We start from the raw sequence: 498,738 nt of genomic DNA, 5'->3' as shown, positions 1-498,738 counted from the left end.
CTCATAAAACTCCAGAAATGTATGAAAATAAAACATTTTGAGTTATTTCAAAGTAAAAAATTTGCTATCTCCTCGAACTGCGCTGTTTAAATTCCACCCTGCGCTGGTGTTTCACTGCATAGCCGTGGCTCTTCGGTACAGCGGCGCAGAGGCGAAACAGGTTTACATTGCGTCTATGGAAGCTTTCATTCTTCGCCTTAGAGATACGAGAAGCTAGACTCCGCAAGGATCAAGGAAGTTAATTTACGGAGTGCGCTAGGCTAGGCCTTTAACTCCACATCATCAGAGATAGAACAATTACATCAAAAGAGGGGTTCATCTAATAAGGGAAGATTTTGAAGCCTAATTATAAAAATAAAAGCTTTTCAGATAATGCCTTCCGCATGAGAAAAAAAGGAAAACTCTTAGAAATTCTTTAAATTAAATTTTGTGTTTAAAAAGGGCCAGGAATAAATTTTGAGAGAGGAGTCCACATTCAAAAAGTTTTGAAAAGAATAAAAAGGTGCAATACATTTCCTTGATTCTTGATATCAACAGCAAAATAAAATCCTTAGGACAAGCAATCCGGAGAGTTGGGCAAAAAGGGCTGGGGGCGAAACCCGTTGGGCGGGTTCTAGTAGCAGTTCAGTGTGATACACTGAAGGAGGAGAAGAAAATTATTGGTCGCTATTTAGTGCGATGTTAAAAGGTCCCCTTAGGGGGTCGAAAGCAACCCGTTTAGCGGGTGGAGAAGAAGCTTTTAAGAATCTAGACTCCGCGCTGTACCCTCATGTAGCTAGCCAATTAAATTAGACTTCTCGATGACATCAGCTTGTGGGCGTGGTCTTCTGTTACGTGACGCGATCACAGAAAGTTGAACATATTCTTTGACTCGATGGTCCATTTTAACTGTTGACTATCTATTTGATAGTTGTATGTTTTGGTAGAATGCGTACGGCATGTCTTCTTCGGAAGAGTGTGTGCTTTGCATGTATTGCGAAAAACGTTTTAAAAATAAGGTGCAACTATGGAGTATACTTTAATACTCCGTGGGTGCAACTTAGAAAGCATTTACGCAACATGAACAAATTTTGAAGTGAGCTGAATCACATTAAATGCGGAGAAGAAGGTTGTTTGGAAGCTTCTCTACAATAATGAATTATAGAGAACATTTAGACAATCTGCTTAAGTATAAAATTATAAGTAAAAGTTTAGATCTGTCATTCCCATGAAGACAAGGTTGTCAGTCCGCACCGTACTTTTATTTGAGTACGCAGTAAAAGTATTACTTTAATTTTTTTTTCTCTCATTTTAAGGAAAATAAAATTACTGAAAAAGTGCTATTTTCTTCTTTGCTATGCTTGAATTAATCGTTGTTAAACTTTTTCGGATCTTATCGATGTGAGAAATGTTATAAATCTTGCTCTTTATCTTTTATTATCAGTAATACCAAAAGACATACCAACATTCCACTTGCAAATTATAAAATTATTGAAACATTAACGTACCAGTTAGTCTTTTTGCATCTCTTGCATATTTACGCTCCTTGAAAACTACGTTTATGGTATAAATTCATCACTCAATACATAAATTTTAATAACACTGTATATTTTTCAGTTTCGTTGTCTTAGTTGTTAAAAATTGGGTACTCCTCTATAATTGGGATCAGATTTAGAAATGCATAATTTCTGAATCTGATCCCAATTATAGAGGAGTACCCAATTTTTAACAACTAAGACAACGAAACTGAAAAATATACTGATAAATATACATACTGTATATACAATATATACAGTTATTAAAATTTATGTATTGAGTGATGAAGTTATACCACATACATACATACACATGCACATGAACATATATATCTGTACATGCATGCATACATACATACATTTCTGAATCTGGTCCCAATAACCGAAGAGCACCAAAAACTGGTATCGATACTTTAAATTTCCCTGCTAGACATGATGCAGAGAGATTTAATTGTATTAATTCTTTTTTTGCTTTCATTCACTAAAATGTACATACCATTTTACATTGCTTCACAATTTTCTTATCTCATATATGTTGCTTTCTTTCAGATTGTTTACTTATTTTGAATACCTAAAGCTGATCATACTTAAATTTTTGTCATCTGCATTAAATTTTTTTCAGTATATTTACCTTTCAGTTTACATAACATGTTTTGTGGATTTTAAAGAATCAAACTGAACAGATATGTTCATAAACCATTTATCGGAAATTGGAAAAATGGTCCTTTTATAATACATGCTTTTCTCCTTTTAGTATTACAAATGGGAAGTTAGTGGACTAAAGAACTTACTGTCTAACAAACTTTTCCCCCTTCATATTTGTAATTAAAAACTGAGTTTTAAGTAATCTTAATCTTTAGCATATTTTCAAAATAATCTTTAATGAAAGAAAAATGAATGCTTAAGTTTTCTTTCAATGCATTCTTCCCATTTCCTTGTTATTATAGTAAACACACTAAGAACACAAATTTGCTTATATGCATTATCTTAATTGTATCAATTTAATTTGTCCAGTGTGAGAATTCCAATTACATGCAGCATGTTGCGGAATATTGGCAGCATTGCAATAGTTTTCTTTAATGACTGGTTTGAAAATTCATTCATTAAAAAAGTCAGATATTACATAGAATAACAAAACCTGAACTGTAATGTTCTCCTCTCTTCACCAAACTCAACTCCCTTAATCCAAACAATGGATCAAGGAATTATAAGAACATTCAAAGCGTGTTACAACAGGCATGTTTACATCTTTGCAAATAAAGAACTAGACGAAAGAAAGCACACTAATGGGATTTTTGGAAGAAATTCAACATAAGTGTGTATGTGATTATGACAAAGCCTCGAGGGCTATATGCCTAAGGGAAGGAATGCCTTCGTGGAGGGTTTTCTAAGGGAAACTGGCTCGTATACACATTACACATGGGGAAAACCATGAAAACGCCCATGCAGCCAGTCCGTTCGAGGGATTCGAACCTCGGACCGAATTACCAGTGTTCAGCGACTTTACCGCTTGGCTGCTGGTGGGCGAATTCAACATAAGACACTGCATAGAAATGATTGAAGGCCCATGGGAATAAGTGAATTCATCAACCATGAATGTTTTCTGGCTTCTGCTCTGGCCAATGAACAATTTTAAAGGATTTCCATCGAGTGAAAATGAAGCCAAGGAAATCATGAAAACTGCAAAAGGAATATTCATATATGGAAGAAGAAATAGAAACATTAGTCAAGAATGATAATTCTGAAATAACAAATTAAGAACTGAATGATTTTACTTTGTTATTAACTGAACAGCAGCTGAACTGTGAAAGCAGCAATAGAGGGGAAGATGAAATGCTTTTAATGTACAAGAAGTTAAACAAATTGCTAAAATAGACACAGGAAATGTCCGATTTTGGAATACGGATTGACCGAAGTGAAGAAAGAAAAAAAACACTGAGAGGAATTCAAAAACTGCACTCCTTACCACAATATATTTAATAAGTTGCATCAAATATTGTCCCAAACAAAAATCAGCAGCTATATAAAAAAATAATTGTATTATATACCTAGTACTTATTAAGCAGTAATAGAAATTATTTCAATTACCATTTGTTTCATATTTGCCTTTTAATTACAATAATATTAAGGTTTGTATTAAGTATTCATGCTTTCTTAATCTGAAATATACCTAACCCATATTTTTCCCATAAAAAGTTGGTCTTTGCGGAATGTAATTTTGCTGTATGTGCAGTGTGTTAATGACATAACCCCTGTCTTTGGCAAAGCTTTAAAGTATACATACACAATGAACCCTCTGGAAAATTACCACCCATGGTCCCAGATATTTTTTTCTTCTGTGTAGGTAGTTAGTTGTCTGAAAGAAATAATGTTAAATATAGATATTGCCCTCAGAAATATTCAAAAAATCATTTTTCAGGATTAATTTGGATTGATCAGATAATGATAAAGCACATTAGGACTATCTGATAAAGGACAGAGATAAGGGAAGCTGGTTGTATTCATATTACACATTTCGAAAATTACATGAACAACTGTGCAGTTAGCAATTTTGCAGGGATTTGAACTGGATCAAACTACCAGTGGCTGCTTGGATTTATAAATAGAGAAAAGTTCTTAATGCTGAGTGATAACTACCACCTACGTGCCTCTTGAAACACATAACAAAAAATCAGGATACTTGTTTTGCATGTTCTAGTTCATCTGCCTTACATCTTAGACACAATAACATTGCATTAAAATATTTCAGTACTTCTAACATTTCTTAGCTGTGAAATATTTTGAAACATGTTAAACAGTATATTGAACAATATTTGGCTTCCAAGTCACCTATAAGCTGATTTCCAGATGAGAAAATGTGAGAATGATTGCGATTACATACGTGATCCATTGTGGGTGCTTTCTGTATGATGTAATTTTAAATTCAGCCACTAAAAATGACAGAATTTTTTAAATGACCCACTATGTTAAAAACAACTATAGACTTCATATTCTTTTTTAACATATACAGGTTAAAATTGGTTTTCATAATACTACATATATTTTAACAAGATGCTGATTCAAAATTACAATATATGTTTATTACATATTATGAAATTAACATATTGTTATTAGATAAATTTTTACTGTCTAAAATTTTGTAGAAATAATGGATTATCAATTGCTTTTAATTTTTTATAGAGCTTTTTATGAATGGTTACACGATGAGGAAAGAAATACCAGAACATCCTTTGTAATAAATAGCTCATGGGGGAAAAAAATTCAAAATCCATTCTTCTCTAACTATGACAGGTAGCCGAAGTGGATTTTATAAATCTGAAGGGAAAAGAATATGGCAACTAAAAGCTCAAGGTTTAAAAAGTGTGTACAGACATGTACAGCTAGCATAAATATTAAAATTTACGAAAATAAAATTTCAATGCAGTACTACAACACATACGAGTACTACAAGCACAGTTTTAATTTAGGTCATGTTCTTATTCCATAACCTCAAAAAGAAAAATATTGCTGGTAATGATTTTAATCTTTTTTATTCTATATAATGTAATAGTTATTCATTCTTTGTAGTTATCACAGTTTATTTCAAAAATCCCTTCCTAAAATATATTAAAGTTTTTTTCCATCATAATATGTATCTGTTTCCCTCTCTCGCTTACTACGCTGCTGGTATTCAAAATGCAATACCATAAATGAAGGATCCAATAATCTTAAAATCTTCCTGTTAGATGACTTAGCATAGACTTTGATGGAATATGCAGATAATTAATAGTGCAGTGTATATGCATATCACGTACTCCAGTAATGCTATGTAGAAAGACTAAAAAAAGAAAGAACTATAGGTTGTTTTAATTACTGGAATTGTATGTTTTACCAGTGCTTCTTTATGTGGGAAGTTTCAGCATGGCACAACATTCTTTTCAGACAAATCTCATTTTTGCCTTACCATTACGATGGTCTTATCTTAGTCTCCCCCCCCCCGGGGGTCGACGTAGAGTACTCTGCGCAGTATTGGCTAGGATCTGTACCTAGGCAGTCTCGGCCACGGGGTTATAAAATTTATGAACTTAGCAGTTCCCGATGGTCCATGGGGTAAGTCTATACTTGCTCTTCATGGGCCGGGAGGTGTAAGTCCTTTCCACAGGGTATTGGTAGCCAAATAGCAAACTGGGCCATTGAGAGTCTGGTCACTACTGTCCTTGGAATTCCATGTAAAGCCTAAGGAGAGGGGCATCCCGTGTAGTGCTGGCAGGTAGCCCAAATTAACGGCCGGTCATCGACCCTAAGTTTCCATCGCCCACCCCACCGTGGTCTCGGTCCGCCAGGACGGTGGTCTTGACTGGCTCGTGTTTAGCGGTGGGCTAGAGGATCGTTGAGCGAACATTTGAGGGTTTAAAAGTGTTGGTGTCTCGGGGATGTGGGATGCTGGGCCCAGCAGGAGTGTTCAATGTCATCGTTGGGTGACGCCTATGGGATTTATCCCGTTCCCAGAATGTGATTGAGTTCACGAGCTGCGGTATAAATCTTTGTTGTTTGTTGTTATCTTAGTCTGGTGACATTTTAATAACAGATATCAAGACCCTTGCATTATGAATTATCCTATCAGTCTATCACTAATGGTTATAGTTTAGGGTACCATTAGCACTGTTACTCATGCCTAATACAGTCAAAAGTCGTTAATCCGGACTCGTCGGGACTTCGGCGATTCCAGATTATAGATCATCAGTTTAAATCGCGTAAGATGGCATGCAGAAATTCTAAAATTAAAAATATGAAACCGTAATTTATGAAATAAAGAACAATTATGATCTAAAGGGTATCAAAATTTACAAAAAAAAGTTTAATATTTATTTGTTTACTTTATTAAACATTTCTTTCAATGTAAGTTGTTTAATTTGCTTCGTTTTATGTGATAATACTTTCTCTTTAATTCTATAAACAGACATAATTTTTTGTTCTGTTACAAAGTTCAGTTTTTGTTCAAGTCCCGTTAATTGCTGTGCCGAGAATACCGACTAACTTGTCAATCGAAATTTTTTCGTTTTCACTAACCTCTCTGTCACATTCTTCATGTTTTTATCCATTTTTTGCAGCAATTCCACTTTTTGTTTGGACATCGAAACATACTTTCGTTTTTTACGATTCTTTGGGAGCTCCAGAATCGGAAATTCTATTTGACATAATCGAAAGTTCAAGTTTACTTTTATAGTATTGCTCTTACAGTCTGCAAAAAATAATAAGCCGGATCCAATTCAAAAATTAAGGAATAACGCAATCATCAACATTAACTGAAATAGATAATTAGATAATTTTAGCTTATACCGTCCGTTATACATAAAACGCGCACGCGAAAACGTATTCTGCACTTGCGCACACGCAAATGCGCAGTCGTAAGAGGTCTTATGCGCACGCATAAACGCCTATGCGCATGTGTCAACGCGGCGCATGCGCAGAAAGGTTTTAGCTTTGAGGTCCAGATTATAGATCATTCCGGATTATGGGTGTCCAAATTAATGACTTTTGACTGTATACTACATTACAGGCACCCTCTGCAGCAATCACTACATCTTAAAATTTTGTGCCCTGTTGTCTTCCCTCCCTTTCAAGGATAGCCTGCTGCTGAGTTTCAATATGATCACAATATTCAACAGTTTTTCATTGCCTATTAGGTCATTCTCCTGCCTTGGCACAAAAAAAAAAAAAAAAAAAAAAAAAAAAAGAGAAAAAAGCACAAAGGCAAAATTACCACAAAAATCTCAAATACTTTTAAGGCCACACAAAGATGCAAAATGTTTACAGTCTAAGAAGATTGATGACAGAATATTTAAATTTAAAAGTAGCTCATCAAGAAGAATCTATTAGGTCAAAAAAAAAAAAAAAAAAAAAAAAAATTCAGAGCATGATTGTAACAAACACTGTTTGAAAATGTATACACAGTAATATTAGCATGCGAGCATATATTTGTGAATGTATTGACCTTAGTATTCAAAATAATTTGTGCAAACACATTCTTTCAGCAGTAATGTACAACAGAAGTGAAACAGGTAATTCTAGAGCAATCGTGAAAAGAAGGAGTACAAAATTTAGAAAAACCACACATAAACTTCACTTCTGAGAAATCAACTATCATATTTTTTTTAATGACTAGTAAATGAAATCCAAAAATTGGGCAATGAAAATAAAAATTTACAGACTACATTAACAGACAAAATATTTCAGCAAATCATGCAACATTTAAATGCTGTTAAAAAATTATTACAGCTGTCAGAAAATTGCAACACAAATCAAAAAATATATATGACTAAATTTGAATCTAAAAAGTAACAAGATTATTCCACAAAAAATATTTTTCTCAACAAAAATTTGTAAAAAAATGAGAACTGAACAAACCTACAGCAAATGAAACTGAAACGTTCACAGATATTTTATTAGGACAGCCTGTCATTAGCAAAGGAAATGATCATGACAATTCAATACAGAAACATCACTAATAAGTGAACTTTATTACTATTTTGTTTGATAAAGAAATTTAATCATACAAGCTAATCATTACTTTTACTGTTAACTGCTCCTGTAAGTTTCTTTCTTTCTATATTAATAATTTAGAACAAACTATGAGAGATTAAATTATTATTTCAAGTGGCTTTAGAACTTTTAAGATGTTTAAGAGCTAATTTCACCCAGGAAATCTGTTTGCTAAATGAAAGTGTACTATAATTAAAGAAAACATTTGTAAATAATCAAACTTTTGAAAATAACATCTGACTAATGTAATATGTTTTGTTAATCACATAATAACTAAGATTTTACTTTTTTAAAAAAAAATTTTTACTGTAAATATTATTTGTTGAATTTTATAAATAATAAAAATACATAATGAAAATTTTGTGTATGCGCTTAATGTTGTAGGTAATTTTGAATGCTTCATCCCAAAACTTTAATTCTTTATTCAGATTTGTGAGAAAAAAACCTTAACATTTATTAATAATAATGCATATCCAACTTTTTATTAATTTCATAGAAAAATTTTATTTAGAATGTTGAATACTTGTAAATGCATTCACAGTCATCTACTTCCTTTTTATTAACAAAAAGCTCATTAAGCTGTTCATTCATACAATGCTCCAAAAACGTCATCCTTATTACAAACAATGCATATTTTCCTATAGCTTTAAAATTAGTTAAATCTTTTTTTTTTTAACTGCAGTTTGATAGTGATTCTGTATAAATCGCATTCATAAACTGATAGAATAATAACTAATTGTACAGATATTTTTTTTATATGGCACAGATGCTTAAACAGTGTGATGTCCTATAAATTATTTCATGTATGTTAATATAAAAGTTGATATGTAAAAATATTATTTTTGAAACTCGGATTAAATAATCAATGATTCAGCAACCGCCAAAATGCAAAAACAAGCAGCACCAGGAGATACTTTCAGAAGGCATAATAATTTAATATAGTATGGAAAACTTGAAATTATAAAAGAAAATAAGATTAGACTATAAAACTTATATGAACACTTTCATGTTTACATCGTCAGCCATTCACGATTACTCCGCCTATAAATAACGTCATTTTCAAGTCAAACATAATTGGCCAACATCACAAGGGTACGGCGCGGGGTCTAGTTTCTCGTCTTAGTGATTCTTTGTTTAGTTGCCAATCTCCATGATACATTGCCAATTCTGTATAACGGACAATAACGCTAAAACAGCTCCTCATTGCTCATGCGTAAAGCATAGACATAGGCCATGCTAGGGCTAGGCCGAAGTACGTCTATGTTCTTTGGCTAGACGATACTCAAAGATTGGTTTTAGTTACTCTTCAGTGGCAACAATTTCTCTACAATAGCGCGAGAATCGACAGCGTCAGAACGGTGTGTCTTTTAATCGCTGCAAGGTGATACTTAAATAATTTGAAGAACGTCAGCGTGAGGATTGAAATCTGCAACTTCATTTTTTTGTAAAGCTGTTAGGATTTCTCGAAAATAAAATGAGCTTGAGAATATTTAGCAAAGGTAAGTTTAAATTTTGTTTGATATTTCGTTCGTGTACTGAATAAGGGTAAAACTGACAGGTTAAACTCTAAAATGTTCATGATTAAGTAATGACTAATGCTAAAACGGACAGGTTACTGAATTACAATAAGAGCTCTGAAAATGAATTAGAATTAATACATAAACAAAAGTGAGGATTAATTCATGTTCAGTGTTTATGCTATATTGCACATTATTGTCGTATGTTAGATTATTGCATTTTCAGTCAACCATTAAACCTTTATTTCACCTAAGCCTATATATGTAGATTTATGACCACGAGATTTTTATCTTCAGATTTTGAAGAAAATTTGTATGTGTTTGTTCTGTTTTTTTTCAGTCAGTGCTTACCGACTGGGAAAGAACTGTGGTACTCGTTTTTATTATTGTCTCATTGTATATAGTGTTTCATATCGTAGATTTTTCATTCACATGATGAAATATCTTTTAGCAGATATTTAACGACCATGATGTGAACTTGTGTTATTGTGTGCATTGTTCCCTGCCATCAGGAGAATCAGTATACCAAAATGTTATAGGAATTAGTCAAACTTAATAATGGTTTCGGCTAAAGTGGCTATTAACGTTAAATATGCTTCGTATATTCTTTGTGTGTGATTCATATTTCAGTCTTTTAGTCTAGCAAAGTAGCACTCTATGAAAAGTGTAAATTTTTCTGTTGATATTTATGAGGAGTTACATAACTATTGATTTCCTCTTTTCTACCATTTATTTTGTTATATATCTTATTTTATAATGCAAATCTGTTTCCCCAACCTTTTATTAGACATTACATTCTTACAATTTTTATTTTTGAAAAAAAAAAATTCTGATTTTGCCTTCAAGCTGTCTCTTGATGGAATAATTAATTATAATTTTTACTTCACCATTATTGTTTTTACTTGCAGCATTTTAATTCTTTAGTTGTTCACCGGTTTGCTTCTGAAATATGAAGATTTTGGGTTGATCTTTACAATATGGTAACTGGTAGTTTGGCGACATTTTGGAGGCGATAAAGGTTACTATCTGGGACTTTGGTAATAATGTGAGCAGTACTCAGTTCCGATTACGCATTATTTTGTGTGAGGGAAATGAGAGATCATGGGATATGTCATGTGATATTAATGGACGAATTACGGTTCTTTAATCGGAAAAGGGGGGAAATCGGGAATTTTTGTATTTGGCTTTATTCTGTGTTGTGTGAAACAGTGTTCGTGAATTTTTGGATCCCATGGCCGTAACTAAAGTGAATTCGAAATGGGTATTTATGTATGTATTAATTTAATGTATGTGCTCATTTATATTTTAAGTAGTGTTTTTGAATTTAATTATATTTTAATTAAATGATAGTTATTTTGTGAATTTTATGTTTGTAGGAATTTGGTATACGTTTTAGTTGAAGTAAACGTGCATGGAAATAATTTAAATATCTGACACTAAGTATTTGTAATGGTCGCGGTATGAATTCGTTGGTGACGTGTATAATGTAATAGATGATTTAGAGGTAAACGTTTTTGGATATTTTATTTATTTTATATGTGGAAATGTTCATATTTGGAAAGGGTAAATACTTTTTCGCGATCAGGTAATTTCATATATGTTCTTTTTACTGGGTTTAAAGATTGAGAAAATTGTCATGTATTTTCGTGAAATTTTTCTAATTTATGAGAAAATAGCAGTGTACATGGATATAGTGAAGAGTGTGCGCAATGCCATTTTTGTGCAATTCTGGGATGTTTTTTTAAGTAAAAATAAGTCGGCCTGTACATGGTTTAGTGATATTTTAATTAAATGATAGTTATTTTGTGAATTTTATATTTGTAGGAATTTGGTATACGTTTAAGTTGAAGTAAACGTGCATGGAAATAATTTAAATATTTGATACTAAGTATTTGTAATGCTTGCGGTATAAATTCGTTGGTGACGTGTATAACATAATAGATGATTTAGAGGTAAACGTTTTTGGATATTTTATTTTATATGTGGAAATGTTCATATTTGGAAAGGGTAAATACTTTTTCGCGATCAGGTAATTTCATATATGTTCTTTTTACTGGGTTTAAAGATTGAAAAAATTGTCGTGTATTTTCGTGAAATTTTTCTAATTTATGAGAAAAAAGCAGTGTACATGGATATAGTGAAGAGTGTGAGCAATGCCATTTTTGTGCAATTCTGGAATGTTTTTTTAAGTAAAAATAAGTCGGCGTGTACATGGTTTATGTGTATGTGTTATTTTGAAAAACGCGTAAGGAGTATGGTTTTGTGCACTTTTTCCCAATTTTGCAGTGAATATTTGTCATGATTAAGCAGTTTTGTTAGATAAAATTTCTAGCATAAGTGTACTTCAGCTAGTAGATTGTTGGAAGAAGTGTTCAGTAGATAAAAAGAAAAGAAACATGTCTTTACTTCGTGAAGACAAAATGGCGGGGTGAAAAAAAAATAGAGGGTTGCTGTAGGAGAGTTGGTCGCCAAATTTTCGCCAAAAAACGCCAAGTTACCATAATGTAAAGATCAGCTAAAGATCATCCTGATCTTTACATTATGGTAACTTGGCGTTTTTTTTTTTGATGATGATTGATGGCATTCTATATATCTAGTTTTTCTAATTTTAGAAATTAAGCCCTGGCTGTAATATAAGAGTTTAGAGATTTTTACATACACATGATAACGAATACATATCTTAATAAAATTAAGCAAATCTGTGAAACTTTTTCAAAATGTGATGAAGAAAGCAATAAGATATTAAAACAATTTATAAATTATATTCATGCCTCCATATAATAGAAGAGCTGTCTTTAGAGGCCTTGATCAGTCTGCTGATTCGACAAATAGATAAAATTAATAAATTTAAGTGAGAGTAGAAAAATGTAGACACAATTTAATGGAGATAGATTGTTTAGAATGAGTTTATAAATTGCAGTTAAAAAAAATCATACAAAGTGGAAAGTCACCAAATAATTTAGACCTGCACCAACTTGCGTACAAACCTGACGAGAATCATTCACCATCGTTTCCAGTATTAATTTAACACAAGCAACATCTATTACACAAATTTGGTATTAAAAAATGCTAAAAATTTGAGGCTTACCGTGAAGAGGGAGACAGTCTCTTTTTTCCAAAAAGGAGGAATATTGGAAACAAATTCCACATGTAATCAAAATCATGAAGTGAAACTACTTTTCTGAGGGAGTTAGATGGTGTTACAATGTTTCTACCTGCTGCAACAAGAAGAGCATTCATAAAGACATGTGGTTTGAAATGCCCAGATTAAGTTTTTAACATCTTTAAGATTAATTTACACTTGGAGTGAAGAAATGACATCAATCAAAAGGTGTAAAAAAACAACTGAAAATGAATCATTTGGCAATTGTAGATTGGAACAACTACTTGCAAGAAGTTTGTGTAGAGATGCTAGTGAAATGAGAGCCAAAAAAATCGGTCCTGAATCGGTTCCAAACCACTGTCTACCACTACTCTAAGACATAAAAAAAAAAACATATCTAAGAAAGATCTATTGTTTATTTAAATTCTTAGGAGGGTTACTGCACCACTAAAATCGAAGAAGCAGATCTGCAGCATTTCAGAGTCAACCACAAACATAATTTTGTTGACCCTGACACTGATGTAAATATTCAAAAAATGGAACGCCTTTGGGGCTGTGCCAAATTAAGAAATAAAAAACATCAGCATCAGGGCACTGTGCGTCAGCACATGGAGTCGTACCTCACTGAATTAATGTGCAGAAGAGGAGTAAAGGATCAATTTGAGGAAATTCTCAGTGAAAATTTGAAATAGTTTGGAAGAATCAAATAAATATAAAAATTTCTTCTTTGTATATTCATGCAAATAAACACTTTTTTTTTTTGTATATTGATGAATATTTTTATTTTTGTTTTAGGCAATGGCCATTTTGTTCTGGTGACTTGTGCAAATTCCTAAAACAGTTGGCAGAATTTGCACCCAGCTAACCAAAAAGTAACCACATATACGAGGCATATTCGGAAACTAAGTACCGTTTTGAAAAAAAAAAAAAAAAAAAAAATAGTAAAACAATTTTTTTGAATCCATTTTTATTTTTACATGAAAATACATGTTTTAAACTATTTTTCAACATAGTTTCCGTCAATAATCAAACACTTATCATAGCGGGTGACCGGTTTTTGTATACCATCATCAAAGAAACTTCCCGCCAGTTTTGATAACCATGACTCCACAGCATTTTTCGTGTCATCGTCAGATCCAAAGCGCTTGCCACCAAGCTCGCGCTTCATGTGCAGGAACAAGTGATAGTCGGACGGCGGGTGATCGAACTGCTCCCAATGAAACGGTCGAATTAACGATTGAGTGACACCAGCAGTATGAAGCAGAGCATTGTCACGGAGCAACACAATTCCTTTACTGAGCATTCCTCTTCGTTTGTTTTGAATGGCACGCCTTAGTTTTGTTAAAGTCTCGCAATATCGTGCCGCATTAATGGTTTCACCTCTGGGAAGAAATTCAGTAAGCAGAACGCCTTTCCTATCCCAGAAGACAGTGCACATGATTTTTTGTGATGACATCATCACTCTGAGCTTTTGTGTTTTCAGAGAATGAGTGTGTCTCCACTCCATCGATTGTTGTTTCGATTCTGGTGTGAAATGACACACCCAAGTTTCATCACCTGTCACAATTTGGTTTAAAAAGTTTTCTCCCTCATCACTGTACCTCGTGAGAAATGTCAGGGCACTACCAAGTCGCTTTGTTTTGTGAACATCAGTGAGCATTTTTGGAACCCACCGGGAACACAGTTTGCGATAATTCAAGCGGTCGGACACAATTTCGAACAAAACAGTACATGAAATTTGTGGAAATGCCTCTGAAAGAGTTGTCATTGTGAAGTGTCTGTTCTCATAACTTGCTTCATCAACTTTCCTTACCAAATCATCGGTGACATCAGAAGGCCGACCTCTCCGAGCCTCGGTATGGATATTTGTTCGACCTGCATTAAACATTCTTACCCACTTTCTCACCATTCCATCACTTATCGCGTATTCAGCGTAAACTTCTATCACTTGACGATAAATTTCGGCCAGTTTAACATTCCTCGCGTTCAAAAATTTAATCACGGCATGAATCTCACAGTCTGCGGGAGAACTAATTGTCTTAAACATTTTGAATGTGCACAGCAAACTGAAAACACAACATAGAGCAACCAAAATGGCGACAATTGAAAGTCAGTGAACAAGAAAGACTAGTGCGCATGTGCGGGACGCCTACCACAGCGCTGCGACGACGGTAGAATGAAACGGTTCTTAGTTTCCGAATATGCTACGTAGTTAAGCAGAAGTCATTGTTAAGCAGAAAAAACATGACACTAATCTTGAAGGCAGCAGAAACAAAACATATTGTCTACAGGCCAGATTTAGCTTGTTAAACATGGTATTTCATATATATGAATTAAGTAAAGAGGAAAAGTACATTAAACATATGTACATAAAATTTATTGTATTAAATATGATAGTACATATAGATGAAAATTAGCAAGGGTAGAGAAAACAGTAACTGGTAACCGTCGGTACTATTCCGTTTTGAGGACCGCGAAAAAATTGCAGGGAAAATGTATACGCAAAACTGCGCCAAATCTAGCAAACGCGCCCATTTAACAGCACGCCAAATCTAGCGTACGCACTGATTTCAGATTGCGTAAGTTTATAAAGTTCTATATTTCTTAAGACACCATTGAAATACTAGTTTAATTTTTAAATCCTTTTTTGAAATCCTGTGGATTTAATAATTTGGGAATTGCCTGTGACGAAAAGTCTGCAATAGAATTTTAAGAATTGCACACACTCGGTATCCATGTACACATCGACCTATTTTCACTTAAAAAAAAAATCCCAGAATTGCACAAAAATGACACTGCGCACACCCTTGACTTTATCTATGCACACATTGACCTATTTTCACTTAAAAAGTAAAAGAAAATTGACAAAAATCCAATTGTTTTTACCCTTGTAAAAACCAGCAAACAAATAAGTGGTTGATTCTGGACTTTACCGAGAATTTTTTCATAGAAAAGGCATCATTCATTATAAAAAATTATGTTTGATTGAGATGAAATTATGCTTTAGCGATAACTCGGTAGCGAAATAGCGATGCAAGCATCCATTCAGTTATGTTTAGCAATTTTTATATAAATTATAAAAATGATCTGAAATAATTATTTACTCTTATGCTTCCATTCAGTCATGTTTAGCCTTTTTTTATGTAAATTATAATAATTAAAAAGTGTTATACAAAATTAACATTTCATCTAAATTAAAACATCCATCTTAGATAGTTATTTACTATTATATTTCCTTTCTTGCGTTAAGAGTTGCCGCAATTATTTTTGGCAGCACTAGCGTCAACAATAGTTTGGCGATTTTTTACGGCCCTCAAAACCGAATAGTACCTAACCGTCTTTCTTAGCATTAGCAAAACATCAAAACTGAGCAATTATCATAATAAATGTGTTAGCTATACACGTTTATTATAATAAAAATTAGTGAAATTTTTTTGTTTATTCAAAATTGACTTCTGAAAAATTAAAATTAAAAAAATATTGTCACTAAATTGGAATTTTTTTATAGCTCTGCAAGATGCAGTTGGCATTGATAAAATACCTGCAAAAGACGGAAATCGTTTGTTTAAGGTTTTAACAGAAGAAGAAAGTGTAATGCAGCCACCGGAAGATGCAATGAAATGTAAGTAATATCTTCTTTTGCAATATAAGTATGATAACATGATTATCCATTACATTTTACAGGTAAGATTAACTTTCCATCAGATTTAGATTTCTGAGACATGCACAAAGTGTTGACATTGAAAACAAATTTATTTTGACATTTAGTTGATAGAAAATATGCAATCATCTACCTTTTTAAGTTGCTTTAAAAAAAAGCAGTTTTAGAAGTATATACATAAAACAATTAAGTTTTGTAAATAAATCTATAAAATGTTACAGCTAATATGTGTCCAGTAAGTACACTGTAGAAAATGTGAACTTTAATTTGAATAAATCAAGTGGGAATTTACTGGATTTTTTTGTTTAAAACTGAATACATGTCTGACATTTTAAAGGGTTTCAGATATAACTAAATGTTAAAAAGGATTCATTTTTCTGAGATCTCACAATGCAAAAAGTTATTTATTATCAGTTAAAAGCAGTATATTTCTGTATTTAGTGCCTCTTATTCACTATCAGTGCTGTTAGGAAAATAATTGCACTAACGGTATGACTACCGCTGGTACTGTTATCCCACCGCATGTCATCCTTTGAACTGCCTAGAGCAGCAGTTCTCAACCTTTTTGATTAATGCGTACCATCTGAACAAAAGCTGAAAACCTTTAGTACCATCGCTGAATTTTACAATGGTTATTTTTCTCAATAGAAATATAATTTCTGCATTTGCAGAAGCTATTGGCTATTTGCATTAAATATGCACACATAAAAAATATTAGATTAAAAATTGGCTACCATTTTAATTATCAAAATTTAAATTACAATACTTTAGTTTAAAATTTCGTGTGAAATTTGGTCCTGTTTAAGAGAGATCAATTACTTTACGGCTGGTCTTATTTCACTTAATTTTAACCGTAAATTAGGATCCACTTTTAATTTTGATCTGTATTTATTTTTGAAATATAACATGGAAGAAAATCCTTGTTCACACAAATAGGTTGTGCAAAAAGGCAATAAAAATGTAACAACTTTAATTAAAATGTCTTCAAGAGATAAAATTTCAGGTAAATTTGAACAAAATGGATTTCTAATCCAATTTCTTTTTCATAATCCTTAGAAAAATACACGCTGAAATAATTTATCAATTAAAAACTATGATTTTGAATGTTGGATGCTAATTCTTTTTTTATTTTCACACTTTTTTTTTTCTCTTAGAAAACTTTCTAAAAGTAGTAGAAAGCTTAAAATATTACTATCCCATTCTTTGATTATTAGCTCGAGTTTTTTTTTTTTTTTTCGTTCCAGATATTTTATCTATAATTGTAAACAAATTAACTCTTTCTCCTTGTAATCCTAAGTTCTATTCATTTAACTTTCCAGAAATATCTGCTAAACGTGCTAACCATGATTCACTAAATAAACATTTTTGCAATTCAAATTTTCGAGCCCAGAGAAAAATTTGAATTTCTGGTCGAAGTTTAAAAAGATGATTTAAAACTTTGTTTTTGGATAACCTACCTTACTTCTGAATGTGACAAAAGAGTTTCATGTTCATTGCCCATCTCTTGGCATAAAATTGTAAATACTCTTGAATTTAAAGCTTAACTTTTAATGAAATTAAGAATTTTCACAGCTGAATTCAAAACGATTTTCAAGTTTACAGGTATTGTTTTGGCTACTAATGCTTCACGATGAATGAGGCAGTGAGTAAATTTAGTTTCAGGTGTGATTTTCTTTATTTAAGAAATAACACCAGAATATTTTTCTATTAAAGATCGAGCTCCATCACTGCATATGCCAATGCACTTATTCCATGGAATATCATTCTGACATAAAATTGTCAATTACTTTGAAAATTTTATTTTCTGTTGCTCTATCACAAAATAAATACTCATTAGCAATTCATTTGTCTTCTTCGAAACATATGCAAACTAATATTTGAACAAAGTTTGTTATCAATACTTTCATCCAATAACAATGCGAAATACTCACTTTTTATGTATTTTATTTTTTGAATAAGTGTCTCTTTTATGGAATCTGCCATTTCGTGCATTCATCGACTTATTGTATCACTTGATAACTTATTGAGTTCATTAGCCGCCTTTTTCATTGAATAATGTTAAAACGATATCTTTAGCTGCTGGTAATATAAGGTTTTCTTCAATAGTGTGAGCCTGCCCAGTTTTGGCAATTCTTAGACTTACTAGGTAGCTAGCTTTCAACATTTTTTTCACTTGAAGTAATATTATTTTTGAATTCTGATTATTTCCCCTTAAAATATTCTTCATATTTATCCTTTAAATTGGAATGTTTAGATTCAAGATGTCTTACACCAACGACAGTTTCTTGCTTTGAAGGAAAAACAGTTAACTGCAAATAACACATTTAGGTTGAGTGTCCATTTCGTCGCCATTCCAAGTAGACCCAAATGATAAATAATTTCCGTTATATTTTCTATAAACAATTTTTCTTTTCTTTTCACTATTCTTATTGCTAGTAGATTATCCTGGATCCATCACCTGTGAATCATCACTTTTCCGCTTTGTCAGTCCTAGCTATTTTTCCATTTTGAAAATCTAAGTTTGTTTTATTATTTGCTTATAAATGTTTAAATGCACAATATATTATGAGTTCTTCAAAAACAGATGGCGATATTCTCAAATCAGGTAGGAAAGTAAGAAATACAAAGCAACAAGAAGACAAAATACCTGCTGTTAGAGACTGCAAATCTACATAAAAAAAAAATGATTCTAATTGAAAATAGAGCAATGTGAGCATGAATAAAATGCGGATATGCTAATAAATTTATTAACTCTAAAAGAGTTAATGAGATACTATTATCTTTTTATAGAAACTTATATTTATTTCCTATTAATAGAACATCCACTTCTATTACTCCTTTTAAAACCATCATTTGTGACAAAGTTTTATTATGTTTAAAAGAATATTGCCCACCATTGGGCGAGCAGTAAAGACACTGGTAGTTCGATTTAAGATTCGAATCCTGCGAGTGGGCTGGCTACAATGGGCATTTTCGTGGTTTTTGCATGTGTAATGAGTATAGGAGTAAATTTTCCTTAGAAAGTCCTCCATGAAGGCACCATTCCTCTTGGGCAGATAGCCTTCGAGGCTTTGTCATAATCGCATAAATGTAACCGAACTAAAAGAATTTTTGTGAAAATAATAACTGATTTTTACTTCCTTGTACGAAGAAAAAGGAAGTATTGTAACCGCGAAAAGTTTCAGGCAACATATTTCAACGAAAATATCCATTTTGACCGCTATTGAATGCAATTTAACGATGTTTTTGCGTGATATCTGTGCGTAAGGACAGAATAAAAGTCAAAAAAAATTTTACAACTGCTTTAAAATTAATTCTGAAGAGAATTTTTCGTGGCGTCTGTACGAACGTATGTATGTACGTATCTCGCATAACTCAAAAACGAGTAGCCTCAGAACGTTGAAATTTTGTATATTGGACTGCTATAACATGTAGATGTGCACCTCGTATTTTGGTTGCAACCGGCAGCACCAAACGTATATAAATATATTTATATATGTATCCACTCTGTTACCCGGCTCAGTAATCTCAGTATCTTTACTCTTATATGTTTGTAAATTGTACATTTTTTGCTTTTAAAAATGATTGAATTGAAATGATTGAAAAATGTTGTTTTTATCTTCTGGTTAAGGTTTTTATGCCTTTCGTAATTCTGGAAGCAATATTTGTACAATTATCAACAATTTAAAAGCTGTTTAAGTGCGGTTAAGTTTTAAATAACATGGCGGACATATTTGTTTACATTTGAAACAGCAGAATTGTAGATTTGTTGCCGATCTAGAGAGACTAAGCTTCGCAACACAAAAATAACGCCTTCGTTAATTATCACGAATTAAATCATTCTTAATCCTTTCTGAATTTTTTCGAGGAAATAAGTGTTTAAGATTTACTTCGTAATTTTTAATGCCGATATTTTGAGTTTTTATGTATTTTTGCCTTGACGCGAAGTGAGAGCTGAATTAATTGAATGAGAAATACTATATCGTCTGTGAAAAACTGTTTCTTTTCTGTTTTGTTTGTTTGCTTAATTTCTTTCATAAATCGTTTTAGCTTTATTATAGTATTTGAATAGAACATGTTACAACGATAATTCTTCAAATGATACAAATTTTGTGCTTTCAGAGTGTCGTTATAGTAAACAAATATAGTGAATTTTAAAGAGTGCATTTATTCTATTGTGGTTTATGCGCTGTCGACGAAGTAGATTTAACTCAATCCAATCAATTTAAATGAAATTCAAGAAAAAAATGCTTATAATTTAATATTCTGTACAAGGAAGTCATGTGGTGTACACATCAGATTTTTTTTCTAGTCTATGAGTGGCTATTGACCTTGAATAATTTTACGAATGCTATAGAACAAACTTAAAAAGGATGTTGGGGTAATTAATTTTTGAATTTAATAGTTAAAAATACTTTGTTTCTTTGCGTAACACCTATTTTTCCCTTGTGTACCACCAGTGGTACTCATACCACCGGTTGAGAATAGCTGGCCTAGAGCATTGAATAGTCCATTCTTCATAAACCTTTCTATCATTGTTTTAAGTTTGATACTATCTCAGACTGCCAGAATCCATTCAGAGATATGCTGTACACTTGGACATTTGATTTTTTTCTTTTGGTGTAAGGTCATAGTTTCGTGCACTCATCTAATCATCATAAAATCTTTCGTATGAACTTTTGAAGGAGTAATTAACAGCAACACTAAGGGGCTGAAGTACGGGCACAACTATGTTAGTTTTTAACTTGTTTAATTTTCCTTTCTCTTAAGGATTCATGTGACATCAGAAGCTGTCCCAAACTCTTAGGACTTTTGTCCAAAATGAGCTGTTAGGTTTCAGCAAGCCACGAGGTCTTCTATTTCAAAATGTTTCTAGCCACTAAACTTAGTGATGAACCATTCCTCTTGTAGCCTTTTTCCTGAGCCAACAATATATGTTTTTGGGTACAGCCTTTCGCTTTAACACAACTTGGAATTGGAGTCTTCCTCCATCTGGCAGAGCAGCGAGCATAACTGTACATTGCTGCTTCTCACTACCTGTAGTCTTGATTCTTATTCTTAGCCTATTGGTGCAACTGCATTAGAAAGCCATAACTGTAAATGAGTATATTACTGATTTCAGAAAACGTGTACCCATTAGTTTGTAGCTTGTCAATACCATGCCTGAAATTTCAAAATTTTGTCATCAGGGTTTGCCAAAAGACATTCTATGACTTAGTGATGAACCATTCCTATTATAAAATATACACACCATCTTGCACTTGCTCAAAAAGCATGGCTCATCTTTATCCAATTACCTTCTTCATGAGCTTAGAAGGGCATAATATCCACAGTTACAGCATAACCAGTACTTCTTTTCTCATTAACATACGATAAATTATTATTTTCCAATGTAGATACTTAGCTGCTTTTCCATGAAACACATTTCCTTTGCCACTTAAAGTTCATTCTTCTGCTTTTTCCACTGTTGCATGTTGAAATGATGTGCTGCAGCTCAGTTCCTTTTTCACTCAGAAAACTGGATAACTGCAGCTTAAAATACTATTCCAGGCTGCATTGCAGTTTTAAAATTTGCATTGTAGTTAATCATTTGCCAGACATTTTCCTTCAAATGACCTGCAACCACAACTAAACTTGTGGAATCTTGTGTGATATTCACTTAATAACAAAGGATTTTAAACTCAATCATTGAATATTCTCAGTAGTGTTGCCACACGATTGTCTGTATCTATTTCTAATTATATAATTGTCTATAAGACACATTCCTCATTTTTATCTGCTTTTTTGTGGATTAATTATATTTCCATACATATTATATTCATTTTACTAATTATTTTCTTATATTGCAGATATTATTTATAAAAACATGTTAAAAAAACTTTTTATTGTAATAAACGCTAGGGTGTAAATAATCGGGATGTACTTTCAGAGTAAATGTAATGTCTAAAGCTCTTTTCAAAACTATTAACAATTTTCTTTAACAAAAAAATTCCATTGTTTGTGTATTTTTGTGATAAACTGAGTCTAAAAGAAATATAAATTGTGCTACCACAAAAGGCCTGTCAGTAATACTGCAGAGAACCTGTTGGCATAAGCGTTTTTTTTTTTACTTGCTAGTGGTTTTAAGCATGATATTAAGCTTAAAGTTAGCATAACATTTAGTGCATGTGAATTTAAAGCTATTAGGAAAAGCATATTAAACTCATGCAAATAAAGTGTTAAACAATATTCAATGTGTTAAATAATATTTAATACATATAAATAGAATTTGGTAAGAAAAAATAATAATATGTAGCATATGTGAGTAAAAATTAGCTGATTCAACATACAGTACATATAAAGTTAGCAGAAAAAATATGGTATTAAGCATTGATAAATCAAAATTAATAATTAATAATGGAAATCAATTTCTGGTTAATTATGTTACTAAAGTAAGAGTTAAAAATGTTTGTACACTTAGATATAGCAATACCTGATTTTTTATATTAGAGTTGTATTGCTCTGAGAAAGGCCTCACCTTCCCACAGAAGTAAAACTGGAATTAAGAAAGCTGTCAGAGACATTATCTTACTGGAAAAGAGTCTTTAAACAAGTTTAAAATTGCACTGAATGGATTTTGGCTGTCGTGTTTAATTTCAGGCAGAAACAAATATTTGTGAAAGCCACCTGCTAGACGTTGTCTGATTTTTGCTATACTACAATGTGCAACTTGTAAACAGGAATAAAAGAAAGTGAGGGCAACCCAAGATGAATGATTGTTACTTCCACAAAAAGAGCAGTCCTGAGATTTCTAGCTTTAAATTTTTAGCACTATTCGCCATAGTTTTTACACTTACTGGGCTCTCTTTATCTTGGTTTCCTTGTTTCAGTGCTTTAAAAATAGGAATTTCTTTCTGAAAAGCAGGTGTTGAAAAACTTTTGCAGAAAGGACCTACAGACCTTGCATTAGCTATTATTATTTACTGTGCAATTACATAAAAAGAAGATACAGAGGTAATTTCTAAATACAGTATCTAAGTAATACAAAATACAGCAGAAAATGTCTTTAAAAAACTGGAAATAAAACATCATCTCTTTGGAAAATAATAAAAAGCATGTGTATTACATAAATATTGAAACAACAAACAAATATCTGCTTAAACATTTGTTAGATATATAAAATGTAACTGAAAAAAGTTCAGAAAAATTCAAGTACAATCAACTCCAGACAAACTTGGCCTTATTTAAGAAAAGGCTATTCCTGTCTATGACAGAAGAAAGGGATAATAACTAATTTCTATATTAAAAAGGCAAGCATTAACGTTTCTTTTTAATTCTTTAACTCTTTATGGTATCATAACATTACCTTAAACTTTAACTGGAGGGTAATGGGGGGTATTGAAGAGTTAATGGATTAATTCTTGTAAATATGTAGTATATTTCTCTTGATCAATACTGGATACTTTCCTTTTATTAATGAAGGTCCAGCTCCTTTTCAAATGTCTCAATTATAGCCCGAGCTCTACTGCAAAATATAGTTAAGCATTTAATTTCACAGTCATTTGAGAACTTGCATAGAATATCAAATATATTCTGGAAAAATAGCAAAATAAATCTTATGGCAGATATTCCCAAAATTTTAAATAAAAAATTTAATACAAAACATACTTAAGATTTAGAACTGCCCATTAATTACACCAGAAAAATCTTACTGTTACAGTTCCTATAAAATTTAGTTTATCTAAACTGAGAATATCATTATTTTACATGACTGGACAATGCTGCTACACTGTAGCATTTGAAATAATATGTCATTGGAATAATTTTTAAAGATCTAACTCAGATCAGAATGCATCTGAACAAACATGAAACAAGGAATACCATTTGTAATAGGTTTAGAAGTATGTTTTCTGTTATCTGAACCACTGTAAACAGTGTTAAGCAACATTCACTATTGGCAGAATTGGATTCCATTGAACCTATGTCTTGAATCAGAAAATTCTGTAAGGAATGATCGCTGTGAAGGTAAAACTCATCATGCGGAAATTTTCTCATTAGCTCTAAGAATAGAAATTTTAAGAGGTTTTTAAATTCACATTGTTATTATACAAAATAAAATTGTCTTGCTTAATTGCGCATGGTTACATGGATATTTAGAACCAATACCTTAAAAAAAAAAAACTTTTTTAAGCATAAGTAGACAAAAGTCTTGTTATCTGAAATTTCTGATTGCTTGAATTTTTTTCCTGTCTGTTACATTTTATCATAAGAAAATTGATTTATACCTGAAAATTGCCCATTTAACATGCTCTAAAATAAAATCTATTAATAGTCAGCTTCCTTATCATAATCAAAATAACTCTTCCTAGTTGTATCATGAGTTGATCAAAAGTTATGGTTCCTTCCGTACTAGATAGCCAGTCAAATAAATTTTTGAGAATATAGCTGCTGAAATATATCTAAATTTATATATAGCTGAAATATATCTAAATATAGCTGCTGAAATATATCTAAATTTATATATAGCTGAAATATATCTAATTAGATTTTTCCATAGCAAAAGCAGTTATGAGAATACGTGCATATTGGATTAATGTTTTATTACAGTACTTTGGTGGGAAACAAAGATTTTTTATTGATATGACATTAGTTGGAAGTATGCAGATTAAATGTATTATTTATAGCAGGATAAAATACAGATTTAATGTCCTTTTATCATTATATTATTGCTTCCATGTTAAGCTAAAATGGCAAAAACTCTCATGTTCATATGTACACAAGGTAAAGAAAATCTTTAAATGTGTAATATCGCATATATATTAATATATTATAATACTATTAATGCGCATTGTTATTTTATTTAATGTTGGTAATACCTTGTACATATTCATCAATTAAGCTTTATTGTATCTATATGCACTACACAGTTATGCTATGCAGTATGTTACACATATAAAAATTCAGTATTTGTTATTTGAAATTTTACATAGTCATGGTAATTCTCAAAGTGAATTATGCATGGATATGGGGATAATATTGTAATATCTTTGTATTTGAATTAAAATAAAAGTTAATTTTCTTTTTTTAATCCAAGAATAACATGTGAATAATATAACAAAATTGAGTTGTTACTGAAAATATAAATTTTGTATAGCTATAAAAGATGCATCCTGCTTGGCTAAAGCACCGAAGAAAAAGAAAATTGATTATTTCAAAGTAAAGGAAGATGAAGACAAATTCTCACTAACAGATGAAGAAATAGAAGCACTCTTAAAGCGTAAGTAACAATTTATTTTATAATGTTAACTTGTTATATGATATTATCTTATAATTACAGACTCAGGGTGCATCTATATTAGATTTTTTAGATTTCTAACATAGAAACTGTGTAATATTATTATAAAATAGCCAGCTGTTCCTCTTCTTATGCAGCTTTCTTGTAGTATTTTTGAGAAACAATTTTATAATTTGATGTGTATGTATAATCTGAAAGCTTACAGGCTGAAATCAATAAGTCTGTATTAGTGGGTGGATCAGGGCTTGAGCTAAGTGAGTATGTTGGTTGCATGGTTGTTCTTATGATTTTTTTACTTTGTATCCAAGCCATGAATGAAATGTGTTATTTCTGTCCAATACATGAAAAGAAACCAGCCCTTTGTGTGGAAGATTGTTTAAAAAAAAATACCCTCCCTTCCCTGGACATTTTGTTTTTCTTTTTCTTTATTTTATCCTTGAATAAGTTATAACAGTATTTTCTGATTATCAGCGCCCACGTTTTAACTATTGGTAATTACTGTGTTTTTGAATCTAAATGTGACACCACAACAAACCACAGTGCATATCATACACATATATGAATATATGAGGGGTGTTTACCATTGACTGTGAGTGTTGGCTACCACTGAACTATGAAAATTGGCCTAAAGTTATGCTGACTGTTCCTGCAGAACTATGGTCTGACATTTCTTTATAATATACAGTCAATTTTTGACTCACTTGGTTTTTGAACTTCGTAAGAAGGCTTTCATCGATTTGTACTATTTTGTTAGATCTTTCGATTTGACCAGAAGCTCTGGTTAGAATTTGATGAGTACAGACTTCCTGCATGTGATCGTCCCAATCTATTAATTGTTTCGTCTGCTATATTCAGCTGATTTACAACATATCTATTAATTATCTCTTTCCTTTGGTATAATGATAGAATATGGTAGAATGCCAAAACCTTGAAAAATAATCTACTGCTTGCTGTTAAGTCCCAAATTTTAATCACATTTCAAAATGCAAGACAAAATATACAGTAATAACAGCTAATTTATATCCTTGTTCATAAAGCAAAAGGTGGCTGATTGAAAATCATCGGGAACAAAAAATATTACGTCTGTGACTATGTCTGCTTATCCAACACTGATGCTAAGTCACATTACTACTTGATAACAGTTTCACAGTTGATGGGACAATACATAGGTATCCATGATAGTTTACATAATTAATATACACATCATTCACTGATCTGCGCTTTTTGGCCACAGTTTTTTTTAAAATTATTTTTACTCATATTTTTTTTATAAAATGCTCTTTTTACTATCATTTGTGAACAAAACAGTGCTTATGAATTGTATTGATAAGCGGACAATCATTTCTCACCAATTCCTTAAAATTAGTGATTAGTTGGCAATTTTTCATTGGTATGGGGATACAAACTTAATAATATGTTCAAAATATAATTAATTTGTTCATTTGTTCAAAAATGAACAGATTAATTATATTTTGAACATATTATTAATGTTCATGAATGAGTCTCAGTCTGTGAAAGAATTACTTTTGTGTTAGCAATTTAAAAAATATTGAGTAAAGTAACATTTGTATTAATTATAAAGTTTTAAAGAATTTGTCATATTTAAATAAGAATTTAACATCATTATGTATAATTTAATAACAATTTTTAATATTTGCAGTTGCATCACGATCTGCTTCTGCCTTTTGGAATCCCGAAGACATGGTAAATATTTGAATTATTTTTCTATAATTAATTGTTGAAGATAGTTTTATTTAAAATTTTTTAGACTTACTGCGTAAAATTGAAATAATGTACACATATCAATCCGGAGTTCCACTATTTTTTTTTTAAATTTATCAGTAATTTAGACTGTTTTAGAAATTTTTTGGTGTTATAGTTTATGTTGCTGAAGTATTTCATACATCTCTTATAAATTTCAAAAATAATGTGTCTGTTGGGGGGGGGAATGACTACAAAAGAAATTTTTAGTTTGTAATGACTCAAAACTTAACGATTTTCACTAGTGCTAAACAGTGAAGAATTAATAAGGAAAAATATTTGAATTATAGATTGTTTATAAGTTAACATTTAACATTTAATGAAATATTTTTATATCATTAACTTAAATGATTTAGAAATTTGATATTATGAAGCGAATATTCTTTTTGAGCAGATAATGAAATATTGTTTATGAATTAAAGAACTAGTAAATGATGCATAAAGTGCATTTTAGAAATATGAAATATTTTAGGAGATCCTATTTTTTTAACATTCAAAAAATAAATTAAAATATATATATATATTCAAAAAATAAATACCATGCATGTGGTGAAAGTACTGTTACATGGATTTTCTCATTATATGTTAAAAAACAGTGCATGGAGGATTAAACTTCTTTAATGCTAATTAAAATTATTATGTCACGTCACATAGCTTTCAACAATTTAAAAAAATATTAGCAATGCCTTTAATGTGGTGTGGGAGGATTGTTTCATAATTCCCTTATTATAAAATTTCTTGATAATATAGTATTTCTGCTTAAAATATAGCTTTAAAACTAGTGAAATTATGCTACGTATTCATTAAATATTTATGCTAGTTTTTCGTAGCTTACTTTTTCTTTTACTCCTACTTCTAGTTGTCTTGAAAAAGATTTTAAGTTTAATCATCATGCAGTATTTAAATCAGCACTGCCATTATCAAAGAATCTTTAATTTTCCTTTCTGATAAATTTAAATTGTAAAGTTTGTTTTTGTCTTTATGAGTTTAATTTTTTATCTGTTTAATTAATTATTATTACGCATTTTTTCAACATTATAATACTTTCCTGCATGAATATTTAACTTACATGTTAGCCTTCAAAAACTTACTGCATGGAAAATTACATAAGATGATCACTCATTTTTGTCTTCAGTAGGCATATCAGCTTAGGAACTGTAATTATTTGTGATGTTCAATACAATTATGCATTTATGTTCTCAGAAACACTAGTGACTTTCACTGTTGTGTCTGAGGAGGATTTGCTGTATTTCTTTCCATTTCTCTAATGCTTCTAAATTGTGATTTTAATTATTATTAGTGATTTCAGTTTAAATTTGTTCCTAAACAGTTGCAAGATTTTAATTATTTTTTGGTAATTTAAACAGAACACCCAGAAAATTTAAATCAACAATGCCAGTTCAAAAAATTTAATCATCAACATATTATTTTCTGTTAAAACTGTATTTTGTGCTGGTGATATTTCAATTTAAAATAATCTTAGAATTGTAATAGCTTACTGCATGCATGCTAAATTTCCATAGAAACTTAACTGGTAATATTTTTCTGAAAATCAAGAATTATGAGGAATTTTTTTTTTAAGTAAGGGCGGTTTGAAACTAAAAAACCAAATGAAGGAAAATTTTCAAAAACCAAATTTATTTTCATCACCATATCATCTGTGGTCACAGATGGGCAACTGGAGAGGGACTTGTCAGGAACATTGTTGCAACCAGCTGTGAAGTTTCTGACTCGCTTACGCACTTTGCCTTCGCTCATGGCAGTCAATCTGTAAACTTCAAAATCTGCCTGTAAATGTCTGCACTGATTGAACTTCACATGGGACAGGCGATTCGAACATTTTAAAGATGCAGAACAGACCCTATAGGTTACCTACACAGCTGCAACCGAGCATAGGTGTTTCCAAGGAATGCTATAACATGACCCAAGTACTCGTTGCCACCCACACAAGATGTATTAATGTATATAACAAAAGGGCCCTTACTTACAAAATTAAATTAAAAAAATTATTATTGGTAAAATAAGGAAAATTCTGAAAAAAATTAGCAAAATGCCGCTTTGCTCCCCAGTTCATCCTCATTAAAGGATTTAGAGTGTACTCATTCCAGTTATGGTGTTCAAAAGATTTCCATATTGTTATTTTTTGTCACTACCTCCCCGTAATTTGCGCGCCTTCTGTCTTCCTTGGATGTGGTAGCTGTTCCTCAGGCTCTTTCTCTGGAATTGAACCGTGATTGCCCATCATCCATTACAACCATGGTAGGCACGTAACCTAGCATTCGCAGCCGATAAGGCAGACTCTTGAAAGATACATCACCAGGATAAGACTATGCAATCAGACAAAGCTACAGAGTTGCCATATGGTACGGACATGAGGTCCAATTGGTTTTGGATTAAATTTATTGTTCTATTCCATTAGCTTAACATTCCTTAATAGATTAAAAAATATTTTAAATTTAACTTTTGATATTTTATTTCCTACTGTCACTCATTTTTTCTCCCCCCTAGGTATTGCAAGACGTATATGCTCGTAGAATATCGGACGTGATATTGTGCAATTCGTTAGCAAATGAGAATTGCTGTGCCAATTATGTAAGTGAAAGTCATTCATCAAAAGCTAATGATACATTTTCAACATTTCAACAACTGCAATACAAAGGTCTCTGCAATAGAATATATGGTTTAGAAGAATGTGGTTATTTACAAGTACCATCTCCAGATATGGCAAGTTTCATCCCATATGGACAAAACAGTAACCACTCTGCATATAGACAACATTCTTCATCGTCATCATCAATAGAAGATGATTTATTATCAGAAGATTCATCATTAGCAGATATAAAAAGAAGCATAAGTATCATTAGTAAACCTTCATCATCTATAGATAGTTTATCATCAGAAATTTCATCAGCAGGTATGAAAAGAAGTATAAGTATCATTAATAAGTCATCATCATCGATAGAAGATAATTTATCATCAGAAGATTCACTATCAGCAGGTGTAGAAAGTAGTATAAGTATCATTAGTAAATCATCATCAACAGAAGATAATTTATCAACAGCAGGTATGAAAAGAAGTATAAGTATCATTAGTAAGGAATATTTAAACAGAGGTAAGTATTTTTCTTTATCTTCTTCTTAAACAGACAACTGTCATAATATGACTTATGAAACAGAAAACTGTTTAATTAAAATTCATAATTTCCTTTTTTCTGCTGCATCTTATCTGCAGTAGGAATTTAATCTGTGATCAGGATTGTCTCAAATATATATAGCGTCCATAAAAATCCCTATGCAACTTTTATTTTTGTAACTGTTGTTCTTAGACATATACTTTTAGTTAAAAAAAAAAAAAAAAAGCTTTAAATGATTTAGGACATTGCATTTTTAAATTAAAAACGTCTAAATTGTAATAATTACAAAATCTAAATTTTTATCCTGCCTTCTCCCTTGTCTTTATAACTAGCTATATTTAATAAAAGTCTATTCATTCTAAAAATAAAGAAGTGTGTAGATCATTTACAAACTAAAGAGTGAAATATTTGATTTTGTATGTGACTGAAAATAAAATACTAGTTTAGAAAAATTATTGATTTAATAAGTGACTATGCAGACTATCATGAAATATTTTGAACAATGTAAAAATTTTTCTAAAAAGAGGATTTTATTCACAGAATTTTGCACATTACAGAGTTATGAAGTGTTCTAGAAAAATTATGCATTGACTTGAATTATAACTTTATTTGCATGATATTACAAGTAAAAAATTTCAATTTTGTATGGCGTTAGATTGTGATTATAAAGTAAAGTACTGTATGGGACTGTTAACACATTTTTAATGTTTAAAAACTTACTAATTGCTTGTGGAAGAACAATAAATGTCATAAGCCAGTAAATTACAAAGGAATATTACTAAATATTAATAAGAGAAAGAGGGGTAAACATCAAATTACTTAACAAATTTTTAACTAACCTCTCAAAGGACAGCAAAAAAGGGTGCTATTCCGTTTTGAGGACCGTAAAAAATTTGCAGCGAAAATGTATGTGCAAAAGCGCCAAATCTAGCGTACGCGCTGATTTCAGATTGTGTAAGTTTATATAGTTCTATATTTCTTAAGACAGCATTGAAATACTAGTTTAATTTTTAGATCCTTTTTTGATATCCTATGGATTTAACAATTTGGGAATTGCCCATGACGAAAAGTCTGCAATAGAATTTTGGGTAAAGAGCAGAATCACCCACTGCTTGACGCGTTTTTAAGAATTGTACATACTCGGTATCCATGTATACATCGACCTATTTTCACTTAAAAACAAATTCCAGAATTGCAAAAAAATCGCACTGCGCACACCCTTGACTTTATGTATGTACACATTGACCTATTTTCACCTAAAATGTAAAAGAAAATTGACAAAAATCCAATCGTTTTCACCCTTGTAAAACGCGTCAAACAAATAAGTGGGCGATTCAGCCCTTTACCGAGAATATTTTCATAGAAAAAGAAAATTATGTTTGAACAACCAACGGGATGAAATTATCGATAACTGGTAGCGAAATAGCGATGCAGACATCCATTCTGTTATGTTTAGCAATTTTTATATAATTTATAATAATGATCTGACATGGTTATTTACACTTATGCTTCCATTCAGTCATGTTTAGCCTTTTTTATATAAATTATAATAATAATATAGTATTATATGAAATTAACCTTTCACCTAAATTAAAACATCAATCTTAAATAGTTACTTACTATTATACTTCCTTTCTTGCATTAGCGTTGCCGCAATTTTTTTTGGCAGCACTGGCATCAACAATAGTTTGGCGATATTTTACGGCCCTCAAAACCGAATAGTACCCAAAAAAAAGGTAGCAAAATCTTAAATTTTGAAATGAAATTTTTGTCATATGGGAGTCAAACTCTTTATGTTTTATTTTTATAGCAAGTATAAACTTTTATGAAATATGACTATAAAAATGGGGGGGGGGGGTATAAAATATAGGCTTTTGTAATTAAAAAAAAATTGATGTTTTGAATTTTTTAAAATGCCAAAATATGAATATGTGTATTACAGTCAAAAGTCTAATCCAGACCTTAAAGCTACAAACTTTCTGCGCATATGCGTCTACGCATGAGCATAATACGTTTACGCTTGTGCATAATACGTTTACGCATATTTTTATTTTATTCGGCTTATAATTCTGTACCAAATTTAGTATTTCATCTCGATGTACTCCGTCTTTAATATGATTTAAATCAAATTCCTCGTCATTATAAATAACACGAATACACGTCAAATAGTTTTCTGGTTGCAATTTTCTAATTTCGACTATGCGTAATGTATGCTTTATGCATGTGCGCATTGAAAGAAATGTTTAATAAAATAAACAAATAAATATAAAGCTCTCCCCCCCCCCCCCGAAGTCCTGACGAGTCCGGATTAAAGACTTTTCTCTGTATTTAAAATATTTTTGTATTTGGAAGTATATGTTTACGACTAACAACTGCCAAAAATAGAATTTGCATAAGGACTACAGGACATGGTGTATATTATTTTTATTGTGTGAATATCAAAGTGTGAGGCATTTTTCTACAATAAGGTAATTTTCAGGATACTCTGCATTCTCTATTCAATTTCCCAAGATTTAGGTTGCTTCATTTTTCTTTAGCTTCATTTACTTATTAAGTTAGAACATATTGGTAGCATATATTGATATCTACAAATAATATAAGGAATGGAACTAACTTGTAAATGAATAGATAAATGCAAATTAAGCTTTCACGTATACATTATTTATTTATGATAAATTTTTCATCCAAGAAAAGACCAGTTGGAGGTTCAGGAAGCACTATGCTGGAATTGTGGAAGTTTATCAAATAGTATAATTTTTGTACAATGCAACATTCCATCTGCAGTAATTCAGCAGCAGGGTTTTTAAAAATAATTTTGTGTTTGCTGTCCAAAAGTTGAGGAAACAAATGGTTTTTAGGCTATGATTCTTAAGGCAAGCAAAATATAAATGTACACAAAGCAAGCAAAATTTAGCACAAATTTTACAGTAATTTATGGTGTTTTTCAGTGTTTCTACACTTTGTTTTTCTGAATATTTTATAATGGGTAGTCCTGTTGAGATTTTATAAGTGATGAAAAGACAACAAAAGAAATTTGTAAGCATAACTGAAAAAAATGAATAAATATGGATTATGCCAACTATTAACCTCAGTCTAAGCTTGATACCTTTCTGTCCATCAAGCTATCATGCTGTTCATTTTGGGAGCAAAGCCCATAAATATTGTAATTCCTACTACAGTTTACTTAACAATAGTCTAGAGATTAGCCATCTTCTTTCTTCTTCATTGATTCCTCAAGAATGAGATCTGAATCATTTAGATTGAAGCTGATGATCAACCAATATCTGGTGATCACTAATATCTCTTGCCTTCAAGTTACGAGTTGACTATAGCAGCTCTGTGCAGTGAAGGTTTATCTACATTAAAACAGATATGTATTATCTCATCGACCATGAAAGCTGATTAATCTTGAACACTGAGAATTAGCGGGCATACTTTCAAAGTCCAAAGTTGTTGGCCATATTCAGATGACCACATCAATATACTAATGCACATTTTTGTTTGGGAGGGGAATAGGATCCCATAACTTTGAAAATATCCTCTGCCTGCTGTTCTGTAGAAGAAAAGTCCGAAATTTTAATAGCTTTTTCCAAATACGAGAAAATCCTTGTTCATAAAAACAAAAAGTGGCTTATCAAGAATTGACTGACGTTACTTTAAACAAAAGTGCAGGTATGAATGTATTGGTATGCTTATCCTTAACTATAGCTAAATTACATTGCTTGGTGACAGTTTCATGGTTGATGAGATAATATGTAAATTCTAAACAAATAAATTACGTGTAAAGATTTTATCTTGATATGTCAGAGATGCACTATCAAATAGTGAAAGTACTGGCACCTTAGAAATTCCTGCCCAAAATAGGCTACTGCCTTCTTTGCAAATGCAACTTTCAAGAAGTCTGATTAACTGTATTGTGTTCTTTCTACTTTCCTTATCCTATCATAACATGACATGAGTCACAGTGTGAACATTTTTTTAAGTGACATATATGCATTATTGAACTCCATTGTTTAATATGTAAAAATAATGTGTAATACTTTAAGCTAATCAAAGAAGAGTCACAAGAGGTATTTTGGTAGACAGTCATGTGAAACTCATCTGATATTGGAAGTATATAATTATCTTTTTTTAGTTGCAAAATAATTGGCACCAAGACAAGACAGAGATGTAATTTTCTTTTTGACTGAGAGGGCCATAAAGTGATCAGAAGAGCTTATAGCTAGTAGACAACATAATAGTGCTTTTCTTGAAATTGAAGATTTTCTAAAGAATTAATTCTGCATCCTGTTGATGAAGCTGTAACAAAATTGTTCCCATCTTGGCCCATTTTGTTTACCTTCTACATGTATTTTCATGTAGCTAACTAACTACCTGTCATCTTAATGAATCAAGTGGATGATTTCTCTGAGACATTGCGGACAAAATTTCAAATGCAAAGTTTAAATATCTTTTGAAGTTTTCCTAAAATCAAAATGTTTATGCACACGATAATTACTGGAATTCTACAATTTTGAAGTAAAACAGATATTAAAAAAATAATACAATAGTATTTTCCAGTTGAATATTTTTTTTCAATGTTTATTACAGTACAAAGTCCATAATCCAGACTCGTCGGGACTTCGGCGATTCCGGATTAGGGGTTTTTCCAGATTTTAGATCATCAATTTAAATCTGGTAAGATGGCATGCAGAAATTATACAATTAAAATATGAAACCATAATTTATGAAATAAAGAGCAATTATGATTTAAAGGGTATCACAATTTACCCAAAAAAAAAAAAAAACTTAATATTTATTTGTTTACTTTATTAAACATTCATCACTTGTCATGATCATAACTTTTAGCATAACGAACCCTTTTTCTGTTAGTCATCGCAAGTGGGGTGTCAGAATCTACAAAATATTCGTAAAGTTCCTTTTTCTTTCTGCTTACGTCATATACAGTTGACTTTCCAATGTTATACTCCTCACATAATTTTGAGATGGATATGCATATAATTTTGAGACTATCCATTTTTTTGCAGCAGTTCCACTTTTTGTTTGATGGACATCCATGTTTTTTGCTTTGTAGATCCTTTGGCAGCTACAGAATTTGAAACTCTTTTTGACATAATTGAAAGTTCAAGCTTACTTTTCATAAAATTGCTCTAACAATCTGCAAAAAATAATAAGCCAGATCTAATTAGAAGATTAAGGAACAGTGCAATATCTGCAACATTAACTAAAATGCTTTAGATAATTTTAGCCTAGCTTATACCGTCCGTTATGCATTAAACGCAAAATGCGCATGCATAAACGCATTATACATTTATGGATGTGCGTAAAGTTTGTAGCTTTGAGGTCCAGATTATAGATCATTCCGGATTATGGACGTCCGGATTAGAGACTTTGTACTGTATAGCCGTATAATTAACTATATTTCATACAATTCTCTTTCTTTCGAATGCTACGAAGAAACACTATCTTTACTATAACTTTTAGGAGATAGTGTATTGAACATTCAGTTTAAAAGAACTTGCTTGTCATTAGCTGTTTTTTAAAATTGATGTTTTCAGTGATGCCTTTTCTGCTTTAGATATTACGAATTTCTGCTTGTCTACTGCATCCGTCCATTGCTTCAATAGTTTTTGGTCATCATATCGGGTAAGATTTTTTGCCCAATATGCTTAAAAGTTGTCAATAATCAGTAAATGGTTTTTAAATAAAATAGCTGCTGAAGAAATTAAAAAGTTTTCTTTAAAAAATTATCATTATTTGGTGAAAATTAAACTTGATTTTAAAATTAAATGTGTTTTTATTTTAGAATCTCGGTGCTCTAATCCTTCACAAGAACTGTATACAAATGCACATTTTACACCTGAGAGATGCAAGGAAAATGCTATTGGTTTGAAGGATAAATCTCTTGATATCAGGTTTGTTTTTGATTATAATTTTAATTGCTTTTTTTTTTTTTTTTTTTCCTTTTCTGATTTTTAACTGGAATTATATCTTACAAAAAATTTATGCACTTCTTTATAATTAAATGTATAAAAGAATGATGGCATGTACGTTTTGTTAACTGAACTGAGATAATTTTTCTTGGTAGTTTCTCAACTGTGTTTTCATGTTACATAGTAGAGGTGACTAAACTTCATGCCATTATGAGCCACATATAGAAATCTAGTCTATAATTTTTTAGTCATCTGGACTAGATAGACTAGATTTGTGTATTATTTTAAAAGCAGTGAAGTAGTGTAAGTGAAAGAAATGCTTTAAGGAATTTAACTGCGATATTACATTTTATAATTAATGCAGTTATTTAGTAAAAGTTACAAATTCCTGTATTACCTCTTCAAATCTGAATGAATACCAGGTTTAGGGTTTCTAGCTGTTATTCTTTGTTTAATTAATTGTTGTTGTCATTTAATCAATATTTCAAAAGAAAAAATGAATTTTAAAACTGCGTCTCTGAAATTTTAAGATTCCATTTTTGATGTACATTAGCACTGTGCAGCGAAATTTGTTATATGTGGTATAGTTTCAAAACAAAATTTTTATTGTATAAATGAATACATTAAAGAGCAAAATGAAAAGGGATTTCATATTAAAATATTGCATTACAATCAGTTATGGTTAGCACAAAATATGTTAAATGTGATGCTTGTAATGTTAATGGCATTATTAAAATTCACAGGTGTAGACAAGTTATTATGAAATATTTGTATAGCTAAAGATATTCATTTTGAATAGATTATACAGTCTACTTTTCTCATCTACTATAATTGCTTAAGCATTAATAGTTTGGCATTATTCTTTCTAAAACATTATAAGGTATACACTTAATAGTTGTTTCAATTCTGTGTATTGAAAGAGCGGGGAAGGGTATTCTAGCCCTGTTAAATGAATGTGATTTTTGCAGAAATGTAGTCCTTAACTTCTTTTTGGTATTTTTAGAACTGTAGAATTCTCTATTTCATCTATTTATTGAAATAAAATCTTCCACACTATAAGTATGCTATTTATTTAAACATTATAACTATTAAAAAAATTCTTTCAATGAAGTTATTCTTTTATTGGCTACTTGTTCCCCCCCCCTTTTTTGTTTTTTTGTTTGTTATCATTAAACTAGTATATGAGTATTTATCTAAACTATATTTCCTGCCCACTGTACAGGTTTTATTGGGAGACTCCTGGTTTTTCATCACATCTCCCGATGAATCATGAATCTTCTAGTTTTTAATTTTTAGCTTTTACTAAGGATGGAATTTATTCAATTAATGAAACTTAAATTCTGCAAATTTCATTCTCCCATCCTTAGTGATTTTCAGTATAATTTTTCTTATTCAATTCTATTCGATCTGAATTATCTTAATCTTGTAGACATGTGTAGATTGTTATATGGAGATTCAACTATTGTTTAAGCTGTGAATATTTGTGTTTATTTTTTTTATTTCAATATATGGTATATTAACAAGTTTATCTTCACAACAGCATGTATATTCATTATTAGCCCATAAGGGCTATTAATTTTGTTTTGGCATTTTACGTTGAAAACTTGAAATGTCCGTTTCACTTTTCAAATTGTTGCCACAAAATATTATCGCCTTGTGTTATGTTTAAAGACATTAAATATTGAAGAATCTCCATAAATGTATTTATGTTTCTCTCATTGTGACAAAACAATGATGCCTAGAGCCATCAAATTTTGAATAACGTAATCCTCCACTGAATATGGACATCTAGAAGCCCAAATTTGCAATTTGTTTTATTATAAATTTCATAATTTGTAACACTTTGACGAATTTTTGATTAACAAACTCAACGATTTCAAAGTGAGCAAAGTTCCTGTATGGGGGGACATATTTTTATCTCCAGCACACAAGACTGCGAGACTCCGTATCGGAAATTCTAAACATATGCTCTTTTAAAATTATTTTGCGATACTGCTGTTAAATTGAATTTTATGGTTGTGTGAAGAACACGATATTTAATAAAAGTTAAAAAAAAAAGGCCCCTGTAGGCATAAAATAAAATCTGAAAACTTTCAGATTTTTTTAGATTAGAGCTTTCAATCCTTACTGAGGATTTTCTAACATGAAAGTGTAAGAAAATTACAATATGAAATTAACCCCAAAATGTAAAATTTAAGGTTTTCTATTAAATATTAATATATATTTTATGTCAAAAGTTTATTATAAATAGTTGAATAACTGGAATTGGGCAAATTGAAGTTAATTTATTAATAAATAAAGAATAAAGCAAATTTAAGTTAATTTTGAATTCTTTCAAATGATGCTGCCTCATAGCTTGTTGACCTCCTGAAGACTTTTTTTTTTTTTTTAATAGTATTTTTGACAGCTGTGACATTTGTATTTTCTAGGAAATCTACTTCTTTTCTATTACTGTGTTTTGAAAATAAAATAAAATATATATTTAGTTATTGCATTTTGGTAGATGCCTAATCTGTATTCAAATGCCTTGTATATAATCTGCGGAAGACTAAAAACATAAACAAGGACAGCATTTTTTGCTTTTAAGCAGCACTTAGTATAGTTTGATACATTAAATATGTAGTGTGTGGTAAAGATTATTTAGTTATTATAAATTTCATTTTAGTAACTGGAAACTGTTTTATAATTTAAAGGATATCATATTATGATTAAAATTAAACATAAATGTAATAAGTAATATGTATGTATAATAATAATAATAATGTATTAAAAAGTGTATATATATTTTATTTTAGTTGTTTTCAATAAAATCAGTTTAAAATGGATAAAATTTTTTTGAATGTTTTTTTTACTGAAAGTTCAAACCATTTTTCATTTAGGACAAGCAAATGTGAAGGATGCTGTGCAGCTGATAAAACTTCATTCAATTCAATTAAAAAAGAATCTAAGGAAATCAAGAAGTTTTTGCCTAGTTATAGATTTTTAGACCTCATGTGTTTTAAGTCAGATTCAGGTTTTGTTGATGCACATTGTCATCTAGACTTCCTTTTTCAAAGACTAAATTTTAAAGGAACATTCTCAGAATACCAGAAGAATCTTAAAAGCACATTTTCTGAATGCTTCCAAGGGTGCATTGCAGTATTTTGCAATCCATTTACATTTGCAAAGGTATTATTTTCTTTTCCATTTTTTTTAAAAAACTTTCTATGTGAGTTTTCATATTGATAAAAGATTTATGATTTAAACTATATATATATATATATATATATATATATATATATTTTTTAGAAATCAATCTGGCAGAAATATATTGTTGAAGAAAATGTTTGGGGATCATTTGGTTGTCATCCTAATGAATCAGGAAATTATAATAATGAAATAGAAGAAACTCTCTTGGAAGCTCTGAAACATTCTAAAGTTCGAGCTTTGGGAGAAATCGGATTGGATTATTCTAACAAGTAATTTTTTCATAAAACTTTTTAGCAATTTTCTTGTGAATATGAGTCACAGTATATTCTATTACAAAAAATATATAGGTATCCCCCATATGCTAGGAGAAAGAAAAACTACTATCATGAAACTTCGAAGAAAATCATGTGGTAGATAGTCACATCTTGTTTGATGGCCATGTGCCACTTGACAACAAATATTGGATTAAAAGACTATCCATTCTTCCTCTACACATCTGTGCAGTGATCACAAATACTGAGCGTATATATATATATAATTACTTCTTTACAAATATGGAATGTAAAGAAATTACACATAGTTAGAAAATTATGCCACTATCAAATACAATAAAATTATCACATTTCATAATTATGAGCTAAACTTGAGGTACTCTCTTATGCACTATCTATGAATAAGTATTTGAACACCTGCAATAGGGAAAAAAATATTCATATTCAGTAGTTGGTAGATCTTCAATGAGTGGCAGCTACACCATCAACCCTCAAGGGGCATACACTCCATATGTCCTTGTATGAAGGTTATTTGGTATTTTGTTTCACTCAGCTTGGAGATGACATGCAAGTTCCTTCAACAATGGACTGTTGTTGCATCTCTTAGTTTGGTGATCTAACTCATCCCAGGGTTGCTCAGTAGGTTCTGAGCTGTGGGTAGGCTAGTTTATTTGGTCAACCCCCTTTTCACCATACCAATTCATGGAAGACCTCGCAGCATGACAGCTGCTTTTGTTGTCTTGAAAGTAACATGGGTCCAACCCAGAAAACTTCCGCAATGTAGGGAGTGCACTGCCATACAGAATAGTGTAGTAGGCTTCGGCATTGTGTTTACCATGAATTTGGACAAAGGGTCTCAGTCCAAACCAGGAAAAACACCCCCAGATCATAATTCCACCTCTGCCAAACTTTACTGTGGGCACAATGCATTCTGGCAGGGTACGTTCACCAGGCAGACACCAGATCTAGACTATGCCATCTGAACGGTAGAGTGTGAACCTTGATTTGTCGCCCCAGAGAACCCTTTCAACTGATCTACAGTCCACTGTTGACGTGCTTTGCACCACATTAACCAAGCAGTGCGATTGGACTTAGTAATCAAAGGCTTATGGGCGGCAGCACAACCATGAAAACGAAGCAAATGGGCTTCCTTATGAATGGTATTCATCGAAACAACACAATCAGATGCTTGTTGAAATTCCTGGAATATGTGGGCAATTGGCTTCTGAATTTCTCTGGATAGCACCCGTCTGTCCCTTTCTCCCCGTTTGACTATTTTGTTAACTCGGGGCGCATTCCAACAATCACTGCTCACCTTTCGCTTCTAAATCACATAGGCCACTGTTAATTTCGGGTAATTAATATCGCTAGATATGCCCATTTCTATGACATCCAATGATTACACATTTCTCAGAATCAGATAACTTTTCATTTCAATGCATCTTACATGCGATTAATGCTAATGTTGTTTTCTACGCAATATGTAAAGGCGGAGGGCATGACATAGATCAGGAACACAGATATCGGCATTTGCGTGGGTGTCCAAATACTTATTGATGGGTAGAGTATTATCATTTTTAAAAATATGCAGATATAGTGTTTATATGATTTGTCAAAATTTCTTGAAATTTTAATCATCCTGTTCAGAGAATCACTCATGCAAGCAGGAAATTTCTGTTTTCATGAAATCTTAATTGAAAATGGAATTACTTTGGAATTTTGTTAGCACATTAATTTTTTTAAATTAATAAATATACGGATAAATATATTGAAAAGTTAACTTTTATGTTATGCGTAATGATCATATCATGCATTATGGTATATTTGCATAATATTGCATATAAAAGCATTTCAATATGAGGAATTTGTTGATTTCTTTAAATAGAAGAATGTTTAACATGACTTTGGTTTGATTGAAGAGCAAATTTTTGCATGTGATTTGTTTTAAAATGCTTGCTTATTTTAATGCAAAATCAGAAATGAAACTCATTATCTTAAAAATGGTAAATTTATTTCAAAATCTAAACACAATTTCCTTTTTACTTTAGATGTTACATTATATTATGTTTAATTGTTAATATTATGCTTTATTATTACACAATTTTTAATTATATGGTATTTCACCTTAATTATGAATGCTCTTAGTTAATTATTTGAATTTAATTAAATATCACTTGTCATTATTGAATTTATTATTTTAGTAGTTCTAAAAGATGGGTTTAATTTCAAAAGCTTTTTTCTTTTAAAATTTAACTAAGCCAGAGGCATATGATAGGTGAACAAAGTAATAATATAGGCTTGTAAAAAGATAGGCAGGTAAAGAAAAAATGTCTTGACTGCAAATTATCCTAGTGGCAGACTGGCCCAAAGGCAAAATGGCAAGACGATGAGTTGGTGGTGAATAATCCTATTCTCCACCAAGCAGAATTTTTGTTAAAGATAACATACTTCAAAATTGGATGTCTACAGAGATGGCTTAGCAGATTGTTATATCATTTGTGATGGCCATGTGCCACTTGACAACAAACATGAGATTGCCAATTCTTTCTTTGCACATTAGTGCAGCTATTACCAGTACCAACATTGATCAGAATTTTTGCTAAAGACAGTACGCTTCCAAATTGAATACTGTTCAAGATGATTTAATTTTTCACCAGTCCAAATGGCTCTATCAATCATGAAATTTTGATGATTGTATTGTCAGTAGACATGATGAGTGATTGCATTTTCAATAGGCAATTCAAATAAAACTGACAAAGGCTGGGCAATAGTATTCATTGATACATACAAAATGGAAAGTACCTTTAATAAATGTTAGTGACAGCATCGATGTAGTCATGGCATTTTTTTCAACCGTATTGTCTTTTTGAGCATTTGTGTGTATGTGGTAATTTGAGCCTTTGTATTGATTACATATTGTTGCTCTGATCCATACAATATAGTTGATTTGTTATTGGAACCAACTTGCTTCTCTGCACATGTGAATTATGGAATCACCTTTTTCTGAATGAAGCAATTGTTCATAAACTATAGTGCATCTCAAAGCCATTCTTTAAAAATAATTTGCAGTATCAATGCAGAAAAGCCATTTAAAATTATCTACGAGTTTAAACACTGGTTCTGTATGATCTACATCTGTGTGCTTTTTGTACTGAAATTTGAATCCTTTCCTAGCTCTTCAAATAACATTTCTGTGCAAATTTTGCTCAGTTTTGTAACTGTAGTTCAGATTGTTGTGGGCACATACTTTTTTTTTTTTTTTTTTTTTTCCCCCGCAACAGAATATTATTTGTGCATATAATTATGCACTTACTCTTCATTTCAGTACAAAATTTTATATTTTTATGTTCAAATTAGTTTTCAGTGTAATAAATAATTTTTTCCTCCCTTAGAAGTAAATATTCAACACATGTGCAGCACAAGGTTTTTAGACGACAGTTGAAGATTGCGGTTAAAAAAGGTCTACCTGTTGTTATTCATTGTAGAGAAGCCAATGAAGACTGTATGAAAATAATGCAAAACGTAAATCTGAATTTCTTATTAGTTTATAATTTTAATGTCTAATTTTACTAATCCAGTAGTATTCAAACCTTATGGCAGTATGATCTCATAAAATTGAAAAGGAGCCCAAAAAATGATTAAAATGATTTAGCGACCTCAATCAGAGCATCAACCCTTAGTTATATACCATTAATACAAACTTTTTAGGATTTTTATTCACATATAGACCCAAAATGGAATCATGGCTCATAGCTTGAATACCACTGTTGTACCATATAATAAATAAATATTTTCTAAATTCCTTTATTCTATTAACAGTCATACAATGAAATAAATATTTTAAAAATTCTTTTATATAGTTTATTATTACTGTGCATTAACTTTCTTAAATAACAACATAATGTTGCTCATCCTTCCATTTTATTTTACATTTTCAGTATTTCTTTACTTTTAATTAAAATCATAACTTGTATTACAAATGCATTTATCAATATTGCAAGATTGTGTAGCAGACATAAATTATTATGGTATTTATCTTTTAATTTTACAGATTTATTTTTAATACAGATTATTAAAATTTTAATAAATATGCATTAAATTAAATATACCTTTTCTTTCCTTTTTTGTGGAGAAAAGAGCTGTCATGCATAGTGGTCAGTTAAGCAGTAGTTAAAAATTACTGTACAAGTTTTTTTTTAAAACTTGATTGATATTAATATATTATTTAATATTCTTGTGAGAGTTAAGGTTGTAAAAGACTGACCAAAACCTGAAACATGTTTTGTATTAAGCAAGCCATTTACAAAAGTTGATTTAAACATATACATGCAAGATTCTTAATGTACTTATTTGGCATTGGATGGTTTACAATGAGCATGGTAATTTCGTTGGTACCTTCTAATTATCTGCAGCCCCGCTCAGAAAAAGTTGCCAGTCATTGCCAGCTCATTTTTCACCTAGCTAAGATTGAAAGACGACAGCCATATTCAGAAATGCTGTTGCGCTAAGAATTATATAAAACAACCACAATTAACAAAATTAAAAATGCAAGAAACATTTAAAAAAAAAAAAAAAAAAAACTAATTAATTTCCTTTTAACCCTTTTTTACTCAAAAGAAATCAGAGAACTGCACAAATCTGGCATGAGTTCACAAATTTTAATCCACAATATCCATTTGTTTATAAAGTACAGTTTCACGGAATGTGAAATTTTGCATTCTCTACTGTTAGGCAAAAGACCATATTTATATAGAAATATAATACTTTTTTTTGTTTTTTTGTTAGCCTGTAAACTCCACAGGCGAATTATAATTCCTTAAAAGAGGGAGGGAACACTCAGTAAAACAGAAAGAAGCATTAATGACAAAATTTGAAGGTGGATCAGCATTGTGCACTCGTTTATGCCTGGGTTACTACAAAAGTGCATTCTGGAAAAGCCATAGGTTACCTATTTTAGCGCCATAACATGCTGCCTCGTGAATACATTTCAGGGAAGTCCTCAGGATAATCAGAAAATACCATTTTGTATTACACAGTTTGCCCGATCTTATGCTAATGATTCTTTGTTTCCAAATCCATCTCTCAAACAGTGTGTGCAAACATAATATATTTTTAAGTTACATAATTTAAGGATGTCAATTTGTTTTAACTTAACAAGAAATTACTTATAAAAATTAATTCTAAGGAATTTATGAAAGGAGTTTTTTTTTAAATTAAACTTCATAATTCCCTATTTATGGAGGAATTCGGATTTTCGAACATACAGAGGATGTCTAGAAGCTACACAAGTGAACATTGAGATCATGAATAATATGTTAAAAAGTTCATGAGAAATATGTGAGAAGAAAAATGTTATAATATTAAATATTACATAATTAAAAATATAGAACACGCTTATATCTCTGTGTTTGTAAATTTTTGGAATAAAGATCCTTGAAGTTGGATTTGTTATTTGGATAACATTATCATAGTAGTAGTGAAACTAAATTATATTTATGAATTAGAAAATTAAAAAAAAAAAAAAAAAGTTAAAAAGTGCAAATTAAGTTTAATTTGTCTGTTCATTAATATTTTTGCTGAAATATTTTATGATGTGGCATTTATATCATAAATTTCTATTGATAACACTTTTTTAGCATATTTTATGACTTTTTAAAACAAAATTAGTTATTTTTCTTTCAAATGCAATATCTTTCTTGACTTTCTATCACTAGTTATTCTTACAGTGCATGTGAAATGTTTTTATGGTATATTTTAAATTTGAATTTAATCTGTAACATTTCCTTATGCGTGCATCTTCCAATTTTTTCTTTTTTCCCCTTTTAGATTCTTCCCTATAGTTATCCTATTCATTTACATTGTTTTACTGATTCTTGGACATGGGCCAAGAAGTGGCTGGAAGCATTTCCTAATCTTTGCATTGGTATAACAAATATTGTTACATTTCCATCTGCAGAATCAGTACATGAAGTAGGAAGAAATATTCCTCTAAATCGTTTGCTGTTAGAAACAGATGCTCCTTATTTTGTGCCAAAAGTGGTAAGAATTTTATTGTTATTGTGATAAATTATTTGTCCTTTTTACTTCCTTATACAAAGTAAAAAGGAAGTATTATAATCGCGAAAAGCTTCAGGCAGCATATTTCAACGAAAATATCTACTTTGACCACTTTTGAATGCAATTTAACAATGTTTTTGCATAATATCTATAAGTTAGGACAGAATAAAAGACTCTTTTACTCCAAAAAAACTAAAAAACTGCTTTAAAATGAATTCTGAAGAGAATTTTTCGTGGCGTCTGTACGAACATATGTACGTACGTATCTCACATAACTCAAAGATGAGTAGCCTCAGAACGTTGAAATTTTGTATATAAGACTACTATAACATGTAGATGTGCACCTCGTATTTTGGTTTCAATCGGTCGCGCCAAACGTATATAAATATATTTATAAATATATCCACTCTGTTACCCTGCTCAGTGATCTCAGTTTCTTTACTCTTATATGTTTGTAAATTGTACATTTTTTGCTTTAAAAATGATTGAATTATGTTGCTTTTATCTTCCGGTTAAAGTTTTTATGCCTTTCGTAATTCTGGAAGCAATATTTGTACAATTATCAACAATTTAAAAGCTGTTTAAGTGCGGTTAAGTTTTAAATAAGATGTCGGACATATTTGTTTACATTTGAAACAGCAGAATTGTAGATTTGTTGCCAATCTAGAGACACTAAGCTTCGCAACACAAAAATAACGCCTTCTTTTATTATTGCGAATTAAATCATGCTTAATCCTTTCTGGAATTTTTTCGAGGAAATATATATTTAGGATTTACTTCATAATTTTTAATACAGATATTTTGAGTTTTTATGTACTTTTGCCTTGTCGCAAAGTGAAAACTGAATTAATTGAATGAGAAATACTCAATCGTCTGTGAAAAACTGATTCTTTTTCGTTTTGTTTGCTTAATTTCTTTTATACATCGTTCTAGCTTTGTAATAGTATTTTAATAGAACATGTGGCAACGATTAGATAATTCTTTAAATGATATAAATTTTGTGCATTCTGAGTTATAATATGAACGGAATATAATACTGTTAAGTAAACCTAGCGCCAGAGTGTCGCTATGGTAAACAAAGTGAATTTTAAAGAATGCATTTATTCTATTGTGGTTTATGCGCTGTCGGCGAAGTAGGTTTAATTCAATCTAATAAGTTAAATGAAATGCAAGAAAAAATGCGTATAATTTAATATTCCATACAAGGAAGTCATGTGGTGTACACATCAGATTTTTTAAAACATGTTTTAAAATTATAATTTTTTTTGGGGGGGGGAGTTGTGGCTAATAAGTTTAAAGACCAACTTTGTGTTTGAGATAATAAAGGATTTCAGAAATTAAGGAATATGAAAAAATCTATTTCTGTTTGTTCCATATTTCATGGGACAGGATATTTTACAAATGCAGAAAATCTAAGTGCAGTTTGAAAATTGAAATATTTTGAAAAATCAGTGCAAATTTACAAGGATTTGCATTAATTTCTTTTATGCAATATCTTTGTATATCAAAGTATATTTGGGCCCAGCAGCGGCCGAGCGGTAAAGTCGCTGAACACTGGTAGTTCGGTCCGAGGTTTGAATCCCACGAACAGGCTGGCTGCATGGGCGTTTTCGTGGTTTTCCCCATGTGTAATGTGTATACGAGCCAGTTTCCCTTAGAACGTCCCCTATGAAGGCATCCCTTCCCTTAGGCAGATAGCCCTCATGTGCTTTGCCATAATTAAAATACACACATCAGAGTATATTTACATCTGTGTGCAATTTCTTTAATAATGATTTATAAAGATTTAAAAAGGAAATTATTCTTATTTAGAATTATAATACATTTATTAGAATCTAATAACAACATTTATAAAAAGTTTTAAAACAACTCTAGTTGTTTTAAACCTTTTTATAAATTGCAGTCATATAAAATGACGATTTTCAAATTAATAATAATGACAACAGACTTCGATCTGAGATCATGATGACTGCTATTGTAAATTTAACATTTCAGCATGTAAAAGCAGTACATGAGTTGCTGATGCTGTGCTGCACTAGCTTACTTGGAGTTCTATTCTTAGTGACTAAAGGTTGATTGCCTGTAAGTTTAGTGATTTTTACTCGTTTCTACAAAACATATTTGATGTATACGGTTTACCAGATGTAAATTAAAAATTCCTGCTAAAGAGTTGGATTATAATTAACAAAATCCAAATATTTCCTTTTGAAATCGAGAGATTGGTTTCCAAATGCCATGCGATAATTTTATGCATATCTTAATGTGATAGATCATGTACTCAGTTGGAAATAACTACTATTCATGGAAAACTAAATTTTAAATTCTCATTTAAATTTGCATGACATTCATTCCACTTTCCTACCTGAATTTTAACACATGACTTCTCCTACAAAATTCTGAAATGTTATTTTACATCAAACCAGAACACCTTTATTTTTAGTTGGTTAATATAAGTGCCATTTTAAACAATTTTAATGCAAGCAAGTTAATTATATGACATAGCTGGTAACTCTCTTGGTTTTTTATCACATGTCCTGGTAGATCACTGAATCTTCCGTTTTTTAATTTTTAGATTTAATTTAGGAAAGGGGTTTTCAGAATAAATGAAATTTACTTTACTTAAATTGTGCACATTTTCAGCATAACTTTTCTTATTCAATTTTATTTGATTTGCATTGTCTTAATCTACATAGTAGATATTTGTAGAAATTTATATGAAGAATATTATGCAATTTCTATGCAATGTCAGTTCATATTTATTTTCAATTTTGTTTTACATTTATCTACACAATAGTATGTGTATTATATTTTCATGTTTTAACAGTGCTTTGATAAGCCAAGGAATGTAAAATTAGAATATCTAATCAAATATTAGTATATTTTATATCAGAATCATATCATAAATAGTTGACTGACCTGAATCATACATTTATGAAGTAGATTTCAGTCAGTTTGGTGTTCCTTCTGTGGGGAACTCAAAACCTCTTAGAAACTCTTGGTTTTTGAGTTGAGAAACTCCTTTCCTCTTTTTATTTTATTTTATTTTATTATTTTTTTAATTATTGGATTGACAGATATGATATGAGATGTGGGAAAAGAAATATAAAATTTATTTGAGACATATTTAAAGGAGATTGCATAAGATCAAAAAGATTCGTTTGCTTTGAATCTTATTAAAATCATTCAGCCTTAATTTATTAAATAAAATTTGTCACATACTGCATTAAATACAATTTATTGCATTTATATGGTTTCCATTTTGCTAATTGTGTTTTAATATATATTCTCAGATATCCAAAGGAAGACGATTTTCTCATCCTGGTATGGCCATACATGTTGCTGCTCAAATTGCTGCTTTGAAAAATATTTCTATGGAAAAAGTTCTTCAGGCCACTTCTGCAAATACAAAAAGAATATATCGTTTGTAATAAATATAGAAATCACATTTATGGGTAGATTTTATTTGTGCATTTACGTTCTAGTATAGAACATGATTTTATTTGTATAGTTGATAAAATGTACATAAGCTAATAAATAATTTGTTGTTACTAAAAATTTATTTTCTGTGAATTATTGAAATTTGTAATTCTAAGAATTGTCTGTTACATTTTATTTTTAGTATAGAGTTTACGTGATTCAGTTATCAATGACTGTAATTCAATAAATGTTAATCATGAGCACATTAATTGCTTAGACTTACATTATCTTTTTACTATAAGAGTTTCTGCATAAAAATTTTTTTTGGAGTAAAAAATTAAATGTATTCTTATTTCTCATACAAATGGGATTATTTTCTAAATTGTTAGAGACGTATGCACGTGCAGAATTGACAATGGAACATGAATAGAAAATGCATTCTTTGTTATAGGTATTATGACTAAACCAGTAATATAAGTCTTACAGTCTGGATTATGTAAAAAAAAAATTATATTTTTGAGATTTTAAAGTTATTTGTTAAAAAAAATTAAAAGAAAGGGAGAGGTGATAATCTAAAATACACGATATAATTTTATTCCATATCTTCTACTCAAACTGGTAATCCATGTATTTGAAACTTTCGTTCCTTAACCCCTTCGAGCCGGGTAGTGAAAACGCGCGCTTATCGCAGAGGCCGGCAGTGTCTTCCGCGAGCGTCTCTCCAGGGCCGGGGGCTTTTTTGCTACTAAGCCTAAATCCATGAAATTTCTGAAGTATCAACGCATTGTTTAATAATGCTCTATAGAGTATTTAAACGGCTTATGGTTTATAGATATTTTTTTATATATACTTTAATTACCTTATTTCTTGTTTAAATGTATATTTTACACATTTTATTTTAATTACTCACCATTTTATGATTTTACATCTGAAACATTATACATCTGAAAACTAAATATATTACTTAAAATTCTCTTTTCGTATGAAAAATTTGAAAACAGGGATCTACACACAGTCCTACGTTACATTCCTTGAACTCGTAATAACTCATTTGCCGTTTTGGAGGATTTTTCCGGAAATGTGAACAAACGAAGCATCGTCGTCTCATTTTCTTACCAGTCTCTTCCGAACAAAGTTTTGGAAAATGTCTTTCAGTTAATCTTTCAGAATCAATATCAGAATTTCAGAATCAATATCTGAAATATTTTGCATCATTTCTGCTATTTCATGCTCTGTTAAACATTTTCGACCCTTCGACATTGCAACGGTAAAAACAGAGAGAATTCACGTCTAACAAGATCTAATTATTTTCTAAAAACTAAACTGTAAACGGAAATACTCAACGCTTTAGCGCGTATAAAACTTCTATTTACAACAAACAACTACCACGTGCGAATAAAATGCGATTTAAAGAGACATCATAAATCACGCCATTCGGAAACATTTAGTTCCCCGTTTGTTTATATAACCAAAAACACGTGTATGTGAGTCATGCTTCTCTCATTTCGAGTAGAAGGTCTAATGTACATGTATCTGAAACCATATGAACATACTGTTCCATCTTGTGGCAGAAATTATAGTTTCTAAAGCGTTCCAGGGTACTGGCACAAATACGTGACAGTTGATAGTAAACAGGAAAATGCTTTCGCACGCCTGCGTGTCGGCCGGTCGGTGAGTGTGTTCGTTGCTGGCATGTAGACGTGACAGTCGGCGTGAAGGGGTTAATACATATGTATACATATACATATAGATGTAAGATAAAGAATATATAAATCAAAATTATAATTTATACTACCATAACCCCTTAATTCTCCTTCTATATTCTAAAACTTGTAATAACTTCTTTGGATTGCATCATTTCTAGATCATTCCATCTTGCACGGGTTACTCTGAAACTTTTCTAACTGGAAGGAACTGAAACTTTTCTAACCTAACCCAAACCTTTCCCTAACAGACTTCCAGATTGGATAAATGCATAGTTAGTAGCTCTGTTGGTGCTTGGATGCTATTTCATTTCGCTTTTGCTTTGTCTTACTCCTACCTATGCTGTTATTAAAAATGTGATACTCTATATAAAATTGTGGTGTAAGTAATGTGCTCATGATCACAAGTAATGAAAAATACAGTTTCGATAATAAGTTCGTGTCCAACAATAAATATTTATGTTCAGTCGGCTATGTCAGTCTAGAAGGTCTTCTCTTCCAGTGTCATTTTTCTAATTATGCAGCAGTCTCTCCAAGTTATTATCACATATATATTGTAACATATTTTGCAGTATTTAACAAAATAACAGATGATCATCTTAGTAAAACATAAATTTTATTTTTAGTTTATGGAGATAGATAATTTGAATAACAATCTTTTAATTACAAAATTTTCATACATCTCCTAGCTGGTAAACTTTCAGAATTACAGTTTTTAACAATTTCTTACATTGCTGAGCAACAGTTACATGATACAAATATGGCATTACCACTCCAATAATAAATATACTTATTTGTTAAATAGTAAAATATTACAATATATATATATATATATATGTTGGCAAAACATACTTTAAAGCACTACAAATACAGGTTTTCCCCCATATTCACATAGTTATATATGGTGATAAACGTAAAACTGCAGATCACATTTATAGAAAGCTTATAGAAAATTGGAAAAGAATATTTTTCATCATTTCATATATGTATGCCAGAATTTAACATTAGCCACCTATCAGTTTCTTGCGAATGTCGTAAAAGATTAATCATGCGATAAAATTTTAAAATAACACAGTCAATTTAAGTTTGACGTGAGTGAGTTAACATTATTAAAAGCGGCAGCCTTTGGTAACAGTTTTTTCCCCCTGTAAGAATAAGGGCTTATGTCGTAATTATGTTTCTCTTAAGTGAAAATAAATGTTATTATTAAGAAGAATGACTCAGCACTAGGTAAAATACCCCTAACCCAGTGGTCGACAAACTTATTAGCCAAAGAGCCAAATATGAACATTACAACAATTTAAAAAAAAATTGGGAGCCAAATCTGCTTGTTTAGTAAACTTTTATTACACTAAATAAAACTAAATTTAATTCTTAATAAATATTTATTACTGTGAACAATGCTTGCATCTCCTTGGAAAGTTTGAGTAAGTCAGTTTTGTATATTGATTTGTATATTGTTGTTTTTAATTTTAGGCATGATTCAAAGTTCTCATCAATAAGACGACTTCTCAGTTTACTCTTGATAATGATCATGCTTGAAAAAGATTGTTCGCACATGTATATATGTAGAACCGAAAAGGAAAAAAACAGCAAATGCGAGCTTTTTGAGCTGATCATAAGAGTCAGGAATACTATTCCAAGCGTTGAAAGCAGACCACTTGTGTTGTGAACTAAGATCACATTTTTTCTTCTCCAATATTTCCAATTCAACACAAAGACGTTTGAATTTAGAGGGCCATATCTCCTTGTTTTTTAAATCCAGCAATTGTATTTCAAAGCCACCAATGTCAATTTCAAAAGGAGAAAATTTCAACTCGGTTATCGTAGTATTAAGAGGATTTTTGACAAAGCTAAAGTTGCTCTGCTGTTTTTAAATTCCCGAAACCTGCTGAGAAATGCTTCCCTCATATTTAAAATTATTGTTTTAAAATGGTGTTTATTAATAGAGGAATAATTTTCTTGACGATGCTTCAACAAGCTCGAAAAGTGAAATTTTCCCTTTCAAAATCCTGTGAAAAAATGGATAATTTGTTTTTGAATGTTATTACTTCTTCTAACATCGACAAAGTTAAGTTTCCTTTCCATTGTAGTTTATGATTAAGCTGATTTAGATGAGACGTAACGTCTACCATGAAATAAAAGTTTTGTATTCACGTCTGTTAGTTCTGGATAGTGAACGCCCTTCTCAAGGAGAAATGCTTTAATTTCCGGAAAAAGGGACGCGAAATGTTTTAAAACGTTCCCTCTTGATAAGTTATGAAGTAGAAGATCTTGTTATGAAGCAGAAGATCAACGTATTCACTCTCCATTTCAAATAAAAATTTTTTGAATTGGCGATGATTAAGAGCTTTAGCTGAAATGGAGTTGATAATGGTAATCACTAATTCCATAACTTTACAAATTTCTTCCGGAAATGTTTGTGCACAAAGCTCTTCTTGGTGAATGATACAATGGTAAACAAGTATCTTGTGATTAATTTTTTCTTTCAAAATAGCAACAACCCCTTTTCTTACGCCGGTCATACTTTTGGCTCCATCTGTTGAAATCGACACAACTTTATCGAGGAGAATATGATGTTTATCCATACACTCCATTACAGCATTGGCGATATCTTCTCCACGCGCCTGACCTTTGTGTGGCAATAATCCTAAAAGTTCTTCTTTACGTCCTGAATGAGACATAAATCTTGCAAAAAGTGAAACTGTATCATTTATGTCACAAAACTCGTCAACTGCTATTGATAAAGCCGAAATCAATTTCAGATTTTCGATATGCTGGGTGTTTATATTCGAACACATTTTAATTGTTCTATCTTTAATGGTTTTTGGCAGACAATGGTAACTCTTTAATTCTTTTCAGAATATCTGCTTTGTTCTTAAAATCCCGAAATAGCTCTTCGGATGCATTTATAAAATAACTTTTTATGTATTTGCCGTCTGTGTACTGTTTTCCTCTCTTAGCAATCTCTTGGCTACAAACAGAACTTGCCATATTAATATTGCTGGAAGATTGCATTCCGTAATTAAACACAGAAGTTGACGACTCTTGACTCTTCTGAAGTTCCTCAACTGCTTTTTTCCTTGCATCACCGGTAGGATATTTAATGCTAAATGACGTGTACTTTCTTGTAAAGTGTCTCTCTAAATTTGACTTCTTGTTAATGCGCGAATTTCTCCTTACAAATAAGACATGTCAGAAAACCATTTAAGTTTTGAGTAAATGCAAAATTCTCGGTCCACTTAACTTTAAATTCGCGGTTTTAATCTTCTGTTTTTCTTTGCTTTTTTTTTTCGGTAGCCATGTTAATTGGGGTGCCTATAAAAACATTCCAAATATATTTTTTTCTAAAGCCACCAGTACAAAATTATTATTATTATTAAATTGATGAAATAAAAAATTAAAAAAATCTTTTCAAAAATACAATTTTATTAATATATGTAACTGCACTAAAAAGAAAAAAGTAATTTTTTCCATCATCAGAATAACAAAACTTTTAATATGACCTAAAATGGAAGAAAACTTCCAACATTTGGATAAATAGAAGTTATCGAAAAATCGATTACAAATTTTGTACCGGAACCACAAACTTTCTTAGCAGGTGTAATAAAATTGTATAAAAACACTTGTAAGATGTGCAGCTAGATTAAAGAATACAACTTTTTAATAAGACAGGACAACTGCAGACACGGTAGATAAGACAAAACTGTTCACACTGCAACGGCTGCTCTGTGATGCTAATTTGTACTTTTGCTACTTTATAAAAAGCATGCACACGCATGACGGTAGCTTGTACATGGCTTATGTTTACAAAAGCTAATAAAATTAAACTCGATGTTCGTTACGTATTTTTACAACAATATAAAATTTTAATTACCTATCTATCTTTTTACTCGAACAAAAAATTATACATGTTCTTGATTTATAGAAGAATTTTAATTTATCAAAATTAGATGTAATTTTTTTCTTAAGTTTTTTTTAAATGGAAATATTATTGCGCCTTCCATGGATATTTGTACCAGAGCCGCACTTTAAGGAGCCAAAGAGCCACACTTTGCCGACCACTGCCCTAACCAAACCATATTCCTCGCATACATACACACAAACAGTTTTCGTGCTATGAGTAAATAAAAATTAACCTAACACATTCTTTTATAATACATAGTTTTTAATTTATTCTAATGAAAAAAAAAATGTTTTAAGCATTATAATCAGTTAAAATTAAATCATTCAGTATCAGTTATATACATATAATCAGTTAAAATGTTTTAAACATTGTAATCAGTTAAAATTAAATAAATTATCAATTTGTTGATATTATCGTTTGCAAAAATATTAATATTGGCTTCCTTAATAATTTGTAAATGGTAAATACATTTCAAAATCAAATTTTTCTGCAAGTTGGAAAGCTCAAAATGGAATTTAGGTAATTTATTGTTTGATGATTTACATTCAATAAATACATGCATTAGAAGTTACATATATCATACTCAGCATTAATACTTTTACAAAATCACAAATAATACTTTTCAAATTTAGTTGTTTCTATAAACAGTTTTTGAAGTTTTTAAAACTTAACATTTTAATATCGCTGCACAACATTACAATTTTTTTGTAATTATGCATATTGTTCTGTGGTTGCTTTTGATCATTTAGAGCGAGGAATAATAATATGCAGAGTTTACATGATATTACTTGGTGCCTTGTATAAGGTGTTTTCCAAAAGTGGCTGTAAGCTTTTTTTATTCTCAGTTGCTGATCCTAGGTGTATACTTTCATTTACACTGCTACTCAAAACAATTTTGACATTTTTAAGCATGGAAATATGATGATTTTGTTATTTTTTTGTATGGTCTTCATAATGGATAGTGAGGTAACTCTAATAGTAGCGGAAGAACTGATAAATATTCCTTAAGAACTGCTGCTATGCAATTAATGGTTGTGAAGATACTGCATGCTGAATTTCTTCCCTTGTTATTCCTTTTGAAGAGGGGAGGGAGCAGTGGTGTAGCTAGGGTGGGGCAAGGGGGGACATCTGTCCCTGGGCGCAGCATTCAGGGAGCGCCAAATTGATGTTACGAAATTTTAGAATGAAATGTTTTCCGTTCTTGGCACAGAGAAAGGGGCGCAAAATGTTCAGTTGTCCTCAGGTGCTGAAAACCCTACCTACTGGGAGGGAGGGATAAAAGTTTGACACCACATATGTCAGTAACCCTGTGATATATTCGCAAGAAATTTCGTACTGAAGGAAATCAGATATTCCATGCTGTTCTAACTTTTTTAAACTGTGGTTAAATTTGGGATTTTTGTGAAAATCAAACAAAATGATGTGTTGTTTAAAAGGGAAACTTTCACTGCGAGTACAGACCTCAGATAAATAATGGATGAGTTTTAATAAATACACAAAAATAATTTTGTTGGTGTAAATAGTGGTTGTAGAGATAACATACATTGTGTTTCTCTTCATGTTATTCCTATGAGGAAAATTTAGAAAAATTTTTACTCTTATTATCTGAGCTATCCAATGGTAGCTTCACATGGAGGAGAAAAACAAAGGAACAGATTGTCCGGTTTGAAAGGATAAAACTTTGGGACTGTCCCAGATATATTGTGGGTAAGGAAATAATAATAATTAAAAAAAAAAAAAAAAAAAAAATGGCTGTGCAACTAGAAGTGGTGAAGATATCACACTTGGTAGTTCTCTCCATATCATTTTTATGGAGATAAATGACTGGAAATTTTGCCACCCCTTTTCAGACAACCCCACGATAAATTCATATGAAACTTTCCATACATGCTTGGATCCATTCTATACATCCATAATGGATGAAGAAACTAGGCTTCCCATATTGCTAACTCCTTTTGTCTATGGCAGCGATTCTCAGGCTAGTGGAATGAAAGAGAAAAATAGGTGGTATGCAAAGAAACACAGTATTTTTAAGTATTAAATTCGAAAATTAAATACTCCAACGTCCTGTTTAAATTTTTTCTCTAACACTGGTAAATTTATGCGATCTGGGCTTTGTTCAAGGTCAATAGCTGCTCATAGACCCTTATGCAAAATACTTAGTTTTTATTTTCACTAATATTCTTTTAGCCATATATGTATCTCATTAATTCAAGTGTTGATCGATTTATTAACATATCTACCAGAATTGTCCTGATGTCTACACTTTATGCCGCCACCATTTCCGGGCTCATATTGCTGTATTTTCAATTAGAATAGTGTTTTACGTCAATTTGCTGTCTCTAACAGGAAGTATTTTGTCTTCTTGTTGCTTTGTATTCCTCACTTTTCTACGTGATTTGAGAATATTGTCATTTGTTTCTGAAGAACTCATAATATATTGTGCATTTAAATATTTGTAAACAAATAATAAAACAAACTTCGATTTTCAAAATGGAAGAATGGCTAGGATTTACAAAAAGTAATGATCCACAGGTGATGGATCTTGGACAATCTACTAGCACTATAGAGAAGAAAAGAAAATTGTTTATAGAAAATATGATGGAAGTTATTTATCATTTAGATTTACCTAGAATGGAGATAAAACGGACCATCAAAATCAGTGTGTTGTTTGCGATGAACTATTATTCAATCAAAGTATAAAACCAAAAAATTAGACTCGGAAACACCCCAGATTGGTAAGTCTCTTTCTTTTCCTTTATTTAGTTCTTTATTCTCCCAACACCGGCAGCTGTTGAATCCGATTGCGTAATATCATGTAGGGAAGAATTACGGCGCACGTATTGCGCAATAACGTTTGCGATATTTTGCAGATATAATTAATTTTGATGTTCGGTCCCAGATTTGTTTATGAATACTTAAAAGAGTTTTCCTGTGCTTGCAAAGCAGAATATTTTTCTGTTCGGTTGGTTTGTTTCCAACGGAACTTGCACATATCGAAATGTCAAAAGCATTTATTTAGCGGAAAAATCTAAAGAACGGCTACAGTCTATCCCCCTCCGTTCCTGTTTTTCAAGTTACGCTCCGCTGTCCGAATATTCGCCAGTTTTCAAGTATTCGGGTAGTTAAGCTTTTACTGTTAAAGGATGACTGCATGAAGCAAATTTCTGTCTTCTGATTTCAGAAATGTTCCTCTTTTTTATTTAAATTACTTTGCTTGCAATATCTGTTAAGGGAAAACTGATATACGATGAAAATTTAGAAAATGTTCAGAATTTAGATTTAAATTAGTTAAATATCAATAAGAATGGAAAAATAAATATTATTTATTATTAAGTTCCAAGCGAATAGAATAAATATGCCATATTATTATTTATTTCCTCTATTTTGAACTGAAATTTCATCATTAAATCTTGTAATATAGTTTAGTTCTGTATAGTTATTTTTTCTCTCATTGTAAACTAGTTCTGTAAATTGAACTGTTATTTAAAATTTTAAAAAAAGTAATTATTTTCCATGTTTGAGTTAATGCTTATTCTCTCTTAATAAATACTGCATTTCTCATATTTTAAATTACGAGTCTAATTTTTAAGGTTATGCAGTTGTGTATAATGTAATTAAACGGGTGCTTATTTTTTTCTTTAAATGTGTTTGAAGAGTGCTTATAGGTGCTTATTTTTTTAATTAAAATGTGGCTATGACCCCTGAGTTGAACTATGGAGTTTGGTTAGTGGTTTCGGGCTCTTTTCGTCTGCAGGATGATATTCAATCATCCACTGCAGTTGTTTTCCTTGGGAAGCCACCACCAATCATTCTAACAGCCGTACCTATGGTTTGAAAGGCTTTCGAAGCGCACGAAATGACACTTTTGTTGATTCCGAGCTCATTAGCTACACTGGTGACTCTATGTCCTTCCTCCAGCTTTTCGATCATTCTTCCAGGTGTGAAGTCTTCCAGGTTATTTCTTCTAGCCATACTTCACGAAAGACCTTACTTGCATCGAATGTCTTTAATTGTGTCTCCATCCTTCCTTTTGTTATAATTTTGAGTTGAGCACTCTGACCGCACGCGTTTTGCGTACGCTTACGTCGTTTGTGGCGTTTTGTTCCTGACATTTGCATACGCATGACCTTTCTACTGAATTGCGTGTTCATTGTACTGATCGCAAGAACACCTTTTCTGCAATTTCATGGCTATCTGATTAAAATTTACATTGTTGCTTAAGTTTTGCACACCAGTGTATTAGCAGGGTTAAATTAACTATTAAGCAATATAAGCACATGCTTAGGGCATCAAAGAAAGGGGGCATCAGAAAAAGGTTCTTAGGTTTTCAGGAAAAAGGGAACCCCCCCCCCCCAAAAAAAAATCCCATTGCCATTTTTACCATGGAATGCACGGTGCAGTTAAACCAAAACCGAAAGAAAGAAAAAATGAATGAAGAAAAAAGTGGCATAAACATATCCGGGACACAAGAATCTTTTAACTATTTTTTAAGGCCTTTAAAATTCTTAACTCAGCCTTGACTATCAGTAGTAATATATTATGCCATTTTAAATTTGATAGCCTTTTAAATTCCTTTCATTGAATAATTATTTGATTTTACCAAAAATGTGCTAGGGATCTGTTTGCTTTTATCAAAGATTTTTAAAAATACTACGAAAAGGTCTCATTTCAACTCAGAGCTCATGCTTTTTCCAAAAGAAAGTTTTTAGAAAGCTTTCATTTCTTTGTAGTCTGCTGAAAAGAATGACTTCTTCACAATCGAAAACTAAAATGTGAATTTAAAGTGTGAAGAAAATAGACTTAGCTGTCATTCATAACAGAAAGAAACAAAAAGGCTACAATGTGTCTTGGGACCCCTATGAAGGTATGTCTTGAATTCTATGTACAATGAACCAGAACCTGAATTCCAGAACTGAAGAAATGAAATAAAATTTAGTGGGAAATGTAAGAACAGGGTATAAATGCAATACATATGAACAATGGATACATAATAGCAAAAGGTGGGTATATGTATACCAGAGGGAAAAAAAAATGAAAATTCAAAAGAGAGATGCTTGCAAACTTCAAATCATTTTCAATTCAAGAGAAAAGTAACACAAGGCTTTAAACCAACATCTGTTATCGTCTGTTTCGTAACGTCGCCGAACTTCCGAGATGGAAATAACTAGACAGATTGTCTTTTTAGATTTATTTAGAAACTTAACATAGGCTTTCTTGGTTGATAAAAAAGGAACATTACAGCATTATTACAGAAAGGAAAACACATCAGCTTTCCCTGCGCTTTAATGCGTCTTAATTTCTCGTCATTTCGCAGACCAAAAAAACCTTTTTATTCTTAAGGTCAGTTTACACCTATCAGAGCGGCTCGGAGCGAGTCGCTCGTTACGAATTACTTTGAAAATGCATACGCATCTTATGACGTGTTTTAGGGAACACTACACTGCTTCATTAAGATATTGCGTACTTCTATAATTATGCGAGCTTATATTCATTTCTCTACAAGCATCCCTACGTGAGGATGCAATAAATATATGATATTTGTTGGAGACGGCCGCTGCAGACAGACGATTACGTAACGGTTCGGCGAAGGTCAACAGAAGGAGCGCCGCATCTGTTTGGACTATTTTTTATTATTCTTATTTTTTTCTTTAACTGCGAACTAAGCGGGAAAATTCCCTTTTCACTCAGTTATATGTACGCACTAGTTAAAGTAATGTAACGTTTTCAGCTTCTGTGAGATATCCATATTAAATCTTTATATTAATAATCCCTGCTGTGATTATTGAATTTGTAACCTGCACGTTGTAGCCCTGTGAGTTGCAACATAGTAAATTTGGCATCCGCTACTTTATATTTTTAATAAAATATGGATATAAAAGTTTTGAAAGCAAAACGAAAGTCGCTGAGAACAGCTTTTACGGTATGCTGCAACGATATAGCTCAGAAGATCGAAAACAAAAGTTTTAATAAGTGACGAAGTCAGGACGTTGTTTCGGCAGATTCAAGACAAATTCTCACGTTTGGAAACAACTCAAGAAGAAGTTTCGAATTTGTTGCTGAGTGATGATGCCCTTCAAGATGAATATTCTGAAGATTTTTTGAAAGCAGAAGAATACCGTGACAAGTTCTGCTTGATCTGTTCGCTGTTAGAAAATGCAAAGAAGGCAAATTCGGAACAACCGAGCAAAAAAGGAAATTCAAGCTTCCGAAACTTGAATTGCGAAAATTTAGTGGAGAACCGAAAGACTTTCTTGCTTTTTGGTCCCAGTTTGAGAAAATTCACAACGACCTCTCCATTGTCGATGAAGATAAATTTCAATATCTTTTACAATGTGTGGTAACAGATTCTAAAGCGTCAAGACTCGTAACCAGTTTTCCGCCAACTAAAGAAAACTATTCAAAGGTGATCGCACAACTTAAAGAACGCTTCGGGAGAGATGAACTTTTGGTTCAGATTTATGTACGGGATCTACTTTCCATAGTAATGAAAAATGCTACTGGTAGGATTAAAGTAGGTTTAGCTGAACTTTATGATTTACTTGAGAGCAAGCTTATGGCGCTGGACAGCCTCGGTAGAACTAAGAAAAAATTTGCAGAATTTTTAGAGTCACTTGTTGAGTCCTGTTTACCAGAGACTGTTCTTCGTGCGTGGGAAAGAAGTCGGTCCATAGAAGATACTGCGTTACAGCAAGATAGTGCGCGTTCGTTGGATAAACTTTTGTGCTTTCTTCGAAATGAAGTGCAAAGTGAGGAAATGGGAAACGCTCGTACCGGGTTGGGAGCTTCACGTTCTGCACATTCGCGTCCTCATTGTGATGATCCGGGTTGCTCTACAGCTGCTGCCTTGGTAAATGTTCAAGACAATACAGGTAGGCGAAATTTACGTTGTATTTTTTGTGAGAAATCCCACAATTCTGCCGAATGTTTTTCTGCTCGCAAAATGTCTTTAAAAGACAAACGAAAACTTTTGGTGCAAAAGCGCGCCTGTTTTCGCTGCCTACGAGTTGGACATAGTTCACGGGCATGCAAAAATAAAGTTAAATGTTTAACATGTGATAGATTTCACTATACCATTATGTGCTCAAATGGGGAACCTGTAAAGCCAAATGAAACGGACAGTACTGTTATTTCAAGTAATGCATTGTCTAATCAGTCAACTGTTAATGAAAATGTGTATTTGCAAACACTTGTTTTAAAAATAGTATTTGAGGGTAGACAACTTACAGTTCGTACGATTTTGGACAGTGGTTCTCAGAAATCTTATCTTTCAGAAAGGGTTATCGCGTTTTTGCAACTGCGTCCTAAATCGAAACAAACCATTATACATGATTTGTTTGGGGGGAGAGAGACAAGTCCTCATTCCCATTTAGTGTTTGATGTTAATTTAAGAAATTTTGAGGGCACTTATGACCATAACTTTGAAGTATTTTCTCAGAACAAAATATGTGGATGTGTTCCAAAAGTAGTTGATCCCAATACCCTAAAAGAATTAAAAGAAAGAAATATTACCTTGTCTGATTTGCAAGCTAAGGAATATGACATTGAATTGCTTTTAGGAGCAGATGCCATTGGGGACATTATTACTGGCAGTTCTCTGAAACTGAACTCTGGTGTAACTGTAGTTGGGACTAAATTCGGATACACTGTGATTGGTAAAGTAAATAGCTTATCTAAAGAACCTACTTCAGCTGCTATTCCAGCATTACTACAAAATAATTTGTGTAATAATGTAGTTTCGTTGCATTATGCTAATCTTAGCGTAACTGAACTCTGGAATTTAGATGCCATTGGCACAACAGATCCATCTGAAGATGTTAAACGTAAACTTGCTGACTCTGACACCGTTAAGCAATTTAAAGAGAATTTAAATGTTCTTCCTGATGGCCGATACGAATTGCCACTACCCTTTAAATCTGAAATTCTGTTACCGAACAATAAGTCTATGACTTTTAAAAGGCATCAAAGAATGTGTCACCGAATTAATGAGGAAAATCAGTTAGATGAATATAAGGTAGTTTTTAGAGGAATGGGAAGACCTTAAAGTAATAGAAAAGGTTCCTGAAACTGAAATTGATAATTTGAGTTATTATTTGCCCCACAGACCTGTTATAAAGCATACTAGCCAGACAATGAAGGTAAGGTCGGTGTTCGACGCTTCAGTCCGAGAGAGAAATCAGCCATCCCTTAACGACTGTTTAGATAGAGGGCCGAATTTAATTGAACTCATACCTGATATAATTGACAGGTTTAGATTGTATTCTGTTGGTTTATCATCGGATATAGAAAAAGCATTTCTTCAGCTGAGTATTATCCCAGAACACAGAGATTATTTGAGGTTTTTTCTTCCCACTCTTGAAGAACTTATGATTTACAGACACTGCAGAGTGGTGTTCGGCGTTTGTTCGTCTCCGTTCCAACTCTCTGCATCGATAGAGCATCTCTTGGATAATTCCCCTGCTGAGTTTAATGATGTGACCCAAAAATTAAAGCATTCGTTTTATGTTGACAATTGTGTCACTGGGGTTCAGGATATCAAACAGCAAGAAAATTTTATAGTTAAGGCTACAGAAATAATGACTCGGGGATGCTTTAACCTACGGAGTTGGGAAAGTAATGTTTCAGGTCACTGTATTTCCCGTAGTTCAGGTATAACTTTTCTTCTTGGAATTTTATGGGATTTGGATAACGATACATTAAAATATAATCTTAACTATTCAATGGATAATGAGATAAGTAAACGTAATATTTTGGCTATGGTACATAAAATTTTTGATCCGCAGGGTTTTTTGAGTCCAACTACCTTGTTACCTAAGTTACTATTACAGGGAGCTTGGACTATGAAATTAAAATGGGGTGATCCCTTGCCAGAAAACATTAAGAAAACTTTTCAGAAATGGCAGGAGGAAATTAAATATCTTGGGGAAACTAATATTCCACGATATGTAGAGAGAAATGAGAATTCAGCGTTACATCTATTCGTTGACGCATGTAAGACTTCCTATGGTGCATGTGTCTACATTAGAACTGTAACGCCCATGGGAGTCAAAATTCTGTTGATCAGAGCCAAATCCAGGGAAGCGCCGTTAAAACCTCTGACAATAGCCCGGTTAGAATTGATGACCTGTTGCAGTGGCGCGAGATTGGTTCAGTTAGTATACTCCGCCTTAGATTTTCCCGATTTGAAAATTATTGCATAGAGTGACTCTATGGTAGTACTCTGGGGGATTATGAACTGTGGTGATTGGTCAGTTGTCTATGCAAATAGAGTAAAAGAAATAAACAGTTTGATTCCTTCTCAGTGCTGGCGCCATGTACCACGTGATTTAAACCCGGCAGATATACTTTCAAGAGGCAGTTCCCCTCGTTCATTTTCAGATTCTCTTTGGTGGGAGAGTCCATCCTGGCTCCTGGAACCTAATAACAACTGGCCACCAGACCGTTTGGCTTACGAGACCTCTGAGGTAGAACGAGAAAAAAGGAAAGTTAGATTATGTAACCTTAATTCAGTTGAAGAGGAATTACCTTGGTATGCAATTAGGTTTTCGAATTTTCAATCCATCATTCGATTAGTCGCATGGATATTGCGGTTTGTGAAAAACGCAATGAGTAAACGTGCATTTCGAGAGACTGGAGATTTAACCTCTCATGAGATGGAACATGCAGAAAAAACTCTTATAAAAATTGTACAAAATAAGTATTTTCCCTCTGCCGACTCTATTACCAATATGAGTGTCATCTCAGATAAAGAGGGTATAAAAAGGGTGAAAACGCGCATTACAGAGCGATCAGACGACCCTGAATTTATTTGTCCAATTATTTTACCAGACCGGTGTATATTCACCCAGCGTCTGATAGAATATTATCATTTACAAAATTGTCACGCTGGAGCCCAAATATTACTTGGAATATTAAGGGAGCGATTTTGGATAGTGAGGGGCAGAAGAGCGGTCAGGAAAGTCGTAAAAAGTTGTGTAAGATGCAATCGATACAAGGCCAAGTCTCCCGGTTGCGAGCCGGTGTCGCTACCAGGCGATCGTGTCTATGACGCAGCGGTGTTCGAGGTAGTAGGAATTGATTTGGCAGGACCCTTGTATGTGAAGGGAGGTGAAAAAGTTTGGATTGTTTTGTTCACATGTGCAATATATAGAGCCGTTCATTTGGAATTGACTTCCTCATTGTCTACCGACGCATTCTTGTTGTCATTGAGACGATTCGTAGCCAGAAAAGAGAGGCCGAGAATAATTTATTCCGACAAAGAACGGGACTAATTTCAGAGGAGCGCAAAGAGAACTTAGTAACATCGATCGGGAAAAAATTTTGAGGCAAACGGCTATACAACGTATAATATGGAAGTTTAATCCTCCCACAGCCGCTTGGTGGCTGGTGGAAGAGGTTAGTTCGTGTAGTAAAGGAATTGTTGAGAAGGACTCTCGGTAACGCGGTTCTTACAACCGAGGAGTTATACACAGTATTGTGCGACTGCGAGTCAATAATTAACTCTAGATCTCTTACGTATGTGTCGGAAAATCCGGATGATTTAATCCCACTTTCCCCAGCCATGTTTCTCATCGAGAATTGTAGCTTAGGTGTTCCTGATGTTGATTTCTGCGATTCGAAAGGTCTTCGAAAAAGGGCTAGACATCGCCAAAAACTGCTTAATGATTTAAGACATAGATTTAGGAAAGAATATTTAGGCCTTCTGGTTCAAAATAAGAAGGATCCGTCGTCAGAGCTGCGGTTGGGTGAAATTGTCCTAATAGGAGATGACATCAAAAAACGGATGCATTGGCCTTTAGCTAAGGTCATTCGACTAATTCCTGGGAAAGATGGCAAGGTGAGAACTGTAGAACTGAAGACTCAAGCTGGTACGCTGCTTCGTCCCATTCAGCGAGTCTTTCCATTGGAAGTGCAATTAACGGACAAACCCACTGATCCCATATATGATAACTCTTTTACTAATCCTATTTCTTCTCTTTCTAGTGATCAGCATTCAGATTCTAATGATTCTTCAAATGACTGTAGTAACATCCTGCAAGGTGCTAAAGTGTCAAGATTTGGACGTGTGATCAAGGTGCCTCAGAAATTGGATCTCTTCGACCAGGTACCGTATGTCTTTGAGCCAACCTGAAGTCGACTCAAAGAGGGGGAGAATGTTGGAGACGGCCGCTGCAGACAAACGATTACGTAACGGTTCGGCGAAGGTCAACAGAAGGAGCGCCGCATCTGTTTGGACTATTTTTTATTATTCTTATTTTTTTCTTTAACTGCGAACTAAGCGGGGAAGTTCCCTTTTCACTCAGTTATATGTATGCACTAGTTAAAGTAATGTAACGTTTTCAGCTTCTGTGAGATATCCATATTAAATCTTTATATTAATAATCCCTGCTGTGATTATTGAATTTGTAACCTGCACGTTGTAGCCCTGTGAGTTGCAACAATATTATAAACTACAAAAATAAAAGTGGAATTATGAAAAAAAAATATGTAGATCTGCTTTTTGGGGATATTTAAATTTCTTGCTTTGTATAAAAACATTCTGGGCTATAATTCGTTACAATTCAGCTTGGATGTGTGAGTGTACTGAAGGTATATTAAGCTTTATACAAATTATGCTAGATGATTTCTAATCTTTCTAAACTATCCGTTTTAGCATTTTAAAAGTAAAGTATAATCACTATATTTAACCATTATTAATTCTGTTGATATCACTTTGTGTGTTGTTCAGAAACACAATTTCAGTAGGATCCAAAAGTAAGAATTTGCGATAAATATCTTCCTGTTGGAACTATGTCATAATATATACATTCTTTTACCTGTGGTAATATATGTAATGCTCTTAAGTTTTTTGCTACTTCTTATTTATTTAAGATTTTCTGAATAATTAGGTAGATATCATACAGTTTACCTCTGCCGTGTTAATGGTAGCTTTGAATAAATATTCCATGTGTTAATTTTGCATTCTTCTCTAGAAATAACACAGTTCTAGTCAGAACTCTGCATGATTAATTACATGCACAGAGAGCTACTGATTCTGTGGATTCTGGATGAATAAATATATTCTTTCTATTAATAAATAAGAAAATACATTATTACCTTATTTTGTAAATGATTAATTAGGTGTAAATAAAAAGTTGTATATAGTAGAAAAACTTTGTTAATTTGAATTTTAATAACCACAGTTGACTAAATAACTCCTCTCAAAGTGAGTTTCTTTCTTGTATCTGATATGCAATAACGTTTTTGTAACTTTGGACATTCTCTTCCGAAATTCATTTAATACTCCTAATTCATCGCGGCAACCTACCCAGTCACGTACACATTTCCTTTTCTTCTTCTTTTTTTTCCCCCTCGCAAGAGCTGAAATTAATTCGTTTGAAACTGCTTCCCAGACTTCAAGCGCTGCAGCCAAAGAACATCTATGTATGTTCAATGCATATTCTTTCCTGCAACTGCCACGTTGGTATCCATTTCGTAAACAAACGGAGGCGAGTTGTCAGTCCACTCTGACAGACAGACAGACAGACAAAGTAGACAGATGTCTTGTTTTGCACCCGCTAAGTCTTTCTGCACCGATGGGCGAAAAATCAAGCATAGGTGCGAAGGAAAGGTATATAGAAAGAGGGGCAATTTTGTATTTGAGGAGAGTAAAAAGGAACTTCGTACATCTTGTACGAGTTCAAAAGGCCAGGAAGAAAAGATGGGACAAAATAAAATTTAAACTAAATGGCTCAAAAATAATAGAGGGAAAAAAAAAGGGCCTATAGAAAGAAAAGGAAAAGAAGTAGAAAATATCCTAAAAATACGATTGTGTCCATGAGTGTAGTTAAAAGGGGAAGAATTTGTCTTCATTTACAATAAATAGTGTCTCACAGGTGTGTGTGTGTGTGGTGAGTGTGTTTGGTAATGGTGAATAGATGTGTTACTGGAAAAAAAAATATTGACGGTGTTAAAATGCTTCGTATCAAGGTATTTAGCACGGAAAACAAAGTAACAAGTATGCTTGCATCCTGAGATATCAACAAAAGTCATCAAACAAAAGTATATATTAATTTAACTAAAGTAACTTATGCTATTTTCGTTCCCAACATTTTCATACATTTTTCAAAAAACAGCAGCAGACAAACAACATAGAACATATACAATACAAGACCACAACCGCACACACACACACAAAAAAAAAGATATATATATATATATATATATATATATGTATATATATATATATATGTGTGTGTGTGTGTAAATTACTGAGTATATGTATTAAAAACACAAATTAAACATAGTGTTTATTAATTTAACTATCATAATTTATTACAAGATTAATTATTTTACTATCATAATTTATTACAAGATTAATTATTTTACTACCATAATTTATTACTAGTTAATTAATGCTAGTATAACACAATGAGGCACACTGTTATTTATATAAGCTCATAGTTCTAAGAATTTATTTAAGGCAGTGAAGAATAAACCATCCCTTACATAGGGACATTTAACAGATAGCAAGGAACAGTATGAGAAAAAAATCGGTGAGGTGTAATATTACTTAAAGGCGAAAATATATTTAAGCGATCTAAAAAAAGAGAATCCAGAAGATCCGAGAGGGAAATAGCGCGATGGCCTGAGTCCCCAAATTTCCCTCTCACGAGAATCCTCAAATAAGATAAGGGGGCTTTGTAAGTGGTGACAGACGTGAACTGATAACGTTGGCGTCTGTTTGGAATTGATTCACAAAGGAAGCCACAAGCAATGAGCAATTTCAAGTATTTTTTAATGCTAAAAACTGATGAAAAGTTAAAATTTATTGATTTAAAGGCACTTATTTATAGAAATTTGATTTGGTTTAGATGAAAGAAAAGTACTTATCTTAAAATTCCAGGCTTTCGTCCTCACATTGTCCGCTGTTTTATTCTTGTCAACATCGGAACGGAAATTCTTTGGAAACATATAGGTTTTGTAGAAAAAACACTATTTCAAAGTAATCACCAAGGAGAAAGGATTTTTTTTCACTTTTTTACGGAGCGCTGTGAACGTGCAGCCGCTTGCCTCGGTGATCGCAGCTATCGCTAAGGCCAGGAAGAAAATCGTCCACTCTGATTGGTGTAAACAATCTATCAGAGTACAGGTCCGTTCACTCGGTTCGAAAAGCCCGGACGAGCGGCTCGCTACGAGCTGTTCTGACAGATGTAAACTGGACTAAAGACCAGTTTACATCTGTCAGAATTATCTTACTTTTGAAACTATAAATACTATAAATAGCATGATAGTTACCGGAAACACCGCCAAAGGCGGGTTTCCTTAATGAGTTTTTCTTGATCACTTTTACGACCACACGGTTGATACTGGGGTTCGTTCCCAAGAGAACGGGAAGTTCTCTAAGGACACATGTTACAGGTTAAGCAATTTATTTATTTTAATATACACACGTTAGCGTTATGCAAGGTCTGTAGAAGAAGTGTAGTCTTTTATAGACCTTTAGCTTTATGTAAGTACACAACGATATTTTATTAATATACCCTGTAAGTGCTAACAATATTTAATTTCAGTTTATTTTTCTAAAAGGAATGTTATTAAAATTTGTGTATTAGAATGTAGAATATTCAGTTCTGTTAAATATAGTTGTCTGGCGAATGGGAGGGGGATATAGTTAAAAATTTTATCAACGGAGAGCACTGTACTTAAGCTAATTATACATGCAAATCATAATAATATGCTAATTACGTTACATGCATATTAGACATTAGACGTATACTAAAAATTTGAGGTACATGTAGTTCCCGTCATTCTACATCTGAGAAGCTCATCATGACTCCGTCAATGAAGTACCGGGTTCTACTTGTGAATCTTTTTTACAAGAAAGATGAATGTGTATTAACTGCTCTAAAGACATTTCGGGCATTAATGGCTATAAGACGAATCTCTGATCCAATGTCTGAACAATCTGTGGAAGAAGATTCATAAATTCGAAAAGACCGATTCATTTGCGGTGAGATCTTGCAGGGGGAGGAAAGTAATTGCTTCAACGTCACTGGAAGATGTGATTATAATATTGTATATTACAAGCAGTAGTATGGGAATGTGCAGTGCAAGGAGAATTGCTCGATTTTTAAACATATATATCAGCACGGTTTATAAAGGCTTTTTGAAATATCTTGCATAATGCTATCCATTCAAAATTACACAAGTTTCAGGAGTTGCTTCTTGCTGACCTCCCAATACGACATTGTTTTGGCCCTAGAAATTCTTACTGGCATGGAAATAGATAATGGATGGCCATGGGACTTTTGTGGATAGATGAAATTCATTTCCATATCCAAGATTCTATCAATATTCAGAATTGCAGAATATAGGCAATAGATAAGCCATTCCCACTGCATTAAATGCCTCTTAATTCTGAAAAGGTTAATATATGGTGCTAGTTTACAAAAGCGTTTACAATTGGCCATTCTTGTACGAAAAGATGGGCCTGTTAACTCCGCCGTCCATGGCAAACGCAATGAATCTCTTTTGTACAACCAGATAATTTCAGCATTTAAACAGTGTGCGTATGTCACTCGCACAAATTTCATGCAAGATGACGCTCCTCTGCACACTGCAAAAGAAGTGCAGCGGCTGCTGACTATCCCTTTTGCGATGGAATAAATAAAGGACTGAAAAATTCAGTCGAATAATTGTTTTCTGGTAATCGATATTGCGCCGTCATATAATCGTAATGTTATCAACTGTTTATGGAAAAGATAAATAGGACGATTATCAAACATCCTCCTCATTCACGAGATTTGGCACCTGCAAGTAAACAAATTCGTGATATTTATTATGCCAAGGCAGTATAAAATGCATGTTTCTGTCAAGTAATGTATGTGGGGATTTTAAACGATGAACAAATTAATTAACAAAAGACATTTTAATTAGACAAGCGATTATTACATAAATTTAACATTTAAGAGAATTAAACAAGTAATGATTCGTCAAAGTTCTTTTTGAACAGAACCAGCGTCTCTGCTTTCACGTCAATCGTCTATCATCTCAAAACGGTAATTTTCCTAATTTTTGCTTGGCGCCTTCGCAGCTCGTAGAGAGAATGACGTCACGGCATCTGGTTTTCATCACAGCTCCAAGCGATCGGCACTACATTTCGGCCATCCGAGGGTGGACTGGCCCTCCAGGACACTGCAAAATACAAAAAAAAAAAAAAAAAAAAAAAAAAAAAAAAAAAAAAAAAACAAAGCAACAAGCAAGAATATACAATAACAGAAATAAGTGTTCGTGAAAAATTTTAAGGTGCCGTCCATTTCTTGAGGAATTCGGCACATGTGGTGGTGCATATGGGCCCCTCATGGCATCCTTCCTTTATTACGTCATAGGTGTTGCCACCCTTAACTTTCGTGATCTTATAAGGTCCAAAATACTTCGCTCTTAATTTTAAGTGTGGTCCGAATTGAGTCCTTTTGATTGCCACTAAGTCACCAACTTTGTACGGCTGTGCTTGTCTTCTTTTGGCATTATATGTCTTTTTATTTTCCTGTTGGACTTGGAAAATTTGCCTCTTGGCTTGCTTTCGTAATTCTTCTCTTTGAGACTCGAATTGAGATTGAAACTCACTTTCTATCAGTTCTTTGAGCTGATCGGTGCCCTTACTGTTCATTTTAGTACCGAAGAGTAATTCGAACGGAGTGGTGTTAATGCTTCTTTGATATGTTGAGTTAAGCGTTCTCTGAACTTCGTGTGTATGTTTATATGGTTTTTTTAAGGACAGTTTCGCTAATACTGATATAATGACTTGGTTGATTCGTTCGACTTGTCCATTTGCTCTCGGCAGGCCTGTGGTGATTAGATGATGTTTAATATCTTCTTTAGCACAGTAGTCAGAAAACTTACTGGATCTGAAAGCCATTCCTCTATCAGAAATAATCTGACAAGGGCTTCCAAAAATGGCCTTCTGATTCTCTAACTTCGCTATCACCTCGGCTGAGGTCGTAGATTTTGTTGGATAAATCCAAGTAAATTTAGTAAAGGCGTCGACCACTACTAATATGTGCTTGTAGTTTTTATGGGTACTTTCCAGAGGGCCCAAGTGATCGATATGGTAGGTATGCAATGGAATGTCCTCTTTGAATCGCGGATGTAAAAATCCTTCCTTTTTCCCAGCTTTACGATTTATTAAGATGCAATGAACACAATTCGCGATAACGTTTTCTATCTTCTTCCGAAGTTTGGGAATAAAATAGTATTCATCCAAGTGTTTCTCTGTATGTTTGATACCGGTGTGCCCTTTCTCGTGAGCATCTTTTATGATTTCAGTCTGCATACTTTCCGGTACGACTATCAGTTCTTTACCGTCAATAAACTTGTATAGTACGCCATTTCTATTACAATAATTTTCATAACTTGAGGTTTTCAATAATTCCTTAATGGTTTTTATTTCAGTGTCATTTTCTTGAGCAAGTTTTAATTTAGGCAAGATATTTTCAACAGAAATACATAAGACGTTTACAGGAGCTCTACTTAGAGCATCTACATGTGGCATTCTAACACCTTTACGATGCTCTATAACATAATCGAATTCCTGTAACAACAGAGCCCAACGAGCAACACGCGTCGCTAAATCTCTTTTTTCCATCGTCCGTTGAAATGCTGAACAGTCCGTCACTATCTTAAATGAAATTCCCAAAAGGTGAACACGGAACCTTTTCAGTGCTTCTACGATCGCGAGGACCTCCAACTCGTAACTTGAGTACTTTTTCTCTGCATCAGAGGTTTTCCTACTCATAAAATAAGTGGGGTGAAAACTGCTATCACCTGGAGGTTTCTGCATTAGAATAGCCCCATATCCTTCTATACTGGCGTCTGTGTGTAGTTCGGTTTCATAATTAGGGTTATAAATTGCAAGTACAGGCTTCTCAGCTAGCGCTGATTTCAAACGATTGAATGCGATCTTTTGTTCTTCACCGAATTCGAACTTATTACCCTTTTTTAGCAGGTCGCTAAGTGGCTTGGCAATTATAGAGTATTTATTAATAAATTTTCTGAAATATCCTGTCAGCCCAAGAAAACTTTGGATCTGTTTTAAATTAGATGGTTCAGGGAAATTTATAACAGCTTGCGTCTTCAAAGTGGATGGGAAAATTTTACCCTCTTCTATGACATGACCTAAAAAGTCAATTCGTTTCTTTAAGAATTGCGATTTTTTAAAATTTATTTCCAATCCGTATTCACTCGCTAGATTTAAAACTTGACTCAGCCTCTCGATTCCCTCTTCGTATGAGGTGGACAAAATGATGATATCGTCCATGTACGGCAAAACGATGCCATCGTTAACTAACGGTCGGAAAATGGTATTTATGAATCTCTGGAATACAGCTGGTGAGTTACAGAGTCCAAACGGCACTTTCAAAAACTGGTACTGTCCTTCATGCGTAACAAATGATGTGTACTTCCGACTTTCCTTTTCGACGTCCACGTGAAAAAAGCCATTTTTGAGATCAATAGTGCTGAAAATACGTGCTTCTTGAAGGCGGTCTAGGATATCCTCAATCAGGGGAAGGGGAAATCTATCCTTTACGACAACTTTGTTTAAACGACGATAATCAACGCAAACTCTTGGTGTCCCGTCTTTCTTTTTAACGATGACCAATGGGCTGGAATATTCCGAAGAACTCTGTTCTATAATTCCTGACTTTAGCCATTCGGATATTTGGGTTTCAACAATTTTCTTTTCCGCAAACGGTAATCTACCCGGTTGATGCGATACTGGTTCGTTATTTTTAACGAAAATTTTTAACTGTATGTCCGTAGATTTGGTCTTACATGGCATATAGTTCGAAACTAACTGTTGAACAGTCTCTTTAAAGTCGTTTGGAACACTAGGTGCAATGTTTATTTCTTCTTCGTTACTAGATAGGTCAACAGGTAAAACAGATATAATATTTACTTTCTCTACACTCTGTGACTTACTTTTTATGGTAACCCCATTTTCATTTATTAATATTTCACCTTTTAATATTACGTTTAAGCCTAAAATGGCTTCATGTGTCATTACATTGTTGTCTACAACACAAATATCTGCAGTACACTGGAAATCATTAATTTTAATATTACCTTTAAAGAAACCTAGAGGTTTTACTTGACATTTACCGAACCCACTCAGCGTTGAACTTACGTGCACGAGGCCTTCGATATTCAGTTTATCAAAAGTCGATCTACATAACAAAGTAGTTTGACTTCCTGTGTCTATTAACGCGGTTACATATACATCATTAATTTTTACTTCTTTGGTCAACTTCGAGACTACATCAATATTCACGGTTGATACTTCTGGTTTCGAATTCGTATTTGAGCATTCGAAACTTCGGTGCCCAAATTCTTTACATTTAAAACACTTGACTCCCTTATCTTTATGAACACATTGATTGGAAATATGACCGCTTTCACCGCAGTTGAAACAGGTTGTATTACGTTTAATTTCAGGAATTGTTCCTCGAATTTCGGTTACGTTACGCTTTGTTTGGTTAACAGAATTTTTTGAGTCATATTTATGCCTAGATTCAATTTTTTGTTTACTTTCAAATTTTGTTTTAGACGTTCGCGACTTTTCTTCATCATCACATATCTGTTGATAAAGCTTCAATTTGTTCTTAAAATCAGTTAATGTTTGTGACCCATACAAGCAAGATTTTTTAAACGCGGAGCCTGGTATACCATCTATAACATATCGTATTAAAGCAACATCTTCAATTTAACCATTTTTAGCAATTCTTTTCATATTAAAAAAAACTCATCAAATGTTTCATTGCTCTTCATTTTTTGTTTTGATAATAACTCATGCAGTTCGGCCGAATTGCAGTTGGACCGGAATTCATTAAGAATAGCATTCTTAAAAATTTGCCATGAGTTCAACTTTGGTTCACTAAGAACAAATTGTTTTGCTTTGCCTGTCATCAGGCGTTTAGCAAAAATCAGTTTTTGTAAATCATTTAACTGAAGAATGGTAGCTGCATCTTCAAAACTTTCGACCCAACTACTGACATTTTCATGGCTTTGGCCATCAAATTGAGCAACAAAAGATTTGAGATCTTCAATAGTAACATTTATACTACAGTTATGAAATACATTCGACTTGTTTTCAATTGTACTAAGAATATTATCATTAGTACATTGGGAAGGAAGTTGTCTCACTGTGGCACCAGAATTGTTTCTTAGTTTCGTTTCATCTCGAACATTATCATCTACTTCATTTTTATCCCCACCATCCACACCCTCTAAATCACTTTCGTTTTCACTTTCTTCTAAAATTACATTATTTTTAAGCAATTCTAAATTATTCAGATAAGAAACAATTCGGGTTGCTAAGTCATCTTGTGTGCCAGAGCTATCAATGCATAAAACATTGGCAATGGAAATTAATTCATAAGCCTGAAAATCTTGTTTGATTTTTTCGAGTTAAGTTCTTTACTATTCTCTGCTAAAGAGAAACCACTAAATTGTCTTAACCTTTTTCGATTATTTCTGTCGCCCACATCGTTAAATATTATTTTGTGTAATAATTTTATATTATGCGCTTTTTCACTTTTCAGGACATCTTCCATTCCCGGCACATCAATTAGAAACATAGTTAATAAAATTGAGAAAATCACTCACTTCATATAATGGTAATCCACGATGTTCCTGGCTCTATAATCCGGAAACAGAAACGAAACAAATTACTTCCATACCATCCAATGGATCACAAATGGTGTCGACAAAAGGCGAGTAGAAACAGGTTATGTCCGATGGATTTTTGGCCACAATTCACGTCTTGACACTTGACATCCAGTATTATTAAAATTAATTCCAGTCTTTAATAGAGCCGCACACTATTTACTCACTATTACGCAGTTTCAGTTCAGGTAAATCAGCATACATTCCTAGGAGTTTGATGAGGTTTTTGTTCGAAACATAGTTGATTATACATCGTAAAACAGTCCAGCACAGCAACAGTTATTCTTCAAAACCGGTAGTAATCCAGGAAAGCAGGTAAAACTACAGTTCATTCGAGTGCTGAAGTGCTATCCCACTTCTGAGAAAATTTTTGTGGGGGTTTTAAACGATGAACAAATTAATTAACGAAAGACATTTTAATTAGACAAGCGATTATTACATAAATTTAACATTTAAGAGAATTAAACAAGTTCTTTTTGAACAGAAGCAGCGTCTCTGCTTTCACGTCAATCATCTATCATCTCAAAACGGTAATTTTCCTAATTTTTGCTTGGCGCCTTCGCAGCTCGTAGAGAGAATGACGTCACGGCATCTTGTTTTCATCACAGCTCCAAGCGATCGGCACTACATGTATTTGTATCAATGCAGTTGAAATTTTTATATAATATCAATTAGTGTATAAATAAGTAACACTTTATATCATTTTTGAATAAATATTTAAAAATTTATTGGAAATTTGTGTTTTCGCTATTGTAATATTTTCCTTTAAGAATTCAAACTAGGTCTTTGAATTTATACGTGAGTACTTTTAATCAGTGATTTACATCTGCTTCTACAAATCATATGTTCGAAGTGATCCCATCCCGTTCAGCCAATCTATGAGACATTTTTCTAACGCAAATGTTCTTTTCGTGTTTCTTTGCTATCTGGTGGATCTTAAATTTTCAAACTTTTTATCATTATTATATCGAAATGAAGCTAAATAAGGTACTCGAATGGTCTGGAAGTGAGCTATAGACTAATATTGTATATATTATTAACTATATGTTTTATTTAATTCTTCTGAAGTATGCTTGTCCAGTGCAGAAAAATGCTCCTACCTGATTTCATTTTATTGTTAAAATTATCCAAAATTATTACAATATTTCTGCAAATTCTGTACATTTAATATAAAAACAGTTCATTCTTACAAAAGTTTGGCCAAAAATATCTTAAAGTTTTTCCGAGAATTCAAGTAATTATCATTCATTGCTTTGGAACTGTTGCCGTTGCCATTTTAACATTACTGCATTTCCTTACCATTTTGAATTGTAAGACAATGTAGTGTTGTTTTAGTAACAAGTTAACACTGGTAAATGAAAACTCATAGGTCTCCAGAAATCAGTGGTCTTGACAGTCAAGGCGGATGGGCCTATCTGAAAACTCGGGAAATTATCCGAGAAGCCGGTGGCCACAGTTCCGCCTCGTCACCTGATATGAATGGTTAGAAATGGATGTAACGTAAATCATAATTGAAGGATTCATGCAACAGAAAACAACAAACTCATTAGAAAAATATTTAATTTCACATCTAACCCATCAAAAAATGAATATAAAGTAATGATAAACATATTAAACTCCTCGTCTTAATCCCGATGTCGTTAGCTCATAGGAAATTCATACCTCTTGGATCAAATTCCTTACTTCATAGAAAGGAATTTTTATGTCCCAAGATGAAAATTCCTGACGATTTTACAGCGATACCCTGTCATAAAGATGTCGGTACCTTTATGAAAGTTGATGATTATTTGCCAAAATAAAAGACCTTCATTTGAGTGTCCTAGCATCTTGAAAAAGGCATTCTTCTTTATTCTTGTGTCTTGGCGAACAACCAATTTGAAAAAAGGTGTTGGCCCCTTTTTTCAAACTGACTGCTTCGATCAGACCAGCCCCATCCTATCCTGGTGTTGGGTGATTATGGATTTGTGGGTGGCAGCTGTCCTTCGATTGCGGTCAACTGTCTCCTTCGGTTTCATTGGATTTTAAAAAAAATTATCTGAATCTACTACTTTTCCCCACAACCGTGGGCTTAATGGTTGATCTTCAGTAGAAACGGTAACTGAACCGATACTGAATGTGGTACTACTAATGTGTGTGTAGTACTACTAATGTGTGTAGTACTACTAATGTGTACTACTAATGTGTGTAGTACTACTAATGTGTACTACTAATGTGTGTAGTACTACTAATGTGTACTACTAATGTGTGTGTAGTACTATTAATGTGTGTGTAGTACTACTAATGTGTACTCTGTAGTACTAGTAATGTGTGTAGTACGGTAACCAATCCGTAAATTACCAATGACCATTTATTTTGAAGAGTATTGGTGTCCTTCGGTTAAATTTTATTTGCTGAAATTTTTTAAACTTTATTCCGCTGCTCCACATTAATGGACTTTTGATTGATCCTCCAGTGACCATGAATCTAGGGGTCAGAGATGATCAGTAGCAGTAACCAGCCACTATGTAAAGGGTGTCCCAAAATTCAAGCAAGAAATAATTTTGATAGAAAACATAGGTGTAGAGTTAAAAATTGCAATTTTTTTATAGATTCATAAAGTATACTGTATAGAATTGTGTATGAAATAGCATGTTGGGTAAATGGCGTCTACGGCTTTGCTGAACATACGCACTCATTTGGTGAAATTTTCCATGACCGTTTTCCGTAAATGTGAGCTGAATTTCGTCGATACAGCTCTTAGTTTCCTCCTTCGAGGCGTGTGTGGTCGTGGGCTTGTTGCCATCTTAGACTTCAAAAAATACCAAAGAAAAAAGTCCAATGGCGTTCAATCAGATGATCTAGGCGGCCAATTCTGATCACCAAAATGGGAAATTACATGACCGGGAAATGACTCATGCAATCATTGAACTGTTGCTCGGGTTGTATTGCATATGGCGCCGTGTTTTTGAAACTACGTGTCGTAAACATACATATATTGCGATTTTTGAAAATAAAAAAAATCTGGGTTATCATATCGCGATAGCGAGCACCATTAACTGTTTTTGCCTGACCAGCCACATTTTGAAAGGAATGGTCCTATGATGCCTCCAGCCCCAAATCCGCACCAAATAGCGACATACTGTGGATGCATTTGTTTCTCAACATTCACTCGTGGATTTTCTAGAACCCAAATGAAGCCATCAAAATGAAAATGAGCGTCTTCGCTGTAGATGATTTTGTTCAAAAAATTTGCATCCACTTGTTTTTGTTCCATAATCTGTTCAACGAATTTTCTTCGCTGTTCGTGATCAGTAGGCTTCAGTTCTTGTGTTATTGAACTTTGCAAGCATGGCAATGCAAAAATACGCTGACGCTGTAGAGAGCTTCTTGAAATGCACAATTCTTGATTACGTGTTCATGGATTCTCAACAACACTCTAACGAACTGCTTCGGTGTTTTATGCTGAACAACTTTTTGAAGGACAATCAGGGTGTTCAAGATCAGTAACCTATCCAATCTCCCTAAATTTTTTAATTAATCTCGTCACAGTTGATGAAGTTAAATCACTATTCCGACGATATTTTGTAGGAAAACTACAAACTGTAGCAGCCAAATTTTCATAATTTAAAAAATGTTGTTCAACAATGAAAACGCGTTGTTCTTTCATGTAGCGCTACATTTTTAATAAACTTGAACTATCAATTGTCATGCTTTCTTTTCCGTTGGCAACACTTTATCACACAAATGGCGCTAAATTCAAATTTTGCATGAATTTTGGAACACCCTTTACTTCGGTCTAACTTTAATTAAAAAAATGACATATGAGTTTAGTGCACAATCTCTTAGTGGAGATTCGTTTGTTGAACAAAAGTGATTGTCAATCTTTTGGGTACCAGTGACAAATACTCTTGACAGTAACCTTCGTTTAATTTTCTTTTAAAAATCTGCGTAAATGAAGTAATTCTAAACTGCAGAGAATTTTTAATTCAGCTAACTAATAATTTTTATTAATATCCGTATCATTATTTTAATCAATAAAATATGTTTTTAACATCATATATTCTTTACCTGGTATAGAACTTTAAAAGATTTAATTTTTTAAAAATTTTTTGTAAGGACGATGAAGAAAAGTATGAATCCCGTTTTAAATCAAAAGCTTGAAATGATTAATCTTAAAGAGAAAAAAATATTGAATGCAAGAGAGAATGACAATGGAATGAAAATGATGAGAAGGCCTTAAAGTGATGAGTCCTTAAAATGATGAAAAGTCCTTATTTATAAATGAGTTTACTTCAATTAATACGTTAATAGCAATATGGAAGACAACGAGCATATTTTTCTTATTATTTTCTTTTAGAATATTGTATGAATTACTGTTAAAACAACATATGTACATTTCAGAATCTCCAAAAATTGATGATGGAGCGTGATTTTTAAAAACTACATTTTGATACATGTTTCAATTAAAAATAAATTTCAAAAATTATTAAAATAAAAGTTTTGATTGCTGAGAAATTTTCTTTCTTCTTTGCATTATTCTTATTAGAAAGATTCAAAAAATTCGAGAAACCTTTTCGATTCGGATTTCGTGAAAAATTAGGATTTATCCTATCTGTGTGAAAAGTGTAGTTAAAAAGAGTAAAAGAAAAAAGCTGAAGAAGGAAAAGTATATAAAAAAATATGCTTCTAGTAAGTTTCAGTCCTTCAGAGAAATTTACAGTTGATGGCATCTCAAAAAGTTTCATAACTATTACAAACCCAAAGTATCAGAAAAAAGTTTAAATGACTGCAATTTACAAAAGAATCCTTAAAAAAAAAAACTCGGAGATTGGACATTCTGCTTGTATAATAATTTAAAATGTGGTTTATTTCTAGATTCTAGTTGTACAAAATTTCTGGGTTTTTACGGGTTTCATCTGCATGAATTCTGATATTTTTATTTCTTACATATAGATAAAAAAGTTTTTATCATTTTTATTTGATTACAAATTCGAAGATACAACTCACATACAAAATCTTCAAGAGCGCAAGATTTGCCTGGTACAAGAGATTCCTAATAAACCTTCCAATAATTTTAGTCAGCAAATTTGTAAAATATAAAGTAAATTAAAAACAAATACTGATTTCGAACTTGTTATTAATGTTTCTATTTAGGTAAATTAAATATGCGTAAAATTATCTGTATGCTTTAAAGACTTCTTCATTTTTCTGCTATTTCCAATTTAAAATAAATTTTCTAATAAATTCATCTTCTGACTCAGTCAATAGTGTCAAATTCAGTTTCTTGAAAAAACTTACTTTATTTTCTTTAATGTTTTAACTGTATCGGGAAAAAAAGAAAATTAAATTTTTTATCTCCAGCACGCGAGACTGTGTATTGGGAATTCTAAATATATGCTCCTTTTAAATTATTTTGTGATACTGTTGTTGAATTGAATTTTATAGTTTAAATGAGAAAAACATGACATTTAATAAATAAAGGTAACTCACAAAATGTTAAAAAAACAATCCTTTGAGCTTAATATAAAATTTTAAAACTAAGATTTTTTAAAATTTTTATTTCGAATACGTGAAACTTTTATTCTACAAGAAAATATAAATTATTTAATGGTTGAAAGAGGTTAAGTACAGTTTAAGTAGTAAATCACTTTGACTATAATTCATATCTATAATGACTGAACTTGCAGTGAAGATAAATATTACTGAGACTAATTCTCTCTCACTTCCGAGTTAGTTTTATTTCCAAACCTTCAGTTTAGTAACACTAAATAAGTTTTAAATTAAATAATACGGTTGTGATCCGATAAAAACGACCATTACTACATTATAGTCATTAATCAATAGTCAAGTATAGAAATTAAAGATGTCAATATAAAAATCTTGCTAATTTTTCTTTTCGAACTTAATTTATATATTTACTTTGTCTTCAAAGAAAAGCTTGTTTTGGATTATTGTTTAATTGTGTAACTCACAATTTAAATTAGCAAAGGAATTCTACATTTTGACACATATTCTATATTTTGGCTACATATTTGGCAATGGAATTCATTAAATTGGCAATGGAATTCTACATACATTGTAGGCAGTAAGCCCAACAGGCAGTTCTGGGTAAGGCTACAGTATAGATTGTGCCTTTTAGAATTGGATTTTATACTATGAGTCGTTATTTTTCATCATGAATTAATGGAGTATATCAGGAGCATGTTCGTTATGAAAGAAATGAAACATATTCTAATATCTACAAAATTTCTTTATTACACCACCACCAAAAATTTGATAATAGAGTTGGTTTTAAATACAACATCAATATATGCAAATATATTTATCTCTAAATATTCATTATATTTTAACACTAAAGATACGTATACTTATTACGACATTTTTACAAAATAGATAATATACATAAAAAAAGATAAAAGTAATAAAAAATAAAAAGCTCGCATCCAAGTAAATTCAGAGCAAAAAAGTAGCTTCATAGATATTTTAGGAGTAAAAAAAAACTAAATTGTTCTAAATTTCAAAATACATCAAAAGCTAATTTGTTACGCATTGCAGCTTATCATAAGTACGGGAGTAGTATGCTTTAAGAAAGTGTTTTTATTCATTGTAAATGTAAGCAAAATTATGTTTGATGCTTGAACTCTTGGAGATTTACTGAACATCTGGAAGCCTATTTTCTTACAATGAATTTTAAACGCTTTTTTTATGTATAAAAGCATGAGTCTTTTTATATGTTCTAAATCTGACGAAAATTTTTCAGGGTTATGCATATGTATTAATCTAATAGCTATGAATTTTATCCTAGTGCTATAAAAATATAAAATAGCTTTTACAACTGTTTGTGTTCAGTTGAATTTGTGAAAGGAAAAAAACTAGTGTTTGTTAAAAAGTATGTATACAGGAAGTTCTTATATGGCGAGAAATATAAGAAAAATATTTTATATTGCAAATATTTGTGTTTCTAGAAATATTACTGTCTCTGAAAATTTTAGTTGATTCTGTTAGGAATTTATTAAAGAATTATTAAAGAAAATTTTCTTTTAATGTATTACATTGCTTGTCCTTGAAACACACATTTTCGAGTAGCATACATTGCTTGTACTTGAAACACAAATTTTTGGGAAAAAGCCGTTCAATTTTTTCTTCTTTTAGTTTAGCCAACAGACACTTCAAATTCAACTTTATGATACGAGTATTTTTTGCTATTTTATATCTACTGTCTATATTCCAACACAGTTTTTGGAGCCTATATTGTTGACTTGAATTTGATCTGAAGTCTTTATGAAAATTTAGGAGAGCCAGCACTCGAGTGAAATAATGGAGAATATTCTCTACTAACGATAAGTTATATACTGCCATAAAAATCTATAGATTTTGTTACAAATTATAACTGTACGAAATATGAAAAATTATAGTACTTTATAATTAATTGCTTTCAATCAGTCGTAAATTAACAAAAGCCTACACATATTCTTGAAATTAACTATTTTTAAATCTTACATAGTAATGTTTATTAATTTAAAGCATGAGTTTCAAATGGATTCAGAGTCAGGCTAATATTCAAATATGAACAGGACTGAAAATAATTGAACCTTATGCCTTCTTCTTTTTAACTGCATTTAAATTTCATAATTAATCATGTAGAAATTCCCCCCTATTAAAATAAAATGATTTTATTTTATATATTTTTTATAATACGCATAAAACAAATAGTTTAAAATACATCGGTTTGTTAAAGGTATTCACATGTGATACGGAGTATATTAAATCAGTTCTGAAAAGTAGAACAGCTCTTTTGGAATAATTTATTTTCCAAGACAATGGTAAAAAATAACATAAAAAATGGCAGCTACATTTACGAAAACGTAGCAGAATATTCAAACACCATTAGTTAAAAAATAGAAGTAATACTCTTTTTAAGTGCAGAATTATGGCAGCATTTTCCTATTAAATTCAGAGACGGAATCTTTACATATTCTTCAGAACCACTTTAATCATTGAAATACTTTTAACTTATCATAAAAAGATTATTGCCTCTCAAACGGAAAAATTTCTTAATTAAATCTTTTAAAGTCACGTACTTTGAACTGAAAGTTGTATTTTTCTTTGGAGAAGTAGCAATAGGAAAAAAATTTTAAACTTTTTGCGTTACTTTATTGAGAGAATTAATATCAATCAGATTTTTAATAATCTTCGTTGAAAAATTATTCCTTTTATTTCTTGTGACTGACAGTTGAACCCTTGATTAATAGACGTGTGGTAAATCCGTGTGGTAAAAATAGACGTGTGGTAAACGTGTGGTAAAAATAATCGACAGAGCCGCTGCGTATTATTTCTTTGAGTATAGTGAAGAAATAAGAAATTTATTAAACGAAGAAAATCCTGAAAGGTTATAAAAGAATCTAAATTATTTTGCTCCACTATTGTCATCTGAAATAATAGCTTACGACGAAGTGAAAATTCTTCTCTCTTCATGAAAAATGTTTACTTTTTTCCTATGATAAACATATTTCATTTAATTTTGTGAATATGCGAACAACATATTCAGTTATAATTTTGTGTTTCAGTCATAATTTTGTGAATATAAGCGTTAAATATTCATTAATCTGTCACATAATCGAAATTGACTCACGAAACATGCAAACTATTTTTACATATTTTTATTTTTATCTTTCTTAAAGATTTTACTTTTGGATAGCCATTGGATATTTGTATGCAAAACAAAATGGGTAATTACACATATATTCATTTATAATTTTGAATAATGGTAACTACAACAAACAACATGATAACAACAATAATTTGGATTTCTTCAATTAGCACCATTTGAAATATGACAGAAATATTCAGCTACTAATGAATTTGAGAAGAACACAAAGCTTTATTTTTAATGGGCAGGTTTTGCTGTCACAGCGTCATATCAAAGCGTCTGCCGTTTTTCCGATCATTGGTTTTGTCTGATTATTTCTGAATTCAATACATTTTTCTGCATTCTCGCCGTGTATCTTTGCAGTATTACAAATGCTGTTAAAGAAGATGAGTTGATAAATTTTCAGTTAGAAGCCAGTCATTCAAATCCCTTTATGAAAACTCATGACTAAGAAATCCAGCGAACAGGAAATTCGCAACACCGATGGAGTGGCCTTGTTGCAGAAATTGTCCATCACTCTAATCCAGCTTGGAAATAATTTCTTAATATTTAGGTAGATAAATGTTGTAGTTGATGTAACGATCAATCTTTATAAGGGGCAGGAATAGATTCTCGGATATAATTACAAAGTAATTTAATACGGAAGTTATAGCCTTCACACATACACACACACACATATATATATATTATATGTGCGAAATGTTTTAAGTATATAATATATTATTTTATAACTTTTCGGTGATCCTCAGTATTACCAAAGGGAGCCTGAATATCACCACATGGAACCTCAAGATTCTGCTGAATACCACTGGAAAAATACTGACTTAAAAAAGCGGAAAACAACGAACACAGAATGAAAATGTTCTTTCAGTAAGAAAACTTCTACATGAATTTTATCTGTTTGGAAATAATATTACGTTAATTTTTCAACAAAATACTAATTTTTCTCGTAATATTAGTTACTTGGATGCACTTATTTTATATGTAACAACATCACACAGAATCAATTGATAATTAACACAAATAAATGATGTTTTGTATTTTTATACCAATGTTTAGAAATTTCGAAGCTTATTTCGAGTTATGTTTTGTAATATAAAGCGGAGACAGCAACTCTGAATATTAGTTTAATTTTAATTATTTAATTAATAATTTTGAATACTTAATAAATCAGTAGTTTCTTTTTAATTACAATTTTAATCTGATATTTATAATTCTTAAAAGTATTACTTTATTTCCAATATCACTAAATGGTTTCAATCACAGTCGATATAAGTTCTTTCTACCATTCCTTTTTGAGTCTAAACACAGGCTCATTTTACGCGCATGTAACAAATAACAGACTTCATCATTTTATATTTCCTTGCATACTCATTCCAAACTTATTGTATATCTGACGTATATCTCTAAAATATATTAACGGCATGGCTAATAAATCTAACTTAAAATGAAAGAAAATAACTAAATTTTATTGCTAACAATCATTTAAAAATACTGGCATGAGTTATAAAAAGCACGTTGATAGACATTTAAACACTAAAAAAATATTTTAAAGCTCTTTATTTTTACTGAAGATAAAATGCATACAATACAAAATTTAAGGTAAATATATAGCTCTTTTTTTGGCTCAATACACTTTTCTCAATACATGATTTTAAGTTCTATCAAACTTTATAATCAAATTTTGTTTAATATAAAAAAAAGCTAAAGAACTGAAGTAAAGTCAACTCTCAATAAAATTCCAAGCTAAAAGAATAAGAGTACGAACAATGTTAATGAAGTAAGAGCTTATTACGTATCTAAGAAGAACATTTCAAAAAATTATCAGTTAAGCTTAAAATCGCAAATCCTGTCATAAGTTTTCTATTCTAGAGAACTAGATTCAAACAACATTTCACTGAATTCTCCAATAAAAGAGGCATAAGCAATATTTAAAGGATGGACTTCTTCATCTAAATGAGTTAATGAACAGCTCTTACTTTGTACTCATGTTTGCTCTTTTGCTAAATGAATACACAAAGTTTTCATTTTATTTGGACGAATGCATATATTATAAATTTTGCACTTAGTTTACTTTCGGAATAAACTATGAACAGATATTGGACAACAGAGCATTCATAATTCGATTCCTTTCATGTCAGCTAAATGTTAATTTCTAATTTTAAATTAGCCCGCTTCTTAAAACAATGGTACTCATTACCTATTAAAATATTTTAATATTATTTCTTATTGTATTTTAAGCAAAATAAATTAAAGCTGTTTAGGGAAGAGAGCCAAGTAACAAAGTTTGCAAATTTGTAAATGATGACAAAAATTTAAGTCATGTGACAAAATGTAAGGAATTTTAGCAAAATATTTTTATGAAATAAGTAGTTAATAAAGTCAAACATTTAATGATGAAATCTTTAATATCATATCACGATCATTTTATTTCATTCGAACATCCGGATTTAGCTGAACTGTGGATTTTATTTTATCTTTAGTTTATGTAAAAAATTCCTGCCATCATTTACAATTTAAATCATTTACAATTTACATCATTTAATTTTAAAAGATAAATGGTATAATGAAACTAAAATATCATTTCTCTCAAATTGCTCCATTTTTTAAGTAAAATACTAAGCATTAACTGATATGAAGTGGAAAAGAATTATCCTTTGATTGTTTCTCTATTAGAGGAAAAATACGATAACATTGGAGGATAACTAATAAATAAATTCTATATATTCACTACTACAATTCTTATCTTCACAAAAATAAGCTTTTATTATGGTTCGGAGACTAGAGTTTATTCTTTTCAATATAGTTAGGTCAGAGTTAGAAAATTTAAGATTTGAAAATATTTCTATTAAATTTCAGTTTTAGAGTCTAGCAGAATTCTTGAAATGAATAGAATAAAACGCATATTTAATAGAAGTTTTAAAGATATAGACATCGCACGATTAAATCATCCATACTGCACATGTTAGTTTAACATACTGCACAAGTTAGAAAGAACAATGCCAGTTGCAATGTTGAATAATTGAATTTGGTAGAGTGAAATAGAAAAAGGATGTAGGTATTCTATCTTCATTTAAAATTATACTTTATATCTACACTATTACCTACTTAAAAAGAAATCTGTATTCTATTAGAACCACGTTTTAATATATTTTACTCTTTCACCTCTTCAGAATGAAATGATTTTCAGGAAATAAAATAATGCAGAATATTTCACAGGATAGTCGTTTCGTTCTTTTTCTTTTTTTAAATATTCTTTCTTTATAAAAACACAGCTTTATGTTTTCAAATGGTTTTGAGACTCGTAAAAACGTATTGCTAATGATGCTCGTGATAAGGTGATGACTGATTTATGTAGTGATGTTTTCCCCGCCAGATAATTATTGTGGGTTTGCTTCATTGAGTCATTGAATAAGAAGATGGCTGCGTATATTACTGTGGAGTGGGTATTTTTCGTGAAACATTAATTGTTTAGCACAGTCTTTAAAAGTAACATAACATGAATTTTAGGATAACAGCGGAGAGAAAAAATGATCAGACACACTACAGCTATGCAAAAAATCTAAAAGAGTATCCATCTTTTGTCAGTGATTCCTTTCCTTCCAAATCTAAACTATAGTAATTCACATGAATTATACTTAAGTTCATAATATATTTTAAAAGTTGGTTTTCGATGTGTATCTTGAACTCTAATAATTGGCCACATTTCCTACAGTTTTTTATGCGCTAAATATTGATGTATGTGTCTCTGTTTTACCCTAGGTTACGGAACACTCAACAAACATAGAATTGATAAATTAACAAGGTGAGGCATGCTATATAGATCACATGTATATAAAGAAATTTGAAACCCAGGAATGTCGAAAAGATTTGAACGCTTAGCTCACCCAATTTGGAATTACCAATTTTTTCATTTTTTTTTCTTACAGTAATATCCGAAATGCCTACATAAGAAAATCCGAAATGTCTACATAAGAAAGATTTACTCTTTAGAAAACGTGGAGAGCAATACGGAAAGTATTCCGTTGAACTATTGATAAAAACATCTTAAGAAGGATTTAAGACGGTATGGAAAGTTGCTTCCAAATTTATTTGAGGCAGATACTTCCAGCAGTGGTTTGTGAATGGTGCTTTATTGTCAAGTACTACAGTAAGCTGTAGGCCACATGTCATGCTGTAAGGAGTGTAAGGATTTATAGCATACCTTTGCTCTGTGTCTTTTTGCTGTAGTAACAGATTCAGCTAAGAAATGGAAGACTCGTGGTCCCATTATCGGTGTCCAGCCGATTTTTTTAGTCTCCTGCTTCAAAGACCTAATAGTACCTAAAAAGTGGTGTCCAAAATAGAACGTGAAAGACGACGAACTCATCACCGTCTGGCTTTGGCCGACTAGTTTTCATGCCTCTTCCAGTTTTTCTTTAATGGAAGTGAACGGGAAGAATTACAGGACTATTTTTGTGCGTCTCCTTGTGCTACAGCTTATCATACCTAGCCACTAACTGGGAGATCCTTGGTACGATTCTCCAAGAGGGCGCAACTGGCTTTCTTCGCTTTACGAAAGCTCTGTAACCTGTACAAAATTTTCATGTCGAGTATATTGTAAACGTTGATTCATTCTTTTGGGCAATTATTTGTGAAACAGCCTGCATAATACATTTTATTTTCGTTTCCAGTTATGCTCAAAAGACCGAAGTAAGTAATTTTAGAAACAAAAAATTACTTTATATTTATACGAGTGAATAGTTGTCCTTTGAAATATATAAAATCTATTGAAATTCCTAAGGCAAATGGGTACTCATTTAAAACTAACCGCATTTGAGTTAAAATTCTTAAAAATCATTGATAAAATTGTTGAAGGGATTTAGGGTGCTTTTTTTAATATATAAAATGCGTTTACTGTAGAACAAAAGAATTCCAGATATGAAAATAATTTTTAAGTATAACCAAAGATTTATAATTATCATTATTTCGCCTCATATTTATGTAAGCTTCATTTATATCAATTACATAACTGCAACTCTAGTTCTCCGAAAGCTTATTTTCGTTTTTTAGTATGAGTCCTAGTGGCTTATGATAGAACAAAGCCATAGTGGAATATGCAATACAGGAAGCCAGGCTTCACATTGAAGGAGGAGAAGGAGAAGAAGCCATAATAGTTTACTAAAGAAATGACATACAGTATCGTTCTAAGTCAAAAATAACTAACAATTCGTAGTCCGACAATTCGTAGAATTCTGAAAAGAATTGATTTATGGAAAACGGAATCGTTGAAAAATTTTTAATAGCTGCCAGTCCTTTGCGGCTTTCTCGCTGCTTTAATGTAAGGACGTTTATCTTGAATCTTTCGACAGCAGCTCTGTTCTGATATTATTGAGAATAGAGCTATTCTTTTTAAATTTCAAGTAAAGTTTATTTAGCTTGTTTCATTTGAAAAGTTCTTTTTTTTTCCATTACAGAACTTTTTTGCAGTTAATATAATCGTACATCTTCGCGAAAGCAACTATAAATTCTATTTCGAACAGCAGGAGCAATATTGTTCCAGCTGTTATTTTGTAAATTCTACGATTCTAATACTTTTTATACGAATTTACGAATGTTAGAAATCTATTGCAATATGTCATGATTAAAGCTTAAAAAATATGATGAAAATAAGAAGATAGTGATGTATTTCAGTAGCTTTATTCCTGATGAGAAAGACTATTTCCCTTTCTCTCTCTATTATTTTTAGAATATAAGGTCTTTTGACATATAAACTCATCACGTAATCAGGATAAATTATCTTAAGCTCGCAAAGATAAACTTTGATCGGTCGCAAATAACACTTCAGACATAACAGTTTATTATCAAAAGTAGCTTGGCAACAGGTGTTCAGGAATGCTAGAATGACATCAAACTCTTATTAGGAACGCTCCCCTGGTGGTATTTATTACTTTCTGCTTTAGTGTGTGATAATATTTCGAGGGCGACCTAGGAACTCTACTCATATGTCCTAGAATATCGTCAAGGTTTCAGGGAAGTTACGGTCACATAAGGAGCTTCTGACAGATTAAATGCATGCAAAACAGTTGTATCATTATAGAAAAATAAGGAAGTTAAAGAGAAAACACGAAATTCACAGAAAACGATTAAAAACAGAGCCTTTACGAATGATAGCGTGACTCTGCATATACTTGAAGAGCTTTTACTCCTTCAAGCGGTTAATCTAATGGCATATATTTTATCACACCACCAAGTTGTGAGTATTTCACATAGGAAAAGGTAACTCCCGAAGGTTAAAAGTGTAAAGAAGAAAGTTATACTTTCGAAGATATGGAAACACTTTTTTTTTTCTAACATAACGGATTACTTCTTGGCAGATTTTGGCTTATATGGCGTCGTTGTCTGCAGGAGCCCTTTCTGGAGAATCAGGCAGCTCAATACTTTCAAAAGGAGTGTCCTTGCAGCAGAGTAGAGTGGCTGCTATTCCGGACCTAAGTCGTGGATTGGTGAGATAATATATAACGGGATTGAAGACAGTGGATGCTTTGGCAAACAGCGGAGGTATCAGAGTTAAAAACGGAGGGACCGTTTGGGGAGGAGCGAATATAGTCCACAAGCATAATACAGCGTATGGTGTCCAGGCCACTAGGAATGCAACGATTAAGATGAAGGACATCTGAAAAGAAATCTGCAATTAAAATAATAGTAAAAGTGATCTGGGTAGATTTCCTACGCCAGGACTTATTGTCGCACAAAAATTGACAGTAAGATAAGATGATTAGCATATAAAAGTCTTATAAGCGTACAGATTTCACCATTTCTGAAATCAATTAAAGAATAATAATTGGCTAAATTAAAAAAAAATAAAAATTAAAAAAAACTTATTTTTTATTTATCAATGATAATTCTATCATTGCTAAATAAAAGCAATATAGTAATTGATTCAGTTATACTAAATAATTTAAATAAACACCAGTTCTCATTAAAAGGAAAGAGAATTAAAATCGTTTGGTTACATTTCGGAAAATCACGAAAACGCGGATGTGACATCCTGCCGCCATGAAAAGGGCCTAGAAGGTGACTACCAAAGAAAAATGATATTATTCTGCATGAACTGGAAAGCGGAAAATTTAGTTTTATTTCCCACTTACATTATGCAATCATCCAAAGAATATGCTAGATATTGACAGAAGCCATTGCTGTTACAGAGAGATAATTATGACAACAAAAATAAATTACCATATTTAAGAATATACTCTCGTTTTTTTTTTTTTGGTCACATTTCAAAACTAGCATTTCCAATTCCTCAATTAAACAGTTACTAACTTCTGAAAAACATTCTTATTATTCTTTATTAAATTATAAATATAATTAGTGATTTTTAGTTCCTAAACGAGGCTACAAAAGAGTGAAGTTTGAACAAAATTCATTTAAAATTCTAAGGATTCTGGGTTCAACTTTATGGGTTCTTCTTTTATTTTCAATATCAGCATGAACATACTTGTATAACAGATATACATTCTTTTACAGTAATGAAGTTCCTCCAAGAAAATATGTTTTCCGCTGGATAATATAGCAGTTCTTCAAACTGCTGGGAACGTGAAACATGAAAAAGAATCTCAAGTGTACTTTGAGCCACCAAATCTCAAAGAAATAAATATAATTGAACATTTGCAGATTGTGTTAAAAGCGAAATTTGGTCTGTAACGAAAGCAAAAATGAACTATTAAAGGATAAATAATAAAGGATTAAAGGAAAAATTAAAGGATTAAAGGATAAAAAGAGGAAACTTAAAGGATAGAAGATATAATTAGTGACGTGTTAGTATTAGAAATCGCAAAAGAATTTTATAAACCTTAAAACGCTTGAAACCCTTAAGGGTAAGAGATTTAACGGCGAAATGCAGAAGATCAACACTGCATTTAGGCCGGAGGTAACAAATTTCTCACTCATCGCTGTAACTATAATGGTTCGATGCTGTAAATATTACAGCATCAAATTTCAATTCTATCGCCTCTTCTCTTTAAGGCGTGTTAAAAGAATGATTTCTTTGATAGAAAATAATGCAGTAAAAGGAAGAATAGGCTGCTTGCATAACATTAAAAATAATCAAGCATATCTAATACAATAAATGAAATTGCTTGCAGGCTCTTGCTTTTTTAAAAGCAAATTAATATTAAAGATACGTATGTTTATGACATCATTTCATCGCTCCATTTTCACAGTTCATGTTTCTAGAGACATTAAGTTAAGTAAATTCTGCTTTTAAACATTTGGATATACCATTAAGTAGATATCGAATTAAGCCAAAAATTCTGATCTTAATTTTATGTGTTAAGAGTCTTGAAATTTCGCTAATGAGTATAATTTATGTTCTTGCTATTCGTTTATTAATGATGGTTTCACATTTTTTACAAACCTTTAACAGATGGAGCGAAGTATTTATTACATTACCTCATAATATTAAAAATTTGCATTAATTTTGTCATTTAGTAGCATTAATTTTGTTACTGGAGGTGAAAGAACATTCACCCTGTCAAAATGCGTCTAAATTCTTTTGTATTTAAGTCAATGCCAATATGATGATGAAACTTTCCACTTAAAACTTGAGGAATCTTATATATCACCAGGTATTTTTTAACTTATTAGGCTGTAAAGTTCTAGTTAATTTATGGGCCCTTTCCAACTAGAACCTTGGAGAACAGTGTAGCACTATTCGCTGTTCTTCTTACGATTATAAAAATAAAGTCTAAATAAGGGTTAAAATACTCGTATATTCCACTCAGATAATAAAAACAATTGGCCCCTCTCGGGCTTACAGGAAAGCCTCTACTAGTTAGAAACAATAAATTAGTTCCACAACTAAACCGCAATAAGTTATCCAGGTTCGTTTCAGAAGATCCATGCTTTCCCTAAGCATCACAAGGAGGACATGACAGACTACTGAAATAAATATAAGCAAGAATCTACAATTAAAACTCGTTTATGAATCCTTGGTTAACATAAGTATAGATAACTGGGATAGCTGGATCTAGGTCGCTACAACATTTTTCTCTTAAATGTAATCAAAATTTCAAATTGTTAAAGATATATTTTTCTTCTGGGCATTAAACATTTTATAGTTTTAAACTATTTGTTTATTAATCACTACGACAAGCATATTTAACTCATTATGTCACTAAAATTCCTCATTTTAAAACATTCCAGTCTTCCCAAATTTAGACACTTTAAATATTCAAATTTCTAATCCTCACATTAACCTTTAAAATTATTTAAGTATTTTCAATTTTTACATTAATTACAAAATTTGTAATTCCTTTTGTACCAATTAAATTTGGCTAAAGTAAAACACTATCCTCACTTAATATAATATACTATGGTATCAAAATATAAACGAAAAACAACTCACGGCGGGAAGATTACCAGTCCATTTTTTTCTTCACGCAGTCAAGAGCCGAAACTTAAGTAAACAACATTCAAGTTCTTGCCCTCAAATATCTAGCTAGAATATCGGCACAGCAAAAATCTTGAAGTACTCACAGTTATCTCAGGTTATATATTATTCTAACCCACTCGCACTGTAATTATTCGAGATCCGTCGAAAACTTTCCGTTGAATTTACCACTACGTTAATCCATAAGATTACGATGAACTTAAACCACTAAAGAAATATCCTTCCAGCTAGTCCGGCGTGTTAGCTCCGCTATGGTGGTTGTTGCTTAACAAGTAAATCATAGGTTCGAAAATCTGAGCCGACACTTTTTAAAAACACCAACATTTATTTTCACGACATTTCTAATTCTACAAAATCTTAAGTGCAACTAACAATCAAACAGAAAAACAGACGTAGACGTAATGATGCATCACGTGATCCTCGTGACAGACGAATTCTTTAGGGTTGCCACAGAAAGGCAGTGTGTCGCCACAATTCTCCCACCTTTTGAGTGGATGGCTATACACTCAAAACATAAAACTTACATCAATATAAATGATGGTTATATAACAAAGAAAATTACTTAATACTTAAATCATATTACTTGAAAACAAAATTAATGCTGAGGAATAATACAACAATAATAGCACAAAAATTAATCATAATAACTCAAAGACATAAATTATATTATTCGTGATTTTACAACTCTACCACTACTGGTGGTGAAAGGAACTTGCCCATTTTGAGTATTATCTATTATATTATCCAGTTCCAATCTAAACAATCTCTGTATTGGTCTCAAGAACTATGAATTATTACTTTTTACAAGAGCAACTCTTATGTTGCCATCTAGACCAGGGATCACTCGAATAACGCGTGCTAAATTCCAATATGCACGGTTTTTATTTTGATCCTCCAGCAAGACAATTTCTCCTACAGAGAGAGGTTTATTTTTGTAATTTCTGGTAGACTGCTGTCTTAACTGCCCTAGATACGCAGAGTGAAATCTCACTCTTAACAATTCTCTCATTCTCTGGAGATACTTCGCTCTTCTACTCAATTTTTCTTTGTCCACATTGTCAATATCAGGTACACCCGACTGTGGAGTTTCATGCAGAAATTTTTCTGGAGTTAAAGGCAAGGGATCTTCAATATCGTCAGACACGTACGTAAGTGGTCTTGAGTTGACAATTCTTTCACAATCACACAAGACGGTGAGTAACTCTTCATAACCAAGAGAAGCACGACCTAAAAATTTTCTTAATATTTGTTTTACAATTTGTATTAAACGCTCCCACCCACCAAGCGGCGGATGGAGGATTAAATTTCCATTGTATTCTCTTTTCAGCAGCCTTATAGCAGAGGCTGTCCCAGTCAATGGTTTGCAGAACTCTCTCTGCACCCACAAAACGTTTCCCATTATCGGAATATATGGTGGTAAGGCGTCCACGACGTGCGATAAAACGCCTTAAAGCTTGGAAAAATGATTCAGTTGTTAATGACGTAACCAGTTCCATATGGATAGCACGATAAACCGCACAGGTGAAGAGCACAATATACGATTTTCGTCCATCCTTTAAATGCAAGGGTCCGGCAAGATCACACCCTACGATTTCAAAAATGGCTGAATCACGAACCCTATCATTTGGTAAAACGCCTGGGACTGTCTCACCTCTTTTAGCCTTAAATCTCTGACATGTTACACATTTTCTTATACAGTTCCTTATAGTTTTACGTGATTTTAAGATCCAGTATCTTTCTCTTAAATGCGACATTAATAATGTAGTACCTGCATGCAACAAATCTTTGTGTGCACTTAATATCAATAATTTGACTACTGGATGCTCAGAAGGTAATATGATGGGGAACTTAAAGCTGCTAGAGTCGTTACGATAAGCAACATTAGACTTAGCTCTTATTAGACCCTGACTATCGACAAATGGTCTGAGTCGTCTTAGTTTATCATCTCTTTCACCATTAAACGACTCTTTTTGTATTAATAACATTAAAGCTATTTCTCCCCTTTCTATTTCAGATACAGTCAAATCCTTAGAATGGTTGTTATTATTATTATTCTTACGTACATTATTATAAAATCTGAATATCCATGATAACATTCTTACAATTTTCTTAAATGATGAGAAATACTTATAGTACCATCCAATACAATTATCACTCTTTGCCAACGTAACAATAACTGTCTTTATTTATGTATTTCTGAATTAACCAAATCCTCCTCTGGTTCATCATTAGATTTAGGTCAATTTGCCTCATCTTCCCGTAACCAATCAGGTCCCTCCCACCATTTTCGTTCTATTAATTGATCTGCATAACAACCTCTAGAAAGTAGGTCAGCAGGATTGAGACTACCAGGGACATGTCGCCATACAGTGGGGGAGGTCAACGACCTGATTTCCTGTACACGATTAAAAACGAATGCTCCCCAACGTTGATTTCGCCGTATCCAACTTAAAGCCGTCGAGGAGTCAGTCCAACAATGAATACGAACTTCATGTAGGCCAATATCATTAACAACTGAAGACAATAACTTAGAACCAATATTACAAGCAAGAAGTTCTAATCGAGGAATCGTAATAGGTTTTAAAGGAGCTACTCTCGATCTTACGTGTATCAAACTAACCTTCACCTTTTTGCCACTCTGTACTCTTTAAAGACGCATGCACCATACGCACTTTTACTACTGTCACAAAAGAGATGTATACTCACAGCTTCATTAATAGATTTGAGACCTACCCATCTAGGTATTTGGATACTGGATAGCAAGTACAACTTTTTAAGCCAAAACTTAAACTTTTTGGTTAATTCATCGGGAAGAACATCGTCCCATTTAAGCCTTAAATTCCAAGTTTCCTGTAAAATTAGTTTTGGAAACAACATTACAGGAGCCGTATACCCTATAACGTCAAACACCTGATGAGCTACTGCTAAAACTAGTCTTTTAGTAACTGGGTCATCCAATTTTATATCTTGACTTATTTTGCAAGATAAGGTATCTGTAACTGTATGCCATACAAGGCCCAAAACAGACACATCTCCTTCCGTGGAGGAATCTTCCTCTGGCACAACACTTCTTATATTGGATTTCCAGAATCTTAAATTAAAATGACCCGAAGCCATAATTATTTGTGATTCATTTACAAACTTTCTCATTTCTATTTCTGAATCCATACTAGCCACACAGTTATCTACGTAAAAGGATGTTTTCAAAATCTCCGCTGTATGACTTAAGCTTTTGGGAACTACACTCAAATGATATTGTATTGTAGCGGCCAATAAATACGGACTACACGTAATACCAAAAACTACCCTTCCATGTCGATACAGTTTAATTTGTTCTTGATTATCCCTATTGAACCACATAAATCTCAAAAAGTCTCGATCTTTTTCCTTTATAGATATTTGCAAGAACGCTTTTTCTATATCTGAAGTGACACCAACGTAATTCTTGCGAAACCGATTAAGAATCGAAGGTATAATTTCTATTAAATTTGGTCCAGTAGATAAACAATCGTTCAATGATGGGTAACCAGGCGAATGAGAACTTGCATTACACACCGGTCGTATACTCGTGCTACTATTTTCTTTAACAACTGCTCTATGAGGTAAATAATGTACACCCTTATATTTATTCTTATCCGGTACTTTTTCAATTATCCCGAGTGCTAACCAGTTCTGGAAAACGTCTCCGTAAGCTTCAAAATTTCCCGTAGTCATTAATTTTCTTTTAGTACTTACAAGATATTTTTCTGCTATCACTTTGTTTTCGGGTAAAAGGGAGCTATCCGATACCCAGGGTATTGCTACTTCGTACCTTCCCTCTGAATTTACCGTAAGAGTCTCTTCAAAATATTTTTGCGTATCCTCCTGTAACTGAGTTTTGATTTTGCTTACGGAAGGTTCACTAATACCCAAAACATCTAACTTCCAGAGATCACTAATACATTGACCCTTCACTAACAGAGAAGAAATTAGGAGGGATGCAGTATTTATCGTAGTTGGCTCAGTGCCAATAAATTTACCCATAACAGTCCAGCCTAACTGCGTATGCACCGCGCTGACGCCGCACGTAAGGGGAACAATTTTTCCAGTTAGCAACTTACCAGCAAAATCCGCACCAATTAGTAATTTTATCTCTTTATCTACCTTACATGTACCATTTTCTAAATCACTTAATTTGATACCATGTGACTTAAGTTCGCGTAACCACGAACCAGATGGGAGTTACTTAATTTCAGAACAAATTTTGTTTTGACCAAGTACCTCTAATTTACACTTATATTTACTATATATATTTCTTACTTCAATAACATAGTTTTTATATACATTTTCTGAAGTCTCAACTCCACCAAAAAGAAATTGCTTAATTTTTGATTCACCAATACACTTATAATTTAACCTTTGAGCAACATCATTACATAAATATGATTTCAATGAACCACTATCATAAATTGCTCGTACAAACATTTCTTTAGAACCATTCTGAATTTTTACAATTAAAGTTTGAAGATATACATCTGATACCTTAAAATAGTTATTAAGAATGCCTGTTTTGTTTTCTTCATTCCCTAACTTTGTGACACTTTTTGTTTTGTTAGAAGGCAAATCAGGGCACATAATCACAAAATGTCGATTTTTACATAAGATACACCTATGTTTAGCTGTGCACTGATTTGCTCTATGGTTTTTCTTAAGGCACACAAAACAAACATACTTTTTCTTAATAATATCTTTCTTACATTCTAAACTCATTAAAGATGCATCTTTACAACTTTCAGACAAATGGGATTTTTCACAAAAAATACAAGTATCAGACTTTTTATATTTTTGAAAATTATCATTACACTTACTACTATTTGCATTAATTAGTTCACATGCAGTTGGAACAACAGGTTTTATGTCAAAAACTTATTTTTCTTATTACTTACTTTATCAGAACCCAAAACATCACGGGTAAGTTTAACTCTAAATTCAGTTTCTACTTCCCTTTTTAGAAAATCAATTAATGACTCTAAATAACTCTTACCTGTTGTTTCAGGAGACATACCTCGTTGTCTTTTCCAAATTTGTATTAAATCAGCAGGAAGTGCTGATTCCACTAAAGGAAATAAAACAACTGCAAATTTATCGTTAGTTAAACCGAATGTTTCCAATGCGCGTAGTTGAGTTTGCAACTTGTCATAAAGAGTTAATAAGTCTATCTTTTGTTTGTCATTGATTACCAGTTTTAATAGCTCTCTAACATAAATTTGAATTAAAACATTTTCATTTCCAAATCGTTCTTTGAGATACTCCACGGCTTTTTCGTAATTTTCTTCAGTAGCAGGAAAACTCTCCACTATTGCTCTAGGCGCAGTCTCAGGTTTCGTAGATTGTAGTAGATAATGAAACTTGTCTCTCTTGTCGATGCGAGTATCTTCATGTATTTTACTAAACCTCGTCCAAAATGTCAACCACTTTCGGGAGTCTCCATCGAACTTCACCAGTTCGATCTCCGGCAATTTCTGTTTTGCGGCCGTAACTATTCCTGATGAAGAACCGCTATTCGTTGACCCAGTAGAAGGCTGTGAACACTTATCCTTTTTCCTGTTGGCTTTTACTTTCAACGTAGTTAATTTATCGTAATATTCTTGAGCTGCACTAAATTCTCTTTCGTATTCTTCTTCAACACAGCCTTTTTTCTGTAGAAGTTCCAAAAAAGAGTCATCCATATTTCGTAAAGTTTTATACTTCTCTGAAATTTGATCTAAATAAATTTCTAAATCGTCCAAATCCGGAGAATCTGATTGTATCAGTTCATCTAACTTATTAGCTGTTTTCGTAAATGCACTCCTAATTGCTTTCCGCTTCTGTTTCATCATCCATGTTTGCACCTAGGAACTTCTCTTATTTTCGTAAATTATCAAGTGTCGAAATCGATAATGTCACCCTGTGACATTCATCCTGGCTGGCTCGACAAATTTGTTGCTTAACAAGTAAATCATAGGTTCGAAAATTCATTCATTCATTACAAATTATGCCGAAATATTGCATGTGATGCAACGTGTCCGGCTCATGACAAGTACGCCCATAGGGCACATGACATAAAAAGTGTCTGATCCGACACTTTTTAAAAACACCAACATTTATTTTCACGACATTTCTAATTCTACAAAATCTTAAGTGCAATTAACTATCAAACAGAAAAACAGACGTAGACATAATGATGCATCATCTGGGCACGTAATCCTCGTGACAGACGAATTCTTTAGGGTTGCCACAGAACGGCAGTGTGTCGCCACAGTGGTGTAAAATTCTGAGAACGAAGTATTGAGAAGAATACGCCAGTTACTGGGCGCAGTAAGTGAGAGTTATAGCGGAGATCTTGAATCTTGCTTCACAAATATGACTCAGCGGCATAAATCAGCTGTGTGCGCAATCATTCCAACTTGTTGGAACCATAAACAGTCTATATCCATCTAACTGAGGGAGAAGTCTTCTAGAATTTCTAGATAAATATTTTAATACTATTTGAAGAACGTACGGCACAGCGAGCGATCTTTTGGCAGAAGTTATATTCAAATGCTAACTGACAAACTGCATTTCTGTAACTACTGTTTGGTACAGAGAATAACAAATAAATGATAATTGTTCGCTTCTGGTATGTTCTCATTAATTTGCTATGAATTCTGTTGGTACTTATATAAAGCCGATTATAATGCATATCTGGTAATTCTGTATAAATTCCTCTGTAATTTACACAATTAAGATCTTCATTTGGAGAAGCACAATCTTAAAAAGATTAAGAAAGTTTAGATAGATTAAAATATCCCAAACATTGACAAGTTAATAAATATTTATCCGAAAACATTCAGTAAGGTTAACCTTTAACTAAATATATATAATAAAATCCCATCCATTAATTAATCCCCTCTAAACAAATGACTGGTTAAAAATGTTTATATTTGAGCTACTGTAGGTCTTCAGAGCTTGTGTATTAACAATCCTTTCAGCAACATAACGACAATCACATAAATTATTATCCAATTGGATATTTAATTAGTCTTGACGTCTTTTTAAAAGCTGTTAGCTATATATTTATAATTAAATTAGATGGGATGATCAAAGGTTACCGTACTCTCAAGTTATTTTGGAACATTACTTATATGCATTAATTTTTATGACAAAGTATTCTGAAATCTAAATAGTGAAATATCAAGATACTGTTGTTTTCAGCCTAAGTTTAAGCAGTATGTTCTGACATTACGAATATCATTAATTAAATTTCAGTTAAACTTTCAGAAATAGATTATATTCTAACTCCGAAACCTCTCGTATCATCTCATTTAGATAATATGATATATACCCTAAACCTTATACTTGGCTTCGATATTCATGCAGTAAAATGTAATATTGGCTGTAACTTTGATTAATTATTCAACGAGTTAATTAATGCATTAAAATTATTCTACAGATTTACAATTCGAACTTCAACAAATTTACATATACATTTTACGGTATTCGTTCAAAATGTCAATTTTTTATATTCTATGGCAGTAGACATGTCGACTTCTGAAAGTGCAAAATGGTCGCAATATCAAATGTCACCAAATGTCTCTCTTTCTGTCTACTCTTGCTGTGTAACTGTAATCTACTTTGATTATTTTTAATTTTAGTAACTGGTTATTTAAAAGTTTTATTTGAGCTGTAAATGTTTTCTTAATTTTGGTATTTTAATCTTTTTAACTTAAAGGTAAATTTGATTATATATTATGCCTATATTCTGTCTTTCCAATAAAATAAAATTTCGAATTCTATATTATGACTTTTCAATAAAAACATTTCCACTACTCTCCTTTATATTTTAATTAAGCAGCATTTGCCGTTCTATGTAATGCCTAGGTATTACACACAACGCCTTGGAAAAGTAAATATAATATTAAAATAATTCGGATATGTCATACTTTGACTAAAATGCTGAATAATTAATCACAAAACTGACGAATGCAGTATTTTTTTCTTATTTTTAAATAACAATTTGATAGTCAAGTTCAGCCGCAAATAATTAATCCAAGTTCGATTTGACAAAATAACTTAAAGTTCTGAACTATATTATCGTAGACAGATAAACACATAATCATGTCTACAAAAATATTCATTTTTTTAAAAGTTCCATATTAACGTACTAAGTTCGCAATAGACATACAAATAATGACTTTATTCTAATATTGAAAATAAATTCTTTAATAAATGTTTGCATATTAGTACTTTTTAGATAATCGTATCTACTTGCTAGGGGAGGATGAAGGGTACTTATATGAGCCGATTTCAAGTTCCGGAAAATCAAAAATCCCATTTTATCCAATAGTTTAGATATTACTCCTGAACAGTCTCTGCATTTCACGCAGTAGATGAAAACATTATCTACTGTCTCACACATTTTGTCACAAATAGTCACGCAGCCTGAAATTCCCGATGGAATTTTACAAATCGGAAAAGGGAAACACTTTGAAAGGATTCTTGGAATAAGATGCAGATAGAAACATTCACACTGAAGGTCACTCATCACATCCCAATCAAAAACAGAATTCTCGGAATAAGATGCAGATAGGAACGTTCGCACTGAAGAGCACTTACCACATCCCAATCAGAAACAGAATTCTAGATCACGAAAACTCTCAGGAAACAGACTTTTTTCGAATGCGAGTAATCTTTATAATTTCACCACTGTTGGACTGGAACTATTGCAAATCAATCGAATTTAAGTCATCTCGAATAATTTTTTATTTCTTCTCCATTCTTGTGAATCATCGCTATACTACTCTGGTCTCTCTCCTATACATAGTTAAAAGTTACCAGTTAGTCCCTTCTATCAATTATCATTCGCATTCTTACTTTTTTCTTTGTCTTCATTTTCGCCAAACTTCTCATATCTATTAGAATTTTTCCTTTCTTCTTCTAATCAAAAGCCATCTTCTGCTACAACTATCGTCTCAGTTGATCGTAAGTGGTCTCCCCACAACTTTTTTAAACCAATCAAAGACACGCAGCAATTAAAATTATACACTGCACTTTCTTTCAATTTTGCGATAAGAAAAGAGACTCAAGCATTTTGCTAACTGTAAGCACCATGGGAAATAACGATTAATATTTATCAAATATAGCCTAGTAGACAGCCTGTCTACCTTTTCTTTCATTTACAGTCTAAGCGCCATTTAAAAAATAAAAGGGCGCATTTCTCCATGTCACACCTCTTTCTCAACGCTATCGCTATTACTGACCTACTCAACAAATTTATTTATAATAATTTAAATTTTTCATTCTAAACTTTCTGACAATTCCCACGAAAAAAAAAAAAAAAAAAAAAAAAAAAAAAAAAAAAAAAACCACCCTTTCTTTCAAAGAAATCTTTGTTCCCTTAAGCAGGCCCCCTTCGGCTGGTTTTGCTCAAGCAAAAGAAAGAATTCTCTTTCTCTCCAAGGAACGTGAAAAGATCCTTTATTCACAATATTTTTGTTTATCTTTCCAACGGGATGTGCCCTTTATCCGCTCACCCCAGTCACTCGATTTTTCTGCCAAAGAGTTTTACAATATTAAAAATTAATCTTAGATCTCTATATAACATTACTAGAGAGTCCGGCGGTCATACTAAATGACCTAGATAATATAAATTGTAATTAAAATGATTTGTGCAAAGGTGTCTGCTAATTCAAACTGAATTACTCAGGGCAAGCGGCGAGGACGCCTCTTTGCTTACTGGCCCACGGGGTTCCCCCTTCTGCTTGCTTAATTGCTTAAGGGGACTCATACACCTTAAGCCCCTCATGATCTTCGAATATGTGGCTATTGCAAGAATTGGGATATTTTATTTATTTTAAAAGCAATTACTTCCAACTTTTTACAGCTGACTTCATGATATAGCTGCTTTGGAAACTAGTAACCAGAAAGTTTGTGTTGTCACAAATATTTTTGTAATTTAGTCCTCTTTGTGACAAAATATTTCGCCATTTTTCCACCTTGCGCGCATGATATTTTAAAAATGGCTAATGGTACATACCTGAAATTAGATGGAATTCTTTATATGGGCACTATTTTCTAACTGAACCAACAATCTGATGAATGTTTTACTATTGAAAAATTTTATGGACGAAAACATTACAAATTTTTTTAATAAAATACATTTTATAAACTCAACTCAAAATAAAATAAAAATTTAACATGAAATTTTTAGAATTTTAGGTTCACAGTAGTTTACAGACGTTATAAAAGCTATATATTAAATATGGAATTAAATTATGAAACAGAATGTTTTAAACTGTGCGCGCAAGTTGGAAACATGACGAAAAATGTTGTCACAAAGCGGATTAAATTATAAAAATATTTGTGGCAACACAAACTTTCTGATGTCTATTTCAGAAAGCAGCTATATTATGTAGTCAGCTGTAAAAGGTTGGTAGTAATTGCTTTTAAAATAAATAAGTTATCCCAATTCTTGCAACAGTCACCTATTCGAACATCTTATGGGTTTTAAGGTTTATGAATCCCCTTAAAGTAGAGTGCAATGAAGGAGACCACTGGCGGTACATTTCTTAAGAGCCACCGCTAGCTCAATAATTAAAGGTGATTTAAATAATAAAATGTTAATTCACATGTCAGCGGACCATCCATTATTTTTAATTTTATGTCCGTTCTTTCACGAATTCTTGAAAAGGCAACATAAAGTTGACCGTGTCCAAATGCAGGCTCAGGTAAAAAAATGCCAACACGCTTAAGCGTTTGGCCCTGAGACTTATTGATGGTCATAGATAAGGTAAGTTTTACAGGAAATTGTCTACGTCTCAATTGAAACGGCAACCCTGTGCCGTGGCAACTTCACCCCATTGGTTAGTACAATAAACTATCCGCGACAAACAGACACTTAAGCCGCATATACTAAAGATATTTATTTATTTCATTTTATTTGTTTTTTATCGTTGCGGCCGGTTTTTGGCGGTTGCATATTTCCGAATTCTATTATATATAGATGTTAAATTTATTTATTAAATGTTAAATGCATGTGCTCTTGTATTTTTAATTTTTCCGGATTAGCATTCTCATAATATTCGTCACGCGCTGCACTGCATGGGGAATAAAACAATTTATAGTTACGCACGCAACCAATAAACTATCGGCGACAAACACTTAAGCCGCATATATATAAGATTAATACATCTATTCATGCACGTGATTTAATTCTTTATTTTTAAAACAGAATATACCATATACCATCTCCTCCACTTTTCTAGATGCAAAAATTAATGAGAAATGGTCAATGATTAGGTGAATAAATATTGTTCGTCACTTCACTTGCATGATATTTCCATCTTTAGCAAAATCCTCTGCCCTTTAATCTGGAGGTAATGATACAGAATTCCATGACTTGTAGAAAAAATTACTTATATTATATTGGCTAATAGTTACTTTCTCATGTACATACTTTAAAGTTAAGGAAGTAAGTTAAAAAAATCAAGTTACGGAAATGAATTCATTTTTGTTATGAATTTTTTTTAAAAAAGAAATATAAATAATAGTTAAAAATTTACGAAGTAAATAACAATTAAAAATTCATTAAAATTCTTGTTAAACATTTGATAATATTTGAATTATAATTATGAATACATTAAGAAAAAATTAAAATTTAAAGCGCAACAACAGACTTAGAAGATTAAATGTAAATTCAAACATATCAAAGGGTACGAGCATTGTCCAGTAAATAATAATAAAACACAGATCATTAAGTATGATCTGGTTATTACTGGAATCAATAACCGCCCCCCCCCATAAATGTAATCAATGTAAGCCTAGCCTTTTTCCGTGGACAGTCTTTCACAATAACCCGGATTTTTATTGGAAATAGTAAGTCTAATTATTATTTTCGATAATCATTTTTCTATCTCCTTAAATTTTGATTTTAAAATTTAAAATAATCTTTTTAAAAATTTCATTACTAATAAATTTCAGCTTTCAACACTAACCTTCATCTAAATCACTTGAAAATAGAATGAGCACAAAAATTTAGCTGATAGAAATTATTTTGTCTATTTCTTTTAAATAGATAGAAACGTTGTTTCCCAGTTCAAGGGAATAGCTTCAATTAATGAAAAATAAAAAAAAAACAATTAATAACAAATTTAACTAAGGATTAAAAACAAGATGTTCAAAGAAAAATTAGTGCTTCCAGCAAAAATTTAAAAAAAGTGCTGTAAAGTATGATCTACTGTTGAAACACAAAAGAGACATTTTAATTGGTATAATTATATAAAAAAGAAGAATTACATTTCCAAACTAATTGTCGCAACTTTACTTTTACGTCGCTAAGTTTCCTAGCTCGATTTTTTATGCCTGTCTTGGAGCTTTATATTTAAACTGACTGATCCTATTACACAGGTCCGTAATATTTTTCTAATTTTATTTTTTTAAATGTGTTTACAGACTGATTGATCCTATTATTACTTAATCCTTTAAGGTTTCGTTAAAGATTTAAGCAAGCGGCATGATAAATAAGATTTCCCTGTGAATAAAAGGGAATAAGAAGAACTTTTACGGTACTTTGTCTAGAAAGAGTTCTCTTCGTGGAAAACTTTCGATTAGAATTTGGCCTTATCAAAGATCCGGTACAAAAGACAACTGAAAGCATGTAGTCCTTCCAGGATTCAGTTACTTCTAGAAAATGTAGAAAATATCTTTCGTAAAGTTAATAATCTTCGAGTATTTGCATTATATTTGTATAAGGGAAATCACGAAAACATTTTTTTCACTAATAGAAATTACACCTAGGGTAAAACTCCTAAATTATAATGGCTTTTAGATTTAATGTTTATAGATTAAAAAGAAATGCACGACAGATAATAAATCAAATTTCCGAAAACTTAAGTTTTTTCCGCATAAAAAAGTCAGGACTAATGCACATACTGTCAAGGTGTCATACTTTGATTAAAAATTTTCATTAAAATCTAGCCTATCAAATACAAAAATTAGTACAATACAATTTTCCTTCTTTTTTGGGTTAAAGTATTTTTGCAAATGATCATTAAATACAAAACGCTAATGTCTGTGCTCATGAAGCTCATGAGTAATAATCTTTGTCCCCAAAATATACAATCTTATTTTTTCTCAAAAGTTCAATTAATGCTATCCTGAAGTCGATTGTTGAAATCTTCATTGTTTCTCACATAGTTAAATTAGCTTGATATGTTATGAGATATATATTCTTGAATTGATACTTTTATGTGCGTAATGATAATTATATACGTAATATAAGGCAAGAAAGGAGATTTCGTGAATTATTACTTTACTTTAAATTTACTCTCTTTTGATATGACAGGTGAATTTTTATTACGTGTAATAATTACCCAATTAATTATTGCTTTTGCTGTCAGTGTTACAGACAAGAATTATATTCTTACAGCTTTTCAAAGATTGAAGCGATTTTTGTAATTTCATAAAGTTTCAATGAGGTAAATTAAAACTGTATTTAAAATATTATTTTTTACGTATTGATATATTACGTATATTGTCACTGACTGCATATCTTGTCAGTGATTACGTATATACTCACAGATAATAAAATATTTTACAAATGATACATATCACATTTTTGTTGATCTATAGTGCATACCTATTTGTATTATGTTTTTGAATTTAAAATAAGGCTCGTTACGCAAAAAAAAAAAAAAAAAAAAAAAAAAAAATGTATATATATATATATATATATATATAACGAATCGAAGTTCAGTTACTAAACGTAAATTTTTTTTTCTTCTTTTTAAATTTTCTTTTTCCCTTTTTATGTTTTTTGTAATAAACGTATATGTAAGCATTCGAATTTAAGAAAAATGCAATTCTCTAAGAAATAATAACTAATTTTTTAGCATTAAATCATTAGTTACAAGAATTTTTTAAGTTCTGAACTAATAGGAAACCTAGATTAGTGCTTATGTTCCTGACAATCACTTTTTGTTGCACGTGGGAGAAATCACTTACTGGACATTCTGCTCTTAAAATCTCCACATCCTTGCTGCTAAGTTTGTATTGACTTGATTGTTCATTGAAACTCTGAGTAAGTACTGCCGGTAGTAAACATTAAATTCTGAAATTGTAAGGTTTTAATATTTATTAATTCATTACCTTATTATTTTTACCCTTATTGTTTTCATCGGTTTCCACCAAGATGCAAATTAGTTAGTCTGCATATAAGATCAGATTTGTTGAAGTTAGGAATCAGCCTTTAGCACCGATGATAACCATCGAGCTATTTCTCGCCCAGTTACAATTAGCTATAATTGGTTTTAAGCTATTTCTAGCTGTGTTGCTTGCGTATTTAGAAGCCTTGAGCAACACTTGCATTAAGACTTTCCAACATTATTTGCTTAAATTTTGCTTTAGTATTTTACGTTAGCTTAAATGCTGCAAGCACCCACGATCAATTTTGTAAGTCACGAGCTGTACGTTTCTTAAATTAAAATTAAAAGTTTATTCTATAAACTTCAGATGAACTATAGTTGTTTCACTGATTCGGACAATAAGTCTACACGGGAGAAGAATTTAGTGTTTAAAGTCTTTGGTTTCCGTACACAGCGTTCCAAGAAGAACTTTAGCGTGAAGTTCAGCAGTTGCTTTAGGATAAAGACTATAAAGTTATATTTTTATATCTTTTTACATCGAGTTATTTTTCCTTGTTAAACTCATTTCAATTACAGGAGCACTTTATCTCTTAAAAGCGACGTTGGCTGGTTTACTTAATGAATTATGGAAAACATTCGAAGACTGTCTGCATGAGCAAGGGGTTTCTTTATGGAAGACTTCCTGAAAATAACTTGTTCATATTTACTTTACGCGTGACAAAAAACATGATAAATTTCTCTCAGTCACTCTATTTTTTGGTAATATAATAAAGCTACTTTGGCAATAAGGAACCAAATCTGGGATGACTATGCGATATATTAGCGTTTCTCAGGTTTAGCCAATTGATAATTACAAGGAAAGAGAATTGACAAATGTATGTTTAGATTATGAGCGAGAGCTTTAAGGCTGAAAACAGAAGAACGAGAATTTTAGGGTTGAAAACGGAACTTCAAAATGTCTTATACCTACAGTTTTTTTCCATGAAAATACATTCTTCCATAAGATTATGTAGAATGTTCCGCTTAAATATGCGCTAAAAATGTAACTTTCAAGTTAAATTACTATTCTGAAGACAGATCGTATGAAAGCAACTCTGAAATTCACAAACCCTGTGCAGATGGACAGTGGTTTGTTCTATTTTTTCCAATAAGTTTCATTAATCTAAGAAATTATATACGATAACTTTAATATAAGTGTACATGAAACATCTTGTACACTGAAGTGACAAAAGTCATGGGATAGCAATATGCAAATATACAGATGGCAGTAGTATCGCGTAGAAAATGAAAAATGCGAAATGCTTTGGCAGGGCTTTCATTTGTGTTCAAGTTATTCATGTGAAGAGGCTTTGACGTGATTATGGCCGCACGACGAGAATTAACAGACTTTGAACGCGGAATGGTAGTTTGAACTAGACTCATGGGTCATTCCATTTCGGATATCGTTAGGGAATTCAACATTCCGAGAACCACAGTGTCAAGAGTGTGCCGAGAGTATCTAATTTCAGGCATAACATCCCACCATGGACAGCGCAGTAGCCGACCACCTGCACTTGACGACCGAAACCAGCGACGTCTGCGTAGAGTTGTCAATGTTTACAGACAAGCAACACTGCGTCAAATAACCGCAGAAATCAATGTGGGACGTACGAGGGACGTGTCCGATAGGACAGTGCGGCGAAATTTGTCTTCCTTGGGCTATGCCAGCAGAAGACCGACTTGAGTGCCTTTACTGACAGCACGACATCGCCTGCAGCGACTCTCTTAGGCTCGTGAGCATATCGGTTGGTCCCTAAACGAATGGAAAACCGTGGCTTGGTCAGATGAGTCACGATTTCAGTTGGTAAGAGCTGATGGTAGGGTTCGAGTGTGGCGCAGACCCCACGAAGCCATGGACTCAAGTTGTCAACAAGGCACTGTTCAAGCTGGTGGTGGTTCCATAATGGTCTGGGCTGTTTTTACATGGCATGGACTCGGTCCTCTGCGGCAACTGAACCGATAATTGACTGGAAATGTATACCTTCAGCTACTTGGAGATCACTTACAGCCATTCATGGACTTCACGTACTCAAACAACGATGGGAGTTTTATGGATGACAATGCCCCATGTCACCGGGCCACAATTGTTCGCGATTGGTTAGAAGAACATTCTGGACAATTCCAGCGAATGATCTAGCCACCTAGATCCCCCGACATGAATCCCATCGAACATTTATGGGACATCATCGAGAGGTCAGTTCGTGCCCAAAACCCTGCATCGTCAACACTTTCACAATTATGGACGTATATAGAGGCAGCATGGCTCAATATTCCTGCAGGGGACTTCCAACGACTTGTTGAGTCCATGCCAAGTCGAGTTGCTGCACTTCGCCGGGCAGAAGGAGGACCGACAAAATATTAGGAGGTATCCCATGACTTTTGTCACTTGTGTATATAATGAAAGTATAGTTTCCCGAAATATTACGCTACTTTTACAAATCTGACCTTAAAACATGTTTGATTAGTTGATGTGTCTAGACATAATACTTTCTGTAAAAAATTTACCTGATGAATTTCAGCAATTGTTTAAAATATTCATATTGTATAATGTTCAGATTAATGTGTGCATAAAAAGCATAATCACTTCGAAGGAGACATAATAAAGAGGCAAGACTTACTAATGTGATAGTCTTTTCATTAGTCCATTGATCGTAGATGACTCCCCTTTGCTTGGTTCCAGATTTTCGTCTCAGCCGACGCGCTATTGCGCAGTAACACACAGCTATGATAACGAGAGGCACCATGAAACCCAGTACGAAATAAACAAGAATGAAGGACTTATAATTGCTATCATTACGTTGCCAGTCAATAGTGCATGTAGTAACACTGGGTTCCAATCCAAATCTGTGGAATAAAGAATTCTGCTAGTTAGCTGACCAGTTTTAGATGGATTCACATTTTGTAATTTAAATAAAGTACGTACAGATTATTGATAACTTATTAACTACCTATGATTATAGAAATACATCTTACTTTAAATAACAAAGCCGTATCTGCATCCTAATGTCACAACGTACAACTTGCAATGTTCTTGGATACTTTCTCTAGATCTAATGTCGAGGAACCTAGTGAACTAAGTAGAGAATTATGGCTAAGTTCCGAACGTTACTACAAAGACGTGAGAACGGTTAAAATATCCTTTTAGTCACTCAAAGAAATAAAAACAGATGGCCCCTTCTCGGGCTTACAAGAAGGCCTCCACTCATACTTTTAAATCAGGATAAGAAAATAAGAAACAATCTAATACTAAACTAAATAGACTAATACTAAACGTATAAGGTATTTCTCCCTCCTTGTTAGCGAGCCTTCGTGGTGTAGTGGTCTGCACGCTCAGCGCTTTATTGAGAGGTCCGCGGTTGGATTCCCGGAGAAGGCGTTGCATATTTTTCCTCTTGTCCGCTTCCAAAAAAATCCTAATGTCTCTACAAACTAAATAGACGAACATGGACACAAACACCTAATATAATTGGCCCTTAAATTAGCCTAGCCGACGATTTTCAGCAGGCACGTACAATATGATCGAGCGTAATAGATTCAAGAACGAAGTAACCAGAAGGCAAGCGCGCGCCTCTAGTGAATCCTAAGAACTCTCTTTCTAAGTAAGTTGAACTTCCTTTAGATACTACTCTTAACTCATTTGCATTCAACGCGATTCTAAAAACTCATTCTGGTAGGGAACAAGAATTGAAAGGAAAGGGTTTCAAAATTAAAAATAGTTGTTATAAAACTAAAATATACAAACTAACTAAAGTTATTTGCAGTAAATATTAGTTTGATAATATATACTCACTTAGGAAGAAATCAAATATTAAATATCCTGACCAGACAAATAGAAATCCTAATTATTAATTTTCGTAACATATAAACGGAGATGAGAAACTAACATATTAACTAACAAACTAACAATTAAAAAATATAATTCATTTTGGGTGAGGATTTCTTGATTTAAAACTTTTCTCTTGCCGAACGAATGAATAATTTCAAAATAAAGTTTATGAATAATTTTAAAAATTTGATGTGACCAGGAAGGAAATCAAACACATTAAAATTTTTGTTGGAATCTTGTGTTAATTAACGAGTTATTTATAATTTCAGCCCTTACTATAATTTCTTTTCAAATGCCTCTATAGAATGCAAATGAGTAGACAGTATTTAATATGAGGTTTTTGGATTTGTTTCAATTATTCGGCTTTGCGCTCTCTCGCTGTCAAAACTTAAATTCTCACACTGCGGTAGGAAGCCAGCTTCTAGTATAGTAATTAATCGTGTAATTTCTGCTCCGCGTTTAACTTAAATATGACTATTTAGTTATATCATCAGGAGTTATGGCTTACATTGTTGTTCAAGAAATGCCTTTCCGTTCTAAATTCTATTTAAAATAAAAATGCGATTTTTAGCTTTCTCGCAACTTTGTCGTTGTTTCAGACATAGCGATAATTTGATTCATGTCTATTATAGTTGTTGGACTAACTAGCATTACCAGCTCAAGTGAAACTCTGCAGAGGTATTGCTAGAACTCTGATCCAAAAATTGTAACTCTTTTTTATAGTTTGTTTTATAAACAATATCCACAGTTAATATAAATTTTACGATGACCTTTATTTGAGATGCATAATTTCTAGATCAATTTTGCACGATTTAATTTCAATTATTCACATGTTACAACTGGGAAAGGGAAATAATCTTCACTTCTTACTTTTTTCAAATTAAGTAACTGAAAACTGCACATAATGAAAGCTAAACCTTTATTCGTGCAAGTTCCACCGATATAAATTTTACTGTCGCTTTTTACGGATATTTTATTACTTGTTTGTCTTGCTGCTGAAAAATATTCTGATATGGTTTCATTTGTATTATAAATGATAATGTTCTTATTGTGAACAAAAAAAGTTATTCATAATTTCGTTAAACAATTTAAAATTTAATAATAAATAAACTACGGAGCCAATAACAAATTATAATAAATTGAAACAAAAGCAATTTCACTGTTTTTTAATATATTTCACAAATTCTTAATGTGTTTGTTGCTGATACGATGGATATCTTAACAATAAACTGTTTTATCTTAGTATATTATATAATCGGGCATAGCCCCAGCATCATTGATATGCGTTCGAAGACATTGGAGACTTGAAACGGAGGCACAAAACCTGTTCCACAAGTCACATGAGATTAAATACGAAGACTGTGGTAGTCACCGCATTAAGGCTTCATTTCCTTTTCCCGATACGGTTTTTATGGTAAAGGCCTGACAAATTGTAAGGTTTATGTTAGTTAACCCACTACTTTATTAATTTGTCTGAATTATCACTCTTACTTCGTTATATCTTACCAAGATGCAAATTAACTACGCGTATGTGAGCAAATAGCTCTTGAACTCTGATCATTTTAATATTTCCTCGATCAGCTTTGAGAATTACTTTATACCAGCGTTAGCCTTTTTGCTAGCAGAGTTTGCATTTTCAGTTTGGTTTAGTTTGAGCCAACGCTTGTTAGTTTGCTTTGTGAATCTCTGGTATTAAATTATTTAGAATTTTAATTTACGTTATATGCTGAAATCTCGCAAATTACAAAGATTGTTCCGTATGCACAAATCTTGCATTTGTTAAGTTTAAAGCTGTTAATGAAAAGGTTGTTAAAACCTTCTTCTAAACTGCAGTTACTGTAATAGAAACGATATGTTGCCAGACAGGCTCTTTAAGCACCGACTTTAAGTTAAATAAGAAGTGGTGCCCTACAAAGTTTTCTGCTGAAACAGGTTGTCTTCCAACTTTGGTATCACTACGTCCAACTTTACACTATGTCCAAGTTAATTCTCTCAACAACGCATATATATCTGCCGCATCAAAATGAGTGGTAAAATTCAATAATATAGAAACGTGTAAAAAAGAACTTTGATAAATTTCCTCTATTTTAGAGGAATGAAATTTGGTATTCAGTGTAGTGGAATAAAAATGTATTGAGAATAGAGAAACAGAGTTGAGAGGAAAAAAAAAAAAAAAAAAAAAAAAAAAAAAAAACTATTTGTGGCGCACTACCATAAAGAACTCAAATTAAATAATTTAATTGGTTTTCTCAAGCAAATAAATATACGAGTTATATTATTTACTGCAAACGCAAATTTCTTATCGTGCAATCAATTAAAAAGAGAAATTGTCACAGATAGGAATAATTCGTCTCTATTCCTGTTAGCGGAAGTAAGCGGGAAATCCCCTGTGATTTGGTGATTTCTCTTGAATACAATACAATGATAAAAAATTTACATGTAAATCGCAGGAAATAATGAAACGTTTCGAACTAAATACTTCCTTTTAAACTAGGAAATTATACTCGTCTTTTTTTGTGGTCTTACAGGCTTTTCGAATTGTATACGCCTTTTAGCTCTGACAGTGAGACAGGAAGTGGTTAGATCTGAGATGAAAACGTTACATTCAATACGGAAACTAAATAGGTAGTAGAACGGAGGTTTGGTATTAAAGATGTAATTTTTTTTCATTGCTTTCTAATACTGAAAATTTCTTTAAAAAGAAAATGAGAACAGTTTCCCTCTCGTATTGAAGCAGGCATAGCAGATGAAAACATATGCTGGTCCTTTTGCGGTAAAATAAACACTAATTAAAGTACAACATTTAAAAAATTTTGTTTCACTAAATAAGCGATAATTTAAAGAGAAAGAAGGCTTAAAAGTAATTTAAAGTGTAGAAATATAAAATCTGGGTATACGTTTAGATAATGATGTAATATTATTACAGATGGTTTCAATGCAACATATTTCAGTCGCCTGGATATGTACAAAAGTAGACAATATTCTACATTATTTCATCAAACTTGTATTAGCCATGTTAATGTTTTTACATCGCTATAATAATTCAAGTTTATTAAAGAGTAAATCAGGGCTATACGATAAATATATCACAATATCTCGCAGCTGTGCACATGCACAGTGGTATTTTTTCTTGCAAGGTTGCAAGAATGTGTTATGAATGCTAGAAGATTTGGCAGAAACATATCATCAGCAAAGTTACTAATATAAACATGCCACTAATGATTGTAGTTTCTTGCTTTCCAAAGCAAAATATCAAACATTGTAGATCAAACTGTAAGGTTAATTAAACCATTTTCTCATTATTTGATTTATGCTATGCATCATTTCTTACAAGGATACAGATTAGATACATGTATATAAGAATAGAGTTTTTAAAAAATTTAGAGAAAGCTTTGGCAATGACGTTGATTGTTGATTTATTTCCTTCCCTGACTCTGTAAGTTACTATAGACTGGAGTAAGCCTTTTTGCTAGCCGAGTTGCTTGCATCTATTAGCAAAATGGATTCAGCTAAAATCCAAAAAAGAGACTGACTCAGTATAACATGGACGATGCGCAGGGCGTTTGAGATTGAGCAACTTTGAAGGTTATTTTGAATTGCTCTGCACTGTAAAAAAAAATCTGTAAAGTTACTAAGAAAACTCATGGAAACTGGGATGCCATGGGTTATTTGAGTAACAGAAACAGGTGTTTTCTTTGTAACATTACAAGAGTTTTGCCTGTAATGGTTACAGATCTTTTACTTGTAATATCACAGCATATAGTTATGTAAGTAGAACATATTTTTCTCATGTAAATTCCCAAACGATATATCTGTAATGGTTACAGATTATTTGCGTGTAATATTACAGCAAATAATTATGTAAAAAGAACATGTTTTTCTCATGTAAAATCCCAAACGATATATCTGTAATGGTTACAGATTATTTGCGTGTAATATTACAGCAAATAATTATGTAGAAAGAACATGTTTTTCTCATGTAAAATCTCAACAGATATATCTGTAACCGTTACAGGTTATTTACTTGTATTATTATAGCAAGTTATTATGTGAGTAGAAGATACTTTTCTTACGTAAAATTCCAATGGTTGTATCTGTAAAGGTTTCAGATTATTTCCTTCTAATATTTCATTAAGTAATTATGTGTGTAGAATATATTTTTCATAGATAATACTAAAGGATATGTTTATAAAATTAGTAGATTTTTTTTGTCTAAAATGATGCTTATTATAATAAAATATATTGAAATCAAGATGTTTTGAGTAAAACAATATCTTCATGTGTATATCATTATACAGATATATGCAAGTGAAGCATAATAGTTTGGCTTTTTAAATTAGTCAATTTGACCTCAGAATAGCATTAATTTAAAAGATGTGCTTTCAACAGCAATGTTCTTTTTTCAAAAAGTAACATTAGTCTGTTGCAGAGTATTTTTGTTTTATGAAGAGAAACTTATGTCTGATATTATTGAAAGGCCTTTCATATTATCATTTTGATTAATTTAAAAGTTCAAATTGATATGCTACTCCTTATATTTGCCCTGTAAAATAGCTGAAAAAAATAGTATGTTTTATTTGCATGTTAGTGTCAGTTAATAAGATATGTTCTAGAACTTTCTTTTTAGTAATTTTAGCTAAAATAGACACATGTTGCTTTAGATTTAACTTATATGAGTAAACGTGTTGCATGTTGATATGATCATATTATTACAGTAAAAGACATTTTGTGAAATATTTCTATGAAGAACTCAGAACAGCTGTTCTTCATATTTCAAAAATATATTCTCTCCTTCTAAAAAATGACATTTTCAGTAAATTAAAGAATTCAACATAGCAATGAACTTCATTTTGTTACTACAAGAAATTCAAATTTTGTTCATACGCTTGAATTACAACGTCTAACTAATTTTTTTATTCTTATCTGCACTCAGTGTTTGTCAACAGTCTGCTATTGTTTGAAATAATGCATAACATTTTTACTTACCTTCAAATAATTTCCTTTGCATTAACAGATAGAAGTCTTTCATTAAAAACCTAATGTCATGCTTTTTGAATAAGCATAAAACTTTGCCAACTGACCTTAATTTTTAAAGCCTTGTTTCCCTTAAAATTCTTAATACAATTATGCCTTTAAGAAATTTATTTCTAAAATTAATACTTCAGTTTAGCTTAAAATTTAATGCATTTTAATTTTACCTATAATTTTTTACAAACATAATATGTAATAAATCTAAGCTTAATATTTACCATTTCGAAAGTGATACTAAAAAAGTATTCCTAGATATTATAAATTTCGAGATTCGTATACAAAATTGTGAAATAAACATGTGACAACAGAAAACAAACTTTATGCTCTCTCTATATTACAGCATGTTAATTAAGAAGTTTATTGAATTTATAATTTTATTGTGAAACACTGTGAAGCAAATAATATGCTAATTAAAATACAGAAGTAAAAATAATTTATTACTTAATTCATAAACTTTACATAAAACCTGAAAAAAAGAATTAATTAAAAAATAACATAATTTAATAAACATTTCATAAAAATTCGTTTCGACTGCTTGGAAAAAATGAATGGTTTTTCTCCTCTTTGTAAACCATGTCTTCTAAATAAAGAAAAAAACATTTCTTTTAAAATCCTAATCATGCTCTTAAAAAGCTTATAAAAATTATTTTAATAGATGTTTTAAACATGTGCTTATATAACACTTTTAATCATATTTCTTTATAATATCTTAATTAATTAAGAACAGCTTAAATTCTTTAAAAAATTGGATTACAGTGAACCGTCTCATTACGACAAGCTACCTCAGTCAATCACTTTTTAAATTTAATCAGCATCCCTCATAAAATAACTAATTAGTAAACATAACTTCGCTAGGATGCCCACTATCATTTAAAGATCAAAATTTTCAGGAATCACGTAGCTTAGAGAAGGTTCATTGTACAAAAACAGCCAATATTCAAATATTTTCATAAATGAAGCCACCATAGTTATTAAATATAATATACAGTATACTTATATTCAGAATTCAGAACTTGAATAAATTTCTCGAACTGTTTTAGCATTCGAAAAATATTATATTTATTACCTTAAATTTCTAAAACAATATTACATATTCGTCCAAAGGAATCACTGGGACTCGGACAACATTTTCCCCCTAGCTTTCTTTTAGCACAGGATTCTGAATATGTTTTAAAGATTTAGGTAATGTTTGTCTTCCTTAAGGCGCTCACAAAACAAGTTACCCTAAATGTTTTGTCCGCATAGTGGTCATTTTCATCTTACTAACTGATTTGCTAGTGGATTTTGGATGCATGGCCTATCATTGATGAAACAATAATAGTGAACAGCTTCAAGAAAATGGGGATATCTAATGCTCTTGATGCCATATTCCCACTTATTTTTACTAATTTTATCTTCCGAAAATTAAGAGGGAAAAATTAAACGAATAATTTAATTTCCAAAGGACACAGTCACAGTAGGAATATAACAAATGAAAAGTAATCATGGATAAACTACTACTATCACAATATTATTTATTTAAAAGAAACCTCTATTTCAATAAGAATACACATAATTGCAACATCTAATAAGTTATCTCATTTCTTCTTTATAATTTGAACTTCTGTCATTCTCATTGTTGTTCTTGCAAATCCTTAGGCCTCAGATCATACATAAATAATTAGAGAAGGTTGTGGTCCGATGCTTGCTAGGGTGAACATTCAGCTGATATGGCAAAATTGCACAGTGAATGGCAGTTGGTATTTGCTTTCACTATCATAGATCATTGTTTGTATTAGGCTGACATAATATTCAACAGTTAGAAGAGAAAGATTCAACGGGGCCTTAAGTGTGCAAAAGTTTGCCTTTGTTAGTATGACGAAAACAATCATTATGTTGATAAATCCATTTTAAAATCTTGGAATATTCATTTTCTGAATGCATTAAAAGGGGGAAAATTATGTAAATATTTTTTTAATTTTCAGAATCTGGTTCTAAAGCTGGGTTGGGTGGAATATGCAACGCAATACGATAATTCTGAAGATCGTTGCTCGTGGCAGTACGGTGATAACTTGCATGCTGTAGAAAAAGACACAAATTGCAGTTCCAGATGCATTAAATGCTTTGAGGTCTACAGAGTAGCAGTGGGCGATACTAAGAGTGAAATTCAATGTATAGGGAAGTAGGAATGAAAATTACTTTTATTAGATAACTTAAATGGTTATGTTACTAAGCGTTCTTATTGGAATGTAGGTTTCTTTTAAATAATAATACTATGATAGTTACCAGTAGTTCATTCATGAATATTTTTGATTGGTTATGATCTTATCGTAATCACATCCTTCAAAATTAAATTGATTGCTTAATTTCCCCCTTGATTTTCATACTATAATATAAAAGGAGGAAAATAGTCTGGAAGTAAACATAACTCCTCTTTCTCTCTCTATATATAGACATGTATCTTTGTGTGCAACTAAGCAAAACAAATGTGACTTTTTCTTCTTTAAAAAAATTGTGTAAATAAATAGAATTAAGTTCATTTCAAAGACTTATGACACATGAAATATACATGATCAAAATAAATTAGAAAATTAAGTTCAAATAAATTTTAAGTTAAATTACGTGTTGCAATGTAAGTTGCAATAATTCAGTTGTAATAATTAATACTAACAAAACCAAACATCATATTCCCATTCTGCAAAGTATAAAAATTCTTCTGCAAAACTGAAAAAATGACCAACACTTTGGCTTATTTGATAACTTTCAAATTCACTCCTTCGTTTGCATTTAGAATTTATAACTTTAATTTTCCACAGAAATTTGTTTTTGATTTTAAAAAATTTCACTGGCATAATTTCATTCACTTCAGCATATATTAATAGATGCAGAAGGTTTTTATACCTTACATAATTTTAAATCTTATGTAAACTAACGTAATTAATAACAAAATCAAAACATAGATCAGAAACAGCATAAAATTTAATTAATAATTACTACTAGTGTCACACAAAATGCTATGAAATTAATTAATAAAATAAGAATGAGATAAAATATATAGAATTAATATTCCACATGTGTGAAGTTTGGAAGTTTCACGTTAAATATTTTTTTTTAATTAAGTATTTTTAAAAATGACCCCTTAAAGCATGGGATCTTTCGTAATTAGAACTTGCAAATCTGCTTCGCTAGTCTTTCATAACATTGCTTTTCTTTTATTAACAAGAAATATTGCATTCAATTATTTAATTTAAGATATCAAAAATAATGCTACTGAAAGGCATGAATACTTACTTAAATTTGAAATTAATTTGGTTGACTTAAAATAATATTTAAAAAAAAAATAAATCTTCATATATAGGTCTAAAAATCAGACCTTATTAATTTTCTTTTATTTGAACGATATCTGAATTCTGCCTTAGTTTGGACTAGTAAATCATTGGGCAATTAAATGCCAAGCTATAAGAGAACTAATGTAGTTTACTAATGCACTGAATTTTATTTCCGGTATTAACTTTCAAAGAAAGTAAAATTTTCTGCATATTTGCATCATTTGGATTGATAGAATATGGCAAAGCATGCAAAGGCTATCAGCCTAAAGGAAAGTATATATTCATAGGCGGTTTTGTAAGGAAAAGTAGCTTGCATTTCCATTTATTCATGTGTATATATATATATATATATTGTTAATGCTAAAATCAATGCTTCATTAAAAATTCATTATTATTTTATTTTTAATACAACATACAGATACAGAATTGTTTTAAATTCCAATAAACAATAATAATTTATTTTTAAGAAAACTTATTTTATGATTTATATATTATATTACATGAATAAGAGAAACATTTGTCAAGAAATGTATTAAACTTGTATTAGCAGATTCATGCTATCCTAGTAACAAGACTATCATACTTCAAAACTGTATTAAAACTGGGCAAAATAAAATCAACATAAATTCTACATTAAATGTTTAAAAACTTATAAGTATGCAATGGTAGTTATATATACAATATATGTTGTCATTTATAAAATATTAATGAAATGATATTTTTGGAAATAATGCACAAAATTTTAGTTTTGTTTTATAATTAGTTTAACGAATTGTTAGAAAAATATTTTAGGTCATTTCCATTTTTCCCCTGTTGATATTGGTATATTAAAATATATGGAATAATTAAGTTGCATCTAGTTAGTAAAACAAAACATTACGAAAAGTATGATACGGCATATTTTTAATCAATATAATTACTTCATTTTGGAATTATAATATTTTCGTAAGAAATTAATACCACTGAAAAAAATATTATTACACTAAAGGAATAAACGAGATTCTCGACCGCATTGTTCAAGTTTTTGTCATTTTACTTCATAACACACTCGTACATAAACATATTAGACTGAATTATAAACCAGGTATAACTAATTAGATAATCCTAGAAAAAGAATAAACTAAACCTAGTAAGCAAAAAAATATATACATTACATTCAGAATTCTAAATGTTTATATAAACGTTTCTCGCAAGGCCTGCCGGGAAAAAGATGTCAAACGTTCTTTGGTCAGACGATTGGAAAAGAACGCTAAAATGATTAGTTTTGTTTTCAACAACCACATTACCATTTCAATTATATACCACAAACAGTGATTAAATTTTGGAATAATTAGTTTTAAATAATAATAAGGGCAGTTGAAGGCGTAATTTATCGGATGCACAATGACAAAATACTACTATTAGATCTGCATTTGGAATAAATATTTTGCACTCTTTCAACTCATTAGACATTACGAACACTGATATTAATTAATCGCAAAGCTTAAACGTTTAAATACTTACTCACTACATATAACAGTGCAAAGTGCATGAGAATAATCTGCATAAAATGAACAAAAAATATTTCAAGTAGTAATTGTAAACATTTTCTTACTTACCTGCGCTATACAACCAACATGCATTCAGCCATGTTTTTTTCTGCAACTAGCTTTCAAACACTTTTCTCCTGATTGGCTAATTTCCAGTCAGTCACGTGATTCTTCCGCGCGGCTACTGAAACATTATCTGTAATGTTACAAGCAAATCTGCTGTTACCGCTACAGTTTGCTTTCAACCTGTTACCATTACAGGAAATTCTTCTGTAACTTTTTGATTTCTGTAACTTTACAAAACTTTTGCCTGTAAAGAGCGAATTTTTTTTTACAGTGTGGTATCTTTGAAAACATGATTAACAAATACCGAATACTCGCTTATCATTCTATGCTTCCATATTTTGGTTTTACCCAAGATCGGATGGCCTACTCATACATGACCATTACAGTCTCGAATGTAGCAAGCACTACATTTTCGATTATATATGTAAGAAAAGCCTTAGCATACTTTGATAAATGTTCTTCTGACTTCGAAAAACCTAAGTTCGTTTTTTCTTTTTCGAGATTAATGTCTTCAAATACTATTTCAGGTATTTAGTTCAATGAGTCGTTCAGGTGCTGTCCATCTTCAAGAAACTGGGAGGAAAAGTGAAAGCCAAAATCAGAAAGAAGGAATGGAATGCATCTCTAGAGTCTCAAGGAATACATCATCTGGTTACATAGTTACACTTATTTGCAAGTACGGAACAGCTTCATATTTTTATAAAAGCTATTATTTTGGGCTCTCTGTATAGTAATCATTAAGTATTTTCTTTGTGGTTAAATCATCAAAGTAGTGTGCATGGCAATTTTCTGTATTTTATATTGCTACGCTTCAAAAATCTTTAAAACTGCAAAATATTGTTAGTAAAAATTAAAATGTATTAAAATGTATTTTCATAAGTACATTTTCTTCAGTATCTGTCTATGATATTCTTGAAATTTATACGACAATTATCTTTGGGATAAAAAAGAAGACAGAAAAGAGTCAACAAACTAATTTTTTATCCTTTAAACTTATTCATCTATCACGTGATTGATTCAGAACTGCATTGCATAACTCACGTGTATGAAAGCGCCTTCTATAATAAATAAAAAAAGACACATGGCCTTTTTTTTTTTTTTTTTTTTTTTGAGAAATGCATTTTAAAGTTGTGATTAAACTCATTCCTGAAGCAACAAAAGAACTAGTAGAAGATAAAATCATCTGACCAAAGCGAAAATTTCGAAAGTGCTGTCGCTATATCCATAGCAACGGCACTCATTCATCTTTTGCTTCAGGCATCAATGCATTCTTTATGACAAAGAAGGACGCATGGGCTTCTCTGAAGTTCGTGTAGTAAAATAACCAATCTGAAGGACAAAAACAAAGAAAAGGAAGACAAAGATTTTTGTAATTCTTAAAAACTGTTACGTTATTAATATTTTAGAATTTCATTAATGATAGTCTTCTCAAATCAGAATTTAAAGAAATAATCAGAATTTAAAGAAAGCAGAATTTAAATTCAGATTCAGTTTGTTCAAAATAAATTTAAGAAGTCCTATTGAATTACAGTTTACGACAACATATTGTTACAAATTTTGCATTTAGATAGATAAAGTGCAATTATAATTAAAATGTATTTTCTCGTGCAGCGCAGCGCGAGACAAGTTTGGAGAGACAGCTAAGGCGAAAAAGTAAAAATACAGGGAACACGTGCATTTAACATTGAGTAAATGCATATCTTCCTAATTTGTATTTAAATTGAAAAAAATGTAATTGACCATTACGTTAGCTGTAACCGTAATTCCACACTCCTTTTACTTTCCAGAAATCTCGAGAAGCAGAAAGTACTAGAAAGATATGTCGCAGGCGGTTGAAATCTATAAAAAGCCAGAGAGAGATCATTTCAGCTCATTTAACAATTCGAAGAACCTATGAAGTGTGCGAACTGCTCTGGAGACCAAGCTTCGAACTGGCGTTTCTGTGCAAAATTTCCAAAATCTAAGAACTCTGCAGCTAAACCCAATAATCGACCCGCCGTTGGTCCATCTCACAAAAAATAATATATCTTGTCCGGCTGCGCCCATATTCAATGCTAGTAACGTTAGACCCGGAGTTTTGTACTGTAGTGTTTTAACGGGTATGCAACAGGTTGCTTCCCTTAGTTTTTCAAGTGTTTCGGTCCTTCAAGGAGCCTATATGACCCAAAATTGCACCGAAATCCTTTTGGCAATTATTCAGATTTTAAAGCAGTCTGGCACTGACCACAGCAAGTTACTTTTAGCGTTCAAAAACGCTCTGCCACAGCTGCGGATGGCTGTATCTGGTGCTGCTGCAGCTTACTATATTTTTGAGAGCTATGTAGCTCTCCAATTTTCTGATTCCCCATTCACTAAATTTCACTAATTTAAAAGGTTTGACTATTATATTTTAAAATTATGCACCCGGAATGCCAAAGGTATTATGAACAAAATCCACGAGTTTCGTGACTATGTCAAAGAGAAGGGCTTTGACATTATTTTCCTTCAAGAGACTAAGCTCCAGCCAGGGAGAGTTCCCAGGCTTGCAAATTTCAATTTTTATTCATAACGGCAGACAAGTACCGGATTCTCGTGCTTTGTATCATGATGGTTTTTATAAAAAATCATATTTCTCACCGAAGAATAGACACCCCGAGTCTCTGCAAACTCAAGGCGACGATTACCGAAATGTTTATTCAAAATCCACCTTCCCTAGTTTTGATTTTTGCCTATCTTCCACCACTAATCGAAAAGGTGACAAATTCCAGGTGGAAGATTTTAATAAGCTGGTCATCATTTCTAACAGTATCATTATTGCTGGTGATCTAAATTGTCTCAGTATTGGCGTTGCAGAAGATCCAACCCTGCTGGTCTTGGCCTCTTAAAACGGCCACAGTGCGCCCAAATTAAAATTATTGCTCCGGATTCCCCCCGCACGATATGACTGACGTAAGGGGAGCCTCTTTATTTATTGATCTCGCTCTTTTTCGGAATATTCCATTTGACTATTAAATGACTGTGGAAAGTTGTCTATCCTCAGACCACAACCCCGTACTCACCGACTTTAACTGTAATTCATTTAATCAAAATTCTCCAATCGTCTCAACAAACTGGGACAATTTTCAATTTAAACTATATTAGTAAAAGTTTACTCTGCCTTGAAATCCCTTGAAAAAATTAAATCCAGTGATGATATTGATAAGGCAGTTGATGAATTAATTTCTACCTTAACAGATACTTTGAAAGAAGTATCCACACCCACCCTTCGCCGCAAAATTTCTATATTTCCAACTAAGATTAAAAACAAAATTTGAGAAAAGAATAAAATACGAAGGCAAAGAACTCGGAGTACTGACTTAAAATTAAAACTTCATTCTTTCCAGAATGGGATCAAGGCATCCTGTGACCAGACAGCCATTCACGATGTACCGAACACATTCAGTCCTTAACTACCTCAGATAACAGCCTTTGGCGTGTTTTTTCCAAACTACGCAAACAAAAGTCTCACATTCCTTCCTTAGAAAAGGACGCAGTGATGGCCCATACAGACACGGAGAAAGTTGAAATTTTAGCTGACAGCCTCCAAACTCAATTCACACCTCATAACGAAGGAATTTTTACTAATACCCTAAGCTCCTTCCAACATGAAGTTGAAGAATTTCTCGACTCTCCATGTAGAAGGGATTTACAATAAACGACATTGAGCGAAATTAGCGAATATATAGCTAAGCTCAAACTTAAAAAGGCACCAGGATTGGACTCTATTTCTAATTCGCATGATTAAACACCTTTCCCCCAGCTACACGTTTTTCTAATGTTATGTTATGTAGAAGTGAGGGGGCCACCTAATATTTACCCTAAGTAAGCAGGTATTAGCCCCACACATTAACTAGAAAACTAACAACATTCTGGCATCATTCCTCGAGTCGTGATGGAAAATGTGACTCCAGTGAGCACTATAAGTACTGCTACCGACGACGGCATCAATGGTACTCCTACCTTTCAGCGATAAATTAGCTCAAGCAAAAGGGATTGAATTACATGATATACATTGCGAAATACATAGTTGTGTAGGTGCATATTTTGAAGATGTTATCTATTGTAGTGGGTACAGGCAACATGTTTCAAGACATTATATATTGGATTAGAAACAGGCGGGATGTTCCCACGTTAATGTTAATAAACATTATGTTATCGCATTGCTATTTTTCCTCAAAGCTGGAAGCGTGCATTTATAGTGCCTATTCAAAAACCTGGCCTATGCCAATCAAATCGTCAAAATTACAGACCCATCAGCCTCCTGTCTTCGTTATCTAAGATATACGAATTTGCGCTACTTAAACGCCTGAATGATTTTCTCCGGAGCCAAAAAGTCCTTACTGACGAACAATTTGGTTACCGAGCAAAGCGCTGCACAACGCACCGTCTTATGAGGACAGTGGAGTTCATTCAAGAAGGTTTTCGTAGCAAAATACTTATTGTACTTGACATCGCAAAAGCATTTCTGAGGACTTGGCATATGGGAATGAAGCTCATGCGACGTGATATTTCGGCTCAACTTATTCACATAATTAACTCGTTTCTCACTAATCGTTCTTTCTCAGTACGAGTTAATTCTATCATTTCGACGCCCCATCCAATCCTAAGTTGCGTCCACAAGGTAGTCTTTTAGAGCCCTTTTTGTTCAACATTTTCATTAATGACATACCAAAGTCACCTATTGTCCCTCTAACATTTTATGCAGATGATACGGCCATTCTCTCCAAGCGCAAAAACTTGGATAAACTGGTCTACAACATTCAGAGTTATCTCTCAAGCCTTGAGCACTGGCTCATCACTTGGAAAATCAAAATTAATGCCGCTAAATGTGCTGCCATGATATTCACACGCTCCCGAGTCCCGTACCCTTCCCTTAATTTAAAATTCTTTGACGACTGCATTCCCCGGTCAAAGACATATGCGTCTAGGAGTGCTACTTGATTCAAAATTACTCTGGCATCTTCACATTGAGAATACTCCCAATAAAGCGAAGAGCGTCAGATCGCAACTTTGCCACATATTAGCTCGAAACATTCATCTGTCTATCAGAAACAAAGCTCTTCTCTATACTTTAATTATTCGACCAATTTTTATGTACGCATGTACCATTTGGGATACAGGTATGAAGATTCATATAAAAAATTACAAGCCTTTCAAAGTAAAACCCATCGGTTAGTCCTTAGTGCAGCCTGGTACGTTCGTACCGATGTACGTTCAGACCTTAATATTGTTACGTTTTTTTGACACCAGTTGTTATTTTCTTCCTTCACGTTGTAAGGATCTTAAGTTTTACTAACGTTTATTTTATTTTAAATCTTTACTATCACTTCTTATTTTCTACTTCCGGCCAGAATTATAAGCGTGAAGGAGTTTATGCAAAGTTGTCTGGCGAACGCCAAGTATTTAAGTGTGGCCTTTTTGCCAAGCAGAAGAGAGGAAGCCGTGAGTTCGAAGCAGGCCGCTTACCTTAGAAGTTACGCAGTTGCTACTTTGCCTTCCAGGCCAGAGGTTTTAATCCTCTTGATAAATTAAACGTATTGTAGTGTTCACAGTCTCTGTGCTACATACGCTTTCTGTTATTATAAGGCCAATCTTATTCTAAAGTTAAATTAGAGTTTAGTTTTATTTTGATATCTTTTAAGTTAGACCCCGAGTGGAGGGTCATTGTATTCCGAAGTACGGAAGTCATTGTATATAAAGAAAAAAATAAAGGGTTTTGTATACCCTTCGTCTGTATCCTGTCTACTTACTACAATTAGTGAACATAGCTTTAGTAAGCTCTCTGTTCTAGTCAGGTCATTGTATGTTTCCGAAGAAGGTTAGAAGAAACATTGAACCTGATAGTGGCGCCCGACGAAGAATAACCATGGCCGAGTTTCAAGAAGAACCTGTGCTGCCTGCAGAAACAGCTCAGAATCCAGAAATGCCAGCTGCCGCCCTGGAAGGATTTGGGTATATTGTCCAGACCATGCGCGCTTCGATGAAACCAGAAGCAACGTTTAATGGAAACTCACAGGTAACCAGTTTTTTGGAAAAATTGGATGACCACTTCATGCTCTACCCCGTGCACGAGTTTCAAAAAGTTACCTTAGCTACCAGCGCTTTGAGGGGCCAAGCGCTTAACTGGTTCAAATGTATCGGCAGAAGTCTCTTGGGTCAAGCAGGAAGTCTCACCTATACCTACGAAAATTTCAAGACTGCCCTACTAAAAGCCTTCCCTGTTGTAAGGGATCGTGCGAAATTAGAAACAGAACTTTTCAGTATATATCAACAAAGAATAGAAAACATCTCGAGCTTTATTTTAAGAAAAATTCACGTTTTCAAGCTCTTGTATGGAAACCGTCCGGATCCTGAAATAATTCAAGTGATTTTGCCGAGGTTACTACCCCAAGTGCAAGACTTTATTGAATTGAGAAATCCGACTACACTGGAAAAATTATTTGAGCTAGCAATCCAGTTTGAAAGTAGAAGAACGGCGGACGTCGAAAGAAGACGCCAATATCAACAGCGAAACCAATTTGGTACGCCAAGACTACAGCAAACTCAAGCACATGGCTACGGAGAAAAAGCGAATCAGTGGGCAAGGAAACCCGAGCATTCAAAAACAGCCGGCGAACGTCGACAGTTCAATAGCAACCCAGGAAAAAAGTCTCAAGGCCAGTGGAGAAAGAAGGAAAGCACCGAAAGGAAAAATAATTTAAACTAAAACGGATTTCTGCTGACGAGAGGGTGCGGAAATCCGAAGGCCACGAAAACCCCTCTTCCTACAAGTTAAATACAGTAATGGTGAAAAATTTAACTCTTCCGAAGATTGAAGTCTTGGTAAATAATATCCCGGCCACCGCACTCCTGGATACCGGCGCGCAGTGTTCCTGTGTGGCAGAAGTCTTTTTTAGAAAGTATTTTCGCAAATACCGCATATATAATTCGGATAATACAACAGTATTAGCGGCGCAAGGAGAACAATGTAAGTGCGTAGGTAAAGTACCTTTGTACATCCGTATCAAGGACGAACAAGTAAAGGTGATGTTTTTTATAGTAAAGAATTTGCAAGCACACTTAATACTAGGAATAGACTTTCTTTCAGACGCACAAGCTACACTGGATTTTAATGAAGCGTCTCTTAAGCTGACGATGAAACCAGTGCGTGTAGAAAAGGTTGAACCGCCAAGGGTAAATCTCGACCACCTGCCTAATGACGAGCAAGATAGAATCCGACAAGTGGTAAGTGAATTTGCTTCCTTATTTAGTGATATTCCAGGATTTACCCAGGTTACTAACCATAGTATTGACACAGGAGATGCATTGCCGGTTCGTCAAAAACCATACCGGTATGATAAGAATAAGGAAAAAATTATAGAATGGCATATTACCGATATGCTACGTAAAAAGATCGTAACGCCTATCTCAAGTAGTTATGCTAGTCCGGTGGTTTTATGTAAGAAAAATAATGATTATCCTTTGGAGCATCCAAAAAGGTGGAGATTCGCTATTGATTACCGTAAATTAAATTCCATAACGAAATATCCGGTATATCCGTTACCGATTATAGAAGAAATTTTAAGGAACATAAAATCAACCAAATTTATGACAACTTTAGACTTAACGAATGGTTATTTTCAAATAGGGATCAGGCCTGAGGACGTGCCTAAGACTGCTTTTATAACCAAGTCTGGCACTTATGCATTTTTGCGAATGCCGTTTGGCCTTTCAGGCGCCCCAGCAACATTTCAGCGATACATGGACATTGTGTTAAGACCTGTTCTCGGAAAGTCCACATTTATCTATTTAGACGATATCATTATTACTAGTGATAATCTAGACCAACATGTACAGGATTTAAGACAGGTGTTTTCTTTATTAAATGAGACCGGTCTAAAAGTTAATGTCGAAAAGTGCAAATTTGCAGCCCCTGAATTAAAATATTTAGGTTACAAAATATCGCAAAAAGGGATCGAGACAGATGAATCAAAAATAATCGCTGTACAAAAGTATCCGACTCCAAACACGGCAAAGAAGCTCTCTTCTTTTCTAGGACTTTGTTCATATTATAGGTCCTTTATAAAAGATTTTGCGGCTATCGCTGAGCCATTGTTAAAATTAAAAAGGAAAAAGGCAAGGTTCTCGTGGACGGCCGAAGCCAATAGTGCTTTCGAAAAATTAAAACAAGCATTAACGCAAGCCCCTGTGTTGAAATTTCCTGAAAAGGATGAAAATTTAGAAATTTCAGCGGATGCTTCGGATTATGCGGTAGGAGCGGTACTTTCGCAAAATCAGCAGCCAGTGGCATTTTTTAGCCGAACTTTAAATCAAACACAAAGAAACTATTCCGCGACCGAGAGAGAGGCACTTGCAGTTCTGTTAGCAGTGCAAAAGTTCCGAGTCTATTTTGGAAAGGCGCCGATAACAGTATATTCTGATCATGCGTTGGTAACTAGATTGTACTCTGGAAAAAATTTATCCCCAAGGTTAATAAGATGGGCACTCAAGCTGCAAGAATATAATCTGGTAATCAAGCATACCCCCGGAAAGGAAAATATCGTAGCAGATGCCCTGTCACGAATTAAATTAGACGAACAGGGTAATACCGTAAAAGTTGCAATGCTGACAGCGTGTACAATAAATTCCCGAGAAACTGTAATAACCGAACTGGGTAAGGATCCTGAGTTTGGAAGTATTTATGAGTATTTGAAGGATCCTGAAAATTTTAGCGACCAAGATATTGTGGCGATAAGAAATAGGGCGGCCCATTACGAACTAATAGATGGTCTGTCATTCTACACAAAAACTACGAATTCCAACAACGAATTTCGACCTGTTATCCCAGCTAGTCTTAGATTAAATATCCTGCAAGAGCTCCATGACAGCCCTTTAGCTTCTCATGCTGGTATTCGAAAAACTACTCAACGCGTACGCGAGGCAGTCTACTTTCCTGAACTGCAAAAGTTAACAAGGGCGTATGTCCAGTCCTGCCCAACATGTCAAGCCGTTAATTATATTAATTTCCGCCCGGCCGGGTTTCTAAATAGTATTAAATCCGAATTTCCAAATGAAATAATCGGCATCGATTTATTGGGCCCTTTCCCAAAAAGTCAGTTAAACAAAAGTCGCTATCTCCTTGTTATAGTTGATCATTTTAGTAAATGGACCGAAATTGTTCCCTTAAAACGAGCCTCCGCGAAATTAGTTACCGATTCTATTTTAAATAAATATATTTTAAAATACGGGGCGCCCCTAAAAGTTATATCGGATAATGGTCCTCAATTTGTAAGTAATATATTTGAAGACATGTGCCAAAAACTGGGCATACGTCATTTAAAAATGGTCCCGTATCGGCCGCAATCAAATATAGCGGAACGGGTCAACAGAAATATAGTGAAAATTATCCGTAGTTATGTTAAAAATTTTCATAAAAGCTGGGATAACTATGTCAATGAATTTGCTTTCGCCCTTAGGACCGCAAAACATGATACAACGGGCAAAACTCCTGCTGAGTTATTTCTAGGCAGAAAGGTTATAACACCGTTAGATAAACTATTTTATGTGCAACAAAGAGCCCCAGAATTTAAAATGGGTGATATAGAAAAACTAATAAAAGAAGCAAAAAAGAATACGGAAGTAGCACAAAGAAAACAAAAATTGTATTATGACTTGAAACGACGGGGAGTAACTTATAAAGTAGGGGATGAAGTACTAAAAATTAAGCATTCACTTTCTTCAGCACCAGAAGATAAAACTGCCAAATTTTTTCCACGCTTTGAAGGACCATATGTTATAGAAAAAATAACTCACGCTGTTGTAGTATTAAAGGCAAGAAATGGTGAAACCTGTTCCGCAAACATTGACCAGATAAAACCATTCTATGACCGTAATAAAATGCAAATCTTTTCAGATCTTTTGCAGGATCCGGTACGGCAGACACCGCAGGTACAAGTTCCAGAGGTGGGAAAACGACAAGTACAAGGGCAAGCCAATGAGAGACAGAAGCAAGTGAAAAGAAAATTGCCCCGCGGAAAAATTGAAGGTACAAAGAAAAAGAAGCCGTTCCACCGTCCAAAAAACAGAGTTCACGAACACCCCCAGAATGAAGAAGGGAGAAGGACGACGTATGTGGAAAAGACCGGGAGAAAGGACGGCAACTATAACCCGGCTGTGAAACGGAAGATTGACTCATCCGACAGAACTCTCCGCAGCAAAAGTCGCCGAACTGCGGAAGGGCCATCAGCGGCGGAGGAAAAAGTACAAGAAAAATTTGAACGGCCAACAACGAGGTCCAAGCAGGATCACGACAGAAGTTTCCCGGTTCCACCAAGACCAGCTGCCTTCAAACGGCCAAAACCACAAGGAGAGCACAAAAGGAAGATGTTCAAGGGTGGCCGTAGTGGTGAAAAACGGAAGCTTCCAGAGGAAAGCACTGAAGGGCGAGCCCGTACAAGAAGGAGGATCAACCAAGCTACGGTCTGCAGCACCTTTAAAGACTGGGCCCAGAAAAGGATGTCTGAATATTACAAAGATCTCTGGAAGGAACCAGAATTGAATAAAGCTCCTGTTTTGATGCAGTACAGATGAAAAAGAAAAAAGATTGTTGTATATTCCGGGAGCTGCTATTGTAACAAATTTCTTTCTTTTAAATTTTTCTAGTTTCTAGCGAAGCATTTTTTGTTAAAGGTTGGCCTCGCGTTAGTTTCTAGAGCTAAAAGTTTTCAACAAGGTCGTTTTAGACCTCAGTTTCAAACTAATTAACTCTGGCGGGAAGTATGTAAGGATCTTAAGTTTTACTAACGTTTATTTTATTTTAAATCTTTACTATCACTTCTTATTTTCTACTTCCGGCCAGAATTATAAGCGTGAAGGAGTTTATGCAAAGTTGTCTGGCGAACGCCAAGTATTTAAGTGTGGCCTTTTTGCCAAGCAGAAGAGAGGAAGCCGTGAGTTCGAAGCAGGCCGCTTACCTTAGAAGTTACGCAGTTGCTACTTTGCCTTCCAGGCCAGAGGTTTTAATCCTCTTGATAAATTAAACGTATTGTAGTGTTCACAGTCTCTGTGCTACATACGCTTTCTGTTATTATAAGGCCAATCTTATTCTAAAGTTAAATTAGAGTTTAGTTTTATTTTGATATCTTTTAAGTTAGACCCCGAGTGGAGGGTCATTGTATTCCGAAGTACGGAAGTCATTGTATATAAAGAAAAAAATAAAGGGTTTTGTATACCCTTCGTCTGTATCCTGTCTACTTACTACAATTAGTGAACATAGCTTTAGTAAGCTCTCTGTTCTAGTCAGGTCATTGTATGTTTCCGAAGAAGGTTAGAAGAAACATTGAACCTGATAACGTTCGTACGGGGTTCGTAGATTCGGAGTGAATAACGACTACACTTGATCCCACTTCTGACACCAGGAGAACCTTCTGGAACGAATTCTTACCGGTTTAGCCCAGAATGTTCTCGAACACAACCCGAAAGCTATATAAACCCTGCTGGTCCGCAGTTAGTGTGTGTGTGCCTCGTCTAGAGTGAGAGATAGTCAGTATCGAGTTGGTGTCTCGTCTAGCGAGTCAATCAAAGCGGGGTCGATAGAGGTGACAGCCGGGCAGCGTGTGCCGAGTGGGTCGTCGAGTGCACCGGAGTCTGTTAGTATATCGCGGCTAGTGCATCGTCGAGAGAGTGTGTTGAGCTCCGGAAACGACTGAACCGAAGAGTGGGGAGCTGTGCTCTGAGTGTCATCGAGTGCATCGCTATTGTAGCGTGGAGAGTCTCGAGAGTACGTGGAGTTCCGAGAACGACCAAGCACAGTCGAAAGCTATACTCTAGTGCTTTGCTGTGAAGCTGTCTCCCGTGATAGCCTGATAACCTGGATGCTGTGTCGCTGATCGTGTCAGAGTGTTTATAGTAGATCTTCGACGACTGTAAACGTGTCACTGGAGCTGTCCTTCGACGACTGTAAAAAGTGTTACTGGAGCTGGCTGAATAAAGAGTGTTTCGATACTTCATGAAATGTCGTCGTTATTCATTCCAAATCTACGAACCCCGTACGAACGTGAAGGAAGAAAACAACGTAACAACTGGCGTAAAAAAAAAGTAACAATATTAAACCAATTGATGTTGTTATTAAAACACTTAGTCAAAATATGTTCCTCAAAATTGAAGAGTCTGATAACCGAGCACTTCAACAGCTTCCTGTCTACGATCCTGGTATTCCATGTTCACAAAAACGTGGCCCAAGACTACGGCATATATCCTCCTACTAAAAGGCGTAGACACACCTCCGCCTCTCCAAGTTCCAGCCCCGCGCCGTGAAGGACGGACGTCTCAATCTTCTAAAATTGCTATTCCTCACTGACTATTAAGTAAATTAATATATATATATATACAGAACAGGCTGCTGACCGCACGGTGTCCAAGAAAAGAACTCATTGCAGGCTGTAAGCAATGCTTTTAGCTATGGTAGTGCAGTCTCTAATGCAGGTGAATGGATATTTATTTTTGGTTGTGTTTTTAAACCATGCTGGCATATTGATTGCAGTTGGTCTTTTTAAATGTGAATTGATTGTGTGCGAGCAGTCAAACAGATTGTGATCTGGGTCACCAGTACTGCCACAAATACATTAGTCACTGTCTCCTAGGAGAAATCTGTGAAGATAAAATATATATGGGTTATTATCTGTCAGATACTGTGTGAGGTGCGAGGAGCTGCTATTTAAATTATGGTTTACTTTTGAATGAAAATTATACAGTCTTCTGCCTGTGGTGCTCAAATCCTAGTAGTTTTGCCATTGTTTCATTAATTTACATTTTAGAGTGGTTTTCAGATATGAATGCTGAAGGAGCACACTAATGCTACTCCCATGGGGTTCATTAGCTGTGCTTTTCGCAATTACATCTGCTGCTTAGTTTCCTTTGATTCCCCGTATGGGCTGGAACCCATTGAAGCTTGGGCCTCAGACTTGCAGGAATCGAAATTAATAGTTTTTGTATGTCTCTAACTATGGAATGTCTACTGCAGCCATACTGGGTGACCGGATGACCTACAAGCTTGACATTGAGTCTGTGTAAATTACTTTATACCTTGCATTGCTAGCAGTAAAGTCCAGAGCTGCTTTTCGGCTTGTAAGTTCTGCCTGAACACTGAGTTACTGGGATCAAGCTTCTTAGCCCAAGAGTGGGTTATGAGGTCATCGTCTGGTGTACACCAGACTCTGCCAGTCCCGATCTCTCCTTTGGAGCCATCAGTATAGACGGCTGAGGATTGTAATGCATGGGGAGGATTACAGTTTGCTTCTATATAGAAGTCTGCAGGGTGGCAGAGAGTAAGCAATCCTAGTAGTCCGAGGAAATATACTCGTAGTCCGAGGAAACATAAGTCTTACACCAATTGCGCTATTATCAATCTGGCACAATATCGGGCCACAATCAGAAGTCTTGCTAATATATATACTCATAATCTAAAGCACAGATATTAGCTTCTTAAGATGCAGGAAATATTATCCACAACCTTAGCATGCAAATACGCTATGTATTCTTAGCATGTTCTTTAGAAGTATGTCAATTTTCCAGCACGTTAACTAATTTTTAAATCAAAGGTTACAAAAAACCCACAAAATTTATAGTTGACACTTTAATTATTCTTTCATTTATCTTTAATAACATTTAATTCGATTTCTTTATACATATCATTATTCGTATTTCCAAACATTTCCGTTCTTTCTTCTTGAGTTCCTCAATCAGAATGAAAATATTCATTCAGATCAGATTCATTCAGATGAAGCTAAAATAAAACGTTTAAAATCTAATCATAAGAAATCAAGAAAATTTAAACTGATCAAGCTAATATCTAAATTAAAAAAAAAAGCTTTTTTTTAAGCAAATTTCTGAAGATCTTGACAAAGAAACTGGGATGAAAAGCAAATCTACTCCAATTTCCTTAAATAAAATTATGCTTCAAATACTAAAAAGAGGAGCGTCTTGGGGCTACGTAATATGTGTTGATGAACTGCTTTTTTAGATCTGCACAATTCATGTAACCCTTATGGTTAAAGAAGCAGACTATAAAAGTCAGCTTAGAAATCTGCTTCTACGTGTTTCACAGTAAGATTTTAGTTCGTTTTATTATATAATTTCTAACCAATAGAACAATTAATGACATAAAATACATAAAAAGAATAAATTTTGAAAAAAATTAATTCACGTTTCTAAATCAGTCTACATGACCCAAGATTTTAGCAATGTTTAAATTTATAGAGAAAAACAGTATACCTTTACCGTAAAGAATTATATAAAAAATAATTCAAATTTAAATTTAAAATCTGGTGTTCGAAATTCCATCTTTATATATGAAATTCTGCCCAAATTTGCATCTTAGCAATGTGAAATATATGGTTTTCAGTTTAAAACCAAACTTCCATAAGCAAACATTAAACTTTACAAGGTTTATGTAATCTAAAATATGCGTTACACAGAATATTTAAGCTCATACAAATTTTTGCATATTTCACTTGCAATGATACTCCGATTAATATTCCGATTCTATTATATGTAGGAGGTTGATAAATCTCTCTAATGGTAGATTGATGTTTTCAGAAAAAGAAAGATATTCCCTAAATCTTTTGTAGGGAGCTGATATTGAAAACAGTCGCGTGTTTTGCATCTATGGTTGTTGTTTTCGCAAGAATTTTATTCGTTGTAATGCTTCTCTTTTAGATGAATTGTTTTGTTTTGAAAAATCATGCATAGTTTCATGGAACATAAGTCTGTAGCAAAAATTACCAAACGCGGAGTTTAAAAACACGCGTCTTTTTATTCAATACTCTCTGCATTTTGTGAGAATAATTGCCTGGTGTGTGCTCTGTCAGGGGAAGAATTATTAGAAATTTGGTTTTTGAAACAACTATGGATGCTGAGACATGCCAAGAAACTGTTTGATAATTCATTGTCTTATTCAGTAGAATGAACATCATTCCTAGATACAGTAAGAAGGTGGGAAATATTAAACGACATATTCCAGCACGAAGATGCTGAAGGATGTTTTTGGCAACAAGATCGTGACCTTTGAGATTTCCATCCTTTACCAGTCAAGACTGTTTTTTTTTGCCAGGACGCTTAAAATAAATTCATAACTAATACGCACTCCTTTATAGAATTGAAAAGGAACATTATTGTTGCCACTTTGCGGATAGATGAAGAGAAACTTCATGATATTATTAGGAGTATGGTAGTACAAGTAGACAGACACAATGAACCAGACAGACATTATTTTCAACAAGCTTGTAGGTAAGACATGTTGTCATAAAAAGCTACATATATTTTTCAGATTAAGTTCTCTCAAATGGTTAAATTGAGCTTCTAAAATACGGCATCCTGACTTCAACAAGTGTTACGCTATAAGATGCTATTTTCCTGACGTGGTGAAAATAATAATACTTGCCTTGAGGTATTAAACTTAATTAACTAATGTTTACTTAAAAACATCTTTTATTTTATTAAAAAAAACAACAAGCACATATCTTTCCTGATGCTACTGAAAATACTACTGACTTATCGCATAAAAAATGCATTTTTTACCACTTGTTTTGCTATTTTTCAAAATAAAAATAATCAAGTTATTTTTTAATCTAAAATATACTTTTATTCATTCTATTCTAGTTCTTCAACAGTTACGATGAGAATCACTGTTGATACCGGTTTATGCTTTTTGTCCGATACTCATATACGGCATTAGTAATATTCTTATTAATAATTATTTAATTGAATTCATAAAGCAAAATATGCCAAAAATACTTCTTTGTCACTTCCATTCACTTTGAAAATATAATTGTTAAAATCGAACTGCATTCTTCAAAACTTGTAATAAGAAGGAATTTTCTCTCTCTTTATCTCGTGCCTTCGCGGTGTAACTGGAAGCATATCTGGTTACTAATCGGGAGATCCAGAGTTCGAATCTAGGAGAAGACATCGCTCATTTTCCATATTTCCTGCTCCGAAATAAACCTAATGACTCTATAAGTGGCGCCCGAACTTATTTATGGAAGACGGCAATTCATCATTACCTAAATTTGGTGACTGGGTGCCTTTTTCTCTAGTCGACATTTGAGAGGCTATGAATGTAAGGAACTTTCTCCTTCCTTACCGAATGTCTTAGTCGTGTAATTGGAAAGTATTATAATCGGCTAGCAATCTGAAGATACGGAGTTCGAATCCCACCGAGGACATGCTGATTTTTCATGTTTCCTATTTTGAAAATCCTTAAAGATTCTACAAAAAAAAAAAAAAAAAAAAAAAAAAAAAAAAAGACTTAAACTTTCTGCTTTTGTAACAAAATGATGCAGGTAGTTTAACCCGTCCAACTTCGACTTTTAGTTCAGCTGAAAAACCGCGTTATTTATTGGATGTCCTAACAGTCGTTTGAGAATGAATTTAAAACTGCTAATTATTTGCGTTGATATTTCGAGAAAATCATAAAGAAAGATAAATAGAAATGAACGTTCAAATATTACGTATTTTATACAGTTCTTGAAGTTTTAAATTAAGAAGCCATTTTTATATGATATCAGTGAATAAGTTAAACTAAATATATTTTATACTGATTAATTCTACAGAACTAAAATTGGATCCATCTATTTTTCACAGAAAACACAATATTTAACTCTTAAATATAATAAAATTACGTAGGGAGAACTATTAACACGGAAAAATTCAGCACCCCCTAAAATTTAACTGAATCTCTATCTTTAATAATTAAGGAACTTACCTTCCCCATCCTAGTAGTGGCATTGCAGCCCAGAAGAACGCATAACCCCACACAGCAGACAGCATCTGGCAGTAGCGTCGGTAAGTTAACTTTCCTCCTGTTGAAGATACATAAGTATTATACTGTTACAAATTTTGTATACATGTAAATAATTTTAGTGAAATTATATATATCCTGTAATATTTTTTGAATAATGTAACTGGAAAGGCATCAAAATGCAAAGCACATAGCCAGAAAAACAGGGTTACAGGGTCCCTTTAACAATGAGGTAAATGGTTGTCATCGCCAAGCTGGCGATGGTTTTGGCAACTAATTTTTGTTCCCAAATTTGGCCAGAAATCATAAAACGTCATTAAACTTGGCGACTATTTGACGATATTTTGGTTCGATCTCTGTGTAACTGTAACCTACCCGGTTCGTATGTAACTGTAACTGTATCCGACCTATGTAACTATAACCGCGTATGCCTTCCGGCAATTTCGAGAAAGCGAAAGTACTGGAAATTTATCGGCGGATGGAGGAAAAGTGTACAAGACAGGATATAAACTATATAAGAATAAGATATAAACTATATAAGAATAAGATATAAACTATATAAGAATTTCAGTTTCTGAAATTAGAGACTAATGCACTTCATTACGTGCGAAACCAGTCTCCGTGAATACCACGAAATTGAATTCCTAGCGAAATATCTGAGAAAAACCAATGAAGGATTACTGTGACACTCTTAGCTATTTTGAGACTTTTCAGTGAGAACTTCTCTACGAAGACCGTTATTTAAAACTTTTCGTAGCCCATATGTTGGATTAAAACTTCTCGACATAATCTGACTGCCTGTTCATAAATTTCCTACAATTTGCACAAGTAAATATTGATCTATTTTGAATATTATAAAAAGAGAATTATTCCTACTGAATATATATCACAGGCTTCTCAGAACCTATGTAAATATTATAAATACTGTAAATAATTTGCTTGCTTTTATTTTATTTTGATTCTGTACTACGCACTTTATTTTTGAATTTGTACCTTGCACTCAATCAGACGACTTGAAGCAGCTCACGTAACTTTAAATTCTCAGCAGGTATTGTATTTATCGACCAACTAGATGTCTGTCTTTTGCTCACGTGACGATGGTCACTCCCTCTTTTAGCCTTCAATTCCTTACCCGGTACGGGTTCACGGTTCAGAAATTGCTATATCGTCATGCGTCTTTAAGACACTTCTTCAAGGAGACGGAACACGTCGTCTAAATTCAGCAGGGTAATCTCGGCATAAAGTGGAACCAGGAAGAATTTCAGTTTAGCTCAGAGTACTGTGAGTTGAGTTTAGAGTATTGAGAGATATCGGTGCGAGCGTCGTTTTTAGATGTTCTTTGCATTGAATTGTGTCCAACATTCTAAGTGAAGTGGCAACGACCGATTGTGCTTTGTCATACTGAGAAGAAATGTATGAGTACTTTTGCGTGAAAAGTTCTACAATTGTAAAGTGTTTTTATTGTTTTTGGAAAAATAATTTTTCTGAGGCATTTATTTATTTTATTTAACAAGTTATTTTATTTAGTTTAGTATTTTCTCGGCGTGTTATTGTGTCTTAAGTTATTTTATGTTAAGTATCTTTACTGTCGTTCTCTCTTTCCTTTTTCCTGAGTCAGAATGCTAATTCAAATGAGGTAGAAAAGTTAACATTTAAAGGAATTATTTAGATTGCTTAGTTAGAGTATCTCCCACCTGCTGAAGGCCACGTTACTAGTTGAAATTTTACGATAGCAGTTTGTCTTCGGCGTTGCTTTATTCTTGACAATAGTGCGTGTCTCGTCAATATAGGTTTGAGTTGAGCGCTGTTATTTCTATGTAGCCTCTTGAATATCTTTAATTTAATTAATGTGAAATTATATTTTTTGAATAAAGGGCTAGCGATCGGTTTTGAAATTAATGAATTAGTTTCTGAGAAAATAAATAAAAAGCCTACTTATGTATAAAAACTTTAAAAAAAATATGATTTCAATTACAATAAATAACAATTGTAATAAAGAAAATGCAGTAAAAGTATTAAATAATTTAATCTACAAAAACATGCAGTAAAAATGTTAAATAAGTCAGTCTATATTTATGAAGGTTTTTGGATTTTGAGTAGCACGATTTATTGAAAATATCTGTTTCGTTTGACATGCTGAGCTAAAATCTTCGCACGAAAACTCTGTTCTTGAAAACGCAAATTCTAAAATAGTATTAACAATAATATTTCAGGAGCCACATAAATTTTTTAATTAGCTAAAGACATAAAACTTATACTTATTGGGAAAATTTTGCACAGAATACTTTTAAAATACTTCAAATCTTCAAATCAAATGAACTATTTCCAAGCACATTACACTTCAACGAGGATAAGAATAGAGTGATTTCTTTTAGAAATGTGGGCAAATATAGTGAATGTGTAGTGCTACGTAATAGAAGCCTTTTTAGAAAACGTTGATTAATGCAAAGGAAAGAAGAAATCTTACCGAGTTTATGAAGAAAGGAAGGTATTCCTTTAAATTTGTCGTTTTGTATGTGAACATGATTCTATTGCTGATGAGTACGGAGAGTGCCCAGACGGAAATCAGACTTTCTGACAATGGAAAGTCTCAGTGATATAGAAGGTTAGCCTGTTATAGATACACAGAGGAGAATAGAAAGGATTGCTATGGCTTCTATTCTTCAAATATTGTTCCTGGAATGGTACTTCGAATTACAAAATAAGGTACAGAATACAATCCAAATACTGTGGACGCAAAAATGTTTCTAAAAATAAAATACCATTATAAGTTTTCAACAGAGTAAAAATGTGAATGAGTAAGATCTTAATTATTTACTATTTTAAATTATTTTAAAATAGTGGGAGTATCTTAATCGATAAGCTTGAAATTTTCAGAAGCAAAACTGGAATCTCCATTTCTTTAATTTTACTTTTTAAAAATATTTTTCATATCTTTAAAACATGAATGTAAACCATTCGAAGTGTTAAACTGTAACCTGAATTTTCAGATTGGCTTTGCTTTTTTTTTCATTAAAAGGAACATTTTTTGTCTATAGTGATGAAGCTGATTTCATAAAATTCCACTTTTTAACGTTTTAAGAAACTCTGCCATTCGAAACTTACATTATAAGTAACTAAGATCAATGACTGAAGAAATAAAGCCCAAAGTTTTTATTTTCACTTAGCCTGTAGATCGAGGAAGTACGAAATACTCGTAGGTATGCTTTTCGAATTATTATGAATTAAGAAGGATGATAAGACTTTTGGTTTAAAAAAACAAAAATAGGAGCACTAACATCTTAAGTGCTAGTCTTCTAGAAGTGCTGCAAAAGATTTGAATACACAACAAAAGCTTTCTGTTAACAGACTTTTATTACGGAATTCTATAAGGCATCAGTGAAATAAAAATAGAATAAATAGGAATTCTTTATATACATACAATATATATCGGTAAAATATAAGATAAATTATTCGAAAGTACAATCGCAGCTTTAATGTGCAATTGCCACTTAACTTGATTATTTACCATTTCTATCCTGTAAGTAGTAACATGTTTATAGTATATCTCTCAAATGTGTCATTTAAAAATGAATTTCTGTCATAAGATTCTCATATAATGCTTATGATACATAATCTTACATAGCGCAAAAATTGTTTTAACTAAAATGGTATTAAACATTGTGGAACAAAATTTAATTAACCAATAGAAATATATTAAAACTGTAATTTTACTGACACTCATGTTGTAATTTACTCCTTTTCTCTTGATTATTGTCCTGATAACATGTAATCTACCGCTTGTTTTTCTTACTTTATATGCCATAAAAATTCTAAAGGTACAGCTGTTGTTGTTCAAGAATGGTTGAGCAGATTTAACCGTGCTTTTAAAAAATAAAGAAATGTTGAACCAGCTATGACTTTAAGTACATCTTTCAGAACATATATATATATATAATAGTTTTATTATATATACATATAGGCTTATCTTAATACCTTTTGCTCAAACTGGGACAATTTTGAGAAAGTACTCACAACAGAAACTAAAATCTACTAGGAGTAATATCTTTGACTGAAAAGACTAAATAAAGAGGTTGTTAAGAAAAAGAGTGAGTTAAAAGAAAACTTAATATACCTTAATTATTAAGAAGGCATTAGTATTTATCCCTACTGCGAACTTTCTTTAACAATATTTGTTATTTTTACTGGCACCGAAGAATTCACTATTAGTATACCTGTGGCACTAGTACAGTTCTTAGGATGCTGGTAGTGTAATATTGTCTTGAGCATAAAACAGCAGCTATTATTTGGTGGAGAGATTTAATTACTTTGTTTTTAATTCCGAAAAGCGTTATGTCCTCAGAGGGAAAATGCAGTTCGTTAGTTTTAAAGTGCAAAGGAAAATGGTATTTCCTCAGATATATAATTCGAATATGAAGGGATCAATAACATCTGCCACATATGCCGTGTGACGGTAGGCGGCACTACCAAACGGGATGTTAACGTTCCATCAGTTTCGGTTTTATTACCCGACGCAGGATGGAGCAGGTCGCAGGGTGGCGTCCAGAAGAGTCTACTTTCCAGTCTTTGAGCCAGAAGTTTTCTGACTAGGGTAACATTATCAGGGTCAATGTTCCTTCTCACCTTCTTCGGGAACATGCAAGGACCTGACTCGGAACAGAGAGCTTACTAAATGTATGTTCAAAACTGTGGGAAGTAAACAGGATACACAAGAAGGGTATACAAAACCCTTTACTTTTCTCTATTTACAATGACTTCCGTACTTCGGAATACACCGACCCGCTACTTGGGGTCAAAACGTAAAAGTATAAAAATAAAACTAAACTCTAATTTAACTTTAGAATAAGAAACGTGGAAGATTGGCCTTATAATAACAGGAAGCGTATGTAGTACAGAGAACTGTGAACACTACAATAGGTTTAATTTTATCAAGAGGATTAAAACCTCTGGCCTGGAAGGCAAACAGCAACTGCGTAACTTCTAAGGTAAGCGACCTGCTTCGACTCACTGCTTAATCTCTCTCGCTTGGCAAAAAGCCACAACTTAAATACTTGGCGTTCGCCAGACAAACTTTGCATAAAAACTTTAACGCTTATAATTCTGGCCGGAAGTAGAAAATAAGAAGTGATAGTAAAGATTTAAAATAAAATAAACGTTAGTAAAACTTAAGATCCTTACATACTTCCCGCCAGAGTTAATTAGTTTGAAACTGAGGTCTAAAACGACCTTGTTGAAAACTTTTAGCTCTAGAATCTAACGCGAGGCCAATCTTTTACAAATATTTTTCGCTAGAAACTAAAAATTTAAAAGGAAGAAATTTGTTTTTACAAAAGCAGCTCCCAGGATACACAAATTTTTTTTCATCTGTACTGCATCCAAACAGGAGCTCTTATTCAAATCGGGTTCCTTCCAGAGATCTGTAAGGAAAACTAGTTTAATGAAATGTTACACAATGAAATGGCAAGTAACATGTATAATTATATTTCACTTAACATTCTTATTTCATTCATGACTATTTTAATTATCTCTCCCCGTGCTCTCTGACATGTGTTGTAAAAGAACACCAAACACGAATGTGTTTCTGTCTACGTGTTCTACACTTCCTCCTACAATCAAAACACTAACGTGTTAAAATTCAACATAACAAGACCTCTTAACACACCCTAATTTCAACTCTAAACCCTGAGGTACTATTCTAAAAGTGGCTAACTCTAAAGTGTAGCGTCAGAGAGCCTAACTACATCATTCAACCTTTAACACATATTCGCCATGCTTTAGTCATTTTACAGTCACACGAATAAAAATTTTAACATTCACTTTTACCATATCACGGTATTTCTTAACATTTAAAATAACAGTTCACATTGTATATAAGAACATATCAACATGACGTTAATTTTACACATTTGAAAACATACATTAGTAGTACATTGTTAACTTCTATTCTTTTCAAAGCAAGTGCCAATTCTTTCTACATTGAAATACTACATTTCAAAAAGTCTTTCAGACTAAACTTCTTTCTTGCTAGAATGTTTTAAATAAAATTTATACAATAACTTTTTACAATATTTAAGTCTTTACACAACGCTATTATACATCAACTTTAGTTTTACGCGCGAGTAATTGAAAAACTTAATATCAAAATCGGTAACAACTGATTTCTCGCCCTTTTGGCGATAAAGGTAGACCTCGCATGAGGTAAAACTTCTTGAAATCTGCCACTTGCAGTAAGAATGAAAGATTAACTTAAGTTTGCAAAGTAACATAAAATTTTACTTATCTTTGTGATATTCGGACATCCTTTTCTGGGCCCAGTCTTTAAAGGTATTGCAGATAGTAGTTTGATTTATCCTCCTTCTTGTACGGGCTCGCCCTTCAGTGCCTTCCTCTGGAAGCTTCCTTTTTTCACCAGTTCGGTCACCCTTGAATACCTTCTTTTTCTCCTCTGCTTGTGGTCTTGGCCGTTTGATGGCAGCTGGTCTTGGCGGAACCGGGAGACTTCTTTCGCGTTCCTGCTTGGACCTCGTTGCTGGCCGTTCAAATTTTCCTTGTAACTTTTCCTCCGCCGCTGATGGCCCTTCCGCAGTTCGGCGACATTTACTGCGGAGAGTCCTGTCGGATGAGTAGATCTTCCGTTTTAGAGCCGGGTTATAGTTGCCGTCATTTCTCCTGGTTCTCTTCACATACGTCGTCCTTCTCCCTTCTTCATTCTGGGGGTGTTCGTGAACTCTCTTTTCTGGACGGTGGAACGGCTTCTTTTTCTTGCTACCTTCAATTTTTCCGCGGGGAAATTTTCTTTTCACTTGTTCCTGCCTCTTAATGGCTTGCCCTTGTACTTGTCGTTTTTCCACCTCTGGAGCTTGTGCCTGCGGTGTCTGCCGTGCCGGATCCTGCAAAAGATCTGAAAATAGTTGCATTTTATTACGATCAAAGTAGGGTTTGATTTGATCAATGTTTGCGGAGCAGGTTTCACCATTTCTGGCTTTTAACACTACTAGAGCGTGAGTTATTTTTTCTATAACATATGGTCCTTCAAATCGTGGAAAAAATTTGGCAGTTTTATCTTCTGGTGCTGAAGAAAGTGAATGCTTAATTTTTAAAACTTCATCCCCTACTTTATAAGTTACTCCCCGTCGTTTCAAATCATAATAGAGCTTCCGTTTTCTTTGTGCTACTTCCGTATTCTTCCTTGCTTCCTTAATTAGTTTTTCTATATCACCCATTTTAAATTCTGGGGCTCTTTGTTGCACATAAAATAATTTATAATCTTTCTGCCTAAAAATAACTCAGCAGGAGTTTTGCCCGTTGTATCATGTTTTGCGGTCCTAAGGGCGAAAGCAAATTCATTGACATAGTTATCCCAGCTTTTATGAAAATTTTTAACATAACTACGGATAATTTTCACTATATTTCTATTGACCCGTTCCGCTATATTTGATTGCGGCCGATACGGGACCATTTTTAAATGACGTATGCCCAGTTTTTGGCACATGTCTTCAAATAAATTACTTACAAATTGAGGACCATTATCCGATTTAACTTTTAGAGGCGCCCCGTATTTTAAAATATATTTATTTAAAATAGAATCAGTAACTAATTTCGCGGAGGCTCGTTTTAAGGGAACAATTTCGGTCCATTTACTAAAATGATCAACCATAACAAGGAGATAGCGACTTTTATTTAACTGACTTTTTGGGAAAGGGCCCAATAAATCGATGCCAATTATTTCATTTGGAAATTCGGATTTAATACTATTTAGAAACCCGGCCGGGCGGAAATTAATATAATTAACTGCTTGACATGTTGGGCAGGACTGGACATACGCCCTTGTTAACTTTTGCAGTTCACGAAAGTAGACTGCCTCGCGTACGCGTTGGATAGTTTTTCGAATACCAGCATGAGAAGCTAAAGGGCTGTCATGGAGCTCCTGCAGGATATTTAATCTAAGACTAGCTGGGATAACAGGTCGAAATTCGTTGTTGGAATTCGTAGTTTTTGTATAAAATAATAGACCATCTATTAGTTCGTAATGGGCCGCCCTATTTCTTATCGCCACAATATCTTGGTGGCTAAAATTTTCAGGATCCTTCAAATACTCATAAATGCTTCCAAACTCAGGATCCTTACCCAGTTCGGTTATTACAGTTTCTCGGGAATTTATTGTACATGCTGTAAGCATTGCAACTTTTACGGTATTACCTTGTTCGTCTATTTTAATTCTTGATAGGGCATCTGCTACGATATTTTCCTTTCCGGGGGTATGCTTGATTACCAGATTATATTCTTGCAGCTTGAGTGCCCATCTCATTAACCTTGGGGATAAATTTTTCCCTGAGTACAATCTCGTTACCGCCGCATGATCAGAATACACTGTTATCGGCGCCTTTCCAAAATAGACTCGGAACTTTTGCACTGCTAACAGAACTGCAAGTGCCTCTCTCTCGGTCGCGGAATAGTTTCTTTGTGTTTGATTTAAAGTTCGGCTAAAAAATGCCACGTGCTGCTGATTTTGCGAAAGTACCGCTCCTACCGCATAATCCGAAGCATCCGCTGAAATTTCTAAATTCTCATCCTTTTCAGGATGAGAATTTCAGGGCTTGCGTTAATGCTTGTTTTAATTTTTCGAAAGCACTATTGGCTTCGGGCGTCCACGAGAATCTTGCCTTTTTTCTTTTTAATTTTAACAATGGCTCCGCGATAGCTGCAAAATCTTTTATAAAGGACCTATAATATGAACAAAGTCCTAGTAAAGAAGAGAGCTTCTTTGCCGTGTTTGGAGTCGGATACTTTTGTACAGCGATTATTTTTGATTCGTGTGTCTCGATTCCTTTTTTAAATATTTTGTAACCTAAATATTTTAATTCAGGGGCTGCAAATTTGCACTTTTCGACATTAACTTTTAGACCGGTCTCATTTAATAAAGAAAACACCTGTCTTAAATCCTGTACATGTTGGTCGAGATTATCACTAGTAATAATGATATCGTCTAAATAGATAAATGTGGACTTTCCAAGAACAGGTCTTAACACAATGTCCATGCATCGCTGAAATGTTGCCGGGGCCCCTGAAAGGCCAAACGGCATATGCAAAAATGCATAAGTGCCAGACTTGGTTATAAAAGCAGTCTTAGGCACGTCCTCAGGCCTAACCCCTATTTGAAAATAACCAGTCGTTAATTCTAATGTCGTCATAAATTTGGTTGATTTTATGTTCCTTAGAATTTCTTCAATGATCGGTAACGGATATACCGGATATTTAGTTATGGAGTTTAATTTACGGTAATCAATAGCGAATCTCCACCTTTTTGGATGCGTCAAAGGATAGTCATTATTTTTCTTACATAAAACCACCGGGCTAGCATAACTACTTGAGATGGGCGTTATGATCTTTTTACGTAGCATATCGGTAATATGCCATTCTATAATTTTTTCCTTATTCTTATCATACCGGTATGGTTTTTGGCGAACTGGCATTGCATCTCCGGTGTCAATACTATGGTTAGTAACCTGAGTAAATCCTGGAATATCACTAAATAACGAGGCAAATTCACTTACCACTTGTCGGATTCTTCCTTGCTCGTCATTAGGGAGGTGGTCAAGTTTTAACATCAGCGGTTCAGCCTTTTCTGAATGAACTGGTTTCATTGTCAGCTTAAGGGACATTTCATTAAAATCCAGTGTTGCTTGTGCGTCTGAAAGAAAATCTATCCCTAAGATTATATGTGCTTGCAGATTCTTTAAAAAACATCACCTTTACTTGTTTGTTCTTGATACGGATATACAGAGGTACTTTACCTATGCACTTACATAGTTCTCCTAGCGCCGCTAACACTGTCGTATTATCCGAATTATATATGAGGTATTTCCGAAAATACTTCCTAAAAAAATCTTCTGCCACACAGGAACACTGCGCGCCTGTATCCAGGAGTGCGGTGGCTGGGATATTATTCACCAACACTTCAATCTTCGGAAGAGTCAAATTTTTCACCATTACTGTATTTAACTTGTAGGAAGAGGGGTTTTCTTGGCCTTCGGATTTCCGCACCCTCCCGTCAGCTGAAATCCGTTTTAGTTTAAATTATTTTTCATTTCCGTGCTTTCCTTCTTTTTCCCCTGGCCTTGAGACTTTTTTCCTGGATTGCTATTGAACTGTCGACGTTCGCCGGCTGTTTTTGAATGCTCGGGTTTCCTTGCTCACTGATTCGCTTTGCCTCCGTAGCCGTGTGCTTGAGTTTGCTGTAGTCTTGGCGTACCAAATTGGTTTCGCTGTTGATATTGGCGTCTTCTTTCGACGTCCGCCATTCAAACTGGATTGCTAGCTCAAATAACGTTTCCAGTGTAGTCGAATTTCTTAATTCAATAAAGTCTTGCACTTGGGGCAGTAACCACGGCAAAATCACTTGAATTATTTCAGGATCCGGACGGTTTCCATACAAGAGTTTGAAGACGTGAATTTTTCTTAAAATAAAGCTTGAGAAGTTTTCGATTCTTTGTTGATATATACTGAAAAGTTCCGTTTCTAATTTCGCACGATCCCTTACAACAGGGAAGGCTTTTAGTAGGGCAGTCTTGAAATTCTCGTAAGTATAGGTGGGACTTCCTGCTTGACCCAAGAGACTTCTGCCTATACATTTGAACCAGTTAAGCGCTTGGCCCCTCAAAGCGCTGGTAGCTAAGGTAATTTTCTGAAACTCGTGCACGGGGTAGAGCATGAAGTGGTCATCTAGTTTTTCCAAAAAAATGGTAACCGGTGAGTTTCCATTAAATGTTGCTTCTGGTTTCATCGAAGCGCGCATGGTCTGGACGATGTAACCAAATCCTTCCAGGGCGGCAGCTGGCATTTCTGGATTCTGAGCCGTTTCTTCAGGCAGCACAGGTTCTTCTTGAAACTCGGCCTTGGTTATTCTTCTTCGTTGGGCGCCACTATCAGGGTCAATGTTCGTTCTCACCTTCTTCGGGAACATGCAAGGACCTGACTCGGAACAGAGAGCTTATTAAAGCTATGTTCAAAACTGTGGGAAGTAAACAGGATACACAAGAAGGGTATACAAAGCCCTTTATTTTTCTCTATTTACAACGACTTCCGTACTTCGGAATACACCGACCCGCTACTTGGGGTCAAAACGTAAAAGTATAAAAATAAAACTAAACTCTAATTTAACTTAGAATAAGAAATGTGGAAGATTGGCCTTATAATAACAGGAAGCGTATGTAGTACAGAGAACTGTGAACACTACAATACGTTTAATTTTATCAAGAGGATTAAAACCTCTGGCCTGGAAGGCAAACAGCAACCGAGTAAAACTTCTAAGGCAAGCGGCCTGCTTCGACTAACTCCTTCCTCTCTCTCGCTTGGCAAAAAGCCACAACTTAAGTACTTGGCGTTCGCCAGACAAATTTTGCATAACTAAGTTAAGGCTTTTAATTCTGGCCGGAAGTAGAAAATAAGAAGTGATAGTAAAGATTTAAAATAAAATAAACGTTAGTAAAACTTAAGATCCTTACAACATATGCTCCTGTATCAGTAGCCATGCTGCATGTCATATCCTGTATCGGTCATGGTGGAACTCCACTGATATGCCCGATGGTAAAAATTAGCTACTCATTAGAGAAATCTGAATTGTTTTAAAATGAGTTTTCTGAATATTTAGCAACATCTGCTTCGCGAGATGTTCACTAATCTGTTTCCTGTGTCCTTGCTGGGGAGCGATAATTTTTTTCTGTGCCTTGAGATGTTCTTCAGTTCCTTCGTACGTGGCAGTAACCACCGCAAATACAGCACTCGATTTGCTGCTACCTTTCCTATTCCTCCTCAAGGCATTGACTTGCTTGGTTAAATCGTTCAGATGAGCAGTCAGTTTATCCACTGGCTCCTGGACTTGAACAGCTCTGATTGGGTGACGGTGTCTATGAATTGTGTGCTGGGGTACCTTCAAATTCATAGCGTATACTAAAGCGCTGTTTAGATCCTTGACCTCCTCCATTCGCAGGGCTTTCTACACAGGTCACAGATGCCATCGATGAAATACAGCAGGTACAGGATTTCTCTCATTTCTGTTAGGTAGTCCGAGAAGGAGAGAAGAAACAAACTTTGAACATCCGTGGCCAGCTGCTGATGACTCTCCTTTTTTCTCTGGGCTTCTGTTGGCGAGATTGGAACTGAAGCCTTGTATAGTCTTTTTAACATTTTTCACCAAAGCGCAACAACGCTCCGGACAGAGCTTCCAAATCCAGTCTCTGTTGTTTGGGCAGGGTTTGAAGGATAGCTGCTGAGACTGCTCTCAGAGAAGCGGCGAGATGGCAGGCTTTAGCTTCGGAATCTCATCCCTTTGCTTTTGCACCTATAGAGAATAGCGTTTTACACATTTGCCAGGAGGTCTTTCCATCACATGCGGATAACTTTCAGATGGTCGGGGAGGACACTTGTTCTAATCTAGAGGCATTAGATTGGTGACCATCTGTCATTATGAATGTCTTTAAGCTGTCAACTTCTTTGGAGACAGCAGCAGAAATTCAGTCATCGATTTGTTGTTTGACAGCAGATACTCTTTCTTCTAATTGTTGTTTGACAGCAGAAACTCGTTCATCACTTTCTTCAACGTTATTTTCCACCGTGTCTGTTCTGCCTTCCATAGGCTCGAATTTGTTTCCTATTATGTCAGTAATTTCCCATTTCATTTGCTATTTACCTTCTTCAACCTTTCCTGATCCGATTTCTCTATCTTCATTAACAATCTACATCTCCTGTTTAACCGATTCTTATACCGCTTTCATGTTTTATTTGAATACAACAAAGGCTCTCCCTAGTTGCTCCTTAATCGCTCTTGTCATCGGCATTCAGTCTCATTCCTGACACCGAAAATCATTGCCTGCGTGCGGGTAAGTAATGGATTGAATGCACATAGAACTGATGATAGCTTGATATGATTTATTTTATTTAAACAAACAATTTACAGTTCTGGAACTTTACGCAAAGCTCTTCAGAGTATCCCAGATTACAGTCAATAGTTACACTTCAAACTACTAAGAGCGTTGAACACAACGGAACGCAAAGGGCTTCTAAAGAACGAAGCTCACACATAGATATCTCAGTGCTCTGAAGTTGAACTGAGAAGTAAGGCGCTCTCCAGTCTTATGTAGTATTCCTTCGGCCCCGAGAAATCTCTAGTACTTTCCATTTCTCGAGATTACTGGAAGGCATATAAGGCATTACATATACAGGCCAGATACGGTTGCAATTATATATAGGGATCAATTACAGTTAAGCTGTAACAGTAAATAATAGATGCATTGGACAAAAATATCGCTAACTTGTTGCGAAGTTTCTCCACTTTTAGCGATAGTGACAAAAATTGGTCGCAAAGGCTATTGCCAGCTTAGCGATATCTCGCCAACTTAGCGAGATAGCCATTTACTGAATGCTAAATAGACTTGATTCTGTAATCTTATATTCCAGCAGAGCTTCGTCTTTTCAGATTTTCCATATTACATTATAAATCGCAATAGTATTAGGAATATGCTTAATAAAAGAATCTGAATCAAAGCAGAATTCTTGGTCGTATCATTAGTGATTGTAGGACAGAAAATCTGGGGGCTACCTTTGTTCTTGCAGGTGTTCCATTTGGAAATTAAATATAGGAATAATGTTTTCGATACACTGTCAAGTTTTATTCTGAAAAGCTGCACAAATGGGAAATAATCTTTTTGAGATGATTCTTCATCCAGCTTCTTTTAAGCTGTTTATATGTAGAAAGTGCTGAAAAATGTTATCATACAGTTTGGATTACAGATGACAGTAAAATGAATAATAAATTACGTCTGGCAGGTTTTTTTTTCATTTTGAAGAACAGTTTAAAGTTTGTTTTTTTAAGAGCGTATTCGAAATAAAATCCCAGTTTTTCAAGCCGAACTTTCTGAGTTTATCTTGCAGTCAGTGAATCAAGAAGAATAGAACATCCTTCTCAAAGTACCTTATTTATTCGGCTCTTTCTTATATTCAGTGTTTGAACAATAATTATGAGTAGAGACTATTCGATAATAAGTATTCTCTTAATTGTCAGTCCACTTAGAGATTGGGAATTGATATTTGTTTTGCTTAAATGCGTGATCATAACGGCATTTATGGAAATGAAAAACTTATATTTAAGTTAAAAATTCCTAAATTTACACATTGACGTTAAGATTAGTATTCTAAAATGATGTTAGAATTCTTTTTATTATAATGAGCTTTTATCCAAGTGGAATGAATAATGCACTTACAAGTATTATAAGGATGTACTTAATTTTGTAATGCTGAACATACCGAAAAATTCTTTCCTTCTGTTATCTTTCTATTCTGTTCCGAAACTTTCTTCTTTACAATTATTAAAGTATCTCAATCTTCAGTTTGAGATCAAGTAATTTGCATGATTGATCGATAAACGTAGCTCAGAATGTGGATCGTTTAATTTTCTTTTATCCTACTTTAGATGACTTTAAATTTGTCTAAAGAACAATTTTAAAAACTAGGTGTGACTCGGCTAGGGAACTTATCAGTTTTGTGAAATCTAGACTGCTCTTCTCTCTTTTTGTTTGTTTTATTATTGCATGAAGTGTTTAATTAACTTCCTTTTGTAAGTCCTGCATTGAAAACTTGTGGTTTACGGAGAGTTTATGAGTGTCAAAACGAAATTCCATTTCTTTTAAATTCTTTATCCAGAGATGAGACATTCAAATCCTTTAATTCAACGTGTCTAGCAAAAGCTTTGAGATTCGAAAACTGAAAGTTTTGATTCAAATTTTTCGAACACTAACCTGAAACCTGTGAAAGACCTTAGCTCAAAACGTTAGAAAGACTAGTCTTATTGATATCTAGTTGAAGTGTTCATTAAATAAAGAACGTGATTACTGCAATATCAGGGAGCCTTTAATATTACATATATTATTACCACTATTATCTTGTGGCAGCCCTGAGTATAACGCTCTTAATTTTCTGGAATGATTTTAGAATTCCATTTATGCGTAGTGTTTATATACTTCTGAAATAATCCCCCCCCTCTACTCTACACTTGCTTTGATTTAAAAAAAAAAAAAAAAAAAAAAAAAAAAAAACTAAATTTGATTCAAATATTTTTGGCAATGAACCTGTAAATCAACTAAACATTTTAATATAATTAACCCTATTCTTAAATATTTTCCTTTAAATTCAGATTTGAAACTTTGATTTAATTGAAAACTTTTAGCATTAAGAATATGTTTTCTTTCTTTCCCCTCATTAGTCTTATATGAAGAATTTGAAACAGCTTTAGAATTCAAATTCGAGAAAATTTATAATTTATCCCATCTTTCTGTGTGTATTATCATCCGCGTCAAAAATGAAACCTAATGGCAATAATAAACATTATATAACAACCGCCAGATTGCCAATAAACTATATTCTTGTCTCTCTTCCTTCCACTTTGAACGTTCACAATTCCCTTCAAGATTGACTATTTCCTTGCGTGACGTCTCTAAAAATATATATAATTTTATATTAAAATGTCATGTTTCTATTTAACTTTATGATTAATACTTTATAAATTATGCTTAAACAGCACAGAAATTGAGGGTAAATACACAAATCTGTTTTCAAATTTTTCTAATAGTGGAAACAGCTTTTATGAAGCAGGACAGAAACTGCGGTCTCAGATTTTACGTTGGATTATGGAACTTTTCTGAGCTGAGAACGAATCTAAAGTAAATTCACTGTATTTGTTTACCATAGCCACACTCTGACGCTAGATACACTTAACAGCGTTACATTTCATTCATTTTTATAACGGTAGATCAACAGTTATGTAGTGAAGTGTGTGCGATCGGAAGATCTTTACTCCCATATATCACTTAAAGTTCATAGCCTTGAAAAACGTAAGTTCGTGAAATTCCGAAAATTCCGTGAAACCCTAAAGGGTTGCCCAATTAAACGAAAATATGGTTATTAATGTACGGTTTGCAAATGAAAATTTGAGAACAATTATGTGGTGTCTGCAAATATATGTACAACTGTCATAGGCCTTTGCATGTAAGACTATGAAAACTATAAGAGAAAAATTATAAACTCAGATCCAGGACAAAAAGTAATTAAAGAAAACCACTTTCTGGTGATAAACTGAAGAGCAAACTGTAAAATATTTTGTGACAAAGAAGAATTTAGTGTATCCGAATTTTCAAGATCCCTCATATTGAACAAAATACGCATAATTATTTTGGAAGGACGTTAATGTTAATTAAGGTCTCAGAGTAGTTAAATAATATAATGTAGCAAAAATGTTACAAAACTTAGCAAAAATAAGAAAATAATGATTATTTCACAAAACATTTGTGTTTATGAACAAAACAATGTTGCTAAAAATTACTTTTTTACTTCCTTGTATACAGTAAAAAGGAAGTATTATAATCACGAACTTGTACGAAGTAAAAAGGAAGTATTGTATTCGCGAAAAATTTCATATTTCAACGAAAATACCATTTAGACAGTTATCGAATGCAATTTAAGGATGTTTTCGCTTGACATCTGTACGAAAGGACAGAATAAAGGACTCTTTTCCCCCAAAAAAAATATTAACAACGAAATAAGACAAAGCCTTCTTTTATTATTGCGAATTAAATCCTGCTTATTATTCAAGGAAATAAGTGTTTAAAATTTACTTCGTAATTTTTAATATAGATATTTTGAGTTTTTATGTATTCTTGCTTTGTCGCGAAGTGAGAACTGAACTAATTGAATGAGAAATACTGAATCGCCTGTTAAAACTGTTTCTTTCTTTTCTTTTTTTTTTTTTGTTTACTTAATTTCTTTTATACATAGTTTTAGATTTATTATAGTATTTTAGTAGAACATGAGGCAGCGATTAAATTATTCTTCAGATGATATAAATTTTGTACATTCTGAGTTATTAAAAAAATGTCCGAAACTTCTTCTACCAGGCCTTGAATTTACACTGTCCCGTGCCCTCGCGGCATAAGTATCATCATTGAGCCGGATACGTCGCTTGCTCACAGCGACATCCCCGCATAAATTGCATTGATTTATTGATTATAAAAATGAGCCATAAAATCGCTACTACTCAAGAGACTTCTTTTAAAGATGACGATTACACATGCCATTTAATTGCTCCAGCCATAGATGTACCTCCGAATTTTCGGAATTTCACGAACTTACGTTTTTCGAGGCTATGAACTTTAAGTGATATATGGGAGTAAAGATCTTCCGATCGCACACACTTCACTACATAACTGTTGATCTACCGTTATAAAAATGAATGAAATGTAACGCTGTTAAGTGTATCTAGCGTCAGAGTGTGGCTATGGTAAACAAATACAGTGAATTTTAAAGAGCACAGTTATACTATTGTGGTTTATGCGCTATAGACGAAGTACATTTAATTCAATCCAATAAGTTTAAATGAAATGCAAGAAAAATGCGTATAATTTAGTATTACGTACAAGGAAGTCATGTGGTGTACACATTAGATTTTTTTCAGAACGAAATCAGGTAATTTCAGCGGATGTGCTTACATAAAAATCAAAAAAGTATTTGAAGAACTGAGATGTACATTGATAACAAGAAATATAAAGCAGATAATAGAGAAGCCATCTTGTTAAATTTTGCTATTAAGATTATTTTTTAAAAGAGAAATGGGAAAATTTAAACAAAATTATCCGTGGTTTTGACTAAATTATTTTCTCCTCCCTTCCCTGATATAGTTCCCACGTCACACATTCAGTCAAATCCAGTATGCCTTGGTATAAATAATCTCTCTACTCTTCTGACTATACCCTTACACTATCTGGCCAAAAGTATCCCGACACCCCCTAAAGAAGTGGATCTGGCAGGTGACGTAATTTGATGCGTAACGGAAAGTTATAAAAGTGTTGGAATGTTTTGTCAGGTCATATTCCTCCATTCTGTACGAGTCGTCGCTCCGAGTCTTCATTCAGGCTCTTTTATCACAAGGCCCAATGTGTACTTATTTTCATGAACGCAGGAAAGTACTGCAAACGCAGTAGAATGCCTGCATAAGCACATCTGATCAACGTGTCAGGTCGCATTTATGCGTTTGTGAGATAGTGAGTAAGACAAAGGAGCTTAGAGACTTTGATCTTGGCAATATAGTGGGATGCCATCTTTGCGGGAAATCAGTTAATGATTTTCGGACATTCTACAACAGCCAAAATCTACTGTGAATGATGTACTAATTGTGAAATGGAAACGTCGAAGCAGTGAAACTGCAGCTCTAAAGTTTATCAGGCGTTAGTACTAGCAGCAGTACTGTTCGTCGAGAGTTAAAAAAGACCTGGGATTCCATGGTCGTGCAGCACTTGACAAGCCGAAGATAACTCCGCAGAATGCAAAGCGTCGATTGCAATGGTGCAAAGCTCACCGTCATTGGACTGAGTACAAGATCTTAAGCCCCGACCCGGGATCCCTTAAGGGTATATATAAATTACCATACAGGGTTAATATACCCAAGGTCCTGAGAATTCGTCCGAGGCAGCGTAGACCCCAAAGTCCCTGCCTGGCTTTATACAAAGCAATCATAAAGATAAAACGCTTTTTGACAAGTAACTTAATACAAATAAAAATGCTTCTTAGGACACCTTTGCCTCTAGGCACCACTCCACTGGCTTCGATTAGACGTTTCAGTGCTCTGACCGCTGTGTCAGTCCCCGTCACTGGAAGTGTGAGGGCCAAACCCCCAGGCACTCAGCTGAAGTAATCTACCATTTAGCTTTACAACAGACGAGGGAACGAACACGACAGTACAGTACCGTTTATACGATGGCTTTAGTCCTGTGAAGTCTGATTATTTACTCTGAAGACCGAAGCTGTCTAGACACAAGTCTAGGCCGTTGGCTATAAGAACCCCGGATCTCCTTCCATTTAAATGGTCGGTTCTGGAAATTGCGCCCAGTCGATCCACAGAGAATTTTGTCCAGCATCGTTAGCCCATGCCAGCCGAAGCCAACATGGTTACCAGCGAGGGCCACGAGGAGGAACATGATGAACTGAGGGAGACGAGACAAGCCTCCAATCCCTCAGCAGCTTCCCTCTCAGATCAAACACTGGGTCTTCTACCGCCAGCGGTCGTTTCCGGATATTTGTCCTTGAGTACAATGTGAAAAAATGTTCTTTGGAGTGGTGAATCTCGCTTTACAATTTGGCACGTCTGGGTCTGGCGGACGCCAGGCGAACGCTTCTTAAGCGGCTGCATTGCATCGATTCTAAAGTTTGGTGTGAAAACATTATGGTATGGCATGTTTTTCATAGTTTGGCTTGGGTCCCTTAGTTCCTGTAGCTGAAAACATGAACTCTGTATGTGACTTTCTGGACAATGTTACTCACTCAACTCTATGGAAATATTTTGGGGAAGGCTATATTTCTCTTCGAGTAGTATAATTTCTCCATTAACACATCGAGACTTGCACAGCCATGGTTTAACGAAATGGGTGTTCAAAAACTGGACTGGCTTTCTCATAGCCCCGATTTAAATACTATAGAACACTTTTGGGACGAATTACAAGGCAGATTACGTAGCCAGACAAATCGACCATTCTCATTGCCAACTCACTTCAGCTGCGATGGACGCCTGAAAGTCAATTCCTATAGCCGCCTGTCAAAAACTGGTAGATACTCTCCCTCGACATATGCAAGCTGTCATCGGTGCAAAAGGGGGACCAACATCATATTAGCATATGCCTCAGGATTTTCCGAGTTCATACCGCTGGGTGTGCGGATACTTTTGGCCAGGTAGTACGCGAAGTATGGCGAAATCATACATTAGATATACTAGATCCAATTAGACAAATTCAATGAAAACACGGTAATTCATTCTGCAGCTGTTAGGTTTTAAATAGTGTTTTAGCATTTCATATAATCTTTGGTCTTGTGATTATGCAGAAAACTATTTACCGTGGCAACAAATCTCTCCCAAGCTCCGTTATGGTGGTAGTGAATATTTTTAAGAATTGCGTGCATTACCTTCTGTTTCTTGTCTGAAGTGCTATGAAGACTACTTCTTTGATCTTTTCTGAAGCTACTATAGAGAAAAAACGCTAAGGACTTGAAAATAACTCATCTTACACATGTAAAATTTTCGAAAAGCTTTATCAAAGTAAAATCTGATGTGATTACCATTCTAAGGATGCAGCAACGGTTTTACTTGAAAAAATGAATTTTTAATAAATCTCAACCCCGTTGTAGTCACTTCTTCTTCTATCATTATTATTTCACTGTGTCTTTAACTGAAGTTAACGTAATGAGGAAACGCTTTGCAAAAACATTAAAGATTCATTAAAAATATGTCACCATTTTGAAATATGTAGCTGTGAATTCCAAGTTATATTCGTTTTACTTCAAAACATATAACAAGGTAACAAGGTCCCCGATAGATGTTGAGAAGTAGGCCTTTTAAAATTAACTGTTTTCACTGAGTAGTCTTTGAATTTTTGCTCTTTTGTCATAAATTTGTCCCAAGAAAGAGCAAAATAAATTTGTTAGATGCTTGCGGCGTCGAAACAACGATAAAATGTCTACACTTTTTTAAAAAATCTCCTCGTTATGAACTTAACTAGTACGTTTAGGACTCTTACGTTATAAACGTATTTAATAGATCACGCCATAGTGGCACATGATTCTCCCTCTCCTTCAATCAAGGATCACCTAACGCCCGTATTACCACAATAAAGAAATATTTCAAGGGGAAAATTCGAAAAACTAAAAACGCAGTACACACCGCAAAAAGTAAAATTTGACAAGAGAAAATTTTTTTAAATTCTTTTTAAGCATAAGATTTTGGAAAATGTCAAATATTGTGTTTCAAACTGTTATCAGAAAGGCATCACAAACAATTTTGTAATATTTATATAAGCGTTTTACTTATTAAATAATACCATTTCACACAATTAAAACTTATTCAGGCCTTTTATAAATTTTGAGAAACAGGAAAAAAGAGTTTTACCTTTTTTATTTATTATATCAGCTAAATATTTTACATTAACTTTTGCCGAACAACGAATAAGCCATATTAAATTTTATCACTAGAAGATGCATACAAACAAAAACCTATTTTTTTAAAAAGGAGATAAATGACTAAATAATTAAAAAGAGCTGCATGTTTATTAAAGCATGAACGAAATTCAAAGATAAAATTTCAATTGTTGAATTATGTAACCAGAAGAATAATTAGGAAAGAGAATAAAATAAACAGAAAGAGCCTTGTTTTGAAACTACTCTGGAAAGGTCAAACTTCTATCGCTGTACTTATTTACAATTTAAACAGACGACTGTATTGAAATTTTGTGCTCACAACGGATATCTTGATTAAGAAAGAACTATACAACCGTCAACATCTCACATAGCTAGAAACGATAATTAAGTGTTTTACAGAAACGCAAATAATTTTTTGTTCAGATTTTATTTTCGCAAAAGATCAGAAGAAAAATAATTCCGCCGTGCTTTAAATAATCCGACAAGAAGATAATATATTTCCATTTCTAAATTTTTGAAAAGTTGCGCTTAATAACGTTATTTTTCATATTTGTTGCTCTTTCTTTGAAGTAAGTGGCAATGTTAACTTAATACAGCTCTATAGAGTATTTTAAAAATGGCGGCTAAGAGACTTTATTTTTTAAATACTGATTTAGGACATTTACATTTAAAAATAGGGTTCAAAATAGGATAGAGAATTTTATGACAGTCTTAATGCAGTGTGAGCAAAAATTACATTAATAAAATACTTACTGCTTTTATATAAGTTAAATAGAAAATGTAGGCGATATTTGATAACGATTTTACCGATTTAAATCCCCTTTTACACACTGCCACCCAATTTCAGATTTTTGTTAGTTGAGTAACTGCAAAACAAAAATTTCTACAAGAGGTACTGATGTTGGAACTGAATCATTGAATCCGTGATGGGACATTGGTGAAACTGAATACGTAATTAAGTGTGTACCTGTTCCTTTGAAAATATTAACTATGTATTCCTCTGTGAATTTTGTATGTAATGTATATTGAAGAACATACAAAGTGTTCGAGATTTTGTATTTACACAATCCTTCAATTCGTTACCTAAAAGCTATCTTCAAATGTTTAGAATTTTATACTTTATTCTAAGACACTTTAGCTAGAGCTGCATATTTAGGATTAACATTTAAAGAAAATAAGTTCTGTAGCTACCTTTTTTAAATAGCTATATTTGAATTTAGCTCTTAAGACCACGTATTGATAAGAGGGTAATCTGAATATTGTATGTAATCTTTGTGAATATTCTATTTTCTGAAACATACGATATTTTTTTATTTCCCGTCGACCTATATACACAGGGAGGTAATGCTTTCGGACCAAAACTTCGGTGGTGAGATTTCAGTAAATAAAGAAGAATTAGGGTCCTCACAACGAGTTTTTCTATTTTTACAACGATGTCTGTCCGTATGGACTGGATGACATCTTTTCGTTCACAGTAGTTCTTACATGAAATTCCAAAAATGGGCAAATGAAAATGGTACTTTAAAAGACGCCCATATTAGTCTTTAGTGGACAGTCGGAAGTAGTACTTTACTTAAAGCCCAAAGCAGTTTTTAATGAAAAACTAAATTAAAATATAATCCAAAACTTTTCACATTTAGTATTTAAGACTTTTATGTCAATGGGAACAACATATTAGATTTTGACTAAAATTGATTAAGCAGAAGTGATGCTTTACTGAAAGCTCTGAATACACTTTTATAAAAATATATATTATGAGAAAATCCAAAACTTATGAAATTCACTATTTAAAGTGGTGTATTCAATTATGGCAAAGCACACTAGGGCTATCTGCCTAAGGGGAGGGATGCCTTTCGTGGAGGATTTTCTAAGGGAAACTGGCTTGTATACACGTTACACATGGGGAAAACCACGAAAACGCCCATGCAGCCAGCCCGTTCGCGGGATTCGAACCTCGGACCGAACTACCAGTGTTCAGCGACTTTACCGCTCGGCCGCTGGTGGGCCCTCACTATTTAAAATAGGTATGTAATAGAGCTATTGAGATATGTGATTGACATATTATATTTATAAACATTAAATGTAGTCTCGAAATTATGTTAAATGCAACTAGAATAAACTCATTATGAAGACAAGCTGTCGTTTTGAAGCAGTTAAATGTATGTATTAACAGTAATCTTCATTTTTGTGTACGTTTCACTTTTCTGTCGAATCACTTTTCAAATAAAGAGATGTTGCAACCAGCTGTTATCGCTCTGCATTACTTTTAGAGAAATTGTAAGGATTATGTTAGTTTTATTAACAGTTAAATTTTGGGTTAAAGTTCCTTTCCTATCAATTCTTAACTTCGACTTACACTTCCGGCCAGAAAGCAGTTTCAGAATCACGTCAGAATACATAATGAGGAAGAGCGGTATTTAACCGCGAAGTTCTTCGGTCTTAATGAGAGAGATATCAGGTATTCTGGCTGAACGCGTCCGCCCTTTTTAGGCTACTCTCTCGTAAGCTATTATTACACTCGGCGGTACTTTAGGCCCTTGACAGCTTCGCAATCTATTAACGTTAAGGGGACAACTCGGTTAGAATTTTGATTAGCTTCGGCTATACCTCTTTAGTTTAGATTAGTTTAGGTTAGTTCTTAAGTTCAAGCAGAAGTGTAGGTTTTATTGTACACTCTAAGACGGAGTTTTGGTAAACTTTAGTTGAAATAATAAAGGGTTAGTTACCCTTCTATCTTGTTGTTTCTTGTCACATGAACGCAAGCGATTATTCGCTTATCAGTTCTTAAGATTCTTCACTTCCAACAGTAACTTAGAAGTACAAAGTGAGGTACTCTACAAAATAATATAACAGATACAAATACCATAATGAACATAGAAAAAGTATGGCCACAATTAACATTCTATTGGGAATATTGGGAATTCTAATGCTGCTTATAAAGATTTTGTAATATCATTGTTACATTTTATGTTGCGTAGGTGCGAATAAAATTACGTTCAATGAATAAAGTTAAAATGACAAATAAAATAGTTAAGAAAATTCAACTTTTAATTTAAGAAATTTGAAAAGAAGAAAAAAAGAAAATTGAACTCTGATATCATAAACTGAGAAAAGCTCTACAAAGAAATGTATGGCAACACTTAATAAATACTCTTTTGAAATTCTGAAGATATGCTACTTTAAGGAATTTTTTAATTGTTAAGGCATTGATTTGTGCATCCGAAATACTGTATGATCAGAGGATATGCTAATATCAATGCGATATTTTCAAATTAAAGCATGGGAAAAGCTGTGTCAATGAGCAAGTACGGTTATTATTGTTCATTGCATGAGAAAAGAAAATACACTCCATATATATATATATATATATGTGTGTGTGTGTGTGTGTATAAAAAAGAAATCGATGCATCAAGAAGAAGTTGCCCAATGGAAACAAAAATTGGTGGATAGGAAAGATTATGTACAGAATAGAAACATTAAAATTTCAAAAAAATTGAATGATTTATTTCAGAGTTACATAGTTACAAAGTGACGAGCTTAATAAGGTGTTGACTCACCTCTAGCCTGGATGCAAGCTGCCACAGGACGTGGCATAGACTGATAAAGCTCCCGGATGGTTTCCTGCTGTATTTCTTGCCAAATTTACTCCAATTGTTGGGCTAGATAATCAATATTCCCTGGTAGATGCAGTCGCCTTCCCATGGGAGAGAGATCTGGCAAGCTGGCTGGCCAAGGAAGTGTTTGACAAACTGTAAGACAGTTCACGTACCGTATGTGGTCTGGCATTATCTTACTGAAAAATAAGGCCATGGTACTGCACAAGGAATGGTAGCAAAAACAGGTCTCAGAATGCCGTCGATGCACCGTTGCGCTGTAAGTGTGCCTCTAATGATGACCAAAGGGTTTGATTAGCAAGAGAAATGGCACCCTAGACCATAACTTCTGGCTGACGGTCTGTGTGGCGTGCAATAGTGAAAGCAGGATCGGCACGCTGCTCTGGGCGTCTCCAGACACGTCTTCGATGATCATCACGACACAGTTGGAAGCGGGATTAGTTGCTAAAGACTATACGTTCCCAGTCAGCATCATTCCAACCTGATCGAACCAAGCACCATTGTAACCTGGCTTGACAGTGGGCAGGCGTGAGTGGCAAGTGGCGCAACGGTCGGTAGATTTCGCTATATCAGCCGTCTGTGAATGGTCACGGTCAACCCTCGTGTGCGGGTCGCACGTCTGAAGGTTGATAGCGATGAATCAGGTGCTGTGACAGCTGATATGACAACTACTTTGTCCTCCCGATCTGTTGCGGCCCAAGAGCGAACGCTAACATCATGACGCTTAAATCTGCCATTGTCCATCCATTCTTGCCAGCATCTTCTAATCGCCGCATCGCTTCGACTCATATGACGAGCGATTCTCCGATTTGCCAAACCTGCCACTTTCAATCCAATGATGCAACCTCTTTCAAACTCTGAAAGTTACTCAAATGAACTTGAATCCTGCGGCGAAGCATGTTTTCAGTCGTTGAAAGGTATCCTAAATCGCAATGCAACAGAAATTGTTAACAATAGTTCAAGAACAGCTCCTTCATGCATCTGCTGGATGCGCAGTTCCGATGCGCTGGAGACTGCACTATTCATTCATTGGACAATAAGTTTTAAGCATATTTTGTCAAAACATTTATGCATATGAAATTTCAAAGCAATCGGAAGATTCCTTCTTGGTGCGTCGATGTTTTTGTTATAGAGTGTAATTATAAATGAGTAATGTTTATAATTTATCCTGTGCCATAAAGTTTATAAAGAATTGAGACTTTATTTATAAAGATCAAGTAGACATTATAGTTTATTTAAATTTATTTAGTTTTCGTTGTTATTCCGCCAATTCCGTGTCTTAACAGGGAATTAGATGGAGTTCACGTGCTAGCCGCAACAGATTTTTTCTCATGATCTATGGGACAAGAACTATTAACTGCTGAATAAAGAAAATTCTTCTTAAAATGCCTAAGCCTCATAAGAATCTGACATACTCTTAAATTTCAGGGTGTCTAGGAAGCATTTGTTCAATGACAGTAAATTTTAGAAGAAAGTAGCGAAGTTTCTGATCTGATTTCATCCCATCTCTTTAATACAGTCAATGTGGTTATCAAAAAATTAGCTGAAATTCCTTAAATTATAAAATTTCGTTAACCTGACTTGATGTAGAGAAAATATTGAACTATAGGCAAGAAATCCGTTATCAAGTAAATAATGAAATTTATATGGCGATTTACATTATAGAGTTTCTCTCTTTTATCCTGTTAAATGTAATGCCAAGGAACATAGTGAACTTCTTGAATCGCTTAAGTTCAAGAACAGAAACGTAAACTTAAGAACGGTTAATTACTCTTTATTTACTCAAGATAAGATTAACAGTCGGCCCCTTTTTTACGGCGTACAGCATAGCCTGCACTTCAGCTTAAACTAAAAATATAAGAAATAAGAACTAACTAATGACTAACTACAGAAATTAGCCGAAGATAACCCAATTCGAAACTAGTTGACCCGCAATATTATATTAGCCAGCGAGCTATCAAAAGGCACGTAAAACGGCCGAGAGTAACAACAGCTTAGAGGGACGTAGCCCAAAGGCAAACGAACGCTACTCAAGAATCTTCACTTTCTCTGGCGGAGTCAGTTGAACTCAATTACTGTTCTTCTTCTCATTTGCATCCAACTCGATTATAAAAGCTCATTCTGGTAGGGAGTTTTAAATTGAAACTAGATAAGATAGGAAAGATGAATTAAATTAAAATAACTGCTATAAAATTAAAATATGCCTTACAACATGATTATGATGGTCGACATATTATAGACTTTTCTCAAGAGAAAAATTACCAGCAATCATTGCATTTCAGTTGCAGGAAAAAACTTCTGAAGTTGAACGGAGAGTTTAAAAGATTTAAACATTGTTTGATTATTTTAACTGACACAAGACGAAACATAAACGAAATAATATGATCGTGATATGTATGAAAATTAAATATTCAGCTACAAAATATTACCAAATTAACTATTAAAGGCTTATGCTTAACATAAATAAAGAGAATTGAAATAATTAAGTATGCTCAATTTATTTACATACTTAAAATAATGAGTGAAAAAATAGCAAAATTTTATTCGATATACTTGTAGGAAATTGAATTGTTGTGTAACTTGCAAAACTAAAAGAGGAATAAATGTAATATAAACTACAGTAGTTGACTATAATAGACAACAGAAAAATTGGCGACATTACGAATAATTTTGTTTCATCAAGACAAAAGATCAAACGGCTGTAATGCAAATTATTTTATGGAAATAAATTTTTAATAACGTTTGGAAGATAATTGCACTGGTATTCATAGAACATTTATAAACGAAACTGTCAATAAAATGATAAGAAGAGCAGAAAATCATTGTACAGTCAGAATAAACGAGTTTCTTTGTAATTGCAATTCAGTTGAAACACCTTGCATGTATGAACTGTGAGCTATGTATGCTTTGTATTTTCTTAAGTTAATGAAAGCTTGCTACATTATTGTTATTTTTAATACACTTCTCACAAATGAAAATGAAAAGTCTCATATCCGAATTAAAATATTAAAAGTAAATATATGCTGTTTATTTAAATGATGATTGTAGTTAATGCGGTATCTTTGAATCAGGGTAAATAAAGAACAATCTTTTCATTTCTCGATTAAAACATAGAGTCATTTTTGTTAATCGATTTAAGAGAATTTAATTCAGCATTTCTCTCAAAATTAATTGCAAAATTACTTTTGCTGGAAAAACATACTTTTAGAGTTTCAGGGCAAAATTAAAGATAATTCAGATAAAAAGTAGAAGAAAGCAAAATTATTTCTGATGATGTGACTGATACTTGCATAAAATTAATTAGAATTGAATTTATATTTTTTATTTTAAGTTGCATTTTAATAAGCAGGAGGTTTTCGTTGTTGGCCAGGAAAAAGTTGAAGTTTGGATAATTAAATAAGAAACTTGCAATACAAATGAAATGATCATACAAATCCCAAGCAAAACTATACTAAGCAAATACTGCACTAAGGAAAAGAAAGAAACAGAGAAGAGAAAGAGAATATTTTTAAAACTTCTATATTAAAGTATGCTCTTAAGTATACACCATTATAAAAGCAAACTTTTGCATATGTCCTATGAATTCGGTAAATGAAGAAATATTTGATGCAGATTTATGGCTGCATTTTGGCCTTTTTCATTTGTTGTTCATTGAGCCTTATCAAATTAATTTAAAACGCAGGAAAAAGATTTAATTTAAGACTGCACGCCTAAGTATATCTTGAACGAGATCGTCATAAATCCATTACGAAGATGATGAAGTAAGTAAGTTTTTCACTTATTTAAACGACTGGCGATTATTTAGTAAAAAATTACAAAAACTTAAATTTTTGCATGTGCTCTCGTTCGTGTGATCGTTCCAATTTGTAGTTCCTCCAGTTTGGACAACTGGACAACTAGAGAATGCAAAACTAGCCAAGAAAAGCTGCAAAATTAATTTAATTTCAATTAAATTTTACTCCTGATGAAAAGCTGATGATATAGGACATAAAACATTAAACTATGTTACGCAAAACCTTTCCGTAGTTTAGTACATTACAAATGAAATTTGAAAGCCTTACTTTAATAATATAAAAGCTATTTTTAAAATTTTTGGGACAAAACTTAAAAGACAATAGCAATCTGGAGCAATATTTTTACATAGTTGACTTTGCGGATAATGTTGATAATGTTAATTTTTTTTACTAATTAGTGTTATATCGTCAATTAAATTATTCCTAATTAATTAATATTTTACATCAGTTATTTCAAATTTCGACCATACAACTGTTATGTTCTTTAATCGAGGGTGTGTTTTATTCATTTGTGTATTGGTTTCTATCGTAAGAACGTTTAAAGTCAGTTTTTCAATTTTTGTCATTTGGCTCGGTTGGAGAGACAATGACATTAAGTTAAATTTCTAAGTGTTATTGTAATTTAAAAATATCGAATATTGTTGCTTTCACTTGAAATTTTTACAATTTATGCAGAAAAACTTTGGCTGTCTATTGAACCTACTTTTACTAATTTACTTTATATATGTATATATCGGGAGTTACGCTCAATTAAGTGATTATTTTCATCAGATTTGGATAATTTCTTGTTAGCTCAAAAAGTCACTTTTTTAAGCTACTTTCCCTTCAAGATGACCTTACTTCCTGTTCTTTTTGAAGGGTGGCTTTGCGCGGAAAAAGGGGTTGTTGTTTTTTATTATCAATCTTGGCAATGGGGTTGGTGTTGTTTGAAATATACTCATGTCCATAAATTAAGGATAATTCGGAGTCACGCGGAAATCGAACTCTAAAATAAATATATCACCTGTAAAATCAGTACACACATCTTCAAGAATCATATGCAAATTTCAGGAAGTAACCAGATGACACTGATGGTACGTCACAATGACGAGAGTATAAGAGAGTGATATATAAGGAATAAGGCAAAGAAGTAAAATTGTTCGCAGGCGCTTTATAAGCATTTCAGTGCAATAACCGAATAGTTATGACACAAAGGACGCATTTGGATGATCTTTTATGTGGTAGAATTATCGGCCGTCTGGAATGTGGGCGTACCCAACTGGAAGTATCAGACGAACTTGGAATTCCTCAGAGTGTCATCTCCAGGCTTTGGCAACGACTCCAAGATGATGGTAATGTGAGTAGACCTTACAGCACAGGTCGCCCCAGAGTTACAACGCCGAATGAGGACCGGTATTTGGCAGTTACTGCCAAAAGAAACAGGCGGAGCACAGCCTCAGACGTGTCTCGTCAGCTCTCTTCAGCCACTGGTACGACAATTTCAAGGCAGACGTGTACAAACGCTTAGGGCAGATTGGTCTATATATGCCCGTAGACCTGTCAGATGCGTTCCAATTACTGCAACTCACTGTCCCCTGCGGTTATTCTGGAGTAGAGAGCATGCATTGTGGACACCGCAACAGTGGGTTTGTGTGATGTTTTCCGACGAGTCCAGGTTTAGCTTGCAGTCTGCTTCTCGCCGGACTTTCATACGGAGAGCTCCAGGTACCCGTTACCACCAAGAAAACATCATTGAACGACACCGTTACGGTGGCGCAGGAGTGCTCGTTTGGGGTGCAATTATTCTGGGTTCCAGAACTGACCTGCATGTTCAGATTGGAACCATGACAAGCCAAATCTATCGGGACGTCATTCTGAAACAACATGTTCGTTTGTTTCGGGGGCCATGGGCGCACCGTTTGTGTTTATGGATGACAACGCTCGTCCTCACCGTGCAAAAATCGTAAGCGAATGCCTTCAGTCGGAGGATATCACCCGTATGGACTGGCCAGCATTCTCACCGAACTTGAATCCAGTAGAGCACGTATGGGACATGCTTGGCCGACGAGTTGCAGCCCGTCAGCCTCCTCCTACATGTCTACCGGAACTTCGGAGAGCATTGCTTTTTGAGTGGTGTAATATTCCCCAAGATCAGATCGATAATTTGATACTCAGCATGCCTAGGCGTTGTACGGGCTGTATTGCATCGTCTGGGAGACATACAATGTATTAACAATCATACCAACCATGTAATATTGGTTTTTTGTAAATAGGTTTTTTTTTTGTAATTTGCTCCAGGAAGAAAAAATCGCTAATTTTTTTAATAATATCAAACATATAGCATCTTTTTTTGCTCTTTACCTTTTGTTTAAGAAATAAGCTTTACAAATAAGTCAAATTTGTTTTGCTTCTAACTCTTCCTTTGGCTGATTTTGCATTATCCTTAATTTATGGACATGAGTGTATTTTGAATTATTGATCGAAAAAGTGAAATTTTTTGTTATTAAAAAGTGAAATTAGTGTTTTATTCTTGGCATTAATGAAAATATTTTCTCCTTGATTTTGGGGATTGTACAGGAATGTGGTGTCTGCTTGATTTAAAACGGGGGGTGTACGCTTGCAGGAGCTCCTTTCTTTCGGCTCTTTGTTATGGCCTGTGTTCTCCGTGAGCTTTTGAGCTCGGAGTTCGTACTATGGGATTATCATACTTAAAGTCTATGTTTTAATTCCAGCTTCTGCGGGTTCAAGATGAACAATTATATTCCGAAAACAAATTTGTTTGCACTGGGGTTGAGTGTATTTTTTTATAACTACTAAAGTTCCCTCTTATTAATCTGGCGGCTACTCGAAAAGTGAAATTTTTTCTGGATGACCAAATTGTTTGACACAAGATTGGTTGCCATGCCGGTCCAGAGGGCCTCGTGATGGATCAACATCTGCATCCTTTTTCATCAATACAGTCGAGACCTTTTTAACGTGGAGTCCTTGTCAACTGAATATTCTATGAGTCGGGACTCAAGTCGTTCTGGAGGAGACTGATAGGGGTTTTTCATCTACTTGCTTACCCGTGACATCACAGACTTCTGATGTGGCCCACAGCTAGAATTCCACCGATCTTCACATAAGATTTATCGTTTCCTATTATTTCTGTATAACACTTCACTGAAATAATCTCCCTAATGTTCTCATAGTAAATTTAATAAGCGATTGTATAGTTACTTACTTAAAGTCTACTTCGACTCACAGTTATGTGGTGTTGAATGATTGGTTTAATTTTTTTTGTTTGTGCAGAAGCGAGAACTTAGTAATTATTCTTTCTTTCCTCATGCTAAGGAGACCAGGTTTAACCTAACTTTTTAATAGAATGTGATTAAGAATGTAATTACTGGTATTGAGGAAATTTACCGGTGTTGTTTTTATACGACCAGGGAAACTGGGTGCAATGAAATTTGATTTAAAATGGAATGATTTTTATTTGCTGACAATAATGCGAGATATATTTTGCTCTCATGTTAATTAGTATAAGTGCAATTGTTTTCCCTGATAAAGTTATCTGAGGCAAATATATATTAATACAAATTTTATATAACTAATTTTTATATAACAATATATGATATTATAATATGTTTGGTTTGTTGAGTAACATCAACCCTGTAATCTTAAAGATAATAGTTCAGTAAACAGAAGTTACAGTTTAAGTAATTATTTGCTATAGTTGATTGTATAATGTGTTAAAGTTAGTTGAACAATAGGTAGATGTTAAAGTGATTATTACATGGAAGAATTCTGTTGCTTAGTAAGTTTTGGGTTAATATGTTTATTTCCTATCTCTGGGAATAGGTAAACTCATGTACGGAACATTTTATTTTAATCTATAACTAATAATAAATAACTTGGATTTAAAATTACAGCAGTATTTGTTTGTCTTTACGTAAGTTTCTTGTGTCACCCTAGCTCTTGCTATTCTGGGTTCTTTTGCATTTTTTATAATACACAACGCAATCTGAATTAACTTTTTATTTGGAATTTTATGAAATGATTTGTTTTATTCGCTGTCTTCCCGGTTATTATCTAAATAGGTGAAAGTTTCTATTCTGGTTTTGAAATTTATTACTTTGAAGCATTTTTTGGCATCTTGATAATCTAGTTGTATAGTGTTAATTGTTAAAGGCAAATTCCAATATAGAACATTGGTGTATGGGAAACATTTTTGACAATAGAACGTTTTACTATGGGGCCATCGAAAAATAAGTTTTACCCTTTTTTTTACTAAAAGGTGTTCACTTGTTTAGAATTATCGTAGGCAGAAAGCTTACCTTATTTGATATATTTTTTCAAAATAATTCAAGACTTGTCACGGCTAAGGGTAATTGTGAACAATAGAGAAAAGTGAAAGAAAAAATAAGAAAGAAAATGGCGTGAGAAAAGAAAGAAAGAAAAAATAAATTGAAACAAAGAAAATAATGTCATGTCATGTGCAATGTAGTATTTGTGTAACATATGTAAAACAAATAAAACGGATATCTAAAAATAAATACAGTAAAATATAACTGATAAGGTATTATCGAATTAAAGTAACTAAATTTTCTCTGTATGTGTATAGAGTTCTTTATCGCTCGTAAATACGAAAGAAAGGGAGAGTGAAACGATTTAATCTTATGCTAGTAAATTTTCAAGTGATCACGTAATGTAAGTAAAAATATTATATTTATGCAGTATTAATACCGTAAATATTACCCACTCTATAATTTTAACATTTTCTATTCAGTATTTCAATAGTTTCAAGAGATTATAGAGCAATAAAAGCTATGCATCTTTACGCTTATTACGGGACTGCCGTTGAAAAGCGGCATTTGACAGGCATAAGTTTCTATATTTCATCGTAATTAAACTGGTTCTCGTTTGGCTCGCTTTTCATTATTTATGAATGGTTTATTTCTTTAATAAGCAAAAAATAGCCATAGTAAGCTAGTTAGTTTTAAGTCATGGATTTTATAGCAATGAATGAGGAACCATGATTGTAAAATCACTTTCTACTATCTGCTGTAAAATAAAAATTTTAAAAATGCTGTAATTGTGCCTACATTTTACATTGGAAAAATCATTTGGTGAATATCACATGGCATAAATTACAAACTAAATTAGAAATTTTTATTGTAATTGAACATGAATTTAATTTTTCAAAAGCACTGGTTATATATTTATAAGCAAAAAGGAAAGAAGAGATTTTTAAATCTAAAATATTTTCTTTCGCACGAACTGCTGAAATTTTGTTACTTCTACAGAGATTCTACAAAGTCTTTTATGGTCTTCTATTGTTATCATTAAAGGGGCTTTGTACTTTTCTATAGGTTATATGCCTCTATGACTTAACATCTGTACGAATTTATATATCCCACCCTTCGATACGAAATTCCCTGTGTCCATATCCGGCCAAAGAACTGTAATCGCTGCCAGGTAGAGCAGCAGGTTCTTACTCAAGCTAATCCGGCAGGCGATGAGGTACCTGTCCAAGGCGAGCAGAGCTAATGTACCGATGTGAGCAGAACCAAACAAGAAGCCCATGAAAGCGTACCACTGGCAGCCTCCTTCTCCAAACAGCCATCTGGTGGGAGAAAAATAAATGAAATTAATTGTCACATATTTTAAGTGATACATTACTTCTCATAAATTTAAACAGAATTTAGTTTAATAGAAATGTATCGGAGGATACGATTCTCCTTTCTCACTTCAGAAAAAATTCATTTCAACTATCAGATGTCGCAAGTAAAGATTTCTTTTCTACATTTATACAGCCGCTATTTCTCGATATTTCATTAATTTTAAGGATTTAAATGAGAAAGATATGAGTATAGAGATGGCTAATTCATATACAAAATAATCTCATTACAGCAGTAATTTTTATTTCGTGTGCTTGAAATGCTTTCATATTTAAATGTCGAAAGCTCAGTTGCTTCAGAGTTTAAGAGCAGACATTAAATGAAGTAGTTAAATGCATATAAGAACGAATGTTACCTTTTGTTTTAAAATTGATTTATTATTGAACACTTATAAATGATCAAAATTATAAGAGGTAACTCAATATTTAAAGTTTGTAAGTAAATTTTATAGCAACATTCAAGGCTATTTGAAGCTGTATTTGTGAAAAGTATTTTTGGGGTTATAAGCATGCTTTTAAAATATTCGACTTCTTGAAAGAGGCAGCTTTCATTCTGCTGTTTCTATAAGTGATAGTTTCCAAAACGATTGCATTAAAACTATTTGATCATAGACCTATAGTTACAGTTTTGGAAACGAACCAAGTTAGATAGACTTTCAGGATGAGAATATGTTATCATACATGTTCAAGAAATAAAACTCGAGAAAATACGAGAAATAAAAGTCAACGATTCCTGAGATTCAATCAACAGCGATCAACAATCTTAAGCGATTTCGTGTTAAACGGGTTTACTGTATATATGTTACGGTGAAACACCGAAATCTGGAGAATGTCGACTTTCACCGCTGAATGTCAACATTCACATAGTCGCTTGGTGTATGTCCGAAATATTTTCCAAATACTCTTACTTCTGATTTACACCGGTGAATGTCGTCATTCACCAGGTACTAATGGTGAATGTTGAACATATAATAATATTATATTTCCTTCTCCGTAATTCATTCGCGAAAAAACGCACTTGAGACTCAGAATAAGAACTTAAGAATATAAGAACTTAAAACACACAGTACATTCAAAATGAGAAAGGAAAATAATAGAAGTTATAATCTTACCAAATTATGTGATTCAAATCTTATTTATTGCAACAACTTTAACTATTATGACACTTTGAATTGCACAAGAGGCCCTTGCTTTTACAACTGCATTTATTTGTGGAACACTTCCTTTTGGAATAGCAGCGTGTACATATACTCCTCTCTTTTCGACCTACACCAGAGCATATCTGTGATTGTCGACATACACCGGTGAGGGTCCGAATGTACAAGAGTGTAAAGAAATATTCGATCTTTCACCGACGTATTTGGTGAATGTTGACATTCTCCGGTGAAAGTCGACATTCTCCAATTTCGGTCTTTCACGGTAACATATACACGTTTTGCTAAATAATCATGCTCAAGAAAATACGAGAAATTAAAAATTTTTAACGACCAATTAGAAAAAAAATTAACGAAAAAAGCACTTTTCTTACTTGAATCAGTTAAAAACAAAGACGATAAGAAGGTATTAATTTAAAATTTTTGCAATCCTTTACAGAACGTTGGTAAATGTAACTAAGTGGTTCAAGTACGTTTTGAACACAAATTTCTAAAAACTTTCTTTCTCTAATGTAATAAACATATAGGTTCCCATGCAAGTATTTCAAAAGTTCATTTGCAAAAACGCGTTTAAATTCGAAATTTTTTCATTAAGGAAATTAATTTTTTATATCATCCCTAAATTAGATGCTTTATTCATCATCTTTTTCAGCTGAAAATAGTTCAAATCATACAACTGTGATAAATTTTTCCGAGAGAGTTTTTCTTGTAACAGAATTTTATTTCCTTCCCCATAAATATTTTTATTAGGACACCTTCTCAATATGAATGTTTTTTCTAGAGGTTTCCTATAAAAGAAGAAATTTCGTACACTTTTATGGAAAGCTTTCAAAAGGGTACCATTTTCTATAAGCCTATTGTGATTAGTTCATTTTGTAAATACAACAATGCGCCTGTAACCAACTCTTCAAAACGTATTTCGCTGTGTATTAATTTAAAAATCCATGCTTAGGAAGAAAAATGTATGTTTATATTTATTTTTGTAAACTACAGTAAATCCTTGTTAACACAAAACTCAAGAAATAAAAAAATCAAGAGTTTGTACTAAAAAAATTCGTGTTAAGTGATGACTCAAATATTTTATTTTTGGAATAATTTTTTCTACATATTAACCATTTACAGTATATATTTACATAAACACTGTAGTATATTATGCATACCGTGATAGAAAACACTACAGTACTACATTAATTAATGTACTGTAACTTGGAAAATGCACTAACAGATCCTTTTTGGGTGAAAAATTCCTGTTTATTGTGCTGTCGCAGACAAGAACAAAAACACCTAGTGATTTCATGACTAAATGCACTCATGGCCGACAAGCGGTCGGTGGTAAAAGCAGCTGAAGCCAGATAATTTGGTCCGGGGCTAGGATACCGGACAGGAAAAATGTGAAAATCTTTGAAAGTTACAGTTAAATGATAGAATTCAATGATGCAACGGACTAAAAAAACAGTTCGTAATTCGTGTTAACCGAAATTTGCCTCAATTGAGAAAAAGTTTTGTAAGATCATATACATCGCTGCCGGGACCGAAAATTTGTTCTTGTTAACCGGGAGGTCGTCTTAAGCGAATTCGCGTTAAAGGGGTTCACTGTATATACAAGTTTTGCAAGTACAACTTATAGGAAGTAATTTTCTAACTTATATAGATATCATATGTACACCCATACCTTAAATTATCGTTCTTAGAGGAACTGAAAGAGTCAGTAAGTAGAGTTAAGGTAATGCTTACCTTCCTGCGAAACTGGACGAAGATGAGAAAGGAAAGCCAAGCAGTATAAGTCCAAGATCTGAAACTGCTAAATTTATCAGCAACAGAGAGGTGGGCGTAACCAGAACTCTGAATCGCAAGAACATAGCTAGGACAATGCCATTCCCGATGCTTCCTAGTATACCTAGAGAAATAAAAACAAGGTAGAATTTAAACATTTGGAACTTTAAATATTTATTCAAACATAAATAGAGCTAAACTATTATTACCTAAAATTTAGGTAGAAGCAATAGTGTTGAATAGAAATAGTTTTAAGAAATGTCAAGCTTTTCAATTTAATTTTGGGCGCTTAATTATCAATTAACAATACTAATTTTTATTTAATCATGTCAGTTTTCAAAACCTATGTGACAATTTGAAGCAAAATCTTAAAAAAATATAGTCTAGAGTAGATTTAAGTCATCGAAATGACCACTTAAAAAAAAAAAAAAAAAAAAAATCGGGGGTGGAAAAAAGAAGTCCAACCTGTCTTCAGAGTAGGCTCTGGCAGCCGTTGTTCCATGTATTATGGGCAAGACAACAATAACAACAGTAAATTCTTCACATTAGCTAGCGCTGGTTACAATAGGCATCCAGTAAATGTTTTACACTGATTAGAGCCGGTTACACTCGGCATACAGCAAATTATTTACACTGTTAATTCTTAACACTGGCTAGGTGCGATTATATCCGGCGTTCACTAAACGTGTCTACAATTGCAGTAATGATACTTGAACAGCAGGAGTTTAACTATGCGTACAAGAAAATGTTCTCGGCACTGGTTAAATGTATTTGGTTTCTATTTTTTTATGCAGTATCACAGCAAAATGTTAAGTTATTTATTAGCAATAACATCACATAAAAAACAAAACAAACAAACAAATAGAAAAAAATCTCAAAGGTTTCAGATTTTAAATTACATGCAAAAGGGCATTTTTTTAACGTTTTGTGATACCTTTATTTATTAAATATCAATAATATTCTTTGCACTCAAACCATAAAATTTAGTTCAGTAGCAATGTCGCAAAATAATTTTAAAATCGGCATATCTTTAAAATTTCCGATACATAGTTCCGCGCCCACTGGAGATAAAAAGTTTTTTTTATCCCGCCTTAGAGTGTTGCCATTGCTCGCTTTAAATTGTTGAGTTTATTACTCAAAAATTCAATAAAGTTTTACAAAATATAAAATCGATAATAAAACAAATTCTAAATTTCAAATTTGGTCTTCCAGATGCCTATATTCGTAGGAGGATTACGTCTTTCAAAATTCGATGGCTCTAGGTACCGTTGTTTTATCACAATGCGAAAAATAGACATACATTTATGCAGATTTTTCATTATTTAATTTCTTCAAATATAATGCAAGACTCTAACATTTGGTGGCAGTTTGAAAAGTGAAACGGACATTTACAGTGATTCAACGCAAAATCGCAAACCAAAAACAATAGTCCTTCAAGGAAAAAGCCCCTTTGGACTAACAAATGAGCATCTAGCTGTTAAGTTAATACATCTAGTAGATATCGTTCAGTTCTAGCTATCTATTTCATATACTGAGTTGTTTAGGATTTGTCTTCTTTGAGAAGGAGGATAAAATTCTGAGAAAGCAATAACAGAAGAACGAGAGACGATTCGGAAAGCTGCGATGATAATTAATCATATATAAACGTAGCATTTCAGAGGGGATACAGATGTACCAATTAGAATCTGAAGAAACTGACGTAAAAAGTAGTTAACGTAGAAAGTAGCAACCTGCCATTTGTCTCACACTGATGAATAAAAATCGAAATTTATAATGAGATGTTAAAAACAACAATACCCATATGCATAAAAAAATGCTATTATATTATTTCATCGTAAATGGACTCCGCAGGAAGACTTGCGCGCTTATTTAACAAAGCAAAGATTTAATTGCTTAAAACATAGTTGCTGTACATTTAATATCACTGGATCGCTTACCTACAAGGTTTTACTACCTTATATATCAACACTTTCTATTTCTCTAGTTCAGTAACGTTTTGAAATGAAAATAATAAAATGTCTAGGAGAGGATTCCTTTGATACGTTGAAAAAAAGAAAATAAGTATTAATAATATTATTTGTCATTATTTTCTGACGTGAAAAGAAAGAGTTGTATAATATTATTAAATTTACGAGAACTTCCCTCTGTGTGTAAAATGATACATTGTCTGAGGAACGAAAATATAATATGAAGTAAACAATAAGAACTATCGCTATCTGAATGAAACACATTTTATTTTAATTAAAAAGGAAGTTTCAACTTCTACAGAATCAAATTATTTTCCTTGCTCCCTTCTCTTATTTTCTTTTCAGAAATTTGTGCTCGACATGTTTAGAGCAGAAATTTTTTTTAAAGTTATGTAATACTTGTTTTGTGGAGTAAAAAAAATTAACCCCAGAAGTAAAGGCTCATTTCATTAAGCTCTATAAATGCTGAAACCTTTTTAAAAAACTAAGCGCTTCGGTCAAACGTTTTTATTTAATCAAGACAAACTACTATGCACATGTAAATCAGAGAAATATAATAATGAAAGGTAGTGCTTAAACCTACACTCACATGTTCCACTTTTAATAAAGGTAATTATTTCCAATCACTAAAAAGCATAGTAAATGAGCATGGGGTAAAACAATTTATTTTTTATAAAAAGAACTCTTAAATAATTTTTCTTCGAAATATCTAGTTTCTTATTTATCATGCAAGGTAACTATTTTTTTTTAAGATAAATTCTTTTTCCTTTCAAGAACTTATTTGTCTATTACACTACTAAGCACGAATATTAGTACAATATGAGTTAGTTATTAAAAAAGGGCACTTTTAGGGTTTAAAATGGGTTATCAATACAGCCATATTAAACTTTAGAAAAGTCCTTTTTAAAAATTTTGACTTGTTAGAAGGATTTTATTATTCATCTCATCAGATGACACGTTTAATGGGAATAACATGCATAAGAACTCGATAGTGAAAGAGTTTGACCAGCGTTTAAATCTCGGCGAACGGTTGCATTGGATGTTTTTATAGATTTTCCAATGCGTAACATAAATACGAGTCTTTCTTTAGGAAGTACTTCACGAAGTTTCCGAAGGCAAATATTTGTTGTGTACTTTGAAGCATTAAGTCGAAAAAAAAAAGTATACAAAATCAGAATATTTTTGCAGAATGAGAAAAATGAATAAAGATTATCCAAAGAAAGTAAAATCAAGAAAGCTTAGACTTAAAATCAATAAATAACCAGTATGATTACATATTAAAATATTCCTCAAAGAGACTAATGTTCCTGACTACACCATACGAGATTTTGAATTTGCCTCCAAGAAAATGTAACCCATACTCAGTGATGGCATATGACAAGAAGAGAAGTGAACCGTTTTTATTAACTTACAAACAAGTTATAAAGTTATAGCAAATAATGGAAGTGGTCCTTGTTCACGTTTACGCACATTTAGGTACTAGGACCACATTGGCTGATGTTACATGTAGCTCTTTAGCACTGAGCGTTTGAAAACGGTCAGTGCTAAGGAGTTTGATGACAAGAGACAAAGAAATTGAGACAGTTTTGATGTTTTCTGTGAGTTCAGTTTAGGTATATGGGCTGTTAACTTACTATTTCACTATTTCTCACAGATAAAAATCGGGGACAAGGGTTTCAGACTCTATAGTCTCTGTTCACAGTTCGCTTATCGTAAAAAACTGTGTTGCTTATCTATTCGTGGCAGTGAGAGTGCGAGGGATGAAATATTGCCAGATTTTGGTGGGAAAAGCAGTACATGTTTTTATTCTAGAGTTAATTGATTGTAAAATTTCTCTAAGACATCCCGGTGAATCTCAGCATTCACAGATGATACGAAAAAAATTGGAAATGGAAGAAAAACTATTGTTTGTATGCTTAACATCAGGCACCAGTTGCTGATTTTCTGGTAAAATGGTGTTTCGTGAGTCATGTTTCGATTTTCAGCGGTCTAGTACGAAAATTTACACGAGTTGTAATCAAGTTTCGTCTCTCATGAAGTACAGCACTTAATCCAAATGCCTGTCAGCAACACATGTTTAGCTTTGTGGGGCTGTTTCTATTTTTGCCCAATTTGAAATAGAGAGATTTCAAAACTCGCCAAGAAGTCATTTATCATATATCTCTTTTCTGAGACATTTTTCTTATTGAGCCTAGGAGGTTACTTACAATCATCTGCTGACTGACAAGGATAATTTTGGGCCATTTCGATTTCTTCATGCTTTCAACAACGTCAGTCAGATGCCATTTTGAAATCAAACTCTGACTACACAGAGTTTTTTTAATCTCGGGTACTTGCCAGGGCCTCTTGTGCTGCTTTAATAGATGTGTTCAAACATACCTCTTTATAATCACTATTCGATGTCCTAGGGATGTCTCGTTTTGGAAAACTGTGGCAACAGTGGAGTTTAGAGTGGATATCCGAAAGTGGTTGGATATCCACTCTCTGTTATGAAGCTTTTTAAAAATCCTGATTTTGTCAAACGTATAAGAATAGCAGATCACTGTCCTTTTCATCTCGAACAAACGATTTGCTAAGGAACAAAAACTGGACAGACGTTTTAATCATTTTCTGTATTAATGGTTTAATTTCGTTCTAATCTACATCTGTTAATATGCTGTTATTTTAGTTTACTTTTTTTGGTATTTCCGTCATTTAATCTGGTTCCATTATTTAAACATTTGATATTTTTAAATTTTATTTATTAATTTAGTTTATTAACCCAGATCACGAAGATAACAGTGTACACACGATACAGACTTTTATATCAGACTCTTTTAATGACAATAATATTTACAAGTTTGAGGACATTCTGCCTTTCCGTAACTCAATAAAGTTAAAATTGTATGCAAAAAGAAAAAGAGAGTTTTGTATATTTAAACTCTTGAATGCGTATGAATAACAAGTAAAAATAAAAAGTTTTTGCAGATACCGTAATCCCATTAGTTTGGCTAAAAGACCGAATAAAAACACCTGACAATAGAAATAAGGAAAAGCATTAGAATTTAGGACATGTAAAAGGCATTCGTCTTTAGAAACAAGGAAAAGTACTTCTATCTTTTGTTCGAATGATTACACTTCTATTGTTGACTTTTCTTTTAAATCTGTGAAAGAAGCTTAATTAATTTAAAACAGCGAACAGGAAATGCTTCCAATGGATCGTTCAATTTAGATTTCATTTTTATTCTTCAATAGGTAAAATCTATAGTTTATTTTTCCAGGATTAAAAGATAAAAATAAATGAATGGATGAAAGGATAATAAATCGATTCTCTTTTATTAAGTTATTCAAAGTCTCCTTTTGATTTAATACGATAGATCTCTCAAACAACTTCCGAGCCGTTAATGCTTTTAATTAACGTGTTTAATTAGAAGAGAACAAAGAGAGTGCTGAAAATATTGGTGAGCATAAAAATTATGGAATTTGAATTTAGTATTTGAACAATTAATTTGACACAAGCATAGTGTATACATTTTGTTATCACTTCTTGACATTCGGAAAGCATTTAGCAAAATCTTTCCAAAAATACTGAAAGTTACGTTACATTTATGTTACACTATTCACTGCAAAACATACTCCCATTGAGGAAAGTCTCGACACTATAATGATGCTTAACTTACCTTTTGTGCGCCGCGTTTATAATAAGTTCTCAGCGTGTTGCCATTTGTTGAAAGATTTTTTAACTTATCTTTTGAATTTAATTATCCGTAACTGCATAACAAACAGAGTGGTTTAAAATCAATAAACGCAGCTTTTTATTATTTAAATCTTCATTTAATATAAGTTACTTATTATAACGGACATAAGTTCAAATATATTAATGTCATTAATAAAAGAGTTTTCTATATATTTTTTTTACGTACACAATCTTTGCAGCACATCCAAACATCTTTTGATAAAACTTCATTTTAGAGTACGTGGTTTTCGATTTAGAATGTTACAGTGCCTCACATTTGTTTCTGAATGCTCGTAGTTTTAAAATTTGTTTGCCTAAATCTTATACTAAATATTGAAAGAAAGACCTTCAGATTTCTTTTAATGCATTATTTTTCTCTATTTTAAGTCTTGCTTGTTGCAAAATAAATACGTATCATCAAAATATTCCGAGAAATAAAAGTATTTGATTAAAAAGTGTTAATCGGTAACTCACATAATAATTCAGATACTCAGAAATTTTGATGAGATATTGGAAGATTATGTGTCTTTTCATAATTTTTTAATCCAAAGGAAAATACATGATTAGAAATATCATCATAGGAACTATCGTCTGCATTTGGAAATTATTTCTTCCTTTACTATTACTAGCATTATATTAATTTGTTTAGCAAAGTATATAAACAGTTTCATACCTGAAATAAACATGGTAAAACACTTCAAATTAGCAGCAAATTATATGAGAAACTTTCAATGTTTTCAGTTTAAATTCAATTTAAAGATGTTAAAAGTTATATCAAATATGCGCATTACACATGATACAAAGCGTTTAACGTTTTTTGACGCTATTAGAGCAATGTACACTACGTGGAGTTGTTCAAAATGCACTGAAGTCTGAAACACATTCCAAGATAACAAAACAACAAGATAACAAAATTTATCTTAAGAATATTTCTTCCAAAGCTCTATTAAAAGCAGTTCTTACGTAGAAGTGAAATAAAATGGAGCACTTTTACACGAAACAATTAGTTGAATCCATTCCAAAGAGCATGTAAAGCGTAATTTTAGCTACGAGTTAGCTAGAGAAATACGCAGTGTTCTGTTATTTTCATTAAATATAAACGGTTTGCTCAAAGTATAAAGTATACAAATATTTATATGAGTAAATTTTCCGAATGTTTTGAATAAATATTATCACTACTATTATTATTTTATCAAAAACGTAGTGAGTAACGTTTTTCAAGGAAAGGCTGGTTTTAGAAAAGAGTATCAGTAGTCTTATGTAAAAGAAAAAATTAAGTCATTTTGCTAATATTTGGTAACTGGTATTCGCAAATAAAACTGAAAAACACGAGCGTCCGAAAACAAACGTGAGACACCCTGCATTAATTGAGGAAACGGAAAAGTTGATATGGCCAGTACATGACCTCCTGCCATTTCCATGTTAAGGCAACTGGCGGAATAACAACGAGTTTTAAATAAATTTGTAGAGTCATTAGGAATTTTGATATTGGATACGTAAAAAATGTGCAGTACTCTTGCTGGGACTCGAATACGCATCGAGTGTGCTACCATTACACCACGAAGACATGCTGGAAGAAGGGAAGAAATACCTTATAGACTCCCGTTTTAAAAGGCTTTTGGGGATTAGAGCACCCATTCGCCAAATCCTGGTGGTGGCGAATTATTGTCGACCACCTTTTAAAGTTCGGACGCCACTGTAGAGTCATTAGGTTTTTTTGAAGCAGGAGATGTGAGAAATGCGAAATGCCCTCTTCTGGACTCGAACCTGGAGCTTTCGAACACGCGTCGAGTGTGCTATCGTTACTTAACGAGAAGGCATGTGGAAAGGAGGGGAAATAAATATATAAACTAACACTTTCGAATGATCGTCTGGGTAAGCAAAAGCCAATTTGCTTATGAACTTTACCGTTCAATGTTATTATAAACACTACTCATTTTTATTATTCTGTTTTCCATGCAAAGGGGAATAGAAACCTTACGCGCTCATTTACACAGCCTTTCTCGTGCTTTGATCCTAGTATATCCTCTGGTGATATAGTGTTGCCATACATTTGTTTTAAGTTTTTTCGCAGTTGATAATATCAGTGTTCAGTTTTCTTAATAAGATGGCCAGCATTTTTATTTGCGCGTTTCGTTGTATTAATTAAATGTCACTTTCTTTTCTTTCAAAGTTAAACAAAAAAATAGTAAAATCTTTAAAATTAGCATATTTTTAGAATTTTTAATAGCGTTAATTGTTGCCATTTTTTATACTCGCTGCATTATTTATATTTGCTGTGTTATTTCTTTAAAAACAATTTATAGCGATAATATGTGGTTAGCAGAGAAAATGATTCCGCGCAAACTTTACACGAACACAAAATTTAAGTTAAAGAAAAATTGAAGTGTTTTTGACGAACATTCCGCTGCTTATTATCACACCTGACTTTCGCCTCTGCAACAGAGTAGAGGGAGCTCTTCCCCGGAAATTTAAAATAGTATTATGTACTTATAAAATTAATAATTGGGGCTAATGCATTTGATTGTTTCATAATGTGAGTTCGTCTTTATAATGAATTTATTTTTGTTGCATTGATCGTAAGTCCAAAATACAAATAATGCTTATAAATATTGTTCTCAATCACATTAATACACTACTGTGCAAAAACTTAAGCAACAAACTCATTTTTTAATATACAACAACCATGAAATTGCTGAAAAAAGGCTTTATGCGATAAGTGCAATGAAAAGCCAACTCACCACGTAAGAAGGTTCGTTAGTGCAAGCAGAATACGAGGTGTCATTTCGCGCAGTACCAGATAACTTATAAAGAAGAAAGGAAAGCACATTTCCAGTCATTTTGTTGCAAGTGAGATTTTACATGCAGAGTACAAGAAAACATCAGAACGCCTTTATAAGTTTATCAGAATACCTCTATACGTGTTTGGAAAGCTTGAGGAAAGCAGTAGTTTGACGTCCGTCACCCAAGAGTTTGGAAATGATAAAAGTGTTGTCTTACGAAGTCGAGAAGCCTTCAAAACGACAGGTAGAGCTGTAAGAAAGGTTGATGGTGCTCGGCCAAGAAAAACAACAGTGATTGATATGCTGCAGGCTAAAGGAGATCAAAATTAGACAGCGGGCAACACTGCTCAGCAGTCGTGCATGGTCTCAGTTTACTGCGGCCGAACGACTTCACAAAGTTGCCTATTCTCTCGCCGTCCTGAGAGCTGCATAACATTGACAGCAGCTCATCGGCGGCATCATTTACAGTAATGTAGAGAACACAAATCCTGGACACCTCATCAATGTAGTCCTTTTCACCGATGAGAGAAGTTTCAGTCTGACAAACGATTCTCGCCATCCCGCTGACATCAAGAAAAGAGACTTTTGGGGTGGTCATGACGTGCTTGTATGGAAAGGAATTATGATGAACCGACGGACGGAGCTCTACATTTTCGACACAGGTCCACTTATAGAGAATCTTTACTGAGATGAAATTATCCATCTTTTCCGGGAGGCCGTTGTTCCCGACTTTATTTTTATGGATGACAATGCACAGCCACACAGGACTCATACTGCTGAGGAGCTGCTGGGAAGAGAACATATCCACAGAATGGATTGGCTAGTATGTTCCCCTGATTCAAACCCCGTTGAATATGTGTTGCACACTAAAGAGAGAAGCCTGGCGGCACGATCTTAACCTTTGAACAACACTACATAACTGAAACATGTGCACCTAGAACATTGGGAATTCTTACCCCAAGAAATGTTAGATAATCTGGTGTTGAGTATCCACAGTCGGTGCAACGCAACCATTTCAGTTCGGGGAGATTATATCCTTTACTAAGACTCTTTGGTTTGCCGTTATTCCTTTGGGTCAGACGGCGTTTTGCGCTACCGCCATTCTGTCAATAAAGCTGGAGGGTCCTATTTAATTTTACTAATAGTTATTTTAATTTGCGAGTTCTTCCTTATTACCCTCGCATTTACTTCTCTTATTACCCTTGCACTTACTCGCCAGGATGTAAATGAAGTAAGTGAACGAGAATAATTTAAATTTACAATATTCTAACTAATTGAGTACTCCTAGCCAGAATACTTATGAACTATATAACGTGTTACCGTAGAGTTCATATGTTTAGAAGACAAATCCAATAAGGGTTAAATTTACCCTTTATTCCAGACCAAAGTATTTAACAAATGGCTCCTCTGAAACTTACAGTAAGCCTCCACTTGTGCTTCAACTTAAGATAGAAAATAAGAAACTAATCTAATGCTAACTAAAGTAAAACCAGCCGATGTTGCGCAGATATAACTAACAGAGTTGGCCCTTATTAAAGATCACCGACGACTACTAGCAGACACGCAAAAATATGGCCGAGAAGTCGCAAATTAGACTTAAAGCAACGACGTGGCTAGAAGGCAGAACACGCTGTACTAATGCTCAACTACTGCTCTTCTACTGCAATGACCCGAGATTTAAATACTTTTTTCTACCTCATTTACATAAAACGCGATCCTAAAAACTCATTCTGGTAGGGAATCGTAGATGGGAAAGAGAATAAAGGAAACCTTGTTAAAAAAATAAGAATAACTATTAGGAAATTAAAATAAATCCCTAAGCAAAGATATTATTAATCATTAAGAATTTTAAAATTTAATTATTTTGTTCACTAGTATAAATTTTCCTTTCATTTGCTGAAGGTAGCTATGCTCAAGTGAAAAAGCACCTGACCATTAGGACGAGTATATGCCAAGTACGCTAACAAGGAAAAGCAAATATATACAAGACGACCAAATAAAGTAGCAATGAAAGAATAAAGTTTCCCTTCTAGATTTTTACTGCAAGCTTATTCTCTGTCACCGTCATTTTCGTTCCTTAATGATGTTGAATCTATTGTTGCCGGAGTCATCGTAATAAATATGGATGACAACTAATTGGGGTTCGATGAGAACTTTGTTATGAATACCTATAATAAAGTACAGAAAGTAAAGGGAATGATATCGTTGCCTTAATTGAATGATGCTAGGGTACGAGCATATAAAGATGACACTAGGGTTTAAATAATACTTCAGAGTAACTTAATGGCTAATGAGATTTCTTTACAGTCATTTAAATAACTTATGGTTATTTACGAAACATTAAAGTTTCTTTTATGACAGAAAGCTAAATAATGAATCTCATATGTTTAAGAGGTGTATCAAACAGAGCTAAATGCGTCGATTTGTTAACATATTTTTGAGTATAATAAAATTCAGAACTATGAAAAATTCGTATACGTTTAATGACTGGAATATAATTAATGAGATAAATTTAATATTTATATTAAGGAACTTAAGAAAGGGAAACCACTATAAATTTTTATGTTTTGGAGATTTAAATGCTGTAAGCACAGAATTAATAATTATACCACACATACACAAGGTCCAAAGGCAGTCACATATAAAATCATAAACTATGAGTTGTTGCTAATATTAGATTTCGAAGACTTTTGCTTTGCGAAAACTTCAGTTATAGGTATTTATATTCATTTATAGGTTATTATAAATTAGAGGTTTAAACTCTATCCAGTTATAGGTCGTCATATTCACTTACATGTTGTAAGGATCCTAAGTTTTACTAACGTTTATTTTATTTTAAAACTGTACGATCACTTCTTATTTTCTACTTCAAGCCAGAATTAAATGCTTTAACTTGTTTATGCAAATTGTCTTGCTAACGCCCAAGTATTTTAGTTGTGGCCTTTTGCCAAGTGTGAGAGAGTTTAGGAAGCAAGCCGCTTGCCACTGCAGTTTTACGAGTTTTCACTCGGTTGCTGGTTGCCTTTAAGGCCAGAGGTTTAGCCAGCCCTCTTGATATTTGAAAACGTATTGTAGTTTCAGCAGCTCGGCGTACTACATACGTACCCTTTTAAATAAAGGCCAGTCTTAGTGCTAGGCATTTGTATACTAATTCAAAGTTAGCTTTTAGTTACAGTTAGTAGTTTTATATTCTTACGTTGAGACCACAAGTGGTTGGTCTCTGTATCCCGAAGTTCGGGAGTTTATGTAAAGTATAGAAAATAAAGGGTTTCGTATACCTTTCCTGCTTGTGTCCTCTATTCCACACAATCTGGAACAGAACTTTAGTAAGTTCACTGTTCTTATTCAGGACACATCATGTTTCCAAAGCAAATCAAGAGAAACACAAGTCCTGATAATGTTAATAACGAGTTGCAGGTCTAAGCTTTATTCTTATACATCGTAATAGACATTTTCAGCATAATACTATAAAATGGCTATAGCACAAAACATATATGCAATGTTGTGACTTGATTCATGGACATATGAACTGATAGTTGATGTCTTGATGTTTCATATCATTTTCTATGTTTGCCCCATTCCAATTTAGCACTTGACATATAATAACAAATCAAATTTGTTAATTCATTCATGCATCTATACATTACCTGTATATGTAATGCACTTAACATTTTGTGCTCTATTGTGTGGATTTTATTGAAATTTATTGTCTATTTACATTACTGTATCCTGTACCATATTATTACATTCCTCTATATATTACAATAAAAAACCCAAGATCCGAACTCGCCGGTACTTCGGGCGATTCCGGATTTTTTTAGATATTAGATAATCAGTTTAAATCTAGTAAAATTACATGTAGAAATTACACAATTAAAAGTATGAAATAGTGATTTAACGAATCAGTTATGACCTTAAATTTTCAAACAAAACCTCAATACTTATTTGCTTGCTTTAAAAATTTGCTATTAAACAATTCTTTCGATATTAGTTGTTTAATTTGCTTCGTTTTTTTGTGCTAATACTTTCTCTTTAATTCTAGTTACAAAGTTTCCATTGCTCAAATCCTGTAATTGCCGCGTCGAAAATTCCCACTAAATCGTCAATCGAAATCGCTTTTGTCAGCCTCTGTAACTTTCTTTAGTATCAGTAGTGGTATTTCCTGGATTTATAACAGATTTCACTGTCCGTTAGTTGATTGGGACATTGCCATCGCAATGAAAAACTTCTGTTATATTATCTGCATTTATTACGTTTCCACATTTCGAAAAAAATTCGGTTAATCTGGAAATTTTTGCGTTTTGTTTGTCATATCTAAACACCTTCAAATTCCTGGTAATAATCATATAATTTTGCTAGCGTCTGCTACACTGTTGGCATTGGATCATGAGATTTTCGATGAAAAGACATGTTTTACTGTTAAATTTTGTCTTCCTTCAAACACACGCTGAAGAGGTTAAGCCTGAATTATTATTAGTTATTTAATATACTCATACTTGTTTCCCACACAGGGAAGTCCCGAATAACTCGAATGAATAAATAAATAAATTATAATCTCAAATAAATAAATCCCGAATAAATGAATTCCCCGAATAAATTCCTATATGTACTTAAAGCAATGCTTATCCACAGCCCGCGCTACACATTTTGCGCTCTGGTACAGTCTCTTTGGGTTTAAAATTCTGCTGTTAAGGCACCTCCCTAAATTCCAAAATTTTATCCTTTATTCTAAAGATTTTGCCATTCTTTAATTTGTTGCTCGATGCTTCTCTAAATTCTAAAAATTTTGACTCCTCTAAATTCTGCCGCCGATGCAGCTCCATCAGCTCTGGCAACAAGCCGGCGATTACCTGAATCACAAATCAATTATTATCAATACAAAAAGCACTAAATGTAATCTTTGGGCCTATAAGTACCATTTACAAATTCTATTTTTCGCATATGAAAGAAATTTTTGTTACATTTCTTCTTGTCAGGACACTCAACACTTGACAGAAGAGTTAGCTGAAGTCTGTAATCATGAGGAAGCGTATGGAAATGGGGCAGACGCAATGTGATTTTGTTCTGAGAGGTTTCCAAATAAATACGTTTGCACCACAGATTGTAAAAACTGAGTTCTTCACCATAAACAACCATTGTGGTTGGAACCAAACGACTAACGCACATTGTCTTACAAGAAGCAGTCGCACATCAAAACGCAATCACCGTACAAGTTCATGAGTCGATTCGCATCATGCTGATATATTTCAGTCCAGTACATGACAAAGAGGGCTTATGTATTTATCATGTGCATAAAGAGTATTGCACAGAAGCGGGAGATACCCATAGCCGCTGTTACCACCGAAGACATGCCACGAGGCCCTCGAGTAAGGAGGAAAAAATGTACCGATTTTTTATACTGGAGATTCGGATGATCTAAATTTATCGATGTTTTGATATTGAGGACCTAGAGATTTTAAAAACTGAAAAATTAAAGATGATTGGATGTTGATCTCAAACGCATAATTCTGGCTAGCTAAAAAAGCAAGAAAAGGAACGAAGAAAAGAACACCAATTTCTTTGTCCTGTACTATTCTTAGTTATACAGTCAAAGTTTTACAATTACAAAACATTGTTTTGAGTCTTTGAAATCTGAAATCGTAGATCAGTTATCAGCATATTTATGAACGGAGAATGCCTTGCTTGTAAGGATCTTAAGTTTTACTAACGTTTATTTTATTTTAAATCTTTACTATCACTTCTTATTTTCTACTTCCGGCCAGAATTATAAGCGTTAACTTATTTATGCAAAATTTGTCTGGCGAACGCCAAGTACTTAAGTTGTGGCTTTTTGCCAAGCGAGAGAGAGGAAGGAGTTAGACGAAGCAGGCCGCTTGCCTTAGAAGTTTTACTCAGTTGCTGGTTGCCTTCCAGGCCAGAGGTTTAATCCTCTTGATAATTTTAAACGTATTGTAATGTTAACAGTTCTCTGTACTACATACGGCTTCCTGTTAATATAAGGCCAATATTCCACGTTTATTATTTCAAAGTCAAGTTAGAGTTTAGTTATATTTTTATATTCTTACGTTTAGACCACAAGTAGTGGGTCTTTGTATTCCGAAGTACGGAAATTATTGTAAATAGAGAAAAATAAAGGGTTTTGTATACCCTTCTTGTGTATCCTGTCTACTTCCCACAGTTATTGAACATAGCTTTAGTAAGCTCTCTGTTCCGAGTCAGGTCCTTGCATGTTCCCGAAGAAAGTAAGACGGAACATTGAACCTGATAGTGGCGCCCAACGAAGAAGAATAACCATGGCCGAGTTTCAAGAAGAACCTGTGCTGCCTGCAGAAGCGGCTCAGAATCCAGAAATGCCAGCTGCCGCCCTGGAAGGATTTGGTTACATCGTCCAGACCATGCGCGCATCGATGAAACCAGAAGCAACATTTAATGGAAACTCACCGGTAACCAGTTTTTTGGAAAAATTGGATGACCACTTCATGCTCTACCCCGTGCACGAGTTTCAAAAAGTTACCTTAGCTACCAGCGCTTTGAGGGGCCAAGCGCTTAATTGGTTCAAATGTATAGGCAGAAGTCTCTTGGGTAAAGCAGGAAGTCCCACCTATACTTACGAAAATTTCAAGACTGCCCTACTAAAAGCCTTCTCTGTTGTAAGGGATCGTGCGAAATTAGAAACGGAACTTTTCAGTATATATCAGCAAAGAATCGAAAATCTCTCAAGCTTTATTTTAAAAAAATTCACGTCTTCAAACTCTTGTATGGAAACCGTCCGGATCCTGAGATAATTCAAGTGATTTTGCCGAGGTTACTGCCCCAAGTGCAAGACTTTATTGAATTAAGAAATCCGACTACACTGGAAAAGTTATTTGAGCTAGCAATCCAGTTTGAAAGTAGTAGAACGGCGGACATTGAAAGAAGACGCCAATATCAACAGCGAAACCAATTTGGTGCGCCAAGACTACAGCAAACTCAAGCACACGGCTACGGAAGCAAAGCGAATCAGTGGGCAAGGAAACCCGAGCGTTCAAAAACAGCCGGCGAACGTCGACAATTCAATAGCAATCCAGGAAAAAAGTCTCAAGGCCAGTGGAAAAAGAAGGAAAGCACGGAAATGAAAAATAATTTAAACTAAAACGGATTTCTGCTGACGGGAGGGTGCGAAAATCCGAAGGCCACGAAAACCCCTCTTCCTTCAAGTTAAATACAGTAATGGTGAAAAATTTGACTCTTGCGAAGATTGAAGTGTTGGTGAATAATATCCCAGCCACCGCACTCCTGGATACAGGCGCGCAGAGTTCCTGTGTGGCAGAAGATTTTTTTAGGAAGTATTTTCGTAAATATCGTATATATAATTCGGATAATACGACAGTGTTAGCTGCGCAAGGAGAAAGATGTAAGTGTATAGGTAAATTACCGCTGTATGTCCGTATCAAGGACGAACAAGTAAAGGTTATGTTTTTCATAGTAAAGAATCTGCAAGCACATATTATCTTAGGAATAGATTTTCTTTCAGAGGCACAAGCAACGCTAGATTTTAATGAAGCGTCCCTTAAGCTGACAATGAAACCAGTTCGTGAAGAAAAGGCTGAACCGCCGATGTTAAACCTTGACCGCCTGCCTAATGAAGAGCAACGAAGAATCCGACAAGTGGTAAGTGAATTTGCTTCGTTATTTAGTGATATTCCAGGATTTACTCAGGTTACTAACCATAGTATTGACACCGGAGATTCAATGCCAGTTCGCCACAAAGCATACCGGTATGATAAGAATAAGGAAAAAATTATAGAATTGCATATCACCGATATGCTACGTAAAAAGATCATAATGCCCATCTCAAGTAGTTATGCTACCCCGGTGGTTTTATGTAAGAAAAATAATGACTATCCTTTGACACATCCAAAAAGGTGGAGATTCGTAATTGACTACCGTAAATTAAACTCCATAACTAAATATCCGGTATATCCGTTACCTATTATTGAAGAAATTCTAAGGAACATAACATCGACCAAATATATGACGACTTTAGACGTAACAACTGGTTATTTTCAAATAGGGGTTAGGCCTGAGGACGTGCCTAAGACTGCTTTTATAACCAAGTCTGGCACTTATGCATTTTTGCGTATGCCGTTTGGCCTTTCAGGGGCACCGGCAACATTTCAGCGATGTATGGACATTGTGTTAAGGCCTGTTCTTGGAAAGTCCACATTTATCTATTTAGACGATATCATTATTACTAGTGATAATCTCGACCAACATGTACAGGATTTAAGACAGGTGTTTTCTTTATTAAATGAGGCCAGTCTAAAAGTTAATGTCGAAAAGTGCAAATTTGCAGCCCCTGAATTAAAATATTTAGGTTACAAAATATCTCAGAAAGGAATCGAGACAGACGAATCAAAAATAATCGCTGTACAAAAGTATCCGAATCCAAACACGGCGAAGAATCTCTTCTTTTCTAGGACTTTGTTCATATTATAGGTCCTTTATAAAAGATTTTGCAGCTATTGCTGAACCATTGTTAAAATTAAAAAGGAAAAAGGCAAGATTCTCGTGGACGGCCGAAGCCAAAAGTGCTTTCGAAAAATTAAAACAAGCATTAACGCAAGCCCCGGTGTTGAAATTTCCTGAAAAGGATGAGAGTTTAGAAATTTCAGCGGATGCTTCGGATTATGCGGTAGGAGCGGTACTTTCGCAAAATCAGCAGCCCGTGGCATTTTTTAGCCGAACTTTAAATCAAACAGAAAGAAACTATTCCGCGACCGAGAGAGAGGCACTTGCAGTTCTGTTAGCAGTGCAAAAGTTCCGAGTCTATTTTGGAAAGGCGCCAATAACAGTGTACTCTGATCGTGCGGCGGTTACTAGATTGTACTCAGGGAAAAACGTATCCCCAAGGTTAATAAGATGGGCACTCAAGCTACAAGAATATAATCTGGTAATCAAGCATACCCCCGGAAAGGAAAATATCGTAGCAGATGCCCTATCCAGAATTAAAATAGATGAAGAAGGTAATATTGTAAAGGTGGCAATGCTCACAGCATGTACAATAAATTCCCGAGAAACTGTAATAACCGAACTGGGTAAGGATCCTGAGTTTGGAAGCATTTATGAGTATTTAAAGGATCCTGAAAATTTTAGCCACCAAGATATTGTGGCGATAAGAAATAGGGCGGCCCATTACGAACTAATAGATGGTCTATTATTTTATACAAAAACTACGAATTCCAACAACGAATTTCGACCTGTTATCCCAGCTAGTCTTAGATTAAATATCCTGCAGGAGCTCCATGACAGCCCTTTAGCTTCTCATGCTGGTATTCGAAAACCTATCCAACGCGTACGCGAGGCAGTCTATTTTCCTGAACTGCAAAAGTTAACGAGGGCGTATGTCCAGTCCTACCCAACATGTCAAGCAGTTAATTATATTAATTTCCGCCCGGTCGGGTTTCTAAATAGTATTAAATCCGAATTTCCAAATGAAATAATTGGCATCGATTTATTGGGCCCTTTCCCAAAAAGTCAGTTAAATAAAAGTCGCTATCTCCTTGTTATGGTTGATCATTTTAGTAAGTGGACCGAAATTGTTCCCTTAAAACGAGCCTCCGCGAAATTAGTTACTGATTCTATTTTAAATAAATATATTTTAAAATACGGGGCGACCCTAAAAGTTATATCGGATAATGGTCCTCAATTTGTAAGTAATGTATTTGAAGACATGTGCCAAAAACTGGGCATACGTCATTTAAAAATGGTCCCGTATCGAGCGCAATCAAATATAGCGGAACGGGTCAATAGAAATATAGTGAAAATTATCCGTAGTTATGTTAAAAATTTTCATAAAAGCTGGGATAACTATGTCAATGAATTTGCTTTCGCCCTTAGGACCGCAAAACATGATACAACGGGCAAAACCCCTGCTGAGTTATTTTTAGGCAGAAAGATTATAACGCCGTTAGATAAATTATTTTATGTGCAACAAAGAGCCCCAGAATTTAAAATGGGTGATATAGAAAAACTAATTAACGAAGCAAAAAAGAATACTGAAGTAGCACAGAGAAAACAAAAGCTATATTATGACTTGAAACGACGGGGAGTAACTTATAAAGTAGGGGATGAAGTATTAAAAATTAAGCATTCACTTTCTTCACCACCAGAAGATAAAACTGCCAAATGTTTTCCACGATTTGAAAGACCATATGTCATAGAAAAATTAACTCACGCTGTAGTAGTGTTAAAAGCCAAGAATGGTGAAACCTGCTCCGCAAACATTGATCAAATCAAACCCTACTATGATCGTAATAAAATGCAAATATTTACAGATCTTTTGCAGGATCCGGCACGGCAGACACTGCACGCACAAGCTCCAGAGTTGGAACAACGACAAGTACAAGGGCAAGCCATTAAGAGGCAGGAGCAAGTGAAAAGAAAGTTTTCCCGCGGGAAAATTGAAGGTAACAAGAAAAAGAAGCCGTTCCACCGTCCAGAAAAGAGAGCTCACGAACACCCCCAGAATGAAGAAGGGAGAAGGACGACGTATGCAAAGAGAGCGAGGAGAAATGACGGCAACTATAACCCGGCTCTAAAACGGAAGATCTACTCATCCGACAGGACTCTCCGCAGCAAATGTCGCCGAACTGCGAAAGGGCCACCAGCGGCGGAGGAAAAGTTACAAGGAAAATTTGAACGGCCAGCAACGAGGTCCAAGCAGGAACGCAAAAGAAGTCTCCCGGTTCCGCCAAGACCAGCTGCCATCAAACGGCCAAGACCACAGGCAGAGGCGAAAAAGAAGGTATTCAAGGGTGACCGAACTGGAAAAAAAAGAAAGCTTCTAGAGGAAGGCACTGAAGGGCGAGCCCGAACAAGAAGGAGGATAAATCAAACGAAAATCTGCGCTACCTTCCAAGACTGGGCTCAGAAAAGAATGTCCGAATATCACAAAGATAAGTAAAAAATTTTATGTTACTTTGCAAACTTAAGTTAATCTTTCATTCTTACTGCAAGTGGCAGATTTCAAGAAGTTTTACCTCATGCGAGGTCTACCTTTATAGCCAAAAGGGCGAGAAATGAGTTGTTACCGATTTTGGTATTATGTTTTTCAATTACTCGCGCGTAAAACTAAAGTTGATGTATAATAGCGATGTGTAAATACTTAAATATTGTAAAAGTTATTGTTTAAATTTTATTTAAAACATTCTAGCAAGAAAGAAGTTTTAGTCTGAAAGACTTTTTGAAATGTAGTATTTCAATGTAGAAAGAATTGGCACTTGCTTTGAAAAGAATAGAAGTTAACAATGTACTACTAATGTATGTTTTCAAATGCGAAAAATTAACGGCATGTTAATATGTTCTTATATACAATGTGAACTGTTATTTTAAATGTTAAGAAATACCGTGATATGGTAAAAGTGAAAGTAATGTTAAAATTTTTTTTATTCGTGTGACTGTAAAAAGACTAAATTGTGGTGAATATGTGTTAAAGGTTGAATGAATGTAGTTAGGCTCTCTGACGCTACACTTCAGAGTTAGCCACTTTCAGAATAGTACCTCAAGGTTTAGAGTTGAAGTTAGGGTGTGTTACGAGGTCTTGGTATGTTGAATTTTAACACGTTAGTGTTTTGATGGTAGGAGGAAGTGTTGAACACGTATACATAAACACATTCGTGTTCGGTGTTCTTTTACAACACATGTCAGAGAGCACGGGGTGAGATAATTAAAATAGTCATGAATGAAATAAGAATGTTGAGAGAAATATAAATATGCATGTTACTTGCCATTTCATTGTGTAACATTTCATTAAATTAGTTTTCCTTCCAGATCTCTGGAAGGAACCAGATTTGAATAAAAAGCTCCTGTTTAGATGCAGTACAGATGAAAATATTGCGTGTCCTTGGAGCTGCTATTGTAAAAACAAATTTCTTTTTTTTAAATTTCTAGTTTCTAGTGAAAAATGTTTGTAAAAGATTGGCCTCGCGTTAGATTCTAGAGCTAAAAGTTTTCAACAAGGTCGTTTTAGACCTCAGTTTCAAACTAATTAACTCTGGCGGGAAGTATGTAAGGATCTTAAGTTTTACTAACGTTTATTTTATTTTAAATCTTTACTATCACTTCTTATTTTCTACTTCCGGCCAGAATTATAAGCGTTAACTTATTTATGCAAAATTTGTCTGGCGAACGCCAAGTTACTTAAGTTGTGGCTTTTTGCCAAGCGAGAGAGAGGAAGGAGTTAGACGAAGCAGGCCGCTTGCCTCAGAAGTTTTACTCAGTTGCTGTTTGCCTTCCAGGCCAGAGGTTTAATCCTCGTGATAATTTTAAACGTATTGTAGTGTTAACAGTTCTCTGTACTACATACGACTTCCTGTTAATATCCGGCCAATCTTACACGTAGGCCCTTGTTGATTATTCCAAATTTAAGTTAGAGTTTAGTTATATATTTATATCCTTACGTTTAGACCACAAGTAGTGGGTCTTTGTATTCCGAAGTACGGAAATTATTGTAAATAGAGAAAAATAAAGGGTTTTGTATACCCTTCTTGTGTATCCTGTCTACTTCCCACAGTTATTGAACATAGCTTTAGTAAGCTCTCTGTTCCGAGTCAGGTCCTTGCATGTTCCCGAAGAAAGTAAGACGGAATATTGAACCTGATATGCTTAAAATTACCAAAATGCGAAAGAAACTGAGTCTTTGATCCTTGGGAAATAGGTGGGTTTTGCCAAAGTAGTGTTAGAAAAGTGAAAAAAGATTAAGGTAAATTATGCGAAGAAGAGCGGTTAAAAGATCCCAAAGCTTATTTGAATAACTGTTTTTTCCCAATGATAGATACTTTATGCACTCTGTTTCGACATCATTTCGTCTGTTGAGGACTTTGATAAAACAAGGAATGAATTCATTAATTATTTTACCAAGATCCTCAACAGCTAGGAAACAGAGATATCTGTAATCCAAGATAAAGTGTAACATTAAAAAAGGCGAGGAGAGAAAATGTGTGTGGACGCACCACACTCAACTGATCTAACGATTATAGAGTGTTAAGTGTTGACATGATTTTTTAAATATTTGCTATAATATTTATATTGGAGATGTAAACTGATGAAGATACCTTAAAATTTGTTACTACATGGAGTTGTAAGAAAGGTTCCAAATTTTTGGTTAATGGTTTTGATCTTTTGGCATATTTTTCATGAAGTTTATACGAAATGTAAATACAAAAAAAACACACTATTTGAAAACACTCAATATTTGAAAGTACTCATTCAGTAGTAACTCAGTATTTGAAAACGCCAAAGAACACCAAAATGTTTAATTTAATTATCCTTTGTTTTGAAGATGAACATGACGATTTGTAAAGCAGTTTGAAATAGAATTCTACGTTTTAGGGCTTTTATTTTGGAAAATAGGTAAGGTAATATTTCCATAGCTTTAAAACTGTGTATTTTACGATTACAATAATGCAGTGAATAAATTGGTAGCTCATTATTATTATGTTCTATGATTTGGCATCAGCCGTCTGTTTTGATGTAAAAATATTATGAGGGGAATGAGTTTTAAGACATGAGTTGCCTAATTTATTTATTGTTTCCTTTAGTTATTAATGTTCTTTAATTATTGTTTCTAGCATTAGCAGTGACATTAGCATCTTGGTTAATATGATTCAGAAAGCGAAGAGAAAAAAAATGGCAAAAAGAAGAAGGACGAAGAGAAAAATGTTTTGAGGTGGGTAAGAACTCTGTTGATCAATGTTTAAGTTACAGGTAATTCGAAAATGAGGGTTATCAAAGACAATCTTAGAGAGATCCCCGAGCAGTCAATTTTAGTTTTCTCCGAGTTCTCGACGAATTAATATCAACAGTGAGCAGTAAAAAATGTTTAGTCCTCCTTGTACCTTCAACGAGTTAAAATCAATACTAACACATAAAGAAAAAAAAAAGAACTCGAGACTCATAACGCATTCGCTTATTCGATTCGTTAGAGAATCGCAGGCTTAATGGTCCTGAATAATTTGCCAGCAAACATTTTACCTTAATTAAAATTGCATCGGTTTATTCATATTATGCTCTGTCTGACATCAAATAGGTCGGATATCATGCTCTTTTTGACTTGACAGGTTTAAACATGAATCAAAAATATTATGTAATAGCAAGCATCAAAGAGAAGTTTATTGAAATGTTTTTCATTCGTTTAAAATTTATAAAGCTATTTTAAGTATTAAAAAAATGATCTTAACTATAAAACCTTATCTATAAAAAGTAGTTAAGATTGGGAAAAATAATACAGAAGAGTATTTCATTATGCTCTGGCTGAAATTCGCAAATTTGCTGCTCTCGGGTAAAAACGCAAAACACAGCCAGAAGTTTCAGCACTGCATTAACAGGTTGCTGATTCATGTGTCAACATGCGATATATTTCTTGTCACAGACTGAATGAAATTTGGACATTTTCTCTGATATGGTAAAAACATATATGCTTAATAAATATGTTTATATTATATTTTGCATTCATTTATTTATTTTTTTTCCTCTTTATTTACCTTACTTGAGTGGCTACATATTTCTGTGTAAATACAGTATTTCTGACATCTTTGTCGCTTAAATTTTAAACTATACAGTTTATTGTATAATTTCCGAAAAACATGTTAATACATTATTGGAGACATTTATAAAGTATAAAAAGCAATTTATTAATATAGGTTTAAATTTTCTGAAATTGGACTAAAAGTAGTGAATTATCATTAGAAAAATTGAAATATACATATGATTTGAAGTCAAATGTACTGTTCAAGATACAGGTGAAAAGAAGTGTAATTTGTATTTCAAAAGGACTTTTTTTAACCGAACCAGCTCAGATCAAAGTAAACTTTAATAAGAACTTGATACAATTCTGAGGAAAGACTCCATTTCATATGACCAAAGATGATATATTTATTCTATATATTTTGAATTCTAAAACGTAACCGAAAGATTCTCTCAGGAGTTACATCACTGTTGTCACAAAAATTGTTTAACGTCAAATATAATTATTGCGCACCGAAGATACAAGTACATTAATATTTATTATTTGTGATGCCTATCTGTTTATCAAAATTAAATGTTCAAAGTTTAGAGTTTAATCCAGACAAAATAGACGAAAATTCGACAAAATCTATTTTTCAAAAGATAAAATAAATATAAAGTGAAGCTACAAGGAAACCAACATCATTATTATGCTAGAAAGTTGTAAGGTTCTTAAGTTTTACTAACGTTTATTTTATTTTAAATCTTTACTATCACTTCTTATTTTCTACTTCCGGCCAGAATTAAAAGCGTTAACTTATTTATGCAAAATTTGTCTGGCGAACGCCAAGTACTTAACTTGTGGCTTTTTGCCAAGCGAGGGAGAGGAAGGAGTTACTCGAAGCAGGACGCTTGCCTCAGAAGTTTTACTCAGTTGCTGTTTGCCTTCCAGGCCAGAGGTTTAATCCTCGTGATAATTTTAAACGTATTGTAGTGTTAACAGTTCTCTGTACTACATACGACTTCCTGTTAATATCCGGCCAATCTTACACGTAGGCCCTTGTTGATTATTCCAAATTTAAGTTAGAGTTTAGTTATATTTTTATATTCTTACGTTCAGACCACAAGTAGTTGGTCTCTGTATTCCGAAGTACGGAAATTATTGTAAAGAGTGAAAAATAAAGGGTTTTGTATACCCTTCCTGTGTATCTTGTCTACTTCCCACGGTTATTGAACATAGCTTTAGTAAGCTCCCTGTTCCGAGTCAGGTCTGTGCATGTTCCCAAAGAAAGTAAGACGGAACATTGAACTTGATAAAGTTAAAAAATAGAAATATTTTTAGTTCATTGACTGATGTTAATGCGTTTCTCAAAATGAATGATTTTCAATATTAGGTACATTTTGATAAAATTCTGTTCATCAAATAAATCTTAAATTTTGTTTTAATAATATTATCTATTTAAAAGAGTTAAGAAAACCTATTTAAATCTTTATATTCAAGAAGAAATTAACTGGCTAACTTCACATATCTGCCAATTCTGGCATGCTGAGGCTTTTAATACTCTTCAATAGCCTTGAGTTCAGGTGTTTTGCCAAGTTTTGTTTTTTCGATATGTGATTATTGGAAAGGAATAACTGTTTCTTTCATTAAAAGGACGGTTTTAATCTATAGATTTTAATTTTCCCCAGGACTTCAATATCGAAATGCTTATCCTTTCTTACTCTTACAGGATATGGTCTAAGATGGACAGGCTGTAGTGAAAAATTGTTGATGTTATATAGGATACGTGAAAACAGTTTGAAAGCTGTTTACAAACAAAGCCTGTTCTATTTCCATGTGTTTTAGTAGGTCTTGCTTTCATATCGCTAATTATTTTCTGAACGTGTTGAGAAAATTCAAACTGTTTCATATGAGATACTGTTGAAAAGAATTCTCTTGGTAATGCTAGGGCGGTTCCATATGCAAATTCTGAGGATGAGCAACCCAAGATTTCTTTGATGGTAGATTGTATGCATAAAAGAGTGAAATGCAATGCTTCCAGCCATGATTTTGATTCCAGTAATTGACATTTTGGGTTTGCTTTTAAAGTTCTGTGTTGTCGTTCCCTCAAGCCATTTGTTTGTTGATGATACTCCATTGTAGTTATTAGTATGAAAACCAAGCTATTTTTCAGAGGCTTGAAAAATTTGGCTATCAAATTGCCGATATTGATCAGATGTTATGCAATTTGGAATCCCAAAGCTTGAAAACTAGGTGTAAACCAAACCTTTAGGGATTGATTTTGCTGATTGTTCTCCTGATGTCACCATTTCAAACCTTCGTGTATAAGGATCAATGATAGTTAGAAGGTATTTGAATCTTTTGCAAATGAGTAACGGACCAACAAAATCTGTGTTTAAATGCTGGAATCTATGTGTAGGTATTTTGAATATTCTCAAAGCTGAATATATATGTCTATGAACTTTAGATCATTGGTAGGATAATTCATGTTGGGATGTATGAAATGTTTTGTTATCAGTTTTATTGCGGATCTTAATGCAGAATAAGTTAATAACTAATGAAAATATCTTTGCCCAAATTGTTCACATATTTACGAAATTTATAATTTGTAGATGTATCTCAGCAGATTTCTTGTCACTGTTACGCATAATGATTTGTCAGATTATTAAGTTTAGGTTGCTTATCAGTATCTCCAAATCTGCATCTTCTTAAGAGTCTGCTGCTGTTTGCAAGTCTATTGCAAATGGTAAAGAAGTGGTATCTGTACGGGAGAGTATGTCAGCAACGGCGTTTTCATTCCCTTTGATGAATTGGATATCACTTTAGAACTGGCCAATGTATTGCAGTTGTCTAACTTGCCGTGGCGAGGCTTTTTCCAAATCTTGTTCGAAAGCAAATGCTACTGCTTTGTGAAGAGAGTGTACGGTAGAAGACGTATTTGAAATGTTTCACTGATATATAGGTGGCTGATAGGTCTCTGTCATAGGCACCATATTTTTGTTGTGTTGGGGTCAAGGTTCGGGAAAAGAAACTCAAAGTTTGTTTTTAATTGTTCACGATGTGATGCAAAACAGCTCCGGTGGCAGTGGCAGAGGTATCAGTTGCCATTGACATTTCGGCCTTTTTGGATGGCGAGTTAAAGCGGTGGCATAACTAAACGTATCTTTTATAGCTTGGAGGGAGTTTCTTGTTTCTTCCGTCCAGGTTTATTTATTTTCTGCAGTTCATTTTGGTACTACTAAGCAATGTTGTTAAAAGCCGTGGCGGTTTTGCACTATTCGGCATAAGTCTGTGATGAAAATTCACCTTACCTAAAAATCGTCATAAAGAGCTATATGACTTTGGTTCCGGGAAATTAATGATTGAATCAACCATCATTGACAGACGTTTAAGTCGTTCAGCTGATACTTCGTATCCAAGGAATACTAATTTGACCGAATTTAAATTTTATCTCATTAATCCCCAAATCATATTTGTTTAATCTCTCAAGGACTGCGCGTATATGTTGCCGATGAGTTTCTTCATCAGGAGGGGCTATTAGAAGGGCCACATAAATAGCAAAATACGAATTCTAGTCCTTTCAGCACCTTGTGAAGAAGGTGCTGGATCTTTTGACCATTATTGCATAGGCCGAACGCCATGAGTGAAAAATCAAATAAGCCGAAGAATGTGGGAATTGCTGTCTTTGGTAAATCTTCCTAGAGAACCGGAATTTGTTGGTACGCTCTAATAAGTTCTTTAGATGAGAAAACCGTAGTTCTCGCTAAAATGTAACTGTAGTCTCTGAAAAATGAAAGAGGGTATCTATCAGAAATCATGACGTTTTTTAACGCTCGATAAGTTCCCGCAAGGTCTACAGTCACCTGATTTCTTTATAGCAGGATGTAGTGAGCTCGTCAGTTACTCTGGGAAGGTCTCCATAAATTCAAACCTCTTTTTAGCTGCTTTGAGGTGTAGGGTTTATATTTATTTTAACTAACATTTATTTTAAGCTATCTTTCCTGTCACGCCTTTACTTTCCCCTAGAATTGCCAATGCCAGAGTATGTAAATTTTAGTAGAACACGCAGAGTATTCAAATTTTAGCAGAAGTAAATTGAGTTAAATAGAAGGGAAACGAGATTGTAAGTGTGCTTCTTGAATCGCGAGCGTGAATGTTGCTAGGTAGAAATTTTAAGAACCGCGCATTTCGGCCTGTGTGCCTATTTCGGCAGTTCGTTGAATCTTTCAACTTCTTAAACAGTAAGTTTGCTGAATCTCAGCTGTATCTTAGAACGCGGTTTAGTTAGTTACGATTATAGAGCCTGGCAGATAGTGACTTCGTTATTTATTCATCTTGTCATTTATTTTTAGTTGTACTTTTCTATTTGGTTTAACCGCCGGGTCGGCGTAGTTTGTGAGCGTCAAGTGAACGCAACTGTGATTTCTAAAGTGAAATAAAAAGGGATTTAAACCCTTCTTACGAGTTTGTATGATTTACAGTTCATAGCAGTCACTACTACTGTTGCGGACAAGTTGGGGCCACGCAACACCATAGAGGTTTTTGGCTGATGACCACTTAGAATTAGAGAAAACGGGTGGTTTCGATGTAATATTCGATGTTATGATTTTTAACTTTGTTGTTACCTATGCTCACCTTTAGCAAATTCGGGAAATTGTTAATAATATTTTTGTATGGATCATTTACGGCGTTTGCAGTTGAAATATTATTATAATTATTTTTAAAAGAAGGAGTTTCCTTCATTGTTAACAATCAATCAACTTGCGCTTTTTGGAATCGACCAACAGGTTACAGTTTGCAAGAAAATCAATACCTAGTATTGGTTTGTTCACTTCTGCAATTATGAAGGGCCAATTGAACGATTGCAAGCTCGAGTAGGTTTTAGCCATATGTTTTGATTTTCGTGCCATTTGTAGCAACCAATTCTAATTTTGAGACGCTTCTCTTATCTGCAGATAATAAAGAAATAATGACTAGTTCTGACCCAGTATGCATGAAAAAATGAGCAGCCGATTCTTTGTCGCTGTTAAAAAGACAACTGAGTCTCTATCCCCTGTTCCTTTGTCGTCAAGAAGAAACCGGGGGCGGGGGCTTTTCAAGCTGTTTATCTGTAATCTTGATGAAAATTTACAAGGTTGTATACGTTTAAACGACTTATCGTTTAATTTTTTAAGATAATAACAGATATCACTGGAACTCCTAACTCTTAATTTGTACTGGTAAGGATGATACGAATCACTGCGCCGTTGTCTAAATAAAGTAGAAACTTGTAAGCTAAGTTCACTAAGCTGTTTTTGCAAGCTTTCAACCAATCCCATGTTTACGGTTATGGACGAAGTAACAGCTATTTGTGGTAGGGTAACAGGGTTTAATTTACAAAGCTTATCAGCTATCGTCACCACTTTCGACAAATCTTCGACAGTAACAGATATAATGCTCCACATGCTAACAGGTAGATGCTGGAGCCACAATGTTTTAGGAAAGTATCTGCTACTTTGTCGTCTGCTAAATTAAGCATCTCGCACATCAGCAAAGATGGTTTTTTAACACCGAGTTCTAGTTCACTCAGTAAGTTTTGAGTCTCCGAGTTTGCATATAATGAAATTAATCTGTCCTTAATTTCCTGATATTTGCCACTTTGTGGCGGATTAAGCAAGATATCAGGTTCGATGCAACTTATCACATATTCATACTTTATTTGATATGTAGTTATTTCTGAATTTCCAAATTGTGCTTCTAGTTAAAAGAACCAGGGCTTCGAACCAACTAAAAAAAAATATATCGGTTCAGTTCCGGTTTTCGTTCCGCCAAAAATAACGGTTTTCGGTTCAGTTTCGGAGGAATAATTTTTAGTCCAAAGGGACAATTCGTACAGAAGGCCTATTAATTTCGTTTTGGCATTTTGCGTTGATTCACCTTCTGCGTTGTTTCACTTTTCAAATTGTTGCCAACAAATAATATCGCCCTGTATTATATTTAAAGAAATTAAATAATGAAGAATCTGCATAAATGTATGTATGTTTCTCGCATTGTGATAAAACGACGGTACCTAGAGCCATTAAAGCTTGAATAACATAACCTTTTACCGAATATGGGTATCCGCTAGCTAATCCACTAATTTGGAATTTGTTTAATTATCGATTTTATATTTTGTAAATGTTTAACGAATTTTTGGTTAACAAACTCAAGGATTTAAAAGCGAGCAATGGCAACGTTGTACAGGAAAAAAAAAAAAATTATCTCCAGCGAGCGAGACTGTGTATCGGAAATTCTAAAGGTATGTTCTTTTTAAAATTATTTTGCGATATTGCTGTTAAACTGAATTTTATGGTTTAAGTGCGAAGAACATGATATTTAATAAATAAAGGTAACACACAAAACGTTAAAAAACACCTCTTTGGACGAAATTTAAATTGCAGGAACCCTGAGTTATGCATCTTCCATTCGTGATGCAGATTTTCCATGCAACCAGATGAATGAGACCTGCATCATGGTCCGGGGTCGTAATTTTGAACATCTTCTTTAATGACGATCTTTGTTCGTTTTTGTTCTTATTTGTAGGTTTCTGCTGTACTATACATAATAAAACATGTTTCGTCTCACTATTTGTGTCCTTCCTTTTTTTGCGTTTTATGTCGTCACTACTGCACCAGGAAATCGTTTTCGACCACGGATTGCTATGTGATTTCCCATCGTCTAGGTGCACTATGTCTCTCCTGAAAGTTTGTCACTGCTGTTCTGATACACCTTGTATACTTCTAGTTCATTCAGCTGAATTAAATCTGTCTTCTACAAGCAGTTTCATGCGAAACTGAAGCACAAGATTACTAGTGAACTTCAAAACAGGAAATAGAGAAACAATGTACATGTAATGATGATATTATATGCTTGATGGTTAAATTAGAAAATATTGATAAACTGGTTACAGTAACAAAATGACTGAAGGTATATCGAACCGAAATAAACCGATATTTTTTTCGGTTCAGTTTCAGTTTTCGTTCCGACCAAAATAACGGTTTTTTTCAGGTTTTCGGTTCAGTTCCGATTCGAAGCCCTGTAAAGAATCATATTTTCGAATCTGGTTTCCAAAGGGAAGGAACTTTGACGCTTACTGTGGAGACAGCTGCGGTTGTTGCATTAGCTACACTTTCTTTATTTTCATCGTTGTCAGCCATAGTCGAATTATGCTAACGGATTTACAGTTATCATTATCAGTTTTAATTTTATTTTATATAGCTTAAGACTTTCTTAAAATTCTGCTAAAGATTTACAACCATAAAAAACTGATTTATTTTGTAAAATACCATTTATACAACTGATAATATAACTACCATATTCATTTATTAGTAAGTCTCGAAGTGAATTCCACGAATTAATTAATTCCACGTTTTATCACAATGAGAGAAACATACATACATTTATGCAGTGATATAATATTTATAACAAGAAGTAATTATTCAATCTACTTTTGCGGAAGAAGAAATATTTTTAGTGCACCTATATGTAACCATTTACGGGAAATCTATTATACCAAAGCCCTTTTCTTCTCTAAAATATACTGTTGAAAACTAGTCAGGTTACTTCCATTGAAAATTTTTATATTTTTCTCCGTCAAATGAAACGGTTTCAATATTATTAAGATATTTTAACTCTTTCATTAATTATTAAGACTTATTATTATTTTATTAATGTTATTACGATGTGTTGCTAAGATAATTAAAATGGTCTGAATATACTGTTAATGTTTTACATAAAAATTTCCTCAAATCAGGATTTTCTCCAGTATTATTCTGAATAGTTCTCAAAATGGCTTTCTTCAGTCCCCATCTACGTGAAAAATCGTCGGTGTATTTAATAAAATGATATTATTAAAATAAAGAACACACTCTAATTTAACCTTTTAAGTTAGTTTGTAGGTATTCTTAACTCGAATTTCATAGTGTAAAACGTTTACGATTAAAAGAATCATTTATTTATGCTATAAAATTTTACTGTAAAGACACTTACACTATACTTGAACTTTATAGTGTTTTAACTTCACTTTTATAGTATGTACTGCAATGCGTTATGCACTCTTTGCAAAATTGTATAACATTTGCAACAACTTATGAGCGAAGCTGGAATATATTTTACGCGTAAAAATATTCAACACGGCATTATTTGTTGAATTAAGTTATACTTTTAAATAGGAAATTCTAAACATGAAGTAAGAATTATATCTTCTGCGGATTATCTTAAAACATCTAACTTTGTTTCGGTATCAGGGAAGTTTATTCAGAACTCTAATATTTTTATTCACACAGTAGGCTCATTATTTTGATATTTTTTATTCTGCTCCTCTTGGCAGCAGTTCAATAGATTTTATTTCTAACTTTCAACACTTTTTTGCCTTCATCAATGATTAATAAGAGTGCATGTTGCATTAGTTTGGCTCATTTTAGGAAAAGCAAAAATAAGACAGGAACATTGATCTTTCGCTAGCGCTAATTTATCTCCTTGCACTTTTCTGAGAAATTATTTTTTTTTGTTTTCTATTTTATTTTATCGGAAGTTTTTGCGATTATTTTCTATTGGAGTTTTTACATCGCACATTTTTCGGATTTTATCTCATTGCTAGTATCTTCTTAAGTAATGTTTTTGTTCCTTTTGAGACCTTTTAGCAGCTCATTTAATTTTGCAAGGTGCAACTAACGCGAATTAAGTTCTGTAAATTTCCTGTCGAAAGAAACCTACTTCAAGACATTTTTCTGTGTGTAAATTAAATTATGATGCAGATGTCGATTTTATTTCTATTCTTGTATTATAGTTGTTTTAATGTGTTTTTGCAATATAATAAGCACATATTTTTTATATAAAAACTAATGAAAATCATACCTTCTGCGACATAAGAACAATCCTTTGCCATTAAATTTTTCCAAAAATTTTGTGTAAATAATTAAAAACTTATTATCTGTAATGAATGCTTTTTACCACTACTATAGATTAAGTATTATGAGATATGCATTTGTATTCACAAACAAAAAAACCATTAGACTTACATTGATATATTTTATGTTTCTGTAATTAATAATACAAAATCGATTATATGCATAATCGTAATTAATAATTATTTGTTGCTCTTATATGTAAATATTATGAAACATCTGTTTATATTCAGAAATAAAACTTCATTTATACTAAATCATAAATATTTTTGCTCCTTTTGTTGAATAATATGAATTATCAGTCATTTATGCGCACAGTTTTGCATCTAAAATAGTGAAAAAAAATATTAATCTAAATTTGTAAATTCTTTCTTAAATAATTCGGAATAACTTGCCTTTATTTATTTATATATTTAAAAATTTATAAATTAAAACGTATTATTTAGTAAACACTAAATAATACGTCTTAATCTCCTTTTGTTTAAAAATGTCTCACTATTTATTTTTTTCGATTAAACTTTTTCTTTTTTAATTATTATTATTTCTTAATGGCAGACTTGGGAGTCTGCCATTAAAATGAGTACCTAAAAATAAGTTTAGTTTAAAAAATGATATATTTTTAACTGTCAGATATTTGAATAATAGTAAATTGGGTTTCCAAATAAAATTATAAGAAATTTTAAATAATATAGTAGCTTTAGGAAAAATAACAAAAATTCTTAAAGGAAAATTTTCTGAAATTTTGAAACTGGTTAAAAGTTTAGTTACCTCGATTACCAATTATTCCAACAAAATAAGGACATCTATCGCAACGAATTAACTATTTAAAGAACATATTACATAGAATATGAATATAAAATGGCAAATGAGCATTGTGTTTATTAAACACAGTTTCGGATATCCTACAGGATTTTGTTTCCTAATTAATTAAAACATTTATAACGCAATTTCAAAGAAAGCTTTTATTTTAAAAATTGTAATTAATAAATCATAAGCTAAAAACAATTTACCAGATTGCTAAAGCAACCTTTCCTGTTTAATAATAATTTCTTTATTAGCGGAAGTATACTGAAAGATCACTTACTACAAGGAAGAAACACCATTCTAAATAGAGATGTACTGATGTTTGATATTTTAAAATACTAACTAAAGAAATGCAATGCTTAGTAATTGAAAACAAATATCTCTATATATAAACTATCAGGTAGAAGTATATATTTCTGTTTGGTGTTTCTAACATATATTTATGATAAAATATTAGGTAGACATATTTGTAATATCACTCGATACCCGTGCTGATATGTTACAAAGTATTGCTGAGCGATAATAAAGGCATTCTGCTGGTGTAAATCATTATTCCTCGTGCCAGTGCCGAGCGATATTTAACAGAGCAGAAGTTCATTTTATCTATATGGCTGTAGCTTAAGTGGTGCAGCTACTCAAAGGAGAAGCAAAAAACGATTCCTGAGTACCTCCTTTTAGCAGTTGTTCATTATGTTTGGTGTGTGTTACGTAAAATAGAAGTCAATGAGCTCCGCTTTCGCGTAGCGATAGATACCTCTCGACATTCGTATGGGGAATGACGAATTGATGTCGGTTAAACAATTTTACTTACCGCTCAACAGTGCCTTCCACTACTTCAAGATCCCAATTTCGCACACATATATTCCATCACAAAATCTATTTATTTCGGTCCCCTGCACCTACCGGCCTTTACATTTTTGCCAGACATTTTTGAATATACAGTGCGATTCAAAAATCTGTAAACTAGATAATAAATGACGAAATATAGTTGCACACATACATGAACGCTACTGTTATTAGCCCAAAGAGCTGTTAGCCCAGAAGGGCTATTAGTGTCAAAACGGTATTTTGCGTCTACTCACTATAAACGGCTCTATCCCTTTTTAAATTTTTGCCACCAAATATTATTGCTTTGTATTATATAAAAAATTAAATAATGAAGAATCTGCATGAATGTATGTATGTTTCTTGTATTGTAAAGAACAATGATACCTAGAGTTATCGAATTTTGAATAATGTAGCTAGCTCTCCACACGAATATGGGCAGCGGGAAGTCCGAAATTTTGTTTTATCCATTTAATATTTTTTAAACTTTAATGCATTTTTAAGAATCTCAACGATTTTAAAGTTAGTGGCAACACACTGTATGGAATAAAATATTTCAATTTCCAGCGCGCGAGACATCTGTCGAAAATTCTAAAGATATGCTGTTTTTAAATATTTTTAGCCCAAACGCTCTTTAAACGTTCATATATGCGTAAATGAAAAAAAGACCCTTTGGAAATTAATGATAGGTTTAAGAATACTTACGATGTCAACTAACGTTTCAGAATCTCTCGCCTTCATTCAATCAGTGCACCGACACTAGAAAGTTAGATCTAAGGCTTCCAAATCGAAAAGCATTTACCTTGCTTACTTAGCCCTGGAAATATATTCAGTTTGGGAGTAGAACTTCCGTAAAATATAAACTCCGTCAAAGTTATCGGAGAATCCGTAGTAGTGCAAACAATTTTCTTCGAACTGTAATTGCTTTGTTTTCAGATAACAAGTGAATTCTGTAAAACGTTTCATAACTAGAATTACCATGCGTCTAGTATTGGCTCAGACAATCCATGATTCGCAGTTACTTATCAGACTGTTATCCTAGATTGAAAAATGTACGAGGTATTTAAATGAATGGACATAAATATGAAACAACTTATTTACAAAAGAACTAGCAGCTGCGCTGCCTAACCAACTTCCCGTTGCCTTCTCTCAACAAACGTCCAGTATCCAAGAGAAACATTAAATTTAAAAACTGCACAGAATTATCGCCCTCCTTTTTCCAAGTGGCAACAGTGCTGATTTTCAACAGTTAGCAAGCAGTCAGTCCAGTATACAATCGAATGAAAAACTGTTGCCAAAACCACATTTCTAAAAGAATGAAACAATTCAAAATGATGCGATAAAATCTGTTAACTTTCTTTTTGTAGTTAAATTAATCACTCATAAAATGGTTGTAAAAGACAAACAAACATTTATTTAAAGATAAATCTTAATAACTTACACGTAACGTATTCGTAAACGTACATAACATAACAAACATACCTACTGCATCGTACCATTAAACATTTCAAGCTATATCATCTCAATGTATCTATTTTTTTAAAATTATAAATAGAACGACATCCAGAAATTAGCTGTTGCCATTTTCTCAATAGAAATTTTGTCTAATAACAATAAATAATTTACAATCGTGCTTACATTCGACCATCCTGACTTTTCAATTGTCCTCAATTGAATCAAATCATATCATACATTAAAACGACAAATAAACAACAACAAAAATATAATAATAGGTAAGAAAAAATAAAATGAAATATAATTTAAAAAAAATTCTATAAGTCCTATACAAAGTCTCTATAGCGCAATGGTTTGCGCACTGTTCGCTTGGGCCTTTTAAGTTCATCCTCGTCTGCGTCATTATCGTCAACGTCGTCATTGTCATCATCATCATCATTTGCTTCTGCATTTTTCCAAGATTTTAGTTGACTTACATGAGCAGTTGATGCATAAAAGCGACCATCGCAGGCTTCTTCTAGTTGTGATATTCTATAAGTGTCGCCCGGAAGTACTTCTGTCACAACCATTGGTCCACGATACTTAGGTTCAGTTTTGGTTGGTTCTCCTGGTGTAGATTTTGAATTTCTTTTAACTACTACTATTTCTCCTTGTTCAAATGATAGAGATCCCGATTCCTTCTTGTCATAATAAGTTTTCAATTTTTCTTGTACTCTAATAATCTTTTCTCTAGCTTCTTTTTGTAGATTTTCCGGTTCCTTCCAAACTTCTGCTCCTTCATTAGCAAGTAATCTCAAAACTCCATCTTGAAATCGTGGTACATATCCATCAAGTGTTTCAAATAGTGTTTTTCCAATAGTTTTATTGATTGTGTTATTCAAGTTTCGCTCAACTTCTTTCATTCTTTTGTCCCAATCCTTTTGATCCTTACTTTTTATTGATGTTACTATCGTTGATAAAATTGTTCTGTTCGATCTCTCGACCATACCATTTCCTTGTGGGTGGGAGGTTGAATTTAATGTATGAAGAATTCCCATTTCCTTGCAAAAATTTTGAAATTCCTTTGAAGTAAAACAAGAACCTCGATCTGATATTATACGATCTGGTAATCCAAATTCTTCTATGAAACTCATCAATGATTTCAGTACATTTTTCGAAGATGTGTTTTTCACAGCATACAATCGAACGAATCTGGTCATATTATCAATGACGACTAACAATTCCTTGTTTCTTTTAGAATTTGTGATGAAAGGTTCAAGATGATCAATGTGTATTGTTGCAAAAGGTCTGCGGCCTGGGGGTATAGGATGCAGAAGACCCTGTCTTTTTCCACTTGGAACTTTGTTGCTGAGGCATTCGAAACACATTGATATATGTCGACGAACATATCTCTTCATAGCAGGAAAACAGTATAGTTCTTTGATTTTTGAGACAGTCCTATCAACAGCAAAATGTCCCATAAGGTCATGAAACTTCACAACTATGCTTTTTCTCATGCTTCATGCTTTTAGGTACGACGTATAATAACTTCTTCTTTTCTTCATCCTCCACAATACGGAACAGTCTATTCTTTTTCAAAATATAATTCTCCACATTTTGATTTTCTTCTTTGGTTCTTTCTTCAAAATTGTTATTAATTCTCTTAACTTTTCATCTGCATGCTGTATGATAAGAATTTGTTCGTCTAAATTTAAGGTCAGACAAACTTCTAAATTATCTTCTATCAAAGAATGCATGGTGTCTGATGAATTAATAACAGGAGCTGTACTGATTGCATCGATATTAGACATTTTAATTCCTGGTTTGTGGCGTATTTCAAAATTATATTCTTGAATAAGGATACTCCAACGAGCAATTTGGGGATTGCTAGATTTCTTTGCATTCATGTAAACCAATGCTTGGCAGTCGGTAACTACCGTAAATTCAATTCCGAGTAAGAATTGTCGAAGTCTATCTAGAGTCCAGACAATTGCCATTAGCTCAAGTTTACTCGAGTGATAATTCTTTTCAGCTTCTGTTGTATTTTTACTCACGCAGTAGACAAGATGCCATTTGCCGTCACTTCCGAGTTGAAGTAACATGCCAGCAATACCCTCTGAACATGCATCAGTACGGGCTTCTGTTTGAGCTTTAGGGTTGTACAAAACTAAAATTGGTTGATTCGTCAGTTCATTTTTCAGTACTGTAAAAGAATTCCGCTGACTTTCTTCCCATCTGAATGTTTGATTTTTCTTAGTTAGTTGAGTCAATGGTCCAGCTTTAATGGCATAATTTGGAATAAACCTTCTAAAAAAAACTTGTTAAACCAAGAAATCGTCGAACTTCATGAAGGTTTTTAGGTTCTGAGAATTTTGATATTAGTTCAACTTTTCTTGATCCCGGCTTTATTCCGTTTTTATTGATTATAAAGCCTAAATATTCTATTTCTTGTTTGGCTAATTCACATTTCGGTAACTTCAGGGTTAGTTTAGTTGCACGTAGTGCTTCGAATACTTTAATTAATTTCTGAATCATTCCTTCCCAAGTCCTTGCTGGAACAAGTATATCGTCAAGGTAGCACAACACTTCTTTATTGCATAATGAGGATAATGCATGATACATCAATCGTTGAAATTTCGCAGGAGCGTTAGTCAAGCCAAAAATCATTCTTTCAAATTGTCCACTTTCATCCGGTGTTACGAAAGCAGTTTTCAATTTTGCACTTTCAGTTAATGGAATCTGTAAATATCCGTGTGCTAAATCTAGCGTTGTAAACAGACTATACTCATGCAATTGTTCTAATAAATCATCTATTTTAGGCAGGAGAAATTTATCCTTTATAGTTTGATTATTGAGACGTCTGTAATCAAAAACTAATCTGTATTTACCGGTCTTTTTCTTTAGTAGTATGACAGGATTAGCATATGGGGATCGCGTTTCTGTTACAATTTTCTTTCCATTCTTGAACTATTTCTTTGATCGCAGCTCTTCCAGAGGCATTTGTTCTATAAGGCTTCATACATACCGGCTTTGAACCTTCGATTTCCTTAATGTCCATTTTTAGGAGATCTGTGCACCCTAGTTCTGAAATATTTAGTGCAAAGCAATCTCTGTATTCATTCAGAAGAGGCAATAACTCTTGCTGGTGATCAATGTCAAGATCCGAGATAATTTTAACTTGGCTTAAACTTATAGGAACTATTATGTTGTTAATATTTTCCGTTTTTGTTAAGTTCGAGCTCAATTCAGAAATTTCAATATTTAAACATAGTTAAACTTCTTCTGCTCTCCCAACGCATTGATCGTTTTGGAGCTTAACACTTCTATCCCCAGCGTTAATCACTGGTATACAAGTTTTGCCATTTTTAATTTTAAATAAACAGCCAATACTTTCGGAAGGATTTTCTATCATAATTAATCCATTATCTACAGAATCTGTTTGAGAACTAACAAGACTGATCGTATTTTCTCTAATTCATTTTCCTCAAGAGCTTAAAGAAGACTCGACTTATTTTTTCATCAATTTGCAGGTTACTAAATAGTTCATCTTTCCTATACCCGAAGTGAAATCTTTTTCCTATTCTGACATAAGCGATGTGAGGGAGATTAAACCATGTCCGTCCGATGATTAGATCAACTGGCTGTGCATTATCAGGTACAAGGTATATATTTATGCCTTGGCCTTTTACATTATCAACTTTAATATCGGCTTTAATCAATCCTATAGAGGTCACTGCAGGCACCCTTTGATTTCCAAAATCGTACAATTCATTCATAGCAGGTTCTGGTTTCACTTTAAGTTTATGAGCAACTGAAGTCCTTAAGAGACAACAAGAACTCCCCGTATCAATTAAAGCCCGTACTTCTTCAGAATTATTCAATTTTGCTTTCTTCAAATATGAATTCCTCTCTTCTATATTTTCGCCAATTTGCTCAAGAGAATAACTTTTATCACTTGAATGATTATTTTCAGGTTTAGTAACACAATTTTTAGCTTTATGACCTGTTTTATTACATTTTCGGCATATTACTACTGGTTTGGGCAGCGGACAGTCCCTTGAGATGTGTCCAAAATTATTACAGCTGAAGCATTTTGGTTCACCTTTTTCATTATGTATGATACCGTAGAGTTTTTTCTTTTCGTTGATTGTAGCAAATGGACCATCTTTAAAGGAGTTTCGTTTATCGTAAGACCCTTCTTTACGCGATTGTTTATTGTTGAAAGTTGACTTCAAGGTATCATAATCATCTAGTTTTTCAACTAAATCAATTGGCGAAATCAACTCAGACCAGATGTCAATAAAATGATCTTTTACTTCTGGAGACACTTTACGTTTTATCTGATCCACTACAACAAGGTCGCTAAGTTTCTCAAAAGTGTCTACTTTAATTCCGCTTATCCATTCATTAAAAAAAATTATTAACTCATACGCAAAATTCTTTCATGTGTTTCCTACACTCTTATTGTGCGTAAAAAATTTTTGGCGAAATTTTTCAGGTGTCATCTTGTACCGTTTTAATAAGATTCTTTTAACTTCTTTATAATCGTTTGCAATCTCATTGGTTTCTCTAGCGATTAACTGAGCAATATCATACGGCAATAAGCCAAACAAATGAGTAACCCATGTATTTTCTGGTATTTAAAATTGTTTAGCCAAACGTTCAAACATGATTAAATATAAACTGATATCATTCTCGTCAGGTTTAAATTTTTGCATCAAACGATGAAGCTCTAACTTTGGATTCATGTGCGTACCACTAGCATTTTCATTGGTGCCAGAATTTGTAGATTTACATTCTGCTGAAATACCTAGTTTTTGCAGCTCAAATTCCATTTCATACTTTCGTTTTCTTTCCTCATATTTTTCTTTTCGCCTACGTTCTTCAATTTCTTCTTGACGTTTTCGTTCTTCAATTTCTTCTTTTCGCCTACATTCTTCAATTTCTTCTTTACGCTTACGTTCTTCAATTTCTTCTTTTTCTTTTCTTTCATTTATTATAATGTTCAACCATTCTTTGGCGCATTCTTCATCGTACTCTTTGCTAGCCAAAATTATCTTTTTCAAATCGCTCATTTTATGACTCTCATTTACATCTTCTCCCAATTCTTCAGCTAATAATCCTAAACCGCATTTCTTTGCCTTACCGAAAATAGACATTTTCGTACTCATTAAAATGTAAATTATATATATATATATATATATATGCTATTATTATTAACTTTCAATTAGACAACTTAGTAGAACACAGTTATTGGTATTTTATAAGTTTGTGTGACGTTCTAAATATGTTTCAAAATTTAAAGAAATGAAAAAAAAAATAAACTCTCTTTCCAAAATGATAAAAAAAATAACAAAAGTAAATTTTATAATAAATATGTTACATCAGTCATTGCACATACCTTGAAATTCAAATTCGTTTCAATTTATTTACGCATAGCAAATTCTTGTAGCTTTAGGCTTAGGCTTCAGAATAATCCCACTTCTGATTTATGGTAACTTACTTTTGTAGTTAAATTAATCACTCATAAAATGGTTGTAAAAGACAAAAAAACATTTATTTAAAGATAAATCTTAATAACCTACACGTAACGTATTCGTAAACGTACATAACATAACAAACGTACTTACTGCATCGTACCATTAAATATTTAAAGTGTATATCATCTCAATGCATCCTTTTTTTTAAATTATAAATAGAACGACATCCAGAAATTAGCTGTTGCCATTTTCTCAATAGATATTTTGTCTAATAACAATAAATAATTTACAATCGTGCTTACAAATCGAAAAGAAAAAATTTTAAAAAATCTGATTCGAATTTTGAAAAAGTCGTTTCGAGGTGCACTGGCTCTTGTCCAGATGCACCTATATGCCAAATTTCGTAGCCCTGGGTCTATTAGATTACGCGCCCCACGAACGAAAGACACACAGACTCTTTGTTTTATTATATGTAGAGATTTTCAAGAGAAAAAAATTACAATGAAATAAGCTATATCCCTTAATACAAATATTAATTATCCTAATTAAAAATTAACCAACTTTCCGTCGAAGAAAAAAAATCATGCAAAACTTTTCAATATCTTACAAACAGTGAAATAAGCAAAAAATAACATGAAAGAAACTCAAAAAACAAAATATTCCGCGCAGAATTTTACTCTGCAGAACGTTATAAAAAATCAATAAAAATGTATTATATATATAAAAAATGACAATGAAATATGCCAATCTCTTAAAAATAGTGATATAGGAAATACGATGAAAAATTGTTGCCAAACCCATATTTCTAAAAGAATGAAACTATTAAAAATGATGCAATCAAAAATCTATCAACAACAGCAAGAAAGGAAAATTGTTGCCAAAATCACATTTTTAAAGATGGGAGATGTGAGAAGTGTACTCAGAAGCTTCATTAAAATTTTTTTTTAAAAATACATCATATTATCATTTTCCAAAATTCTTTTTGTAAAAGCAGTCGCAAGGATGAAAGTTTAACGTGTCCAAAAATCAAAGAAAAATAAACTGTACATTTTTAAAAATAAACATTTTTAGAAAAAATCCCGTTGAAATGGTGTTAAGCTCACTTTGTTACGTATTTAATCGATTTATTGAAACACAAAATTAACACAAAACTTACGTATTGAAACACAAAACTTACGTATTTAATCGATTTATTGAAACACAAAATTTATTTTAAGCTCGTAAAATTGTTAAGTGCCTACGTTTCATAACGATGTGAAAATGGAGTGGGCAGAGTAAAATCTCGCTTTCTTATAGCCCATTATGTCTCAAAATGACGCGATTTCGTCACAAAACATAAAATAAAAAAATTCGAATTCGAATTTCGAAAACATCGCTTTGAGGTGCACTGGCTCTTGTCTAGATGCACCTATGTACCAAATTTCGTAGCTATTAGCTTACGCGCAGGGCGAACGAAAGACACACACACAGACAGACTCTTTCTTTTATTATATATAGAGAAGATGGGGTGAGGATAGTGATAAATTTAGGTAATTTAGGAAAAAATAGATAATTTTATGAAATTTTGGTAATTTTAGGATTCCTTGGAAAGTAATTTTTTTTAACAGGCCTTAGCATAATTCCTTAACATTTTATACGCAAGCAAACTTTCGAGATAATTTGGTGACAGAGATTCTATCAGGTTCAATGTTCCGTCTTACTTTCTTTGGGAACATGCAAGGACCTGACTCGGAACAGAGAGCTTACTAAAGCTATGTTCAATAACTGTGGTAAGTAGACAGGATACACAAGAAGGGTATACAAAACCCTTTATTTTTCTCTATTTACAATAATTTCCGTACTTCGGAATACAAAGACCCACTACTTGTGGTCTAAACGTAAGAATATAAATATATAACTAAACTCTAACTTGACTTTGAAATAATAAACGTGGAAGATTGTCCTTATATTAACAGGAAGCCGTATGTAGTACAGAGAACTGTTAACACTACAATACGTTTAAAAAATTATCACGAGGATTAAACCTCTGGCCTGGAAGGCAACCAGCAACTGAGTAAAACTTCTAAGGTAAGCGGCCTGCTTCGACTGACTCCTTCCTCTCTCTCGCTTGGCAAAAAGCCACAACTTAAGTACTTGGCGTTCGCCAGACAAATTTTGCATAAATAAGTTAACGCTTTTAATTCTGGCCGGAAGTAGAAAATAAGATGTGATAGTAAAGACTTAAAATAAAATAAACGTTAGTAAAACTTAAGATCCTTACATACTTCCCGCCAGAGTTAATTAGTTTGAAACTGAGGTCTAAAACGACCTTGTTGAAAACTTTTAGCTCTAGAATCTAACGCGAGGCCAATCTTTTACAAACACTTCTCACTAGAAATTCGAAATTAAAAAAAAAATTTTGTTTTTACAATAGCAGCTCCAAGGACACGCAATTTTTCATCTGTACTGCATCTAAACAGGAGCTTTTTATTCAAATCTGGTTCCTTCCAGAGATCTGGAAGGAAAACTAGTTTAATGAAATGTTATACAATGAAATGGCAAGTAACATGCATATTTATATTTCTCTTAACATTCTTATTTCATTCATGACTATTTTAATTATCTCTCCCCGTGCTCTCTGACATGTGTTGTAAAAGAACACCAAACACGAATGTGTTTATGTATACGTGTTCAACACTTCCTCCTACAATCAAAACACTAACGTGTTAAAATTCAACATACCAAGACCTCGTAACACACCCTAACTTCAACTCTAAACCCTGAGGTACTATTCTGAAAGTGGCTAACTCTGAAGTGTAGCGTCAGAGAGCCTAACTACATTCATTCAACCTCTAACACATATTCACCATGATTCGGTCTTTTTACAGTCACACGAATAAAAAAAATTTTTTTAACATTACTTTCACATTTACCATATCACGGTATTTCTTAACATTTAAAATAACAGTTCACATTGTATATAAGAACATATTAGCATGCCGTTAATTTTATGCATTTGAAAACATACATTAGAAGCACATTGTTAACTTCTATTCTTTTCTAAGCAAGTACCAATTCTTCTACATTGAAATAATACATTTCAAAAAGTCTTTCAGACTAAAACTTCTTTCTTGCCAGAATGTTTTAAATAAAATTTATACAATAACTTTTACAATATTTAAGTAGTTACACATTGCTATTATACATCAACTTTAGTTTTACGCGCGAGTAATTGAAAAACATAATACCAAAATCGGTAACAACTCATTTCTCGCCTTTTTGTCGATAAAGGTAGACCTCGCATGAGGTAAAACTTCTTGAAATCTGCCACTTGCAGTAAGAATGAAAGATTAACTTAAGTTTGCAAAGTAACATAAAATTTTACTTATCTCTGTGATATTCGGACATTCTTTTCTGAGCCCAGTCCTGGAAGGTAGCACAGATTCTCGTTTGATTTATCCTCCTTCGTGTGCGGGCTCGCCCTTCAGTGCCTTCCTCTAGAAGCTTTCTTTTTTCTCCAGTTCGGTCACCCTTGAATACCTTCTTTCTCGCCTCTGCCTGTGGTCTTGGCCGTTTGATGGCAGCTGGTCTTGGCGGAACCGGGAAACTTCTTTCGCGTTCCTGCTTGGACCTCGTTGCTGGCCGTTCAAATTTTCCTTGTAACTTTTCCTCCGCCGCTGGTGGCCCTTCCGCAGTTCGGCGACATTTGCTGCGGAGAGTCCTGTCGGATGAGTAGATCTTCCGTTTTAGAGCCGGGTTATAGTTGCCGTCATTTCTCCTGGCTCTCTTTGCATACGTCGTCCTTCTCCCTTCTTCATTCAGGGGGTTTTCGTGAGCTCTCTTTTTTGGACGGTGGAACGGCTTCTTTTTCTTGTTACCTTCAATTTTCCCGCGGGGAAACTTTCTTTTCACTTGCTCCTGCTTCTTAATGGCTTGCCCCTGTACTTGTGGTTGTTCCACCTCTGGAGCTTGTGCCTACGGTGTCTGCCGTGCCGGATCCTGCAAAAGATCTGTAATTATTTGCATTTTATTACGATCATAGTAGGGTTTGATTTGATCAATGTTTGCGGAGCAGGTTTCACAATTCCTGGCTTTTCACACTACTACAACGTGAGTTATTTTTTCTATGACATATGGTCCTTCAAATCGTCGAAAAAATTTGGCAGTTTTATCTTCTGGTGCTGAAGAAAGTGAATGCTTAATTTTTAATACTTCATCCCCTACTTTATAAGTTACTCCCCGTCGTTTCAAGTCATAATACAGCTTTTGTTTTCTCTGTGCTACTTCAGTATTCTTTTTTGCTTCTTTAATTAGTTTTTCTATATCACCCATTTTAAATTCTGGGGCTCTTTGTTGCACATAAAATAATTTATCTAGGCGTTATAATCTTTCTGCCTAAAAATAACTCAGCAGGAGTTTTGCCCGTTGTATCATGTTTTGCGGTCCTAAGGGCGAAAGCAAATTCATTGACAGTGTTATCCCAGCTTTTATGAAAATTTTTAACATAACTACGGATAATTTTCACTATATTTCTATTGACCCGTTCCGCTATATTTGATTGCGGCCGATACGGGACCATTTTTAAATGACGTATGCCCAGTTTTTGGCACATGTCTTCAAATACATTACTTACAAATTGAGGACCATTATCCGATATAACTTTTAGGGGCGCTCCGTATTTTAAAATATATTTATTTAAAATAGAATCAGTAACTAATTTCGCGGAGGCTCGTTTTAAGGGAACAATTTCGGTCCGCTTACTAAAATGATCAACCATAACAAGGAGATAGCGACTTTTATTTAACTGACTTTTTGGGAAAGGGCCCAATAAATCGATGCCAATTATTTCATTTGGAAATTCGGATTTAATACTATTTAGAAACCAGGCCGGGCGGAAATTAATATAATTAACTGCTTGACATGTTGGGCAGGACTGGACATACGCCCTTGTTAACTTTTGCAGTTCAGGAAAATAGACTGCCTTGCGTACGCGTTGGATAGTTTTTCGAATACCAGCATGAGAAGCTAAAGGGCTGTCATGGAGCTCCTGCAGGATATTTAATCTAAGACTAGCTGGGATAACAGGTCGAAATTCGTTGTTGGAATTCGTAGTTTTTGTATAAAATAATAGACCATCTATTAGTTCGTAATGGGCCGCCCTATTTCTTATCGCCACAATATCTTGGTGGCTAAAATTTTCAGGATCCTTTAAATACTCATAAATACTTCCAAACTCTGGATCCTTACCCAGTTCGGTTATTACAGTTTCTCGGGAATTTATTGTACATGCTGTGAGCATTGCCACCTTTACAGTATTACCTTCTTCATCTATTTTAATTCTGGATAGGGCATCTGCTACGATATTTTCCTTTCCGGGGGTATGCTTGATTACCAGATTATATTCTTGTAGCTTGAGTGCCCATCTTATTAACCTTGGGGATAAGTTTTTCCCTGAGTACAATCTAGTTACCGCCGCATGATCAGAGTACACTGTTATTGGCGCCTTTCCAAAATAGACTCGGAACTTTTGCACTGCTAACAGAACTGCAAGTGCCTCTCTCTCGGTCGCGGAATAGTTTCTTTGTGTTTGATTTAAAGTTCGGCTAAAAAATGCCACGTGCTGCTGATTTTGCGAAAGTACCGCTCCTACCGCATAATCCGAAGCATCCGCTGAAATTTCTAAATTCTCATCCTTTTCAGGAAATTTCAACACATCGGCTTGCGTTAATGCTTGTTTTAATTTTTCGAAAGCACTATTGGCTTCGGCCGTCCACGAGAATCTTGCCTTTTTCCTTTTTAATTTTAACAATGGTTCAGCAATAGCTGCAAAATCTTTTATAAAGGACCTATAATATGAACAAAGTCCTAGAAAAGAAGAGAGCTTCTTCGCCGTGTTTGAAGTCGGATACTTTTGTACAGCGATTATTTTTGATTCGTCTGTCTCGATTCCTTTTTGAGATATTTTGTAACCTAAATATTTTAATTCAGGGGCTGCAAATTTGCACTTTTCGACATTAACTTTTAGACCGGCCTCATTTAATAAAGAAAACACCTGTCTTAAATCCTGTACATGTTGGTCGAGATTATCACTAGTAATAATGATATCGTCTAAATAGATAAATGTGGACTTTCCAAAACAGGCCTTAACACAATGTCCATACATCGCTGAAATGTTGCCGGTGCCCCTGAAAGGCCAATCGGCATACGCAGAAATGCATAAGTGCCAGACTTGGTTATAAAAGCAGTCTTAGGCACGTCCTCAGGCCTAACCCCTATTTGAAAATAACCAGTCGTTAAGTCTAAAGTCGTCATATATTTGGTGGATGTTATGTTCCTTAGAATTTCTTCAATAATAGGTAACGGATATACCGGATATTATAGTTATGGAGTTTAATTTACGGTAGTCAATTGCGAATCTCCACCTTTTTGGATGTGTCAATGGATAGTCATTATTTTTCTTACATAAAACCACCGGGCTAGCATAACTACTTGAGATGGGCGTTATGATCTTTTTACGTAGCATATCGGTGATATGCCATTCTATAATTTTTTCCTTATTCTTATCATACCGGTATGCTTTGTGGCGAACTGGCATTGAATCTCCGATGTCAATACTAGGGTTAGTAACCTGAGTAAATCCTGGAATATCACTAAATAACGAAGCAAATTCACTTACCACTTGTCGGATTCTTAGTTGCTCTTCATTAGGCAGGTGGTCAAGGTTTAACATCGGCGGTTCAGCCTTTTCTTCTCGAACTGGTTTCATTGTCAGCTTAAGGGACGCTTCATTAAAATCTAGCGTTGCTTGTGCCTCTGAAAGAAAATCTATTCCTAAGATAATATGTGCTTGCAGATTCTTTACTATGAAAAACATAACCTTTACTTGTTCGTCCTTGATACGGACATACAGCGGTAATTTACCTATACTCTTACATCTTTCTCCTTGCGCAGCTAACACTGTCGTATTATCCGAATTATATATACGATATTTACGAAAATACTTCCTAAAAAAAATCTTCTGCCATACAGGAACACTGCGCGCCTGTATCCAGGAGTGCGGTGGCTGGGATATTATTCACCAACACTTCAATCTTCGCAAGAGTCAAATTTTTCACCATTACTGTATTTAACTTGAAGGAAGAGGGGTTTTCGTGGCCTTCGGATTTTCGCACCCTCGCGTCAGCAGAAATCCGTTTTAGTTTAAATTATTTTTCATTTCCGTGCTTTCCTTCTTTTTCCACTGGCCTTGAGACTTTTTTTCTGCATTGCTATTGAACTGTCGACGTTCGCCGGCTGTTTTTGAATGTTCGGGTTTCCTTGCCCACTGATTCGCTTTGCTTCCGTAGCCGTGTGCTTGAGTTTGCTGTAGTCTTTGCGCACCAAATTGGTTTCGCTGTTGATATTGGCGTCTTCTTTCAATATCCGCCGTTCTTCTACTTTCAAACTGGATTGCTAGCTCAAATAACGTTTCCAGTGTAGTCGGATTTCTTAATTCAATAAAGTCTTGCACTTGGGGCAGTAACCTCGGCAAAATCACTTGAATTATCTCAGGATCCGGACGGTTTCCATACAAGAGTTTGAAGACGTGAATTTTTCTTAAAATAAAGCTTGAGAGATTTTCGATTGTTTGTTGATATATGCTGAAAAGTTCCGTTTCTAATTTCGCACGATCCCTTACAAAAGGGAAAGCTTTTACTAGGGCAGTCTTGAAATTTTCGTAAGTATAGGTGGGACTTCCCGCTTGACCCAAGAGACTTCTGCCTAGCTGGAAGACAAAGAGAGTGTTGCACCCGACGCAGCGTTTACATGTCAAGTCAAGAATTGCTAGATATATCCAGGACCTATTAACAGGAGGTTATCTATGGATGGCATAACAGAGACAACTTGAGACTTAGATTTAAGCATTTTTGAGAAAGTAAAGCGCAAAGAGTAATTGAAAATTCTGGCAGATTTTGCTTGATGCCATACCCATTTCCCTTAAATGTCAATAAAATTAATTTTACGAAGGTTTTGAGTACAAATACTTAACATTTGTTAGTTTAAGATTTGAAAAAAAAAAAAAAAAAAAAAAAAAAAAAAAAGATTACAGTTCGGAATGCCGAATCTTTTTTAAGATTTCGTCGTATTCGAGAATTCAGATATACCATTTGTTATGGCATTTTAGTATTATCAAAAGCGTTAGAAAACGTTAAGATCTTGACTAAAAGACTTTAAGAGAGTTAATTTAAACTCACAGGAATTTTAAGCTAAAATTAACTTGAAATATCTTTTATTATCAACTATTATAAGTATATTTGGTAAGTATATTTGGTGAGATTATCAAATTTCTCACGTCATTGCCGCAATAAAATTTTAAAGAAACTACAAGTTATCAAATGTAGCGTCATCTTCATAAAGCTATGTGCAACATTCGAAAGCAAGTAGTGTTCAATTTTGATAAATAGTGATTTTGTTAAAGTTAAATGCTACCGAAGGGAAGTTAGTCAGAAACGAATGAGAAAACGACACATCAAACTAAAAATAAAATTATTACTTAAAAGGAATCCTACAGAATAAATTTCAGTTATTGATGTCTGTGTATATGTAAAGTAACAAAATAAACTTCAAAGCTGGCGCAACAATATATTACTAATTATTTAATCTTACTCATGTATAAGTCAAGATCACGAAGAACCAACTCTGCACGGCCTTGTTTCAGATTTGTTCGTGCAGTCAAAAACAAATTAAAGAAAATGTTTCGCAGTTTTAGAAAAGGAAAAAGAGAAGTTCTCTAAAACTCTGAAATTTATGAATAATAAAGATACATATTGCGCTACAGGATATTTTTCTCTGAAAATTCTGTCACTGTAACTTTCATACTTTTCCGAAGCCTGCCTGAAATTTCTGAATAAATTCTTAGCGTATTCTTTATCGGATTGTGAAGAAGCACTTCTGCAATAAATTTTGTGAGAAAAAAGGCAGAAGAGATGGAACTCAATAAAAATCAATCAGTAGTTCGAACTTAAAATAAAAGCTGATGTGCATTTTCTACAGAATTTCATCGTTCTTAAAGTTATTTTATTTTAGTTAATTCTGTGAACTCACAATTTTTACAAGTATTTTTATGTATACAATGTATTTTTATGAATTATATTATCTCGAAATATTTTACTAACGTCTTCTTCATTATCTGAGCATTCAGTTTTATGCACTAATTTTGGTCAGTACGTGGAATTAAAAAGAATAATATTTAATAGTCGATATGCCTCCTTAATGTTCTCTGAGAATATGCTATTCTAAGTTCATCAAAGAAGCTGGATACAGCCAATTAAGTTTTAAAACTTTACTTGAAATACATCTACTTCTCCGGACAGTATTATAGCTAACGGAGTATGAATTACAGCAGTAATTTCAAACTGGTGGCCTTCGGGCCGCAAGTGATTTTATGTGGCCTGCGAAGACATTCCACTTAAAGATTACAACATTTAATTATTTTATTGATGAGTTTGCATAATTTCATTACCATTAATAAACATTAACGTGTTAATAAACATTTCATCTATAAATATGAACAACGCATCAGAAAATCTATAAAAGGGATTACGTAATTTAGAGTGTGATGTAAATCTTATTGAAAAATTTGATGATACATATTTTTATTAACTTTTATTAGCACTTGTCAAACGAAACGAAATTCGTCATGAATTTTTGCCCTAAGAATTTTTTGTCCTGGGTTACGAAGTTTTGCCCTAAGAATGCTTTTGCCCTCGATTAGGAATTTTTAAAGAAAGGAAAATAATGTGTTTGTTCAGGAAAGAATAATGTCTTTGTTCAGGAATACATTTTTATGCAAGCAGCCTTTTACACAGTTGAAAATTATTCAGAAAAAATCCTATTGACTTATTATTATTATTATTATCCTATTGACTAAATTCCATGAAGATAATTTTTAAAAATTCCTTTTCAAGGCTGCAAACGTTTATAAAAATTGAAATGCCATCAAATGTCAAGCTGTAATAAATAATAAAAGAATTACATACAAGCATGTGTATTTAAAATATTATTACTGAAGGAGGGAAATAAAGAAGAAGATACAGTATTATTATTATTATTGTTCATGTATGTTTCCAAAGTACTTATTACGCGAAATTTAAAATTTATTTTATTTTTTTTACTTTGTTAAAATTTTAAAAATTTGTTAAGAATGTTAGCTCGTTAGCTGTTTTCAGATCGTGCATGCGCCCCACGAGAAATTTGAACTTAAGACCACTGACTTACAGGTTGATATCGGTGACACGAGTTCGACTCCTGTGTAAGGTTTAAACATTTTAGTCGTCTGCATCAACTTTGAAGATGAACTTTTGTCAATCCTGTGTGATATACCTTTGGCATGCTCTTGATTAAAGGGCAAAATGGTCAGTTAACCAATAGGACCAAGCAATTGTTTAAAGAGTGAAGTTCAAACTCTCGGCCATTGGCGGCTTCGAATTGCGTCAGAGTTTCCATAGCTTTCTTCACTGATAAAATCATATGGGGCATACAGAAGTGGTCTTAAGAAGTAAAACCTTAATGCAGTGGTCTTAAACTGAAATTACCCACGAACTCAACTTTAGAGACTTCTCAATGCCCAGCCAAATATATCCAGAAGGTTAACGAACTCAACAGCAAGAAAAGCGATAGAAAATGCCCATGTAATAGAAAATATCCGTGTAAAAATAGAAATATATACATAAAAATTCAAAGAAAGACAATCCAGGTCGAAGCTGGGTATTAAAATATTCTAAAAAAAAGAAGCTAAACTTGCTTTATTTCCCTAATATAGTAACACAAATCCGCATGAATTAAAGAAAAAGAAAATATAGACTTATTTTTCATAAGAAGATGGAGGGGGAAAATCTTTTAGGAAACTGAAAATGTACCTTACGCAGATGGGAAAATTGTTAAAAAAAGAAATTCCATTTCTTGACTTGAGGAAAAGATTTACATACAGAAATATTCTCAGAATTCGCTTGGGAACAAAGGAACGCTTACAATGGAATATCAGTTAACGAAATACTTCCCTTTTTGATGCAGAATACCCATGTTACCAGCCGATGCATCCTGTTTACAGAATAAAATATTGGGAAATAAACTGCTCAAAACAATTAAAGGATATTGTAAGTTTTATATAAAATAAAGATATAAGCGAAATTTGTTTTGCCGAAAATGGAAGGAGAGAATCACAAATGCAAATTTTTCTGATTTTCAAACTGTGGAGTATGCTAATTTTGAGTTCGACGTCAGAAACGTCGCTTCAGCCGCAGCGAATGAAATGTGACTTTCAACTGAATAAAAGACAATGAAGACAAGGATGATCGGCATTCAGTGAGTGCTTTGTTTCGATGAGTACGATATCTCAGAGAAGTCGTTTAACCGATTCAGAAGCTTGGAAAGTTGTTGGTAGGTTAGAAGGAGGCCAAACTCAAGCCGAAGTAGCGAAAGCCATTGGAGTGTCACAAAGTGTGATTTCCAGGATCTGGAACCGTTTTTTGGAAACTGGAAGTGCAGACCGAAGATCAGGGCAAGGTCATAGACGGGCAACAACGCCCAATGAAGATCGTTATTTAGTGTTAACGTCTCGGAGACACCGAAATATGAATACTACTCTTCTCCAACAACACCTTCGCTTGGCTACTGGCACCACGGTTTCAACTCAGACTGTCCGAAACAGGCTCCATGGTGTAGGTCTGTATGCTCGCCGACCGATGGTATGTGTTAGACTAACATCAAGGCATCGTCGCGACCGCAGGGAGTGGGCAACAGAGCATGTGAACTGGAGGAGAAATGAATGGAGCAATGTTCTTTTTTCTGACGAGTCCCGTTTTTCTGTTCATCCTGATAATAGGCGTATTTTCATCTGGAGGGACCGTGGCAGTAGGAATAATCCTGCGTTCGTGCACGAAAGTGTCAGATTTGGCGGTGGGGGAGTGTTGGTGTATGGTGGCATCTCCATTGACGGGCGCACAGACCTCTACATCATTCGAGATGGACCTCTGACTGGTCGCCGATATAGGGATGAGATCCTCAGACCTATTGTAGTCTCTTACGCTGCAGCAATCGGAGATGACTTCATTTTAATGGAAGGTAACTGCAGGCCACATCGTGCTAACCTGGTGGAGGATTTCCTTTTCGAGGAAGGAATCGTACGAATGGAATGGCCAGCGTGTTCTTCAGACATGAATCCAATAGAGCAAGTTTGGGACGCTCTAGGAAGACGAGTTGCAGGCCGCCAACCACCCCCACAAACTCTCCAAGAACTGGAAAGAGCTCTTCTGGAAGAGTGGGACAGAATACCCCTAACTCGTGATTAATAGCCTCATTGACACCATGCCTCAAAGGTGTTTAACGTGGCTGGCCGTCCGTGGAAACCATACCCCCTATTGAAAATGATTTCTTTTGAAGAAAACACCTTTTCTTATTCTTTTTTGTCATATGCACAAATTGTGTTTTTTTTCCTTTTGTACATAAATGAGCAATAAAATGCATTTTTTCTGCCAAACATGTGTAATTTATTCTCATATAACCTACTACGTCTGTCAACCATGTATCAATCAGATAAAAAGTTCCCCAACCACAAGATCCACCTAAAACCGCTATATCCTTTAATTGTTTTGAGCAGTGTATATGTAGCAGGTAGGAAAGTAACATATCGTTTTTTATCAAGAAAAAATGCTTTTTTATATAAAATTCTGTATATCTGTTAGGTATATATAATAATCTGTTTTTCATGTATAATAAGAAGCTTAAAATCATTACATTTTCTGAAACTGAAGAACTAAAAGGCAACACCGCATAGTTGAAACTGAATGGAATTTTGCTTGCTTTTAATGCCTCTCTCAAACTGAAACAATGTCAACAGGTAACAGAATATTTTCCCACATCACAAAGCACATGAAAAATTTAAAATTAATTAAAGAACAATACTTCAGAAAAGATCTTTGATGTTTTATTAACTGAGAGTTTATTAATTATTTTATTAACTATTGTCTGAATTTTCACTTTAACATTTATCTAATTCTCCCCGATTTCGTAAACAGATTAAGCAAGGTGGAGCAATTTCCTCTTCGTTTTCGAACAGAGTAAGCTTTAACATTTTAATTACTTTATCACCGTAAAATTAATAAAGGCACTATAAATATTATATATTATAAAAGTATAGTTATTGTCTGTACTCATGTACTTTAATACTTATAAAGTAATTCTGAAGCCAGTAAATGTCTTCGAAAGATCGTGGAGAACAACATTTTAACCGATTTCGAAACATTATTAAGAATATGAAATTTAATGGATAGAAGAGAAGTATATCAGTTTTAAATTTAATAGTAAAATAAAATTCAACTTATTTTATTTTGACTTATTACATGCTCCGCTTTTAGGTACTACACGGAAAGAGAGGGATGCTAGTGGAGTTCTTTTTAGGGTAAACAGGCCCGTATCCATGTTACACGTGGAGAAAACCATGAAAACGTCCATGCAGCCAGTCCGTTCGCCGGGACTCGAGCCCGGACTGAACTACCAGTGTTCAAGGGCTCTCGGACGTTGTGGGCCAAAATTCAACTTAAGACCATGGTTTTGTTGAAAAGTTGCATGCAATTCGAATGAATCTGATATGAGCCATTTTTTTCCCTCAAGGAACAAATATAAAATTTGGGGGGTGGTGGTGGTTCAAGTATTATTAAATAGAACTCACAATGTTAAATTCAAATTAGGTTTAGAAAATAATAAATGAGACATTTAAGACTGCATTTAATATTCTCAGGACTTGTGTTTCTCTTGATTTGCTTTGGAAACATAAATGATCCTGAATAGGAACAGGGAGCTTACTCAAGCTAAGTTCAAGAAGGTGTGAAGTAGACAGCACAAACAGGAAGGGTATACGAAACCCTTTATTTTCAATCTTTTACAGGATCTTCCGAACTTCGGAATACAAAGACCAACCACTTGTGGTCTGAACGTAAGAATATAAAAACTACTTAACTAAAAAACTAACTTTGAATTAGTATACAAATGCCTAGCACTAAGACTGGTCTTTATTTAAAAAAGGTACGTATGTAGTACGCCGACCTGCTTAAAGTACAATACGTTTGCAACTATTAAGTGGCCTAAACCTCTGGTCTTAAAGGCAACCAGCAACCATGTGAAAACTTGTAAAACTACAGTGGCAAGCGGTTTGCTTCCTAAAACTTCTTCTCTCTCTCGCTTGGCAAAAAGCCACAACTTAAGTACTTGGGCGTTGGCAATACAATTTGCATAAACAAGTTAAAACATTTAATTCTGGCCGGAAGTAGAAAATAAGAAGTGATAGTACAGTTTTAAAATAAAATAAACGTTAGTAAAACTTAGGATCCTTACTAAAGTTACTGAAGTGACTGAAGTTAAGGATGCTATTCTGTGAAATAAAATTTCAATCTAAAGATGAATTTGATTTGCTTTTAAAATATGACAGCGTTTAAACAATATACGTCATTACTTTTGCAACTCACATTGCGAATACTTACTTGTTAGTTACTAACAATTCAAAAGACGAAGCTAGATTTATAAGATCCAACGACTAACCAGGAGAACAGTGATAATTCATAAATATCATAATCCCTAATTTGAATAAAACTCTCTATCAACTTCAGTAAATCTTGTAAATAACAAAAGAAATTGCTAGTTTTTGCTGTTTCCTACATTACTGGAAGAAGTAATTAATATGTTAACTTGTATTTCCTAAATTTTTGAGACCAGATTTTACATCAACTTGATGGTTTGCAAAAGATTTTGCAATTATTTTCGGACATTTGTTTATTTCATGTAAGTTTTCTCGAATTGAATTCTAATAGTTTATTTAATACGTAGCAAATTCATTGTTTGCAGTTATGATTTACAAATTCAAAAAAAGACATGTTAGAAACTAAGTTCATTTAAAATTTAACGTGTATATAAATGTAGTCATATAGATAAATATAAAGCTTAATTGATTAAAAATCGCAAATTTTCTAATTGCTTGAAAGTCCTGATGATATGACATTTGTAAACCAGTTTCATATTCGTATTTATTCTGTGAAAAGATCTATGAGAAAGACTTTTCCTCTGAGTAAGGGAAGAAAGGTTTAAAATAAATAAATTAAACATACATGTTAGTGCTGTTTATCAGCTTCAACATAGATGTCTTGTGATCGAATTCAGCGATACCAAGATTGTTTTTATTTTCATAATAGCAGAAGTCATTACCTGAGATGTTACTAAGATAAACTTATCAACTATTAAAAAATGAAAATGACGTCCTGCATGTTGGTTTTAAATTTGAATAATAAAGAAAATCCTCAGGACTGTATGGTAGACGGAAAAGCATTGTGACATATTTTTAAGCCGAACTTTCAGAATAGATATGTGGTAGAATTTATATGTGTCTTCGATAATCATTGCGATAAAGATCCATAAGTTTGTAATTTTATGATGCCTGTGCATGACGTTTTTGCCAAAAGTAAGGCTGAAAGTAAAATCATGTTTGAGCTGTCCTCAGCAACTCAGGTGTTTCAGAACCAGAATTTTCAAGTTTACAGCAAAAGCAATGAAGAAAATAAGTTGCTCGAGACTTCTATACATTTTCTTTCATAATAAACCAACAAACAGACAAACAAACAAACAAACAAAAAAAAAAGGCGCACACACACACACACACACACACACACACACACGCAAAAAAAAAAAAAAAAAAAAAAAAAACTTTCAGATTTTATATTACTCTCAAGAGACGGTTTTTTTAATTTACACACACATACACGTTTCGAAAACATTTGGGATAACGTCACATTTTGCTAAAAATATTTAAAAAGAGCATATCTTTAGAATTTTCGATAGACAATCTAGTGCGCTGGAGATAAAAATGTTATTTTCCGTACAGTGTTGCCACTACTCGATTTGAAATCGTTGAGTTGGTTAATAAAAAATTCATTAAAGATTTACAAAATATGAAATAGACAATAAAATAAAATCCGAAATTCGGGCTTCCAGGTGCTCATATTCTCGGAAGAACTGTGTTATTAAAAAAATTTGGTGGCTCTAGGTACCGTTATTTTTTCATAGTGCAAGAAACATATATATATATATACCCTCTTGAAGGTTCTAATATTTGGTGGCAGCAATTTGAAAAGTTATACGACGCTTTTCGTGATTTAGAACAAAGCGCCGTTTCGAAACTAAAAGCACTCCTGGGATAGCGCCCCCTTGGGCTAAAAAACGCTTATTATGGATTTTGCTAAAGTATAGACAATTACAAAAGTGTGAATGCGAAAAAGATCAAACAGTACTTCTGGGTTCTCTGACTACCTAACTCGGCTCCACTTTTCTATCTCACCTTCCTTCCGTAATACCAAAATCAGTCTGTACACATACCGATAAAACTACTCGAGTGATTTGATGGGTTTAGAGCTAGGGTATTCTAACTCCCAGATTCTAAACCGGAGACAAAGCACAACCAGTAATAGAAACCTTCAACAGGTGCCTTCTATTAGCAGACATCATCATTAATATATAGGGAACATCTGATAAACCATTCTGATCATTAATATATAACTACGCAGTCTAGGAGCAATGGGTTCACAACCCCAATTACACATAACGCCATGAGACCGGTAGGGTCTAAAACAATCAGTGATTGCTACAATTCACAACGCCGCCGTAACTTCCAGAACAAACCCTATATATAATTAATTAAGGAATGTACTATATACGACAGAACACTACTGTCTGCAGTAGAGATGGAGCACAGTTGTGGAAAGCTGTCTAAGGAAAAACAATGTTTGTTAGAGAGGTTACTAAATCACCTACTCAGAAATACCATTCTTCTAGTGAAATGCGATACGTTCTCAGATGAATATTGATTTTAAAGTAATTTAGGTTTTACTTAAGTTAGTTTCCGTTTGTTTGATCCTAATTTGCTTTAAAAATTAAACTTAAAAAATTATTCATAAATATGAACACCCTTTTTTCTAGCAGTTGAAAATTCATAAGAAAAGACTAGATTGACTTCTGAGCATATACAATCTAAGACGAAGATGATTTCTATCAATTTCTACATGTCTACAAATTTTGTGGGAATCGAAATATCAAAAGTTTATAATTATTCGAATGCAAATATATGTATTTTTATCTATGTGTAAAGAAAAATGTAATAAGTAAGAGAAAGAGACTAAGTTATTTTAATTTAATTTCAAGTTTTGTCTTACTTCGTAAACGTTTCTCTGCAAAGTTAGAATATTGTCATTGTTTAATTTTAGTTTAAAATGAGGTAAGTGATTTAATGGTTAATTAAACATGTTAGAATTATTTGAAAACACTGTCAGTCAGTGTAATGTATTTATTAATGTTAAGCTCACCAACTATCATTCACAGAGACAGTTAAGGATTTTTCAGGAGCAATTGTTTGAATTTATTCTGTATTCTCCCCGTTCGAGACTACAAAAGGTGACCACTGCTGGTTTCATCATCAACATTTTTTATGCTCATCCTGAATTCGTCTGTTCCAAAAAAAATGTTTGGGTCGAGTTAATATTTAATCCCCATATGCTTTATACATCATTTACAGATAACTGCGTTCTTATTTTCTACACTATTTAACTAAACTGTGCTGTTAATTTTTGCTCAATTTAATTTTCCTGCAGATTTTAATTGGGTGAAAGCAAGCGATTAACTGCTTAGAAAATTCTCTCTGAAAGTAAGTTATATTTTAAGCAAAGCAGACTCAGATGTCACAGTAATAAACACTTTCAATTATTATTTAACAAGCATTTCTAGAATTAATTAAAAAATAATCCTAAAATATACGAAAATAAGAGATTGTCTTCTGATATGCATTTATAAAACAATGTTTTCTGTTACTTATTACAATCAGCTTTTGCTGTTATAAGTATTTGCAATTCTTTTTTTATTCGCAGATGATTCATATATATGAGCCACGTGTTTATTTTTACAAAAGTTCAATATGGAATTTGTGATATTATCGCACATTTCAAAAGGAATAACAGCAGATTTTAAAAGTCTATACGTTGAGCCCAGAAAGGGTTACCTAAGTAATAGAACTATAATCCTTTAACATTCTTCTTTTGTCTGAATGAACGTTCTCTGTGCTTTCAAGAAACATGCCTTTCTTTTCCACGCACCATTAGAAAAAAAGTAGAAATACATACAGTGCAAGATTTACGTATAAGCTACCCAAACTATAGCTTAAGGCTCTCACTTTCTTGGGGGACCCCCCAAAAAAAGAATTGAAATATTGAAAGTATTGTATAAATATAGTATTAAAATATAGTATAACAGACTTATAAAGGGCCCCATATCTCAAGTAGCTTAGGACCTTATCAAGTCTAAATCCGGCTCTGAATGCACATGAGAATAGCATCATCGTTAATAAAACATTTAAAATGCTTACGTAATTATTTTTAGTTACATTGTGTTATTCGTATCATTCGTATTAGATATTAATATTTTTGAAGTAAGTTTTTATCAACAAATCACGTTGGAAGACTTCTGCTATCGCATCTTGAATAAAACATCCCAGTATATATTGCTTTATATGAATTTAGTATTATTTGATACAACCAGTAACTCACCTACAGCAATTCAAGAGATTTAAAAAAATTGCTCCTCTGAATATGTTTTGAATGAATGGTAAAAAAACATTGTTTCCGATTATGAAATGGATAAAGTAAGATACTATTTTAGAATATGCTATTTTTGACCATGTGACATGATTCAGTAAAAGCATTCGAAACAGAAATTTTTACGCAAACACCGTAGGAAAAATGTTATCACAGAGAAAAATATTTACTGTTACCTACTTTATTAAAAATCATTTTTAAATCTACAGGATATACCATTGAATAAATGCTTCCAGGAATGTGAAAAATGTATTAGACACATCGTATGGTAAGTCTTCGATTGTATATTTTTAAAAGATACCTTTTACTTGAAGGAAAATAAAAACTAATACAGGGATATTACTTTAAATTATAATGTATAGCGAAGCTAACATTAAAAAGTTTTAAATTAATCTTTTACAGCCTCAAAACTCGACAATTGTTTTCGTTCTTTTCAGCAGATGAAAATGGTTTAAGTCTTATGATTCTGACAATTGCCTTTTCTCAAGGACGAGTTTGCAAATCACAGAACTGGTGTTTTTTCCTATTTTAAATATATTTAAGAGGAGAACAACTTACGGAAACAGCAATAATAAACAACTTAAGAATTAGAATTTCCTTTTTCAAAATATCTGTACATAAATTTGAATTTTACGTATTTGTACTAAATATGTCAATCTACATTAAAATTGGCATAATTTGAAAGACTTATTTTACTTTTGGAAGCGATATTTTGTTGTGCATTTTTTTTAATAAGGACAAATTTTAAAGTGATTCTTAAGAAATTAGTTTTTTTCTACTTTGCTCTTTTATCTCCTAAAATGACCAGCTTTAAAATAGGAGTAATAAAAATCCCTCTTAGACAAAAAATTCTTTGGTTTCAAAATTTAAATCTTATGAACTAATCAAATTCAAGTTTTGCTTTTAGGTTTGAAAGAGAATTTTCACGAGAAATTCAAAATAAATTTCATAATAATCATAAATTTTTCTCCGCAGATATATTTGATTAAACCTTTCTAACTTCAGCATCATCAGATATCTGTGAAAACAGCAAAAATAAACGATACATTCATCAGAATCTCGTATTTGGTAGTCGAACATGCTTCTAATTATATTACAAAAGCATAGCGTAAAGAAACGAAAAAATTTCTTGCATGGTTACTGTCTAAAATTAGAAAGTTTAGATTACCAAAGAGATTTTTTGCTCTATTATTTACAAATAAAACATTCGGAACGCCGAATATTGCTATAAAAACAGTTATTCGCTGCAGAATACCTAATATTTACATAATATTGTGTTGGATAATTCTTCGCATTTTGGCAAAAAATTCTCTATAGGTTGGAATCCATAATTTTGTCCTATACTATCTTTAAAATACTTTTCTCTATATTTAACTAGTTCTTCCTTTATGATGCAGTGATATTTTTCTTCTTTGTTTTACAGTATTGTCGCTAATAGGCTACGTTCTGCAAAATATTGTTTTCTAGAGAACTATGGTACGGTTTATTATTAAAATAGTATTTTGCTATTTTAAAAATTTTATTTCTGTTATGTAATTTGAACCTAGATTGGGAGTTCAAGTTATCTCAGCATATAACTGTTGAATAAAAATTTAAAATTAAATTACGAATAATCCTAGCTAAAAGCACAGACTTCTGTAGAGGATTATACACATTTTAAAATGATTCCGGGACTATTTTATTAATGCTTAAAATGGTAAAAGTAATTTTTTAAATGCCTGATCTGATAGTAATTTTTTTTACTATAAATCTGCATCGTGGTTTCCGTGACAGAACGACTTTCCGTAAAATTTCCACGGATATTGATTTTTATTCTTCTTCCACTAATTTTCAGAGTCCACTAATGGTTTGGTGGGTTTTCGCTTAGCAAGAGCTCTTTCCAAGGGATCAAAGGCACAATAGTCCATAGGTGAAACGTCAGGGGACTTTGCAGGAATGCATTGAAAAGGTGTATATGTGATGCCTGTATCAGTCATTTTGTCAAGGAACGCAGTAACACGTATGTATGACTCGTTGCCTTTTCTTGATGAAGTTTCGCCCACCAGTGGCAGAGTGGTAAAATCGCTAAACACTGGTAGTTCTGACCTGGGTTCGAATCCAGGTGAACGGGCTGGCTTCAGGGCGGTTTCGTTGTTTTGTGCATGTGTAACGTGCATACCAGTTAGTTAGATTTAGAAAGTTAAAAGAACACATTCTTCCCATTAGGAAGATAGCCCTAGTGTGCTTTGCTGTAATAAAACGAAACGAAACCAAACCTTGATGAAGTTTCATGCTTCTTAAATTCATTAGGATAAAGATAATTTCACGGAAGCTTATCGCCTTTAAAAGAGTATAGTATTTCTAAGAACGAAATTAAATTAACAGTAATTATTGCTGAGCATCTGTAATTCGGTCTAGTTTTAGTTTCTGATTAAATAGGATGTTTCTCGAGAAAGTTCTCTGCGAAGACCTATCTAAGACTTAAGAGAGAGAGGACTTTCGTACTCTACGAAAGTCCTCTCTCTCTTAAGTCAGTAGTACTTCTGTACTTTGCCATCATAACATCAACCATCACTGCAGATTAGATTTCCACAGAAGTGTTTAGAGACGAGCTAAACTCGAAACTTCCACTCTTTTATTCGCGAAACGGAATGGAACGTAACTACACCTTTCCTGAATTCACGAGTGTAAGAGGAAAATCCATTTCCTTCTTAGCATTTAAAAATGGATCAAGAAAGTCATAAAATTTAAAGATAGGGAAGAGTATACATATAGTTTGGCAGACAAATTTTTAGCCTTCTTGTAACCCAAATTTGGTTTTGCTGACGTCTGTTAATTACTCATAAATCCAGAATTGTTCTGTATTTTAACACTATCAAGGAAATTTTTAATATATTTATCTCATATATATGCTGCTTAAGTGTTTTGTCGCCGATAGTTTATTGGTTGCTTACGTAACTGTAAATTGTTTTATTCCCCGTGCAGTGCAGCGCGTGACAAAGATTATGAGAAAGCTAAGCCGGAAAAATTAAAAATACAACAGCACGTTCATTTAACATTTAATAAATAAATTTAACATCTCTATATATAATAGAATTCGGAAATATGCTACCGGCAAAAACCGGCAACGATGAAAAAACAAACAAAATGAAATAAATAAATATCTTTATTATATGCGGCTTAAGTGTCTGTAACTTTCCTATCCAGTGGGGTGAAGTTGCCACGGCACAGGTTTGCCGTTTCAATTGAGACGTAGACAATTTTCTGTAAAACTTGCCTTTGCTATGATCATCAATAAGTCTCAGGGACAAACGCTTGAGCGTGTTGACATTTTTTTACCTGAGCCTGCATTTGGACACGGTCAGCTTTATGTTGCCTGTTCAAGAGTTCGTGAAAGAACGGAAGTAAAATTAAAAATAATGGATGGTCCTCTGCAAGGCGAGCTTAAAAATGATGAAAAAGATCTACACAACGTTTTATACAACGTATAACGTAATGCTGCGTACAAAGAGATCTTTGACATGTGAATTAAAATTTTATAATTTAAATCACCTATATTTATTGAGTTAGCGGTGGCCCTTAAGAAATGTACCGCCAGTGGTTTCCTTCATTGCACTCTACTTTAAGCAATTAAGCAAGTAGAAAGGGGAAACGCCGTGGGGTAGTAAGCATGGAGGTAGGAAAGGAAGGAGGAGCCAACCGGCGCTAGAAGTGAAGCACTACTTTGAAGCTTGGGTCACCAGATGGGGTGTTCTTTGTTTACATTCAGAAGCTCGCTTGACAGGGTTCTGATAGTATTTCGACACACGACAGTTCCATAAAAATCGAAAAAGGACACCTTCGCATGAAAGAAACATTCATAGTGTGATGGATAAGAGCAATTTGTATAGTTTAGTGACATTTACGCAAAAATCACATCTTGGTTATTTTTTGATAACTAACAACAGTAACATTTTGATTATTAATTTGTTTTATAAAATTCTAAGCTGTTGAACTACAAAAATATAGATTTTAAGAAAAATGTTATGCTTAAAGAATGAAAAACACCTTACGGTACATTTAAAATTGTATACGTCTTTCGATACCCTTTATAGAGTATTGGCTACTTTTATTTTATTTTCCAAACGCCAAAATGTTTTAAATAAAACAAATTTTTTTTTCACATTCATATATTATTTAACATGTACCTTTTAAAATTTTTTAGAGGAGAGGCTTTACTGCTGCCCATTTTAAACTCATCATTTTAAGCGCTTACACGTTTTACTTATTTGGGTTAATTAAAAATATAATTACCATCAAATGCTGCAATCCTCGTCAAAATTAATAAATATACACACAGATATGCCAATAAGTTAGCTTTCCCTTGATTTGGAACCACACATTTGTGTAAAATTATGTACAGATTTACACAAATGTATGGAACAGAAGAGAGATACATTTGCGAATTTGGCGGAAGTACCATGTGCGGTCAAGATGATGTGACCATGCGAACGTGCTACATCATCAACACAGCTTATTGAGAATTTGAAAATAGGGTAATCGACGGAGGTGAAAACATTTGTATATCTTGCCAAAGGAGGTCCGATCATGAATGGTCCTCTTATTGATTCCAGATTGTTAAATGTTTCCCACGCAAGTCTTTTTTTTTCTCGGAAATTTGAGTTTTATGCTGGCTTCTTAACGTACGCAGGTCGTTAAATTATTTATAAATGTATTTGAAATGAAGAATTTATTCACTTATAAACAACTGTGAAAGTACTGTGAAGAAATCTAATTATTAAATGTATCTAATTTATAATGATTATAAATGTTATCTAAATATATAATAACCTTAATATTGAATTGTAAACAAAAATTGAAATCCTGTTGACAAATACGTTATAAAACTATTTAAGCAAGAATTGTTCGTATTGGAAAACAATCTGTTAAAAGGTATTGTAAAGCAAATGCTATGAGATGCGCATTTAAGAACGTAATAAAGAGTTTTGGAATATGTATTGTTGAAATGAAGGGTAAAAAACATCTGATAAGTATAATTAAAAGAATTATTCCCCTTACATTTTATAATAACTCAGTTACAAGTTTTAAATAATACTTAAGAAAAAACGTATTTTATTAACTTTCAGAAATCTTCAGAGAAAGTCAAGTACTATTTAAAGTATTTCGCTAATTCCTAATAATTCTCTAATTTAAAATGAACCGAATAGAGCATTAATTATAAATTGACTTACATTTTTCGATTTAAAAGATGCCTCAGAAGCCAAAAAATCATGTCATATTTAAGAAAGTATTTTAGGAAGAAGCTCTATAAATAGAAAAGAAATAATGCATAGTTTTAATATTAATAATACAATAAACTTTGATCTTAATTTTTGTACCTTAACCGAATAAAATCGAATTACCTTAATTTTTTTTCTAATGTAATTAACGAAACTTGTGAAAATATTTCATTCAAATTAAACCATTCAGAAAACTGTCCTGTGAAAAGTATAGCATTTAATTCCGTTCAGAATGAAATGTTGTTTAAAAATATGTTGTTTTCATATACTTAGGACTCTGAAGTGTTGTAGAAAAAGAAAATATATACATTTATATGTATATTTACGACGTAATTACAAAATATTTACATCCGAACGCGTCAAACCTCATTGAAGTCAATGGTAAATGACCCAATGTTTTGGTCACCACGTAGGGATCGTCGGTGCTTCAGAGCAGGGTACGGGAGAAACTTGTTTAGGGCGACTCCATCTTACTTCCTACCTCCATGGTAGTAAGCAAAGGGACGTCCTCGCCGCCTGCCCTGGGTAATTCAGTTTGAATTAGGAGACACCTTTGCCCAAATAATTTTAATTACAATTTATAATATCTAGAACAGCGGTCATTTAGTATGACCGCCGGGCTTTCTAGTATAATATAAATATGGTTTCTTTCAGGTTTCTTTCTTACAATATGAGTATATTAAAACTGCATGGACCAGATTGCAGATTGGATTTCATAACATTATTCTTCACAACATCTTCTCTATGGAATCTACTCCTTTCCCAAAACAACCTGAATTACATCAGAGAGATATCGTATTTCTGAAATAAATACTGATATAGTGTAGCATTCCGAAACTTTTTTCAAAAGAATTAATACATTATTAATGTATTATTTGAAATAACTTTTATTACTTTTTTTGCGCTTTATCTTTATTACAAAAATATTTTCACGAAGGTAATGCATATTTATACTTTTCATTTAAATTTCAGAGGGGAAAATTAGCTTTCGAATTTTTATTTCCATGGAAATGTCGAAGTTATTTTTGTTTTCTAAATGTCGCCGAAAAATAAATCTTTGCAGTTGATTAAAAAATTTGCTTGTTTCCTTTGCCTGTTATGCAAATTTTAGAGAATATATTTTGCTTAGAATATGAATAATTTTAATATCATAACAAAGAGCTTTTGGAAGAATTCGTGATTGATGAAGACATCACGAATAATTATTAAATTGCTTTTTATTTAAAGGTAATAGGCAATAGAAATTATAAGTTGTATATTCAGAACAATAAATCTGATCATAAATGTTGTAATTTCTGAAGATTTAGTGTCTTTTATTCTTAACGTTTTATTTTTACATACTTAGTTTTCTATAAACATTATCAGAAATATATAGTAAATTCTTCAGACCGGAAAATAAACTTCTGTAATAATAACATTACTCAAAGAATATGCAGCAGTATACCGAAGCTATAAATGAAATATGAATTATTCTTGAATTACGAAATGATCTGCGGATCCAAATATTTTATTGAAACATTTTTTATTTACTAGAAACAAAACATGATACTATAGTTCGTATGTTTATTCCTTAGGACGTATAACACATAGATTGTTTCAGCAAATTTTTACAAAAGGTACCAAACTGTTAAATGAACAATTTCTATAGAGAGTAGACATGTTGAATTTTATAACAATGTTGTTTTTTACATATAAATATTTTTATAATAATAATCACATTATGAGTTTTCACATATAATTAACGTGAAGACCAAAATAAGAACATCACTACATAAAACATTTAATAGATTCGAAATGAATGATCAGATATATTTTGGTTTTTTTCCACGTTGTGATTTGTGATAATGCATATTATTGATGATATTCGGCGAGATTCTAATTATATCTTTCAGACATCATTTTACTGACGCACTTCTCTTTTATGCTGTTCCGATAGCCCCTACCAATTCTTAAAAAATATCAATCAATTAAAAAATTATCTCCAGCAGCAAGTCAAGAGCTTTTTGATTAGTACTTCAGTGATTACCATATAAGGTATTTCTCCCACTTTGCTAATGTGCCTTTGTCGTGTAGTGGCTCTGCACGCTGGACCGGTGTTCCAGAGGTCAGTGGTTCGATTCCCGGGGAAGGCGTTGCTAATTTTTCATCTTCCCTATTTCCAAAAAACCTAACGCCTTTACAACCACATGATGTATATTTTAATGTCGTTTTGAAATTATTGCACACTTGAAGCATTATGAAATCGGTATCTAAACTAGCATTTTATACCATGACATTTTACATCACAGTTGCGTGTAAGGTTTAAAACTATTAGTTGTTATAACGCAAGCAGAATTTAAGTGACCCTCAGTCTGAGTCACAGTTTAGCCATCTCTGCATCACTTTTACTTCTCGATGTATTATTACATTTGTCGTGCTTCTTAATAGCGGATATATGTATGTCTAACAAAATCGAACAAACCCTGGATTTCTTAATTTATTTTATTGACCTGATTGAGTTCTGATGCTAAATAAGCCATCTAGTGAAATAGTTAATTTTATTGCTTTTAAAATTTCAATTCAAAACGCGTATTAGGCTAATCTTTGGAATATGGTAACATGTAGTTTGGCGACATTTTGGTATGGTGATAAAGGTTACTAGCTAGGACTTTAGCAGTGTACATGGATAAAGTCAAGAGTGTGCGCAATGCCATTTTTGTGCAATTCTGGGATGTTTTTTTAAGTGAAAATAGGTCGACGTATACATGGATGATACCGTGTATGTGCAATTCTTAAAAACGCGGCAAGCAGTTTGCGATTCTGCAATTTCTCACAATTTCGCATCTAATCTAAGTCATGATTAAGCACTTTTGTTCCATAAAAGTTCTAGCATAAGCGTAATTTGGCTAGCAGATTGTTGGAAAAAAATGTTGAGTAAAAGGAAAAAAAAAAAAAAAAGCCTTTACTTCGTGAAAATAAAATGGCATCCAAACATAAACTAGCAGGTTGCTGTAGCAGGGTTGGTCGCCAAATTTTCGCCAAAAAATTGCCAAGTTACCATAATCCAAAGATTAACCGCGTATTATTATATAAAGAACAAAAAATAATTTCTAATTTTGAAAAAGCATATCGAAAAGCATATCAACAATTAAAATTTATAGTTTCATTAGCTTTCTATAAGAAAATAATTTTCTTCATTATCAGGAAACCTCATCTTGACAATATAATTAATGGAAGCAAAGAGAATGCTACTTTGTGGAAGGTTTTTTTTAATGAAATATTACCTAATAAGTCAGAATCATATATATGCTATGAATAATAAATTAAATGAATAAGAAAATACAAATGAATGAGCGAAAGAAGAGTTTGGATACCTACAGGTTACCGCATACAATTCAACTTAAGCAGTTGTTGAGCTTCATTCCAATTTGGACAACGAAGCTACAGATGTAATATTCTACAGACTTACTTTAACCTGTGCTACCATTAATTATTCATCAAAACTTTAGCACCAACAGTTTTATACATCCCTACACCACTTAGATAAGAAGATCGCAAGCCCTTAGTCTTCAAATGAAACTGGAATTCAGATTTATAGATCTGGTAGTTATCCCTACACTATAATATCTATCAGGATCACTACTGAGCAAACACAGCCTTCTACCACTTCAACTGCTTTTCTTGGGGACTGAATTTGGAAAGAAATTAAGAGCTTTCAGCAATTCCTTCCATACTAATTGCCCATCAAAATTAAGAGAACTATGACATTATGAATCGGTAAAAAATTTCATTTCCTTTGTATAATTTTCGGATTTAATTAATAAACTTTATTAACTTACTTTAATTTATAGCTAAATGATCTGTTTCTGTTAATTTAGATAGGTAACTAATGCAAATAAATGATTTCATTATGCCAAAATATTAATTATATTAAGCACACAAGCATTAGTATTATTCACTAACTATTACTATTTTGCAATTTTCTTATGCTCTTTCATTATCATCAGTGCATAAATAGATGAAAAGTAAGATACTGCAAAGAAAGGAAGCCATTTAGCTTTTGATTCTTAGAGATAGTACATTTTCCGTTAACTATACGAAGAAGATAAAATTATCCCATTTGCTCATAGTTACATGTCTGTGAAAGCTACTCTGCAGTCTGCATTTCATATGAATATAAATATATGTATTTCACAAATGAAAGGTAAAGAAAGAGCATTTTGTCTAGTTAGCAGAAATATGCTATTTTCTATACAGTTACTCAAGAACAGCATATTTAAAAAATAAAAAAATCATTTCTGGATGAAAGCAAGGAGGATAAATTCTAATAATGGGCTTGGATATGAAACAGGGTATTAAATTTCTAAAGAAATTCAAGCAACAGTGTTTTCTGGAGCATTAAATTCTTGACGTACTTCATAATATGAAATTTGAATGTAAATCTGAGGCATAAAATACGTAGAAATAAATCTGAGGCATAAAATATGTAGAAATGAACTAATGAAAGGTAAAATACAAATAAAAAGTATTGTTAGAAGCATTAAAGACAATTTAAATGCTATTAACAAACTTCTATAGAAATAAAATTACATCTTTATATGAAAAAAGGAAATTTTGTAAAAGAAAAAAATAGTGAAGATATTTTTGCTATTAACAAATATGAATCAATTAAAAACAACACTACTAAGTGCACAGAATTAAGAACATAAAAATTCAAATACTGACAGTAAATTCCAGTATAAGAAGAAAACAAAACAAATAAAAACATAAAAGAAATTATCATTAGTTAATTTTTAGAGATTGAAGAATGCGTCTCTGTTATATACAAAGAAATTTCATGTGCTGTCAGCAAATGTTCAGAGTACGAGAAACATATATCTGTTATCATAAGATCATAGATTTCGAGTGCAAACGAAGTTAAATATAAAATGTATTTTCATGGTTCTTTCAAGATAGCCACCGTAATAATTGTCGAAGGTTCTAGTCCTCTTTATCTCTCTAGAGTTAAACGTTTTCCTGTGAAACGTAGTAGGATAAAGTTTGTTTAATTTCATAACGGTTTTTGTTTGTGTCACTAAATTTACCATTTCTGTCATTCGGTACGGCACGCTCATGGCGTCTTGTATAGAACATCAAAAACATATGTAAACGAAATGATAATTAAAAATGCTTTATGAGAATGTGTCAGTTGTGATTTCAGATTTGTGAAATATTTAGTCATAAACTAGCTCATTCAACTAATAGTGACCTCAGAAATCCTGAAGGCGAATTACACTGCAAGAGTTGTAGGATAACTGCTCTGTTCGTCATAATGGGGAAACCAGCTTGAGCTTGGTTTTGAATCCCGAAGAAAGCTTGGATGTATGTAATTGTCTAATCCCTCTTCTTGCTCGTATAAAATCGGTACCTTGTGGTAATGTGGCAAGTCCACGGCAAGTTCTTTATGATGAAATAGCTAAATGAGGCCATTTTCTACACAAATGATTGAAATAGCTAGCGTCCGGCAGTTGGGAGGAAAAGTGTTCGTTGTCCGCGGGACAACTCAGTGGCCATGTGCTTGCGATATACGAAAACAAAGGCATAATAAATATCACAGCTACATTTAGTGTACCTTTATCGTTCGAAGTTCAAATTCAAACACTAGAATTTTATAATGGCACGAGATTCTGTATGAGGGTAAACAGATAAGGTGTTGGAATAGTGTGTGTAAAAGGACGTAGCTGCGGAATAAAAGCACTGTCGAGCGGACCAAACAGCGCATTTTCCCATTTACGACAACGGTCAAGCATTTCATTGAAATGAAGAATGAGGCTTTTATACAACTAGCGTTGTGAACTCGTGAAGCTTTCGTACAGGAAAGATTGCAATGCTGCGAAAGCTTTGCGCAAACTTCGTCAAATCCGTACGGCAGCATTATCTAACCTCCTGTCCCCTTACAGAAGGGCTACACATCAACCTTCCGTCGACCAATCGACAAGCTTTCTGTAAGTTTTTGATAAAACAGAGGCACTTGGTTAGAAAAATAGGGCTTTTAATGGATAAACTGGCCGATCTTAACACAGACCTGTGCCATACTTAGCCATATAGACGAATAGTAATTCAGTGTCTAGCACCAACTACCAACACCACAAAATAACTGTGAATTATCGTAAGGAGTGTCCAACACTCCTAGTAATATAGCAAGAATAAACTATTTAATCAATTTGCATTATGCCAACCAAACGAATTATGTCTATTATCTGTACCGCAATATGTAAATAAGGACCATCTGTACCTGTTTATAAATGTATCTTAAGTACCATCACCATGTAGTTATGTTTTATGTATGTATATGTATAATGCACCCAATGCTTCTATACTCAATGTAATTATGCTCCTTGTACTTGTATATATATGTTCTAGTATAAATGTTACTGTATTGATCATTAACTGTATTAATCATTGCTGCATTATTGTATTAATATTATTTAGCATCATCAAATTAATAGCACCATTTGAACCTTATTACGTACTTCAAGTCTACGAGACTAAGGTACTATGTGCATTAAGATTGTGAGCCCAATGATTACTATGTGCCTAATAATATGTATATATATCCTCGTATATATGATAATGTAACCATGCATCCGAATATAACACCACGCAACATGACACTTTACCGCATAGTGTTAATCTAAAGTCTTACTTCTGAAAACCCCATTGCATTAACTAAATTCTATAGCATTATTATTATATATATATTTGTTTATATATTATGTATCGTCTGTATATGTACCATGTATATAATGCTTATAAATCCACTGATTACTGCGTGCCTAATAATTGTGTATACGTGTTTTAGTATGTATATAACTGCATCCATGGCTCCGCGCATATCATCCTGTAGTATGGCACTGTACCACATAGCGTTAAACTAGGATCTTACACTAAAACTAACAGCACCAATGAATTGTTCCAGCATTATACTAATCTTATGTATTATGTACGTATATGCATAGTGCATCTAATAATTATGTATCCTATGTTAAGTATGCACCTAAAAATATTTGTATATTTATATATATATATAGTATTAACAAGTAGAAATATTACTGTTTTCATGCGTCAGTATTTAACACTGTGTAACATGAAGCCGTTTCGCATAGTGTTAAACTAGAATTTTACTATAAAATTAACTGCATTTATTACTTTCCATAGCACTGTATTATGAACCATCTGTTTATATATGTGTATGTATACCATGTACCTAATGTCTGAGAATCTAGTGATTATTATGTGCCTAAAAGTTGTGTATATGTATATTAGTATATATATTAGTTTATCCATCCAATCGCCTACAGCATCATGTAACATGTAAAAATAACAGCACCAATTACTTGCCCTAGCATTGTATTAAGAAACTAATATATGAATATGTATATGTATTATGCGCCTATTGTATATGTACCCAATGACAATTATGCACCCTATAATTGCGTATAAATGCATTATTTTTAAAATACTATAAAATTAATTGCATCAATTATCCTCAACGGCACTCTACAATGTACCATCTGCTCATGTGTATAAATGTGCCATGTACCTATTGATTATGAAATCGAATGATATAAGCATTGTAAATAGGTATAGCATTGTAAATAGGAAGACAGTATAGCATTGTAAATAAGAAGCTGTACCCATGCACCCGCATACATTTCTACGTAACGTGACACAGTAAGGCAAAATATCAACATAGTGTCCTATTATGAAATTAAATAAGCACCTATTACTAGTTATAACATTATTTTATGGATCTAGAGTTTCAGTATATGAAGTAAGTACGAAATGTTTATGTCACCAATGACTATTGTGTACCAAAATATAAGCGTATATACGCTTTTGTCTATATGTAATTGTGTATGTCCTTGTTTATATGTAATTGTACCCATATATCTACTAGTGTTATCACATATCTTGACACTGTATAGTTAATATACATCTATTACGCACTGAATAATCATGTACCTAATGTGTCTGTATATATGTATATGAATTTATGTTCTGTATATATGATAATGTAACTATGCATCTGCACATTTTATCCTGTAACATGGCACCGTATCGCAAAGAACTAACTAGAGCCCCACTCTAAAATTAATTGCACCAAAGACACTGTACTACACAGTACTAATCTAGGGTCTAACTTTTAATTCACTGTACTAATTACTTATTCCAGCATAACATTGCGCACCTAATATTTCAGTATGTACATGTCTTCTGTAATCTAATGATAATGCTTCAAAGGGTCATAGTGTACTCAACATATGAGTACACACGTTATGTATATATGCTACCGTATCCATGCTTTTGCATACACGTTGTAACATGGCAATGTATTATCCAGTGTCTAACATTAATTAGCTTTAACGCCACTGTATGAAGTACCAAATTTGTATGTATGTTTATATATTAGTATATTAGCACAATGAACACGTATGGTTATCTAGATAAAGGTGGACGTGGCGCTATACCGATTAACCGTATTGGTAGAGGGGTGGTGCCCACATCCTCCGTCGCATGTCGCATGTCGCATATGCACTCCTTTCACCGTTGCTTAGAAGTTCATTCTTTCTCTCCTTTCTAAAACCCGAAAATTACATATATACATGACATAATAAGCAAGGAAAAGACCGGAACACTGTCGGTGCGTACGTAGATCCATATTGAAGAATTCTGATTGCATAGTATGCTTATGTGTTGACTTCGTAGTGTCTAAAAAACGTGGCAGTTGAGGCAGTTTTAATTCCATTTTTATTTGCAATTGATGTTTGTGGCCCCACAGTTCGCTTGGTACAGCCATGGCTATTCAAGAACATTTACATTTTTGATATTATTGCAATAACAAGCAAAGCAGCGAAGTTACATCCTAGCAGGGTAGAGAGCGAAGCTGAAGTGCGTAATTATGCAAGATGGAAGCATATGAAGAGAAAAGTTTTGGTTTGAGTTAAAAGTTTCAGTTCACAATTATTACGTCATCAGCGCTAAGCAGGCCATACAAAATAGAGTGATCTAGAAATGACGCAATCCAGAGAAGTTATTACGATTTTTATAAGAGAGAGGAAGAATTAAAGAGTTACTTGCTAGTTTAAATTATTATTTTGATTTATATATCTTTTTATCTTACATACATTTATTTAAATTTAGATTACGTTGTAATGTGTTTTATTAAATAAATCACAAAAAGTGTACAGAGTATTGATAAATAAACTTGAATAAAATTATTTTTTGTATTCATAAGCTAAAATTAAATGCTTAACACCTGAATAAAAGAGTTATTGCATTTTCCCTAAAACTATGAAATTCTCCATGCTTGAGAACCCCTGCTGTGTACCATGCAATGCCACATCCACAAGAAACACATCAACACTGTCCTCGTACGAATAGCGGGCACATAATGCATTTGGCTGCAGGATGGTAATCCCTACATCTGGCATTTTCATTCTTATGACCTTCTGCTACTCCTAATTCCGATGAATGTAGGCTAAGTTCACGGCATACTAGAATAATTCCTGCATTTCGAGTCGCTTGAAGGAGAGCATCATAAGGAAACTGTAGAGTATCTAGGTTGATAAGCGTCATGCAATTGTTGTTTTTATTGTTAACCACACGCAGCCACACGGACTTAATGCTAAAATAAGCAGCTTTTCTTTGCCATATTTCCATTTTTTGTAATATTTTCTCATTCTTGTATTTTGTTTAATACAGTCATATTGACCATGATTTTGAATTATGTGGGTATATCGTCGTCTCCGAGAACAGTTAATTTGAGAGATTATTGTATCATATTATTGTTTACACAAACGGGAAAAGCATACTCCATCATAAAGTCACACTGACATATTGTACAGAATTTCAAATGTATTACTCGCTTTCTCTGTTCTCAAAATCGTTCTTAGTTCATCAATTTACTTTATTACGCTCTGTAATTAAGCGATTCCCCTTTATGAGAGATCACTAAATACTTTGTTACACGACGGCTAGCTTATTGTAAAAGATTAACTAAGTGCTGCAAAAATCTAAAGATCATTAAAAGTTGAATTTTATTAGCTTCAATATAATATTTAAGAATTATTTAAAGGTGTGCAAAATATTTTCTCTTTCGTTAACCGTTGCAGAAAATGAAATTAATTGCTGTATACGGGCGATAGGGTAGAAAGGGCTATTGGGGAAGGGTATGCTTTCAGGACGAGGAAGAAAATTGTCTTGAATATTGTTTGAAACTTTCAAATGAAAACAACGGGCCATGAGAAATGTGAAGTTATATCACTAGTTTCTCGGAAACAAGGTGGACACTTATAAATTTGATTGATTCATTTTTTAAGACTATAATAATCTGTGGAGTTGAAATAAAGGAACTAGAACTGGCCTGTTATTTTCTCAATTCACGCGATTTCGAAAAACATTAATTATTCAGGCAAAAACTGTGATTTTGGCATCACCAAACCTTTTAGTGGAATCTACAGATTATTATCTAAATTAAATTACTACTCATGATTTTATTTATTAGGTTCATCATTTACAGAAAAGACTCTCATAAATATGTAAGCATAGCATCACTGACAGTATGAAAATGCGGTTTTCTTACTTCCTAAGAAGCTTATATTGAGAACGAAGCCATCTGCTAAGGATCTTTTTCACTTAACGTTTGCTTTGAATTACTAGAATGCCGTTTATTTCTAAAGTCAACCTACCAAATTTTGGCTGACAACTACTTCTAAGGATAATAGAACTTTCTTTAAGAAAGGATACAGTTATAAGGATTGTTGATAGTTAATTTTCGCTTTCAGATGTCCAATAATATATGTGGTATATTTCGTGGAATAATCCCAAGAGTTAAGATTGTTAAACTAATTAACAATGACACGGGAGTTTCTTCCATCGCTATTATGGATGATGTGTCTCATGTTTAATGAGAAGATAGCCATAACTGTAATCTACGTCAAAGGCTTATTCTTCATGAAGAATGAAGATTCCGAAAATTTAAATGTTCCACTAAGTAAGACAAAATTATAGCATAAATGGATGTACCAAGTGCTCAGTTCCTTACTTTAAAAATTTTATACCTGATTCAAGATTCTGGCCATGGTGCTCATATACTCCATACATTGCTTTTTCTGCATTTTACACATGTTTAATGTAGAGTTTCGATTCCTGCACTAATGAAAGAGAAATGTGTTTTCAGGCTTTTGAATCACTTTGCAGTTAACTGATAGCTGATAGCTTTTCATTACTCTAAATTTGAGATTTCTTTTCTATAAAGGTTTGTTAAATAGAAAATGTTAAATAAATAATTCCGGTTCTTCAGAAAGTCGCTAAACTACTTTGATGTACAATAGTCTAATAACCATGTAATGATAATAATTTTTAAAGAATTTGAGAGTTAACCAGAGAGCTAAAGCGCTTTGATTTCTGATATTTTATCTTTTTGATGATATGCATTATTCCTAATGTGAGGCAGAATTTCTCGCATAAAATGTTAATTTTATAGTTAACGTTTCTTGATGCTTATTAGCCTCGACGTTTTATTAATTCAGTTTGGTTAATATTATCTTGAGAAATTCAGCGAGGGTGATTTTTGTTAAGTTCGCAAATCGAGTAATTGTTTGAAAGCAATTAGAATCATGTTTCTGTTAACCTCATGTTACTAGTAAATTTAGACTAAAAGCAAAACTTGCTGAAAGAACCAAGAAAAAGAAGGAAACGGGATATCTTTACAGCATTTTAAACTCGAGTTCAAAAGTGAGAGGGAAACTCTATCGCCGATGATGTATTAAGAAGCCTTTTCTACATAGTTTGGATACAGAACGGAAACTAATAAAATCAGATACTAAGTTAAGAATAATATTAGTTGGTAAGAAAGATAGTGAACATTTATTTAAAATTTGAAATTTAATCATGTATTACATCGGACATTTATTTTATATGCATTCCCCTTTCAGTATAAGAAAAACTAGATTCCTAGCTAAGAAGAAGAGGTCATTTCCCATATCTTCATTTAATATTTTCAACACATTTAATTTGCTTATATGAAATTTAAATATACGATTATAAACGATTACAGAACAATAATGGCCTCCTGACCACAAAAGGCAAACTGTTGTCTACCAGTACCCGTTGCCATAGTCTTAGAAACATTTCAAAGTTTTAATTGCGCTCTTTTAAGCGACTCAGCACAAAATGAAACCTGCTGTACATTTCCGTGGGATCTTGTATTATTATGACTCGTACGAAAGTGTTGCAATTAACTCGAAACAAAAGCTGCTACAATTGAGAGCTAGAATGGATCCGCAGAAAGGAAACTGTCACGCGAGAATATCTCCTTTTATTCCCTGGTGTCTACCGTATATAAATATCCTCAGATATCTCTTGAAAACTACCGGCTTTTAGATTACGAGCAAAGAGATATGCGCTTTAATGGGAACAATTTTGTGGACTGACCATAATTGTTTGCAAATAAAATGAGCTGCGCTAAGGAAGATATTCATGTAATTTACACTTCTTTATTCTAATGACTAAAGAATTTCAGGTCACACATTTATTTTATTGCTTTAAGTTATTTTATTAGTTAAGTTTTAGTTAATAATTTCATTTCAACTGTTCGATTAAAACAGAAAAACAGAAAACGATTAAAACAGAAAAAACAGACAAACAGAAAAGTTAAGCTTTCAACATTCAAGACTCCAAATTTTGCAAAAGCGATAAGAAGTTTTTTGTAATAATTTAAATACCTTTTTGAACATCGAAAATGATATTTGGAATCCAAACGATGCCAGAATGCACTGTATGCACCAAGTATATTGATACATTGCTTTTTCTGCATTTTACACATTTTTAATGTAGAGTTTCGATTCCTGCACTAATGAAAGAGAAATGTGTTTTCAGGCTTTTGAATCACTAAAATTAATCTGATCCAGTTTCTTTCAGAAAATTTTGCATTCTTCCTAAGATTTATAGCCTTCGTATGCTTTCCCTATCAGTTAATTAATCAGTGTTTCTGTATAAGTTGCTCAAAACGTTTAAAAACATTCTTTGACTGATAGTGAGCTGGCTACCTAATGATTTATAGTCTTCTATGCTTTCCCTATCAATTAATAAATCAGTGTTTCTGTGTAAGTTGCTGAAAAAGTTTAAAGAGCATTCTTTGACTTATAGCAAGCTGGCTACCTGATGCAACATTTCTTTTCTTCTGTTCCTATTACGTATCTTCTCAGTCCATGCCTCCTTGAGGAGTTCATTTATAAATATTCTGAAGTGTTTGTTATCAAAGATACAAAAGGAAAACATGCTAGTTAAGTAATTCATTAAATATTCTTCTTGCTTTAGATTTGCATTTCAACTCGGTTCTGTTTCAAATGTAAGACTGTAGATTTCTATATCCTAATTCGCGTTAAAATTTATTAATTTACTGACTAGAGTCTTTAATCTCATTCACACCGTGAGTTTCATAAACCAGAAATAAACACTAAAACAAAAGAGAAATTAAAATTTGCCTTTTTATGCTTTATGTGTCTTTTTTACTCCGAGAATCATAAAGCCTAGCAGGCTCGCAAGAAGAAGTATACAACTAAGAGAATTCAAAGTTTCCAAGACCACATCTAAATCACAGTGCAGTGCAAATGAATACAAAAGATACTAATCTAAAATGATGTAATTAAAATTGTGGTTAAAATAATTCTCTTATCATTTCAAAATCCTTTAACATTAGCAATTTATGGATTTACGAATAGTAGAGTGAATCTATCACGGTTTATGGAATTTCTTTTTGCTAAAGGCAGAAACAAGAGTACGAAGCTTTGCCGCCAACAAGAGCAAATACGAAAAAGAGAATTTCCATGCTTCAATTTTTTTCACTCGACGTCTGATGCATTTTCCTAATAACATAATTTGTATCACCTGCACAGGGTTAAAATGAAAATTAAAAGACAGGAAAATAAGATTTAATGCTATATTTAGTTCAGTTAAAACCTTACAGATATTCCAGTTTACCTTCATTATATCACAAAATGTCACCAAGAAATCTAAAGATATCATTTTTATGGGAAATTTAACCACCTGAAGCAAATAATTATGGAATCAGCACTCTGAAAATTTGTTTTGAAATATGATGAGATAATCGATAGCTTTTAAACGATATCGATTCGAAAGTAATACGGGATATCAACTCTCAACATTTCCGATTTCTCGTTCCATTTCTGTTATCAAACAGGATTTAAAAAACACCAGAGTGAAGATTGTCCTTCTGTGTATGTAGAGGACGTTTTGATCATGTTATCTATCGATTGCATTGATTTTTTTTTGTGAATTTTATTTGCATTATGATGATGAGATAAAACTTTTGAAAGTTTCGTGATTTTAGATTGATCTACATTTTTTTGTATTTTTATAGAGATTTATATGGATGAGCCAAAATCATGAAAGCAATGTAAGAATAAATTAAATTTCCGGAAAGAATTCTACATCCCGGCACAAGATGCGAACTACAGACTAAGTTGCAATTGATTTTTGGCTCGATAGCTTAGATTTCAAGGAAAATAAAAAGTCAAGAATGCGACGGAATAAAAGCTGAAAAGTGCTATGGAAATGTCACCATTATTGGTTTCTAAATATAAAACTTAAGACGCAAATTTAAACTTCTTATGAATTACTATGGGTTTCCTTTCAGATTTGAAATTTTAAAATTATATTCAACTATAAGATGCATATTCATGGAAATGTTTTTGCTTTTTCAGTGCTACAAAATGCAAAAATAGTCTGCTCAGAATCAATACATTTTATATTTTATCTCGAAATTTTAAAATAAATTCCTTGTAATTAGGTGATATCTTATATTGTATAAACTGTAGTAGGTTTTATAATATTTTTTTATTCTGTGATGACAAAGAAATTAAACTCTAATTTTCATAGTGTTATTGCTAAACTTCGAACGATCATAATTCTGTCTTAAATCTCTGTTATTATAAAATGAAGAATCCTTGAACGAATTCATCGCCTAGAGAAGTGATGAATAGCCTTAGAGTTTCGACATTTGAAAGTCAGGTTGCCTGGACGATGAAGATGTGCATTGTTTGTATTATTTGCATATTCATATATTTTCGGCACCATCTGATTTAGAGTTGCATTATTATTGTTTAGTCACCAGTTCGATAGCTTTCCGTTCAAGTAATTTACGAGTTAAAAAAAAACTCAGTGGCGTAACAGCCCTAATGGGCCAAAGCCTGCAGTGCCCGAAATCTGCTTTCTTGACCGTGGGCACCGGGGTGCGTAAGCATACGCCCCCAACAAGTGGTCAGCTTGTCGTACGACTCCCAGTGTTTGGTCCCGAAGCGAACTTGGTACTCATTTTATCGACCCAAGTGATGGAAATCAAGGGATGAAAGACTGAAATTTCCGAGTTATTTCTGTTCAAATAAATAACGTACGGCAAGTTGATTTTTTTATTTCCATATACTTGTATATCTCTTAAGTTATTTGATATAATAGTTCCAAATTTCGAATTGGGTTAGATCTGGTATAGAGCTCAAAGCCCAGGCACTCAGGTATCTAACGCCTTTTTAGTCAATAATCCTCGAAGTGATGTTTTTTAAAGTTCGATTTGGATTTTTTAAAATTTAATGTTGAAATTTTTTTGGTGGTTTTTCGAATATACTTTTACTAAAATTGAATACTTCAGCATTTTATCCTTTGCACCATCCAATACAGCATGAAAACTTTTTAAATAAAAATTTATACCAATATTTTAAAGTAATTTACTGATTGTGGCTATTTTCTAAAAATCGCTTGGTGTTCTTTAGGCTGATTTACATCTATAATTCTAAAACTTCAACATTGAAAACGTTTCTTTTTAATCTTTAAAATTTTCATAGGTTATAAAACAAACTTGTCGCTTACCTTTGGAACAAGAATGATGAAAAAGTCTAGTTACTTGATTTTTCTGGAAATGTTTCATATGCTATGTACGACAAATGAGGTAGATCCCCTTCTTCCTTGAGCATCACATAGTTTCCCTTAGAAACATGGGTCAAAGGATATGACATCATTATACGCCAAAGTATTTTTTTTTTCTTTAAAAGAGATTTCTGTTAAGATTGATTTTATTCATTTATTTTTTCTTAGCTGAAAAGAATTATTTGCAAAGACACTGAGCTTATTATTAAAGTTTACGATCATTTTATGCAGTCTCGATTTAAGATATAATTTGCATTTAGTACTCATTTTATTTTATTAATACCATTCTTCCTTTCCGATTTACTGTACAAAACAATAAAGTTTAAGGACTAAGATTTAAATTTATTTCTAATAAAATCCTTTGTGTTATTTATAATATTTTCCAACTTATAAATTTACATCCATGTTGTTCAGAATTTCATTTTTTAAAAGTTGACTTCCTTAATTTTCTTATGATAAGTAATTGTCTTTGACTTAGACTTGTATCACGTAAAAAATATTTCTTATAAGGTTCTGATATTTTCACAGTTTATAAGAGCAAACGATTAGCCCACTTTTGAAAACTCTAAAGAATGCTAGGAAATAAAGACAATTTTCAGGATTTCTTTTTAAAATAGTCGCTGGTTAGGTTAACCTTTTTTCTGGAACGCATTACGTACCGGATAAAATCCTGAGCATACGAGCGGCTACTATCGGCTTGAAGGTTTAATTTTTGAATATGAATATGGTAAAGTACACGAGGGCTATCCCATTAAAGAAAGGAATGCTTCCGTAGAGGGCTTTCTAAGGAAGACTGGCTCTTAATTATGCTACACACGGGGGAAATCACGACAAAAAACTCGCAGCTAGTTCTTTCGCCTCTTAATGAATGCATTTAGTTTGAATCTTTGCTGTTAATAAGCATAAGACATGAAGCTGAATAATTATCTAGTCATATTAAGGCATCCGTGGATTAAGTTTTAATAATTTTAGGATAATGCCAGAACGATGCAAACACAATAAAATTAAGGTTAACACAACCGAAACCTTTTCAATGGAAAAATAAGAGTCTGACAAAAATTCGACTTTCTTGACGCCATCTAATTTTTATTGTCTATCTACTTAATAAGCCATATTGCCCACTTAGTTATCTACTGCTGGTAATAATGAACACCTCTGCCACGTAGAACGTGGATTCGGCGTTACTAAGTGTTGGACATTCAGTAGGAAATCTAATTTAGGATTTTGTTCCTATAGTGGAACATAGATCAATAATGAAATTACTGACTGCGCTGAGAGTGGATTTTAAAAGCCAAGGCTATGAAATTTCCTTTGACAGCGTTTTTGTAATAGAAAGGAGTGCAAAACGTATTTTGAGTCATTTCTGATAAAGAAAATGCTTATGCTTACAGTTGCTTGACCGAGTTATATGCAAACTGACAGTTTTTCTGAGTTGAAAGGAAAATAGAGATTAACGAGGGAGTTTTAGATATGACAGTCAGAAGGAAACGTTATGTCCCAATCACTCAGTAATATTCCGTAAACTTTTCTTGCTGTGGCATCCGTTGTTTAATGCTGGCATTTGTATTTAAAAATATCTTTTAAAATCTCGAAATTTGATCAAAACATGGATAAAAGTTTTATGAAGTGAGACTGCAATGTCTAGAAATGGTCTTTTTAACACAGCTATTAAAAAGAAAAGAAAAATGCTTTTATGAAAGAAGTGCGTGATTCTATTTAGTAAAATAACATTTGATACAGAAAATGACACGAGGAACGCACAAAAAGGGAAAATTCACGCGATTATAGAGAAAACATCTATCCAAGTAGAACTAAAAATGCACATAATTAATGACAGAAGATATTTTATTAAAAAATCCTATTGCTGTCGAGATTGAGAAATTGATTAAATGCAGTTAATTTCATTAAATATAATGGTAATTAAATATTGTAGTTATACAAAATTTTCATTAATTCAATGCTGATAGAGATTTACATATTAGAAGAACATTAATTCGTTAAAAATCTTATATAATATAATAAATATCCAAATAATTTCTTCCAAATAAAGAAGAATGACTTTTCATATATTCAAATTAGAAAACATTAAAATCTCGTGAATTTATTTTTTATGCGTTAGAAGAAAGAAGTATTAAACTGCACACTGATTCATCGGAGTAAAAAAAACCTGAATTGAAAACGTGTTTTCCATAATATAAAAGATACATTACCTACGGGCAATGTTTGGTTATTTTACATTTTGAATCATTAAGAAATTTTAGAGATCCTTCGTAAAATGATCAATATTTGTCAAGGAAATTAAAAAGAGTTCGATAAATGCTAAGCTGCATTTTGAGAATTTTTTTAATATAATAAATTCGTCTTTGCTTAGATTAAATTAAATATTTTCTGTCTTCAGCACACATAATTATGTTTTTTCCCAATACGCGTTTTTCATTTAATATCGCTTCATTGCAGATGAATCTTGTATTATAATTAGACGTAATGTGTTATAAAACGAAAATTTAAAATAAATGTGCAAAAAGGGTTTTTCTAAATATCAATCTACTTGTTGCTTAAAATATTCGCTTGCAGTAGAAGTGCAGAATTCATTTGCTTCAATTTTGATACGTTAGGTTGATCATAAAATAATGTAAAACTGAAAAAGAGAGCTGCAAATAAAAAAAAATTATATAAATATATTTATTATCGAAATATCAATCTTTTCCTATAAATTCTTCCCATTTTTGAGGAAACTATTCAATTATTTTATAGAATTTTGGTGTTGCAATTCATTTGTTATATTTTGGACTTAAATTATATTATTGTCTAAGATAGATTTTGTCAAACTGAAAATGATGCAGTGATCGGAATAAGTAATAATTTGAAAGAGAAAGATTCAGAACGGAAAATAATTTTCCATTATTAAGCTTGTAGAGACATTAGGTTATTATTTACCATGTCAGGAATCTGAAAAATAACCAGTGCCCTGGCCGGGACTCGAATCTGGACCTCTCAAATACGCGCCTAGTATGCTGCCGTTACACCCCGAAGGCATGCAGAAAGGAGGGAGAAAATGCCTTATAAGCTTTTGTCGAGAATCTTTTGAAGTACATGAATTATCATTAATATGTTGAAGAACTGCATCAGGTCCTTTGATCAATGCAAATAGATTCATGATTAAATCCCATTTAAAATAGCTGATGACAACAGATGTCTTCAGAAATGATTAATTTATCTTTTAAATCGTTGAATATAAACCACTCTTTTCATAGCCCACCTACGCAGAACTGAACCATTTCTAGATTGTTATCCTGAATTTTCTGCCAGTCTTGATTTCTGTTTTGAATTTAACTAGTATCTTAAGTCAATATCATAAGCATAAAATACCCTTTACTTGTCTGCAGTCACAATATGTCTTAAAAAAAGCTCCATTTAATTTCTTGTAAAAAAAAAGCACTTTTAAATCGGTATTTATGAGTTCACACGGCATCAAAATACCAGAACTTGAAAACTCTCTTTCTCATTTAAAATTTCTTCTTTCTATTCACTGTACGCAGTGAAACATCTCCTCTCTTTCTTTCCAGCTGATAGGTGGATCTGATTCTGTCAATATTTTCAATATTTTCAATTCATAATTTTAAAATTTGTCGTGATCACCTGTTTCTAAAATTAAATTTCCAGTTCGACTCCCAGTGATAGCCAATGGGTATGCGGAAAATATTCTTATGATTGGCTTCTGTAGCAATTTCGTACTGGCGAAATTTATAAAAAACATGATATTCAGAATATGCGTAGTTCATCCTATATTTTACATATGAAGGAAATTAAAGAAATATTAATTACAGAGGAGTTCGGAAAGAAAGGACATGATATTATGGTTATAATAACCTGTAAAAGTTTCACTTGCTGAACCATTTTAGTGTATTTTTATGTATTTAAATTTTAGCAAGACAAAACTCTGCCCTAGTTTCAACCAGTTGGATAATTCTGTAGCTGATGCCTCAGCACCAAATTTTGCCATATTAAGAGAGTTTAGGAAACATTGTTTGTAGAAAATATTAAGAACTGTATCCCATACATTTTACTACAAAAATCACTTTTATTTACTTCTAAGGGAGGTCCATAAATTTAGCTTTGTAGTAATTTTATTATCTTCATCACTTTCAAAAGCTTCCGTATTGATACTATTTCGTGATATAAAAGATTTAACCGCCTCATGATTTTTTTTCTGTACGTTATTCATTGTCAAATGAACCACCTTTACCTGTTTCGTTTTAATCTACGATCAAACAATTTATGTGAATGTTCAAAAAGAGTTCCTCAGGATGTGGAACATTTGATTTTCTCATGCCCTACATTTGATGGCCCTAGATTATGCTTACAGAATGATTTGAAAATGTTCGGAGTGTCTTGGCCAGTGAACTTATTTGTTTTCGTGAAGTCCAGACTGCTGTTCTCTGCTTTTGTTCGCTTTATTTATGCATGTAACTTTTAATGTTTATTTATGCATGTAACATTTAATGTTTATTTATGCATGTAACTTTTAATGTTTATTTATGCATGTAACATTTAATGTTTATTTATGCATGTAACTTTTAATGTTTATTTATGCATGTAACTTTTAATGTTTTAGTTAACTCACTTCTGTAAGCCCCGTGTTGTACATATGTGGTGCACGGGGAGTCTGTATGTTCTCTAAGGAAAAAAAAATGAACCACCTTTATCACCATTTACACTATCAATATTTTTATTAGTTCAGTAAATTTTGTCTAATTTTCGTCATTTTATTTTTCAATAGAATTGGTAAGGTAGCGAGAGGTTCTTAAAAAGTGAGCTTTTCCAAAGCATGTTCCAACACATATTTGTTTTACATAATAAATCGGTAAAACAGTCCAACGAACAGGATTTAAAACGTTTATGCTTTAAACCAGATGATCCCAATTCTGAACTTAGGATGCCTTGGATAAAATGTTGCATAAGAAAAATGTTCTGCAACTAACCTGAAACTTTGGGTTACGCTCCGATGTAATGTTTAACACGAAGACGGGATGTTTCTCACATTACGTATATTTTTGAATTTCAAGTTAGAAGGATGAAGAACAGCACTTCCCATACATAGTAATATTTTTCGACTTTTCTTTAATATTTTTGCGTCGGAAGATTCAAGTGTATATAAGCCATCGTTCTTTACCTCTTCTAATGTTAGCTTTATATTATAAAGCGTTAATTAATGGTACTATAAAGTTTTAGTTAATTTAGGTGTCCTTGGTTACTAGAACTTTAGTGAAGAGTTCTAGCGACTATTAACTGGTCTTCCTGCAACTATAAAATATGAATCTAAAGAACAGTTAAAATACCTTTTTATTCACTCATAGAAATACTACCTACGGCCCCTCTCGGTCTCACAGGAAAGCCTCCACTTGGGCTTTAACTTTGAGATAGAAAATAAGGAACTCAATTAATTCTAACTAGTTGAACTTTAGCCTAAGCTACAAAAATAACTAACCGAGTTGGCCGTAATTAAACCTCATCTTTGAATACTAAAAGGCACGTAAGACTACTGCCGAACATAGCAAAAGAGGCTTAAAGCAACGACGTACCCCGAAGGCAGAGCACGCTTTACTGAGAACTTCTGAGCTCTTCTGCGGAAGTGATTGAACTCCCCTTTAAATACTGGTTTTATTTCTTTTACATAAAACTGAAATCTCATTCTGATAGACAGTTATAGGTGGGAAACAAGAATCTAAAGGAAAGGGTTTCAAAATTAAAAATAACTATTAGAAAATTAAAATAATCCCTACAGTACAACTCATTTAATGAATCATTGATTCAAAGAAATGGTATGAACTCAGCCGTATCACTATGTACTTTTCACAGATATCTTTGTTCAAATGAAAAAATGTTTGGAGATTATCTTTGAATGAATTCTTGAAAGCCGTATAATTATTAATGTTAAAAAGGAAAACGTAAATAAAATTATATAGCAATCTTAAAGCAAAGTCCCTCTTATTTGAGAAATCTACTAAATAGGGGTGAAATATATTATAGGCCTATATTATGAAATAACAAAAGTCTTAGGAATAGAAAAAAATGTCTACTAAATAGAAGAATCCTTTATTTGGAGTGCCCATTACTTGAGGTGTCATTACATATCTATCTTATTGTCTATATATATCTATAGCCTCGTGCACCTGTATCTGTCTATCCATAGTACATAAAAAACATAAATAATTGAGTACATCAGATAAGTTAAGTAACTTTAAATATATGTAATACAGTATAAAATGCTATGGATACCTTTTCAAGTTTCAGGAACCTATGAAAAAATTTACTTCTCACTTGAGTTTTGGCATTTCGAATTTGAAACTTTCTGTATAATTCAATATACTTCTGTGAAAAATAGTAAAGAAAGTAAAATTTTCGCATTGAGTAGTAATATTACTACGGAGTACAGTAACAACATTCAAATATTTTAATACAGTGATGTTTACTTTAATCGAATGGATTATTATAAAATTACCGTACTACAGTAAAGAAGTGATTTAGATGCATTAGTGAATATGCTTTTGAGGAAAATATACTTGTGGTTTGGCACACAGTTAAGAGTATAATCATCAGATGTCATTTAGTTTTTTTTCATATTATTTGGTACTTTCACGATCGATAAATACAGTGCATTCCAATTTTAAACAAGTTTTACTTACAAAATATTATCGGATAGCAGTGGAATACATAATCTCACGAAAGTATAACTTTTTGTAACTTTTTATAAATGAAGAGAAACAAAATTTGACTCCGCTTATTCTAACTGAATCCAAAATCTAACAGGGAATTTATAAAATATCATAGATGATAGATCTTTTGGTATTGTATTGCACATATCTGTAGATATTTGATATAAAGATGCAAATCCAGACAACAATATTGATAAAAATGACTATCTGGGTATCAACAAATGTGCAATGTTTCGCTGCTCAAAGATAAAATGCAACAAAACAGATTCACAAAACCTCATTTAAGACAGACTGAATTTCCAATTGTTTTGTTTTTTGCTGATCTAAGCCGTTCAACAAAGCTATAATGACAAGGAAAAAATGTATCTTCTTTATGCAGAATACCTCAGCTTAAAATCCTTAGGTACAGTTTCCTGCAAAGAGGAAAAAAATTGAAAATGTCATCAGGAATTGACAAATCATTGTCAACCATGTGGCATCTTTAATATTACATTCAGGCTGTCACAATATTACTTTTTTCAGTGCAAGTGGAAGAGTACGTTTATTTATTTAAATTTTGAACTTACCTTCTATCAGTGGTTTAAAAGAAAATAGGTTTGCAAAAATTTAGGATCTGAATGCAATTTCGAAACCAATTCATCGAGTTCAAAAATAAAATTACTTAGTAATAAAGCATAAATAAATAGTTTTATAAACTCATCTAATACATTTGGATAAAGAAATAAGAAACTCGTAAGATTTATATTAATTATCTTATTATGTTAACTATACTAGCACTTCGACAATTTGTCAGCTTGTTCCAGAATGCAAATTAGATACATGTACTATATAAAAAAGTGTCCTTAGATGTTTGAGAGAGATGCTGACCGTTGTGCTTGTTTGCTCGCCCAGCATTTAGCCCAGCATCTAACAGGCAAGCAACTGCTATAACAGGCAAGCAACTAACAACCGATTGTTGCTTGCCAGTTAGAAGTTGCTTGCCTGTTAGAGAAGTTGCTTGGCAGAGATGCTGACCGTTGTGCTTGTTTTCTCGCCAAGCATTTAAGTTTCTTTAGATCGGCGTTAGCCTCCTGTTAGAGAAGTTGCTTGCTCAAATTAGATTAATTTGATCCAACATTTGATATGATTTTGCGATTTTTAATCTCCAGATTTAAATTATTTTCAATTATAACTTATATTTTATGTTGAGTGAATGTTGCAAGTTGCGGAAATCATTCTGTAAGCCCATGTCGTCCGTTTGTCAAGTTCAAAATTTTAAACAGAAAGTTTGTAGTAGTTTTAATAGATGCAGCTGTACGTCACGAGACGGTCTCAGTAGGAAGACCAAGTTGGTTAAAGAAATGAGTGGATTCCTACAAACTTATATTAGGATTAAGAATGTCAATGAAAAAATAGTTGTCCTAGTTGAACTATTCCAAACGAGAGGAAATCATCATAATACGACTAAAATTACCGAAACGTAAATATTTAAAATTTTGTTGAGTACACATATTACTAAAAACTAGTAACCAGACATGGTAAGGTTTTCTGAAAAAAATTAGAAAACAAAATAACTTAGAGAAGCTATAATTTCAAATTAAATTTTAAAAAGCAAGACATGGAATCTATTTTTTCATTGAACTCCCGCTGTAATGCTAATCTCTAATTCACGGTGAAATTCATATAAGGCGTATAGTAGTTCTGACAATCATTTTTTAAAGAATTTACAAAAAATGAACCTTAAATTAAATTGTTTTACTTAAATATGTTTACGCAAACATTTAAAGTTGTAAGGATCTTAAGTTTTACTAACGTTTATTTTATTTTAAATCTTTACTATCACTTCTTATTTTCTACTTCCGGCCAGAATTATAAGCGTTAAGGATTTTATGCAAAGTTTGTCTGGCGAACGCCAAGTACTTAAGTTGTGGCTTTTTGCCAAGCAAGAGAGAGAGGAAGCAGTGAGTTCGAAGCAGGCCGCTTACCTTAGAAGTTACGCAGTTGCTATTTGCCTTCCAGGCCAGAGGTTTTAATCCTCTTGATAAATTAAACGTATTGTAGTGTTCACAGTCTCTGTGCTACATACGCTTCCTGTTATTATAAGGCCAATCTTCCACGTGTATTATTCTAAAGTTGAATTAGAGTTTAGTTTTATTTTTATACTTTTACGTTAGACCCCGAGTGGCGGATCATTGTATTCCGAAGTACGGAAGTTATTGTATATAGAGAAAAATAAAGGGTTTTGTATACCCTTCGTCTGTATCCTGTCTACTTACTACAATTAGTGAACATAGCTTTAGTAAGCTCTCTGTTCCTAGTCAGGTCCTTGTATGTTCCCGAAGAAGGTTAGAAGGAACATTGAACCTGATAGTGGCGCCCAACGAAGAAGAATAACCATGGCCGAGTTTCAAGAAGAACCTGTGCTGCCTGCAGAAACGGCTCAGAATCCAGAAATGCCAGCTGCCGCCCTGGAAGGATTCGGTTACATCGTCCAGACCATGCGCGCTTCGATGAAACCAGAAGCAACGTTTAACGGAAACTCACCGGTAACCAGTTTTTTGGAAAAATTGGATGACCACTTCATGCTCTACCCCGTGCACGAGTTTCAAAAAGTTACCTTAGCTACCAGCGCTTTGAGGGGCCAAGCGCTTAACTGGTTCAAATGTATCGGCAGAAGTCTCTTGGGTCAAGCAGGAAGTCCCACCTATACTTACGAAAATTTCAAGACTGCCCTACTAAAAGCCTTCCCTGTTGTAAGGGATCGTGCGAAATTAGAAACGGAACTTTTTAGTATATATCAACAAAGAATCGAAAACCTCTCGAGCTTTATTTTAAGAAAAATTCACGTTTTCAAGCTCTTGTATGGAAACCATCCGGATCCTGAAATAATTCAAGTGATTTTGCCGAGGTTACTGCCCCAAGTGCAAGACTTTATTGAACTAAGAAATCCGACTACACTGGAAAAGTTATTTGAGCTAGCAATCCATTTTGAAAGTAGAAGAACGGCGGACGTCGAAAGAAGACGCCAATATCAACAGCGAAACCAATTTGGTACGCCAAGACTACAGCAAACTCAAGCACATGGCTACGGAGAAAAAGCGAATCAGTGGGCAAGGAAACCCGAGCATTCAAAAACAGCCGGCGAACGTCGACAGTTCAATAGCAACCCAGGAAAAAAGTCTCAAGGCCAGGGGAAAAAGAAGGAAAGCACGGAAAGGAAAAATAATTTAAACTAAAACGGATTTCTGCTGACGAGAGGGTGCGGAAATCCGAAGGCCACGAAAACCCCTCTTCCTACAAGTTAAATACAGTAATGGTGAAAAATTTGACTCTTCCGAAGATTGAAGACTTGGTGAATAATATCCCGGCCACCGCACTCCTGGATACCGGCGCGCAGTGTTCCTGTGTGGCAGAGGAGTTTTTTAGAAAGTATTTTCGCAAATACCGCATATATAATGCGGATAATACAACAGTGTTAGCGGCGCAAGGAGAAAAATGTAAGTGCGTAGGTAAAGTACCTTTGTATATCCGTATCAAGGACGAACAAGTAAAGGTGATGTTTTTTATAGTAAAGAATCTGCAAGCACATTTAATCTTAGGAATAGACTTTCTTTCAGACGCACAAGCTACACTGGATTTTAATGAAGCGTCCCTTAAGCTGACAATGAAACAAATTGCGTGTAGAAAAGGTTGAACCGCCAAGGTTAAATCTTGACCACCTGCCTAATGACGAGCAAGATAGAATCCGACAAGTGGTAAGTGAATTTGCTTCGTTATTTAGTGATATTCCAGGATTTACTCAGGTTACTAACCATAGTATTGACACCGGAGATTCAATGCCAGTTCGCCACAAAGCATACCGGTATGATAAGAATAAGGAAAAAATTATAGAATGGCATATTACCGATATGCTACGTAAAAAGATCATAACGCCCATCTCAAGTAGTTATGCTAGCCCGGTGGTTTTATGTAAGAAAAAGAATGATTATCCTTTGGAGCATCCAAAAAGGTGGAGATTCGCTATTGATTACCGTAAATTAAATTCCATAACGAAATATCCGGTATATCCGTTACCGATCATAGAAGAAATTTTAAGGAACATAAAATCAACCAAATTTATGACGACTTTAGACTTAACGACTGGTTATTTTCAAATAGGGGTGAGGCCTGAGGACGTGCCTAAGACTGCTTTTATAACCAAGTCTGGCACTTATGCATTTTTGCGTATGCCGTTTGGCCTTTCAGGCGCCCCGGCAACATTTCAGCGATGCATGGACATTGTGTTAAGACCTGTTCTTGGAAAGTCCACATTTATCTATTTAGACGATATCATTATTACTAGTGATAATCTAGATCAACATGTACAGAATTTAAGACAGGTGTTTTCTTTATTAAATGAGGCCGGTCTAAAAGTTAATGTCGAAAAGTGCAAATTTGCAGCCCCTGAATTAAAATATTTAGGTTACAAAATATCTCAAAAAGGGATCGAGACAGATGAATCAAAAATAATCGCTGTACAAAAGTATCCGACTCCAAACACGGCAAAGAAGCTCTCTTCTTTTCTAGGACTTTGTTCATATTATAGGTCCTTTATAAAAGATTTTGCGGCTATCGCTGAGCCTTTGTTAAAATTAAAAAGGAAAAAGGCAAGATTCTCGTGGACGGCCGAAGCCAATAGTGCTTTCGAAAAATTAAAACAAGCATTAACGCAAGCCCCTGTGTTGAAATTTCCTGAAAAGGGTGAAAATTTAGAAATTTCAGCGGATGCTTCGGATTATGCGGTAGTAGCGGTACTTTCGCAAAATCAGCAGCCCGTGGCATTTTTTAGCCGAACTTTAAATCAAACACAAAGAAACTATTTCGCGACCGAGAGAGAGGCACTTGCAGTTCTGTTAGCAGTGCAAAAGTTCCGAGTCTATTTTGGAAAGGCGCCGATAACAGTATACTCTGATCATGCGGCGGTAACTAGATTGTACTCAGGGAAAAATTTATCCCCAAGGTTAATAAGATGGGCACTCAAGCTGCAAGAATATAATATGGTAATCAAGCATACCCCTGGAAAGGAAAATATCGTAGCAGATGCCCTATCAAGGATTAAAATAGACGAACAAGGCAATACCGTAAAGATGGCAATGCTGACAGCATGTACAATAAATTCCCGAGAAACTGTAATAACCGACTGTAACTGGGTAAGGATCCTGAGTTTGAAGTATTTATGAGTATTTGAAGGATCCTGAAAATTTTAGCCACCAAGATATTGTGGCGATAAGAAATAGGGCGGCCCATTACGAACTAATAGATGGTCTATTATTTTATACAAAAACTACGAATTCCAACAACGAATTTCGACCTGTTATCCCAGCTAGTCTTAGATTAAATATCCTGCAGGAGCTCCATGACAGCCCTTTGGCTTCTCATGCTGGTATTCGAAAAACTATCCAACGCGTACGCGAGGCAGTCTACTTTCCTGAACTGCAAAAGTTAACAAGGGCGTATGTCCAGTCCTGCCCAACATGTCAAGCAGTTAATTATATTAATTTCCGCCCGGTCGGGTTTCTAAATAGTATTAAATCCGAATTTCCAAATGAAATAATTGGCATCGATTTATTGGGCCCTTTCCCAAAAAGTCAGTTAAATAAAAGTCGCTATCTCCTTGTTATGGTTGATCATTTTAGTAAATGGACCGAAATTGTTCCCTTAAAACGAGCCTCCGCGAAATTAGTTACTGATTCTATTTTAAATAAATATATTTTAAAATACGGGGCGCCCCTAAAAGTTATATCGGATAATGGTCCTCAATTTGTAAGTAATATATTTGAAGACATGTGCCAAAAACTGGGCATACGTCATTTAAAAATGGTCCCGTATCGGCCGCAATCAAATATAGCGGAACGGGTCAACAGAAATATAGTGAAAATTATCCGTAGTTATGTTAAAAATTTTCATAAAAGCTGGGATAACACTGTCAATGAATTTGCTTTCGCCCTTAGGACCGCAAAACATGATACAACGGGCTGCTGAGTACTGCTGAGTTATTTTTAGGCAGAAAGATTATAACGCCGTTAGATAAATTATTTTATGTGCAACAAAGAGCCCCAGAATTTAAAATGGGTGATATAGAAAAACTAATAAAAGAAGCAAAAAAGAATACGGAAGAAGCACAAAGAAAACAGAAGTTATATTATGATTTGAAACGACAGGGAGTAACTTATAAAGTAGGGGATGAAGTTTTAAAAATTAAGCATTCACTTTCTTCAGCATCAGAAGATAAAACTGCCAAATTTTTTCCACGATTTGAAGGACCATATGTTATAGAAAAAATAACTCACGCTGTTGTAGTGCTAAAAGCAAGAAATGGTGAAACCTGTTCCGCAAACATTGATCAAATCAAGCCCTACTTCGATCGTAATAAAATGCAAATCTTTTCAGATCTTTTGCAGGATCCGGCACGGCAGACACCGCAGGTACAAGTTCCAGAGGTGGAAAAACGACAAGTACAAGGGCAAGCCAATGAGAGACAGAAGCAAGTGAAAAGAAAATTGCCCCGCGGAAAAATTGAAGGTAACAAGAAAAAGAAGCCGTTCCACCGTCCAGAAAACAGAGTTCACGAACACCCCCAGAATGAAGAAGGGAGAAGGACGACGTAAGTGATGAGGACCAGGAGAAATGACGGCAACTATAACCCGGCTTTAAAACGGAAGATCTACTCATCCGACAGAACTCTCCGCAGCAAAAGTCGCCGAACTGCGGAAGGGCCATCAGCGGCGGAGGAAAAAGTTCAAGGAAAGTTTGAACGGCCAACAACGAGGTCCAAGCAAGAACACGGAAGAAATTTCCCGGTTCCGCCAAGACCAGCTGCCATCAAACGGCAAAGAGCACAAGCAGAGGAGAAAAGGAAAGTATTCAAGGGTGGCCGTACTGGTGAAAAAAGGAAGCTTCCAGAGGAAAGCACTGAAGGGCGAGCCCGTACAAGAAGGATGAAAGGAGGATAAACCAAGCTACTATCTGCAGTACCTTTAAAGACTGGGCCCAGAAAAGGATGTCCGAATATTACAAAGATAAGTAAAATTTTATGTTACTTTGCAAACTTAAGTTAATCTTTCATTCTTACTGCAAGTGGCAGATTTCAAGAAGTTTTACCTCATGTGAGGTCTACCTTTATCGCCAAAAGGGCGAGAAATCAGTTGTTACCGATTTTGATATTATGTTTTTCAATTACTCGCGCGTAAAACTAAAGTTGATGTATAATAGCATTGTGTAAAGACTTAAATATTGTAAAAAGTTATTGTATAAATTTTATTTAAAACATTCTAGCAAGAAAGAAGTTTAGTCTGAAAGACTTTTTGAAATGTAGTATTTCAATGTAGAAAGAATTGGCACTTGCTTTGAAAAGAATAGAAGTTAACAATGTACTACTAATGTATGTTTTCAAATCTGTAAAATTAACGGCATATTGATATGTTCTGTTATTTTAAATGTTAAGAAATACCGTGATATGGTAAAAGTGAAAGTAATGTTAAAAATTTGTTATTCGTGTGACTGTAAAGACTAAATCATGGCGAATATGTGTTAACGGTTGAATGATGTAGTTAGGCTCTCTGACGCTACACTTTAGAGTTAGCCACTTTTAGAATAGTACCTCAGGGTTTAGAGTTGAAATTAGGGTGTGTTATGAGGTCTCGTTATGTTGAATTTTAACACGTTAGTGTTTTGATTGGTGGAGGAAGTGTGGCACACGTAGACAGAAACACATTCGTGTTTGGTGTTCTTTTACAACACATGTCAGAGAGCACGGGGAGAGATAATTAAAATAGTCATGAATGAAATAAGAATGTTAAGAGAAGTATATTCTATATGTTATTTGCAATGTCATTGTGTAACATTTTATTAAACCAGTTTTCCTTCCAGATCTCTGGAAGGAACCAGAATTGAATAAAGCTCCTGTTTAGATGCAGTACAGATGAAAAAAAGATTGTTGTATATCCTGGGAGCTGCTATTGTAACAAATTTCTTTCTTTTAAATTTTCTAGTTTCTAGCGAAGTTGTGTTTGTAAAAGGTTGGCCTCGCGTTAGATTCTAGAGCTAAAAGTTTTCAACAAGGTCGTTTTAGACCTCAGTTTCAAACTAATTAACTCTGGCGGGAAGTATGTAAGGATCTTAAGTTTTACTAACGTTTATTTTATTTTAAATCTTTACTATCACTTCTCATTTTCTACTTTCGGCCAGAATTATAAGCGTTAAGGATTTTATGCAAAGTTTGTCTGGCGAACGCCAAGTACTTATGTTGTGGCTTTTTGCCAAGCAAGAGAGAGAGGAAGCAGTGAGTTCGAAGCAGGCCGCTTGCCTTAGAAGTTACGCAGTTGCTATTTGCCTTCCAGGCCAGAGGTTTTAATCCTCTTGATAAATTAAACGTATTGTAGTGTTCACAGTCTCTGTGCTACATACGCTTCCTGTTATTATAAGGCCAATCTTCCACGTGTATTATTCTAAAGTTGAATTAGAGTTTAGTTTTATTTTTATACTTTTACGTTAGACCCCGAGTGGCGGGTCATTGTATTCCGAAGTACGGAAGTTATTGTATATAGAGAAAAATAAAGGGTTTTGTATACCCTTCGTCTGTATCCTGTCTACTTACTACAATTAGTGAACATAGCTTTAGTAAGCTCTCTGTTCCTAGTCAGGTCCTTGTATGTTCCCGAAGAAGGTTAGAAGGAACATTGAACCTGATAAAGTGACCAAAATTATCTTAATCTGAAAAGCCTTTTCGCCACTTCTTAATCTCGGAATCGTGGTTAGATAATCAACTGTTCAACACACATTTATTCACATAATCTTAGTGAAACATTAACAAAACCGTCATTAACAAAATGATAAAAAGGTGTATAATAATGTGTATGACTTGCCATACTGATTATTAATTGGTAATTTTGTGATTAGATACAGTTGAAGCTATGTCAATCGATGTACCCTTATAGTCCTATATTTAAGTATTAGACAGACAATTATCATATTATGGAGTAATTGGAAAAACATTATTGAACGGTAACTAGTGTCCTCTACAAATAAAAAATTATCTGCTCCTACCATACTCAGAACTGATTACTGTTGGAAGGAAAGAAACTCTCCAATGTATGAAAAAGTGATAACATTGATTTATGATGGTATCAACTTCTACGGCTGGTATTCGCACTGCTACCTTAGAATCAAAGAAACAGATAACATTTCCCTCACAGAAATTAGCGATCTTTTATTAGGCGTCCTAATTTTCAGAATCAGATAGCATTGATGTTACGCTTTCAATATTACTGTTCATCAAGAGAGACAAATTTTATAAAGTAACACACAAAAAGAAAATTTTGTTAATATTTTGTTTAATGCCAAATAAATGTAGGAATGCGTCCCCTCCACTGACTGAAAAATAATTTTAAAATTTAAAACTTCCTAATTCAATATTTACGATATAGCGAAAAAGTTTACAATTTGCTTAAAACTATACAGTTCAACCTCATTTTGTTCCTTAAAAGTTCTTGATATTCATTTTTAGAATATAATTATTTATATGGTTTGTTTGCATGAAGCAAATATATTTGATATGAGGTGTATTACGAATGCATGTTTTTATACTGCTCAGGTAGCTCTACCTTTCTCATATGCAGGTAGTAGAAAATAAACAATTGCCAAATAATGGTGACATCGGGGAGGTAAAAGAGAGGAATCATCTGCAAATTCTACAGGATAAACCAGAGTAATATACGCTCATGATGTATGAAAGCAGGACTACAGCAGGCATCACGTTACAGTCAACATCAAGTACCCTAACCTTTTAAATATTACTGAATGCTTCCCCTTTCGTAAATAACAATCGTAGATATTATTGTAGCACCACAATGCAGAACAAATACTTAACCTGTGAGTATGTGGACAAAGAAATCAAGAAAATAGTACAGGATAGCACACAGGACAAAACGACAAACTGGTCGGGGCGCCTTGACCACAATTTCAGAGAACCGGATAAACCGGGACGTCTGGTAAAATTATAAGTCTTTCTATTTTAATTTAGTCACACATTTTGAGATTAAAATAACAAAGTATGTAAAATAACGAAGTAGAGGACACTTCGAAGAATAAAGTAAGAGGCATATGCACAAAACATGAGCATTTAACTAGTAACAATAAAATGGGGGATTCCCCTTTCGTAAATAACAATCGTAGATATTATTGTAGCACCACAATGCAGAACAAATACTTAACCTGTGAGTATGTGGACAAAGAAATCAAGAAAATAGTACAGGATAGCACACAGGACAAAACGACAAACTGGTCGGGGCGCCTTGACCACAATTTCAGAGAACCGGATAAACCGGGACGTCTGGTAAGCCCATTTAAAATGCTAAACGCATTGTTATAAACAAATAATTTTTAAAACACATACGTTTATATTTTTCTAATTAATTACTAACTACAAAAATGTAGCGTAACATTTTATTGAAATCTTAAACAATTTTTAATCGTTGTCGCTCAGCAGCAGATACACGGAAACATGCCGACAAGTGCAATGGTGTCGGCGGGCGTAACTTTGGGGACTCATGATTACCATAATAATATTCCATAAAGTTCCAATATAAACACTTGGGATTTCCCAAAACGAAATTCTGCTCTACGGAAAACATTACTAAAATTTTAGTTATAGCGAATAACTATAGAGATATCGTACATTGAACTATAGAAAGCGATCGAATACCAGATGAGGCATACCAGTAACATCAATGCTTGGGTGTAAAAGCATCTACAGAATGGAATAAAACGGGCATTTTTTTTCAATAGTTATGCATTTAACTTATATGAAGAATGATATGAGATGTTTACAGGATCATTGTTGTGAATTCGAGAAACTTTTATAGGAAAGACTGCAACGCTGCGGAAGTATTACTCCATTTTCTTTGAATTCATAATTTACAAGGCAGATAAATAGGAATTTCGTTTAGTATTATAATACCTGTCACTGCAGTGCATTCCATAAAACTGCAGTGCATTCTTCACTTTAATAGCTGTTTGACTGATCAAATTATTTTACGACAATTCTTTATTTAATTCTTAACCTTAAATGACTCAAACGTCATATTTTCGCGAAATGATTATTTTTATCTATCGGAATGTTTCATGCTTTTTTTGACACTGATACAGGAAATATCTTAGAATTTAACTTATCAACATACGTAATTAAATATATATTCTTCAATTAATTTCCTTTGTAAATTTCCTGAAATCAGGAAATTTCAATGAAATTTGAGTTTCAGTTACTTTAACTATATTTTGATTGTAGAATTAAAATTATTTGAGATCCTGGTTATTTATTTCCTTTGAGCAGATTCTATTTTAGCAGTTTTAATTCTATGAACAGGCTTCCCTCGTAGAATTCCTTCTATTAACATTAATACCATTAAATGTTCCTTAGAAGCTCTCTAAGAAGGCATGCATGCATTTTAAGTAGATAGTTATTGTATGTTTCATCGTATTTGACAAACAAATGAGCTCGCTGTAGATTTTACAGGCAAATCTGTCTTAAGCATACAATAAATAATTTTCTTTCCAGTTGTTCATTCACCATTAACTGTTCACACATATATATTCAGCTTTGCTTTATTACTGAGTTTGTAGGTAATGTACAAAAGATGATCGTACGTGTACCGTTTTTAGGTAACTATATTGCTCTCCATATAGAATAAAGGTATAAAAGCGTTATCAAAAGCTATTAACGCGCATGATGCTTATTTTGATCAGAAAGATTTATCATCATTTAATTTTTGTTCACTATCCATTCGCTGCTTCAAAAATAGAGATTAATTTTAGAAAAAATGAAAGCTAGTACGCGGAAGAATAAGAAAGAAGACAGACAGTAAAAAATCGACAGTCTGGTCATTGGCCGTCTGACACATGCTGTATTACGAAGCTTTTAACATTTATATGCAGTTAAATCTCTTTCTTGAGAAAAATGGAAGATGGTTAATATTTTTGAGTTAAAATAATAGACTGGAAAAATTTCACCGTTTCCTAGGCTACAGTACCACTTTAAAGCTTCGTTTTAAAACTAAGAATTTAATGATAAATGAAAGCAAGTAAAAAGAAAAATATGTATATTTGCACTTACATTTTCAGCACATAGTTACAGAGGTCATATACGTAATAATTATAAGAATAAAAATAATATATTTTTGCTGTTATATACCGATATACTGTTGCAACTGGCTCGTAATAGATTGAATGCACACAAGTCGGATGATAGGTCAATAAAATTTATTTTATCAAAAGAGACACTTCAAATTTCTGGAGTTTTCCTTAGAAATACTCGTAGAGGTGTTCAAAGTATCACCATGTACAATCAGTAGTTACACTTCAAACTACTAAGAACGTTAAACACAAGGTAATGCAAAGCGCATCTAAAGAGAAAGCTAACCCGGGAATATCTCCAATCTCACTCTGAACTAACAACTCGCAACAATAACAACAACAGCTCACTTACTAAAAGCACATGCTCTCTGTCCGGCTTTATATAGTTCTCAATCGGGCGCCGAAATATTTATAGTACTTTCTGCTTCTCAAAATTACGGGAAAGATATATGAGGGTCGAATTACGGTTACAGCTAACATAGTGGTCAATTACATTTATTCAATTACAATACCTACTACAGTGATACAGGGACTGGACCAAAATATCGCCAAATGCTCACAAAGTTTGGCGACTTTTGGCGATTTTTTGCCAAATTTGGAAACGAAATAAGTCGCCAAAACTGTTGCCATCTTGTCGATATCTCGCCAAATTACCGAGATACAAATTTACTCAATATTAAATGGACTTGCCTTTGTATTCTTACTTTAACGGCACAGCTTATCTCTCTAGTTTTTTTCATGTTACATTACGCAGTAAAATACAACAATTTGACAAAAAGTTTTTAGAACATATTTTAGAGTTCTTTTCTTTTTATAGAACACCCTCCTTTCTTTGACGCAATTTTTAAAGTTACATTAGTATCAATATCAATAATTGTGTAATGCTCAACTGAATCTAAAAGCTTAAGTCTGGCGAACCATACTAGACTAATAATAGTCAGTTCTCACTTCGTCTGAAACAAACCAGAGAGTCTAAAGAAGGTTAAAATAACATTTTTTTGTCATACGTTTTGCCTTCCTGTTAGTCATTAGCATGGAAAATACTCAACAAAGTTTCCTAGTGACTACATAAATGCATGTAAATAGAGTTCTTCAGCACTTTCATTCAATCGAAACAATTAATATGTATCAGTTATATTGATTGTTTCGATTTCATATCAGTTTTTTTTAAAGTTTACATGTCGTATGCATGGGCTGGCAGGGATTTCCCATTAAAAGTAAGTAAATTTCATTTTACAGCCCCTTTAACACTACAAATTTCAGAAAACTTCCAAGCATTAATCTAAAATTTAAAAATCCACTTCGATTTGTCTTTCATTAAATAGTTTATGTAATGTAAAAAAATATTTAAATAGCATAAGCAATACATAAAACTTAATCGAATTGTGAGACGAAAATTTTATTGCTCTAAATAAAGCGATCATAAAAATAATGATCTTTACTAACACCGTTTTCTTATTTGCCATTTATATTTTGTCTAATTTCTTCTCTTAGTCCTTTTTATTGGATGATTCTGAGCATCAGTTCTTCCCCTTTTTATGCTGTGAACACCAGTTATTTTTTATTTAGTACTAGGAAAAAGGTACTGAGCTGACTTTATTCCCTTCTCTTTCTCAAAATAAGTCTTGCATTCCTTACCGAAATTAAGGTAAGATATATATTTTTTTCTTTTAATTTATCACTGCGAAATCAATTACTGTAGTTATTTTATACTTATTCTGTTTTACTGCTTTCTACCTTTTTAATTTCAAAATTAATTTAAAATGAAATGTTTAAGTAAATAATCATTCAGATTACAAGAATAGGGTAAAAAGTAGTGGCAACACAAAGTTCGTTTTTAAAATACTTTATTGCCATAATTACAAGCACTTATAATCCTTTAATTTAAAATATGTACAATCTTCTGCCAAATTACTGAAAGGAGTAGTTCATCATTAGCACGATGATTTCTGCTGACGTCTTGCGGCGGCCATCCTAAACCAAGGATAACCTTCTCTTTGCTGTTTTAATAAATGATTCTCAGCAGTTGTTTCATTTGGGTGAAGAGGTCATAGTCACACGAACTCATATAGGGCGAGTATGGCAACTGATCTAGTACCATTGCGACTGTCGCAGTATATCAGTGACAGTTTTTGCATTATGACACTACGTATTGTCATGGAGGATGATGGGATTTTTTTACATGTGTCATCTCTTGCCCTTGAGTGCGGGAATACAGATGATGTCTCAAATGACATGTATCATTATCCTTTCATGACAATGCGTGGTGCGATAATGTGAGCCGTGTCAACCGTTGCGATTATAGATATTGCAATATTCGCCATACTCGCATATTCCATCTATTTTCGCTTATAATCTCTAATTCTGAATATCAACACTCTATTGAAATGGAACATAAGCATTTTTACATTTATAAAGTCACAAATTTGAATGCTGATTCATATGTTGCCAACCGGACACTCACCCAAATGGGTCCGTGTAAGTAGGCTCTCTTCCTCAAAATGAGAAGACCAATGCAAGGGACTAATTACAAGAGTAAAGAGAAGGTTACCCCTGCTTTAAGATGGTCACTGCGTTTTTCTGCGAAGTTTTCGAAGTTGCGAAGTTTCTTCAGAACTACATTTTATCCAAACCTTGTATAATACGGAGAAGAGTATTCACAATAACAACATTTTTTTAGAAAAAAATTGTAAAGGAAATTAGCATTTATTGCTGTTAACCTTGACTGTGTTATAGGTAAATACAACAGCAATATAAATTTGTTTTCTGTAGTCTAAAAAATATAAGCGTAGGTAAAACATGAAAGCAAAACATTTCTATTTAACTAAATCGTAACAAAAGACTAAGTCGAATATTTTATCTTCTCACTATACTAAATATATCTTAAAGCAGAAGTCTTTTCCTAAATTGCGAAAATTTCAAAATCCTGCTTATTTTCCTGCAGAGCTTCGAAATATAATTTCTTTCCAGACAGTCTGGTGGCAAGAATATAGCTAAAATCCTCTATCTCTGACTCTCTTTCTTCTCTAATAAACTGCCGACACTAAATAAATAATTAGATTAAAATATGAAGCTACTGCTTTCCTTAATGCTATTATTTTTCCATATAATGCTGAATGAGGTTTTGGGCATGAAATAGCAAAGCAACAGCCTTATCTTTGGCGTAGATTTCAAACACAAGCAAAGCAACAGCCTTATCTTTGGCGTAGATTTCAAACACAAGCAAAGCAACAGCCTTATCTTTGGCGTAGATTTCAAACACAAGCAAAGCAACAGCCTTATCTTTGGCGTAGATTTCAAACACAAGCAAAGCAACAGCCTTATCTTTGGCGTAGATTTCAAACACAAGCAAAGCAACAGCCTTATCTTTGGCGTAGATTTCAAACACAAGCAAAGCAACAGCCTTATCTTTGGCGTAGATTTCAAACACAAGCAAAGCAACAGCCTTATCTTTGGCGTAGATTTCAAACACAAGCAAAGCAACAGCCTTATCTTTGGCGTAGATTTCAAACACAAGCGTGTTATTTTTCTAATTTTACGTTTCATTTTCGAGTGTTTCATTTCTGTTTTGAAGTTTTTGTTTTTGCCAGTAATACGTATAAAATATAGAAAAGAGAAGGTATTAAAATTAAAAATCCAGCTTTTATTGGCAAACGTATTAAAAATGTTACATATTTATGATTTTGGCTTAAATATATAAGTTTCCTTGTTAGAGTTCGCTCTCGTCAATTTGAGCTCATATATAAGCCTCCTGAGTGGTATGTCCGTCTTTCCAGTCACGGTCCTGAGAAATATTTGTCACTTGATATATAAGTTTAAAATTCAAAATAATTTGCTGTCTTAACTTTCTTTAATAATTCAGATATCACTATAATGAATGGAAATTTATGAAAACAGAAAGTAAATAAAATAAATGTACATAGTTAACTGACAGAAGCTTTGAATACAGATTTTCATGAGCAGTTCCAATCCAAAATATTGTTGCCAATAAGATGTTTAGTAATACTGTTCGAATAATCCAGAATTAGAACTATCAAAAATATTCCAGAAATTTAATTTTAAAAAGTAAAATCAAAGATAAACTAGAAAGCAAAAACGTGGAAAACGAAAAATTAAAACACAATTTTTAAATAAATGGAAATAAATATTTTTTGTTTATATTTCATTTAAAGATTGCTGTACAGTTGCATATTATTTTAGTAAAGTAACTGTTCAATAATTGCCTGTTTATCCTAATTAATTTTCAATTTGTAGAAAGTATCGTAGTTCTTTGTCTGATGTAGGTTACATAAGGAATGTGCACAAATATTCAAATGGCTATGTAAACGACCTTCCTGCGAGCACTGAACATACTACATTCAGAACCTTAGTTCGATTCTTTTCTTCGTTGCAACATTTCATGGGGAGCTTTAACGATTATTTCATGTCTTAACGTCTACAAAATTCTAAGTCATTGCCACATGAGATATAGTCTGTGAAAATTACAGTAACATATTTAAAAATTTCAAAAAATTTAGAAATCGTGAAAAAAGAAGGTACCTTCTGGAAGGCGAAATGCGCCTTATCCATACAGAAAACGTTGAACAACAACTGAGTGTGGCTTTCAACTCTTGCCATAGCCCATTCGGCAAATGGATCATAGCTGTGTCCCCCGTTTGTAACTCATACAGTGATTACAATTTATAGGGACAGATATTCAATATCCCGTGGAGGATACGTCAAATTGATGAGAGAGGCACATTAAGCTTCCAGCTATGCGAGCCTTGCTACTATACGTGGATGATTCCTCCGCTATATAATTCATAGTGGTTTCACCACAGTAATTCAGCCCTTCTCAACCGAGGGTCTTACACATCGTGGCCGGCCCTACAAAGAGCCAGTTTCTTCGAAAAGTTTGATAAGCTGCAGTATTCCAGAACACGGTATCGCGCAATTCTTTGTCTTCGGTTCTTTCGCCGTGCGAAATTTTCGCAACGCAACAGTTGCTGACTCTTCGTTGAAATAGAATAACTTCTCCCAACAATACTCGCTCGGGTAATGATAACATCCTGAAAGCGAATGAGAAATCCTCGAGTATCACAGTTTTTTATTGCAAGATTAATTTGCATAATTCTGCCAAGTCCCTCGCAAGTCAACGCCCTCTACCGGTGACATTTTTAACTAAATTTTGTTTTGCTGCTAAAAATTTCCGACTTCCTTGTGAGTCCTTTACAAACCACACTTCTTTATCATAATTTCTTCTCTTTTTAAGAATTTTTAAAGTTATGTCGAATTTTTGGTTCGGTTTCGGTTTATTTAATTATGGCAAAGCACACTAGGGCTATCTGCCTAAGGCAAGGGATGCCTTTGTAGAGAACTTTCTAAGAAACTGGCTCGTATACACGTTACACATGCGGAAAACCACGAAAACGCCCATGCAGCCAACCCGTTCGAGGGATTCGAACCTCAGACCGAACTACCAGTGTTCAGCGACTTTACCGCTCGGCCGCTGGTGGGCCAACGAATTTTTGGCACACCCTGTACATAAAGCAGGCAATAACTTAATTTTTTGCTTCTGCCGCATTATGCTTTTAAAAGCTGAGTAGCAAATTTTCTGTTACTTGGTCTGTTAAGCATTAACCATAGAGGAAAGCTGTGTGATCCGCACAGCGCATAAATGTATTAAAAATCAATAGTACTCATAATGCGTAAGCTTGCTTCTATCAAAATTCATTGAGCATCTTAAACAAACATAATTTGAAATAAATTTACTGTAAAATTGCTTTTATGTCATTATAAATAATGCTATTTACAGAGACAGGAGAGACAGGCTTTCATTATATTTTCCTAATTACCTCCATATGATGTTCAGAATGTTTACAATTTTACATGATTTTATTTAGCTTGAGTTCTATGTCTGTTGGTTAGTTTGTCTCTGTCAAGTTTGTACAAAGTAAAAAGGAAGTATTGTAATCGCGAAAAGTTTCAGGCAGCATATTTCAATGAAAATATCCATTTTGACCGCTATCGAATGCAATTTAGCGATGTTTTTGCTTGATATCTGCACGTAAGAACAGAATAAAAGACTTTTTTCCTAAAAAAAAAAAAAAAAAAAAAAAAAAAATTATGAAACTCCTTTAAAATGAATTCTGAAGAGAATTTTTCGTGGCGTCTGTACAAACGTATGCACGTACGTATCTCGCATAACTCAAAAACGAGTAGCCTCAGAACGTTGAAACTTTGTATATAGGACTGCTATAACATGTGAATGTGCACCTCGTATTTTGATTGCAATCGGCCGCACCAAACGTATATAAATATATTTATATATATATATCCACTCTGTTACCCGGCTCAGTGATCTCAGTTTCTTTACTCTTATACGTTTGCAAATTGTACCTGTTTTGCTTTAAAAATGATTGAATTATGTTGTTCTTATCTTCCGGTTAAGGCTTTTATGCCTTTAGTAAATCTGTATGCAATATGTTTAGAATTATCAACAATTTTAAGCTAAGCCTAATAATTTTTTGGTGGTGGCCATTGCTTGTTTACATTTGAAACAGCAGACTAGTGGATTTGTTGCCAATCTAGAGAAACTTAGCTTCGCAACAACAAAGATAACGCCTTCATTTATTATTGCGAATTAAATCATGCTTAATCCTTTCTGGAATTTTTTCGAGGAAATAAGTGTTTAAGATTTACTTCGTAATTTTTAACACAGATATTTTGAGTTTTTATGTATTTTTGCCTTGTCGCGAAGTGAGAACTGAATTATTTGAATGAGAAATGCTCAATTGTCAGTGAAAAACTGTTTCTTTCTTGTTTAGTTTGCTTAATTTCTTTTATACATCGTTTTAGATTTATTATAGTATTTGAATAGAACAATAGAACATGTGGCAACGATTAAATAATTCTTTAAATGATATAAATTTTGTGCATTCTGAGTTATAATATGAACGAAATATATTACTGTTAAGTGAACCTAGCGCCATAGTGTCGCTATGGTAAATAAATAAGAGTGAATTTTAAAGAATGCATTTATTCTATTGTGGTTTGTGCGCTGTCGGCGAAGTAGATTTAATTCAATCCAATAAGTTTAAATGAAATGCAAGAAAAAATGAGTATAATTTAATATTCCGTACAAGGAAGTCATGTGGTGTACACATACATTTTTTTGCATATGGCATAAACACAGTTTTCTGGAATGTATGATAAGACTGGTATTACACTTTCGATACCTAAAATACCTTTATCAATTACATCAATATTCAGGTAATTAATTACTTCATGTTCCTTTTCACATGAAGACTAAACTAATCAACAGTAATTTGACAAAAGTTGCAGATCTCAATGAAAAAGTGATTTATAATCTGAGTTTGGACTCACATTCAAATATTTGCCTCACTGATACATGATATTGCGATTCAGCTAAAAATATATACTTTCGGAAATTCTGTTCTAAGGAATCAGTCTGTATTTTTTCACAAAGAAAATATTTCATTTTCAGTTCTTCAATACTACACTGCTTCATTTCCAACATAGCATGAGTTGTGTGTAAGAGCATGATGAGTTTCTTTCATAAGATTCCCTGTAGTGTATCCCATACTTTTCTAAACATCCAGCCAATTCAAAAATTTGCTTAAGAACTTCATATTTTCAGTGACAGGCAATTAAGTTAAAGGGTTTATATTTGCATTTTTTAGTCGTATTCGTTTATTGGGACTTTTTACATTTATAATGCCCACCACACATGGATTATTTTAACAAAATTTCCAGTTTCTTTGGCAAATTGCAGATTCTTTTTTCTTAGCATTAATTACATGTTCATTAAAAACCTGCAACAGGAGTTTAGCATACTGCCTCTCTAAATTCAATGGGTTAAGAGATTTAAAAGTCAAAGAGCGATTAAATGTAACTAAATTATTCTTTTCAGCGACATATAGTTTTTTGAGAGTACAAAAAGATTCAGTTTACATAATAGCATGTCTCAAAATCTGTGATAGAGAAAACATTGATTTAAGTCTTCCCGATTCAGCCAGTTATTTCATATACACTTTAATATATGTACTGCATCAATTACATAAAATAAGGGTCCTTCTTTTTAATTTTAACAAAAACGTAGCTATTTTAGCAAATTTTAAAATAAAAGTTCTATAATATGAATGCTTAAAAACGAAGATAACTTCTTTGGCAAAGGGTAATGTTTTATAGCTATTAATTTTGAATTTTCTCTTTCAGTTCCCTTTTTTGATATTTTATATAATAAATAACGAAGTTCCATGACCGCAGGTTTTAATTTTTGAGGCATTTATTTTTAGTCCTGCTTCGTTTGGAAGAGAAGACATTTCGTGCAAGTCTTTAATATGTTCGTGAATTGTCTCACTAGTAATTATTATATCATCTAAATAAATAAACCTGATTTTACCTAGGTTCGGTGTCAAAATTATATCCGTGGCTCTTTGGAAAGTTGCCAGAGCTCCAAATAAACCAAACGGCATTCTTAGAAAGATATAAACGCCTGTTCGTTTGATAAATGTGGTTTTCGGAACATCTTCTGCCTTTAAGCCAATTTGAAAGTATCCCGAAGTCAGATTTAACATAGTCATGTAATTAGTGAATTTAACTTTGCGAATGATTTCTTCAATTATGGAAAGGGGATAGACAGAATATTTAGTCACGCTATTAAGTTTCATATAGTCAACTGTTAATCCTCACGCTTTGTAATCTGACGGAAGGAGATTATTTTTCTTTCTACCTAAAACCACCGAGCTAGTTTAAAGGGCTACCTATCGAATTTATAATTTTATATCTTAGCATTTACTGTATTACGTATGCCTCTTTTATTATTAGGCATCGGAATTGCAATTTTATTTCTTAGCATCTACTTGATTTTCGTTTTAATCAACAATTCTATTTTTGAGTTCAAGCCATAAATGATAGCTAGTTTGTAAGCCTCAGAAGCGCCTTATATTCAAGTTATCTTTTAACGTCTTCGTACGTTTTCTGTTGCTTACATAGATATAGCGATACGACGCTTAAGTCTACTTACGAGTCTTACTTAGTGTATGTTACAAAAACAAGTGAGACCCTACAACATCAATATAGCTGGAGAAATTCCGAGAGCACGCGCAGAAATCTGCGTTATTACACATAGATTCATTATATCTTCCAGTGTTTAGTCTACGGTTAGCGGTGGCGAACCTTTTTGAGGCCACCTGAGCAAAATGGATTGGCCGCGTGCCATTCCGTTTAAGATGTTAAATTAGAATTATTCATAAGTTACCTCAAAATTCTTAGATCCGAAAACTGGAATCTATTTAACAATGAACGTATTAAAACTCACCGGCAGTCTGAAATAATTTTGAATTCGTTTAGCAAACATTAGCTGCTACAACTTTGGCGTATTCTTTACCATGTAACAAGTAATATGATTGCTCCAAACAGTTGAAACGTTATAACTTGGGTCAATAAATATGTATATCATTTCTATGATGATATATAAAAATGAAAATTTTATATCTAGGCTTAGGCCGTATGCCAGTGGCATTATGTGATAAGTAAGTAAGCGAAATGTTCAAGAACAGACTAAAACACGTATTTAAATTACACAGTATCATTTTATATAGATTATTGATTAAGGAAATAATATTTTAGTCGCGTGCTGGCTGATGAGGCTCTGCGTGCCCTAGGTTCGTCATCACTGGCCTTGGGATTCCCATTTTTACTTTCATCGACCCCCTTTACAATATACGGCATTCAACATAATCATAATGCAAATAGTTGCTCATAAATGACTTAAAAATAACAACTAAACTAAGAATTTGAATTTTTTTTCGAAATAACTGGTTTATTTATTGGATTTATGTTTTATTATCATATTTAACTATGATTATTTTTAATATTACAAGTACAACAAGTTTTCAGACACAAAATTCAACGTATATTTTGTTTTCCTCAGTAAATTATTGACTTGATTAACGCTTGCTTCGATTAGGTAGGAAACGGGAAAATTCAGTAATGTTGGTTCGATTACAACTTTATTTTGGGAAAAATATCGATTGATTTAAAAAATATATTAAATAATTTTAGTGCATTTTCCCCTTACATTTATTTTATATCATTTTTTATAACTGCTTGATATAGATTTATATAACTAGACAATTAATTAACAGTTTTGTTCATAAATTTTATAAACAATGGGCTTTTGGTTTTGACGATCAATTTCCGATGCAGATTCGCTATCGACCAATGATCATCACTGACCTCCTTTAAAATTTTATCGACTTTTCAGGGGTCAATGCCGTCAATCGAACCTCGGATCTCTCGATACGCGCCCAGCGTGCAAACCACCACACCACGAAGGCATGCCATGAAGGCGGGAGAAATACCTTATAATTTTACTAAGGCAAAGAAGTTCGAGAGCTTTTGTAAGGGAAGTAAGCTTTTGTGAAATATTTTCTAACAGCAGATTTACTTAAAGTAAAAGTAGTATATTTTTTATGTAACTTTTAGTTTATAAAAGAGAGGAAATAGTAAAGAGACTCACGGTCTCTGAACCCCCGGAAAATATTTACTTCCTTGTACTAAGTAAAGGACTTATTGTAATCACGAAAAATTCCGGGTATCATATTTCAACGAAAATATCCATTTTGACCGCTATCGAATGCAATTTAAGAATGTTTTTGCTTGACATCTGTACGTAAGGACAGAATAAAAGACCCCTTTTCCCCAAACGAATTATAAAACTGCTTTAAAATGGATTAAGAAGAGATTTTTTTCGTGGCGTCTGCATGTACATACATATGCATGTATGTACCTCGCAGAACTCATAGCCTCAGAACGTTGAAATTTTCTATATAGGGCTGCTGTAATATGTAGTTGTGCACCTCCCTTTTTGGTTGCAATCAGCCTCACCAAAAGTGTATATATATATATATATATATATATATATATATATATACACCCACTCTATTACTAGGATCAGTGAGCTCAGTTTCTTTAATTCTTATAAGTTCGTAAACTGCGCATTTTTTGCTTTAAAAATAATTGAATTATGTTATTCTTATCTTCTGGTTAAAGGTTTTAAAGCCTTTATTTAATCTGCATGCAATCGTTGTAGGCTTACTAACAATTTAAAAATTGCTTAAGTGCGGCTAAGCCTAACTTTTGTTTACCATAGCAGTCATATTTGTTTACATTTGAAACTTAGCAAAATAGTGAATTCAGTTTCTGCACTTTCAGTGTCTTTTTGCCGAGAGGGACCAAAATTTATTTTTCATTTTTCTGCACCGAAAAATCTGCCTTGTTGCCTGCGGGCCGAATTGCTTGTTTTTGCTTAGAAACTCTAATTTTAATTGTAAAGAATTTTTTTTTATTGTTTGAATTCTATTTGATGTTTTATTTTTTTTCTATATTTTTCAATTTTTAATGCAAATACTTTGAGGTTTTACTTTTTTTTTTTGTTTTTTTGCCTTGCCGTGAACTGAGAATAGAATTAATTGAATGAGAAATATATCTCTAATGAAATTCGAGGAAATAAGTTTAGATGAAATGCAGCAAAAGTTGAGTATAATTTAATGTTCATACAAAGAAGTCATGTGGTGTACACATCAGATTTTTTTTCCGCCGCAATGAATTTCTTTACTTCAACATATTTTCAAGGTCTTCCGTTATATCTGAAATGCAAATCATTTGAATTTTTGTTTAAAATGTGATTTAAAACTCGCCATTATTAATAGTTCTACTATTATTTGTAACAACCTAAAAAATCATTTACCGCGGGATTTTGAGAAATCTTAAAAATTCAAACTTCATTTTGAAACAAACTTCAGTTTGAAAACTATTTTTGGATTTCTAAAATCAAAATTATACTATTATTAATCTAATTTTGAAGTAAGGATATGTATGAAACAACCATGAAAAATAACGAAAAAGCTTGAGTTAAAAACCTTTCGCATCGAATCTTTAAAGACCAGCTGTAAAATATGAAATTATCATCACAAAAAATACAAGCATCCAAAATTTTAAGAAGTTCGACTCTGTATAGAAGGTTAGTATTAGTCTAAAAATTTCATCCTAGTAACAAAAGCAGAAACCAATAAAAACGAAATTCATAAGATGAATGAAAAGGTTATAGTTCATAAAATATGTAATGGCAGCAAGAGACTATTGCAAAATAAAGTAAGAAATTCCGTACTTTAACAGCAATATGAGTTCTCTGAATTCTGTGCTAGTTCTATCATCTATTTAATTGTTTTTTCACATTTTTATATGCTTCCCAACTACCGCGTGGCAACATCTTGGCCAAGAAAGATGAAAAAGAAGAATTTCGATTTGTCAAACTGAAATGTAGAGGAAGAATTATATTTAAAGCTACTTGACAGAAATCGAATTGAATATATTTCAAAATGAAAGGGAATAAGGATGTTAGTTTTTGACCAGAATAGAATGAAATTTATTTTCAAACGAAGGCTCTTGACGTCAGTGAAAATAGAGAGGAGAAGAAGGAAACAAAGATTTCTTTCTCGTTGGTAATGAGAGAGAGAAAGAAAAATAATAAAAAAATCCAAAATTTTTCTTAAAAATAATTTTGCGGCGAAATAAAATTTCATTGGAAAAATAATTTTCGGTAAAATATTTGTAAGAAAGGTAAAGTCTGTGTTTAGAATTGAAAGAAATTTGAAAAGTCATTTATAAATGTTTGCATTTGTATATGTCAGTCTGAAAGTCTGAAGTTTGCTAAATCTTCGCATTTTCTCTTAAGCTTGATTTGCAACAACAGTGAGGTTGAAAACGTACAAAGAATTAAGTCCGCAAGAATAAATGCTTTCACTTTGACCATTTGAGTAAATGTTAACATATACAGCATCAACTGTAAAAGTACATTTTTTACTTTAATTGAGCTTTTTAAATGAATATGTTTTAATTTTCAATTATTCTTTGCAAATTAAATTTTAAAGTTTTTAAAAGTCTTCTATCTTGCATAACTTTATGAAACCCAGTTTTTATTTGATATATGTTGTACCGGCTCCGTATTTTTAACTACCACTGTTTATTTCAAAAATAAATAGCGAATTAAAGCAAAACTTCATTATGAAATAAAATACCACGTTTTACATTTCAGAAATAGTAAATTATAATCTCATACCTTTATATTAGAATTTTAAAATGTTGATGCACATAAAATCCAGGAACAATCGATGAGATACTTCCGGATAACTAAATACATATTTTCCGAACTTATTTGAACGCATATTTTGTGATACATTTGTAAAAATTACAGCACTCGAAGCCCGCTAGCTATATGTTTTGATCTGTCGGCTGCAACTAAATAAATAATGTCGAAAATTTCATATATAAATTAAAACATATACTCATAATTTCTATATTTCAGAAAAATAAGATTAAACAACATTTTAAATTTACAACTTCGTTGTAGTTTTAATAATTCGCTGCGCATACAATAAAGCTTCACATCACGTACTGAAACTAGTGAATTTCTCTCAGAAATCTTATAAAAATCTGCAATCCTGCGTTAGATTCGTTTTACATAACTTCCTTAGTCTGCGTGTCGTCTTCGCCTTCATTTTCTACCTTTCTTATCATCATTTTTCTTCCTTCGCAATACATATCCGATTATCTCATTGTCATCTTGAGAGTGACGGAAACAAAACCTATTACATAGACCAAACAAAACCGTTTAGGTATCTGCACAGCAGCGTCACTAATACTAAATTTCTGTGTCGAAATCCAAGATGCCAACCAATTGCGTCATAGGTGTTTTATAAATAAGAGAATATTTTAACACTCAGCTCATCATCTACGAACATGAATACAGGCCACAACTTCTGCCTTTATCATTGTGAATTGTTTTTAAAATAATGGAACTGCCTTCGAAATTCTCACATGGACGCAAAGAAAGGGATCAGTAGATCATCTTTATGTCCTAACTACACTACCCAACACTGAAAATGCAACACCACGGCAAACAGAGAGAAACAGCAACGAACAATAAGTGATCTGTATTTCGAAATGATATTCATAATACAGAGCGAGATCAGCGTCGGTTCAGTAGGTTGTAGTACTACTTTGGACTGCGGTATACGAAGCAACACGTCTAGGCACAGAATCAGTGAGACTACGGATGGTGTTCTAAGGAATTCCTCTGTATTCCCTGTCAACCATTTACCACGGTTTGTCTTCTAAAAGCGGCAATGAGAGGGTCTGAAAATAGCGTGCAATCACATCCCAAATGTGTTTGATTGGTTTCCTGATCAGGAGAGAATGGTGGCTAGGGAAGCATCTGTACACCTTTCAGAGTACGTTGGCTGATACGCAGTGTGTGGTCTTGCGTTATCCTGCTGATATAGGGCGTTGGGCACTCCCTGAAGATAAGGGAGTGTCACTGGCCGCAGCACATTATCCACGTATCGTTGCGCCGTCATACTGTCCTGAATGCGAACTGTAGAGGTGACCTGGAATAGTACGCAATTGCGTCCGAAACCCTGATGCCGCGCTGTTGCGCGTAGGGGTGTTCCAAAATTGCTACCGGATTGGACCTATATCCACATTGACGCCACACTCATACACAGAAGCGTGACTATCTGAGAACACGAAGCTGTGCCATTCCGTTGTCTGCATCGCTCGAGTCCGGCACCATTGCAAATATTGGCATCTATGACGTGGGATCAATGACAGTCTTATTAACTGACGCCACGAGTGCAGGCCACTAGCCATCAATCGACAGCAAATGGTTCTGGCCGCTATGGGAACATACAGGGTGTCTTGAACATGCTGCAGAATGGAGGTAAACGTGGCTTGCGCGCGCACCACCTTCTTGTGGCGTATGCGTCGATCCACGCGTGCAGACGTCACTCTGGCTGCCCCGTCACCCCTTGAATTTGCCACATTTCCTTCCACCATAATCGTCACAGCCGGTGAACTGTGGTCGCGTCCAGGTGTGCGTCAGCTGAGATTTGCCGTTTGGACCAACCCGCCCTTCTGTGTCTGATCACCATGCCCCTCGCAAATTCGTCTGTCTGCTGGAACTGCCTCCGTTGACTATGGCCTGGCATTTTCTGCTACTACACTCGCCTCTGAGACAAAAACAAATTTTCTACGATGATTTCCATAGCAGAAATAACGGTACGAAAGTTGAACATTCTGCAAGTACTTTCTTTCATATCTTCTTCAACGTGCGATGGAGAGCTGAGCATTTCACATCATTCGCATAACTCGATGACGTACGTCTACCCTGAAATTTTTATAACTTTTGGGCCACTCCTTCTTGGTGGTGCATTTTCAATGTTGGGTACTGTAATTCCTTCATTCCTGACTACATAAGGCTTAGCAAAAATGTTTTACATCTTTAAAGTATCAGATTATAAGATTCTTATATATTTATTTATGTATTTATTTATTTATCTCACTGACCTAAATTTAGGCTTTTAAGATTAGAATGTCAAAAGAGACGTCATGTTTAGACAACCGATTGACTGCGTGCCGAAAGACTACTACGTTCGTGGTTTTTCTAAAGGAAAATGACTCGTGTTCCCATTACACATGACGAAAACAACGTAAACCAAACATGTAGCCATCCTGTTTGAATAGGATTGAAATTGATGGGGTACACTGTAAAAGACAACACTTGTAGTTATGTTCGAACAAAAAAGAAAACTTTAACTTAAATCAAGTAGTTACAAAATGATAAAAAGGTTTTATTACTTTTTTTTTCAGTCGAAATACATTCGTGAGCAAATAAATGTGGGAATCATGCCTCAACGAGGCACCAGATGTCGCTACCTATCACTACTCTGTAGGAACTCTCCAGGTTCCAGGATCTTTAGTTGATTCGAGAAGTCTGAGAGAAGCGGTGTGACAGAACGCTCGCGAAGGAGCTACAACTAGACGCTTACTGGTCGCGCGTAGGCGATCGGACTTGGAACGTATCTAAAGTGACCGCACGTAGGTGGTCAGCTGTGACTTTTACATCTCCATACTGGAACCAGTGTGATTAACATATTTAATCCATAAAAACATATTTAATCCATTTGTACATACTCATTCCGTTTATCTTTTCTTTTATAATTCAGGAATAAAACCTGATACTTTGAATCGTGAGTGTAATCTCTGTTTGATGATAAGACGTCACCCTCACATAAATTGAAAGCTCTAGCTCTTAGTTCTACAGCTTCTAATTGGACAGTCTTCAACTATTACGGTTTTATTCCGGACACTAAAATTAAAAGAGAAATACTCCACCGTGAGACAAAATATTAAGAAAGAAATTTAAATTTGACGTAGGTTTTGCATTGATCTTGAAAGAGATCAGACAGATTTACTAAACCATGAGACACATTTACGGTCCGTATATTGCAGAAGCAAAAATATTTATGCAAATCTACCCTAAATTAAGATTTCTTTTTTGCCTAATTTTATGTAACTCACATCTGACAATAAACTTATGTTATGTAGAAATTATGTAATCAGAGTTACTTCTAAATATTGTGCCATTCTTTGACAGGAAAATCGAGAATCAGGGGTATGAGCAGTACGATGCAAGCGTCAGTAAATGTTAAACCGTTAGCTTTCGAATAAAGGATTCTTTCGCCTTCTGCATGTGCAGAGAGGGAGAACGTTTTCGGCTGCCTAATGAAACAAGCGAGCCCGGAGGAGGCCGCTTGGAGTTGCGCTTTGAAAGATATCTCCTTATGGTTGAATTTTGAAAAATCCTGGAATGGAAGGTTAAAAACTATTTCGTTGTATTATTTCGTTCGTTCGTCGTTTCGTTGTTCGGGGCAGTTTTGTAAAGAAAATGTTCGACTTGAAGCACGGCGTATTTAAATTGACTTGGGCTGTAATGGAAACAAAATTATAGACATTTTTCTGTGAGATTTATTTTTTTCTTGCGAATTTTGTCGGTGAGTGAAAACGATCCGAATCGAAGAATCCCTCGGCGAATGAGATGAGGGAAAAAATACACTAGTCTTTTTTTTCTTGAGGCGATATAGACAAATATGTACGGAACCTAATTTTAATTGCTACATGGTTATAGCTGATTCGAAAAGGGTTGGGGGGTAATGGAGACTGACCAATTAAGTTCAAGCAAAGCATGATTGAACCAAGTGAAGGCTTCTGATTAGTAATTAAATCAGGAGTTAAAATGGAACGTTGTCATCGAAAAACAGACATTTTGCTGAATGTTTTGGATAAGAAGAAAAATAGATGATAAGGAGCGGAAAAAAAGAAAGCATGAGACAGGCACGAAACTGAGAGTTTAGCAATATGAAAGATTTTAGCAATATGAAAAAGAAAACAAAAATATTGCAGATGATATCTAGGATGGAATAATGAAAGTGTAGAAAGATGTGAAAATCGAGGACAAAGATCAGAGTAATGCAGTGATGATTACCGAGATAAAAGAAGAACTGAAAGATTTACTGAAGGCGTATCGCCATCGTTTAAAATAATCAGCTGCACTGAATAGTTTAGAGTATAATGAAAGAAAAGGAAATGAATATATAAATCCTCTTTAGACGATTTGTTTTGTGTTCTTGTCGCTGTGTGTACCATGCAAGGAAATAAAGAATCACTCCAGAAGGGACGATTAACAGAAGTCTTGGAGACTGTTCTTTAATGAATAAAGGAAATAAAAAGGTGCGTGAGCATTCAATTCCCAGAGTTAACAATGTAGAATATTGGCTTCCGTCTTTGTCTGATGATGTGCGATGATCCGAGGGCTGGGTTCCCGTGTAACGCTTTTCCAGACTGATAGAGATAAAGACACTTTTCCAGACTGATGCTTAGTTAAAGATTTAGGGTAAGGTTTCTACAGATGGGTCGGCTCCTGCGTTGAGCGACCTTCATTATTTTCTAATTATTAACAGTAAGCGCTACCTGTTGACTGTTTCGTATACTACATGAAGCTTGAAAACCGCCATCTTGATTGAGGGTTGATCCACGCTCAAACAAGGTTGCCTTAAAAAAGTAAAGTGTTTTGTACTTTTCTTCTAATTTATCAATGTAAAGAAAATATAGATATCAGTAAGACGTTAATAATGTTTTAGTTGCTACTTAAAACATTTAAAACTGTGTTCAGTCAGCGTTATTTGGCTGTATTAACAGTGTTTGTTTACTTTGTTATAACCAAAATCAAGGACGTATTACAGACCGACTGCTAATTACTATCTTCAAAAGGCCAGCCTGCGTTACTATGAATCCGCTGGTGGTCCAAACATGGAAACCATATGGATGCTAATATTTTGTAACGTTTTCAAGTTAAAGAGTAAAATCTCACTATATCTGATTTAGTAAAAAGCTATCAAGAGTATTTAGATATATAATTGGACAATGATCTTATTTTTTGTTATAAAAATAATTATAAGCTATTAATTTAATTTTAACCTAAACCGAAGTATTGAAATTCGTGTGCAGAATGAATATTTTATTGAAATTGTAGAGAAATTAGGTATATTTTGGAAGCAGGAGAAGTGGAACATAAGCAACGCCTTCGCTGGGAATCGAACCACGGATCTCTAGAATATGCGCCCAGCGTGCAGATCACTACACTACGAACGCATGCTAAGAAGGCGGGAGAAATACCTTATAAATTTAGCATAAGGATTTGCATTACTTCTTGCATAATTTATGATATTTTTGTAGTTTTAAAATTGTATCTGTGCAATAATTAAAGTAAGAAACATGCATAGTGTAGGAATTAAGTCAGAAAATTAGCAAGTTCAATGGAAGGGTAGCGTAATTCTTACTATTTTTTTTTTAGCAAGAGCTTCCAACAACGCACACTCGTTAGAGACTTAAAACGTTTTAGCTAACAGAAGCCAGACATTAAATTTATGATATACGCTACATATATTTGTTATCTGAGAGTATCTTTATGCTTTTCTGTCGTACATCTCTTGATTTTAATGTCAACTTTATAAAATCGGGACCACCGCAGTGAAAAGACGACTCCAAATTTCTGGATCGGAGAAGTCAGTTAAAGGCCAAACTTTCATTGCTTTCATTAAATAGGCCCATCATTTCTACCGAGGATTCATGGTTCTGTGTTATATGTTGTAATGACTTCAAGGAAGACATGATTCAGTGTCTACCGCGTAAAGTGTGAGTTCATAAGAAGTGTGCTGGTGTCAGAAAGGGGGTCAAAATATGTTAATGCAAAAACTGCACCTAAACTCATTAAGAACGAATAATTGATGCAGTAATTTGTGTAAGATTTATAGCCTAATATTAATAGTAGGCTTAATACTTATTTTATGCTATTTGAAAAATTTCAAGTTATGGTTATTGTTCTTTTTATAATAGTCTAACTGCATGTTACTCTCAAATTCTCATTTTCATCAGATTGTTACTAATAAACGAAATTCAATGTTATTTCGTAGATTCTCATATTAGGCTTATTTTATGATTAAGAAGTCTAAACTAAAATATAATTCCTGATTCTTTGTGAATAATGTGAAGCCATCAGTATGTTTCAATGTATTTTCAGTTTTTTTGTTTTTGTTTCTAACCAGCATTTCATATTTACAAATCATGCTCAAAATAGTTTTAAACATTTTATTGATTTGTATTAAGGTGATACCGTATTAAAAAGAAAATAGCTATTGGCCCATTCATAGAAACTCCCAGGCTCAATGAAGGCGAATGGTTTCTTTCATTGGACCAGTGGCACCTATTTTTAGTTTTCTAATATTTACGGAACATTTCATAATTATAACGTCTATTCCTAAATATGTGTAGTGTGGAAAGAACTAGCTACATTAATATGCACAAAACTGTAAAATTGCTAAATTGAACGATTTTAAGGATCATTTTGTAAAAGAGGCCATCAGTAGCAAACTTCCCCTAAAATACCGTTTTCCGACAAATAATGTACGATGATCCGGGCGTCGTGTTCCTGTTTACAAAGTGTTATAAAGAGACTGTTCCGGACTGATAATTGATTAGCGACTTAGAATAGTGTGGTTCCTCCGTTATGAAGTGAAAGGACCTAGGCGAGTGTTTCTGTCTATGTAATGTAATAAAGAAACTTCTCCGAGCTGAATTTTAGCTAAATAGAGATAATGGCTCTATGCCACGATAAATAACGAGTAGTATTAAGGACTGTAAATGACTGTGCTAAAAACAAGTTACATAAATTCATTTGCAGGTTGATTCTCAGAAGATTATACCTTAGCACTGAAAAATTCGTGTTTTTGCTTTTACGGAATACCGAAATCTGCTCATGTAACTGTCCTTCACCTTATCTTTTTCCATATAATGATGATTATGCAAAACTAAGTACTAATATGCAAATATTTATTAAGGAATTTAGTTTCAAGATAAAGGCTCGGTTGCGTAGTGGCTAGCGCATCGCGCAGCAGCACCGCAGGTACGGGGTTCGATTCCCCGGCTGGGCAAGGTTGATTCAACCTTTCATCCCTTGATTTCCATCCCTTGGGTCTATAAAATGAGTACCAAGTTTGCTTGGGGACTAAACACTGGGGTTCCTGCGAGAAGCTGACCCTTTGTTTAGAGCATATGCCTACGCACCCCAGGGCCCACGGTCACGAAAGCAGATTTTCGAGCTCTGCAGGCCTTGGCCCATTAGCGCTGTTACGCCACTGAGGTTTTAGATTTTAGTTTCAAGATAAAGTCTTTATTAGCATGTTTATTTTTAGTTTAATATGTTAATGTGGTATCTAGGCACTTATGCAAAAAATGAGAGTTTATGTAGCTATGATTAGGTGTTTACCTGTCTATGACGGTCCGTTAAATAATTTTTAATTTTCTTACCTAATCGAACTTGTGTGAACGCATCTGCGGCTTTATTTGACTGACAAAATATTCATGTGGAAGAAAGATTAAATATTGTGTTTCTCAATTTTGTGATTAATTATTACAATACCCTTTTATTTCTCAATACAACACTTACTAGTAGGTAAAAATTAACGTTTTCATAACATAAATATTATATTTACGTAGTTCTGTATTAGTTTTGCTAGCTCAAAATAATTACCAACTAAATTTTTGCTGCTTGAGCGTCAAACGTTTCATCTACATAAATTTGGTGATAATCGATCTCTGGGTACCAATGAATTCATTGATATGTCTGATCCAAAGGCTTAAACTTCTCATTAAATACTAACTTCTTGAAATACCAAATAAATCTTTGTTAACGGGAATGGAGGCAATTCATAATAAATCTTGCTCATACTTAATGTAATTGTACGCAACAGCTGACTCAGGTAATTGCATACTAGTGCAAAGTGTAAACGCGAATTCAGGAGAGATTTTCTGTATTATAACCTGGCACTTTATTGCTCTTTTAGACTAGTTTAATTTCCATGCTCTTAAAGCAAAGGTTGTGATAAATGAGAAATGAAGGATCAGACTAAATAAAATAGATATGTTATTAATTAAACTCAAAATAAAACTACAAGAAGTTTGGTTTGAATATAACTTGATTTACAAGAATATTTACGTAAAAATTTGTTGTTATTTTTGAATATTTTTCTGCTATTGTTGATATGGAATAGCTTCGAAATTATATTATTACAGATAAAAACAACTGAGTACTCTATATTATTTATCAAATAAAATGAAAATTTTACTTAACTACGACATTTTTAAAGGAACGGATGGAAGTTTCAAATGCAGCGAATCTTGAAAAGATTTGAAAACTGAAATATTTGTCGTTTATCCAATATTCAAATCTTTCGAAACCTAATTGAAAGTCGCGTTGAAAGATTAGGTATTTTATTGACATCCAACCAAAGAATTCAATAAAAAAGAAAAATTTCCATTTTCTTACTTCTTTGAAGTTAAGAATTAATTAATTAAAATGTCTAAATGAGACTCTTATTATTTTAGTTTTATAGAATTAATAATGAATTAGTTTATAATTTAATTAAGAAAAATTAGAAAAAGATGCTTTGATTTTTCTTAATTTCCTGGAGAAAATTTAGCATTCCATGCTTAGTGTTAATATGTGTTGACGTTTGAAGCAATAAAAGTGTCTCCTCTACACTTGTTTTGATATAAATACTGAAGCAATTGCTCAAATTAACTTGGTCAAATTTTGTTGAAAGAAAGAAATTTTAAAATTTAAGAGTTTTAATTGTATACTTCATTTACCAGATTTCATTTATACATTCCTAACAACAGCGGTGTATTTTTAAAAACTGTTTTCTTAGATTTATTTTTCACTTAACGCAGATCTAAAATTTTGCTTTTAATTAAAAAATTAATATTACGCTACAATTTTTGCCATTTTTGTATTTATGATTAATTTCATACCAAAGATTCGAGAGATTATGAATTCGTGAGATAATAAAAAATCCACTCTTTGTGGAGAACCTTTCGGAATCCTAATTCATATTCAGATTTAATTTATAATTCGTCCTCTATTCGTCCAAAGTATTATTTTATGGACTGGAATGTTGGGTATGCATTTTTTTCTAAAAATATTGCTTATTTCAATAAGTCTGATCAAAAATAGATGTATATGAAATTTACTACTGCAAAATGGGCTAGTATAAACTCATAATAAGAGATATAAATTATTTATACAGAGTCGGTTTTTAATATAATTGCACTAGCCGTTCATTTTCAGAATAATAGGTAATATTACGTTTTCACAGAATTTAAAAATAAAAGTTATCTTTCAGTAATACTTGCTAATCTTAAAAGTCAATCAATTATGATGATATCTACTTTATCCATAATAGCAGTTTTGTTTTTTAAATCAATTAAAAATCAATTTAAAACGTAGACTGACATGAAAACTAAGTTTTTGGAATTTCATTAACCTGTATTTTGTTGTGAATTAAAATCGCAGCTGTCAGCTTGAAAACGAGTTTTTTAATAACTGTATAAATTTGTAATTCATATAAATTATTATTTCAGGACCCCTAAGAATACCTTTTAACACCCATAGCAGAGCGTTCGTGAGATGTTTCGAAATTTTCCACTCATTGAAAAATAATCCGCCCTAATTCTGACAGGTTGTTACAAATTATTTTTTTCAGTTAATACTAAGTTTTCTTGAGCTTTCCCAAAAGTTGTAAACAAATATATGGAGTTATCCAAAAAGAATTATTGAAATACTTAAAGAAAAAAATTGCTTTAAATATCATTTACGTTAGTGATTCATCGGCGTTTAAAGTTAAGTTACTTAGTCGGCTTGAAGGTTACCGCATTCTCGCATTTCATCAATGTAGACTCAATTCTTTGACTCAGTATATATATTGGATTTAAACTAAAGCTTAAGTTTTATTACTAAATAACGACTTTATGATGATTTTTTATGTGATTTAAATAATTTCTTAAGATGATGTTGAATTAAATTCGGAGCTCAGATTTATGCTTCAAAAGAGATTCATTTGTACAATTTCTTTCCTTCCGCTCTCTTAGAGCTTCCAATCAGTGACCGATCTAATTAAGCCACCCGCTATTATTCTTCAGGAATTAATAAATCTAACTCTTTTGATTTCCTTCTACGTAATTAAATACTAATTTCACTTCTCCAGAATTACTCGTAATAAACCATTCTGCTTGTTATTATGATTAAATTCATGTGCATAGATAATAGTATTAAGATTAAACGAAATGTATTGGTGTTGTTTAATTCACGAATCATAGCATAAATTATGTACACAAGCCCGCAGGCTTCTTTAGTACTTTTCTTAAAATTCATTAGTCTTCTCTGACATTAGCAACAATAAACCAAATAATAGTCGTTTTCATTTATTTCCTTACGACACTTTTGGAGAAAATTAAATGAATAATTTTTACATTTGTAAATACCGCAGGAGATAAATTTTGCTTTAAATACATTTCGTCTAGGTTTAAAAGTGATACACAAAACACTCAGACCGTTCTTTTCTGAAAATATTTATTTCCAGATGGAACGTTGAAAAGCAAACATATAAATAATCCGGCCAAATTCTAACAGGTTGTTACAGATTATTTTTTCAGTTAATACTAAGTTTTCTTCAGCTTTCTCAAAAGTTGTAAACAAATATATGGAGTTATCCATTAGTGAAATATTTAAAGAAACAAAGCAAGAATTGTTTTGAGAAAGAATTGTATTGTATTCAGTAAGAATCAGCCCTTAACATAATATAATAGTTTCCATATTCACGCTCTTCAAGCAGCTGTGGACCAACATTAGCTAAATTATCTGAATGCTATTTATTGGGCTGTGATTTCTGTTTTTAGCGAGTCTGATGTCCTGTATAAAAGAACAAAGCTCATGTTAACAGAAGCAAATAGTAACCGCAGCTTTAAAACTAGATCAAATAAATAATTTATTTTCCTAATACGCCATTTTTAGTTAATATTTAATAACAATACGAAGAGTTAACGTGTTTAAAGGGTATACGAATGAATGCAGAATTTAAACAAGTTTTAGTTAGAGGTCGTACCTGAACGATTTTACAAATTTTATATTCTCACTGAACGGAATTGTACGTGCAAACTGTTAACAAAATTAATTGTATAATCTGCATTAATTTTCTTTTGACTTACTCTTTGTTTCCCCCTATTTGAATAGAACTCACATTTAAATAGGAATCTATGACGCAGAGATTCGTGAAATGAATAGTTTTCAGATTTGAGATTTATTTCAGCAAATGGTTTTATAAAATTTCAATAAAGCAAATTTTTACTTTCTTTGTTTCCAACGAAACTTTTTCTGAGAAAAACAAGTTCATTCTCTCAAAGGGAAATTAATTAAAGTAAATTGATGCTAGAATATCAATAATGAAAAAGAATACAATGAAAAATAAATACAAATACCTAGATCTTATACAACTGTAATTACGTGATTTTGAAACTTTGTAGGGTGGTAATAGGTCAGTGTTCTTTTACAATTTTCCAAGAAACGTTTGTTTGAAGCTTAGTTTTCGACAAGATTCTTACTGCCATTTTAAACACAAACAAATGCTTATGAAACAACACGTAATTAGAAAATACATTGAATGCATGGTATTATGTTTTATTAGGAATGATCGCACATGACTTCCCCAAATTATGAAATTTAATGGATTTTAATGATACTAATTTTTAACAAGCTTTTATATACCACTATAATCAGTACTGATCTTGATAACATGTCTTTTGCTGAAGATCTTATCAGGTTCAATGTTCCGTCTTACTTTCTTTGGGAACATGCACAGACCTGACTCGGAACAGGGAGCTTACTAAAGCTATGTTCAACAACTGTGGGAAGTAGACAAGACACACAGGAAGGGTATACAAAAACCTTTATTTTTCACTCTTTACAATAATTTCCGTACTTCGGAATACAGAGACCAACTACTTGTGGTCTGAACGTAAGAATATAAAAATATAACTAAACTCTAACTTAAATTTGGAATAATAAACGTGGAAGATTGGCCTTATATTAACAGGAAGCCGTATGTAGTACAGAGAACTGTTAACACTACAATACGTCTAAAATTATCACGAGGATTAAACCTCTGGCCTGGAAGGCAAACAGCAACCGAGTAAAACTTCTAAGGCAAGCGGCCTGCTTCGACTAACTCCTTCCTCTCTCTCGATTCGCAAAAAGCCACAACTTAAGTACTTGGCGTTCGCCAGACAAATTTTGCATAAATAAGTTAACGCTTTTAATTCTGGCCGGAAGTAGAAAATAAGAAGTGAAAGTAAAGATTTAAAATAAAATAAACGTTAGTAAAAGAGATCCTTACATACTTCCCGCCAGAAGTAATTAGTTTGAAACTGAGGTCTAAAACGACCTTGTTGAAAACTTTCAGCTCTAGAATCTAACGCGAGGCCAATCTTTTACAAACATTTCTTACTAGAAACTAGAAATTAAAAAAAAATTGTTTTTACAATAGCAGCTCCATGGACACCCAATTTTTTCATCTGTACTGCATCTAAACAGGAGCTTTTATTCAAATCCGGTTCCTTCCAGAGATCTGGAAGGAAAACTAGTTTAATGAAATGTTACACAATGAAATGGCAAGTAACATGCATATTTATATTTCTCTTAACATTCTTATTTCATTCATGACTATTTTAATTATCTCTCCCCGTGCTCTCTGACATGTGTTGTAAAAGAACACCAAACACGAATGTGTTTATGTATACGTGTTCAACACTTCCTCCTACAATCAAAACACTAACGTGTCAAAATTCAACATGACAAAACCTCTTAACACACCCTATCTTCAACTCTAAACCCTGAGGTACTATTCTGAAAGTGGCTAACTCTGAATTGTAGCGTCAGAGAGCCTAACTACATTCATTCAACCTTTAACACATATTCACCATAATTTGGTCTTTTTACAGTCACACGAATAAGTTTAAAATTTTTGGCATTACTTTCACTTTTACCATATCACAGTATTTCTTAACGTTTAAAATAACAGTTCACATTGTATATAAGAACATATTAACATGCCGTTAATTTTACGCATTTTAAAATATACATTAGTAGTACATTGTTAACTTCTATTCTTTTCAAAGCAAGTGCCAATTCTTCTACATTGAAATACTACATTTCAAAAAGTCTTTCAGACTAAAACTTCTTTCTTACCAGAATGTTTTTAAATAAAATTTATACAATAACTTTTACAATATTTAAGTATTTACACATTCCTATTCTACATCAACTTTAGTTTTACGCGGGAGTAATTGAAAAACATAATACCAAAATCGGTAACAACTCATTTCTCGCCTTTTTGGCGATAAAGGTAGACCTCACATGAGGTAAAACTTCTTGAAATCTGCCACTTGCAGTAAGAATGAAAGATTAACTTAAGTTTGCAAAGTAACATAAAATTTTACTTATCTTTGTGATATTCGGACATTCTTTTCTGAGCCCAGTCCTGGAAGGTAGCGCAGATTCTGGTTTGATTTATCCTCCTTCTAGCGCGGGCTCGCCCTTCAGGGCCTTCCTTTAGAAGCTTTCTTTTTCCTCCAGTTCGGTGACCCTTGAATACCTTCTTTTTCGCCTCTGCCTGTGGTCTTGGTCATTTGATGGCAGCTGGTCTTGGCGGAACCTGGAGACTTCTTTCGCGTTCCTGCTTGGACCTCGTTGCTGGCCGTTCAAATTTTCCTTGTAACTTTTCCTCCGCCGCTGGTGGCTCTTCCGCAGTTCGGCGACATTTGCTGCGGAGAGTCCTGTCCGATGAGTTGATCTTCCGTTTGGGAGCCGGGTTATAGTTGCCGTTATTTCTCCTGGCTTTCTTTGGATTCGTCGTACTTCTCCCTTCTTCATTCTGGGGGTGTTCGTGAGCTCTCTTTCCTGGACGGTGGAACGGCTTCTTTTTCTTTTTACCTTCAATTTTCCAGCGGGGAAACTCTCTTTTCAATTGCTCCTGCCTCCTAATGGCTTGTCCTTGTGCTTGACGTTGTTCCACCTCTGGAGCCTGTGCCTGCCGTGTCTGCCGTGCCGAATCCTGCAAAAGATCTTTTAAAATTTTCATTTTATTACAATCATAGTAGGGTTTTATTTGATCAATGTTTGCGGAGCATGTTTCGCCATTGTTGGCTTTTAACACCACTACAGCGTGAGTTATTTTTTCTGAGACATATGGTCCTTCAAATCGTGGAAAAAATTTGGCAGTTTTATCTTCTGGTGCTGAAGAAAGTGAATGCTTAATTTTTAAAACTTCATCCCCTACTTTATAAGTTACTCCCCGTCGTTTCAAATCATAATAGAGCTTCCGTTTTCTTTGTGCTACTTCCGTATTCTTCCTTGCTTCCTTAATTAGTTTTTCTATATCACCCATTTTAAATTCTGGGGCTCTTTGTTGCACATAAAATAATTTATCTAACGGCGTTATAATCTTTCTGCCTAAAAATAACTCAGCAGGAGGTTTGCCCGTTGTATCATGTTTTGCGGTCCTAAGGGCGAAAGCAAATTCATTGACATAGTTATCCCAGCTTTTATGAAAATTTTTAACATAACTACGGATAATTTTCACTATATTTCTATTGACCCGTTCCGCTATATTTGATTGCGGCCGATACGGGACCATTTTTAAATGACGTATGCCCAGTTTTTGGCACATGTCTTCAAATAAATTACTTACAAATTGAGGACCATTATCCGATATAACTTTTAGGGGCGCCCCGTATTTTAAAATATATTTATTTAAAATAGAATCAGTAACTAATTTCGCGGAGGCTCGTTTTAAGGGAACAATTTCGGGCCACTTACTAAAATGATCAATCATAACAAGGAGATAGCGACTTTTATTTAACTGACTTTTTGGGAAAGGGCCAATAAATCGATGCCAATTATTTCATTTGGAAATTCGGATTTAATACTATTTAGAAACCCGGCCGGGCGGAAATTAATATAATTAACTGCTTGACATGTTGGGCAGGACTGGACATACGCCCTTGTTAACTTTTGCAGTTCAGGAAAATAGACTGCCTCGCGTACGCGTTGTATAGTTTTCGAATACCAGCATGAGAAGCTAAAGGGCTGTCATGGAGCTCCTGCAGGATATTTAATCTAAGACTAGCTGGGATAACAGGTCGAAATTCGTTGTTGGAATTTGTAGTTTTTGTATAAAATAATAGACCATCTATTAGTTCGTAATGGGCCGCCCTATTTCTTATCGCCACAATATCTTGGTGGCTAAAATTTTCAGGATCCTTTAAATACTCATAAATGCTTCCAAACTCCGGATCCTTACCCAGTTCGGTTATTACAGTTTCTCGGGAATTTATTGTACATGCTGTGAGCATTGCCACCTTTACAGTATTACCTTCATCATCTATTTTAATTCTGGATAGAGCATCTGCTATGATATTTTCCTTTCCGGGGGTATGCTTGATTACCAGATTATATTCTTCTAGCTTGACTGCCCATCTTATTAACCTTGGGGATAAGTTTTTCCCTGAGTACAATCTAGTTACCGCCGCATGATCAGAGTACACTGTTATTGGCGCCTTTCCAAAATAGACTCGGAACTTTTGCACTGCTAACAGAACTGCAAGTGCCTCTCTCTCGGTCGCGGAATAGTTTCTTTGTGTTTGATTTAAAGTTCGGCTAAAAAATGCCACGGGCTGCTGATTTTGCGAAAGTACCGCTCCTACCGCATAATCCGAAGCATCCGCTGAAATTTCTAAACTCTCATCCTTTTCAGGAAATTTCAACACCGGGGCTTGCGTTAATGCTTGTTTTAATTTTTCGAAAGCACTTTTGGCTTCGGCCGTCCACGAGAATCTTGCCTTTTTCCTTTTTAATTTTAACAATGGTTCAGCAATAGCCGCAAAATCTTTTATAAAGGACCTATAATATGAACAAAGTCCTAGAAAAGAAGAGATTCTTCGCCGTGTTTGGATTCGGATACTTTTGTACAGCGATTATTTTTGATTCGTCTGTCTCGATTCCTTTCTGAGATATTTTGTAACCTAAATATTTTAATTCAGGGGCTGCAAATTTGCACTTTTCGACATTAACTTTTAGACCGGCCTCATTTAATAAAGAAAACACCTGTCTTAAATCCTGTACATGTTGGTCGAGATTATCACTAGTAATAATGATATCGTCTAAATAGATAAATGTGGACTTTCCAAGAACAGGCCTTAACACAATGTCCATACATCGCTGAAATGTTGCCGGTGCCCCTGAAAGGCCAAACGGCATACGCAGAAATGCATAAGTGCCAGACTTGGTTATAAAAGCAGTCTTAGGCACGTCCTCAGGCCTAACCCCTATTTGAAAATAACCAGTCGTTAAGTGTAAAGTCGTCATATATTTGGTCGATGTTATGTTCCTTAGAATTTCTTCAATAATAGGTAACGGATATACCGGATATTTAGTTATGGAGTTTAATTTACGGTAGTCAATCGCGAATCTCCACCCTTTTGGATGTGTCAATGGATAGTCATTATTTTTCTTACATAAAACCACCGGGCTAGCATAACTACTTGAGATGGGCGTTATGATCGTTTTACGTAGCATATCGGTGATATGCCATTCTATAATTTTTTCCTTATTCTTATCATCCCGGTATGCTTTGTGGCGAACTGGCATTGAATCTCCGGTGTCAATACTATGGTTAGTAACCTGAGTAAATCCTGGAATATCACTAAATAACGAAGCAAATTTACTTACCACTTGTTGGATTCTTCGTTGCTCTTCATTAGGCAGGTGGTCAAGGTTTAACACCGGCAGTTCAGCCTTTTCTTGTCGAACTGGTTTCATCGTCAGTTTAAGGGACGCTTCATCAAAATCCAGCGTTGCTTGTGCCTCTGAAAGAAAATCTATTCCTAAGATAATATGTGCTTGCAGATTCTTTACTATGAAAAACATAACCTTTACTTGTTCGTCCTTGATACGGATGTATAGTGGTAATTTACCTATGCACTTACATCTTTCTCCTTGCGCCGCTAACACTGTCGTATTATCCGAATTATATATGCGGTATTTCCGAAAATACTTCCTAAAAACATCTTCTGCCACACAGGAACACTGCGCGCCTGTATCCAGGAGTGCGGTGGCTGGGATATTATTCACCAACACTTCAATTTTCGGACGAGTCAAATTTTTCACCATTACTGTATTTAACTTGTAGGAAGAGGGGTTTTCTTGGCCTTCGGATTTCCGCACCCTCCCGTCAGCAGAAATCCGTTTTAGTTTAAATCCTTTTTTTGTTTCCATGCTTTCCTTCTTTTTCCACTGGCCTTGAGACTTTTTTCCTGGGTTGCTATTGAATTGTCGACTTTCGCCGGCTGTTTTTGAATGCTCGGGTTTCCTTGCCCACTGATTTGCTTTGCTTCCGTAGCCGTGTGCTTGACTTTGCTGTGGTCTTGGCGCACCAAATTGGTTTCGTTGTAGATATTGGCGTCTTCTTTCAATGTCCGCCGTTCTTCTACTTTCAAACTGGATTGCTAGCTCAAATAATTTTTCCAGTGTAGTCGGATTCTTTAATTCAATAAAGTCTTGCACTTGGGGAAGTAACCTCGGCAAAATCACTTGAATTATCTCAGGATCCGGACGGTTTCCATACAAGAGTTTGAAGACGTGAATTTTTCTTAAAATAAAGCTTGAGAGATTTTCGATTCTTTGCTGATATATGCTGAAAAGTTCCGTTTCTAATTTCGCACGATCCCTTACGACAGGGAAGGCTTTTACTAGGGCAGTCTTGAAATTTTCGTAAGTATAGGTGGGACTTCCTCCTTGACCCAAGAGACTTCTGCCTATACATTTGAACTAGTTAAGCGCTTGGCCCCTCAAAGCGCTGGTAGCTAAAGTAACTTTTTGAAACTCGTGCACGGGGTAGAGCATGAAGTGGTCATCCAATTTTTCCAAAAAACTGGTTACCGGTTAGTTTCCATTAAATGTTGCTTCTGGTTTCATCGAAGCGCGCATGGTCTGTACGATGTAACCAAATCCTTCCAGGGCGGCAGCTGGCATTTCTGGATTCTGAGCCGCTTCTGCAGGCATTACAGGTTCTTCTTGAAACTCGGCCATGGTTATTCTTCTTCGTTGGGCGCCACTATCAGGTTCAATGTTCCGTCTTACTTTCTTTGGAAACATGCACAGACCTGACTCGGAACAGGGAGCTTACTAAAGCTATGTTCAACAACTGTGGGAAGTAGACAAGATACACAGGAAGGGTATACAAAACGCTTTATTTTTCACTCTTTACAATAATTTCCGTACTTCGGAATACAGAGACCAACTACTTGTGGTCTGAACGTAAGAATATAAAAATATAACTAAACTCTAACTTAAATTTGGAATAATAAACGTGGAAGATTGGCCTTATATTAACAGGAAGCCGTATGTAGTACAGAGAACTGTTAACACTACAGTACGTGTAAAATTATAACGAGGATTAAACCTCTGGCCTGGAAGGCAAACAGCAACCGAGTAAAACTTCTAAGGCAAGCGGCCTGCTTCGACTAACTCCTTCCTCTCTCTCGCTTGGCAAAAAGCCACAACTTAAGTACTTGGCGTTCGCCAGACAAATTTTGCATAACTAAGTTAAGGCTTTTAATTCTGGCCGGAAGTAGAAAATAAGAAGTGATAGTAAAGATTTAAAATAAAATAAACGTTAGTAAAACTTAAGATCCTTACAATCTAAAGTATAATACCTTTAAAATATCTAAAGTATAATACTTGGTAAAGTAAACCCAGCGCTGGGCATATCTGGAACAGTAGCAATAGAGACGCAGGAAAGTGACTATTTGCAATACAAGTAAAGAGCTTAACTTCCCAGCTTGGGATTAGCTGAGAGACAAATTTAAGAACCGTTCCAAGCAGCAATTTACTGTCATGTATAACTTCCATGAGGCGCTCCACCAATGATCATATCCGATCGTAATAAATTTTGGTCTTCATGAATTTATAGATTACCGTTTAAAGTTAGGCAAACCTAGGGACGGAAGCGAACTCAGCGGATTTCAGGATTTCAGTTCTGTTTGGGAGTAAATTTGAAATGAAACTGCGAATTTCGAGGGTGATCGGGTTCCTCTTCTTCAACAAATTAATTTTGTGAACTGAAAGGAACGATTGCCGTACTTATTCTGATGCAATAGGTACAGTAATGCAAACCCATTAAGTTAACATTATCTGTTTAGGAAAATCCCTCGACAGATGTTGATTTTTCTAAATAGACGATGACATTTCCTAGACAGATCACGCTACATTCATATTCGCGTTGTTCGTCTATTGCCTCCAAAATTAATACCGCGATTGCTTACTTCAGTTTGCAGAATGTTTGCTCTTGAAGAAGAGGGACTTGTTTCTGATCGCCCTCGAAATAGATAAGAGTTTTTCACGTCTAGCTAATTTTCAGAGAAATCTTAGAAAAAAAGATAAATAAATATCACATTAAATTTATTTTAAGTTATTTTTATAACAATCTAGCATTCCCCCATATTTAAAGAATATTTAGAGCATATTAGAATAATATGAAATATTAAAATAATGAAACATATTAAAATTATTAATACGTAATAAAATGTATGAAAAATAAAACTTAAAGCTAAAATATTCCAAATGCTATTTTGCTAAAGAAAGATTATTTTCTAGTATATGAAATTCAGGCTGGCAAATATGAATACAGGAGCAAAAATACTGAATTATTAATAAGTTACACAGCTCCCTCAAAAAATATTAAAAAACTACAAAAATGTCTTAGAACTAGTACTAATGTATACATGAGTAATGTTTAACTAAATACATATGTAATGAAAAGTTTTATGTGAATGACGTAACTCACGGTATATCTGGTACGTAAAGACATACTTGCAATTATAACCGATTGAATTCTTCTTTATTCTTTACAAAACATTCCTGAATTCAAAATATGCAGCTTAATCGGCGTAAATTCCACATCCGTTCCGCTCAAATGTTAATATTATTATGGGCTGAAAAATGCATTATGCGCATACATTACATCCTGAGAGGTATATGAGAATCATTATGATAAGAGCTAATTTCGAAATGATACATTTCAGAAAGATTTATCTTAAACATATCACTTGTTTCAAGACAAACAGCGAAAATTACCAAATTTCAAAGAAACTCAAGGAGCTACTGTAAATTATATTTAAAAATTTATAGTTAAAATATATCTATTGTTGCATGCGTACGGGTTCGTTAGGAAAAGGATGCACAAGTCCAGTGAAAAATGAACGAAATATTATTATTATCACAAAAAATTTAATAAAATGCTTCAATTTCCTCAGATATTTGCACATCTCACAGCAGTTATCTTTTAACTACTAAAACGTTCAAGAGAACTTAATTCAAAACAGCTAAAGAAAGCTAATCCGCGAATTCGCTACAGTGAACAAGAGCAGTTTTCTAAAAAAAGTCTTAAAACAACAACTAATTAAATAACAACGAATTGAGAGGTTTTCATGCCGCTTATATAAGCTTTTTTAATGTGCGAGAATTTTTTGGTATTTTCTCGAAATCAAAAAGAGCCATTTATTTATTAAATGTTAAATTCACGTGCTCTTGTATTTTTAATTTTTACGGCTAAGCTTTTTTTTAATATTCGTCACGCGCTGCACTGTGTGGGGAATAAAACAATTTTATTTAAAATTTTACCAACATTAACTATTTAAATACTAAATCCATAACAATATATACATATTAGAGTGGGTTGAAAAACCTTTTTTTATTTTTTATTGCTATACCGCGAAAAAGTCGATTATCGCTTAGTTATGCAAGCTGCAAAAAACGTTTTCGCATAAAAATGCACCTTTCGTTTGCGAACTGCACTCAGCATTTTGAAAAGTAGTAACATTTTGCTGCTTTTCGTCCATTTTTTTGCAATTACTCAGCTCACTACTATCTAAATGCAGTTCTTTCTAATATGAATTTTATGGAAGGAGCAACACAAAAAGATTGTTGTTGTTGCTAATGCTCACTTATCTGACCTATAGTCAGCCTATAGTATATACACATTTTTCTGGCAACTTTCGACCAGCTGAGGCGTATGCGGTCGGGCGTTGTCGTCCATTAACGGGAGCCCTACACTCACGGGGTCTTTGAAAACCCAACATAGTTCTCTAAGATCTCCTTTCTATACTTCATTGCATTTAGGGAGTCTTTGTCAAACTCATGCAGCTGTGTAGGGCCGTCCAGCCTAATGCCTGCCCAAACCATTATACCTGCACCACCGTAATAATCCTTTTCCTTGATCAAGGAGGATGACATTGTGTTTTACACGTTCCTCAGATATTGGTATGCCGAGAATAAATATACAGGCAGAATCTCGAATCATCTGTAAAAACGCACGGTGCTCCACGGAAGTCCAGATGTTGTCTTCACCATATTGAACGCGCTCTCTTGTATATTGCAGTGAGAGAGACGCATTCTGTAGGTCTTCTGTCACTTATACCTAACTCATGAAGCCTTCAGGCACCTGTAGACCGCGAAACGTAGCGCCAAATAACGATCCAAATTCGTGGCTTTGGATCTTGGTCAACCTTGTCCAGGTCTCCTCCATATGGATTCAGTGTCTTAAAACTGAAAACAACAGTGGGCGTTAAATATAATAATTTAATAGATCTCTCTAGACACCAACGTTTGTGATTGGTCTTGTCCCATTCCACCGACAATTCGAAGGAAATTTCGCTTATTTCCACACGTTTACATGGAAATCAAGAAGCACTGTGCTAACCTAACACAATTCTTGAAGTCATGATCCATTCCTGGAATACCTCAACAGGTTCAGACTTAGAGATACCCTCTTCTGCGAGTGCGAACATCACTGGGAATAGTATTATCTTATAGCGTTTGTTTTAGGTACTCAGAACGTGTATTAATATGAACTAACTTTGGGCAAGAAAGACTTTGTAAAATAGAAACTGCTATTAGTATAAAATATTCAACATTGTAACTCAGTAAATGTCCCCATTGTGATGGTATTTAATTACATTTGGTTCACCTTCATGGTTGGAAGCCATCTTAGCAGGGCACTTACTCACTGACTGTCCATCTCATCCTGTCATTCATACGTTTGCGGTTACTTATTTTACCTGATATCTTATAAAATTCACTCTTGAGAGAAACACGATGAGTATCGTGAATGAGCACGAATACATAAGGCTTGATAAAAAAATTTTAACCAAAAGAAACACTTTGTCGTTCTGGAATGTTCCATAAAAGTAATCGTACAGCTCTTCTCAGCATCACTGAGTACGACTAGTACTTACACTTCAAACTACTACGAAAGTTAAACACAGCGCAAAGAACATCTAAACATGCAAAGCTCCTATAGAGATTTTTCAGTACTCCGAACTCACGCCAAACTAAACAACTGAGAAACGGATCCTCTCTCCTGCCTTACATAGTTTTCTGGCCGCTGAGAAATCTCTAGTACCTTCCACTTCTCGAAATGACTGGAAGGCTTATGAGGGGTGGTATGGTATGAGGCATATGAGGGCATATATGGTTACAGTTATATATAAGGATCATTTATTAAATCACAATACCAATTACAGCTATACAAGGAACAGTCCAAAATAAGGGTTTCTAAATGTAGCGATTCCTTGCCAAATTCGACGAAAAAAATTAATCATTAAAACCGTGGATGGCTTGGTGATATCTCGCCAATTTAGTGAAACCGCCATTTACTTGAGTGTTAAATAGACGTGCCCTGTAATCTTACTTTTTTCGGCAGAGATTCGTCTCTTTCAAGCATTTCATGTTATATTCTACAAAAAAATATTGCTATTTCATTAAAGTTAATATATAACATATATATATATATACGCCTAGAATCACAGCTTCGCAGCCGTGCACGTGTTGAAATATTCCTTTCTGAATATTTCAATAATTCTTCGGTGGCATAATTAGTATATTTTGTTCGAGGCCGGAAAGATGAAAAATATTCAACGCCTTCGCCGGGAATCGAACCACGGACCTCTAGAATACGAGCCCAGGGTGCAGACCACCACACCACGAAGGCATACAAAGGGCGACTGGGGTTTTTTTTAGGGGATCCAATTGCCGAATCCTGGGTGGGGAGAACCCACCACCCTTTTAGTTCGTGCGCCACTGTAGAGTCATTAGCGTACCTGGAAACAGGAAAGGTGAAAAATGAGCAACGCCTTCTCCGGGGTTTTTAGGGAACAAATCGTCAGATCCTGGCCGGGGAGAATCATCATCCACCACCCTTTTTAGTTCGCGCCACTGTAGAGACAGTATGTATTTTTTGGAAGCAGGAGTCATGAAAAATAGGCAACGCTTTCACTGGAAATCGAACCGCGGACCTCTGGATACGCATACGTGCAGACCACCACATCACGAAGGCATGCTAGGAAGGCGGGAGAAATACCTTATACCTTCGGTTCAATACTTTTCGTAAAAATAGACATACTTTGCAAATTCTCTTAGTTTTGCACACGAGTATATTTAGCAAGTTCTGTATAGGGAGAAACATGGCCGATATCTTCTGATCATTGTTCGTTTGTGAGGGAATAATGATTATTTTTTTCATTTCTTCGAAAAAGCTTTGAATTAATTTTTTTAATTACCATCCTTCATCAAATTACACGCTACGTAATCTTTCCTTAATAAATTGATTCTGCCAATCATTTCTGGTGTTCTGTTTTTCTTATTATTATTTTACTTTTGTTAATAACATGGGAGTTCTCTGAATCAATTTTCACATACATAATTACATAATATCTGCAATACAGTTACATAACAACTGATACTTACACTCACCGATTAAAAAGATTTGTAGCAAGAATTGCGAAATTTTGTTAGTTTTATAAAAGAACTGTGCTTTTTGAGCTTTTTGCCTAAACACTAAATAATTTTAAATCTTTTCCCTATTTCTCATGTGCCAAAATTCACATTAGGACCTATAGTGTTTGAAGAGTAGTGACTTAAGCAACTGTAAATAAATGAAGGAAAACATCAGAATTTCATTATTTTTCAAAACTTTGAGTGGGATACTCGAACGGAGTTTAATTTTACTTGAAAATTAATTTTTTTTCAATTTGCTTAGCTAAGTGATATGCAACCTTTTCAGGGCATAGTGATAGAAAATTTAAAAAAAGTGTTTCGATATATACGTACGTATAGAACTTTAATTATCAATTTTTTATTTGCGATTATCTGCTAAAAATGGAAATGTAAATCTATTGCTAACTGAATGAAATTAGCAAATGTGAAAATTACGGGAACAAAACTATTGTAAACGTGTAATAAACTTATAAGACGTTTAGTATCTGCATTTGTATGCCTCAAAACCGTACATTTTAAAATGAAACAAAAAAAGCACATACATAAAAAATAAGGTAGAACAATAAATATGTAAAAAAAGTAAGTGAATTACAGCCGAATTCCCGGAAGACTGCTCAGTCATCAAGAAGAATTAGCTCTCATCTCAAAATTTCGCAATAATCTGGGCATGATCTCGTTTCATCTCCCTCTTATATTTGAATGAATTCTTTTAAGCGCGAAAATCTAATATATAACATTTAGAAATTAAAAAAAAAAAGACCTGAAAGATTTCAGATTTTAATTTACGTCCAAAGGGACTTTTTTTAACGTTTTGTGTGTTAACTTTATTTATTGAACATAACTTTAGAGTTTCCGATACGCAGTTCCGTCCGCTGGAAATAAAAAGGTTATCCCCCCCGTAAAGTGTTGCCATTGCTCGCTTTTAAATCGTTGAGTTTGTTATTCAAAAAGTTAAAGTTCTACAAAATATAAAATCGATAATAAAAGAAATCCCAAATTTCAAATTTGGTCTTCCACATGCCCATATTCGTAGGAGGATTACGCCAGTCAAAATTCGATGGCTGTATGTACCGTACTTTTATCACAATGCGAGAAATATACATACATTTATGCAGATTTTTAATTATTAAATTTCTTCTATTATAATGCAGAACTCTAACATTTGTTGGCAACAGTTTGAAAAGTGATTCGCCGTTTATAGTAATTCAACACAAAATCGCAAAACGAAAACAATAGTCCTTCAGGGACAAAGCCCCTTTGGATTAAAAAATGTTATTCAAATATGACAAGGCGATCAAAAAGAAAATATATACAAAAATGTGTTAAAAAAACTTAGGTATGTATAAATGAAAGAAATAAACCACTTCTCATTAGGAATCAAAAATGTTTTTAAAAATGAATTTACATAATTCTTATGTACTCAAGACTATTGAAACTGTACTCAAGACTATTGAAACTGTACTCAAGACTATTGAAATTATAAACAAAACAAATGAATAACACTAAATTTTGTGAAAGTGAGTATTAGGCTAAAAGATAGGATTGCAAGGAAATTGCAAGATGGAAACAAGTTGAAAGTAAATTGATGTAACAAATTTGAATAATTCATAACCCACATCTTCAGAGGGTAAAAGTTTTAAATTTTTGAATATATATAAATATATATTTATATACAAATATATTTATATACTTGTAGATAAATTGGATCAGGATTCAAACCTTTGAGTTCAGATTTGAGTTCTAATATTTTGACCACTTAATCAGAAGAGGATTCAGGAGGAATATATTCGTTATAAATTATAGCTGGAATAATTGTAGATTGAACATAAAAATGTAATCTCGAATTTTAGGGAAAATATAGGCTTAGAATGAAAGCTAAACGTGTGCAAAAACTGAAATAAATTTGACAGAAAGTAGCGCATGTCTCTCTTTCTCATAGAGTAAAAATGCTTCGGATGATAATCAACTGATATTCCTGTAGCTTGAAGAATAGGAGTACCAAATAGATTCTGTTTTAACATTAAGAGGGTTTTGCTTTCTTATAAAAATCAATCTCACATCGAATTAAAACTTCTGCCTATTCACAAGAAAATATTTTCCTTAAACTAAAATGCAATTCTGCGAAATACATTGCGTAAAATATCACAGCCATAAAATACACAGAGCTAGTTTATTTATTTCAAAGAATTGTACAAATAAAAATTAAACAGAGTGGAAAAAATAAATTAAACTCTTAATTAAATTAATTACGAAGCACTTCTAAATGCGTCATGCAAATATACCTCAACTAGCAAATAAAGGGGCTCGTCTAAATTAGCCTGTTCTAAACGGATTCTCACATCTTATCCCCCAAGTCTTGAGTTGACAAATGTAATTAATGAAACATACGATCTTTAATTAAACTGGAAAGAGGGCCCATTCAGTGCTTCCGTGCGAAAGGGATATGCAAACGAGTCGGCCGTTTAGTAATTACATGGGCTATTCGATAGAAGACGAAAGGAATTTGGAAGGGAGGTAACAAGTTTTTAGAAGACGTTGCAATGTGAACTTTACTTTAAATAGTGTAAGGAAGAAATGAGATAGTATTTGTTTTCTAATTTATTTTTAAATAAGATTTGGTTATATGCAACGAAGGGATAAATCACTGTAGAATTTTAGATTGTTTGTTTCTTAATGGTTTATATCATATTATGCAGCTTTTTGTTACGATTATTACTGTTTTATAAACTATATTTTATTCGTGTAATCTTTCGGACGTTTTCAGAAATAAAATCGTAAAACTAAAAAGGGGCAAGTTTAATTGTGAAAGTAATGTTTGTTAAATGACATTCATGGAATTTCCCTTGTCATGTTTAGAAAAAAATTAAAATTTTGAAATGGAATAAAAAATCTAGAAAATGTTGCTTCTTGTCATAGCAGTATATCATCTGGATTAGTTTCTTTAATAATTATTTTATTATAGTAAATGACCCTATCATCTATGTAGCGCAGTATTCAAATAGTACTTTCATGCATTATTAAATACCTTGAGGAGATTTCGTAATATGTCTGTAACTTCCCAAGATATTTATAAGATATTTTATGCTAATGAACCGGTTATGATGATTTAAGTCTTCATTATGAGTTTTACTTTCCGTATACTTCACTAGAATGCAATCTAGATTTGTGTTTAAACCGAGGGTTTTGAATTCTTAGATTGAAGATTCTGCCAGCCGCGTTTTGGTTTAGTATTCCTGCCAGTTCTGCTTAAAAGTTATATTTCGGTTTTGCCATTTCACTAGCTTATGTTTTAAAATACGAGTCGATAAAATATCTGAGCTAGCTTAAATTAATCTATTTTATCTGTAGTCTTAGATTTCTACGTTTCAACTTATAATGTTTTAATGTTTTAATAACTAGTTAGTTATAATGTTATTCAGTTATAATGTTTTAATAACTAGTTATATTAATTTTTAGATGTACACAAATAGTGGAAGTTGCGTCTGCAGCACAAGTCGTGCCTGTTCTGTTATTTTAAGACTAATAAAAAGATTATTTTAACCTTTTTCAGTATTTTGTGAGTTGTCTAAGGCGCTAAATAATTAGCTATTAGTCTAGTAAGGTCTGCAGGAATTTATCATTACGTTACAATAGGAAAAAAACCCTATATATTTATTAATAAAGGATTTTATTATAGTTAATGTATTTGGTCTACAGATATGCTGTACCAGCAAAATCGAAAATACTGGCATGAGCGAGATATTTTGTGAAAACTTCGTGTGCAAGTGATTCGGTGAAAAGCGTCTCAAATAAGTCTCGTATAAAAAGTCTCGAATAATTCAGTATTTAATTTTTTAAATAAACGAACATCTGTTAACGTGCTCTTAATTTAAATCGGTATCATGCCTTTTAAAATTAACATTTGCTGCTTGCCTCAGTGTTGAAAAATGACTTCACGGAATTTCACTATTTAAGAGGAAGTGGGATAGTAGGAAATTGGCTTCTTGTTCGTTTCTGTAATACCTGCGATCCTTGTTCAATGATTATTCGGCTCTTAGGTTATGTGCGCTTTCTGTATCTCGCATGGTAAGCTACAAAACCATCCCATTACTGACCCAATTATTAGATATATTCTGCTACAAGTATTACATTCAGATAATAGGCCTCGGTTTCACTGGATCCGCTCATGTTGGCATACATGGTACTGAAATGGCTGACCATATTGCCAAAGAGGCGGCATCTTGTACCACACTCCCAGAATTACCGGCTCTCAAACCGATCTCTTTTCTCAAGCAACAAACAATGTCTCAACTTATAACTAAATGGCAAGATGAGTGTAACAGAAGCACCGCAGGACTAAGAGTATCTAAGTACATCTCTAGAGTCTCCTTGGACAGATATATTCCGCCTTACTATACCACTCCCTTTTTGAAAGGCCACTGCCCCTTTTCCTCTTATCTCTACCACTTTAAGAGATAATGCATCTTGTGAATATGGGGAAGAAGGCAGCCCGGACACCTTGCATTTAGCTGCAATTTACTTAGGGATCAGCGACTCAGGTAGCCAAGTGATAATAATAAGTCCATGTGGTAGAAAGGCCTCCAATATAATAAATATGCAACCACCCGGCTCAAAAACATTATTGACTAGTGTGTAGATAAATACTATTAGCATAGGCAAGAAATTTAATCAGTTCAATAAGGGAATACTGTAAATGGATATGAGAGATAGCCCATTTATAATTGTACGAATATTATAGAAAATTAGAATGCTCCATGCCTATGGCAACACATTTGTACTATGCTCTGATACAATACATTGTATAACGTATTTGCAATCAAACGTGCTTTGTAATATATCAGTAGTTGTGTTATATATTGGTAATTATATTTTACAAACTACACATTAGTATTGGCATTTGTAAGGTTTTTTTTTAACATTTTAGCAATTGTATAGGTAATTATTTAGTAGTTTTTTGCATTATTCCAAAGTTACGTTATAAGGTACAATAACTGTTTAAATGCTAGCAATTGTATAACTGTATAATGCACTGGATGGAATATGTAATTTGTAAGATGGAATATGTAATTGTGTTTCAGTTTATGCTAAAAAAGTGGTAAATGAACAAAATATTAGTATGTAATCAGGATCGTATCTATTTAAGTTATATGCTGATGAAATATTGTGCATAGGATTTATATAATGTAATAGAGATTATAATATGTACTAGATATTGCAAGATGCAATTATCTAATAATGTATGAGTATTTAATCAATAAGTGGATAATAAACATCATAGCTGTATTTGTTAATTAATGCACTTCTGTCATTTATCTGTAAATGCAGTAGTTGTAATATACTTGCACTTGTATTAAGTATTGGTAACTATGCTATAAGGTATTTCGTGGTGGGGTTATCTGCACGCTGGGCGCGTATTTCAGAGGTCCGTGGTTTGATTTCCGGCGAAAGCCTTGCATATTTTTCATCTTTTCCGCTTCCAAATCGCCTAATGTCTCTACAATGCAATGTACTGGTAAAACATATTTGTATAATGTACTTTATGTAATGCACTTGCGAGTTTTTTTATTATGTGCAATAATATTATAAAGTATAGGAGACTGGGTAAAGCACTATATACTGTAAGGTAAATTTGCATGTGGGTAATTTATCAGTATTTGAAACGGTTTTAGTATTTACCTAGGAATGTAAAAGTGCTCGTTAAGAAGTAGATTGATAAAACACTGTACTTGTACCTGCTGTATAATGCAATTCTATGTAAAAATACTCGTGAAGAAGTAGATTGATAATATATTGTTTTTGTACATGCTGTATAAAGCATTTGTGTAATAATATTGTACAAGTATTAGTCTATCAAGTATTGGTAAATGTAATAGTGTATAGGTATAAAGTACAGGTATTGGAAGCATACATTAGTTTCATAAGATGTAATTAGTTCTGTATAATGTTTTAGTACTTATTCAAGAATGTACTACCATTTATTCAAGAATGTACTATGCATTTGTGTTAGGTAATTGCATCCCTTTTTTGGATTTATATTTTATATTTGTATTATGTATTAGTAAGTATGCATATATTATGCACGATGGGTAAGAGCTTCGGCTTCCTAAAAAACACAGTGCAATTAATATCTTCAAGAACCTTAAACTGCTGAGTTGGTAACCAATTCTGTATGGATTATGTAATACTCTGAGACGGAACCGAACTCAGCAGATTTCAGGATTTCAGTACTGACCCAATATTTTTTAATAAAAGGAAGTGGAGTCGACGTTGCCGTTATTGTATTTAGAATTCTATTAGGAAAAGTACAAATTTTGGAAACTTGGAAAAAATTTTCGACTGTTTTGCATGCTGAAGCTAATAAGCAACTATTTCTTATTCCTTATGGGTAAAGATTACAGACTATTTCCTGTGTTACTGTTTTGCCTAATCTTACAATAACATCTCCTCCTTTTTACGAATCGGGTTTGGCATTTTGAACGATTTATGCTTCATATCCTTAATTTCTAGAAGGGGAGGGCAGCTGTTAAACTAGTAGATATATCCCAACTGCTAAGCTTAAAATTGTTTGAATGGTTAAACTGAAATCTACATCCAAAATCAGAACTTTTTTTAGTTATAGAATTTTTATATTTACAAGCTTTTAAATTTAAGAATTTTATTTTAGAAACATCAGCGGTAAATTCCTAAAGGGGTTAGACTTCAGTCTTTAATTTTCAGATTGTAATATTTTTTATAAAACTGTTTAGATAAATGAAATATTGATGAATCTAGACACCAAGAATGAAATATGACTTATTTTTTTTGAATGTTTATGCATTACTCAATTACGCATTTATTGAAAGAAAATTGCGATGAGTTAAAAAAATTTGTAGAGAGGTTCATAACATATTGTGTAATAACCGCATTTAAATAATTATATTAATAACATAAATGTAGATATCATTAATTAAAAGTACGTATACTGTTGGTTATTTCGCTCAGTCTGTTATAAGCAATTTGTTTCAAGGTGAATTAAAAATCGTATGCAGCATGGTATAATAGCAGCTTCTGGCTCTGGCAGTTTGCAAGGACCTTTTCATTGTTATTTTGGCAATATAAAACAAAACAACAAATGTTTCTATCGAAAATTTAAAATACTGAGTATTCAAAACGAAAATCAATAGAAGTAACTGAAAGCTTTGACATTTTATAATACGCACAAAGGGGCGTTTTTAACGTTTTGCTTGTTACCTTTATTTATTACATATCATGCACTTAATTCAATATTCAGTTTCTTTAAATACATTGCAGAGCTCCAATATTTGGTGGCAGCAATCTGAAAAGTGAAATGTTGTTTATAGTGAACCAATGCAAAATGCCAAAAGGAAATTAATAGCCCTTCTGAGCAAATTGCTCCTTTGGGCTAGAACAAAAAGAAGAAGATTATAGGATGATTAGACGCATGCCCCTCTTCTTCAGAAGCCATATAAAATTTATGCAAAATGTTATGAGCGACGATCATAGTCATATCGAAGCAATATCCTTTTAAAAACGTTGAGAATGACTGAATTGGAATTAATTACTACAGATAAATACTCGTGAAAACCTTTAAGGAAATTCAATTCTCCAAGCGAAAAAGATGAAAAAGCTATGAAAAATTATAAAAATTAGTTAGATAATTTAATCAAAATTGTGTTTAAGTTCCCAGCCTATGCCTGGCTATCGAAGGTTTGTTTATTTATCTTGTTTGGACACAAGATTCGAGTTCCTGGACGTGAATTTTAAGGCTCTTTTATTTTGGCTTATAAATCGCAGCCCACACTAACAAGATATGTTATAAATTACCCAAGAATTAAATTCAGATAAATAATCTCTAGGAATCGAATAATGTATTTTACTGACAGGTGGCGAAGTGACCTTGAAACAAAAAATTTAAATTCTGGAGAAACCGTTCAATTTTTTAACTGATAGAAAGACCATCTGAGATAACGACAAAATTAACATAATTTCTAAAGAGGATTGTATTTGATGGAAGACATGAATATGTTCGAACGAAGAGGGACAATTTTTTTTGGTTAGCTTGTTTTTTGAAACTTCTTTTCTTCATTGAAATTTAATTAATTGAAATACATTTACGTGCATAAAATAGCAATTATTTAAAAAATCAATTCGTTTTAAATTTGGAATTACCAACATCTCAGAATATTTATACATCAACCACGAGAAATATTCTCTCCTATGATGTGAAAACATAGCATTTAAAATTTGTTTACTCGATCAGATGACAGATAATCAAGGGTTTTTGATTTTGAAAAACACTCTTTGCTCTGTAATCAATAATATTTAAGAAGCATTATTTTCATGTTGAAAGGGGAAGCCTTCTCGACAACATACTAATCATTCTTCCTGTCAGTTGTTTGTTGGAACATTATCTTTCATACATCTCGCAGCTGTAGATGAAACGGGGTTGATCAATGTCAGCTGACAGCATCGATTTCTCCCACGTCGTCAACGGGAAATATTTTCTTTTCTAATTGCTACCATAAATTAAAAAAAAATAAAAATGTATTTACGTTAAGTCATGCTGCTTTTAGACAGCGACTCCTAATGTCTTTGGAAATTAAATGCTGTCTGTAAATAAATGTAAAATATTCATGTCCTTTCACAAAACAGTCATAAAATGGTTAGTTATGCAAAGCATGGAAACTGAATGTATTTATTCAAAACTTCACATGGATTTTCTGTTATAGACCTCATATTAATTTGTAGATATTTGAGGGGAAGAAAAAACCCTAAAATTTTATGGTAGCTCATTCGTGGTCTAAAACGCTTTCTGCTTGCTTGCTTTTCAAAATTATATTTCTCAAATATATATGATCAAATATATATCTAAAATATATAGGAACCTTATTTAGAATTAAATAAATATTTAATTTTTTTCAAGGCAGTATACCTAGCAATATCGAAGTGAGTTACATCGCAGAGGTCAGTTATTTTACAATTACTGTAGGACGAAGTAACTTATTAACTAATACTATCCACATAACTTACTCTAACAATTAGTGAGCTGTCGCCTATAGTATTGATTAATAGATCTGCCACTTTACTTAATTTACGCCTCATAGCAGTCCAATAGAATATTTAAGAAGCTTCTAGCTCCAAATTTTCCCACATTTCAAGGCCAGTTGCTTATGATCATAAAATTGTTATGTAAAAGTAGATCAATTAATCAGAACAACGCTTTTAAAGACTTTTGAGAGTAAATGAGAAAAATATCCGAAAGCTTCATTTGCCACGCATAAATTCCTTAGGTTGAACAATAAAATATTCTTATACTCCTGTTTGAACTCACAACTTTCTGTTTTTTATTTGAAGAAAATACTAATAGTGCCTCAAATGATCTAACGAGATTTTAGTTTAGACATTGATTCTTAAACGGTTTTTGGGGACTCTGATAGCTTTAAAATCAGTGACCTGGTTAAAACTGAGTTTACTAGAGCCTTGAAAACTACTGAGGAGAAAGAAAGGTTCAGTGTAATTCAATTTCTTTTACCAGTAAAATATCTCCCTCTAACAAATAATGCAGTCGATATTTTGTTCCTAAGACTTGCAAGTTCTACCTAAAAAATTACGATAGGAAGGACGTAAGGACATAAATATATACATTTTAAACTTCGAGATTATGAAAGAAATGGCTTATAGAATGGAGGACTTTTACCATGTCACGTTTCCTTATAACAGGTAAAAAAAAAAATATTTCACTTTGCTTATGGGCGCAGCAATGATTCAATGGTTAATACCGCTAAATATTGCGAGTTCGACCCGGGTTTTATATCGAGCAAACGAACTGGCTGCTAGTTGGTTTTTGTGGTTATTTTCATGGTAACGTGAACACACTGACTAAGCACACTCAACAATTGCAAATCCCATGACTTCCTCGTTCCAACTTAGTTCAAGAGAAGAAGATTTAAATAAAGCAACAAAAGAATTTATTAAAAGAAATCTAAAAAATATGTTAAAAAAAACCTTCCCAGTAAGACTTTCCCAGTTCTTGAACAAGTCAAAAAACAATAAAATTAACGAACTTCATTCTGCAATAATATGTCTTTACTTAAAATCAGCATTTGTTTCTTTATGGTGGTCAAGAGTTTTACAATCTCTTCGTTCCTTTAAGTGCCCTTTAAAATTTGTCCCTCATTATTCAAGATTATTTCCGAAACAGGAAAAGTATTATTCTTTACAAAAACACTGATATTATGCGTAACCAGTTCAGAGAATGCTCTTAGGGGTCTGGCATGAGTGCAGGTCTCTAGAATATCACTTTCAACCACATCATTGCCTAACCATGGTTAAATCACTCTAACAACGTCACATTTTCAGACGATACTGCTTTTACTATAAGCGGTCGTACTAGAGACATTTTACATGATAATTGTAATGAAATATTTCAGACTTTTAACCAACTTTCAAAATTCAAAAACTAAAAATCTCAAACCAGGGCAAAATCCACAAAGCAGAGCAAATCCATAAATCCATAAACCAAGGCAAAATCTAACTAAATTAACTAAATCCATAGCTCTAAAAATTTATAATCAAAAATTCAAGTCTGTAAATACAATCAAGCACCTTTAAGATAACATCGGCAAGAAATTCTCCTGGATTCATCATCTAAAAAGTATTAAACTTCATACATCAACAGTAGTTAACTGCTTATGACGCATGCAATGTAAATGGACTTAAATCCCCAAATAACACGCATTTTTCTAAACATAGTTGTATCAAAAATGTTAAATTACGGAGCCGTAATTTGGGTGTAACCAATTACACTGAGAATGATTAAATGTTTTAATTCAAAGGCCTTTTACTCTTTACATTACTTGAGCATATCACGCAACTTTAAACATAGCCTTTGATACTGATACTCTTCCACTATCAGTCATTGCAGAAATGAATAGCACCTACATTTAAGTCCTTTAACTTGCTGCAGGATTTAAAAACCAAACCTTGAAACGGTCTTATTCATACAGCGCTAATAGTCCCAATCTTATCCACCCAGCGCTTCGCTTCAGCAAAACAAAATTCTTCATGCCTGACGAAATTTCAAGTAGGTCATCTCCAACTGCATGTACTGATGTATCAAAAATTGAAGGAAAAAGCGATTCAACGGTCTATTTTCAAACTGTCCCTTTAAATATCGTTAAATGAAAAAGGTCGTCTCTATAATAAGCTTTTTCAGACTTAAATGTCAGCCATAAAACCAGCGGTTGAAATAGCCATTCTCAAAAATCTCGACAAATTTACCATAAAATCTGGCTCTCAAGCAGCTACTTTAGTGACAGTGTGTGAAAAATGGGCACTCAAGTGCTTCACATCTGAAATGAGAAGGAGCGTACTTCTACGTCGTATGAGAAATATCATGATGCATTTCTGTAGCTTACCGTCGCCTGAGAAATAAGCTGGGTGTAATTCCTAATGTACCATTCTGCGACGGCGATGAGTTTTGGTTAATGATATATGAGTAGATACGCACCCGTTTGAAAGAACCTTTTCTCCCGAATGCATAATTATCTACACACTTATATGTTCTTACTTACGCGTACTTGCATTACTTGTAAAAAACACACTATAAATACACACTATAAATACACACTATAAACACACTATAAATAAAAATGTTCTTATTTTCCATTGAACTCACTGTTTCTGAGATTTTAATTTACAGACGTTCTTTGCACTTCCGAGCAATATAGATTATTTTTAAGTAAAAAATTTGCAAAATGTATATAATAACGTATCTTCATTTAAAGAAACGCACTAAGATATTTGAAAATTATCTCTTTTAGTAATTCGAACTTTCGTACTGGTCATGAGCAAAAAGGGAACGTTCAATAGTCAGATAACGTAAATGATGTTAGGAAGCGGGATTTTACTTGCTTGAAATCATATTTTAAAAGAAATAAATGTTCTCTTTCAAATCGTATCATTGCTAATGACGTACCTAAGTGATAAAATGGATGCAAGCGATAACACTTATCTAAACTATTCATAAGTGCATTAGTTGTAAAGTTCTGGAATGTTTAGAGTCTTCACGTAAGGAGAATTATTTTAACTTTGTATGTTTCTTCATAGAAATTGATTGAATTCAACATTTATTGCAAAAACAAATCATTATTGGAGGCAGAAACAATTGTTATGTACTAATTTACATAAACGATGGTGTTAAAAATGTTTTCTGAATTACAATAATGGTGCGAATGTTTAAGAAAGCTATGATCCTACATATCCATTAAAATATTACTAAAACCAAAATAAAGATGTAATTTATTAAGAAGCACATGTATTTTTGGTTAAAATATTACTAAAACCAAAATAAAGATGTCATTTATTAAGACGTACGTGTTGCTTTTAAATGTTGTGTTCGTAAACTTCCATCCAACCTAATTCTCTCTCTCTCTGTATATACACATATAAATAATTTTTAACTCTCCTTCATGTTTCAGTTTACAATTAATCTAGTCTGAATGACGCCATTTAAATGCTTAAAACTTACAAATACGTTAAAAAGGTGATTTTAGAGCCTAATATTTAGCTCATAATAATTATACATGTTTTCAAATTTAATTATGTGATTAGATTTTCACTGTTCGCAAGTATTATCTAAATTTGTTCAAAACAAATATGTAAATACTTAAACATTATTGATAACATAAACCATGGCAGCAAAGATGTAAGAAATTAAAAGCCCCTATCTGATATTTTTTATAATGAATAAATATACTTAGTTAATTTTTTGGAGATAGCGAGTTCGATGCCTGAGAAAACACTGATTTTTGTTTTCGAGATTTCATATTTCTATAGCTCCGGTCTCGCTAGTCCGAAACTGAAAATATGCATAAACTGACTTTTTATTACTTCAAGAATTTGATAATTAAACAATGTCTTTAAGCATAGAAACAGCTCACAGATGCCTATTACAATGATAAATCCAAAACAATTATCCTGAGGCGTTAATTTGAAACTAAAATTTTCAGGAAGCTTTCTAGATACAGTCATAGTTCTCTCAACTACCAGCAAATTTCCAGCAGGATTGCTTGGGGTAAATTCTATGCAGTAACAGCTGCATCTTGGTAATAATTGCACCAATGGATCTGATCTTTTATAGTTGGATTTCTTCAAGTACTAGCAAGTTTCCAAACGGATCTGCTTGAGATAATTCTATGAAAAATTATCGCTGAGCCACCCAGACGGTATAGTGGTTAGGGGAGCCTACTGTGGTACCAAAGCGCTCTAGTTCGAATCCCGAAGTGCCCACCAGCGGCTGAGCGGTAAAGTCGCTGAACACTGGTAGTTCGGTCCGAGGTTCGAATCCCGCGAACCGGTTGGCTGCATGGGCGTTTTCGTGGCTTTCCCCATGTGTAACGTGTATACGAGCCAGTTTCCCTTAGAAAGCCCTTCACGAAGGCATACCTCCCCTTAGGCAGATAGTCCTAGTGTGCTTTGCTGTAATTAAATAAACCAAACTAAACCAATCAAATCCCGAAGTAGGAATGGATGTTTGTAAATTGATATGCATCAAAATTATGCATTTTTATTTAAACACTGAACTTGTATCAAGTAAAAAGTTTAGAATAAAAATAAATAAAATAAAAATAAAATCTTAAAGTTTTCAGATTTTATATCACGCACAAAGGGGCGTTTTTTTAAAGTTTTGTGTGTTACCTTTATTTATTAAATATCATGTTCTTCGCACTTAAACCATGAAATTCAATTCAACAGCAATATCACAAAATAATTTACAAAGAGCATATCTTTGGAATTTCCGATGCACAGTCTTGTGCGTTGGAAATAAAAATGTGGTTTTTTTCGTAAAGTGTTTCCATTGTTCCATTCAAAAATTCGTTAAAGTTTTACAAATTATGAAATCGATAATAAAACAAATTCCAAATTTAGGTTGGTGACGCCAATATTCGATTGAGGACTACGTTATTCAAAATTTGACGTCTCTAGGTACCGTTGTTTTTTCACAGTGAGAGAAACATATGTACATTCATGCAGATACTTCATTTTTAAATTTCTTTAAATATTATGCAGAGTCACCAAATATTGGCAACAATTTGAAAAGTGAAGCGTCGTTTATAGTGAACCAATGCAAAATAAAGCGAAATTATTAGGCCATTTGGACAAATTGCCTCTTTGGGCTAAAAAAGGAAGATCAAATTACAGTTTACTTGAACTCTGTAACACATTATCAATAGCTTTAAATGCATATTTCATTAAATTACGGAGAACATTTCCTTTCATTAAAAGGTAACTAAAAGCTTTCTGTTTAAATACGTACTAAGGAAATATAGCGATACTAATAAAATGCCTAAATTATTCCCTCATAATGCATGCTTATTTAGAAATATTTACAAAAGGAGTTTGTTGGACCAGGAAATTTATAATAACCGTCGTTGTTTGATTAGTTTTCTATGAATACGAAAAATGAATAATGCATGATTATCATTCCAGTAAAAGTTTAATGAATACTTATTGCAAATCGAAAGAGTTGGATTAAAATTACGTTCGAGAAAAAGATTTCAAGTATACTTGGTCTACTATTAATATTGCTAATTCTTCCTACCGCAGGAGAATCAACAGTAAGAATAAAAAAAAAATTTCCGAGCATAAATAAATAATTACTATCCACAGTAACAGGTCTTCAGGTGGTACGTCATTAAATTCCTATCACAGTATCGTATATTTACAGCAAGGGAAAAGAGATACCACAGGACATTGAGAAATTGCTGAGACATGCGTTCTTGTTGAACAGTGTATTCTTTTTTGTTATAAAATAATTGCTATATTATATTGTTTCCTAATTTCAATTTATCAGTTATTTACTGCTTCTTAATTCAGTTTTTTTCAGTAATTGAATTTTTATTAATTTTGAATTTGATTTTTTTAGTTTAAAGTAATTATTGAAAGTTAATTTTTTGTAAGCTGTAATTGTTAACTTTAAGTAGTGTTAATCGTTTTATCCTTTAAAGTGAAGTTTGGTTTTTAACTTTAATTTTTTTCATGCCTAAAAACTTAAAATTAGTTATCTGGTTTTATTTGTATTGTTTTTACGCTAGTTTGGTGTGCAAATTTAATTAGTGTTTGTTCAATGTTTACCTCTCTTTCTGGTAAATTTTTATGAATCCATATGTGAATGAATCCATTTGTTAAACTATATGCTTATGTCGTCGTGGTCTTTGCCGTTTGTGGTTTGGATTGTGTTTAGATACAGTGTTTTCTTTTGTTTTGAATTTGTGGGTTTTATTTTGTTACTCCCCAATGGTTTCTTTACTTTTTTTTTTGGCGAGTTAAGTTAGTTTACTCATGATAATGCTTAGTATTTCTTAAATTTTTTTTGAGTGATTTGTTTTGTTGTGAGTCGCTTCTGATTTTCAATAGAAGGCAGTAGGTTAACTGTGTTTTAACTTAAGTTTATTTGGTGTAGTTTTGTTAATTTTTGGTAAGTTTAAGAGTTGGCTTCTTCCAAGTAATTCTTAACGTTGTTTGCCATTGTCACCACTACTTAGCTTTTAACTTGCAAATGCGTTTTGTAAAGTCAGAGACTACTGATTGTTTTTACCAAAATGTTTCGTTTCGGACCGGGGGAGGATTGTTATGTAATACTGTTTCTTAATTTCAATTTTTCAGTTATTTACTGCTGCGTAATTCAATTTTTTCAGTAAATGAATTTTTATTAATTTTGAACTTTATTTGTTCAGTTTAAAGTAATTGATGAAAGTTAATTTTTTGTAAGCTGTAAATGTTAAGTTTGGTAGTGTTAATATTTTTATTCTTTAAAGTGAATTTGCTTTTTAACTTTAATTTCTTTTTCTTGTCTAAAAACTTAAAATTAGTTACCTGGTTTTGTACGGTTACACCAGTTCGGTGTGTAACTTTAATTAGTTTTTGTTTAATGTTTATCCTTCTTTCTGGTAAATATTTATGAATCCATATTTTCTGACTCTGGTGGTGATGTCGACAGGTAATGAAGAAATGTAATTGTTAGAAATGATTACTCAAAGTGTATTCTAAATTTTACCTACACACCTTAATAGTAATATTAATTAAGGATTTAATTAGCTTGTATGTTTGCTAGTATTAATTTTAATAAGCAAAGTTAATTATAGTTAGTCAACTTTCTTAAACTGAGTGTGGTTAATTTTGGAAAACTCAAAATAGGTCTCTTGGGCTTGATTCTGTGTTAAAGAGACTAGTGTTTCAAGTATTTCTGTAATATTATCTCAATTTAAAAATAGAAATTATAAATTTAACTAATTGAAATTTATATACTTTTGTACAGAGAATTTGTGCCTTTCTAGAAGAATTATAGTTTTTTGCCTAGTTTAATTGCTTGAGAAGTTATTTACAATTAAAATTTATTTTTAGCAGAAATGGTGCGGATTTTCTGACTTCGAATTTTCCACTTAGAAGAGCAGTTTTTAAGCTTCGAGAGTTGATTTCTGACAGGTAATGCATGTTTTTTTCACCCATATCGGGAAGGGAAAATCTTTCCGCGAAAAATGATATTTGGGAGTTTTGTGGCGTGAAAATTTCAAAGGTTGAATTGTTTTTGGAAAAAGATATAAATTTTTATATTGTTTTGTTTTTGGCGTGGTTGCAGATTTTTCTCATCTCTTTTGGAAAGTGTTTGGGAATGTGGAAGTAATTCGATTTAAAAGAGCGTGCACCATGGAGGTAGGAAGTAAGATGGAGTCGCCCTAAACAAGTTTCTCCGTACCCTGCTCTGAAGCACCGGCGATCCCTACGTGGTGACCAAAACACTGGGTCATTTATCATTGAGTTTAATGGGATTTGACGCGTTCGGATGTAAATATTTTGTAATTACGTCCTAAATATACATATAAATGTATATATTTTCTTTTTCTACAACACTTCAGAGTCCTAAGTATGTGAAAACAACATATTTTTAAACAACATTTCATTCTGAACGGAATTAAATTCCATACTTTCACAGGACAGTTTTCTCAGAATGGTTTAATTTGAATGAAATATTTTCACAAGTTTTCGTTAATTACATTAGAAAAAAGTATTAAGGTAATTCGATTTTATTCGGTTAAGGTACAAAAATTAAGATCAAAGTTTATTGTATTATTAATATTAAAATTATGCATTATTTCTTTTCTCTTTATAGAGCTTCTTCCTAAAATACTTTCTTAAATATGACATGATTTTTTGGGTTCTGAGGCATCTTTTAAATCGAAAAATGTAAGTCAATTTATAATTAATGCTCTATTCGGTTCATTTTAAATTAGAGAATTATTAGGAATTAGCGAAATACTTTAAATAAGTATTTCATAATAATTAAATCCTAATAATTAAATAGGTATTAATCCTAATAATTAAATAGGTATTCCTAATAATTAAATAGGTATTAAATAGCATTTGACTTTCTCTGAACATTTCTGAAAGGGAATAAAATAGGTTTTTTTAAGTATTATTTAAAACTTGTAACTGAGTTATTATAAAATGTAAGGGGAATAATTCTTTTAATTATACTTATCAGATTTTTTTTTACTCTTCATTTCAACAATACATATTCCAAAACTCTTTATTACGTTCTTAAGTGCGCATCTCATAGCATTTGCTTTACAATATTTTTTAACAGATAGCTTTCCAATACGAACAATTCTTGCTTCAATAGTTTTATAACGTATTTGTCAACAGGATTTCAATTTATGTTTAAAATTCAATATTAAGGTTATTATATATTTAGATAACATTTATAATCATTATAAATTAGATACATTGAATCATTAGATTTCTTCACAGTACTTTCACAATTGTTTCACAGTTCACCTCCGTCAATTACCCTATTTTCAAATTCTGAATAAGCTGTCTTGATGATGTAGCATGTTCGCATGGTCACATCATCTTGACCGCACATGGTACTTCCGCCAAATTCGCAAATGTATCCCTCTTCTGTTCCACACAGTTGTGTAAAACTGTACATAATTTTACACAAATGTGTGGTTCCAAATCAAGGGAAAGCTAACTTGTCAGCATATCTGTGTGTATATTTATTAATTTTGACGAGGATTGCAGCATTTGATGGTAATTTTATTTTTAGTTAACCCAAATAAGTAAAACGTGTAAGCCCAAAGTGATTATTTTTCAGATATATAAAAATAAAACGATGGGTTTAAAATGAGCAGCAGTAAAGCCTCTGCTCTAAAAAATTTTAAAAGGTACATGTTACAATAATATATGGATGTGAAAAAAATTTGTTTTATTTAAAACATTTAGACGTTTGGAAAATAAAATAAAAGTAGCGAATACTCTATCAAGGGTATCGAAAGACGTATACAATTTTAAATGTACCGTGAGGTATTTTTCATTCTTTAAGCATAACATTTTTCTTAAAATCTATATTTTTGTAGTGCAATAGCTTATAATTTTATAAAACAAATTCATAATCAAAATCGCGGTTGTTAGTTATCGAAAAATAACCAAGATGTGATTTTTGCGTAAATGTCAGTAAACTATACAAATTGCTATTATCCATCACACTATGAATGTTTCTTTCATGCGAGTGTGTCCCTTTTTCGATTTCTATGGAACTGTCGTGTGTCGAAATACTATCAGAATCTTGTCAAGCGAGCTTCTGAATGTAAAGAAAGAACATCCCGTCTGGTGACCCAAGCTTCAAAGCAGTGCTTCACTTCTAGCGCGAATGGCCCCTCCTCCCTCTCCTACCTCCATGGCGTGCACGCTCGTGAGAGACAGACATTGTTACAAAAATTTCTAGACTATCTGATTCAAGTAGCGTAAGAATGTTTCAGCGAATTTGGTTTCGCATTTACGTGTTTCAACTTTATTAAACTCCTGTCTTTGGGGGAGTCAACCAGCTAAGTGCCTATCCTTCGTATCCCGTTACTACATATGCATGATCCCTCATGCATATGTAGTAACGGGGAAGGAATCAATCGGCTCGTTTTCTGTTGCATCTGATGCACCCTGTCGTGAAGGTCAGTTGTCGGATTCACCGAAGCTGTCACCCCACCGTATTAGGCCTAGTGGACACTTGAAGAGTTTGTCGATTAACACCAGATGCTCCTCCCGTCGGAGATGCTGAATTGCACCGAATTAGCCTGGGATGATGTCTGCATTGAACTCGAGGAGCCCCGTCGCTGATTCTGAAGTTCTCACTAACAAGTATTGGGGAAAGGGCGAGCACACAGGAGATGTCTTCGTATAAGGATAAGTAAAATTCTTTGATATCACTCCACATTCTTCTACCCAGGAGATGAGAACAATTTGCAACCAGTGCCGACCCCTTGTGCATTTACCACTGCTAACAAATTGTTTAATTGAGTGAAAATGTTAATTAATTAAAAATGATTATTTTTCTTAATATTATTATGTTTAGTAATTCAGAAAGGATTTGAAATTTTTTTCCTCTCGGGAGAATGGTATTGCCTTATTTCTGTGCTATATTATAATGAACAGAACTAGCGTTACTTGATTATTTTGGTATTATAATTATGATTTCATATCTGACATACACTTTCTTAACCAGGGTTGTTGCCCATATAGTTTAGATATTAGATTTTGAAACTAAACAACTTAATATTTAACAAAATATTATTACTAAAACATCTAGTTGTTACTTATTTTTGAAATGTTATTATAGCTCACAGGATATATCGACAATTTGAAGTATTTAATTATAGTATATTCATAATAAATATTCATAATATATTCATAATAAAGAATACAGTAAAACCTGTCACGGCGATAATCTCCCGTAGAAGACCACCTCTGATAGTGATCAGTATCTCTAATAACATAAACAACTACAAGTTTTACAAGGAAAAAATCAAAAATTAACTTAAAACTTTTAAATTTAGCTGAATTATGTTTGTATTTATTTAATATACTAATATTAAATAAATTACGCATTAAAAGATAAACTGTTATGAAGTACTGATTCAACTGCCGATCTGCTAAAACTGAATATGAATTCACAGCTGTCAAGGCATTATCTAAAGGATGGGAATTAAGTAACTTTCGCTCAAAAATGTTTATTACTCTTACACGTTTTCACTGAATATTTTATCTGACCTGTGCATTTCTTCTCATTGAAATAAAACAAATAATACGTAAAGTAATTCGTCTGAGAAGTAATAGTAATTATTTTGTTTTTTTTCGATTAATGATATTTAATTTTAGCTAAATGATTAAAAAAATTATTTACTAAGACGTTTGTTAGATAATAAGCCTCGAGAAAAAATCTGTAATTTATGGTTCTGCACTGGAATCTTATTAGCATGTGTCAAAGAAATATGTTAATGAAAGCTTTCTTTTAGCGTGATGTGTCCTTTCTTCAGGCATTAATTTAGCAGGTTAAAACCTTTTTTTTCTATGTGTCATTTTTATCTCTAATTTTTTGTGTTCCATTAATTTAAATTTTGAAACTGAAATAAACTAGAAATTATTTTCTTCTTTAAAAACAGTTTTTAATTACAAAAATGAAACTATTTTTCTGTTGCCTGGGGAAAAAATTTATTTCAGACAAACTCAGTCAGTAGCTACTTTTCGGCATGCATTACTTAAAAAAATTCTTTAAAAAATTACGGGTTGTACCAGACACAAAAATAGTTAGTTATTACTAACGATGCATGTAATGTAGTATATCCTTACTGGAATCACATTTTTAGGAAGGAACAAAAAAATGAACAAAGACAAAATAAGATATTAAATTTATTTCTGCACTCTTTTTACTTCTTGTATGAAGTAAAGGAAGTATATCAATCGCGAAAAATTTCATGTATCGTATTTCAACGGAAATATCCAAATTGACTGTTACCGAATACATTTGGATGTTTGTTTTTGCTTGACATCAATAAGTACGAACAGAGTAAAGTACTCTTTTACAAAATTGACTATAAAATAGATTTAAAATGGATTCATAAGTGACTTTTTCGTGACATCTGTATGTATTTCCGTACGTACCTATGTATGCATATATGTATGTATACATGTATGTATCTCACATAACTCAAAAACGATTAGCCATGGAGAGCTGAAAATTTTGTATATGGGACTACTATAACTTCTATTGTACATCTCTTATTTTTATTGCCCTTGGCAATAACAAACGTATTTCTCTGACTTTCTTTATTTATTTTCACAATCGTTGGTCGTAGTCATATACGTTTAGTTACAGATGTGTTTTAAATAACGAAAATATTGCTGTTTTGGCAAAGTTAAATTTCAAAAAAATCATTTCGACAAATTTCGAAATTTAACTTTTAATGCGCTTTCTCTGTGCTTACAAAAAAGTTTTAAACTCGCTATGAAAAAATAAAGTTATTATAAGACCGGGATATTTAATTTCAGAATTTTAAATTATGTTATAATTATTTGAGGAAATAAATTTGAAAGAAGTGTAGCGTATATGTTTAATTTAATAGGCTGTACGAGGTAGTCAAACAGATCCTTTAAATTTGCTAACATGAATAAAAGATCAATGCATAAAATATGATCAAAATGCTTTCAAACATTTAGACATTTTTGAAAACAGCATGTGAAAGATTTAATAACTGTCTAATCCTTATATTCATTTTATGTAGTAAAACATTTACTGGCCATTCTTTGAATCAGTTCTGAGTATCCTACAATGACAGTTACACACAGCAATACATACACAGTATATGGATAAAATAAAAAGCAGTGAATCTTTATCCAAATATTTTATGCTATAAGGTTTATTTAATTAAATAGTTATTTGCAAATTAAATATTTTTTCTTTTCTTTTGCCGAACATTAACCGAATACAAATTATGTTAAGATTAATTAGCGAGAACAGCCAGTATTTAGAGAGCGTTGATTGTCAACAACCGAGTATGTTTACCACCACATTTTAGCAGACCTCTGAACCGTACATCTTAGCTGTTATTCTAGATTTCCTTAGTGAATTATTTGCTTTCTGTTATTAGTTTTAGCTGCAAGAAGACGAGTTGAAGCCGAAATACGTACACGTAATTTTGATTGTGCTACATAACATAAAATACATAAAAGTTTTGTGTTAATTTGAAATACCTCAAGTAGCAGTGCTAAGTGTTTTTCAAGTTCTATTTTGTAGACTATGAATGATAGCAAATAAATCTTGAGTTTTATTCTTCTATATTATTAATGTTCAGTGTATCCATTTATATCTAAATGGTAGATTTCGAAGAATGGTAAATTGTCTGGACAATTTCGGAGATGGTAAATTGTCTGGACAAGGTAGCATTAAACAGTTTTGTAAAGCCAAGATAAGTGAAACTTAAAGTGAAATAAGCAGTTTTAGCTGACTACTGTTGAGTACAGAATGGCAAAATATGCATTTTCTCTCCCCACTTTTACACACATTTTACACAAATACGGGAAACAATTTTAAGATCCCTGCATTTTAGTTTCCTTGTAATGACACCAGTCTTGCTAGAAAAACCATTATACAGTAAACAAAGTAAGAATCATCAATTTTTAAGGAAGAGGCCAACATAAAAAAAAAGTTTTAGGACAAAGCTAAAATTCAGCAGGGGACAAAAATTTAAAAAGGGTACAGCCAGAAATAGAGTTTCTATTAAATGGGCTCTTAAACAAAAGAAAATTTTAGAAGAGACGTACTTTATAGTAAACCGAAACTAAAATAAAAAAGCAAGTTAAACACAGTGAATTTAAATAAGTAACTTCAAATAAAGAAAAAAGAATAAAAATTAACAATTTTTGAGTGTACTGGTGAAAAAAAGATAAAATAACATCCATACATTAGAACAGTAGGAGAAATATTACATGTTTAAGCTGTACTTAACATATGTTTAACATTGAATGCCCTGGCAATACAAGTGTCTGTAAGCACATTAAGAATACATATCCTAATATTTAACTTGAAGTATGGAAAATGTACAATAAATGGAGATGACTACATTTTTGGTGGCAATTGAGGAATCCTAGAAAAATATTTGACAAGGTAGCAGCACGAAAAAAATTCAGTAATTTTAAAACAAAAATGCCAAATATTTAGAAGAAAAAAGTCCTAAATTACTACAGAGCTCCCCTTGTTTTTAATCTAGTGGAATTTCAGGAAAATGTCCCGAAAAAAGTCTTATTATAACCTCGATATTATCTAAACGGATTTTAATGTATACATAGCTCTTTGAATGAGCTATACATCGTATATAAAAAAATTGCGTACACGAAGGGGAAAAAACAACTTAATACACACTTTAATCACTGATTTGAAGATAACAGTTTCGATTACGGATGTATCTAGTAGTTCCAAGGTTTCGCTTCGCTTGTAGCAGATAGTTTTGCGTTATGTTTAGAATTTAAATTAATTGACATAAGTCGTAATTTAATTAATTTAAATAGGATTTAAGTACTTAAGAAGAAAAGTATGGAAATATATCTATTTTCTATAGCATTTAACTTCATATATACCTCGCAACACTATTTTGTGTTAGTACTCGTACACTGAAGAAATAAACAAATAGGTATGAATACGTTTTGATTCTTTGTTTTTAAGTGGCAGAAATTGGCCATAAATCACAATTTGTCTTCCGAAAATAAGAAAGCTATTTTTTAGAAACATAGGCTGAGAATTCTGGTTGCTTTTTTCATTATTTTTGTTTTGAAAATTTATGAAACTGTTTTTGTTGCTGCAACGGCATTAAATTTCGCAGTTCAAATGGCATATTTTAACATGTTCTTAGAGATGGCATTCTAAGAACTAGAAGTCAGCTGTTCCAAGAGATTTTAAATTTGAGGATATACTTCGCTAAATACTTTCTTAACAATTCAGAACTTTCCACTTGAGCCCTTAACATTTCCTTGATTTGACCTCTTAACTAATGTTCTTGCCAGATGCATTTTTCATGAATTTAATAAAAATAATGGAAGAAAGAATTTATATAAATTCTAATAGTTCAGTTGTTAGGTGTACTTGAATTCACATAAGAATCACCACATTTTTATTAATTTTTCTAAATTACTTTGATTCAATTAAGAATGCTCAGTGTTGTTACAGAATATTTCTAAAAACTAAAAGATAAATTTGTTTCAAACAAAATGCAACAGAATATCTAAAGGATGAGATAAATGAAAAAAATTAATTTAAGGAAAATATTTGATATCTTGATCGTTTCCCCGTTTTCTATGACCAACAAGTTCTTTCTTGTCATTTATTAAAGAAAGAGATTTTGTAGCTATAGTAAATAAAAAATCTTTATAAGCTGAAGCTTAGCTTAATCTAATTTTTATCAAAAATAGTTGCTTATGAGTAAAAAAAGTTATTATTTCTAAAAAAAATCAATATATTTCAAGCTGTTTTTTGTGAATATCATTAAGGGACGTAAACTCAGCACTGTTTCGTTTTATCCATAACTGCACAAAAAATAAAGCAAGTAGGTGTCTCTTCTTTAACTCCTTCGTTATGTATGCAAATTTGAATACTCTTTTCTTCGGTTTTTTTTCTTGAGTTTGAAAGACTAATTTTATTTGTTATAAACGATAAAATTCGTTTATATAATCTTCGTTGTATTTATTCCATTCTGGGCAGCATACGTACATGAAAAAGAATTTAAGATGTATAAATTAATGATACATCGAATAACTTACATATTTGAATTATACATAAAATACTACAAAAGAATGCAACACAACTATACGTGTGATGTTATGAGATTTTAATGTTGTGTCATAAAAGCAAGCAAATTTTTCAAATCCTCTTTCTCTTCACAGCAATGCTTGCATGAAATAACGTTATATAATATAAATAGTTAAGCCATCGCAGGCTACGGTTTATGAAACTCCTTTAAACGCTGCATTTAGGAATCAGTTAAGTATTTAGAAAACCTTGTCGAGCAAAAGGCGGGGCCAATAAAATCAAAAGACATGCCAATCCGCAAATAAATAGATAAAAGTCGAACATTAGTTCCTGTTTGAGCTCATTTTTATTTATGGCTGAGGTGCATTACACAGTGAAAGAAATGATATTCAGATTTTATTTTCCCTTTTGTTCGTTTCATTTTAAAAATACAAATTCTTCATAGTATGCGTTTAGAAAAAATTGCACATACATATTTCGTGGCCGTAGCATTGATAGAAAAGTAATCAAAAGGCAAATCAGATGCAATAATGTAACATATGACAATGCACTTTTCGAAGACATTACCCAATCACTTAACGACATGTATCAGTTACAATCTCTTTTAGAAAATTATTCTTATTTACGGCAGTGTAGATTATTTTTCATTGTATCAGAATAAAACGATAAGTTAACATTCAATTATCACAAAGTATTAACTTCTTTTTTAAGAAGAATATTATGCATTCAGCAGTAGCAATCTTGAAAAGCGAGTTTTGGCGTTCTGCATATAAATGTTATTACATAAAAAGAGAAATGAAGATTTTTTTTTTGTTTAGGAATTATTATCTTTTATTATTGAAATCAATTAACTGCACAATATAAGATCTTAAATATGAATCTGAAATTCTACATATTATATTAAATTTAAATGCTTTTGAAAGTAACTGATATAAATTTGCTATTTATAGGATGTTTTTTTAAAATCATCGATGTTGGAAGATAAATTGAGCATGTCATTGCCAGTTTAACTAGCTTCGTTTAAAATTATATCAATATCAACAGCAGCAGTCTTTTGAAATTGTTATGAAATATGCAAAATTACTTTAATTATTTTGAAAGAAGCTAGTAAAGCATAATGGAAATGATATAAGCATTATTTAGTAAAATATTAGATCGTTATAATTTTTGATGATCAGAATACTTCAAATGATAGGTCCGAAGTTTGACGATGCTAAATAAACGAAAGAAAGAAAAGAAACTATTACTTTATTATTCAGTTATTACTTCTTAATGAGTAATTTAATATTAGGCAAAACAATATTGAAATTTAATTTGATCATCAGTCTGGTTCAAGAAACAGCTTCATTAAGAATGATCATAAATCTAAGATTTATTTTTGCAATATATACTCTCCCTGCAGTAAAGGTTTCTTTCTTCCTTTGTGTACCCAATAAAAATTTATTCAAGTATATATCGTTAAAATGACCTTGAATACTATGATTCATATTAATTGCATTGTGTAAAATATCTTAGCATTTTATAAATAAGTTTGAAATCCAAATATGGAAATGCTCAGACACAACTGATGTACATGGGGCTGTGAACCACGTAACATCCTGCGATATAATTAACTTGTAAAATTAAACATAAACGACAAACACCCTGAGAAGCATACATTTTTGCCGTTAGACCAAAACCAATACTCCATTTGTCTTTAACCTTCAAATACACTTTGAGGGTTAAGAAGTAGATCATACAAATCTAAGTTAAGCGCAATAAAATATTTAACTGGGAGAGAAATGTTAGTGGCAGGAGGCTTGAATATTTAGATTTAGGCCTTCTGAAGAGTTTGAAAAAATGGTTTGTCAATTAAAGAACTTTACAGCCTTAACTTGACCACTGTATCGAATCGAAAGGAACGAAGGATTTCCTCTGAAATCTACCGAACATCATAAACTTTTTGCTGGCACCAGTTATGGTCGAGCCAAAATTACATGCTAAAATCCTTTTATGAAATAAGTAGACTAAATGAGCTCAAGTTTTGGAAAACCTCCGTAGGCAAACTAGCTGAGATGCCATTTTCTTTGAGATCAGTGAGAAGGCTTTGTTGCGTCCATTACTGGATCTCTTAGTTTAAAATTAAGCTTAAATAAAGAAGTAATTTGAAGTTTATTATTTTTACATAAGTTCGAAGGAAAGGCACGTAGGTAAATGTTTGATGCTATAAACGCTGACGTATTCTGGTGACCTATTAACGAATTATATAAAAAGAGTGATATCAAATACAGTGAAACTGATCGCATGAAACTCATTGGTCATAGTTGCAAAAAGAATTATTTTTTTAAATATTTAAAAGTTTTAACTATAAACCTATGGAAAACATTATATATATATATACATTATATATATATATTAATATATTTAATATTCCGATGTAGATAAAATACAGATAATTCCAATTATGGCTGAGTTTCTAGATGGGATGGCGTTACAATGCATAACTATGTAGTTGCAATCAAATCTAACCTTCGTGACTATTAAACACATCTTATTTCTGAACAAAGCAATTCTTTAGAAGTTTAAAGTACAGTTCCATACAAACTTATCGCATTTCAAAACAATGTGCAGCGAAATACAAGATAGCTAAGTAAGAAGTTTAGAAAAAGGTGATTGCGCACTTCAGCGGGCCTATGAATAAGATCGGAGTCCTTTTTTTAAGTTTTGAGTGCTGAATGGACAAGAGCTCTACGACACTGCAGATCATTGCATATATATGTATTACACACACACACATATATATACAGATATATGCATCTGTGAAGTATTTTGCAACAAATCTAAAAGCAGAAAATGTGAAAGCACTAAAAGTGTAGAGACATTAGGATTTTTTGGATGCAAGAGAGATTGAAAAATCTGCAACCGCCTTTGCCGGGAATTGAACCACGGACTTCTGGAATACCGGGCCAGCGTGCAGAACCATTACAGCACGAAGGCACGCTAGGAAAGCGGGAGAAATACCTTATAAAAGAGATCACTGAATTTTGCTTTGCGTATATATATCACATAATATTAGTTATTATCCCTCGGTAACTAATTGCATATGCATTCGATTTCGCAACCAGTTGAATCACTGAATTTTGTTTTGCATATATAAATCACATAATATTGATTATTACCCCTCGGCAACTAATTGCATATGCATTCGATTTTGCAACCAATTGAAGAAAGGAAATAGTGCATTAGATTTCAGAAACGGAAACAGACAGTATACACATGAAAACAATAGATGCTACATATTAAATATGGCCTTTCTGTTAATGCAGCATAATGAATAAATGTAAACAAGGTGGAAAAAGTTATTGTCAATAAATCTGCAAAGAATACTAATTCAAATGCAGTTCGAAATGAGCCTATGCTTAATTTATAAAAGCACAGATGTTAGTTTACAATTCAATGTATTGAATATTAATGGATCTAAAAAATTAAAACATATTTCAGTATTTTTTTTTAAACTGAGCATCTTTCTTATCCTATCATGCTAATTTGAATTTCATATAGTCTGCCGAAAATATGTCTGTAAAGCGATGGCCCACTAACATTTACCATTGAAAATTTAATACGCATAAAGAAGGAAAAGTGCTTTCAATGATTTATTATTAAAAGAAATAGAATTTTGCGGTTAGAAAGGTTTATAAGTGTTACACATTATTCCATTAACAAAATATAGAGTATTTATTTATCAATCTTCCGCAAAATCTCTCAATTCTTACCATTTCATTAAACATAAAAGTCGTTTATCTTTTACTTTGCTCTGCAAAATTCCTAAAAGTGTTAGCATTTGACATTCCGTAAGATTTTAATTTATCTTTCAAATTACGTAGCATTTCCTTAACTAAACTGATCAATTTATATTTACATATGCATATATACTAATTGAGAATTTATATTTCTAAAGTAGTCTTAATAACATCTCTATTTGATATAGTTTATTACAAGTCCAATTCGTACGGTTTATAGTATATCATCCTAATACTTTTTATAAATATTTACACCATTAATATAAACAAAAAAATATTTATACCGATATCGGATAGGTACCTTGACGCCAAATAATCGTTTGAGCACAGTAACAATGCATCATTATCATAAAACTAAAACATTTTTTACTTTAAATAAATTCTAAACTACGAGTAATTACTACCTTTTGTGCTTTTAAAAGAAAAATAGTTAGAAATTTTTTATATGCTTCATATGAATGTTTTATTTTAATATAAAACATCATAGAATTGTATTTTTAATAATACTGCTATAGCCCTAGATTTACGCCTATGTTAAACTCTTGCAGTGTAGTCGTAAATCTAATAGACTTAAAACGAACTTCTTATAGAATGTACAAGATATGATATAGCCCCTCAACTAGAAATATAGTTTTCATTTAACTAAATGATGATACTATAAATTTCCTACCATTAAATATGAGTATGTTATGGCGAACCTTACTCAGCCTCCTGTTTAAGACAAGGCAGAGTGTTAGTGGTTCTAGGAGAAAAAGCCCAAAGGAATAATGCTCACAGGTATAAATGCTCACAGAAAAAAAGCCCACACAGAAAAAAGCTCACATGGAAAAATGTTCACTTAGAAATATGTTCACACGGAAAAAAGTTCACATAGATATATGCTCACATGGAAATAAGCCCACTGATAAATAAAGTAAGTAGAAATATCCTTACATTAATCAATCAATAACTAATGGATCTGAACATCGTACACCTACTTAATTTCTAAAAGAAAAAATTATTTAATCATTTGAAAAACTATTGGATAAATACTCACATTAACCCTTTCAGAAGCGGTATATAAAAGAATGAAAATTTTGCAATTTTGAAAATTTGTAAAATTTTGCATGCACTATAATATTTTATACCACTGTCCTGTACAACATTTTTATTCTTGTAACTGCCAATAGTTAATTTGTTTACTCTATTTTTGCATTCGTTTGATGTGTATCTATAGCAATTGATGTTTGAATATAGTTAGTTTGGAACCAAATAAGTTCTAGAAAACCACAGTTTCCAATCGAATTGGGGAATCATTATGAAGCAGCTTTAGAAAAATCTCCTAAAAGCATAAATCGTTAAAAGCTTTCATAAAGTACTAAATTCATTATTTAATTGTAGCCATCCCAGTATGTGGTTTTTATTTGACGGACTGAAAAAAGATTTAGCCTGTCAACGTTTATTACTAGCTATTGTAAATAAAGGGTGTACTGAAGTTAAAAAAAAAAAAAGAAAATATGAAAGCTTACATTTAGTAATCGCGAATCATGTAAGAAACTATGATGAAATCGATGATAAAATTAGATATTTACAAACATTATCTAATATTCAGTAATTTTTATGTATTTATAGCTTTTTGAAATATATATTTATGATTTATATATAATAAGGCATTTTGCGTAATTTAAATAAAATAATTATTTATATTTGCTATTCTTCTAAATATTTATATTATAAAATGTGTAACTTATAATATTTACTATTATTTTATTTTTTGAACAATTAAAATTGTAATAATTCTTCACTGTATATTCTGCTTCATTTTTCTTCCTTCCTCCTCTTTTTTTTCCTAATTCAAAATAGTCTATTTTTACTTCCTTCTACGAAGTAAAAAAGAAGTATTGTAATCGCGAAAAGTTTCAGGCAGCATATTTCAACGAAAATATCCATTTTGACCGCTATGGAATGCAATTTAACGATGTTTTTGCGTGATATCTGTACGTAAGGACAGAATAAAATACTCTTTTCCTTCAAAAAATTATAAAACTGCTTTAAAATTAATTCTGAAAGGAATTTTTCCTGGCGTCTGTACGAACGTATGTACGTACATTACGTACGTATCTCGCATAACTCAAAAAACGAGTAGCCTCAGAACGTTGAAATTTTGTATATAGGCCTGCTATAACATGTAGATATGCACCTCGTATTTTGGTTGCTATCGGCCGCACCAAACGTATATAAATATATTTATATATATATCCACTCTGTCACCCGGCTCAGTGATCTCAGTTTCTTTACTCTTATATGTTTGTCAATTGTACGTTTTTTGCCTTAATAAATAATTGAATTATGTTGTTTTTATCTTCCGGTTAAGGATTTTATGCCTTTAGTAAATCTGTGTGCAATATTTTTAGAATTATCAGCAATTTTAAAGTTGCTTAATTGCCGCTAAGCCTTTTTTTAATGGCGGCCATTGATGTTTACATTTGAAACAGGAGAATAGTGGATTTGTTGCCAATCTAGAGAAACTTAGCCAATGTAGAAAAACAACAAATATAACGCATTCACTTTTTATTGCCAATTAAATCATGCTTAATTCTTTCTGGAACTTTTTCGAGGAAATAAGTGTTTGAGATTTACTTCGTAATTTTTAATATAGATATTTTGAGTTTTTATATATTTTTGCCTTCTCGCGAATTGAGAACTGAATTAATTCAATGAGAAATACTCAATCGTCTGAGAAAAACTGTTTCTTTTTTGTTTTGTTTGCTTAATTTCTTTTATACATCATTCTAGCTTTATTATAGTATTTGAATAGAACATGTGGCAACGATTAGATAATTCTATTCTTTAAATGACATAAATTTTGTGCATTATGAGTTATAATATGAACGAAATATATAAGTTAACTGTTATATAATTATTGGATTATATAACAGTTAACTTAGTTGTCCGTTATATAATTATTATATAAGTTAATTGTTATATAATTATTAATACTGTTAAGTGAATCTAAGCCCAGAGTGTCGCTATGGTAAACAAATACTAGAGTGAATTTTAAAGAATGCATTTATTCTATTGTGGTTTATGCGCTGTCGGCGAAGTAGATTTAATTCAATCCAATAAGTTTAAATGAAATGCAAGAAAAAATGCGTATAATTTAATATTCCAATACAAGGAAGTCATGTGGTGTACACATCAGATTTTTTAATCTTATATAGCAAATGAATCTACACATAAGTTATACAGATTTTGATATATATATATATATACCATAGACGTTTTGGTAATTTAAATAATTTTTCTTTGAAAAATTCAAGTAGGTGTACGATGTTCAAATCGACTAATTATTGATTGATTAATGTAAGGATATTTCTACGTGTTTTATTTATCAGTGGACTTATTTCCATGCGAGCATATATCTATGTGAGTCTTTTTCCGTGTGAGCATATTTCTAAGTGAGCATTTTTCCGTCTGAGCTTTTTTCTGTGTGGGCATATTTCTGTGTGGGCTTTTTTCCTGTGAGTATTTATACCTGTGGTCAGTATGATGATAAAAGAAGATCTTGTAGATTGCACAGAACATCAGAAGACACAGGACATGGTAACTTCACTGATTTGTTAAAAAGTATACTAACAATCAATCTTTTTTTCTTTCACTACAAATTTGATGTAACGCTGTTCTTAAACTTCTCATAACAAAGTTACCCTCTTCAGATATCAGATCAACCGAACACAGCCTAAAATTGATTTTTCAAAATTAACGATGGAACATTTGAATTGTCAGATCTCCAGAATCTAAGAATTTTGAAACGTACTTTTATTCAAGATTAAGAAACACGGATAATCCCGATTTTTTTAAACATTTAAATCTTTAAGTTCCATTTTGAAGAACTGTTAAATATTTAAATTCAAAATTTTGGAAAAGTTAATTTGATTGACATTCAATAAAAACGTTTGTTAAAAAAGAAAAAAAATGTAATTTCAGTTGACCTAGACCTGCTATTGGTGACCATGAGTGATGTACTCGTAATTAAGCATATTTTGTTTTGTTTATTTGTGGTAATTCTTGAAAAATCCTCTCAACTGTGTGCTTACTCCGATTTTCTAAACTTTTAGAGCAGAGTAAAATGTCTAAACTGTTCTTCAAATGTTTTCTTACCTAATTGTATTTAGAAAACGAACCTCAAGGTCAACAACTTAAATTAAGAACAATATACTTAATTAATTTTAAGCAGATAATTTATAATATGTAGTGTGTTCTATATCTTATTGTGAATGTAGATAATCGATCCTGCCTTCGTCGGAATTCGAACCACGGATCTTCCAGTTGTTAATTGGATGGGTGGGCAACCTCAACCAATTAACAACTGGAAGATCCGCATTTCCCCGTGCATGTTATTATAACTTACGCTATGAGAACATGCACGGAGAAATGCGATAATCATTTATAAGCTCTTGGAATTATCCTTCTTCTTATAAACTGTTTTGATTTAAAAAGACTATAAAAATATAAATCATTTAAACTGTTATTCAAGTATTTCTGTTTAATTATGTTGCACAATGAACTTCAGGACTCTTGAGTGTTTGGAGTCTTCTTTAAATACTTTCTTTACGGTAAGCCATTTATGTTTCCCAACAAATATATGTGTATTCTTAAAAGCTTCATCAATCCTGTTTTTAATTAAATGAAGATTTCAGATTTTGCTTTAGTTAGAAACCTTTACCCTCAAGTAAATTTATTAATATTATTATTATTACTGTTGTTGTTGTTGTTATAATAGAAAACATGCAACAGTCTTTTAAGATTCTATTTAGAGAAAACTTATGGTTCTTCCATTTTATGATTGAAACTGATGGTAATCGCATTTATGGCTACGGTTTAGCTCAATCAATTTGGTATTTAATTTTTCGTACTTTTGATTTTGGTCTGAATTCTGTCCCGGATTAAGTCTTAGTCGTCGTAAACGGAATCTTTCAATACTATAGTAAACAGAATTGTTTTATTTAGTTATTGTAGATTTAATAACCACTCTGTAAATATATTATACAGTATTAAATAGCTATTGAGAAATGTTTTTAATATTAAGTAGTATGCACTTGGTTACATAATAATCGTTTATCTTTTGTCGAAAAAATGGTTTGAATCATTAATATTTATTGTTCTTAATCTGAAATTTCAGTATTGTTTTTTAACAATTAAATTAAATTAAAAGTGAAAATTAATTAAAAGTGAAAGAAATGAGATTGGATTCTGATTATTTATCTTAAAGTTACTAATAGCTCTTTCCTTATGCTTTTCTTTCTTTTTTATATTTCTTTTAAGATTAAATTACAAATTTTTACGCTTAATTAGTTTATAATTATTATTTAATTAATTGTATTTTATAAATGTAAAATAACTACTCTTTGATAAATATATCCTTGTTTTAAGATAGATTTGACTGAATAAACCTCAAACATTGAATGTTATCTTGGATTTGGTGCTTAGTTTTGATTTACGAGACTTGTAATAAAGACTTTTAAATTTAAATTTGATTAAAAAGACTTGCGTCTCCCTCTTCCGCGCATGCTTTCCTGGCGTAAATAAGCATATCCGACTGATAATGGGAACGTTCGGATTTTGAATCTAGACAAGGGTATCTCTGAATTTATTTTTCTGTTTAATGCTTTGTAAATACCAATTGGCTCCCAATTTAGAAGTGTGTTTTTAGTTAAAAGATGGTACAACTGAAAATATGCAATTTATATCTAACAAAAAGAAAAAGCTCTCTCTTCATGCAGAAAGCAGTGTTTTATATTTCTGAAGCAAAAATTTACTACATGAGTAATCTGAAGCTGATTCCTCTGATTAGGATTTCTTCTTTGTAGTTTCAAATCTCCATTTCAAAGATTTTGTTATGCTTCCCTTAATTTTTAAAAACTTATTTGAAATTTTCTGGGATCGATCTCATAAGTGTATTTATTAATGCAATGAAATGTAGCAATGTCTGCACAAGGAAAAACGGTCACATTGTCGCAACTTGTAGTTGCAGATTGAAGCAGACAAAGGGTTTCCTTATAGACGGTTAACTAAGTAATTTCATTTATTTCTTAAATTAAAGACACGGTAATATGTAAGAACACTTACGAAGATGATGCATAATAAACGAACACTGATAACTCTTGGATACTATTAAATAAAAATGGGAAAAATCACTCTTGTATCAGATCAGATCAGAACCGTTCGCTCGCTTAACTGAATCAGTTCTTTCTTATGATTCGCCTTTCATTAACAATAAGCTTTTTGAAAACGATCGGGAGCGAGGAGTGAAGCCAGAAATGTTAACGAAGAAGGACTGAACAGTCGAAAGAACGGAAAGAAGCAATAAGACAGGACGCATAGACTCAATCAAAATATTAATTCTCTGAAATGATTTTTATTTAATTGTTGTTTTGAGACTCCATAAAATCCTTCTATCTCTAAAGAATTAAAAATGAAATTATGGAATATATTTTTTAAAGTTGGGAAACGATAAAAAATAATCCCACTTTTAACATGGGAGGATAAGCAACCTTTTTTCCTTAAAATGGAAATCTAACTTCCCTGGTTTGCTTTAAACAAGAGTTTTTGGTGGATGAATTCTCAGTTTCCATGGATCAGGCTTTCACTCACTCAGTAAAGTGAGTCGGGTCTTTGAATTAGTTCTTGAACGAATACTACATCTCTGATTCTCGTATTACCACATGAAAAAAAAATCTCAATCCATTTGCAAAACGTTGTAGTCAGTTTTGCTGTGATGCGGCTGTCTATTTATTGCTTTGGTAAGGTTTTGCTATAGTAAATTGTTTTTAATATGCTAGATGAAACACGAGCAACACTAAAATGCACACGCACACATATTAAAATTTAAAGGATATTTTGGGAAAAAATAAAAAAGGAATGTTCATGTTTACATAGGAGGAATCGAATTTTCTTGGAACGCTTCCAGCAAAAACTCTCTGTGAACGTTAAATGAGCTACAATTCCCTCTTTGGAATTACTGTTTATTTGCTTAGTTAAGGTGAATGAATGGTTCTTTGAATCAGTTCCGGAGTGAACCATCCAACTCTACTGGTGATAACTGTGTAGAAAACGTATCATTCTTAACTTGAATGAAGTTGTTCTGCAGTGAATGTTACTTAGAGATTTAGTCTAATGTTAAATTTATTCTAACGTTCGATTCTCAGCAGTCTAATGAGATTGCCCCACGAATGCTTCAGTTTTGTTCTTTCGGATGTGTAAAAGATGTCAGTATGCATTAAAATGTGCTGCCTGAAGGTGTCTTTAAGATATCTTCTAAGATATATTGTCATGAGCAGCATGCCGTTAATGCACGAGAATGACTAGGTTAGTCTCTAAACATTTTATGTAATAACAGTTTAATATTAGTTTTACCTAACATTCAAAAACAACAAAATGGACATAGTTTTATTTTCTTTGAGAACGCTTCTACACAAAGACGGGCTGCTTTATTTACTAAAATAGATCACAAACATGGCATGCTGTTAAGTACCGGCAGTGGGTCGTAAATAATTTTGAATTCCTAATTTGATCTTTAATGCTATATTTTATTTCTTGTTCATAAAACTGTTCTTCCGATACGTGAAAGATTTTGAAGTGCAAAGAAGACATGAAATTGCATAATGACAGCAAGGTGATCAGCTGTCCTACATGCTTCTTGTTGTGCCATTAACAATTATTTAAATTTAAATATATATATATATATATATTTCAGGTTTGGGAAAGGAAGGGGAAAGAATGATCTCCTGGCAGTGGTGAAAGAGGTGCATGGGGTAAAACAAAAAGTTGAGAACCGTTGGTCTAGATCATCTGCCCACCACATGTACCCTTCAGAATATTACATTTTAAAATAGAGGAGAAAATTAAAAGCAGATGACCTCATTTGTACGAACATGAAACAGCATTCTGTCATTCCAGAATGAAATATTATACAGTCATAGCGAATAAGGATATGTAAACTGAGAAGTATTCTCTTTTGTTTGGTTTCGTATTCCCTTTGAGCTAGAAGTGCTTTTAGTTAATTATTTGCTTTTAACAAAGCCTTAGCATTAAAAATCATTTATTTATTATGATATGACCACACTGATCGCTCTTTCTCATTTAGACTTTCGGAAATTTGTTTGAACATATTATACATTATTATACTCATTAGTGTTCGTATTTAAGATGTTCAAAGAAGCGAGTTACCTAAGGCAACCACTTCTGAAAGTTACTACGGTACCTAATCTCTTTAAGAGATCACTTTCACTGAGGACCCATATCATCTGAAGTCATGGGTGATCATTCTAGAGAGCATTTAAATTTTTCTTCACAGCATTTGACGAAATCTGAGGTAATAACTGTAATAAACTGTATGCATAAATAATATGCCATAGTTTGGTTGTTGTTTTCATATACGTATTTATATCACCTTTAACAAAGAAATGAAGTTTTCTACACACTATTTTTTTCCTATAAATTATAAGTCTTAATAATATTAGTGTGCACCAAGGATGTCAAACTCGTAGCCCGCGGGCCGCATGCGGCCCGGCCAATATATCGGCAAATAATAATATATAATAATAAAATAACATATCGACGAAGAATGAAATGTTTACTGCTAAGTAATTAACGATGAAATGTTAATTACTTAGCAGTAAACAAGTAAAGTTTTTAGTAAAAAAATGAAATGTTTACTGCTAAGTAATTAACGATAATTTATTCAGTGGTTTTAGATTACTCACAGCGAGCTGACACACACACTACTTAAATTACAAATGCGTGTGAGTAGCTTGCGTTCAGCTACCTTCGGCTTTTGGGGGACACGTGCGCTCAGAACTTGTACGCATCCCCCGATAGCTGAATGTGGCCGAACTCATGGTCTCAGTTTTCCAATCATAGTTTTGTACGATATATGGTGCATGCATGTGCATGCACTTTGCTTTATTATTAATTATTACTTAATTCATATTGTTACGGATTTCATAGTTATTTATTTATTTAGTTTTTTTATTTAGAATTGTAATTAGATTTGCTTCATGTTGCCTTAGCAACGCAGACGATTTTTGAAAAGACAGCTGCGTTGGAAGATTAAAAATAGAACAGCGCGTGCATTTAATACCTAATAAATAAATATCTCGTAATTGCTGTTGCCATCCAAAAAAATCCAGATATTTATAGATGTTTCCAGTATATTCGAGATATTAATTATAAAGCTTATAAAAGCCGAGTACAAACAACTCATCTCAGTAGTAGCTGTAGTTCTAGCGAACTGTTTGTTTACTTAATGCTGTGATTAATTTGTAGCGATTTCGCTGTTAGAATTAGTTTCTCTGTTTTGAATTGATTTTTGCTAAACGTTTAACATTTTGTGATATTGTTAGAATATTTTTGAAGAAATATTTCAGCATTTTGATTTATCTCTTGTGGAAAGAATAAATTTTTGTTAACTTTTTAACGTTAACCGTGTTTATTCCAGCCCTTTGTATTCAGTATGTCTATATCAAAACCAAGTGGTAGTAAAATTAAACGAAAAATCGCTGACGAACATAGAATATTCCAAGTAAAATGGGAATTAGAATATTTTTGCTGTGAAATAAAAGATAAAATAATCTGCTTGATATGTAATAATACTATGAATGTACCAAAGTTATATAATATTAAACGTCATTACGAACAACACAAATCGAAATATAACAATTACGAAGGATTACTGAGAGAAGAAAAGTCGAAAGAGCTCAAGTTAGGAGTGAAAAAGCAACAGTCCATGTTTAGTAAAGTATTGCAAGAAAGTGAAGCGGCGGTACATGCAAGCTACGTCTTGTCCGAGTTAATAGCTAAACATTCGAAGCCTTTTACTGACGGTGATTTCATCAAGGAATGCCTAATGAAAGCTGGAGAAATTGTTTGTCCTGGAAATGTGAAGGCTTTTCAATCAATTTAATTGTCTCGAAATACAGTTGCGGAAAGAGTTACTGATTTAGCCGCGAATTTAAGCGATCAGATCAAAGCAAAATCATCTAGTTTCTAAAGTTTCTCCATTGCCTGTGACGAGAGCACGGACATTAGTGGCAAAGCTCAATTAGCAGTCTTTCTTTGTTCTTGTGACAAGAATTTTAACATTTTTGAGGAATTACTGGAATTAATACCGATGCCTGGTACTACCACATGCGACATGCGACGGAGGACGTGGGCACCATCCCTCTACCATTAGGGTTAATTGGTATAGCGCCACGTCCACCTGTGTCTAGTGAAACGTGCCAGGTCACTGAGGCCACAAAAACGCCTCGCACCGACCACCGAAACCCAGCGTCTGATGCAGGCCACATTGCATCAGCTATACCCTTGCGGCCACTGGGAAATTATTTTACAAATATTGTAGAAAATGACATGGCTAAACAAGGGTCATCACTGCTGCTGCAGGCTGAATTATCAGACATTAGTATGCACAAGTTGCTGAATTATATACCAGATTACTAAATTATATATTGGAGTACAATATGGTATAGAATCATGTAATGCATAGTAAGATTATGCTAATGCTTAAAATACATATTGAAACAGGAAGTATTATACATATTGAATTATGACACTTACTGTATCTGAACATACTAAGATATGATATACATGATGAGGGTTATACAGATATTTCTGAGACTTAAAATACATGGTGAAACATTAAATACTGTACATACTGAACATGAGCATACTATGACTGAGCATATAGAAACATGAAATACATAGTGAGATAATATTGATTACGCTAATTACACGAAATACCTGATAAAACATGAAATACTGTACGTACTGAGACAGAAAACATACTATAACAGAGCATACCGGAACGTGAAATGCATGGTAAGATTATACTGATATAAGATACTGAATTATATACAGGATTTCTGCATTATATACAAGAGAGATATTCGTATGACAAACATAGAATGCATAGTGAGATTGTACTGAGACTTGAAAAACATGTTGGAACAGGAAATGATGAACATACTGAAACATATAACATACTATAATTGTACATTCTAATACGTGAAATACATAATGTACTGCTACAAAGTACTGAGTTACATACGGAATACTTAATTATATCCAGGAGAGATATACATATGTCAATATTGAGCTGTATAGAAAGGTTATACTGGTGCTTGAGGTACATAGTAAAGCACATTGTAACTGAGCATTCTGAAACACGAGGGTAACATAATGAGGATATACTGAAACAAGATACTGATACTAATACTTATGTTATACTGATATTTGAAAGACAGAGAAACGTGGGAAACTGAACATACTGAAACATGAAACATGCTGTTACTGAATAAAATGTGACATGAAGTACCTTGTGAGTTTATACTGATGCAAGATGCTAAATTAGATACCGGATTACTGAGTTATACAAGGAGGATATATGAATTACAGATTTGAAATACATAGTAAGGTAATTGATACATAGCAAGGGTGACATTATGCTGATATAAGATAATAAATTATATACAGGATTACTGAATTAAATATGGGAGAGAAATACGTATTATAATGTTAAATACGTAGCAAGATATGCAGACAGACGCTACAAGAATACATAAACAACACTTGGTGACAGGATATAGGAGTGTGTAATAATGGCGTATATAAATTACAGACTTGAGATGCATAGTGCGGTGATGTTGAAACATAGAGAGGGGGGAGATTATACTGATACGAGATAGTGAGTGATACGAGATAGTGAGTTATACGATTATACTGATACGAGATAGTGGTACTACCACAGGAGAAGATATATTTACTTGTGTTTTTGGACTTCTGCAGAAATACAATCTACCTTTGGCAAAATTAAATTCTGTAGCTACAGATGGCGCTCTATCAATGACCGGGAACAACAAGGGCTTCGTAGCATTACTAAGAAAAAAACTTAGTGAAATTCACAGTTCAAACATTCATCATATGGCATTGTATTATACATCAAGAAGTTCTATGCACGAAAGTAATAAATATGGAGAATGTTTTGTCATATATAAAAAAAGTTATAAATTTTATAAGATCTCGAGGTTTAAATCAGTGTCAATTCACTGCTTTCTTAAGTGAGTTAGTGAATATTCGGGTTTGTCCTACTATACCGAGGTACGTTGGTTATCTTGCTCCAAGATTCTCGAACAATTCTGGAATTTGAAAGAAGAAATATGTCAGTTTTTAAAAACGAAAAATCAAGACGTAAGTTTGTTTTACGACCCAATATGGATACAAGATTTATCTTTCTTGGTTGATATAACAAAAAAACACTTAACCTATTTAAATCTATCATTACAAGGAAAAGATCATATCATTACGAACATGTTTGACATAATTAAAGCATTCAAATGTCAACTAATTCTTTGGGAAAAACAACTTAGAAATGAAGATTTGACGCACTTCCCGACGTGCAGCATGAATAAACCAAGTTTAGATGATACTTGTTTGTATCAAAAATACGCAGAAAAAATTGCAAATTTAACAACTGAATTTGAAACGAGGTTTAATGATTTTAGTTCCCTCGAAGACAAATTTTTTTTGTTTTCTTCGATTTTCTCAATAAGTATTTACTCAGTACCCAGCCATATGCAAATGAAGGTGATCGAGATTCAGTGCAACTCAAATTTGAAAGCAAAATTCATTGAAGTGGGCGTGCCTGAATTTTACAAATATTTACCAGCCAGGTTTGAAAATACTCGAAAATTTGCATATGAAATTATTTCCATGTTTGGTAGCACTTATCGGTGCGAGCAGTTATTTTCAGTCATGAAAGGTAATAAGTCTCCTATTAGAAACCGTATTAATGATGCTCACCTTGGGTCAGCGTTGAAAGTTATCACTGCAAACAAAGTTTCTCCCGAAATAGGAAAGATAATAGCAGAGAAGAGATGTCAAGTATCAGGACGTAAACAAGTTAAATTTTTCTTGTTCTTTTCTGTATAAATATATATATATATGTTTATTATTGTATTATTCGAAATAAATCTACGTTTCTATGAATATTGATTTTTTTTTTGCGGCCCGCCTAAAGTTAAACCTTGTTTGTTTGGCCCAAGTGTACCTATGAGTTTGACATCCCTGGTGTACACAGTCGATGCCCTGAGTTCATAGAACCATTATTTTGATTCCAAGGTAACAGATTAACTTCTCGATAAAACTGCGGAAAGAAAAATGCTGTGTAATTGAGAAATCATAGACTTGACTAACTTTCTTTTCTTTTCTCCATCTACAGAACAGATGGCCCATTGGGTCAGACCTAACCAACTGAGTTATTGAAATTATTTACATTATACTCTTTTAAATCATAAATTCCTTAATTTCCGAGTAAGATATCATGACGTATTATAATTGCCGGATTCATCGTGATTCTTCACGAAACAGCTCATACCATGTAAGCTTTTATTAGTTTCGCATGCATAACAAACATATATTAGAAATAACTTTGCATAGATCTTTTGCCAACCAGCGGCTGAGCGCCAAAGTCGTTGAACACTGGTAACTCGACATGGGATCGAATTCCGGTGAACCGGTTGCATGTTTCGGCTTTCGTGCTCTTCCACATGTATAACAAGGAAAGGATCCAGTTTCCCTTAAAATGTCCCCCACTAAGGCATTCCTCTCCATAGGCTGATAGCTCTCGAGTTACCTTTTCTTGAGCAATTAACCTAACCTAACCGCTTAGATAAATTAGAAAAATGTGTCTTAAACTCTCCCCTCATCAAAGCGGACTGGAAACCACAGAAAATGAATGTCAGTTGTTATCTTCATATTTTTAATTTTCTGAGGATTCCAGAGCTTGCTTGCATTATGTGCACTAGAGTAATGAAGAGTTTATACAAGGGAAAGAATGACACACTGTCTACTTCAGCTGCAACTGAAGAAAACATTAGTGTTCAATAACTGAAATCGCTTTTGTTAAAGGAAAGCGATCACTTAAAATCCCTGAAATTGCTTTTGCTGTCACAGCTGGTGCCGCCATTTTATCTATATTAATATATTTACTTATTGCAGTCAGTTTTAATAATAACCAAATAGCAGCACCAAATAAAAATTTCCTGAAAGAATTATTATTAGATTAGTGAAATTTTAAAATAGTTTCAAAAGTATTAAATGTTTTCGACTAGTCAGAAAGAAGTTTCTAAATCTGATCAAAGAACTTACCTCATCATACTGTTATTGATAAACATCTTATAAGCGCTCACAGAAAAAATTATATTACGTAATTATATTATGATAATATATATTTGATATATTTATTTATTTCCCAGCAGACTGCTACAGTGTTTCCTCTAAAACACGTCTTCTTTCTAGATATATAAAAACTGCTAAATAATTGCGGAGAGTAAATCCTTACTTGATATACTAGGCCCATTAGACTGATAAATTCTCATTTTTCTTATGAAAATGTATACCGAAGCTAAAGAGTAGAAGGATATGATTACACTGAATTATAATGCCAATTTATAACTCTATTTAATAATATTATCCTATTCCTTCTTTCGCAAAAGATGATATTGTTTCCTACCCCTTCTTGACGGGAAAGTAAATTTAGCATTTATTTTCTTTGGAAATATATTTGCTAATTTATTGCCGCGATTTACGATGTCATTTTTATTGCTCTATGCTCAGTCTGTCTACTTTAATCGGTTAACAAGAACTAAGCGAAATCTAATTGCTGAAATATTTTAAGTGTTTTGAAGGAGTTACTAATAATATATGCAAAGCGTTGAATTTCCAATTTCCCGAGAGATAAATATTTGCACAAATAATTACCTGACAAACAGTTGTAAGCTTTTTGAAACGTAGAAAAAGCACAAAGCCTATTTTTTCATAATCGTTCCTAGAAGTAATAATGCCCATTAGGTACACCAACTACACAAAAAGAAAATTGATGAAATCATAACTATTGTTTTTCATACTTCAAAAGAGTTGTATTGTTTGCACTTAAGGTATAAAATCCTGTTCGGCAAAATGTATCTGGAGATAAGTTTATGCATCGGACAGGGAGATTTTTGAGGATGGCAAAGGTCAGGCTACCTGTCAAGGGAAGGAATACCTTGGTGAAGGATTTTCGAAGGACACGTATTCACGTTACACATGGGAAAATTACAAAAATGAATCATGTATCCAGCCAGTTCGTCAGTTCACTTATCTGGGTTCAGCCAAATCTAGGTCGAATTCCCAGTTGTAGTTGTCTTGTTCAAACGTTAGTGCAGAAAAAACAAATAGGGCCCAAAGTATCTAAAATAGCCATAACAACGTCAACAGTGCTTGAAGGATATAGGAGCTGGCACTCCGGGACAAAATCAATTCTGAAGAGCCTGGCGAATATGCCAAAACAATCAAAGACTTTACTGGAGAAAGCTGTGTGCCAGGACAGTGAGGACAGCAATGAGAATTTCACGATCAGAGGGATATCTTCATTCCTTTAAAGTGTTTCATTCTTCTTTATTTATTATTTGAGTCTGGATATGATAGATGAAATAATATTGTTATAGTTTAGCTCGGGAATAGAATTTTTCTTAATTTGTTAGGAGATGAGTGTTCGGCTGGCTATTGCATCTGCATCGGCAAGGACTTACAGTATTCAGCTGTGTTAACCTCTCCGTCATTGGTGGGACAGATCATGCCTTGGAAACTTGCAGATGGAAAGAATATAAAAACAAGACTTGGCGATAACTTCTGCTGAGTTATAAGCCCTTTAACGTATCTTCCGAGCATTTTGATAAGACCGCTGAATGCTGGTAATTCTACTGGGAATATCGTTATCACGATGCTAAATACATTCTCTGCCATATTTAAGTATCGCTGTCACGCTCCTTCGCACAGCTAGTTCTCCAAATGTTACTAATCAGGAAAGCATAAGATGTTTAACTTTTTCTTCGGATGTAATTAATCTGTTTTTGACAATGCGTTATTTAAAAGCAATAAAATGTTTCTTAAAAATCTAAGTGTTTCTATTATTTTTATTATCTCCCGCCAATACGTATATATAGCAAAAGAAGTTAATGCTTTTGGTCGAAAAATTTAATTGTTAGTTTTCAGTGTTAGGGTCTCCGCAACACACTTTTACTATAATGTCTGTGTGTTTGTAAGTTTATCGTCCATGATAAAAATCATATAAAACTTCTAAAAAGTTCTGTTTTACGTATTTAGGCTTTCTACATTCATATAAAGAGTTGATTAGATTTTGGGTAAAACTAGGCAACCGGAAGTGGGATTTTACGTGAAGTCCGTAGCATTCTTTAATCCCGAATTGGACAAACCGAATTATTGATGACTTTATTTGATGCCCATAACAATTTCTTTTAAGAAGAAACTGTACAAAATAGTGCCCAAACATTTTCATTTCTAATATTAACTCTTTTATGTCAATGGGAAAAACATATTTGGTTTTTAGATTCTTAAGCTTATGAATACGAGCTCTCGTTATGAAGAAATTAAATGTATTAGACTCAATCCTTAATTTTGGGTTGATTTCACTTTTGTGTCGAATTACAGTTTAAATAAAAGGCCCATGCCACCAAATGTTATCGCTATGTATTAATTTTAAAGAAATAACCTATCAAATATAAATAATAAACGTATGGCAACATAAAAATAAACGTATAGCAATATTTAACACTCTATCGGGAAATCTAAAGATATGCTGCTTTTTAAAATTTTGTGATTATTAAGTTTGTAGTGTCATTAGATGAAAAATGAGCAATGCCCTCGTCGTGATTCGAACCACGGACCTCTCGAATACGCGCTGAGTGTGATCACCATTACACCACGAAGGCATGATAAGAAGACGGGAGAAATACCTTATAAGTTACTGATTTGTGGATCCAAAATATCATACAAGCAGAGGATATAATACGATAATGCGATATTTTCAATATTCAGAGCAATTGAACGGATGCATGTGTACATGAGCGCGCATAGGTATTATTGTCCTTTGTATGGGAGAATAGAATAATAAAAATGAGCAGTGTTTATAATTAACACTGAGCCATAAAGTTAATAAACATGTTAGATTTTATTTACATACATTTAAACAAAAGTGATAGTTTACTTAAAGCTCACTGCTATTCAGCCAACTCCATAACTTAACATGAAATTGGGGAAAGTTAATGTGCTGGCCACATTCGACTTTTTTTAATAATGAATCTAACTCATGCAAATTAAATACATTTACTTTATAAAAAGGAATTGCTTATTTTATGAACATTTGAGGCTCTGAAATAATTATAACAGTGTTTCTAAAGCCATTAGCGAAGTAGCTAGCAATAAATTACTCATTTTCTTTAAAATAATATTTTACTTTTCTTTAATAATTTTAAGTAGTTAAAAAAAGTAAAATGTTTTTATTGTGTGCCGTTAATAGGAAACTTTCAGATTACAATGTTTTAATTTTTAAGTACTTTTAATGGAAAGTTCTTTAAGTTGTTAGAATGTAATTTGAAATTCTTCAGATTGCCATTTTTGCGTTTCATATTCCTTCCGAAATATAAATATTCAAATGAATACTGTAAAATGTTTTACTAAATGAATAACGCAGTTACGCTATAATATTTAAAATGCATGAAAATACTAAGCACTTTGTATAATCGTCGTTATTATTAAAGCTATTGTACTTAATTGATTTGGAATGTGATCTTTTAGAAGATTGCTGTTTCATTTGAAATGAAACATAAATCTAATATGTCTTTAATCATCTAGTTGAAATCATCTAGTATAAACCTTTTCATAAATTTTTGTGTTTAGCTTGATTTTCTAAATTTCTATTCTGTCAAAAGAAGTGATATTTTCATTCTATTTCTAGTAACCTGAATAATTTTTTTTAGAAATATTTTTTTATATTATCTGAAAATCGATATTTCATTTTTCTTTGAGCAATCATACTGGAATAAAGGAATAGGACAAATAAAAGAAATGGAAAATAAAGGAAATAAAGGAATAGACAAATAAAGGAATGGAAAAAATAAAGCAGTTAGTACTGTCAAATCTGGGAAAAGGGATTCTAAAGAATAGTTTCTTAGTCTCTGTGACGTTTAAAACTCGAAGACGTAAACTTTTTTTGAAAGTATATCATATTTTTTGAAAGTAAGTTTTTTTGAAAGTATATTTGAAAGTATATCAAATCAATTGTGTTTTGAAGACACAATTGATTTGATATACATCTTAAGATTACAATTATCCATAGTTCTCTACATCATCATATCTGAAATCTTAGAAAATATGACTTACAGTTCATCAAATTTATAAGAATAATGTGTCGATACTCTGAATGGAAACGCAATTTAGAAGTTTTTTTTAATCTTAATTTCTAGTAAAAAGGGAAAACTTCCCCCAGTTTCTGTAGCTTTATGTTGCACATATTTATATATAGTTTACTATATCCCAGATTAAAAAATTATCTTCATGCTAGATAAAATGGCGAAATTTTTACAAGTTCATAAATGATGAATGTAACAGTCTAAATCCTTTACAGTTACACTCAATGATTGATAATTCCTCAGGGTAAAAATAGACTTACTTAAACATTAAAAAGTAGATTTTGGAAAACACGTCGCCGCAACAGGAGAGGCGAATGAAGTAATTTCACCTTCAGGAATAAAAATTCCATCCATATGTTACATTTGACACATACAGTAGCTTTTATTATAAAGAGTCATTTGAACACTTTTTGTCAAATGAAATGTAATTTATGATCTTTCTTGTTTCTCTGTCAATTATTCCTGCCTGAGTTATGAGCCTGATATAACTGTTAAATGATGATGATATTCATTTTTAAAACATGGTTAGCGCCGCTGACTGCCGTACCGAAGGGCCTGGGTTCGATCCCGCAGAAGGCATGGGTGTTTGTAAATGTATAGGACCGGTGCGGCATGAGGGCATTTTAAATGTGCGGCCAGCCGAGTGTCCTCTCGAGAGGCTGTTGGTAGGAGAAGATGAGTCCTCTCGAGAGGTTGTTTGTAGGAGAAGTGGGGTAGGAGATCCTCGGAGCCTTCCCCTCGGGGGGCTCTCCGTCAAAATTTGGGGGCGGAACTGAGCTAAATCGCACTGTAAGATGCCCAAGGCTGTTGCCAACGACAGGCGTAATCTTGCGCTCCTTGCCACGAGGAATTTCGTGGGCTTGGGCTGACTATAGGTCACACAAGTGAGCATTAGGTCGGTTCTTTCCTTGAATTATTTTAACAAATACCTTTTACACTAGATTTAAAAATTATATTTTGCCTTAGAGCAAGAAATATGTGAATAGAAATCTTATTTTTACCGGTTTAAGTGAAGGCTTGGACACAGAAGAATTATTTGTTTCAAGGTAGTGTGTTAAGTTAAAGCATATTAGCTTCTATTACATTACATATTCCACTTATTTCAGAGAAATACGAAGATTTGCAGAAGACAACACGTTTGCAAGAAGCTCTCTAAATGAATCTGACTCCTACCACGACAAATCATAAGAAACCCACTACTATCTTGACACTGCAATTTAGTCAAACCACAAAAGAGAAACTGAAAAGAATATAGCGGTCAGTGTTTTCCAATAATTTAGATGATTAATTTGCTTCTCATTTATTATATCCCTAAGAATGCTTTTCAATACAACACATCGTTTCCTAAATTTTAAATGTATACTTTATTTTTTATGATTTTTAGCATATTTAAGTAGCATCAATATATTTAGCAAGCATATTTTGAGTAAAAACAGAAGTAAGTACGGAGCGATGTGTTGAACGTAAAATTAGCTATAATGCTTATTTCAAACTTAGGTAGACAGAAATCTGCTAAACCTTTTTAGCCGTTTTGTTTTTAGACTGTCACATAGTTTACAGAATAAATGATGGGAAAAGAAAATTAAAAGAGAAGGAAAAAAGAAAATTAAAAGAGAAGGGGAAAATTTCGCTATTATTCCTCATGGCAGAATAGCCTCATTCGTCATATCTTCGACAGGTCATCAATAAGTCACCAAGAACAAATTGAGCAAATTGTAAATAGGCAGACTTTCACGCCTATAGACGTCATAAACGGGCTAGATTGTGCCAGATGTAGATTATCTTTGGAAGCCATCTTTCAGAAAATCATTATTTCGGTTAAAATGGTATTCAATCTCGAATTGCACCGTGACACAGAAGATGATACTTTGTATAAAGACATCTTAAACGAAGTGATTATGAATCTGACTAATGTAAATAATTGGAGAGTTAAATGATGAAAAATTTATGCATCACGCTTGATTAATAAATTTTCATGTTCATTTAGTTATTAATTGCATTGGATCGACTTATAATAGAATAAATACATTATTTTGAATAGCAAATAGCTATGTTTTACCTGGGATTCGAGCCCAAGCCCAATGGCTTCTTAATCCAATTCCATCTTAACATTCTGCGGCGACGACTGGTTTTTTATGATAACTCATATTAGAGATTATTTCTATCCACACTATCTGTTAAGCTGTATCTCGGTTATTAGAAGTTTTATTATTATGAAAAGAAATGAAATGCACTAATTCTTAGGCTGGTGAAAATAATTTATGAAAATGTTATTAACTTCCCAGAAAATCAAACAACAGTACGGCTATTCTTGTTTACACTTTTTACTTTACATATAAGCCTACTTTTTGTGGTAATAAATTAATATTAAATTACTGTTTCTGCCTCTGTTTTATTCTTTGTTAAAAATGAGGCATCGTGGATTTGTAAGAAAATATAAAGAAAAATATCAACAACTGATAATTATTTAAAATAAATACCATTGCTACTACACAAAATGATAAATAAAATGATCAATATTATAAATTATTAATTTAGGTAACATCAGTGTCTGGAATTTTATCACATACATTTATTTACATTAATTTCGTGGTGTTTATATCCAGAAGATGTTTTCAATCTGTTTTCAGTTTGAGTGCGTTTACTATTTGTGTGCTAGCTTCTTTAAACTCGCATATCTATGATTTGAAATGTCAAGCCTGTATCCATTTGTATACTGTAGTAAATATACGACATTTTGTCACTGTTGATAGAATATGTAACTTGCTACTAGCAATAAGTAGTACTAGATATATCATATGTGATGCAATATACTATTACTTCCAAACATTTTTCTATATATGAAAATCATCTATAAAAGGACTTAGAATCCGAAGGCTTAAAGCCCAAATTTATACAACTTTACTTTTCATTTTTTTTCAAAGCATTTATTCTAATATGTTGTTGCGAAATAAACGTAGACTTCTGAGAAATCCTTTTCTCTGTTGAAAGATTTCAGAATTCTTCCAAAGTGCAGTTCTATTCCAGCATTTGTATTTTTCCGGAAAAAGAAAACACAATGCATATTTTTCTAAAGAGAAATAGGTACAACTTACATTGTATTCACATAAACGTAAGAAAATTTTCTTGGTACCTGGAACGTTTATTAATTTTGCACATTTTGATCTATTTATTTAAAAAATGAATAAGAATTTTCTGCAAATGCTTGTGACTTGAGGAATTTTTATTAGTTAGAGGTAAATGGAATGGTCAGTTTTTAAGGAGGAATAAAACAGAACAGCTTAAAAGGAAGAAGATACTTGTTGAAAATCTGAGTCTGCGGATATGAGGAATTCTTACACTGCCTGGAAGACTGATGTGTCGTCAGTAAAGTACTTCTATTACGAAAAATTCTCAAAAGCCAGAAAAAATGACAATCTGTTGCGGAAATATTAGGAGAGTACGGAGGATGAGGCATAATTTCGTAGCTCAAATTGTTTATTTGGACACAGATGTATATGATCGGGCGCTATTCTGAAGGAATATGACTCCATATCTATTCCCAGGTGCTGATTGCTTAAATCCCAATTTGTCACGTATGTCCCACATATCTATACATTATTTAACTGCACTTATCGTTTCACCTCCTAGAAAAAGTGATTAACGAATAACATCTGCAGGAGACCACCACACAGTAAACAACATCATCTTTGGATCCAAAGAATGAGTCCTTCTTCGAGGATCCTTCACTGTCAACCATTGCAAAGAACGTGTATAGTTACCTTAAAAGTCTATTCATAATCACAGTTCTTTGCGAAAATCTTTCTTCTTTATTAATTCGTATACAGAACAGCACACTTCTAAATGATGATTTTATTTTATTACAGAACTCATGATGCACATACTTGTCTATATATATCTTACTTTTCCTGTTATTGCCAAGTGTTGTGAAACTCTCAAAAAGTTTAACTCTATGCAATCTCTTATACGGTTTGTCATGGATCTGGTTCTATTAAAGTTTTCAATTGTTTCGAATATATAGGCTTATGTCCACGAAGTTTCTTCTGTAGTTTCAAATGTTCTAAGCGAAATTTTGCAAATCATCGGCAAGTGTACCTCTTATAAGTTATTCTCTCAAGTACTTTACTGATGTTTTTACTTAAGCCACTGTAAAAATTCCAATTAAACTCATAAATTATAGTAACTTTAATGAAACTGGGTTCCATGATTGACTTGATGCTGACAGGTTTCAATTTTTAATGCTCATTGAACGAAATAATTATTGCAATTGCATCACGACGTATGGTATGTCGCATGACGTTAAAAGTGAGCATAAAGACAGCTACTTAGTATACTTCTGCGGACCAGAAACTCAAGCGTCGTCTTATTGGCGAATAGCAGTTGAGAAACTTGAATGACATTCTGCAGTTGGCTGGAGAAAATCATCGATGTGAATGCTTGCCGTAAGTTGATTTGAAGCGTAACTAGAGGAAATCATTTGTGTCAAGGCATAGCTTTCCGAATGATGGCCGTGCGTGAGTTCGGCAACAAACGCGGGTTAAGAACCGCTTCACATTCATTCATATATGAAGCTATCATCAATACTAACAAAGATGGAGATTTTTTGCTAAGGACTACACGCTTCTAATCTGGTAAGTCTAGGATGACCTACATTGGCAACAATCTACGTGCCCTATGTAGAAGTCGCAAAGTATGTGGTAGCCTTTTTGATGGGCTCCGAAACCTAATCTAAGCTTTTGACAATTGTCATGGAATGATTTCGCTTGATAATACAGGTCAAGTGAAGATGGCAAATATCTTTAAATGAAGGACAGCAATGCTGTTGCTGCTTATTTTTGCATTATACTGTCTAACATTTGCACCTGATCCTCTGGATCATTATACTTGGCTTTTTCACTTATTGAGAGAACTAAACACCTAACCTATCACTTTGAATAACTTAATGACTGATACAACTGTTAGATCAAACCCATTTCTTTAGAAGAATGATGTGACATCTCTTTAAATCAGACGACTGTTCATAGTGCTATCAATTCTAATCAATTATATAAGTCTTCAACAATCTTTGCATGCCGAGTTTCGTGGCTACTATTGAGATGATTGCATCATTAATTTCTTCAAACTGATATGCTGTCAAGTCGTTAATAATCAAAATGCTTAATAATATGAGAACATGTCATTGAAAGAAACTGAGATAGATTAATTTCTTTAGTATTATAAGACATATACAAGATATAATACGTACTATCTTATGAACAGCACATATTATGGGTTTTTTTTTTTTTTTTTTTTTTCATGGCATCTGGTACTAACACGACATAAGAAGCGTTTGCTCATAAGAAATCGAAAGCAACAACTGTAGTATAACCTTTGAAAATTATCTTGATAAACAAAAAGGTTAACGATTTTATTTCTTCACACACTAGTGTTCTCCAAACACATTGTTAAAATGAAAGAACAGATGACAGATATTTTTTGGTTTTGTGGTTTACTCCTCAGAACTCTCATATTAGAAACTTGACATCTGGAAACAAATCTCTTCGCCCTTGATATGACTTTGAACTTTAAATCGCAAAGCATTTCCACTTCTTTTCTTGGAAGTGTACTTTTCGCACATACATTTTTGTCATCTTTATTCGATTTGTAATCCTTTTCTTCTTCTGCTCGCGACTTTCTGTTCCTTAAATGTTTTTGCGCAAAGAAATTCTGGACTGTTTCCAAATAAATTTTAACTAAATTTTAAACGATTAATTACCCAAATGTATTTCGGTAGTGATGGAGAGATAATTGATATTTATAATAAAAGTATATTTAGTAGTTGATCTACTGGAAAATATTTAAGTAATTTTTTGTAACTTATAAATTTAAAACCCCTCCTACATAAAAAAGGACAGTGCATACATATATCCTACTTACAATATACTGATGTTAAGATAAACCGCTCAAAATTTTGTTACTGCATTTATAACATGCAATGATTAGGAAAAATTTCAAAATAAGTCCAGATTTTATGATATGAAATTAAGAGATTATATAGAATTGTCGAATATTCTCATGAATAAAATTTGATCAAAATCTTTATATTATGCATATTTTATTTTGCGGATTTAATTTGAAAGTAATATTATCTACTTTGTTTCTATATTTCTATTTCATAAATAAGCTGATAGCTCAAGTACAGTGGAATATTTTGATGATAAAAATGGATTTATAAAGGATTTCTGTGATAAAAAAATCAAAAATTATAAATTTTTGCATAAACCAATCTCTAAATAATTATTCTACCATTTTGAGAAAGATATTTTTAACAATTATGACTTTAGATACATAACATTTTGCCCTAAGCTTAGGTAACGTTACAAAAGGCAGTACGATAAGAAATATACTTATTTGAGATACAAAAAAGTGCAATATTGATGCTCAGGTTTCCATGGAAATACTGCACTGTCGTTATGTGAGTACTCGCTGGCAATCAAACTTTGCTTTTCTCTTTAATAGCAAAGATTGAAGATTATTTCTGGAAACGATTTTGACATTCAGAGGTCGTTTGGAAAATTGCAGAGACTTGAAATTACAAAACCCGGCTAAAAACCTTCTTATTTTGATTCGTTTTATTACACTAAGCCCATTTCCTTACAAGAAGATTTTCAGAAAATATATTTGTAAGGTTGCAACAGATGCAAATGATCTTGTTTAATTTACGAGTATCTTTTAATTTTTTTTTATGTTTAGTACGTCTTTGAGTTACAATAAACAACCCTGGAATAAAACTTAAAGAATGTGAACTATATCACGGTAGAATCATGATTTGTAACTGGAATCATGGATTTATAACTGGAAATGTACTGCGAATGTTTCAAATTTAGCTCAGAGCATTTAATTAAACATAACGATCACATTTCTATAGAGTTCACAGATGCACTTTCAATATGATAGCATAGAAAATTCTGCATAAAAGAGCATAAAAGTTTAATTATTAGATGGCACACAGCATGTTTCTAAACTAGGGGTCTTCAAACTTTCACGCCCGAGAGCCACGTCAATAAATTCACAAAGATCCGCGGGCCACATGTCTGTCAAAAAATAGTGAAGGCAGAAAAAAGGGAGGTTCTTTTTGTAAGACTACAACTAATTCTAAGCGAAGAGATAGTGTTACAGATTTTTGTATATATACATTGATTTCAAAAAGTGTAATAGAAATCGGATTAAAATGTTTTGCAGCTTTTTTTAACTATGAAAAAAACTATAAAGATGATTATACAAAACAATGTTACAAAATACATTTACAATTAAAAAAAAAAGAAAAACAACTGACATTACTGGCATGAGATGGCCAGTAATGTCAGTTTTTTTAATTACTTAAATTTACTTAATTACTTAAATTTTAACTTAATTAATTACTTGAATTTTAACGTGAAATTTGACATTGCTTTTGCTTAATTAAATCTTCAATATCCGGTTTAATCTGTCTTGTTGCAATTCGAAAATTTTCCTCGAAATGTCTGTCTGTCAGCCATGGTCTTGTTTTTGATTTTAGGATTTTTCATTTTACTACGCTGTTCACATATGTAGGTACTGCCAAAGAATACTAAGCCATAATGTGCATTCCCGGGGGAGGGGAATGAAATTAGGATGCAAATTCATGACAGAATGAAGTCAAGCCTTACCGAAAATGGCGTGAAAACATTTTCAGATAAACCTGCACAAGCTGTATTCAGTATCAAAAAATATGAACTCATTTTCTTCTTTTAATTTTCTGTTTTTGAGAAAAGTTTTAAAAAGTTTGGAATTACGTAAATCTCTATTAAATATATTAATTTTGACATTTTTCTATTATTTAAGGATACGTATATGCCGCAAAGCACAGAATTGAAAACTACCTGTAATTTCCAAACTCTCGATTACTAAAAGGCTAATTATCAATATATTAGTGCATGGATAATGAGACAAATATACGCAGGTGTTCGTTTAAGCAAATAATTATACTTAATTCGAATACTACCTCTTAAATACTGTAAGTAATAACATTGTTTCGTGAATAAGCATTTTGTGCAGTTATGCAAGTTGGCTACAGTTCAGTTCCAAGGAAAGTGAAATTTTTATTACGTTTAATTTCAAGACCAGGTATTTAGAACATTTCACTTACAATAAATAATGTTACTTAATACCAAGTGAGGTTAGAAAAATGCATGACGCAATTTTCTGGAAATGTTCCGTACAGCTGAATGCAGCAGAATTCTGTGCAGTTGAATTTTAATTTTCTGAGCAGTAGTGAAATTTTCTGTGCAGATAAACACATGTGCCATAAAAAGGGGCGGCCCAAAGTGGTTAGCTTCGATGACTGCCGTGCCAAAGAGCCAGGATGGAAGACCCTCAGAACCGTCTCCGTGGGGTGCTGTCCATCAAAGTTGGGGGCGAAATGAGATAAATCGCAAGGTCACTTATATGGTGCTCGAAATTGCCAACGACAGGCGTAATCTTGCGCTCTTTGCCACGAGAAATTTCGCGGGCCCGGTCTGATGTTACTGTCAGACAAGTGAGCATAAGTAATAATAACAACACCATAAAAAGGTCTCTTTTACGCAGTTAGTTACCTCAGCAAAGGTATGCAGATATCCGAAAAAGGTATATCGTCTATGCCATGTCAAAAGCCTGAATCTGCACTTCTGATTTGTACAGGTTGGGGCAGGGAGACTTCCTTATTTGAAACGCTCGCCATCTAGCGACATTTATTCCGAGAAGGATGGGGTGGCGCTACTTGAAAAGAGCGGTATCTAAAGTTTTATGCCATGTAGGTTTAGTACCGATTATGCAGTGTACGAGAGAGGAACACGCTTTCTCCGTGGAGTACGTACGTACTGCATTTTCATTCATATAAATTGGCAGTGGTGCAAGAATTTAATCCACGAGATTTTCTTTCACGAAAAAATGCAAAGCCGTTCTTGACAATACGCCTCATGATGACCCTTGTGTTCTTTAGCGATGAGGCTCATTTTCATTTTTCCGGTTGCAGCATGCATTGAGCAAAACATGCGATAATTGAGTGGCACGAATTCCCGAGAGTTTCATGAGTAGCCCCTCCATACAGAACGTGTGACTGTTTGGTCTGCATTGTACAGAATAGGCATCATTGGACCAGGATATTTTGGAGAGCATTTAACTGAATGCCTTATCTCCTTACGAGGCTATTGTCAGTGGCCAGCGCACTCTCCTGATTTATCCCCGCGTGATTTCTTTTTGTGGAGCTATCTGCAATCTCTAACGTGCAATGACTGAACAATATTCAAGTTGCTATGGACAAGCTGCCATTGATATGCTGGTAAAAGTGGAAAGAAACTTCAAAACTCGACTATCTCAATGCATTGACCAGAACGGAGGCCACCTTAATGATATTATTTTTAAACCGTAATAAAAAAAAATTAAGTGTCTCTCTATAATTCGGAAAAGAATTAAAATGATATCGCTTATACTATTTGTGTTATTCATTTTTAAAATAAGGTAGTTTCCCTGCCGCATCCTGTATACTGTTTTACTATTATTTATCAATATTTCAATATTTTATACCATGTTAAAAGAGAGTAATGATATATGAGAGGAACATCTGAGAATTATAATTCACGATATATGAAATATCATGACACATCATATATATATATATATATATATATATATATACCTTAGTAGCGGGTCAAGTGGAAAGACTGCATTATAGAAATTTCTAATGGTAATAAGCATTAAACTTTTTTCAATTATTCATTCTTAGGGCAAAACTATTCCATTAATAGATTTATCTTGCATAAGTAAGCCTTCGGCAATCATTTTAGCATGTTCTAATTATTTTAATTAGACACTTGACCCGATCGAAGACTTTAATTTACAAACCGCCTCTGCAAATTCGTGACTTTGAAGCCTTTGTCGGATAATGATATTCACACGTCAGCACTATTCGTTTCAAATATTTCGAAAGCCGGCTAGAATTGCTTAATGGTCTGACTCTAAGCTTTACAAAGTAGTAAGTAGTTCTTAGTAAGAGTAGCCAACCGAAAAATACCATACATATAACAATGGTCAAATTCTCTCTTTTCATAATAATACGCAATCCTATTTGATTTTATCCAACAACCCGTGTAATCTGTATTCAAGTCTTCGTTTTGTAAATTTATTTATATAATCCTATACGGTAAAATAGGTCAAAGCTACTAAACCCTAAAGAAATAGGTCACTTGGTGGAAAACATTCAACTGGTTCACATTAACGGAATACATGAAAAAAAAAAAAGCCGTTGAAAACATTCAGTAAATCATTTCAAATTTATTTCTGAATATTAATAGGAAACAGTTTGCTATGTTATTGTTCATTTTTGAATTTTCAATAATATTTCATGTTCTGAAACAGCTTTAAGTTAAAAGGTATACATTTATTAATATTATTAATCGACTAGTTTAAGTCCTGCTTCCTGTGCAAATAGTAATTCTCGAAGTTTCTTCCACATATCTCAAAGAATCTAAACTTTAGAAATTCTAGTTCTTAAACATTAGTTTCTGCCCTCGTAGAGCCATTTATATATTTAGAAGCCGGAAAATTATAGAAATCGCTGCTACCCTCGTTGGGACTCGAATTACGAACTCCCGATTGCTAGGTGGACGTGCTTTCCAGTTACACTTCGACGACACATGATAATAAGGAAGAAAATATTTTATACGTTTTTATGTGCCGTGCATTATTCCATTTTAATATAGGATTATTCATAGAATGGATGTAGATGTGCAAGTCTTGTGCTTTTTCTTTAACAAGTATTTTAAGTACAGAAGTAGAAAAATTAGAAAATCTAAATAAAAAATAGAATACCCTTGCGTATCGTATCAGTAAGGACAATTACAAAAATGTTAAAATGATTAACAAATTAATAGTTTCCCAAATAATTATCTTTAAACATGCATTAAAAACTTTACTCTCAAAAAATATTTCACAAATTTTATCGTGAAGGGCAAATATATATTTGAAATTTACATGCATCTACTTGTGATTTTTAAGTTATTAAATTAAAATACTGAGCCTTCGTCGACTGAATTAATTACTGAATAATTTTTAGTTGTAAATTAACATAGAAAGCTATTTTGAAATCGAAAATGATTAATGTAAACCACTTCCATTTGAGAATAGATAATTGAGCGGTAATGATGAATCTTCTCGTTCCCATTTCAGGACTTTCACCTCCCTCCTGACCGTTCTTGAACTCCTGCAGAGTATTTCAAAAGGAATAGAACAGTTGGCAAAGAAAGATACCTTTCTGCATCGACCCATTGAGTCTTTCTAAAAATGTTCGCTAAAGTCCTAGTCTGGTTTTGATTGATTTTATCCACAAAAGGAAGATTCCATGAGAAATCTATTTTTCTTTTCCACTTTCCTGAGCCTTTTGTACAGTGACAGAACACCTGTCATTACGGAACATTTATCTATTTTTCTCTAATTTAGATGCGGAAACAAATCTTTTTGCAATAGTGTTATGTGCAGTATAATGCACTGAGAGATTCATTTTCGTGAAAGTAAGCAATAAAAAGCAGTAAAAAGCTTGTTATTCGGATTATTTTATTTATTAATTATTACTTCATTAAAGGCGATTTCCAGAAAAGACACATCTTTATGACTGGAAAGAAACGTTAAATCAGCTGCATGCTTTCATGCTTGACGTAATATGTCATGGAGTCTTTTTTTTAAAGCAGGACAGGTAAAAAATATGCAGTTTCCTTGCCAGAACTAGAATCCTGGACTACTCGAATACGCTTCCATTTACACCCCGAAGGCATGCAGAAAGAAGGAAGAAAGTGCTTTATATACTCTCCATTTCAAAAGGCCATTGGAGATTAGAAGACTACATCGCTAAATCCTGGTGATGACGAATTATCGTCCGCCGTCCTTTAGTTCGGACACCACTAGTACAGTCATTAGGAATTTTTGAAGCAGAAGACGTGAAAAATGTGCAGTGCCCTCGCCGGGACTCGAACCTTGGACCTCTCGAGTACGTGTCGAGAGGTGAGAGAAAGTACCTTATAATGTTTTCGAACTTTATATGCAGGAAATATGTGTAGGTGAATGAATGTACAAGACAATTAAGTTTAAAAGAAAATTTTATAGGCATTAATTTAACTGATATTCAGTGATTAGTATTAGAAATAATTAGAAGTATTAATTATATAATAGGTTTCAAAAACTAAAATATACGAATAGTCGCAATACTGTAAGTTTTTATTTTAAATTCAGACTATTAGACTATTTTGTTTTCGCTGTCCCGTTTTGCTTTGATTTTCTATTTAATGGTCTTCAAGCCGTAAGCAGCGTAACTGCATCAAAGGAACAGAAGGGGCAAGCAATTAGCTAATCATCATAGTACAGGGTACCATGTCCTAAGACTATACATAATACACAGGATTTTTGCACATGTTTAGAACGTATTCGGGGCGGTTTAATTAATGTGAAAAATGCAAAGGATTTTTTTTTAATGTTCGATCTGATAGCATTTTTTCTGAGTTCTAAGTCCGCATCATGATTTCTATGATAGAGCGATATTTCGTAACATTTATAAGGGGATTGATTTCCATTCCTCTTCCACTATTTTCTAGAGTGCATAAAACGTGGTGGATTTTCGCTTAGAAAGATATCTTTTTACGAGACCAAACACACAACAGTCCATAGGTGAAACGTAAAGGGACTTCGCAGGACTACCTTGAAAAGTATATATATAACACCAGTATCAATCTTCATTTTTTCTAGGAATGCTGTGCTATTTTTCAAAATATGACTTATTGCTTTGTCTCGATGAAGTTTCACTTTTTAAAAGTTATTGGGATAAAGGAATGAAATTTCTTCTGTAAAAATCGAGCGTACAGCTTATACGTTGATTTAATTTTAACATTTTGTCCCACTTCTTTTAATTTTTCATTTTACAAGAATAGTGAGACAATCATAAATCCCTTACTGAAACTTTCTTTGCATTGTCGGAATTAGGTTTGTTCAATTTTTCACTTCGTTTCCGATAATAAATGGAAACTTTTTCTTTCAATCATTTAGGAAAACTCATTTTTCATCAATTTCCATGCAACTTTAAACAGATTTATTTAAAGATTTTGCAATCGATTTCTCCGTCGGCGGATTTTCTCTTGTTACCAAAGATTTAACTTTAGAAATATTAGAGACAGTGCGTACCTTTCCAGGTTTGGAGTCTTCTTTCCATGTAGAAATAACTCAAAAGGTTTTTCCCTATTTTATTTAATAATGTTGCTCATTTTGCATTTAGAAACTTTAAGAACATACATTTTAAAACGTTTTTGAATTATAGAATAACTATATTTTGCTTCGGAAAGCGCAAAATCGAGTCCTTCAATTCACAGCTTTTTTACATGGGACATTTTAAAAGCAGAATAAATTTGAAAATATCAAACCATATTTGTTATTTTAAATAATAAGCTGTTGTCAAAACTTTTCATTCCAAACTTTTGATTTGTTTCTAATTTTTTATCTAAATCGTTCTAAAAATAAGTCTGTACATCCACATTTATGCTAACATGGTAAAATTAGCAACGAGAGTATAAGGCTAAATTTTGCGCTTAAGTGAAGTTTTAAATTAATTTAGTTTTGCATTCTATCTGCAAACTGTATTTATATTATTGAAGACAGTATACGTACAGAGCGGACATTATAACTTAACCCTTAGATTTCAAGATACAGTATTCACTGCCTTCACTGTACAACTTCATTTCAAATTTGATGGAGAACGCCTTTGGGAATGAATCCGATGTTAGCATTCTGATATAAGTCAAGAAATGTTGCAAATTTATGCATAAAAAGTAATGAAAACTGATTCAAGTCTAGTTGTCAAATTCATCCATGAAGCGAGCACTAAATTTTGATGGAGCTTAAGAATGTTTTTATTTAATTTATCATAGTGAATAATTTGATAATATTGAAAGCATAGTGAATGTTTTAATTACTGGAATTTTTAATCTACAGGAAACATAGGTTAGATGTTTTAATTTACAGAACCTTCTACCCATAATATTTGAAATTATTCTCATAAATGGAAGTTATTTTGATATCTCGCCCCTATTTGAATAATTCTCCCATACTTCTTTTTTTACTGCCGTTCCTGCTGACCAGTCATGCTGGACAGACATTATGCACTTACAACAAGCAAGCCTTTTCTGGGATTCAAATCCAGGCTCAAAGATACCACAGCCAGTATAGCTAAACACTGTACTGAGCAGAGCGGGACAAAGAAGGTCATTTCGCTGCACATACTCCATAAATGAACCCAAACTCCCAGCTGCTCAGGTATGTATGAAATTTAAGTTACTAAAGACATTTGCGATGTTTCAAACGCTGTCTTGAAGAATTTGTGTGAAATTCAGAAATCCTTCAGAAGAATGGCGCTGTTCAGACTTATTGAACATCAGAACTATCTAATATATTTTTATTTCCCTGCTTACATTTTCAACAGCCTAATATTTAATGTAATGGGAATTACATCTCGATTTAACTTTTCTGATATCTTAACTGTATTCGAAAGAGTTACTGTTGGAGAGGGAAAAGTGTTAAAACTATTTTAAGGCTGTGAATCTAAATTTTATCAGCAGAAAACATTTTAACACATCAAATAGGTAATCAATAACTCTCATAAAAGTAGAAGAGAAATATTAATTCTCCCAGAAAATACAATGCTGCAACTTTCATCTCTTCTAAAGTGTTTAAATTGAAACTGAGAGTAAATTTGACTTTCATTGGTCATCTATCTTTAAATAAACAAAGAATTCTTCAAATTTATTATTGTCATTTGAATTAAATTAAAATCTATTTGGGAAACGTGAAAGTGGTTTTGAAAGAAAAGAGATTATAGACTTCATTTTTTTTAAATATTGATTTCAGACGTGTACTTCAACAGTTAAAAAAAGTTACGAAAACAATACAAACAATGTAGCAGGAAAGTTTCTATAATTGCAAAATCCAGCCTTTTATATAGTCTCCGTCGAAAAAAATATATATGTAATATAGTATGCACTATACTTTAATGAGTTAAATGCAAATTGTTCATATCTTCATTTCTAAAATTTCCATATACAGTCATGTTAGCATATGGTTAATTAAACATTTTTTCCTCATTTAGAAACCATTGAAGTTGCATTCTGATATAAGTCAAGAAATGTTGCAAATTTATGCATAAAAAGTAATGAAAACTGATTCAAGTCTAGTTGTCAAATTCATCCATGAAGCGAGCACTAATTTTTGATGGAACTTAAGAATGTTTTTATTTAATTTATCATAGTGAATAATTTGATAATATTGAAAGCATAGTGAATATTTTGATTACTGGAATTTTTAATCTACAGGAAACATAGTTTAGATGTTTTAATTTACAGAACCTTCTACCCATAATATTTGAAATTATTCTCATAAATGGAAGTTATTTTGATATCTCGCCCCTATTTGAATAATTTATTTTGTGAATAGAAATGCATATAAAGGAATCAAGTTTTAAGGAAATAAAACAAAGTAATCACCTTTCCAGCATCGTGCATAACTATAGCACTCAGAATTCACATTATATGATTTTGTAGCATTTTATTTTAAAACGAAAAATACACTGAAATTTAGTTTTACAGTACCGTAATTCATACTCTGGTACGAATATTTATAAATATCACATTTGTTGACAAATTATAACATTTTACACTGTATTCTTTGAATAAAAATATGCCAATACAACAATACTAGACAAAAGTATCACCGGGAATTAGGCGATAACTTTGTAGGGTTTATATTTATTTTAACTAACATTTATTTTCAGTTTAAACTATCTTTCCTGTCAAGCCTTACTTTCCCCTGGAACTGCCAATGCCAGAGTATGTAAATTTTAGTAGAACGCGCAAGGATTCAAATTATCAGAGGAAGTATTCTGAGTTAAATAGAAAGGAAACGAGTTCGAAGTGTGCTTTCCTTACTTCACGAGCGCTCAGGTAGTTAGTCAGAAATTGAAGAACCACGCGTTTCGGCCTGTGTGCTTGCCTAGGCAAATTGTTAATCTTTCAACGTAATATTCAGAGTTGCTGAAGTATCAGCGGTATTGTAAAACGCGGTGAGGTTAGTTACGTTTAGAGAGCCTCGTAATTAGTGACTTGTTAGTATCTCTTTTAGTTTCTTATTTTTATTTTACCGCCGGGTCGGCGTAGTTTGTGAGCGTCAAGAGCACGCATTTGTAATTTCTAAAGTTGAATAAAAAGGGACTTAAACCCTTCTCAAGACTCTGTCTAATTCCCAGTTTCAGCAGTCACCACTTTGTTGCGTGCAGATTGGAGGCGCGCAACTCTACATTGGCGCCCGAACACTTGTCGAATTGAAATGGCCGAAAATCGGATGGAAGCCGCGGGACAACAACAAGAAATGGCAAGCCAATTGGAAGGATTTGGATACCTGGTCCAGACGTTGAGAGCGTCAATCAAGCCAAACGTCAATTTCGACGGAAAAATTTCGCTGGCGATATTTCTAGAAAACCTCGACAACCACTTTCAGCTTTACCTTGTGCCTGAAAGACAAAAAGTTGCCATCGCCACATCTTCACTAAGAGGACAGGCCGCGCTATGGTGGAAGAATATAGGCAAATTTTTATTAGGGGAATTTGGAGGCCAGACATATACATTTGAAAATTTCAAAAAGTCGTTATTAAAGGCATTCCCCATAGTGAAAGATCGAGCAAGGCTAGAAGACGAACTATATAGTTTCTATCAACGGGATATAGAAGAGTTGACGGATTTTATTCTGCGAAAAATTAAGCTGACGGATATGCTGTATGGGAAGAAACCTGACGCGGAGATTATTGAAATAATCTTACCAAGATTGTTACCTGCTGTTCAAGACTACTTCGAAATTAGAAACCCAAGCACATTGCAGGAGCTTTTCGAATTGGCGGTGAAGTTTCAAAATCGCAGAATAGCGGAAAAAGCTAGAGGGGCATCGTATTCTCAAAGTACCCGAAGGCAATCTTCAAACGAGCAGACCAGAAATGCAAACCGCTCTTATGGGGGAAAGAGCTATCAAGCTAACTCATCGAACCTCGAAGGTCAAGGCCCAAAAAGGAAATTTGAAAACAAACATCCGCGTACCCAGAAGGCAGAAGTTGAAAGGAAAGCTTTAAACGAGTAGAGGGGCCTGTGAAAGCGAGGGTCCACACCACGGAAGTTTTAAAAAATCCCTCAAAAAGACACTTAAATACGGTCATCGTAAAGAACTCACATCTACCAATTATACAAGTCCTGGTTGGCGATGTACCAGTAGAAGCCCTCATCGATACAGGAGCAGAAGGTAATTTTATGAGTGAGACATTTTTCAAAAAGAATTTTTATAGGTTACGATTGTTTAAAACAAAAACACAGAAATTATAGCGGCGCAAGGAAAAACCTGTCACTGCATCGGGAAATTATCATTAAACATACAGGTAAAACAGGAAAGCCTCAATGTATTAATTTTTGTAGTAAAACATTTGCAAAATCCTCTTATTTTAGGTATGGAGTTTTTAAGGGCCGCGAGGGCCAAATTGAATTTTCAGGACAGTTCTATTGTGTTGGAGATGGACCAGAGGGTGGAGGAACCTGTGGAACAACCGCAAGTTGACCTTAGCCATTTGAATGACCATGAAAGTCAAGCCATCCAGCAAGTGGTGAGTAATTTTTCAAACTTGTTTTCAGAAAGGCCTGGTAGCTGTCAAATAGTTACGCATCAGATACAGTTAACTGCCGAAAAACCTTGTAGGACTAAACCGTATCGTTATGATAAACAAAAAGACCTAATCATCGAAGAACATATTCAGGAAATATTAAAGAACAAAATAATAACGCCCATAAATAATGAGTACGCGAGTCCAGTCGTACTATGTAGGAAAAAGAACGAGTTTCCTCCTTCAGATAAAAGGGCTTGTAGGTTTGCTGTCGATTACAGAAAACTGAATAGTATTACTAAATTCCCAGTTTCCCCTTACCGGTTATAGAGGAAATTATTAGAAAGATTAAATCTACTAGATACATGTCTACTTTGGACTTAACGTCTGACTACTATCAAATAGCTATGAGACCCGAAGACATACATAAAACCGCGTTTATAACAAAATCGGGCACTTATGCATTTTTACGCATGCCCTTCGGGTTGTGTGGGGCCCCATCAACATTCCAGAGAGCTATGGACATTGTTCTAAAGCCTTTCCTAGGAAAATCGACTTTAATCTATCTAGATGATATAATTAGAATGAGTAGTACGTTGGAACAACATACTAAAGATCTAGGAGAAGTGTTTAAATTATTTAAAGAGGCTTTCTTACAATTAACGCCTCAAAATGCAAGTTCGCAACTAAAGAACGTAAATATCTAGGTTATAAAATTTCTCAAAAGGGTATGGAAACTCAAGATTCAAAAATAAAAGCAATCAAGAATTTCCCACCGCCCAACACCGCCAAGAAACTTTCTTCTTTCCTTGGGTTATGTACTTACTATAGGTCATTCATAAAAGATTTCGCTAATATTGTTGAACCACTGTTAGTAATTAAAAGAAAGAAAAGTAAATTTACGTGGACAGCGGAAGCAAATACCGCATTTGAAAGATTAAAAGAAGCGCTCATCAATGCCCCTGTTTTGAAATTCCCGGAGGGGGACGAAAACCTGGAAATTGCAGCAGATGCGTCGGACTATGCGGTAGGTGCGGTTCATATGCAAAATAGCCATCCTTTGGCATTTTTTAGTAAAACATTGAATCAAACACAAAGGAATTATGCATCTACAGAGAGAGAAATATTAGCCGTATTAATGGCTGTACACAAATTTCGAGTTTATTTCGGCAAAGCGCCAGTAACAGTGTTTTCGGATCATGCGGCTGTTGGTAGACTTTACTCGGGGAAAAACCTAACGCCCAAGCTAATAAGACGGGCTTTAAAACTCCAAGAATATAATCTAATAATAAAATATAAACCGGGTAAGGAAAACAATGTAGCTGACGCAATTTCTCGTATAAAACTGGACGATGAAGGTAATGAACTTAAATGTGCTGTGTTGACTTCAAAAATTTTAGATTCTAGAGATACAATTATCGCTGAACTGAAAGCTTATCCTGAATTTGGAAGTATCTATGCATTTTTGAAAGACCCCGAAAGCTTTGAACATACAGATATCGATGCGATAAGAAATAGAGCAGAAAACTATGAAATAATAGATAATTTATTATTTTATACGAAAACAACAAACGAAAATCTCGAATACAAACCAGTCATCCCAACCTCGTTTCGATTAAGCATTTTGAAGGAATTACACGACGCGAAAACAGCGGGTCATTTACGGGTCAGAAAGACTTTGAAAAGAGTACGCGAGGCGGCATATTTCCCGCAATTATACAAAATAGTAACTGTGTATGTCAGGTCCTGCAATCAATCTCAGTTAATAAATTATATTAATTACAGCCCGGTTGGTCCTTTTCCCCAGAGCGATTTAAATAAAAATCGTTTTCTTTTAGTAATTGTAGACCATTTTTCAAAATGGACAGAAATTGTTCCACTTAAACGCGCGTCAGCCAAAGCAATCGCAGATGCATTCTTACACAGATACATTTTAAAATACGGTGCACCGATAAAAGTCATTAGCGATAACGGTAAACAATTCATTAGTCAAATATTTGAAAACATATGCACTGGACTTGGCATACGCCATATAAAAATGGTTCCGTATAGACCACAGGCAAACATAGCAGAAAGAGTTAATAAAAACATTGTAAAAATAATTCGCAGTTACGTTAGCACACATCACAAGCGCTGGGATGGCTACATAAATGAGTTAGCTTATGCTTTAAGAACGGCAAATCACGATACTACCGGAAAAACCCCAGCAGAATTATTTTTAGGCCGAAAGTTAATTACGCCTTTAGATAAATTATTCTTTGTGCAACAAAGAGAGCAAGAATTTAAACAGAAATATGTGCAAAAACTTATTGACCTGGCGCTTAAAAGCTCGGATACGGCAAGAAATAGGCAAAAAATATATTACGATAGAAAACGCCGTGAAGCTTTGAAGTTGGGAATAAAGTATTGAAGCGAAAATTTTCTTTATCAAGTGCCCCATATAATATTACGGCAAAGTTAGCTCCAAAATTTGAAGTCCCCTATGTAATTCAGGAAATCAAAGGAGTCGTATTGTACCTTAAGAACGAGAGAGGGGAAATCTGTAAAGCAAGTCCCGACCAGGTGAAAAAATACTATAATCAAAATGATTTTGAAATCCTTAAACGTTTCTCGCAGGACTCAAAAGTAAAAGAAGTAGAAGGTACAGAAATAACGTCACCCGTTCCACCACCCAAGAAGCAGAGAACTGAAGAAAGACCTAGCCCTTCTACAACGACGGTACCGAAAAGAAAAAACGAAAACTTTCAGGCTCCAGCATTTAAGAAAAACAAGAATGCAAAGCCACCGCGTAAAGAAACCTTGGTAAAGAGGGAAACACCACCTACAACGTATCGCAGTAGAAATTATACATCAAGGAGAACGCTGCCAGGGACAGAGAGTCAGGTGCAAACAAGGCCGCCGTTCCGGAAAATAAAAAGACAGCAGGAGGAACGAAAAGACCAGCACCAACAGAAGAAATTCAAGAATGATTCCAGACCGGAGGACGCCAAGACCAGCTGTCCAGGGGAAAAACGAAAAAGACAGCAACCCGACGACTATTACGCCAAGAGGCCAGCATGCAGAGGACGAAAACGAAAAATTAATGTGGACGACACTCGGAGGTCATTAAGGAGAAGATTGACGTCCATAAAACCTATAACGTGGGAACAGCTCTGCCAGAAAAGAATGACGGAGTTCCAATCGTCGAAAATTCAAAGATAAGTTAAAATCTTCTATAAAATTTTTCTTTTTTTCCAAAATGTTATGCGTAAATACGAAGTTCTATGTTTTGACGAAAGTCAATGTGTCTCGGTTGAGACTTAGTTTTGTTTTACTTATTTAGCTAAGGCAAAAGTATTATTTTCTTTTAGAATAAAATCTAAGAACAAGCAGTTTCTGTTGGTCGAAAGACTAATTCTGTTATGTTAAAGCCGAAATTGGGCCGAAGATAAAAATAACTTCGTATTCTTGTATTAATAAGAATTTTAGTTTCAGTGCCGCCAGCTTGGCGAAGAATGAGTAAAGTAAAAATTTATTTTTCTCTTATTCATTTTATGGTAAATTGTAAAAATCATATGTATTAGAATTTTGTAAATATACGTAAATACTTGAAAGTTATGTAAAAGTAGAATTTAGTCTAGAACCATAAAATTTTAGATGCTAAAAGTAAATGCTCAAAAGCAATGAATTCAAATTTAAGTATTAAACTGTAGATAAAATCATGCTTTAGAGCGAAAGCCTGCATGTCTAAAGATGAATGAAGGGGAAGTTAGAATGAATGTGTTTTGTAGGGTTCTCCACCTACACTTGAATTTTAAGAATATTAAAGTAGCTCATCGAGTTGTAGAATGTCGAGTAAGGTGTGTCTGTTTGGTCGTTGAATTCTAACAAATCATGGTGGTTAGGGGAAGTGTTGTAATACTAAAACAGGAATATTCCCGTTTGACACCACACATGGTGGAGAGCCAGGGTAACGTTAAATTAATGTTTGAATACTTGAATGAATGTGAATTAAGCAGTAACTAAGGAAAATAAATCGTTTAAAAACAAATATTTATTCAGTGTCAAGAAAGTGTAAATTATAATGTATGTAGAAAGATACTGATACTTATTCCTTCCAGATGCTGGAAGGAAAAGAACAAGATTGATTGCTGAAGTCCAGGAAAAGTTGCTGTAAGAAGAGAGATTTAATTAAGTATACTCAGAAATTTTATTACCTTTTGTGAGATAAGATTTTTTTATGTAAACGAGGCTCTTAAAAGTTAGTTCGGAATTGTAGAAACTTTACAACAGGTCGTTTGTAGGACCTGCTTCCAAGTTTTCCAAATTCTGGCAGCGGCAAATGTAGGGTTTATATTTATTTTAACTAACATTTATTTTAAGTTTAAACGATCTTTCCTGTCAAGCCTTACTTTCCCCTGGAACTGCCAATGCCAGAGTATGTAAATTTTAGTAGAACGCGCAAGGATTCAAATTATCAGCGGAAGTATTCTGAGTTAAATAGAAAGGAAACGAGTTCGAAGTGTGCTTTCCTTACTTCACGAGCGCTCAGATAGTTAGTCAGAAATTGAAGAACCACGCGTTTCGGCCTGTGTGCTTGCCTAGGCAAATTGTTAATCTTTCATCGTAATATTCAGAGTTTGCTGAAGTATCAGCGGTATTGTAAAACGCGGTGAGGTTAGTTACGTTTAGAGAGCCTCGTAGTTAGTGACTTGTTAGTATCTCTTTTAGTTTCTTATTTTTATTTTACCGCCGGGTCGGCGTAGTTTGTGAGCGTCAAGAGCACGCATTTGTAATTTCTAAAGTTGAATAAAAAGGGACTTAAACCCTTCTCAAGACTCTGTCTAATTCCCAGTTTTAGCAGTCACCACTTTGTTGCGTGCAGGTTGGAGGCGCGCATCTCTACAACTTTAGCAGCAATTTTACAACATAAACTGAAGAAATTTCTCTGTGAAATGGTACCAGAAGCGTAGCATTAGTTCTTAATTAACGATTAAATCATTCTTCGCTGAACACTGGTAGTTGCATCAGGACTCGAACCCTAAGGAATAGGCTGACCTCATGGTAGTGGTTTCCTCCAAGTGTAACATGGTTTTGATTCAAGTTCCCTTAGAAAATTACGTATGCGGTCATTTATAATCTAAGGTATAAAAACATATAATGCTTTTCATATTTATTCCATAATTTCATTATTCATCTTCCGTATTTTCATATTTTTCCAAGAAAGGGCAACAGAAAGACGGTTAACACGACACACTATAAAATTTTCACGGGACATTTTATAATTTATAATCAAGAAATGTGCATTTCAAGCATCACAAAAGCTTTATAATGCATATAAATATGAATTTAAACCATAAAAAGCTGGTATTTGTTTATAAATATTTCTGGAATAATGAATCTATAACATCTTATACATATCAAAAGCTAGAGACTTGGTCTTTTGCACGCAGTATCTGCTTGATTCACATTAACTTAAGAATATAAAAAAGATCGAAATATGAATATTTGAAAATATATTATTAAGGAAAATTAACTATTAATACTTTAAATGTGTTCCTAGTCATGCGTGACATAAAAAAGGTGATCTCGCACAAGAAGCTGCAGAATTAGCAAACCTCGTGATAGCAACTCAATGAAATAGAAGACGAAAATCTCCTTTAGTAGTACCTAATGAACTCAGTTTTGGTTTAACGATACATCAGTGTGCTTGTGTAGCTGATTCTTCATGAGGATTACTTCTGGAACTAAAAACAGACTTCCTAATTATTGAACGTATGTAACTAATGACTTATTTCCATCTCTTTCAGTTTGTTAGCAATTAGTCGTAGGATTTGTAGATCTGAAATGTGTGGAGTGATCTAATATGAATTGCTCGGAATATCTGTCGTTACGAATAATTTGGTCTATTCTTAACAGTGGTACAACGAGAAGTACCGTTACGAATAATTTGTTTAAATTATTATTATTGTTATCATACGAATGAAAACCTTGTAGAGACATTAGGTATTTTTTAAAATCAGAAGAGATAAAAAATGAGCAATGCCCTCACCGGGACTCGAAACACGGACCTCTCGAATACTCGTCGAGTGTGCTGACCCCTACACTACGAAGGCATGCTAAGAAATTAAATTTTTCGAAAAAAGAAATTTTACAAAACACTGTCCTTAAGTAAATCAAAACGGAGACTTTATCTTGCTTGCCACCTCTGTTATACCTATTGTCGTGCAAGAAAAGAAAATTACTGAGAGCTTTCGGTTTGAAATACTCAATAAGGCGTAAAATATCTTTGGATTAAGAAATAAGTTTAAAAAGACAAAAATGTTACTGGAAATCCTGTCAGCTAATTGACCAATTGACGGATATTAATATTCAAAATGAAGTTCACTTGCTGTCCACTTTTTCTCGATCATTTATAGCCTTTATTCAGCTGTTTGGTTACATACCATGTTAAAGTAATGATTATAAATAAATGTACTTACTGAATTGAAGAACATTATTGATGCAGAAAATACGCGTTTTTAATAGATAAAAATTATCAAGGCAGAATAAATTATTCTCAGTCATCATTCATAAGTCATAAGTCATAAGTCATCATTTTCAAACCAAGCATTGCTGTTTTTATCTTCCATTGTTTCTAAAATGAATGAAAAACTAAAATAATTCTTATGTATGGTAGTAAATATTTCAATAGACGAATAGGTAAAGGAGACTGTCGCATGAAGGATTAAATCTGTCTTCGTCGGAATCCTGTTTCAAGGTTGTTTCAAACAGTGAGAGAAGCATTCTTTAAGAAAATTAGTTTTGTTTTTTGTCCTCCTTCTGTTGAGAAGTACAATCAATTTTCTGAAGAATAGCTATGTAAGAGTAAATATCCTTCAAAGTGAGCATCATTCAATGTTGATAGTGTTAACTATTATAAAAAATTTTAGGAATTTTCCATATTTGAACTGCATTAAATTATAAACGAGAAGAAATGTCTACACAAGAAGCGGAACAGAAAGAATTAGAAACAATTTTTATGAAATTAAAAAAAGGCGCCAAATATTTTCAAATATTATGATTCATATTGAATATAAATTAAGCGTATTTTATTTTATATCTGCTAGATATGATATTTAAAATTACTTACAAACTTAAATGATATGTAGATGATAAAACGTAACATAACGATCTAAACATTTCCGAAAGACTGGGCTAAGGACGTTTCTAACATCAGAAATTAAACTTAAAATATAACCTCCATATAGCTCACCTTATGAAAGAGAGGTTTTGCTTCTATATCCAGAAAAATTGATATAATAAATCGAAAAACGCACAGGTTATTTCAGTTCAGTTTTATAAAACTTTTAGGCTTGAAGTTGTAGATGTTACCGTGAAAGACCGAAATTGGAGAATATAGACTTTCACCGGAGAATGTCAACATTCACCAAATACGTCGGTGAAAGATCGAATATTTCTTTACATTCTTGTACATATGGACCCTTACTGGTCTATGTCGACAATCACAGATATGTTCTGTTGAAGTCAAAAAGAGAGGCGTATATGAACACGCTGTCATTGCAAAAGGAAATGTTCCACAAATAAATGGAATTGTAAAAGCAAGCGCATCTTGTGCAATTCAAAGTGTCATAATAGTTTAAGTTCTTTCAATAAATAAGATTTGAACCACATAATTTAGTAAGTTTTTAACTTCTATTATTTTCCTTTCTCATTTTGAATGTACTGTGTGTTTTAAGTTCTTATATTCTTAAATTCTTATTTTAAGTTTCAAGTGAGTTTTTTCGCGACTGAATTACGGAGAAGAAAATATAATATTCTTATATGTTCAACCTTCACCATTAGTAAGTACACAGTAAATATCAACATTTACCGGTGTAAATCAGAAATAAGAGTATTTGGAAAATATTTCGGACATACACCAAGCGACTATGTGAATGTTAACATTCACCGGTGGAAGTCGACATTCTCCAGATTTTGGTGTTTCACCGTAATATTTCACCGTAATCACTAGGGGTTCAGTCGTTCAAATTTTTTGAAAAAATGGAACTCAGGTTTTATTTCCCAAAGAAGACTATAAATTCTCTTCGAATTGAATTTAATATTATATATTAGTGTAATAAAATTTGTTCCAATTTAAATGCAACGTTATTTAATCAACACAATCAAATATAATATATTTCTTTTGAATGTTTTCAAATAAACATTTATTGGCTAGAAAGAAGTCTACAAAGAAGGTAAAATTACTATTAATGAAATTCTATTACTTTTCTTGGTGCGCTGCAGGCACAAACAGAAAAATGCACATACTTCTACGCATGAGAATACGCTAATATTTCATTGAAAGCATTTGGATAGATTTGGTTTCTATCCTTATATATATTTGCCAAAGCTTCCTATGAGAAACTGGTATGCTTGAAAGACTTCCAATTTATAAAGTGGGATAATGAGTTCTGAAAGCTATTTGGTTGCAAATGAATATCAATTTATTCGCCGCAGAAAACAAACGTTCGTAAAAATCTCAAAAACGACCTATGTCAGGGAACGTAAAACGCTTTTATGATAGCGTTGCGTGCGTAAGGTTTCGTTACGAAATGAATGCACAAGTCTGATGAAAAATGAACAAAAATTTATTATTATCACAACAAATATGATTAAATGTCCTCAAATAATCGTGCAGTATCACAATATATCACAGTAGTATCTTCTAACTACTAATTCAAAACAGCTAAAGAAAGCTAATCCGCGAATTCGCTACAGTCAACAAGAGCAGTTTTCTAAACAACAACAAACTAAGTAACTACAATCACTGACTAACTGAATTGAGAGGTTTTCCTCCTTTTATAAGATTTTAAAATCGCGCGCGAGAATTTTCTAGTACTTTCTCGAAATCAAAAAGAGATATTTATTAAATGTTTAATGCACGCGCTCTTGTATTTTCAATTTTTCCGCTTAGCTTTCTTTTAATATTCGTCACGCGCGGCACTACGCGGGAAATAAAACCATTTAATTTATAATTGAACTAACATTAGCTTTTTAAATACCAAATTCGTAACACTGCCCCCTTCCCAAGGACTGCACGTCCCGGGCAGTACAATCCCTGGACAGGAAGCCAAACTTACAACTAAGGCATGAATACAATAATAAGCATTACATTACAATAATAAACAACATGAACAATAAATGTAATAAATAAAACAAATCAAATGCTATCAAATACAAATCAAATACAAAATACAAATTAAATGCAAAATACAAATCAAATGCAAAATACAAATCAAATACTAAATACACATTTAGAAACAAAGAGGACCATGGTCTTACACTATTTACAATTATTTACGTTACATACTACTATGGCCATAGTAATGAGCTAACCTGTCGTAATGAACGAAGGTTTAGAGTTCGAAGACTTACGGATCCGAGCCACGACGTCATTCAGCCTGTTTAGGACTGTGTACGGACCATCCGAAGGCGACTGTAATTTAGGACTGAGTTCTTTTCGTTGAACCGGGTTCCACAACCACACCTTGTCTTCTTCGTTGAATCTGTGTCCAGTAGCTCTCGTGTCGTATCTCGTCTTCACTTTCTCCGTCGCCAAGTTGACTCGCTTTCGTGAAGAACGGTGCAACACTTCAAACCGGGGCTGGACATCTTGGATGTGTTCCTCAGGCGATGAAGGCGCATCCGTATGGCGATCAAACAGGCGGTCACAAGGCAGACGAAGGTCTCGACCGAAGAGCATCTGGGATGGAGAATAGCCGGTAGTCTGGTGTTTCTCTCCGACCCTAGTATGATTTATTTCTGCAGCTTTCTGAGTAGGGTCTTTCACATGAGACGTCGGCGTTTCCAAGCGATGATTCCTTTTGAAGATGGATCGTCATGTCTTCAGATGCTGAGAACAGCTTATTGTTTTTGAAGTCTAAGGAAAAATTATATTTCCTTAAAACGTCCAATCCGAGTATACATGGATCTGTAATATCTGCCACATATGCCGCGTGATGGTAGGCGGCACTTCCAAACGTGATGTTCAGGTTTAACTTCCCAACTATGTCGATCTTATCACCAGACGCAGTCTGAAGGGTAACACAGGAGGGCGTCCAAATAAGTTTATCTTTAAACTGTTCAGCTACATCTTTCCTAATGATGGTAACATTAGCTCCTGTATCAATGATCATATTGCAAGGAACTCCATCGATATTTCCATTGATGGACAGTCTGCTACCGTTGCCACTCACTCTAGAAATCTTGAGTGCTTTAAAACAAGGTTTTTCATTATCTGGCAATCTCCGTTCCTTGATATGGTCATTAATTTGTTTCCAGCGTCGTTGCTGAGAAATGGTCTCAATTTCCGTACTTTGGGGTGTTCTGCAATTCTTTCGTACGTGGCCTTCAGTTCCACAGTTCCAGCACTTTGGTTTCTTGTCAATCCTTTTCTGTCCCATGGCATTTTATTGTCTATTTAACCCGCCTCTCTTATTTTCCGTGCTCTGGGGTGTTCTGCAGTTCCTTCGTATGTGGCCTTCAACACCTCAGTTCCAGCGCTTTAGGGTTGGTTTCTTCTCACCAATAATATTACGTCTCAAAGCATTAACTGGTCTTGTCAAATCATCCGTTTTATTATCCGTGCCCTGGGGTGTTCTGCAATGCCTTCGTATGTGCCCTTCAGTACCACATTTCCAACACCTTAGAGCCACTTTTTTCTCCCTCCTACTCTGTATCAAGGCATTGACTTCTCTGGCTAAATCATCTAAACGAGCCATCAATTGATCCACTGGCTCGTGGATTCGCACAGCTCTGATTGGGTAGCGATCTCTACGAGTTGCTTGCTGGGCCGCCTCGATTTTCATGGCGTACATCCGCCATTCGTAGAGCCTTCTATATTTCGGGATCCTGGATACCATCGATAAAGTACTGCAGGGACAGGATTTCCCTCGTTTCTCTCGAGCACTCCGTAAAGGCGAGGTGGGACAGCCTTTCAACATCCGTGGCGAGTTCCTGGAGTGATTCGGTGGGCTTCTGTTGACGGGATTTTAATTGAAGCCTGCTGTAGTCTTTTAAACATTTCTCGCCAAAACGCAGCTCCAATGCGCCGGATAAAGCTTCGAAGTCAAGTCTTTAGTTTTCTGGAAGCGTCTGCAGGATATCCGCTGCGTCTGCTCTCAGAGAAGCGGCGAGATGACAGGCCTTAGTTTGGGAATCCCATCCATTCGCATCCGCAACGATAGAAAATTGTGTCTTATACACTTTCCAGGTGGTCTTCCCATCATACGTAGATAATTTCAGTGAGGGATGATCAGGCATTGGTAAAAATTTAAAACCATTAGAATTGTTCCGTACTGTCGCTACGAATTACTTTAAAGTATCCACTTCTTTGGCAACCGCAGAAACCCGGTCATCAATTTGTTGTTCGATTTGTTTTTGAACGGAACAAACTCTTCCTTCTATTTCTTCTTTGACAGAAGAAACGTTTTCCTCAATTTTGTCCCACTTTATTTTCAACCACATCTATTCTGCCTTCCATAGCATCGAATTTTGTTTCTATTATGCAGGCAATTTCTCTTTTCATTTCGTATTGACTTTCTTCAATCTTTACTTGTACAGCTTTTATTTCTTCTTTAACAGAATCCTTAATGGATTTTTGACCAGCATCCATTTTCTCTTTGACTGATTTCATCTCATCTTTAACAGAATCTTTCATCTTTTCCTGACCAGCATCCATCTTTTCTTTCCTTTCCTTTTTAAATGATGCTTGGCCAGCTTCCATCTTTTCTTGGAACGCAGCAAATGCACTGATGAGCTACCTCAATTGCTCTTGTTATTGGCATTAAAACCTCACTCCTGACAACAAAAATTGTTGCGTGCGTACGGGTTCGTTACGAAATGAATGCACAAGTCCGATGAATATGACCAAATATTTATTATTATCACAACAAATATGATTAAATGTCCTCAAATAATCGTGCAGTATCACAATATATCACAGTAGTATCTTCTAACTACTCAAACGTTCAAGAGAACTTAATTCAAAACAGCTAAAGAAAGCTAATTTGCGAATTCGCTACAGTCAACAAGAGCAGTTTTCTAAAAACAACAAACTAAGTAACTACAATCACTGGCTAACTGAATTAAGAGGTTTTCCTCCTTTCATAATCGCGCGCGAGAATTTTCTAGTACTTTCTCAAAATCAAAAAGAGATATTTATTAAATATTTAATGCACGCGCTTTTGTATTTTCAATTTTCCGGCTTAGCTTTCTTTTAATATTCGTCACGCGCTGTACTGCGCGGGAAATAAAACCATTTAATTTATAATTGAACTAACATTAGCTTTTTAAATACCAAATTCGTAACAATAGCGTTAGGTTAAAATAAAAGAGCTGCAGTCTGAAAATTTACACTGATCTTGGTAAGCACTTATTACACAGAAATTAAAGATATAGGATATAAAATGCTATATTTGAAAATGAACGGTTCGAAAAACGAAACCAAAATTATTAAGAACCAGTGCTGTAATATTATTTTATCATGCATTAATGTCACACGGATACTGTGCTAGCATATAAGGCTTACAATATATATTATTTCCCCTAAGTGGTGGTAGGTTTTTCTAAAGCATTTTTCGTTTAGCTAGAAAAACTTTTAAAAATATGTGAAAGGTTTCAGATTTTATATTATCCCCAAAGGTGTTTTTTTTATTAACGTTTTGTGTCCTGCTTTATTTATTAAGTATAATGCTCTTCCCACTTAAACAAAATTCAATCCAACAGCAATATCACAAAATAATTTAAAAGAGCATCTCTTTAGAATTTCCGATACACAGTTTCGCGCCCTGGAGATAAAACGTTTTTCTTTACAGTGTTGCCATTGTTCGCTTTGAAATTGTTAAGTTTCTTAATAAAAAACTCATAAATGCTTTACAAAATATGAAATAGATAATAAAAAAATATCCAGACGCCAAATTTCGGCTCCCAGATGCCCATATTCGGGTGGAGACATACGTTAGTCAAAATTTGATGGCTCTAGGTACCGTTGTTTTATCACAATGCGAGAAACATGCATACATTTATACAGATTCTTCATTATTTAATTTCTTTAAATATAATACAGGACTCTAATATTTGGTGGAAACAGTTTGAGAAGTGAAATGCCATGTATAGTTAAACGTCAAAAAATCCCAAAACGAAATTAATAGCTCTTTTGGGCTAACGCATTTTTGGATAGCAACAAACATCCAGAAGAGATTTCATTCGAAGTATTTAACATAGAATTTATTTAAACTGTCAAAAGACAATGTTTACATATTGCAGAAAAAGTTTATACATTCATTTCCTGGACTGGGTTTGAGAAAGGGTTTGGGGTAATAAATACACAAGGAACAGCATATTTTATTATGAGTCCAAATTATGCAATGTTCTCTGAAATTTAAAGCTACTCGTGCATATAATATATGATCATGCAGCAACCATGCAACGAACTCTTAAATTAAATGTTAACTGTTGTCTTCCTCGTGCCTGTGCTGTTATCGCTAGCGTGCAGAAACGCAGCGTGATATGTTTCAGTAGCATGCTCTGTTCTTTCTCTATGAAATTCAAAAAAATTAAATGTGATTAATTGAATACGTTTAGCTTATTTATGAATATGCAGAACCAATCTGCCGTAATCATGTCGTAATAACAGATTTTAAATAAAATATGATATTTATTTCATTTACATTTGTTAATAATATTTTGTAACTTTACCAATAGATTTTCATTTCTATCGTGCCTGGGACGAAATAATTTGATAGAAACGCAAGTAAGCAACTGGAGTCTACGGTATTAGGTGGCAGTAAGATATGCAAGCATAATAGTCATGTGTCGCTTCTGAACTACAGAAGACAATGTGGGTCTAATAAAAAGTCAGACTGGCAAAGCCTAAACGGAAAATTTAGCTAAAAATTTCCAGTTACCAATTTTTTTAAAATTTGCACCAGCTGTTAGTAAACCAAAATTACTTTAGACTTTTTTTTTTTTTTTTTTTGATTGGAAAACTTGAGTGCTACAGACGACCGGTTATTCAGTGGATCTAAATGTATTATTGAGTTTAAGAAAGAGGTTTTAATGTGTGTGGAAGATACAAATAGAACTATTTAATATTGGGTAATGGGTATTTGGGTATGTGATCTACCGCTTTTAGTTATTTATTTATTCTTAACGGGGCACTAAACTGTATTTCTAAATATTAAAATAAATGCAAATAATTAAGAGTACATAAATGAATATAAATCCATCAAATAATTAAGTAACATCTCAAATTTAAAATTCCTTTAAATTTACACTCCGCTCAGGTTTACAAGTTAAAAGCAGAAATAGCCCTTAGAAGGACCGTTTATATGAAACGTTCAGCCATACACATTACGAATGTCGCGCAACTTGGCAAAAAAATAGTCGTGAATTTTATTAATGGATCTTTCCACCACGTTTCTACGAGGTAATGTGGTAGCGCTAATGTAACTAAAAGCGATAGGTCTCATCTCTACAACGGTGGCTGTAGATACTCATGGTCACAATCGGGTTCATTCTTATTAATTTTCAACAGTGAAAATAAGTTGTTCTCACATAAATATATTTCCCCAAAAGCGATTATTCCAAGTGCAAAAATTCTTAGCTAAACGTACTTATTTTTTGAGAAGTACGAATAAGTATGATATAATCTTTGAAAAGATTATATCATATTCTAAATTTATTAATTCAATTTATAGGTTTTCTGGGGTGTTACGCAAGCTAATTTTTAATGGCAATGAGAATACCGTAATCTAAGAATTAAAATAAAATTCTTGAAGTCCTTCCAACAAAGTATTTGCCACAAATACATGCAATTTCAGGCCGCATAAAATTGCTTCAGGCCTCATGCAGCCAGAAGTCCACTAGTTTGAGACAACTGGGTTAAACTACTAGTAGCTTCCACAATAATGTAAATTTAAGACAAACCTGCATTCCATTAAGATTACATAGAAATACTACCATTACAATATCTAAAAAGATATCTTCATTTCTACTTCCCACTATCTAGATTCTCGCCAGCTCTTGTCCACTACTGCTGGTTTCAAGTCATTTGATAGTCAGGCCAAGTAGTAGTAGGACCAAGGCTTCAAGTTACTTAATATTGCTGGAACTGCTGTTTATATCGTCGCTATAATCACTGCTGTTTCGCCATTCAGTTTAACCTAATATGTGTAACGATCTTCAGAACATGAAGTGTATTAAATATCCCCATGTTTTTTTTAAGCTGTTCACTATTAGTATTTCATCAAGCAGAGCCTTTACACCCAAACTCCACGACCAAATCAGTCAGGAAGATAAAAATGACAACAATGTGGCTGAATCCATTTTAAAATCTAGAGAAGGTATCTTAATGAATTTCTTGAGGTAACGGAAAATTAGCTGAATACTTAAATATTATTAGAGCTTTGTGCTTATAAACCTAAGGAAAGAGAAAAATACGAGTGAATACGTTACATATTTTACCAATAGATTTTATATCTACCGTTATAAAAATGCTATTCAGAAACTTAAATTGATTATTCTAATTTTAGTTTGCTTGTTATTTGCATTAAAAATGTTAAAATATTTCATTTTTAAAATCACAAAAGTAAGAACGACCAAACTTTCTTTCACTGGTCCATTTTTGAACAAATAATACTTTTTCCTCAAGAACATTTTAACATAGGTGCAGATTTTGTTTCATTGGCGTTTGTTCTGAGCATAAGCAAAGCTTTACGAATATTATGAATTGAATTAAATTTCCGAAACCTTGACTCATTAGTATCACGCCAAAGAAAGACATCTGTGAGTGTGCCAGAGTAATGCATTTCACACTGAAGAGAAAATGAGATAATTTTAAATTTCTGTTTTAATCTCCGCTATTCAAATGTGCATTTAGAAAATTATTTTCAATCAATTTTTCACCGATGTACCTTTTGGCGTTATTAGTTTGGCATCACCATTTACATAATTCTTGAAAATCATACCTGCATCCAAAAAATGTCCGTCTCGTACATTTACCTCACCTTCATCACAATTTTTAGTACTAAACTGTTTCGCTTGATATTGAAAATCCTTCTACTTAGGGAACAAAATTTTAAATGTTTATTATTTTGTTTGAGTTCTAGCCAGAGATATCATTTTCAAACTCTTACTCATCTTTCGTTAAATATTTCCTGCAGTAAGAGTTCAATACGCTTTTTGAATTTTAATCTCTTTCTACAGCCAATTTCTAAGTACTTGATTCCGCCTAGAAGCTAAAAAGCTAAGCAATCATACCTAAACATAAAATTAACTCGTATCGTCTGGCGGATAAAAAGTTTATTTATTTTTAGAAATTACCTATTCTTTGAAATGATTCGTGATCATCATATTTTTATTGCATTCATACCGATTACCAATATGGCAAATTTCAAACACTTTTAAAACATCTTGACTTCTGTGATTTAATGTAATTTTATCTGCTTTCGCTTTCTCTCAGCATCTGAATACAATAAAATACACAGGCAGCTTTCTAGTTTTCTAGTTTAATCTACTTTAAATAAACTGTTTCTTGCAGGCATGAGATAAGAACATTACAAGGTCTTATCACCATTAAAGACGTCGAAGGCTGGCTGCGTATCGGCTAGTATGCAATAGTTTTCTGTGTTGATGCACAATTACCCAGTGGTTTTACTAATTTTAATTCTGTTAGCCCTATCTTCTTGTTAATTCTTTCTAAAGCTCAGGCTTGTCTTTTAGAGTGTGATTCATCTTGTAGTAATGTTACTTACATATTAATTTTAAGCAAGAGTGCAAAAGGCAAGTAATAATAAAAATAAAACTTGATTTCGAAACAACAGAAGAATGAAACAACTGGCATCAGCAAAACTGTCTGGTAAGTAAGCCCCATATCCTTATAAGGTATTTCTCCCGCCTTCTTGGCATACCTTCGTGGTGTGGTGTTCTGCGCGTATTCCAGAGGTCCGCGGTTCGATTCCCGGCGAAGGCGCTTGCTCATTTTTCCTCTCTTTGGCTTTTCTTAATAACCTAATATATCTACAGTGGCGACCGAACTAAAAGGGTGGTGGATGATGATTCTCTTCATCTAGGATTTGGCTTTTGGATCTCCTAAAATCCACAGTAGACCTTTAAAAGAGGGAGTATATAAGGTATTTCTCCCGCCTTTATGGCATACCTACGTGGTATGGTGGTCTGCACGCTAGGCGTGTATTCCACAGGTCCGCGGTTGGATTACCGGCGAAGGCGTTGCTAATTTTTCATCTTGCCTGCTTCCAAAAAATACCTAATAGCTCTACATCATGTACAAATAAGACTTACAACAGAAGTTACATGTCATATAAATTTTTTACCATTAACATAAAAAGCAATGAATCGAAACCAATCTAAAAGAATTTTAAAATGTAAAAGACGTAGAAAGGAAAAACGTAGAAACTGTGCTTCACAGTGAAAGTGTATTATTGCTTCATACTTCTTAAGCCTTATATTGTCTGATATTATTTAATTTTCTAGTATTCATGTTTCAAAGAAATTGATGCAATTCGTTATATATATATATATATATATATATACATGGCAAACTCTGAGATCTGTATATGAAGGGAACAAGGTACTCCTGATCATTACATTTTATCATGGCCTTAACTGAGGATAACCCCCATAAAATTCTCATAAATCCAAAGGTGTCTAATTAAAGCCAAACATCAATATCCGAAGTTCAAAAATTATGCAACCTATCTCTTTCTATGGTCTAGATCTTTCTCAAGTATAAATTCTTCATGCTGCATAAATTTAATGAACTTTTACACCCCGTAAATATGTTCTCAAGAAGATTCCCCTTGAGAACTTTATAACTCTAATAACTTTTTATAATTGTAATAACCCGTCGACACATCTTTAGTATTATTATTAAAATTCATTATAACATTATAACATAGTTAGTCAGCATGAGAAAGTATTATCAGTTGATTTATGGTATATCGCTGGCTTGGCGTCCCCCATACTATATATCAATTAGTCCAGAGCAATGAATTATGTATTCGGTACTCATTAATTGACCAGTTTAAAGTTTAAAAAACTTACCCCTTGACAAGTTTTTTTTGAAATGGTAAACATTGAAGATTAATATATTTTTCACTTATCTCTTCTAAGTTTCATATGTTCTGTTTCGACTGCTGCTTACGTGGATTTTTAACTTTAATTTTAATCTTGACTTAACTGGTTCAAGAGTCACATTCACAATGCTTACTTGTTTACTCTTTTTACCATTTTAATTGCTTCACTACTTTAACTACTTTATATATATATATATATATTCTTTTGAAACATCATATTTTGACATTTATTCTTTAAAATAATTTTTCCCTCAAACGATTTAAATTGTAGGAATGTAACCTGCTGCATTATAGGCGCAACTGCAGGAATTCCTCTATAGTGCACTGAATTTAATTTCTCCACTTTCATTTTAATTATTACAGGTTGTTATGAATGCTGATTTAAAGAAACTCTATTAAGTGAAAGAAACTTCTCTTAAAGAGCAAATGCAATATTTGAATGAAATTTCATGAAAGGAAGGAATAAAGCTTGAAAGGAAACGTTTTATTAGCATTTCCTAAGATATCCAAATTCCTTTCGTCACGTCATCATTTGCGTTCTCTGGTCATAACACTTATGCTTCATAACCACTGCCATGTATGAAACGCCCATATTAAAAATGTCATTAAATTTGGATTAAATTATTTACTTTAGGCAGTCAGAAAATGAAGAGCTTTCGTTTTTAAAATTCTTAAGAAAGTGGTTACTAGCATCATATCAGTATTTGCCAGTAAGATAAATTAAAGCTGAGCAACGTTTCATTAAAATTATTGAAGAACTTTTACGAATCAAAAGTTTAACTGAAATCAAAGGTTTAGTAATCTTCTCGTCAAAAGTTTAAAAATTTATGTACGTTGATTTTAATTAAAGTACTGACCTTTTCAATTCAATAGTAGAAAAATCTACTAGTACGAAAATGTTTACACATTTTTTAAAATTAATCTTCATACTCGATTTATAAAAATGACTCCAAGTAAAGCACTGACTTTTTGTTTATTAATTTATAGATCTAGAACGTCGGGAATCGTCAATGTAGAACGTCAATGTACGTAGGGGACTACCACTTATCCGGCTACCGTGCAGATATGACGATGAAACATACACTATTCTGATACCCATTTCATTCATTGTGTCTGTATGTGGATAAAGTCATCATAATTACACACGGCAAAGCAAGATTCTACAGAAAGAATAACATCGAGCTATTGATGCATCAATGTGCATGATTAAACACATCCTTGTAGATGCTGATTCTTCTGCTGTTACGCCTGAAGTAATTTTCGTATTATATTGAACAATAACTGTGTACCAGATCTCGTAGCATGGTGCATGAGGATATTTGGGACTGTGTAACATATCCAGCTTCCTTATTCAGGGCACGTGATTTGGCTGCATTAAAACGAATAGTGATGAAGACATAGTCTAATAGCAGTTAACAGCAATATAGTACGTGGTCTAGCTACTGGTGGTTCAACGGGACTCCACGCAACAATAATAGTGGTGAGTGGCGTTCCGTTGAATTCCGTATATTATTGCCATGTGTATGGACTTTCCGGACTCATCGAGTGCAAATTCTCATGAGGACAAGAAGTCTATCATCTCAAACATTAGAGAATGGATTGACACTGAAGTCCAGCAAATTACTCTATGTGACCCTGCTTGATTCTGTAAATTATGGTAAAAGATACTGAAACCTGACAAACGGGAGCAGCAACAGCTCTGCGTAACGATTATCTTCAGTCGCGATAGTATACGATAATCTCGTGATCGAATTCCTAGAGGTACTATTATGATTTCCTTCTTACACGAAGAATAACACGACCTCCAACACAAGAAACAATGAGTAAAGTTGGCAATTCAACATACTTTTTCCTACTTTTTTATGGTATCATTACTCTTGCTTGTAACTTAGTAATGCTAATCATTTGCGTATCTTAGCATATTCCAAATTTAACACAAATTTTGGCATTTTTGCCCACTTTTCCTGGTGTAAGAATTTTAACTGCCAGCAGTATATTTTGAAATCTGAAAGATAAGTTAAATACTTTCTGTCGGATAGTTAGAAACATCTGTCAGAAGAGATAACTCAAGCCTCAGGGATTACCAATGTAGTAGGGTAATTTAACGAGAAAATTAAAAGTATAATCTACTATCATTTCTTATGTTAACCATCAACTTTTTGATTAGAATAGGTTATATTTCATAATATTTATGTTAAAAGAAGCAAGAAACGAAACAAAGAGAATTTAATTGTTACCAAAGTCATGTCGAGATCAAAATATCAGTAGCACAATTTGAACTATGTTCAATACAACATTTAATGTTCAATGCAGCATTCATTTATTTTTTATAGGATGTATCCAAAAAATAATTAATACCTATATAAATAACATGCCGGGATATTTTAACTTGTCTTTTACTCTTTTATGGTTATTTAAATTCGCTACATCTTATAGCCATAGTTCTAGAATTAGCAGTAAAAATGTATCATTGCAAGCAATCATTACATCATCTTTATACAATTCATTGAAATATTACTTCAGTAGAAGAATATTTGCTTAAAGTATTTGCATAACTTCTGATTAAATATATGTTATAAAACTCAAGAAAAAAACTAAATATGATTGTTATATGGGAGATATTAATTAAAATTAAGTATTCCGCAATTTTAATTAATCTTGTAATTAATATCGTCATAAACATTTTTGAAATTAAATGTCTTTCTTGGTTAATATAAACAAAATTTATAACATTGCTGAAATTCAGATGATTTTCTTCATTCGACTTGAGCTGATAATAACAATTTGAAATAATTTAATCATCAAAGCTCTGTAAAATTAATAAAGAAGTATTTTCTCTCACAAGAATTTGGAACACATTTTACTGCACACATAAATCTCATAAAAATTATGTTGATGGTGTTATCCTAACTTCAATATTACGAGCTTGCGCTACAAGCTAATAAAGGAAACATTTAAAAATTTACAAGCGCAAATTACTTTTTATGGTGTTTTAGATTTTTGCGTAAGGTGTATGTTGTTTTTCTGCCAGCAAGTTATAAATGTAAAAAAAGCAGATTTACAGGCACGCAAGCAAATAAAGACCAGACCTTCCTCGTCAGTTTCTGAGATTAAATGCATTAACAACGCGTTTAGGCATAATTAATGAAATGCGCTTGTACGATTTATGAGATAAACCGCAGCCGCTTCTTCAAATTTGCTGAAAGTCTGGGGCTTTCAAAAGAGTTTGTTCCAGAAACTAAACTTTCCAGAAAAATGCTTATTATTTTTAAAGCGTAATAATAAAATATGCACTTAGAATATTATGATAAGAATACACTGTGTATTGATTTTTATGATGATACGGATTCTCATGCATTTAGCCCATTAATTTTCTCCCACGAAACATACTTTTCTCTTGAACTAAAAAACATTACTACTTTCTTGCAATGCAGAACAGATGAAGGTTAAAAAAAATCAAATCGATACATATACTCTTAGAAAACACCATTTATCTTCCTATTTTCCAAATTATGCATCTTAAAGCATATCTTACAGAGCTATAAACAACGTAGGTAAGGTACGTTCTTCTGGAAATTATTTTAATCTTTAAAATTTTGGACGAAATCTGAAGTGCTGTATAATAGAGAATTTGTTTCTTTAAAAATCATGATATTCTACAAGAGAAGTGTTTAAATTGCATACAAAAGGAGGTAACGTTTAGAATGAATGTACGTTTAGCAGTTATTTTACCTTTTAACTTGAAAAAATTCCTTCCGTTTTCTGAAATTTAAAAGACTTTAATTCTTATTTTCATATTTTATTATAATATACCAAAATCTATGTGACAAGATATTAAAAACAAGTATAATATTAATGTGCAAATATCTTTATGTAGATTTCATGTATATAAATGGTCCTGTTGCAGCTCCAGTGTTAGAAACTCTTTTCAACATAATCGAAAGTTCATTTATATAAATGATATTGATTTCAAACAAATTCGAAGTGTAATTGCTATTTTACATCAACTTCAGGTTTCTTTTCTCCTTTCCAGAATTTATATTAGGTTTAAAGGTGCGTTTTTTCAACGTTTTGTGTCTTACCATTATTTATTAACTATCTTTTTAACGTTTTGTGTGTTACCATTATTTATTAAATATCATGTTCTTCGCACTTAAGCCATAAAATTCTGTTTAACAGCAATATTATAAAATATTTAAAAAGACTATATCTTTAGAATTTCCGATACACAGGCTTGCTCGCTGGAGATAAAAAAAAATTTGTACAGTTTGCCATTCCTCGCTTTGAGATTGTTGATCAAAAATTCGTTAAAATTTTATAAAATGTGAAATAGATAATAAAACAAACTCCAAATTTGGGCTTCCAGATTCCCATATTCGAATGCAGGACTACGTTATTAAAAATTTGATGTCTTTAGGTTAACTTTTTTCAGAACGCGAGAAACATTCTCTAACAAGGTCGCATATATGTTCTTTGTCTAGCTTTCCCAAGATAACTGATTTCCGAATGCAATGGTACCTCTTTCACACCAAAAGAGAAATCCTTTCCAGACGAGCTCCCTTTGTTAATCATTCTGGTTTCATTCTCGAAGGTCACTCCAAAAGTTAAAGAGATAAAAGAAGTCTTTTCATCGGGGTCGGAATGTGGAAACCTTTGTTACGAGTGGAGAAATTTCCCCTCCAGGAGTTCAGCAAAGTTTACGACGCCGAGAGTTAGTAAAATTTTGAACAGCCATTTAGGAAGATGGTTTTCCAAGAAAAGCCAGGACGTTTGGAGGACATTTTGCTATGGACTGGAGCTATGCACATTTTGCCCCGCTAGAACTATTACTTCTCGTGTATACTGTTAATATTTACATCCATGGTTTGTGTAGTAGTTTTGCGCATTACACTACGGTAGAAATATTGTAATTAGTGGTAGTGGTGGGATTATTTCTGAAAGTAAATTTAGGAACGAACTTCGATTTCATCTAACATCGTGTGTTGCTTTTCGTACATCTTGTTGTGTGAGTGCTCCGGATCGTCGAATGAAAAATACAGAAAAGGCAGTACATAAAGTCTTTATGTGAGTAGTCAAGAAACTTTCTACTTTGCTTAAGAACGATATAATTTTGCGTGCAAGGACAGTTCGCGTGATGAGACCTCTTCAGAAATGTGACCGTGTGTCAGAAGGGAACGCCGAAGGAATTGTGACTTGGTGCCTCAATGCAGAGAAATTTTCCCTCGAGTGATACCTATACCCAAGTTACTGCCAGTGGCGTCATCGACGGCTTCTTCAAATTGGTGAGTACCATTTTTGTGAGTGTAGAGAGGCTATGCAAGTTATTCAAGACTAGTTTGATTTTGTGTATAGATCTGTTATCGGTGATTAAACGTTTCTTGTGGTTAAACTTTTGCTAATTGAAATTTAACTGTTTTTTCTGTTGTTCTAGTAACAGCTTAAATTGTCTGAAGTATTGTAATGGTATGTTTTAGAAAAATTTAATTTTTTTATATCAGTCCAGAGTTATAGGACAAAATGTTTATAATTGAGATAGTGCAGGAAAACGTTGCATGTTGATTAGCATTTCTTATTTACGTTTCGTATGTATGTATATGTTAAATAGTTAGAGATCATTAAGTGTGTTAAGACAGCTAATGTTCAGAAGTATTAGGGAAATACTCACTTTTGGAGAAATATACCTGTTTTTGTATTTTGTGATATTTTGGGGATAGGTTATTTTTCTTAACTTTATTGTTTTTTCATAATGGGCGAGTTTATTAGGAAATTCACTAAAGCTGTTCTATTAGATTTAGCCGAGGAGTTTGATACAAATGTGTCTCAGCCAAACAAAGTGAGAGAAATTAGGCAGGCTATTCTTAATGCCGAGGAATATGATGAGGAAGCAGCGAAAGAATACGAGGCGAGAATTTGGGCTGTGGCTGAGCAGCAAAACTCAGAAATAAAAAACAGCTGAGGAAGGAAAAGTTAAAGAAAATGGCGGAAAAAGAGAGAGCGGAACGAGAACGTGAACAAGAGAGAGCAGAGCGGGAACGCGAACAAGACAGAGCAGAGTGGGAACGCGAACAGGAGAGAGCAGAGTAGGAATGTGAGCGAGCTTCCGAATTGGAAAATATAAGATTGATGAATGTGGTTGAGACTAATAGCTTAGCTTCTACGGTTTCGACAATGGAACAAACTAGAGAAATTGGGGTTTAATTTGAAAGATATATTACTGCGTTTTGAACCGAATAACATAGATATTTCTTTATTTGTTATACTATTTGAGGAAAAGGCTCAAAAAGAGAAGGTTAATAAGATTAATTTGGTCTCTCAAATTATTACCTCATGATGTAGCTCAGTTAATTGTAAAAGAGCCAGCGGATAAAGTAGATGATTATCACATGTTAAGAAATTACTCATGCATATATTCAAGCTTAGTTCTTTTGCACTAAGAAAAAAATTGAAGAGCATTCTGGAAAGAACGGGCTGTTACGGCTGGATTTAGTATATGAATTGAGAGTTTGCTTAGAGAATTGGTTGGATTCGGTGGAAATTCGGGATTTTAAAAGTCTTACGGAACTCGAGGAACAAATTAAGCGGCTAGTACTATCAGGTTCAATGTTCCATCTTACTTTCTTCGGGAACATGCAAGGACCTGACTTGGAACAGAGAGCTTACTAAAGCTATGTTCAATCACTGTGGGAAGTAGACAGGATACATAAGAAGGGTATACAAAACCCTTTATTTTTCTCTATTTACAATAACTTCCGTACTTCGGAATACACAGACCCACTACTTGTGGTCTAAACGTAAAAATATAAAAATAAAACTAAACTCTAATTTAACTTTAAAATAATAAACGTGGAAGATTGGCCTTATATTAACAGGAAGCCGTATGTAGTACAGAGAACTGTGAACACTACAATACGTTTTAAAAATTATCAAAAAATTATCAAGAGGATTAAACCTCTGGCCTGGAAGGCAACCAGCAACTGAGTAAAACTTCTAAGGTAAGCGGCCTGCTTCGACTAACTGCTTCCTCTCTCTCGCTTGGCAAAAAGCCACAACTTAAATACTTGGCGTTCGCCAGACAACTTTGCATAAATACCTTAACGCTTATAATTCTGGCCGGAAGTAGAAAATAAGAAGTGATAGTAAAGATTTAAAATAAAATAAACGTTTGTAAAACTTAAGATCCTTACAGTACCTCTTGAAATAAGATAGCACTACTTAGACATTTGGGAAGAATTTAAACTAGCTTCTACTTTAGCAGAGAAATACGACAGGTATGAGGCTTTGCAAAGAGATACGAGGATGTTAGAGCAGAGAGCGGGAGTTAAGAAACTATTTGAAAAAGCTAGAAAGCGACGTGTAAATTCCAATGGTAGTGATAATCAGAAAAGTATTGGTCATCAAGGAATTAATTCGAAGGAGCATAGAAAAAGGAAGGCTTCTAAAAAGAGCAGGCTTTTAAGGAAGCAGGTTTCGAGACACAGTGAAAAATAGGTTTTCACCAGTGTGGGGAGGATGGTCATATCCAACCTAACTGTCCATCACTGAAAAAATAAGGCTAATCTTGTGAATAATTTAGGAGCGGAGAGTTTAGGGAAATAGTTTGAGCCGCATTTCAAGAAAGCTGTAATTAATGGGGGTAGAGAGATAGTATCTGAGATATACTGGAGTTGGAATAGATCTATGTAATAGTACTTAAATTAATTCTAGTGACTTATTAGGGGAAACTGTGTGGGTAAAATCAGACTTTGCCCACAGAACGTAAATGTTTACCTTTGGCGAAAGTCACCATTGAAGGTAATTTTGGTGTGGTCACCACAAAGGCGGCGGTTACTCCAATGGAGTTAGATAAAGAGTGTTACTTGTTAGGAAATAAAACTGCGCAGTTGATAGAGGAAATTAGGATACGAATGGACTTTGTGGATTTTAATAATGTGGAAACCCGTAGTCAGGCGCAAGCGCGCAGAAGTTTACAGTGGGCGGGCGCGGAACATTTAGATTCCAGATCGGAATATGAGAAAGCGATAAGAAATGAAAGTGCTGTGAATAATGAGATTTCATAAGAAAGAAATTAACAAGAAATACAGAGGAGTCCATTGAAATTCCAGTCATCAGGTCAGAAGAAAGGTCTATACTTGTGGATATTTCGCCAACAGAATTCGAGGAAGCGCAAAAGGCATGCACTAGTTTAGCGACCCTGTGGAAGAAAGGGGAAAGCAAAAGGGGGAAAACATTTTGGAATTGTAAAGGGAAAGCTAGTCAGATTAGCAGGTTCTACGAAAGGGCAAGATAAGCTTCAGCTCTTTGTGTCTCTTGATTTTAGAGAAAGGATCTTGAAGTGATGCCACAAGGAAATCCCTGGTCATTTAGGGATGACAAAAACCAAGGATAGAATTTTGATACACTACTTCTGGCCTAACTGTTACCAGGAAATTGAAGAATTTGTGTGGACATGCGGTATTTGTCAGTGTGTAAGTCACAATAGGGATAAAAAGAAAGGTCCAATGAAGTTTGTGCCCGTTATATCAGAAATGTAGCAGATTAAATATTGACGCAGTAGGACCTAAGATCCCTAGTTCGCGTGAAAATAAATGCTTAATTACGTCACTTTGTGTTGCTTCCAAATATACAGATGCCATTCATGTGCATAATGTATGCTCTAAGTGTGTAATTCAAACTTTAGAACAAATCGTTTCTAGATCAGGTTACCCTAAAGTGATTCAGTGTGATTTGGTTATATTAGTGAACTTACCTCTGAATGTTTTAGTAAATTCGGGATTAAAGTGTTTCGTTCTTCGTTGTGTAAACCTCAAAGAAATTCTATTGAAAAGTTGCATTCCACCTTGAAAAGTGCATTGAGAGTTTTGTGTTTGGAAGATGGAAGGACCGGGAGGAATGTTTGCACTGTGCTTTGTTTGCTCTCAGAACTGCCAGCCATGAGAGCAGAGGTTTTAGTCCCTGTGAGTTAGTACACGGGAAAAACTTGAGAACGCCCCAAACGATCGTGTACGAAAATTGACTAGAAGAGGAAAGTTCAGAATCCACAGTGGTCGAGTATGTTTTAGACTTGACAAATAGATTAAAAAGTGTAAGGAGCTGGCGTTAGAGAGGATGAAAGAGTGCCAGAGTAAAAGAAAACTGGTATGAGAATGTTTAAGATCGGCGATCTCCTGTTTGTTTTAGCCTTTTTTTTTTGTCTAAGCCTCACAAAATGGTGGTAAATTGTATAAAGCCAGAAAATGGAATTAGTGTGATTTCCGAAATCAACTGTACTGTAGAGATTCCGGGTAAGCGTAAAAGTGATACCATTTATCAATGTCAGTTGGATGAAACATTATCATCAGTGTCCCGAGATTATGAATCTGATGATGGAGGATGTCGTGGAGGATACCGAGGGAGAGGCTAATATTCCTTATCCCTTGGCTGATCCGATGCAGATAGATTCGAGGAAAACAGACAATAGTAAAATGTATTTGTAGTATTCTGCCATTATATTTTTTTTAAATTCAAAATTGTTGGTGTCATGTGTTTATTTTTCAAAATGATTAGAATCAAATGTTTCCAGCCTAAGTATTACTATTTTGTAAAAATTGGGAAAGGCTCAGTTTTCAAGTGGGAATTAAGAATTCTTAGTCTTCAAAACTGAGTAATTTACTTTGTGGGAGGCAGACAATAGCAGCAGTTAAATCTTTTGTCTGTAGGTCACCCAAATGATTCTTACGAAAATTATGGTTACTTTCAATTAGAACCTGGTTAAAGTTTAAGTTTAAATAAGTAAGAAAAAGTAGTTTTAAGTGTTTGTGACTATACGATAGGCTTACTTAACTTTTTGAATTGGTGATTAAAGTTCTTTGGTGTGAGATTTACGTTTCCCTGGTATTTTGAAGAGTTCTGTGTTGCATTTTGAATGTAAAGTGTCTTAGGGCTATCTCTAGAGTTGTATAGATATTTATATATTTTCAGGTTGGAGATCTGAATTAGTTTTATTTTAGTGAGAGATAGCAGATTGACGAAATTGTCGTGGAAATGCATTTTTACATTTTGTTTTGATAAATAATCTTTGACTTTTACCAAAAGACCAGAGAGGATTATTTTCTTTTCATTTTTCGATCTAAAGAGTTGAGCGATGATATGATATAAACTTTATTTTTCAAGAGTTGATGGTTTTAAGTGAATTTGGTTTAACCTAAAGAAGTTTTGTATTAAAAAACTCAAAGAGTTAAGATAATAAGATTTTGATTATCAGAGTTTTTAGCTTCAGGTTTTTTTTTTTTTTTTTTTTTTTTTTTTTTTTTTTTTTGTCACGGCACCGAATAAGAGGAAATTAAGTAGACAGGCAGTTTAGAAAGGGGCTTTTTTAGTTTAGAAGTTTAATTTAAAAGTAATTTTAACCAATAATGTTTTTTTGACGTAACAGAATGTCAACAAGACACGCAGTAAAAGAGATAAACTTATATGTGGTTGAGGTAATTTGAATGATATGATTTAATAAAATATATATTTTATAAAATCAAAATGATTTCTAAGCCCATTGTACAATGTGTTTAAATATACTTTACGTGGTTAAAATAATGACGATGTATGCAAACTTCAGGTAAATATTGATAGAAAACTAAATACAGCTCGACAAATATTTCTCTTAGTATTTTAATAATGCATATATTATAAAGCATAGAATATATTTAGATAGCGTTAATAAAGTTAATTATTATTTAAACTAAATTGCTGGAATTCCAAAGAATAAGTCCACAAAATTGAAATTCTATTGAAAAGTCTGAAATAAATTATGATTAGTTTTATAAAAGCAAACTATTTGCTAACGTAAATTTTCGGACTAGTACTCGAAATATTTCTATTATTTCATTCCATAAAGCTGTAAATGTAAATTTAATGTAATCTTTTATTTCATATACTAGTTTTGAATCATTAGTTGCTTAGAGAGGCCTTCTGTTACATTTTTTTTCTCAAATTAATAGCAAGAATTGATAGTATTGCAGAGAAAAAATTTTATTATGGATAATCTATTTTATAACATATAACGGGTCATAAAGTAGATTAATTTTTAAAATTATTCCTTGTACTAACGCATAAATTTAATATTAGCTTTTGTTGACAAATAATTCATCTCATTTTTAGTGGCACGATACTTTTATTGATGCAAGGTATATATTCATGCTTACAGAGTTACAATGCTTGCTCTCTGTTAATTTTATGGTTAAAAATCTTAAAGTTTTCTCATTAGAAGTATATTTTACATGCATGTCATTTAGGAAATGAAAATTCAATTTAGCTGACGATTATCTAGATGTTCTTATAAAACAATTTTGATGCACTGAGTTTATTACGGGTAAAACTAAGTTTGATAAGTAAGTTTGATTCCTGCAATAAATATACTTCCTTATATTCATCCTTATATTTCAAGAAGCTTTCGAGCTCACTCTACGGAAGTTTTAAGCTTCATTCAGTTTAATTTTCAGTATTTGTTCTTGACGTTAGCTAGGATTCGAACATTTTGAGTTTCAAAGGTAGGTGTACTTAGAAACTGAGATACCCGAACTAGCCTAAAATTTTCGGATAGCATCTAATGGGCATAAACATTCGAGTAGATTGACCTTAAATACATTCTGTTTCGCTATAAAATTTGAAAGCTTTCTAAAGTTCTTCTTCACGTAACTAAGTGAGTAACTAATTAATTTTTACAACTTTTAAATGTAGTTAAAACCCATGCTGAGTCTCTTTAAAATCATTTAATAAAAATATTTTAGAAGTTAAAAAACTGAAAACTTTCAGATTTTATATTACGCCCAAAGGGGCGTTTTTTTAACGTTTTGTGCGTTACCTTTATTTATTAAATATCAGGTTCTTCGCACTTAAACAATAAAATTCAGTTCAACAGCAATATCAGGAAAGAAGAAACCTCGCGCATGAAATATCCACGTTTGGGGGAAGATACACGCGATGTTAATGTTAATGCAAAGCTTTGAAATCGTTGAGTTTATTAATAAAAAATTCGTTAAAAACTTTACAAAACATGAAATAGGTAATGAAACAACTTTCAAATTTAAGCTGTCTCTAGGTACCTTTTTTTTCATAATGCGAAAAACATACATACATTCATGCTGATTCTCCATTATTTAATTTCTTTAAATATAATGCAGGGCTCTTATAGTATTTGGTGGCAAAACTTTGAAAAGTGATTCAGACTTTTATAGTGAATAAACGCAAAATGACCAAACAAAGCTAACAGCCCTTCTGAGCTAAAGCTACTTTGGACTAATAACTATGAACAAAATAATACACAAATATTTATCTAAACTGTAAAGCATTAAAGCCTCCTTCCATTTGTTCTTCGACTCGTTCCATTCTCCTATTTGTTCCTCATATGTCCGTTCGATATTCGGATTGACCGTGTTCGAGTCTAGGCAGTGAGATGTTTAACATTCTTCTCAAATATTAAACCGTCTAGGACCTACAAATCGTGTGTTATTATAGCTGATGTATACAGGGGAAAACACCCGGCCTTACAAGTAGACAAACTATAAGGCTCTTCTTTAATTAATAAATACGCTATTCTAAAATACGTTCACATAAAGGCCGTTTAAGAAACTAATAAAATTTAAATTAAGTTTAAACTTTCAAGTAAACTAAGGTTTTATTCGTTTGATCAAACACTGTTTTGCTCTCGTGTTACAAAAGGTAAAATTTATAAGCTGTTAAATTATAGGTGTTAAGTTGGCGTGCGTAACGTTACATTTATTTTTTGATAAATACATATAAATTAAATGAAAAAATAAATTCTCTAAAAGTATTAGACATAAATATTTATGAAACCGTGATTATTAATACAAAACATAGCTTCAGAATTCTAAAACCGGTACAAAAGGTAAGTCACATCGGAAATGAAACTTTATGCTTCCTGTACAGGGGCCAAAAATTCTCAGTAAGTAGACTAAAGTCTTCATTCGTCAGAATATGTGGCAGGTTGCCAATAATTATAGAGGTCATACACAGCTCAGAATTTATTTGAGAATTTGGCGCATTAGGGGATATTGCCCCTAATGCGCTCACTCACTCTTTGCCGTAAATTAGAAATCATATAGAAAGTATATGAAATTTGATATTTAAATACACACACACACACACACACACACACATATATATATATATTTTCTCTTCAATACTATCAATTCTTGCTATTAATTTGAGAAAAAATGTAACAGAAGGCCTCTCTAAGCAACTGAAAAATTCGAAACTAGTATATGAAATAAAAGACTACATTAAATTTACATTTACAGTTTTATGGAATAAAATAATAGAAATATTTCGAGTACTAGTCCGAAAATTTACGCTAGCAAATAGTTTGCTTTTATAAAACTAATCATAATTTATTTCAGACTTTTCAATGGAATTTCAATTTTGTGGACTTATTCTTTGGAATTCCAGCAATTTAGTTTAAATAATAATTAACTTTATTAACGCTATCTAAATATATTCTATGCTTTATAATATAACTTAATGAACATCGTATGCATTATTAAAATACTAAGAGAAATGTTTTTCGAGCTGTATTTAGTTTTCTATCAATATTTACCTGAAGTTTGCACACATCGTCATTCTTTTAACCATCTTAAACTATATTTAAACACATTGTACAATGGGCTTAGAAATCATTTTAATTTTTTAAAATATATATTTTATTAAATCATATCTTTCAAATTACCTCAGCCACATATAAGTTTATCTATTTTACTGCGTGTCTTGTTGGTATTCTGTTACGTCAAAAAAACATTATTGGTTAAAATTACTTTTAAATTAAACTTCTAAACTAAAAAACGCCCCTGTCTAAACTGCCTGTATACTTAACTTCCTCTTATTCGGTGCCGTGACAAAAAAAAAAAAAAAAAAAAAAAAAAAAAAAAACCCTGAAGCTAAAAACTTTGATAATCAAAATCTTATTATCTTAACTCTTTGAGTGTTTTACTACAAAACTTCTATTTTAGTTTGTAGGGTTTATATTTATTTTAACTAACATTTATTTTAAGTTTAAACTATCTTTCCTGTCAAGCCTTACTTTCCCCTGGAACTGCCAATGCCAGAATATGTAAATTTGAGTAGAACGCGCAAGCATTCAAATTATCAGCGGAAGTAGTATGATTTAAATAGAAGGAAACGAGTTCGGTGAGAGAGTTATTCTTACTTAGCGAGCGCGGAGGTAGAAATCGAGAATTGAAGAACCCCGCGTTGCGGCCTATGTGCTTGGCGGGAAGTAGTTGCAATTGTTCCAGTGAGCTTAAGTCTGCTGAATTAGCAGCCGTATTGTAAAACGCGGTGAGTTAGTTATTTGAGAGAGCCTCGTAGTTAGAATATTGTCTTTAATTTCTTTTCAGGTTTTTATTTTTATTTGACTGCCTAGTGGGCACAGTCTGTAAGCGTCAAGAGGACGCCATTGTAATTTATTACGTTGAATAAAAAGGGACTTAAACCCTTTATAAGACTCTGTGGTTTATACAAGCTTTCACAGTCATCTCTTGGTTGCGTGCAAGTTAGAGGCGCGCAACGTTATATTGGCGCCCGAACACTTATCGAACTGAAATGGCCGAAAACTGGATGGAAGCCGCTGGACAACACCAAGAAATGACAACGCAGTTAGAAGGATTTGGATACCTGGTCCAGACTTTGAGAGCATCAATCAAGCCAAACGTCTATTTCGACGGAAAAAATTCGGTGTCCGTATTTTTAGAGGGTATAGAAAACCACTTTCAGCTCTATCCTGTGCCTGAAAGACAAAAAGTTGCTATCGCCACATCAGCACTAAGAGGACAGGCCGCGCTATGGTGAAAAAATATAGGCAAATTTCTTCTAGGTGAATTTGGAAGCCCGACGTATACTTTTGAAAATTTCAAAAAATCGTTAGTAAAGGCCTTCCCCATAGTGAAAGATCGCGCACGGCTGGAAGCCGAGCTATATAGTTTCTATCAACGGGATACAGCACAATTGACGGACTTTATTTTACGAAAAATCAAGCTAACGGATATGTTGTATGGGAAAAAACCCGATGCGGAGATAATTGAAATAATATTACCAAGATTGTTACCCGCTGTTCAAGACTACTTTGAAATTAGAAACCCAACCACATTGCAGGAACTTTTCGAATTGGCGGTGAAATTTTAAAATCGCAGAATAGCGGAAAGAGCGAGAGGGGAAACATATTCTCAAAGTACCAGAAGGAAGGAGGAAACCAGAAATGGAAATCGCTCATATGGGGGAAAGAACTATCAAGCTAACGCATCGAAACTCGAAGTTCAAGGCCCAAAAAGAAAATTTGAAAATAACCATCCGCGTACCCAGAAGACACAGATTGAAAGGAAAGCTTTAAACGACTAGAGGGGCCTGTGAAAGGGAGGGTCCAGACCCCGGAAGGTTTAGAAAAACCCTCAAATAGACATCTAAATACAGTCATCGTAAAAAACTCACAGCTACCAATTATACAAGTCCTGGTTGGCAATGTACCAGTAGAAGCCCTCATCGATACAGGGGCAGAAGGAAATTTCATGAGTGAAAAGTTTTTCAAAAAGAACTTTTATAGGATACGACTATTCAAAACCAGAAATACGGAAATTATAGCGGTGCAAGGAAAAACATGTCACTGCATCGGGAAAGTATCATTAAACTTACAGATAAAAGAGGAAAATCTCAAAGTATTAATTTTTGTGGTGAAAGACCTCCAACACTCTCTTATTTTAGGTATGGACTTTTTAAGGGCCGCGAGGGTCAAATTAAATTTTCAAGATAGTTCCGTGGTGCTGGAGATGGACCAGAGGGTGGTGGAACCGGCGGAGACACCTGAATTGGACCTTAGCCATCTGAATGACCAGGAAAGTAAAGCAATACAGCAAGTGGTGAGTAATTTTTCTCATTTGTTTTCAGAAAAACCGGGAAACTGTCAGATCGTGACTCACAAGATTCAATTAAATGCCGAAAAACCTTGTAGGACTAAACCGTATCGCTATGATAAACAAAAAGACTTAATCATCGAAGAACATATTCAGGAGATGTTAAAGAATAAAATAATAACGCCCATAAATAGTTAATACGCGAGTCCAGTCGTACTATGTAGGAAAAAGAACGAGTTTCCTCCTTCGGATAAAAGGGCTTGGAGGTTTGCTATCGATTATAGAAAATTAAATAGCATAACTAAATTTCCAGTTTACCCTTTGCCGGTTATAGACGAGATCATTAGACAGATCAAATCGACGAGATATATGTCTACTTTGGACTTAACGTCTGGCTACTATCAAATAGCTATAAGACCCGAAGATATACATAAAACCGCGTTTATAACAAAATCGGGCACTTATGCATTTTTACGCATGCCCTTCGGGTTGTGTGGGGCCCCATCAACTTTCCAGAGAGCTATGGACATTGTTCTAAAGCCTCTCCTAGGAAAATCAACTTTAATTTATCTAGATGATATAATTATAACGAGTAGTACGTTGGAACAACACATTAATGACCTCGAACAAGTTTTTAAATTATTAAAAGAGGCTGGTCTTACAATTAACGCCTCAAAATGCAAGTTCGCAACTAAAGAACTTAAATATCTCGGTTATAAAATTTCGCAAAAGGGTATAGAAACGCAAGATTCAAAAATAAAAGCTATTAAGAATTTCCCACCGCCCAACACCGCCAAGAAACTTTCGTCTTTCCTTGGACTATGTTCTTACTATCGATCTTTCATAAAAGATTTCGCTAATATTGTTGAACCACTCTTAGTAATCAAAAGAAAAAAGAGTAAATTTACGTGGACAGCTGAAGCTAACACAGCTTTTGAAAGATTAAAAGAAGCGCTTATTAATGCCCCTGTTTTAAAATTCCCTGAGGGGGACGAAAACCTGGAAATTGCGGCAGATGCATCAGACTATGCGGTGGGTGCGATTCTTATGCAAAATAACCATCCGCTGGCATTTTTTAGTAAAACATTGAATCAAACACAAAGGAATTATACAGCTACAGAAAGAGAAACATTAGCCGTATTAATGGCTGTACACAAATTTCGAGTTTATTTCGGCAAATCGCCAGTAACAGTCTTTTCGGATCATGCGGCTGTTGGTAGACTTTACTCGGGAAAAAACCTAACGCCCAGGTTAATAAGATGGGCTTTAAAACTCCAAGAATATAATATCACAATAAAATATAAACCGGGTAAGGAAAACAATGTAGCTGACGCACTTTCTCGTATAAAACAGGACGATGAAGGTAATGAACTTAAATGCGCTGTGTTGACTTCAAAAATTTTAGATTCTAGAGATACGGTTATTACTGAACTGAAAGCTGATCCTGAATTTGGAAATATCTATGCCTCTTTGAAAGACCCCGAAAACTTTGAGCACACAGATATCGATGCGATAAGAAATAGAGCAAAAAACTATGAAATAATAGATAATTTATTATTCTATACGAAAACAACAAACGAAAATCTTGAGTATAAGCCAGTCATCCCAGCCTCGCTTCGATTAAGCATTTTGAAGGAGTTGCACGAAAAAAAAACAGCGGGCCACCTCGGGGTCAGAAAGACTATAAAAAGAGTACGCGAGGCGGTATATTTCCTGCAATTATACAAAATAGTAACGGCGTATGTCAGGTCCTGCAATCAATGTCAGTTAATAAATGATATTAATTACAGCCCGGCCGGGTACTTAAATAGCATTCGCGCTACATTTCCGAATGAAATTTTAGGCATAGATCTTCTTGGTCCCTTCCCCCAGAGCGAGTTAAATAAAAATCGTTTTCTTTTAGTAATAGTAGATCATTTTTCAAAATGGATAGAAATTGTTCCACTTAAACGCGCGTCAGCCAAAACAGTCGCAGATGCATTCTTACACAGATACATTTTAAAATACGGTGCACCGATAAAAGTCATTAGCGATAACGGAAAACAATTCATTAGTCAAATATTTGAAAACATATGCAATGGACTTGATATACGCCATATCAAAATGGTTCCGTATAGACCACAGGCTAACATAGCAGAAAGAGTTAATAAAAACATTGTAAAAATAATTCGCAGTTACGTTAGCACACATCACAAGCGCTGGGATGGCTACATAAATGAATTAGCTTATGCTTTAAGAACGGCACATCATGATACTACGGGAAAAACTCCAGCAGAATTATTTTTAGGCAGAAAGTTAATTACGCCTTTAGATAAATTATTCTTTGTGCAACAAAGAGAGCAGGAATTTAGACAAAAGGACGTGCAAAAGCTAATTGATCAGGCGCTTAAAACCTCGGATACGGCAAGAAATGGGCAGAAAATTTATTATGATAGAAAACGCCGTGAAGCAGATTTTAAAGTTGGGGATAAAGTATTGAAACGGAAATTTTCTTTATCAAGTGCCCCAGACAATTTTATGGCAAAGCTAGCTCCAAAGTTTGAAGGCCCCTATGTAATTCAGGAAATCAAAGGAGTAGTCTTATATCTTAAAAACGAGAGAGGGGAAATCTGTAAAGCAAGTCCCGACCAGGTGAAAAAATACTATAATCCAAATGATTTTGAAATCCTTAAAAGTTTCTTGCAGGACTCAAGTCTAAACGAAATAGAAGGGCCAGAGACTGCAACAACTATTCCACCACCCAAGAAATGGAGAACTGAAGAGAGACCTAGCACTTCTACAACCCGGACGTCGGTAGCGAAAAGAAAAAATGAGTTTCAAACTCCGGCGTTTAAGAAAAACAAAAATACAGATGAACCGGGTAAAGAAACCGTGGTAAAGACGAAAACACCACCTACAAAAGATGGCAGGAGAAATTACACATCAAGGAGAACGCGCACACGGCCACAGAGTCAGGTGCCAGCAAGGCCGCCGTTCCGGAAACTGAAACGCCAACAGGAGGCACAGAAGTACGAGGAACAGAAGAAATTCAAGGACTCCAGAGCGGAGGACGTCAAGACCAGCCGTCCCAGGCAGAAACGCAAAGGCCAACAACCAGACGATTACTCCGTCAAGAGGCCAGCATGTAGAGGACGCAAAAGAAAGAGCAACGGGGACGACACTCGGAGATCAGTAAGGAGAAGATTGACATCCATGACACCTCTAACTTGGGATCAATTTTGCCAAAAACGGATGACGGAATTTCAAGCATCGAAAACTCAAAGATAAGTTAAAACCTTCTATAAATATTTTTCTCTTTTGTTCCGAAATGTTATGCATAAGTACGAAGTTCTATGTTTTGACGAAAGTCAATATGTCTCGGTTGAGACTTAGTTTTGTTTTACTTTATTTAGCTAAGGCAAAAGTATTATTTTCTTTAAGTGTAAAAGCTTAAAACAAGCATTTTCTGTTGGTCGAAAGACTAATTCTGTTATGTTAAAGCCAAAATTTGGCCGGAGATAAAAATAACTTCGTATTCTTGTACTAATAAGAATTTTAGTTTCAGTGCCGCCAGTTTGGCGAAGAATGAGTAAAGTAAAAATTTATTTTCTCTTATTTATTTTATGGTAAATTGTAAAAAGCATATGTATTAAACTTTTGTAAATGTATGTAAATACTTGCATGTTATGTAAAAGTAGAATTTAGTCTAGAAGCATAAAATTGTAGATGCTAAAAGTGAATGCTTAAAAGCAATGAAGTCAAAATTTAAGTATTAAACTGTAAAGTCATGCTTTAGAGCGAAAGCCTGCATGTTTAAAGATGAATGAGGGGGGAGTTAGAATGAATGTGTTTTGTAGGGTTCTCCACCTACATTTGAATTTTTAAGAATATTAAAGTAGCTCATTGAGTTGTAGAATGTCGAGTAAGGTGTGTCTATTTGGTTGTTCAAGTCTAACAAATCATGGTGGTTAGGGGAAGTGTTGTAAGACTAAAACACGAATATTCCCGTTTGACACCACACATGGTGGAGAGCCAGGGTAAAGTTAAATTAATGCTTGAAAAATTGAATGAATGTGAAGTAAGCAATAACTAAGAAAAACGAAACGTTAAAAACAAAAATTTATTGTGTCAAGAAAGTGTAAATTATAATGTATGTAGAAAGATACTGATACTTATTCCTTCCAGATGCTGGAAGGAAAGACCAAGATTGATTGATGAAGTCCAGGAAAAGTGGCTGTAAGAAGAAAGCTTTGTAACGAATAACAGAATTTTAATATATAATTGTTACATAAGATTTTTTTTGTGTAAACGAGGCTTTCGCCAGTTAGTTCAGAATTAGATAAACTTACAACAGGTCGTTTGTAGGACCTGCTTCCAAGTTTTCCAAATTCTGGCAGCGGCAAATGTAGGGTTTATATTTATTTTAACTAACATTTATTTTAAGTTTAAACTATCTTTCCTGTCAAGCCTTAGTTTCCCCTGGAACTGCCAATGCCAGAATATGTAAATTGAGAGAGTTATTCTTACTTAGCGAGCGCGGAGGTAGAAATCGAGAATTGAAGAACCCCGCGTTGCGGCCTATGTGCTTGGCGGGAAGTAGTTGCAATTGTTCCAGTGAGCTTCAAGTCTGCTGAATTAGCAGCCGTATTGTAAAACGCGGTGAGTTAGTTATTTGAGAGAGCCTCGTAGTTAGAATATTGTCTTTAATTTCTTTTCAGGTTTTTATTTTTATTTGACTGCCTAGTGGGCACAGTCTGTAAGCGTCAAGAGGACGCCATTGTAATTTATTACGTTGAATAAAAAGGGACTTAAACCCTTTATAAGACTCTGTGGTTTATACAAGCTTTCACAGTCACCTCTTGGTTGCGTGCAAGTTAGAGGCGCGCAACGTTATAAGTTTAATAAAAATCATTTAAAACCTTCACAAAACTTTGTCATACTTATATAGATGGAGCGATATCTCGACTGTTAGCCTAATACGGTGTAAATAACTTTGAGTTAATTTTACACATTTCAGACCCTATGAGTAAACTTTGAAAAATGAAAAATTATCGGATTAGCAGAAGGTGACTTACTTTCTCTGAGATCGCTGTTTAGTTTAAAGGAAATTCCAGTACAGTTAGCATACGTGGAAACAATGAACCAAAAAACGTCAACGCACTGACTAAAAGGATGTGAACTTAAGAAATCTAAGTTAGAATATAGTGACAGATACTTCATACGCATGGCTGTGATGCAGCATGCGTGTTACCTTTATGAAGGAAAGTGACACGTCAGATGATGTTTGAAAACAATTGCAAGTTTCGGAGCTCTACTGTGATTTTGATTTCTTTAAATGTTTTCCAGAGCAGTTAGCGATTTCATTGATGGAAAAGGGAAGACACTGCAGTGCTGAATTAAGTCAAAATCATCTCTATTTGCCAGTCTGGTTTCCATCTCTAGAATTGCAATTGACGGACGTCCGTTCATCGTTGTAACGGGAAATCGTGTTTGCAAGGATATACTGCTGTGGAGTCACAGCAGTCCCAAGGAGAAATTATAGTAGTCCACTGGAGTCATAGCATCATGTTTTAAGACAGTGTGAGATCTTATTCTCGCTTACCTTCTAAGACATAAGTTTGGAAGAACGAAAAGTCATATCGCTCCTGTAGCTAGCTTTCCTTCCTGGTTGTGAGGCTCGTGAAGCAACCTTTTAATGGCAGACAGCTGTATACCACATTATACATAATGTCCAATGTTTCGTATGTGTCTAGAATGTGCAAAATCTCGTTTGGCCTGCACGGCTGCGGACGCCTTACCTGTCTTCAGTTCCTTAAGTGCGGTATGTGATTCTTTGAAATATAACCCGCATCTCAGTATGACACGCAACTGCCACTGACTCTCTGGGATAGGTAAACTAAGAATTTCCAAAGGAAACCGTATAAATACCAAATTTTCAATGTCACGCCATTTATAATCCACTTTAATGACATACATTGGACATACAATGTAGTACATTTACTAATATGTTCTTTTCGTTGGTCAGATTTATTAATAAAATCTTTTGAGCCCACCAGCGGCCGAGCGGTAAAGTCGCTGAACACTGGTAGTTCGGTCCGAGGTTCGAATCCCGTGAACGGGCTGGCTGCATGGGTGGTTTCGTGGTTTTTCCCATGTGTAACGTGTATACGAGCCAGTTTCCCTTAGAAAGTCCTCCACGAAGGCAACACTCCCTTAGGCAGATAGCCCTCGAGGCTTTGCCATAATTAAATAACCTAACCTAACCTAATAAAATCTTTTACCTAATATCCTGTATCATCTTCCTTATCTGAAAATCATCATAGGACATATAAATGCAATGAAAAACATAAAAGCCAGATGTCCACTTCTCCCTTAACTGCGGGAGATCTCGACAGGTATCTACAGGGCGGCAGGGTACAATTCAAAACAATGGCTTTTTTTTTAAGGACAACGCACTATGAAAAATAAAGGTTGATGGACTAAACACATAGATGAAATAAGAAATTTATTTCTTATTTTTAATTGTGTTGTGAGATCCTAAGAATTTCAAGAAGATCCTAAGGAGACATTTATCTAAATCAGAAATATGAGAACTTTTTTAATAACCATTCATTCGACATAAATTCAAATAATGCAGAAGGAATCAAGATACTACTGACATGTATGTTTCAGAGAAAAAGCTAACTTTTTCTCACCTTCAAGAATCTCCATAGAAAGATTTATTGAAAAAAGACTGCTGTAACAAAATTGAAAGTTTGCTATGTTTTAAATAAGAAACTTTGGTTATTTGAAACAAATACTCTATGAGCCTTTTAGCAGGTTCGGGGCATCGGAAATCGTAATGCATCTTTCCAGGCATAAAAGAAAAAAAGGAAGAGAAATATGTTCGGTGACGTTTTCATGAAAGTGGACAATCTTCATTCATTAACTCAGAATCTCAGATATTGATTTCTCATAATAAATGGATCATTGTTCGCCAAGTACACTTATCGCCTCTTGATTTATTGATTATTTTCTTTGTTTGCTGCATTCTGTCTGGGTTATCGGTCTGATTGAATTTAAGCAGATTTCTGCTTTAGAAAATCATCATTAATTTGGAATTTCAGGTGGAATATTTTTCATTCAGAAGAAAATTGTTTACCTTTATTTTTCACGGTAATTATACATGTGACAAAACGAAAACATTAAGTTAATGTAATGTTTAAGTAAGGAAAGGAAATTTTGTCTTAACATGTCAGGCATAAATCTACTTCCGACTGTAAAGCTAAAAGTACCAAATTATTAAGTTGAACTTTCTTCACTTCTCATCTAGCCTTAGCTCTTTGTTACGAACCCAGTTCGCCCCAGAATATGCATTTAATTATTATTTAAGAACGTACTGCTTATGGTGCAGCTATGATACAGTATTTGACAATTAGCAGGAATATCGAATATGTGCAAATGACTTAAAAGTGCTCTTACAATGGCCATAAAGGTGACGCAGATGTCAGTATTCTAAGATATTCTGTATTATTTTCTTTCACGCTATCCGCAAGATCTGTTAAAGTTGTCTTTAACAACCTGAATGGACTTGTTGAAGATGACAAAAGACTAAAGCTTTACAGTGGTAACGTAAGGAACTGTAAATAATGTTCTTTTAATTAAGATAAAGTATTCCGTTCAGGGTCACTTCATTCATTTGAAAGAAGTTTCTACAACTTGAATGCATTATAAAGAAGTTGAAATGCTTTAATCTTATACAGTAGATTAACCGTAATTTAAAACTATGACTAGTTACTGGAAAAGTGGATACTTTTAATAAGATTCAAAGTAGATTAGCATAAAACAGTCTTGAACTGTTTAATGCACAAAGCAATTATAGAATATATGAATTGGTAATTCATCTTATTTATATGGCTTAAATTATTTAATTTCATCAGAGTCTTATTTCTTATTTTTAAATCATGCAGAATCAATTTTTATGTTATTTTAATTATAATGAATACTAAAAGTTTCTTCTATAAAAATTTTGCTTGCCTATTCCTTAACTGAAACTAACATAAAATTAACTGGCAAACGCCTTTATCTTAACGATAAGCAATTTTCTACAGTAATCAAAACTTTTATAGGCTGAAAAGGGTTCATGTAAATAAATTTTGGTGAGAAAGTTTGATTTTTGGATTTCTTGAAAAAACACATTCTCATACTTCGGTAAAATATTTATAATGATCTCCCAATTAAGGTATCTAAAGGTACAATAAACAATACCACTGTAACTGAGGAAAACATTGACCATCATAGTTTTCTGCCGGAAACAGAAAGCCAAATATATTTGTCCAATAAAAGTGTATATTTCAGACATCGTTCAGAAATGAAAACTGTGGCCCCAAGAGGACCGATATAGCCAAATCAGTTTCAAAAATATCTAGCCGTGCTATGAATGAAGGGATAAAGCAATAAACAAAATTTAAATAGAAAAATAAAAAAAAAATTTTCACGTTCATCATCTTTAGTTGCCTTGAACTAAAATACATCAGCTTTGTAAACTTTTTTGATATTCTAAAACATGAAATATTTAAGAGAAAAATTGCCTGCAGCGCGGTGAACGCTGTTCTACTGAAACATAAACATGAAAACAACTGTTGCCATTCACACAAACTCAATAGTAAAATAAAGCATGTTGCCAGTTATAAGATTATTGTAAAAATCATAACGTAAAATTAAACAGTGATCAAATAAAATATGCAAAGAAAAAAAAAAGAAATGCAAATATTAAATATACATCTAAAATTAACTCTCACCCTTGCCATTGCATTAACAATAGATTACTCCCGATACAATTGCAATGGTAAAAATTTTACTATAGGTCTTTTAAAGGACCATTAACAGTTTTTACTGTAACAATTCTAACATTGCCATCCTTTCCAGGATGGATTTCAACAATGCGACCTAAAGGCCTCCTTAATTAATAGAATATCACTACAGACAAATTTGGAAGTTGTTCCTTCCATTTTTATCTTTGTTGTAGGGAATTTAAATACTCCTTATAATATCTTTTCCAAAAGAATTGTTTCATTTGATGTAATAATTCCCATCGTTTTAATAAAGTGGGTTTAGGAATATTAGAAAAATCCTGTTCTGGGATGCTAGTAATAACATCCCCAGTTAAAAAATGTGATGAAGTCAAAGCATCTAAATTAGCTACATCATTGTGATTAGTTTTAGATAAGGGGCGTGAATTTAACACAGCTTCAATTTGAGTTAGTAAAGTAGTTAATTCCTGAAATGTTAACTTGGTCTCTCCTATCACTCTTTTCAAATGAAATTTTATGGACTTGATCCCTGACTCCCACAAACCACCAAAGTTGGGAGAAGCAGGTGGAATCATTTTCCATTCCATAGTATTTTGAGCCAAATAATTTAAAATCAATTCATTGCTGTTAAGTGAAAGTAGCAGAGTGTGCAATTCGGATAATTTTCTTTTTGCCTCAACAAAGTTCGTCCCATGATCTGAAAATAAGTATCGAGGTGTACCACGCCTTGATACAAATCGCCTAAGAGAAGCAATGAAAGAATCTGCAGTTAAGTCGCTAACTACCTCAATATGGTAAGTTTTGGTAGCTAGACATATAATTAAAGCTACATATCCTTTAGTGGTCTTAAAGCAACGACCTTTGTAACATTTCAAAATTACAGGACCGGCATAATCAATACCTGTGCTAAAGAATGGTCTCTCAAGTCATGCTCTTTGATTTGGCAAGTTTCCCATTAATTGATTATTAGATGACAATTTATATCTGTGACAAACAATACATTTATGGATAAAAGACTGAATAAGTTTCTTACCATTTACTATCCAATAGTTTTGCTTTAAAATGTTAGCTAGTAAACTGGGCCCTGCATGCATATAAGTTACATGATATTGTTTAACAAGTAACAAGGCAATTCTGTGTTGACCTGTGATAATTACGGGATGTTTAGCATTGAATGATAAGTCAGAATTTTGCAGCCGACCTCCCAGCCGTAAAACACCATCATCATCTAGAAAAGGAAAAAGTGAGTTTAAAATACTTTTAGGAGTTAAAGATGAATTATTTTTAGATCCTTTATATATTTATGGAAGTGCACAAACTGGATCCATTTAATGATCAACTTCATAGCTTCTTGCCTTTCATTAGATGAAGGTACTACTGCAGGATATTTTAACCTATTATCTTCAGAACCAAAGACCCGTTCTTTACACCTAGAAATAAATCTTAAGCAAAATGAAATTACATTAACCATTTTAGATAAAGAAGAAATACATTTCCAGTTCTGAAATAAATTGTCCAGAGTGTCATTAGTCAAATAAGCTGTAGCACAAAAAATTGATTTTGTCCTTTGTTAAGACAGTTGCATCACTATTGGTCTCATTAACTGACAGAACATTGTAGAGGCCACTTTGAACTTTCTTTCTTTTCACCATCGACGAAACAGCTCGCCCACTGGGTTAGGTGCTTTTCAGCCTGTTGGATTCCGTCGATGGAATTAAAAATAAATACATGAAAAAACATAATTAAAGAGCTTAGTACTGTATCCTTTGGGGATTGGCCACGCAACAAGGAACATTGAAATAAGGACCAGAACATGGAAAGAAGGTGCATGGTGGGGACTGCTGAGACTAAGCGGAACACTTTTCACTATTATCGTATATGTCAGGCATACACTTATATTAAGGATGTGCTAAAAAAATCAAATACAGATGTAAAGATGACCAAATACATTACAAATTGTGGAATACATTAAATGAGTTCTGGATTAGTCATAATATTAAATATAATTAAAAACAGAAAAACAAAAAAACACAAGACATTATGTAAGTTAATATATGTACACAGCAGGCTGCTGACGGCAAGTTGTCCAAGGAAAGTAGTCACTCCAGGTTGTCAGCAATGCTTTTAGCAATGATAGTGCAGTCTCTAATGCGGCTGAACGCATATTTATTATTAATTGTGTTCTTGAAACATGCCGGCATATTGATTGCAGTTGGTCTTTTTAAATTGAATTCCCTGTGTGCGAGCAGTCAAACAGATAGTGATCTAGGTCACCAGTACTGCCACAAATACATTGGTCACTGTCTCTTAGGCGAAATCTGTGAAGATAGGACATATATGGGACATGCCCTGTCAGATACTGTGTGAGGTGCAAATAACTGCTATTTAAATTGTGGTTAACTTTCGGTTGGAAATCATACAGCCTGTGGTGCTTGTTTCCCAGTAGTTTTGCCACTGCTTCATTAGTTCACATTTGAGAGCAGTTTTCAGATACGAGTGCGGAAGGGGCATACCAATGCTACTCACGTGGGGTTCACTGGCTGCGCCCTTCGCAATCATATCCGCTGTTTCATTTCCTTTAATCCCCGTATGAGCTGGAACCCATTGTAGCTGGGGCCTCAGACTTGCAGGAATCGAAATTAATAGTTTTTGTATGTCTCTTGACAATGAGATGTCTACTGCGGCCGCCATGGATGGCCTGCAAGCTTGACATTGAGTCTCTGTAAATTACTTTATACCTGCCATTGTTAGCAGTAAAGTCCAGAGCTGCCTTTAGGGCTGTAATTTCTGCCTGAAACACTGAGTTACGGGGATGAAGCTTCTTAGCCCAGGAATGGATTATGTGGTCACCCTCAATTGCACACCAGGCACTGCCAGTCCCGAATTCTCCTTTGGAGCCATCAGTATATACGGCTAAGGATTGTAATGCACTTGGAGGATTACAGTTTGCTTCTATATCGAAGTCTGCAGGGTGGCATGGAGAGTGGACAATGTGATTCTCGTAGTCCGAGGATACATAAGTCTTACTCCAAATAGTAACGTCTTGCTTTAGTCTGATCACTCTCAGCGCAACACTCTCGCTCTGCACTATCAAGTGCAGGGGCGAAAGCCCAGCCAATACATTTAATGCAGTTGTAGGAGATTTACGGAATCCTCTGCAGATGCCCAGAAGAAATGGTCTTTGCGGGGAGTTCAATGCATGCTGCATGTTAATCGTGACATTGACGCCCCATATGGAAACGCCAAGAAGAGCTATGCGCTCAGCGACTGTGACATATCATATTTTGAGCATCTGTGAGGAGACACCCCAGTTAGCAGCAGCTGTTCTCCGCATTGTATTAGACAATTTATGCAGCCTTTCTTTAAGATCCTTGATGTGAGGGAGCCAGGAGAATCTGTCGTCTATAATCACACCCAAGTAACGGAAATGTCTCACGAATTGTATGTTTCTGCCATGAAGGTTTACGCACGGGGTACGCTCGTGCCTTTTCCCTGGGCTAATTAGCATTCCTTTTTTGCTCTTGAAATTGTGAGCTTATGTTCACTGGCCCAGCGGGCTATTTTGTCTAACGCTTTTTGGGAATTTACCTCGTAACTGTTACGGCTGTGACCGTTTGAAATTAGCAAGAAGTCGTCAGCATACGCTATTATTTCTGATGTTTCATCATCATCAAACAGGTTGAGCGCGGTGTCTGCTACCAGGTTTCACAGAAGTGGACATAGGACGGAGACCTGAGAGCAGCCTTTCGTCACCTTTTGCATGTGGACGTCTTCGTCCGTTGTTGCTTGAATTTGTCTTTTACTCAGGTAGCTGTAGATCAAATCAAATAAAGTTTTGGAACAATTGATATCTTTGAGACATTTCAAAACATCTTGCCACCACAACGAATCGAAGGCACCTTGAATGTCTATACTGATGACAACAGTATGCAGTTTATTCTGCTTGTTTGTAAGTACCGTGTTCCGTAGGTTACTTTAAACAGTCGAACTCTAAGAATGATGGCTTATGCCACCTTAGGGATATGCTCGGTAGAAGTTTAGGATCGATTCCACTAGAAGGAAGATCGGCAGGATTCTGTTTCGACGAAATATAGCTCCACTGTTGATAGGGAATAGCATCTGATATTTCTGAAGTCTTGTTTGCCACAAAAGGCATCCATGTTCGAGGATGAGCTGGTAACCAACAGAGAACAACCTTAGAGTCAGTTCAAGCGTGAAAGGACATTTCAGTGCGGGAGAAGGCTTTACGGACAGCTTTGATTAATCTGGCAAGGAGCAATGAACCTAGGAGTTCCAGTCTAGGTATGGACACTTCTTTAATGGGAGCACTTTGGTTTTAGCAACCACCAAATTTCTGTCGTGAGATGTTGGTTGAACACAATAGATGACAGCAGCGTAAGCAGATTCTGACGCGTCACAAAAACCATAGATGATAGATGTGGTTAGACGTAGTTTGAAGCCACCTGGAAATTTTAACATTTCTGAGAACCTTAAGATCTTCTTGAAGTCACTGAAAATTCTCTTCCCATTCTTTAGGCAGTGGGGCATCCCAGTCAAGTTTTAAAAACCACAACTGCTGATAAAACATTTTAAACTTGACTGTACATGGTGATAGCAAGCCAAGAGAATCAAAGATTTTAGAAGATTGAAAAATGAACCTTCTTTTAGTAATTTTAGTCCCGAAATCCATACAAATGTTAAATAAAAATGCGTCTTCTGTAGAGTTCCAAAACAGCCCTAAAGTTTTGGCATAGTCATCTGAGCGAACTTCCAGGTCACCTTCTTCATGATTATCAATGGGTAAATTTTCGAGAAGCTTAGGGCAGTTTGATCTCCATTTCCTTAAATTGAATCCACGTTTTTCTAATAGCTGTGAAACCTTAGTACGTAGGTCAATTGCTTCCTCTAAACTGTTTGATCCAGATAAACAATCATCCACATAGAAATCATTTTTAAGAACGGAAGATCTCCAAACAATTCTTTGTAGATGTTGATCCTCATTATCTACTAAAATCAGGCGGTACATTTTTTCTATGTCAGCAGAAAAAGCTATTTTATGTATACGAAAGTTGAGCAATATTGAAAATATATCTCGTTGTAGTGTTGCACCGACCCCTAAAACAGAATTCAAAGAAACTGAATTTTTAGGTTTGCATGAACCGTCAAACACTACTCGAAGTTTAGTGGTAGAGCTACTCGGTTTAACAACAGCATGTTGCGGTAGATAATATACTTGCTTATTTTCTTCAGTCTGAGCAACTGGAACCATATGATTTAAAGTTTCGTATTCTTGCATAAACTCCTTGTATTGCCTACCAAGTTCTTTATCTAAATCAAATTTTATTTCCATGGAGAAAAGACGGGGAAATAGCAAAAGGTCTGGAGCTTCTCTTCAGCTTTACTGAAAATGGGCAGTCGGACGACAAATCTGCCGTTTTCGTTTACTCGATAATTTTCTTTAAAATGATTCTCACAAAACTCTTCTTTAACTACTGACTTCTGATTTTTTAACGTTAATTCTTCTAACTCCCCAAAACGCTTAAGTGTTGCATCGACGTTATCCTCAATATGTAAACTAATGCGATGAACACTAATGGGACGCCTTCTGTTTTAATTCTGCCTGATACAACCCAACGAAAAATAGTATTTTGCGAAGAAGATTGAAAAATGAACCTTCTTTTAGTAATTTTAGTCCCGAAATCCATACAAATGTTAAATAAAAATGCGTAATTACATTTTTATAACCAACAATCTGCCCTGGATGAAGCAGAGAAAAGAAATAGTTAGCTCCAATTATCATGTCTATTTGTGTGGGTGTACTGAAATTCGGATATGCAAGATTATTTGAATTCAAATAATCAAGGTCTTTGCTGTCAATCTTTACTGAAGGCAAATGAAAAGTTAATTTTTTAAGAATATATGCTTGTATTAAAACACCATTTTTTTTCAACTAAAATTTCGGAAACAATTTTACATTTACATAACCACGAGTCAAAGCTGCTTGAGAATCATTGATTCACTGATGAAAGAAGCTTCACTTCCACTGTCAAAAAGAATGATACATTCGTGAGCTCGACCAGCAGAATCGTAAATTATTACTGCTGCTGTTGGTAAAAATGAAGTACTCTGACCCTGAATAGAAAAACTCGAAATATTATTTTGTTCGTCTGAGTTAGAAATTTGTTCATCAGATGGAAATGAATTTGACACTTTTAATATCATCATGCAGTAAAGTATGGTGTTTTGCTTTACAAATAGAAAACAAATTCTGCGATTAACAAAATTTTAATTGATGATTTCCGAAACAATTGAAGCATAATAAATTCTTCCGGATAATATTTTTCCTAGTCGTAATATCTGCACCTTTAAATTTATAACTCTTTGATAAGGTATGAGAACCATTGCAGTACTGACATTTTAGAACAGAATGTTTATTATATATGAAACATTCTTCGAAACAGAGCACTGATTTTTATGCGATACTCGCTCTTCATTATTATGATTGTTTAACATTTCGAGTGAAACACATCTTGAGTTTAAGAATTCCAAAAAACATTCTAAGGTAGGAAACTCTTCTTCACCATTTTTTGTGACCATAAATGACGCGTTTCCGGATCAACCTTTTTTAACAAAAAAATAAATTAGCCAAACATCTCTAGACGAAGCGTTTTCGGAAAGAGATTTTAATCCAAGGATAACTTCATCAGATAGTTTTCTTAAATTAACAGAATAAGGGCTAGTAATTTTGGGTTGCTCAAGAAATATTCTGACAAGCGACATGACAATTTGATTTTTTCTATCATAACGATTCATGAGTTTGTCCCAAGCCTCATTATATGTAGTTTCGGAAATCGGAATGTGCTTAATAATAGCAGCTGGTTCGTCTGTTAAACGTCCTATCAAATATTGGAATTTCTGAATTTTCTCTAATGACTGATTGGTATGAACTATCGCCATGTACAGATCTTTAAAATTAAGCCAATTAGTATATTTACCATTGAAATTCGGAATGTTTAAACGAGGAAGTTTAAAGCTAGCCTCAATTGCAGTGGGATTTGAAATCAAAACATTTCTGGCCGTTGAGGATTCAATGGCGGATTGATACATTACTTTCGTTTCAAAATATTTAGCTTCGAATTCAGCAATTTCAGAAAATTCTTCGGGTAAAGCGGCATCATATGAAGAATGAATTTCTTTAAATATTTGCTCAAATCCTTTCTAATCGCGCTTTTAATTCCGTTAAACTTAACTGATTACTGAAACTATTGTGAAACTGTGTTAGGGTAGATTCTCTTAATCTTTTAAGATCAGCTTCACTTAATTCTGACATTATTACCATGAATAATAATTAATAAGCACAAACAACTTCAAGATACTTAAGCAGCAAAACATATTTCCGCTTATCTTTCTGACGTCATGCAGATGATTCGCAGTACTAGTACTTAAAAGCTCGTTAAATACAGTTCTAAAGCATATAATTACAATATATTAAATATCATTAAATGCCTCACCTGGAGAACCAAGTAGTTGCCTTGAACTAAAATGCATCAGCTTTGTACAATAAACTTTATTGATATTCTAAAACATGAAATATTTAAGAGAAAAATTGCCTGCAGCGCAGTGCGGCTAAGAACGCTACTCTACTGAAACATAAACATGAAAACAACTGTTGCCATTCACCCAAACTCAATAGTAAAATAAAGCATGTTGCCAGTAACAAGATTATTGTAAAAATCATAACGTAAAATTAAACAGTGAGAAAATAAAATATACAGAGAAAAAAAATTCAAATATTAAATATTCATCTAACAATCTTCTTCTGAGACACGTTGCATAAAGTTAGGACCAGAAGTAGAATTCTTTACTACAATTATTTTTCATACCAAAAAAAAAAAACGAAATTTTGTGCGACTATAGATGAATCATATTTATATCTAAATGATTGCAACAGAGAATTGTGGATTTAGTTTAGTAAAAATGGAGAGAAAGACTTAAAAACTTATTTAAAAAACTATAACGAAAATTTTAATAAAAGATTTATGATTATAGCTTTTTTTTTTCATGCACAGGGAAACCAAAACTAAAGAGTGTCGAAAGAAATGTAAAAGCAGTCTGTGTAAAATAATATTTTGTCTTCTATATTTATAAATACTGTGCTTTAACTGGCAAACTTATTTTAAAAAGTACGTTCTACAAGTTAGTGAGCTAGTATTCGATTAAGAAATGCCCTTTTTGTTAGGAAATAAATTTGTAGCTCACTTGTTAACCGAAAGTGCCACCAGAGTGACCTCTTAAAATAATATTTGCATTGCCTTGAACTGTTTTACTAAATAAAATGTTGTAAAAAATATGCAAGCACTCTGTGTAGTATACTTAATAAATGAAGAATTGTAATTATTAATAATAAATAATAGCAATCTTTTTACTAGTTACTTAAATATTATAATTTACAATTACGTATTGCGAATCTAAAAATTGTTTGGAATATAAAAATTATTGGGGAAAAATTGTGCTCATTATTCTGTAAATAGTTCTCTTGATAGGACAATAAACACTACGCTTCAATTTTTGCTGTCGTCGGGTTGCGTTACTAATTAAACAGCTGAAGCTAAATTAATTTTTGCCTTACCTGGTACTATTTATTCTTTGAGAAGCACATATATTCATGAATTTGAACCGAAACTGAATGCTAAGATCAAAATATTACATAATGCATTTCCATTTTTACTGAAACTTTCAGACATTTGGTGTAATATTTAGTCTTAAGAGTTTTGGGTTAATTTTTGGCAAAAGAACAATTTAACAATTTCTGTTATGCTATGGAAATTAAATTATCATCTTATTTGTGACACATTACAATAGTCACTATTATAATGAAGTATAACTGTAAGAAAAGGTATTTAGTTATCATATTTAATAAAAATACGTACGTAGTTGTTATACACTTTTTCCACAAAATATTTTCGTTGTTTATTTATTCATTAAATATAGACAGATTTCACTTCGTTTTAATCATGTCTTTTTCCCATTGGAATAAATTTCTAGATCGAAAAACATGATTATAATGTAATCTTTTAATAATTTTCTTTGCGAATTGAGTTGCGCTCGCGGCGCTTTAGAAAAATTGATTTTTTTTAATTTGTTGCACTGCAAAAACATCTACTACAAAGTCATTACAAGTTTCAATTCTTAAATAGTATCTTAACAAGAAAAAATGAACAATTTCTCGGTCTGTGAAAAATAAATATGATATCGGCTAATTAATATTACGTTCAAATATTTAATATAATTTTTCTGATTACGGAGAAGAATATTGAGCCGTCAACTTGAATTCGTCTTCCCATTTTGAAAATTCAGAAATCTAAGTAGAAAATTTAATAATCAACTTATTGTAAGATACCTTTCTTGTAACTTTTTGAATAAAGAAATTAAGCTAAAATTTTAAGCAATTTAAAACTTTCGCCCTTATTTTTCAAATTTTAGCTTAACTCTAAGCTGATATAACTTACAGTTATGTGATGTGAAAAAATTGAAAATCAAAAATCAAAATTCACTTTTTAATTGATGTGGACACAACACGATTTCCTTGTATGGCTTATTAAATTATATACATATTTTTGCTGCATTTCATTTAAACTTATTTCCTCGGTTTTCATTATAGTTACATTTCCCGTTCAATTAATTCAGTTCGCAGGAAAGCAAAAATACATAAAATCTCAAAACATCTGTATTAAAAATTGTAAAAAATGTGAAACACCAAATATAGTTAAAACAGTTAAAAACAATTTTTATAATTAAAATTAGAGTTTCTGTACAAAAAAAAGGCAGTTCGGCTAGCAGAAAAGAAGGCAGATTTTTCGGTGCGCAAATTTGAAAGTTTACTTTTGTACCCTCTCGGCAAAAGTTATTCAAGGTGGAAAACCTCACTAAATTCATTATTCTACTGAGTTTCAAATGTAAACAAATGGCGGTTCTTAGGTTTAATTCGTCCCTTTAAGTTTTAAATTGTTGACAATTTTACGACTACTGCATGCAGATTAACTAAAGGCATAAAAACTTAACCCGAACATGAAAACTACATAATTTAATTACTTTTATAGATGAAATTAAAGAAGTCTGACATTCAGGCTGATGACGATGAGCTCGACTCAGCTCCCTTGTAAAGTTAACTTGTCTGTACTGTCTGACAAAAATGCCTTATCGGTTTACCCCCCCTATTATGCATCCAGGGCATCGTACCCCACGATGAGACATTCAGTGACAATGTATTGGACGACTCCCTGATGAAAGTCAAATCGGCATATTTGTACATCAATTTTTTATGTTATATAAGCACTTGTACATCAATAAGTTGCCATTTTGTATTCCGTGTGATAAGCCAACCACTATTTATTACACCGAAAGATTGTAAAAAATGAATACGTTTAAAGATAAAAATGTTTAAACTTTAAATAACTAAAAATCAGGACATATGACATAAATAAACACGACATAACTCTTCCACAAAATGTTTGAACTAAAGGGTATACCAAGAATAAAAACAGTGATTTTTATGCAGACGGGGTTCTTTGATATTTAAAACTGTTTTAAGAATAAAATAATGAAAGTCTGGTGTAGGTTTTCTCCCTTTTGTTAAATTTACGAGGAAAAAAGAAGAAAACAGTTTTGAAAATGAAAGTAGAAAACATCAGTTTAGCAATCATTTCTGTTATCTAAAGGCAAATTATTATTCAGCCTGAAGGTAAATATACTTACTTGCATATAAAGTGTTTCGACATAAAACATTTCTTCGCTCTTAATCCGAGGTAAATTTAAAATTTCCTAAACACTGTATCTATGATTCGCAAATAGAGACATCATTTGTGTATCATAAAATTTGAAGATTGCCTTTGCATTAGAAACTAATAAAATCAAAACGAAGTTCATTAAATATGCAGACATTCTGCTGCAGATCAGTAATCAAACGAATAGGGCTTTTTAGATTTTTGCTGTTATTTAATAGATGGCATATACTTTCCTTTCAATACAAGTTCAGATGCAATGGAATAGAATATAATGATGTTAATAAGCAAAGAGTAAGTAATGAAATTATCCATCTGTCTGCTTGCGCTGTGGTAAATAGATGAGAAAATTCAGTTGGAGGATTGTTTGAGTAAAGAAGAATATTTTTCTCCAGAAATTTCCTGGGAAGGTTGAGTTAATTTTTGTTAAAAACTGTGGAAGTAACTAATACTTAAATTTCTTATATAATTTTATATTTAAAATATTCTCGGGAATTACGCTTGTACAGCAATTTCATTTGAAATGCAAAAATTTATCACCTAATTACCCTTGAAGGATCATCCATTAATACATATACATGTATGTGTTTCAGTGTTTCTGTTGCTCCTAAAACATTAAGAAAATGCCTATTTTGGTACCTGTCTTTGATTTGTCAACGCGTAATTTCAAACAGCTTGAATAACCTGAAACCTTGGACTGTTTAGAATCATCTTTTGCAATAGGGAATGCAAATTGTCAGAAATCTGAAAAGTGGCACAAGAGGAATCTTTTTCTTATCTAAGAATTTCATACTTAGTTCAAAATTGAATATATAGGCAGATAGCCCTCGAGTGCTTTGCCATAATTAAAATAAACCAAACTAAATCAAAATGGACCACCACTCTGAATGGTTGGCAGATGCGTTAATTTCTTTTGCTAAAGTATATTTTAAGTGTTCTTAATATATACTATAAGAATCAAACTATGAAATTTAAGTATACTTCAGATTTCATATGCGTGGCATGGGTTTCCTGTGAATTGTTTCAAGGGAGGAGTAGCTCTACGATTGAGAATATAACTTTGGTTGAATTAATTGATTTTAAAGAACCAGTTTATTTCGCAGTTTTGTTAGTAGATATTATTGGACAACTTTCTCAGTTACCTAACATTTAGTTTAGTTGGCTGGTAAACAGAAAATCGCGTAGTAAATTGATTTCAAAAGAAAATGAGTTAAATAGCAAGTAATTTTGTGATAAGTAAATTTGATTACACCTGTTTCGCTAACGTGCCGCTAAAATCATGAAAACAACAAGGAATATAGAACATTGTATAAGGCAGAGCTGTTCACATTTTGGTTATCGAGAAATGCATACACTTTTCACTCATTTCTTGGATGACTAGATGCACAATATAAGCTCAGATGCTGTGAAACGAGATAGAACGTAATGAATATGGAGTGCAAATGGACAGCATAATACAAAATTAAATCTATACTACTTTATTAACTACTTTTTGATTAAACTATTGTGATTAAATAAGAAATCTGGTTAGCTAATATTTAATAAACTATGCTGAATATGACAGTCCATACACAGTTCACAAGATAGTTTATGCAGTCCTTGCATTCCATCATCTTTGGCACAAAGTTCAGATATCCTTAAATGCTCGCTGAACACTATTAAACATCTGGAAGGCCATCTCCTTCCGATACTTGCCCCCCCCTGCGAATAATGAGCGATATTTAAAAAAGCTCATCACACATTTCAGTGGATATCTTTTCTTCTGAATTTCTCTAATAAAAAGTTTGATTTATCTAGTGATTTTTTAAAATTTTTTGGTTAATATCAATATTAAATATATATATAATTATTTTTGGTTAATATCAATATTAAATTTATATATAATTATTTTTGGTTAATATCAATATGTACTAATCAGATTTAATTAATTAAATCTGATTAGTACATATTGATATTATAAAGTAGTTCAGTAGATTATTTAAACGTATAAACAAAACCAATGAAGGCACAGAAATTTAATAAAAGAAAGAAAGTACTTCTTCATACATCTTTCTTAATACTGATTAAGCACTGATGTTTTAAACGAAGAATTTCTGTAATGGAACTATAATGATTGAAATAGTTTTTAAGTGTTCTCATCAAATTCAAAAGTTGATTTTGGGACAGAAATATCCTTTTAAATTATTTTTGCTGTACTTCAAAAACTCTCGATTCGATTTTGATTACATAAATACTTTTAGAATGTTTCCAAAAATTTAGGCGTGCTTGATTTTATTTGTTTATGTTATCGGGCTGATAATGACTTATATGTCGTTGCGTGAATTTTGTTTCTATTTTGCAGATTTAAATTTTTATTTTTAAGCACTAATAACAGTATTTAAGAAGGTTCTTCTCATATCTTTTGCTTATCGAGTTTTAGAGAGTGAAAAGAATGAAAACACTTAAATGATTCAATTCGCAATATATATATATATATATACCTAAAATTAGGCAGTGTTGTCACCAAGGCAATTATAATGTATCTTTTGAATTCCATATGACAAAGCATTTTATTCGGAATCATTAGATTCTCAGTAATTCACAAACATGTATACATCAAGAACTCTATTAAGCATGTATATTTACTTTCACAAATTCTAATGTATTCTTAGAATGTATCCTGGAACATATTTATGTATGCATTTACCTCCTCGCTTCTAATGCAGCATTATGCACAAGATAGTTCTAACTACTAATAGCATAATTCAGATGTTCTACTCATTTATCAATGCCTGATTATTGCATACGATTTACAAAAAAAAAAAAAAAAAAAAAAAAAAAAAAAAAAAAAAAAAAAGACATTACAATGGAAAGGAAGATGACTCGAGAGTGAAGCAATCGTACCTTATGTAGCAAAATAAAAACTCAGTTATTTCACTAAAGAAGGTACCTGGTGGTTAAAACAGAAATTCTGAAGCATAAGGATAATATGCAGACATACTATGTTAAAAAGGACTGCAGACCTACTTTTGCTTCTTGATACCTCGCGTTTGCCTGCAACAAAATCGACAAAATTTTCTTGTAAGACCATCGTCAGTTTAAACTTGAATTTTGCCTAGCTTGAAATATATGGTTCTTATTATTCAAATACCAGAATATAGGAAGGCAATAAAACAAACTGCCATATGATAATTATATTATGTTTGATACAAAAGGATCCTTCAACAATAAAAAAAGGATCCGTCAACACAGAATCGAAACCCGGTATCAAACTGTGAGCGAATTTATTTTCATTACTCCACGAAAGCCACCAACAACTTTTCCTTAGTCAATTATAATTTTGTTTCATAAACTGAATTATCCATTATTCAGGAAATAACAGTATCGCAGATAGGCAGTTGATATCTAGGAAAATATAACAATATAATGTATCTGGAGATTAGATATATAAGGAAAATCTGAGATACAGAAAATAAGTTGTTACTGTCCTTAGATTCATGCTTCCATTTATATAAATCCCAATGACTATTAGCACAAATCGGCAATACATTATGTAACGTTCACATGCGTAAGCATCATCTTTGATTTATCTTTATCTGATTCGTTCAATTTCTGGAAGCGTTTGCAGTTACTGTTAGGAATATGTTCCAAACATCAAAGTAGTATTAATAACATATATTTAGGAAATCTTTGCAAAGGCAAAGTAATGTTTCGTGATCTGTAAAGTCATTAGCTATAATATGAGGCCAAAAATTAAAAGAACAATCATTAAATTAGTAAATTCTTTTATTTTATATCATTCTTATTTTATATTCTTTTATTTATCTTTATAAAATTTATTTTGAAGATAAAAACGGAAGAAAGTTCACAAGCCTTTTATTTTGACATTTTTAGTGCATAATTTTCTGTTCTTGAAATTAATTATTTTCAAGTATAACATTATTTCAGATGTGAACTTAGAAAACTAGTATTTTGGAATTAATATTTATGGAAATTCTGAATCTCTGACAAAAATACAAGATTCCATCTATTTTTCATACTTTTGATTAAATTATCTAGGAGCATCTTCGGCATAAAAAAAACGCGTTCTCATTCATTATAAAGCTGCCTTCAAGTAGCATTTGGGTATTGCAATGATGCAAATCAATGTTCTAGAGTATCCCAAATATGTTCACCTGGATATATATCTGGTGAATGTGTGGTTTAAACGAGTCGATAGATTGGTTCGCGTTTAAGATAGTCTGACACTAAAAGGAGGCGCAAACAAGGAGCATTACCCTTGTTGAGAAAAAGTTATCGTTTGCCGCATTTCTCAAAGGTTTCAAGCGTGTATTAAAAACTTTTATCTTTTCGATGATTGCAAATTCTACCGAGAAAGCTGTAAATTTTGTAACATCTGGTAGGTTCTAAGAACTTACAGTACAATTAAAATTTCAATAAGTGTTATGCCTGATTTGTGCAGTGAATTTTCACCATCGGAATAGATAACCATCAACAAACAGTTAACAGATTTAAATGAACTTAAATTTATTCTACCTCACTACTTAAATTGTGAGTGAGTGAGTAAACGTGTAAATTAAAATATACAATATAAAATTACCAGCCAACTTGGACTTGGTTTCAACAAAAAGGTATCCTTGCAAAAAGCATATATATTCAATAATTCAAGGCTAATCTGAGCGGAGACTTCAAGATTATATAGACCAAAAAAAGCTCTCCAACATATACTTATCAAGTAGAATTTAACTTCGGCCTAAAATAATCCCAGAAAGAACAGTCTTTGCTCCTATCGGCAGGGCAGCAAAAGCAGTCTAAAATTCTCTACAGTTTATAGTAAAACTGCTTGCCACTCAAAATCTACATAAATTCCAGAATGAGTGAACCTTGTGGCGAAAGGTGGCAGCAAGGAAATAATTAAATCTGTTTTTAACCTACTTCCTGATGAGCTATCGAGTTCAAATTTTGTACACGCACTGTTGGTCGATGACAATGCAATGAGGATGATTTTTTCAAAATTCAGTTTAAGATTTTTTAATTAAAGTTTAACCGATTTTTCGCACCTATTTTAGCTTTGAGATAAGTAAACTAAACAAAAAGAAACTAAAGATTAAACTAAACATATAAGAATTACTGTTTGTACCATCGATTACAGCAGAAAAAAAAACCTTTTCAATTGAAACCTACATAAAATTGTAAGATAATTTCTGAAATTTCGTCGACTTTTTGAAAATTACTCTATTTTTTAGATTACTTGACGTTTGTAATTTTAAAATTTCAACATATAAAAAATCGTTTGATATAATATTTCGAAATTTTCAAATTATAAAATAAAATTTTTGATTATCTCTTTTAAATTAAAAATATAAAAATGAAAAAAATCTTAATCGAGTAATTTTCTACATTTTTAGAAAAACTGTTACAGTCTGAAGCAGATCGAAAAAAGCGTTTCTTGCGGAAAAATTGCTTTTGAGTTTGCTCGATTGGCGCACTTAATGATGAAGTCTACCATCTTAATGCATTAGAGGCTGAATTGGCAGTATTATTGTAGGCATCTTACGTTGAACAGGCAATAAATTTATTTTATTGAAACTTGTAATTGAAATTACCACATGACTTCCTGTGCGGAATATTAAATTATACGCATTTTTTTCTTGCATTTCATTTAAACTTATTTCATTGAATTAAGTTTACTTCGTCGATAGCGCATAAACCGCAATAGAATAAATGCACTCATTAAAATTCACTATATTTGTTTATAGCGACACACTGGCCCTAGGTTCCCTTAACAGCGTTATATTTCATTCATTTCTTAACTTATAAACATATCGCCGGAACTATTACACAAAAGGGTAATTTTGCCGGCTCAGTGAGAATGAAGCCTAAAAGGAGCATGACGATTAGAGTTTCCTGGCATGGTAATTTCTCTAAGAAGAAACGGATGCAACGAGAAGAAACAAGGGGGCCTCTTTAAAGCCTGAAATCAGAGAAGCGGTCTGAGAGATGAATAAGCTAGGATATGATTGAATTCTTGAAGATGACGAGAAGAATCAAATTATTACAGCACGGCTGATGTTACAATTAATAATGCAATTTGAACAATGAAACACAAATAATGCAAAAACAATATAAAAATATGTACACTATATACAATAATTTTTTATTTCAGAATGCACAAAATTTATATCAGCTTACTATAATAAATCTAAACGATGTATAAAAGAAATTAAGCAAACAACAACAACAACAAAAATACATAAAAACTCGAAATATCTGTATTGAAAATTATGAAGGAAATCTCAAACACTTAATTACTCGAATAAATTCCAGAATGGATTAAGCATGATTTAATTCGCAATAATAAAAGAAGGCACTACCTTTGTTATTGCGAAGCTTGCTTTCTCTATATCTCAACAAATCTAGTATTCTGCTGTTTCAAATGTAAACAAACATGGCCGCCATGGCAAAAATAATTAGGCTTAGCGGCACAGGAACAACTTTTAAATTGTTGATAATTCTAAAAATATTGCATGCAGGTTTACTAAAGGCATAAAAACCTTAACCGCAAGATAAGAACAACATAATTCAATCGTTTTTAAAGCAAAAAATGCACAATTTACAAACATATAAGAATAAAGAAGCTGAGATTACTGAGCCGAGTAACAGAGTATATATATATATATGTGTGTGTGTGTGTGTGTGGTGTATACATATATTTATATACTTTTAGTGCAGCCGATTGCAACCAAAATACAAAGTGCACATCTACATGTTATAGCAATCCCATATACAAAATTTCAACGTTCTGAGGTTACTCGGTTTTGAGTTATGCGAGATACGTACATACGCACAGACGCTACGAAAAGTTCTCTTCAGAATTCATTTTAAATCAGCTTCATAATTTTTGAAGGGTAAAAGAGTCCTTTATTCTGTCCTTACGTACAGATATCACCCAAAAACATCTTTCAATTGTATTCGATAGCGGTCAAAATGGATATTTTCGTTGAAATATGATACCTGTTTGTAATATGTAACCTTTTTTAAATTGTATTTTAGTTTAAAACAAATAAAGCAAAATTAAGTGAGGAAGATTTTAAAATATTGCTTTTTAATTAAAGGTAATTATTAAATTTTTACTGAAAATAAGAAAATAATTGTTTGGAATTTATTTCTAACGAATAAAAAGTATTCCTTTTTGCAACAAATTTAGTTGCTTCTTGTTTATAATTAAATATTCCGACTAGAAGAACAAAACGGCAAATACTGCAAGTTGTTGAAGTATATCAAGTTGCTATACTGCTACTATTTCAGTGCTGAGTTTTACGAGTCAGTTCAGAAAAGTTATTGGTTACAAAGTTATAATTTTTCTTTCTTTCGTTCCCCCCTTTTTTTTTTTTTTTTTTTTTTTTTTTTTTGCGTGCTCGGTTCCCTCAAGAATTTATATATTATTAAGAGTTTAGTGAATACAAAGCAGAAAATATTTTCTAATTCTTTGCTGTAGCATATAATGTTTAATGAAATCACAAATCAATTGCTGAATTACGCATATTTAAAAAAATAACCTCAATGCTGGTTTGTAATTTTAAGGCATTCTTTAATTAACGTTAAGTGTATTGCAGACTATAATAACAACACACAAAGGAAAGAAATTATTTTAACACAACTCTCAAACGATGTTACTTCAATGGATGCCGATATTTTAATTATCCTCTTCACGAATTGCTAATTAAATTAATTGCCAGTTTATAATCACTGAAAATATTTCGTTGCATAACTCAATGAAGAAGAAGAAAAAATGTGTTGACGGAGATGAAATGTTTATAAATTTCAGTTTCCGTAACTATTATAAAAATATCGAACTAATTTGAAGGGTGGATTTCACATTTATAACTTCAAACACTTCGCTGTTTCATGGCAAATATTGAAACATTTTATGTTCAGATTCTAGTTTAATAGAAAGATCTTACTGCGAACTGTTCTCGCAGCAAAAGTCTTATTTTATTTGTTAATTTCAAATGCTCTTATAAGCTATTTTTTCCCTTCCTCGCTGCATATATTCAGTGCAATTGATAGCATTTCCGGTTGCAATCGGAAAATTAGCAGTTCGAATACTGCTGAACAGCCTGACGTTTCGTGATTTTGGAAAGCCTAATAGACTGTACAATGGCGTTCGACTCAAATGTGGTAGGTATTAATTCGTCCTCAGCTGAACCTGACGGACGGGTCGCCCTCCTGCCAGTTCAGTTTCTAAGTGGAGAAAAATATAAGGAATTTTCTCCTTTCTCACAGTATGGTTTTGGAAGCTCGTTCATCATGTAGTGAAAGGGCTGGAGTTTTAATCCCGGCGAGAGTATCGCTGATTCTCTTCCATTTCTTGCTCCAAAATCTTCTAAATAACTTTAAAATGGCAGCCATTTAAAACGTGGTAAACGATACTTCGCTTTCATCTGGACTAGGCAAATCCCTCTGCACTAAGTGTTTACGTGGTGAAGAACATAAGGAACTATTTTTCTCCTGAGCGCGTGCATTCGTAGTGTAACTGATAGCAGGTTCGGCTAGCACTCGGAAGATCAGGAGTTAGGATTACGGTGAGAGCGTTACTGATTTCTCATATTTTCCCACTTTGAAAGGCCTAACAGATTCTAATGCTATATTTAATATTTTTCCGTTAAAAACTAGTTCTATAAAAACTTGTGCAATTTAATATTTCTATAGTAACGTAGCTACCAGTTACGTTGCTTAATTTTGTGGTTTTCGTCATTTTTGCATAATAATCATATGAAAAGAAAAAAAAAATCTTTCCCTTAAAATGGTTTTAATAATGAGCCGTAAAAAATTGTAATGAGTTTATATGACATAAAATTAAAACATTAAAAAATTAATTAAAAATATTTTACTGCGACAAAAACTAAATAAAGGAAAACAACTTACACTAAAGGAACACGAAAAATATTAATGGCTTACTTATGAAAAGAAATATGAGCTTAAGTTTTTATTCCCCTGCAAATAAAAACAAACTTAAATAAATAAAAATAGACTGCGCCCACTTTTCTCATATATTTTGTGGAACGATTAATAAAACTTAAATCTTTATTAAAAGAGGTAAGTTTTACTTTTAAAATAAACATAGCTTCTTAATTTAGAAGCTAAAATAATTTCAAAGGGTTTTAATCCTTTTAATAATACGACAGCCTCTTGAATTGCATTTTATTTGGCAGCATAAATGTAATTAAAAAACTCTAGAAAATTAATTGATTACGAATAACTTCAGAAATTTGTTTTATCGATCCCCATGAATTAATTTGTATATATTCATCTTTATATTTTAATACAATACTGTTACTATGCAAAATTGCTGTGGCCTAGCAATTCGTGAATTTTTAAAATCACTAGCTTTTTTATTATTTTATAAATAACACAAAAGCTTTCTTAATATTTATCATAGTAATAATAAGATAAGATACATTTTTATTATTAAAATTATTAAGATTAAAAATTTTGGTAATACCTTTTAACTATAGAAAGTGAACAACCGTTAAGATAAGCACATTTTGGCTAAAGAAAATTAGCAATCTTTGCCAGTCAGTTTAAGCTTTGAAAATGTATTCAAGGGGTTCTCAATCCTTAGGAGTTTAGATCTTAGGCTGAGGAGTTTAGATCTTGCTTTTTTGCTCTTATAGTAACAGTATTATAAAAAATAATAAGCAAGTAGGATAATTAACTTGACTAATATAAATTGCTGCGTTATGTGCAGTAGAGTTAGTCTACTTGGCAATAGATTTAGATTGGCAGGTACTTGGCTTCCTAGTAAATGCTATCCGGAAGACTCTGCTAGATTTCTCCTCCCATTCTAGACTTACTATATTCCATGTAAGAATTCCGCGCATTAAATCTCCACATCATGCTAGAGAGAATGACATCTGCTGGCCACGTCGATAACCGGGACAATACACATGCCGGATAGGCATATTGGAAGAACACACAGTCTTTATACATTTCTTGGCTTCTACCTCGAGATTATATTTTTTATTCTCTTTTCCATGGCGCAGCGGCAAGGGGAAATACACGTTTCCCGCCAAATATAAACCATTACATAAAAAATATAAATCTCTGTTTCAAGAGTATGTTTAAAATGCATTTAAATCGTATATATTTGGTTACTATTGCATAAAGTGCATATACTTGTTTACTACTTTTTTACTTCGTTCTTTGAAATGCAAACACAGATGAATATACTTCAGTATCTGCTAGAAAATTCCTGTTTTGTTTTATGCAAACAATATGCAGAATTGAAAATATCATTTTTGCATTTTAATGATGCAATTTTATCAATTTAAACACGAAGTGTAAACAAGATAAAGAGTTTCTTTTAAAATGAAAAGCATAAAAGGGCTTTACATAAAATCATTTTTAGTCTAAGATTAAAATATATCTTAATCAAATAAAATAACACAAATATAATAAATTAAAAGAATGTATTTACTCAGATAAATGAAATAAACTTTTACAAATTACTAGATATTTCAATTTTATACACATAAATGTATTACTATTTGTTAATAGCCATGGAAAAAAGTATTGGGTATGCATAAGTAGAAATGTAAATAAAATAGAAAACTAGCAGTTTGGTCTTTCTTTCATAAATAATATTTAGCTTGATTTAATAGATATTTAATTTACAAAAAGGGTATGCAGAATGAAGCCAATTTAAATTAAATTAAAACAAATTACAGTTTAATATAAAACGTGCTACTGCAAATAAAGTATTCTCTTTCAAGACGCTAAACAATATTCTTTCAGCTGTCGAAAATCCCATTTTTAAAACTGTATACACATAAAGGCATTAAAAATATAGACAGACCTTGTCCGCCGACAACAGAAAAAAAACTGGTTATGTTATTTCTACACAGGATGTGGTTTTATAACCCGGGTGCCTGCTGACAAGTGCTTCTAACAACTGAGTTTTCTTGCAAAATAATTAATTTCTAAAACACTGGTATCAAAATTTCGAATACATTTTGTATACAATAAATTATTATTGCTTCATATTAGAAATTCTGACTCATTTAATTTAGAATATAAAAAAGGTTCAAATTTACAATTTATTGCTGTCATTACTTTCTTAAGTAAAAGCATTGTGCTAGAAAATCATAATCTTAGACTGTATGTTTTGTGATACACAGAAAGCTTAAAAAAACGCCATGTAGTTATGATGTTAGGAAGGCAATATATTTAAAAAATATTAAATAGTTTTTCTGATAATATGTAAAAATAATAGTACAATTATATCTTTTAAATATAAAATATAAACTTGGAAAAATATTTCGGTCCAGAAGGTTTCTGCTGACCGGTCTCCTACAGCAACTTGGCAACAATTAAAAATGTGACTTCATTCTTTTTTTTTTTTTTTTTTTAATATATATATACAAAGTCACTTCAGAATATAAATCATTGTAACTCTGATATTTACACATAATAATGAAATAGCTGTTAAAATAGCAATATAAGCAAGCATTTCACTACTGGAAGGTATTGAAAATATTATTATGAAGAGTACGTGGGTTCCTTCCGTTGCTTTTTAAACTCTAATGAACTATCTTATTATAAACTGCGACAATCTCAAAGCAATATAATTCTCATTTTTATCTATAAGTTTTTAGTTATTAATGTTATTAATGTAAGAAGCAATCACAAAAGTGACTTATAATCTTAATGATAATAGTTTTAACTTTTGTAAAAAATTATTATTATACTCTATAACATTATGATTTTTTATTTATATTTTTATGCTTATTATTGATTATTATTTAGTTTGTTATTTTATTAGTTTCATTTTTAATTATGTAACATTATTTGAATTTGTTAAATTATTTCTCCAAATTGTTAAATTTTCTCAGAATTTGCAAAATACTTTCTCAAAATTGTAAAATCTCAGAATCTCAGACCTTACGTCAAAAGTATCCATTAAAAACTTTGCATTACTCTTGGTAAAATATTCTATAAAAAGACTTTATTTTGTCAAAACTTTTACAGTGTCAAAATTCATTATAATATCTATGTTATACCTGTAACAAGATTTTATACTTTACAGAAAAATCTCTGTAAAATGTAACATTCTTTGTAAAAGTGTGAAACAAATTCTCTATAACATTTATATAACCACTATATCAAAATTTTGTATCCAAAAAATAACATTTTTTTTAAAATAAAAGGGACTAAGTGAACAGAAAAAGCTGAAAGTCTTTCAGACCGAACAGCTGCTCATTCTGTGTTTTTCTGTTTTGTTCAACAATGTGATCTTACCACTAACCATGATAACATTAAAGTATCAAGTGCTTGATTATAATACATTAAATTAAAGTATCATTCTTCTCTAATTTTGATCATGATGAAAACATATGCAAGATAATTTCGTATTTTAAGTATTTTAGACATAAAAATTAGAAGTTGCGAAAACTTTCCTCGTAGTTACGGATACTTCTTTCCGAAAAGTGTTATATGTAACTACAAGAGTCTACGCTGTAGTACACATTCGGCGATTTACTCAAATATCTATCCTATTAAATTCTGTGCGTATCTGTCTGTCTCTTTGTCTGTTAGTTTGTGCATTGTAACCCATGAAATAAGTTTGTACCTATAAATGTCTAAATAATGGAAGTTTTTTCTCCTTAATGACTTAAAAATCGTTCTTGTGACTCAACTCAAGTAATTTGATAAAAAATAGATGATCAGAGATTAAAAACTCTGATGTGAGCACCACCTTATTTCCTTTTACGGCCTATTAAATTATACATATTTTTGCTGAGCTTCATTTAAACTTATTTCTTTGAATTATTCTAATTAACCGATTTGACAAGGCAAATTTTAAATGATATTAAAAATTGCAAATTTTGAAATTAAATATTCTGGTCAATTTTTGTCGTCCGAGAGTGAAACTTCTTGTATTTGTATACTGTCATATTGAGTATAAAATACTTCCAGATATAAGAGCAGGAGCTAGGAGACCGCATTTAAAGTTTATAAAATTAGACTTGTTTTGCTAGCTTAAATTAAGTCCAAATTCGAAGGCGGACTGCAGAGAATTATCGCTTCGTCTGAAAAGAATTACGAAATCTTAAAAAGGTTTCATGACAAATTTTTTTTAAGTCAGAACTGAGACATAAATGCACGAGTCTATGCACTTAGCTGTCAGCCAATCATTTCTGGCGATGAAACCTAAATAACAGACAAACTCAAATTTAAAACTAAGACTAGTAGCCAAAAGCTGTACAGTTGATTTAACTCTAAGTTGGCTCAAACTTCTCACCGACGTAACAATTTAAATGTAAGAAACTATAATGCGAACCAAAGAATACAACCTTATCTGAACTAGCTGACCTAGTAACATGGTCTGGACGGGCAGAAATATGCTCTATCTTACAAGCCAAATATCTCACTTTATATACTCTCGGAACTGATATGCATTCTGGTAGGGAGATAGAAAAGAGAAATTACTGGAACTTTATAAGTAAGATTTCTTTTTTTGTCAAAAATGATTTCTCTTTAAATTTACATTACCAAAATATAAATATTTTCGACATTTAAAACATTTCTGTAACTAGAAATATATGACTACGATTTACGACCAACGATTGCGAAAATAAAGGCCGGGTATAGACTTTTAAGCCGGATAAGGGTGTGTATGTGTATATTTATATTGTATACATAGATATTTTATAATGAGTTACTTTATTTCAATAGAATTCTAGTCTAACTACTTTCTAACTACTTTTGTCAAAGGAGATAATATACTAAATAATCTATTACAAAATATATGTAGGGTGTATGTATGTATATATATATATATGTGTGTGTGTGTGTGTGTGTATGTATGTATACACTTCGCATTCTGCCGATTGGAATAAAAAAGGCGATGCACAACTGTTATAGCAGTGTCCCATATACAAAATGTCCCATATATAGACGTCACTCACGAAAATGTTCCTTTTGAATCCATTTTAAAATCCGTTTTGAAAAAAACAGTCCTTTATTGTATGGGTACGTACAAATGTCACGTCGAAAAAAATCCAAATGGATTCGAGGTAGGTCAAAATGGATATTTCTATTGAAATATGATACCCCAAATTTTTCTCTTTCTGTTTTCTTCCCGAACGTTTTTTCCTTTTGTCTTTCATTTGAACTTCCTTTTGTACTTCGTTCAAGGAGATAAAAATTGAAAAAAATAATTAAATCAAATCATTCAAGGATTTTGAAACATTTGCTCTCTTCAATTAATGAGCATTAAACTCTGTTTCTCTATTCATCGGTTGCATTTCTTATTATGACAGAATTTAAGCTTATAATCACACGTGCAAATGTTTACCTTTATTATTCAAGTGACTATAAGGCATTCTCGAAATTCCTGCCTATAGTTAAGTCATATATGATATAATAAAATGAATTAACATACGGGTTGGATGGAAGTCAGTTGACATCGCTTTTAGCTTCTGTTTTCTTGTATCTAATCCAGATACAAAAATCTAATCCTGTATCTAATCTTGTATCTGTGTTATCCCATCCCAGATAATGGCGGGACACATATCAGCAAAGCATCCGCTGAGAGCTATTGATTAGCTTATTGCTCACTTAACGGTTTCATCATTGATAGAGAGAGGCACCGATAAGGACTACTGATATTGCACCTGTAAAGTAAAAGAGACGCGAATCAAAGCCTCATTGCTTTCTCCAGAATTCGATTCCGATGTCAGTTATATGTCAGCGGGCACTTTTAATCACCATCCCGCCCAGAGCAGCTCTAATAATCATTTATCTCTTGCTGTTTCAGCCAAGTATAAACATCTTGAATTCAGTTAGCCTGAACGCCGTTTTACTAGAAATAATATCCCCCAATTGTTGTATAATGATAAACTTTGTGTGCTAATTCTCTTTCAACAACTTACGACAATTCTATCCGGAAACTATACCTTTTAAAGCAAATTAATCACTTTATCGATATCGTATATTATATGACAAGAATTTGGGCAAGCAAGGGAGCTACAATATATAGATTGGGACTCTTAGACAATTAATGTTCACAGTTCGGATGGTCATACAGCTTTTTCGTAGAAGTGATACTCGTCGCTAAAATAAATCTTTTTGCCCGCTAGGTTGCTCACTTTTTTATCATTTCGAGCATTAAGTTTGCAAACCTTTATTGCTATTTAGTGTCCATGTCTTTGAATAGTTGACAAATGTTGTGTCTTTTTGAGAGCGCAGTTATAAAGTTTCACCAAGATATGTTGCTGTATTATTAATATCGTGAATATGTACAAATTAAAGTCTTACATATTTCTTTAATTCTGATAAAGAGGGACCTGTACATGTTTGCCTCTAAATCGATTGAGTTCTTGACTAAATCTACGTCAAACACAAAGTTGATAATTTTATGTTTCAATGTGGGGTGTTTCTCTTCTGTTTTGTTTTTATAAATCAAAAATATTTTAATAGAACATTTGCCATTGTGAGCTTATAAGGCATTATTATACTATTAATAATATTATAGTATGCTTGCGAATGCAAATAAATGTTCTGTGAACTTAATTTTTTACATTTCGTTTTAGAGTGTGACAGAGGCACTTGATACACTAATTCGCTGATTGTTTATGACCTTTCGCGGGCCAAATATGGAGGAATTTATGGACACCCTGTATAGCAATCATACAAATAAAAAACTAGGTAACACTGCAGGTAAGGTAACAATCGTGATCACCAGAAATATATTCGGGAGAATGAAACAGTTTTTAGCTAATCAAATAATTTTTAACATAAGCCTCGTGCCTCGCGTATGATCTATAAATTATCAAAATATCTTTCATAATGAGCAATTATGATGAAATATATTTCATTAAACTAAATAATAAAAGATATGTAAACTCAGCGTTTCATGACTGGCTGATTTAACAGCTGTTTCGATGACAGACTGATAACAGAAATTATCGAAAACTCATTTTCAAGAAATTTTCTGTTTTACCATTCGACAGTATCTAAAACGCGCTAATATTTTATTAATTTAATGCATTCGAATGGTCTTTAAAATTTATAAGTAAAGCATTTGTTTTGCATAAAATGCTCTCGAAACGTTCATTATTAAAATCCTCAATCATCGAATAACTAGGGAATATTGCTTGTTAGTAGTCGCACTCGGGTTTGTAATCTTTAAATCGTTAAACGCATCACAAAGGACAAGTAATCATAGTCAAACCTGAAAGAATTTTTCAATCCTCTGGAGAAAATTGCTGTTATTAAATTCATTAAGGATTTTTAAGTTACAAATTAAACAATGTACTCAGGATTGCTTGACAACAGTAACATTTGTCAGAAAAGGAGAAAATATTTATAAGAGCATAAGACAATTTCAAGGAGCTTAAACATAGCAACGTACTTTTTAAATAATTCCATTAGTTGATAGGAGATAAGCCTTAAATAAAAATTTCAATTGCATTATTCTTTAAATAATAATTAATTGGAAAATATTTGGGTGGTTTTTGGTAATGTTTTCTTTTTCTGTCAGCTTCTTAAATTTTAATACGCAAACCTCTGTTTTACTTTTTACTTGTAAACTCTCTCTTTTAAATACTTCTTATCCGTAGTATTTCCTTCCAGAAATTATTTAAAACATTTATTTCTTTCCATGTTTTTACAGATTTTCATATTAGCTTTTTTTTTTTTTTTTTTTTTTTTTTTTTTTTTGTACACACCTAATCATTTCCTGATTTAATTTTATACACGAAGTAGGCACTGGCTCATGTAAATTTTTTAATTCAATCTTTTGGGTTCATTATATACTAACCTGAAAAATTTCTTTCTAAATTTGAATAATTATACGTAAAATACTATTGAAGTATGTATCTTCGTTATTCCTTTTTATTCGAGAACCACATTTCATCTTTAATTCGCTGTTGCAAATTACAAGGAATAATGAAATGTACTAAATCTGTGCACCATCAGCCTTACAAAGATACATGTCATGATTTACAATTATATTATAAAACAAATTTTATCACTGAAAACATTATTATCAATAGATTTATTCTGTGCGTACATCAAAAATTTGATCCATTACATTTATAGAGCCTGTATTATGTTATTTAATTCTGATATATTCAAAAAAATCTTAACTCAAATATAGTACATAATCATAAAAAATCATATTATATGTACTCTCTTATGAAAGGTTTATAAAAAAATATTATTGCATTTTCAATATTTTTCCATTATCGGCAATTACTCGAAACCTGCCAATTTAGTACATCAAATTAGATCATTTATATTTCGTATGAGCTAATCAATAACAGAAATCAATGCTAAATCTATAATAACGTTTCCCAGTCTTACAGATTTGTATTGATTATGTCATTTACTTTTGCGTCTAGGCTTAAAACCAAACACTCGTAAGAATTTCATAGAAACGTGAGCATTTTATTATCTTTCTTCACTCAAAATGCTTTTAACATTCATTTTCGAACTACTTTTTTTGCTAAAATAACCGGTTTCGGATCATTCACCAAATTTTAATCTTATGTCAAAACTTTTAGCTCTATATATTCAAATATTAACTAAAAATATTTTGTACATTAGTAAATAATCCAATTATGCAAAAAATAGTTTTAGATATTTCACATTTTATAGTAGTTGAAGTTACGTTTGTTTAAAGTCTAGAGCGAAAACACTGCATGATTTTTGCGAATTATCATAATGAATTATTCCATACGCATGCTATTTAAAACATATATACTATACAGTATTAAATGGTATCTCTAGATATTCTGATTTTAAACAACATGTATCTTACTTAAAAATCAAAAACTGAAATAATAAAAAAAATATTGAATTTGAAAAACAATTTTAAAAACATCTTAAACATTGAATTTTGAGTGACATTAACATTTTGAAAAGTGAAATACGAAAAGCAGACGGTGCATTATTGGAAAATAATCAGCATGCAAACTTACCAATAATCACCAGATACGTTCCGACAATCACGTGGGTAGACGACGGAAATTGATAAGGATAAATAGGAGTTGCGGCTGGATCAGAATCAGACATCACCGGTAGATCATCTACGATGCTAGCAGATGCGTTATCATCCATAATGCAGTAGTCATAGGTTCTTGGGGGGGAAAAAAATTCTCTCTCGCTATGTTTCGGGAGATGAATAATAACGCACCCTTCGTTTGATGCGGAAGGACGGCTTCTGACTCGCAGATCGTCTAGCCGGACTGGGTGCGTGCGAAGTTGAGTTGTTTAGAGTGTTCAACAGTCGCAGCCGATTGCCAAATCGCCTCAATTTGGCGCCAAATAAAGAGTTTCGTCTGTCAAAGAAGACCCACAAGTAGATAGAATGCAATTCGAAACTGTTTAATTCTTTTTTATGGGAAAAATGTTGAATAAAATCACAAGATATTAGTTAAAAGTTAGTCACATGGACTTTTTATTTTCGTCACGTGGGAAGTTGCATTCTCCTTAGTTTGTATATTTGTTATCGATTTTTAGAGTCGATATATCGGAGTCTTAAACACGAAAGAGATTTTATGAAGAATAACACTGTAGGTAAATCAAGACTATAGTTGAACCCAATATCGAACTTCAGATTGCTGAAAATATGAAAATTATTAACATTGAAAGTAGAATTAATTCCTATATCAGAAAATTCTATAAACATCCATTTTCTGAATGAATAATAGAAGTGAAGGTGAATAGTAAATTTATAGAATTCGAATCCTAAAACGTTTTCGAATCCATATCCGAATCGGAATCATCAAATATTCTGTATTAATTCGAACCCTTCATACAGGAATAAAAGGAAGAACAACAAAATAAAAACTTTTACTTGATGCTAAGAGTTATTAACTAAAGCAAAATTTCAAATCTGCATTTAATAAAATAGAAATTATGAGTATACGTTTTTAAAAATACATCTACATTTATTACGGAGAAACAAGGGAAACTAAAAAAGGAAATACGTAAATTCACTCTTTACTCTCCAAGTTTATTTTCTCAATTAAATTAAAGGAAAGAAATATGATCAACATTTTAAACATTTTTCATCTTTAAAGATTTGCTTTATATCAAAGCAAGTGTAGAAGAACAAGATTATTTTAAAAGCTAAAATAAATAAACATTAAGCACGGATTACCACATTGTCTCATGAAAAATAAGAATGTGGAACTCAGTGCCAACAGAAGGTAATGTTAATCATCCGATTCCGCTGAAATTGTAACAGTCAAATTATTCTTTTAATGAACCTTTTTATTGGATATCAGTAAAACTTATCTAATTGAGTGAAACTATTTAATGATTTTTTATGTAAGTATTCCAGGGATTCAGAGATTCATATGTTCCATTCGTAAGTAAAATATAATCAGTAAATAATTGTGTTATTGTTTGTCTGATGAGCTCCTAGATTTTAAACGGATCAGGATTTAAGAATTAAATAACTAAATGCTGTAGTCGTTGAAAAAGTTCGTCAAAGCATGTTACAGCTCTAATAATCAAAACTGCTGTATAAAACATACAATTGAACAACATTTAATAGTCTGAAAAATGTACTACTAAAATAATGTCTACTGAAAAAACACGTGGCTACTGACGGACGAATGCAGAACTCTTGTCCCGAATTAAAAAGAGGGAAGTATTATGTAGGAATTCCAAAATAACACTCATAGGAAAAAAGTCATTGCTAGTTGACAGCTTTTGTTAAACAATGGAACTGATAAATCAGAAATTCTCGTCTTGGTTTAAAAGTTCATAAAAATTCATCACTTGAGTACATCGAATTTTGTCACATGTAAAATTTTACTACTGTTGTTATTTATTACATGCTTTCAGATAAATATCATGCGATCGATGATTTTTATTCAAACCGTTTCGGAAGAATAAAATACATGGTAAAAGAAACTCTTTTATATGCGATTTTTAATTTTTTGAAATGTCTTTGAAATTAATACATTACAGTTTCCATCTGGAAGATCCTTTCATTCTTGTAAATACTATCTTTTCAAGCATATAGATATTTATTTCTTTTAATAAGAAACTTAGTGTTCAGACACTTGAAACATTTAAAGTAAATATGATAGCAAACATTCAAATAAACCCATTATGACTTAAAGGGCATTTTCTAGATTTCTAGAAAGTGGAATCACCATGGCATCCCGAAGCATATAAATTTATCTGAAGTATAACCTGGAATTATATATGAAATTTAGTCTGAATAATATATTGTGCGAGAGAATATTACTTGAGAATAATATTTAAATACATTATAACATTTATGAATTTTACGCATTACGTTAAGACATTAGGTTATTTCGAAGGAGGAGATGGAAAAATGAGCCAAGCCTTCGCAGGGGCTCGAACCACCGCCGGGGCCACGAGTCTCTCGAATACGCACCGAGCGTGCTAAACACTACACTACGAAGGCATGCTAAAAAGACGGGAGAAATACCTTATAATTGTATTTTAAAAAATGACCATTAATTTATTTCTGAAAGAGCTTTCTATAAATATTAAGTTAAATTGCCTTAAGAAGCTCTTTTTTATTCAATTTCTTCATTCACATGGAAGTTTGAAAGCATTCAAGATAATACTCCTTTCAGATAGCAGTTAATTAATGGATCTATTTCCCACATTTTCAAGACGGTATTCTTGAATCCATGACTTTTGGTTCTCTACTTGGAAAGCAGGATTCTTTTGTGCACAGAATAACAGTAATTTAAAACTGTGATATGAGGACTGTGAATAGATATAACTAATTTTCTCATGGCATACATAGAGAATGAGATTCATGGCACATGATTAATACTGTAAGTTTCTTATCAGTAAAAGTAACACGGTCGCCTTTCATGCGATGCAGAATAAATTTGAATACAATCAAAGTTGTACTTAAAAATAAACATAATTCAGTCGCTGTAAGCAACATTATTAAAAGGATGAAACATCCATTTCTTCTTTTTATACAGTAAGGTATTTAATACATTGATAAAGAAATTAAAACTAAAGTAGCCTTTTCTCTAATGGCAGAATTCATTGCAGTCGTTTTAATTTGAGAATAAAGTAAATTCTGTCAAAATAGCTCCAACCACTGAAATTCTTATTCAGAAGAGAATCAAGAACTAAAAATTTTTAATTATTAAGGTTATACAAAAATCCTTATGATTTAAGACTTTGCAAAAATAACTAAGAAAATAAGTTTTGATATGAGCTACTTTTCCTCTCTGGATTTTAAGTGTATGAGTGGCTTCTCGTTCTTAACCCGCTACTCGAGATATCACATATTTTAGACCAGGGCCGTTCCTAGCGGGGGTGAAACGCATAAAAGTACGCGGGGCAAAATCAGGGGCGGCCGGACTCTCGGGCGATACCATGCCTATATAGCTTTTCGGCTGCCCTGCTCCGAGTAACTTAATCTCCCTACAGGTCGACTCTACCTTTGGGCACGTCGTGGAGGTTCAACCTCCACTATTACCCTCCAGTAGAGCCGCACACCACCTGGATAAGACACCAGGCAGCACCGGTCGTCTAATGCTCCTGCCAGTCGCTCGGGCGAGCCCGTCGCAGCGGGACATTACCCAGCGACCCCGGGGAAAAACCCCCGGGCTACTAGCACCACGCCGCGCTAGGACATGCCAGACTCCGAGGCCGGCCAATGAGTGACCTTTCCCAGAGCCTTCAGAACCACCAAGTTCATAAATTTTATACCTCCGTGGCCGAGACTGCCTAGGTACAGATCCTAGCCAGTAGCTTCGCAGAATTCTCTACGTCGACTCCCGGGGGGGGACCATGCCTATATAAGGTATTCCTCCCGCCTTCGTGGTGTAGTGGTTCTTACACGCTGGGCCGGTGTTCCAGAGGTCCATGGTTCGATTCTCGGCGAAGGCCTTATTAATTTTTCATCCCTTCTGCCTCCAAAAAATACCTAACGTCTCTAAACCTAAATATTTTAAATTCATTGCAAGCACTTGTCATATGTAAGTACTTTTTATACAATTTGTTATATGCAAGTACTTCGTTGAGTATGAAATAACTCTTTGTATTATTATTTTTTTAATTTTGGGGTAGCAATCTTTAGAAAGTATGCGGGCAACCAATGGCCTAGGAACAGTCCTGTTTCAGATAGAAACACATGTGATGTACATCTTCCCCTTTTTCTAGTTTATTTAATAAGGGGTACAATCAATTATATGCACCCTCGGTGTTCCCTCAAGTACCTGATAAAATGGCAAATCGATTTCATAGTAAACTTGGATCCACAATATATTGATCAACTGGAAATGCTTTACAAAGGCAAGCATTATTAACCATTAAAGATATGAAACGATTATTAGCAGCAGAATATGATCTCACATAGTGATCGAGGGTTTCATTTCAGTGCTCTGGAGACTTCACAGGATCATCAGTAAATACCAATAAGTCGAATCAAGCGAATTCTAATTGAGAGGAGAATTTAAACTAATATTAACGTTATATTTTATTTTGAAGCCAGGCTATGGTGTAAAAAAATAATTAGGTTTAAAGTTTCGCATTTCGATGTATTATATATGATAGTAAAAGTATAAATAAATAATCTCATGCATCGGGCATCATCAGCAATATAATTCCCTCGTGTTTCTAATCTTTATTACTGGTTGACAAGATTTTACAGTTAACTGAAAACAATAACGAATTTGTAAGGTATTTTAGTTTCATAATCGATATCATTTTTATTCTCCTACAGGACAGTGCCCCCTATGACAGCCGCTCTTAAAATCCATACTAAATTCATATAAAAATCTAAGCAAATATAAGCTGTTCATTTTGTCCCTTACTTGAATCTTTCTCAGCGGTATTAAAATCTTTATTAGCGATCATATAATTGTTGGTTATCTATGATTGAAAACAAATGAATTATATCAAATAAAAAAGTTGTAGGATTCCCCACTGTGCAATTCTAAGTTACAGTTGAATGTGAAGAATCTTAAGAACTAGTAAGCGAATAATCTCTTGAGTTCGAGAGGTAGAAAACAACAAGTAAGAAGAGTGAAATAACCCTTAATTATGCCAACTAAAGCTAACAGAACTCTGTCTTGGAGTTGTACAGTAAAGCCGACACTTAAGAGAACTTAGGCTTGAACTTAAGAGACTAAGAATTAAACTAACTAATCTTAAATAAAGAGATATAGTCGAAGCTATCAAGATCGATAACGGAGTTGGCCCCTTAACGCTAACTGACTGCGAAGCTATTAAGGGCCTAAAGTACGGCCGAGCGTAACAATAGCTTAAGAGAGAGTAGCCTAAAAAGACGGACACGTGCTAGCCAGAATATCTGGTATCTCTCTAACTCAGACAGTAGAACCTCGCTGTCAGGCGGAACTTGTATTTCAGGCGGAACTTGTAGCAATAAAGGCAGCATTAGATTATATTAAGCAAAATCTAACAGGACCAGTCAGAATACTGAGTGATTCAGCATCGAGCCTACTGGCCATTAAAGAACTCAACAGCAAAGCGGATTCTGTCCACATTATTAGGGATGCTCTACTTCAGATTCCCGAGTCCCAACGACCGTACTTGAGTTGGGTTCCAGCGCATGTAGGCATTGCTGGAAACGAAGAGGCCGATAGGCTTGCTAAGCTAGCAGCTAACGACTTGAATATGCCTGTAACACCCCTAAAAGCACCAGTTTCCTATTTAAAAAAGATTACCGAACTTAAAATGTTAGAAATTTGGCAACAGAGATGGAACAACTCCACCACAGGCCGCAGAACCTTTCGTTTCTTCCCCAAAGTTGGTCTGAATCTGGTCACTAGTAGTGCTCATCTTACACATTTCTTTACTGGACACGGACCATTTCCAAGCTATTTACGGCGCTTCAGATTAGCTACTTCAGACAGTTGTAGATGTGGAACACTAGGTGATCCGGATCACTTTGCTTTCGAATGCTCTCTCACGATACCATTTCATTTAAAAAAAACCCTCTGAAGCACACTGTTCCGGGTGGTCAGACACCCTCAAGAGAAGTAAGCTCGCATTTAATCAGATTCATCGAGTAATGGACATTTGTGCTCGTGAATTCTGTTGAACAGAAGCGGTGTCAACAGCAGCTACAGCAGGCAATTCTATACCAACAACTTTCATAATTCTTACCTTACAAATTTGGTATCTTATTATATACGATAATATTCAACTACTGAAATTAGGACAATTTCAGAGACTAATGGCATGCCATTGTACCTATGTTACGTACATGCATGACAGCCATGTTTAGTGCAGTACATGAATAACTTTGCTGGAACATGTTACCTCCTAGATGCATATTACCACAATGAATGTCTGTCTATTTGTACTTCAGTGTCGCTTCTATCCATTATTAATCTTTAAATTTTATTGTGTTTACTTAATTTTTGTATTGTATTCTGTGTATTTCAATTTACATATTGTCTTAGTGTATTGACCTGTTAAGTAGTAAGTGCGTTGTGTTATGTTTTCAAATTAAGTTTGCGGTATAATAGTAAATACATATATAGAGCTCTCGGCTAGTACCATGAAATATTGTGTGCAAATGTTTTGTAACAGTTTCTAGTACTGTGCAAAATGCAGCAGTTTATAACAAATATTTGTGGCCGCAGAACCAACTTTCTGATAAGCACATTGTATATTGATTGTTATTTTGTAGTATTCGCCATTTTATTTCAATGTATGTATAGTATTCCATTAAGTATCTTGTATAATTTTTTCTATTAATGTGGAGTATAATAGTTTAGGGTCGTATAATTATAAGTAAGTGTGATGTATAATAGTAGTATTGAACCAGACTTTCTTGGTTGTAGAACTTTGTAAATATGTATTGAAATATTTTGCTGGATTTAATGTTTTGAAATGACTCGTATTCTAACTCTGCTAGAATATATTATATTCCTAATTTCACTGTGACTGTTTCCAAAGGTTATTGTCTAGTGTTCTTTAGTTTTAGCGTTACAGTACAGCATCATGTACAGAATTGTCTACTTTTCTGATACGAGCAGTGTATATGTTGTGTTTTATTTGTAGTATCAGCTTTACTATGTCAGTGTGTACTTTTCTGATACGAACAGTGTATATAGTGTGTTTTATTTGTAGTATCAGTTTTACTATGTTAGTGTGTTTTTCAGTATTATAGTAATATATTGCATAATATGTTGTAATGTTCGGAATTATAGTAAGTGTATAATAGTAAGTCAGTGTGATGTATAACTGCAGGCTTGAAATTCCAATGTTAGTCTTAAATTTTACTGTTTTTGTTTTACCTTTACCAGTTTTGTATCAATGCAGCTTTGTACTTCTAAGTATTTTTTTATTTATTATTTTTTTTGTAACCTATACTATCAGGAATGTCATATGTATTCAAAGTAGTCCTTTGTATTCCCTATCTAGATGTGACTCTGTCCCCTTTTTTTTTTTTTTTTTTTTTTTTTTTTTTAATTTAGACTTAATAAATGTCTGCAAGGCGGGCATCATACTGCAAGGGCTTGTTCCCGGTCAGTAGTCCTCCTTAGCAGTGTAAAAGTAAAAAAAAGTAGAACCTCGCTGTTATATACCGCTTTTCCTAGGCAGTTCTGGCCGGAAGTGGTACGTTTAATTTAAGAAGCGATAGAAAAGTAAGTTTAACTCAAAATTTAGCTGTTAATAAAGTTAACATAATCCTTACAAAGTAAAGAAATTGTATAGGAACATTAATTGAATTTGTAGGAAAATACAAATAGAATGTTAATATAAAAATATTATACACACATATATGTATTTAAAAAAATACCTTTTATTATTTTCAAGCCTAGAGCACAGAAGACGAAATATATATGATTTTACAAATGTGAGTAAGCATTAGCAGATAGTAATATAAAGCAAAGTAAAAGGGTAACCTGATGAAATGATTTATAAAATAAAACTTATTCATGCGCATTTTTTTAAACCTGGGTTACTAAATAAATATTTCGACAGCAAAACAGAAATATTTCAATAATACTACACGGAAGAAAAAACCAAAGGTAAATTTCTGGCTTTCGATACCTTAAACTTTTAAGTAAATGATGCCAAGGTCATATTTAATATCGACTTTGAAGATTTTATAAATGTTTCTGCGTTCCGAAACTTCACTCCAAGTCATTACACATTATTAGGCCTCTTTGTGCTCGTGGCTGTTCAACTCTCAAAACGCGCTGATAGATCTTCGACACCTCCACCAAAGTTTTGCAAAAAGGAAAAATACTCAAGCAAATACAAAGAATTAAATAAGTTTTTCTTATGAAAGAATAAAAAACTATAAAAGCGGAAACTTCTGAGAGTAAACGCTTCAAAGACAATTAATTTTTATTTTGCATCTCTCTCAGGAATGAAAAAGAAGATTTTTAATAAGTAACTCTAGGTGTGTTTTGTATCTCGTTTTTCTATAGGTACCTGAAATTCATCTAGCTATGCGATGATTTAAGCTTTATCACTGATATGCTTAGTGTGTTTAATATATTAAAATTTCTGAGAAATTACGCAAAATCAACATCGAATGATAAAGTGACATATTTTTAAATAAGGCTCTCAGTTTTGAAAGTAAGGGGTATTGATCCCGCTTCTTCAGAAGCAAAATAATTTTGCTTCTGAAAAATAAAAGGCAAAATTTTCCTTCTCAAGAAGGGAGACCTATGATATTTTACCTCGAAAATGAAATAAATCTAAAAAATATATTCTTGTCTGACACCTTTTAACCTAAATTTTATTCTACTTTCCTCTTCCATATGACCAATTATAAAAATATCCCATTATAACAATAAGAGCAATATTAAAATTGCTGTTATTGTTACAATTGGTTGTAATGGGATTTTAACAATTTTTATCACGTCCTAAAAGCCAAAAATTATTACTTTGTTAATGCTATTCCAAAATATTGTAGTTATTTTAAGTTATTATTTGATTTCCAGTTTGTAATGAAAAATGTAGATCGATGGAATCGATTAAAACTTATAAAACTATTTATATTCATGAATTGTGAATAAATATTAATTAAAAGTCAACTGATGATATCATTTCTTTTAGAAAATTATTATTTTTTTTTAAATCCTGATTGCTTTCGTTTCTCGAAGTTCCTTAATTTCCTCAATCATTACATTTACTCTCGAAATAACTGGTCGAATATAAAAAAAAGAAAAGGCAGTGCGACCTAAATATATAGCTGAGAGATAACGTCATGCTATATCTAAATATACTGTGCACGCTCCTTTAAAAAAAAAAAAATCTGTATCTCCCGTTCTACTAGGCCAATTGACGAAATTTAATTATTTAATTTTCATTTTTCATGTCTCTAAAGCACGACTTGGAATATGTATTAGATTTATATATAGCACTGTTCTAACATACGTATTTTGAAATAAACACTACTTTTTCTGAAATGACACGATTTTGTTCTATAGTTCAACTCTACGATTCAGAGACCTTTCTATGAAATTCTGCGAACATACCGAGAAATTAAAAAAATCTTTCTTGAAGTACTTTTTTGCACTTTGCGTTAAGAATAATTCACTTGGAGAAATTCTTAATTTTTGGTAATCTATTTTTCTTTCCCTTTCACTGCGCTCGAGCAGAAAAATAGGACATTGTTCATTCCTTCAAACAATTTTAACAAAGTGCGTGAACCTTATTTGGCCTGATTATCTCTTATAACAAAAACGCCAAATTTCAAAATTCGCCCGTATGTAAACTCACAAACATATTGAAAAATTTTGAGTAAAAAGCTCTAAATTTTTGCAGATATGCTTAGAAATACATCCATTTTACGGTGACGGCAAAAATTTTATAATTCATAAATATTACTAAAAAATACAAATTTTAAAAACAAAGTTTCGCATTCCCATTTCGCTTGAAACAAATAGTAAAAATGTAATACAAGACCCCTGTTCCAGCGGTGGCCAACCGTTTTGGGGCCGCGTGCACAAAATTCACCCAAAAACCCACTTACTTATAAAAAATGCCAACACTCCAATTAAACTTGAAAATGGGGCTTTGGCTTGGCAAAACAACACACACTTGTGTTAAGAATTAAAGAAAAAAACAAGAAGAGTGTTTTCAACGGTACAAAAAAAACTTTTAATTACAGGAAAGAGATTGGTTTTGTGTAATTAATGGGACTTTTTCTGTTGTATACATACTGGTAATTCGTCAAACCTTGGCTCATACTTCGTTAATTTTAGCCCAACACATGAAGCACTCAGGTTACCTGTCAATTTTGTGTCACATTTGATATAATTCAAAGCTGAACACATTTGTTCACATGCATAAGATAATCTAAACAAAGTAAGAATAACACCCCCAAGTGTTTTAATTGATTAAAACTTGTTTGACAGAGAATTCCACGGTTTCACGGTTTTCATTTTCACAACTATCATTTGTGCTCTCTTGTGTGATCTCTTTACTCTCCATCTTTTTAAGTGTTGCACGCAGATCAGAGAATTTTTTTTCCACGTAGAGTTTTATTGAATTTCCTATAGCTCTTTTTCTACAGTTTCAGGATCTAGCCATTATAAGCAAGAAAGGTCAAGTTCTTCAAACTTTACTGGATTTATCTGGAAGAGTAAAAAAACAAATGGTTGTTTCCATCAGACGGAACTGTAGAAATTTGTCATTAAAATTCTCCTTTGCAGCTGCTACGATTCTCAAAAATTCCTTGTAGATTTCTTCATGACTCGAAGGATTATGTGCAAATTGTGTAGAATTCTAGACGTATCTTTAAATTTGCAAAACATTTCAGCTGCCCACTTGGAAGATCTCTTTCAACAACATGCAGTTTTCTTTCAAGTGTTTTTTTCGCTTTCAAGTCGCAAAAAATCCTTTCTGCCGTTTTTTCCAAGCCGTGCAGTTGCTTGTTCAGTACATTTAAGTGTTGTGTAAAATCTGTAAAAAACATAACGTTGTTAAGCCAGAACGTATCAGTGAGCTGTGGATAATTCTGCTCTTTTTCATTCCGAAATAGCCTAATTTCATCCAAGTAGCTTTTAAATCTCGCTGAAACTTGTCCTCTGCTCAAGAATCGAACATTATTGTACATAAGCAAAGTGTTATACTGTGTGTGAACCTCATCCAAAAGTGCTTGAAACTGTCGACAATTAAGAGCTCAAGCCATGATATAATTCACCATTTTGGTGACATCTTTGAGAAACTTTGTCTAATATTTTGAAGCTGTCCCTAACACAAAGAGCTTCTTGGTGAATGAGACAATGAAACTGAATAACTGAATGTTTTGTTTCTTTAACAAAGATCTGTATGAAACAAGAAGTTGTTCCCAACATGCAAGGCGCTCCATCACGAGTAACTGAAACTACGTTTTCTAACTTTTACTACTTTTCACTTTTGTTTCAAAAAAGCTTCCATCACAGCATTGGAAATATTTATATATTTATTCCTTATGTTGTTTCGGGCGAAGATGCCAATTTAACTAGCTCTTCTCTCATCGTATCACCAACAGCATAACGCAAAATATTTGCTAGCCTTGCATGGTTATTGATATCATAGTTATTGACTTGCATGGTTATTGCGCTTTTATCCAAACATTGAGTAACAGGCTGCCTTTTGTAAGTCGGTGATAAACTGCTGACCAATATCACTTGCTATCAGCAAGTTTTGATCTTTAACAGTATTTCTGGATGCGTTTTTTTAATTTTTTCCTTATTTGGAAGGTCATGAAAAAGGGAGTCACACCCAGACAACATGACCTCTTTGATTAAATCCCCATTGGAGAGCGGTTTACCATGTTTTGCCAAGAACAGTGAAATTTGAAAGCTGGCCGTTGTTAGATGGTTTGTTTTAGAAATATAATTGCAAAAACAACCGAATGTACAAATAGAATGTAAAAACATAAAATTTAAAAAGGAATTGAGGAATTATAATTACCAGAAAGTTTTTTCTGGTACAAAACCAACTTTCTGGTAATTATAATTCCTTAATTTCCCTTCAATAAACACTTTCCATTCAGCTTCATCAAGTTCGGCAACAATCTTGTAGTTGGTGTTAAGGAGCCGTCTGACACTAGATGTGTGACACACACTTTTCTCGCACAGAATGCATAATGCTTTCCAATTGTAATCAATAACTCCAAATGATTCTGTCCATGTCGCTGGAAATGATCTTCCAATATCAATGTTTAATTCTGCCTTTTTCGCTGAAGTCATTTGGGAAGGTTCAAGACTGGGAAAATAGAAAAGCACAAGATTTAAAAATGAAGCACTAAATATAAATCGATCTTATACTAAAAAGAGGTAACATCATTAGCCAATAGTAAGAAATTAGATTTTCATGAATCAGCAATCTATGGCTGCATATTCAAATATGAACAGGGGACAGCAGTAACTGTTAACCCGGACATCGCCTTACTAAATCTCTAACTTTAGATTTCATATGCTCCTTTTAGGCTTTATTGAGCTTATTTTAGCTGAGCGTATGTGAATAAGCTTGGTTTTCCTACTAAGCTTCGTGTTTTGCTATATTATTAAATTGCATGTTTTTACATTATATTCGTACATTCCGTTTAAGATATTAAATTAGAATTATTCATCGGTTACCTCAAAATGCTTAGATCTAAAAACTGGAATTTGTTTAACAATGAAAATATTAAAATTCACCGGCTGTCTCCAATAAATTTTAATTCGTTTAGCAAACATTAGCTGCTTCAACTTTGGTGTATTCTTTGCCATGCAACAAGTAATATGATTGGCCCAAACAATGAAACGTCATAACTTGGGTCACTAAATATGTATATCATTTCTATGGCGATATATTAAAATCTTATATCTAAGCTTAGGCCCTATGCCAGTGGCATTATGCAATAACTAAGTAAGTGAAACGTTCAAAAGCAACCTAAAACACTTAATTACATTAAATTACATAGTATAATTTTATTGTGATTATTGATTAACGGAGAAATATTTTAGCCGCGTGCTGGTTGATGAGGCTCTGGGTGCCGAATATGGCACGCGTGCCATAGGTTTACCATCACAGCTCTATCCAATGGTCCTAAATTTACAGCGAAATAAATAACGAATGTTCTTCTCCACTCTGTACATGTGGATCTTTTTCAAAGTAAGAGCTTGGAGAAGAATTAAAATGCACTTAATTACTTGGTGACTGTTAAGTTATTACACAGGCATTTATTTTCTGAGAGTAACGAAACATCTAACTCATAGTTATTGTACTGTAGTAAATTCAACAATTAATAATTATCAAAAGACTTAACTTGAATATAGGCTGAAATACAGTTTTATAGCTACCTGGAAACACTTGTCTTTGATACAAATAAATAAGGTTTAGACTCTTAGTGCAACATTAGGATTTTTTCCATCTTAACATTTTCATAGAATATTGAGTTTTTGCATCGTTTGGTCTTTAGACCTGCTGCCACAAAAACAAAATTAAAAATACATACGCAGTAAACCATCTAGCGCGAAGAGAGCACCACCTATAGAAAAAGATAAAATGGGGCATAAAACATTTTAAAACTTAACAAATATTTTACGTTTTCTTAACTCCTTAAGTTTTTAATTATTATTCAATTACTTCTGTGTTTATTTAAATGAAATTAAATTCTGTGATAGCGGTAATACCTCTTAACCGCTGCATACTAACTATTTAACAGCAAAATGTGATTAAACAAAATTAAGAGTTACACTTAAAAAAAAACTAAATAAATTAAGCTTATAGCAGTTTTCATAATTTGAAATTTACTTCTAGTTTGTGGGAACTTTGATACTGGTATCATATTTTGGGGCGATCTAAAATAATTGCATACTTCGAGTTTTTAACAATTTCCCAAGAATCACTATTAAGAATATAATTTTTTTAAGTATTCAATAAAGGAAGTAAATTATTTTGTTATAACGCATTAAAACATCTTATTCGGAGTATGCATAATTTGTTACATAACTTAAGCCATGTGTTTGTCAATATTTAATAGCTCAGAAAGCAATTAAATCGGAATACCTGTCAGCAGGAAAACGGAAAAATGCTTACGTTTACCAGAAACATTGCATAGAACTTTTCATCAGTTGAAGAAAACACAACTAAAAACGAATTGTTAGACAAAATAGGCGTAGAAATGTACGAACAACAGTCTGCAGTTCAGTGAGAAGAAGCTTATCGTTAAAAACTTCTACAAACTTCTTTTTATCTTCTTAGAAGAAACGTGAGGATTATTTTTTTCTTCTTCTTAGGGTTAATGAAGGAGAGATTTTGAAATATTGAATTAGTTGAAAGTATTTCCTATTATTTTTTTACTTTTCTGTTACTTCATTCCGCCTTTTAGTGATAACGCTACGAAATGTCAGTTTATTTTCTCTTATAACATTTTGGTTAATGGAGATTAATTACAGTATTATTGCGCTACCATAAAGCTACAGCTGGTATGTTAAATGGCGGAGCTTGTAGAGACATTAGGTTTTTTTTTTTTGGAAGCAGGCAAGATGAAAAATTAGCAACGTCTTCGCTGGGAATCGATCCGCGGACCTCTCGATTACGCGCTGAGTGGGCTGACCAGACCACTACACCACGAAGGCTCGGTAAGAAGGCCGGAGAAATACCTTATAAGCTTAATAATTCTTACATAGAGTTTGAAGAACAATGTTTCTTTAACCTTAATCTTTTTTTTTTTTTTTTTTTTTTTTTTTTTTTTTTTTTTTGTATATACCTAGATGAATTTAAATTCTTTAATAATTAAGTAGGCTTAATAAAATTAAAGCTGAACTTATAAATAAAAAAACTTGAATCTAAACGACAACTTCAAATGCAGGGCATAATTTGCGCTAGAATTCAGTATAGGAGTTTCAGAAACGTAAAGACGAAATATAATTTAAAATATAATTACACTTTTTAAATAAATATGCAGACAGTTGTACGAAATTCTATCCAAAAGGCAGTCTTCTTAGTAATCACGTATTTTGTCCCGGTGTTTCTCAAAATTACGATACAAGGAATTTTGTGCGTCCCTGACGTTTCTGAAATGTTTTGAATGCATTTAATATGGTAAAAAAACGAAGGATTATGCTGCTTTAGCTGAGTTTCTCTAACTCGTTATATATTTGTTATTATTCTTAAAATATTTGGTAAAAACGGAGGTATTTAAGGAGCAGTTTGTAAACAGTTTTGTTATTAAGAACGTTATATCACTTCACACACGCATGCCGGTAAAAGTATCTGCATTCCGTTTTCGTTCCCTGACATTGCCTTATAATAGCTGTGTCTTTCTAATTTAGAACAGACTGTCTTTCCTTTTGTATGAAGTAATGATAACATAAAGTATTTCAAACTTCAATGTTCATTTACATAAATTGTAGGATTAAACCTATCCAATTAACTGTTGTTGTTTAGCCTTCTATGATAAATAATCATCTTCACATATTAACAGTGAACCTATTGTATCACCGTCATTCTTCCTTACGGATTACATTTAATGAAATAAAGTTTGAGTAAATAACATCAAATTATTTCATTATAGAGTGTTTCACAGTAAAAAGTGTTCAGTGTCTTCCCCATCACAGAAAGCCACATTCTGCAAACGTGTCATCGTAACATTAATTATCACGTTGAGCATATCCAAATGTAATGGAAGCGACTAAGTGGCGAAAAAATAGAGAAAAAGAGATTGAAATGTTTTTATTAGAAATGAAAAATGATGCAACAAAACACAGTTTAGAGGAACAGTATACAGATGTTGTTGTGATGCTCAGAGATTTGTTTTATCCAGCTATTGAGTTTGAACGCTGCTGATGAGATGTTAGATTATATTATAGAATCTGTGATATTCGAATAAATTCGTTTCATTTTCCAGTTGCATTAAGAATAACAAACCGCTAGTAGTAGTAAGCCCAGGTCCTCGGTAGGCGGAAGTGACGTCACAGGAAAGGGGCGTGGTCAGTATCCAGAAGGGCCTGGAACCGGAAGTGACGACACCAGCGCCATCTTGTATCACGTGATGGAATGACATCATCAAACTTTCGTTTTTATGCTGTGGCAAAGATTTTATGTTTTCAAAGTTTTTATTTTTTGCGGCGACGAGCTCTGGAGCCATGTGTTTGGCATTACATCACTTTTAATTTATTATTTTTAATTATTTAACACGTGGTTAATTATTTAATACGTCATTAATTTTTAATTATTTACTCTTTTTTTATAAGTATCTTAATTATTTAGTATGTCAGCATTTTAATTATTACCTTTAATTAAATTTTATTGAATTCAATATTATTTTCCTTGAATTTTAAAAATAACTCCACGAACGTGATTCGAACCCGCCATCTCTGAGATGAAAGATCTGAACGTTACCACACGTCTACCTGGTCGTCTTATCCGTTTTGTTATTTGAAACCCTCTTTGTCCCTTTGACTTATTTGCACCATTGATGTCATAAGGCTGAAAGTCTGCGCATGCGCTTTGACATGAAAATGCATCACACATTTGTTTTTACACGACGACTAGGATTTCTTTTGGTTTCTTAATCATTACTTTATTCATTGCTGTTTTAAATGTAAGATTTTCCCACAGTTTAATTTTTTTTATTATTAAGATATTTTTAATTGTTTTCATTTTTCATCTCATTCTTACTATTTTTTAAGTTATTAGTTAATTTATTAATTTTTGATTTAATATGTTTTTCCTTTCCCAAACATAAATTTTATTTTTAACTTTCGCAAATTGACGTTTATTTCTACAAAAGTGAATTTACATTTTCTTTTTACTTTTTTACTTTGCAAAAGGGTTTTTTTTTTCAAATTTATTCCTTTTCGTATTTTTTCTTTATTTTTTTTATATTTAAATTTCTTTTTGGTTTTACAAAAGTAATATTTATTTTTACGAACTGAATTTTTCCTTTTCACTTTTTTATTTTGCAAAACCTTTTTTTACCAAAAATTTATTCCTTTTCGTATTTTTACTTTCCTTTATTTTAATTTTTTGTTTAAACATTTTTTGGTTTTACAAATGTAATATTTATTTTTACAAATTTAATTTTACCTTTCCGCTTTTTATTTTAAAAATAGGTGTTACTAAATTTTTAACTTTATTTTTTTACAAAAGTAATATTTAGTTTCATAATTTTAAATTTTTTTTTTAAGTTTTTTGTTTACACAAATGCAGTTTTTTGTTTTTTCCCTTATGCATTTTACTTCCAAAAGTAAATTTCATTTTTTTTCCTTACCTTTAAATTTTTTTTGTTACATTTTTATTTTACCCTTAACTTTTTTCCCTTGTTTTAAATAGAATATGATGTTATATTTCCATTTCTCGAAAAGTAAACTTACCTACATTTCTCTGTCTTTGAAATTTTAAGCTGGAATTAACATGCATATAACTTCACTAGGTAATATTTTCTGTAACTTTAAACCAATATACACAATGTTCATTCTATATAGTTTAACTGGAATACTACATTTCTTACTTTTTTACTACTAAGTTGGAGATAGTCAGAACTTTTCCTTCTAGTGTATTGTACTAACTATTAATGACTGTATTAACTTTTTGGCCAACTATAGAAAACTTCGCTGATTTTCTTTTACACGTCTTGCTTTTATTCAAAGGATTCACCAAACTATGTCTGACAAATGTAATTTTTACACTCTCCATTTACACATTTACCCTTATATTTAACTTCTAAAACAAATTCATGCTGTATTTCTGATTCCTTTTCCCCAAAAAATTAAATATAGTCTTATACAAATTTCGTTATTCCAAGACCTATTGACTTTAAACAAATCTTATAAGGAGCAATAAATTTTAATGGTATGAAGTCCACTCAAACCAATGCATAGGTCATTTCTACCCAGTTAAGTTTAGATACGTACCAATAGTACTTCATTTCTTCTTATTTTATTCTACAAACATATATACATATATATATTCGAAACACTCCTTTTTATTCAGTAACATTCATTTATACTACTGACACAAATTTTGCTACCTCTTTGAAATAACAAAAATATCTTGTATTTTCTTGCACACATCCTACTTAAATCACCAAACATACACTGAACCTTGATTTTTCCTTCATATGAAAACGTCACTTGGATTCTTAATATGATTCCACCATTTATCGCAAAACTTTATAAACACTACTACGCAGTCAAATTACTAAAAATGTCATCATTAAGTTCTTCATTTTTCAGTGTTCCTAGCAAGCTGCAAAAGTTTTAAAATATCATTAATAAACGAATACAATTTATTTCTAATAACTTCGAACTATAAAAAAAGAAATTCAGAAATAATAGACTTATTGTAATTGTATCTGAAATAGCCTAGATCTATAGCTTAGTTAGCTAGAAAAGAGAAAATAAGGAAATTCAGAATTTATGAACGAATTAATCATTTTTGTTGTAACAAGGGTTAACGGATTTCTACAATTTTATATAATTCGCTTGGCATTTATTACAACAAATACTGCATGTAATCTGATCTAAATGCATTTATAATATGAAACGGCAACAAGTGAAAAATGATAATAAGATTGAAAAGGATAATGATAATTAAGCTATTTAACTGAAACAGCTTTTGCCTTTCTCTATTTCTGTTCATAACGTTAAACTATGTTAATCATCGTTAAACATACGTGACACCATCGTTTAACGATTGTTGAAACATTTGTTGCCAAGGAAATTATCACAGGTATGTTGTTTGGAAAAAAATCTAGAAACTGAATTGCCCGAAAACAATAGAATAGAAGGATTACGTATTAACACTCCATAAAGATAATATTTTCGAGGAAAATAGTCCGCTTTGAGAGAAGAGTCAAGTAACTTTTGAACTGTCAGGAAGGGGAATTTATAATTTTGAAGTACATACCTATAAGACTAACTGTTTAATTACCATTTTAATACAAATGTGCTTTATTAACAACATTCATGTTCAAGAAATGTTCTACTTTTATTAAGGAACAATAATTAACTCTAAACGGAAATAATTGTAGTAAGTATTACATAGATTTTTCTCATCCAGAACGAACGAATGAAGAAAAGAAGAAACAAAGAAAAGAGTTTCTCTTTTGAAGGAAAAAATGTGTTTATTTTAAAGAATATTTTTAATAATATTTGTGATTTATTTCTGTTCTGGTCGAAATGTTGCAATGTAATGAATTTACAATGAATATTTATTCCTAAAATAACATTAATATGTTGTGATCTTAAAATGAATAAACAGAGGCTTTGGTATTATATTTTTGTGCGTTCAAGACTCATTTCACTTGAAAATTCTTTGAACATATTTTGAAAAGTGTCAGTTTCTAAATCAAATTGAAAAGATATTGCTTCTCAATAGTTGCTTCCAAACAAATGTTATTTCCAAAATAAATGAAATATTCTGTTCGAGACTAAAATACAAATGAAAGAGAAAACTCTGAAATGAAACTCGAAACATTCATTTTTCCTTTGACTTTAAAATTTATATTCACAAGCATAAATGAAGTGAAAATTTTGGTTACTGCAAGATGTATACTTTTTCTAACTCATTATTGGGCAATGTGAAATAATGCACTTGTTAATAAAATCTAAATCGGTTAAACAAATGCCCTTTTAAAAAATAAAAGATTTTTAACCTGTACTCCGAGTTATTGTTGTGATTAATGTTCTTTAATCACATGTTATGTTTCAATTTTAATTAATTCAAAACAATATATATATATATATATATATATATCATAAAAAATAACTTTAGTTTCCGATTCTACTTTTGTCGAGTAAAGCTTATGAAATCTGAAGAGAAAGACAAAATTAAACGCAAATTTTTCTTTTTTTATAGTTAAACTTTCTAAAAACATTATTATAGCATCGAATTCCATAAAGGTAAAAAAGTAAAATGTAATGCATGTTTTTACAAAACTCTAAACACATTATTATAATTTACAATTGAAAAAATAAATTTCATTATTTTTTCTCGTTGTTCTCCGAATAGTTAAAATATTAGTTCATCATTGCTTCCAAAGCTAATGCTTTGCCAATGGTGGGTTGGATTTACCTCCCACATACAAGCAGAATATGTACGGTTTATAAGAAATAAACATAAAACAAATTAGAGCCAATATAGAAGAACCAGAAAATGAATGGTAATTTGTAACTAAAGCACTGGAGCTATTCCAAACTTACAATAATAATTTAAATAAAATATGTAAAGATGCTCGGATAAAATCCATAAAATTAAGTAAAATCAGGAACCTTATACCACACGAAATACTTTCGCACTCATTTTTGCGAGTGGCAACAGTCTCGCACGCTGGAGATAAAAATCTGCTTCATTTCGGAAAGTGTTGCCACTGCTCTCTTTCAAATTGTAGAGTTCGTTAAAGAAATTGTAAGTTTTGCAAAATATGAAATAAAAATAGCATTACCAAACATTAAATACATTGTTAGCGTATAAGTTCATATTCTGACGTTGAAGAAAGCATGCGAATTCATGTGACGTCAATGTAACATTTAAGGGGACTCATACACCTTAAAACCCACAAGATCTTCGAATAGGTAGGTGACTGTTGCAAGAATTGGAATAACTTATTTATTTTAAAAGCAATTACTACCAACTTTTTACAGCTGACTACATAATATAGCTGCTTTCTGAAATAGTAATCAGTGTTGCCACAAATATTTTTATAATTAAATCCGATTTGTGACAACATTTTTCGTCATGTTTCCAACTTGCACGCACAGTTTAAAACATTCTGTTTCATAATTTAATTCCATATTTAATATATAGCTTTTATAACATTTAGAAACTACTGTGAACCTAAAATTCTAAAAATTTCATGTTAAATTTTTATTTTATTTTGCGTTGCGTTTATAAAATATATTTTATTTAAAAAAATTTTAATGTTTTCGTCCATAAAATTTTTCAATATTAAAATATTCATCAGACTTTTGGTTCAGTTAGAAAATATTGCCCATATAAAGAATTCCATCCAATTTCAAGTATGTACCATTAGCCATTTTTAAAATATTATGCGCGCAAGGTGGAAACATGGCGAAATATTTTGTCACAAAGAGGATTAAATTACAAAAATATTTGTGGTAACATAAATTTTCTGGTTACTAGTTTCCAAAGCAGCTATATTATGTAGTCAGCTGTAAAACGTTGGAAGTAATTGCTTTTAAAATAAATAAAATATCCCAATTCTTGCAACAGTCACATATTCGAAGATCATGAGGGGTTTAAAGTGTATGAGTCCCCTTAAGTTAATGTCAGTATTTTAAATAAATAACTGCTGTTGGCTCCTTTTTTGTTTAAGGTTAAGATTGGTCATTGATCTTCAGGATACAATAGACATTTAGCATTTAAAATGTGCCTTTACCTATATTTGAAGTTTTCGCCCGAGGGCGTTGGCGTTATTTAAATGTTAAAGAGCAGAGGGGTGCTCATGCCGAAAAGGCGAATCCATGGACGAGTGCTGCCGCTAGCGACTAAAAGAGTCTTTTTGAGCTGAAGATTTAAACTTGAGAAACAATTAAAAATTTACCATTTTGGATTGTGATGAATGGCTCTTGACCTTTTGGCAGTATGTTCAGTAGATAGGTCATAGTTTACAAGTTCTCTTATATGGTGGTATTCTGAATTTTGCATTTTCTGGAAAACGTTATGGCAAGTAGAAAGTATTTCGTCATGTATGGAATCGATCTCCATTTCTTTTCTTGTTCCGAACATACCATGGGCATTTAAAATCATCCTTAGTAATTTATTCTGAAAAAGTTCTGATTTTTACGATAGGTTTCAGCAACAGTGCTCCAGGCAGGAATACCATAAGTAAAATGGGTCGAATGATAGTGAGATATAGTATACGTTTTGTTCCTTATGTGAAGTTTCGAGTTTCTTCGTAGGAGAGGATAAAGGGCAATAACCTCTGCGTTAGTTTTTCGTATTTTCGTAATGAATTCATAGATCGTTCTTTAAACAATAGTTGTTCCTTCAAAGCGCACACCTAGGTATTTAATGGAGCGTGTTAAGTAGTATTTAACCCGCTCCATTTAATACCATTATTAATTTGAATTGACATTATTAATTTGAATATCAATGTCGCAGGAGTATTCTTTTTATATCTTCAAAAAATAGTGACGTTACATTTATTTTGGTTTAATTTAATTCTCGAGAACCAATGATCAAAGAGGTTAACTGTGAACTTTAGTTTGTCAATAGCGAGTTGCGGTTTTAAAGACTTCGTAAGAACAACAGCATGATTACCATAGTTAGCGATATTTTGCATTTAATGGATACGGCATGTTATTTATAAAGATGTTAAATAGGATCGGCGCTAAAATGCTTGAGGGACGCCACTTTCAATGATTTTTCTACTGGAGGGAGATTTTCCAATTCGAACTTGAAATGTTCGATTTTTTAAATATTCATTTGATGAGATGGATAGGAAAAAGTGCTTTTTGTATTTTGAAGAGAAGGCGGATGTGCCATACTGTGTTAAATGCCTTTTCTATGTCTAAAAATCATCCAGCAACAGCATTTTTTTTAATAACAGCGCCAGCAATAAATTTCATTAATGAGTTAGCGTGTGGTGGTATGTCCTCAGCGAAATGCATATTGTTGGGAGTTGGTGATATTATTCTTTTTAGGTGATTAATTAGTCGAATTTGAATAATTTTTCGGAAATTTTACCAGTGCAGGGAAGCAGGCTTATAGGGCGGTAACGGGTGGTTTCTTTCAGATTTTTACCTGGTTTAAGGAAGTTTATAACTATAGCATGCTTTCATGGATGGGAAAATAATTTAAACGAAGGCAGACATTAAAGAGATTTGTTAATATTGCAATGGAATGCCAGGGAAGTTCTCTGATATATTTATTAGAGATTGAATCGTATCCTTGTGCTTTTCTGATCTTGAGCTTCTTAGTGACGTTCTTTCCTTCTCTAGGGGGTAGGTAATAAATGATTTACGTCAGTGCGATGAATTAAATTCTCGTTGAATTCTTGGACTCCTTGTTCAGTTTCAGGACAGAAGTTGGGATTAGGAGTAAAGGTGTTTTCAAGGTGTTGCGCTGAAACTTCTGCCATTTCCTGTTCAGAATAAACCAGTCCATTGGGGGTATTGAGAGGACAGATGCGATTCGCAAATGACTTTTTGAGAGCTCTGGCAGTTTTCCAAATTAGGGTAGGTTTATATTCCATGTTATTTAGAAGTTCTTCCCATTTGCTTGGTCTATAATCACTGAGTAATTTAGATATTTCTCGAACTTTTTGATTAAGGAGTCTTTTTTTATCTGGGGTCTTCAGTATTTCTCCATCGTTTTGCCAATCTATTCTTATCTTTGATTTTTTTCCCTAATGTAATTCAGAAGTGAATTTTGAGAGCGATCTGCTTTCATGGCAGTAGCTTCTCGTAGAGCACTTTGAATTCTGGAACTGATTTTATGGATTTCATTTTCGATATTAGAAATGTTAGCAAGACTGGGATTTCAATAATAGTATTAAATTTCTCCCAGTTAACAATATGTTTGAAATTTTGTTCATTTTATTCAAAGCCATTTAGGATGAATTTGTTATGGAAAATTGTTATGTATTATTTGTTGTGTACAATTATTATTTATTATTTTACTGTGCATAAGGTAGTTAGTAATTATATTATTTTACTGTGTTTAATGACTTTGTATTGCTATTATTTAAGAATTAATGTATAGTATTTAGTATTGTTTAAACCTTAACTCAATTGCCGGAAAGCTCATTGTTGTGCTCGTTTAGCTGAAGTGTGAGATTCAGAAAAAAAGGGCGAGGTTTATTACTACTATTTCCCACGAAGCGGTCAGTTGCGGCCAGCTGCAATTTCCTTTTCGCGGGGGTTGAAAACACGTGTTTTGCTCGTTCAGAGGCGAATAGTTCTAAGGGGCGGCGATTATTTGACAGAGTTATAGGTTGGAAACATTCCTCTTTGTGTGGGAAAGAAAGGGTCTGTCATCTTGCTGAGAGTTCTGATTTTTCTTAGAAATTTCGTAATGGTTTATCACCAGGTTGTAGTTGGCCAGAGGGGTCCAAGTTTCTTTAAGATTGGTTAAATTTTTAATTTTAGTGTGGTTTGAGCCAATAGTGATTTTGAGGCAGTTTTTGATGATTGGCAACCGAGTTTTCTTAAGCCTTTGCACGAGAGGCAGGAGCGGATTTTAGAAGTCGTTTTAGCAGATTTTTTTTCAGAGCCGGTTTGCTTCTTTGATGGCGGCCCCTTGCAGCCGGCCGCGGTCAGTGATGTGCTGCTGCACCGATCAGTGGGCGATAGCGGAGATTTGTGTGCGAGTTCTGACCAACTCTTCTAAGTGGGAGCGAAGAAAAAGAGAAATGCGGTGACCCTTCGGGGGTCGACCGTGGGTTACAGTTAAGGGACATTACGCGTCCCCTTGATTCTGGCTGCGGAGGCCTGTCCGAGCCCGTGCGGACTCTCTTCGTGATAGAAGGCGGCGAAGTGTTTTGCCTGTCCTGCGGCACAATAGTATAGGTTTCAACATGGTGATTTTTAGTAGAAAGAAACAGATTTTCTGATGGAATGGAATATGGAATAAGGGCGTGTCTTCTTTGCCCGTTATTAGTACCGAATGGGTCGCGCCAAAGATACAGATTTTGTGATGATAATATTGAATAAAGGGAATGGCTTCCTTTTTCAAGTATTTCCCGAAGCTTTTACGCTGAAGATGCAGATTATTCCAGAGATTATTGACTGTCGTCATCTCCTCTTGTCTGTTTGTTTTTATCCACAGCGTCAGCACGAACATTTCACAGGATGATTTTAGAGTTAAAATGCTATCGGATAGAGTAGTGCTGGAACTATTTGAAGTATTTTGAACTGGAGAAAATTTCCCGTTGTGCTTCCCGTTGAACGGACTTCAGTATCGGTTTCCCTGACAACAACGAAGTTTTGGCAGTAATTGTTTCGACGTTTTATGACTGGATCGCTGCTCCTCGAGTCGCTCGGACTTGGGTTACGCTGAAAGCTTGAGTGTAAATTTTTATTTTTATTTTTGCTTTTTTTTATAAGTAATCGTTTGATTTTAGAAAATTTAAATTCTAACGCCTTAGCTGACCGTTTATATGGATTAAAATTAGGATTCTACTATTAATTAATTAATTAATAGTTGAAAAAGTTTGATGAATAATTAATAGTTGAGAAGGTGATAGTTATGTTTTTTTATATGTTTAATTGTCATGAGTTTAAATTGAGTACATATTTAAAAGATTAATATGAGGTAACCATACTTATTATTTTACTATGATTTTTGTATTAATGGAATAATGTTTAAAATGAGATTGATTTAAAAAAAAAAAACTATGAGTAACTCTTAAAAAGATTTGGTACTATTCCGTTTTGAGGACTGTAAAAAAATTGCAGCGAAAATGTATGCGCAAAAGCGTCAAATCTATCAAACGCGGCCATTTAACAGCGCGCCAAATCTAGCGAACGCTCTGATTTCGGATTGCATAAGTTTACATAGTTCTATATTTCTTAAGACGCCGTTGAATTACTAGTTTACTTTTTAAATCATTTTTTGATATTGCGGATTTAACAATTTGGGAATTGCCCGTGACGAAAAGTCTGCAATAGAATTTTGAGTAAAGTGCAGAATCACCCAACGCTTCACCGTTTTTAAGAATTGCACATGCTCGGCATCCATGTACACATCGACCTATTTTCAGTTAAAAAATCCCAGAATTGTACAAAAATGGCACTGCGCCCACCCTTGACTTTATCTATGTACACATCGACCTATTTTCACTTAAAAAGTAAAAGAAAATTGACAAAAATCCAATTATTTTTACTCTTGTAAAAAGCGGCAAACATAAAAGTGGACGATTCTGCACTTTACGGAGAATTTTTTCATAGGCATCATTCATTATAGAAAATTATGTTTGAACAACCAACGAGATGAAATTATGCTTTACCGATAACTCGGTAGCGAAATAGCGATGCAGGCATCCATTCAGTTATGTTTAGCAATTTTTATATAAATTCTAAAAATGATCTGAAATGGTTATTTACTTTTATGCTTCCATTCAGTCATGTTCAGCCTTTTTTATATAAATTATAATAGTAAAAAAGTATTATACGAAATGAACATTTCATCTAAATTAACACATGAATCTTAGATAGTTATTTATTATTATACTTCCTTTCTTGCATTAGGGTTGCCGCAATTATTTTTGGCAGCTCTGGTATCAACAATAGTTTGGCGATTTTTTACGGCCCTCAAAACCGAATAGTACCAAAGATTTTGTAGGGGTAGTCTGGCCAGCTATCTTAAATTATAATGTGTGGGAATATTCAATAAATGTGTTTATGATTTTTATTAGTGTATGTTTCTTTTGAGCCAGCTATCTTAAATTATAATATTTGAATTGCTTAATAAATGTGTTTTTTATTTTTATTATTGTATGTGTCTTTGAGTTTAATTGTGGTCTGCTGTAGGTCACCCATATGTTCCTTACGGAAACATGGTTTAACTCCCAATTTCGAATCTGGGTAACCATACTTCGGTGGTAGAAAAAGATCAGTTTTAAGTGTTGGTATACGATCCGCTTAATTAATTTATCTTGATATGTTGAGTAGATTTTTTAAATGTGAGATCTATCTTTCCCTGGTGTTTTGAAGAGTTCTAAGTTGTATTTTAAATGTAGAGTGTTTTAGGGGCTATCTCTTGATTTGTAATGAAATTTATGCGTTTTCGGGTTAGAGATCTGAATTAGTTTTATTTTAATGAGAGATAGCAGATTGAGGATTTTGTTGCTGAAGAGCATATTTAACATTTTGTTTGATAAATATTCGGTGAGTCTCCAAAACACCAGGGAGGATATTTTCTTTGATAAAAAGTGTTTTTTATTTTGATTATGAAAGTAAGTACTGAGTTTAGTTTTATTTATTTATTTATTTATTTTTTTGTCACGGCACCAAACAGAAGTTAAAGAAGAAGTCTGTTTAAAAGTTAAATGAGTGTAAACCTAAAAAGTAGTTTTTTCTTTTTTTTCTACGTAACAAATTTAACGGGTAAGCGATCAGATGACATTTTATGTAGAACTTCAAGATAAGGAGTTTGAATAGAATTATTAGTGATAACATTGTCGAGAACTTCCATAGAGCCTGTGTAGTGAAATCTTGTAGGAGTTTCTTGTCCAAGCACTTTTAAGATAATTGTGAAGAGAATAACTGTCGAGGACGGTGCCATTATTGTTGTTCCTATGTGAATTCCAAGATGGATGTTTAGAATTTAGATCTCCAATAAGTAATGGAAGATCTGTGTTAGTTGTCGAGGACGGTGCCATTATTGTTGTTCCTATGTGAATTCCAAGATGGATGTTTAGAATTTAGATCTCCAGCAATAAGTAATGGAAGATCTGTGTTAGTTAAGCAGTCCATGTCTTTGTTGGTAATTTAGCTTCATGGAGGATTATAAGCGGAGATAAATAAATAATGATCACCAGTTCTGCTATAAATGATAACCGCGGTATGCTCAATGCACGTATTTCTAGACGTCTCGTATAAAGTTGATTTGAGATGATTTTTAAGCATAATAAGGATATCAGGTTACGATAATTGACACGCTTTGTTATTGCCACGTTGATTCTTTCATTGATAGAGGAAGGTGCGATATTACATGAAATTTAAATCGTGACGTCATACGTATGCGTATTAACCTGAAGTGTCAAAAGTCTTTATTTCCTGGTTTGGCAACAAAAAAAAAAAATATTTACGAGTTGGTTGTTGCTTGGAAATTAATGAACTGATGTCATTCATATTAAAATACTTTTATGCACTTTCTTTTGAGATGTACGTAGAATGTATAAATATTATTTTGGCCATAGCCCGCTAGTTTTATTTAAAATCAATCAGTAGGAAAATAATTATTTATTCCTAAATTCTTACTTTAAATTTTTGCTTACCTTGTATTTCAAAGAAATGGCATATTATTTTATTAAAATTAAACTATTCATTAACTGCAGTAATTCTTCTAGCACATAACCCACTTAAAACTGGAGAGTAGTTTTTAATTAACAATCATCAATGCAGTTCCGTAAGTATGATTTTGTAGTAGTTCTGGGACATAAACATAGCCAAACTCACCAAAGAAGGTATGCCACCAAAGTACCTTTTGTCCAATCTAAGCTATACATAAATGAGATACCACCCAGGAGGAGGATGTTTTTTATCTTTTTTTTATGGGGTTCAGAAGCTTATGAAACTGAGCGATAGTGGGAGTATACTAGGACATCTCTCTTACCAAAAGAAGGTAAATTTAAATAGTGTTAGATAGCATCTCCTTAATCTTCAGAGCGTACCGTAAAGACATTTAACATGAAATACAGGAAATTAAATTGGTGCAAGCATAGTTTTATATGAATCTAAATGAAATTCAATTTATATAAAGCTAAATTCTAAATGAATTAAAATGTGTAGCCGGGTGCTTGTTGGGATATGTCCCAATATGACACGAAAATATGAACTATTTCTAACCCAAAGCGTGCAGAATCATTAAGGGTTTTAGAAGTAAACAAATTAAAAATATGCAGTTCCCTAGCAGAACTTCGAACTCCAGACCTTCCGATTTCTAGCCGGGCGTGCTCTTCAATTACATCACAAAGGCACGCGGTTAGAGGGGAGAAAGAAATCTTACAGGCTCTCGATGAAAGCTGTCTCTCTGTTGCAGACAGTCTTTGTGTATTTTCCGTTTCTGATTATCTTATGTTATCTTTATAATTATTTCCAGGAGTATTACTTTAAACAGAAATTTCCACCAAGAGTTAGAATGGTAATTTTCCCCGTGAATGAAATTTAAATCTATTTTGCAGCCAGAGGATTTTGAAGCCCCATCACAAATTTTAAGAATAACTTAACTAACATGAATAGCATAAGCTTAAAAATAATAGTTCATTACAAGTTATATTTAATAGAAGTAAAATTAAAAAAGTAAAGTAACAGTCTCATTCCAGCCATTTTATAATAAATCAGAAAACTCCAAAAAAATGTGTATAAAAGATTAAAGAAACATGTTTTTTCTTTTTAGATTTAGATAATTGCGAAAATATCAACAACCCCCATGAATTCTATTGAAAATCAAAAAATACTAGGAAAATAATGAAATATTTCTGAAACTCTAGAATAATTCAAAACTTGTTTAAGGTTTAGGTATTCGAATGACTTTTGTAGCATAGAGATTAGATTTAAAATTTCCTTCTCGATATAGAGCTTACTCGAATATTCATATTTTAGGAAGAGATCATATGACTGAAGACTAGACGGCATTCGTATTATTAGATTCTCAGCGACATCTCATCAGCAATTCATAATAAAAGTTTTCTTTGTCAAATGAACATAATAAGGAACTATACTCTTATATTCGACGATGTTTCCCGAAAACATTATAAATATGATTAAGTTCTGAAAACAAAATTTAAATGCATCACAGGGGAAAATACATGATACTATAATAAATTAAACTCATCGATAATTTTGCAGTTACTAAGGAAACCAGGAAAAGGCTTTTAAGTACACTGAGCTATATAGAATTATTCAGAAACTTCTTTTTCAGTAATGCGTCAACACAGAACTCAAGGGAAATCTCTGGATATATTACATTGTACAACCCATTTATAGTATAAACGGAAACGTTACAATCAGACAAGAAGTTAATTTCGTATGTTTAAACTTCATGTAAAAGAATTTTCTATTTCATGTCGCCGGTCACAATAATACGTGGTTTATGTTACAATACCAAGCTTTGAGAATATGATAATAGGAGAAATAATATTTATTTGCTCATTCTGACACTGAATAGTAGAATTTTTTTTCAAACGTAAACAATAATTTCTTACTTTTGAGCTGTAAAGTAATTTTAATTCCCAGTTTTGGAAATGTCAGCAGAAGTGTTTGAGCATGTGTTTCTTAGAAATAATGTGCTCCTTGATTTCTTTCCATTTATCAATCCTTCGTTGCTTGCACTTCCAACCAAATAAAAATGTTGTCTCGTAAAGTAGTGAAGATAAATGTTCATTTTTTCAAATACAAACATAAACTCTACTAATTAAAGCACTGGGTCTTAAACAAGCTCAGTGTATGCATTTTTAATACTGTTTTCATTTTATGAGGTATGTTTAAAAAGGATTCAACTCACAAAAATAAAAATTATGCAAAGAATTTATGATAACGTCTTAGATAAGATGCGAGCTATAAGTAAATAAAGGAAACGCGGTTGCATCAAACACTTACGCAGCTAAAGGGAAACTCAACAGAACAATTCAATAAAATTGAAATATCAGATGTATAATGGGTTAAAGTGCATTTAATAAACACAAAGTAGTGCTAAATGTTTAAATTCTTAGCAAAGCTTTCAGTGATTTTACTGGCGCTGCTTTTCCGCTGCTAATAAGGAAGTAAGTCGAGAAAATATAAATAAAATAATCAATGAAGAAGAAATTTAAAAAAATTTATATTTCGTATGAGAATTTGAGAATATTTTTTAAAGAATTTGAGAGAAAGTTCAACCAAGACGAATAAATGTAATGCACAGTTGCAAAATAAGGCCCTTTTAAAAATTATCTTTCATATTTTCAAAGCTTCCTGAGATCAGTTCCTGCGTAAAAGTATCTTCAGATGCAATCCTAAGTAGAAACCAAAAAAAGTCACTGAAATGTTAATTTGGAAGTTGCGAATATAAATTGTAGAAATACATTATTCTACTATAAAAATACGCAACTTAGGTTTTGCAATAGATTGGTTTGGTTTATTTAATTATGTCAAAGCACGCAAGGGCTAGCTACCTTAAGTGAGGGATGCCTTCGTGGATGATTTTCTAAGGGTAACTGACTCGTATACACATGACGATAACCTCTAAAACGCCCATGCAGGCATCCTGTTTGCCTGGAATCCAACCCAGGTCGGAGCTACCAGTGTTCAGCGATTTTACCGCTCCACCGCTGGTGGGCCCTTTTTGCAATATAATTCCAAGGCTCATTTTCGATAGATTTTTAGATAAAGTAATTAAAAAAGTTGAAGATATAAATTTCTAAAATTTAGAATTTTTCTAAAATTTTTACAATTTTTAGACAAACTGCAAAATTAAAAGTATCTGCGTTATATTAAGCATTTAAGCAATTATTCTCTCCATCGCAAGCAGGATCTCAGCCGACTTCGGCTTGCCCATTACTAAGGCCAGAAATGGTGGTCAATTTATTATGGAGGCACTTAATAGGTGGGCCACCTTTGCCTTCTATGATTGGACGGACAGTTACAACCATGCCTTCTCCGGAATTCGAGCCCGGGCCCCCATTTGGTATCGTAGTCTTCTTCCCTAAACACATGGGCGGCACATTTAATTAAAACTGAAAATAAACAGTTCAAATCGCTTTTCTGCTGCTACGAGTACTAATTCCAAACATGATTGGCAAACAATTCTGTCAGATACTGAGGAGATAAGCCCGTTGGATTTTACTCTCTGATATGAACTGGCATCTCGGATTGGAGGATTGTTTATGTGAACATTTTCGAATATTTTGAAATTGTGAGTTCCTTTAAAAATACCCACACGAAGGAATTTCTTCCCTTAGGACAAATTCTCTCGTGCTTCGCCGCATTTGAATAAACAAGCCAACAAACAATTCTGTTAAGACATTATACATATTAATTCCTCTCAAAAAGCAGTAATTTCTCTAATGTGTGAGTTCAACTCGAACCAGATTGAAAGCTTTTGTGCTGTATTTTCTTATGGCTAGAAGTTTCCAGTGCTCAAATGGTCCTGGCGTTAGGAAGCTCATTGCCGCTGATTAGACTTCCAGGACGCGCGCTTGGGAATTTTACGTGAGCTCGCTCGCATTTTTTACGGCATCTGTTATTTTACTGCTTTTGGCACGAAAAATGACAGAAATAAGTGAATATAGATAATAAATTTGTTAAAACATAAAATATTAACCTTATTACTGTAAAATACAAATGATGTCCCATTTAAATGATAGTAAATTTTTTAAACGTTCAAATCAGTCAGGTGGAAAAGCAATGATGTATTTCATTATAAAATTTAAAAAATTATTATTTAATAACTATATCTTAAAATCCAAGCTAGTTTTAACATTCGTCTCTCTTGTCCTGTTGATTTATCATCGAATCGAAGACAACTTGTCAGAAAGTAAAATTTCTTGTAGATCATTACAGCTCTTGTTATTTCAATTCCAGTGCCATCACTTGACAACAATTCTTTTGCATTTACATGGTGTTCTTTTTTATTCCTATCATATATAGCAATCTAAATTAGGCCATCATTTCCACTCAGGTAACAGTGCTATTATTCTCACATCCAAAAATTTCCTTGTCTGGTTTTTCTTCATCAGGTAATTCTTGAAGAATACGAGCAAAATCAGCTGGTTGCACATATTGTTTTACCGTTAAAACCGATATAAAAATTATAGACTCGAATTTATGCAAATTAAAATAACACGCGTCAATTAATAACACAAAATTACAAAATATTTGAAAAAAAATATTTTCCGAATTTTCCCTCACGACCACGCGCGAGTCGTAACTTTTACGAAGAAACTGTCATGTAGCGCAAAAGCCCGGTAAAAAACAAAAAATGTCATATGACTTCCTCTTGACACGTTCCATAATGTGGGGAAGGGTTGAAAGGAGGAACAGAAGTGACATTCAGACGTCTCAGCTGCGATATGCGAAATGTGTGCATTAAAAACCGAATTTGTCGTACATTTTGTGTGCATAGCGCGCGTGCTGGAAGGTTAGTGATGTCATCTCTTAATGAAAGCAGTTATTATACTACCGCTTTCTTGATATCCTTATGCTTGTAATAAAATCCAAGGGGTCGAACCGAGGCCTGTGGAGTAGAAATCGCATGTTGCATTGCAAGTGCACTTCGTGCACTTCGGCCTTCATAGTCAATACGTAATTAATTCCGCTTTTTAAACGAAGGTAGTTGGTCAGTAGTTTCCCACACAACTGCCTCTTATAGCTTAATGTGCGACAAGGAATGATGTAGAATACGGCGATTTATGTGAAGATATCTTCATGTACGTTCACCGCACAATTTTCAGTCTAAATCTTAAAGTCAAATGGTAAGTCTCTAAGAGGCGTGTGAAACTGATACTGTAGAAGTATGCCTTGGTACTATAGAAGCAATAACATTCCTTCTAAAGTCACCATTTTAGACTACGAAATTCGTAAATTCATGATGTGGCTCAGGGGAGCACAATGACCTGTGGCACGTCTATTGCAGCAAAAGCAGCTTAATTTTTACGGAGATCCTAAAAGGGGAATTCTACAATTCCACTTTTATCGTCTTCAGTTATAAAGAGGCGGAGAACAAAATAAATGCAACATAGAAACTGAAGGAAAATGGTTAATTCAATCTGAAAAATATACCAGACACAGCAACGCTGTATCAACTAGAAAAGAATTTTCTGAAACTTGCTGTTAGCAAGTACTCTGTCATGGAGAAAGAAAACAATTAACTGTGTTTACCTCTGACAGTCCACTGGCTAACTCATTATGGCTTTATTTTAAATAATACCTGTTTATTAATTTTTGATGCTGATATCCTTTGTATTATTATAACTGATTACTAATGTTTTCATAGGTTATATACAAATAAGTCAGAATTCCTTGCTTCAATTGTTCATAACCTAAACAACGCAAAACGTTCAGTCATGCAGTCATACTCCTGGCCGCCAAAAATTCTTTTTTCATGCTACATTTATTTATTTTATTCTTCAGAACCAAATTTCATGATTCTGTAGTGCGTGCTAATATATGGCGTCAATTATACATATTTTTTATTCTTTGCATGCTGAATGGTTTTTTTATATAAAAAAGTGTAGAATTGAATTTATTTAATCAGCAAATCTTTTCTTCTGTAAAAATCAATACAGTTAGACATCGCTGTGATTGTTTCAAATGAATGTGCTTACAATATACCAGAAAAAACTTATTAAAATTTCTTTTAGAGGAAGATTTTTTATAATTACATCGTCTTTTGAATCAGATGAAGATTATACTGAAATATATTTGAGATCTATGTCCGTTAATGCATGGAACCTTCATATAAAATTTATTTTAGGTAAAAAATTTAAACATTGTAGCTTCATTTACTTATAACTAAAAACGTTTTAAGCGAAAAAGTCCGAGAATAGTGCCACAGAAAAAAGTACGACAGAAAATTAAAATTCGTATCCTCAAGAAATAAGAAGTATCACTTAGAGTAGCAAGTGGAACAGATGAGGATAGTAGCTTTCTAATGTCCAGAAACAAAGAACAAGAATAAACCGAGAAATTACAGAAGTAAATAATCCTTTCCAAATTGTAGAAAATAATCATTATTTTTTAAAAATAGTTTAGAAAGCTTCAACTATTTGGTATTTTATCGTCTATTTCTGTTTCCATCATTTTAAAATAAATAATATATTATTTTACGTATCATAAGAACATTTTCTATCCAGAAGAAGATTTTACCTATATCGTTTCTTTTAAATTCATTAGCATTTGCAGGAAGGAATGCCATTTTAAAGATGGGCTTAAAAATGGCCATCATGCCTGTATTTAAATTTCATTAAAACTTGGTTCATTTAATATTTAGAAATCAAGATAGAAACCTCAGGACATTGCGGCCAATTTGTAGGTCACGTTACTTGACAAGAAGAAGTTTGGAATCCACATGTGTAACTCACTCAGTTAAGCATCTCAGATGTAATGCAATTTTAACAATTTCTCAGAATGTTATATTCAACGCAAAAAAACTTGAGAAATTCCAAATGAGGAATGGAAAATAGGCAGTTTGAAATCTGATTAAATGATATACTAATCTATAACTGGCTATTTATATGCATTCTTTTTTTTATCTTCCAGCCTTTTACACTCTTATCAGTGAACATGAAAGAATGCTGAAATTTTCCTTATTCCTGTTACTTACGTCGAAATTTGTTTACGAAGAAATGAGCTATTTTATTTTCGTTTAATTAAGTTCTAATGAATAATTTACTAACTCGAACTTTTACTCGGTATAGATTATATGAAAATCCAGAGTTTGTTTTGAAGAATCTTTCCAATTGTAATGTCAAAATTGTTTTCAGAGATTTCTTTACCTTACTTTCAGAAAGCGTTGTGGTATACAATAAGTATCTAATATTAGTATTTCTTAACATAAAGCCTTAAGCTAACTTTCTTAAACATCTCGTTCAGCACTAGACGGAAGATATATAGCACGGTAATCGGAAATAAACTGTTGTGGCAATTATTCTTAAGATTTATTATCAGTTAGTTTTGAATTAAACGCTTTCCTATTCTTTTGACTCTTTACGATACTCACTGAGGTTATGAAAACTGATTGGTAAGTGGCATAGCTTAAAAGTAGAGTGTTAATCTTAACAGTGAGCCTATTGAAGCTTGGGCTGTGTCGATGTCTTTTTGCTTGCGTAATCTGCATGCAGTAATGGGAAGTAGATACGATAGTTAGTTGTTATGCTTAGGAAGAAATCTTTACGGTTTAAATAATCATTTTAAATTTGTAAAAAAACCACTAGGAGGGGCTAATAAAGATCTGTTTGATTTTAAGTTTGAATTGTGTGTTCCATTAAGTGTTTAACATTATCAAAGGCGATAATTCCAAAGTCGTTTAGTTTAGTGGTCTGAAACTCACACTGCATGCTGACCGAATGCGTAATCTAAAAACCAATTGACAAAGCAGTTTTTTTTTTTTTTTTTTTTTTTTTTTTTTTTAGTCCAAAGGGATTTGAATCCCGAAGGACTATTACTTTCGTTTTGGCATTTTGCGTCGGACTCATAAATGTCGGTTCACTTTTCAAACTGTTGCCACAAAATGTTAGAGTCCTGCATTATATTTGAAGAAATTAAATAATGAAAAATCTGCATAAATGTATGTATATTTCTCGTATTGTGATAAAACAACGGTACATAGAGTCATCGAATTTTGAATAACGTAATCCTCCAACGAATATGAGCATGTGGAAGACCAAATTTGAAATTTGAAATTTGTTTTATGATCGATTTCCTATTTTTTAAAACTTTGACGAATTTTTGATTAACAAACTCAAGGATTTCAAAGCCAGCAATGGCAACGTTGTGCAGAAAAAACATTTTTATCTCCAGCGCGTGAGTCTCTGTATCGGAAATTCTAAAGATATGCTCGTTTTAAAACTATTTTGCGATATTGCTGTTGCACTGGATCTTATGGTTTAAGTGCGAGGAACATGATATTTAATAAAGAAAGGTAACACACAAAATGTTAAAAAACGCCCCTTTGGACGTAATTTAAAATCTGAAACATTTCAGTTTTTTTTTTTTTTTTTTTTTTTTTTTTTTTTTTTAAATTTTTAAAGAAGAGGAAAAGTTTTTTCTCTAAAACAAAAAAAAAAAGCTTTAACTAAATTTTACTAACTAAATACTTTTTAAAACATACATATACTGTAATAACAATACTAATAAAAAATTCGAATTTATATTTAGATTGTAATAAAAATGCTAATGAAAAAATTCAAATTTATATTTATTTCGTGTCTGAAACCTATAGTTTGGCATCTTCAAAAAGATTCTCTTTGTCATAATTTATAATTCAAATACAGTGAAAGCAAAAAATTTTTAGAGGGACATATATTTCAATAATTCTAATATGCTTAGTTAATCAATCGATAATTTTTAATTTGAACTAAAAGGAATTCTGAAAACCTTTCAACTGAGACAAACTTTGAGAATATAATGTATTCTATTTCTTTTATTTACTAGAGTTTTCTTGGATACATACGGAAAAAATACATACATTTGTTAAGTAGATAGTTACAAATTCCTTTATTTCTTATTGAAACTTTCAGCCACAAACCCTGATTGCGTTTCGATTTTGATAAAGTTTACAACCTAGAAAAGAAATAATAGAAATTGTCTTCATGATGAATTATATATACATGTTCATCGATGATTTTATCTGGTTCTTTTCTTATCAAATTTCAATTCCCGAAAATTTTTTTCACATATAAATGCGTTACCAAACAATGCAATTATTTTTTTGTTGCAAAATTTCGTAACTGAGTGTCCTTATCTTTCTAGAAGTATAAATGTAATTTAATCGAATTTGTATCTCCAAATTTTGATGTTAATTAATTTACGAGAAATTTTTTCGCGGGCCTGCTGCAGAGACCCCATGCGGCCTGCAGGCTGCCAATTTGAAACCATTGGTTTAGTTATTAGTCATCAACCGTTAAGTGGTGAGGTCACATTTTATTTCACGCCAAATACTTTTTTTATTAATTATTGCCTTTTTATCATGCTTCGTACATTGTCTACATGACAGGCAGAAGTATATAAAATACTAAAAAGGGTTAATAGTTTATGGTTGAATACGTGTAATACCAATTTTAATATCTTCTGCCAGGCATAAGTTTTTATGGAAAACGTACAGCAGGTTAAATGTTTAGCTGCTTCTCTTGGCATTGGCCAGCCACTTTATTTAATAGTGATTTATTTTAGTAATCATAAATATCTCGCAAGTACCATATGCATTATAAGTATTTCCGCAATTCAAAAGAGCAAAGCTCAATAAGCTTATAAAAACGAAGTAACTTACGGCAATGCTATTCTTTAAACTTTATTGTAGTATTTGGTTAGAAAGTAAGGTTGCAGAGAAGACATTGGCATCATCGCAAAGAAAACCTTACAGTTAGGCAAAGTCATTTTAGTTATATTTTAAACTATTTTCACGGATTATCAAGATAACATTAAATACATAGTAATGCTTAACTAAATAGTCAAAATAACTCAATAAAAGAGTTAAAATATTTCTTATAATTCGTTGCTTTGATTTTTTGCATTCGAGCTAATAATATTAAGGAGTTCTTTAATTAAAATCGTAAACGTACATCAGAACTCTAAGCATTCACAAACTGAATGAGGCGGCAACTCAATAAATGGATTGTCTTTTTCCTACAGGTCAAAAACGTATTTAGTATAATGCATGTGAGGGAATTTACTGTTCCTTTTATCGTATTTTATGTCAACAGATTTTATAGAATTAAAAGATAAAACATTTCTTTTTATTTCCATAAATCTTTTTTGGCGCAATAAATTTGGGGATAAATAATTAAACTAATTTTGGTTTGTTTAAATACTATTCTAAGTATAATTTTCTGCTCCAGATGAAATAAAATAAATATTATTATTTATGCAGACCTTACAATTAAATGAGCAATCACTTTTGCTTTCTCTAAAGGTAAACAAAGGAATTATTAGCTAATTACCTTAAACTCATATGTTTCCGCTAACCTAAAATGAACTTAATTTATTTTCTTTGGCCAGTGTATAAATAGCATTATATTAATAAAGCTAAAAATAATAATGCTCATTATATTTTCCTCCATCAATAACTAAAGTCTGAATATTTGCCTACTATTCTTATGCTTACGGCTAAATTAATTTAGCAACTTTTTGAATAATACGCACTTCACTGAGTTAACTTTTTAACAGAAAGTTTGTAAGTATGTTACAAACCTATTTCGAAAAATGCCATGAATAATTTCAAAAGGTGTCAACTGATATCAACAGGCTCCTACTGTATATTTAGTGAATAAGAAAAGTCATCGATTATTGTCAAGGGAATATTAAAATAGCTACTATGCTAGAGAAATGTACATTAGAGCAGCAAAGAACTGAGTTTACGTGCTACTAGATTCATTTCCTCAGCCGAAGAGAGAATGACATTCCTTCGTCATACTATGATCCGTTATAGCTTCAGGCAGTAATTCCCCGAATATGTCAAGGCCCACTGAGTCAATACACCTCATCGTGAGTCTTATGAGGCACAGACAACACGAAATGGCAGCTTCTTCAAAAACATCCTCACAGTCCCGACTTAAGCCCAATGAGTTTCTTATTTTTAGTCCTCTCAAAACTCTGCTTGATGGCATATATTTCCTGTGCGATGCATAGGATGAAAATAAGAAGTCGAAATGTGGCCGCGGTGTCGACCCAAAGACGTGGGAGATGCAGTTAAGCATCAGAGCTCTCATCCATCAATAGTCAAAACCTATCAGTGTAAGAGGATATTCTATTTAAAATTTATTGACCCAGCTTATAACGTAGTAATTATTTCTGTAGTTTAATTTTAATTTGCATTTCCATAAGCTGTGGTTATTGTAGCAAAAATTCATGTTTCTATGTTCAAAATTCTAATTAAATAAAAAATTCTTTTTTATAAGCTATATATAAGACTTTTTCGATCTGTCTCAGTGATAATTTGATTCACGCCTGTTAGTGTTATAGGACTAAAAAGCATTACCAGATCAAGTGCAACCCTATAAGGTGCAGGCTAAAATAAAATATAGCAAACCACAGCTGACTGACTGAATCTGAAAGACTTGGCAGTTACCTTGTCTAGTTGCTGCAAGTCTAGTCTAGTTGCTGCTAAGTCTAGTCTAGTTGCTGCTAAGTCTAGTCTAGTTGCTGAGTAAGATTTGGAAACGAACTTGCCAAGATTTCGGTAAAATCAATTTTAATCTAACTTCTTAAACATCGGAGCTTAAAGCTTGTAAATAAATCCTTCAGTATAGAGATTTTGGTAAACTAGTGTTTCTATTTTAAAACTGAATACTACCAAGTTTGTATATAAGTAATCGTAAAATTGTACTGTCCAAATGTTTCGGTTTGTATGTATGTGTAACTGATAGGTTATTAAGTATTCATAAATGATTTAGTTATTTACCTATTGATATGCTCATTTATTATTACTTTTAGTGCAGTTCAACTCCATAATTGTTGAAATCTGGTTAGATAAAGAACTAAATTAAATAAAATTAAGGGCTATAACTTAAGACATACTGTATACCATTTACACTTTTTCCAGGACTTATTTTTCTATTTCCCGTCTTCTTATTACCAGTCTTTTATTTCGTAACTCAGAGGCTAAGTAAATGCTATCAGAAATATAGCTTGAGAAGTATTTTATAACACCAAGGTTTCAAACAGATAGCTAAACAACTAAACACGCGAGAAATGGAATAGGAATTTTATATAAATGGAAAAATTCAATAATCTGAAAGAACAGATTGGGTTACAAAAGCTATTATTATAGAAAATCAAATATCATTTCTCCAATAGGAGGACGAATTTCTTCCGTTTTATTAAACAATAAAATACCAGTAGCATTTCTCGATCTTTTAGTTTTCGTCTTAGAGGAATAAAAATAATTCACCTGTTGCAGAAAGTCAGAGTAAGAACAATATTTTAGTGTTATAAATAATCACAGATATAATGAACTAAGCCTTTTATTTTGAAATAGTGTCCTTTAGTACTTTGATGCACGAGGATATTATTTTCCTTAGGCGTTGTAGGGTTTATATTTATTTTAACTAACATTTATTTTAAGTTTAAACTATCTTTCCTGTCAAGCCTTACTTTCCCCTGGAACTGCCAATGCCAGAGTATGTAAATTTTAGTAGAACGCGCAAGAATTCAAATTATCAGCGGAACTATTCTGAGTTAAATAGTAAGGAAACGAGTTCGAGGTGTGCTGTTCTTACTTCACGAGCGCGGAGGTAGTTAGCCAGAAATTGAAGAACCCCGCGTTTCGGCCTGTGTGCTTGCCTGGAAGAATTGTTAATCGTTCAACGTGATCTTCAAGTTTGCTGAATTAGCAGCGGTATTGTAAAACGCGGTGAGGTTAGTTACTTTCAGAGAGCCTCGTAGTTAGAGTCTTGTCATTAGTTTCTTTTCAGGTTATTATTTTTATTTTACCGCCGAGTTGGCGTAGTTTGTGAGCGTCAAGAGCACGCACTTGTAATTTATTACGTTGAATAAAAAGGGACTTAAACCCTTAACAAGACTCTGTCATTTATCCAGTTTCAACAGTCACCTCTTGGTTGCGTGCAAGTTGGAGGCGCGCAACGTTACATTGGCGCCCGAGCACTTATCGAACTGAAATGGCCGAAAATCGGATGGAAGCCGCTGGACAACACCAAGAAATGACAAGCCAATTGGAAGGATTTGGATACCTGGTCCAGACTTTGAGAGCGTCAATCAAGCCAAACGTCAATTTCGACGGAAAAAATTCGGTGGCGATATGTCTAGAAGGCCTAGAAAATCACTTTCACCTCTACCCTGTGCCTGAAAGACAAAAAGTTGCCATCGCCACATCCGCACTAAGAGGACAGACCGCGCTATGGTGGAAAAATATTGGCAAATTTTTATTAGGGGAATTTGGAAGCCAGACATATACATTTGAAAATTTCAAAAAATCGTTAGTAAAGGCCTTCCCCATAGTGAAAGATCGAGCAAGGCTGGAAGCCGAACTATATAGTTTCTATCAATGGGATATAGAAGAATTGACGGACTTTATTCTACGAAAAATTAAGCTGACGGATATGCTGTATGGGAAGAAACCCGATGCGGATATTATTGAAATAATCTTACCAAGATTGTTACCCGCTGTTCAAGACTACTTCGAAATTAGAAACCCAAGCACATTGCAGGAGCTCTTCGAATTGGCGGTGAAGTTTCAATATCGCAGAATAGCGGAAAAAGCTAGAGGGGCATCGTATTCTCAAAGTACCCGTAGGAAATCTTCAAATGAGGAAAACAGAAATGCAAATCGCTCTTATGGGGGAAAGAACTATCAAGCTAACTCATCGAACCTCGAAGGTCAAGGCCCAAAAAGAAAATTCGAAAATAAACATCCGCGTACCCAGAAGGCACAAATTGAAAGGAAAGCTTTAAACGAGTAGAGGGGCCTGTGAAAGGGAGGGTCCAGACCCCGGAAGTTTTAAAAAAACCCTCAAAAAGACATTTAAATACGGTCATCGTAAAAAACTCACATCTACCAATTATACAAGTCCTGATTGGCGATGTACCAGTAGAAGCCCTCATCGATACAGGAGCAGAAGGAAATTTTATGAGCGAAAATTTCTTCAAAAAGAATTTTTATAAAAAGTACGATTATTTAAAACCAAAAATACGGAAATTATAGCGGCGCAAGGAAAAACATGTCACTGCATCGGGAAATTATCATTAAACATACAGGTAAAAGAGGAAAGCCTCAAAGTATTAATTTTTGTAGTGAAGAATCTGCAAAATCCTCTTATTTTAGGTATGGACTTTTTAAGGGCCGCGAGGGCCAAGCTGAATTTTCAAGACAGTTCCGTGGTGCTGGAGATGGACCAGAGGGTGGTGTAACCTGTGGAGAAACCGCAAGTGGACCTTAGCCATCTGAATGACCATGAAAGGCAAGCCATCCAGCAAGTGGTGAGTAATTTTTCAAACTTGTTTTCAGAAACAATTCATTAGTCAAATATTTGAAAACATATGCAATGGACTTGGCACACGTTATATCAAAATGGTTCCGTATAGACCACAGGCAAACATAGCAGAAAGAGTGAATAAAATCATAGTAAAAATAATTCGCAGTTACGTGAGCACACATCACAAGCGCTGGGATGGCTACATAAACGAATTAGCTTATGCTTTAAGAACGGCAAATCACGATACTACGGGAAAAACCCCAGCAGAATTATTTTTAGGCCGAAAGTTAATTACGCCTTTAGATAAATTATTCTTTGTGCAACAAAGAGAGCAAGAGTTTAAACAGAAAGATGTGCAAAAACTTATTGATCAGGCGCTTAAAAGCTCGGATACGGCAAGAAATAAGCAAAAGGCATATTATGATAGAAAACGCCGTGAAGGAGATTTTAAAGTTGGGGATAAAGTATTGAAGCGAAAATTTTCTTTATCAAGTGCCCCAGACAATTTTACTGCAAAGTTAGCTCCAAAATTTGAAGGCCCGTATGTAATTCAGGAAATCAAAGGAGTCGTATTGTACCTTAAGAACGAGAGAGGGGAGATCTGTAAAGCAAGTCCCGACCAGGTGAAAAAATACTATAATCCAAATGTTTTTGAAATCCTTAAAAGTTTCTTGCAGGACTCAAATCTAAACGAAGTAGAAGGTCCAGAAATAACAACAACTGTTCCACCACCCAAGAAGCAGAGAACTGAAGAGAGACCTAGCCCTTTTACAACCCGGACGACGGTACCAAAAAGAAAAAATAAAAACTTTCAAAGTCCAGCATTTAAGAAAAACAAGAAGGCAGATGCACCGCGTAAAGAAACCGTGGTAAAGAGAAAAACACCACCTACAACGTATCGCAGGAGAAATTATACATCAAGGAGAACGCTCCCAGAGCCAGAGAGTCAGGTGCCATCAAGGCCGCCGTTCCGGAAACTGAAACGGCAGCAGGAGGAACAAAAATACCAGGAACAACACAAGAAATTCAAGAAGGACTCCAGACCGAAGGACGTCAAGACCAGCCGTCCCATGGAAAAACGGAAACAACCCGACGATTACTCCGCCAAGAGGCCAGCATGCAGAGGACGCAAAAGAAAAACTAATGTGGATGACACTCGGAGGTCAGTAAGGAGAAGATTGACGTCCATGAATCCTATAACTTGGGAACAATATTGCCAGAAAAGAATGACGGAGTTTCAATCATCGAAAACTCAAAGATAAGTTAAAATCTTCTATAAAATGTTTTTTCTTTTGTTCCGAAATGTTATGCATAAGTACGAAGTTCTATGTTTTGACGAAAGTCAATATGTCTCGGTTGAGACTTAGATTTGTTTTACTTTATTTAGCTAAGGCAAAAGTATTATTTTCTTTAAATACAAATCTAAGAACAAGCATTTTCTGTTGGTCGAAAGACTGATTCTGTTATGTTAAAGCCAAAATTTGGCCGAAGATAAAAATAACTTCGTATTCTTGTATTAATAAGAATTTTAGTTTCAGTGCCGCCAGCTTGGCGAAGAATGAGTAAAGTAAAAATTTATTTTCTCTTATTCATTTTATGGTAAATTGTAAAAATCATTTGTATTAAAATTTTGTAAATGTACGTAAATACTTGAATGTTATGTAAAAGTAGAATTTAGTCTAGAAGCATAAAATTTTAGATGCTAAAGGTAAAATGCTCAAAAGCAATGAATTCAAAATTTAAGTATTAAACTGTAGATAAAGTCATGCTTTAGAGCGAAAGCCTGCATGTTTAAAGATGAATGAGGGGGAAGTTAGAATGAATGTGTTTTGTAGGGTTCTCCACCTACACTTGAATTTTTAAGAATGTTAAAGTAGCTCATCGAGTTGTAGAATGTCGAGTAAGGTGTGTCTATTTGGTCGTTGAATTCTAACAAATCATGGTGGTTAGGGGAAGTGTTGTAAGACTAAAACACGAATATTCCCGTTTGACACCACACATGGTGGAGAGCCAGGGTAAAGTTAAATTAATGCTTGAAAAATTGAATGAATGTGAATTATGCAATAACTAAGGAAACGAATCGTTTAAAAACAAAAATTTATTGTGTCAAGAAAGTGTAAATTATAATGGATTTAGAAAGATACTGATACTTATTCCTTCCAGATGCTGGAGGGAAAAGAACTAGATTGATTGATGATGTCCAGGAAAAGTTGCTGTAAGAAGAGAGAGTTATAAGTATCAACAGAAATTTAGTATACATTTTGTTACATAAGATTTTTTTTTTTTTGTGTAAACGAGGTTCTCGAGAGTTAGTTCAGAATTAGAGAAACTTACAACAGGTCGTTTGTAGTACCTGCTTCTAAGTTTTCCAAATTCTGGCAGCGGCAAATGTAGGGTTTATATTTATTTTAATTAACATTTATTTTAAGTTTAAACTATCTTTCCTGTCAAGCCTTACTTTCCCCTGGAACTGCCAATGCCAGAGTATGTAAATTTTAGTAGAACGCGCAAGGATTCAAATTATCAGCTGAACTATTCTGAGTTAAATAGAAAGGAAACGAGTTCGAGGAGTGCTGTTCTTACTTCACGAGCGCGGAGGTAGTTAGCCAGAAATTGAAGAACCCCGCGTTTCGGCCTGTGTGCTTGCCTGGAAGAATTGTTAATCGTTCAACGTGATCTTCAAGTTTGCTGAATTAGCAGCGGTATTGTAAAACGCGGTGAGGTTAGTTACTTTTAGAGAGCCTCGTAGTTAGAGTCTTGTCATTAGTTTCGTTTCAGGTTATTATTTTTATTTTACCGCCGAGTTGGCGTAGTTTGTGAGCGTCAAGAGCACGCATTTGTAATTTATTACGTTGAATAAAAAGGGACTTAAACCCTTAACAAAACTCTGTCATTTATCCAGTTTCAACAGTCACCTCTTGGTTGCGTGCAAGTTGGAGGCGCGCAACGTTACAGCGTAATTTGATTATCTTCATAGAAAAGACACTTAACCACGTTAATCAATAAATGAGTTGCTTGGTCTGTGGAGTTTTACACAAAATAGCGCAGATTCATGATACCGTCGATTTTATTAATCACGATGCTCTTCATGTCATCAAATTAATTGTTATAAGGTTAAATTTCTCTTTATTAAGAGCAAATTAAGCTTAGAAGAATTGCTACTGGAAATCCTCTGGGGGGAACTACAGCACGTAAATCACGCAACATGGATGAAGTTCCGCCCTTTGCTTTGAATTTCAAGGAAACAAAGTTGTGATAAAATAAGAAAATTTTAGCATCTGTGTTAAAATGAAAGAAAACTATTAAATTAAAATCTATGCAGATATAAAAATGCAAACTTCGATAAATTATTGTCTTGTTCGGATAGACGACGAAAATAACACTCGAATTCAATACCTAATTATTATAAAAATAAATTATTTTCGTTGACCTCAACATCTGATATTTACCAGAAAAAGTATTAAATGTTTTACAGAAGCTGAATGAACAATAATTTTATTTTTAATTAACGTGTTTTACTAACATTCTCTGAAATCCCTTTCTACTTGGCACTAATCAAACTTTTTCTTTGTTAAAATCTATAATCATCTGAATTTCCGTTAATGGACAGTTCACTTCAGCAGACGCTATCCATAAATAAGCAATTCCTGAATTTCGAGAACTTCGAAATAGAAGAGCAATAGACTCCCTTTTAAAGGACATTATAATGGTGACGATTGAATAATTTCGCCCCGTGAATATATGAGTGGGCAAATATTAGTAGAAGTTATAGAGCCCAAATGCCACCTGCTGCCCTTAGTCGAAGAGTATGAACTAAAGACCAGTTGCAGACTATTAGTAAGAGGTTGTTTGCTTGAATATGACAAAAAAGCAACAGGATATTTCATGTTGGAAGAGTTTTCAATAGAATCTGATTCATACTTTCTACATCGGAAGAAATTTCTATTCTGTATCTGATTGTATTGGAAACGGAATCCAAGATACAACAGTATGTAAAACAAAAAACATTAAAATTATTTATTTACAGAAGTATTATATTGCATGATAATGTGAATTTTTGTCTTGATTCGCCTTTCTTTCTTTAACGGCATCCTTGTAAACAGAACTCAACTGGAATATGTGAAGAACGCAATATTTATTTCCACACTCCTTACATATTTACAATGAAAAGTTAATTCCATGATTATACACATAGTCAATATCTGCTTTTATCATCTGAACAGAACAAACACAATTCAAGAAATTATTAACACTTAACACAATCATTTTCCGAAAGTTATTTTACTATAGTAAGCTGTGTGTGGGCATTGAACTTTGATTAATTAATCACTAACGAGTATTCGAAACTTGAATATATTTCAAGCATTAAAAATTTAAATCAATGTGTCGCAATTCACAAGTATTCAGTTAAGGCTGTGATCAATCAGAATCATCCAAAAAGAATGAGAAAAAGGATCAATAATGTAAAGAACCAATAGAAGCGAAACTATGAAACGAAACTCCTCATCTGATTTCATTTCATATAAGACTAAAAAGGATACTGTGTGCCGTGTAAGCTACATAAAAAATGATTATACAAGGAAATCTGTTATGCATTATCTCGATAGTGAAGAACTTTCATCCTATACATAATTAGTAGAAAATTAATATTCTGTTCTCATATACATAATGGTACTTCGCTATTTTTCCTCCTATATTTAGAATAAAGGCTAGGTACTTAATAAAAATTATATTATACATATTTTAATCTTACAACAGGATGTGTAATGTACATGTAAAGCAATAATATTTTGCAGACTACATGTTTCATATTCGATAGCAAAACAATCTAACTTGCATTTGAGCTGCCATTAGAATTTAAAAGACTAGCAGAACGTAAAAAGCTCTTTATATATTATACATCTTTTGTTTAATTTTATGGTTATTTACGTCAATGACAACAACACGCAAACTAGATAACTATTGAATAATCAATAGCTAAGACTACTACATAATCAATACTTTAGCAACTATTAGATAATCAATAGATGAAACTCATGGCATAGACGTGCATATATTTTGAGGTACTGTTTACCTTTTTTCTTCTTAATTATGTTTTTTGAATGTCAACATATAAAATGTCGTATTAGATGCATAATAGTCGAAGTAGTTTGCTTTATTTTTTTCTATAATAAATAAGTATTTATTTGTACTGGGTAGATTGCATCTATACTATTTTTTATTATTTTCTGGGTCCCAAATTTTAAAGTTGAACATTTTACCATAATGATTCACCTATTCTAATTCTTTAGCTCATACTCGTGAAATTTGCATCAAACGTATCACAGGCTGTTGCTTTCTGACAATCTGTCTTACTTAATAGCTGTTATGTTTAATAATCCTCACCCTCTCAACTGTAATCATATTTCGCTTCTGTGAACACTTAATTCTCGAAATTGTAATAGGCAATTACTTTAAGAAGCGGTTTTCCGCTGCATTTCTTCATGCAGAATGTCATGGCATCACAGATTATTATATGCTAAATTTAACACATAATTCTTCCCATTATAGTTGAAATTTCAATTTAATTTTTTGTCCCATAATATAATATCCCATAATATTTATATATATATATATATATATATATATATACATACATATATATTGGCAGAATGTAAAATATCAACAAACTAAACAATCAACAAACGGAAATAAAAAGTAATGAGATTACAATCCTCGTTGTTGTTGTGTCTAATCTCGCTTGCCTGACATCAGACCAAGCCTACGAAATTCATCGTGGCAAGGAGACAAGATGACGTGTGTCGTTGTCAACAGCCTTGGGCACTATAGAGGTGACGCTACGACTTTGTCAGTTGCGCCTCCAGTCTTGAAAGAGAGAACAACAGAGTGTTTACAGTCTCTAAAATAAACATCCAAAACTCGCGTAAAAATAACGTAGAGAATAATTGTACAATAAGGTAAAAAGTGGTCAAAAATATTTAAAATAGTCGCACTTCCCATGGATAACAATGTAAAAAGTCAAACATTTTATGTCCTGTCATGTCAGAATGAAAGTTGCATAAAAGATATCATATATATAGGTAAGATAAAAAAAATACGATGGCTTTGCTCTTTGCGAACCAGCAACCTTTAATTAATTTTCTGCAATTCAGGATATTCCCCTAAACCAGTACCTTCTAGAACATTCGCACCTATTACATAACCTCCTTCTCGCCTTCGTCCTGCTAACGCCTCCGCTATGCTGCTCTTTCTTTGTTAGAACGTTATGACGTATTAAAGTTTAAAGTCAGTCGTATCTAATAGTTCAATTACTGAATAAGTTATTTGATTAACTCAATCTGGAAAAAATCATCTGCTCTAAATTAAAATAAAGATATGTTTGCTGTTAAAAGTGAAAAAAAAAGAATTACCAATAGCCTATAGACCATATAGAGCATCTCCTAAAGATAATAGTGAAATTAAAAACAAATAGATGAATTGTTAAAAGCTGAAATTATTAAACCTTCTTATTGTCCTTATGCTGCTCCTGTAACTTTAGCTTATAAGCGAGATGAGCAGTCCAAAAGCAGATTGTGTGTTGATTTCAGGAAGCTTAACCAAATTACTAAAACTGATTCTGAACCTATTCCTAGAATTGATGCTGTTTTAGATCAATTAACAAATGCAAAAACCTTTTCTACATTGGATTTGGCATCAGGCTATTGGCATATAAAATTAAATGAAAAGGATACTGAAAAATTGGCATTCACTACAAATTTTGGATTGTATGATTTTACTAGATTACCTTTTGGTTGGAAAAATTCCCCAGCTGTTTTCCAGCGAGCTCTTAGACAAATTTTAAACAAATATCAGATTCAATTTGCTTTAAATTATTTTGATGATATTATAGTATTCTCTCAAAATTTTGATGAACATTTAAATCATCTTAAAATAATATTTGATATATGTGAGAAAGACAATGTAAAATTAAAACAATCTAATTGTAATTTTGCTAAAGAAAAAATAAATTTTCTAGGATAGGAAATTCAAGCAGATAAATACCAGCCCAGTAATGCAAATATAGAGGTTATTAAGAAATTGCAACCCCCTAAAAATATCAAAGAACTACAAAAATTTTTAGGAAGTATTAATGTTTATCATAAATTTATTCAAAATTATGCTAAAATTAGAGCCCCATTAACAAATTTACTTAAGAAAGATACTCCTTATAATCGGACTGATGAATGTCAAAAAGCTTTTCAAAAATTAAAAGATGCATTGATTTCTAGACCTATTTTAACTTTGTTTAATCCTAAATATCCCTGTCATGTATTTGTTGATGCGTCCAAAGAAGCTGTTGGTGCTGTTTTAAAACAAGAACATCCTGATGGTAGTTTACATCCAATTGCTTTTCATTCTAGAAAATTAAGATCTTGTGAACAAAATTATGCCATTACTTAGCTGGAATGTCTATCTATTATTGATGCATTGATAAATTTTATTATTATTTACATGGTAACCATTTTACTGTACATACTGATCATGCTGATTTAGTTTGGCTTAAAAATATAAAACACCCTACAGGTCGTCTATTTAGGTGGTCTTTAAAATTATCTATGTATGATTTTGATATAAAATATAAAAAAGGATCTACTAATGTTGAAGCTGACATGCTCTCTAGAAATCCTATGTGTCAACATTTAAGATTGCAAGTTAATTTATTATCATTAGAAGAAATAAAAGAATATCAAAATTTAGATAATGTGTGTAATACTAAGTATAGGAAAATGAATGATGTCTTAACTATAAAAAAACAGTTGTACAAAATTGTGATACCCATGTCTCTACGTTCGAAATTACTTGAAAAGGCCCATATACAATTTGGTCATATTGGTGTATCATCTATGCTAAATTTGTTATCTCCACAATATTATTGGCCAGGAATTGTTCAAGATGTTAGAAATTATTGTAAACATTGTGAAGTATGTCAGTTTAATAAGAAAAGTAAACAAAAGAAATTTGGTTTAATGCAAAATTTACCATCAGTTAGTGAACCATTTGAAATAGTGTTACGAATTCGGTACTTAAAAAGCTAATGTTAGTTCAATCGAAATCGAAATCGAGTCAATGGCTAGGCGGCAATTAGTAGCCAACCGCTACTTTAACCGTCTCTGTTGGTAAATTGCCCTAAGGCGTTGGTACTTAAGTTTTTAATTAAGGCGATTTACGCCGCGCCAACTAGGCGAAACTTGTCAAATTTTGTGAAATGTAGGTGAGTAAGGGAGCCGCGTGACAGGCAGGAGCCTGTCACGCGGGTGGTCACCAGCTTACGCGTACAATGAGAAATATTGGAAATATTAATAATTATCAAGTTTTGAAACAGGTTATCTAGATTGGAATAATTAAACTAATATCACGATCTAAATGAAGACAAATGGCACAACTAAGTGCAACAGATTAGCTAAACAAAATATTCAAATTCATCCTTTCTGTAAAACACGGATTGGACAGTGGTAGTCACGTGGGAGTCACCCTCCCGTGAACTGTCCACAGCCCAATGCATCTTGAAGTAGTAGATATCACAATTCAGTGAAGTCTTGGTCTGAGAAATTAAACACTAAAGTTCTTATACAACACTGAGGCACATGAGTTACTGTAACTATACACTATGTACATATAGGGACGGCGGTATTTGAGCGAAGTGGCAAATGGTGAAAAACATTTTACACTAGCAATAAATAATCAGAGCTTTGAAGATCCAGGTACACGGATCATGTCCATAAGTCCACAATATTACAAAGTCTCTGATATAACAATAAGAAGAT

General features: G+C 33.0%; 3 protein-coding genes across 3 annotated transcripts; 2 read left to right on the top strand and 1 right to left on the bottom strand.

The window, feature by feature from the left end:
- The first annotated feature begins 9,358 nt into the window (after positions 1-9,358).
- On the top strand, positions 9,359-49,493 carry LOC118181584 (uncharacterized). Its single transcript, XM_085825369.1, has 11 exons — positions 9,359-9,535; positions 16,165-16,278; positions 25,451-25,573; positions 27,252-27,295; positions 29,861-30,464; positions 36,292-36,400; positions 39,298-39,586; positions 39,707-39,876; positions 43,272-43,401; positions 45,706-45,918; positions 49,227-49,493. Exons 1-11 carry the CDS (start codon positions 9,511-9,513, stop codon positions 49,362-49,364), a joined length of 1,959 nt encoding a protein of 652 aa, XP_085681495.1. The 5' UTR covers positions 9,359-9,510; the 3' UTR covers positions 49,365-49,493.
- An 11,232-nt stretch (positions 49,494-60,725) lies between these two features.
- On the top strand, positions 60,726-66,422 carry LOC146995061 (uncharacterized). The gene is made up of 2 exons (XM_085826089.1): positions 60,726-61,835; positions 65,947-66,422. The coding sequence occupies exons 1-2, from the start codon at positions 61,451-61,453 to the stop codon at positions 66,030-66,032; spliced, it is 471 nt and encodes a 156-aa protein (XP_085682215.1). The 5' UTR covers positions 60,726-61,450; the 3' UTR covers positions 66,033-66,422.
- Positions 66,423-81,874: 15,452 nt separating this feature from the next.
- Positions 81,875-447,921, bottom strand: LOC118181585 (visual pigment-like receptor peropsin). Its single transcript, XM_035350739.2, has 6 exons — positions 447,678-447,921; positions 175,401-175,563; positions 172,331-172,458; positions 138,425-138,521; positions 110,524-110,749; positions 81,875-90,950 (listed from the first exon to the last, which is right to left on the bottom strand). The coding sequence occupies exons 1-6, from the start codon at positions 447,814-447,816 to the stop codon at positions 90,660-90,662; spliced, it is 1,044 nt and encodes a 347-aa protein (XP_035206630.1). The 5' UTR covers positions 447,817-447,921; the 3' UTR covers positions 81,875-90,659.
- Positions 447,922-498,738: the final 50,817 nt, after the last annotated feature.

This window comes from Stegodyphus dumicola, chromosome 10 (assembly GCF_044657685.1).
Source record: "Stegodyphus dumicola isolate Sdum_Otavi_A_Nest chromosome 10, ASM4465768v1".
In the NCBI taxonomy this organism is placed as follows: Eukaryota; Metazoa; Arthropoda; class Arachnida; order Araneae; family Eresidae; genus Stegodyphus; species Stegodyphus dumicola.
Note: the sequence above shows the minus strand (reverse complement) of the source record. Positions and strands in the feature narration are given on the sequence as shown.

Coding starts and splice junctions, on each gene's coding strand:
- LOC118181584 (XM_085825369.1), top strand. CDS start 9,511: ATGAGCTTGAGAATATTTAGCAAAG. Junction 25,574..27,251: donor AATAGAAGCACTCTTAAAGC/GTAAGTAACAAT, acceptor TAATATTTGCAG/TTGCATCACGATCTGCTTCT. Junction 39,587..39,706: donor ATCCATTTACATTTGCAAAG/GTATTATTTTCT, acceptor TATATTTTTTAG/AAATCAATCTGGCAGAAATA.
- LOC118181585 (XM_035350739.2), bottom strand. CDS start 447,816: ATGGATGATAACGCATCTGCTAGCATCGTAGATGATCTACCGGTGATG. Junction 175,564..447,677: donor AACGTATCTGGTGATTATTG/GTAAGTTTGCAT, acceptor TTATTTCTCTAG/GTATACTAGGAAGCATCGGG. Junction 90,951..110,523: donor ATGAAAAGACTATCACATTA/GTAAGTCTTGCC, acceptor ATTTCTTTTCAG/ATGTCCTTCATCTTAATCGT.
- LOC146995061 (XM_085826089.1), top strand. CDS start 61,451: ATGAAAAATGCTACTGGTAGGATTAAAGTAGGTTTAGCTGAACTTTAT. Junction 61,836..65,946: donor AAATGTTCAAGACAATACAG/GTAGGCGAAATT, acceptor TTCTCTTTCTAG/TGATCAGCATTCAGATTCTA.